This window comes from Diceros bicornis, chromosome 10 (genome assembly GCF_020826845.1).
Source record: "Diceros bicornis minor isolate mBicDic1 chromosome 10, mDicBic1.mat.cur, whole genome shotgun sequence".
In the NCBI taxonomy this organism is placed as follows: domain Eukaryota; kingdom Metazoa; phylum Chordata; class Mammalia; order Perissodactyla; family Rhinocerotidae; genus Diceros; species Diceros bicornis.
Window position 1 is genome coordinate 74,206,978 of NC_080749.1, and position 574,559 is coordinate 74,781,536.

General features: G+C 39.5%; 4 protein-coding genes across 15 annotated transcripts; 1 reads left to right on the top strand and 3 right to left on the bottom strand.

Annotated features, from left to right (window-relative positions):
* Positions 1–4,620: 4,620 nt before the first annotated feature.
* On the bottom strand, positions 4,621–371,959 carry HECW2 (HECT, C2 and WW domain containing E3 ubiquitin protein ligase 2). 5 transcript variants are annotated; one of them, XM_058549475.1, is made up of 30 exons: positions 371,897–371,946; positions 371,343–371,454; positions 220,308–220,634; positions 145,470–145,577; positions 136,499–136,593; positions 131,802–131,877; positions 127,208–127,377; positions 124,731–124,873; positions 119,837–119,937; positions 118,055–119,404; positions 116,742–116,837; positions 107,896–108,046; positions 106,757–106,860; positions 106,111–106,235; positions 94,936–95,121; positions 77,899–78,033; positions 74,503–74,605; positions 72,423–72,519; positions 56,601–56,684; positions 52,663–52,772; positions 43,259–43,379; positions 41,651–41,764; positions 30,792–30,944; positions 28,898–28,996; positions 25,393–25,522; positions 23,954–24,100; positions 23,180–23,294; positions 20,278–20,363; positions 19,137–19,249; positions 4,621–5,192 (listed from the first exon to the last, which is right to left on the bottom strand). In XM_058549475.1, the coding sequence occupies exons 3-30, from the start codon at positions 220,597–220,599 to the stop codon at positions 5,081–5,083; spliced, it is 4,716 nt and encodes a 1,571-aa protein (XP_058405458.1). In that variant the 5' UTR covers positions 220,600–220,634; positions 371,343–371,454; positions 371,897–371,946; the 3' UTR covers positions 4,621–5,080. The 5 variants fall into 5 exon arrangements, with proteins under 5 accessions (XP_058405458.1, XP_058405455.1, XP_058405456.1 ...); XM_058549472.1 differs by lacking the exon at positions 371,343–371,454 and having other exon boundaries at positions 371,897–371,959; XM_058549473.1 differs by lacking the exon at positions 371,897–371,946 and having other exon boundaries at positions 371,343–371,811.
* Positions 371,960–416,348: 44,389 nt separating this feature from the next.
* Positions 416,349–486,532, top strand: CCDC150 (coiled-coil domain containing 150). Of its 7 annotated transcripts, XM_058549481.1 has the most exons (28): positions 416,349–416,462; positions 420,279–420,389; positions 423,492–423,655; positions 425,501–425,721; positions 425,843–426,021; positions 427,603–427,671; positions 432,620–432,736; positions 433,783–433,912; positions 436,662–436,705; positions 438,243–438,335; positions 440,143–440,250; positions 442,921–443,045; positions 443,304–443,481; positions 444,036–444,104; positions 453,133–453,243; positions 456,341–456,424; positions 462,431–462,538; positions 467,811–467,939; positions 468,867–469,036; positions 470,120–470,213; positions 470,982–471,151; positions 472,415–472,541; positions 481,791–481,985; positions 482,420–482,488; positions 482,582–482,743; positions 483,473–483,559; positions 485,760–485,879; positions 486,172–486,532. In XM_058549481.1, the coding sequence occupies exons 3-28, from the start codon at positions 423,498–423,500 to the stop codon at positions 486,298–486,300; spliced, it is 3,246 nt and encodes a 1,081-aa protein (XP_058405464.1). In that variant the 5' UTR covers positions 416,349–416,462; positions 420,279–420,389; positions 423,492–423,497; the 3' UTR covers positions 486,301–486,532. The 7 variants fall into 7 exon arrangements, with proteins under 7 accessions (XP_058405464.1, XP_058405466.1, XP_058405463.1 ...); XM_058549483.1 differs by lacking the exon at positions 420,279–420,389 and having other exon boundaries at positions 416,349–416,542; positions 486,175–486,532; XM_058549480.1 differs by lacking the exon at positions 420,279–420,389.
* An 18,103-nt stretch (positions 486,533–504,635) lies between these two features.
* On the bottom strand, positions 504,636–535,921 carry GTF3C3 (general transcription factor IIIC subunit 3). Of its 2 annotated transcripts, none has more exons than XM_058549494.1 (18): positions 535,723–535,921; positions 534,683–534,794; positions 531,202–531,404; positions 530,323–530,446; positions 528,537–528,728; positions 527,826–527,991; positions 524,378–524,525; positions 523,761–523,833; positions 522,572–522,672; positions 520,854–521,025; positions 518,178–518,380; positions 517,749–517,850; positions 516,957–517,092; positions 514,590–514,827; positions 513,778–513,968; positions 511,964–512,088; positions 508,017–508,169; positions 504,636–506,074 (listed from the first exon to the last, which is right to left on the bottom strand). In XM_058549494.1, the coding sequence occupies exons 1-18, from the start codon at positions 535,822–535,824 to the stop codon at positions 505,952–505,954; spliced, it is 2,664 nt and encodes an 887-aa protein (XP_058405477.1). In that variant the 5' UTR covers positions 535,825–535,921; the 3' UTR covers positions 504,636–505,951. The 2 variants fall into 2 exon arrangements, with proteins under 2 accessions (XP_058405477.1, XP_058405476.1); XM_058549493.1 differs by having other exon boundaries at positions 522,572–522,675.
* Positions 535,922–540,282: 4,361 nt separating this feature from the next.
* Positions 540,283–543,975, bottom strand: C10H2orf66 (chromosome 10 C2orf66 homolog). Its single transcript, XM_058549495.1, has 3 exons — positions 543,850–543,975; positions 542,338–542,535; positions 540,283–540,687 (listed from the first exon to the last, which is right to left on the bottom strand). The coding sequence occupies exons 1-2, from the start codon at positions 543,967–543,969 to the stop codon at positions 542,356–542,358; spliced, it is 300 nt and encodes a 99-aa protein (XP_058405478.1). The 5' UTR covers positions 543,970–543,975; the 3' UTR covers positions 540,283–540,687; positions 542,338–542,355.
* Positions 543,976–574,559: the final 30,584 nt, after the last annotated feature.

Genomic DNA, 574,559 nt, shown 5'->3' on the forward strand with positions numbered 1-574,559 from the left:
TATTGCTAAATTGTCGAATCTCCTGATTAAGCTGTGGTTAGCTTTAATACTTTTGGGCTAAATTCCGTTTTGCAATACAGAAAAATGTTATCAACCTACTGAAGTTATAAAATGAGGGTATTTCCCACCAGGTAGATTATCAAGCAGTGCCCTCACTGGGCAGCACGGCATTCTTTTTCTCAGTCAGAAACCAAATTGAAGTACATGTGCCTATCCCCACCAGCAAGCCCCAAGATGACCCTTCCACCCTTGTTTTAACTTTCCCTCTGCTACAGTCCTGTCTTCACCATCCCTGTACCCCTTCTGGCCCAGACTGCTGTGATAGGGGTGGCTCTCACACACACGGAATGCAGTCACCACTACTGAATCTTGACAGTTGGCCAGTGATTAGCATGACTTTCTTGGGAGGGCATAACCGCTGGGCTCCTCTTTGCCGCCTGCTGTTTTTATCCGCCTTCTGGTGGACAGCGGCTGGCCTGACGCCGCGATGGAGAAAGCTTTCATGTCTCCGGCTTTCCTCCGCGTCCGCGTTGGACAGACAGATCTACCCGGAACACACACTCAAACTAGAAAGGTGATAGGTTTTGCAAACTTAGAATCTCATTAAAAGTGACATTCTCATTAATTTAAACTCAAATTTTATGGAAATAAGGTGTCAAAGATCTACAGTGTTTTCCCTCATCCACCGGATCAGAAAGCAGCTAACAGAGAACAAAAGGGCCTGGATCTCGGACTCAGTTTGGTAATTAGGCCACATTCTTCATTTGCATGTTTTTATTATGCAGGGTTACAGGTACCTTTTAATGATGGTACCCTAACCCTAACCCTAACCCTAACTGGAACCTAAACCCTAACCCTAACCTGAAGCCATCATTTCACCTGCCTGGGGCATTTCTTGAATAGAGTTAAATTGGAAAGACTTTTGGATGCTTGTAAGATTATAAGATGTTTGCCTTAGTTAGAAGTGGTCAAATCATAAATACAACTTGTGCAGGCAGAAAGAAAAACGATGGATCAGTGTGAGGAGCTCAGAATGGAAGAGAGAATGTACAGTGGTTCCTTCATCCACATCACTGGAACTCAGCTATCACGACTTTCTAGATCCAGCCTCACTAAAAATTAAGAAACAAAATAAGGCTTCTGATTAAAGTGTTGCTTTCATTATCTTGCTTCCAAATGATATTTGAGAAAACTAAACTACTACACTATATAAATCCACCAAAACAATCAAATTTTGCATTCCGTTTTTAATTTCTCACAAACAGGTGGTAAAATGCAAATATTAAGTCTATGGGGAGTTTTTCCACGAATATGCTAATTTCTTCATGGACTTTTCAGAAAGTGTCACTTCTTAAAAGTGTGTGTTTGAAAAAATGAGAGTTTGGGTAGATGAAGCATCTTGCAAAATTCACTGGAAATGGAAAGTGGAATATGAGGGCAGAAACATTAGCCTCCACATTTCTCGAGAAGAAACCTAGAACTGTAACTATAAAGTGCTGAAACGGATCTCACAAGCCATCCAGGACATCAGCCTCAATCCGAATGGGACTTGATACCTTCTACCCCCCAAAGCACGCGAGGAGCGAGGAGCAGGAGACGACGCACCTGAGAGCATGTTGAAACTCTAAAGCGTTAGACAAACAGATTCTACCATTACTGTTGATCATTTGAGTGCAGTTTTACCACTTCTGATTGTTATGCAGGTGAAACAGGTTTTCCTTCACTTATTACAGAATTTCTACTAAATTATAAACACAACATATGCTAGAAAATTGTGACCGTATTTCTACAACCAAGATCCATTTATTTTGTGCACAAGAAAAATGTTTTGACCCCAGAAGTGGGATGGGCTGAAAGACTGGGATTTTTCATACTGAAAACTGAAGGTACCTTGTAGTGCAGATGAAAGGAAACAGAGGGAAACCACCGAACTTAATTTTGGCATTTATTTGATAATTTGAAGATCGTTGAGTTGCTCCTTCACGGTTCAGCTCCCCACCTGCACACTTGAAACCCTCATTTGTAAACGCACCTTGGGCTTCAAGACTTGACCAGTACCAACACACTATTACACGTCATTAGTTACCAACAGAAAGAGCATTTATTTTTATTATTATTATTTTTTTTGGCCACAGTATCTCTCATGTATAAAGCCTTCATTGGATCTCCCAGATGGAACAAGCTGTTCTCCTCATTCCTTGATTGTAGAACACACCAAATTTTACTGAAAATACTCTTTTGGACCTTGGTGTCTACTCTACTAGAATGTGAGCTTCTCAGGGGGAGATTCTGAATCGTGTAGCTCCATCATCAAACACAGTGGCTGGCACAGAGTGAATGCCAATAATGTGTCTCTTCTCTCATCTAAGATACTTTCTGCAAACACGCATGATGTATCATGACTGTCTTTTATAAGACAGTAGAGTATAAGCATCACTTATGAATTTCTTAAAGAAAACAAGACCATATAGCCAAGTTATCTAGGTTCACAGTCCAGAAGAAAATATTTATGGATATTTCTATTTGTAAAGTATGTTATAGTCTAATTTATTCTGTGGAAATTTTATTTAGTATTTTATGTAGTTACTATTGGACTTTTTTGTTTTACTAATTAAGAATAATAGATCAGTTACCATGGTGCTCTGATATGCAAAGTACATCTTTGATAATTCCCAATTCTGAGAACAGTGGCAACTAGACAATTACACTGTTATTTGGGAAGAAGTTGGATGCTTTAACAAAGAAATATATTTGTTAGAAATAATTAAAGAGATACATTTTATTCCAAATCTCTTTTACCTAACAATGTGGGTTATGGTAACAAAGTGTCACAAACCAAAATCAAAGCTAACATGGTCTATGAATGTATTTTTGAAAGAAGTGCAACATTCTATATCAGCTGCTTAGAGAATGCCAGCTCTGAAACACCTTATGTTTTCTTATGTGGTTTTTAAAAAAAGTATGTTACTCTATTTTTCCTGATAATGAAAAAAATACAAACAAGTAAAAATAGTTAGCAAAATTAAATATATACTTACATTCATGATCAGTAAGTACAAACTAATATTTCCAGTTAAAGTTTTTTTTCTCTTCACTTTTCTTATGGTCCAATTACAGTGCACAGATAAATCTTCCTTTCTTATTTCCAGATCTCTGTAACCTTTTTTTTTGGAACATTTCCCCCCCACTGAAGTACCTGCATTTAGTGCAGGAATGCAACACGAGTGGTATTCCTCTCGAGGGTTCCAATAGTAAATGTAGCTTAACAACAGGAGAGCAATTAGTTCTTACAAACCACCAATGAAAACCATGCATATGACCTCTATAAAGTGTAAGCTTGCCAACACCCCATAATAGGAATTCCATGGCTACTTATAAATATAATTCTCAAAGAAGTGTTCGGGCAATGCCTGTAAAACCATAGGCTGGCAAACCTATGAAGTTAAAAACAATTTAACTTCACTCTGTTGAACATCTGATTAGTTATGGCCATAAGTCAAGAAATAAACAATGATGTGGAGGAACCCCCAAAACAATAAAAATGAAGGACACCCTCTGATAAAACTCAGCAGAGATAACATTAGTGATGTTATGCAGTTTCTGAGATACCACAGAAAAACTGTTTCTTAATATTGATAAGAAAATTATGCATCAGTGAAAATGCAGGCTTAGAAATATAGGATTGAGAGTTTCAATTTGTGACGTCTTCACTGATGAGGGAAAATGGAATTCTTATTACTAAAGAGAGCTGACCTTGGGTGTTGCTGATGGCTCTGTAACTGAGCTTAGTGTTTCATGATGCTGTACAAATAAAAAGCAATGGGGGAAATACGAAATATCTGTATTAAATGCCATCCTGTAAAGTATTTGATGGATGGAAGAGAGTCTAATGCATTTTAAACAAATGCATATCATACTATCACATATAGTGAGTCTTAAAAAATTATTACTTAGATGCACAGTCCTTGTAGTGGTAGACATGCCACTGTGAAGGAAGATTGATTTAGAAGCTATTTTCTATTACACTTGTCAAGTGATGGAGTTGCGTTAGCCATATTGTTATGTCCCTTCAACTTTGGTACATTCAGTGCAAAATATTTCGGGGAATTTTTTTGTACCTTTGTAAAAATAAAAGGCCCTTTTGTTCCCTGGAGAGTGCTTAAAAGGATACGTACTAGCAGGATGCCCGAGTAAGCATGGAACATGAAAATGGAACAGGTGATACGTACAGGATGATAGGTAGGTTCTTATATACATCTTAAAGAACATAAATATAATGAACCTATAAAAAATAAACAAAAATCACTGTGTACTTTTTCCTGATATGCTGTGATTAATTGCTAGTTATTTTAAAATTGTTTTCATGCATTATAAAGCATAAAATCTGTCATTAGTAATTCATTGTATAACAGTTTGTCTTCAGCCATAATTACATACATACCATTTTGCATATACATTGTCACAGACCACCTTATTGCAAATCTTTAAAGTTACCTCATATTGACTTGGTTTCATTTTCACTCATGTTCCATGAAAGCTGACACCTATGGTGCTCACCATGCAGGCACTCATAAGCAAGAAAATGAATATTGTTATAATTTAGGGCTTAAATGAACATACTTTCAGGAAATATATTTGTTTTTATTATATTATTTAACTTGCACTAATTTGGAGATTGGGCCAAGTGCTGCCAGTTTGGCTGGAACCACGTTCAAAGATTAAGTTTCAAAAGTTTCAAGATTCTCTTGAGTCCCTCAAAGTTACCACAGAGCTGATCACGTACGGGTTCATCTTTGTCTTTGAACATAACAAATGGAAAAACGTTTGGCAGTCAAGAACTGCTGATTGAAAGACTGTTGGGTTGTTCCCTGGGCATCGAGCTCACCCAAATCCTTCCAAGACGACTCGTCACCACTATCCAGTCCCCAAATGCGACAGAGCACGTGTTCCCGGAAAATAACAGCACTCAGCTTTACTCTAATGGAAGCGTACTCCTGAAACTTCCCACGTTCAGCCATTCTTCTAGAGGGCAGCTTCTGACATCGCATGTCCATACAGAGCTGGGTATTGTGCGTCCAGGTCACTCAAGTCCAAAGGTACTGGTCTCTTCAACTGCTGTCAAGAGTTTTTCATAAAGCATGGAGAAGGATGGGTACGGAGGGAGATCCAGACGGTTGAAACAAGTGTGAGCTCTGCAAACAGAAGCAGTACATAGCTTAGATGCTGTGAGCGAAAAGAGATTGTTGTGTGTGTGTGTGCATGCTGGCCTTTCATATTCGAATCGATTTGTTGCCAACCTTCACACTGCTTTTGGAAAAACACTGAAAACATTTTGACTTAAAAAATTCAGAATCAAATTTCTCTAAGGGAAATGGGATATTTAAAAAATATTTTCTTTACATTTTCACAACTATTTAAAATCCATATTACTATTTCTTTAGTTGTCTAAGAATTACAAAGACAAGTTTGGTTTTCTTGTTTCTCTTTTAATGTTGGATTTTTTTCTAAAAAAAAAAAAGACATGAAGATAAGCTGTTGCAAAGGAGTTCATTTTCAGAGTTGCCATTTGTCTGGCTGTCTCTCAGATCATCTACGGTTTTGCATTTTTTCATTTTGTTGGGCAAAGAAGAGCGCCGAGTGTCTCTGGAGACCTGCCTCATGGCTTAGAGTCTTGGGAAATTCCCTGGCTGGACTTCCCTGTCGAAGTCAGTAGACCATTGTTACTTCTTTGAAGCCTGTACTATAATCTGTTTTCTTCTAATTCATAATGCAAAATAATGGCCATTTACATCATTACATTAAGTATTCTTTTTTAGAAATACCCCCCCTTTTGCCAAGATAGAAAAAAAAATGCTTTCCTGTTATTTGCACCTGAATCACAATAAAAAATAGACAGTCTCTAAATAGTACATCTTATCAGGAAGCAAATCTGCACTTTTGACATGGAATGGGAAGCATTTTATTCTGAATGTGCAACAGCTTGTTTGTGGCAGCTAAATAACTTCAGCTTTAAAAAATGCTGCTGAATTAATATGAAATTTTAGGAGCTATGATTATTAATGGACTTGCTACGAGTTTAAAGTTTCACTTTACTACGCATGAAGTAAACAGAACTGCCTTCTTAGATGCAGTGGAGCACAGCGGGGGGATCACAGGTTTGGAGCTGGACAGACGCGGGACTGAAGTCCAGCTCCGCCAACCAGCTGTGTGATCTGGAGTGAGGTAGTAAAACTCTGAGCCTCGATTTCTCACCTATAAAATGGGAATAATACCATTTGTCTCAGAAGGATGAGAGGATTAAATGAAATAACAGAAATGTGTTTACCACAATGCCTGCTCGTAGTGTTTGACCAATAATAAGGGATGCATTCTAAGCTACATTTAATCACCATCCAAAAGATTTACTTCAATTGCCTTCATTCAAATGCCAAAAAGTAATAAGGCCCCAGGGAAACTATGAGATAACAAAGAGATAATAAAGCAGGTGTGTGGCCACACGGCTTATTCGAAAGAGGAATGCGAAGGGGCTCTGCTATACTCTTATAATACCAGTTTTAGGACACGGAGAGGATACTGGCTCAGAGTTTATGACTCTTGTTCTTAGAAACTCTGGGATCTATGGGGGGAAACCGTTTAATTAATCTTCACAGCCAAACACTTTTTAAAAAATATAATACACAACTCAGAATTGCCTTTAATGTAATTCTTACTATACCTTCCTTACATTGGAACTTCAACTTGGGCCTCAAGGGAAAGGCTTTACTTTTTACAAGACTGAACTAGCATACTAAAAGACAGTCCCAGGAATGGTTTAAAATCTATCTTGGTGAAACATTGGAATAAAAATATTGAATGAAGACTTTATCTCCGTTCCAGGGAAAGAGGAGGAAGAAGCAGAGAGGTGAAATATGTTTTGAATATAATTATATTCCAGAGTTTGTATGTTACAAACAAAACATTTATTATCCCATTAGACTAAAAGATAGTACTTCTTTTAAAAGATGCTTTTAATTTTTCATTTCTTTGGTTACCAACAAGGATGAGGATCTTTCCCCAAGTCAGCTTGCTTGTCACACTCCCTGTGATCTAGATGTTCATCTCCTTTGCCTGTTTATCTTTTCTTTAAAAAAAACTTTTTTATTGTGATAAAATATACATCACATAAAATTTATCATATTAAACATTTTTAAGTTCACAGTTCTGTGGCATTAAGTACATTCACTTTGTTCTGCAACCATCACCACTATCTAGCTCCAGAACCTTTTCATCTTCCCAGACTGAAACTCTGTACCTATTGAAGACTAACTTCCCTCCCCTCCCACCCCCACCAACCACCATTCTCCTTTCTGTGTCTATGAATTTGACTACTCCAGGTACTCCATATAAGTGGAATCACACAATATTTGTCCTTTGCGACTGGCTTATTTCACTTAGTATAATGTTTTCAAGGTACATGTTGTGGTATGGGTCAGAACTTACTTTCTCTTCAAGGCTGAATAACATTCCATTGTACGTATATACCACATTTTGTTAATCTATTCACCCACTGATGGACACTTGGGTTGTTTCTACCTTTTGGCTATTATAAATCATGCTGTTAAGAACACTGGTGTAAAAATATCTGTTTGAGTCCCTGCTTTCAACTCTTTTGAGTATATCCCCAGAAGTGGAATCGCTGGATCATACGGTAATTCTATTTTTAATTTTTTAAGGAACTGCCATACTGTTTTCCATAGTGGCTGCACCCTTTTACATTCCCACCAGCAGTGCACAAGGGTTCGAATGTCTCTACATTCTCGCCAGCACTTGCTATTTTTTGTTTTTTGTTAATAGCCATCCTAATGAGTGTGAAGTCCATTTATCTTTTAAAACTTAAGGATTTCTTATTGATTTGTATAGATACTACAAAATAAAGAGATGAATTCTTTTATTATTTCCTGCTAATTTCTTCAGCTTGTTCACATTTTTATTTTATTTGTTATGTATTTTATTTACAGAGCAATATTAATCTGGTTACTTGTCTTCCATTTTTGACACATTTTCTTCTTCTTTTCATTGTGTTGCTATGATAAGAAACATGTTGAAAGGGCGATTTCTATTGTTTACACCTAATAGAAGGTTTTTGTTGTCCTCTTTTTTCTTTTGGTACTGCCGATATACCAAAGAGTGTGACAGGCCAACCTTCAGGACAACTCTTCTTAAAGGAGGATCTCATTTTGTACAGTTGTGAGCTTGAATAGGTATGTGTGAATTCAGTTTTGTGAATTGAATCATATTGGGTGAACTAGGAAATAAAAAGAATTCAAGATGACCCTTTCTCTGGGTAAGCAATAGTCCCTAATTAATATTTTATTTGCTTAGGACAGGACACAACTCTAGATGCAATGTATCTATCACACCGTAGTTAAGCCTGTTCCTTCCTTCTTGACAACCAAATACTTTCTCTTAACCAAGGTTAATTTTTAGTGAGTCGAGAATTAACAAAAAGGCCACATACGTGGGAATGAGAATTCATAAACAGAATGTTTGAAGTCCCCAATTAACTTCTTGCACATACTTAGATTGAATGCTGAATTTTAATTCATTGTGGTCTTGTGGTAGGCAGAATTTTAAGATGACCTGCCATGACCCATGCCTTTGTGTAATCCCCATCTCTTGAGTGAGTGGGACCTATAACTCACTACTAACCAACGGAATATGGCAAAGGTGAAGGTATGCTGCAGATGTGATTCAAGTCCCTAATTAGGTAATTTTAAATTAATTCAAAAAGGGAGATTATCCTGGGTGGGCCTGACCTAATTAGGTGGGACCTTTAAAAAAGCATCCAAGGGTCAGAGACTCACTGTTGCTGGATTTGAAGAAGCAAGCTGCCAAGAATCCTACAGCTGCAAGGAATGAATTCTGCCAACAGCCTAAGGGAGCTTGGAAGCAGGTCCTTCCCTACTTGAGCCTCTAGACGAGAATGCCGTCCAGCTGACACCTTGATTTCAGCCTTGTGAGACGCTGAGCAGAAGACCCAGCTTAACCCAGTTAAGCCGTGCCTGGACCTCTGACCCACAGAAAGAGTAATATAATAATTGTATTTTGTTTTAAGTTGCTAAATTTGTGGTAATTTGTTTTGTAGCAACAGAAAACTACTACAAGTCTCAACGTAGCGGAACAGTCCAAGAAAAGGTGGCAAGTGTGATAAAGGTGACGTGGTAGCATCACCTCTAACAAGGGCAGGTAGTGGGCAAAGCTGGGAGTAAACAGCTGTCCCTTCATTCTCCCAGCTTTTTGAGCAGAGAGACAGGAACTCTGAGTGTCTCTTTGCAGTTTCTGTAGTCTCTTATCCAGGAAATCCACAAGCCTAGGAACTCTTTTCTCTAAAGATTCAGTTCTCAACACAAAAGGAAGAACTGGACACCCGTTTTTGATCCTCTTCAGTCAGAAGACACAATCACCATTACTGATCCATAACCTAAGGCTATCACTGCTTCCTGAATGACATCTGGTTACGTAACACATGGTTACCATACAGAACTTTCCTTCTGAATAAACCGAGCAGCTCCTCCGGAAAATGTTTCATGGGGATGGAGAAAGTATATATTGTGAAGCGGGAAACTGTGCAGAAAGATTAAATGGTTTTCCCAAGGTCAAAGCTGAGTCAGTGGCCAAATCAAGAATAGGAACTCAACCTTGGGTTCTTAGGGGAAGTCCAACATTAAATTGAAAGCAGAGAGACCAACGCTCATCAGCTCTGTTTTCTCACCTTTGGAAGTGAGAACCCCTGCCTGTGAACTGCTAGTCCTCAACATCCTACCAGATTACAAACGTTTTGAGGACAGCGATCAGCAAATAAAGCTTCAAATATTTTTTAAATGAATGACTCAATCACAATATGAAATAGCTCTGGGGAAGATGGTCCAGAAAACCCTGGGAGATACCAGGGGATTTTTAGGTGGTCAAACCATCTGGTTCTATCTGAGGCTCACCAGAAGGCAGACACTCAGAGGGATGTGCTGGAGGGCACGGAATCACCCAAGGAGCTGGTTTACAATGGAGAGTTTGGGCTGCACCTCCTGAGATTCCAATTCAGAGGTCTGGGGTGGGCCGAGGGATCTGCACTGTAACGATCACTCCAGGTGAAGCTGTGCAGGTGGCCTCCACTACTGGAAAGACATCAAGTGGACTAGAAATAAGATATCTACACCGGCTATCTGCACCAGCGTTTTGTGTGCTTGCAAAAAATTTCAAAACTCCTTATAAACAAGACAGCATTGCTAATGAGGAAATTGAGGAATAGTGTGGTTACATAAATTGCCCAATATTTACCATCAACTTGCTGTGTGAGCCAAGAACAGGAAAAAAAAAAAAAAGCAAAACAAAACATAATCCTCTGAGGCTCTTCACACCCCCTCTCCTGCCCCATTCCATGTCCTAAGAAAACTCTAGCAGAAAATAACAGGAGGGCCCTTGGACTGTGTTGATATTGGCAGCAAAAGCACATCCAGTTATTTAGTCTCAATAAAAGAACATTTTTCGAATCTTTCAAAGCCAGTCACACTAAGGCTGTAATGAGTTTACCTCATGTAAGTCTATGCAGCCAGAACCACTCAAGGAGGGCAGGTCTGAACCCATCTTTGGGAAATCTTGCTGGCATCAATATAAACAAGATTTAAAAGCCCTCCAGACATCTGGTCTGACTTAACAGATCTCTCGGTGTTTTCTGGACTCTTTAGATGTTAACCAGGACGTCACAGACTTACCCTCTCTTCCTTCCTATAGATAGACAAGTCAATTATCCAAATCCAATGAGCTGAAAGTATCTCAGTTATATCTAAATTTTCACAGATTAAGTGACTAATCTATTTCTGTGTGTGTACTTATTTATTAACTTATTCCCCATTTTCCCAGAAGTGACTTTTTGTAGCTCATAAGGACTCAAAATACAAGACAAGAAGAAATTACAGTCAGGATTTTAAGTGAGAGAGAAGGAGAAAACCATGGGCCTCATTTTATCTTAGTAGATGTAGTCCTAGAAATAAAATGTATTTGGATCTAATAAATCCTTTTTATTTGCATTATAATTTAGAAAGTGTTTTATCAATACTTTCTTTTTCAGCTGGCAGTGGTGCCTAATCCTTCAGATTTCAGTTTCCTTACTCCCATTCCCACCTCTTCATCAAGTAATTAATAAATCAAAAACAAATACTTAAATGCATTCAGGAAAATTCCTCAGGGACCTTGGAACATATCACTTTTTTTCCTGAGGAAGATTGGCCCTGCACTAACATCTGTGGCCAATCTTCCTCTTTTTCTTTTTTCTCCCCAAAGCCCCAGTACACAGCTGTGTGTTACAGTTGTAGAGTTGTAGCTCTTCTATGTGGGACACCTTTTCAGCATGGCTTGATGAGTGGTGAGTAGGTCTCCGCCCAGGATCTGAACCAGCGAACCTGGGCCCAAAGCGGAACATGTTCTGCTATGCCACCGGGCCAGCCCCCAGATCACTTTTTAATGTCAAGATTTCTTTGGAAATGTGAGTATTCCTGACCTAATTTACCTATCAAGTCCAAATTTTACCTGAGTGAGTGTCCACAGGCTTCCCCCTAAGGGACTCAGGTGTGCTTGTCGTTCTAGTAGTCAGGGCAAGCTGGAGGAAGGAGCAGAGTTGGCCTAGAGCTGGGCTGGGGAGTAGGCCAAGAGGGGCTTCCTTTGGGTTCTCCAGGGCCCCCTAATTCAGGGCCTGACAAGTGTTCAGGCAGTACCCAAGCCCTTTCACCTATAGAACCTCTTTCATTATTTTCCCCCTTGAAGATCCCATATTTTAAAAACTTGTTGTTCCCATACAAAGTGCCATGATGGATAAAAATTAATTTTTCAATTTGCCTTACATTTCACTTATTCCTTCATTCATTGAACAAATACTTACTGAGCTCATAGCGCATGCCAGGCACTGAGCTGTCCCCTGGTAGATGAGAATGAATAGTCTGGTCTCTGCCCACAGGGAGTTTACACTCTGGCAGCAAAATATGCAAGCAAATGAGACCCCCTAAAGGTTGTGCAGTGTGTGCTCTGCACTAGGGGATTTGGCTGGGGCGAGTGGGCACTGAAGTCCAGCCTACCTTTGGCTCTGCTCGCCAAACCATGAGCCCTAGCTCAGGGCTGCATTTCTCCAGAAGACTACGAGACACCTTTGTCTAATAAATCCAAAAGATTCACATGGGCTATTAGTGGCCCTGCACACAAGCAATTATAATACAGTAAGTTACAAGTCTGCTCAGCAGAGTCAGGAAAGGCTTTATTGAGGGCACTATCTGTGCCAAGCCTTGAAGGATTTATAGGTGTGTAGCGTTTTTCTGGGTCAACAACAAGGAGAAGGATGATCCCTGTAAATTGCCCGGAAGTGTGAGGAAGCATTGCCTCATCAGGAAACCTGAGAAATACAAGTGCTTGAGTGACAGGAGCCAAGGCTGGACCTGAAGCCAGATGGGGAGGCAGAGCCCCATCAGGGAGTGAGGTGTGTTCGTGCAAAGACCTTTTCCATTTATATCATGGGTGAAAGGGAACTAGTGACCGGGTGAGATGGCAGAGGTGCCATTAACCAAGACAGGGAATATAGGAAATGGTATATGATGAATTCAGAGCTTGCAATCAGCATGAGAAATTCAAAGTGACCATTCATAAGAGTGAGAAAATTCAATTAAAGTGTAATTTCTCTAATATCCCCATTAATATTTTCTTAGACCATGAGATTTAGATCTGAGGAATTCCTGCTAAGACTAGTTCACAAATATTTGTGTAACCCATGGTGCATAACCCCTGACCCTCACCAGGTGTTCAATAAATGTGAATCAATGGAAAGGAATTCTATGGCACTTACTACCCCCACTACTCGTTTGTCATATACCATTCGGTGGCAATGATGTTGATTATCTGTTCACTTAAATATCTATTACTTCTTTCTCTGTGTTTTAAGGTCCATATGGACAGAGATCAATTTATATCTCCCACAAGATTTTGCACACAGTAAATCCATGATAAGTATCTAAAGGCTTGTTAGAGGAATTAGATTTACTAACTAATTAATGTCTCATTCTAAAATCTCATTAGGTCACCTTGGTTAAAATGCACCTGGATCTATAAATACAGTGTGGAATTCCTGCATCCAGGGATAACTAGCAGAAAAAACTCTTCAAACTACGCATTATAATCAGGTAACTTCTTCACCCTTGGATGGCCCTGGGAAACAACGAAGAGGATATACGTTTTAAATGTAAGAATTTAACCCTATAGAAGAAAACCCAGTAAGGAACAGTTCCAGGATGAGAACCCTCGGAAGTCCAAACAAAACATAAATATTCTGGGTGATTATAGCACATTTCTTGCACACCTAAAGACTGTAAAATACCATGCCAGCTCTGAAGGCTATGTATTAGGAACAACAGTAATAATACTAAATTTATTGAATGATGTATTAGGTCTCATTTTAAGCACTTTGCACATGTTATCTCATTTAATCTTCTTAACAACTGTGTAATGTAATTACTAGTATCTATCCCAATTATTCAGATGAGGATATAGAGATACAAAAGTGGTTTTGGCATATCTTGTCTGGAGTGGTCCAGAGTCATACCTCAGGTTTAAGAACTCACTAAGAACAATATTCATTGAGTACCAATTATATGCAAGGACTCAGCACTAGGGGAAAAGCCACACTCAACTCAAATAAAGTCCTCGTTCTCCTGGGGACTATGAGACTATCTAGTCCCGTAGTCTCATAGTCCCATAGACTATCTATCTCCTAGAGAGGGAGACAGATAATCAACAAGTAAACCAATAACTAAACATGATGATTGAATTGGGGTGAGTCCTATAAAGGAAATAAGGTGTGGCAGAGTGACAGGTGTGCTGGGGGCAGAAGCCTGGAGAGCCTTTCTGAGGAAAGCCTGCCTGAGCTGAGTCCTGGGGATGAGAAAGAGCCAGCCACATGAAGAACCAGCAGAAAACAGTTTGGGCAGCAAGTTCCAGAGTCTTGAGGCAGAATGAAGTTTGACATGTTTGAGGAACGGCAAGGAGCAGGCTGGTGGCTGTAGCACGTGAGGGGAGAGTGTATGTGTTGAGGTTGGAGTGGTAGGCCAGACCAGGCCACCAACCTGGCCATCCTCGGCAAGGAGTCTGGATTTTATTCTGAGTCACTGGAGGGTGTAAGCAGGGGAGAGAGGTGATCTTGAGATTTCAGATCACTCTGGTTGCTGAGGGCAGAATGAACTCCAGGATGTACAAAGAGAAGCAGGGGTTCGGCCAGCCGGCAGCTGCAGCAGTCCAGGGGAGAGATGCTGGTATGGGGGACAGGGCTGGTAGAAAGAGATGAACTCAAACTAGTTCTTGCACTTGAGGCCAAGGAAAAGGGGATAACCATTCCTTAACAGCTGTAATGTTTGTCGCTCACAAATATACCCTTTAAAATATGACTAGGAAACAGCTCTCAAGGACCATTAGTCGTTTTGACCTGGACGGTCCTATTCTCTGTTGCTGGCAGCAATTAAACCTTCTTTCATTCCATTAAATAATCACAAATTATTTCAGGAGCTCTACTTTTTTACATTCATTACTGAAAAGTCCCTTTTTAAACACAATATGTTTTTATGATCATTTTACCCACTTCCCAAAGAAAAGACCAATCCAAAAGGTACAGCACATTTAAGGATTTTTAATAAGGTAATAACACTAGTCATCACTGGTATATTTTTGACAGCACATGTTGGTAGAATAAAGTAAAAACTTAAAATATTATTATTAGATAGTGAGAACTGAGTGGGAGTGAAGAGGGCCTTACATCAGAGATTCAACTATGGAGCAGCCTACTGTATGAGAATCTTCCGCCAATTCCCTCTCAGACCGCAAGGCACCTCAGCTGACCAGCAGGTGGTGGGGAATTGGGGAGACCAAGGAGGGATGCCTCAAGGCAAATACAGAAAAGAGGTGGCACCAAGGGGTCCTTCTGGTGCCCATCTCTTGTTCTGAAATTTCTTTTTATTTTGTTGTGAGGAAGACCAGCCCTGAGCTAACATCCAATGCGAATCCTCCTCTTTTTGCTGAGGAAGACTGGCCCTGGGCACACATCCATGCCCATCTTCCTCTACTTTATATGGGACACAGCCACAGCATGGCCTGATAGGCGGTGCGTCAGTGTGCGCTCGGGATCCGAACCCAGGCTGCCAGCAGCGGAGCGTGTGCACTTAACCGCTGCGCCACTGGGCCGGCCCCTGAAATTTCTTTTTTTTTTTTTTTTTTTTTTTTTTTTGTGAGGAGATCAGCCCTGAGCTAACATCCGCCAATCCTCCTCTTTTTTTTTGCTGAGGAAGACGGCCCTGGGCTAACATCTGTGCCCATCTTCGTCCACTTTATATGGGACGCCGCCACAGCATGGCTTACCAAGCAGTGCGTCGGTGCGTGCCCGGGATCCGAACCAGCGAACCCCGGGCCGCCGCAGCGGAGCGCGCGCACTTAACCGCTTGCGCCACCGGGCCGGCCCCTGAAATTTCTTTTTTTTAATTAAAGAAAGTGACACTATATTACAGGACTCCTCAGGTGTCTTCCTATTTCCTAGCTGATAGTTCACCCTGAGAGTAGACAACGTTCTCTGTACTAGAGGAGGAGAAGCTGAATTATTGATGACATTGTAGAGCAATATTTAACGACACGGAAAGATGTTCACGATTAGTGATATTTGGTAAACAAAAAGCAGGTTACAAACAGTATATGCAGTATGATTGCATTTGTGTTTTTAAATGTGTGTCTTGTGTGTGTTATGTGTATAAAAATGAGCGGAAGCATACACTCCAAAATGTTTACAGGTTATCTCAGTAGTGGACTTTTGAGATACATATATTTTGATATATATATAATTTAATTTCTTGGCATTTTTTGTGAAAAGTTTTCATAAGAATAAAAAGCAGAGTTTTAAAAATGAAAAAAAAATTGTCTTTTAACCTTAAAAAACAATTTTATCTTTTTAAGTTTTATTTCATTGGAAAAACTGTCTCCCTAAGACACCCATTTCATAATTAACTCTTGTTTCTTATTTCTTAATTTGGGTCAGCATTTCATTCATAATAATCTCCAGACACAGCCATTTTCAAAAATTAATGTTTTCCCCCTTTGGCAAAGCTGACACTCCTGCATGGTGACTGCAGCTCTCAAACTCCTCTGTGCCATCATCCTACTTGGCGGGAACCCCAGAGATGAACATATAAACTCTATACCACACTAGGAGAGAGGATTTGCCCTGCACTTTCCAGGCTGGCACGTTAGCAGCCTGTTTTTTGGAATGTTTAAGAGCAATTGCTGTAAAGTGAATTTACTGTCTCTTAAGTCCATCAGAGCACTGAGGGACAGGAAATCTTGCTCCAAAATGCAAAATGCAGAGCTAACTACCAACCAGCAAGCAGAGGAAGTGCAGTCATGTGTTCAGGCCGTAAGCCTCCACGGAGACACCTGTCTGCCTCCATCATTATTTATCATCCGGGTCTCTAGTTACTTTATTACCACAAGGGAGAAAAAGAGCCAAGGATTCAACTGGTACTGGCTTCAGAGACAACCACAGACACTTGAACACCCTTCCTGGCCCACACGGTGAGCAGTGCTACTCACTGCTACCATGAAGGGAGACCAGGGAATCTGAGAAAAGGATGAGACTCACGTTTGCTTGCTAGAAAAGTTGCAAGGCCCTCCATCATCCACGTCTAGAAAGACTAAGATGCCCTCCCGTTTGCCAGGACTGCTTGCCCTCATCCTTTACAGCCACTTCCAACTCTCCAGGGTACAGCCTCCCATGCCTGACACGAGATGATGCCAGACTTCTTAGGGAACACCTTTTTTAAATAAGAAGGACGTGCATCCATTTTGTCTCCAGTGTGCACACTGTGACATTTTAAATGTTAAACATCATCTCATTAATAAGAAAAAGAACTACATTGGGGTTGACCACCTTGAAATAGAGCCGCTCTTCAATTCTACAACTGAAATGTAGAAAATGGCTCCAGTGTATGTGTTCTGATGGTAGGGGAAATGGACTCGATCATATAAAACAATCTCTTTAGACCAAAGCCAATCTTACAGATCTTTTTTACACTTAAGTGACAGCCCAGCTTTCATAAAGGGTGATGACAACATTATTATCAGTGAAGAAATCACTTCTGATAAAACTATAGGGTCACGGATTGAGGCTCTTTTTATTTTTTCCTCCAAATGTCCTTTTTTTGTGGAGCACATTTTAATAGTTACAGCAGTGTGGTGGCTTACAGAAGATTCAGGATAAGAGGTTAAAAAAGAACCAAGAAAACCTACTATCCCTAAGGACTTTCATCTACATTATCTCACTCACTTGTCACAAGTACTCTTTGAGAGTGACATTGTGATTCCTACTCGTCAGAGTGGATCTCGGCTCTTGCTCAGGATCACATAGCTGGTGTATCACACGGCTTAGATCTGCACTGGGGCCTCTGAACTAGGTTATGTAAGTTGACTGCCTGGGAAGTAGAATAGCCAAGTGGCTCTTTCCTCTTATTGGACCTAAAAAGTTAGGGCTTGTTATAGACAGGGTATGAAAACAGTCTGCTTGCCTGTTGTGCCTCCTATTGTCTTTATTTAGGCTACTTTATAATCTGGGTAAAACTAGGAATCTAGAACCAGCCTTAGGTCATAAGGAAGAAAGGAAGAAACAACAACACCTGTTGCCCAACCATGTGTGTGCAACGACACCGAACAGTACCACCATTTACAATGAGTCAGCACACGGACTTCCTGAGCTCCCAGGGGAAGTAGAAAAGTGAATCCAGCCAGACCCCCAAGTTTCTTCAGCAACCTGTCGGTGTCACTTCTTGCTCAACCAAACCTAATCCGTCAGCCACAGGCCGCATATACAAGGGTGGTCCTATAAGATTAGAAATATATAGCCTAGATGTGTAGTTGGCTATACCATCTAGGCTTGTGTAGTACACTCTACGATGTTTGCACAACGATGAAATCACCTAACAAAGCATTTCTCAGAACGTGTCCCTGTTATTAAGTGACACATGACTATATACCACCCCCTCCCTGGCCTTTTACAGACAAGGAAACTGAGGCCTAGAGATCAAGTGATCTTCTAGGTCCCAAAGTTAGCTGGTGGCAGAGGACTAGAAATCAGGCCTTCTAACCCCAACCATGTGCTCTTTCCAAAATGCTACTGCCTGATATGTGTTACAGATGATGGTGACAGAAATGACAATGGCAGCCACCATCAACTGGATCCTTACTCACGGCCAGGGTCAGCAGTAAATGTTTTACATGAATGATTTTATTTAATCCTCAGAATTACCAACCTACAAGGTAGAGGAGGAAACGGAGGCTCAGACAGGTTAAGCAACTTCTCCAAGACCCCCTGCAGGTAAGCAACAGAACTGGGAAACAGCCCAGTCTCTCTGAAGCTAACGCTTCCTGTCTAGGCCAAGTAGCCTTTCTCTGCTCACCAGGTGTGGTGAAAACTGCAGTGATTAAATGTGAACAACTGATATATCTGCTTATTGTTACCGTTTATTCCATGCTTCAGTTCCAGTTATCTCCATTCAACCCCAAACATTTTTTTATTCACGAATACTACCTTATCAGACTCTTACATTTATTAGTGGCAGCAGCAAAGCAATTTATTTCCACTCTAAAGAAATGTATCATCTTAGTATGAATGAGGATACAATGCAGAGCGCATTCATGTGATTTCCTACTCTTTAGAAACCATAATGGTAATTTTTAGTGAAGGGATTCTAAGTAGCTACTAATATAAACTTAAAACTAGAGCTTCTGGAAGCATCTAAATTAGAGCCACAATCATAAGAAGCCACAAGTATGATGACCAATACTGCTTTACTAAAGCTCACAAATGCTTTGGTTTTGTTGCATTTTTTATTTTAAGATATGTGTGTATATATTTTAAGTATGACCAGGAAGATATTTTTTCCTTCATTTAGAAAGGTAATCAGAGATAAATTCATTCTAAAAGCTTTTTCCACTCTTCCAAACTTTTAACATAAAAACAGTAATTAATCAATATATACGTAAGTTAAAGGTTTCCGCTATAACACTGTATGACAGTAAAGCAATGTTCTCCAATTTACCTGGGAAGGGCAGTGATTTTCCCCCATTTCTCCACACAGAATCGTCTTGGGCCGTTACTCCCTCGGAGAGAAGCAAATCCTTCATAGGGAATGCTGGAGGTGCCTGTAACAAACTATCAACCCAAGAAAACAGAAGGACAAGGTGAAGCCAAGGGACCAGCTGCCAAAAAAGGCATGGCACCATCCATGTGCAGAGCTCCTGGGGGAGAGCAGCATGCTGCTCGCCGGAGGGAAAGCTCAGAAGGCGCAGCTTCATGGGTGTGGAATAACTATAACACGAGAATTCTGACAAAGAGCCGGAGAATACCAAGACAGGATGGCGCATTATAACGACAAAGGGGAAGTGGAGGGTTTGTAGACGATAGAGCATCCTGCACAGCTGATTAGCTCAGAAGCTTAAACCACGTATATTTCTCATTATAGATTAATAAAGTGGGTGTATCGATTAACCTAAGTCTACTTAGCATCCGTCCCCCACCAACTCAAGGTGAATAAAAAAAAAAAAAAGAATTTCTGGGCTTGCAAATTTGAGGACCAGATCCTTGATCTAAAGGAGCTAAGACGCAGTCTACTTGTTAGGCTCTGCCTGAGCATCCAGAAGGCTTCCTCATGTCTGATATTCTTTAGTTGCAACCGACCAGCAATTGCCTTGTGTAACTATAAACACCACAAGAAAATAATGAGTTAGTTTTCCCAGTGTTCTTGAACTTCGTTATTATCTAAAATTTGTGGAAAGTTGGATGGAGGAAAAGATAGGACTCTTTATCAAGGAACTGGGTCACTTCTTAAGGGATTGAAGACCATCTCTTTCTGTTGCTAGGGATGCTGGCCTGCAGAGACCCTGGGACTCCTTGCTGAAGGAACCCAACTGCCCTGAAGGCAGATGTTGTTCCTAGGATTCTTGGACTGGAGTTGGTACATCCTCACAACTCTAAGGAAATGCCTGGACTTGGCTGGGGATGTTCTGCGTAGTGATGAAGCCAAAGAACCATGCAATCAGAAGAGTCTGGAAACACTGTATCCCACATTTGCAGATAAACATGGGATGTATTTATTGAGTATATTTGGCAATTACTAAAAATATGCAATTCCAACAATAATTACATTAATGCATTAAAAAGATTAACTAATGACATCTTACCTGTAACAACCTTAGTCGTTGTTCATTGTTGAATCTTTCCACTGCAGCCCAGAACCACCGAATTACAATATGATTGTCATGATATCCTATCAAACCAATCATGAAAGCCCATATTACTTTTTGACTTTTCTATCTTAAGCTACCATGACTCGTCAACAAAAGACCCCCCAGACAGAAATCATCATCTTAGATTCTTTAAAGTTTCTTTATAATTTAAGAGTAAGGAACAACACTGTAAATAGGATCATATGAGTGTCAAAAGTCAAACAAAAACAACACTAAATGAAACCAAGAGGTCTCTGTTTCCATTTAATGGTCACTAAATGAAACTAGTGGTGAGAACAACAACAAATGAATTATTTTAACCATATCATTACTGAAAAATATAATTGCTGTTACTGGAAATGCTTAACTCTTTTGGTCATTCATTTAAGAAATAAGTTTTGAGTACAACTATGCCAAGCGCTATGCTAAGCTTGGAGGTACAACAGCAAAGAAAACAGACCCCCGCAGACACATTCACTAAACAATTATACAAATAAATACATAACTGCAAACTATTTTAAAACTAGATGTAATGTTTATATTTTAAAATCAAACTACTTTTTATTAATTAAAAGGGAAAACTAATTTTATTACTTTAATTCTTTCAACTAATAAACCCCAAATAATCATCAACCTAGATGTTACTTTTATCCTATACTTTAGTAAAATTTAATAGAATGTCAGCAGTATCATCCTACGGATGGATTAAGGCAGCAGTTGTGAATTCTAAAACCTTTCAATGAAAATAATTAAGTTCAGAGAGAAGGCTGGAGAGGATTAAGGTACAATTAGTAATTCAAACCATTTAATTGACATATTCAATGTGCATGAAGCTACTCTAATTCTTAGCAGAAGTAAGTCCAAAATAGAAGGTGGGTAGAAACTATTTTAATTTGAATTTTTCCTCACATGTTTCAGTGGTTGTAGGATTTTGGGGGAATCTTGCCTTACTGGTCACCAACTGATCAGTGATGGTTAGAGAGCACTAAGTGAAGGATCAATAACACTAGACTGGACATGGTGATGCACAGGCTCATGTCCTGCCTTTGGCAAAGATCAGCTATTTGGTGCTGAGCAAACAGTTTTCTCATCTATAAAAGAAGTACGTTGGCTCTGCATAGCTTTAAAGTTTTCTGACCTTATGAACCGGCCCTTTTCTACCTCTCCTTTGCTGTTTGTGCCAAATCTCTTGGAGGAGGAGGAGCGCAAGCGTCACATCTGTTCTCTACAAACAGCTGCTTTATGAAAATATGGCAAGTGGCAGCAGAGCCGCCTCTTCATTCAGTGCCAATAGTTGGGTTCAGCAAACATGGCAGCTGGATATCTTGCCCTTTTCCTGCCCCCTCCCTCCAGCACTCTCCTCCCAAGGATTTCATTTGATAAGATTTACGGTAACCATAGAAATAGGCACTCAATTAGTCACATACAGTGAATAAAAGTTTATACTGTGTAAACACAAAAATGGCTGATTTGATTAATGGCATTGCTATTAGAATCTCCTCAGGGGAAGGTATGAGCTAATAATATTTATGGTAGGACGTAAGTTATATAGCATGTTGGAGAAATTGTGTTCTAGTTAGTAAAAATAATTTGGTTAACGAAGTTATAAAACCAAGGCCATACATGGATTATACTTGAGACCAATTGGAAAAGACTTATTACAGCAATTGGACTTCAGAATCAGCAGCAATGGGAACCGCAATTTAATAATGGAAAATGCAATTTAATACCACCTTTCAGAGAAAATGGCGAGCAAGGCCAGCCCACAGCAGCAGTGAGGCACTGGAAGAGCCATGCACAGGCAAAAACAAAGGCAATTTAGCAAATGTTAAAGGTATTTTTTTACTTCAAACTTTTAAAATTGTTTTTTTTTTAAATCTTTCAGTTTAAATAAAACTGGAGAACTGTTCAGCTCTCAGTTTATTCTGCTAAATGATTAATTCAGTGACAAAGTTTGTATTTTTCACTCTCCAAGTTCAGAACTACTGCTAACCTCTTACGAGTTCTGAGTTAAAAAACAAAAACAGAAGACAACTTACTTGTCACAACTTTCTGAAGACTTCATAAAACTGCAATAAATTTCAGAAAATACATTCTTTGCTTAAAATTATTGGATAAAACTTTAACTCTGGGTTACCATCAGGTCCCTCTCAAAGTGTATTCATTCAGCCATCAAATTTCAATGGCTTCAATCCCAATTACTAATTGAAAATTTGTACTGATCTACAGAAATGCCACTTATAAAGCTTCCTATTTGGTGAAGTCTCCTACAGTGCACTTTGTAACTGATCTTACAGCAATTTTCTTTTCAGTTAAACTTAATGCTTGAATTGAGAAGGGCGTGTTCAATGAACTTGAATTTTGAGAATCGTGTCTTATTCCATTCATGAGTGTCAGTTGTGAATTACAACTGGTAAACAGTTCAGCAAAATGTAGAAAGGCTGTGTTTGCCCATTAGGACGCTCAGAGGGTGTGCCTCTTCAAGGCTTAGAATAAGGCAGAACAGGTGGAGTTTGACCAGCTGGATGGGAGCTCCTTGGTGCCTCACTAACAACACCATAAAGCAATTAATTAGTGTTCTTCTGGTCACGTTTCTTCACCAACAATTAAAGAGTCATGACATCCTCAGATGGTATGTAAACAGTCCTTCCTCCACTTGACAGATGAGGTAACTGGGAAGAGAAAGGAACGTCCCTTGCCTGAGGTCTCAAAGGAGACTGCATCAGCCCCATGATCAGAACATAAATGCTTTTGCCTGTCCTGGATACAGACCAGCATGCTGACCCACTTTAGACTAAAGACTAAAGACTCCCTTTAGTCTGAAACAAAATCCAGCCATCTATAAATCAAATTTCACCTCCTCTGTATTCTGTGTTGTTTCTCCAATCACTCAGGTCTATTTCCGCTGTGCCTGCGATGACCAGTTCTAGTTCTCTTGCATCAAAAACAGATACCAGCCGGGCGTCCACCACCTGTGGAATAAAAAGAATACAGAGCACGGCTTAAGAACCTGGAGAAATCTCAGCTACAATCAAGCCCCACCAGAAAAGGAGAGCAAAGGAGGTCTAGGGATACTCTGGATGTACTTCGTGTGGGCACTTGACAGACTGGGAAGCTCTCTACAAATGTAAAGTATTTTTAGTACAAGGTTGATGAGATTTTTCTCAACAGAATTTTGTTTTATAATTCACCACTGATTAATCCAGTTTGTCTTTCTCTTTTGAAAAAGATCTAGTGCTCCGAGAGAAGAAGTCACATGGAACACTGGTAACAATTCATCCTGACCCTCAGATACAATCATTTCACATATCAAGCACGAGATGTGATTACCCGTATCTAAGCATGAGTAAGGTGCATGACTTACTGACTGTTATTAGTAGTCATTAAATCCTCAAATGCTACTTGAATTCAGGTCATTTTATTTCAATGATCTCTTGTAACAGGGCGTTAAGCTTTTTTGTGTGTTCTTAAAACATATAGGATAAAATATTGGAGTTTTTAAATTGAAACAGCAAGAGTAAATACAGCAAAGGAAAAATGGAAATACTGCACAAATATAAAGTACAGTAAGATGGACCGTGGTATCATTCATATCAGACAGCAAAACCCCACTCGTGTCGACTGTCTTTACCTCATAGAAGCCCCGAACTAAGCTCTCCGTTTGCTGCACCACGCCCCTCTCAATCCTCCATTTCACCATCCTCTCGATGTACTCTTTCTTGTTCTTCTCTGTGACCGGGATATTTGCACCTCCTGGTTTTAATTCTCGTTCAGTAATCTGAGATTAAAAAACAAAAGGACTGACCATAAGGCAATACTCTTGATGTTATAAGAACACTGTTACCAAGGAGCTGAAATTGGTTGGCTACCTGTCCCTGCCCTGGCCCAGACGCATCCCACGAGCAGGGGTGAGATGGGCCAGCACAGAGCCCAGGCACACACCGACGCTCAGTAAAAACTAGGCATTGAGCTGATGTCTGAAAGCCTCAGTGGTTAAAAAATATATATTGCAAGCGCTGAAGGTTAAGTTTTAAATCCTGACCAAACAAATAAGTCTTTTAAAAGGAAAGAAATTGGCTCCAGATTCTGGCCCATTGCTCTTTGAATGTTTGACAAAAACACATTTTCACAAATTCCTTTAGCCTTCAGAATCAACTACATATAGAAAGCCAGTATTTAAGTAAAGATTTACTTTAAGAAAGCAAAAGTACATTCAAGCGAATGTTAAATTGAGAACTTGCTTTCCAAAACATGAAATTCAGAAGACCAGCCAAATATTAATACCTAAATATTACATATGAACTAGTACAGAATTTCTGAAAGAAATCTTTTTTTTTTTTTTTTGTGAGGAAGATAGGCCCTGAACTAACATCTGTTGCCAATCTTCCTCTTTGCGCTGAGGAAGATTAACCCTGAGCTAACATCTGTGCCCATCTTCCTCTATTTTGTATATGGGATGCCACCACAGCATGGCTTGATGAGCAGTGCGTAGGTCCAACCAAACCAGTGAACCCTGGGCCACTGAAGCAGAGCACACGAACTTAACCACCACGCCAACGGGCCAGCCCCCGGAAAGAAATCTTTTAACCAGTCTTTCCACTAACTTTGAAAAAAACCAATATGTTTTCAAACCTTCACCAAAATATTGTTTACTTTCCCTCAGCTTTGAAACCATCAATTTCAGTTCTTAAATATGAATGAGAATTAAGTACAAATGCCAATTAAATAATTTAATATACAACTTTGGGGTAGTATGGACTTTTAAAAACTGTATTTTACACAAGGTATATTCTAATATCTTATGTAACTATTTTAGTTGGAAATAAAAAGTATATTGCTTACAACACACAAATAGTTATCACAAACTATAAATTGGAACATCTTAGTCTGCAGTTGGTATTAGAATAATCTTTGTAGCCAAGGTTATTGTAACTGTACATAAACCTGGGTTTAAACCACCCAACAAGCCACAAATAAATAAGCAACTGATCTTAGCCACTGAATTAATTCTTCACCAACCAAGAGCCTTCAATTACCACACTTAGTCACCAGTTATTCATATACACAGACCTGACCAAAAACTTCTTCATTCACAGTGAACGTGAGGTCCAGGATGTCATGGATATCATTGTCCTTCATCCACTGCAGGCTCTGGTGGAACTCCTCATCAAGGTATTCTAGATCACTCAGGTCACACAGGCTAAGATGACAAATAGACAGAAACAAATACATAGGCATGGCTGTGAGCAAAAACCCAGAGTCAGGAGAAAAGAAACTAAGAATTAAAGACAAGAACAGGATCAACTAAATAGGCAGTGATCTGTGGAATGTTCTTAGTCAAATTCACTAACCAAACCAGCGAAATAATTCAGAAATTTGGTATAAAATTTAAAAATCCTGGATACATAAAATGCCTTAGGAATCATTCAGTCTGTCCTTTCTTTTACAGACACAGAACTGGAGGTGCAAAGAGTGGCTGCCATTTGCACAGTCAGCCACGATGAATGCCAGAGCAGGAACTGGAACTCATGTTGACAACTTGGGTCCAGTATTCCTTTGACTCTGAAAACAACTTTAGAATATTATCCTGGAAATTAGAAATTCTTTGTATGTTTCTACACTGTACTTTAATTTTGTTTTTTTCTCCCCCAAAGACTAGATTCTGTGATCCACATTCACATCCATCCCCTTTTTCTTTGTGGTTCTTACGCTTACTCTTTCCATGATTCTGAAAATAGCAAGCCACGGAATCTCTCTACAATTATAATGGTTCTCCATATTTCTCTCCTCTTTTTTGATTGCTGAGAACGGATCTACATGAAGTGGAGTTACTATTATATGGCTCTGTTGTAAGGTGGTAGTAATTGATTTGCTTTAGCTGTTTTGAAATTTCCTTTCATCGGCCCAATTTCCAAGGTCATTTTATTTGCTTCTGTCTAAACATTTATTAGGCATCAAGTATGTGCCAGGCATCTTAACAGCCACTTGATAAACAGTTACTGCCCTCAAGGAGCTAATGATCTAATTGGGGAGACATGCACGTAAATACATAAGTTGGTATAAGGTGATAAGTGATAGCATAGGGTGGGCCACACTTAGAATTTGCGCACTTTTTTATATGTATGTTACACTCCAATTGAGGAAAAAAAAGATAAGGTAGATACAGGGAGCTCTCACAGCAAACATGCAGGACCTTTATTTTGACCTGGAGACTCAGGAAAAGCTTTTGGGAGTAGATGATAACTACATTAAATTTTGTAGGATGTTTCAAAGTAGAGAGGTAAAGGGGACGAGATGAAAAGGAAGAGAAAGGGAAAAAGAGAAGGGAAGAGGAGAGACAACATGAACAAAGTACAGAGGCTAGAGTGTGCAGAACACTCCAAGCACATGGGGAGGACCAGAGAGGTGACCACAAGGCAGCATGTCCAGAGAGGAGACTGGGAGCAGGCCTTGAATGTCACTCTAAGGAGCTTGGTGATGCAGAACTACTGAAAGGTCTCAAGACAGGGAATAACATGATCAGATATAAGGTGTGACTTTAAATTGTTTCTCTGGAAGTTACAGTGTAGAGGATTACTGAAAATGGTGGAGGGGTGATTATCATTAGAGGGTGGAGACCAATGAATAGACCACTACAGTAATCTGGCCAAAATAAGATAAGGGTTTTAATTAGGGCACAGCTATTAACGGTGGAGGGGAGAAGATGAATTAAGAATTATTTAGGAGGAAAATGTAAACATTAGTAAGTAGTTTTTTGGGGAGGGTATAAAGAAGGATATCTAAAATAGGGATGGCAAATGAATGCCTGTTGCAAGCCAACTCTGATTTAATTGCCAGTCCAGAGGGCTATAAGTTGAAAAAATTCCAATTCCAATTTCAGCAGGAGAAAAGTACCATAAATGATTTATGAGCTACACCATGGGAATGGGGGAAGGTGGGGAAGAGCAGAACATGTGCTATGTAAACACATATCCCTGCTTGAGGGCCACTCCCGATTTCTGACCATAGTGACTTGAGAACTGTGGGCACTGGGAGGAGGTACATTTTTAGGTCAGGGGAAATGGATGAGTTTAGTTTTAACCATGTTGATTTTGAGGTGCCTGTGAATCATGCGAGTGGAGACATTCAGTGGATTGTTGACCACGTGAGCCTACAACTCGAGGGAGATCAAGACTGAGGGTGCAGATTTGAGAGTCAATAGGAGATGAGACAGGTGAAGAGATTTCCCCATGAGAGCACACAGAGAGAGAAAAGCAGGGCGTCAACAGTGGACGCTTCAGGAACACCGAGGTTTACGGCAAGACAGAGGAGAAGCCCACAAAGAAGACGTAAATCAAAGGGAGAATCGGCGAGTACAGTGCCACGGACATCAGTGAAAGAAAGAGGCAAGATAAATGGGTGGCGGTTGGGGTGGTCAACAGTATCAAAAGCAACAGAATGGTCCATGAAGATAAGGACTAAAAAATATTCTTTAAAAGCTTCCATAGGTTACTGGTGGGAAAGCAGCCAGGCTAAAGTGTGTTGAAGGTGTGTCAACAGTTGGTGCAGACCACTCTTTCAGGAAGCTTAAATAAGAGGAGGAGAGAGAAGGCAATGAAATGGAAAGATGCAAAATGGGCCAAGGGGAACCAGAGAGGCAGAGGGCCAGTGCCCAGTTGCCTAAGGCTTCATCTGCCCAGATACCAAAAGGAAGGCTAGCAAAAGTCCTCCTACTGACCCTCTTAAAAGCCTATTAGAAACACTTTGCTTTCATTGGAGGTCTAGGCTTCCATTTTACAGAAAGCAGGTACATGGCCTCCGTTAGGGAATGAGCTGGACAGAACCAAGCAATCAGTCTGTGCTTTTTCACTGCAAGTTTGAGCTACCACCCCCTAGACAGTTGCCTTCTCCTGTTCAGCCTTGTAAATGACTACTGATTACAGGAGAGAAACTGTTTGCTCTACACTTGACAATAATTACAATCTTTCATTATGATAACAATGAAGAAAAAGTTCTGTGAATACTAAATTTTCATCTGCCATCATAAATTATTGTCTTGCATGTGAGGAGGTCTCAAGAAAAATATGGGACTGCCCACCTCTAACAAACAAACAAACAAAAGACAAAAACAAAACAAAGGCGAATGAAAATTTGAACCAAGAGTAAGCAGTTGAAAGTCTGCATAAAGCAAGATACAAAATGCATCTCATAAAGAATAGGGGCCTGTGAGTCACCAAGACTAACCCACAACTATTCTATTGATAATTGGCATTAATACCACAGGAATCCTAGTGCTGTATTTGAAGTACAATTGTTTTGAAGAAACATGTGTTGCAACAAATGAGAATAAATTATTCGGAGTGAAACAAAACTAAGATTTTGGGGGCGAGACAGGAATAAAGGGATCAGAAGCAGGAGAAACACAGTAACCATATTTGAAATTGTATTAGTTTCAGAAATCTAAACCACTATTAAGTTTAACAACAACAGATTTGAGATAGTGAGCAGATAAATGACATTGACAAAAGACCCTTTTCAATAAAGGAAATATTGCATTCTTACATGCTAATTACATAAGCAATAAAAATACTCTTACATTCTGAGAAGAGCCTTATAAAACGGCCGTGTGAAGAAGGCATCCAACAGATACTGGTGTATTAGTGCAAGACCAAGAATCCTACCACTGAACCGGAACCTGTGGAGGAAAAGCATGAGAAAGCTTACACATCATGAAGTCGTTTCTAAATGGTTCTATTTGCTTTCTAGAATGCCTTCTAGCTCTCACCATCTAAGTATATCCAAGATTAATTGCCTACTAGGTCCATGAGAATTTGTGTGCAGTGTAGGCTGTGTCTTCATTAGGCCAATATTCACATCTACTGCTTGAAGAAATGTTTCACTCTGATATTTAGAGAGATACTGCTCCACTTTCACCCATCCTAATGATATCCACCATGTAGCACCCCACACGGATTCCCTGTCAGCACGTCAGTGAAATTCCCCCAAACCACTTCTAAGAGATGCTGACAGAACGAGACTGGTGGGGGGGTGAGGGGGAAATGCCGTCCCCTTCTAGTTTGCTTGCATGAATATTAGCAGGATTTCTCTAATACAAACCCCATAGCAATTCCCTTTTGAGGAAAAGCCCAATCTGAGAGTGAGAAAGTTCCCGTCCCTATTCTCTCTCAGACCTCACTCCTGATGACAACTGTCACCATCCAAGAATCATGCTTGTGGATATTTGGGGGAGTTTCCTCATGGGACATTCTGTTCTCTAAAATTTCAAGGCTCAATTCTATTCTGAATCACCTTGGAAACTTGATTCAATATCTGTCATGACTGGACTTGCTGACTGAGAGGTACACTTATTTTCTCTTTCAAAAGTATTTAAGTTTCTAGCTATTTGAAAGTCTGAAGCCTTCCAAAAGTGTAAATCCACATGGGGGTTCACACTGCCCATTTGCAATTTTAGTATTAGGCAGCCATGTTAAGATTAATGTTCCACAGCTTTGTTTCCCTTTATTTCCACCTATGCTAGCATGACTGCAATAGCTGCAGTTAGGAGGAGTCCAAATTGCTGCTAAATGGAAGTTCATTTGAAGAATAAGCCCTAAAAGTTAATGCCCTCCACCTGCCAATACGAACCTCATGACTCAAAGCAAGTTTTTCCACGAGTCCTATTCCTGTTCTTGTTTTTGTTACTATCAGTGAAAATGAACAGGAATAAGCAAACAGGGGTTATAAAAACATTTAAAGTTTATAAATGCAGGGATTTAAAAAAAATGTAAGGACATTTGGAAAGAGTGCAATTTGGGATTTTCAGAATAAATAATCCCTAGATGGGAATCCAATACCAGTTTTCCTTGAGTTTGTGTGAGAAATCAGGAAAATAGCAATCCCTGGCTACAAACTTCAAATGGTCGATAGCGTAGGTGGCCACTGCTGTGACTCTGCACTCCTGCCCTTCTGCCAGGGTCCCCTCCCACCATCAGTTCCTCCATGTCACCCCACCCTCCCTCCCTCTCACTAGAACACCATCATCTCCTCAGCCAGCGTCCCAGCTGCTCTGCCCCTCCCCCACTTCCCCAAGGGCTGCTCTAGAAGCTGCCTGACCTCTGAGTCAGGACCTTCCTCTACTCACACCCATGCCACCTACATCAGGGCTCAGAGACTCCCAATGGCCCAGAGAGGGACTTTGGGATCTCACCGGGAACCCAACATCACCTATAACTTCTTTTCAATGGGAAAAACCTTTTGAATTCTACCCAGCTCACTTAAAATTCATCCTATAGAACATCATCTATTCCTAGCTTATATATTTAAATTTGTATATTTAATTTTGACAACAAAAACAAGACTCAAATGAGGTGCTTAACTGACAATAGGATTTTCTCCAAGGAAAAAAATGTGAAAACAAACGTGCGTTCCTATAAATACTAATATCACAAAAAACCAACTGAAGAAAAAGTGCTGAGGAAAGAAATACTTACCATTCATGGTGATTGTCTACAAAAGCAGACATGGGACTTATCTGTACTGTGTATGTGTCATTGGCTGAATATTCAAATAAGCCATAATATGGGTTAAAGAGTTCTCTGGATACCAGGAAGAAAAACTCTCTGGAAGGCCCACTGTAATCCAGCCTTTAAAAATACACAAAAAGAACAACCAGTTATTATTTTTTTTTCTACATATTGGGCACATTTTCTACAAGTGCTCAACTTTCTATAGAACACTCATTACAAGTCTAATTGTCCACATAGCAGGACTGTCCAAACAAATGGAATGATCATGATTCCTGATCTCATCCATGTCTTGGCCCAGAATAGCGAAATGGACATCTATACGGAACATATCCCAAACTAAAGCTACATATCAGATAATGGATAAAGTAGGCAAATAATTTCATTGTATAAATATGTATAAAAAGGTAAATATTTTAAATGTCTGGAGTGAGGTTATGGGGAAAGGAAGCACAGTGGGAATGCTTCATTTAAACATGATAAAACCAGAGAGCATCAGCTACCTACATCCACGGGACATGAGTCCTCATGGATTTCTAAAACATTTTTAAATGGGGGAAGAAAGCGTCTTTAGTGAATTGGTGGAGGATATTACAGAGGCCCCCTAGCGAGATCAGAGGCAAACAAATGGAATGATAGGGTTCAAGTGAAAACTTTAAATTATAAAACACCAAGGAAAATTATAGACAAGAAAAATGAGGGTGTCTAAAAGCTTCCTAAGGAAAGTATTTAGAGAAGAGGCTGAAACTTTAGCACCTGAACTACAGTGTAAATTCCGTTTTACTTACAAAGACATCAGGGTCAAAGTGAAGTACGAGAAACGATTGTGTTAGGTTTGAGGAATGACGAGTGGTCAACAATGGTGAGAGCAAAAAATGCAGGGAAGAGGAGTCTGCCAGAAAGCAATTTGCTAGGCTAAATTTAAATGAAAAATCTAAAGGACATCTACCCCATGATAAAAAGTGTACACATGGGTTCAAAGACAGGAAGGGTGAATGAAAGCAACAGATAAATTGGGGTGGTAGGATTTTATAACACTTCTTCTGTTCACTCTATTTTTTTTTTCCTCTTACGGAATTTCCTCCATGGGCATTACTGCATTTTTTTCTTAAGGCAAAAGAAAAAGAAAGAAAAGAAATCATCTGAGTCTTGTCCAGTGATGGGATTGTGTGATAGAGAAAAGGTGGAAAAGGGAGCTGGGATACTAGTAAGAAAAATAAAATGGTTTTTATATGTCTTAGTTAAGAGTTGAACAGAATTTACTTAGAACAGACTTCAGCTACTCACATACCATGTTGTCGACTTTTACCATATCTGAATATATATGTACTGTTATTTACTTAATATTTTTCATGAAATCAACTTTAAAGTTACTTGCTTTTCTTTATCTTACACAATATTTATGAAATTATGATGTGCTAGCTTTATTTTTTCCCAATATACATTAAAAGAAATACATAAATATTAAAATAAAAAATGTCAGTCGGTGTAATAGCTAAAATCACCTCACACATCACCAGTCCACACTGCACTTTGGGAGATACGAGTGTAGATGGACAGGAAACCTACGTGTGAAGAAAAATGCAAACACAGCCGACTCTCAGGGCCAAAGAGGCCTTACGGTGACATGATGGAACCACCCTCTGGGGCAGCTGAACGTAATGTGGCTACCAGGTGACACCAGGGTCGGTGGGACTATGCTCAGATTACCCTGGGGACTCCCAAAGCGGCACTCCGGCTGCCTCCCAGGCACCCCTCCTCACGCGGAGCCCACGGCAGCTCCCGGGGCTTCCTCCCACCATCTATCTGAGTTCTGGTCCCTGACGCCACTAAGAACAAGCAGAATACTTCTTCCACTTGAATATTTTTCACATACTTAGGGGCTTTCTTTCAACAAAAATTTGAATGCCTATTATGGTTGGGGTACTAATCTAGATGCTAAAGACATAAAAATTTCTGAAAAGTCATTTTCTGTAGGAACTCTAAGTTTAGCAGTTTCCGTACCCCTGGTCTCTGCCCTTCTGCCGTCGTCCCCACACCTGAACGTGGCCATTTCTTTCAACCTCCTCTCAAGGTAAGGCTGGGAATTCTCTGGCCACCCTGGTCCCTCTGCTCTGGACACTCTCCAGGGGGTCAAAGTCTGACCTAAGGGGTGGTTTCCCATACTGATTACCACACTTGAGGTGTGGTCTCGACAGCACAGTGCTCAGAAATGGCTCTGCCCTCTCTTCCTGGACACTTTTCTCCACCAGTACAGCTCAAAATGACCCTGCCTTGTAGGGCAGCCACTTTACTTTCTTGACTCATAATGAGCTCGTCACCCACTCAAACCTTTCACCTATGCTGTTCTAACCCAGGACTCTCCCATCCTGTCTGCATGTTGCTGGATCTTTTAGAAACCGAAGTACTAGACTTTATACTCTTCCCTGCTAAATTTCACTCTGTGAGACTCTGTCCGTGACTCCAGCCTACCCAGATCCCTGTGGATGCAAAACATCTCTCTAAATTTCCTATCGATGGTGAATTTCCCCAGCAGACCCCTGTGTCTTTCCAGAAACAGAGAATGCCACTCAAAGGCATCTTAGAAGTCATTTTGTCCATCCCCTCATTTTACTGAGAAGACTGAGGCTGAGGGAAATCACGGACTTGAATCAGATGAAAGGTGCAGGGGAGGATCAGGCCTTGACACAAGTTCCCTGACTCCGAGTTTAATGCTCATTACTCCCTACAGCCTACCCTTCAGTAAATTTTAAACATTCATCAAAACTAAAAAAATGCTGCTTATAGAGCAGGGGTTGGCAAACTATTGCCTGCGGGCCAAATCTGGCCCACCTCCTGGCTTTATAAATAAAGTTTTATTGGAACACAGCCACGCCCATTCGTTTATTTGTTGTCTGTAGCTGCTTTCCTGCTACAGCGGCAGAGCTGAGTAGGTGCAACAGGGAATGCATGGCCTACAAAGCCTAAATATTTACTATCTGGCCCTTTACAGGAAAAGTTTGCCAACCCCTGTTACAGAAGAAAGCAGGAGGAAAAGGCTACTTTATGAAATTACTTGGCTTAGTATAAATCGTCTTCTTTAGTGAGGATCTCTTCCAGGAAATATGAGATGACTACAACACCCTAGGGTGTATGCAGCCTAAAGGAATGATCCCCACTACTAAGTGTGAGACTGTGGGTGAGCTCCAGGCTGCAGTGGTCCCTGTTCCACAGTGGCTTTCAGAAACAATTGAGGCGCACAACAGATACGGGTCAGAGATGGCAGACACAAGAGACAAATACTTTATGAGTCAGTTTTGTTACAATGAGACAACTGGTCTAAGTAAAATGGGTTTTTAGCTGCTTAAAATTAAACTGTGGCATTTAGTTGGAAATAGCAGGTTTTCTTTGAGCTTCAGCTCTCAGTGTTTTAATAATCCTGCACTTACCAGAGTGTATGCTAATTATCTGTTTATGTGTCTGCCTCCTGTATACACACCTCTTGACTGTAACCACACTGAGGGCAGGGACCACCTCTTTCTCATTTTTGTATCCCAAGTATTTAGCCTGATACACAGCAGGGGCTCAATATATATTGTTGAGTCACTGAGTGGAGCTCTCTGGTGCTCTCTAAAGAAAATCACCATAATTCACACTGTTATTTGACATCTAGCAGAGTGAATAATTTTGCACAAGTTTGCCTTCAGGTGGTTTATTGATTCAATGACACTCAGAGGTTATGCCAATCTCTATAAGACAACTCAACTGGCCAACACTATCAGAGGTCACTCAAGTGAATCAGGCTTAGAAAGGTTGCTGCCTGTCACTTCCAGGTTGAATATCTTCTAATACGGCAAAGTCTGTTAAAACAACAAAGACGGACCTCACTGATGGGTTCTTTTTTTATGATAATAGCTGAATCTGGCTAAAGATAGGACGAATGTTCCCTGAGGAGTTAAACTGAAAAGTAAAACTTCTTTTTTCCCCAAGAGAGAACAAAGCTACTAGTTCCTCCAATAGCTTTGGAAATGTATCTTCCTCAACTGCTCAGGTCTTTATCTGTTATTTTCTAACTCCAGCAGCACTGACGGAGTCACTCTAAAAGGCAAGACAGTTTTGTAACGTTTGATTTGATTATAATCCAAAACTTAGAACTTTGTATCTGAGAACAGGTTATAGATTACAAATTATGTTGGTCTACCTAATTCAGTAAGACTTGTCCCAGCAGGGTCCCCCCGTGCCTGCGCTTCCTGTAGCACCTTAGCAACCTCTTCCATATAAATAGTTAATATGACTCATAGCACAAGGATCATTTGTTACATTCCTGTTTTGCCAGTTAGGTTGGTTCCACAGTTCAAGACTTGGCACGGAAATATAGAAGCTCCGGACAACGGGTGTGTACCCACACAACAGCTGCATCTGAGGGCATTTCAGAATAAGCACAGATGTCTTTAGGGTGGCAATGAAGTTTTGAGCCCCATGCAGTGCTGATAAAGCATTTTTAAACACCATCACGTTGCTGGGCTGACACCACCCGAGTTGTGAGTGGCATTTGATATTTGTTAAAATAATTAGCTTTATTCTCCTGTTCTTATTTTTTACCAAAAATTACCGAAAACAAAGCATTCCAACAGAAGTAGACCATAAAATGAAAGGAGATGATGGCTTTGGGAAGTCACACCATCATTTCCTACAAGTTTTCTGGAAGACAGAAAGCTTTGCTCTCTTACAAGTTGGTTTAGGCGCACGTGGCCTACACACCTTTTGACTCACTCTCAGATATTTATAGGAGCAAGGCATTAGTTCAGGAGCAACTTGGGAAGGCCTGGTGGGAGAGTAAGGAATTTCATGAGCAATTAATATGACAAACCAAGTTTTACCTGGCGACCTCAAGCCAAAGCCTAGGTACAGAAGCACCCTTCTTCAGCAAGGTTTGGGTTTTTTAGGTTACCCTGCAAATGGCTCTTTTGGAAGAAACCAAGTAGCACCGTAAACTTTAACTTGAAGCTTTACAGATGTCTGAGGAATAAATGGTCACGCTCAGGACCCCAAACAACTTCTAGTAAGGATCAGACCAGTCAGACGGCAGAGCCACTGGTTATTTTATAAGCAGGGACACAAGAAAATCCTTGCAGATCTCAACCTCCCTACATGCTTTCGTTTGCCTGTCTCAGGAGAAACATTACAGAAAGAACTCACCTGTTCTTAAACCCCCAAACTATAGCTGTTTGCACACTCCCCCCCAGTCCAAGTGGGGCTTTGCAAGACAGATGACTGATGTCACATAGATGGCACCTTTCATATAATGACTCATTCTTTCTTAAAGAAAGGTGCCTTTTACAGAGCTGGCCATGGAGAAGGGAAGAGGGTAGGCAATCCCAGTGTAAACATCCTCTCTTTATCCAGGCTTTATTTCCTTACTGTTTGGGGTACTAAGAAGTGAACGGGCCCAGGATGCCTTATCAGAACACAACAGTCTACCCAGCTAACTTCTGACACCACATAAGCTTTAGTTGCTAGGACTTTTAATTCAGAAGAAAGTAACATGCTAGAGAATATGCGGTGCTCCACTGGCCCCCTTCCTAAAAAAGCAACTTCTAGGCCAACTGAAGCCCAATAGAAAGAGGCAACCACAGCATGCAATTTCCCACCACAATCAGTCAAGATGACTCAGTTTCCAGCCATTCTACCACTGCCAACATCCCTTCCTCCTCAACTTTGCAAGAGCAGATAGTTAAGTTGGGTGGAAATTTTAATGACTAGAACAAAACCTCCAGCTCTGACCAAATTAACTCACAGTGGTTTGCTTAGAAACTTACAAACGTGCTTTGTTATACAAGGCCAAGCATAATATGAAGCATTATTTTAGTGAAAAATAATAATTACTTAATTGTCAACCAATATATCTGTGTTAACAGGCTCTAGAATTATTTTTTTAATTGAATATAAATATTCTGGGATTAATTCTACCTCACATGGAATTTGCAGTCATCCTGCATATTTCTGACTATAAATTTTCCCATCATTTCTCTTGACTCAGCTCTTCCATTTCAGGAACAATCCATATATCATGTTTCAGACCTATGCAACAAAACAGCTTAAAGCAGAGCTGAACTTCCTCTGTGAATCTGCTAATTCACAACTTTTTGGAGTGCAGGCAGATGCAATATTCTTAAAAATAAATCCCTTTCTCTTTATGCCCTAGCTAATCTATTGTAAATAAAGACTCCTATTATGACAGGCAGAAAATATAATCAGCAAGATGGTATCAATAAGAATTGCAAAGTATTATTCCCTTGTAGATAACACAAAGTTGACATTAGCAACACAAAGCAATACTCTATATATACAGTCATGTTCTGTATAACAATGTTTCGCTCAATGATGGACCACATATATGATGGTGGTCCCATAAGATTAGTACCATAAAGCCTAGGTGTGTAGTAGGCTATAGCATCTACGTTTGTCTAAGTACACTCTATGATATTCACACGACGACAAAATGGCCTAAGGATGCGTTTCTTACAATGTATCCCCATCATTAAGCAATGCATGACTGTACCAATAATCCTACTAATTTGGACTTTCCACAGAATTAACTGTATCTATATACTTATTACTCTACTAACCTCAAGTGCAGAAGGAAGTATACATTTACCAACAATTACCCTGGTGGCAGTCACGCATCAGACAACAAGGAAATAAGAAAAGTCGTTCAGGGAAATATTTTCTAAATCTCCTCAAATCCTGACTATATGCTTTATTTTAATAAATGTTTATTGGGTTTTTTTTTTTTTGTGAAGAAGATCAGCCCTGAGTTAACATCCATGCCAATCCTCCTCTTTTTGCTGAGGAAGACCAGCCCTGAGCTAACATCTATTGCCAATCCTCCTCCTTTATTCCCCCTTTCTCCCCAAAGCCCCAGTAGATAGTTGTATGTCATAGTTGCACATCCTTCTAGTGGCTGTATGTGGGACGCCACCTCAGCATGGCCGGAGAAGCGGTGCATCAGTGCGCGCCTGGCATCTGAGCCCGGGCCACCAGTAGCGGAACGCGCACACCCAACCTCTAAGCCACAGGGCCAGCCCCAATAAATGTTTTATTTTAGAATAGTTTTTGATTTACAGAAAAGTTGCAAAGAGAGTAGGGAGAACTCTTGCATACTTCACACCCAGTTTTCCTCTTATTAACATCTTACATTAGTATAGTACATTTGTTATAATTAATGAACCAATATTGACACATTATTATTAACTAAAACCCAGACTTTACTCAGTTTTCCTTCATTTATACCTAATGTCCCTTTTCTGTTCCAGGATCCCATCCAGGACACCACATTACATTTCATTGTCATGTTTCCATAGGCTCCTCCTGGCTGTGACAGTTTCTCAGACTCTTCTGGTTTTTGATGACCTTGACAGTTTTAAGGAGTACCAGTAAGGTATCTTGAAAATGGCCCTCAATTTGGATTTATCTGATGTTTTTCTCATGCTTAGACTGGTGTTGTGGGTTCTTGGGAGGAATACCACAGAGGTAAAGTGCTATTCTCATCACATCATATCAAAGGTACATACTATCAACGTGATATATATCACTGTTGGTTTTAACCTTGATCACCCGGCTGAGTGTTTGTCAGGCTTCTTCACTGTAGACTTACTTCATTTTTTTTTGTGAGGAACATCAGCCCTGAGCTAACATCCATGCTAATCTTCCTCTTTTTGCTGAGGAAGACCGGCTCTGAGCTAACATCTATTGCCCATCCTCCTCCTTTTTTTCCCTTTTTCTCCCCAAAGCCCCAGTAGATAGCTGTATGTCATAGTTGCACATCCTTCTAGTTGCTGTATGTGGGACGCGGCCTCAGCATGGCCGGAGAAGCGGTGTGTCGGTGTGCACCCGGGATCGGAACCCGGGCCGCCAGTAGCGGAGAGCGCGCACTTAACCGCTAAGCCACGGGGCCGGCCCTAGACTTACTTCTTTTTCCTCCTTTCCATACTGCACTATTTGGAAGAAAGTCACTAGGTGCAACCCACAATTAAGGAGTGAGGAGTTATGCTGAATTATTTGAAATCTTCTGCACAGAAGATTTGTCTTTTCTCCTCCATTTATTTATTTATATGATCACGTATTTATATCAGTAAAGATATTTATTTTATACTTTGGGTTATAATCTAATACTACTTTATTTATTTTGTTGTTTGAATTATTCCAGCTTTGGCCACTGGGAGCCCTTCCAGTTGGCTCCTGTGTCCCTGCGACATACTCCCATCATTGTGGGCTTTTGGAGTACTTTTTCCTTTCTGCTACTGCAAGATGCTTCAGGCTCGCTCTTGTATATTTCCTGCACCAGGCCTAGAATCGGCCATTTCTCCAAGGAGCCCTAGTTCCTTTGATTGAAGAATGATGTTAGAAACCAAGTTCTGGGTACTAGGTGTATGTTTTTAAATACCTATTACCAAAGCTAGACTTGAAGAACTTACAAAATGACACATTTTCAGGGCATTAAAATTAATGAAGGGAAAGTGACAGAAAACTTCTAGCTCCATTTTTATAGTTGAATAGAAAAAATTATTATAATCCAGAAAGAAATGCTATGATTTTTTTATTTTAATGTCAGACTCAATGTGTTTGAGAACCTCAGGTGGCAAAGGCTAAAATAACTTCTTAATTTTACATTGTTTTGAGGTTTCTATTTTTCTGTTTTAATCTTTCAAAACAGTATATGTATTCTCAAAGCCTTAATAGCAAAATAAAGTCTATATCTAGTAATCTGTATGTATGATATCGACATGATAAAGCCATGAGACTAGAAAATATCTGGCCCAGCTTCAACAAGCCATGTGCAGAAGGGCCTGATTAAGAGATTGTTCCTGATGGCTGAGGTCACACCTCAAAATATCCTCCCTCTTGTTTTCCCTCCGGGGTTACAGGAAGGAGACAGGTGATGAAAGCAGGAAGCATTGGGACATCAGTGGCAATCAAATACAGAGGCATCAGGCCCCACTCGGAGGAATGGATATCATCAGTCCAGATCACAGGGCAACTGCTTAGGATGATCAAGCATGATAAGCATCTCTTTTATTCAAACTTAAGAGCCAGGGATTCCAAAGACTCTTCCCTACATCTCTGAGATCTCAACAAACTGTGGTCCAACAAAGACGGAAGGCAGCTGGAGTTCTGGGGGAGGAAAAGTATTCTCATCCAAACCAGACTGGTTATGTAAGGAAATACTTGGAATCCCATGCATACCTGTGATTAGGCTAAAAACATTTGCCTTCGTTTTCAACTGTGCACCTGCATCTTTAATCCAACTAACGCAAGCTGGAAGTCCGTTAACGCACGTCGGCAACGAAAGGCTCAAGTCTCAGGCAAGCTTCTGCTCAAACTTTGTCACACTGTATTGTTTTCCACAGACTATTTGACTTTAGTCACAGCTGGGAGACTATACCACAGCATATGTGACAAGGGAAGAAGTTATCAGTCACCAGCTGGCATAGTAAAAAAATCCACGGGTACGAAAAAAATCTGGATAGAATAGAGTTCAGGAGTTTTGCCTTCATCCCAGTGTTCGCCCAACTGTCCTGGAGGAAAGACAAAAGGCCTAGTTTTTTTTTTTGTGAGGAGATCAGCCCTGAGCTAACATCCGCCAATCCTCCTCTTTTTTTTTTTTTTGCTGAGGAAGACGGCCCTGGGCTAACATCGGTGCCCATCTTCCTCCACTTTATATGGGACGCCGCCACAGCATGGCCTACCAAGCAGTGCGTCGGTGCGCGCCCGGGATCCGAACCAGCGAACCCCGGGCCGCCGCAGCGGAGCGCGCGCACCCAACCGCTTGCACCACCGGGCCGGCCCCAAAAGGCCTAGTTTTGAATCCTGATGTTGCTACTGTCTAGTTCTGTGAGCACGTGCAAGTTATTTCATACTTTGGAGCCTCCATTTCAGCAACCATATACCAAACGGTTGACTCTGTTGGATATACTACTACGACTCCATAATCTAATGCACTTTATTCCTAGGCAGGACTGAGAGGGCTGGCCTTAAAATCTTCCACATCAACAGAGAAGACAACCAGAGTGTAGGCAACTGGCTGGTATTTTTTTAATTCACTCTAGTGATGGCTGGGTTACGAAGAAGGCGCTGACTTGAAACTCAGACCTGCAAAGAGGGAAGAGGAAGGGGTCTGGGGGAGAGGAGAGCTGTCATCTCCTGAAGTGTTATGCAACCACTGTTACGTCTACTTGGAGTAATAAACACAGTGGAATCTTCACTTCCTAACCCTCATGGAGATGAGCACACTCCTGGGAGAGTCAAAGAAGGATGGAGATGTGTGTTTATGGCAGGTAGTTATTTTGGTAGGTGTGCTGCTGTTCCAAAGGAAGAGAAAAACCGGGGACAGAGAAATAAGAACCAAGCCCCAAGAGTTCCCTGCTGTGGAGGCTTCCTGGTAGAACAGCAGGCCTCGAATTCGTGATTCTGAAACTGAGCTTATGGAACAGGTGAAGCTTGTCTACTCACACCCAGTCCAGATAACAAGCTCACAGACGTGAAAATGCAATTCCTTGTTTTTTCCCTCTGAGCCTACTTTTTCCCTTTAAGAGAAAGAGAAGAATCCAAACCAGGCTTCTGCTCTCAAAAATGATCTACAGTTATGAGTTTTTACCAAAGAATTTCTTTGTCAGATGATTTAAAAACCAGAGGAAGCCTTAAAAAAAAAGCCCAAAGGTTTAAGTGTATAGAACGCATTTCCTGCCAGAGGGATTTCCTGTCTCAGGCAACCACAGTCCTACGTGGTGAAACATCCGTCCTGCAGCCCAGCCGCATTCTGCAGGCCACTTCTCTGTGCTACTCACCCTTCCTCCCCGACAAATGTGACGTACAGCTTATTTCTCTGCAGATCCTTTCTGGAGTAGCCCATAATCTGATTAAAAGCATCTTCGAGTAAGTGATCTCTTCTGATAATTAACCTATCCGTAAAGAGACAATTTGAAAAATGCAGATTATTTCCTAATCCTTATCTTTCTAGAACTGGGCACTTGCCATTTAATTTCCATTTACCATAATTATCTAGGCAAAAAGTGGAGTGACTTAATATCATTGCTACCCGCAATCAAGTCCACGTTTGTCTTGAAATCTTAGCATTAATAAAAGTTACATAAGAGAATCATCGGTAAATAGAGCACCCCACCTATGATCAGTAAAAACAACTGGAGAGTCCTTTCAGAATGGTCAAAGCAATTTATCCCAGAAGGAAAATGATTACAAAACAACACAAACACAAAATTTTTGTTTAGTAAAGGAAGAACAGTCCTATGAGGTAACGATTTAGGCCTGAAGGCACCTAGACAAGGAATTCAATTACAAGGTGCCTAGAGAGATGACTGTGAGAACAAGGAGGAAAAAAGTTCTCAGTGTCCTCCAAAGCAGAGGAGTTTACAATTGTGCTCAATTTAATGTTTTAAAAAAGTGAATCTTGAGATGTCCTATGTGACAGAGACAAATGAATGATACTTGCAGCCAATTAATCTACTTGTGACAATGACAATTACAGTCATCCTTAAGCAGATATCAATTTGCCTTTAATGTAAATAGCAATGGAAAGGGAGATGACAGAGAGGCTGAAGGCATGAAAGCTTGGTCATCAAGACCTTCATAAGTGAAGCTCAGAGAGGTATGGTGTTTGGGGCAGGGTGATGTTTTCTGACAGTGAGGAAAGTGGAACCTGGGGACTTAACGGAGCAAGCCCTCGGTGTAGGGCAGCGAGCTGGGGGGCTGCTGGGCTGGGTGCTTCTCTCAGGCACCCCGGGGCCTGGCAGTGCTGCAGTGCAGACCTCCCTCCACTGTCCTCTCTCAAGTGGCATGGTGATCTCTAGTGGTGACATGGCCCAGGGTGGAGGTGGGATGGAGGGAGTAGGGGTAAGTAGAAAATGAAAATAATTCTAGGCCAAACGATATGACGATGTTTCAGTTTCCCCATTTAAAGAGAGGTGGATAAACAAAGGCAGAGACAACATTCATGACATATTCCATTGGACAAGTGAAGTTTATTTCACAGAACGAAAAAGAGCTGAGCAGTGTTCCTACACTCAGGCCAGCTCAGGAGACAGTAATGTGCCCTACAGGACACTGTGATAGCCTTCCATCTAATGAATATACCATAAGACTAAAAGCCAACACAGAGGTACTTTTCAGGAGAATCAAATAAATCAGCTTTTGATTTTGCCTATATTTTTACAAGGGACGTGGTAGTCTCTTTACCGTTTGTTTTAAAACCTTAAGCTAGTCATGCTTAATTCTAGAACTATGTTTTAGATGATGTTATAATTTACACAAGCCAAAATAATTATGCAAACTAAAACAAAGGCTAGTTGTCCCAAATCACAATCAATTTCCTACATTCCCAAGTGCATCCCATCCTTTCAACATCTACAAATCCTGTGGTTTGTATCACTTTGACTTACTTTAATTTCCCTGGGCCTTGTCCATATCCTTTAGTCTCTAACTTCCTGTAAAAGTTCCTTAGTTTGGCTTCAAAGTCTCGCTTGTACGGGGCTGGAGCCCGGGCATTGGCACGCTGAGTACCTACAGCAAACCACAAAAAGAGGATTTGTGCTGTGTCCTGATGTTCATCACGTCACCACGAAAAAATATTACCGCAGGGTTGAGACCACAGTTAACAAATAAAAGGAGGCAACATTTTTAGTTTCCGCACTTGCCACCTCTCCAAGTTGAAGGTTATTACAGAGCTTAACCAGGATCTTAAGAGATGTCTTCTTTGTGGCATTTGGTTGAGAATAACAATCCTGAATAGTTACAATGAATAGTTACATTGAATAGTTACAATGGTGCCCAGGTGTCAGCCAAATATGTTCTCCTTTTCATTTCAAACGAATATGAGTCAAAGAGCGTTAGTCATGGCTCATGGTAACCGTTCAGGGTGGAATATCTTTGCTTACTGCTGAGATGATATCATGGCAATTAGACAGGAAGTTACAATGTGAAAATATGTGGTATATAAAGCAAGAATAGTGAGTTTCCATACTTCACTCTGAAAAACCTACAAAAACTTCTTTTAGATATGCACTATAACTAAGAATTATTTTAGACACATAATACATGCTACATTGCAGAGCAGAATAATTTTGATATAAAAACAGAATGCAGACATAATTTCAGAAGGCACATGTCTCCTGGTTGTGCAAAGAGTAAATAATACTGCTATTTGTTGCATTCTTAATAAGTGCCAAGTTTTGTGATTATCTACAGACGTTTTATATGTCATTCAATGGCAAGCATCATTGATAAAATGTAAAAGTAACACAGTTTGTTCCTCTTTCCATTGAAAAATCTGGCTTTGTGCCCAAAGTGACTAACCAACAAGCTGGGATACAAAACTGATGATGAATATAATAATCAGCTGCAGAGCGATGACAAAAACATTGGATATTTCTACTAAATATTTCACAACACAGTGAAAGAAACCAGAAAACAAAAATTGTGAAGCCTTGTGCATTACATACCATGTAAGCTCATTAAATATTTCTTTAATGAATGAATCAACTAAGTGATTATTATTCATTGCTAATAATTAGGTACAGCAACAGACGCTCAAAATGAATAAGGTGGGGTTGCTGGAGTGGATAACATGGTCAGGAAGACAGAAATAAAATATATCACAGAACTAGAGAATAATTAAGTCCTAAACTAGATGGTATACAAACTATAGAGCAAAGGCAACGAAACTATAGCCCCAGCGCCGTACCAGCCGTATTGATTTATTTTATTTGCCACACAATCTTTAAAAATTAGATTTAAAGTAAAAGACACGAATCACGATTTTTCTCTTGAAATTATTTGAGAACACTTGCAACAACTGGCTTGCATTTCCCTGGGGCGACGGCAGGCAGCTGCTCCATTACATGAAGCCTGTCCTCTCCACTGTGCCACAGCCATTCAGTGACACTGCATTTGAGGTCAGTGTTACAGAAAAGTAACAGTACGTGAGGACAGTAGGGATCAAAATGGAAAAATCTTTAGGGAGGGGGCTTTATTGGGAGCAGGCCATGTAAACAGGAGACTCTATAGTCTGTACTGGGGCAAGGCGGGAAGAGCTGGGACAAGCATTACATGCGTGTTCAGAAAACCCTGAGGAGACCCTACTAACTGAGAGCAGAGGGCAGTGCTGGGCAGCAAGTGGGAAATTACATCGGTCAGAAGGTTGGACCCAAATTATGAGAGGAATTAAAAAAATCTGGCTGAGGAGTTGGGGCATGAGCAGTGAGCAGTGGGAAGGCTGTATAGGTTCCTAAGCAAGGGAACAACATACAAGTGGCGTTTTATTCAAGAAATGATTTTCAGTGTGTTGAGTGGATTAAGGGTGGGAAAGGGAAGGAGACTGGAGGGAGGGGACCCAGTTAGGATCGTTGCAGCAATCGAGGCCTGAGGGGATGAGGACTAGACAGGAGTGTGGTGACTCAGAGAAACATTTACAACGTGAAACAAGAATTAGCAACAGAAGGTACGCAAGGAAGAGAAACAGGCAGCATCAAGTTTTTCAAACAACAACAACAGCTGTCATTTGTTAAGTGCCTCCTAGGGCTGAGGGACCATTCACTTTACATAGAAGATCTTGGGAAATCCTCACCACAAGTCTCTGAAGCTGGCACTGTTATGATTACCATCATCACCACTCTGTAACTAAGGAAACTGAAGTCATATGCCAGTGAATGGTAGGTTTGGGATTTGAGCCAGGTCTATCTGACGCTAAAAGCAGCGTGGGAAACGATGCTGGTGGACACGGGCAGGTGAAGCTTTATACATATCGTGCTGCAGATGACAGCCGTCCAGGTGGATATACTCTACGGGCACTTGAGAATACAGTGCTGGAGTTCCGGGGAGAGATCCGGGCCACACTTGGGGATTACATGAGGTAACGTATGTCGGGCACTTCATGCAGCACTGTCGCACGAGAAGCCCCACGTAAGTGTTAGCTGTTATCGTTATCGTCTGCACAGAGTTGGACACTGATGACATGGGGAAATGTGTTGGGGCTTTAGGAATGGATTTTAATAAAACTGGCTATTGATCAATATGTCCAGAGGGCTGTGTGCATAGTTATGAATCTTTAACCCAAATTGCTAAGAGCTATGTCATAAAGGAAGCAAACAAACTTGACCTTAAAAAGGTCTGGGACGCAGAAGAGACTCCTAGGCAGTGGTTCTCAATCTTGACTGCACATTAGGATCACTCAGGAAGCTTTTAAAAGTCCCAATGTTCAGGCCACACCCAAGACGCATTACATCAGAATCTGTGGGGGTGGCAAGTTTTGCGCAGGCATAGGTGTTTTATGCAGCTCTCCAGATGGCTCCAATGGGCAGCCAAAGTTGAGAACCATCCCCTACAGGGAGGTCAAATGTAACCAATGAAACACCTGGGCAAAATCCAGGAACCAACGCAGGGGCAATGCTTCCTGTGCATTGGAAAGGCATCGTTTGCAACATGAAGGAACATGGTCAGCGCAAGACTGCTCTCCTGGATGGCTGAGCCACAGGGCAGTGCAGCCCAAGTCCACTCAGAGGTGGCAGAACAACGCTGTCAGAGCTGCCGCCTGAGAACCTGCAGACCAGTCAACCCAGATAGCTCAGAAAGCTGCCATAATGAATCAGCTTTCAAGAGCACAATCGTTGACAGGAAGAGGAAAAAGAAGAACAAAGGACTGAATGAAAATCTTTCAGGACTCAAAAGAAACACGATTCTTTAAGTGTTGATTGCTTTTAAAAAAAAACAGCACATATACTATTGGTGTATAATCTGAGATGCTTCAAGGGATGTGGGAAATGCCATAACGCATTCCATCAATATCAATACAGGCACTTAATAAAAATTAGCTCTGACTCCATTTACACTCTGGGTAAAGGGATTCAATTATGGAAACTCTGGAGACAGAAACTGTTGAACGCAAAAATTCTTCTGCTAATAGTTTTATTATGAAAAATCATTTACACATTACTTCATGGTTTAAAAATTACAGTGAATTATCCTGGTGGCTCCTGTCAAATTCTTAATGCAATTCAGGTGGAACTGCCAAGAAATTCCAGGGCAGCAATGATGTTGCTTTCACTTTGGAAACCAAAAATGACCTTGGAAGACTGAGTTAATACAATTGTATGGGAACCATAACTGCAAGTGAAGTTCTAGGACACAATACTCCTACAGAGAGAGTAATTTCATGGTCTTTATGGTCTGAAAAAAGGAAATCAGATACAAAGAGGTCAATGTTACATACAAGAAGTGATCAAATGAAGGGCTGAATTCATGGAGAGTCAGCATTATGTTAATTATCTGCAGGAAAAAATTTCAGTAACAGATATTAGGGTTCTTTTTTATCATTGCTAGGCCGGCCTAAAGTACTACCAAATAGTGTTACACCATTTCCAATTAGCGTTACAAAATTGCATAATCATACACAAACTCAAGAATTCTACCTGATAAAATCCTTTAGGTGATATTAGAAGAATCTTGGCATCAAACTGCTAAGCAGTCTAGGTCTTTCTTGATTCTGGGTGTGTCAGGCACCCAGATTGCTTTGATGAGTAGCTCTCGCTCCACGCCAGATGGGGATGGAGCTCGGCCTAACCCCGCAGGCCTCCCGGCCTCTGCACTGGAACAGCCCAGAAGCCCACTTCTTTCCTGGCTCACTTTCTTAAAAAAAAAAAAAACCTCTATGACTTTTTTTTTTTACAATTCCCTGCTAGGGAATGAGAACAAACTATCAAGCATTACAATAATTTCTGGAAGACTGTTTTTTGGAACATAGCTCAGCAATGAAAATTGATGGGAAAACAAAACAAAACAAAACACCTCCAAAATAGCTGGCAGGAAACGGGAGCACTGAAGTCCTAGCATTTTTGCTTTATTCTCTAAGAGCAGTAAAAGGCCCTGGGTCATTGTTTTGAGATTGCTGATACTCCCATTTACATACCATTTATTTAAAAAGAAACAAACAGTTTGATAATCTGGTTTCTCAGATCTTGGCAAATTAGAAGCAATTTATTAAAAGGGGAAAGTTAAAGGCATGCCAGGGACAGGCATCCTTTGACAGCATCAGGGGTGGGGGACAAGGGAAACCAACATCACCACCACCACCACCACCACCACCTCTATGTGTGACAGAGACCTATTCGCTTTCCTTCATTCTCTGGAATCACAACCTCCCATCCCCACCCACCCAGGAACATCCTTCGTTTGTACTATTTGGTTCCTAGATCATCTTTGTGGGGCTGAGCAAAGAGAATGAATAGAACACTTTTTCTAAAAACAAGTATAAAGTTACTTTAGGGACTATGGGAAAGATGGAGGAAGGGAGAGAGAGGAGGGATGGAGGGACAGAAGAAGGGAGAGAGACGGACACAGAGAGACAGAGAGAGAGAGAGAAAAGAGAAGAGAAAAGAATGTGAAAAGAGCAGGAGATGAGATAAACAGCAGCTCAGATGCTAAGACTTTGGAGGGAGGGAGAGAGGAAGAGAGGATCCTTAAGGAGCCGCACTGTGTGGGGAGAAATAATTTCCTCTCATATCCCACGCCCTCAAGACAACCTTCAGGAAAGACCCACGTGGCTCTTTAGTGCTCTCTGGTTTGTTTTACTTCTGTGAGTGTGACCTAGTGCTGGCACTAGCTTCCAGATAGTTCAGTTCTAGTCAAGCAACAACAGCTCTGTATGATGATCCCTCCAAACCATGAAATATCTTCAATTGACTGTGTATAGGGAAGCAGGGAGAAAGAAACGTATTTATGAAAGAGTTTCAGCAAATGGAGGGTTAAACAAATTCTCTGACACTTAAAGTCACAGCTTCAGTTATGTGGTAAATTCACATAAATGAGCACATCTCCAACAATATTAGATAAATTAGGTGTTATTGCATTTAAATTCCTAGAAATGTACAGCTACAAAAGGTCCTTAAATAAACTTCTGGGTCCTCTATTTGGCATAATAAACTATATGGTTTTTCCTTCTGGCATAGCTAAGGTCAGGATTGGCATTATAATGGTCCTAGAAAAACAAACCTTCACATTCCAAAATTTTGACAAATTTTGGGTGAGCACTCTAACAGCTGCAAAAAGCAGTCAGTCAAAGTTTCCAAAGCCCCTCTCTCTTCTGTACTTGAAAAGACATGCAAATGTGCATGGAAGGAGGAAAAGTGTGGAAAGTTTACAAGGTTCCTAGGCATTCTGAAAGATCATGAAAATTTATTATTGTCATAATTTTCACAGTATTATTATCACACCACTAAAAGGGATGAAATTCTAGTCACAAGAAGGAGACTCAGACCACTTTTAAAAATCTGTTTGAAATGTTTTCACAAAAACTTGAGGAATACTGGTAGAAGGAGAGGCTATTTTACTCAAAGAAACACAAGATTCCTCCACAGGGTACATGAGGCTAGCTAGTCCTCCCCTTGTATCATGTGGAATTAGTCATGGTTACTTCCATTGATATCAGGCAGTACATCCCAATTTCAAGATCAAATGAAGCCCAATGAAACAGAGGAGGCCAAAAATACGGAGAGGATTCTTCCTGAAAATTAAAACCACCACAAACACTGCTAGCAATTCAACTATATTTGGGTTAGACGTCTTTGGAAAATATTTAACTTGAAATCTGCTTCCAGAATGCATTTTATTGCCACCACGGATTACTCATGAACATTTGTGATGCTAAATGAAAAGAAGCAAACTTAGTCAAACTGTGTGAACTTAGAATGTTCACACAGGCTCAAAGAATGTTTAGCCAGCCTGCAGGAGCACACGCTTTTGTAGGGTTCAGAAGGGACAGAATCTGCTGATCTACCTTTCTCTCGGGGAGGATGGGCCACAGAAAAGGCCTGGAAAGGAGAGTCTTCACTGGAATAAGCAATGATCCACACAGCTTCATTTCTTTATCCATAAAGCATCAGGGACATAAAGCATAAAGCATAAAGGGACAACCTGTTTTTAAACTTTATCATAGGTTCCAGCTAAGATAAAGATCAGTCAGAATGATTAAATATCTAGGCAGCCAGCTCTGCAAATCAGGAAGAAATGGATTCATATATTCCAGTTCTTAATGGTTCAAATATTGACCAACTACACTGCTCAGAAACAGATTTCCAGGAAGAAAGAAAAAGGGATAAATTCACCCTTATTGGATGCTTGTTACGTTCCAGGCACCAGAAAAGGTGTCCTCCTCCAAATGACCATGGTGGGTAGTTACTATTATTTCCATTTTACAGAAAAAGAAATTCAAGTTCAGGGAAGGAAGTAAATTGCCCTAAGTCACTCACAGCTGGTAAAGACTGCGGCTAGCTGTGAATTCCATCAGTTTTTCCTGTATACCTTTAAACTTACCTGTAGTGTCATATACTTAGTTCTTTTCATCCTGTATCATCAAAATAGGTGTCCCTACTTTGTTCCAAAGCTGACCTGTGCTTTTGCCTCCAGTGTCCTGCCTTCCCACAGGCCTGTGCTGTGTGGACTGCTGCTTCTTTGTCCCATTCAGTGACCCACTTTCCTTCCACCCACATCTTCTGACCTCTGCACACACACACGTGCTCCGTTTCCCCATCCTAAAACCCCTTGCTTAACTCTTCTTCTCCTTGTAAGTACCATCTTATTTTGCTTTCTTTTCACTTCCAAACTTCACGAAAAGAATATTCTACACTCCTGGCTTCTACTTTACATCCTATATCATTCTCTAATTGGTCACATTCCAGTTTATGACCTATTAATTAATGGAAACTGCTTTGACAAAGGCCATATTTAACTTCATGATTTTCAAATCTAATGGCCTCATCTCAGGCCTCATCCTTCTTGAATCTTTTGAGCCTTTGGCCCTGTTAACCATTCCCTTCTCCTTGGAACCTGGCCTACTGAAAAGACTTTCCTAATTCTCTTCCAAAATCCATTGGCTCTCTTTCTTTCACTTGCTCCTCTATCCCAGCCCATCCTTTAAACATTGGAGTTCCTCCTGTCACCATCCTCTATTTTCTCTTCTTTTCAATAACTTGTCCTCCCTTGTTCCTCTACTCTACCCTCTCGGCTTCAACAGCCACCAGCATACCTGTATTCCCAGCTGCTAACCTCTCCTGAGCTCCGTGACTGTCTTTTTCAGGTGTCTTTGGGTATCTCCAGTTGGATGGCCCAAAGATTCCTCAACGAAACATGTCCCAAACCAAACTCATTTAACCCCTCCCCTCCAGTCTAATCTCTTTCTTTTCTTGGTGAATGGTGTTACCACCTGCCTAGTAGTCTAGGTGGTGAGGACCTCAGCGTCTGCCTTGACTCTTCCCTACCTAGACTCCAAGTCCTAGTGTTTCTACCTCCTAGACATCCTTTGAATTAATTCCCTTTTCTCCATCACCATTAGTCAAGCCCTTTATCATGTCACCTGGGTTCATTCGACAGCCTCCCAAATGGGTTCTCTGACTCCAGGCTCTCGGCTTCTAATACATCCTCCATATTGCCACCAAACTGAACTTTGTAAAACAGGATATTACTCCATAAACTTTGAGTGGCTCCACACAGACTACAAAGCAAGACTTCCATGGCCAGCCAGCCCTAGTCTATCTTTCCAGTGTGAGTTTTGAGAACTTGCCTTCACTTGTTTCTATTAATTTGTCCTAAACTACTCATGCTTCTGTGGCTTACTCTTTTACCTAGAATGTCCTTCTTCCTCTCATCCACCTGGACACTCCTACCCATCATTGTTCAAGGCTCCCCTTCACACCTGTTGTCTTCATCTTTCCCCAAACACCCAACCCCCACTGCAGAAGGAGGAAGTGTTCCCACATCATGTTCCCATACACAGTCTCTTCACTACAGGAGCAAACACAGAGCTTTACAGTCATTTGTTGACTCACTGCCCCACCATGAATCCTTCAAAGGTAGAGACTGTATTATTCACCTTTGTAACACCAGGGTCTAATTCAGTGCTTGGATCATAGTTGGATGCTCAACAAATCTGTGTTAAACGAACAAATTAATAGACCTCTTCCTGTTTGCAGTATTTAATTAAGCTGTAGCTTCATTATCATAGCAGTAGGTGAAAACACATGTTATATATCAAAGAACATACAGCTTCTAGTGACACATATAGAGTCTGGATTTCCATTAAAATAGTTTTAAACACTGATAGCTGATTAAGTGTGAACAATACATTGCCTATAATAAGGATAAATATAGCTGATATTCTGTCAACATGATGACTACCTTCCTTTAAAAGAACTCATTTGCTAAACTGCATTTTCTATCATTCACTCATTCATTAATCCATTCACTCCTTCATTCACACCATACCTCTTTCAAAAAGAATTTGAACTTAATTTTAGTTTGTTTCATTATCAATCTGTTTGATCTGCCCACACATTTTCATCTTCCTGTCCAATGCAGTTAGTGACTACTGCAGGGAAAAACTATCCAAGTCCATTAAACTGACTACGTTTAATTCTATATTATTTTTTTGAAAGTAGAGATTTCTTTTTATTATTCATTGAATCAGTCTCCTAACCAAAACTAATTTTTAAATCCAAAAAGCTAACTTAGTATTTTATGCCCTAACATTTTCCAAGATATATTAGGTACTATATATCATGATGAAAAGTAAATTCTATATCTGAGTATATCATACTGCTAACATTTATCCTCCTGTTCTGGAATGTCATTATCTTCCTGTCGAAATGAATCCCCACGGAAACAAGCCATTTTAACAGACAGGAAGTGCCACACAAAAGATGTGCCCAAAGTGTTCCCTTTCTGTTCTTTATGAAGGACAGATGTCTGACGTTAGGGCTCACCCCCCAGAGAATTCACTGCAAGCAGCAGGTGGACTCACCTGGCGAGTTCTGGGGAGAGGACACGGGGGAGCCACGTGGGGACTGACAGTAGCTGGGGTGGAGTAAGGCATGTGGAGGCACATATGACATTATCTCTTCTTCAAATAAACTGGGGAAAGATAAGAAAAAAATGCATACTTTAGCCAGAGAGGTGAGGGAAAGCCTTGTTTCCACAACGAGGAAGACAGTCGATCTCTCCTGCAGGTAATCCTTGGGACAAAACGGCTGGCTGCTGCAGCTTTTGTGAAACCTGTGATTATTTGCCTGTTTTCCCACCAACTTTGGACCATATGATTTCAATTTTGCCACTTTAATGTGTGAGTTTGAGATAACATGTTTGTTTGAAAATAGACCTGGGTTTTTAGATTTGGGAATAAGATTCAAACACACAGACAATGTTTATGGAGAACCCTTAATAAATATACAACATATGTTCTTTATCTTTATTTCAAGAAATACACAACAGGGTCTCAGCTTTCAAAGAGCTTAAGATTTAATGGGATAATTAAAAGCAAAATACAACAAAACACCTCCTAAATTGTTACAACTGCTAAATAATTAGCTCTCTTGTTTACTCTGGCTTTATAATGTTTTTCAAATGTGAGGATTTTGATCTTAGATTATTCACCCCAATGTCTTCTTTCTCCTCCATATTGAAATTTCTGTTTCTAATATTCTCCTAAAAGATAGTAACCAGGGATCTGAGGTCTTGGAATCCCAGGCTTTTCGTTAAATATTACGATAAAGAAAAGTTCTATTGATTGCACTAAGCTCAAATACAGAAACACTTGACAAAACAGAATTAAAACAACAATAAAAATAAGAGGGTATAGGATTTTTAATTAAGAGGTGGAAGCAGGTTTTCCTCAAACTTGGCCAAATCTAAAAATCTGTTACTTGTTTTCAGAAAACATTCAGAAGAAGGGGCAACAGTTTAATCTTACAGAGATCTAAGGAAAGGACTCCTAAGGGGTATAGTCCTGGTTCTCAACCGAGGCAATTCTGCCCCTCCCCCACAATGTCTGGGGACATTTGGCAATGTCTGAGGACATTTTTGCTTGTTGTAACTGGGGGGGGGGTGCTTTTGGCATCTAGTGGGTAGAGCCTAGGATGCTGATAAGCATCTTACAAGGCACAGAATAGCTCCCTGCAACAAAGACGTACCCAGCCCAAAACATCAATACTTCGGAGGCTGAGAAGCCCCGGATTATAGCAATGCAATAATACTTGATAATTCTTTCTCTGGTTCTTCATTCACATGCACATGTCTGCTACACCACTGCAGTAAAAGCATTTTTAGACATATTTTTTAAAACCATCTTTCCACTTTTAAACTATGAAAGTCAAAAGATTTGGAAACAGAAGCAGTAAGTAATCGTATTTGTAATACCAAACTAAGACCTGAAATAGTTCTCTTTTTCAATAAATCAACAGCCATTGGAATAATGTGAATTTAAAATTAATTGCTAAGGAAAAGTCCCACATACGAGCTGATGCCACAAAGGTCTAGAAACCTATGGCTACATCGGAATTAGCATCCTCTCCTCAGACTCCTACAGCTGTGTCCCTTTGCTCCCTGACATTTATCACGTCTTTTACATATAACCAGCACTCCGAAATCTTTCACATCGAGAGAGAGATTTTTTTACTCGAAAAATTTAATACATAAGTGATAGAGAATAATATAAAAACACTCACTACATATCATTCAGAATTAACAAATGTTAACACTACTAATTTTGCTTCAAACACATACATACTTATAGATCTGTATATATCTACATATGGATGTATATGTAGGTGTGCATGTGTGTATATGAAGTCCCTTTTGTTCTATACCATGACTTTAATAAGTATCCTGCCTTCCATAATTTCATATTTTGCAATATATATGTATAGACGAACAATATATAGTTTTGCCTTAAACACTGCTAAAAAATTACATAAATGCTACATAAGTATATAGTATTCCTGAACCTTTATTTGTTCATAATATATTTCTGATATCTATCTATGTTGATACTTAAGAATCTAGGTGATTACTTTTACCTGCTATGTAGTAGACCATTCTATGAACAAATCAGTTTATTACCCCTAAATCTTTTGACAAATATTTACTTTTTCCCCAGCTTTCTGCTTTTATCAATAACAGTGCAATGAACATTCTGTATATGTCACCTTGTGTACATGTAAAAGAGTTTCTTAGTGTAAATATGGTATATCTCTAACAGCTGAGTTGCTTAGTCATAATGCTTATGCCTTTTCAACTATACAAGACATTGTCAAATTGTACTCCAAAGAGGCTGTAGAAATTGCAATCCCACCAAGTCCAGACAATATGAGAGTTCCTATTTCTCCTCTGGTATTATCAGACTTCTTAATTTTTTCAAATCTAAGAGTGTGAAATAGTATTTCATTATTTGAAATTGCATTTTATGATTACTAGCATCTTTCCACAAGTTTACTGGCTATCATACTTCAATTTCTATGAAATGCCTTTTTATATCCTTTACCCATTTTTCTTTTGGGTTCTCTTCTTTTAAATTGGTTTAAAGGCATTCTTTACGTATTCATGATATCTTCGTTTCATGTGTTGTGAATATACTCTCCCAGTTACCACGTAACACAAAGAAACTCATGCAAACTGTGGTGTTTACCAAAATACAAATATTCTAAGCTATTTGTAACAAAATCATGACTTCTGTTTTGTAATCATTTTTGTTTTTACTAATTCCAAAAGCAGAATTCTTTACTTTAAATGAAAAACACCTTAGATTTCTAGAATGAAGTGAAAGAGTCATATCCTAGCCAGAATTTTGTAACAAAACTTACTATTTTATCACCAACCAAACCATGGTAGAAACATCACACTCCACGTTAACTGACCAATAATCTTCCTGACCATCTGGCACTCTACATCCTGCTTTCAGAACTAGCTCAGTACACCATAGCTGGGGGTCACCTCCCAGACTGAGAAGTGACCTCCCTCCCCAGTAGGTCCTGTTCAGGATCAAGCGAAGTGAAGTATCTACGGCAAGTGATTATATCCCCTTGAATTATGCTCCAACTATACAGTAAAGGAAAATAACTTTTTGGCTTTAGTTTTACAAATGCGGCAGTCAGAAATGGTTAGGGTCAAGATCATCAAGAATAACATGAATGAGATTGTTAGCATTTGGGGATAAATAAAACACTGCCTGATATGGCTCAGCATGACATTCCCTTTAATTCTATGGAGGTTACAGTGGTGGGTGTCCCAGCCACTGGGCAGAGCAAAGCATTACTTCCTCTGGCCTCCTACATTTGAAGGATATTATTAAAAATGAGGAAGTCTTTTGAAAACTTGCCAGTTTCCCTTCAAACTACTCTAAAATTTAAAACCAAAGCTGATCTAACCATCAGGAAAGAAAACATAATCAGTCAGTTTTATGAAGGGCTATCAAGTTGGCAGTGAGTACCAGGGACCAAATTTCAACTTTCTGATCTGATTTCCCAAACCTAAACTCTCAAAACCATAAAGTAAATAAATAATGTTGAACCAACAAAAGGGGACAAAGCACATTTTGAGAAAATAATTTGAAAGAAAATATAAATATGACCTCTCTTCTCCTCTGAAGGGGCAAGCTGTGTATACTCTTCTGTTCCATCCTGTGAGTGGGACATTCTATTCACTGGCCTCTACAAATCTTTCCCTTCTCCCATACCACCTCCTTTACCAGTAGAGTAACAAAATCAAACAGATCTCAGTGATAAGAAATGCAATCTGAAATGAACTCTCTCTAAACCAGCATCCTACATCTTCAACATGAGTATTCCACAAGACTTTAAGAATAAAGGAGACATCTTTAGGCTACCAATATTGTCATAGTATTTTCTAAAATGCTCCACAATATCTCACAACAGGAGACTTTCCTCTTCAAGAACTGGCGTTACGTACCTCAGCAACATAACAAGGTCCGCATCGCTTGAAAGACGCACCAATCCTGGGGTCCCTTCAGTTCGAATAAATTGGATCTTCTCCCTATTCAAGCAAAGAAACAGCTCAAAATATACATGGTAGACTTTTGGGACATAACTCAGTGCTTTAGGCACCCTTTTGGGTCATAACCATTTTGGGACTTACTATGTGGCAGCTACTGTGCGATAACCTAGGAATACACATTTAAGTGACATGGTCCTTGCCTTCAAGGAGGGCCTCGTGAGCATCCACATCACTCAGTTCTAACACTGTAAAAAAATTCTTTTATTGCTTTCATCATTTTGCTGCGCAAGTATACTATAGGTAGTAGTGCCATCCAACCAATAAAACTCAGTGTCTGCTTTGAGTTAAAGCCTGGCGCGGGCCTCAATCTAAGCAACAGTCTGGACCGCTCAGGCTGATTCCCTGTTATTCCAAAAAGGGAGTGTGTAGGAGTATTCACCTGTTTTCCTGAGGGTATACCTCTAAATTAGGTGTGATGAGCACATTCTCACCTAGAAGCAGATAGTATCTATTTTGCATTTATATATTCAATATAAAAGCACACAGCTCTTTCAAGTAACTGAAAGCCTGAAACACTTTCAGTTTACTACAGTCAGCGAAATACACTGTGTGTACACTTGTGCAAATGTATATATACTACTTACACATACATATCAAACACAACAATGTGAACTATTTCTATCCTTATTTTATTATAGATAAATGTGATAACACCAGTTGTTTTTCTTTTTGTTTGCTCAGTCATCATGTTACTATTTTCAGTTCTTTCTAGGAATACAATTTTAATAAAATTTTTCTTAGTTGCGTCCCTTCACTTCAATCACGCTATTTCAAAGCACACCACATTAATTTTTATAAGAATTATAAAAAATAAGAATGTAAACTATGGTACTGAAAGCACTACATTTAACAGGAACACAGGGGCCAACACAAGTGTGCAATTTTACTCTAAGTGCTAACGACACGTATTCTGATTCCTGAGTACTATAAAATAAAATGTCAATCTCTGATGTACTTATTTAGACTTAGTTCTTATCTATAGAACATCTTGCTTTTCTGCTTGACATTTTCATCAAGTTCCACTGCATTTTATATTTCCAAATTCCAAATCCTCTTCTTGATTTCTTACAGGCTTGAAGGCAATGAGATGGAAGGCAAGCTTTAATTGCTGAGATGAAAAATTCCGTAATGCACAGAAAAGTCAAATGATTTGCCCTTAGCCACATAGCTTAAATAGGACAGAGTTTGGTCCTTGGCTTCTTCTGGCTAGATCCATTTACATAATATGTTAGCATATGAAGCATCTCATCTTTGGTATTGCCCCATTTTCTTTCCTGTCTTTCATTGCCAATAGACATATATATTATGAATGGCAAACATGAATGTAAAGAACTTGTCCAGAAGAGAAAGGCCAGCCTCTCTGCTTAAAGTTATTTCAGTTTCACGGCTCGAACCGAGCAGAACATTTTCCCTCAACTGTTACACACTTCTGTGAAGTGTGAAGCACATGACAGAAACCAAGGCCCATTATCTGGTGAATGATTTTTTGATAAGAGATTAAAAGTTGGTTTAAAAAAGCTAAATTAGAGAAAAGTTATCCTGCTGAAAAAATGAACAGTAACTTAACCAAAGAAGTACTCTTGTAAGGGTCAGTAACAATATGCTTTGATCTTGAAGAATCAAAAGCTATCTCCCAGAGTTAAGCACAGCTTATCTCCTTAGTCTATCATCAAGGAATCCAGCAAACAGAACCAAACCAGAAAACAAACAGCTGAGCACTCTCCTCCACTTCTCTAACTGGAGCTACAGAGCAGGCTGAGTGATGGAAACGATAGCATGCTCTGGACTGCAGCCTGAATGCTTCCTGTGAATAAGGAAAAGATCATAGCTTCCTGAGTCACAAGGATGACAGGGTGAGGAAAGGAAAGGGAAAGACACCAGAGGAAATACGCCAACTGGGAAACTTTTCATCACTTTCCAGATACTATAAGGTAGTGAAGGCAACTGGTCTGATTCTTTGGGCGAGAACATACTAGAGGCAGGCTGAGACTAGTTTTCTATCAGGCCAGCTAATTTATCACAATGACAAACTGTGGGTCATATGTTTCCAGGAACAAGACACCGGAACATGTTATCATCATGCCACTAAGTACTTTCTTATAGTCATTCATTTTTTCAGCAAAGGTGATACCATGCCCTATTATGTGCTGGGCATGGTATCACCCACTGGGAATCCAATAGAGTATGAGACACAGTCCCTTTCTCAAAGAGGTCATGGTGCAGTGGAGGAAAGGAGGTCAATGGGCAATTCTAGTATTATATGAAAATATTTAAATGTTTGATTCACTTAACTCTGTTTAGGCCTTATACCCACTCCCATTCTATAAAGTCTTTCATAAAGTTCTTTCACGTAGAAACAAAGAAGGCATTGGCTTATTGACTGGCCAGAGAGCAGATCAAGGCTGAGGAAGAGAGAAGTCAGCAGATATCCTCAGAAATGTCACCAATCTTTTCTGAGAAAAACAAAAAAAACACCAGGAACTACTTCGTGGTTATCAGGTATTTGCCCAATATTCTACAGATCAGTATTTCTCAAACTAGTGTCTCTGTCTACTAGAAATCTACAGACATAAGCTCGAGTTCTGGGAGAATTTAGAAATTTTGTGTTTTCACTTTGATGATCAAAACTGCTAACACTGAAGTAAGCATATTTTGGATAATCTAGATGACATTTACAACTGAACACTGCCATGTAACTTCAGCTCCCGTGTTTGCATTTACAAGGCAGTTGGTGCCAAGTGATCAGAGATGAACTTGCAAAGTGCTGGTGAGCAGGCCCTTAGGTCTGCAGGGCCTTGATGTTAAATATGAGAACAACAGTCCCTGTCTGCCTCTCAGGCACAATTCTTGTACCGTTTAGAAACACAAAACTTTTCTTTTGCAGTATTAATTTGCATAATGAAACTGATGAAGTGAGGCAAGGTAATGCATACATAAATTGCCATAGGCTAAAGAGAAAACAAAAGAAATGGATTTAAAAAGTAAACTATGCATTTATGCTAAATATAGCATAAAAGATGTCATGGCTTATTCTAAGAAGAAAAATTTTGTAATAGCTTGCAAATAGAAAAGTGGTGGTAGGATCATCACATGGTACATTTAACGATGCATTTTTTTCTCCAGTATTGTATTTGGGGTGCACTACTGAATGAACTGGCTTGTCAAAACAACGAATCAGTAGATAAAAATAAGCTATTTGTTAAGAAGGAAAAACGATGACCATGATAATGCCACAGATGCACATGATGGATCATCAGATGCAAAATCAAAAGAATCAAGTCAAACACAAGTGAAACAAAAAGCACAAATATATCTTTCCACTGACAGTGGTTTCAATATTGGCGATTTGGCTTCTGAAATTTTATTTTTGTTTTGTGATCTTCTCACATCAATATCATTAATTCGATATTTTTGACTTAGTTTTTACTTAATTTGTATGTCTTTTGGTTTTATAGTTTATAAAAGCTGTAAGGATAAGAAGTTTATGCATATTTTACATTGGTAGGTATTTATGTTTCATTAAAATAAAAGTGGTTAAAGTCAACATTGTAGATCTGCAATATTTCTTCTACTTGTACAATGAAAAATAACAGACTTGGCTCTTAACAAATTTTCATGAGTCCACTCAGTGTCTGAAATAAACATAACAAGTTTGAGAAATATTATTAAAGATACATGACTCTGATTAGAGGGGCATTTAAAAGTTACATTAATGTGTTTATTCAAGTTTACTTTACACATTTATAGTTAGAAGGAATCTGTGACAGTCCTCTAATTTCTTTCTCTGTTGCCTTCTCCTTAATGAAGAAATTCTATTCAATTTTAGTGGCTTATAATGAGGTTAAGATTATATTCAAATAACATGCCGTCATTTGACCCTCTGCCTGGGTGTGTTCCTCTCTCTGTGCCCTTGGGAGCACAGCCAGCACCTCCTCCACCGCACCTTCTCACTGGGCCTCTCAGTTACAACTTAAGTTCCTTTTGAAACGCGAATTTCTTGAGGGCAAAAGCCCTTCCTCCTTTATGTTTGTGTTCCCCAAACACCCATATACTGTGCACACAAGGAGTGCTCAGTAAAAGATAAAGCAGGCACATGATCAGTTAATGTCAAAATAACCGAGTTGGCTCCAAACAAATTTCCCTGAGTCCACTCACTGTTTGGAATAAACTATCTTGCTATCATTTTTTGTTGTGGCTGAGAAAAAGAATCAGAAAGCTGACATCAGATTACTAAAACAGAACCCACTGAGGGAAGTGCAAAGACAGGTAAAAAGGCAATCTCTTAAGAAAATTCACAGCTGTCATAACAAGATGTTAAACTGTACAGTGACAACCTCAGAAAAAAGTTGGTAGCGACTGCTGTGTCTCAGATGCCCATTATATTTAGACCTTTGTAACCACTTCCTCCAGGGCACAGAATCACCCCAGAAGATCAATTTGAGCAGAAGATCATCCGAGGACAATGAACACAGTCTCAAGACCGGAATTCCCACAGAAAAGACTCTCATTGAAACCAACCAACATTTTGGTGAAGTTAAAGAAGGGCACGTGATCAGAGACAATCAGAAGCAGCAATGCTTCTAAACCACAAAACTCTCTGGATTGCAGACTCTGCACACACATGGTTCAGTAACACCTTCAAAAATACATATGTTTTTTAAAACTGCCTGAGGGCAATTTTGGAGAAATCCTCCATGACTTCTCTAATGGTGTAATGTCAAGAAAGGAAAATTAGCACTGATCATTCATACTCTTTATTACAGTCACAGGGCATGGTCTGACTTGAAGGACAGAGCCAAGTAGTAGAAAGAGCAACTTTTCTTTCTACTTCCCATTATATAGGTTAGATTTGGAAATATAGGTCCCTTATGGTCACACGATTCTTATGGACACAGAGAACTGACATCAATTAGCCATATGTTTAAGGGCAAAATTTGTTGTAAATAGATATAAATCAGCTCCTTGCTAAGAATTTAGAGTTACTTAACTCCCTTAGCTTGTTTCCTCATCTTGAAATAAGCATAATTATAGTACCTGCCTCACAGGGTTGTGGGAAGGATTAAAGAAATAAATGCAAATAAAATACTTAGCATGGAACCAATTACATAGTAGTACTCAATAATTTTATCTATTGAGTATATTATTAGATAGGCCTCATAATTATTTATTCCTTTTTCATAATTATTTATTCCTTTTTCAATGACCTAATGAAAATAGAGCCAAACTAGATGCCTGGTAACTGACTCCTTTTTCCGTTTCTGTTGTTAGCAAGTTGTTTTAATCATGCTCTTTAACTTTGGTTAATTCCACAAATATTTATTGAGTACTTTTATGATATGCAGCAGATAAGACACTGGCCTCTCTAAAAAATGCTGTGAGTACCAAAGAGATAATGCATATAAAGGCTTTATAGTTCTCATAATTCAATAGATAATGGGAAACATTATTCTCAATAAAGTAAAATTCTATATAAAGAAAACATTTCGGACTCCAAAAAGGATTTTAGTTATTACACACAAAAGCATTTGGTTATAAGACACCTTACCTAAGGCATTCTAACAGCTTGAACCCTAAACCCATTGTTATTCTGAGGAATTGATATCTAGAATATACTAGAATGTATAACTAAAGGTTATACATTTGTATTTTCTTATGCATTATAATATTTTATTATGCATTTCCTAAGTGTTTTAACTAAAAATATAGTCAGGAATTGATACTATGTTATATCTGCCTATAGTTTTTCTTTTAAGATAAATATATATATAAAAAACCCAAACAAACAAATTGGTTACTGTGAAGCAATTAGAATGGACAAGCCAGTTAAACAGCAAGTAAAGGGATAAATAGGGATAAGGCAATATTTTCTAAACAGTGATATAAAACATGAAGGCAAGGGAAAAAGAACTTGAGGGCCAGCCCCATGGCTTCGCGGTTGAGTGCGCGTGCTCCGCTCCTGGCGGCCCGGGTTCGGATCCCGGGGGCACACCAACGCACCGCTTCTCGGGCCATGCTGAGGCCGCGTCCCACATACAGTGGCTGGAAGGATGTGCAACTGTGACGTACAACTATCTACTGGGGCTTTGCGGAAAAAAAAGAAAAAAAAAAAGAACTTGAAGCACCAATTTCTGGAAAACAGTACTACAAAAACTAGTAGTTTCCAACATTTTGGCAGTCATTATTTAGAAGACTAAAAAAAGAAAAAAGTCCACCCACAACAGAAACAAAAACATAAAATACTTTGGGAAAACCTAAACAAGAAATATTCAGTTCCTAAATAAATAAACAAGAAAATTTTATTGTAAGAAATGAAAAGGTTGAATATGTGGAAAAATGTATTTTAGTTGTAGAAGAAAAATAGAAAACTATAAATATTTTAATTATATCCAAATAACTTAAAAATAAAAAACAATCCCCATCAAAATCTCAACGTAATTTTAAGAGTTGGGAACATCACTCAAAATTCCATCTCAATAATCAGAATAATGTTTTGTGCTAGAGAAATTTAGCCAAGTTTCCAAAATAAATAATTGTTATGCTATCATTTCCTGAGATCTAAAATGATGTATTAGAATATACAAAGATATATAAATTGTTGTGTTAAGTAGATGGATTCTGTATCTTTATATATGTGATTTTGTGTCATGGAAATGTAGTACTTGCCCTCTGAGATAAACAGTTTTATTAAGTTTTTCATTAAGTTTATCATTAAGCTATCATTAAGTCCCAAATATACTGCCCATGAAATTGACTGATTTACCAAATACTTCTCAAACACCCACTCTATGCAATATAAGATATGAGGTCCTATGAGGATTAAAAAGATGAGTTATGATATAGAACTTGACTTTATGTTGCTTGCACTTGATTTGGAATACAAGTACATAAGAAATAAATATGGTAGAAAATTACAAGATGTTTTTAAAGATTTTAAGCACAGATGGTACTGTTAAGCCATTTCTATTGTAAATTATAAAAGTCATACACATAGGATACCTGATTTTTAGGACAATGGCACCCTGATGGGTCTGCAAGAATGTTTTCTGTAAAATGTACCCCCAAGGAACTGAGAGTAATAACTGATTCAATGGGATGTATTAAGAGTATCCATTTGTATGTAGGACAATGTGCATGAAACAAGGAGATTTTAATTTTAGCCAAGTTAATTTTTCTGAAGACAGTTTTCATAACTATCTAAATCCATTGAGAGAGACAAAAAAGAAAAAAATACATTACTAACAGAGAGGGGATACATATTTTGTTTGCTTTGTAAGAAATGCTTCTGATTCACTAATAACATTTGTCAAAAGCAGATTTCATTAAAAATCATTTTGTGCTATCATAAACGATAACGCATTGTTCTCTATGATTTTAGAAATGGCTGTTATTCTTTTGGGTTTAGGGAAAGCACTGAGACTGGATTCAGTAGTGAAATTTTTCTTTGGGCCACACAGAGTCCATATCTGATGAGCTACTGCAGAAGACGACACTTTGCTGAAGTGTTTTCTTGATAAATGCAATAGAATACAGCAAAAATCAATAGTGGAACAGACATACCTAAAACATGGCTATTCTTTATGCTAGAAAATGGTTTGAAAACCCTGATGGAACCATTTGTTAGCAAGAAAATACAATGCTTTAAAGAAATATCCAGTGGACGAACATATTTGTAATTTGGGAAATCTTTCCAAGTTATATCAGGGAACTATATTTATGAGAAAATGATTTAACAAATACCTCGGTGTAATACTTTAAAAGAATTTAAACTAATTTTGGCTATGAGAGTTCTTCTTTTGGGCCTTTTTTTTTTTTTTAAGTGATTGTCCAGTTGTTTTCAAGTTAATAGTTATGAGATTCTATGCATGGAAAATGTGAAAACTAGACAAATACATGATGTATATGTCAAAAGCCTATATACAACTATAAACTAGCATGTCCACTCAAATAAAAACGAGTGGCAATTACTCCTTTTGCAGAAGCCATAGACTAGGTGACAGCATCTTAAGAATCTGTGTTCCTTACTGTCCTAGGTAGCAAAATCCCAAATCTCTCTTTAGATCTACAAGATTAGCTGCCTGTGAAGATGTTTTAACATAACTTTGTATGGCTTCTGAAATGGTTATCTCAATGAGGTTGCCAAGATATTTTGACCCTCAGCAACTTCTGATGAACCATGAGCGAGAGGCTCAGTCTTCTGTGTAGGCATGGCACAATGGAGGCTGGTTTCATCTTAGACATGGAAAAGATTTTAGAGCAAATCTTCACATGCGGAACAGTGTGAGCCCAACACTAGAAAGCCTTCCTAAACAGAAGTTCATCGTGGAACTCAAGAGTGCCTTTCTGTATTTTAACTATATTCACAGAATCATATGGTTCCATTTATTCACAGGACCAGTCTCAGGAATAGTGGTTTTGAGAATCAGAGTAAATTTAGGGGCAAATTACTTTAAACTGAGGCCTTGCGATGCAATAAAGAAGTGTAGGACAGATTACTAAGATAATATTAATTTAAATTTGTGGTATGCTTACTACTGCTTACACAATACCAAGTACTTTAAATACATTATCTCATTTAATCTTCAAAAGGACTCAGCAAGTCAGAAATTCCTATTGATATTTTACAGATGAGGAAATGACAACTTGGAAGGGTTAAATCCCTCATTCAAAGTTACCTGGTGAGTAACTGCAGAGCCAGAATTCAAACCAGGTCTGTCTGACTCCAAAGCTAAACTTTTCTTTTTCTTTCCAGTTTTACTGAGATATAATTGAGCATAAGTTCAAGGTGTACAGCATAATGGTTTGACTTACATACGTTGTGAAATGATTATCATAACAAGTTTGGCCATCATCTCACAGAGATACAATAAAAAGAGAAAGCAAAATAAGAAAACAAATATTTTTCCTTGTGATGAGAACTCTCACGACTTACTCTCTTAGCAACTTTCCTATATATCATACAGCAGAGTGACTATAGTCATCATGCTGCACACTACATCCCTAGTACTTACTTACCTTGTAACTGGAACTTTGTACCTTTTGACAACCTTTCTCCAGTTCCCCCACCCTCCACCCGCTGCCTCTGGTAACCACAAGTCTGATCTCTTTTTCTGAGTTTGTTTGTTTTTATATTCCACATATAAGTGAAATCATACAGTATTTTCTTTCTCTGTCTGACTTACTTCACTTAGCATAATGCCTTCAAGGTCCATCCATGTTGTTGCAAATGGCAGGATAATGGCTGAATAATATTCCATTGTACATATAGATATAGATATAGCTATAGATATAGATATAGATATAGATATAGATATAGATATACCATAACTTCTTTATCCATTTATCCATCAATTGATGCTTAGGTTGTTTCCAAGTCTTGGCTATTGTGAATAATGTTGCTATGAACATGGGGGTGCAGACATCTTTTTGAGTTAGTGTTTTTGTTTCTTTTGGATATATACCCATAAACAGAATTGCTGGGTCATATGGTAGTTCTATTTTTAATTTTTTGAGGGACCCCCATACTGTTTTCCATAGTAGCTGTATCAGTTTACAATCCCACCAAAAGTGTACAAGGGTTCGCTTTTCTCCACATCCTTGCCAGCACTTGTTATCTCTTATCTGTTGTCTTTTTTTTTTTTTGGTGAGGAAGATTGGCCCTAACATCTGTTGCCAGTCTTCCTCTTTTTTCACTTGAGGAAGATTGTCTCTGAGCTAACATCTGTTCCAATCTTCCTCTATTTTGTATGTGGGATGCCGCCACAACATGGCTTGATGTGTAGGTCTGCACCCAGGATCTGAACCTGCGAACCTTGGGCCACTGAAGTGGAGTGTGTGAACTTAACCACCATGCCAGTGGGCCAGTCCCTGTCTCTTGTCTTCTTGATGATGACTCTTCTAATAGGCGTGAGGTGACATCTCATTGTGGTTTTATTGCATTTCCCCGATGACTAGTGATGTTGAGCATCTTTCCATGTACCTCTTGGCCTTTGTATATTTTCTTTGGAGAAATGTCTATCCAGGTCCTATGCCAATTTTTTAATCAGGTTATTTGTTTTTTTGCTATTGAGTTGTATGACTTAGCCCCTTATCAAATATAAGATTTACAAATATTTTTTCCCATTCTGTAGGTTGTCTTTTCACTTTGTTGACAGTTTCTTTTGCTATGTGGAAGCTTTTTAGTTTGATGTAGTCCCATTTGTTTATTTCTGATGTTGTTGCTAGTGTTTTACATGTCATATCCAAAAATTCATTACCAAGACCCATGTCCAGAAGCTTTTTTCCTATGTTTTCTTCTAGGAGTTTCATGGTTTCAGATCTTACATTTACGTCTTTAGTCCATTTTGAGTTAAGTTTTTTGAGTGGTGTAAGACAGGGGTCTAGTTTCATTCTTTTACAAGTGAATATCCAATTTCTCCAGCATCATTTATTGAAGAAACTGTCTTTACTCCACTGAGTATTCTTGGCTCCCTTGTCAAATATGAGTTGACCATATATGCTTGGGTTTATTTCTGGGCTCTCGCTCTGTCTCACTGATCTATGTGCCTGTTTTTAGGCCAGCACCGTACTGTTTTGATTACTATAGCTTTATACTATAGCTTGAAATCAGGAAGTGTGATGCCTTCCGCTTTGTTCTTCTTTCTCAGGATTGCTTTGGCTATTTGGGGTCTTTTGTGGTTCCATGTAAATTTTAGGATTCAAATCTCAACTCTTAAGATCTATATTCTATTACTTTCCAAGAGCCATTATTAATGGTGGTCTTTCAGTGACAGACAGACCAGGACTCTCCAATGACCATTACTATATGGTGTCAATAAATTATTTTAATCAGATGTATTAAAAAATTCAATAATTATGCCTATGTAAATGGTCCATGGGAAAATAACAGTTCTAATCCAGATTTCCTGTTATTTAAATTTGGTACAACAGAGATCAGAAGTTTGTCATGTTGGTTCCAGACATCTGAGTGAGCAGAAAACAAATCAGGAGAAGACTATGAGAGACAGCTAGGCAGGTCTTAACAGGAAAATGCTTCAGGATCGGCAGAAGTACATTTATGCTATTTTGACCAAGCAACTCGGATGTTAGCTGAGATGAATATTTCCAGCCCAATATTAAAAGTAGAAAAATTCATTTGCTAGAAAACTGGACAAGAAATAGATTAGAAATTTTGAACACTGGGGTTTGTTTTATGAAAGCCAGCTTTTGGAAATTTTAACTTTTTATTTCATAAACTTCTATAATTCTGTTTGATAATTTTACAATGGCACATACTATTTTTAAAATGAAAAAAATTAAGAGTATAATCGAGCAATAACAAAATTCCAGGGCTCTTAAAATAGGATGACGGAAAGAAATAGAAGGTCATATAGTCTGTGTTTGCTTCTATTCTGGTGAACACTGAGACATGGATCCATTTGTCTTTTGTGGCTCAGAATTTCTTGACTTCCAAGTTACTAATTTACTAATGACATAAAAAATGGAATGGCCCAATTTACACAGAATGTGATCACAGACCACATCCTCATGGCAAGGGAACTTATTTAAGGAAGCACTCAAGAAGGAATCAGCCTGGAGCCCAAAATAATTATGACTGATGCCTGGGGAAAGCTGGACTAGTAGACAGACTTACTGGGAAATTCTCAACTTCAAGTTTTATGACACTGGATCCTTGTTCATAATAAAATGTTGTACAAATACCAATACCAAAAATTTTATTGAATTTGTATTAATTATACTCACCTATAAAATATCCTTAAAAGGTTGTGTTTTCTTAATGAATATATTTGTCTTCAGATAAAATATTAGACCATTTTATTTCAGCTTTTATTTTAATTTCACAGCATACAAAAAGCTTCGCAGTATGATTACTGTCTTTCAGTGAGACCCAATAGAAGGATATAGTAATCCAATGGTGACACTACCCATTTGATGGAGGTGGTACTGAGGTTGACTTTTCTAACTGAAGAAATAAACCTTTTCTGAGATTAAAAAGAAAAAGGGAGGACAACTTCGTAGCATTCGTATTTGCATGATAGATGACATTGGAGCAGTGATTTAAATACAGCAGTTGAAAGCAAAAGCCATATCCCACTGCATGGAAGACCACAGCCATTTTACAGGAAAAGATACACAAGTGGAGTGTCAAGGAAGAGGAAGCTATATATGGATACAAACTAAACAAACTGCCGCTATCCTCTGGTTTAGGAGGAAACACAAGCAAAACAGGAAAAATACAAAGTAAAGAGGTGCACCTATTTGAATCTCCCAAGGGCTAACACTTTTTCTTCATTATACTATGGATAAAATAAGAAAGGATATTTCTTTTAAGTGGCTGTGCTACAGAGGAGGAAGAATGCACACAGAGCTACACTGGCATTGGGAACGCTTGCTCAGGATATGACTGCAAGGCACACAGTTACTTCTGACACACAATTACTCAGTGGCTCTATTCCATGCATAAATCTCTTATCAAAAATATCACTGAAATACGAGATTAAAGAACCCCAGCTGGTTCCCCACCCCTGCGTTTGTGGGAATGTTTCTTACAATGCAGTTTGTAACTATATGAAACAGAATGTTCTCTGAGATATACAAACTTCCCCATTATGTTGCTATGATAAGCAAAATGCTTAACTACCAAAAACTTTTCAGAAAATAAAAGTGCACTGTGACACACACTCTGTAAGAGGAACAGCATTATCTCATTGATTTAAGTTCCTGCTTCCTTCTACTTGTCATGACTGTACACACTTTTTTTTTTTGAGGAAGATTGGCCCTGTGCTAACATCTGTTGCCAATCTTCCTCCTTTTGTTATTTTTCTTTTTTCTCCCCAAAGCCCCAGTACACAGCTGTATATCATAGTTGTAGAGTTATAGCTCCTTTATGTGGGATGCTGCCTCAGCATGGCTTGCTGAGCGGTAAGTGGGTCCGTGCCCAGGATCCGAACCAGGAAACCCCGGGGCACTGAAGCGGAATGTGCGAACTTAACCACTACACCACCAGGCCGGCCCCTACATACACTTTTTATGGTCAAATTCTGTAAACAGTTTTAGAAAGTGTAAATGGAAACTTAAAAATAAATTTTGGCATAAGATGGAAACTTATTTCAAAACCTACCAAATAATTTCTTAGTAATAGATTATCATGCGAGATCTATGTTACAAGAAAGACTGTGCTCAACTGAGGACCCCAGGTGTCACTAAAAAATAAAAATCTTTGGCAATCTTTAGAAGATTAGAAACTTTTAAGACTCTAAAAAGGAAGAGAAATAAAAACAAAACTGGAAGCTACCCTCTGGGGCCTGCGGCTCTTCCCTCTGTTGCAGGATCTGCTAAGGTTCTGTCAAGTCACTAAAGAATAACGGTAATGTTGGACGCCCTGTTCAGGTATATAAATCACCCCATTTCTCCAATGGTGGAGATCTGAGGATATGTTAAATTGGTGTAAATAAGACCGTGGAGTGCAGAGCAAAACCGGAAAATAACTTGAGTTTCCTCCTTTTTGTTCTTATTTGTGGGGGTGGGGTACTTTCAGAGGAACAGATATTGACTAGAAGTGTGTGTGTGTGTGTGTGTGTGTGTGTGTGTGTGTGTTGGGGCTGGAGTTGGCAGAAAAGAGAGAAAATAGAGTTCTTATTTCATGATTAGCAAAAGAGGAGGGATTTTGTTTTGTGACCCAGAATCCCTAAGATCTCTCATTAGACAACTGAGGAGCTCATTTCTGCAATTTCATGAACTAAAACGTCTTACACAGGGTTCTCTAGTGGACCATGGATTACTGAGTGGATGCCATAATATAAAAACATACAAAATGAGAGCTTGTATAATTTTTATAATTGTTTGTGATTGAGAACAGCATGCTCGTCAAGTTGGGGACACTGAGACTTGAGTCAGATGTTAACTAATGTGAAATTGGGATTTCTGTATGAGTAACGTTTGTGGTGTCAAAATTATATGTAGCTTTAGCCTTAGAAACTTTAGAAGGTAATGACAACTTGAAAGATATGAGAGACTGACAGGATGGGGGTGGGCAAAATGGGTGAAGAGAGTCAAAAGGTTCAAATTTCCAGTTATAAAAAAACAAGTCATGGGGATGTAATGTATGGCAAGGTGACTACAGTTAATAATACTGTTTTGCCTAATTGAAAGTTGCTAAGAGAGATCTTAAAAGTTCCCATCACAAGAAAAAAAAATTCCGTAACTATGTATGGTGATGGATGTTAATTAGACTTATTGTGGTGATCATTTCACAATATATACAAATATTGAATCATTATGCTGTACACTTGAAACTAATATAATGTTGTATGTCAACTATACCTCAATAAAAAAAGATAGGAGAGACTGAGAACATCATAAGAAGAATATTTGATAATTTATTTTCAAATCAACAAATATATATATATATTTACATTCACTATATGCAAAGTGCTATTCTAGAGATTTGAGCAGTATGGAGGAAAAATAATGATGAGTTGAATAAGATCCCTATTTGTACGGAGCTTATAATCTAATTGGAAAATAAAGCATGAGGACTTGAAAAGTCAAATTAAAGCACAAAAGTCACATAACCAAAATAGTATGAAGGACAACTTGATATGTTACATAATTAATTATCAAATCTAGACCAGAGGTTATTATACCTGGCTGTGCCGTCGGAATTATATAGAAAGGCTTTAAGAAATTAAATGTTTGCGCTCTACTCTAGACCCTTTGAATTAAACTTCTGGGCAGGGCATGGGAGGATGGGGGGTGTAGATTCAAGGAAGGGAGACAAGACCTGGCAATTTGTACTTTATAAAGCTCCCCAGGTGATCCTGATGAAAACAGTTTGGCACAACTTGGTAGAGTAGTATTTGAGAATCACTGCTGTGGACCAGGATGGCACCATGGGGCAAAAGTATTTCTACCAGTAAAGGTGGCGTGTAAACTAAATGGGCTTTGAGTTATGCCAGATTTCCAGCAGAAACTCACACTTTTTTCCATCTCCACTGATCCCTAGAGCACTGAAGTTGAGAAATACTAGACTAGATCATGAGAGCACAGTGGAGCTCAAAAACTTCAAGGAGGGGCAGATTGTATTGAGTTTTAAAGGAAAGATCTTTCTTGCCAAACGCAGAAGAAGAGAAAAACTTCTCAGGGAAAAGGAACAGCATGTATTGAGGAAAGTAAAATTGGGCTTGCAGCGTGATGCATCGAAGAGTTGTTTAGAAGAGAGGGTTCGTGCAGGGGAACGCTGGACTGTGGAGAGGATCAGATTCCTTTCTTGGGTTCCACTGTGTTTTTATTACGGAAAAATGTGAATACCAAGTATTTTACCTGGTAAAATCAAGGATTTTATAAATTGCAATTCAATAAACTCTGTTACTTTTGTTTACTCAAGCTACACTCAAAAAAGGTTAGTGTCTTATTATTTTCATTATAATCTGCGCATCTAGGATGCATTTTTGGCTGTGAATTTTTGTTTCTCTTTCATTCTTTTTCTTTTTTCAAGAGGGTTCTAGGTTCTTTTGTCAATCTTATTCAACCTTTGAACCTAATAGAGAAAAGCCAGGACTGCACTGACCTGGTGTTGATGACATAAAGTGTTTGTGCACAAGATGCCTTTGTTCAGAGAGCCAGAAAGAAAGAGTGAATTTCTGAGATGATTATCAGTGTTACTGAAGATTTAATAGTTAGGCGTACACGACTTAAACCAAATACCAATATTATGGTTACCTGAGTGAGTGATTCCTAGTAAGATCAGGTTGACGCTCCTGTAGAATTTCAAAGATGTTGGGTTGGCGCAGAAATGCAACAATCTTGTCATTATAAGCTGAAAAAATCAGAAAATATAATAATATTTTTAAAATCTGTTATTAGTTTTATGCACATAAGTCCAAACTTTCAAAAATCTGTTTTTCTGGTTAATATTCCTTATACTCAAAGTCATAGTTTGGAGCCACTACAGATGCTTAAATTCCAATTTGTGTCTACCCTGTCATATGAGTAGTGGACTTAGATCTTTTAGGTGTGACTTACTGAAGCACTCATTAGACTCATTTGATGAGCCATATTTACTACCAAAGTGCAAGATGAGATCACCAGCAAGATTCTAGATATTGCTCGCTGTAAGCTACTGCTTGCCAAAATCAACCTCATCAGCATGTGTTAGACATGAAAAACCATCTTCTGATTAAACATCAGCCATCTAGAGATGCAGAGAGGTAAAGAGGCAGAACAAGAGTTGCCAAAATGCAATAGTTGCCAGGAACAACTACTATCAAAACGCAGCGGACAAATTATCCCCAAATTCTATGTGGAAATAAATGCCATTAAGCTACACATAGCTCTTTACCAAACCAATCATACCAACAGCTACAACACAATCAGCGTCATCAACTATGTACACAATATGTTAAAAGAAAAATTTATATCTTAGTCAAGGCTGGCTAACCTCCACAGAAGATTAAAAATAGTTACAATTTAGTAAGGGCTCTTTTAATACCTCTTTTGCCAAGAAAACTAATTTTTTTACTTAAAATGAATCATCTAGATTATATGTATTTATAATCAGAAATAAAGATATATTTAAATCACAGAACTGAGCATCTGAATTCTCAAACATCACTAGTTCTAGTTCAGTTAACACTCTTGTGTTTATAAATATGATCAAGAAACATGCCTTACTTAAAGCAACAAATGATCAAACAAAAGAAATACAATTTTCTAGACATTTGCCAGTTCAAATTTTAGTTGCATCATGCTGCCTACACATATACATTTTAGTTAAATGTGAATAAAATCTTTTAAAAAATACTATCTGCTAACATGAAATCCTATTGCCACACTCAAAGTGTCCCCAAGTGTACCTTCACCATATAAAAATAATGAAAACACATTTACAATTGAAATTGTGTCAATGGTTTTTACATTCCATCCACAATAGGGGACTAGATAACTTTTTGAGCAACAATTTTATAGTGCTTTAAAATTCTATGTGCAGTATTTAGTATCCTATTAGTAAGGGCATAATAAAACGTAGATGTTAGACTTTGACCCAAGATTTCTTCTTATCCAGTGGTTGTCAAACTTCTTTAGACCAAGCGCATTACATTACATTTCACATTGAAGGTTTTCCTAAAAAAGTAAAAATTTTAAAGTAAAAGTAGACAAAGAGAGAGCTGCTCAAATTTAAGATGGAGCAGGCAGCCTATCTGGCCTCCTGCCGGTCTGTCCACTCCACTGCCTTAAGGCTCCAGGCTTAAAAACTGATCTACTTCAACCTCATCATTTTAATAACAACTCAAGTTGTTCTTTAGGCTAATTTGCCCACATTCATTTATTTTTATTTTTCAATTTTGGAGGCTCTTGTTACCTTGTATTTGCTACAAAAACCCTTAAGACTGTGCCATCATTGCTTTCTTGTTTTGTGAGGCTACTACAGGCTCACACCACACACCATTTAAATTCTGTCCCAAGCATGAGATATATACTAAGTCTATGTTTGTCCTAACGCTTAATTTGAAATGACTACATAATACAGTTGCCTTAATAACTTATTTTTCCTTAACTTCAACAATCTAATATAATAGCTCTACCCAGAAAAAGTTAGAGTAGTATAAAAAAATCTCATCCTATAGGATTTTACAAGACATACGTGCTTTGAGACTCAAATCAATTTCTTAGGGATAAGGCAATCGTTTCTCAGTACAGGGCAAAAGCAGCAGGCTGATGACAGTAAAGTTTTAGCACAGAATGCAAGGTGCACACTGATGTGAAAAGCAAACACAAAGACTTCTGGAAAGGGATGACATACCCACTGGAACCATGTCCTGGTACTGTGGCCGACTGACTGTATTGAACGTACTCGACGGCCTGGGAAGAACTGGTGGTCCTGCATGTCGAGAATCTTCTCCTACCTGCAAACACAAGCATCATTTATGTTCTGCCCCAAGACCTAGAGGGCTTTATATCAGCACCTGGAGCCAAGTTGTTCAAAATACTTGACAACGAGCACTGTTAAGGACCAAGTGGTCAGAACAGAAGCCAATCGAGGAGCTAACACAGGATTCTCAAAAGCTCTGTGTTAGCTGCTGAATTGAGGGGAGGTGTTGGGGCATCCATATCCCCGTCCTTGAGAGGGGGTCGGGCAGTGACTATTTACCAAGTGGTACAGGACTAGTTCCCAATGCTTACAATTATTGGGGCTGTAGAAGCTAACTTGCAGACCTGTTCATCAGGAATAACTTCCGCCTCGACAGAACACAACCAGCAACATGATGATCAGAGAGAAGACCTGGATGGTACAAAATATCTCGGGGCACTGCCAGGATATACCTTCTTTTGGCCAAGGGAGGTCAGGGAATTCCCTGCCTCAGCAGAGGAGGGGAGGAAGAACAGCAGGCTTCGTGCAGGTTTCTGAGTTGCTGTATTATCTCCTTGAAGCAATTTTACACACCTATTAGAGCACCCAGCACAACAGCTCTTTCTGGTTTGAACCTCCCACACCAGGGAGCTAATCGCAGCAGGTGTGGAGGAGCTAAATAGGGTTGCCCTAACCTGAATTATTTATTGTACCTATTATAGATTTAGAAACTCATACATCCAAGTAGATAAAGAGAAATGTCCATTAATATTCTTACCAGAAAACTCTAACATTGCTTTAGCTTCTGTTTCAGCATTTTCCCCCCACATTAAGAAGTCTTCTAAGACCACAGCAGAACAGTAGTATAAGAGAGTAAGAGAACAAAAGCCAAAATAACATGCTGGATTTATAAATTGCTGCTTTTAAAATAGAGCCTCTACTCCCACCCCTTCAAACCTTCACAACCATTTTATCCTACTGCACCAGTTAGGCGTTTGGTGAGGGTTTTTCCAAAGGCCCTAAAACTAGAAATATTGTCCCCACCCTCCACTGCTTGCTTATCCTTCAAGAATGCCCTCACTCATCCTTTAAAGCATAGTTCAAACAGCCCGTCCTCGAGGAAGCCTTCCCTCCCCTTCGAGCTGACGTTAAACGCGACCTTCTCTGAGCTCCCACAGCACTTGGTGTACATTTCTAAAGCAGCTGCCATTATTATCAGTTTATAAAGCATTTTCACTCATATTTTTATTCATTAGGATTATGGTTAGTTTCATATATTCCCTCCTTAATAAGAACACAGGAACATATTTATTTGTATCTCTCACACCAACCACCATGTTTCCACACTGCAGGTGTTTGGTAAGTATTAATTTGTTGGATCTTCCATCCAAAATTTCTACTACCTGGAATATTTGCTAAATAAGTAGAAGAGAGCGGCTGGAAAGACTTGTGTATGTAACTGGAAGTTTCTCACACTGCTTTTCTTGAGTTATCGCCTTTGAGGGATGAAGTCAGCCACTCTTGGGGGAGATTCAATCATTAACTACACCTTGTTTGTCAGGCCCAGAACTCATCATTTCAATACACCAACATAACTTTCTCTGCCGTCAGTAGGTGGCCATGTGTCGTCATTTCCCAGAACAGCCAAAGGTCTTCTCCTTGACACCCCACTTCTTCAAACCACACTGCCAGACAGTGGGCAAGCCCTGATGAATGTGCGTCATGCTGCAGGATGTGTATGCGTCCAACAGCTAGGCCAGAGAGCACATTCTCCTCAAAGGTCTAACAACACTGGGACCGAATGCTGAGTCTTCATGGGGTTATCTCTGTTCTACTGCTCAGTGTCCATCAATAGGAAGAGAAAGCTTCATCCAAATTTTAATGTGTACCTTAGGTCCCTCTCCCACAACAGGCGACTACTAGACCATGAAAAGAATTCAAGTTCTGAGGCAGAGGGGTTGAAAGAAAGTAGAAGTATAGCTATTAATCTCATGCAGGTAGTCCTGACCAGACCAAATAGCAGCTTCATACTGAGAAGTCAAGATAAGGCAAGCGGCTAAAGGGCACTGGCCATGTGGCAAAGTCAGGCAGGGCCCTAATCATGCTACATATCACGCACGCGGTCCAAAGGTGAGAGGTCCGTTCTGCTGTTAAGATGAATGCTGTTAGCAGCATCCAGTTCACCACTAATGATTTCAACGACAGCAAGGTAAAGATTTATTAGCTACTCATAAAACATAAATATTTTGGGGCATACTTCATCCTGCAATAGATTTATATATCATTTTTATATGAGCTTCTCTTGTATACTCTTCTATGTCTGCACTTAGAACCAGCAAACACACATGATGCACTAGAGCAAGTATGTAAATAATGAGGGGAAATTCCAAGAGTGGAATTTTGATGAATCAAATCGTTATTTATTGCATTCATAATTTTTTCTTGTAATAGAAGCTACGAAAATATTTGACCTACAATATAATACTGAAAATATGATATGCACATAGACGTGGAAAAGGCATGCAGGAAAAGAATCTTAATTCTATTTATCTAAGGGAATTTTTAGAAACAATGTGGATCGAGCAATGATATACATTCAAAGCATAAGCCCGTATTAAGGAGAAAAAATTTGACGTAACACATTCCTTTTATTTATATAAGCTGCTAAAGAAAAAAGGAAACAGGAAGCAATTCTTTTTTCTTTTCTTTTCTTTGGTTAGCCTATCAGGGAGCCCTCATGTGGTTACCACGGGACACTGCGAACTAGCAAAGGAGAACACAGTAGAGTTTAGTGATTCTTAATTCTGCCCATTTTCTGTGGGCACTTAGACTACATAAATCAGCTCTCAGATATATCCGAATTTTAAAAAATATTAGTGAAGTTATCACAGCCCCACACCTTTGGCCAAAGATTTAAATCTAATCCAGCAACCCTCACTTGAGAAACTTCCCTATATTTAACCGAATTTTAGCACACTAAAAATTACATTCATTTCTTCCTACAAATTCAGCGGCCCTTAGGTGTGCAAAACGGCTCATCATCCTCTCTTGACCATTTTATTACATTATGAATTCTCCCTCATCACCCTTTGAATTTAAAAAAATCTCTAATTTCTTCAACTTTCCTCATATATCCTACTTTTTAAATTTGTCATTTAGGCTCCATGTATTTCCGGAGAAGCCTTGCCAACATTCCAACACTTTTCAGCCTCCAAATGATAATCTGTAAATCAAACTAGAAAAACAAAACCAAAAAATAATAACAGCCAGCAGGACTCCACAAACCGCCGCATCCCTGTGGCTTCTCTCCCCCAGCAGGCCAGTCCCCAAGGCCCCCACAGGACTCACCTCGCCGGCGCTGTGGCTGCGCTGCCGCGTCAGGTGTTGCCGATGAACCAGTGCGCTGGTGGGTCTACTGCTCTGCAGGGGGAGCCGGGGATCGATGAAAGTGGTGGTACGGGAGTTGTGGTCGACAAAAAACGCCTAGGAAACAGTCCACTCAATCAGTAGTCAACACACACCACACACCTGTCTTAGCTGACCTACCATTTCACACATTCCAAAAAAGACCCACTTCTCAGTAATGATCTTAGCTCCATTTTCTCATAGTTTTAAATCTTTGGGGGAATTTTCCCTTACTCCCTCAAGACAAACCAAAATAGGGAAAGCCATGCTTAGACTGGATCCAGAATGAAGAGAGCAGGAAGGAACATTATTCCTGGTTTTAGGAAATACTCTAAGGGATAGTCATCAAAGATAGGATCTTAGAAAGAAGCCATATGAATGGATATTTGAAGTTCTCTTAACTGATGCTCTCTAAGCTCTTACCGCTATCCCTGGTTATTATGAAGTTCTTACCACCTGAAACTTCAAACATCATTGACTTCTCCTTCTCTTTTCCTTCTGCTACGCAGGTCAGCCCCAAGTCCTCCCCATCTGCCCATTGTAGTGTCTCCTCTGTATGTCCCATCCCAGTCTGACTACCATCTCACTATTTCAGGGCTTTCTCTTATGCATATAAGCATTAGTAGTTTCTCAGTTGTTCCACATCTCTACAGCCTTATTCATTTAATTAGCATCTCACTATCAGAATATTCTTTCTAAACGTTTTGATTATATCACCGCTCCAATCTGAAGCCTCTACTGGCTACCCAGTATCTACAGAAAAAACATTCCAACTCTTTGATCAGTTTTCCAAGACTTTAAAATCTCCTTCCCACTTACCTTTCCAGTTTAGTCATCAATCACACATCCACCCAAATTCTATCAAACACAATGACTTTGGGGGCAAGCCACTTAAGTCCTCTGAGCTATAGATTTCTTATAAAAACATGTCTCCCTCATTCATAATAAACATTTCTCCCCCATGATGTGAGCGGAGGGAGGAAACCACGTCCATCGTGTTATTGCAGAGTCCCTGGTGACATGAAATCATGAATGAGCAGACACCATCTCCCTCAGCGCTGCAGTAAGGCCTGCATACAATGCAGAAAGGCCATTTTATTCTTTTGGTTTGTTTAAGTCTAAAGCTCCACACAAGTGCTATTTATCATTATCATTAGGAGCAAAATGGTATAAGTTTTCAAAGTAAAATTCACTCAAGGTAATAATGAAGCCTATTATCGCAAGGACAAGCAGGAACTGTCAGTTTTCCCTGATCAGATAAAGTTAATTAGGTCATCAAAGATGAAAAGGACTATTAGGAGAGCCAGGAGACTCATTACCTATAAATCAAGAGGCCGGACACATGACAGAGTGTGCCAAATAACCTAAGCAAGGAAGAACTGACTTCTCGAACTGATGCAGCTCAGGTAACAAAGTACGTTACAGGCTAGCAATGAACACATCTAGGCAAATCCCAGGGGAAGACAGTACATTTATGCCTATAAAAAAATCACCTTCCCATTATGAAACAAAATGTTTCTGTATATACATAACCAGGAAACAGGGCAAAATAACTTGTGGGTAGCCCCCAAATAGAAAAAAAAAATGACTTTCTTGTAAAGAAATAACTTTAAGCAATAGATGCACTAGAAAACAAAGCAGAGAAATGGACAGAATGAGAATCCTAGCCAGTCCCTTCTCTCAATATCTGATTTCCAGGTACAAAGACTGGATTAAATGGAAGTCTTGTAGGAGACGGTGTTGTCAGCCCCACATCCCTGGGTAATGCTCCCTTTTTCCTAACCTGTCAGGTGGAACATCTTTCTTCTCTGATCTTGTCAAAAAGTCCACCAGTGATAAACCCTACACAGGCTGGTATTGGCAGGCTCTGGTCCCAAATGTCACACGGGTCCCCCTTTGATTTGGGCTTCTAACACACTTGTACATTATTTCTGCCACTATTCAAAATGTCATAAAGTAGGAATTCAATTATTTTTACAAATGAATATTTCAAATTAATAGGTATTACAATCAACTCCACATCTTCTTTACAAAAATAAAGATTAAGCTTTTTATTACTGAAACAACAATAATAAGCCATGTTGTTTAAGGGAAAAATACAAAGAGTACTAACACAGAATTGCCTACTTACTCTATCTAATTTCTTAGGAATGTGTTGAAGGGATGGGTGGTCATTTAGAGGTAACCACGATGCTTGTGTAATTACAAGGGCAAATGGGTGTGTACATCGAGGTCAGCTGTGACTGACACGTAGTGTCATAGCATAATTTGATGTTAAGAGGCTTGTCTAAAACCTATTCTCGAAAGAATTATACTCTAACTGCCTTGAGGGTAGGGACTCTTTCTTACCCTGTTATCCCCAATAGCTTTTAGAGCTGGGAGCAACAGGGTGCTCGGTACATAATAAACTGCCAAATACTCTAATATGCAGACTCTTGCCCAAAATACAGACAGACAACTCACAACGAATTAATCAAGTATTAACAGTCGCATTCTTTTATATAAGCATAAAAATACTTAAAGATTTGAAAAAAAATAAATGAGAGGGGTGTGTGTGTGTGTGTGTGTGTGTGTGTGTGTGAGAGAGAGAGATGTGTTTGGTAAAAAGGGTAGAGAGCTAAAGACTATAAAACCACAAATAGGAGAGAAGATTTTAAAACATCCCACTGTAGATATGAATAAGCAACCAAGTTAAAACGTGAGCAGTGGAAGACAAAGCAGTGATCAAATGCTTGGGATCTAGAAGACGACAAGCCTGGTTCTGAGCTCTAAGCTCCACCACTTACTAGCGATGTCATCTTGGGCAAACTACTTAACTTGTTTAAACTGCAATTTCTTTTCTGTTAAATGGGGATAATAATACCTACATCAAAGGAAGGTTAAACGAGATGGTTCATATGAACTTTTGAACATAGTGCCTGTGACCCCTTAAATGTGAGTTACTATTATTATTACTAATAATAACAGTTTTAACTTCTAAGACATTTTTCTAAGGATCACAATGTTTCTCACTACAGTCCATACACAAGGCTCAAAAAAATGGAGAACCAGTGAAACTAGAGTTCCCAGGCTCCTTGAGGGCATGTGTGGCCCACAATAAGCTCTGACCAAGGAGATGTAAGCAAAGTGTCACATGGTATTTCTGGAAAACTCCTTTAGAAGGAGATTTTAACAAGGTCAAGCCCTCCTGTTGTCCTTCGTTCATTCTGCTCCCTGAAACAAGGATGTAATTACCGGAGCTCCAGCAGCCATACTGGACCATAAAGATGAACGACGGCTAAGCAAAAGCTGGAAGGAGGCAGGGCTCTCATAACTTGAGGAGCCACCTTAAAGGCCCTAGACTGCCTACCTCTGAACTTCTTTATGTGAGAGAAGAAAATCTTGTGTATTAAACTTTGTATGGGTCTCTGTCACAATGTAGCCAACCAAATCCTAATTGAGACACTGAAGTCTCAGCACTGCAGAGGAAACAGTCTTTCTCAAATTAAAAGCACAGGAGAATAGATAAGCCAGCAACCACCATAAATTAGGGTTTTCATTATTTGATAAATAAAGGTATCTCATTATTATTCACCTTTAATACAGTTGGGTAACAGTTTTTAAAACTGAGTTAAGTGAAATGCATAGTTGGGAACATATAAAGCTGGGATTTGAACTCATCTTTCTATCTGATTCCAAAGCCCAATGAGGAGTCCCTCTTTCCCCTCTCTCTCCTTTTCATATACCTTCTTTCTTTCTTTTCTTTTTTTTTTGTTGAGGAAGATTCGCCCTGAGCTAACATCTGTGCCAGTCTTCTTCTATTTTGTATGTGGGTCACCACCACAGCATGGCCATCAATGACTGGTGTAGGTTCGTGCCTGGGAACTGAACCTGGGCCACCAAAGCGGAGTGTGCAGAACCACAGGGCCGGCCCCCCATCTTTTTTTTTTCGTTTCTGCTTTCTGCCTCCTATCTCTTCCTTTTTATGTTCTTACCACTCCTCTCACACCTCACGTAGTACTTGATTTTAGAAAAGCATTTAAGAATTTATTGAATTAGGCTGACAATGACAGCCACTCATTCTGCTTCAACACGCAAAAGGCTGGTACCACTTTTTACTGGTGCCAGACAGCAAACTGTACATACTTGGCACAATTCGCATCGCTAACAGGCTGGAGGCATGGCTGTGAGTGGGGAACAGGGGCTATTTGTGTCCCACAAGGGGTTCAGTTTCAGAATCCAGTGGAACATGTATATTCTTTATACATGCTTTTGAAGTCTGCCAAGCACTTGGGCAGAAAGGTCTCAGTTAAGACCTCTATCAAAACTGCCCAGCTAGAGTGCCAACAGAACGCAGCACAGACATGTTCCTCAGCCTGCGTTTGTCTCTGCTCCGCCCACGTGTGAGCCTGGACAAGTTTCCTTGGTGCTTTGCTTTGTCCACGTAAAGGGGGACTACTCAGGTCATAGGTGAGTTGTGAAAAATGTATTCTACTTTAAAACGGAGAGGAAAGCATGGAAAAATTACCAAGCAAATTTTAGGCTTGCCATTTCTATTTGTGACGCACAAATCAATTATGTCAGAAAAGTGGATCACTTTCCCACAGGACAGCCTAACGAGTTCAAGCCAGGAATGAAGTTGACCTAGGCCTTTTTTTTTTTAATTTGGGTCACTTTTTATGTCATCATTCTTGAACAGCCTGCCTTTATTTATGAAAGTATCTAACATGTATTAATAAATACTGCCTGTATAAACAGCACCCTGAGAATGTAGACTACACGAAAAAAGCAATTGTATCAAAAAATGAGTCTTTTTCAGATTAGCCACTAGCAAAACAAATTTTGAACAACACACATTCCCTACTGTTAAATTTCATTAAGGAAATTCACTCAAGCCTCACGGTGCTGGACAAATTAAGACTAACAAGATAGTCAAAAACTGAAAGGAATGCAAATACACAAACTCAAATCTCGTTTTAAAAACTTCTACCCTTTCACTGCTCCGGGGCATGGTCAGAGTCAGGAAATATGGGCTGGTTGGAGCCAAGTGGTATTTTAGTGAGGCCAAACAAAATACACTTCTGTCTTTACACAATTCTTTCTTTCTTTCTTTTTTTTTTTCAGCTTCTATTATTTTAAGAAAAGAAAGAGCCATCAATATTTGCGAAGCAATACCAACTTCAGGCTCAACAAGTCTAAGTTACAGAAGTTTGAAACGGTTTCCAGTTAACATTTGGCCAAACCAGGAATCCATACTAAAAGCCCACGTAAACAAAATAAAACAAAAAGCACTTGTATCTACGCTACAGAAAGACAGAGCATCAGATCTTCTATCTTTCCTTCTCTAAAGAGCTATGGAAACCATGAAAGAAAAACAACCTATAAGTTAGAAGCACCGTGTATTGAATCTGTTCTAACATCTGGCTTCTCAACTCCACAAAGTCTTAGAAATGCTCAAAAAAAGTTAACTGTCATCTGCTTTAATTTGTTTTTAAATAGCAGATAGGTCTTTTTTTTTTTTTTGAGGAAGATTGGCCCTAAGCTAACATTTGTTGCCAATCTTCCTCCTTTTTCCTTTTTTCTCCCCAAAGCCCCAGTAGATAGTTGCATGCCATAGTTGTACATCCTTCTAGTTGCTCTATGTGGGATGCTGCCTCAGCATGGCTTGATGAGCGGTGCACAGGTCTGCGCCCAGCATCTGAAGCAGCAAACTCCGGGCTGCTGAAGCTGAGCGTGCGAACTTAACTGCTACACCACCAGGCCAGCCCCTCATCTACTTTAATTTTCATAAGGATTGTATTTACTCACACATTCTCTCCCTTCTAAAATATAAATCTCTTCTCAGCTCCTGGCTCTCTCCCTAGTATTTCCCCAATTATAAGGAATAAACATGCTATTACTTTGTCTATATTATTTCCAAAACAGATTTTCTCTATATTATTTATGTTGCAAATAGTAGAGATGAAAAAGGCTGAATGATATAGTTTATTATAAGTAAAAAATGGTTGTGCTAACATTTTATACCACTTGGTTCATTTGAAGGAGTGGTCCCAAATATTTCATGACATCTATATCAGTCACAAAAAAGTTACAGAAAGTTATTTTGTTAAACTGCTATGACGAGAAATCTAAAGTTGCTAGGAGAGAAAAGAGGAATCTATGGTACTTGAGCTAGAGTTCTAGAAATAGCTGATTGGTTAGTAGATGGGAATAAGTACAATATCCCCAACACTTGAGATGTAAAATGTTAGCTAAAGGAGAGATAGTCTCTGTGTTGGGAGTGGTGGTATTTAGCTGTTGGAAATATAATAGGAGAACCAGTGATGTGCTGGGAATGGCTTGTACTAGCTCATGATCACTGATTGTGAAATTTTAAAGTATTCCAGGAGCTGGCCGATGGTGATGCTGGCAGCCTGAAATCGGCTATGGTGGGAGAATTTACACCCCAGAAAATGGCAAATGCTACAAATCAGCCCTTCTCCACACCTCCCCTGGAGAGCTGGTTGTTAAGCATTTACCAGCACATCACTACAGAAGACTGAGAATGGGGATACCCAGATCGGCCCATTTTAGGTAGAGTAGAAGTCACTCTCATGAAATTTTTAAAAAGCATATTATATTTTTTTAAAAAGATTCAATGTAGTTCACGAAGACAACTGTTTAAAAATAAAAGGCACAGACCAGCTCCATACTTGGTCAATTCCTTCAAGATTCCATGAGTCTAGCATGTTACTCAGAAATACAGTCACAAAACCAACCTCTGCTCTATTCTCGCGTTCTCACAGCACACGGCCCTGAAAGAGTCTGTGCCTCCGCCTTCTGTGTGTACTTCTGTGGGTTATTTTCTGATCTAACACCTTTTCACCCCTTTAAAAATCAGCAAGAGATTCTCTAAAAACCACGTGCTATTTATAAATTTAGAGTTTAATTCCATGTCTACCTGAATGGCTATGTAATTTGAGGTCATTAAACTAGGTAACCACCAGAAAGAGGCACCAGTTGTTTCAAAGCAATTAAAGAGATGTGCCACAAAAATAACCAATGTCATGGTCAAATTGATGAAAAATATATTTTTCAAAGAAAGTGCAGAACTTATCCTGCTAAGAGGCTTTTGGGATTCACTCGAGACCTCCAAATATTAATTGCATTTTACTCATTGAGATGAACCTGACCCTAGCAAGTGTGGCCATCAGCTTCATGTGGAATTGAAACCAGTCTGTCATCACTGGGGCAACTTCTGAGGCCACAGAGGCTATTAGGGTCTGATAAACAAGAATCCTCAAATAGGCTGACTCTGGTAACTGTCACTGTACAAATATTTGTTCTCTTCTAGAAATCTATCCTCATAACCATAACTGCTACTTGCCTTGGTCATCAAAGTTGGGTATTTGGAGCATTCTCATACTCAAACACCCAATCTGATCCCAAAGACACAAACCCCTCAAGTTATAAACCTTGGATATAGAAATGGATGTCAATTTAGCTGGGAGATATTATAGGATATGATTTCTGTAGGGAAAAACACAAGAAACTACGGGACAGGACATTTCACTTTAAATAAGGAGATGGTTACCATTTTACATTTTTATTTAAAAAAACATGAAGTTTATGATATATCACTTTTAAAGGTCAAAGTTTCTTAGTATTTCAATTTAAGCCCAAGTAGAATGATCTGGGAGAAACACCCTGTGTTAATACTGTTTGAGAGTTCAAAAAAAAGAGGCAGGAAAAAAAAGTTATCCCATATTTAACATCTGAAAGACGAGTCAAAAAATAACACTTTTTCTAAAAATTAAACCAAATGATTAAGCCCATTACATGAACTTAAGAAATAACAAACGTCATAGTGTTTTTCTAATTATCCATGTCATTTTGCATTATTCTGTTTTTCTTAACCCTCTGCAATGAAGCTTCCACTGATTTTACTCCATTGATATACGTCTGTGATGGTTAATTTTATGTGTCAACTTTACTGGGCCACGGGGTGCCCAGACATTTGGCCAAACACTATTCTGAACGTGTCTGTGAGTATGTTTCTGGAGGAGATTAACATTTGATTCAGTAGACTGAGTTAAGCATTGCCCTCCCTCACGTGAGTGGGCTCATCCAACCAACTGAAGACCTGAACAGAACAAAAAGGCTGAGAAGAGGGAACTCATTCTGCCTGACTGAACTGGGACATTAGTGTTTTCTGGTCTTCAGACTCGGACAGAAACATAGGCTCTTCTCGGGTCTCAAGCCTGCCAAGTTTTGGATTGGAACTTATACCATCAGCTTTCCTGTGTGTGTGTGTGCGTGCGTGTGTTTGTGTGTGTGTATGTCTATATATAGCTAATACAGAGTCTCTCGAAATTTGCCCATTACTTCTTCATAAGAACTAAACACACTCACCTGGTGGATTCTTGTCTCCATTTCTTTACTTTGGATAAAGAAATTTCTTTTACATTTCTTTACTCCCCATCCCCTATTTTCTCTCCTCCACAATCTCTTTTTATCAAAATCCTACTCATCATTAAAAGTTCAGTTCAAATCCTATCTTTGCTATGAAAACTTTCCAAGTATTCCATGCCAGAAATAAGTCATTCTGCACTGGACCCTTGCAGACCCAGTGCATGGTGCACATTCTTTTATGGTCCAAACGAGAGGCGTTAGGGGTAAAACAGTCTGGGGGAGGGGTGTTTCGTGGCTTTACACAGGAAGTGCACGATTGTGTGCAAATGTGTGGACCTAATTTCAGTTCCAGTTCTAAGGAGGAAGTTACTTATCTTGCTAAGGATGTTTTTGAAACCCTACTTTCATGACCATGGCTGATGGAGAATGTAACCACCAGAGTAGAAGGCAAGAGAACAAATCTACCAGAATGACCACAATAACAGAGCACTCATGGCAGAGAAACAGAGATTTCTCTGGGTTGTTGTACAGTTTTCCGCCAGGAGCAAATATATGAGGGCAGACTACCCTGCAGGGGTCATGAACAACTTGGACAACAAAGAAGAAGAACAACAAAAGGAACCCCACTTTGAAAAAAACATTCTGTGGGACCACCATGGTGAAGGGAGATCAGTAGTTCATTAAGAGGAGGAATGGGACATTGACATTAATCCTACAGTATATCCTTTATAAAGCCATTGTGTATTTCCCATTAGAGTAAGGATTCAGCCATTAACAACAAATCTTTATCATTTTCATAAAATTCTAAATTGACGAAACGCTTTAGTTATTTTTCTACATAGATCTTTGCTTTGACCTAACCACTCAAGTCAAGATTTTGGTGAGCTGGGTGGCAATAACCACGTGAGCAGTACTCCTGGCTAAAAGCTAATAAGATAAAATGTTCCATATTATTTTGTAGGTATTTGTATATTCCATATCTTTGCTTTCCCCAAAATAAATCATAAACCTCTAGAGGTTTGTAACTGTATAGCTTTTATCTTCTGTACCGTAAGTCAAGTAATATCAAGTCAATTACTGAATTAATTGTGCTAATTATAATCCTAATTGTTTTTCTTCCATTTGTAATGCCACTATTATCTAAGTTGTTGCTAACCACAGCCCCAGGAGCTGGACAGGACAGGTTACTAACGCTCACTTTAGAGAAAACTAAGGTACACGGAGGTCAGATCAGATAGCAATGGTTCCAGAAATCCTCATCCCACTGCAGTGTAATTTTCTGAAAGCCATCAAATTAACAATGGCACAAAACAAGAAAGAAAGAGGAAAGAAAGGAGCGAGAAAGAAGGAAGGAAGGAAGACAAAAAACTCCTGGGTTAAATAACATTTGGTTTTCCTTAATAAAGCCCATATTCATCTTACAGATATATTATCCCCATGAGCACATACTAATGATCAAAACCAGCCAAAAATCAGAAGCATTTTAAATGTCACATTTTAATACTACTGATGCTTATTTCTTGAAAAATATAAAACATTTATATCAACACTGTAACCCAGATCCCAAATTACCCTTGATTTTCACACTCCTGAGAGTATTCAAAAATTTAAGAACTATTACAATAAGAAGCAAGCAGAAATTTTCCTTTTATACTGGCCCACTTTCTTTGCTTATATGTTTCATTCCAAAATGAGGCAAGTCAAAATGTGTCTCCTGTATGTTAGGTGAAAATCCTAGGCCTTAGATCCAACAAATACACATAGATGTTGATCATCGTCTCATAAGGACAATCCTGCATAAAATAAAACTTGGCTTAATTGCCAGTCCTACTATTATAGAATCAAAATAATTAAGGAAATCAAGTAATGGAACAAAATACTGATTAAAACACATTGTGGAACACTGAACAAGAGACCTTTCCAAATGTAATTAAAAGCAGAAAGAAAAGCATTACATATTTGAGGTCAAATCCAGCTTGGAACCATACTGTGTAACCTTCAAGACTGAAGAATCAAGGATCTAAAGAATCTACGAGTTAAAAAGGGAATCTTGGCCTTCCTCTAATCCAACCTACCAATTTTTAAACAGCTTTATTGAGACAATTCACGTTATACAATTGACCCATTTAAAGTGTACAATTCACTGTTTTTTAGTATATACACAGAGTTGTGCAACCATCACCATAATCTAATTTTAGGACACCCCCCCCCCCAAAAGAAACCTTGCACCCATTAGCATGTACTCCCATCCCACGGAAACCACCATCTACTTTTTTTCTTGCTGAGGAAGATTAGCCCTGAGCTAACATCTGTTGCCAATCCTCCTCTTTTTGCAAGGAACATTGGCCCTGGGCTAACATCCATGCTCATCTTCCTTTACTTTATATGTGGGACACCTGCCACAGCATGGCTTGATAAGCATTGCGTAGGTCCATGCCTGGGATCCGAGCCTGCGAACCCTGAGCTGCTGAAGCGGAGCACTGGAACTTAACCACTGCGCCACCAGGCTGGCCCCCCAATCTACTTTTTATCTCTACAGATTTGTCTATTCCAAATCTTTCATATAAATGGAATCACATAATATGTGATCTTTTGTGACTAGTTTCTTTCACTTAGCAAATATTTTCAAGGTTCATCCATGTTGTATCAGTACTTCATTCCTTTGTATTTTAAAATAATATTCCATTGTATGGATCTACCACATTTATTTATCCATTTATCAGTTGATGGACATTTGGGTGTTTCTACCCTTTGGCTATTATGAATAATGCTACTATGAATTTGTGCACAAGTTTTTGTGTGTAAGTATCTTTTCATTTCTCTTGGGTATGTAGATACCTAGTGGTAGAATTGCTGGATTATGTGGAAACTCTTTGTATAACATTTTTAAGAAACTGTTACACTGTTTCCAAAGTGACTGTGCTGTTTTCAATTCCCACCAGCAATGTATGAGGGTTCAAATTTCTCCTCATCCTTGCAAACATTTGTTATTTTCCAGATTTTTGTTTTGTTTTGTTTTATGGCCAATCAAGCTGGTCTAAAGTGGTGTCTCACTGTGGTTTTGACTTGTATTTTCCTAATAACTAATTATATCAATGGGAAAGAATAGTCTTTTCAACAAATGGTGCTGGGACTACTGGGTATCCACAAGCAAAAAAAGAAGCTGAACCCCCACCTCACACCCCACAAAAAAATTAACTCAAAATGGATCCTAGATCTAAATGTAAGAGTTAAAACTATAAAACTCTTAGAAGAAAACACAGAAGTAAATCTTTGTGACCTTGGCTTAGATAATGCTTTCTTAGACAAGATACCAAAAGCACAGGCAACAAAAGAAAATACAAATAAACTAGACTATATCAAAATTAAAAATTTTGTGCTGTAAACAATATCAAGTCAGTGAAAAAACAACCCACAGAACAGGAGAAAATATTTGCAAAACATATATCTGATAAGGGATTAGTATTCAGAATATATAAAGAACTCTTACAACTCAATAATACAAAGATAAATAACCCAATTAAAAAATGGGCAAAGGATCTGAATATACATTTTTCCAAAGAAGATATGCAAATGGGCAATAAGCACATGAAAAGATGATCAATCTATTCATTTGTAGAGATAAGGAAACTCAGACACAGTAAATTTAAATGAAGCATCCCAAGTCAGTCAGGTGGTTGGTGGCCAGTGAGGTCTAGACTAACCTTGTGTAGAAAATTAGTACTGGCTTTGGATACAGAAAGGCATAGATTTGTATCCAAGACTTTACTTTGGGCCTTGGTTTCTTCATCTACAGAAAAACCAATTACACAGGATTATTGTGAAAGTTAAATGAGCTAATATAACATCCCTAGCACAGAGCCTGGCATATAATAAGTCATCAATATATGTGAACTCCATTCCCTTCCATTATTCTATGTGCCCCTACCATAAGGACTCTATGGTATTTAAGCATGAAGCCATGTACATGCTTCTGGTGGTGTGCCCTCTGCTAGAACACCTGTGATCTAATTGAGACCCATATGTATGACTCAGCCTTGAAAGATACCAGTAATCCCAGCATCTGGCTTGGACTCTTCTTCCTTGGGATGATAACATATCTCTCATTTCCAAAGACAATCCCTCCCAGTAGAGTGCAGTGGTTACTACTTGAGTTTGAATTCTGGATTCCTCACTTGCTTGCTAATACACATTATTTAACATCTCTAAATTCTGGTAAAAGGTGGATAATAATAACAATACCCACCTCATAAATTGCCATGAAGTGTAAATAAGATAATCCATGGAGAAGTACCTAGTATAGTGCCTGGCATGTGGTACGAGTTTAATAAATGCAGGTATCATCATTATCATCATTGTCATCATCATCTTACCCAGCAAGGCCTGCTATTCTGTTCTTATTCTTTAATTAATAGCCAATTTTAAAAGAATATTTTACTTCTCTTCTTTTATGTGAGTCAAGGACATCTTTTACCCTAGAACTCCCAAAAAGAGCATACCAGATCTAGAATCCTGTAAAATCTCACCCATTAAATAACTAGAAACAAAAGTCTCTTTCAAAATTAAGACAGCTAAAGTTCAGTACAAGCATAATCACCACCTTGCACAAACATGCAATGCAAAAAATCCAAGACAACAATGCATGAAGAGACGTCAAGTGGGGCACACCTAGGAGTTGCTTCTGGTGAGAGCACAGGAGGAGGGAGGGGGCCCAGGGAGGGAGCCTGGCAGCTCTGTCATTTGTCCAAGAGATTTGTCCAGAGATTACTGAATAACCAGGAAAGTACAGGTGACAAGTTTCATTCATTCATCAAGCTGGCTTTGAAAACCTTCGATGTGAAAGACACTGGGGTAGAAGAGGGAGTAATCAAAAAATGAATAAAAAAACTCTCAAGAAGGGGATCATCTGCTTGGGAAGATAAAACATGTTAACAAGTATACCCTGAGACAGATGGGGACAGATGTCATGAATACAAGTGAAATTACATGGGGATGCAAGAAAAAACTAACCACTTATGCCTGGGGAGCTAAGAGCAAGCTACCCAACATGCTGCCCTTGGATGATGCGTCTGACAGCCGCCACCTCCTCGACGATGAGACTTGACAACAGGTGCCCACAGCATCCTGCAGAGCCCCACTGCCTCCATGATAATCGCTAGAAGATAAACCTTCACTCCACTCGCTGGTGGGAGGCAGGACAAGAGCAGAGCTCTGGAGCTGGGTTCAAATCCAATTCTATCACTTACTGATGGTGGGACCCTGGCCAATTCACTTAACCTTGCTGTGCCTCAGTTTCCTCTTCTATAAAATGTGGATAAAAATAGCAGCTATCTACAAGGCTGCTATGAGCATGAAAGGAACTAATCTAAGTGCTCACAACAGTGTCTAGCACACAGTCAATGTTACACATTACAGGATGCTCATTAAATGTTCACCTGTATCACTGTTATCACAGTGGCATGCACATAGTAGGCATTAAGAAGTGCTGAATGACCAAATGAACGAAAACACAAAAGGAAGAAGTAACACTTGAGAACAGAAGATGGAGCCAAATTTCACAAGCCTGAAGAGCTAAATTTGAGACCATTCCCCTTAAGAATAATTTCCTTTCACGTAGATGAGGATTTGGACATCTTATTCCATGTCAATTCTAGAAATCAGCCATCACTGTGGGAAAACAACTTTGTAGTATTTAATGGCTTTGATGTTATATTACACGAAAAAAAGTTCACTCCCTTTAAATGTACTGGAAGCAAAGCAATTCATTTAAAAGGGGAGGGGGGCAAGATTTCAGAGCTGGAAGAAAACCGATTAACTGCCCAGTGGATGGGAGCTCTGACTTCTAAGGTGCAGTGAAAAGTAGCGCAGCCAAATACAGGCATAGCATGAGCCTCTCCCAATGTTCCTTTAGAGATTTTAGTTCACTGGACGCCAGTCATTTGTAAAGGAAGGACGGGGGAATCACAGGGAGATACACTCACTTTAGTTAGGGCATCCAGCTTAGCTAAAAATCTTATTACAGTCCTAATGCATGAAGCAGAGAGACAAGGCTGGAAGTGATAAGCTTTCAGGCCTGTCTGATAATCCATTTTGTCCACAAGGCAGGAGGCCTTTCTCTGTCTTCCACGACAAGCAGCGTTCAAATGCAAAGCCATCAGCAGACTGTGAGGTCAGGTACCTACCAGCCCACATTCAGGGTTCTTTACAAGGCCTACAACTTTAGGTTGAAACCCCTAAATGAGTCCAAAACCCTCAGGGAATAAAGTGGATAGCTGTGTTACCCACATAGCCGAGATAATACTTAACGCTGGGTAACCATCGAAACTTTTATAAAAGCTATGAGGCAGAACTTGTTCTTAAGAATACATCGTAACTCATCCTAAATAGTATCCTAAATGCAACTTAAACTTTTCTCAAGGTCCAGCCGTCATTAATGAGAAGCTCTCTTCTGAAGCGTGTCTGGCAAGTTATGACTGGCAGAAAGGGACCACCCCCTCCACGTGTGCACGGTAAGTTCCTGACCCCCTGTATCTAAGGACACAAAGTGACTCAGCAAGTCTCTACACGGAGCAGAAACACACGCAGTGTTCTCTCAACTTGGTTTCCCCTGGACTCGGAGTTCTCTGACGAGTACAGCTACTCAGGCCGCCAGGTGAAATCTGGTCCGAGTGGAGACCAGAGCTGACTCCTTGGTATGCGTCCACTCTTTCGTACCCAGGTATGACACCATCAGCGTCTTCCCAAGTCCTTACTTGGACCATCTGTGCCCTTCCATTCAGTAGAATGTTTACAAACACTGGGCGCTCAGGCTGTTGAACCAAACTCGGCACCAGCAACGCGACATGCTTGTCTGGCAGGGGAGGGCACAGGAAGCGCCGTGTCCTGCCTCCAGCTTCCCAGTGTCCTGGAAAGCCTTCCCTGCCAGGCCCGCCTGACTCTGATACAAGGCCATTTTACCTGGGCTCCAGGGACATAATCACAAATCCATTCTCTTTCATCTATTCTAAACTTCAGGCTTGCCACCTATCTTCTCTGGGCTGGGGATTAAAGGTTTATTAAAAAGATCCACAGAAATCAAGTTAATAGTTTCAATGAGAGTCTGACGGCTCCTCCCATGGTTAAAATACCTACACTTTGTAACATCTATTTTGCTTGCCTATGGGTTCTCAGATGAGGCTGCTGAAGCTGAGTGCAGGATGAACAAGATGCTACTGAGGTCTTACTGCTAGAAGGTAGTCTGGGGAAGAAGGGATTTTACTGAGTCTTTCACGTGTTCCATTGGCCTTGAATGCTCTTCACCGGAGCTGGTTTATGCCTCACTTCGTTCAGGTCTCTCTATCTGTACAGCTTTATCTGCGAGGGCTTCCCCGGCCACTCTGTGTAAAACAACTCTCCATCCCTGTCTTTCTCTAGACCCCGTCCCCTGCTTCTTTTGCATCATGGCATTCATCAGCTCTTGGCATGCTGTGACCTACTAATCTGTCTATTGCCTGTCTCTATCCATGGCAATGGCAGTTCTGAGAACTGGCTGGCTTATCTGTTTTGCATAGGTGCTCAATAAATATTTGTTGAGCGAATGAGCCAAACATAGTTACTTTAAATATCATGTCATTTTAATCCACCCTACAAGTCACGTATTTCAAGTCTTTTTAGAGACAGGAAAACTGAGGTTGGTTCCTAAATACTTGGAGAGCATCCCGTCCGCGTGAAGAGCGTGACCCTTCAACTAGACTGCCTGGGTAAGAGCACAGCTCAGTCACTGCCCACTCGGTGACACTGGGCAAGTCACCGGACGGTTCTGAACCTGGGGCTCCTCATCTGTAAATGGCAATAGTAATAACAGTACTCCCTGACGGAGCTGTTGTGAGGAGCTTAACCGTATAAAGAGCTCAAACAGTTCACGGCTCACAGGTGGCGTGAAACAAGAGTTATGTAAATAAAATGTCAGCTGAAGAACACCTTATAAAAATTGCTTTCTCATTCTGATTTCTTACTCCTACAACAATCTCCTGATATAACCCAGCTTTCTGGTTCATCTGTCTAGGAGGGAAGTATAGACGTGACGACTCTGGCCTATGTGACACAGTTACACATTTCTCATCATAAATTAATCAGTCTGTGAGTCTTGTTTAATGTGCTAACAAAATCAGGGTTTGGAACCAACAAGACTGAGGCCCAAACCCAGACAGTGTCACAAAGACACGCCTTGTGCCATTGCTTAGCAACCTCTCAGCCACCTTCTCCAAACAATACCACAACTGTAATTCAACTACCTATAACACAGGCTGTATGCCGAGGGAGGAGGAAGAGTCATTGCCTAAGAGACCTTCTCTCCAATCGGCAGAAGATGGTGAGAATCATAGGTGGAAGAACATCCAAGCAAAACCGAGTGGTCCCCTTAACAAGTGCCCTCACCCCGTCCACTGCATACACCACTTCAGAATAGTGCTGCAACAGACAACCTGCTGTCCACGTTTCACCTGAACCAGGATGTGGCACGTTTCACCTCACACAGGGCTGTGAGCCCTCACTGGAAGAGCAGAGTCAAGTGCCAAAGCCACAGCAGCCCACAGGCAGGCTGGGCTCCCCATGGCAGCTCCCGCCTGTTACCTTGCCCTGGTGATCGTGCTTCATCTCCCAGCCCCTCGGCAGCTCCAGCTGTTTGTTCGCGAACATGTTGAGGAATCCCACAAGGTCCCGGTTATGCTGGTAGCGTTCAAAGTGGTGGGTATCCCTCCGGACTTTGGTGATCATGTGCTTCAAACACGTGTTGTTTGTAAACATGCGGTAGGCACTCTGGACAAAAGGATGGAGAAGCAATCAATGTTAAGCTGCTTGTGACATGTAGCACAACATATACGCTGCACATGGGTATATCTATCTTTCTGGTGGTACATACATAGGCTTCCACATAACTCTGGACCTACACATGCAAACAACAGAGCAAAATATTTTGATCAAAATAAAATAGAAAGACTACAGAAAGTAAGGTGGTCTCCACTGATAATGTCTAGTTTTCTAAACTAAAGAATGCTGTAGAGTCTCATTCTATAGGGGATGTTAGGTCCTAAAGTTGGTTTTAGGCAAAAAACATAGAGTCAAAATCACACCATGCTGGGGACAGATATACACGTCACAGTGAGCTCCCACACAGCCAGTTTTTCCTCCAGCATTGGAATTGATCACTGGTTTTGGGGTGGGTGCCAGATGACGCAGCTGGCATACATTTAGGAGTCAAGCTGTAGGGAAAAATGCTTGGCCATATATCTGAATATGAGAAGTACACGCAGTGGGCTGAGCAGCTCTCACAGTTGAGTCATGTTCAACTGAGACCACAATAGACTAAGGTTTTTCATCTCATACCTTCTTAGAGGCATAAGCTCAGTGAACAGAATGTCAGGTAGAACTGTCTGGACTGTATACCTCATCATTTTTTTTCTCTTTTTTTCTTGTGTATATATATGGTTGAATTTATATGATTGAAATGCATTTAATAAAGCTCCATTATACCACCACACAAAAAAGTGATTATTTTGTCAAAAACTCTATAGTCTTCATCTTTATGATGCTTAAAGAAGATTCCAAAAATTGACTATATGCCATAGGCTGTCCTCATATGGGTTACTCAACAAATAGTCACTGCATAAAACCATGTGCCAAGCAGTAGAAAAGGAATAACTGTATGGAGCTATTTCCATGAATTATCAGAAGGAATATGATATTCATTAAATAGACCAGGCCATGAATGATCTACCCTGGAATTCTATTCTTCCTAGATAGATTCAAAAGGCTTTGGATTCCTCTACCTTTGGTATTCCAAGGATACTAGACTGAATCTTTACTTCATGGGTCCTGTTATTTATTTTGGTCCAAGACCAAGGCAAACCCAAAAGAAACCAGAATCCCTGGAAATCATTTCATTTTAATAAACATTTACTGCCTTTGCTGTTCCCAGTACTGTGCTAGTTATTGAAGATAAAAGATGAATGAGTATGAGGACAGTCAACATTGCTCCCATCTTTCCAGGGTCCTTTAAGATGCGTCATGTCCAGTCAAAGCATTTATTGCCAATGTGAGCCTCTAGAACTTTCTTCCCTTTGGCACAGTAAGCACAGCAACTGGCAATGTTTGAAATGGTGGCTGCTCCTCAGTCTGGGTCCCTGGGTCCCTGAGCGACTACAGCAATCAGAGAACCCTGACAACCCAATTTGGAAGGAGAAACAAACCTTTGTTAGCTTAAGTCACTGAGATTTGTTGGACACCATTATTGACATATAACCTGAACTATATAAAATAACTTTTGTATAGTTATTCTGATTGATTCATTATCATTATATACTTTTTGCTTTGCATTAAAATATCCTTCCCCTATCAAAGCAGAAGGAAGGATGGACAAATGGAAGGAAAAAAGGAAAGAAGGAAGGAAGGTAGGAAGGAAGGGAGGATGGACAGATGAAAGGAAGGAAGGAGGAAGACCACACTGAACTGTCCTCAAACACCAGCGTACCAGTTCCTCAGTACACCTGAGCATAAAATGTTTTGCGGTCATATTTCAACCTGACAGTCTAAATGAGAGGAGGTTTTGATGGCTGTGAGAAATTGTGAAGTTCAGAGCGCAGAGCACTGCCAAAGCAGGCAGGCCTATGCAGGCGCTCCAGGCAATTAGAGAGCATGAGAGAATAAGAAAGTGATACCATGAAAGCAGAGAAGGAGACTAATAAAAGAAGTTGGAGGTTGTCAGGGGCAAACATTAGCTAACGAATAGCTCAGCCTGTGGCTGACCCTGCCTTGGAGTTTTATGTACAATCAGCAAGGCATCTGTTTTCTGCATTTGCTCCGAGCTGCTGATACATTTTCACAGAAGCCGTTGCAAGCTCAGAGGCCTGACACCACACGAGCTTGTGTGGTGGAGACAGTAATGTGCTTTCAAGGCATACTTCCTAGTAAGCCTCTCTGGGGATGAATTATTGTGAGATCATTCTGTCAGATAAATCACTACATTAACTGCTGCTCTAAATAGGTGTATCTCTTGGTCCCCACACACCTCCCTTCCCCTCCTTAAAATAAGTAAATAGGCTACATCCTGATTTTTTATCTGGAGCACCAGAAATGCTCCTCACTCTGCTAAAGAAAAGCAGCAGCACTTCATTAGGGAAGAAGTAGTGGCAATTAGGTGAAGGAACCCACCGCAGCCTCAGGCTTGAAGTAACTCCCTGGGGTTGGACAGCTCTTTAAGCACAGGAGTCTGAAGACAGGTCTTATAATTAATTATGCCCTTTCATCTTCCTCCTCACCACTCAATGAGACATGTAAGATAGTACCAAGTTCGACTGATCCTTGCAAAAAGCATCTCCCAAAGAAAATTAAGTGCAAGAAAGATTTCTCTCATTAGTAACTAGCAAACGACCTTCAGAACCATAGCTTTTTCAAGTCTAAACAATATGTACACGACTATTAGGGTCTATATAAAACCCTTAAGGCAAACAGGAACGTCCCCCCAGGCTGCTACATCTTAATAAAGAAACTACACACATATGTTTATTTACATATATGTTTATTTACACATGTGCTTATGTAACATATACCTACACATGTACGTTACATATATGTTTATATAACACTATATGTTTATTCTGTTTGTTTTTTTTTTCTTTTTACAGAGGAAGCTGCACAGCCCAAGGCAGCACAGATAATCAGATGGCAGCTCCAACGCCCAAACCCACGCCTTCTCAGGTTGAGAGCCTGTCTCCTTTGCCACTCTGCCAGTCCCTGGCCCTAATCAACGATCAAGCTGTTGTGATGACATTACTTCCTTCTTGAAAACTTTCCACGGCTGCTGTGTGTTTTTATGCTTGTGACTTTTTTTTTTTGAGGAAGATTGGCCCTGAGCTAACATCTGTTGCCAATCTTCCTCCTTTTCTTTTTTCTTCCCAAAGCCCCAGTACAAAGTTGTACATCCTAGTCGTAGGTCCTGACAGTTCTTCTATCTGGGACACTGCCTCAGCGTGGCTTGATAAGCAGTGAGTAGGTCCGCACCCAGGATCTGAACCTGTGAACCCCGGGCCGCCGAAGCAGAAAGCACGAACTTAACGGCTACGCCACCGGACCAGCCCCTATTCTGTTTTTAAATATATATTTTATACATGTTTATTCAATATATATACTGTTTTTGAATATATACATATGTATGTATATTGTACATAAAGGAAATTTATACTCCAGTTCATACAAAGCTACAGTGAGGATTCAAACAGCTCTGTCACTCACGAACAGTGACAAAGAAAGTCATTGAATCTCAACTGTTCAAACGTGAGATGGGATAATAATAACCCTGTTGTCTTCATAGGCTTGTGAGAGTCAAATCCTATAGAAAAAAGGATGTAAAAGTGCTTTGAAGAGGCAAAAATTACTATAAAAATACAGAGTAGAAGTAAGTAAAAGAATATATCAGGGATTATGCCTACCATACCTATGCTATAACAGATGAATGATGTAGTAAAATTGTTTTCTACTTTTAGTCTTTGAAGATCTTGGGCCAGTATCCCACTTTTTATTAACTGAGGAAGAGTCTCATAACCTTTCATTAATTATGTGCTAAGCGCTGTGCTAAACCCCAAGGATACAGAGATGAGCATGGCCTGATCACTCACAAGACTGAGGAAGGAAAATTAGAGGAGGAGGTGAGAGGAAGAGGCTCACTGGAGGCAGAAAACAGAGTCTGGAAAACAAAGGCCACAGCTGCAGTGAAAATACGGAAACACACTGATGGAACCAGAGCTAAGAATGAGTGGTCCAAAGAGGCGAGAGACTGTAAATCAGTGGGAGTAGACGGAAAGAGCTTAATCTCCACGGACGCTGACAAGGACAAAGCTGTGGGCTAAGAGAGCAGAGGCATCTTTATTCTCCCTCTGGGGTTACCCCTTACCCCTAACGGGGTAAGGATCCTGTTCTGTGTTTGGCTTGTTGTTTTGTTTTGGGCTTATAGAAGAAGATGCAGTAAAGGGATCTGATCTTCTCCCTGAAACAAAAGTAGATTAGCGAAGGGCACATGGGCCCCACTGCATGGCCGTCTCATGATGATGCACAGAATGCTGACCTGGGAAGCTGCTGTGTGTGGACTCAGAAGCAGGGAGGCAAGTTGGCAGTAGTTAGTAAGAGACAGAGCTCCTTTAAGTGATGTCTAAACGGCGCAAAGTTTCCTTTTCCTTTGACATGATTTAAAATATCTTTTTTAGTTACTCCTTCTCTATTCCAAAACTCCCTTTCCCAACTTTCCTCTTGGTTGTTTCTCGTCTTCCCAGCAAGAAACAAACACTTGACGGTTGAATGCATGATCAACTGAATTTCTTTAGTGGAATTTTGTTAAAATAACTCTCCTTAGAGCTTAATGTGTTTTGTTTGGTTAAGTGCTTGAGGTGTTAGAAGTGAAAAGTATTGACAGGCGTTGAGGGGAATGTTACAGCCGTTTGGCAGCAGAATAAGAAAATTATATGTAAACACTAGTTCTTATCAATCAATCACAATGCAAATAATAATCAATCCTTTTTCCTTTTTTTGGCAGGTTTATTTTTAGTTTATGGTGACCATATGTCCTGGATTATCTACTCCACTCTCAATATCACCTAATTCTGTTCTTTCAATAACACAGGTGAGTACATCACTGCTAAATAAAACCTATCTTTCACATTTCAGAAATCTTTCATCAAGAACAGCTATTCTGAATTCGGCCTTGGAAAACAACATCACCGCATCTATGGAAAATGTCTCTCATCTCACAAGGGAGCAGATGTGAACATCTGTATCTATTATCTGCTAAACAAAATTTATTATAAACAAAACCAAGAAACATTGTTCCCATTAGATGTATGCTGGGATATGGAAACAGACCTGTCTTACCCAGTCTGTCTTTACAATATTTTTATTTTATTTTTTAAAATTTTTTTATGGGAGGAAGATCAGCCCTGAGCTAACATCCGACGCCAATCCTCCTCTCTTTTTGCTGAGGAAGATTGGCCCTGGGCTAACACCTGTGCCCATGCTCCTCTACTTTATATGGCACGCCGCCACAGCATGGTTTGACAAGCGGTGCGTCGGTGTGCGCCTGGGATCCAAACCTGTGAACCCCGGGCCGCCATAGCAGAGCACGTGCACTTAGCCACTGCGCCACTGGGCTAGCCCCTTTACAATATTTTTAATCATAAAGGGTTTTACAGTGTTTTCATCTAGCTAAGAGTAAAATAGAAGGAAAATATAACTAACAAAATTAACTATAAACCATCAATTCATCTGTTTTGCAATATCAAGGACTCCTGACTTATAAGAATATACTTATGTATTTTGGAACAATACTTTTCTTCATTAAGTACTAAGAAGTGCAGATGATGGAACTAATATATTTCCAGAGCTTATGAAAAGCCAGAGTAATAGTTATCCGGCATGTATGTTGGAAACATTATTCAGCTACATATAATGAAATGTATTTATTACTGACATTAATTAGACAAACACAGGCATACCAACTAGGAGAGACATGACACTAATAACCAAATCTTGAGTTATCAGGAGATACGGTTTAACAAGACCATTTTGCAAGAAATCTGCTCACAACCAGCAGAGGGCAGTAGAATGTATCTTAAAGCAATCACAATGCAAAAAAGAAAAAAAGCCAGTATTTTTCAAGTTTTCCTTTAAAGTTATGACAACCATATATCTACTTAATTTTCTCCTTTCCAATAAAGATGATCAGGTAAATTACTGCCACATGAAATCTATTTTTTATGACTATCTTTCAACATAAACTAATATCTTCAAATCATAAAAAAGAGAATTAGGAAAGCTTTTAAATTAATATACTCCTGTTGCATGTTGAACATTTTCAATAATGTAAACTCGGAATCTACTGAAACAGTTATAGATCATAAACATTTCAAGCAAAAGAAAAAGACTAGATCATAAATCTTAAAATACGAAAACCGAATAAAAGTTTGTTTTGTAACATTTTCTGCTAAGCTAGGAAAAAGAAGAAATTCCAGCAAGTAATGCCCTTTACAAAAAAATTGCCTGACTTAGCCCCATAAATTCACACCTTGAGACCGTTAGCAAGAACAATCCAGCTACTTTAATCCCTGGCATATATAAATCAGGGAAAGAAGACTTCCTAAACCCAAGAGGATTTAAATCTTATAGAAATGCAAAGATGCAAAGCATGGATCATCCTTTTAGCGAGTAATGAATGCAGTTCAGATGGGAGGAAGAAAAAAATTAAAATGCTTTAGCAAGAATACTTTAAAATCGAGACGGGCTGCCCAGCAAAAGAAGTTTTAAAATCATGCCCAAGATAAAAAAAGAGAAAAACAACAACACAAAAGCAAAATGAATAAAAAATCTGTAGGCTGCTGAGTATTTTCACACTGTCAAAATAAGCTAGCTGTCGAAAGTCCAGATGAGTTACGGTTGTGACAAAGGCAGGGAGGTCAATTTATACAACATCTCTTTACACTATGAATTCCCAGATTATAGGTCACAGACCAACTGCAACAGAAATCACTGAAGGGGCCTGAAAAAAAAAGAGATACAGACTCCTGGGACCCACGCCACACCTAGTGACCAGAATCTCTAAGGTTTGGGAACCAAGAATACGCATTTATTTATAAAAGTCTACCAAGTTTACAAACTGCAGCCCTATCCCACAAGCCGATGCCCGGTAATCCAGCCTCTGCCTGAAACTCTTATATTAGTGATGAGAAGCTTGTACCAAAGAAGGCAGCCCACAGGGAAGTTAGAACTCTGTGCTTAGGGAGGTAGTATTGGTAGCTTGAAATTGGCCATTGTAGGAGTATTAACACTGCAGAAATCGGGAAATGCAAATCAGGTCTTGATTTATTGTTTTGTGGGCTGTCTAGACTAGGAGTGGGCAAACTATGGACCCATGGGCTGGCTGGCTGTGTTTGAAAAGTTTTATTGGAATACAGCCACCTCTATTCGTTTGTTTGTTGTCCTTGGCCCACAAGCTGAAAATATTTACTCTCTGGTCCTCTACAGAAAAAGTTTGCTGCCCTTTCCTAGAAATAAGGTCTCGACTTAAGAAGTTAGTGGAGAAAATAAAATGCTAATAATACAGATTAAACTTCACATTGTGCCGTTTGTTACATTGCAAATAGCGCACACACACACACACAAATAAAGAAATATAAATCCAGTACTCAACAACCATTATCCGGCTCAACAGAGAAGGTGCTGACCTCACCAACACAGGAGTGTGAAGTTCCAACACGCGTCTCCCTCGTTTCCCTGTTGTCTTACTCGTTACCATTAACAAAAACGGTCATGTTGGAACTATACTTGTTCATCAATTACAACTGCAGGCTGGCAAGTGATGTAAGAGTTCGGCAAAAATCAAAAGAAGCTTTCTGTGTCTATTTTATTACTATTTGTAAATTGTGTGCTACATATCCTTTACACATCAGTAAAATTTACAATAAATGTATATGTAAGCTACATACACACACTTTTTTCCCAGAGAGCCAGTCGTTACAGTAAATCTCTGAATACTACCATCCAATCAGTTGCTCTTTCTTGAAGCCTTTCTTTCTCTTATCCCCACATTCTAATCGATTAGCAAGAATGTCAGCTCTCCCTCCAAAATACGTCCCATATTCATCCACTTGTCACAATCTCTACTGCTACTGCACCAGTCCAAGCCCCTTCCACGTCTCATCACAGGGCCTTTTCACTTGTCTCCCTGATGCCAATCTTGCCCTCTAAAACCCATTCTCAGCATAGTAGATAGAAGGAACTTTTAAAAATCTAAACTACACCCCATAGGAAATCCCTTTAGAATAAATCCTCTTGGAATAAAACCCAAACTCCTTGCCAGATCATACGAGTCCGACATTCTGAAGCCCTGCTCACCTCTCTGACCTTATTACGTACCACATCAAACTTACACCTGTCCTCGAGCCTTTGCTCTTCCTTGGCAAGGTAGGTTCTGCTCCCAGATCTTTACCTTACTGGCTTCTTAACATTTCACAACAGCTTGAATGTGGCTCTCTCAGAGAGGCCTTCCTGTCTACCCGATCTAAAGCAGTGCGTCCAGGCACTTGTTCCCAAGTCACCCTAGCCCAGGGCACTGTTTCAGTGGGCTCCTGCCACACTGTGCTATCTAAATTATCTTTTCTTGTTCACTAGTTTGTTATCTGTAGTTCACTTTGCCTGTCTTGTTTACCACTCTATCCCCAGAGTCTAGAATGTACCAGGCAAATCATAGACATTTAATAAATATTGCTTGAATGAATGATGAACAAATGAACAAAGGAAAACTTGTGCTCTCTGACTCAAAGTCCAAAGCTCCTCCCACCACAGCATGATACTTTCTGTTTTAGAGTAACAGCTCTCAATGTTAGCCTGTTCTTCCTTGTAGGAAAGCCTACCGTCTCCCAGAACTGTGCCATACATGCTTAGGTTCCTGCAACCCGGCTTCTGCCTACCTCTCCAGGCTCAGATCTGACTCTCACTAGTGTCCTCTGCTCTCAACACACCAGCAACACTAAACTGCTGTACTACTAGCTCAGTTTCAGTACTTCTGCAGTAATCATCAACACAGCCCTGCAACTTCATGAATCTCTTGTTTTACGAATGTTGCTTTGGCCCATCTTGTTTCTAGGGCAAGTTCCTACTCAGCTTTAAAACCTATCTCAAATGCAAACCCACCTAGGGCTCCTTCCATGTGCCTCCCCTGGAGTTAGTCACTCACTCCAGCAGAGTATCTTCTAGAGCTTCTACAGCCTTGATTATTGCACTCGTAATTCTGGTCATTGCATTGGAGTGTGTTTGCCAGTCTGAGATGCCAGGTCCCACAGTTGCTGCCATCTTTGTATCTCTGGGACTTAACACTGCTTAGTACATACAGGAAATCAACAAACTGTGCTAAATTGAATGCACAATTTATTGAAGTCTATTCCCTCTTGCATGAAATCCAAGGACAGCTAGCATGCTATTCATTGCTCACCCTCCTCCCAAGTCTTCTCTGTTCCAAGCTACAGCTGTAAACCAGGAGATAATATCAGTAAAGCCAGGCAGATGCTTATACTTATAAAACAAAGCTAATGAAATAAGACAGAAATATACTAACGTCAATAAACATGTACACATGAACAGCCTCACCACAATGCCTGGTGACTGGACCATGCTGACTTCTACTTTTCCCTCCAGTCTACTCTATTTTTCCTAAGGCACATAATCTGTTTTGTTAAATTCAATATGTTCTTTTATTCCCTTAACAAGCCTCTAATTCTAACTCTCCCCTTATTATTCATTATTGTTTATTATTCATGTATTATTATTAACCCTCAGGGTCATCTTCTTGTTTCTATTCTTTCTATTTACCCTCCAAACCTTGCCAACTCTGCCTGTGATTCCTCTCACGCTGGATCCTTCTTCTCTATTTCTTTACTTCGTAGTCCAGGCTCTTATCCACTCATGTCGTGATGAATGGATTATATACAGCTGGACTTCTATGGCCAGTGTTTCCCTCACTCTAAGTCACTCCATGTGTAGCTAAGACAACCTTCCTCTAACTACTATCTTCAGCAGGCCACTCCCTCAGCGCTCGGAGACTTGCGGAGTAATACCCTTTGCCCACCGTGTTACACCCAAACACCTTACAGATACACAAAGCTCTTTCCTTGTGTCTTCCTCATACCTAGTCAAATTTAGAGCTGCTTACTCCCACATTAGCACCACTGACCCAACAAGTTAACTCGTTTGTCAAACCTAAGCCTAAAAGGATTTCATTTCTTCTCTTTTTCTCATCCCTAACAACCAATTTTTCACCAACTTGTATTGATTCTATTTTCAAAATGTCTCTTGAATCCATGCACTTCTCTCCAGCTCCATGCCAATATCATGGCTCCAGTGATCCTTGTCTCTCCCCTGGACCATGGAAGAGCCTTCACTGTCATCACTCTGCTTCCACTTTTGCCTTTCTCCAGTTTCCAGATTGGAGCTGTCACTCTTGAAGTGCATGACGGCTTCCCACTGATCTCAGAATAAAGTCCTAATTCCTTGCCATGTCCCACAGCCAGATTCATGATCTGGATCTTGCTGACTTTCCACCTAACACCACACCCCTCTCTGTTTCAATCACAACACAGCAGCCCCTGTGCTCTCTTTTCTGAGCCTCAGGTCCCTGCACTTGCTGTTTCAATTGCTTGAAATGAGCTTCCCCTGGCTTTTCCCATGGTTGATGATTTCTCATCCTCAGCTTTCAACTCACAACTATTTCTTCCGAGAGGCATTCTATAACCATCTTTCTAAAGTGGCCCTTATTCTCTGTCCACTCCAGGGTGGGAACTTGATCTTACTGGCCACTGTGTCTGAAGCACCTACCATAATTTCTAGCATGAATCATGTTTTCAGTCCTATTTTTTGGATGAATGAAATAACTCATTATGCATATAGGACACATTTTTCACTTTCATCTTTGCTCATGCATATCCTCCACCTGGAAGGCCTTCCTACTGTTTTTACTAGCCAGTGTCCATTATTTATTCTGTGACACAACTTACGATTCACATCACAAAGAAATGCTTTCTATCACACTCTAATTTTTTTCTTCACACAAAGAAGTTTTGGCTTAACATATATAATGCTTAATACAGAGCCTGGAAGACATGAAGAGCTCAGTAAACATTAGCTATGATCATTCTTACTCTTATTACACAAATGAAGATCATTTCCTTTGGCCTGTTGCTTTTTCCATCCCATACTTTCAGATTTGACACTCACAGGGTTAGAATGCAGCACGGTGAAGAACTCTGGGCTGATGAGGAACTTCACAGGGGGAGACTGTAACAGCAACGTGAGCCTGGATCTGGAGGTAGAGTGGGGCAGGACGCTCTCCCGTCGGAAATCTAGATGGGGAGACCACAAAGACTTTCAGGGAAATTCTTCCATGAAGTGGAAACACATATCTATTCACTCCCATCTATATTCTAAGAGAACCAAAGAAAATCTATATCATTTGCTATTATTTTAATCACCCAAATACTTTTTTCTTTGATGTAAATTCATACATAAAACCTGACTGTTCTTAATTACACTAAAATGGAAATGAATAAAATTTCTAGTTACTATTAACATTTTAATGCATCCTTAGATTTTTTAAGTGATTGGATTTAATCTTTTCCCACTATTTCACAGATCCAGAGATTACAGTAATTTATATTTTGTTTGGTTTTGTGATTCTTAGTACTAATAAAAAGTCAAGGATTAGAAGAGGTCTCTGGTGAATTCGACTTTTTGAGTTGGATTACCAGATCTTAATGAAGATCAAAAGTTCTCTAAAAGAAAGGCCTCAGTTCTTGGAAAGGCTTAATTTATTTGTGCTCTACTTTTGTGAGATTACAAAACAAACAAACCCAAAGGCTCTTACCCGCACTGGCTTGGTGAAAGTCAGCCTCCTCCCCTGCCCCATCGACAGCGTTGGCATTTTCCTCCGGCCTCTCGTTAGTCATGGTTCTGCGGATACTCTGATATCTAAAGTCATGAGCCTCGAGTTACATCACAGCGGCCTCTAAAACATGTGACTCCACCGCTCCCTGAGCCCAGAGGTTTTCACTATCTTCTCAGCCTCAACCATTTCTGTCTCCTCCCCAAACCCCCATTCCCCAGCTTTCTCGGCCATCTGTTAAGTAAATTCATTGCATTGAATTTCTTCTGTCCATGGTTTGTGGAACATTTCCCAGTAAATTAATAAAACTTTTAAAAAAAATTGTGGCCCTTAACCAAAGAAAACGAAATTCCTATACTGTTAAAGAAAAGAACAACTTTTTATTCCACAGCAATTAGTTTTTGAAAAAAAACGACATTTAAAAGGCTTAGGGGGGCCGGCCCCGTGGCTTAGTGGTTAAGTGCACGCGCTCCGATACTGGCAGCCAGGGTTCAGATCCTGGTCGCGCACCGATGCACCGCTTGTCCGGCCATGCTGAGGCCGAGTCCCACATACAGCAACTAGAAGCATGTGCAACTATGACGTACAACTATCTACTGGGGCTTTGGGGAGAAAAAGGAGGGGGATTGGCAATGGATGTTAGCTCAGAGCCGGTCTTCCTCAGCAACAAAAAAAAAAAAAAAAAAAAGAGGATTAGCACGGATGTTAGCTCAGGGCTGATCTTCCTCACAAAAAAAAATGTCAAAAAAATAAAAATAGAAGGCTTAGGTTGATAACAAAGATGCATCATGAATGAAGATTCTAGATATCTAAAAAGCTATTTGTCTTCAAATCATAAATGTATATGCTCTGTTTTACTAAAAATCAATGTCTTGGGTTGACCAAAAGGGCCATCATTCCTTATTTCCTCTCTAGTTTCTCCACAAGCTGTGTATGTGTGGTTATTATTTTTTTTAACCAAGAGAAGATCAGTGAAGTCTATGAATCAAAACGGGTAACAGCTACACCTTAATGACAGGACACACAAAGATGAAAGAGACAGCCGTGCTCTCTACTTTGCACCACGTAAAAATTAGCCCAACCACAAGACGAAGAGTCAGAGCGAGACCGCCCGTCCTCACCGCCGGTTCAGCTGCTCCATCTGCTGTATGGAGTTCGAGCGCTGCAGCACCTGCGGGGCGGGGGGCGCCGTGGGCCGCTGCCACGTGGTGGTCCTGTTGACGTGATCCACGTAGAAGATCCTGCCGTGGCTGTCGATGCGCGCCTCCCAGTCTAAACGGCAGCAACGCAACGAGAGGGGTGAGGAGGAGGAGCCCAGCCATTAATGTGTTTCATTACGTTCAGCACATGCGCTCTCTCTCTGACGTGCTATAATTTGGGGCTAATAACACATCCCTCACTGCATAATCCGGCACTTACCCCCTGTCCACTCCAGAATCTGTTGTGGCCGGTTAGTAAATACACCCTGTGTGTATAATACCAGCCCCTTAAAGAATCTCTGAATGTAGAGAATCTTCCAGATCTGCCCACAATGCCCATCTTTCGTATATGACTGCCAGCGTTTTAAAAATACAAGTAGTTGGTATCATAATACTTTAGATATTCACATCAAAATTGGTATCGATGTTTGTTTTCACCAAAAATGGATTTTTCTCTGTTTTTTCCTACTTAGATGAAAGACTAACAGCTGGAAACTTCCACGTGCATATTTACATAAAATTTTAATAAATGTAGTCTTCAGAAGAAAATAATGCTAGCCTAGTGGTCAAACAGTATCATTATCTACAAACTTCCATTTGCACTTTCCCAAAGATGAATACATTTTCAGAGCATGGGTAATTATTTGCCTCCAACCTCAAATAAATATGTTTTAAAAGATTATTTAATTTTATGTTTAAGCAATCTCATTGATTAAGCGTGTTAATCTTTGTAAACAAATATGTAACTGCATGTTCAGTAAAAACAGCAAGCAGACTGGTCTTCAGAGCCAGCTGTCCCATCTCTGTGACTCTCTAAAAGGCCACTCCCCTATTAAAATACACAGAGCATGGGCTGATCTTTTCAAAAGGCAGAATTTTGAAACTGATTGAAGTTGGGAAGGGTAATTTATATAGGAACATATGAAACAGCAGAGATCTATACCTTAACCAGGAAAGTTCTTTATACATTTTCTCCTGAGCAGCTCGATTATTTCAAAGCTCTCCACATGATCACATAGCTTATCAACAGACACCATGGTCTAATCCTGGAGGCCAGAAGGAAGGCATGTTTGCTCCTGACCACCTGTGGCATTTGCTCTGGAGGTGAACGGAGCAAGGATTCCAACAAAGTCCTTAGGGTTGGAAAGACCTGCACGGAAGATCCCAGGCAGCTCCAGGCAATCACTGGATTGCTGAGGGCTGCCTCAGTGGGGATTGGAAAGATTTTTTTGTTGTTGATCTAAGTACATGGTAATTTATGACAAATGGCAAAAGAAAGAAAAATTGGGCTGAGGAAAAGCACCATACAGACACCAAACAATTCAATGTCACTCACCCTCCACAGTAATCTAGACTCACAGCGAACCAGCCTGCCAAATCTGAGTTCTTTGGGCACAGCTATGGTCTCATCAGCAGGACATTTCCAAAAGACCTCATGCTCAGCCTGCCATATGCTGACAAACAACCATTTTCAGGAAGTTTCCCAAAACCCCCTTTGATCTATTCCAGTGTTTTGCTCTGCTCCTTGGTACTTTCCCATCTCAAAGACTTTGAGAGCCAATTATTCCATCGCATTCCTTTCTCATTAGAGCCAGGATCATTCAAGCACATATGATATGTCAAATCAAATGCACATGAAAACAAATGGCCATTCCTTCCCCCAAGAATGTTTACAGTAGCTTCCAATTTGAAAAAATGTAGAACAGGTCAATTAGGGATAAAAACAGAACAGAAACCAACTAAAGGAAGCAGAAAGAGACATGCTGCCAAGCTCCCAAGATAAGGTGATAACTAAAATTTGGCTCTTAAGTTTTCTGGCAGCCAAGGCAGAAAAGAAAACACATTGTTGCATACTTTCCATTTTCTGACAAAAGAAAGTAAAAAAATTATCTTCAAAGATGGAACTTTTTCCTTGAACAAACTAAATAAAAATTTGGCTCATGAACTGTGGTCTGGATGGGGGCCATATGTGGGTGGGGGATCTCCAAACGTATTCACCACTGTGCCGTGCACATAGCATGTAATGAATGAACAAATAATTTAAACATAAAGCCATAAAAAAGAATGATTCTTGTATTCACTTTCCACAAAGGCCAGTAATAACCTTAATTTGTATTTCAGTAGAGACATTTCTATGTGCAATGGGGAGAATAAGAAAATAAGGTCTGAAAATTTGCTTTCTAAGAACTAATGTGGATCTAATGTTGGATCCACATTAAGACTATCCCTATCAAATATCATAGCTTTAAATCGAGTTTGTTACCTGAGTCCCCCTAAAGGGAAATGCTATATTTCTGGTTTCAAGTGGACACTTGGCATTGGATAGGGAAAGACTGTTAATGCTGTTGACTTATTCACGAACTACATATCCACTCTTCCTCAAGTGGTCAATACCCTTCCACCCAGACAAAGACAGTGGAGGAGCCTGTAGGAAAGTCAGCTCTCTATTGTATCTATCGAAGTTACTTTGTGGGGTGGAGACAGGGGTACGCTTTAACATCTTAGAAGTTTTTATATTGGGCATAGTTAGTTCTTGGTATAAGAAAGCATATGAGACCTCATCCAAGTCTTCTTTCACAGACAATGCTAAAATCAGACAGCAGGCTTAGACGACTGGGATCTTAGCATTTACTTCCTTGTCTTGTCACACTGTGAAACAAGGTATATAATCAGTGTGCAGTGGGCCTGAGAACAGTGTCTTGGGGTATGTGTGTGTGGTGCACTAAATTGGGAAGTAGAAGGCCTGGTTTCCGGCCATGGCTTTGTTATGCCTTTGCTACATGACCTTCAACAAATTACTTTACCTCAATGGACTATGTTTCTTTACCTGAAAAATTAGAGGACAGAATTAAACATTTCTAAGGTCCGTTTCAGTTCTAAAATTATATGAAGCTGCAAAATCACACCCATTTTACTACATTAGGCTCAGTAAGAACCTAGCAACATCTTATGTCTAGGCCAGAATTTCCAAACTAAACTCTAATTAATTAAGCCTTATAGAGTCAGGGGCTTTGGGGTCCTGAGGGGTAGGGCTCTGGCACCACCTGCCAGCCTCATTTTAGCCACTGCAGCTCAATAGTATCTGTTGTGTATATTGGTCTTCCACATAAGATTTCATTTGCATTAAGAGCCATGGCACTAATAAAGTTTGAAAACTATTATCTAGAGAACTGTTTTTCAAGGTGTGGGACTCTGACAGCATGTGTCAGAATCACTTGAGGAGCAATGAAAATGCAGATTCCCAGGACACACCTCAGGTCTTCAGAACCAGACTATCTGAAGCTAGGGCTCGGTTATCTACATTTTTAATATCCTTCCCAGGATATTTCTAGACACACTAAAATTTGAGTAACACTGACATAAACTAATAAGAACTTAAAACAGCAGCTAATTTACTGGACAAACCCATGGAGCTAATGCTCGATTTCTCAGAGGTCGTGAATTGCAGGCTCACAAGAAACTAACCTTCAGCCTGAATAGCCCAAACTGAAATCCAGGAGCAAGTGGAGGCTTAGATGCCCTGAGACTCAAATATAATAGTCCCCTTAACCAGCTGGACAATAAGGTGAAGTTGGAGAGTTAGAAAGCATGAAAAACTATGCAAGGCCACTGTCATAGCATCAATCCCTAGGCAGGTACCAGAGGCAGGCAGAGCAGGTGAGGTCTTAGACATTTTCAACTTTGAGAACAAACATGTTGGGGAAGGGGGCAGGGGTTGTCCCTATGATTCCCCTTCATGTCATCTCTCTTCTTTCTCACTCACTTCAAACTACTCCTTGGTCTTCACTGCACCATCCAGGGGATCAGATGAAGATGTGAACATATCTCAGTGAATGCTGAGACTGGGGAGAACGTCAGTGTCTAGACAGAATGAACTACATATCAGGGGAAGCCAGTATTGTCTACGTGAAGCAGAGGGTGAGAGGAGTATGAGTGGGGGCTTGAACTGGTTCTAACTGGATGAGTGGGGGCTTGAACTGGTTCTAACTGGATTTAGACACATGAAGTACCTGAACGTTGTGAAGCAAATTTATAAGCCCACTATAAAAAAATTATAATAAACATGGTATCTTCACCAAAATGGCATGATGAAGTTATAATGAACTATAGGTACTTCAAGGAAAAAATTAAGCTTTGTGATAGACGCTAGACAGCAGTGTTTAAAAGATTATTTTTTTCTTATTTTAACACTCAAAGAAGTATGATACCATTTGTATACAGTACAAAAGTAAGTTAAACTTATCTATGATTTTGGGAGTCAGGATAGTAGGTCTCCTTCCCCTTCAGAAGTGGGGGTTAGTGATTAAAAGGGGCACAAAGGGACTTCCAGGTGCCAGTAACGTGGTGCTGGTTGCACAGGTGCACTCATTTTGGGAGAATGTGCTCTTTTCTGTGTGTATATTGTATTTGAATAAGAAGTTTAAAAAAAATCTCAAAGAGCTGCATATTTTAGACCTGAATATTCAACTTTTAAGAAAGTAGCTTTTTAGATTAAAAGTATCGATTCTTTTCTCAAAACTAACTGTTAAGCTCTAGAGAATAAGAGCCCCTAGCTTTAAACATAGTAGAAACTCTAAGTTAAGATTAATTATACTTTTCACATTCACTGCCTTCTTCTAAACCTTCATTTCAAAGGACGCTTTAATAAGGAAGGTGCACGACCACAAAAATGATAAACATCTCCCTGTGTTTTTCCAGACCTACCCATTTGAAACCACCACGTAAGTAACACATTAGTCCTAACAATACGGTAACAATCCTGGGATCCTATGAGTCCACTAATCCAAACTGTTCATCCTGAATCTGCTCCTATTCCTTCCCTTTTGGGGAGAAAACACTTAACAGTTCTCTTTTGCCTCCAGTGCAGTCATGGGTTAAGTCACAATTACAATGGAGCCAATACGAGAAAAATAAAATAGTTTTTCAGAAGGGGCTGAGCTGGCCATTCATTTTTCACTTATCTTAATGCTAAAAAGACCAAGATTTGTCATGCTGATGACCTTCCAGTGGGCTTCAGCACTGAGCTGCCTGCAGCTGCCAGCGCCATCAATCACCTCAGAGGAAGACGCAGCACATTCTTAAGACACTCAGTGCATATTCAAGTTCAAGCTGCTCCCTGGAAGGCTCTCAACAGTGCCACGCCGCCCTCGAGACCTGGAGCTGTCTTATTTTGTATGGATCATTAGAAGGTCTCTCAACCAGTGGTTGGAGTTACACAGCCCACGAGGTCACGGCACAGGGTCCATGAGTACGATTTTGAGAACCAATTGTAGATCATCATCACAGCTGAGCAGTCTTTGTACTAAGTCCAAGTCTGTTCCCCAATCCTGAGACAAGAGGAATAAGAGTGGAAGAAGAAGCAAACAAACAAGGAAAACTGCTCACAGAAAAAGAGATCAACTCGATGTTCAGAGACTAAGTCATAATACTGACACGCAGACTGCCACGGGACAGCTGTAGGAGGGAAGCGGCATAGCAAGGGCACCACTGAGTCCCCCTAATTGAGTCCGCAAATCTTCAGAGAGAAGCATACTCTTGCTGGATGGTTTCCTCACAATATGTTAGTACACAAGTATTTTTAAGGTGAAAATAAGCTAAAATAACAACAACAATAATAAGGAAAAAGAAAAGAAAGAATCAAGAATGGGGGGCATCAAAAGCCAAGGCACGATGCTTCAGTGGCCTGTCCTGCAGCTCTGGGGACAATGACCTGCACACTCTCCAGAGAGGAAAAGACAATTTGGAGCCTGATACAGACGCCTGACAGAGCAAACCTACCTGGGGTCTGGGCCACGATACAGTAGCTCACACAATCACTGTGACCACTTCTCTTATACTTGAGGGGCCTCCCGGGGGAAGAAGAAGAAAGCTGAGCACTTTTTGAGGTTTCCTAAGTCTGACCTCAAAACACTACAATATAATAAAGTTTCAGTGAAACCCCTAAATCCGTTGATTTGAGGGTTGTGTGCACCTAAGAGATAACATACCACAATAAGAGCCACCACTGCCAGCAACCCAGACTTTCAGAATTTGCATTCCCTACCCACACAATCGTCCTGTCCCTTCTAATCTTAGATCAGAAGACCTAATAGAGGAGAAGGAATGTTTAAGCCTCTGTCTCAACTTTTACTAGTATGCGATCTTAAACTAGTTACTTAATTTATCCAGGCTTCAGTTTCTCCATCTATAAAATGAAAGAATCAGCTAATCAGATTAGCTGGTTTCTACCAGCTATAAGTTACAGATAAGACCAGCTTGGCCCACCTCACAAAATTGTTACAAAGAATAAAAAAAAATTAAGCATGTAAAAGTGCTTTGTGAACTGTAAAACACCATACAAGTTTGAGGTATTAAAATTAATAGTGTTAAAAGTATAACTCTTAGCCTTCATTTAAGAGATGGATCAATCTGCACACTCCAACTAGACGCCCCTTAGCTGAGCCTCCCAGGAGATGCTGTGTGAAGGCAGAAGGCACAGACAAGGTGGAATGCAGAATGTCACAGCTCTAAAGTATAGGCATGGCCAGAGAGAGTAGCAGAGTTGCCCGGTGAGGAAAGGAAGGCAGAGAACTGGCTGCGGTGGAGACAGACAACTAGCAGGGGCAGCAAAGTGATTAAACAGACTGTCGGAAGGATGAGACAGACTGGGAATAGGAGAGGGCAAAGCAGTGTGGGGACAGAGTTGAACAGTTGTTAGGTATGCTCAGACCATAATCTGTAACCTATCTACGATAATATAAATCCCCAAATCTGCAAGTTGCATAAGAGGGAAGACTTAAGAACTTTCCTCCTGTTCATCAGTCACTCATTAAATTGGATATACTATTCAACTGCTTTTTTACTTTTGGATTTATCAACTTATTAAAATGAACTGCCAATTATTTATTTTAAAAAATTCTAAGATGTATTCTGTGTAATGCAAATATCAGTGTTTAAACAAATGCACTGAAATATCACAAATAGGGCCGGCCCCACGGCCTAGCGGTTAAGTGCGCGCGCTCCGCTACTGGCGGCCCGGGTTCGGATCCCGGGTGCGCACCGACGCACAGCTTGTCAGGCCATGCTGAGGCCGTGTTCCACATACAGCAACTAGAAGGATGTGCAACTATGACATACAACTATCTACTGGGGCTTTGGGGAGAAAAAGGGAAAAAAAGGAGGAGGATTGGCAATAGACGTTAGCTAAGGGCCGGTCTTCCTTGGCAACAAGTGGAGGATTGGCATGGATGTTAGCTCAGGGCTGATCTTCCTCACAAAAAAAAAAAGAAATATCACAAATCTTGGTCATAATTTCAGCAGGAAAGTACATGTCTTTATTAAATACAATCTAGAGACCTATATTATGGTCCAACAAAATTCAGAGCAATTGGATGTGGCCAGGAGGATGCCATTTATCCACACATGGTAGAGTGCTGTGCCTCCTGTCCAGGCTCCCGAAACTCTAATGACTTACTATGAATCCACATACCCCTATAAAGGAAGCTCTCCCAGAATTCTCTCCTGGTGCTCCTAATTCATTTTTCTCCAATTATATCTAAATATTTCCCAGGGATATTTTTCTTTTCTGCCTCTAATTTTTTCTCCAAGGGTAAACAATAAGGGAGTTTTTTTTCCTCTATCTGCTTAAGATGACGCAATGGTTAATTAATCTCTTGGTCTATTTTTTAAAACTGTTTAAAATACATGTTTCCTATGAGAAACCATCCTCAGTTACCCAAATACATGAACAAGAGAAGGATCTGCGCACAACAGAATTTCCAAAGGACCAAGCCAATATTTTGACGAATCATACACGGTATCACTCAGTTTTCTGTCAGCACTTACCAAAAATAACCACTTGCCATTTTAGCCCTTTAAATGCATACGCTCTCCTTTTATGTCCCACCATTTTTAAAACCCTGAGGGCCAAAGGACTCAGCCTCCCGCCATGATCACATACAAGAAGGGTGAGTAGAGAGTGGATGAGAAGAGAAAGCAATAAGGCAGAAAGACGTATTTCCAGTGTTTCTTAAAAGCCATGTTTACTGAGCTCTATTATTATTCATCAACAAGCTTTGCTCTCACAGAGCAATACTGCTTTAAGGGATTCTAGAAATTTACATAGAATTTAAATTATGTCAGGATTATGACTGGCCATGGGTATCACTCTGACCTTTGAATTCAGGTTGCATAACTATTTCCCAGCACCCCTAATCCTCATCCATCTCCCCTTTAAGTGCTATTTGTTTCCTGAAAGTGAAAGAAATGAATTATCTTTCAAATCCCCAGATAAGTGTCATGCTCCAGATAAATGGTAGACTAATTTCTGAAATTCATAACACTTCTCTGAACACCCCTAAGAAAAAAAATCAAGAGCCTGTATTTAATGATTTAAAATGTTGTAAGTGAATCAAAAGCAGTTTATTACATAAAGGGAGGCTTTTCTAAGAGATTGTACCAATTTGTCTACTAACTGAAAATTCATGCCACCGTTAGGCAGAATTTTAAAAAATTCTATTATACACCCAAGTGTCCAAAATATCTAGATCTAGTTTCCTGACTACAATATTTACTCCATGGCATTACAGTATTTACTCTTCCCCCAGCTGCCCTTTCATTCAAGGAAACAGTGCCAGAGAGGAGTCATCAGCTTAGCACTTTCCCGACTACATCTGCTATCTCCAAATCCCTTCATCTCGGGGACTGGGCATCCATCTTTTAGGTCCCCTGGGTCCTGCTCCCCCTGCACCCTTTGATCAAGGCGAGCCCTTTAGTTAACAGGTCCTCACTTGGTGGAAGAGCCTCGTCCACCCTCTGGTACCGGCTAACATCCTGGCGCACTGAAGGCAGCGATCGCAATGGCTGGTGGCCGTTGGCTTGAGAACCTAGGATTAAAGGTAAAAAGTTACCTGGGTATTGTTTTCCCTTTCAATGTCAAAACAGCCTTTGTGAAAAAACATTTAACATAAATTCTGGGACTAGTGTCTTATCTCTCTTTAGTCTCATTTCCCATCTGAGGAACCAGAAACTAAAGAAGAGATGGGGAGGAGAACGCTTAGTGAGAAGCAGAGCGAGAGAGAGATCCATCTGCACACCACCGCCACCCCCCTTTTCCCACCTGGTCTCTGTCCTGGTCATGCACTAATGCTTTACAGTCACATAATGGATGCAAAACAATGAAGGAAACAAAAACAAAACAAAAAAAGGAGGACAAAGAAAAGAGGGGGATACTTGACATAGAAATATAAACTATAGAATAAGAACATCATTCCTATTTGAGTCTATGCTATTTAGGCATATGAAATTATCTTTAGATTTTCTGACGCATCTATAATAGAACACTTTAAAAGAGTCCTTCTACCAAGCCACATTCACTGAGACATAGTACAAATTTTATGTGTAAATTCGCGTCCTCAGACACTCAAGCAGCTCTTCTTAAGTGTCAGAATGCATCACCTAACTTAGTCGACATTTCTTTTTTTCAGTCGACATTTCTTATACTACAGAAGGCAAAAATATCACATTTGATGCAAAGCACATATTAACCTTCTGTTTTGAAGGTTCTATACAAGAAGTGACTTCAGAAGTTCCTGAAAACCTCTGCAGATTACACTAATGTAGAAGCTGCTGACCTGTTTGGTTTTGTATCTACAAACCCAGGTCCCACTAGAGATTCATTATTTAAGTGTGTGTCTCTAGCACTGCCCCAGTCAAGGGGACCGGGCACTGGAGCCCAGGATGCCTTGCTGTGCAGCATGCACATGTGCAGTTCACTCCTGGGCACCTGCCTTCAGGCCTGTATGGACAGGGGCCACCCCGCCCACCAGGCCATCTTCCTGGGGAGGGCAGGTCCCCGCACTGCACTCCTGATGCGGAGCCTACAGATTCATTATTTAAGTCTGAAGACTATTATTTGACAGCCCTCTTATTTCAGCAATAGAAGATCCATTGGGGAAAAAAAAGCTAATTGTTAAACCCCAAGGTGAAGAATTCAGATAATCTTCGACCTGAGTATAATTTATATTGAGGGACAAAACCACAAGACTTCTCTTTGAGCAGGTATGGTCGAGCCAAGAGCCAAGAGCTGTCTTCTACATCCTACCTCCAGTAGCGCCCTCTTCCTGGGCAGTGGCCCCTTCACAGGCCCCTTGGGCATCCCCAGCATCACCCTCTTCTTGAGGCTGGCTCTCAGCAGCAGCAGCAGCTCCCTCCAGGCTCCCCCTCCGCTGCCAGACCTCCCCCACCTCCTCCTGCTCAGGTAAAGTGGCTGATTCTGCCCCTGGCCCCTCCTCCTCTCCACTGGGCTCCTGCAGCACAGGTAAAGGACCAGGAGTACGTATGGAATCCTGGGACCCATTGGCAGGGCCACTGCTGGTGGGCTCTGCTGCAGAGGCTCCATCTTCCTCCTCCTGAGAAGAAAAGGCCGGGGTTTCGGGAAACCGTGCACTCTCAAGAGATGAGCACCGAGTCTCCACCGAGGACAGCTGCGTGGTAACGCTCTCGTTGCAGGAGCTGTCCGCGCCTTCCAGGTCACTCTCTCCCTCGGGCCTGGTGCTGGCCTCGCTCACACTCTCTGTCCTGGCAGGGTCACTGGGTTCTGTCTCAGAGGACACCTGGGATGGCTCAGACCCCTGATCAAGGGACTCGGTCTCGCTGATGGCTCTGCGGCTTCCTCCCGATGTGTCGGAAGTCCCCGTGTCTGCCCCACTTGTGGGCTGATCTACCTCCTGAGAGCCATACAATTCAGTGCTGCCCTGCTCAGCACTTGGTTGAGACTCCAGCCCATTTTCACTTTCATCTGGGACTGGGCCTGAGGGTAAGGAGCTCTCTGCAAGCTCTGGAAGATTTTCTGGCTTATCCTCGAAGGAGGCAGCTTCATGTATGGAGGCTTCCTCAATCTCCACTCGGTTGTCTTCCGGCTTTGTCTGAGATGTCAGGCTCCCATCATCACTTCTGGAAGCCCTGCTAAACATTATTAACCCTCCTTCCTCCTCCAAGGAAGATGGATAACCCAGGTCTTGCTGGAACTCGTGGTCTTCTTCATCTGAGTCGATATGAAGCATTGCATTGAGTCTTGTGTCGGTGGGAAAACTACTCCTTAGTTTCGGTGAGGCTCCCATGGACCTCTCCGAGCAGGTAGCTGTGCCTGGCCTAGCGTGGCCATTTTGTTCAATAGCATCTAAATAATCATTGAGTGAATCCTGACGTCCTCTGGGAGGGGAGGCCCTTGAAGAAGTGGAGGTTAATTCCTCTGTGTCTATTTCCAGAGTAGAGCTAGTCCTGAAAGAATGCTTGGGGGTCCCATCGGCACTCTCCTCAGAAACTGGTCCATTAGAACAAACTGGGCCGTCATGATGGCCCCCTGGCAGGTCCTCCTCATCAGAAGGGCTTCCTAGGTCTCCGTTCACAGTACTGACTCCAAGTATTGTGCCCACAGCTTCTGGAGAAGCATCTGAAGGAGAAAACAGCATTTATAAAAATGAAGTAGTAATAACGGAAGAACTTTTAATGTCCTATTCCTTTGCCACCAATCAGTTCAAAGAATTCGGTCATCCCACTGAGGCCCCAACAGTACGACTGACTTGCTAAGGTTTACTGCTGGTTACTAAACGAGTCTATTGCTGGTCAGTTTGACATGTGAGGTATATATGTTCACTACTGCTGGAAATTCTACAGCCCAGTTTCCAAATGCAGGCATAAACCTAAGAGATATTTTTTGATAAATAGGCTTTCATAGCTACTTGGAAAACTTCAGCAGGTAATCATTTGATAGCTATTTTATTTTCAGAACAGGACACAAATCAATTCTATTCAAATGCAAACTGCAACTGAGTAAGATTGAACAAGTTTTTCCTACAGTGATGTATTTGTACAGATATCTCACCTTCATGCACAGATGAGGTAACCTCCACTTTAAACTGGAGGTACCCACTCACGTGGTCAGCTGGGAGCCTTCGGCCAAGGTTGTAGCTGAGCATCTGGTCACTGCAAGAGGAGAAATGGTTCTTTCATCCTTAGGACACTGGGGTCAGCCTTCTCCTGCTTCCCGTGGGCCACCCCCCCAAATCTCACATATTCCTCTTAAAACTGCCAGACTTATAAGAAAATAAAAGTCTTAAAGGCATGTTTAGAGTCCAATGTAATACTATTCATTTGCACAAACGAATACTTACAAACCCAGGGATAAAAGGAAACCTTGTCGTAAGGAAAATTATTAGTAAACACAGAAAATGCAGTACAGTATTATTATATGATTTTTTTAAAGAGCACTGATTTGCTCTGTCACCACTAAGGGTGACCAGGGGAAGGGCATTTTGAAAGTCATCAAGGAGCTGTGAAAGGCCTAAAATTTTAGGTGTTTTCTGATTCAGGTGTAGAAGTATAGAGGGTCTGGTTCCTTAACACTGAGCATGAATGGAAGCTGGTTCTAAAAGGACACACACAGGTAAGGATTGTCACACGACGGCATGGAGGGCACTGTGCTGCTGTCTTCCCAAGAACAGGAGCTGGGAGTCAGGGGAGAGCAGCATGAGAACAGGCTGTGCCCTGACAGCAGCTCCAGCTGCGTGACCCTCTCCTTCCTCACCTGGAAAGGCAGGGGCTGGAGCTGTTGGCCCTCCCTGCGGGGAGCCCAGCTCTCACTGATTCTCAGGGTGGCTTGTGAGCAGTACTGATGGGATGGCTGGAGAAGCTAGATGCACCCTGTGGCGGGATCTTGTTGCCACACTTGGAGGCTGCTAGACGGGACCACAACTGAGCCTGCGCAGTTTCTGCCCCTCCCTGGCCCCAGGCTCAGGCTACCAGCCCCCTCAAGGATAGAGGTGTCCATCTTTTTCAATTCCGTGCTTATGTATCAAAGTCAAATGCAATTACATCATTTCCTTGTATGCAAGCAACTTCCATTCTGAATCTGAACTACTCTTAATTAAGGAAAATAATCAAGGGGATAGTACAAAATCACACCATTTCTGCTCTCACACTGCCCTCTAATGGCAACTTCAGAAGGAGAACAATGCCTCTACCTAATATTTGCACCACTGTACATTTTAGAGCCTCTAGTCAGCTAGTTATTATTAATCTGGGTAACTATTCTGTTTGTTCTTCTCTACCTCCTCAGCACAATTCCATTTAAAAGAACACATGCTAATGTAAAATCCCAGTTCAGCTCTTATGAATTTCTTTGAATTCATAGTAAGAATTTCTTAAAACAATAAGATTATTTCCTTTACCTTTTTTTCTTCCCTAGAAACGTGGTAATAATTTTTTTTTTTTATTTATAATTTAAAATGCTTTGTTTCCCCAAACTGAGTGCTCACTGTGTGCCACGTACACTCTGCGAAGGGCTCTGCGTGCATCATCTCTTTTAATCCTCCTAGCAACCCCAGAGGTAGGTGGTGGCCCTGTTTTTTAGAGGAGAAAACTAAGGCATAGGGAAGCTAAGTACCTCACCCAAGGCCAGACACCTGTTTAGTGACAGAACCAGGATTAGAACACAGATTCATCTGACACAGAAGCCCGTGCCCTGCAGTCACCATACCACTATCTCATTTTAGGTATATTCTTGATTCTAGGCTGCTTTCAGTAGCATGCATTTTAATGACATTTCCTCATGGCTCACCTCAAGGCAACTGCTATCACAATGCTTTTTCTACTTAAACTGGCATTTTAAAAAAATTTTCTGTAAAGGGATATGTAGGCATTTGTAACTATTAGGCCTTACAGGTGCGTTAAATGCTTTTACATTAGAGTGTTCAAATAACATTACAGAATGGCTGTAATCTGCATAACAGCAGGGGTGGCTTTTTCTTCCTCTTACCACTGTCCACCCAGCATTTAGACAGAGCCTGACACACAGAGGTGCTCCATCTTTGTCCACTAATGCAGGAAGCCAGCAGCAAACTGCACGGACCTGCTCTCAACATTGTGGTTCCTCACCCATCTCTTTGGACATTCAGTCCTGGAATAATAAAAGCTTCATTTCTTTGTAAAAAATAAATTGACCCTCCTCCCTTTCTCCTTGGCCAACAAAAGTAAAGTGTTGGTGTTGATGATAAAGATTTATAAAAGCTAGGAAATAAATGTTTAGTAGGAATTGTAAGGAGAGGACTGCATCCATCTGTTCTGCTCACTATCACACTCCCCCTACAACACAGTCCTTAACATCTAGGAGACATTACATACATATACATGCATACACGCACATATATTTGTTGAACAAATTAGTTAACAAATGAGACTCTTTACTTGGAAGAAAGAATGTTAACAGGTGTTAGTGATGTTTATTAGCCATACTGACAGGATACTCAATTCAACCATTCAACCTTTAAACACAGGAAATCCTCACTATTCAGATTCCGAGTCAAGGGTTTCGTCCTTTGCCGAGTGCCTGTCAGGGAGTCACCTGCTTTCTTGTTCTGACCAGTCTCATCTGAGTCATCTCGCCTCTTGCTGTGATATATTATTGTGAACAATATATTATATATGATTATGATACGTAATTATAAAGAACAAGTGCCAAAGAACTCTCACTACCAGGCTGGGATATTTTCTCACTAATGTAATCAGAGCAATTGACAAAGCAGGGGAAAGCGATGTGATTTTTGGACAGAATGCAGGCCACTCTGAAAAATGTCACAAACAAATGCTCTCAAAACAGTAATTAGTAAGGAGTTCTAGCTCACCCTATAAAACCGAACCCTGTAAAACTTCAAATACTTCAGAGAGTTGCAGTCTACCAAACACATAAGTAATGAAAACCCAGACTTTTTCAAGATGTATCAGTTACTTGATGAAAAGCAATCATTAGATCAGAAATATATATTTAGATGCTAATAGCTGATATACTAATATGTAGTATCATTCTTATTTAATAAAGCAAATCCCTAAGTATCAGTATCAGGCAGTGCTTTTAATGTACTTATATAGAAACATACCATAATTCCAAATTTTACAGGTTCATGCTGGACTTCCTTCCAGTATACATGGAATCCATGACCAGCATTTCTCTGGGTGTCCAGTTCTTTAAAACACTAAATGAAAAGCCAGCAAGCCAACAACAGTTTCAAGCACTGGCAAGGTTTTATTTTCCCTTGATCATTCTTACTGGCATAGAGAAACTGACACTTTTACCAAATGTCACAGAAATTATGTAAATTACATGATTATAATTATATAAATTAAATGATAGATATGTTACATTTCCTAAGGTTAATTCTCACTCTTTATAATCTTTCACTTTCTATAAATCCTAAAAATAATTTTTAAAAACTTCCCAAAGTATACTATCTCTACTAGAAGCAATAATTGTTATCCTTAAAAATAATTGTGATTTCCCAGCTTTTAACAGATAAACTAGGCTGCTAGATTTCAGTATAATATTTCTGCTTCATGTAGGCTGGCTCAACCACAATTCCATTGCCTCTGATGACCAGAGAATTACAACCCATTAAAATCTCTTGGTTTCAGATTTTGAAGGGGCCTTAGAGATCATCTGGTCTAAACACTTTATGTTTCTGATGAGGAAACTAACGCCCAAGGAAACTGTGACTCCCAAGATAGAACAACTAATGAGCTGCAGAGTGAACATGAACGATCCACCTTCCTCAGTTAGCTAGAGTAACGATGTATGACTGCCAGTCCTTCAAGTGTTGCAGAGAAGTCAGGGTTCTGGAGCAGACTGGTCTGAACTCAAATCCCAGCTCCATCACCTGCCTGCTAGCCTCAATTCCTCATCTCTGAAATGGGGATAATCCCATTCTTTACCTCCCGGAGTTGCTGAGAAGATAACATCAGCTAATGAGTGTGACATACTTAACTCCTGACATAGAGTAAGCTCAGCATCTTTTTTGTTGACTTTTGTTTTTACTACTACTGCTACCACCACTACTACTGTTACCACCACTACTACTGCTACCACCACTACTACTGCTACCACCACTTTTACTGTTACTACTACTACTGTTACTACTTCTGCTGCTACTACTACTGTTAATGCTGCTGCTTGTACTACCACTACCAATACTCTTATTACTACTAGTATGACTACTATTGCCATATGTTCATAATGTTCTACTACAATGAAAAAGATACAAAAAAGCTGCCCCCAGTGCTGCCTCAGAGCACGAGTGTTACTGGGTTTGCTGGTACTTACCATGTAAAAATACATACACCATTCCTGATAAGGGATGGAGGCATGTGATGATTTCTTAACTACTTTATTCACAACTTACAAAATGCTCACAGAAAGAAAACAGACATCGAATCACATTTTAAAATCCTCTCAATGAGTAAATTTTAGTTGCCTGGATGAATGCATATGTCTAGGAGTTCTACTATCACACCTCCTCAGAGTCTAGGTCTTGTTTTAAATGGCCCCCAAACAAGGTGCTTTTGTTTTTCAGGAATCACAAGTTCTCTGGGTGGGATTAATCAGGATGAGGGAGATGTCAACCTGACACTAGGATCCTGCTCTGCGGAGAGGCTTTCACAGCAGGTTTCAACACACTGGAAAACAATGGACGACTCTGACACCTGACGCTGGAGTGCTAATGGTGGTACGTCTTGGGAAAGATAGATACCAAGGGAAAAAAAGGTACGTAATCAAAACAAAGTACTTTTAGTCCTGCACATTTTAATGAATATACAAGTACTTTTATTTTTAAAAGAATTATGTTACCACTTCTTACCAGTAAGAAAAGTCCTAGGGCTACAAAGTATCATTTCAGTTGCGTCTATACAAACCAATCTCAACAAGATCCCCACAAGCGAAGGCTGATTACCCGATGGCCTGCCGCTCCAGCAGCCTCTGCACTGGGATGGTGAGTTTCCCCAGAAAACGCTTGATGATAGGACGGCTCTTGGCAAATTTGTCTTTAATTTCAATTTCTAAGACATCGGTAAGAAGTGCAAAAAAGGAGTATTTCTGAAAACAAAAGTATACAACATGTTGATTCAAAAGAAAGACGAACATGAAATTATCATTTTCTTATTACAGAAAATGGTATCTTTTAAATCCTAAGGACATACAGAGTCCACACTGCTAGAAATATATGCAGCTATTGTCAATCCTTTATTCACTCAGAATCATTAACATTCACAATGATTAAAAAGCAACATTTAAGGATCTGCATGACAAAGGAAGTCCCTTCAATCATCCAGCCCTTCCTAGTTCAGATTTTAGGAGATGTTATCTAATATTAAATTATTCACAATACGATTTTAGTACTCACTACATTTATTGTATCTTAATTCTTTGAAATTTAACATCCTGTTATAGGATGGTTTAGAATTAACCAATGTATTTACTTGATTAATGACAGTTTTAATTCCTGATCCCATGTCATTCTGAAGTTGCACAGCATAGGTTAAAATACTCCTTCACTTAGTGGTTAAAGGAGGAAAATCTACAGCATACTGTGGTTTCCCTGGTCAATATTAAAGTACAACAATATTTAAATGGAAATTACTTAATTTAAAAGGCACACAATCGTTTCTTCTGGGACAGAAAAATAAAAATATGAAGTTAAGATAAGCTTTGTTGTTTTGTTTAAGAATGCCAGTGGAGAAAATCAGATTGGGCATTAATAAGGATATAAAATACACAGAAAGAGCTTTACTCATTTACAAAGACTTTCACGTATATTACCTTCATTTTATCTTTACAAGGATAAAATTTTCTTTTTAATGATGAGGATCTCAGGAAAAGTTAAGTGATGGAGCCAGGGATCTAACCTGAATCATTTCACTCCTTCCCTGACAGCATCCACGCAACCACAGTGATGTGAATGGTGCTAGCCAGCTTGACACTTAGGCGCCACTAAGTTTATTTAGTCATAACAATTAAAGTTCTCCAAAGGGCCATGCAGTTTAGTAATCTGCTTAATGGAAAAAGCACTTGCTTAGAATAAGAGAGCTGAGTTTAACCATTATTTCTGCCTCTGAATAGCTAGTTACATAAACACTTTAAGCTTCAGCTTTTTAATCACCAAAATGGAGAGATGATAATCTCATGCCTTCACACCCTTATCAGGTTTGCACTGGTAACACGGTTAAGAACTTTGTAAATATAAAATGTTAGGAAAATAAAGTTATTGCTAGTATCATTACTATATCCGGTATGTGCCTTCTAGAGCTCATACTGAGATAAATTTTATGTCTTCTAGGCTTCTAATGTGTTAAATTAAGGGGCATGTCTTCAAGAGTTATTTACTATTGGGAGATCATAAGTAGTTTTTTAAACCAGGTAGAAGAATACATGCAATATTTATCCATTTAAATAACGATAAGAACTGCCCAGGAGGAACACCCTGTTGTGCTGGCCAGTCTCAAACAGCCACACCTTTTCTCCAGTTGGTTTTAGATCCCCTGAATTATCTCCTTCTCCAATGAAATATTTCTACAACATTGTTGGATTGTTGGAACATATTGACATTAAACATTTAGGGAATGATCTAATTAATTGTGTAACTCTAAGGCCACTCTACACTAGGATGTGCCTCGCATCCCTGAGGAATGGCAGGAGACTCATGCTTTGCTCAGTACGTGAGAAACGGTGTCTCTGTTCATTCTTTGACTCGCTATGGTTCTAATGAGAAAACTCTTTGCCTGCTTTCACCAATAGGCACACTAAGATAACTGGAAGCATGAGGGAGCTGTGAGGAAGTCTCAAGTACCATCAACACAGTCGGCTTCACTCCCGATGACAACTCTCTGAATGGCTCATTTAGTTAACTGAAACCTAGAAATCCAAAAAACATTTGCCAAAGCCTGTAGGGAGAGCAATTCCTTTAATTTGTACTGAATATATGCTAGAACAAAATATCAAAATTTTAAATAAACACAGGTTCAGTATTACTGATTTTCCTCCTGCTTCGGGCTCCAAATGGCTCTGTAAGGTGCTGTTACTGATCCTGTCCCGAATGAAAATTTTGACATTTTTCTCATCAGGAATTTTTTGCACTGATTTTGACTTTTTTAAAAAATGTTGCACGAAAATATTTATTTTGATGATGGGTTTTTTGGCATCCTTTAAGTCGTGTGTCCGAAGTGAGTGCTTCACATGCCTTATCCTAGACCCGGCCCTGGCTAGAAAGGGATATCTCAATCTCATTGTACCTTCTTTCTGACAGATCCCCTAGACACCCCAACCATCCTGCCCACACCCGTAACAGCTCAACGGTGCAGAGTCCAGAGGCAAGGGACAGAGTTGGCCAACGTCCTAACTGTCACGTAGAAGACCCTTTGAAGACCATCTTACCTCTCGGTGCCAAATTGGATTAGTGGTGTTACTGATGATGGTGGACCTTCTCTCCTGCCCATGGTGGGCACAGGTGGGGAAACTGCTCTTCTTCCCTGGCTGAATGGACATCTTAAGGTAAGGGTCAGGATTGAAGAACATCCCTTTCTTTAGCCCAACTGCTCTAAGATCTTTGAAGAAAAAGAAAGAGAAGAGGAAGGAGGCAGGGAATGAGAAAGGGAGAGGAAAAGGGATAGAAAGAGGAAAGATTCATATATCCTGATTAGAACAAGCAACTCAATGACAATTTGTTCTTAAATATTCACACAGGAAGCTTTAAACAGAAACCATTCAGTAAATCAATAACAAAGTTATTCCCACTATGATTGCTTAGATAAGTGAGGACAAGTGGGTTATGCCTAATTCCAGCAGAGGGTCTCCTAATAGGCTGCAAAAATGAAGCCAAACTTTTACCACCACCTTACACACCTAAACTGACTCTTCCTGGGAACCATCTTGATTCTAACATGCGCATCTTCACCACCTTTTCCTAGGTAATTTGGTAACCAGCATTTCAGACAATGTCTTGAGAGAAATCCTTAGTAAACAGTTCGTTAAAAAAAGAACACCGGGGCCAGACTGGTGGTATAGTGGTTAAGTTCGCACTCTGCTCTGGCGGCCTGGGGTTCGCAGGTTCGGATCCCAGGCGTGGACCTATGCACAGCTTATCAAGCCATGCTGTGGCAGCATCCCACATATAAAGTAGAGGAAGATGGGCACGGATGCCAGCCCAGGGCCAATCTTCCTCAGCAAAAAGAGGAGGATTGGCAACGGATGTTAGCTCAAAGCTAATCTTCCTCACCAAACAAAAAACAAAAAACACCAATATGTTCCTTCATGAGAGAAAAATTAATCTTCTACATACAAGTATGAAGTGCATTGACCTAAGTTTAATTAATTAATTGGGGATGAAACTTCGGAGCACACATTTGGTTGCATCACATTTAAAATGTCACATATATTCCATAAATGTAATGAATGTTAGGAGAAAAAAGGAGATCAGAAATATTTCTAAAATTTGAATGCCATCTGCTATTTTAAATAATTGTGAGGTTAATTTTTCAATAACTTTTAGGTAACTTAAATATTTTGTGAATATCTTATAACTCATCCTAGATTCACACATTGTTGTTTCACACTATGTGAGCTGCTAAAAGTTATGGCTAAAGTCTGGTTAGTGAAGAGACTGACACTTTTAAAAATGGTCAGGCCAAGGGATACAAAAATGTCAGGAAATAAAGCTCGCTTCACTGAGTCCCCAACGCCTTTCTGCAAATATCAGTTTGAATAACGTTGGCCTGAGAGCTAAGTGAACTTGAAAGCTTCTGGAAGAATAGACTGTTTCTGGGTAATTTTATGCAGTCATGATCAGCCTAGAGAGGCCCTGACCACTGGTTCAGATAGAAATTCTGCAGGTAGCCTCAGAATCTTCAAAGACCTTTGGGTTCCCAGATTGGCCAGGGAACAGACCCTGTATAGTGACCCTAAATTATAAGAGGTCACCAGGGTCATCCATGCAAGCCCATTCCTGAAACATCAAGTCTTTCTCAGAAGGACAGAATTGGCCTAGGGTTTCCCATAGAACCATATCTCTAGGGAGCACTCCCCAGAGGAGGCTCACCAATGGCCAACAAGAACTAGTGGCCTCGATACGTGCAACAAAAACAGACCAGGACTGTCTAATGACACATAACCGGCAGTAGACGGAGGAAGTCTAATATGTTGGCAAAGATGAAAAAATTCAACGAAGCGGACCTTATGTTAAAAACACTGCATGAAATATAGTAAGATCTTTGATCTGAAAAGCAGTAGGAGACAGGAAAGATGAGTAAAGAACTAGACAGGCACTTCAGAGAAGCTGCTGTAATCTCATTAGCCTTATAGTCCCCATTCCTGGCACTTCACAAACTATGTAGTCATTATTAATACAGCATTTGCATTTTACTATCAATTTAATAATGCTACATGTTTTCACTTGGCTTTATTTAGCATAAAATAGCTTTGAGAGAAAAATGCAATTTACATATTTATTTTCTTGCCTTTCTCTATTATTCTCACCTTGGACTCAAAGACAGAAGAATGATGTTCTTTAGATATTGAATTTACTTTCAAACAAGGGATTTCTTTGCAGTAAATGAGGAGTAACATGTACAGAAATGGCTGCCATGACGTCTGACAGAACTAAATTATTTATGCAAAACATTCCTTTGAACAAAAAACATTCTACCAGAAGATTAAGTCACCGTCATGAACGACGTCACTGTTAAATAACCCTGAAACCAAACTTTTTCCACAAGGGACACTGTACAAATAAATCTTCACTAATAAATACAATAAACTACCAATTATTTGTAGTCTGATTATTCAGTTCCCTTTATCCATCTCATTTCTGCTCTTGCTTTTCTCTCTTTTGTCTTTAATATATTTTATTGCTCATAAATATCCACACCACTTAATAAGGATTCAAAGTCACAAAAGTAAGACATTTTAAACATTCTTCTTTAAAGGTTTATTTGGAGAAGAGGTGTAAGATATCAATCAGAACACAGTTTATGTTTTAGCCGTAGAGTTCAATTATTGGTGCCCCTACTTATCCACAATAATCAAGAGTAGAAGATTTGCAGTCAGCCATTCTACATTGCTGCAATGCTCTCAGATAAATAGTACCATCTACTGTCAACGTACTACAACCAGATTAATTTTTTAGAATTGCCATTATAGAACTGCTTTTATCTTCTATAATTTTTAGCCATTTCTGTACACCATCTGCAAATATCTGACTCTATGGTAGGAAATAAAACAGATTTTAGGTAGCCAGCCACCATGTGTACAGAAGTGACATGTTGGAAGTTGTATTTAAAGAAGAAGCATTTGGCTGTGCCCCAAAGCTTATTTCCTACTTTTTTAGGAAAATGTCTTGGAGTTTTCAATCTTCAGATAGTCGTTCTCCCATGGTGAGTTAATTAACATCCCCTCTGGAGTCAAAATCAATATGTGTGTGTCACGTTTAGAATGATATTGATCACTTGAAAGCATAGGGCAATGACTCTAAACTAAGAAAACCTTGGTATGGTCAAACTCTAAATTTTCTGAGCTATGGAGGTTGGTTAATGGTTCCCTACCTACAAATGAAGGACTTCTGTACCTGCCGCCCTTCAGGACTGTGAAGGTCTAAAGCACAGGTAGCCAACTGAAACGTTTCCAGGACACAGACAGATAAGGGAGTGGAGGGGCAGTACCACACGCAGGGGTATGTCTAGGTGCCCTCCTAAAAACCTAGATCTTCTTTAAACCCTGAGGGTTCCAAACAAAACACAGTTATTGGTCAAATTTGAACCATAAGCCACCAGTTTACGACCTCTGAGATTCACCAGGGAACCAAAACAAAAAAGGCTTTCATAGTAAATAACCTCAAGTGGGAAGAAGGAACATGCTAGAAGAGACACAGATCCTCGGAAGGCCACGGACCAGCAGTGAACTAAGGTGCACACTTTTGCACATGTGATAATTATGCATCACGGACGTGTCTGCTTTCAAGATCAGCAGTCTAACTCTCACTCTTGAGAATGTCTATTTTCATTCACAACATTTTTTTGCTGCCAAGAAGAGTGAATCTAATTTAAATTTCAGAAGCACTACACCTATGGAAAAACAAAAAGAAAACATCTTACAGTGACAGACGTCTGTTAGACTTTATTTTGTCAGTATTGAATCACAGTTGTCTGTTTTAAAAGTGCATTTCAAACACTGATTTTCTTAGGGTATCCTTGACTTTATGACTCCCAATTAATTTTTTTAAATCAGTGGCTTTCAAGCTTTTTTGACAGTGACCTACGTATGAAATATATTTTACACTGAAAATCAGTATACACATACATAGGTGTGTGCATTTTTCTATGTGAAAATTTTTGGTTGGTATAAACTGATGTTCTATGAAAGATATTTCCCTTTGGTGGTAAACTCTGATTTTTTTTCTATTCTTTTTTTTAATTGTTGGTTTCAACTAAATTAATCTTTCAAACCACAAATGAGTTCCAACTCACAAGCTGAAAAGCAGGGCTTTAGTTGTAGGATAAACACACAAGCAATTAGAATATTTTACTAACCAGAAAACAAACAAAAAAACTGTCTTATTATCCATTCTCCAATTTTTATGCGTATTCTTCCACAGAAAGAGAAGTAACCCTTGGCTTTTTTCTCCTAGTCTTCAAATTTTTCCCTTCTCTAGATGAAGTAAGCTCAACTTGCTTTCAATAATCAAAGCTCTACGATGGGATTAGCACACGTTACATTACAGTTTTTTTTTTTAAGTAACTATACACAGTTATGTTCTTTTTATCACCAGAAAACTTGGTAGAATAAATAATTTCTGAGTTTATATCAATAATCTAATTTTATCATTGTAAGAGATACACTTGAATTTCTAGAAGTATTACCAAAAAAATAAATAACTAGTTCACATATCATATATGAGAGTCTGTAGAAAAAAATGATTATTCATGCCCTTGAAATTACATACTTGCAAACTGGACATCACATTTAACAACATCCTTACCTGACAATGTAAAGCTAACGAGTTTCCGGGAATGCTGATTCCCTGAAGCACCTCCTTCCATGCCTTCTGCCCCCATCTGCAGGAAAAAAACACGTATCTGAAGTTTCATAGGAGTATGATGCCAACTTAGCCTCTCTAGGGACCCACAACGTATGCAAACATGATGATTTTTGTATCAAACATGTATTGTAGTAGATGTCTTTTCATATGCTACAAATCTTGGAATTGAGACAGATGCAGATTCTCTGAGACAAGAGAAAGGGTCATACCGAAATTTAATCTTTACCCCAAATCAAACAAACATGAGCTTCTAAATTCCTAGGATATGAATCAACCTACTTTATGTCCTTTTACTCCTTTGTTAAGAATATAGTTGAAATGTAGTAAATGTACTTACGTTACTATCGCTATCTTAAAACAATTCCCTAAGTTGAAAATGAAACATCAAATTCCTTAAGATCTATTAGGAAAACCTAGAATAAACTAAATAGTTGATTTATATCAGATTCATCTATACATATGTAGAATTATCTTCTCTTGCCAAATATTTCTGAGCGACACATGGGTGTCCCATCACCCTTGTAAGCTCCTGTTTTATAGTGCTGCAGGAACATGGCACAGGTTATTATAATTAGCAATAATAAGAATTTATAATGCTGTTGTACTGATTATTGTATTGTAAAGCTTTTCCTAAAAGCTTTCAAGTAAATTATATCTCACTTAAAACCAGTCATTTATAGACTGCATGGCAGATTTAGGCCTTTCTCTCAATTTATGTACAATTATTGCTCAACTTATGGTAGACTATGAAGAAAAAGTTTCATGGTTCTCTAAAAAAGAAGTCCACAATACTGTAAGAGGCAGAATACATTTTGAAGGGTTGGGAAATAGAAACCACATTTTAATTCTAACGTGTAGATTAAACCTTTCCATCTTATCTTTGGGGCACTCCCATACTCCTGTAAAAATCATACACCACCAGGAGATAACACTTTCACTATTCCAAGCAAAGTTGAGAAATTTCAAAATAAATTCTATTCAAATTTTGAAATATAAATTTCTACTTCCTCCTCTCCTTCCTGTACTTTAGTCAAGACAATTGTACGTGACACTAACTGCTTCCTGATTGTTTCACGTGTCATTTGCAATATATTAGGGTACCATCCAGGTATCTTGATTTCACTCCATCCATAAAACCAACTCTTTAATAGCATTGGGTTGGCTCTCAACAAGTACGTATGGTTTATTATATTGTATTGTACCCCTCTGACTCATCATCCCCAGGTTAACGGGAGCAGAGACAGCAGCAAACTGGCCAGAAAACTGATCGCTGCAACCATCTCGTCCTGCTTTCACCACACACACCCCACCCCTGGAATACAGGGTGGTGAGTAGTGAGGTAGTGCAGACTATAACCAGGACACTCAGCAACCTGCCTCTCCCACGCCCTGAGCACAGCCAGACATCTGATAAACTGTGGCCTCCTCTCAGATGGATCACACTGGCCAGAGAGATGTACCACCTCAAAGACATGACCTCTCTTCCCGCTAAGGGATACTCGTGCTAAGTGAGTTAAACGAGACCAAAAAGATTCCCAGCCAGTCTTCATTTAAAATCTATTTAAAATATTATAGGAAATTATAGAAACAAAAGAAAATGCCTTCAAATTCTCCTTTTTTAAATGTAATTCGCTGTCTGGCAAAAGGCTAACGTGAAATAATTCTCACAGAATTCGCAGATAAACAACTGTGGCAAAACGCTCTTCTGAAATAACACTTAAGGAATTCAATTTTATCATTCATTACAATAAAGCCAGGAAAGACCAAACATTACCTCTAGATACAGGGACATCACCGATAATAAACACATCTGCACTCGATGTTTAGAGAGAGGTTTTTGAAGAAACTCACTCCCTAGATTCACTCCAGGAAAATCCAGCAACAACACTGTCAACCAAGCATTGAAACAATACATGGTCGTGAGTGATGGTAGCTTTTATCTGTCTCTGAAGCCGAAGGATTTCCTGTTCCAAGTTCTGAGACGTCTCACTGTGCACATTGATGAATGACAATTATGTCAAAGTGCAAATGACAGAGAAGACACAATTTTTTTTTATCCTTGATTCATTGCAAAAGGATATGTGAAAAAGGAGTCCGTACGATTAGAATGGCAGCTCATTTCCTTCCCTATAGAGTTCCTTAGTAACTTCTTCCAGGTCTATTCTTTGCAACTGGTCGTGGAATAATCATACCAAATGGCTTTGTGAATATCAATGTTGTTAATCAGTCACAATGACTTAACACATATCACATACCCAGGTGACCATCATGCTGTGATAGGAACACAGCAGTCATCCCCACAATGAGGTGTCCATATGGCACAGCCTCTCAATTTTGGATACAAACCCAACTGTCTTAAGCTTGGTCAGAAATCTATTGACCACCAATTCCATTAGTCAGCCTTTGAACCAAAATATTCTATTCCAATCGCCAGTGCTGTATCTATGAAGCTTTAAAGGTGTTCTAAAACCTGTGTGAAGTAAATTAATTATCTTCAAACTATCCACAGGCTTTGACAGAGTGATCGCAAGCAAAATCAATGGGATGAGGTCAATGTTCACCAGGTCAAACTCCTGCTGCGTTCAGTACCTGTTCATTGAAATTGCTCAAGTCTAAGAAATCTGAATCCAGAAAATTGTGTTTAGAAGCTACCGTCTAATTTCATACACAGTTAATTTTTCAAAGGTTTTATTATAAACAGCCCCACACTTCTAGTTTTGTAATTTTTCTTTTTAGAATATTAATTAAAGCATAGTCCACTGCTTACTATGTGACACGGCAGTTTTGAAGTTAACAATCGTTGTTCTCCTTGTGACATTCAGAGTCTTATATAGTAAACACGAGTTATTCCTTTATATTCTATACCACGTTTACTACAATGGGAACTCAAATATAATTCAAATGTGAGCAGAGTACTTAGATGTTGAAGATTTTTTTTTTTTTTTGTGAGGAAGATCAGCCCTGAGCTAAGATTCATGCCAATCCTCCTCTTTTTGGTGAGGAAGACTGGCCCTGGGCTAACATCTGCACCTATCTTCCTCCACTTTTACATGCGACACTGCCACAGCATGGCCTGACAAGCGGTGCGTTGGTGCACACCCAGGATATGAACCCAGGCCGCCAGCAGCAGAGCATGCGCACTTCACCACTATGCCACAGGGCCAGCCCCAGATGTTGAAGATTTTGCACACACTGTTCCCTCTGCCTGAAATGCTCTTCTCTCCCCCCTTCACTTACATAACTTCTACTCATCCTTCAGATTGTCCCACAAACAGGTCTTCTTCAGGGAAGACTTCCAAGACCTTCCTGATCAGGATAAATCCTACCAGCATGTAGTCTCATAGCTCCATTTCACTCCCTCTCATAGCAATTATCACTCAAATAAATACAATTTAATTTAATTGACATCTCTCTCCCCCATTGCACCAATGAGAGCAAGGACTGTGTTTTTGTTTATCACTTCATCCCTAGTGATGGCTGCAATACCTGGCACTTGGCAGGCACTCAATAAATATTTGTCTGAATGAATAAAAGAAAGGGAAAGACTGCTTGATACAGCACTGGTGGGTTGGGACAATTTCAAAATGCCACCTGCAGAGACTACTTTCTGAATTTCAGGAAGTCAACTTGGCCACTGGCCTATTTCCAAAGATGCATGTATCTGTAAATGTGTATACACACACTAATCACACATACATACACACACACACATACACAATATTATGAAGATTCTGTTATAGGAGTCAAAACTTTTCTTTTACACTTTCATGACCTGATTTTTATTAATAACTAATAAACATTGCAATTAATTACATATCTTAGACTCCAAGAATCTCCCAAAACTGTCTGAGTCCAACCACCCATGTACAATAATCTTGCAAAGCTGTTAGATTCTAAAGTTAGTCGATGGAGTGAAAAAATCACAAAATTGTGAAAAGTAATCCTTAGGAAAGCACCATGCTGGAAACAGACATAGTTTCCTTCAAAAGTCCAACACAACCAGTTTCCTCCAAAGCTAAATTAGATCTCTCTTCAGTTGAGGACCTGGTGAAGAAGCTGGCTTCCACTGAGTGGCCATGTCATACCAAAAATATGTGCGGTATCTTTAAACACTAGACCCCAACTCAGCCTCGAGAGGGACCCAGCACTCAGATCTCCTGAGAGCACAGAACATTTCTGATCCTCATCTCATACTCCTTGGGGTGAAAGCTCCTTCAGTTGACTGTCAGGTAGAATCATACACTGTTTAAATTGTTATTTTTCTCTCTTTTACTCACTGAACTCATGAAAATTAAATTCATGTAAGATGCAACGCCACTGTTTCCTACCAACCAGTCACACAGACTAAGTTTAAAACGCTTTCCATGACAGGGCACTCGCTAATTTGCTTCATGAGTGGGTTCCCTCGCTATATACGGAATGGCTACAAATCAAGTCATAATTTTCCACTGGTTTGTGCTATGGATTCAGGTATGCCAGCCTTGTAAGTGACCTCCTTTCCTAAAACGGCGCCCTCACTGCTCTGCTTTTCCTTTTTCATTGTTCCCCACAGCCCTGCCGGAGCTGCACCGGCAAAAATAGAAAAAATAGAAATCCCGGCCGGACGTCCTGAGGAAGCCGGCAGTGGGGGGCACTCACCAGCACAGCGGGGTTCTTCACCGTGATGCAGGGGGTCGTGGCTCTCAGGGCTCCACTAATGCCGTGGTAGTATTTAAAACAGATTTTTATCTCCGCTGCAAATCGATTGGAGAAAAACAATAATTTAAACACTGAAACAAGTCATTTAGGAATCAGCTGAGGCAATCTGCCACATCGCCTCTCAGAAAACCCTACTCATGACTCTTTGAGTGATCCCTGCTCTTCCAATCAGAGGCAACAGAGTATGCCAATTCCTGTCTGACTTTATATGCTTCTCTGAAATTTTCTAACACCCCAAATATATTAGAAAAATAATGCACAAAAACAGCACGCCAAAATATATATAGTGTAGAGATAAGAATCAGACTGGCTGTCATTTATTGAGGTGCTCCTCTACTGTATGTGCTACGTCTCTGCTCACATTGTTATCAAATCCTCACCTCAGCCACGGGAGGCAGAACTTCCTGCCCCTATATTACGGATGAAGTGTTGAGGTTTGCCGAAGGACATACAAACAGGAAATGACAGAGTCAGGCCTCAAAAATCCGATTCCAAAGCCTTCATCCCTAACCTCCACGATATAGACAGCCTTCAGCTGTCAGTGGAAATAGAAAAGCAGCAGTCTAACAAAATATGAAAGAATACTGCAATACACTCTGCAGTCATAGGGGCTGGGAATCTATTATTTTAATTTTCCAAGTGACTTAAATGCAGCCACTTGACAGGGATCAAATTTAGGAATGACAAGTATATACAAATACCAGCATGTAGACAGCTAGATATAGATATAATCTCCACATGTATGTGTATATACGTATATGTGTGTGTGTGTGTGTGTGTGTGCGCGCGTGTATAATTTGAACTTGATAAAAAGCAATAGAAATGCCAATTACTGATTTTGGAAAATAACTACAGTTTCAAAGACCACGAAGCCAAAATGTGTCAAAGGTAAAACCCACAGTCACCGGAATTTCTCTGTATACAGAGCGTGTGAGTCACTGAAGTGTCACGGGAGATGCCTTTTCCTAAGGTGTTGTTCAATACAGGCAATGATGCTGAAGGGCAGGCCCCAGGGGAGAGTCCTAGCCTACAGGAGTGGAATTCCTCTCTCAACTGAGTCACCCAGATTATCAAAGTGGGGCCAGTTGATGTATTTCCCCAAGGAAGTTAATCTTCCACTGACTCTCCTGACTGCACCAAACGGCCTTCTCCAGAGTATTTGGTTTGCTTATTTTAAGAGAACAATATAATGATTTTAAAAAACCCTCTTTTAGGAATTTATATTGTTACATTTTCCCTATCAATGATGAAACACTAAATCAAAAAAGAAAGGTCTGTTGTGGGGTAACACATTGAGTCTTTCCATTACACATGTTAATCACCATGCAGAGATTCACAATGTAGTCAGTATGGTCAGCAAAAGATTTTTACCATGTCCCCATCACAACACACGCCCAGTACTAAGCCAGACAGTGCGAGGGAATCACAGAAAGGTTTCCGGCCTAGCAGGTGATTTACAGCGTAGCTGTTGATGTGACAATCGCAGGCATGACCAAATACAGAAGACAAGCTCTCAAAAGGAAGAGCGCTGGGAAGAAAAGTGTGGCGACCAGAGAGAAGAGGAGTGGGGACACGGCAGAGTCGGAAAGGCCTCATGGAATAAGTGGGTCAGGACTCCAACCTACAGGTGAGAAAAGGGGCACAGAGCGGGTTAGGAGGAGGAGCGACAGAGCATTAGGTGGGAATGAGCTTGCTGGGTTCGCGGACCAGCACGACGACCCGCGCAGGGATTCCAGCTTTACCATTACTTCCCCTCCCTGGGCACTGTCCACAAACGACCGTCCTTGAACACTAACACGGCTTTTGGTTATTACTGAAACAGTAATAGCTGTATAGATCCGAGCAAACTTTACTCTCCCACTTGCTTTCTTCCAAGACCGTATTCTGCAAGAACAAAGCTAAGCAACACGCACAAGGCCTGTCAACGCAGAACAAGCGCGGGGACGTGCATGAGGACTGAGTTCTGTAGCAGGAGCTCGCGATCACATCCAAGTGCTGGGGCCCCGCAGGCTGTGGCTCTGCCAGCAGCAGCACCTCCCAGATCAAATCAACGGCTAGTGAGAGAGCAGCTCACTTTTCAACAAGCAGAAGTGTATTTTTGTAAGACATCTTCCCCAAACTCCCTCTCAAGTCAGGATGCCATCTCCTCTTTTCTAAGGTTTTAAAGTCAGCTGGGTAACAGATTATGAGACCAAAAAAATGCGACTGCTTATTTTTATTTGCAGGATGTTGATAGCCAGGCCAGCTCTGCTAGCTGACCCATTTGGGGGCTATTTTATTTCTTACTATAACAAAAATCTCCAACCCCAGTGACAAATCAGAATCCCTGAAGCTATAAAATAACTTACTCTGAATTGCACAAAGCAGATTTTGTGGACATGATCACCAAAAATGCCACAGAGCTGACAGCTTCATAAGGCTTTAAGGCTCCGGGCAAAGCTGAGGGGGTTCACACAGAGCACTCATCACAAAACCACATACACAGGCTGGGCACCAGAGAGAAAAACACAGGACCGGACAGAACTAGTTGTTTGCACCTGGGTGAAAGTAGCCAGCCCCTTTAGTGGGACACCAGTGAAGACTTCTACCCCTAAAATACAGGAATGCTCCATGCTGAGTGGGAGTTTTCATCTTCAAATATTATTTACTGTTTTGGGCAGTCACTCATGATAAAAAAAAAAAAATGGTGTAACTAAACAACATCCCCTCTGAGTAAGAGAGAGAAGAGAGAGCAGCATTTTGATTAATGTTCTTGAATATTTTAGTAACTGAGAAGCATATTCAAAGGGGTAGAAAAGGGATGTTGGTGTTCATGCTTCTATTTTAGCTACAATTTTAATCCCTAACTGCAAGAGGAAAAGAAAAAGCTATTCCTAAAAACACATACAAGGACAGGTGAAAGCAAACACAGGCACGATGGCCAAGCTTCAGAGGAGGGAGGAGCCCACTGCCCACAGGGGGAGCCCTGTGCACAGGCAGGAGAGATGGAGGACATGCACTAAGGAGCAATGAATCACTCCATCTACCCAAGAATGGTTTCTCCACAGCCCGAGGTGGCAGCCAACATCTCCTCCTACTGTCCTCAAATTGTGGAGGGGAAAAATATATATATATATGTATATTCCCCTCCATAATATACAGTCATTATAATATATACATATATAGCTATTGCTTTGGACTATAAAAAGGAAGAGTATATTTTCCAAAAAACCCACTTATAACAAGCATGTTGCCTCCAAGGGCAGGGAGCCAGGAGAAGGGTGAGGCTCCCACATTAACTTCTCAGGACCTCAGTCAGCTGGGCCAGCCCCAGCCTCGGAAGGAAGAGAGCATCGCCCCAGTGGCATCTTCCTTTCTCTGAAGTCCCTTCTGAATGGCTGAAGGGAGTCATGAATCACGGAAATATATTTTGACCCCTTTCAATAATCTTCAGGACACTTTCGTTTAGAAAGTTACTAAAATACAGATTTGGCAGCCTCTATTTAAGTGCTGATGAGACACACACAAGCCCCTTTATTTTCAAATTTTTAACTTACTAAGTTCCAGAAATACAAATGAAGACGCTCCCCAGAGCAACAGCATGCCAACTCCATCTCCACCCCAGATGGGAGGTGATCACTGTCCAAAGATGGCACTTTGTACTTGTTGTGGGGGTTGGAGGGTAGAAGGGACCTTGAACAGTGTTTAGGAAATTAAACCTGTTCCTAAGTAAAGGAGTTTCTGTAATTGTGTGGTTCTGACATTGCATTTTTAAAGCAATCATGCTGCCATCTGTTTAAATGAAGAATATATTTCTGGGTTTGTATACGAATAAAATATTTCCAGACAGATCACATGAAACTGGTAAAAGTGGTTGCCTTCAGGGAGGGGAAATTGGTGACTGGGGCATGAAGTTGGGGAGATATTTACTTTCACTTTTTGTCTTTTTAACACTATACTTTTTTCATATATTATCTATTCAGAAATTATGTTTTAAAAGTAATCTCAACTCAGCTACATTAACTCTATGCATTAGTATAAGATTCCATTTCAAGCCCTCTCTGAAAAAAGGCTCTACAGGCCACTCCCTGCAAGAAATTGTTTTGTTTCACAGACTGGGATCTTGTCCATCACCTTAAATAGCTACCAGATTCACTTGGGCTGTAGTTAATAGCTTGTTCCTATTTAGAAAGTCTGGACTTTCCTCAACTTTCTAGAAGTTGAATATTTTGAACCATAAAGATAGATGGAATGAGAATGTCTGTCTTCTTGTAATCATTTCTATTTCATTAAAATAGAATTATCTAAAAAAACCAAGCTAACTGCAATTTATTCTAAAATAGGATTTTAACCATTGTCCTGTGTGCTTCTATTATACTCTTAATATTATGATTCCTATCCATAGGCTCTTTTATTGAGAGGCCAAAAATTGGGAAAGAATAAACACATTTTAATCCTCATGCTTTGGAGAAATTTGCCCACATTTCCAGTGACATGCTCACTTATCATTTATATGTCACTGCAAGTTGTCTTCTCTTTAATAAGGGCCAATGGAACTTGGAATGGCCAGGCCCTCCTCCACCAAAGCTCAGGAAAACAATCAAGAAAATCAAAGACAGACAATATCAGTGTAGACGTGGCAGAAACCTAATAGGATCAGAGAACTAACTGGACCTCTCAAACATAAAGTCTGAGGGTGGAGAATGGAAAGCACCAAATCTCCATCCAAGGGGCAAAAAGGCCCTTCTGATGTCAGTGGGAAGGAGCTTGGGAGTGAAGAAAGTTAGAGTAGGGGCTCTGACAGTAAAAATAAGAGGCTTGCCAGCCCCTCCTCCAATAAAAAGCCATCCTTAAAGGTTCCGTTTTGGCAAGGCACGGCATCTTGGAAAGCACACTAACCTGAGAGCCAATCAGATGAGGCTGTCACTTACACAAGCCACTTACATCTCTGATGCTCAATTTCCTAATCCTGTCCACTTTCCAGGGCTGAGACAGGTAAGATACGTGAAAGCACTGTATAATTTACACAAACATCAATGTTCTGTTATTACCCCTAATGATCACAAAGCAGCTCAGTGCACAGCAATGAAGTCTACTATTTCCAAGCTCATTCACTGATCCAGGGTTTAGCGAGTCCTTGAATAGTGCTTGGCACAAAGTTGGTACTTGGCTAAATACTTCCTGATGACTGGGGAGATAGACAGATGAATAGAAGGAATGAAAGAAGGAGAAAAAGCAGGTCTGAATGAACGAATCAATGAATAACCATGATCTATAAAAGACTATACAGAATAAAATAGACATCCTTGCACGCCAAGACAACTTTTGAAAGCTCTTACATATCAAAACTCAAGACATACACTGCACAGATGACCCATTCAGCTTCTGGGAGCATCAGCTCCTTCGAGGAATGTTTGTCAGTCTCATGACAAGTAAGCACAGATGAAGCTGACCCCCCTCGCCAACGCCTGCGAAGGTCTTCTCCCCACAATTAAAGCTTTGTCCTTCAAATTCATTCAAGTAGGCCCTGTAATAACATAAGTCTGGGCCACCCGCCTCCTCTGGGGGTTTATCCAGACAAACTGAAGCCATCTTTACCTTCAGAAACAGCTTAGATAGTGCTCAAATCCAGGTCTGCCCATGAACTTAGGTCAATTTTCAGAGAATTTTACTTTGTCTGGACTTTTGATGAGCTAAAGATAAATTTTTTTTTCTGAAGATAAAGCAAAAGTTTTTAAATGTAAGTTTTCAAGATCAGAGGTTGAAAATATAGAAGCTGCCTAACCCCCAGCTCCCATCTCGATTTCTCGATTTTTTTTTAAGTTCCATGCCATCAGCTCCAGAGATTCAAGCAAAAGTCCATCATGCTATGAAGTCCCCCTAGGTCTGCTCTAGTCAGACACAGGGTAAAAAATGACGTCTAAAAGACACGGACTAGGGGCTGGCCCGGTGGTGTAGTGGTTAAGTTCACACACTCTGCTTCAGCGGCCTGGGGTTTGTAGGTTCAGATCCTGGGCATGGACCTACACACTGATAGTTAAGCCATGCTGTGGCAGCGTCCCATACACAAAATAGAGGAAGATTGGCATGGATGTTAGCTCAGGGCCAATCTTCTTCACCAAAAAATAAAAGACATGGACTATACTTCTAAGTACCGATAGAAATATCACCTGAGGTTTTTACACTGAACGGATATTGAAAGGATAAGGATGTGTGTTGGGGGAGGCCTCATTCTGATTAATGAAGATACACTTACTATAAAGCCAAATCTTTCTGTAATTCCTATTCACTAGCCAGGACATTAACTTATACGACTTTTCTCAGTCCTTAAAAAATGCTTTACTGAGTATTTCCAGTTTTACAATCATGCTACACAATACCTCCAATTTTGTGTGTGAAGAATTAAGGTAGAAATGCTAAAATTGGTAGAAATGCTAAATTAGAGGAGAAAAGAAAAAGAAAGCCTATTACTTTCTTAATTTCCAACTCCTAGCTTCAGTATCAAGCCCATTTCTACTAAATAGTAGAGTGAGGGGTCAAGAAAAACATTTACTAAACCTTCATCAGCCAGGATATTACACATCTCTAACACTTTTGAGAGGAGAAGGGAAATCAATCATGGCAAATGGGATACCCCGTAAATGGGTTTTTTCACACATAATGTTCCAATTATAGCAGCATGTGATACTGACTTCTTCCCAGGTGTTCACATGAGCCCCATAATCTGAATCTGCCCACCCCATCAGGAGGCAATCATTCCTGGCAGTCTTCAGTATTTTGGAAAGAAGAGGAAGGTTATTTTACCTTTTCCCCTGAAGTTCAGTTGGCAATATTTCTCACCTAGATCAGCCTCTCAAACCCTGGGATTCTTTCAAGGGAGGAACCACATTGAAAGTAAATCTGGCTATTTCCCATTCCATTTTTTCCCACATTATTTTATCAATTATTTTTCTCATTACTTTGATAGTAATGCCAGCTGGGCCAACGCTGGAGCATAAAGAAAAGTAGAAACAGGCAAGAAAAACAAATTACCTGTAATCTCACCTCCCAGGAACAACTCTTGTTCATATTTTGGCAAATCTCCTTCCAGACTTTTTCCGACATGCTATGATATTAACTAGGATTATGCTGCATGTATCTGCTTTTTTCTCATCGCTTATTGATATATCATGAGCATTTTCCCTTAAAAACTACACTCCATTTAAGGTTTAAAGAGAGAATCTAGCCAGAAATTGAACTATAAAAAGAGGACATTCCTTAGGCGGCAGAAACAGGATTAGAGAAAGCTCTGGAATGCTGACCTATCAGTATGGATGTGGAAGAAATTATCTGATGCCTTTTAATGGCAATTCAAAGTAATAGATGTTGATCTTTTAAAATAACTTTTTACATTACAGAAGTTTTATATGCTTCAATAAAGATATGTTTATGGCAGGTTTCCATTTAGTCAAACCTTACTTCATATTTTTTTTTTAATTAATTAATTTATTTTTTCCCCCAAAGCCCCAGTAGATAGTTGTATGTCATAGCTGCACATCCTTCTAGTTGCTGTATGTGGGACGCGGCCTCAGCATGGCCGGAGAAGCGGTGCATTGGTGCACGCCCGGGATACGAACCCAGGCCGCCAGCAGCGGAGCGCATGCACTCAACCGCTAAGCCACGGGGCCGGCCCTAGTCAAACCTTACTTCATATTTTAAGGTTTAGTAAGTACCATCCTTACGTATGAGTATCCACACACTCTCTCTCTTATATTAAATCCCTCGCATATAGAAAGCTTAATTCTTACACAGAGCTAAACAACTCAGAAAATTTTAAAGAGCCCATTTTTTCCTACACTAAAGAAAAATTCTGTAAATGTAGACATGAACCTGGACCAACCAGTAAATCATTTATTCATTCATGCTTCTATCTATTTCACAAAGATTTATTTACTATGTTCTAAATAATATTAGTGGCAAATATAAATACTCCCCTTCACCCCAAATAAAAAGAGATAAAATATTTCTGTATACCATGTATTATATATAAGAATTTGTATTTACAAATAAATATAACATCAGATCAACTGGGTAACAGTTAAGTTATCTGCAGCCAATTTCCAACTCCTAGTAAATTGTCCTCTATGGCAGCGTGCCCCAGACTATCTTATCTACACTTGTAAAGACCAGGACCCAAATACAAAAGTTATTCTGCTGCTGGGAAAGATAATAGCAAAGTTAGCAAATAAAATTCTTAAATTGTTAAATTCTTAAATTTAACTTAAATCTTGAATTATTCTTTCTGCTCCCTAAAATTAATATAATTAAATATTAATTACAAACATAGATACAAAGCTATATAAAAATGTCTAAAGCGGGGCCGGTCCAGTGGTGTAGTGGTTAAGTTCAGCATGGTCTGCTTCAGCGGCCCAGGTTCACAGGTTTGGATCCTAGGCGCAGACGTACACCACTTGTCAAGCCATGCTGTGGCAGTGACCCACATACAAAATAGAGGAAGATGGACACAGATGTTAGTTCAGGGCCACTCTTCCTCAAGCAAAAAGAGGAAGATTGGCAACAGGTGTTAGCTCAGGGCCACTCTTCCTCACCAAAAAAAAAAAAAAACAAAAGGAAGTGTAAAGTATTAAAATAGCCATACATAATCTATATACCATACATTCATAAGGTATATGTAATATATACATATATGTATATACATACATGTATACATAAACACACACACACACATATATATATACACACACACTTTTTTCAAAATATGTGAACATTCTCTAATGAGAATTTTCTAAAAAAATGTACTTTCCAGTTTGGGGCTACATGGCATAAACATGTAAATCAGAACCAAAAGCTTTTAAAACAACATTCAGAAAAGATTTCTGCATATTTATGCAATGTTTAATAACAAACTTACATTCCACATTTAGTTACTTACGTTCCATAAAGTAGGGCCCAGGCTCAATTCTCCATACAATTTGTCCTTTTTGTGTTCCGGTCACACCCCTGTTTTTAGAATCCCAGAAGTTGGCTGGAGAATTCTCGTCTGAAAAAACCAAAGAAACACTTTTCAGCTTAATTATAACTTCTTTGTCCTTCCTTAGCTCAAAGACTAATACAAGTTCTAAAATAAATGGAAAAAAGATAAAGGGGGAAATATTAATGAACCCTATTATTAATGACTACCTCCCAGCAGATAATCACTCTGAATTTCTATACTTGCATTTATATGGGAGAATGGGGGTGTGTGTGGGGGTGGTGGTGGAAAGAAGATGGTGCCCCTAGGCTTGGCCAGGTTGATCAATGTTGCCAAAAGAGAAAACTGCAAAGAACAAAAGGTACAATTGGTGAAGCTTCAGCGATGAACTGATATATAAGAAAGGGGTTGGGTGAGCTCCCATCTATAAAATCCTTTATAAAAAGGAAAGCAAGAGCTGGGAGAATATAACAGAACTCAAGATAGGATGAAAACAAGGGACATTAAGCCATGAAACTGTCAAGACACCGCACAGGTTTGCCATGAACGGTGTTCAGGAAACACCAACCAAGCCACCAGGTCTGCTAGGACAATCTTTTACAAAAGGTCAAAGGCAGTAGACCTCGAGCCAATACAAAAAAACGAAAGAGACAGCATTTAGGCTTTTGTATGGAAGAAGGATAGAAAGGACAGATCCAGAGAATAGGCCTGAAAGCAGCATTTTGCAAGCTTTCCGACCTCAGGGCACACAGAAAATGGTGATATTTGTAGGTTGACTGGGGTAAACAGAAGAGATCTTACACCTGAAGACGACAGGCAGGATGCTCTGGCTGCCCCAGGCTCCGCCCCACCACCCTGAAGGCTGAAGGGATTCATGTCCCGTTACTTGCTCACATCACGCTAGTTTGAAGCTCTGTCCCAGGCCCTGGAATAGGAAATGAAACTACAAACATGAAAAGGAGACCATTCAGAGTTTTATAGGAACGGGAAAATGTGTGCAGGGACACTGGTTCTTAAAGTCAAGTGTTCCTCATTGGTTTCCCCAAATCCCTTTCCCAGGAGGTAAGATGAACTGATTGCTGGAATAAACCAGACAGGGTGAAGTAAGAGCTATACTGAAAAAAGGAAAGATGGAGAAAAGGTCCCAGGCCCAAGGAATAATCCCAAGAAGAAAAATCTCACTCCTTTTGAGCATAAAGGAAACAGAAAGTGGGCTAAAGCGAGGGGTCGGATAATCCAGCTCTGAGGGATTTCTGTCCGTGGCTGTCCTTGGCGCCCACTGGCTTCATCATAGCGATACGCCAAAGAACTTCGGGAGGAATGGTCCTTTCATGCTACTTGCATTCAGCACATCATAAGTCAAAAGTCGTTTATTGTGAAAGCAGCAGCCACTGTTCTTTGCAAGAATGGAAAGGCCTAACCCACTCATGGCATCACCGCCACTCCTTGACAGACAATGCAAGGAAACCATTCCACTCCATCACAGAAACATAATCACAACGCCGGAATTTAGAAGGCATTTAGGCAATCGCTGAATACTGGATTTGAAAGGTGTCATGTGGCTCCTCCGGGCAGATCCCGCTCACTGCCTTTCCACTGAGCTTCTTCCTTGCCAACCAAACCCCAATTCTGTCCAAGGCAGCAATGTGCCCATAAGTTAAAAATTCTTACCTCTCCAGAATCCCTCGCCACTAAGGGTGGCATGTGGCCTAGTTCTGGCAAGTGAGATATAAGTGAAAGTCTACTTGATGGGACTTCTGGGAAAGCTATTACTTTTATCATTAATAAAAGGGCAGACTCAGTAATCCTTTTACTCTTCCCTCTCCTCTCTTCTTAGATGAGAGCCACATGCTAAAGATGGCAGAGAAAGAAGGTAGAAGCAACCACGATGATTCTTTGAGCCCTGAATGACCTTCAGGCTCCTTACTACCAAGGCAAAAATAAATTCCTACTTGGTTAAGCCCCTGTGGTTGGGTTTCTGTGACTTGCAGCTGCACACAATTCCTAACAGACCTACTCACCATCCTAACAATCGCTCACTGACTTAGACTCATCATGCCTGATTTGACCTGGAATCCCCGAGATGCCTCACTGCTCCAGGTGAGACAACAAAGGTAGCCGCTTCCCTTCTAAGAGAGACTTAAATGGGCAGAGCTGCCCGGATAGGAAGAGGGATTCTCATGTTTTCACAAATAAATGTACTTCATTAGCTATTGGTCACTTGGAAGGCACAGAAAGCTGGACGCTGCAGGGAACGGAACACAGGCAAAGGGAGTAGAAGGTGTCCAGCTACTCAAAAAGCCTCTTCTAAAAAATGTGGCTATGCACATGGGAAATTTTCTGAAAATGTTGTGGCAGTTTCCTTTCGAGGCCTCAGGAAAGGTAAGTCAGCATCAAATCTTGTTTTAAGGAGCAAGCCCTAGGATTACGATGATAAAGAACAAGAGTAATAAAATTGTACTTGTTAATGTGACCTCACTGTAAGAGGGTTTGCACTTCTGGTATTACTAAACATTTTCTCCACAAGCCATCAGCTAAGCCCAACTAAGCACACACTTCTGACATAACAAGCTTGGGAAGATGCACCACTGAGGAGCAGAAACAGAATGGGAGGGTGGTAATGGGATGAGGAGAATTATTGTTTAAGAGGTCTGAGCCCCAGACAGAAGTGATGCCTGAAGGTTGACACAGCCCCTTCCACGGTCCCTGGAAGAGAACTTTTACAGAGAACCAGTGTCGACATCTCTTGTTCTAAGAAGGGTCACTAATCACACTTTCTTTGCCAGCCACATTCACTTCAAGGTGAAATACCGTACTACGTGAATATCCTTCCTTGGTCTCAGAAGTAGGAAATAAGGGAGAACAAGTGATGGGTGCTTCCTTCCCAGACCCTGTACCCAGAAATAAACCTGGAGTTGAGCGTTCAATTCACCCACCAGCTCATGTGGGTTGGGATAAACCATATATCTCTGACTTTAATTCCCTTCACTGGTTCATAGGCCACGTGGACAACTCCATTTGGTTACATTTATGATATTTAAAGAAATAAAGGCTAGCCTCTTGAAGTAAAATGTCGAAAATGTACTATGAGTATTCAGGCTCATCTGGAACTCAAACATCCCATATATGATGAGAAACGGTCAGAATTAGGACAAGCAGGCCCAGAGCAGAAGCTTGATGGGTTTGTTCTGATTAAAAAAGGAAAAAAAAAGTCCAAATGCCACAGCAAGAGACCATCCTGTAAACCTTCACGGGGAAAGTCGTATTTCCCACCAAGCACAGTTCTGTCCAACCCAGCAGATACTCAAGTTGATTAATATTCTGGTTGTTCAAGATTGAAATTTTTCTCTGATAAGATTATGTTTCTGATAATTCATTATCCCTGACAGATTACAAGCACTTCTGCCACTAAGTGGCAGCGATCTTTAATTGAAAATAGAAAGTCCCTAGAAATAAAACCAGTTTAGGGGCACAGAGTTCAAATTATTCCCATACGGCATTACAACCTCCGCCACTGCTACTGATTCTACTGCTGCGAGCGAGCAGAGCCCTGGCCAGCCTTGGTCACACCAGGCTAAAGAATGTCTAGAATGACTCATGCCTTTTCTTTGTCTCAAGAAGATCAATTTTAATTGGTCCTTCAGATTAAAACTTTTTTCTTTAAATAGGATAGCACCTTGGTTCAGGGTGCAGTCAGTGCTAGTGCAGCCCAGGAAAACCTTTTCGGTGACAGCATTTCTCTACTCAAATCTACTTTTCATGGATATTTGAGGACAGGATATTTTTTCCCAGATTACATGAGTTGTTTGTCTTTACCTTCATTTAACATCTGTATTAGGTGATTCAGTCTTTTTAAAATGCCTCCACTCCAAATAAGAAAAATAACTGGGTATAAAATAACTGAGTACACCAAAGGAAGGGTTCTAAATCCCCTACACATTTAATATAGATGTACTTATAAATCTATTCCTTCCTCTAACTGGATAAAGTTTCTGATAGATCAAAGAAATGTTGTTGGTCTTTAAAACCAATTACCAATTGTTCCATTTCTATTAGGCCACTTCCCTTCCCCATTTCTCTTAACAACTATTCGAATCTGTCCCTCTGTCCTCACATCTCCCATCTAATTTCCACCCTCTTACTTGGAGCGGGGTACCATGCATCCTAGAGCATCCCAAACCTGGAGGACATCAAGCCTCTTCTCCTTGTTGTCTCCATCTCTGCCCTACCATGTCTTCTGTGTCTGTACCTACTTCTTGCCCAGGTTCACCCCCCATTATGATGGTGCCTTTGATCCAATCCCCTCCATCAGTCACGTTCTCTCACCTTGATCTTTGGCTTCTTTCTCTCAACCTGGAAACATGTCAGCTTCCATGAGCCACACTCTCCTGCTTTGCTTTTGCTTTTGCTCTCTGATCTTTACTTTCCCTGTCCCCTTTCCCATCCTCATTCTTATTCGCCTTCATACTAGGATTAAAGTGTCTGTTTTCCAGTTACAATAGAGTCTACATTCTAGGAGTGTATATTCTAGATACCTAGGTAACTTTCTAGCTGGAATACAATTACAAAAAAAGAAATGTTGGTAATGTTTAATTCATGTACTGAAATACCTTCTCTAAATCTAATTTTGTTTGGGAGGGTTTATATAAAGCCTGTCCATCAGGGACCATATATCTCCTTTGTTCTCTTACAAGTCTAGTTGGCAGTACATTTTCTCTAGATAGAAAAACACAGCACACACAAAAAGCCCTAAATCCTTCCAATATAATCTTCATACCTATTTTTTTGTGACTATGGTGGGAACAAGATCAAGAAAACTTTTGAAAATCTTTACTCTTGCTTTATTTCAATAATTCATAGCACTTTTCCAAAATGATTTCATTTAGTGTTTTTTAAATTATTCTTTAGGGCTTTTCCAGTTAATCCAGTTACTTCTGATAAGTCTGCTTCTCCAAGGAAGAAGTAAATAGTGTTTGGATCCAGGAATAAAGGAGTAGAGATATAAGATTACACCACACACAACTCTCTTCTATTAACTATAGAGTATAGTGGCTCAGAGAATTTATTCAGAGCTAGTTAATTAGGTGAGAAACAGCCCCCTTTATCTTAATTAAAACTACATGATTTTTAGGAAGAACACTTTGTGGTTTTAAATAAAATCTCTATATACGCAGATTTACCAACATCGCCTGCACATTCAGAAGGTCACAAATCATCATTTGCTGCCTTCTCCTTTAGTTAATTGATCCTTCAGAGCAATGATTGCCAAACTCCATTGCTCACAATGAATATCCTAGTGGCTTCTTAAAAATGCTGATTCCTGTGCTGGTCTTCTAGAGGTTTTGATTCAGTAGGTTTGAGTCAGGATGCAGGAATCTGAATTTTAGCAAATACCCCAAACAGGTGCTTCTGATTTAGGAGCTACAAACACCACATGTGGAAAAATCCTGTTCCACGGTTATTTCCAGGGAAATTGAGCAATTATAGCAATGCTGTGAACCATGGACATCTCTTTGACTACTGTCCCTCTCATTTGTTAGCTCCTTCTTCCTTCCGTCCTTCGAAGGGCATTTATTGACTGCCTACTGTGAAGATCAAGACCACCAATTTCCTGCCATAAGGAGCTGACAGTGTAGTGGGAGAAGACTGGCACATAAGGTACAATGCAATGTAAAGAGTGCTATGATAGAGGTATGTATACTTTATAAAGTGTTAAAGGAGAATTGAGGAGGATTATTTAGTGCTCCCTGCAACTGTGTATAACTAATACGGCTCTGGATCCATCAAGTTTGAAGTGTCTTTGGGAGATGAACATGCAGATATCCTTTGAGAGATCTACATGTTCAACATTCATTAAAGTGTCCCATCCATTCTTTTGCTGCACCATTCCCTAGACATACTGTTTTACCTCCCAGGGTTCATTTTTTTGGTTCCATGAATGGTCATCAGAAGCAACAAACAAGTGGCCATAATTAGAGCTGAATTCAGTGGTAAAAGTTACTGTTGTTGCCTGGGACCCAGGACATTACTCTTTTCTTCCTGGGAAAAGTAGGATTAATTATTTTAACCTACAATGTGCTTGTAAAGAGTAATTAAAAAAAAAAACTAAATGAATTCTTTTTTGAAATGTCACAAAAAGCTAAAATAATGTAAGCATAAAGTCTTTTAAGTTTTTTCAAACTCTTCCCATAATATTTCACACTCAGAGATCAGCGTGAAAAATACCTTTAAATAATTAATTTTTGCCTGTACATGATTTTTAGATTCCAGAAAGTGTCCTACGAATAGGCTTTTATGACAATAAGAGAACTTATAGGAGACATGACCAAACATATCAAACATAATTTGGATCTGGAAACGTTTCTACGTCTATATCAATATTTCCCAAATCTCCACACAGTCCTGGAGACAGAATAGGAACCAAAAAAAGGATTCAAAGATCTCACTCTTCTATCAATCAACCCAAGGGAAATGAGAGAGGATGAGAAATTTTGTGAGAAATTTGCCATTGTGGGAAATTTGCCATGTGACAGATTGTGCCAGGGAGATGAAAAATGATACAAATTTTCTTCAGCTTTAAAGTAATCCCCTCTCTACATTTTCTGAAAAATCAGCATAAACATCTAAATTGATTTTAAATTACCTTTTGGATACAAATTGAATATAACTATGTCCTGAGATTGAATCATAAAGGGGCCAGCTTTATTCTGGCTACACTTGGAAATTAGATGCCCTGTCTGGGATTTGGGATTTGAAGAGTAATACTAAGCCTTAATTTGAATCAAAATGATCATTCTAGACCTGAGAAAAGAACACATCTTCACAGGGACTGCTTGACTGTTAAAACTTTGCAAATTTACCAGCATGTGCTGAGCAGATTATGGAATCCCAGCGCAATGTGAGAGGAAAACCCTGACAATGACTTTGAAATCTGAACTACATTGCAGGGGAGGTGAGTCTTTACCACTGATTGCACCAAGCAGAGCACCAATGTTATTAGGTGCTACGAGAACTCATTAACAAACCTCCTCACGAATCTGCACACTTGGCATTAGTTTTTGACCCAATCTCCCTAGATGCCCAATGCCTTACATTGAAGGCCTCTCTGGATGGAAGAAAGAGAGTGAGTGTCAGACATGCTTCGAGATTACGATGATGATACCATGCCACCAGCTGAGAATGCACCCACTGGTGACAATGGTTTTGAAGCCAGTTGAATGGCAATTCTCTTATAGATACCAGAAAGATACACTGATTATAATGTGCCAGAGATGAGAGAAAAAGACACCAGCACATTCCAGGACAGAAAAAGCAACAGAGGCCGAGAAGAGCCCTTGACAAGTCTGCAAGGTCTGGCCTTGGGGATATGCATGCACTCACCGACCCAAAGGGAGCACTGGCAGGGTGGAGTAGAGTGGGGGCGCACATGTCGACTCAATGCCACACACCAGCACGTATGAGAGAGAGGCTTTACTGTTGTCTCCTCTACAGAAGGCCTCACCAGGGGCAGCGGAGCCCAATCTGAAGAATGTTAAATGTTTCACTAGATCAATGCTGGGTGACTTATAACTTACAGCCAAGTCCTAACCACAGCCCTGAGGGGCCTCCTGAACATTCACACCTCCAGACACACTGGGCAGAGGCAGGAGGCTCTATTGAGCAACTCCTTGTATAAAATTCCTGATCCTAGGGGCCGGCCCCATGGAGTAGCGGTTAAGTGCGCGCGCTTACTTAAAACTGCAACTCCTCCAGCATCCCTGGATTATCTTACTCTGCTCAATGTCTTTTCCATAACCCATCACCATCCAACATACTATATAATCTACTTATACTTCTCATATACTGTCTGTCTTTCTCTCTAGAATGTAGACTCCAAGAGGTTCAAGGACTTTTGTCTATTCTGTCCACTGATGTATCTCAAGTGACTAGAACAATATCTGGCACATAGTAGGTGCTCAGATTTGGTTGAATGCAAGATGTCTTGATATCTTCTTTTGATTATGATAATATGGCATTAACTGAATATTAGTATTATGTTGTTAAATATACAAAAGAGAAATAAAATCTTCACCAAGGAATGCATAAAGCCTTTTTAAAAAGATCTCCATCTTTTTTTTTTTTTGGTGAGGAAGATTGGCCCTGAGCTAACATCTGTGCCAATCTTCCTCCATTTTGTATGTGGGATGCGACCTCAGCATGCCTTGATGAGCCGTGTGTAGGTCTGCGTCCGGGGTCCAAACCTGTGAACCCCGGGCTGCCGAAGCGGAGCACATGAACTTAACCACTATGCCACTGGGCCAGCCTCCAAGAGATCTCCATCTTGTTCAGAATAGAGAAAAACAAGGACAATATTGCAAATCCCATGATAAGCTTTACTAGACTAATTTAACAAGATCAGTTTAGTTAAACTCTCCATCTTTATAACAAGAATTTCTAATTCACCTAATTCAATAACACTGCTGTGCTGAGTGGACATTCAACTTTGTTTATATCTTACAGGTGGTCACTCTAATGCACAAAAAGATGAACTAGCTCACCTAAGATCACATGGCCAGTTTCAGGTAAAGGCCTCTGAAGCATCTTAAACAAGTTCTTTCTTGAGAAAGACTTTCAAAGCATTTCTAAATTAAGTTTTATTCTTTCCTCAACTGAATGTTTTCCTATATAGAATATAGGAAACATATTCTTTGATAATACTTCAAATAGGCAAATCACTAAAGGATGACTTATATCAAACAAGAAATCTATATTTTATTTGGCTGTTGTAAAAATTTAAAATAAATATCATTGTGAAAACAAAATATTTAATTTGTGATAGTTTTACTTAATTTTATGATAAAAATATCAGCAGGAATTAGGTGCTCTTTGTAAAATTTGAGGCTTAAAAATTTCCAAAGTCTCTTTGAAGTACACACTGCTGTCAGCACATAATTTTCCCCACCACAATTTGCATGGCTATTTCCTCTGGCAATTACACTTTTATACTGAGAATATAAGCACAGCCTCTTTTAAAGGGTCAAGTATGGCCAGCATTTGGTAGCTTGGTAAACACCTTTGCACAAGATTCAATATTAGCCCTTTAGGAAGATTCTATAACGACGACACTAAAATGCCTCGATCCTATTCCACGTTCCAAGGCTGACAGGTTGGAACAAGACTTCCTATTGCTAATGAACTTTCATGAGAAAGAGCAGAGTATGATCTTTTTCTAAGGTCCATAATTTGGGGCACAGTGATGACAGGCTGACGAGAGTTAGAAGGAACAGTTAGGGCCTAAAGACAGAAAGAAAACCAATTATAGAAGTGATACGGAAAAAGAAATTTATTGAAAATTAATTCAACAAATATTGGTTGAGCATCCACTGTCTGTCAGACAATATTCTAAGTACAGGGATTCCGAGGGGACTAAGAGAGTCAAAGTTCCTGTCCTTGTGGAGATTTTGGTCCAGTGGGAAAGCGATCCATAAGCAGACACAAAATAATGTAATGTATGTGTCAGATGGGATAGTAGATATAAAGTAATGCCAGGTAGTGATAACATGGCTTGAAGAGAGACAGCAGGAGAGGTGGGGAGAGAGGTTAGTGGAAGAGTACTGTTTTATGTAGGTTAGTTAGGAAAACATTTGAACAGAGACCTGAATGAAGTGAGAGGGTTTTCCACAGAGAGATTTGGGAAAAGGCAAAAAACAAAAATGCAAAGACCCTGAGACAGGAACAAGCCTACGGTGCTCCGTGGAACAACAGAGTGATACAGCTGGACAGAGCGAGTGAGGCAGAGAGTAGGAGAGATGAGAAGAGAGAAACAGGCAGGGCCAGCTTGTAGACCACATAATAATAATAACACTATAGCACTTACTCTGTGCCAGGCACTATTCTACTGCTTGGCCTTTATTAACTCACTGAAACCTCTAAATAATCCTTTGAGGTACTATTATCAGATTTTTAATGATGGGGAATTAAGGCACAGAGAAGTTAAGAAAGTTGCCCTAGATCCCGAAACTAGTATGTGCAGAGTGAACCCCGGCTGCCGTGCTCCAGAGACCACGCTCCTCAACACCACACCACATCATCTATCTAGACCACAGTGAAGCGTGTGGATTCCACTCTGAGCATGATGGGAAGTCACTGGAGGATTTAAAGCAGGGAAGTGACATGATCTAGATTTAAACAAAATCATTCTGGCTACTGCGTGCAGAGTGGACTACACAAGGGCAAGAGACGATGGCTCACGATGCTTCACGCCAGGCCCAGCACCAAGCGTTGCAGCATAACCTACACATGACCCTCTCCCCATCTCCATCTTTCCTGTGTAGACAGAGCTGCAGCAGCTATAAATATCCACCCTTAGTACAAAAGGCTGTGAACCAATTCCAGACTCTTCAGTACAACGACCCTGTGAGGTGACTCATCCACCTCTAAGCTCTCTCCAAGTCCAACCACCATCTTGTAATTTCATTAAGTTCACCATGCTCTTCCCCTCCCTCTCTTTATTCAAACAACTCCTGAAAGTCCAAGTTTCCCACACTCAACCTTAATCAGTCAAAATATAAAGCTCCGATTCTCCGTCACTTAGTAACCCAATAAAACCCTTAGTGCAACATATTTAATAGATCACTGGCATTTAGTCCACAGGGACGCTCTATGCACCAACAGAAGTGTGCTGTATGTTTTTAGGTGCACAGCATTTATTGCAGGTGCAATGAACGTAACACACTGCTTGACAAGGATGCTGCCAGGCTGTGGCTGCTAGGAGACGGTAAGATCCCGGAACTTGGAGAAACAGCGGACTGGAGTCAAATTCCATTTCTCCCATTTACTGAATTTAAGACCTTGGGCAAGTCTTAAAACTGCATAGACTCCATGTCTTTATTCTATAAAATGATAACAGCACCGAGCTCAGAAGGCTGTGAGGAGTACGTGAGTACAGTATGGGAACCTGGACATATTAGGAGCTCAACGTGTGAGGTTCTAAAATTTTTCAACCCATTTCATCCTTCTTTCAAAGGGAACTATTTTTTTTTTTAATACTACTCAAAAGCACAATTCCTTAACTTCATTTCCTTAGTTATTACTTTTTAAATTTATTTCTTTTAAATAAATGTTTTTTATTTTAATTTCTATAAATATACATAAATTAAAACAAAGGCATGCTTATTTACATGTTTTTGGAGACTCAATAGATGCCAAATGACCAGCAGCAAAAGTGCAGCCCAGACATCCAGTAACAGTACGTTCTGCCATCACACGTGCAGCACAGATTCTCACACAGAGGACCTCAGTGCTGCCCAGTTCTTGGATGCAAGGTCACTCAAAGCTTAAAATGCTGTCAATGAGCTTTAAGGTTGGCATGATAAAGAACCAGGTGGCGGCGCCCTCATCTCCCGACACAACGAAACCGGGAGTTGGAACACAGCGTGTTAACTTGGGAATCTCTGTCGTGGCACTATGTGTATAAAAAGTCGCCAGGAATGACAATGAGGTTTTGATTATACATCCTTCTTTCTTTCCTCTAATTATTTTTTTAAAAATACCATGCATACACTAAGCTCTCACTCAGAGATAATTCCTTTTAATACTAAGTGAAGTTTAAAAGCAACCTCTAGATCCTTCAGGATGTTACTTTCACTGTACCTAATAGTTGAAGACTTTGAGAAATGCACAACCATTATAAAAAATAATGTTTAGCACAAAAGCATCCTTTGGTTAGGGGTAAATTACTCCTTTGATCTCAATGAGCTCATACAATAAGGATCGGGCACTGTCAATAGCTAACTGTATTTAAAGAAGGAGATTACCTTTATTGAAGTGAACCAAATACTTGTTGGAGCTAATCCAAACTAGGTCTGAAAATATTAACTAGAAGTATGTGGGAGCAATCTCTCCGGAACATTCATTGCTACTGATCCTAAAGAATAATTTTGCAGATGTGGCTGCTTCCTGTGGGTCCCTCCCCAACATGGCTCGATCAGAAGATGAATGACTTTCCCAGAGATTAGACCGCTCCCCGGAATGTTTACTAAATCATCGATGTACTTTTCATTAAACTGACCATTTATCAGTGTTTCTCAATGAGGGTGCTACCAGCACTCCAGCAGATAATTCTTTGTGAGGTCTGTCCAATACATTGGAACGTTAGCATCCCTGGCTTCAGGCACTAAATGCCAGTTGCACCCTAAATAACAATAAAAAATAACTTCCCCACCTCCCTTGAGAACAACTGATTGGCATTGTATAGCCAAAAAGTAAAAATTTTCATAGGAAAAAATCAATTTGTACAGTACTAGGATAGAACTGCCCTGGATTCATCCCGGTTTTTAAACAATTAAAGCAGATTTTGAAGGCCTATAGAGAACTGGGTCAGTTTGTCACAGGTGCCACAAGAAAATCTTAAAAAAAACACATGGTTTCATTCTCGAGTTAAAGGTTTAAGATTGTTATTAAATCAACAGTCTCTAGAATGTGAATGTCTGTGAATACTTGTCCATATGAATGTTACATTACAAATAAATCTGCTTTAACATCTCATTAATGAGAGATGAGCTGCAAAATCTATCAAAAAACATTATTATTCCAGAGGCAGATAACTGGTCATGAAATCTATTTATATTCAATCTAATGCCATTTCAAAGCATTCTTGTAGGTAGAACCAGTACTTACCATCAAAGTAAACCAATTCATTTAAAACCAATGGACTCTAGAAATTTATAGGGAGGGGACTGCATATTTATTTGTAAAAGTTTTACATGCTTTAATCCCAGCATTGATCTCCTATGTCGAGTTATCAAGTGACTAAATGTGATAAACACATCACCAAGTTTGTTAATAGTTGGACCTAACCAAGTCGGGAAGCGACTGCATTTAAGAACTTTCCATAGAGAAAGGCAGAGAGAACTATAAATCTCAAACAGCTGGACACAGAAATCCGGTGAGAGTCTAACTCATTTCACAGAACTTTCTAATACCTTACCTCATATAATCCCAAAGAGTTTCCCTCTGCCTTTGCCAGGGTAGAATCCATCATTTCAAATCAGATTTAGGAAGCAGCAAGAAGAAACATGTTTCATTCTCCTTAAAATCACGCACCTGGCCTACCCACTTGGCAATTTCACTCATAGGAGTGGCCAGAACTGAAGTCAAGGCGGGTCTGGAGTTCTACAGTGGCTTTGAGAGCTCCGCAGGTCCACTTCAGTGATGTGCCTGCTTCTCTTCCTCTTCCCTAAAAGTTCTAGAAACGAAATACTAAGAGGGATTTGAGGAGGCCTCTACCAGGAGACTGCCGTTCAGCTAAGAACAACACTGAGAGCCACTCAGCCTTTCATCAAGATTTATCACTGTTCAGGCATCCTAAGTGAAAAAACACAACGCGTTAGTGTCCCTTTGGCTGAGGCAGCTGTGGCCACACCCCTGTAAAGGGTACAGGATGCAATCGCCCCATCCTCCCCTCAGCTTCCTTCCTCTGCTTTTCCATGGGAGAATTCCAAAGAATGAGTTACGTGTACACACACACACACACGCATGCACACACACACACACACATACACTTATACAGAGTGGGCTGATGTCAACAAGCTGACTGTTATCACAGAGAGGGGAGCCTTCTGTCTGATTTACCCAGAATAGTCACCACTATCCGGGCACTCTAATTTACTATTACCATTACTCAGACAGAGCATTCATTTAGGTTACTAAATAGGCTTACCATATCCTAACTAATCCAGAATGGAATTTGTGGACTTGCGATTTCAGCTGTAAACAAGGACTAAAATTTTTTCAAACAGCATATAGCTTTAATGAAAATCCAAAAGTGTGGTCATCAATCCAGAAGTTATTTTCAGACGTCACTTTTAATGCAACAATGGATACAATCATCAATCTAGCTGTGCTCTTGTCTTATGCCAGGAAGAGTTGGGTGGGAGGCATCCACAGGTCAGATGCATTGTTCTTTAATGGAGAAAGGGGCCTCCTGAAGGTCTTGGCCACACATGGCAGCAGCTGCAATTATTAAGCGCTGGTTGAATGGGTGAACGCAATCAAAGGTGGCAAGATATCTCTTTCCAGGAAACTTTCAGGAAAGCAAGATGAAATGTCCTCATTTGTGACGCACTTTTGCTGTGAAATGAGGCTGACTGAATTTAAGCTCCACACCACATTTGGCGGCTGCAATTTCCTCCCTACCATTCCCTTAATCCAGACATACTTTGCCATGAAGCTTCAGGGGGCCACAGAGCTTTGGGCTGATTCTTTTTTTTAACAGTTTAATTATTATTATTTTTTTTTTTTAATTTTTTCCCCCAAAGCCCCAGTAGGTAGTTGTATGTCATAGCTGCACATCCTTCTAGTTGCTGTATGTGGGACGCGGCCTCAGCATGGCCAGAGAAGCGGCACGTTGGTGCGCGCCCGGGATCCAAACCCGGGCCGCCAGTAGCGGAGCACGCGCACTTAACCACTAAGCCACGGGGCCGGCCCTTTGGGCTGATTCTTGAATAGACTGAGTGGATACAGCAAGCCTGGCACTCCAGAATTACCACCACTGTATCCACACCTTTTCTGGATACAAAAACCCAGCCCAGACTTAGAACAAATCGCTGTGGATTTTCAGGTCTGTCCCAGCAAATAGCAATAATACCAAGCATGTACAGAATGCTTACTATCTACCAGGGACACATCATAGAGGCTTTAAAAATAGTCTCTGATGAATGCCACTGTGCTCTAAGGCTGAGGTCAATAGTGTTATTAGACTCATGTTACAGATGAGGAAACTGAGGCTCACAGAGAAGAAGTAACAACAGCCAGGATTTAAAGTTGGATCCGAATGACACCCAAGCCCAAGCTCTTTTACAATACACTGCCTCTCTCAAATGACACTCTTGAAAATGGCAGCCACCTCACTAGTTCGCAGGTGGCCAATGGGTCCACAGCAGACTCAGTCACCATTAGGAGATTAGGCAAAATAAATCTAGAAAGGATGACTTAATTTCCTCTTATTGGCATCAAAGGTGACTACATCCTATGAACAGATTTCTCGACAATGATAGCGTCTCTGTTTTCATCCTAGTCAAAGGAAGTGTATAATCTTGAACTTTTGACTCCTTCCTAGTTATGGACCAATCGATTCTCCATGTGGCTGATGAGAGGCTCACGTGCTGTGATCAAGGTGCAATCTTACCGCCACCCACGCCCCGGTCTCTGGACCCCACCTCGTGCTCCCACCACGCTGGCCCTCCAAGCCATGATCCTTTGCCTTCCAAATATCGTAACATTTGCCAAATACACCAATTTAGCTGAACTCTAGGTTCTGGTCCACTCATGTGTCACCAATGTCCACATGAGACAAACAGGCTCTTTTCTTATGTAAAGGAAACCTACTTCCACAGCACAAGCCACTGTCATAATGGAACTAGATTTCCAAGTTGATCAAGAAAGAAACCTATAGAGTAGAGAAAGAGACGTGAAATGAATGTTAAAGCTTAGACTTAAAGCCATCACACACCATGGAGATGGTATTTCTTAAACACAGGGAGTTCAGCCAGTACCTCTTCAATCACAGTAAACTACTGTATTGAGAAGGTACAGCCAGAGGAGCACAGTGGCAGACTTCAAATTTATAAATGCTATTCCTTTCTCCAAACCACATCCCTGTGTGAAGAAAGACCCCCAAAAATCAACAACAACAAATAAAATGGGGAAGCACATTAATACCAGTTTCGCATCCATCTAACACCGTAGCGTTTTCACTTACTATAGTTGTGAACAACACAAACATAGCCCCAGCTCTTTCTTGCAGGCCTTCTGTTTTAGAGAGAGAGAGAAACATCAAATGGCAATCATAAAATGAATTCCTTAATTATGATTATGATACATGCTACAAAGGAAAAAGAGAAGGCTGTAAGGAATGGATGAGCTGCCGACATGACCCGGGCCAGAGAATAAGAGAATCAGTGTGTGAACTAAGCTCTGAAAGATGACTAGAAATTGTGTAGAGGGGGGAGGGGAGAGGAAAGAGAGATCATTCCAGATAGCAGAGCTCTGGAGAGGCCCAATGGTGGGAAGCAGCATGCATGGCATTTTTAAGGACTGAATAAAGACCAGTGTGACTAGAACACAGAGGGTAGTAAGGGAGAGAGGAGGCTGGTGAAGGAGAAAAGACAAGAAATTTTAAGCATCAGTGTATAGGGAGAGAAAGGGAAGCTTAAGAATAAGGGAACGGAAATTGTCCCTCTTCCCCATCTCCATAAGATGTCTTTCTGAAAGCCAACTGGTTATCACAGTTGTCAACATTCAAAGTTATTGATCTAGCAAGAATGCTTGTGGGTGGAACTGTGCTTTGTGGATCCTGAACGGATTAATCCTAGAAAATGAACGACATCACTTAACTAAAGTAGCTTATTCCGAAAAGCTCACAGAATATTTATTAAGAGTAAAGGAGAGAAGAGCAAAGACACAATTCTTAGATTACAACACAAATTGACAATGGAAAAATTCAGCAGTATCTCCCCCATCTATCTTTAAGCTGGCACCAAAAACACAAAACAGAATCAAGGTTAGCACGTCAGGAAGGAAGAACCCTTTTCCTGAAAAGCCCATTATGAATTTCCTTTGTGTTGATGCATTTTGCGTGCCTCTGAGTCTGACATCACTCCAACGCATTATTTAAGTCTTGCAGCAAGTGTCTGCCTATCTGCTGCAATTTTTATTGGAGGCTTTTTCTTCTAACATTGTGTTCATAGAGCAGCTAGATGAATGCCTGTCTCATCATCATTCTGTTTTCAGATTCCTAAAATCTTCCAATGGAAATACATATCAGTTTGTGTATAAGTCAGAAAACTTTTTGAAAATATGTTAAAAAATGAGACAGTTTCTAAAAGATCAAGAATAGGATCTCAAATCTAAACCCAGGTTGACACATTCACATGAAATATGTCGTTTTTAAAATTTAGCTTAGAACGTGGTAGATAATCAAATTCAATACATAATAATGGCCATCATCTGTTATGGATTAAGAACTTACTATGTAACAGGCACTATATGTGTGTATACACACACTCCCTCGTTTAACCTCTGGGATAGTCATTACAATCCCCATTTCACAAAATAAGAAAACTGAGGGATAGAGAGATTGAATAACTTGCTCATACAAGATCACACAGCAAGAAACTAGCTGAACTTCAAAGCTAGGGTCTGATGACGTCAAAGCTTATCCACACATTTCCCACTGTAACACAATGTCCCCCAACAATGACTAACCACCATCCATCACGTGCCAAGGACTGTGCTGGCTATTTCAGACTCATTAACTGATAGAATTCTCACAGCAATTCTGAGAGGCGCTACTATCCCCAAGAGGAGGAAACTGAGCTTGGAGAGGTCCAGTAATGTGATGGAGGGCACACAATCCCGAGGCTGAAAGGTGCAGAGGAAGATTTCCCAGGAGCCTGCACAATTTCATGACAGCAACATTTTTGTGGCACTCTGAGTTCAGTAAAAGTAAGTATGGGCATACTTTCTTAGGGTTTTGCAATTTGATCTGGGAAATTATCATTATGCTTTGGAAGAAAAGTCCCCAAAGGACTTCTCATCCAAATCAAAGGATTTCTCAAATCCCTTTATCAACGTCCATTCAAGTAAAAGTATCAGGATTGCTATCCATTGCTTTCATAAACAAGAAATGACCCTCACCCTTCTATTTCTAACAGACAGATACACATAAGCAGAGGTAATGTGTCCAAAACTCTGAAAGGCATACACAAATAAGAACAAATGTGGTTCTTTCCCTTTCAGTAATTTCCACTGTGGAATTAAAGACCCAGCTACAGTGGTGTGTCCTTTATTTGACTGAGACGTGTCTTGAAGCTCTAAGAATATATTTTTCCTTATGGGTGAATTCTGTATTCATACCTAAGAATATTATATTATTCCTTACTGATGAACTTTGTATTAATCTTATGTTAATGTAAAGACAAGTGTTTTTAAATGAATTATTAAGGCAGTTTATATACAATCTCACCTCCCTCGTTCAATGCATAACAAGTGTTTAATTGCACGGTTAATGGGTTCTGAAGCTATGCTACTTATTATTCCAATAAAATTACATTACTGTAAAGCAGGGTGAATTTAAGAATAGATTTTAGGCATGCAAAACTCTGCAAATAAAATGAAACCAATAGAGAAGGATATAAAATTATTTTATTTGTGTATGTGTGTTCTTTGTTTCTGTGAGAATACTACCTTTTTCCAATATGCTTTGCTTATGGCTGAGATAGCAACAAACTCAGTAATATATCCTGGAGATTCTCTGCTGAAAGCACATATGTAGAGACTCCATTACATTCACATCATGGAACATTTTCAGAATTGGCACTTATAATTTACCACCATCATGTATGATGCAGAATTAAATAATCACATAGATTCCCAAACCCAGAAAGAATAGTTCTCAAATTTTATCGTGTAGCAGAATCATTTGGGACTCATGTTTAAAATTCAGACTCCACAGAACAAACCCCAGAAATTCTGATTCAGTAGGTGTAGGATGGGTCTTAGAAGTCTACATTTTTAAACAAGTACCCCAGCTAATTCTGATATAGATGGTCCTTGAATCACACTTTAAGAGACACTGCTCTAGAGTCTCAAAATCTAATATACCGTACATTAATGTACATGTATATATAAATGTCACATTTGATTTTGCGAATATGTTTTATTAGAAAACTTAAAAAAGGACATGCAGGGCCGGCCCCATGGCCTAGTGGTTAAGTTCGGCACTCTCTGCTTCGGCAGCCTGGGTTTGGCTCCTGGGTGAGGACCTACACCACTCGTTGGTGGCCAGGCTGTGGCAGTGACCCATGTACAAAGTAGAGGAAGATTGGCACAGATGTTACCTCAGGGCAAATCTTCCTCAGCTAAAAAAAAAAAAAAAAAGACACGCATCTTTGTACCTTTGCAGTGTCCACTACCCTAACAATTCTCATGATGATTACGTCCAATCCATTTTAAACGAAGAAAAAAAGAGTATAGTAGGAAGACAAGCAAGTGCAGGGAAGATGAAGACAGGAAGGGACACTAAAATGAGAAAAAAAATTCATCTGTATTCAAGTTTCCAACACTGCTCCCCAAAATATGGGCAATGGGCCAGCGCTGGGCCATGAGCCAGCTGTTAGTGATCTAAGATAAGTACAGAAGTTGAGCATAAGCCTTTAGCAACTTTTACAGAAATCTGTCAGAGTCATTTTAAGTCTGTTTAAATAAAAATGTGGGCTTATATTTTGTAGATCTGTTTTATTCCATTTCATTCTTCTAATAGTTGACTTCTAATAGTTGACTGTATTACAAAAAGTGTCTGTGATGGAACTGAATGACCATAAGTAATCTGAGAAGCATTGGTAGACTCTAGACAGAAGGATCCAGCCACATTGGTCAGTCCAGCGAGTCTCCCAGCCCAGGATCTGTGACGTCATCTCAAAAATTTAGGGGCCAGAAAGGATTTATTGAATGTCTGAACGAACATCCTTAACTTCTCATAATAACTAACTCGGAATCTGTCGGCAATACACTACTCCGTGTTTTTTGTGAATTGACCAACTTTTTCTTAGCTTGTACTATTTCTAAGAACATTTTAGTAAAATTTCCTAAAATTTTACTTTCAACAGCATAAAGCAGCACTTGTTTCACTAATTATAAATGTGTATCTTTCAACTTGCAAAGAGACCCTTGAGTTTTAATATTTGATGATTCAGCGATGAACTTTATCACTTTAAGATATAGATACTCTATGTGTGAATCTCTGCTGACATGAAACTATTGTTTCAGGCTGTTCTCAAAAAGCAGGTCTTTTAATGGCCTTGGTCATCTTAGTGTTGGGTCCCTATCAGCTACCTAATGGTTTTCATGAAATGTGGCAATAGTAAGAAGCACAAAGTATCGATAAATTATTCCAGGCATAAGTACACGGGACACAGATCTCGTTTTGCAGTTTTCATGCCTCCTAGTAAGCTCTGAATAATAATTCTCTCCCTTATTGAAGATCTGCATCCTAAACAGTATTAAAGTTAAATTCTAGATATATTGCTACAATTCCTGCTCGGGTCAGTATATCCCTTGGTGACCTCCTGCAGTCGCTACTCCTGCTCTACAAGTGTTGCCAAGAATAACTTGTCTCCTTTCAAGTTAAACATGGTGTTTATAAAAGGTGCAGGATGCTGAACCTGGGAGCATGAATCTATACACACAGCAGACAAAGTCACTATAATAGCAACTGTACACCTAGCTGTCAAGATCTCTAGCCAGGAAGAATGAAAAATGAGGACTTTTTTCCCTAAATAATCTCTTCTTTTTAAGAAAGAATAAAGTCAACCGTTAAATATCCAACTTTGTTCTGTGATGCGTAAAAGGTATGTCATACACTAAATTTGTTCATTATGTTTTCTTAACATTTTTAAATCCAGTGTAAAACATTTTTTCATTTTGTACGACTAAGAACTCTCCGACCGCTTGTAGGCAGTACAGAATAGCACTGTTCTGCAGCCAAAATGGACATCTATTAGCTGTGTGACTTTGGCCAAATGATTACCCTTCCTGAATTTTAGTCCCCTCATCTATAAAATGGGGACAATAAGAAGGCATACCCAGTACACCTGCGAGAGGATTGTAAAGCCACATGCAGCAAGCAGACAGGGCCTAGTGCAGAGTATTTACTCATCGTTAAGTCAACTCTCAGGCATCAGTGGTGTCATTATTCTCAGCAGAGAAGACTCCAAATCACTGAAATCTCTGGAGAAGTTTTTAGAATCTTCTTTCTGTGACAAATACTCACACTAAATGGAGTAACGACAGCCCCCCAGGAAGGCAGCTGGCTAGAGGAACAGACCTCTGGAGTCATCTCGATCTAGGTTATCTGACATGATGAAACCGGGCTCAAATTCAGTACTTTTATTAAAATTCAGGTAACATCTTTGGAGAAAAAGAATTGCCTTTAACGCGAGGAATTATAATTATGTTAATTCCTTTCCCCATACTACAGACATTTGTTTCAGTAATCACTTCAGGAAAGGTTAAGTGGAGTAGATAAAACTAAACTCACAAGACATCTTTGTAAAAGTGGATGGCGTTCATCCAAAATGCCTTTCCTGGAACAAACTGTAACAACTTGATTCTCTCCGCCCTTCCCCACCATGCTATATTTAAGGGTCTGCGAGCATTTCCATTATAAACTGCCTTCATCAGAATTTGTCATTTTACCTTTTAATCTGTCTTAGAGTTTATTTATAAACATCTCCATCAAACTTAAAAAAAGCTATTGTTTTTTAAATTTAAAAACTTCCTTCAGTAAAGGATAATGGTACAAGGCGAAAAAAACAGAAACACCAGAAAAGTGAGGATTATTTGACATACGAGAAAAAATTATCTGCCATGGCTTAATAAGCAAAATAAGATGCATTGTTCAAGAAATATGTGCCACCAAAGATTATATAAATTCAGTGGTCATTGTGTCATGATCTGTAATAATTAGAAACTATATAAGTGTCCAAAAAAATGAATAGGTAAATTATGGTACAGCCATATTATAGGATATTATGTAGCCTCACACGATGTTCCCAAATAATTTTTAATGACATGGGAAATGTTCATGATATAAGTGGAAAAATATACTGCAGAGTTATATGTAAAACAAGAGCTCAATTGAGTTTAAAAATACATAGTAAAATATTTACAAAAATAAAATTGTAAAAGGAGTATGCCAAAATGTTCATAGTAATTATTGCTTGGCAAGAAGACTTAAGTGTTCTTTATATTCTTCCATATTTTCCAACTTGTCTATAATGAACTTGCATTACTTTACTAATCAGAAAAGAGAGGCTTCAATTTATCTCAGTGTGATGGAGAAATACAGAAACAGTAGCACAGAAAAAAAAGTTTGGTATCTCTTTCCTACCTTTCTATAACCTCTGTTTCCCTTGCAAATCTATCCTTAATCATCAGCTATTCTGACATTTAAAAATATTACTTATATTGTGGATTTATGAAGTACTCATTCAAAAGGAGTTTTTATTTATCAAGTGGAGTTACTGAAAAAAGTGACCTTGCAGCTAACCACATATTATGAATAACCCATGTCTCAAGATACTAAAAAACAGAAGTATCATCCATCATAAGGGCACCTCTAGGGGACAAAACACAGATTGAGGATACATCTGGAAAGGGAGCAGTGAAAAAACTTTGAAGCAAAAGATGTCACATGAAAACTAGTCTGAATCTGATTGAGGTTAAAACTGTATTCAAAACTTCAAGTACTCAATAGTCATCAACCCAAAGAGACCTGCTCCAAATGGAATTATGACATCAATTTAAATCAAACATAATTATCAAAAGATCAGAGTCCCAGGCTCTTTCAGGGCCTCTCTAACTCCTACAGGAAACAGAGGCGCGTGCGTGCGCGCGCACACACACAGCAAAACCACAGTACAATCAACCATTGTAAACATTCATGACCACAGATATCATTTCCAGTTTCTCTTTAAAGAAACTTGAATAAATTCTACTAGAAAAACAATTTTTTACTTTTTCATCAAGATATTTTTTAAAACTCATATGTCCATTATGTATCAGCTACTGTGCAAAGTACTTTCATATATGCTCTTTTTTCAGTCTTGTCCCCTTACAGCAATGAAAATCTGGTCCACTTGGATACACTGTCATATCCAATCTCCTCTATCAGTCTATGGTCTCAGATAAGAACATAGAAGGTATTTTATTAATCTTCATATTCCTGACAATTATCCAATGCTGGGAAACGTCCAATACATGGTATTGATTAAATGAATAAGAACTGATTCTCTAGCTTGGTTTTTATTTCCCTGAAACTTCACCTCAAACATCATAAATGTGAAGCACTTCATAACTTACTGGTCTCCAGGTTTACATATTTAGGAGTAATAGTGAGAACAAAAATTTGAAGAGATGCTAAGAGCGGAACAGACACAAAGCCACATCTAAATAATCTCAATATACTGACAAGTAAAAAAGAAGAATCTGATAACAAAACATAAATTAAAATAGTTTTTCATTCTTTAGGGAAAAAAACAGAAAAGAGTTACAAACTATAAAAACTATACTTTGAAGATGCTTGAATTTCATAAACAGGGCAAGGAAGTTTTTTTTTTTTTTTTGTGAGGAGGACCAGCCCTGAGCTAACATCCAATGCCAATCCTCCTCTTTTTTGCTGAGGAAGACTGGCCCTGGGCTAACATCCATGCCCATCTTCCTCTACTTTATATGGGACGCTGCCACAGCATGGCCTAACAAGCGGTGCGTCGGTGCGCGCCCGGGACCCGAACCGGCGAACCCCGGGCCGCGGCAGCGGAATGTGCGCACTTAACCGCCTGCGCCACCAGGCTGGCCCCAGGGCAAGGAAGTTTTAATAACATTACTCCCTAAATTAAATGGAAACCAAGTTAGTTGAAGCTACACACTAGTTAGTGCCAAGGAAAAGCAGCTTGGACGTGTAGCAATAAACCAATGAGTAAATTCTCAGAATCCTGAAGAGAGAGAAGGAGAGTCTCAAATATAATCTGAGGTAAATTATATTATGGGCACTGTAATTCTTTATGTGCTTAAGGTTATCTACTTGGAAGAATTATAGTCTTGATCTAAGGTGCTAAGAATTATCTTGGTGTAGATTTTCCTGAAATGGCCTCAGAATAAATAATGCACAAATGAGGCAAAGCTTCCATTTTACAAATTGATCATGCGATAACAACTGTTATATCTGAAAGGGCTTAAAATAAGCTTTTCTCCCCATTTCTTGACAACAGATTAAATCAATATCGCTATATTAAAAGTAGAAAATGTAGACCAAACAAAATATAAAAGAGAAGAAAGGAAAGAAAACTAAGAAGTATATTTTCTTGCAATAAGTTTACTCTGATGCATTCTCAACAGCACTTTTACAATTTTTTGAAAACCAGGTTTCACGGTTACTTCTGTGTTCAGATGACTTTTCCATTCATTACTCTGAGAGTAACAGAGTCACAAATGCCTCCTCTTTGGCCTTTTTCTGGGTTGTGTGGCAATGAGACAGCTGTAAGTATAGCAGAGCAGTTAAGAGCCCAAGCTCAGCAGTCAGATTGCTGGGTTTAAATCTAGATCCCGCCATGTCATCTTTTTGTCATTTTGGCCAAGTCACTTTAACTCCCATTGTATAGAGTCAAAATAGTATATACAGTGATATAGAGTGTTACCCGCACACGCACACATACAATTTGCTTTTATTCACGGAAAAAACATGGAGATGATGAAGAAGCCACCACAAATGGTTACCTATAAAGAGAATGAGGGTTCAGGGTGAAGATATCAAGGATAAAACATAAAACTGCTCTTAAACACACTTTCTTATATAGTTTTTCCATTGGCCCAAATGGTACAATTGGAGTACTAAAAAAAAATCTGCAACTCATTAAAACACATAAATTTTTTTGAAACACATGACTTAATAACGATATTAAAGTATACATAGCCACTCACCAAAAGGAAGCAAACCTCTTTGGTCACAAGTGGCAATAACTAGGCCACCAATGCTCATGTATTCTGAAAATAAATTGTCAATGAAAATTAAATAATTAAGTGTTTACCTTGTCTTTTCAATATAAATTGTATTTCAGAGTAACTGAAGAGTCATAACTGATGAGGCAAAGTGCTTTTTACACAAGAATTCCAGGAAATAAATGCAGAAGGAATGAAAGAATTAGAAAATTTACAATTTTTCAACACCTAAGAAAATAACATAATTGAAAACATTACCTGAAAAATTAATGGGAAACTCTACAATGAGGACATTAGGCTGTCACAATCTGAACCCATGGATCAATCAACATCACAAAAAATGTTGTGATGTAACCAGAACCATCAATGACACATCTCTGGGGGAAAAAAAATGAAACTGATCCTAACCAAGACCTTGTGTTCTTTGGATAAATACCCAGCAGTGGAACAGCTGGATCATATGTAGTTCTATCCTTAATTTTTTGAGGAATCTCCATACTGTTTTCCATAGTGGTATATATACACAATGGAATACTACTCAGCCATAAGAAACGATGAAATCCAGCCATTTGTGACAACATGGATGGACATTGAAGGTATTATGCAAAGTGAAATAAGTCAGAGGGAGAAAGTCAAATACCGTATGATTTCTCTCATTAAGTAGTAGATAATAACAACAACAAACAAACACATAGAGACACAGATTGGATTGGTGGTTACCAGAGGGGAAGGGGGGAGGGAGGAGGGCGAAAGGGATAATTTGGCACAAGTGTGTGGTGATGGATCGTAGTTAGTATTTGGGTGGTGAACATGATGTAATCTATGCAGAAATAGAAGTATAATGATGTACACCTGAAACTTATACAATGTTATAAACCAATGTTACTGCAATAAACAAAAAATTAAAAAAAAAAAAAGACCTTGTGTTAATCTCAAATTTATAAGAAATATGGAGGATAGTGGAACAAGTTAAAAGCTACTACCAGGAAGCAAAAACCAAATCCAGAATATGGGCCATTCTACAGGATAACTGATAGAGTTGTCAGTGTCACTGAGAAAAATAAAAAGGAAAGAAGACAGTGAAAGGAACCTGACAAAAAATAAAATACTGTTATTTTTTACAGTACAAAAGAGGCAAAACTAATCTATACTTTAGAAGTCAACCCTTAGGGAGATTGTGCCTGGAAGTGAACACGAGGAGGACTTCTAGGGTGATGAGAATGTTCTATATCTCAATCAAGGTGGTAGCTACGAGAGTGTGTACATATGTAAAAATTCATCATACTGTATATTTAAGATTAAGGCACCTTAAGGACTTTCCAAAATATGTGCTCGTTCTCAGCAAAAACAATATAAGAGGCATGACTAATGTATGGTGTTAGAAGTCAGGACAAGGGTTGCCTTTAAGAAGGGATGTGACTGGGAAAGGCAGGGGAGGACCTCCAGAGTGCTGGAAATGTTTTGTTTCTTGATCTGAGCACTGTTACTACAAATGTGTTCACTTTCAGAAAATTAATCAAGCTGTAAACTTCTGATTATTTTTCGGTATGTATATTATTCTCCAATTTAAAAAAGTGAAGGTTGGAGGCACTACACTATATTAAAAGTGACATAATAAATAAGTTTGCTGGATTTTATTTTAAGCAAATCAACTGATTTTTGAGAAACAGTGCAATTTTAATATTGGATAACTCTTGATTATTGTATTAAGTGTAATAAAGTCATTGTATTTGTATAAGAAAATGCCCCTATTTATTAGAAGTTTATGTGGGTGAAACAGTTGTCATGTGTGGCCACTGAAGTCTATGCTTGGTTAGCTTAGTGGTCAGATAACAGTTGAACAAAGATTTCCTTAAATGCCTTGAACCAATAAGCCTCCCAGCCTTCGCTAACAGGCTCTGTGTGTATGATGGATCACACTTTCAACACTCTAGCAGTTGACAACTCTGCCTTAGTCTTCACTCCCTGCTTGCAAAGAGCCTCACGGTTGGCCAGGTAAGAGAAATGAGGGCCTTTTCACGTTCTTCCAGGGCATAACACAGCCCTGCATAAATGCGTGGCCTTCTAGATGCCTGGGAATATATCAAAGTGTTTCAAAGCCCACTATGAACATCTCATTCTCCATATTGTCCTTTTACATTATTTGGTCAGCCCTTTGTGTGCCCCAAGTGGTATCATCACCTCAGGCAGCTGTGATGTTAAACAGCTGCCACCGATTGTTTTTGACAAATATCCTGGAGATAGGGCTGTTTGCAGTGAGTAAGCTCTGAGTCAGGTCAAATAAAAAGAAGTCCTGTGAATGGGGCTTCCCCAGAGAGCTGCCAGACATGTCAAGTAGTGACAATTCTCTAGGGATGAGGCTTTTGGGGGAGCTAGAAATCCATTCCGCCCCTGTTAGTAGCTGTTAAGCTGTTGGTTTTCTCACCTACCATGGTCACAAGGCTGTTGGTTTTCAAAGCTACTGTGGAGCTGGGGAGGGGGGATAGAAATAAGGCAAGTTAAAACACCACAAAAGTAAAGTCTGCTGTTCTAATTGAGATTCAACTTGTTTCTTGACTAAATGCTCCTCTTGTACTTGAAAGCCTCTGATTGATTTCCAGAATTCTGAAAAAGTTGATTCTGAAAATTTTCTCCAGTGTTCTCATTGCTTTTTAGAGAAGCAGTCTTTTGGAGATCCTTACTCTACTATTTAGAAGTGCTTCTCCTCACAGTCATCCCTTGAAGATTAGATTAGGAGTTTTTCTATTGAACTTCTCAGTTCTATAAGTTGCCATTTTCAATAAGCACAGTTGCTTAAAGCATGATACTCAGGGAAGTCAAAAGTCCTTCATAGACACTGTTCTGTGACCACAAACTTCACTGATAACCCCACATGGTTATCATGTCACTGATTCTAAACATCAGTTCAGCACAAAGCCATCCCTCCTACTGGAAAAACAATTAAGTACAACATGCCCTACTGTCCATGTGGGCTAGGACAGCAGTTTCTATTAAGGTTTTATCTTCATAATGCTTTGGCACCTCGGCTGTTAACAAGTTATAAACCAGTATAGAAAAATAAAGTAAAATAAATGTCCATACGAAAGTCTCACTAAAAGTGAATCAACAATGGAATTTTCAAGCCAGTCACTGGTCTGTCATAGAGTAAAGGATTATAAGGGGGCAAGTTGCAGTCTATTAATAGGCAGAAAATGTTTCTTATATCATAATAAATAAAAGCAGAGGAGAAGTTCTGGGAAGTCAGGAAGCAGACACTTACCTCCTACCAGGAGGGCAAGAGTTTCCCAGAAACCAGACCCAGTCGAGGTTGGAAGGGTCATTAGTAAGGCAACATCCTTATGCTAAGCCTCTCTGTGGACCATGATTTCGAAGTTTAGTGTGATATAAAGAAGTGAGCTTTCCTAAACTGCCAGTAAGTGTACCATCTAATGTAGAGCATGGCTGATAGTTTTTTAACTAGTTTAAACTGAAATAAAAATAAACATAATACTAAATAAGACAAAACAATAAAGTCCCTTAAAAGTTAAGATTAAAAAGAGGCAAATGGATGAACCACAATATTCTCTTTTATGGTTAGGAGAAATCTTGCTTTATAACCTTAAATAAGCCCTTCTTAGCTTCAAGTCCTTGCATCCTTAAATGTGGACTTTTGAAGATGCTGAAATCCATGAAATGTCAGGCAAACTTTGCATGTATGCATATATTTCATTTTTTCTGCGGAGAGGGCCCACAGCATTCATCTCATTCTCAAAGGACTAATTATATGTGACTATATAAGGCTAAACGCATTACAAACTGCACGCGGTAGCATATTAAAAGGATTATACACCATGATCAAGTGGGATTTATCCCAGGAACGCAAGGGTGGTTTAACATACAAAAATCAATCGATGTAATCACCACAGTAACAGAATGAAGGAGGGAAAACAACACGATCATCTCAATTGATGCAGACAAAAACATCTGAAACAATCCAACACCCTTATGATAAAAATACTTAAACAAAGAATAGAAGGGCATTTACGAAAAACCCACAAGTAACATCATACTCAATGGTGAAAGACTGAAAGCCTTCTCCCTAAGATCAGGAATAAGACAGAGATGTCCATTTTTGCCACTTCTGTTTTGGAAGTTCTAGCCAGAGCAATTAGGCAAGAAAGAGAAATAAAAGGTATCCAAATTGAAAAGAAAGAAGTAAAACTGTCTATATTCACAGATGACATGATCTTATAGAGAAAATCCTAAAGAATCCACAAAAAAACTATTAGAGCTAATAACTGAATTCAACAAAGTTGTAGAATGCAAAAATCAGTTGTATTTCTACACACACTAGAAATAAACACCCAAAAAGGAAAATAAGAAAGCAATTCCATTTACAATAGCATCCAAAAGAATAAAATATCTAGGAATAAATTTAACAAGGCAGGTGAAAGACTTGCACACTGAAATCTACAAAACACTGCTGAAAGAAATTAAAGAAGACCTAAGTAAATGGAAAGACATCCTGTGTTTATGGATTGAAGACTTAATATTTTTAAGATATCAATACTACCCAAAGCAATCTACAGATTCAATGCAATCACTATCAAAATTCCAATGGCCTTTTTTTGAAGAAATGGAAAAACTGACTGTCAAATTCATTTGGAATTGCAAGGGGCCCCAAACAGCCAAAACAATCTTGAAAAAGAACAAAGTTGGAGGGCTCACACTTCCTGATTGGAAAATTTACTACAGAATTACAGTAATCAAAACAGTGTGGTACTGGCATCAGGATAGACATACAGACCAATAGAATAGAATTGAGAGCAGAGAAATAAGCCCATGCATCTATGGTCAATTGATTTTCAATAAGGGTGCCAAGACTAGTCAATGGGGAAGGAAGATTCTCTTCAACAAACGGTTCTGGGATAATTGAATTTCCACATGCAAAAGAATGACGTCAGAACCCTACCTCACACCATATACAAAAATTAAATCAAAAATGGATCAACAACCTAAATAAATATAAGAGCAAAAAATATGAAACTCTTAGAAGAAAACATAGGGGTAAATCTTCATGACCTTGGATTTGGCAAGAGAATCTTAGTTATGGCAACAAAAGCACAAGCAACAAAAGAAAAAATAGGTAAGTTGAACTTCACCAAAATTAAAAACTTTTGTGCTTCAAAGGACCATCAAGAAACGGAAAAGACAACCTACAGAATGGGAGAAAATATCTGCAAATCATATATCTGTTAAGAGTCTAGTACCCAGAATATATAAAGAACTCTTACAATTTAACTACAAAAAGACAAACAATCCAATTTGAAAATGGGCAAAAGACTTAAATAGACATTTCTCCAAAGAAGATACACAATTGGCCAAGAAGCACATGAAAAGATGCTGAACATCATTAGTCATTAGGAAAATGCAAATCAAAACCACACTGAGTGCCAGCCCCGTGGCTTAGCGGTTAAGCGCATGCGCTTCGCTACTGGCGGCCCCGGTTCAGATCCCGGGCGCACACTGACGCACCGCTTCTCCGGCCATGCTGAAGCCACGTCCCACAAACAGCAACTAGAAGGATGCGCAACTATGACATACAACTATCCACTGGGGCTTTGGCGAAAAAAAAGGAGGAGGATTGGCAATAGATGTTAGCTCAGAGCTGGTCTTCCTCAGCAAAAAGAGGAGGATTAGCATGGATGTTAGCTCAGGGCTGATCTTTCTCACAAAAAAAAAAAAAAAAAAAAAAAACAACCACACTGAGATACCACTTCACATCTACTGGGAAGACTATAATAATAATAAGTGTTGGCAAGGACATGGAGAAATTGGAACCCTCACACATTAGCGGTGGGAATGTAAAATGGTGCACCTGCTGTGGAAATGTTTGGAAGTTCCTCAAAAAGTTAAATACAGAAATACTATATGACCGGGCAATTTCACTTATAGGTGTATATATTCAAAGAATTGAAAGTAGGTATTCAAGCAAATATTTGTATATGAAGGTTCATAGTAGCATTATTCACAGCAGGCAAAAGGTTGAAATAACTCAAATATCCATCAAGAGATGAATAAATAAACAAAATGTGGTATATAAATACAACGGAATATTATTCAGTCATAAAAAGAAATGAAGTATTGATACATTCTATGTGGAGGAACCTCAAAAACATTATCCTAAGTGAAAGAAGCCACAAGCAAAAGATCATATATTGTATTATTTCATTTATATAAAACATCCAGAATAGGTAAATCACAGAGACAGAAAGCAAACTGGTGATTGCTAGGGCCTGGGGGTAGGGGTATTGGGAAGTGACTGCTCAATGGATATGGAGTTTTCTCTTAGAGTGACAAAAATATTTTGGATCTTCATACAGGGGGCGGTTGTGCAAAATTATAAATGTATTAAATGCCACTGAACTGTACTCTTTAAAATGGTTAATTTATGCTACGTGAACTTTACCTCAATTGAAAAAAAAGAATAACTGCATTGATGATATATATATATATATTTATTCATTACAGTATTATTTGTTTGTAATAGGAGAAGATAGGAGAAAATGCTAATCTCCATCAGGTATACCAGTTAATAAATTGTTATATCACAACAATAAAATAGTATGCAAATATATAAGAATGGGACTCAGAATGTACTGACATGGAAAAATCTGAAAAATATATTAAGTGAAGCAATCAAGTTACAGAAGAATGTATATATTTTGCTACTCTTTATAGAAAAAGAGGGAAAATTTATATATGTGCATTTACTTGTACATATGTATGTATGTATACTGTGTATATATATACATATATATGTATACACACATACACATAGAATATATATCCATAAATATATATAGATCGATCTATCTATCTATATATAGAAGCTCTGAAAGATAAACCTGAAACTAATAAGCACTGTTACCTGTTGGAGGGAAAGAGAGAAATTTGGAAATGCAGGAGAGGTTAAGGGAGACTTTTCAATCTATTCCTTTTAAAAAAGTTTTGAGCCATGTGACTACATCACCTAAACCAAAAAAAGATCTTTGTTACACAGTTATTCAAATATGGCAAAAGACTCAATATTAAAATTAACACAACTATTTTTAAATAAAATTAGAAAGTAGAGATATGTTGAAATTTTACAAATCACTGTAGTCAAGAGAAAGTTGATGAAGCCCAAAAAGGACAGAGTGAGAGCCTGTACGAGGTGATTGGGAATTGTGTTCTCCAGCTGGTAGCAGTAGACGCTCTGCTTTGCCTTCATTATTTATTAATAACCTGGCTTTAAAAAAAATATCCACAGCAACCAACTCCAGTGGAAACTGCACTTCCATCTTGCTTCACAGGGAAGGTTCTAAACCAGGTTCTAAACAGTGAGATGATCACACTGTACTTTAAAATTAATTGGCTTCAATATTAATAAGAATTATATTGGAGATGGCAGGAGGACTACAAGTAATTTTTATTTTATTCTTTCTATTTCCTGTTTTTTCATTTTTTCACTGAGCTTAACTTTCACGATCAAGGATAACACTATAACTATAACAAAGTTAGGGGACAGCTGACAAGGATCTGAATAAAAGCAGAGCCTGTAGGGGTATAAATGGGTAAGCTGAAGAGGTGAACTGACCAGGCCAAGTGGGTGGAAGTGATGAAGAAAAATTTAACAATAAGTCTCAAATCTCTGACTTGGGTAACTGCCACCAGCAACATTAGAGAAAAGAAGAGGTGAACTTGTTACAGGACAGACGATGTGGTCGAGTTCGGTTTGGGCCTTAGGTAATGAGTGTGAGGAGTCTGGGGCCCATCCAGGTAAAGACATCAAGTCAGCACTGGAAATACAATAACGGCGCCCAGAAACAACCAGGACTGCAGATTTAAGGGTTTGCGTGTTGACTGAAGCCATGGGAATGGATGAAATTGCTCAGAGAGTGCCAAGAGCAAAACAAGAAGAAAATGACCTAAGAGAAAAGCCTGAAGAACACCAATATTTAAGGTGGAAGGAGAGACAATAAGGGACAAAGGAGAGACAAACGTAGGCAGGTAACTAGGAAAGAACGGTCTTATGTAAACCAAAAAATATATATTTTTAAGAAGGAAAACATGAGATCAACAGCATCAAATCCTGCAAGATTAGAGAATAAAGCCTGCAAAATGTCCATTGGATTTAGCAATGATGAGGTCCCTAGTGACCTTCGTGGGGGCAGTGACAGTCAAATGTTGGAGCTGGAAGCCAGACTGAGGTGAGTTGAGGAGTAAAAAGAGAGGTGAACATTTCAACTAATAAAACTAAACCATTCAATGGTGAACTTTCACACTGTATGTCCACCACTCATTTCAAATCTTTAACAAATGAAGAGGGAAACTATATTCTCTTTTACTTCATGGCAAAAAAGTTAAGCAGTTTAGTACAGTGGTTAAATATATTCCCTGTGTTCAAATCCTACTCTATCAACCATTGCTTGTATGACTTCAGGCAGATAACTTAATACCTCGGGGCTCCATATTCCTCATCTTTAAAACGGCAATGAGAACTGTACAACGTCCACAGGTTGTTGAGGATTAGATGAGGTAATGCATGCAAAGCATTAGCTTAGGGTCTGCTCACTCTAGATTCAGATGTTATACTTCCTAATTCTTCTATCTGTGCAAAACCAAAAAGAAATGAAATGGGGATCTCCCCAACTGAAGGTCTGATTATTTAAAACAACAATCTCCTGCAGGACTGCTCATTAAGCTTGCTCATTCACTTGACAATGAACATGCATTGAACCCCGTCCACGGCCAAATATGTGCTGGATTCTGGGGACACGAAAATGATTAAGGTTTGGTCTCATCTCTCACAGGCCAGAGGAGGCAATGGCCACATTAAAAAAAATCACAAGGTGGCAAGTAAAATAAGAGAAGTGTTTCTATAAGGGTTACTTATAAGGGTTGTGGGGAAGCAAGCAAGAGAATACAAATTTATAAGTATTTACACAATGAAGGGATGAAAACAACACTTGTAATACCCCTCCCTAGTACTTCTACAGTCCTTTATTACAATGTCCTCAGTTAAGATTCAAAAAAAAAAAAAAAATGCTAGGCTGCCAGTTGATTCATTTCTTTTGCATGCTTTATAAAATATTAATCACTTGTCCTAAATACCCATGTTTAATCTATTTTACTCTTCTCTGCATTTCTCAATAACTTCATGACATTTACAATAAATCTCCTGAGCCACTTGCTGGATGGTTTTTTTCTGTAACCCATATGCAAGAAATCACAATGTAATCTCATTAAAATGTAAAAGCTTTCTCTGCCTTACAAACAACAGCTCATTTACTTAATCAGAATATAAAAGCTATAGTTACTTAATGAAAAGTATTCAGTAAACCACTGAAAATGGGAACATTAAAGTAAATCTTTTATAATGGTCTGGGTAAAGAGAAATGTTTCACCCTGTAAAATGCTTTCCTGAGTCATCCCTCTCCACTAACAGCCCTATAATCTGATACCACAACCTGCTATGAAAACAGCGCTCACCTAGGCAGGACTCTAAAGACTTAGGTTGTAGGTCTTAGATCATTTTTGTGATCTGGAGCTAGTTCTTTCACTTCTCTGGAACTTCAGTGAAGGAAGACTGAAATAGCTGTTCAGTCTAGTCAAGGTTGTTGAAAAGAACATACAATGACGTTTTTACCAAAGTGCTCTTCAACCTGTCAAGTGCAATACTATTGCAGAGTATTTTAATGGCATGTAACTTACCTGGATTAAAACAACTGCTGCAGTAGATGAGTTCTGTTGTCTTAATTACTTATTTCAAACTAGTCCAAAGGAAACTAACCTGATTGGAAGCCTATCTATAAGTATCTATTAAACGCGTTTCATTTAATGTTAAATGCCTCATTGAATGTGAAAAATGTCGGGACAATGCAGAGCTGTGTATCCTGAACTTCTTCATACTAATATATACAAACGTGTCACCTGCACTCCTACCCTCAAAACTGTTTGGAAAGAAGAAACGTAGGCTATGACTTGAAGAAATGGACTAAGGAAAAAGCAGAATGCAAATTTATTCAGCAGTTATTTATTGATGGACTACTTTATGCCAGGGCAATTCTAAGCCCTTGGGATACATTAGTGAACTAAACAAATAAAAACACTCCTGTCCTCATGGAGCTGACATTCTAGCAGGACATGGAAGGGGGAGATAGACAATAAATGATAAACATAACAAGGTAAATTATAGAGTGTATTGGGAGGTGATAAGCGTTTGAGGAAAAACAGTAGAGTGGGTAAGGGGTTCGAGAGCAGAAAAGCCGAATAGGCCTCATTTGGAAGGTGACATTTGAGCAAAGAACCGAGTGAGGTGTGGGAAGTGGCCTCTGAGTTCCAGGCACAGAGAATGACCAGTGCAAAGGCCCTAATGCAGCAGCTTGCCAGAAAATGCTTGAGGAGCTGCAGGGAGATAAAAGGGAAAATTTGAAGACATAAAAGGAACAGAGAAATTGAGAGCAATATAAAGAAACAGACCACCTGTCTGAATTAGCCTTCACTGCAGCCACCGTGCACAGCGTTGATTCATTTGTCTTGGGTGGTAAGCTGGACACCAAGCACTGCAAGTTAGGAAAAGGTAGGAAAAATCTCCTCGACCTTTTGTGTTCTGAGTCTCTTTTTAAGCAAAATAAAGGCCTCAGGGCGAAGACCATCTCATTTCTAGGCAGTGTGTTTCAAATTTGACTAAGGAATGAATACCTTATATAAAGGGGAAAAAGATTTCTGGCATGATCCCTAGCGTAGATAAGTTATTTTTATTATAATATTAAATATACACAAATATAACTAAATGTCAATAGTGCTAAACAAATTCATAGAACAAAAAAAATTATGCATTAAATACAAGCAAAACTAGAAAATAAAATTCTAATTAACAATGCTCATTTACTGTGATTGGTGATGGTGTTTTGAGGAACTATAATGAGACTATGTGCTGACTACTAACGGCAAAGGTTATTTTGAATTTATTATGAAAACAATGCATGATGCTGGGTGATGACTCAGTTCTTCTCGTTTTTCTCTATTAAAACTACCATGAAATCTTTGTTTTTGTCCCTTTCTTGGTACAAGCACATCATTTACATATTCAGCCTACCTTTTATCTTTTCTCCTTAAGCTCAGACAATTAAAGCAGTAGTACTTGGTGACAGCAACACTGTAAGCACGAACGCTATAAACTGATGATCTTAATGAGTCAGGATACGTTTAAATACTTTGGGGGGATTATCCCCAGAACAAAAACTTAAAACTTACTGTAAAAAATACATCCTGGAAAATATGCTCACACGTCCCCTGGGATCAAGATCTTGTGGCCGCGTTTCGGCGCGCAGTCAACGGTAGAGAGGAGACCACTAGGTGTGTGCGGGGTGTGATGTACGTTAAGAGAATAACATGCCACATTAGAGCATTTGTCTTCCTTGCTGTGACTGTCGGACCATCATTTGGCAACTTCCTTATTTCACTGAAGAGTAGCAGTAGATAATCTTTATCCCATTCAAAGCCCTCATTTGCCTCAATTAAATTAAATAGGTTTTATGAGCACTGAGTTATTAGAACACATTCCTTAAAATACAATTTTACTATTCTAATTGTACAACAAGGTTATTTTCTAAAGACTAATTTTTTGCTTTTTCATGACTTTCTTTAGGTATATGGATTTAACACTTTATACAGTGTCTATTATCTGTCATGTGTTGTTCAGAGTGTTTTATAAATATAAATTGATTTAATCCTAACAGCAACCATATGAGTTAGATGCTATTATTATTCCCATATTATAGATGGTGAAACTGAGGCACAGAGAGATTATGTAACATGCCCACAGGCATGTAACTGATGAGTAGCTGAGCCAGGATTCAATCCAGATATCTGACTTCAGAGCACATGAGTCTAACTACCATGCTACACTGCCTTATATTCACTTGCAGGCCTTCAACATACACTTATTTTCGTTTTCCTTAATGTATGTATAGCATCTAATCATATATATGATTTTTAATACATAAGACCAGAAACCTAGAAAAATGAAATAAGGGGTAAATTTTTCTGGGTACCAAAAGCAAAATATCGTGGCAGTTCTGCAGAAGGAAAAATGTTAGGATTACTGGATGTGTTTACTTCTCAGGCACAAGAGTCACTGTCCACAGAGCTGCTTTCTGATTATTGTGTCAGTGAACTTTTGTTGGCAGGGAAGAGGAGCACTGGGGGCGTGGCTCCTGCCATGATGAGGAGCACCTGTGAAACACGGAACGGAAGTACAGACCTCCCTACGGTACCCCTGACAGGCAACAGGAAAGCACCAGCTCCTAGGATTTGAAGCATAAATAGATCGGTGCATAATGAATTGTGATTGAAGTGCAATCTGTTGGGGATTAGTCACTTTATGGACCATTCAGGACAAATTTTTCACCCATGTCTGGTTTCTCTCTCCATATGGCACAGCGACCTCACACCATTAATTGAAGGATATTCCGTGCATGAAAGTAACTGTCGTACTGTGGAACTGTCTGCTGCAGGCAAATGGATGTGCTACCAAGAAGCCTTACAGAGATGGTTCCCTAGGAGTACAGCACTTTCTACAGTGTGTTTTGAGAAACCTCAGTGTTTTGAGAAGTTCCTAGGAAAGGGGGCTCCTGGTCAAAAAAGAGGAGAATGTGGTGGACACTATACCCCTCTTTGAGGTTCACAACATGCATTGGCAAATATAAAAGCTCCCAGAAGTCTTCTGACTTCTATGGTATCCTAAACTGATTTGACCAGGGAACCCTTTATCACATAACACCTACAAACAGCCTGGGGAATGTAGTTTGCGAAACTGTGACTTGGTGAAATCCCCAATATTACAGATCTGCCTCCTAGCTCTGCAAGAGGTTTGCTCTTGTCAGGCCCCCAGAGCTGGTCAGAATCAGAAAGGCAGACTATTGAAGAAAAGTGACTTTGAAGGGGGCCTAATTCTTGCATCCTCTGGCCTTCTAGGAAAATTATACAGAAAGCCAAATTATCATCACAAGTTTGCTTGGCAGCAAGAAATCAGAAATAGGGGAGCAACTTCAGATGTTTAAAGGTCTCTGGCTAACACTATCCCATACATGCACCTCTGACCCTTGGGACCACACAGACCACACCCTTGGGCCAGCACATTCTCTCCTGGAACAGTGATTAGATGGACACTGCCAAGGACTACACTAAGCTCATTCTCGGCTTCTACCAGCTTTCCAAGACCCCCTCTGATTTGTCATAACCTCTTCCGATAGTTCAAAACCTTAGGTCTGTTACAGCCAGGGCTTAGAATAATAGTAGTTAAGATTTATTCAGTACTTCTTTGATGTCAGGTATTGTATGAAGTACTTTTATAGTCATTGGCTCTTATAATTTTCCCTACAACTCCATGAGGTGGACCCTATTACAATACCTATTTTATTCCCGAGGTACCCAAGGCTTGAAGAAATTAAATAGCTTACCCAACGCCACAGAGAAAAAGTGGCCAAGTCAAATTTGAATCCAGGCCACCAGTTTTTGGAATCCACACTCTTCACCAGCTGCCTCAGTGATTTAAAGACCTGAGAACTTTGCAAGTTCTTTAAGGCTGCTGGGCATGATCAATACGTCAACTTTACAGTTTACTTCTCAGAGGGAATTATTTTCACATTCCTGTCAGCACTCCTTGTACTCCCCCAAATTATCAGATATCATGAGTTCACAGCAGCCACTTGATCATCTCTCAAACTAAGTGGCAAAAGTCACTGCATGGAATACTAAACACACTAGAAGTGACCCAGGTAGATTAGGAGTCTTTTCTGTCCTTCATTTTTCTCATCTAGAAAACAGAAATTACACTGCACTAATTTATAACATGGCAGAGAAAGTACTGTGAATGCAATTCCAGCCTCCTGGGGGAAATAATGCCATCTACAACCTTGTTGTTTTTTATTAATACAACACTTTTATATTTAATGCCTGGTGGGGCCAATGCATTCACTGTTCTGGAAACAAATACACATTTCTACAAAACCTGTCACCATAAGAAACAAGATACTTGAAGATAAGTAGATTAAGACTTCACAACAGGCAAGAATGTTGTTCTTATTTGTGACGAATGGGCTAAGTGTTTAGACAAGAGGATTTTCTGATTTGAACTTTGCATGTTATCTAAGAAATTCTACCTAGTGATATTCTTATACTTACTGTCATTGGGCTAGATATCTTCCATTTGCCCCTCTCTCACCCGCATCCACTCTGCACCCTTCTCCACTCTGCTGTCTGCCCTGGGAAACTGACTGGTATGGATGGTATCATTGAGTTCCTTTGTCTTCAAGATTGCTTTGGGTTTAGTCAACAGGGAGCAACAGCAAGAGATAGATGGGAGGGAGAAGAGTAAGGCTGGGATATTAAACTCCCAGTCCTAAATATATAGCTCCCCTGGAGGCTAGCTCCTACTAGGTGACTCTCTCCACCTGGCTCTCTGTTACCCAGGTTCTAGTAACTGTCCCCTCTTCTTGCGTCTTCAGGCCTAGGAGTGGTAATGGTACCCCACTCCACTGTTACTAGCCCTGTATCACCCTTTGTGATTTTCCTTTGCCCTTCTCATATCCTTGTAGATAGTCCTTGTATTAAAGGCTCCTCAAATTACCTAAATTGAGATGGTCATCTGCATCCTGCATGGACCTTGACTGATATAGCACTCAATCAAGAACTTCCTTGAGCCATTTTTGTACTGAATTGATATTGCTCTCATTATAATATTTAATTTTCATGAATGTATAATTTAGATCATCATATCTTACATTTGGAACCCAAAAGTTTATCAAGTGTAATCCTATAGAGTTTCCACTTTTCAAGGTTTTGTTCTTCTATGTTCTCTCTCTCTCATGCTGCGCTTAACTCTTTGGAACTAGAATAAGGATGTATTATATATTCTAGTCCCAGATATTATATTAGCTTCCCAGGACTGCCATAACTAAGTATCACAAACTGAGTAGCTTAAAAGAATAGAAACATATTCTCTCAGAGTTCTAGAGGCCAGAAGTCTGAAATCAAGTTGTTGGCACAGTCACGCTCCCTCTTCAAGGCTCCAGGGATGAACTCTTCCTTGCCTCTCCCTAGCTTCTGGTGGTTGCTGGCAATCCTTGGTGTTCCTTGGCTTGTAGCTATATCACTCCAATCTCTGCCTCTGTCTTCACCTGGGCTTCTTCTCTATAATCTTTCTGTTTGTCCTCTCCTCTATTTTTAAGGATACCAGTCATTGGATTTAGGACTCATCTTAATCCAGTGTGACTTTATCTTACCTAATTATATCCACATAGATCCAATTTCTAAATAAAGTCACATTCTGAGGTTCCAGGTAGATGTGAATTTTGGGAGGACATTATTCAGCCCACTACAGATATGCTATATAAATCTGTGCAAATCATTTTCAGTTTTTTAAACCTATAAAATAGATTATATTAAGATTGGTAATGGAATAGAATAAAATTGAATAATATTGTTCTCCATCTCCTACTCATGCTAAATAACATTAATTGATTATACAACTCTTTCCAGAATGAAGCCTCAATCTTACTAAAACAGCACTCTATGTAACTTCTACTATTCAGCTCCAATTGGCACATAAGATAAAACCTACTTTCTGTGTCCGGGCTGTGTGATCTCTAAGGATCCTTTTAGTTCTTTCATTTTAAGTTTTATACTCATTATTTAAAATGCTATGTACAAAAACTTAAGGAAATGTGTTATATAAATGAAATTTATTTTTTTAGTAGTAAATGTTCAAGTCAAAGACTTAGGAGAGAAGATTTGTTTGTTAGTGTTTTGTCAGCAATGTAATACATATTTATCTTTCAAAACATCAAAATAATAGTTTATAAATCTCAGAAGTAGGAGAAGGTAATGGAAAAGCATGAATCATTCCCTTCAACAAAATATAAAACATAAACATGCCAAATGCCACCACTATGTTTCAGAAATATTGCTGGAAAAGATTAAAGAAATACAAAAGCAAAAGAAATCAACACTGTTGAAACAACAGTAAATAAATAGAGAAAAGGAAGACATGAAAACATCATTCTTTGCATATAAAACTTTTATGATCCCAGAAAAAATATTACAGATAGTAAGAGCAAAGGTAGAGTAGAATTTGCTTTCTATTTCTCTCATTACATAAGGTATATGATAAATCAATTAGATAAAGGGAAACGAAATTCTGCTGTATCTTGACTTTGAGAATAATATACCTCCTCCATTTCTTTGCCTGAACTTGGTGCTGGTATTTTAATTTCAGCAAGTCAATAAACACCATCCTTCTCGTCCACACAGAGTTCAGACCATCTAGAAGTAGATCAGGAGCCAGACAGAAGGATGATCCATCCAATATCCTGGCTCAGAACTGTCAATTAACTTACCCAGATCGCATAATTAATAGCAGAGCTACATCTAAACTCAGGTTTGTGTGATTCCAAAGCCCAATATTCTACAATGCCCCTCTGAGAGAAAGAAAAAAATGGGTTTACAAATATTATTTTTTAAAGTGTTTGCCATTCAATAGGGAAAGGACAGTCTTTTAAACAAGTGTTGGGAAAACTGGATATCCACATTCAAAAGAATGAAATTGGATCTTTACACCATATACAAAAATTAACTCAGAATGGATCAAAGACATAAAGATAAGAGCTAAAACTATAAAATTTTTAGGAGAAAACATCATGATATTGGATTTGGCAATGATCTCTTGGATATAACACCATAAACACAGGCAACAAAGGAAAAGATAGATAAGTTGGATTTCATCAAAATCAAAAACTTTTATGCATTAAAGGACACTATCAACAGAATAAAAGGCTACCCATGGAATGGAAGAAAAGATCTGCAAATCATATATCTGTTAAGGGATTGATATCCAGAATATATAAAGAACTCCTACAACTCAATAGCAAAAAAACAATCTGGTTAAAAAATGGACAAAGGACTTGAATAGACATTTCCCTAACAAAGATATACAAATGGGCAATCGGCACATAAAAAGATGTTGAACGTCACTAAACACTAGGAAAATGCAAATCAAAACCACAATGACATACTACTTCACACCCATTAGGATGGCTATTATAAAACAAAAAACAAAAACAAGTATTGGTGAGGATGGGGAAAAATTAGAACCCTTGTGCACTGCTCGTGGAAATGCAAATTGGTACAACTGCTGTGGAAAACAGTACAGCGATTCCTCCAAAAATTAAACATCAAATTACCATGTGATGCAGCAATATCATTTCTAGGTGTGTACCCAAAAAAATTGAAAAGGGACTTTAACAGATATTTGTACACCCATGTTCATAGCAGCATTATTCACAATAGCCAAAAGGTGGAAGAAACCCTCTGTTCATCGATGGATGAATGGATAAGCAAAATGTGGTTTATACCTAGAGTGGAATGTTATTCAGCCCTAAAAGGGAAGGAAATTCTGACATATGCTACAATATAGATGAACGTGAGCTAAATTTTTTGAGATTTCACTTGTATGAGGTACCTAAAAGCGGTCAAATTCATAGAGACAGAAAGTAGAATGGTTGTTGCCAGCGGCTGGGCGTAGGGGAGAATGTGGAAGGCAGGGTTTACATGTCTAAATACAATAAAAAATATACAAGGAAAAGCAATAGCATGAAAATAATTGAGAAGTTTATAATTCAAACTACAGAGATAGTTTCTAGATAAACATGTATGGTCAATTCCCAGAGTCTCTTTCCATCAAAGTGATCTACTTCTACAAAGTGATTTACATCTCTTTCATCAGAGTGATGAGAGAAAATATATACAGAACCAAAACTAGACAGTAAATTATCACACAGAGAAGAGTTCAGAAATCCATTTTTAAAGATTCACTGAGTGTCTAGTGAAGGAGATAAAAAACAAACATGTAAAAACAGGCATTCTTATACATTTCTGGATGCAACGTATATGATTGTTGCAATCTTCTAAAGAATAATTTTTAAATGTTCAACATAAGCTATAAAAGTATCCCTATTGTGTCTCCTTTTGGAGAAATACACCTCAAATTAATGCCCTTAAATACCTAGATACCTAGAGACTTGCCTACAGGCATTTCCTTAGCGGTGGTGACCAAGCTGAAATGTTCAGAGGTCAAGAAGGGGACAGGAATGAGTCAAGTGGCCTAGTTGGCACTGTGGCAATGTCCCTGCCAGTTCCAGCAATTTTTGTCTTGTGGATATAACATAGGCCTAGTTTTGCATATATTCCAATTCAAAAGACAAAAAACAAAAACCACCATTGTGAAGTCTTCTACATATGGAAGAATGGGAGCTGTTTATCCAATTTGGCATGACAGAGGAAAGACACTGTGTCCCTGCTTTCTGCTCCAGAAGAACAAATGAAGGCATCAATAAGGTAGTGCCTAATATGATGCAGGTACCAGAGAAACCTCACTTCTTCTGAAAGTAAGCCTTCCACTCACTTCCCCAAGAGCTTACTGACACTCACTTCCTGGGGCCACTGTACCTACCCCATTCACATCATCTTAATGACCTGCATCTATACACACAAACTCGTTCCAGGCAGCCTCTAGGGACCCGGATTTGTCAAATCTTAAATTCTTTGGGGAGGGGAAGGCAGTGGAGGGTAAGGATGTAAGTGAGTTTGGTTTTTGTGGTTTCTTTCTTTTCATTATTTTTTAAAGAACATATTCTGTTTATGCTTAAGAGGTTTGCTAGCTCTCTGCATAACTTCACAGGTAATCACGACAGAACCCCCTTCATCCCCCACCAAATGGCAGACAGCATCATTAGTTGCAAACACTCAAGGCACCTTTCCCATTTTTATTAAGGTGCTCAATTTGCCACAATCTGTTTTCCCATGAAAGTAGTCAAATTCCTTAGGTTATAGGTCTCCGCTGACTTGTTTAGCTACCATTTCCTTCCATACACGCCAAGACATTGTTTTCCAAATGCTTCCGATGTTGAGTCCTATAATACTCAACAGAATGCCCCAATACCACTGAGTCACTTGCCTCATCCTCCTCACCTGCACTCAAGATGTTCATGGAAGGGCTCACTGGAGACACAGTGAAGCGAATAGTAGTAAGGGCTAGTTTCCACAAAGCTCAGACAGCCCTGCAGAAAGCATGCCCTTCCTGAGATACATCAGCAGGAAGTGGAGTTTTTCTTAAGAAGGGGTAGGTGGTTTCAGGCTAGCAAACGGGAGGAAAGGAGGCATAGAACGGAAAAAATGTGGGGGTGAAGGGGGTGGTCGGCAGGGAGAGAGGAGGATAAATGGCCTAGGAATTCAGAATGTGTCCATGTAAGGAATGAGAGAGGACACTTGGGCCTGGAAACAATCTTGACTGGATGAGAAGGACTCAGAATTTGACAAGGAAGGCTAATGGTCAAGTTAAGGGTTTTGAAGACAAAACAACACAGCCAAGTCAGTGGGGAAAAAAATAACTTGATCATGCATGCAGAGAAACAGAGAGACACTTATAGCAAAATGTGACAGTTTAAATAAACACGGTCAACAATTTCAACGGGGGGAGATGCTATATAATTACTACAAGTCTTTGTGAAAGCAAGAGATATTGCTATAGGTTTTAATAAATTGGGTGTTGGTAGAGGATGTAGCAGTTAAGACTTAGAAACAGCTTGGACATGAGAAAGGAAAAGAAGAAATACCCCTACGATACCTTCTTTTTCAATCAACAAAATCCCACCCGTTCTTCAAACTCTAATCAAGTCTTCTATGAACCTCTATGAACCCACTTCTGGCTTTCAGTCCAATCTGAAATCTTTCTCTCTTAAACAGGTCATTTACTAGCCACACCACTCATTTTTCACCTCCTCATACATTGCTGTGTGCAGCTATGAATCTCTGGATATCCTGTATCCCCACAGCTTGTCTCCACAGTGAGAGTGAAAGGTTCATAGTGTTCTACAGATTCAGGCACTCAATAATTCTGAGGAGAAATAAATTTCTAAAAGAGAGATACAAGTATGGCTTCCAAACCAACGTATGTTTACAATCCAATGTTATTACACAATTTTGTTTCAATTAGTGATGACGTATTGGCCAAAAAATCCATTCTTAATCTCAAAATGACAACTGCATACAGGCCTCGATAGTCCTAGAGTTCCTCTCTGTGGTTCTCAAGGCTGTGGTTGTGATTCTCAACCACAGGCTACGGCTCTCAAGTTGAGCATGCATAACCCAGAAGAACACTCTGGTGTGCCAGGGGCACCCCCAGTCCCATTACAAACATGGAGCATATTTTTTGGAGGCTAAGTTTTTTTCAAAGATTTAAAGAAGAAAGGGAAGCAACATTAAGTAATTTAATTAGTAATTTTAAAAAAGCATTTCTATATGAAAGCATATGTATATTACAAAGAGGTAAAACAAGATTTCAAATAATTCCATCCTAGTCGCAGACTACTTTGAGCTAAACTTCCAGATGTTCCAATGTTACTTATTCACCACTGTCTGCAGTGGGAACTCTCTGGTGCAAATTTCTGGGAAGTACAATTCTAAGTTTTCACAAAATTGAGAACGAAGTACCAACTACAAAAACAGCAACTCTGATCAAGATCTTCCTCCAGGTCAAATACAGCACTATACACTTCACAAACATTTATTCCTTTCTTTCTCAATCCCACAGGAGTTACAGTGCCCATTTGACAGATGACAAAACTGTAAATTTACATAACTAGTTCAAGCCACTAATAGGTGACAAAGGTAGGATTCAAACCCTGGCCTACTGAACATCAACACTGTTGCTCTAACCACACGGTCTCCTAGGTGGGACTGACAGATGCTTGAACTTGTAGGCCTAACTAGTTTTCAAGAGAATATTTCAAGTTATAAGCAAATATTAACACATCTTTAAACAAACGGTTCAATAGCCTTTCACGGCCGTGTCCACTGATGTTTTCTAAGCAAGAGAATAGTGGCACTAGATACTGCTAAGTTTTCGGCACTAGATACTGCTAAGTTTTCGGCACAAGAAGGGGTCCTCTGGATTTAAACAAACTCCTGGAGAAGGTCCTAATAGAGTAGTAAACAATTATATTGTCTATAATTGAATTACGAGAGTAATTAATAAGTGGGTACCCCCTACAATAATAAAATATGCCAGAATCTGAAAGCATGGAAAATTTGTTTTCTAAGAAATTAACTGGCTCCCTCCCTCAGGCCAGTTTCTCGGGAGCTTTTTCATAAATCTAAGAATCAAATCTCAAATTTTGGACAATTTTTCTAATCACAGCGAATAGTGTTTGGTGCCTTTGTAACCTTCACTATGGGATTCTTGAGGTCTTTCCGAAAGGGATAGCCTAATTATAACTGCCAACAGTGCAGAGAAATTGCATCCTCCTGTTACATACATCAGCAAGGAAGCGGCACAGACAGAGGAAGGATTTCGTGTGGGGGGAAGGAGAGCAGGGTTCGTGACTAATGCCTGCATACCTCTGGAAAAGATATAGGATTTTGCTCTTGAGTTGAAAAGATAAGCTTGTGTATTGTATTAAAATCAAGCCCTTTGACTGAAACAGGATAGCCTAGAAATAGTTCAGAAGCACGGGATACTTGAAACTTGAAAATGTGCTTTCAAAGAGGTTATTTTTATAAACAAAATATGCACAGGAAATTTTGTTATTCTATTCCAGAGCCTAAAGATATGCATTGTCCCAGCACAAAGACCTTCTTGGACTGAATCCCAGTCACTGTTGGTTTACTTAAAAATCATGAAAACCTGACTAAATATCATCTTGTTCCAGATAGCGTCTTCCTGACAGATGCCCTTCACTCACCTCCTCTTCTAAGACCAAATGGTGACTCTTTGCCCTCTCTCTGAGCCATTAACCTGCATTCTCAGAAAATGCAAAATACAAAAGTTTAAAATAATTTCCTATTCTTATATGAAACTTCAGTCTACTTAAAATACAATTTTTAAATTTCTGTGAAATCTAAAAAGGTATACCAATCCATCCGTGATGTGTGCCCTAATCATTCAGCAGACTTGTAACCTCTATCATTTGAGCAATTTTTAATTTGATTTCATGCTTAATAACAGGATTTTAAATTGATACAACATTTCTGGACGGATATTTAGCAGTATCCCTCAAGTTAAATGTGCACACTCTTTGCCTCAGCAGTTCCACGCCTAGAAATTAATTTTTTAGAAATACTAACACAAATGCTCAAAAATGTAAGTGTAGGAATGTTTACTGCAGCACTATTTGTAATATGAAATTCTGGCACCAACCCAAATAACCATCAATAGTGTAATGGTTAAATGAATTATGGTGCAAGCATATTAGGGAGTATTATGAAGAAGTTCAAACAATAAATATTGAGATAGATGGATGTCCAAGATGTACTACAAAGTGAAAACAAAAGCAATTTACAGAAGAATATGTCTAGCATGATACATTTTTTTGCTTAAAAGTTTATTTGTGCATCTGTGTTTATGTATGTGTATTATTATATATAGTCCATCATTAATACTTCTTACCTTTGGTGAAGAAACAGAAACAATTTTTATTGCTCAAAATTTTACAAAAAATATAACACTCTTGTAGCAATTTTTTTGTTTTGTGAGGAGGACTAGCCCTGAGCTAACATCCAATGCCAATCCTCCCCTTTTTTCTTGAGGAAGAGTGGCCCTGAGCTAATATCCGTGCCCATCTTCCTCTACTTTATATGGGACACCGCCACAAGATGGCTTACCAAGCAGTGCGACGGTGCGCCCGGGATCTGAACTTGCAAACCCCGAGCCGCTGAAGCGGAGCGCATGCACTTAACTGCTTGCGCCACCGGGCCGGCCCTCTTGTAGCAATTTTTAAATAAAATATTTCTTTAAAAACTCTACCTCTAAAAATATGAATCATCCCCTCCTCTTACCAAATATATCAAAATATCACGTTAGGTAACAATACACCTTTCACAGAGGTTTTATGCACAGATGTGAATATACATTCACAGATGTTTAAAAAGGAAATATGAACATTTAAAGAGCTTCTATTCATCGTCTTAAAGAAAAAGTTTTATTAATGGCAACGCTTTCTTCATCATGACTTCCAACAGAAAACAAGCCATCAAGGGATGGCTACTGTTTGTAGGATCATCAAATGGAGAGAGGACCAGCATAACTAGGCATCCCAAGGAGAGAAACTTGCTATAATAATCTTAACTTACTAAAAGCAAAAAGAAATGCAAGCTTTAGTCAGAAATTCAATCATCAAGCAGCTATGTAGTACCTGGCCACTTAATAGTCCTTGGATTTAGTTTCTGGGGAGATGGTTCACAAGCAGTATAATTTTTACTCCTAGTCAAAGAAACTTTGGAACTGTTGTCCAACATGAGAATCCAAGCGAGAGACTTTTAGCCATAAATGTTGCTCCCGGTTCCACCTCCACACCGTGGGTTACTTCATCCACTTTTGCTTTGATTATTCAGTCCCCCTGAGAGATACCACGCTCCATAATGTTTCTCTGTCATTCGTTAACAGCTTTTTTCAGAGTGAATAATGCAGCATATTGAACGATGTGTTTTTCATGGTAACTAATACAAGTTACCACAGTGGGCCTTTGACAATAGGCCAGAACATCCCCCAAAAAACAAACTGTAAGAGAGCAAACAAAATTTCTATGGCCAACAATTTAATTTGGGAGATCAAACACATACTTATGAAAGAAATTTAAATATTTGTAAATCAAACAGAGTAAGAATTAGCTAACAAATGGACCTCTTTGCCTCGGAGTTTTTATCCTTCTGTGGCTCTCCCCAACTGATGACCAGTTTTAACTGTGCCGGGCAAGGCAGAATGTGGTCAAAGAAAGAGCTAGTAAGTAGCAAATAGTCACAGGCTACCAAAATGATGCTCAACTCAATGTTGTATTTGATTCTTTATTTGACAGTTGATCTAACGTACAAGAAAGTGTTTAACAGACACACTTTAGGGAACATAATCATGCGATTAAAGCAACGGATTGCTAAATGTTTCTGCTTTTCACATATACCCAGGTATACATATAGACTATTAAAAAGACTTCCCAGGAAATGTAGACTCTGCCATTAAAAATTCATCTCATCATATGAAAGAGATTCAGTAAGTGAAAACTTTTAGATCTTCAAGATGCCATAATTCTTTAAATGTCCTTTCAAAAAGACATTTATACTATGGGGCTCATTTCTGCAAAATTTGACTTGATTACAAAGTCCTCAGCAACTTACGTGATTTATTTTAGGAGACTGAGTCACTTCCCTGAAGTTTTACAGCTATCTGTTGTCAGTGAAAAAACTCTAATGCTGAAAAGCTCTCAAAGAAATGACCCAAAACATTCTAGCAAATTCATTCTCTGCAGGGAAGATAAGATAACCATGGCTATAAGACCAGGAGGTGTAAGGAAATACACAAGGAAGAAGAATGACAAAATGTAATAGGGCCTCAGATATTTTGAAGGAAATTTAAAAAACAAAAAATAGAAACGCGTCTGTGTCTCAGCTTAATATATGTAGCCAGATTCAGGTTTCACGTTTTCAGGTTTTCAGTCAGTTTGCATATCAAGCATGTTGCCCTACCTCAGCACCACACTGTCAACACGTTCTATAGCATTCAGAATTTCTTTTAAAATTATGTTGCATGAATGTGGTTTAAGCCTCATATTCACCTAAGATAAATGCTTTAGGTGATGTTTGGTTTTAGTAACATACAATGGAACCGCTTACTGGCTGTGGCTGGCTAACCAAGGCACCACATGCAATTAAGTTCCAGGAGAGAGTTTTCTGTTTGCATCCATACAATAAACAGCTTTCTTACGACTGGAGTGTCTGTAGTAACTAGTAGTATCCACATTGGATAAACCTGATTTTTTAAACCATTGTTGCTGGTAAGGAGACACATAGTACTGGACCTGGAGACTGGGGATGAATCCCATTCTAAGAACTTTAATAGCTAAATAGCATAATTCTCCCTATGACTCTCCCATGAATGTTTAGTCACTTGCCCAAAGTATTAGTCGTGCTTCTTTGTGCCATGTCTGCTAGGGTTATGTAGGAATAAAGAGATTTTTCAAAGTCTTTTAGTAGAAGAAAATGATGTTCTCATTTCCCAACACCCAATAAACCTGTCCTGACCAGCCAGGAAGGTTTGGAGGGTCTTCTAATGCCTCTCCTAGTCAAAAGTTTATAACTTGAGAATGTAATGACACTGTTTTTATTGTGGCGAAACCCTCAAAATAGTTGCATTAAACCCCAAAGCGATTTTTACTCCTGGGATTTTCATTTTATCATCTTGGAAATTATTTCCTGTCTTTTGGCATATTTGTGTATTCAAATACCTCCTGATCTTCCAGCTCACCAGCTCCAGTGTTCCCACTCCAGAAATCTTTCCATCTCAAGGCCTCCAATTCATTTGCTCTATCAATCACCCCCAAGTCATCAATATCTTCCTTATCCCTCTAGCTTCCTTGATCTATTATACCTACCCTCTAACTCCATCTTCCTTCTCCCCTTCTGCTGTACTCCCGTGGCAAAGCTCAATAGTAGTTAAACCTAGCTACCTACTTACACCATCCTTGCAGCCCAGCTGGTGGAAAACTAAAACAAAACCAAACACAAGGATGCTCAAGTCCTACTGTAAACTCATGACCACAAATCTTGCACAGGACTCAAGACTGCCAGGTAACCTTGCTACACTGCTCTAATACACATACTTGCTCACTCCCCTAGGAGACTGTATCACACGTTTACCTCTCTCCTCAACCTCTCTACCACCTTCAAATGCAAAAAAAAACCAAAGCAAACAGACTCACCTTTTCACTGACAGATCTACACTCACTTGCCTCTAGACACATCTTCTTTACATTCTCTTCTGCTCTTCTGGATGAAGTGCCCCTGCTCCTGTTGAAATCCAAGCCCTTGACTTGTGCTCTAAATCCCATCTGCTCTCATCTTCTCCAGGATTTATATCCTGCCATTATCTCCTCTCCTGCATCACCAATGTCATCTGGACAATGTCTACTAGATCATATCCATTAGCACAAAACACAAAAATGCCTTTGCTTTATTCCAAATGTCCCTCTAGGCACTACTCCATTGCTTTATCCCCCTTCACAGCAAACTTCTTGAGGGAATAATCTGCAGCCAAAACAGCCACTTTCTCACTCACATTTTCTCCCCAACTCACCTTATTCCAACTTCTATCCCCAGCAATCTTGTCAAGACACTAATGATCTCCCTCAACATGTTGCTAAGCCCAATGGTCACTTTACTCTTACAGTACTTGACCTCTCAGCTCTGAGTGACACGGTTGATTACTTCTCTCCCACTTGATTACCCTACTTTCTTCTCGTAGCTTCCAGGACACCTCATTCTCATAGTTTTCTTTCCTGCCCACTCTTTCTCAGACTTCTGTGACTCCTTCTCCCCTCTGCTCAGCCTCCATCCTAGACCCCCTCTAGGTAGTGCAGGGTTACACTTCTCCAGCTCCGTCTATTTGTCAACAATTCCTAGACTCCAGATTCATGGACCCAATTTCCTTCTTGACATCTCCACCTGGATGTATAACAGGCATGTCAAATTTGACACAGACAGAAAAATTCTTGACTGCCTCTTCTCTTCCTTCTCATTCCCCACAATTACTCCTCCCTCTGTAATTTGAACTAGTCTGGTCAAAAATTAAGGAGCCATCCCTGATTCTTCTCTTTCCCACAGCACTCAATATCTGAGCCATGAGGAAATTCTCTTGATAGCACCTTCAATAACACCCTATATACATTCTACTCCTATGAACTTCTCTGCTATAAGCCCATATTCTCTCTCACCTCTCTGCCACAAGACTTCGACCTACAATTCATTCTCCACCAGCAGCCAAAACGATCTTCTAGAAAATCACACCTTGTTACTCTGCTGTTTAAAACCCTTCACTGCTCTCCCCTGTACTTGGAATAAAACCCAGACTCCTCACGCTGGCTGACAAAGTGCTCTGTGATCCAATCCGCCCATTTCTCTGACCCCCATCATGTCCTACCTCCCCCTTATCCACAGTGCTCTAGCCACACCGGCCCTCTTTCTGTGCCTGAAAGCTGCCAAGCTCGCTCCTGCCGAGGACTTCTGTTAGAACTGTTCCCTCTGTCTAGAAAGCTCTTATCTCCGATATTTGCATGGCTTTTTCCTTCTTGTCACTCAGCTTAAAAATCACCTTTTAGAGTGGTCTTTCCCGACTCCCAGCATAAGGTCTACCCAATCATTCTTATCATATTACCCTGCTTTTATTTATTATCTGCATTGTACTTACTTGAAATACCATCTGATCTTTTTCTTGTTTATTTGTTGATTTTCTGTCTTTCCCTTCTAGAATATAAGCTCCACAAGCAGAGACCCACTCTGTTTTACTCACTGTTGTAGCCCAGGACATGGAAGTATGTCTAGCCCCAGGTGGGTACTCAAGTAATATTTATAATGAATGCTTATATGGAGAGCTTAGTCAAAGAATATGAGCTTTCTGGTCAAAAAAAAATTACCTGTTTCCAAAATGAAAATAATAACTTGCATTTATGTGGCAGACAATACTTTCAAAACACTTCCATAGACATTTGTTTAACCCTCCCGATAACCTTTAGGAGTTCACCAAGATCCTTCCTTTCTCCAACAGAGAGAAAGATGCTAAATGATTTATACCAGGTCAGTCAGGCAGTGTCGTGCTGGGACCAAAACCTAACTGCTGGACTCCTTGCTCAGTGCTCTTCCTCCTGAGGCTAGGTTAACACATGAAAACATACTGAACTGTACCCTGCTGCCATCGTGTGCTCTGTGCATGTGCTGCACTTAGAAGATTATACTCAAGTTATCTGTTCACGTGTCTCTTCTCCCACAGGCTGTATGTTCCTAGAAAACAAAGCTGCTGTTTTATTCACCTGTGTATTCCCAGTGCCTAGCACACACATGGAACATTGTAGGTGTTTCGGCGCTTGATGGATTTCACTGAACACTCACATCAGAGACAAGTCTTCCTCTCAATGCAAGACAGACAGGTTATTCCATATCTCAACAATGAAGATTTCATTCTGTGTATGCAAAAACCGTTTCATGATTCTTCTGAAAAGCCTCAAGTTTCACATCATCCAGCAACTTCTGAGTCCTTTCACTGACAGGAAGGCTAAACGAGTCCTAGGCAGTCCTCCAAATCAGTACTCCAGTTCACTTTTTACTTGTTAATATGGAAAAAGGTCATATAGAAAATCTAAGATTTATTTAATCTGAAGTCAGAGGCTAGTGACATATGCTATATTTCTTTCCATGCTCTGAATGTGGGGAAAAAACCATATAGTCATAATGGTGTCATGGAAAGAACACTGAATGGGGTACAAGAATCACAGGTTACAATCCCAAATGATGACTCCCAATAGCAGTGTGGTTATGCAGGTTTCCATCAGTCTCTCATCTAGAGTATGGGTGATGATTATCTACAGCGTCAATCCAGCTCTAGAATCTGTTATACTGTAAGCAGTTCTGATTATGATGACATTGTCCCAGTATCTTGCCCACTCCTGTCTCTAAACTCAAAATAGCTAGATGGAGGAGTGCCACATTGGGTTTGGGTGCAGTGGTAGTAGTCAAACATAAATAAATGACGAGATGCATGGGAAATATTCTGCACTCCTCCACTGGACTTTCTTTCAAGATGCAGGATCTTCGGGAATAGTAAATTCTAAGTCCCACAACATGACTCTTCTAAAAATGCTTTAGAACCAAAAGAAATACCCCACTTAGCAGCCAGTATTTATTATCATATGTTAACTGAAGAAGACTACAGAGTCTTATGAAGAGATCAGAACCCAGGGAATGCTGGACTCATTTTAACTGAGCCAATCAATGAACTGGCCCTTAGTTGCACTATTTTACCTTTCATCACCACAGGGTCTACCTACCTCACAAGGAATTGGTAACTAACATGCCACCAGCAATGCCTAAAAGAACAGGTAGGAGAATACAATCAGTGGTGTGCTGCAGCCAACTGTTAAGTTTCTGGAATTTTGAAAGCTGGTTGTTAGATTGTTGGTAGCTTGAAATTGGTCCTGGTAGAAGTATTTATACCACGGAAATCTATAAACACTACAAATCAGAGGGTATTTTTTTAAAGAGAGAGTCAGTTTATCAACATACCATGAACACAGTGCTTGGCTATAAAGACTTGGGCAAAACAGACAATGCAAGACCAACAGAAAATAAAGAGCAGATCTGAATTCTAGCCCTAGACATTCCCACTAATAGGCCATTAAAACTGGAGGAGGCCTATAAACCTCTGTTTTGCTGACTAAAATGTAAGAGAAGTTAAACAAGTGAGCTCAAAGATTTCTTTAGGATCCAAAACTTAGGATTTTATGTGTCTCTCTCTGGGTCATACCTACCCTGACTCCTGAGGTCTTCTTAAAGGGAATGTTCCATGAAACAGAAGCTGGGCACCACCAAGACAGTGATCAATCTTCTCTCTACTTGTGAGAGCACAGTTTGGCACTACTTCAGTCTCAAGCATTTGGCCAACCAACCATACTCAAACCTGGTCATAGTTCTAAAGTTCCCAGGATCTCTTAATTATTGAGTTGCATCAAAGAAAGTTTCAGAAAGCCTCCAGCTGATCCAAGTGTTTCCTTTAGACTTAGGCTAAAGGCTCACAGAGCTTTCCTGGCCATATTTGTCAAGTAGGTGCTACTCCTACGTCCTGTTGCAGTGGTGAGGTTCAATAAGGAGCCCTCTGGACCTGGGGACAGGAGTGAAAGTGCCATGGGGCCAGAATAAGCACACACGCTAACACCAGGGTTCCAGCCTCAAACCTGAGCCACCATCCTGAGCCCACTACACAGTAAGTCCCTTAAAGGTAGAGACTGTGTATTACCCACAAAACCTGGCACAAGAATCATGAAGGATCCGCTAAAGTGAATTCCCTGGTTTAGTAAAGTCTGGGGTTCATCAACCCGAGGTTGGTACAAGTGCAACAACATTTAGTTAAATGTTTCCCCCAGAGCATCAAGAACTCCTCAAAATAGCTGCCCCTGACAAGCCAGCACAGATTTATCCTACAGTACAGGACGGCAGGGTCATCGTGCAAGGTTTAATCATGAAAAGATGCAAAACTGCTATTGCTGTCCCAAGTGTTCTCATTTCTGGATGCAAGGATTTGTAAACATCATCATCATTCCATTGTCTTGCTTTTCAAAATAAAAATGCATATAACACATTTGGAGGGAAGTATTTAATTGGTAAATGGCAACATTGCATGTGGACATGATCCTAAAAGTGATAAGAAGTATCATATCATCCAGGAGGACCAATTCCTCAGCGTGCTGACAGCTAGGTTTTTAAAAACTCAGAGAGAGCAGAACGTAAAAATAGACAGAGTGGTTTAAATTAGAATGGATTCTAGAAAATGATCATATACATCCAATCTAACTCATAGAAATACATCTTTAAGAGATCACGAAAAAAAGGGGGCGTTATTTAGGTCCATCTGCTGTGCCTAAATAGATCACTTCCTAAACCACTGAAAACAATTCCTAAAGCTCCCTAGAAATACAGGATCTATAAACTCTTGGGAATCCAGTTCAGGACTAAAAGCAGTCTCCTAATCAACGAGATTCTGAATCTAAAGACTAGAAGAACATTTCAGGCGCATCATATCCAGAATTTAATTGTATGTCAAATCAAAATACAGCCTATAGGACACTGAATCTCAGTTCTCCTTTAAAATGCTCATTGATTCAACAGATTGTGATTGAATTTGAATCGGGTACTAGGCACTGGGGATCCAAACATGATTAAGCCATAGCCAGTCTGTCAACTCACAGGATCCAGTGGAAGGCACACCCCACAAGCGGTAAGGGTGCAGCATAGTGACAGCTGCGACAACAGCAGCCCACCCAGATACATGCAGACCCTGAGCTCCAAATGCCACACAAGGCAACAGCTCAGCAGGAGGCAGCAGCATCTTTTAATTAAGGGCCAGGTTCTGCAGTGAATTCAAATAGTGCCCTTTCTCTTTAGTGGGTGCTACCACTTCTAAAGGTAACAGATTTTTTTCTGGTCAGAAAAAATCAAAAAACCACAGTGGAAAGTTAAAAAAGCAGTGGAAGTTAAAAAAAGCAATCCAGTTCAATACCAAGGCCTCATGGAAAGGAGGACAGGCCTTGACATGACTCAAGGCGGCAAAGTCCAGACATTTAGGGCACTGTACGTGGAAGGAGACACACCAGAGGGTGCCAAGCTCAGGAGACGGTGGCACTGGGGCAGGGGTGGAGTGGGGGGAGCATTATTGAAGTAGAAAAAGAGAGAAGGGGCTGCCCGGGAAAGCCTTCAAGCTCCTGAGGAGGCATTTTTAATTTGAAACTTCTTATGAGTTTGATCAAAATTACACTGGAAGAAGACTGTCTTATTCAGTTTAAGAATTCTTATTTAGTTACATTCCCAGTATTTAAGCAAATACCTATTGTATTAGTTTCCTAGGGCTGCCATATCAAAGTACCACCAACTGGGTGGTTTAAACAACAGAAATTTATTGCCTCACAGTTCTGGAAGCTAGAAGTCTGAAATCAAGGTGTCAACAGAGTTACTTCCTTCTGAGTATGGTGAGGGAAGGATCTTTTCCAGGCCCTTCTCCTTGGCTTGGAGATAGCCATCTTCACGTTCACATGGCATTCTCCCTATAGGGCATGTCTTTCTCCAAATTTCCCCTTCTTATAAGGACACTAGTCATATTCGATTAGGGCTCACTCCAATGACTTCACTTTAACTTGATTACCTCTGTAAACACCCCATCTCCAAATCAGGTCACATTCTAAAGTACTGGGGTGTGGACCTCAACATACGAATTTTGGAAGGACACAATTCAACCCATAACAGCTACGTTATATAAGATACAGTCCCTCTTCACAAAGAGTTTATAATCCACTTGTGAGGTCGGGACTGAGCCACAAGAGATAATTCCAGAACAACGTTCAGAGGATGTAATCAAATTATAAGTTCTATGTTTTGGCCAATAAGTCTTTAGACCAGTGGTTCCTAAACATCACGTGTGCACAGGCCCGTTCACATTACTGACACATCTCAGTAGCGCTATTTACTTGAGGATTTTTTTATTTCTACTCTTTATTTAAACAAGTTTATCTTAGTCTATTAATGGAAAACCAGTATTCCTGCCAAAAATATAAGATAATCTTAAAAATAAACACATCACTATTAAATTTAAAAATATCATCCACAAACAATCTGAAATCCTCTCACCCCACTTTGTTAACACAGCACTAAAGGCTGGTACACTGGAAAGAGCCCTTTGAATGAGGAAATTATAAGACAAATTCAATCAAATTCTGTTACCATCTACCCGAACTGGTTCATTTCCTCACCCAGTTTCCACCATCAGGTGGCACAGTTAATCAGGCAGAGAGCTGCTATAAGAATTACATGAAATGCTCCTGAAAGAAGTCTCTAAATATAAAAGCACCATAAACATATTATCATGGATAAATTGGAGGGAAGACCAAAATCTTAAAACCTTAATTCTGCTTTCTTTTCCACTCTCTAATTTGGAGCTCTCCCTTCATTCTTTGAGGTTTACCACAGCTGCACAGCCGGCCCACACCATGCCTCCCTCCTCTTAGCCTATTGGCGTGTGCTGGTCTCTATAGGAAAGCCAAGGCCGTTCTGAGGGACAGGTGGCCTCACTGCTGTCACTGTGTGCTTCACGCCTCAAGGACTGAGGCGGGTTCTGCCTCAATGTGTTGTTTGTTGTTGTTGGCGATGATCACTACCCCGCCATCCACCTCCGCACCCGGTTGTCTCCCACCAACGCCTCAAAAAGCCCTGAGAACACCGTCCTCTGATTTTCTCTTCTTTGCTGCTTTTGAGTGAAATGCTTTGCTTTTCCATAAATAGATCAGACCCTGATGCCACATGCATATTTCTTCAAAAGTGGTTCTCTCCAGGGGACTTGAGCTGTCAGTCGGCTGGACTTAAAAGCAAGCGACAGAGAAAGGCGACATTTTCCCTAACAGTCCCATTTTCCATCCCACTTTGCCCAGTTGCGGTGAGCTCAAGTTCACCTCTAAATCTAAGACTAAAGCCAGGCCTAGCCCCTGTTCTGTAACATCTTAATTTGCAACTTGAAAATCACGCCAAACAAGTCTCAACATGTCTTTTCCACATCAAATTCCAAAGACAATGTTTAACCCCATAGTTTCCCATATAAATTTTATAATTGGGTATTTAGTGAACTATGACACCGAGCAGGCAGGGCTCGCTGGGTACGACGTAAAGCCAAGTTGTTCTTCTACTCTGCTGCCTGTTCTGATCTGGCTGTGGGACTGGTTCTGCGCTCGCCATTGGATGAAATGAGAGCAGGCCCCTCGGCTTTTCTGATCATTCTGAGACAACGAAAAGTCCTCTGGTTACATCAAGTCTGTAAAGAAAATGTCCAGTCATGATCAAAACTCCGAATTTCAGTTAAAATGAAATCCTGCCCTCTGTCTCAGCTCAGGCCCGCTTCAGGCAGATGGCCTTCGGAGAAAGCAGGCGTGGCTGTATTCTCTACTCCCTACCAGTGTCTGACTCCTCCAGGGTGACAGTGGTGGAGGAAGGAGAGGTTAGGAGGCAGAGCAGGTCTGACTGAGCTGGCACTGCCACATCTGGTGCAGGCTCTCTGTGAGCTGGGAGGATCTTTCTCTCAAGGAGACACTTCCTGGGTTCTGGAGAGATACCCCATTTCTGGCAATTCTCACCTGCAATTTCCTCGCTGTGGTCACTTACAACCCTCTGCCCCTCAGACGCCTGGCCTCCAGGAGCACACTCGGCCTCTTTCTGCCAAGGTCTTCCATCCCGTCCCTCTGCATGGCCCCTGCGTTACATCAGCTCCTCCAAGGAGGCCTTTGGAGCAGGTGTGACAATGACGCCACACCAGCCCTGTGGTCCACAAAAAACATGCTTTCTCGTCCCAACAACTCAGACAGTGTAGGCCATTGCCAGCGAGCTCTCCTCACTCTGAGTTCCAGCCACAGCTTCTCGCCTTTACAGTCCTCAGGTGTGGGTCAGACACCAGTCCACTGTGTCCCTCACACTGCAGAGGACACTCATGAGGCTCTCAGAGCAGTTCTTCTGACAGCCCTCTCACTTGACTTGAGGTGGAGGGAAGCACCCCGCTTCTCTCCAGCATGTACGTGTTTGACAGAGAGAACGGGCTCCCGCGCACATTGACAATACCCCCAAAGAAAGCCTCCATCAAACCAGCAATTCCCCTCTCACCTGCAGGGCCAGGTAAGGGTCATGAGAATCCTCCATCAAACCAGCAACTCCCCTCTCACCTGCAGGGCCAGGTAAGCGTGATGAGTCCTTGCAGGACTCCTTCCCAAGTCCTGCCTGGGTGGGCAAGCATCCCACTTTGGAGTGTGGAGGTGGTTGTCACGTTTCACCTGGGGCCTCAGTTGAAACTGATCCCGGATGAGTTCCATTTTAACATCCTTGCACATTAATGAGGCTATTAATCCTTGAAGCACAATTTCCCTCATCACATTTTCCTACATATAGTGTTTAGTTTTTTTTCTTTAACTCAACAAATACTTTATCCAAAAGTAATGGGCCATACTTGCCAGTACAGCAAATAGAAAGAGAAAAATATGTTCTTTGCCTTGCTGAAATATACAGTTTAATTATCATCATTGTCATCATCATCATCATAGTTGACATTTCTTATACTTTTATTTAACCAAGTCCTATGCCAAGCACTTTATATATCTGGCAAAAATAAACTTTTATTTATTAAATGTTTGGCAATAACGTAGAACATGGGCTGGACAAAAGTATGTTAGACTGAGATTACTGAGGAAGCTAATGATAAAGACCTAAACAAAGTGAGACTTGAATGATGTGACAGTGCCAGTTGGAAACTTGGCTGACTTAAAACTTCCATGACTTAACAGCAGATTAGATGTGCAGGTTGAGAGTGGGGTAGGAGTCAAAACCTTGGGAAGGTTTTCAAGCTTGAGAGACTAAAAAAAACAGCATTTCCATTAACAAAAATAGAGAAATCAAGAAGAACTGGTTTGGCACATCAGTCCATTTGCTCACAACAAGCTGAATTTGAGGAAAGAGTAGGATATTCAGAGAGAAATGACCTTGGGAGCTTCACACAGAGGGTGGGATTAGATAGTGATGAGCTGGCAAACTGGCCCTGGGCTAGCTGGGGTCGGGGGGGCCCTGATTTGCAGTGTTTGCCCCTTTCTGGGGTATAAATGCTCTCACCACAGCGGACTTCATGCACCAATGTGAGGGCACCGAATGCAGAATTGGGAGGAAATGTGCAGAACTGGCTCTCGTGAGCCAGGAAGAGACGGCTGCAGTCACCCTTGAACAGAAATGAAGCTTTCTGCTTTGACTGGCCACAGACCGGGAGTGAATGAAATCATTCAAGGAGACAGCTATTAAAAAGAAGAGAATTCACAATAAGGCCTGAAGAATAAATATTAAGAGGATAAGGAAAGAAAGGAGTTTCAGTAAAGAGGAAAAAATGAATGACCAGAAAACAGGGGGAGCCAGGACAGTGTCACAGCCAATGAAGAGAAAAGCCTCAACAAGAAAGGGCAGTGGACGGCGCGTAAGGCTGGGGGTGGGGAGGAGGCAGTGAAGACCGACGGCAGGTCTGGTACCCGACTTCTAGGAGTTATTGTTGACTTGCAAGTGCATGGTTTTGGTAAACGGTAGAGGTAAAGGGGTTCTTTTGTAACCTCTTATAAATAGAATTCTCCATATACATCATTTACTTTTTCATGTCCTTTTCTCAGTAGAGATATTGAAGAAATTTTGAAATATTTGAATATTTGAAATACTTCAGCTCATCGACACTTTTGGTGTTGGTCACATCTGCCTTTAGGAAACAATAAATTACATCAGTGACAGCTTAGAGAAAGACGAGTAGGTTTAAAATTTTATGGCAAAGGAATTTTTGTACCCTAAACAATCATATTAGATCATGTCAGCCTTTCCTATGCCCAGAGTTGGTGGTACACACTTAGCCCTGTGGATTTCAAATCCCAAGGAATGGTGTGCAGCACTGAAAAGGAAGCATAAGAAATAACAGAACAAAAAATATTTCTGTGTATCTGATAAGGGAAATCATCTGAAGAACTGATAGCTTTAAAAGAAAAAACTCTTTCACTGAAGAACTGCTCAAACTGACAGTAAGTATTGGGGAGATATTTTAGACAGTGCTATAAAAACTAGTAAAAAACAATTTATCAAACAAATCTCTCCAAGCCTCCATTAAAGGAACTGACTCATCAAACTTTACTGAATCCTCAAAGATGAACTGATGTTCAGAGGAGGCACCACAAATGCTCCTTTCACATATTCTGTGTAACCACACAGCCCGCTCAGGACAAGCGGAGAGACTGAGAAAGAGAACAATCCAAATAGCACGGGAACCATTCCAGCCCGAGTGTACGGCCCTTGAGGGAGTGTGAACTATGCAGTTGTTCCGAGCATCCCACCAGGCTGGGTGGAATTTTAGTTTTAAATGATAGGGTTTTGGGTATAAAAACAGCCCCTAAACACAAGCCAACTTCTTCTCTGGCTCTCCATCTAACATGGCAGTCTGTTCCAACAGTGGGAGAAAATCTGGCTGTGTTGAACTCGTTGTTAAGCCACACTGCCTTCCCACAGGGTGTGTCAAGGGTAATTTTGACTACACTCAAAAATCACCTGCAAGAATTGACTTTAGCACCTAACTTCCTTTAAAAAGTAACTCCACCATGGAGGAAATTCCTATTAGACACTATTTTTTTCCGACTATTTTACTGGGCAACCATGGACACACTACTTAATTCATCTGGGCCCTCATTTCTTATTTGGAAAATGAGGCCAATGAAGTAAATGATCACTCACTTCCTTTCTGAATCTAAAAATCCTATGACTCTAAGTTTTAAAATAAATTTCAACAGACGAATAATACATTTTAATGATTCCAAATGAGGAAAAATACAGTACTTCACTACCAGCATTCAATTTCCTTAAACAAGTAAGAGTTTCCAAACTTATGGAACGTGAGGAACTCTGGAGGCTCCATGGATAGCATCACATAATGCAAAGATGATAATGTTGCTGCTTATCTTAGCAGTATTGCTGTAGTTAGACTTTTACAGGTAATAATAATGATATTTTAAAAGAAATTTTATTAGTTTCATAGCATTCCATTCAGGCAAATGAATCACATGATGGACCAGAAAATTCTAAGTTACGTGACATATGCTGATCTGTAACCTTGCTCAAATCAGCAGTTACAACAGGTCACAGGCATAGCACAGTTCACCTTGTTTCTCTCCTTGAAATGGCTCAGGAATGACAGGTTTTGGTAGTTAAAGTGAACAGAAGAAAAAATGGCAATCACATAGCCCAAAACTAAGAATTTAACCTCCTCCAGATGTTCACTGAATTCTTAAGCCTTTGCTTTCCACACAGAATGTTTTATCATATCAAAAATATGCCACCGACTTACACTTTAAATAATCTATCTATTTGGATGCTTTAAAAAGATATGTAATCAATATTTAGAATTCTATTGGTTAACTTAATGTAAATTCTCAGTTGGAAATTTCAAGGTGGTTTTTTTTTTTCAGGTAGTCTTTCAGTAACATATTTTCTTATATAATATTTTTGCTTAGTGCTATAACTATAGTCCCCCCAAAAATGTAGTACTTATTTTTGTAGAGTAAAAGGATGATCATTTCTTGATCCATCAGTAATTTCATAATAGCACTTATTTGTACTAGAGGTGTAACAATTATATTGTGAATATGTAAGTACATTTTCAGAATGTCAAAAGTACTATAGATATTTTTCATGCCAAACCACACACAACTTCAGAAAAACATGCACGATTGCTTAGAGCAGCAGATGCTTATTTTTGGAATAAGACAACAAGACAGGACAAAAAAAAATAAGAATATAAAGCAATAAACATGCTGAATTTAAGGAATAAATTTATTTCTATTTAAACATACAGTGCTTTTCTACTAAAAATAAAATCCATGGGTAAGGAAATAGGAAGCAAAAGGCCAATATTTTACATAATTGAAAAAAATCTAGAATGACAGTCCTTTAGCTCTGATCTTACATATAGATATTTAAAAAATTCTTTCAGATACCTGGTACATAGTAAACTCTTAATATTGTTGAACAAATGAATGAATGAATGAATGAATACCAAAAATAATCTGTTGAATAAAATCATTAGGAGAAAACTACATAATATGGAATAATCTTCAATAAAAAAGTATTTACTTTAATGTCATAATTGCTCTAGCCTAAAACCTACTCTTTAATGAAATGAATTAATCCATATGGATAATACAGCACAAGGAGCTGGGTATGGTGCTCAGGATACAGCACGAACAGGACACAGTGAAGGAGCTAAGAGTGTGGCTGAAGACACATATATGGAAAAAGATAAATTACAACACAGAGTCATCAGCTCTGAAAGAGTCCCTTTTCCTGCTTCCTTAGGAATTTTTTCACATCACTGTTTCAGAGTTGGTGGCTTCTGACTCCTATCTAAAAGGATGCCCAGAAGTCAGCCAGGCAGAAAGGCAAGAGGACACGAGGTGCAATCCTCAAGTAGAGCATAGGCAGGCCCTTCATGAGGAATGCCTGGCACATGCATACGATATTCCCACCCCCTAGAATGACATTTTTCAAGTGAACACCGAAAAAAAAAAAATCTCTATTTCATGATGGATCTAAATATCACCTTCTTGGTGAAGCCCCTCCCATACACTTCCCATCCCTGAACCCACTTCAGGCATTAAACTGCTCCTTCTCCGTGCTCTCATGGCCTCTGTAATACTGTTCTGAACACACTGCACCATTCCCACAGCTTTCTCACCCCATGAAAATGTGAGCTGATCCATGTTTGTGTCCTGCTGCCTAGTGGCAGACAAATAGTAGGCTCTCAACAATGTTGGGGTGGGGGTGGGGCTGGTGGCAGCTACCTCCCATAAAGCAACTACCTGTGTGTACACATTACAGATGGCATCTCGTTTCATCTTCCTTGCATTTTGTAAAGTTGATATTGTTCCAACTTTGTACATGAAGAAACTGAGGCTCAGAATGGTTAAATAATTCCCAAGCACCAACAAAATGGGAGAGCCAGAATCTAAATCCAGGTCTGTCCCATACCCCCACTCCAAAACCATCCTCTTAGCCACCTACTCCCCAGTGCTGAGGTCAATGGATCCATCTGATTCTACCCAGTTCAAGTTTTGTTTGTAATTAAGGCATTAATGTGGTTCTTGTAATGATTTTACACAGTAAATTGAGAAAATGTGACCATTTATAGTATTTCATTATTGTTTTATAAATCTTGATGTAGGAAAAGAAAAATCAGGCTTTCTTGATGAGCATTCATACATTGAGAGTTTTGCAATTCATAATTTAAATAAAATATACACAAAAGGCAAAACTACAAGGCCTTACAGGAAGAATTCCTTAATGTCACAATTATATCTGAGTTTATAACACTTTGTCCCCACAACTTAAAACACACTGAAAATCTGAGTAGCTCTTTATAGATCCTCTGAAGTCCATATGAAGTACACACTGTTGTGAAGTGAGTCTGTATTTATCCAAAAATTCAACAATAATGTCAGCCAGACTGTGGGAAACAACTGACGGAAATTAATATCATGACTTTGATAGTTATCACAGCTCTACTGTAATTCAGATTGCCAGCATCAGGCTGGTTTAAATTAAGGAAAAAAATAAATGGTGCAAAACGAAATAGAGAACACATGAGAGCTCAGAGAGGGGAAAACGCACTGGAGAAAGTGAAGAGAAAATGTTGGACATGACTGATCCCTTTTATCGTCACCTACGTTAACCAGAGGGGAAAAAAAGTATTCTTTGGTTTGGTAAATCAACAAGGATTTGAAGTTAAATTTTAAACTTCTCCTACTTGCTTCCATTTATTTTAGAATGCAACTTTTGTTGTGTGTGTGTGTGTGTGTGTGTGTGTGTGGTAAGAAAACCAAATCCCCCATACTTAGTGTCACTGATTCAGATAAGTCTTTTTTTTAATCCTTAAATTGTTTACTCATTCAATAAATTGTTGTTGTAAACTTAAGCCACTGAGTTCTGTGGTGGTTTGTTATGCAGAATATATAACCAGAACGATTCTTGTCTATAAAAATAACACAACAATAATAATAATGATTAATGTGGAAGAAGGGGTTTGAAACAGGATAGAATTAAATATCAACAATAAAAGAGAAGATAGGGAGGAAAGTGATTGTAATGAACATGTCCTAAGATCCTTGGACAGTTTGAAGGTGTTTAAAGATATTGATTCATTATAGCCTTGGTTAACTCAATTATACGTGACAAAAAATTTAAGGATAACCACTAACAGACTAGAACTAGAATGTTTAACTTCCAAGGAAATAGACTGAAGAAGAATATGGGAGGTAGGGAGTAAGAAAACTCATCATTTCAATGGAAGGCATAAAAGTAGGGGGAAAATAACTAAGAAGAAGCATGAAATATAGAAAACAAAATAAAATGTGGGAATCAATTCAAATATATAAAAACATGACAGCAAATGTAAAAACACTAAATGCACCAATTTTAAAAGATGGTCACTCAGATTGGATTAAAACCATAAAGCTATAGATGATTTACAGCAGATATATCGGAAGCAGCTAAAGAATGGCTGAAAGTAAACTGATGGCAAAAAATACATCAAGCAAAAATTAACTAAAAGGAAGTTGATAGCGCAACTGAGAACAGACAAACAGACATTAAGAGAGACATTAGGACAAAAAGATGGCATGAAAAATGTTTTCTGTATTGTCGTGCCCACTATTTAGTCCCTAGAAAAGTAAGAAAAGCCAATTATAACAAACACTGCAAAATTAACATGTGTGGTAAGCAATTATTCCGTGGGTAAGTTAACGGGTTTTATCAGAACGAAGAATTTCTAAACCTCATGCCAACGCTATCTTCACAAAATATTTACAATTATTTGACATTTACTAATTATGGCATCTAAATAAGCCTCCTTTAAGGAAAAGTGACACAAATCAGCACGGGGGGAAAAAACTCAGGTAACATTTATAGAATAACTGGATAGAAAATAAAAACCATCTCAACAATACGGACAGAAGAATGTCTATTTCAAGCATGGCTTTCAACCAGTATGTTAGGGGATAAAATAGCTAAAGCCTATTTAGTACACTGAGCGATACCATTTTTTAAAACCTACCTAATGTCCAGGGAAGTCTTCCATAATCATTTTGAACACATGAACGGACTTCTCTGTGAACCAAATCTTTGACATGCGTATTTAAAAAGGAAGGTCCGTGATGGTCAGAGACACCAATGCAATGCTGTGAATTCAGACTCCACCCACTGCCACCGTGCATCCATAATGTCAGGTACTGTCCTTGGTCCTCCCCTGGATGTGTGCTCTCATTCAGTCTCCTGAACACCTTGCAAAGTGTATCCCAAAGTACGACACTTTTTAACCCTCAGCATCTATTCTTGCAGTGACCATGCAAGGATTGCCTTAGGCTTTGCAACAGACCAGGGGACCAGACACATTGTTAGCAAGACACACTGACTACAGCAGAGACTTTGGCTGCTCACTAATTAGCCAAGGGCTTCTCCCCATTGCCCAGTCCCCTTGTAGTGAGGCAGATCATGTGACCAATGCTGAATGATGGGCTCTGAGTAGAAGTGAAATGTGTCACCCTGGGGCCAAAGCATTTAAGAGCTGGTGTGAGAGTCTCCAGTTCTCTCTTCCCTGACACCTGCCCGAGAGCCCTTGTGTTACAGACAGTGTAATAACAAGATGGTTGCACCTTTACTATTTCAATATGGCAAAAATCAAGAGGGTGGTGAGCCTGTGTCCCTAAATGACAGTATGGAGGAGGCCCCCTGCCAACCCACGCTGGACACACAGCATTAGCAATAACTCATCCTTTGTTCCGTTAAGCCACTGAGGATTCAGGGTCAGTTAACTACTGCAGCATAATCTGACCTATTCTGACTGATACTACTAGGCAACAAAAAGTAATTTAGCAGTAACCATGTAAAAATACAAAAAATGCTTAAGAACAGACACTCTTAACCGTATTTGATAGCTACTCTGGAAACTGAATACCGAATACATAAATTCTTCGTTCCATTTGATTGAATTTCAGACTAAACTGCAGCTTTCCCATCACCTTGGAAAGCACGTTGGTTTAGGATCGACATAACACTCGAATTAAAATACTGTACTATTTAGCATTCATATTTTAAGTGCTTTGTATAATTTCTAGAGCTCAGTTTTAAAGGAATGGCTTTTGTTTTCTATAAGCAGAAGTGTCCCAGTGTGTCACTTGAATCTGGAAATCCCTTCTTGTGGATTCATTCAGTGGGAAGTTTGTGCTGAAGCTTTACACCACCAGGAAAATAACTTTATGATTACTAATGGTAGCCAAAATAACGATGAGAGTTTATAATCAGCAGGACCTTACAATGAGCCCAGGCACATTGTAGCTTAATACACATTGCTGAGAGCTTTATACACATTATCTCATTTAATTCTCATGATATTGGTACTTTTCTTAATCTTTTTTTTACAGATGAGGAAACTGAGGTTTAAAAAGATTACATAACTCATTCAAGCTAGGATTTGAACTGACTCGTCTATCTGACTATAGAGCCTATGCTCTTAATCACTGATAACCTCAGAATTTCTCAAAGTGTGCTACATGAATTGATCCTGAGTGGTTCATAGACAAAAGCTATTTTTTTAACACTTAATCCATGTTAGCAAGAAATATAACCAACACAGCAAAGCTTTCCCAGACCTCACTGCTTAGAACAAGGTCAGGATAGATAATCAGTTTGTTTCGTTGTAAACAGATGGTTTATAGAAAAATATTAACAGTACAAGTGATAATTCAATATTGCAAATATCAGGAAGGTGCTGAGCAAATAACTAAAGGCTGGAAAACACTGGACCACATTTTTCAACACAGAGGAAAAGAAATGAAGACTGAGACACAGAACACGTAAGTTCCAGTCTTGACTGCCTTCAACTAGCTGTATGGCATCACCATGCTGGACCTCAGTTTTTTTACATAAAATATCAGCTTAAACTTTGGGATTAGAGCTCTAAAATACATGATCCTAATGCTTTGGCTGACTATTGCAATCTTTATTTTACCATCCAAATGCAAGGAAATATGAAAAACATCATAACACATAAGCCAAGATATTTTTTAAGACAGAGTCAACATACAGTTGTTCTGCCCTTCATCTTTTAAGAGATCATCAACATATGGACACTGAGAGGTATACTCAGTGTGGTCCAGACAGAGGCTGCTCAACTACTGGTTACCGGTCCTTGGCGAGAGAAGAAGCTTGAGCCAGAATATGAAACAGCTACATCAACAAGCCCATTCGTTAGTTTAGATGATTTTTTTTAATAGCAAGATTTTCTTAGTGAAGGAAGCAGTTACACTGACTTACACCCTGGAGAAAGTTTCTCATCTGGTCACAGATTAGTAACAAATAGTTGGCAGACCAGCGCTCTGGCAGACAGCACAGCATATCCTTAAAAATGTGCATTTCCCTAGCTCTGGTCAGGTACCTAAAGTGACCTGCAAGTGAGAAATGGCAAATTAAGCCTTTTGAAGTGTGTTTCTTTTGAATAGCCAGAAAAATAAGCACAAACCGAAAGGCTGAGGAGAATTAGATAGTGAGCCTGAAACAAACTGAAATGGCAGGCACTTGGTTTTTCATGGAAAGCTGTTTCTGTTGGGCACCCTAAGTATTTCTGCACGAGATAAGCATTTGGATCTTTTTATTTAGAGACCTTAGGAGGAGGCAACAAGTAGCACTGCTAAACTTGTGAGGGGTCAATTCTAATTTTGAAGACCAACTATAAATCATAAACCTACTGATTTTTGAAAATCATCTGCAAGGCATTAATTGTTGTAATTTGGAGATTCAGGGCTATAGCTACACTGTGATCATCTCTGGAAATCTCAGGATGTATATGAGACTTTCTGGAGGGAGAAAATGTAATTAGCATGTGTTTTGAGAACCGTGTTCACACCCAAAGCATCCCTATGAGGTGCTTTGATATTTTCAACTTTTTTTCTTTGTACTCCCAATAGGATCTATATACTGCCTAAACTGCCTAAAGAAAGATTTATTTTTCTGATCCAGGAAGATATATTTTCCCTCCAGATTCCTAGTGCTAAAAGTCATCTGGAGTGAGTTGTACAGTGAAAAACATTATTAACAATTAGCCAAACAAAAACAAAACACACTTCTAGAGAGGAAGAAAATGTAAGCCAAGAGAAACACAATCAAAACGCAGAGTGTGCCAACAGGCCACACCTCGCCAGCCCAAAGTTCCACCCAAAGCCCTCCCCTTCGGGACTTATTTCTATAGAGACCATCTCTCCATTCCACAAATAAAACCAATCGTTGCTAGGAAACAGTCCAGCTTCTCAGGACACAAGTGGAGGGGAGCAGCTGCATCCTACCAAGAGGTATGGAAACCTGAAGCTCTTCCTGACACACTGTCACGAAACCCAGATTCTCAGCACATCTACTTCCCAAAGCCCGAGAGAGTTTATTACACATATTCTTGCTGAGCCACCACAGCCTTAAAGTTACAACACAACCTGGACCCCGAAATTCTTTCCTCATCCTAGCCTTGCATGTACTCTTTTCTCTCAGGTCTTCTCCAAAAGTATCATCTCACCTACACTTCACCAATGGTGCCCACGAAAACTGTTTTGCATAGTGTCAAGTTACTAATTATTCATTTAAAAGATTCTTCCCATCACTTTACTGATCCTATTAAACTTTAAAAAATTTCCACATGGTTTGGGGTTACTCTTTTCAAAATTTTTATATCAAATTTTTGTTACTTCTTATAAAAACAACCTAGTGGGGGGCCGGCCCTCAGTGGTTAAGTCTGGTGTGCTCCGCTTCAGTGGCCCGGGTTCATGGGTTCGGATCCCAGGCGCAGACCTACACCACTCATCAAGCCATGCTGTGGCGGTGATCCACATACAAAACAGAGGAAGACTGGCAAGGATGTTAGCTTAGGGCTAATCTTCCTCAAGCAAAACAAAAGAGGAAGATTGAGAACAGAGGTTAGTTCAGAGTGAATCTTCCTCACCAAAAAAAAAACAACCTAGTGGCTTTTACCTATATTAAAGCAGCCCAAGCACTCTCCCTGGAGTAGTAACCACTAAAGTGGCCCACTTAGTCTTCATCCTGCCTTTAAAAGCACTTGTGTCTCTCCTTTCCCTTTCTCATCATTATAGCCACCCCAGAGGCTTCATTAGGAATGACTGCTGGTACAAGAAAGAAATGATGACTTAAACAAAGAGGGTAAGATTTTTTTTATATAGCAAGAAGTCTGGAGTATCTTTCTGCCCTGTTGTCCGTAGCTTCTTATCTTCTTGATTGATGCCTATAGTTAGGGTAACACATCCTTTCACCAGAATCCCAAGTACAAGAGAAGGGGAAGTTTAAAGACTCTCTTCATGAGGCTCTGGCTTTTCACTGGAAAAGGAAGTCGCTCAAAGTCTTCCCCTTACATCTCACTGGCCAGAACTGGGTCACATGCCCCCTCCCAGACTACTCACTAGTTGAATTCCCATAAAGGTTTAGATCTTTCCTGAGGCTGGGGAGGGCCTGCCTGCCCTGAGATCAAGGGCCTACTGCCCACCCTCAACCCCATCAGGAAGTAGAGACCAGGAAATGGCTGTCAGTTAAAGACCACAGTGCTGTCACCCATCCCTCTCCATGTGGAATGGCAAAGTCCCCTCGGAAGTGAGGCTGCCTCCAGTCTAAAGGTCGGAACAGCCCGCCTTAACCTCAGGAGAGAAATGGCTATCTCTGCTTAAAGCACATCACGGCTCACTCATTTTGAGGTCCCAGATAAGCCAATCTTCCTTTTAAACACAGTCGCGACCCTGCAACTATATAAATGAGCCATATTTAATGTTCTAGATGCCTTTTAAAACCATTCGTTGTGGAAGACCTGCCAAAACCAACAAGTTTGAGAACACCAAGTACCTCATTCTACCTATGTTGTATTTTTACCCGTGAATGCTAGTCTGTGTTCATCACAGCCCCTTGAGAGTCTGGGGTGCCAGTTCCTCACCCCTCTTCCCTGCTAGGGATCAAAAACAGTTAGAAAATACACTAAGAAAAACTGACAAACACATGGGACTCAACCTGTCAGTTTTATTCAGAATTCTCTGGGAATGGCTATATGGGGGAACTAATCCCTAAATCAAGAGCATGGGAGGAACTTCTGCTTCAGGTCATATTGAAGTAATTAGTTCCAGACTATTCTTCCTAATGTAAACAACTGTAAAAGTAGGAGGCAGTGGTTTTCAGATACGGCACAGTAGGTGGTATAAGACTAAAATCCCAGAGAGAAGAGAAACTCATGAGGTGGCTCTATGACCACCCAGATCTCAGCCAGGGGACGATTTCCTGAGTGCAGCGCAGGGAGCTAAAGTTCATGGCAGTTCTGATGAGCTGCGGAGCAAGAGATCAGAGTGTGAGTCAACTGAAGTGCCTGGAATCTCCAGGCAGGGCACAGAAAGGAAAGAGCTATGCAGAGATGAAAGCCAAAACTGCACATGCGGATCCCCTACAAGCCCTTTGCTAAAGTCTGGGCTACACATGTGCAGGGCGAGACTATCAAGGCTTTCCAGCGGGCAGCTGTTACAGGGCTGAGAATGCAACGTTGCTGCTAGAGGTCAAGCAGTACTGGAGAACACCAGAGTCACAGCCCAGCCAGAGTGCAGAGATCTAGTTAACACTCTGGGCCTCCAGCCAAAGCATCAGAAACGCCACTAGTCAGGAATAAGTACAAAGTCCTAGAGTAAGGTCTAGCATAGACCTACCGAACAAAGCCCCAAACCAAGCGCTGATGAAATCCACAGTGGAGACCAAACTTGGCAGCTGAATCCCATCAAGTCAGAAGTCCTGGGAAACTACATTGGGCATTCCATGGATCCATCCTAACAAAGTGTAAAATCATACCTAGCAAGTTCAAGGAAATAAATCTGCCTCCTAGAATAAAAATTGACATTAAAATAAAATTATTCCACAGAACTCAGAATTTCTACAACATAGACTCTTCAGTGTTGGGGCCGGCCTGGAGGTTAGCGGTTAAGTTCGTGCGTTCTACTTGGGCAGCCTGAGGTTTGCTGGTTCGGATCCTGGGCATGGATCTAGTCACTGCTCATCAAGCCATGCTGAGGCGGCGGCCCCCATATAAGAGCTACAACTCTACAACTATGATATACAACTATGTACTGGGGCTTTGGGGAGGAAAAAGAAAGAGAAAAAGAGGAAGATTGGCAACAGATGTTAGCATAGGGCCAATCTTAAAAAAAAGAAAAAAAACAACTACACTCAAAAAAAAAAAGGAATCTTCAGTGTCCAATGTAAAACTAAAAATTGCTAGATATGCAAGGAAACAGGAAAATGGGATCCACGGTCAAGAGGAAAACAGACAATAAAAACTGCTCCTTAGGTGGCCCAGATATTGGATATAGCAGAGAATTTAAAGCGGCTGTATTCAATTAAGTTCAAAGAACTGAACAAAAATATGGTCTGAATGAGTCAACATATAGAGAACTTATAAGAGAAATAAAAACTATAAAAAGAGAAATGCAAATTCTATACATGAAAAGTCAACTGAAATTTAAAAATCCATTGGATGGGTTTGACAGCAGAATAAAGACGAAAAAAGAAAAAGTGAGTTAACTTGAAGACTGATGAAAAGAAATTATCAAATCTGAATATCAAAGAGATTGAAGGAAAATTAACCAGAGTCTCAGGGTCTTGTAGAACAACATGAAATAATGTAACATACGTGTAATTGGAGTCTCAGAAAAAGAAGAAAGTGAAAATAGATAGAAAAAATATTTGAGGAAATAATGGCCAAAAATTTCCTAAATTTCATCAAAAACATTTACTTATGAAGCTCAGAGAATTCCAACCAGGATAAATAGAAAGAAAATCACACCTAGGTACATCATAGACAAACTGCGGAAAACCAAGATAAAGAGAAAATGTTGAAATTGGCCAAAGGAGGGGGAAAAAAAAGACACACTACATACAAGAAAGCAAAGATACAATGATGATATGTGAGAAAGATACAGAAGCCTCTTGAAATAGACTGAAGAAGAGTTAGCAATTTTCTAAAGAGATTTATTTCCTAATTCTACTTTCCTAGCTATATCCTTGGGTTAATTCCACATTTAGAACTCTGACCTATTCTTCCTCCTCTAGAAAGTAAGATACAAGAACACGAAGATTTCGTGGTTTTCGTCGCTTGGTGATAAGATGAACTCAGCTTTGGATACCTTAGTTCCTTCCTGACTACATTTAGACAGGAAAACATAACAAGTGGGATGGAGAAACAGAAAGAAAGTTAGGGGGAAAAGTATGAAGTAATAGGAGGTACTATCTTAAGCAATTCTGGCATCTTACAGATTAAGTTATTCACACAAAAAAGAAATCATTCTACACGTAAAATTAATTATGTCCCAAAGAAATACCACATAAAAAGCCTTCAAGAAAAACACAGTCTGCTATTTGTTGTCTATATTAAGCATTACAAAATCTAAAATGAGAAAAAAGGAAAAAATATTATGAGAAAAGTAAAAAGAAAAAAGTTTATGAAATCCTATAGGGTGAAATTATATCAAAACCAAAACAGTTATTTCAAAAGTCACATCAAAACTGTAAGATTTTTTGTGAACATAAGAGGTATCAGATATAAAAATATAATTTTTAAATCATGTCTCTTCCCCACTTTGAATATATATTTAAACACACTTGCAGCAAATGCTGAATTCTGAAGACTTTTCCCCTTTTTGTTGTCATAAGAGGAAAAAGAAAGAAAAATTCATTGAATTTTTTTTTTTGTCATTTTAGATCTCTTGCTATCTAGCATGATTAAACATTAAGAGTTACATGGGTAAATACAAACCAATTTTATGTTAGTCAACATAAAATTCTGTGTCCCAGAGAAACATAAAGTGCAGTGGGTTTACCATTTTAATAAAATTTCAGCAAGAATATTACTTTACTTCAAACCAGGGTTTCTCAACAGTGGCACTGTTGACATTTGGGGACAGATAATTATTGTGGGGGGCTGTCCTGCATATTGCGGGATGTTTAGCGGCATCCCTGGTCTCCCATCTCCCCATCCAGTTGTGACAACCAAAAATGTCTCCAGACATTGCCAAATGTCCTGTAGGGGGCAAAACTGCCCCTCACTGAGAAGCACTGCTATAAACAGAGAGGTCTTTTTTCCCTCTAATTTATTCATTAAAAAAGTGGGGGAGGGTGATGCTTGGCTTATAATCTACATTGAAAGCAACAACGTCTTTCTAATAAAATATCTGATGTTAAATTTTCAAAGGAATACCTTTCATTCAGTGAAAAAGTTCTCCAACTTTGGGTAATGTTAGATTTCATTATCAGATTTGATTTAGATTTTCTTTATAGTTGGTTAGTAGGTTTTGATTTTGACCTTCAAACAAAGCAGACTCTATATTTTCTGGGATGCAAAATTCATCATTCATTCACCTATGTATAACAGATGCAAATTAGCTAAACAGAGCTGGGACACTTTTATTAAAACAAATAGCAATCTATTTCTAACTAATATGTTAGGAGAATATGACACTTTCTTCACCTAACTGATCTAGGACACATCAAGGCATTATGAAATGAAAAGATACCTTAGACTGCAAGGTGTTCTTAACGAAATTCAACCTTTAGAAAATACAGAATATTTTTTCATATCAGTTATCTAAATCTAAGACATCTCTTTCAACAGTTTAAAAATATAAGTAAATGTTAATAGCCACCTCTTTCCAGAATGGGACTATTGATCAAGAGCAATGTGAAGTTTTAAAAAGAAAATACTACAACATCTGCAGGTTCTGGCATTTAATTAGAGTAGAAATGTAACCACAAAATTCATATCAGCAAAGATATTTATAATTGTTGACTCGCTTGCTCTCAAAGAAGAAAGCAAAATTCCCAGAATCTTGCTGTGTTTACACGTGTGTGTGATTTTTTTCCAGGAGAAAACACAGAGGAGTACAACGTCAGAGTAAAAGCGGACGCTCTAAGTCACATGCAAGCGCATTTCATTTGACTCACCTATGTGATAGAGTCCAATCCAGTCACTGGGGTCCACCTCCTCTTTGATGTCCCAGAAGATAATGAGGTTCTGGGCTTGCCCCAGCGTGTACTCGTACATGCTGGCAGTCAAGCTGGAGCGGCTCTCGGAGGTCACCAGGTCGGTGTCGCTGTTGGCCCGCTGGAGGGTCATGTTCTCGGGCATGGAGCTCTGGGCCGCGAGGCTCTGGAGGTTCTCAGGGCTCAGTGTGTACCGCATCTGGGGATTTCGACGCCGCACAAAAAGCAGGTGATCCCGGGCTGAGCTAGCCATGCCGTCTGCCTCGCTGAGGTTGGCTTCCTACAAGGCTGCAAGAGACAGACAGGCACAAAGCATTAGTGCTACAATGAGGGGAATTAGGTTCAAGCTTCCGAGACATAAAGCCTTGAGGATTGTTTATTAAAGCCTGACCACGCCATAATCTTCTGCTGTCAAAATGAAATCTATTATTCTACTGTCAACTGATGATGTCAGAAACAACTTCCATAGACTGAGGTCACATGACGGCAAAGGCCATCACACGCCTGTGGCCCTCGATTTCACTCGGCACAACTTCCTCGGGCAATTAAGGAGAAGGGGATTTCTCTACCATCCATTTTTGGTCTCTCCTTTCCCGGACACCCCACCTTCAGAAACAGCATCCTCTTCTCCTTCACACTGCACACATATTTATTTCCTGCTGCAATTCAATTTTAAAATAGCAAGACAGAAAATTTTGACACATGCTTAACACAGTTGAAACATACCATTGAGGACAAGGTCACTTGCTCAATTTCCTTAGCAAAAGAATGTAATTCTCGAAAAAAACTTTAGTGTCTTTTCGAGAGCTTGTTCAAATGCCATCTCCTCACTTAAATACAGTGGCTGTCAAATTTAAAACTGCAGCACCCCAGCCTTCCCCATCCCTCCTTTCTTGCTGTAGTTTTCTCAATAGCAATTATTATGATCTGATGTACCACACAGTACCCCATACTTATTTATTTGGTTATTGTGTACTTCCCCCAACAAGAATGTAAGCTTGGGGAAAGGATAGTCTCTTCAATAAATGGCACTGGGAAAACTGGTCAGCCATATGCAAAAGAATGAAACTGGACCACGTCTTACACCATATAAAAAAATCAACTCGAAATGGATTAAAGACTTGAACATAAGACTTGAAACCATAAAAGTTCTAGAAGAAAACATAGGGAGTAAGCTTCCTGGATATCAGTCTTGCTGATGATTTTTTGGATTTAACATCAAAAGCAAATGCAACAAAAGCAAGTAAATAAGTGAGACTACATCAAACTAAAAAGCTTCTGCACAGCAAAGGAAACCACAACAAAATGAAAGGCAACCTAGTGAGTGGAAGAAAATACCTGCAAATCATATATCTGACAAGTGGTTAATATCCAAAATATATAAAGAACTCAAACAATTCAATAGCAAAGAAACAAACAATCCAATTAAAAAATGGGCAGAGGAACTGAATAGATATTTTCCCAAAGAAGACATACAAATGTCCATCAGGTACATGAAAAGGTGCTCAACATCACTAATCATCAGGAAAATCAAATCAAAACCACAATGAGATATCACCTCACATCTGTTAGGATGGCTGTTATCAATAAGGCAAGAGATAAGTGTTGGTGAGCATGTGGGGAAAAGAGAATCCTTGCGCACTGTTGGTGGGAATGTTAATTGATATAGCCACTATGGAAAACAGTATAGAAGTTCCTCAAGAAATTAAAAATAAAACTACCATATGATCCAACAATCTCATTTCTGGGTATATATCCAAAGGAAATGAAAACAGGATATCAAAGAGATATCTGCACTCCCATGTTCAGTGCAGCATTATTCACAGTAGTCGAGATAACGGAAACAACCTAAGTGTCAATCAATGGATAAAGAAGACGTGTATATAGATGTGTGTATGTGAGGTGATGGACGTGTTAATTAACTAGATGGTGGGAATTCTTTCACAATGTATACGTATAGCAAATCACCATGATGTACACTTTAAATATCTTACAATTTTATTTGTAAATTATACCTCAATAAAGCTGAAAGGAAAGAAGAATGTAAGCTTCACTAAGGCAGGGATTTCATCTTTGTTCACTGTTTCACCCCCGTGTCTACAACAGTACACAGCAGGTATTGATAAATGTTTGTTAAATAAAGAGATGAAGGAACAGTGAGCATTTTTCTCCGAGATGCTCCTTAAGCTCCAAGGAGCACGACTTACACCTGAGTCCCTTTTCTGGGGCTGCCCCTCACCGTCCCTGACTTTCCGGCTGGTCCACACTATTTCTACCATCTAGACCCATGAAGCTATTTCCTTTGGCTCCTACTTGGCCTCCATCTAAAGGAACAGGGCCTTTCCTGCTGGAACCTAGATACAGCCCCCTTTTGGCTCACTGAGAGTCTAGCCCTAAAATATCCGTTTTTTCCTCCATTGCCAGGTTCTGATAGAGATTCTTTCTAAGACCTCTGTACTTTAATCTAGTACACCTGAGGTTCTACGTGCCAGTGCCTTTCCTGTCTGCCCACGGATTCACACTACCTCACCCAGATCCTACCGGCTCTACGCAGAATGAATCTCATTTCTCCTCTACACCACCCCTTTTAGAACGACATAATTCAGTAATGCATTTATGAATTTAACATTTACTCTGCATCCCTAGTATGTGCTGGCCTCTTCAATATACTATGTTTATTTAAAGGCGACCCCTGCAAAGGTGTCCTGGAAAGTAGCATGAGCTTCTACTAAAAAACAACAACAACAACAACAACAAAAAACTAATCTTAATCTTAGCTGGCCCAGTGGCATAGTGGTTAAGTTCGCACGTTCCCCTTTGGCGGCCCCTAGTTCGCAGGTTCGGATCCCCGGCGCGGACCTACACACCACTTATCAAGCCGTGCTGTGGCAGGCATCCCACATATAAAGCAGAGGAAGATGGGTACGGATGCTAGCCGAGGGCCAATCTTCTTCAGGAAAAAAAGTAGCATTGGCAACAGATGTTAGCTCAGGGCTAATCTTCCTCACCAAAAAAAAAAAAAAATTTACATTACAACTAACAACGTTGCATACTGAGTCTGAGGGAAGAAAAGGGGAGAGTTCCCTAATTTCTCCCATCCCCCAATCCATTCCACAAACAGTTGGGGTGAAGAGGACCCAAATTCTGCCATTGCTAGGGTCATAGTACCTGTAAATGTATTTATTCAATTAATTTCTGTCAAAGCTGATCTCATATTTTCAGCACTATCCCTTGAATTAAAATAACTTGGATTGGCGGGCTAGATATCCTACGTGAAAAGGACAAAAATGAAATGAACAGATAAACTGATATTTCTCTTCATAAACTTAACACTTCTTTTCCTCATGTGGTATATGCTCATTCTGACATCATAATATAACCCATAACCATAAGATAACCTCAAACTCATGAAGTCTAAAACACAGGTCAACTTCTGATCTGAGGGTTTCATGACATTTTCATTTTAGTGGGTTTCAACAGGCCATTCTTTCTTTATAAATGCAGAGTGAGGGAGCCGGCCCCGGGGTGTAGCGGTTAAGTGCACTTACTCAGCTGCTGGCAGCCTGGGTTCGGATCCCGGGTGTGCACCAATGCACCGCCTGTCAAGCCATGCTGTGGCGGCATCCCATACAAAGTGGAGGAAGATGGGCACGGACGTTAGCCCAGGGCCAGTCTTCCTCAGCAAAAAGAGGAGGATTGGCATGGATGTTAGCTCAGGGCTAATCTCCTCACAATAAATAAATAAATGCGGAGTGAGGAAAGCACCACATCAGCTTCAACAGGCATTGTAAATAATTAACTCCTAACACATTGCAGTCAGATAGCAAGTGCAGTGTGTATATAACTGAACTACTTCCCCGGAAGAAAGAAATGGGCCAGAACCTTTATAGCTTAAAGCCACAACAGGAGAACTAGGGAAAATTACTCTGCTCCAGAAAAAAGACACGTATGTACACCAACACTGTTGTTTTAAAACGACCTCTATTTCTATTTAATCAGAGAGAGAGGTTAGCACAGTGGATAAGAGAAAGCCTGATTTCTGGGTTTCAGCCACGTCTCTACATTAAATCGCTCTCTGATCTTAGATAATTTGTTTTAACTCTCTGTGCCTCCATCTTCCCACTTGTAAGGTAGGGACATAATGCCACCTGCCTCATAGGATTCTGGAGAGAACTAAATAATTCATACAGGTAAAGAACAGTGCCTGATATACAGTAAGTGCTCAGTCAAGTTTAATTATTAATACTCTGATGTGACAACAGTCTACTTTAATTCTATCAAGTAGACCTGGTTTCAATACTCCCCTGATCCCCCCCCACCCATTGGGAGAGTAGGCTGTCAGCATCCTAAATTATTCAAGGGACAGCCTCAAAAACAGAGAGAAAAAAAAAAAAAGCCTTGTAGGCACTGAGGGACTCAGCTACCCTGAAATGTGATCCTTGACCCCATAATCCTGACAAGAGTCATTCTCTGGTCCTCAAGCCAGAGATGAAGGTTGACATTTGACTTTCTCACCAGTATTGGGTTAATGTATTCATTCATTCCTTCAACAAAATTTTACAGAGCACCTCCCATGTGAAAGGCATTAAGAATACAACAGAGCAAAAGACAAAGGCCCTGCTCTTGGGAAGCCTGTATTTTTACAAGGAGAGACATGCAATAGACAGGTCCAAAAAGTGAATAAATAATATACTTATTTTTAGCAGAAAAGAAAATATAAGCTAGCCATGTGTGAATTTGCTAGTTTAATTGAACCATGCAAAATCATATGAAGCATCTCCTGGTACATATCTAGCATAAAGCTTCAAAGTATGCTAAACAGTAAAAAGAGTAAGTTTTCTTTCAAATTCTTTCTTTTCTTTTCCTAAAGCATGTAACACAGCCCTTACCCTCCAGGAATGTTGACTTTTTGGGGAGAAGACCAAATATTCACATATGAAAGAATTCAATCTGGTATCAATGACACTTTATGTACATGTACAATGTGTCCTAAGAAATATGTGACGGAAGTAATAAACGTTTGTGGAGCATCAGGAGGTGACAGCAATATACTATTTATAAAGTGTTTAACATTTTCCAAAGCACTTTCACATGTATTTTCTCAAGTGAGAACCCAGAATATTACGGATTAAATGTGAGCGATAGCATCATCATCTCTGTTTTCAGATGAGGAAACTGAGGATCTGTGAGGCAAAAAGTTGGCTGAAGGAGACAGAAACCTGTGGCAGAGGTTATATATTTGAGGCGAGTCTTAAAGGAAGAGAGAAGAAATGTATGAAGAGCATTCTAATTGGAAGCATGGATATGGAGATGCTACCAAGGAAGAAGATATGAGAGGGAAGAAAACCAAAAGAAAAAACAAGCTCTGCGGAAGCGTGGGAGGACACTGGGAATCCTGCAAAGGAAAGGAAGCAGAGGCCCCTGGAGAGGGCAGGTCATAGTACACCACTGACAACATATGGTGAGCCCAAACATGACACAGAAGATGCTGAACCCGCCCAGGTCACAAAGCTGGTAAGTGGTAATGGTAAAAATCAAGGTAAAACAGGAGAGAGAAACACACACACACAGGAGATAGAAATGTCTTGCAAGTCTCAAGGAGAGACTCTGAGGAAAAGTGTCAAATGTTGTAGCTAAAGGCTGAGAAGTTACCACAGCATTTGAAAAGTAGGAGCAAAGTGGTGGCCTTAGGGAAGCAGTTGATGTGGAGTGGTAAAAGTGGAAAAAGCCAGACGGTTGAGCTTTGAGGAAGGACACTGGGAAGGTAAATGGAGGTAGAGAATGCAGACTCTTCCTCAAAGGCTGGACAGTGAAGGGAAGGAGAGCACGTGGTAGAGACAGGGTGATGTGGATTGAGACATGGTTGGGTTGTGTGCTTTTCTGTTTTGTGGTGTTTTTTAGGATGAGAGAGAATTTTGCATGTTTATAATACTAGCATATTAACTAAGAACTCAGGAAATATTTGTTGAATAAACGAATGAATGAGTGAAAATCAAGAAAAAGGGCCGGTAAAGAGGAGAGAAGAAGATGTAGGAAAGAGAGGAGATACATGACGGAGCCAGATTACTGAGGAAGAACCAAAATTGGAATACAGGGAGAGATGGAGGATTAGTCTACGCCAGCACTGTCCACTAGAAATATAATGCAACCCACTTATGTCATTTTAAACTTTTTAGTGGCCGCATTCAAAACATAAAAGAAAACAGGTGGAAATTTTAATAACATATTTTAACTCAATATACCCAAACTATTATTTCAACACGAATAAAAACAATTATTAATGAGGTATTTTGCATTCTTTTTTTTTTTTTTTTTTTTTTTTTGGTACTAAGGCTTTTAAATCCAGTCTGTATTTTACACTTAAAACACATTTCAATTCAAACCACATCTCAAGCACTCAATAGCCACATATGGCCGGTGGTTCCCAGTCTGGACAGCACAGATCTACACTGTGGAAGTGCCCCCAGCTTCCAAAACAGCTTGCTTCCTTTTCAACTCCATCCCATCAGAAAAGCCCTCAATATAGCTAAGAGGAAAACATCATTGAACTAGCTGACAATAACGTGTGAATAACCAAGAATTCCTTAATCCTTCCCAAGGGTCCTTTCAATGCATTTTAGCACGAAAATGCGTTTTGAGCCAAATCTCTGATTAGAGGAATTGTATAACCAGGTTATATGAAGACATCCAGTCTGGGGTGCTGGATATTGGGGGATAGATTTTAGGATGGGAGGCTGATGAGTCCCAGAAACTCTTTTGCTATCTTTTAGCTTCTTTTCTTCAACCTTGAAGCTATACAGTCTGTAGAAGCAGAACGGTGGTCCAGTGGTGGTTGTGTGTGTCAGGTGAGGGGATAAAGGGGGGAAAGGACGGAGGTTAGTTGTGTATTTCTTTAACAAACACACAGCACTTACTCTTTCCAAGTGACTTACAAATATATACAAGTTATTTTTAGGTCTTATATTTATAAATTAATAGCTGCGTATACTTAAACTTCACCCAGCCTCAATATGTTCATCTATTAAAGGCAAGTAACTTTAATATACCATGCAAGATTGTTGTAAGGATTAGAAAAATCATATGTGAAAGTGTCCAATAAAAAGTAACTATTGTTATTTTAGTAAGCAAATAATATAATTACTGAATTAATTAATGCATTATTTAGTTTGGAGTAGCTCTCCACGCCTAAGAGTCTGAGGAGAGAAACACTAGGACTTGGAAGACAGTTAACAGAAATCAAATGCAAAAGACCACCTTTACACATGAAAAACCACTGTCAGTTCTGCCTGGTACTAGATGACCCTGTACTTAGTAAAGAAGGAGTCCACAGTCCATCCTTCCCCTGCCTCCCTATTCAACATGGCTCCTGGCTCCCAAAACCTAGAAATCAGCTACATTAGGAGACACAGATCTTTGAGTTATGGCTTAGAAACTCAAATACAGATCTTAAAGAATTATTTCTACATTAATCAAAGTTAATTTAATTTAATTAAAAATTTAATTCAAACTTCCAAACAACCCACTTGTAAAAGAACTTTTAGAGCCCACCACCCACAAACTGGTGACTGTACATAGTGAGATGTGAGATGAGAGAGAAGAGAAGATTAAAAGAACCTTGAGCACAGAGTGTGAAGTAATTCAGTTGGAACCTCACCAACAGGAATGAGCAGGGAGCCATTCAGGGTCTTGAGTAGAGGAGTCAAAATACAAAATTTAAGTATAGAAAACTTAATCGGAGAGCTTATGCAGGGCTGATTGTAAGAGGAAGAAAACAGAGGTCGGGGAAACCAGTTAGAAGCTAACTAATTAGTTAAGGCATGGGGAACTGAGTGCTGAAGAATGGATTTTAGAAACACAAAAAGGAAATATATCAACAGGAATATTTCAAAGAAAGAGCCCAAAGACTTGGCGACAGATTGAACATAGGGGATAAAAGTGAGGAAAAAATTAGAACTAAATTCTGGATTTTCAATCAAAGTGACAACAGAATCCCAGAAATATTGACAGGGCTGAGAAAATCAATACCATTTTGGGTGAGTTTAAGGTAAATGCAATATATCCAAGTAACTATGTCCCAAAGATTCTTGTGAGAGTGGGCCTGAATTACTGGCTATTATGAGGCCAAGGATAAAACAAATATTCAAATACAAGTTTCTGCTTAATAATAGCCTTAGTGTTTATTAATTAAAATTGAAGATGCTAATTTATCTCTAAAAGGCTTAGCTCAGGGTTTAAAAGCCTCATTCAGATGTTTTACTTTATACAACTTGAAAATCAACAGAAAAGCAATAAAATCAGAATGTTTAGATTATGATGAGGGACTATTACCAAACCTGCTTTGGAAAACTTCATTTTTCCCCTATAGGAAAAGTAATGTAGCTTTCAGAGTTCACGTTTCCATAGTAAATAAGATCCAACACTATGCAAAAATTAATTCACAAAGTTGCAAAAAAATAAAGAAAATCAAACCACTCTAAATTGTATAGTTAAAATTTAATGTATAACGACCTTATTCAATGCAATGTTCTCATATGGGAAAAGTCGTGCTACTCAATCAACAGGCAATGGTTGCTTTACATTTTCTCCCACTGAAATCTAAGAATTCTTGATTTGCTTCTTGGATTCATACCTATGCCTTCTGCAATAAGAAAGACAAGTTTTCTTTAGAAAATTAACCACGCTCTTATGAAAAGCTTTACAAGATAAAGCTGGGCCGGCCCCAGGGCTTAGCGGTTAAGTGCGCGCGCTCCACTACTGGCAGCCTGGGTTCGGATCCCGGGCGCGCACCGATGCATCGCTTCTCCGGCCATGCTGAGGCCACGTCCCACATACAGCAACTAGAAGGATGTGCAGCTATGACACACAACTATCTACTGGGGCTTTGAGGAGAAAAAGGAGGAGGATTGGCAACAGATGTTAGCTCAGAGCCGGTCTTCCTCAGCAAAACGAGGAGGATTAGCATGGATGTTAGCTCAGGGCTGATCTTCCTCACAAAAAAAAAAGAAGATAAAGCTGATGGTAAGGGAAACTGATTAGTACCCACCATATTTATTAAATAGAAAGCTGGTCCTTCAAAGCTCCTTAGATGATTCCTCCCATCGTGAGCCTGAGGCTGCGTGTCCCCTTCCCAAGGGACACAACCTAACACGATATAGCACTCTTTAAAAATACCCTCCCTCTTCTAATTATGATTAGATCTGCACTACACTGCTCTCTCAGATAACAGATATCTGCTTAAGCAACAACCGAAAACAAACCACTTTTCTTCCAGAGGTCAAGAGAGATGTAACTACTAAGCAAATTGCAAAACACTTTAGTATACAATCTCATTTCCAAAAGCCACAAATTTTGTTTAGAAGATACAGAAAGCAGCAGATAACAAATACATTAAGCAAGGGATTTTATTTAAAATATTTTTGCTGTGGCCGACCCCATGGTCTAGTGGTTAAGTTCAGCGCACTCACTTTGGCAGCCCAGGTTCACAGGTTCGGATCCCAGGCGCGGGCCTACACCACTCGTCGGTCAGGCTGTGGTGGCAATCCACATACAAAATAGAGGAAAATTGGCACAGATGTTACCTCAGGGCAAATCTTCCCCAAGCAAAAAGAGGAAGATGGGCAACAGATGTTAGCTCAGGGCCAATCTTCCTCACCAAAAATAATAATACAATATTTTTGCTAAAGAATCTGGAGGTGAACATCAATTTACTAAACCTCACCTGAAGCACAAGTACTGAAAGCATTCATTGTCAAAAAACTTTTATAGACTAGAAATGCACCCTAGGACTTCAACTTCCTAGAGTGGACATTGATCAGTAAAACCAATTGGTTTTACTGAGCAATAAAACCAATAATAATATCTAGCATCCTTGTTTAATCCCTCCAAATTCCAAACGCCTCCCACCCCACACACACACACCTGCTCGACTACACTATACTTCAAACTCCACGTGTGTTTTACTATATAAATGAGGAAAACAAAGGGGGAAAGGACTACATTTATGGTCAAGGCCCCGCAAGGCCAGCTGGCGTTGAGATGAAGAAAGCCATCACCAAATTCTCGACTAAAGACCCCTCCTCAGTGGATCTCCACTGTGGCTACTGCTAAGAGAGCATTCAGAGGGTCATCACTCAGGGTTTGTCATACACAGTCACAACCCAGTGCTTAGCTTACTTGGCCAGAGCATGCTAGTAAAATGATTAAGAAGACCAGAAAAATTCCTCCTATACAACCTGCCAGGAAATGCTCCATGACCTCGGGGCACTCCACAGAGAGCCTGGGGTGACGAGCTGCCCCTCACTTCCTCTTCCCAGATGGAAAAATTATCAGAAAATGCAATTTTCCCTCCAGACTGCTGCTTTTAGGAAAAGGCTCTTCTCCCCACAATTTTATCACATGATATAACATAATCGTGATAAAATAAAAACAGCCCACCTGTAAATTTGGAAAAGGGATGTACACAAACAGAAAGAAATAACTTTAAGTTCCAAAAGTTGTTAATTTTAAAGACTGAGTCCAACAGTGCCTTCAAGATGTTGACTTAGATGTGTATCACTGAATACACAACTAGATAAATAAGAAGAAATAATTAAGATTTGATTTAACCCTTTTTAGTTCTTTAAATTCAATAAGGTTTTTAATTCAATTATTTAATTAAACTTTTCCTTGCAGATATGACTAGATAATTAACAAAAGAAAAAATTGAAATTATTAATCATTATATATCAGAAAACAAAACAAAAATGAGATATAATTTTTTATCCATTAAAATGTCAACTTTGAAAAATAACACTCCTCAGGAAGGAAGGTGCAGTGAGACTGAGCCCCACGCACTGCCGAGGGGACAGCTTTCTACCAGGCTGCCTGGCACCTGGACGTGCTCACACCCTTTGACTTGGTAACGGGTTTCTAGGCCTCTACCTAAGGAAAGAAGAGAGACATTGGCAAAAATTTACGAGGAAGATGCTCATCACAACATTATTCATAATAGAAAGCATCGTGAAAGCAAATAAATTTCCAACAATGAAGGAATGGTTCAATTATGGCATATTTCCATTTTAAAATATTATGGAGCCATTAAAAGCTTTTTTTTTTTTTTTTTTTTTGGTGAGGGAGATCAGCCCTGAGCTAACATCTGATGCTGATCCTCCTCTTTTTTGCCAAGGAAGATTGGCTCTGAGCTAACATCTGTGCCCATCTTCCTCTGCTTTATATGGGATGCCGCTACAGCATGGCGTGACATGCGGTGCATCAGTGCACGCCCAGGGCTCCAAACCTGCGGACCCCGGGCCGCCGAAGCGGAGCACGCGCACTTAACCGTAAAAGCATATTTTTAACATCTGACATGGGAACTTGTTCACCATGATATAATGTTAAGTATAATCAAATACTGTTATATACACAATATAATTAAATTGTGTTTATAAACACACATAGATAAAAAATACGACTTTTTTCCAACAGTTATTAGATAGTGGGATTACAAATAACTTTCTTTTCTTCTTGATATTTTTTGTATTTTTAAAATTTTCTACAGATAGTATATATAATGAGAAAAAAATGTTACTTAAAGTATAAACCTTTGATATGAAAGGATGGTTCCAACTATCTATTGCAATAAACAGTCATCCCTGAGGGCACATGAGTTAGTTGCAAGGAACAGAAATCCCCTCTGATAAACTAAAACAGAAAGGAGCTTTACTGGAAAGATACGGGGTAGCTCATAAAAGAAAATGAAGAGGAAAAAGAATGAGTCAAAGCTGCTTTTGGGTACCAGTAGTCACCAGGATCAATCCACCCAGGCATCTGTACTCTCTCCATCATGTTGCTCAGGACTGAGTCCTGGGAGAGAGAATCGTACGCGTCTACGTGGAAGAAGAGAAGGCATCTAGGCCAGCAATTCCACCCAAACTGAAGGAGGTGAGGGAGAAGTGATTCTTCAAAAAGAAGGAAGTGAGTTGTTATCCGAAGAAGAGGCAATGAATGCTGGACAAAAACAAAGAGAAAGAAAAAACCACTAACAAAGTGACAGACTCTTACATATGTAATGAGAGAAGAATATAGGACAGCACGTGTGGGAAGAACAAAGGCCACGTCTTTACTCATTTATCTCAACAGCCGAGGATAGACCATGATGAGTCCCTTACCGGAATGATACTCATTGGCATAGACATCAATTTTTCAAAACACTGATCTATACTCTTTAAATGCTATTAAATTAAGAAGAGTAAAACTTAATTTCAAGAATCATTTTTAAATGTCACGCCAGATTAGGAAAATGGAAACCAAAACTTCATATATTTTCAACACCTCTTTAAAATTCCAACTTATTTTTCAGTAAACACTCATGATGTTCCATGGTCTATCCAAGTATTAAAAAAAAAAAAAAAAAACTCTTTGCTTTTATACCAAACCTTGTTGGTCATTTGCTTGTCTATTAACAAATATTGATGGTTTCTGTGGGGGTAGTGAAATCAATTCATTTTAGAGTCATCTCTTTTGAAAGATATTTCAACAGCTAAAGCTGCAGATAATTACCAATTGTCAGTAAATGGAATTCAGATATTCAAGAATTCTCCATTATTTTGTGGTGGCTGGAGCACATTTGTGTGGGAAAGTCTTCCTTGCGAAACAAACCACAAAACATAAGCTCCTAGTTACTGACTGTCAAAAGCTGCTAGAAAAGATAACCAATTGAATTTAAACACAATGGTTTATTGCATAAAACACCAGAGGGTCATAACCATAAACACTAGTAATTGTAGCATGTACTCTATACCTCACAGAATACATTTTTTTAAGCCTTAATGCTTCTCTCTTTCCATTCCCACTGCCACAAGAGTACTAAGCGAAGTTCACATCATATCGTATCTAGACCATCACTTCTTAACAGGCCTCTATGACCATTGTATTTTCCCCTAGACAATCCATCTACTCTCTCCCTGCAGCACTTTTCAGTGACAACACTTCCAATCAAGTGAATAGCAAAATGGCCATGATGGGAGCAAACAAAGGGGCAGGAGTGCGACCAAGTTGACGTCAGGTGAGCAGGGCAGGCCTCTCACAGGCAGCGACGTTTAAGCTGATTAAGCTGACACCTGAAGTTAGCAGGTGGTGGCATAGTCCAGGTGAGAGGTGAGGATGGCATGCATTTGAGTGGTTGCTCTAGGGGTCAGGGTAGAGAGCAGAGGGTGGATTTTTGAGTGGATTTCTTTATACTTCCTTAAATAACGCCAAAGTTCCACACAAACTTTCTCCACTCAAACTTATCCATTCTGCTACCCATGAAAACACTCAGCACGCCCAGCATCGCCCCTGCCATTCTCGCCACCTACTGCACCTACTCCAGCTTCAGGGCCTAGCGCCCGCTCTCTTCTGTAAGAACACCCGGCCAGAAGGCAACATTCCTACCACTGAATTCCAGTGGCCTTTCTTGTACCATTCATATCACCTGTGCTTCACAAGGCCTCACAGTCTAACCATGAAGATTCATGTCTTCTCTTGCCAGACTATAAACTCTTTGAGGATAACTACTGTTTCTCTTATGTGTTATATCCTCCACAAAACAGTAAATGTTTAGTAAATATTTTTCAAATGAATGAATGGATGGGGTTAACTGCCAGCAATGAGAAAAGAGGCATGGAAAAGGACCAAATCCACAATGAATACGTGTTGACTTTTTCTTGAGAATTAGCCAACCATCCAAAAAGGACTGATCGAGTAAAGTACCTACTTTGTGCTGCAAAGTACAAGATAAGGCCTTTGCTATAGTATAGAAAGAAATGCAAATCAACCTACATGAAAGAAATAGAGAACAAGTGCCTTCTATACTATAAGGTGTAAGTACAAAAGTCAGTAAGAGCTCACTGCAGGGAATGACCAGCAGGGACTAGAGTCCTTAAGGAAAACCTAATGAGAAAAAGTGAGCTGGACTTTGAGAGATATGAAGAGGCCATGGAAAAATGGCATGAACTCTGGGCCAAAGAAAGAATCCTACTAAAAAGTAAGAAAAGATAGGAATTAGCTTTCACTGCCTTCACTCTGGTTCAAACCACCATCATGTGTCCTCTGAATAAATAATCGCCTCCTTCCCCGTTTTTATCCTTGATTTCTTGCTGTCTATTCTCAATACAGCAACCAGAGTAATTCCATTCAAATGTAAGTCAGATTATTTGTTCTCTACCCAAAACCCTCCAGTGGCCCTCACTTCACTCAGAGTAAAAGCCAAAACCCTTACAATGGTCTACAAAGACCCACACGATCTGGCCCCTAGTCCTCTCTGGTCTCATCTACCACTATGGCCATCCATGCTTATGCTATCCTAGTTCCACTGCTGCTCCTAGAAGGCACCAGCCACAGGGCCTTTGCATCTGCTGTTTCCTCTGCCACAGAAGCTCTTCTCTTCAATATCCACATGGCTTGCTCTGCTACCTCTTCACATTTTTACCAAATGCCACCCTCTCACTGGGACCTTCCCTGACCACTGTATGTAAAATTTCAACTCCCCCAACACTATCTATCCCCTTTCCCTGCTTTATTTTTCCTCCATAGCACTGTTCACATCCATACAGTATAACTTATCAGTGTCTCTCCAGTGTCTAGCGTCTCTCCCCACTAAAATGTATCCTTCATGCAGAGTTGGAATGACAGACAGATGTCACCTCTAAGTCGACAACTGTATTTAGATGGTTTTCTCAGCAGAGCACCCAGAACAATGTCCCATTCAATTAAATGACCAATTATTGTTTTTAACTTTACAAGTGATTTGCCCCACAGTAAGATTTCTAACTGAAGGAATTTCACTGGTTCTTTGCAGCAGCTGTGGGCAGAAGCTGCAGACCTACAGGCTAAATTTCAAGGTCTGAGATGAACAGCTAATGCTGACCATTATCACAGAGGTTAACAAAAGGCCCGTGAAAGCAGAAAAGGGAGAAGGGATGGAAGCCAACAGCACGGAATAATCATGTTAGGGAGGGGAGTCACACGTCAGTCATAAACAGAGTGCTACACCTGCCTGGTTGTCACACAAATGATCATCCTCCAACGCCTACAATGGGTGAGAGGTACTGTTCTGGCTCCAGGGTATAACAAGTGGAACAGACTTCATTCTCAAGGAACTTACAATCTTAAGACTAGAAAAAGAATGAATTTAAAACAAGAACTAGGGACCGGCTTGGTGGCGCAAGTGGTTAAGTGCATGCGCTCCGCTGTGGCGGCCCGAGGTTCGCTGGTTCAGATCCCGGTGCGCACAGACCCAGCGCTTGTCAAGCCATGCTGTGGCGGTGTCCCATATAAAGTAGAGGAAGATGGGCACGGATGTTAGCCCAGGGCCAGTCTTCCTCCACAAAAAGAGGAGGATTGGCAGAGGTTAGCTCAGGGCCAATGTTCCTCACAAAAAAAAAAAAAAAAAAAGAATTAATAAATCACCCAATTCACGAGATTCCCAGTGAAAGAATCATCTGGAAGAACCAACAAATTCAATGAACATCAATATGCCACATGTGGATAAGGAAACAGTTCTGTTCAGTATCATGATCCTGCTTATTGACTCCAAGTTCAATTTTAAATCAAGTATTAGAATAAAAAATGTTTGAAGCCTTTCCCAAAAGGACTACTTGCATTTTCATAGCACTATAGTTTTCAAATATTTTTTGACGAAGAAGAGATCCTTTTTACCTAGGTATTCATTATCCAGTGCCACTCTATTAAGGAGCTGAAGAAGAAAGCAAAACATATCACAAAACAATGAACTGAAGACTTAAAATTAGTCCCCATTAGGGGCCGGCCCCATGGCGAAGCGGTTAGGTGCGTGCGCTCCACTGTTGGCAGCCCGGGTTCGGATGCCGGGTGCGCACTGATACGCTGCTTGTCAGGCCATGCTGTGGCGGCCTCCCACATAAAGTGGAGGAAGATCGGCAGGGCCAGTCTTCCTCAGCAAAAAGAGGAGGATTGGCAACGGATGTTAGCTCAGGGCTGATCTTCCTCACAGAAAAAAAAAAAAAACATTAGTCCCCATTCAACCATGTCTCATACGCAGTCATAGAGTTGATCCCTGCCAGTCACATCTCCGTCTGTCAGTCAGTCACTCACGGAATTTCAGATGTTCCAACAATAAATTGATTGCAAAGAGAAACTGCATGAACTAGTAAAAGATTCAGGAATTCATAAAAGTCAATGAAAGATTTTGAAGAACCACTTGAATCACGTGCAAAACCACTGACTAATAAGGATCTGGCAAAGTCAGAACAATTGACAACTGAAGGAGAAAAAATTAGGAATAATTTGAATTTGAATATCAGAGGATTAACGAGAAGCCTTGGGAAAGTCAACAGAGCCCTGGCGCAGTTTCTGCAATAGGACTTGCAGGGTTGTGGTAAGAAAGACAAATAGCATGTTGCGCTACCATACAATTTCCTTGAACAAAATTAACTCCCTCAACCCTGCAGAAATGTCAACATTTCATTTGTTCTTTGTTCCTTCTAATAATTAGGCCTTATTTGTGATTAAAATCTAAATTCTGTTGTGTGTAAGCTAAAATAAACTGATTCCTGTAATTTGAACTTTTGTCAAGATCACACCCTTTTTTCCCCTGTTTACTATGAAATTTGGCTTCCCAGTATAAATGGATTAACTTGAAGAGGACTGCTTCTCTGGTGTCGTCTGTCTATCCTCTGCCCCCCCGCCATGTTGTCTCCACAGCTCCCCCATGATGGAGATGTTAACTATAGGTCTGGTTTCCAGATGAGGGCACCACGCTGACACCCACTCTCAGGTCTTGAAAGGCTGCTTCTCTTCCCGTATGCCACAGCTCCTTGTGGCTTCTAGAAGCCCCAGAATTTGACTGGGTTACTAAGACCACGTGATGTGGTACCTCAGTTTACCCACAAAATTGGAGAGGAAGGATGAAATCATCTCTCTATAGGGTTTAAAGTCAGTGCCTTAACTACGGGCACCAAGCAAGCTTCCACCGCCAAAGCAGGGCTCCTGAGCTACCAGACTTGCCTTGCTTTCTCTCCGCCTCCCCGTTCTCATTTCTGCTCCACCTACTGTAAGCTTTGCAGACACAGAAAGGCACTATTTATTTATTTCTTATGAGCCACAGATTTATTATGTCAACTTTATAAGCCCAGAATGTTGTTGAGAAGCAGCAATTTCCCTCTCTCAAGATGATCTCCCTGGACTCTGACAACTTCGTAATGTGCAGGCATAACAAAGAGGCCCAACGGAGTGGCTGTGCCGATGGGAGCCCTTCCAGAGTAGGACTCAATAAAAATCACGTTCTTTTTGCCCGTCTCCTCTCACCGGCCTTGTTTTTGTGTGAGGAAGATTAGCCCTGAGCTAAAATCCGCTGCCAGTCCTCCTCTTTTTGCTGAGGAAGATTGGCCCTGAGCTAACATACGTGCCCATCTTCCTCTATTTTGTATGTGGAACGCTGCCACAGCATGGCTTGATGAGTGGTGTGTAGGGGTGCGCCCGGGATCCGAACCTGTGAACCCTGGGCCGCCGAAGTGGAGCGCACGAACTTAACCACTACACCACTGGGTCGGCCCCTCACCAGCCTATTTTTGAAAAGGATAATGAATACGTATTTAGAGGGTTCCTTGAGCAAGCACGGGAATGTCTGTACACAGAAATCCTGCAGTAAGCTGAGAAGTGAAGTCCTGCCTCCCCTGTCAATGCCAGGGTTGGTTTCCATGGCATTTGGGTACATGTTAAAAGGAAGACAGCGATGGCCTCTTAGCCTAAAGAGACGAGGAAGAAGGAGGAAATTGGTGATGCCAAGGCTGGGTCCCTTGCCTGCCGAAAGTACCAGCTTCCTCCTACCCAAATGCACTGATGCATGAACTCATCCTCGGGGCACCCTAACAGCTCTCCAGCTGACTTCAAAACCACATGTGGTAAGTTCTTACACAAAACAACTTGGTCTTCTTCACCTCTTTCCCTTTCCACTAGTTTCACCACATATCTAGTGCTGTAACAGAAACATAGCATAGAAAGTGGAACAAATGAGAACATACGGATGAAGAAGGTTTGAAATCTGGTGGAATGATGTCTACAGAATAGACAATTCTTACAAAATTGATAGAACTATTTTATTTAGGTTATATATCAGATAAAGTTATACGACTATAAGTAAAATTACCAATTTCTTTCCAAAGATGCTGAAAATTTTTCATTTGTTTCAATGAGTCAAATTATTTTAACTTATTAAATTGATAGAAATTGGATTTCTGCTCCCAAATTCAATATACTACAAGAAGCAGCATTTTAATTAACATTAAAATCTATTCAAAGAGAGAAATCCATTCAGTTTATAAATAAAATTACATATTTATTTTTGCTTAGAATACCACACTTATATTAAATTTAGAAAGATACCATGGCCTTAAATAATAGTTTCAAACAAATCAAAGTCTCATTTAAATGCAGATCAATTACCATCGTTTACAATTGGGGGAAAATCTCAAAACATCATGCACTTATCCATTACTTCATTAGTGCAATTATTCTTTTAAAAGAAGGATCACAGTGTAAACCAAAAACCTACTCTTCACAAAAGTAAGCCCTCCTGTCATGACGCATGAGTAACTGGGATAAAGAAGAGATTTGGAATCACAAGTATTAGCACTTCTCCTCTCCTGCTCTGAGAGGAGAAGTGTTTCCTGCCTGCCTTCTGAAGGTACGGGGACGCTGGTGGTCAGCCAGCTGAGAACCAGAGACAGCAGCTCCAGCCTCACTCAATCCGATGTGCCTGAGACAAGGCCCACGCCTGCGCTCTTCTGGCACCTTCTCTTTTGGCTAGGCAAGTTGGGTTGGGTTTCTGTCACAGACTTAAAGAATCCTAGATAACACACTAGATACATCCCACCATTTCGTATACAAAACCTAGACAGCTGGTGAAGCAGGCAGGGAAAAACTTAAAAATCCAAAGAATCTGAGCCGACCTGTGAAACACAGCACTTAGCCTGCGAGAGGCAGGAGAACAAAGATAGAAAAGACCAGGGGGCAGGGGGAAAGAGGGGAATGGAAGATGTTGATCAGAGGGTACAAACTTCCAGTTACAAAATGAGTAAGTCCCAGGGATCTAATGTACACATGGTGATTATAGTTAATAAGACTGTAATATAAACTTAAAAGTTGCTAAGAGAGTAGATCTTAAATGTTCTCACCACAAAACAGAAATGGTAATTATGTGACGTGATACAGGTGTTAGCTAACGCTATGGTGGTAATCATTTTGCAATAACAAGTGTATCAAATCAACACGTTGTACATCTTAAACTTACACAATGTTATATGCCAATTATATCTCAATAAAGCGGGGGGGAAAAAGACGACAGGAAAAAGACTGTGGAGATAAGGTAAGGAGAGCACCTTTTCTGGGAGATCAGGGTTAGGAAGAAGAAAGATGGAAGAAGCAGCTACCAGGAATATAACACCCAGAGAATGTTAAACCACCATTTTCTAGAGCCCAACCCAAATCTACTGATCCTAACCCACCCATGCAGTGGGGCCCAGATATCAGATTTTTAACATGTTCCCCAGTTGATGTTGACGAATGCTGAAATTTCAGAACTGCTGACATAAGAAATCAACAGTGAATATCTCCATATAGTCTCAAGTTAGACCAAATAACTTAGATACTATCTTCCCAATATATCCAAGTTTATTAAACTAATTTTAAAAGAACCAAAAGGCAACTGAGAGACCTCAGTCTTTCTAAAATTTTTTAAATTCTATTTTTCATAAAATTTAGAGTGACATCATTATTTAAACTTGATAAAAGTTAAATAACACAGGATTTTATTTATCCCCATCCTTATTCAAAAAAAATTTGCATGGCATGTTGCAGTATGACCTTCAACAAGCTGAGAAGAAGTCAGTGAGGAAAGCAAGGAGAAGAAAGCCAAGGATAAAGTGTATAAGCCAGAACTCATGCCATTCAGCGCTGTTCAGATACTAGAAACAGGCCAATAATTTGTCTCTGAACTTTCTAGCATCCCAACCAAAGAGTTAGAATCACAGGCCCAGTCCACATGTCCATAAGATAAACACAAGTGGTTTCCTGGTGATGAGACCTGAGAGAATTTTCTCCTATTAGTCTTCATGATGTAGGAAGTATTAATCTGCAATCTTATATCTACATCAAGTACCATTTTGATGACATCTCATTGGCCTAACGCAAATAGCGCCAATTCAGGCACGTTCATACATAGCTCTATAATGGTCTAAAATATGCTGTTCACTACAGGAGCCACCAGCCACGTGTGGCTATTAAGCATCTGAAATGTGGCTAGTCCAAATTGAGATAAGCTGTAAGTATAAAATATACACCAGATTTTAAAGTCTTAGTACAAAAAAAAAGGAAAATATCTCATTAATAAGTTTTATATCGATTACACATTGAAATGATAATGTTTCAGATATATTAGGTTAAATAAAATATATTATTAAAATTAATCTCATCTTTTTATCTTTTTCCATATGGCTACTAAAAAAATTAACAGGAGTGGCTCTTATTATACTTCTACTGGAACAGCGCTAGTCTAGCAGCTACACTCCAGCTTAACTCAAGGGTAAAATTTAGACTTAAATCTTAGATCTTAAAGCAATGGCTGGACTTCATATTTTTTAAACAAATCCTTGTGAATATAATTTCTCATAAATGAGTTTCTTGTAAGAATTTGGCAACAGGAAGTTCAAGATAATGTCCACTAAAAGAAATGTGACTTTGAATATTTGACACAAGTGACTAACGGCAGAGCCACCAGGAGGGGTCTCATCCTTTTCTGAACGTGAAGGAAACTGACCAGTACATGTGCCATCACAAAAGGCCACTCTTCTCCTGCATGGAGGTCGGTGGAGGGATCATTTCTGGGCAAGATCTTCCTCAGAAAACAATCTGGGCCTTCTCTATATATGGCCCAATGAGTGACTGACCCCAAAGCTCCAAGGAAAAAACACGGGCCCAATAAACATAGCCTGGTCTATTTTCAGAGCAGGGCATATCAACTGGCCACTGTCCAATGAGATAATCCTATGATTTCAACAAATCAATTCCAGGGCTAGGAATATAAAAATAACTAAGACTAAGCCCCATCCACAAGCACCAGTGAGAATCCATGATGAAAGCGTGGCCTCCAATAAAAACGAGCTCATTCTCTGGTAAATTTGCTGTTAATGGTAATTAGTTCTGTTCTAAGTAATGTGTTTAGGGAACTCAGCCAAGACCTTTATATGTATTCACTCTGCCTACAGAAACTATGTAAGCAAATTAATCCACTCACACAAGAGAGGAGGGGATAGGCTCCATCCTTCTTCAACAAAACACTTTTATGATGGAAAGTATCTCATTGCTGAGGGCTTGGGATTCCCTGCAAGAAACTAGTGATGATGAGTCTTTCTGCTTTTACATCATAGAAGTTTAGGGTATCCGACCAGGGTGATGTTAAAACCTGTCAGAAAATTCATGACTTCTAAAGGAGACTTTGAAAGGGCGCAGCCAACTAAATTAGTTTTCAGCACATGTACCCAAAATCTAAGTAAAAAATAAACTGCCAAAAGCACTTCAATACCAGCCAAGTTCAAACCCAGGGTGGGGTATGCAAGGGAGCACAAGCTTTGGGAGGTTTTTACATCCAACTGAGATTTAAGAAGAAAAGAACATTCTAATCAGGACCTCCATACACGATCACGAGAGAAACACTGACTGTTTGATGAAGGATTCCAGATTATTAATGACATTTGTTGATTTTAAATGCAGCTTTAAAATATCATCTGCTTTAATGTTCAGTGATAGCTTATATTTAGTTACCCTAACAGAGTTCTGTTTTTATATAAATTATGTTAAGGAAAAGTCATGTTTAAATCAGGAAGCTCAAGTCATCTAGGGTGGGCTCTGCAGTTCAGAGCACATCCAAAGCTCATCAGCGACCCCTAATGACAGCACCCCTGGATCTCTGGAGCAGTTGGGGTAGGGAAGAAATCACCTTGTGAGTTGCAAATTCAAAAACAAAATTGTGACATGGAGCTTCAAGAAAAGCTCCAAATAAAAGCCTGCCTCACATTTAGAAAGCATGAAAACAAGGTAAAACTTGCCAACCTAATTGTATCACAAAAAATAAGGGGTGAGGGAATAAGGAAAGGAAATAGGCTTTTTTCCCAATTATTAAAATAACACATGCCCACAATAAAATTTCAAAAAAGATGAGAAAAGACAAAGAAGAAGATAAATATCATCCATAATGCCACCACCCAGAGATGCCAGCCCACTGCATTTTGGTCTATAAATATATGCACAGCTATTTAGATGTATAGATAAGATGAGATCAGAGTACAAACTGTTTTGTAACTGGCTCGTTTTCATGCAATATGTAATGCGGATATTCATGTTAACAAACATAGCACTATATGATCCTTTCTAATAGCCATATAACATTCCATTGCATGATGTACCATAATTTTGTTAAATAATTCCCTCAAGACGGCCATTTCAGTTATCACTATAAACGATGTTGTAAATCATCCTCATTCGTTCATTATTGCACACACAACTGATTACTTAGGATAAATTCTTAGAAGTGGAATTGCTGGATCCTAAGGTATTGATGAGTGCTACCAGAATGCATTTTAGAAAGGAGGTACAACAAACATTCCCCACACCAACAGTGCAGGAGAGATAGCTATTTCCTGCCCAATACCTTCACCAACGTGAATGCCATCAACCTTGGCAGGCAACGTAGTGAATAAGAGAATAGCTTCTGGAACCAGAATTCTATAGCTGGGTTCACACCCCAGCTCTGCCATGGCTGAGCTCTATGACTTTTGGAAAGTTACTCAACATTTCTGCAAATCAGAGATTGTATCATTATACCTACCTCAAAGGGTTATTTTTAAGGATTAAATAAGTTACCATAACACCTGATACACAATAAGTACTCAATAAATATTTGCTCTTATTATATGAGATAGTGCCCATCTGAAAGGTAAAAACAAATTTCATTTTCGTTTAATTTGCATTTATGTGATTCTCACTGGGATTAAACAAAAGCCCTTTTATTTAATTTTTATACACTATTTTCATTTCCTTGGCCTATTTTTTTAAGTAGTCAATCATATCATTTACAAATAATGGTGATTTCTGTATCTCCCTGTTTCATTTTTCTGGGATAATTACATTGGTTAGAATTTCTAAAACAAAGCTGAATAATAGTAGTGGTCATATATATCCTTATCTCATTCATGACTTTATGGTAACAAAAGCATTTATAAAGCATTTCAAAATTCAAAATTATAAAAAAAATAGTGGTATAGACAACTTTTTCTATACATTTGTCTTATAAAGCATCCTTTCAAAACAAATTCTGCGTTGTTTCTAAATTGTGGCACTTAATTGTGGCATTCTTTTTGGCAAAAAAGTCTTCTTTGATATTTTAAATTAAAATAATCTTTATGAACTAAATTTGCATACATCTTGAATAAAGACCATAGTAATATATAACACTTGGAATATGAAATATAAGATAAAAATTATTATATTACTCAAATTAATTTGAGAAACAAAGGAAATTCAAAATAATGTAGTTTGTCCCATGACCCAAAATCAATTTTTTGTTAAAGAAATATATCATATAAATAAGAAAAAAATTTTAGACCACCATTTGTGACCAAAAATATTGAGCCCGTTAATTTAAACAGCTGCATTTTGATCTAGTAGTTTTAATTCCTGGTGTTTTCATCCTAAAACAGCATAAAATTTCAAAGACTCCACTTCTCACAATTCACACCCCACACTCCCACACTCCCACACTCTTAGAAAGAGACTGAATTATTTCTAGATATAAAAGTCTTCAGTGCAAATTAAGCCCCTAATTGCAAATCCCTAAAATCAGGGATGCTCAAGTCATATGTTACATTTTTTTTTTTTAAGTTAAACAATAGAAAGGACACCATACTAAATCAAACACTCTGGAGGCTCTTTCCCAGGTCTTAAGATACAGAGACCTGCTTGCTGATTGTCTGAGGGCTATAAACCCGGAGGCAAAATTATAAAGCAGAATAATAACATATTTACTGAGCACTTAGAACGTGCCAGACCCTACTCTATGAGCTTACACTACAGACATTATCTCCTATCACCAACCGACCTTACCCCAACAAGGAAAATACTGCCATCCCGCTGGCTTCTCACTGCCTTTGCCACAGTCTTCCAAAAGCACCAGAGACAGGTTGCAAATGGCTCTTTGGGATTCACGACTGACCAGCTGTCCTCTGAAGAAAGGTGGGGGAGGTTCAGGGCCGCAGGCACTGCAGACAGAGTTTGAACTTGGGCTGGTGCAAGACTGATTATTTGAGATTACGACCATCAGCATGCCGTAATGGGGGACAAGGTAAAATGACACTTAGGTATGACCAGATGGCCTTCCTGTTTACCCTCCTGGGACACTTTCCTTGAATAACAGTGAGCAGGACTAAGAAACTCTGGATTTATTTTTCTGCAGAGTATAAAATAAGGGAAGTTTATCGGTCAAAATATACTAATTCAACAAAACTAGTCCATGGAGCAGTGATAGCACTTTTCAATAAAAGATGCTTCAAGTTTAAACATCCTAGTTTTCTTTATTCTGTAAAACACCAACACATCTACCACGTGTATGGACTGTTCATTTGGAAGAGCCAAAAGATTCCTAAATAATAAGTTTATTGGTTCATATGTATCAATTCCTGCTATTCGTATCCCTGCACCAAGCTCCAAGCAAACAAGAGATATCCAAATTAAGCCTAAGAAATAGAAATTATCTGGAAAAGCACCAACAATGCCTAACAAATACATATGGTATGGAACCAAGAAATGAAATTCTAAATGTTGAGCTGCTGACACGTTTCATAAGACACTAGATACATCAGTCTCAACTCTGATTTCATAAAGCTTTGACCATGTCAAGGTCCAAGTGTTTACCATTGTTTTACTTTTACACAGGACCACAGGACTTTAGAACTAAAAGGGCCCTCAGAGAGAATCTTGTCTGATTCTTTCATTTTTGAATGATAACACCAACTGACTTTCAGAGTGCTGTATATTTTTTTTCCAAGGTCATATAGCTTGCAATTAATGGACCTGGAATTAGGACCCAGATTTCTCAACTACACACCCACTACACGGTATTTTCACCTCTCAATTGTATTCCATGCAGGGTCATCTTGCAGAATTATTCTGTATATTAGCATATGAAACATCTTCTAAAAGACTTTCTTTTTTAAAAATTACACATTTTAAGAATGTCTGTTCCTCAGATATCTATCCACAAAATAATACGTTCCATAAACTGGGTTGGAGAATCCAGAAATAATTCAAATCGATTATCTCAACCTATTTTGTCCTATTCTGACTTCTACTCACTGTGACCTTACCTAAGTCACTAAACCACACCAGTCCTCAATTTTATCACCTCTAAAAATGAAAGCGTGGGACTATATGATCTCCAAGATATCTCCCAGCTCTACAAATTTATGTCTGTGATTCTTTTATAAGTCAGAATAATCATATCTCCCACTTCGTTCTCCTTTCCCTTACAACGAACTCAAAAAAACCCTACTACTACAAAACCTGAAAAGGCCAAATACAGAAGCACTCAATATTTAAAAAACATGTGAAATATGCCAAGGTGTTGATCAACAAAGCATGTGGTATTTGGTCCAAACAAAGAATCCAAAGGGATGGTACCCACATTCTTTGAAAGCCACCTTAATCTAATACATGGATCTACTTCCCTTACCATGCCCTCTACCAGTTCTATTATATTATTTACCTGAGTTACCCAATCTCTGACAGTGAAAGGTCTTATAATGCTGGGAGTACCTGGCTTTAACTGTTACTACCCCTCACACCCCACCCCACCCCCAGTGGATGCAAATCTGTGACTCAGCATTGCTAAGTACCAAAGCAAAGATACAAGGCTCTAAAAGCTCCAGAGCAAAAACTATGAAACCAGATGATGAAGACGACAGGAATGTAAACACACTGACCTGATAATCATACATCCAGATGACTAACGAAGTACTAGGTGTTCCTTAAGCATTTATTTTATGCCCAGTACCATGTTAGGCACTGCAGAGTATATAGAAAAAGGAAAAACTTGGTTCATGGTCTCTAGAAGCTTACAGTCCAGTCGGGGAGATATCATTAAAAAAAAACAACAAACAGCACAGGGCTACAAAAATTAAATGTTAATTTCTGCACATAAATGATACAGGAATTATTATTAATTGGAAATGACATGCAAAATATACTGGCCCAAAGAAAAAAAAAATAAGGAAGACTAGATTTTTCATAGACTTTGAATTCTACTCAATCCACCATATTTTTTTTCAGTGCAAATTCTATTCTATGATTCAAGATGACAAAAGACATTTCTGGATCCATTAATAGTGTTTTCCAGATGGCAATTCCTGGCTATGCTTTAATCAGGTCTTAGCTTGGAATATTAAAACTTAATATAATCACTTCTTCCCAGAAATATAACCAAAACAGACCTATTTAATTAATAGGTCTTCCTTTAAGGCCATTTATTTATAAAGCAGATGGTTTTCAAATTTTTAGTAAATGATAAACTTATAAATCTCTGAAGCAACCCCTAACCACCACCACTGAAAAAAAGACACTGAACAAAATGAAATGATCTTTTATTCTACTTAACAATCCTGAGTATTACTGGACATAAATCAGGTCAAAACAACCACACGCTTTCACCTCAACGACATCAGAAACGTATAATCTAAAAAAACCCATTGGTGAGCAAATGCAAAGACCAGAGGATACAGCGTAAGAGAAAGCCTTAAGGGAGTGGCATAAGCAGATGAAACAAATGGGTACGAGTGCCAGAGGAGGGAAACCAGCTCCCACCTGCTCGCTGTCCCCTGTTGCAGGGAGACTTCCGAACAAGAGAGAAATGCCCCCTACTCCCGCCAGCACTGAAAGCAATTGCAAATTCTCCCATTTCCCAACGGTACTAATGCCAGGGCTTCTGAGTCCTGGTAGAAGTTGAACTTGGAAGTCGTCTAGTAGCTCAGTAGCAATTAGTCTTGGGGATACGTTATAACCCACTTCTATCTCCCTAGTGATCACACGTGGCAGCACCAACAGCCCTGTGGGGGTAGAAGGCGTGTCTCACCTCTTTCATGAGATAAGAATGAAAAAAAGCAGCAGTAATTACCGTAACAGGCGAATGTTCTATCAATTGTAACTGTTAGCACAGGTTACTGAGTTTGAGATAATTCTCTAAAAAATAAGAGTGATGCCTTAGTGCCTGGAAAGTTTGGGAATAGATTGAAACAGATCCAAGGTAGATTTGTCATGTAAGTCAGGCTGTACACAACCACCACCACCACCCAACCCTGCAAAAAACAAAAAAAAATTATAACTGCAAAATGGGAATTTTAATAGAAATAAAAGTTAAAAACTATGGGGCTAGGCTTCTTCAGAATACTAACATAGACAGGCATCCGTTGGCATTATGACTCTAACAGAAGTTAACTGCAGAGAGATAGCTGATATCATTGTTTTAAACTTGCCTATATAATATTCTATTTTATATTATAAAGTGGAACCATTTCCAAGATGATTTAAGGGAACTACCTGATCTCTTTGTTCTTTGAGTTCTGTGAGATAAAACGGTTCTTTGCTACAGTCCTCCTCACCCCGAGACATTCTACATTAGATGCCATGACAATCAGGCGGTAGCCTGTCCAGTGAACCCCCCTCCCCTGAAAATCCAGAGGTTGGAAATTGAACCAACTAGCAACATTCATTATCTGTGCTTCATTTTGACCCAAGAAATAAAATCAAACTGTGCTGGAAGCTTCACATAAAGGAACTGAGGGTAAGTACTACTTTAAGCTACTTTCCCACCCTCCCTCTTCCATCTAGGTCCTTTTATTTTACTTTTAAATCCATCTCTAAGCTTTCTTTTTTTCTTGTGGAAAGCTCTTTTACCAATACTTCTGAAGGGGGATACATTACAATCGCCACCCGTTTTGGGGGCCCTTCTCCTCTCTATTGCTTCCAATTTCATTTTGGATCTCTCACCATGAACATTAAGAAAATGGCACCAAGACAGCATACGCTGCCACTTTATCACCAGCTGTTATTGCCTCCTCTTAACTCTTATTTTCGGGCCTTTAAACATACCCCAGAATTCCCATCTGAACAACTGCATACATTATATGAGAGGGAAAATCAATTAGTGCAGATCCAGGGCCAAACAGTATTGCTAGGAGTTAGAATTACAACTTAAGTATCATCAGTGTTTGTGTTGTGTTGTGTTGTGTTTTACTAACCATGAAGGCTCCACCAAAACTAAAGCAGACCCTAGTTCCTTTCGAGATACTAAATGACAGGTTTTTGACAACTAAGCTCAGACATTCAATCTTCTTTCTATTACAAAACTAACAAACAATCAAAAAAGGGAAAAGTCAAAGGAAAACCTGAAGTTTAATTCCCAGGATTTTACAAACAAGAGGTAAAAACTCAGCCTGTAATTGTATCTCATTGGCTATGCTCAAACTCATAAGAATTCAGGGAGGGCAAAAGGTGAGTGCCTTGACAATTTTTTATGTGCACGTTAGGAGAGAAGATGATAAACCTCCGAATAGGATGAGATTACATGTTTGTAAAATATTTGCTTCAAGAAGGGGAATGTAATGGCCATATTTGCCTGTAATCCTAACACCCTCCAGGAGAGGCAGATATATATACTCCTCAGTGGAGGATGAACAACCCAAAGCATGCCTTTAAGAGTGAACATGTTTTATTTCTCACTAACAAATTAAAGTATTTGGCAGTAATTTTTCTAAGCAGATGGATTAGAATATTTTGGGAAATGCTAAGGGGCTGGTTTTCTATTGCATTTTAGAATCTCAAGTTATAAAATAAGATTTTGGCTAATCTAGTCTTCTTCCAAATTCAGCAGGGTTTATTAAAAGCAACAGGCTTAAACTTTCTTATCTAGATTATCTGTGAAGCAGCAGTTAGCTTTAATTAGGAATTCAAATTCAAATAATCAAAATATTGCTGGATTCAATGTCTTTAGTCTTCCAAAATAAGAAAAATAGATTTAAAAATAACCATGAGGGCCCGGCGAGGTGGTGCAGTGGTTAAGTGCGCGCGCTCCGCTTCGGTGGCCCGGGATTTGAGGGTTCGGATCCCCGGCGCGCACCATACACCACTTGATCGAGCCATGGTGGCTGCATCCCATATAATGTAGGGGAAGATGTGCACAGATGTTAGCCCAGGGCCAATCTTCCTCAGCAAAAAGAGGAGGATTGGCATCGGATGTTAACTCAGGGCTGGTCTTCCTCACAAAAAAATAAATAAATAACCATGCACCCAGGACAATATAGGCCCAACCTATTCCATGATTTTTAGGGTGCTCTTAAATTCATCATTTCTTCTACTGCTTTTAAACCTAATTTTACTTTAGGCAACCTGCCTTATCTTTTACTTTGTCCATAATAAATATCAGTACACTTTCTCTACAAATACCTGTACTTACATTAAGCTCAAATGAACTCATGCTTCCTAACTGTGCCAGGCAAATCCTCAGCCATTCTGGTTGACCATTGATCCAAGAGGACATTAAATATAAATGAAGCTTCCCAGCTTCTTGTTTTATATTACTTTAGCTTTGTGCAATTCTACTGGATATACAAAGGAATTACTCCTCTTTCTTTGGCTCTTTCCTTAGATCAATCATCTGGCCAACAGTTATTGAACATCTGCTATGTACATAGTCCCTCAAAGAACTGCTTTTGCAGGCTGTCCAAATAAACAGCTATCAATCTTTGCTCAGATCCAATCCCATAACCTCTTAATAGAAGTCTGTAAAAATATTTTTTAGGAACTAGAAAACCGGTCTAAAGGCTAAGAATTCTCTTTATCATACCCACATACTAGAAGAATCCAATGATCAAGGACAATCCCACCACTTTCACCCCATCTATGAGTTTGACAGTGAGAGAAACCGTGTTATTCAACTCTATTAATATTTGGTTCCTAAGGTTTGCATAGCAAGTTGGGAAATGGGGATCTCTTTAAGCAGTGTGCTGGAGCTGGCTCTCACTGGCTCAAGAGCTGACTGTGTGCATCTCTTCCCAACCTTCACAGACCTCAAGTTTGCAGCTTGAGATAAGCCATGAGGAAAGTATCTACGCCTCTGTGACTTTGCTCTCATTTTCTCCTCTCCAAAAAGTTATCCAAGCTATTCTGTTCTGGGGTTCAGATGGCAGGAGTTTAGCTAGCAAGGGTTATCTTTTACATTAAGAAGCCATCACTTGTAAGAAACAGTAAGAACTTGTAAGAACCGAAAATTATAAGATCCCCAGCCCTCAGGGAACTTCCAAAGCATTCAGAGGGACAAGACACAGGCAATGCAGGGAGGGCCAGGTGCACAAAACACTACTGAAGTTGACAGGAGGGATGGACAGCAGACATCCAAATCCTCTGAAACAGGAAGAGCTAGAGAGGAAAGAGATGCGCGATTTGAAGGAGATCTTAATCGATGGTTATGATCTGGGTCAGCTGCAAAGAGAAAGAGAGGTGAAAAAGCAATGTGAGCTAGAAATGGACTTGGGACCAGTATGGGGATACCTGGAAAGCTAGAGAGGCAGAGGGAGCTACCGAAGTTCTCTGAAGAGAGGGATAAAGAAATATTTTGGAATATTGTTTCCAGTTTTGCTCAACTCCTTGTTTTCCTGATCTTTAAACTTCTTTCTGATCTCTGATAACCCCTAACCCCTTAGTTTTCAGACTTGTTAGAGTAGAACTCACACTGCTACCAAGCATGCTGGCATGTCACCTGGTGACCCTAAGCCCCCTGCTGGTACATAACAAGTAACAGCTGAGGCCGCTTTGCCTCATAAAGCTGGCATTAGGGGGTCCCAAAGAAATGCATCAGGATAAATTTCAGCCTCGCCTTTGTCTTCAGCAAGTTGTAAATTATTTAAATGAAGGTGATCCTCATCTTCAACATTTAGAAAAACTATGCATGTGCATTCTTCAAGCCATTCACGTGGAACCCCAAATGTCTCTTCCCATAGAAAATCACTTCCTCCTTATCTTTGTACTTTATAAATACTTCCACCACTCTACTACTACTATTTTTTAGTTTGTATGTTTTTTGGTGAAGAAGATTAGCCCTGAGCTAACATCCATTGCCAAGACTCCTCTTTTTTTGCTGAGGAAGATTGGCCCTGGGCAGACATCTGTGCCCATCTTCCTCTACTTTATACATGGGATGCCACCACAGCATGGCTTGATAAGTGGTGTGTAGGTCTGCGCCTAGGATCCGAACATGCAAACCCCAGGCTGCCAAAGCGGAGTCCACAAACTTAACCACTATGCCACTGGGCCAGCCCCCCACTACTACTATTCTTAGTACTAATCTCCACAGACTCTGAAATCAAACTGTTTGGGCTGGGATGGGGGCGGGCAGGAGGCGGGAAGAGGAGGAGGAACAGCTACTATTTATTGAGAACTTTCTCTGAGCCTTTTTGCAGACCTCATAAATCCTCACAGTAAATCCTATAAGATAAGAAGACCCTGAGGCTCAGTTCCGTACTCGCATTATTCCACTTCCAATTAACTTTGTTATAATTTTGGTTCAATATCTGACTCTCTTCCTAGGCTCTATGGGCCCTACGTGCAGGAAATGGCTCCTATGTGTGTGTATATACCTAGTCTGCTATATGCCCAGTAGGGTTGTTGCTGTTAGTAACCTCGAGTGGATTCCAACCCCTAGCAACCCTGTGTACACCAGAGCAGAACACTGTTCGGCCTTTTTGCGCCATCCTCTGCTCTTCCAGCACTATATCAGACAATGCCTCGCTGCTATTCACAGGGTTTTCATGGCCAATTTTCTCACAAGTGGGTGGCCAGGTCCTTGTTCCTAGTCTGTCTTAGTCTGGAAGCTCTGCTGAAACCTGTCCACCATGGGTGACCCTGCTGGTATGTGAAATACCAGTGGCACAGCTTTCAGCATCACAGCAACACGTGCTACCACAGAATGACAACCGACACATGGGTGGTGTGGTTCCCTAAATGGGAAATGAACCCTGGCCTCCGAGCTCAACCACTAGACCATCAGGGCTGGCTACTAGGGCTACTCAATAGAAAATTGTTGAATGGAAACAATGTCAGAAATAGTAATTAACTTGCCAGGTTAAACCTGAAAGGTTAAAATAATACTGGGTCTTGGCAATACAAATTATTGCAACACAGAAACAAGAAAAGGGAAGGTGTTCTCATATCTGAGCAAAATCCTTGATGCTGCCTTGATCCCACCTCCTATTTCCTCTTCTTACTAAATAAATTTCATGCTTCCCTAGACTTTCCCTTACAAACTCCTTCAATCCAGGCCTAGCCTCCTCCTCAAGTGATCCATGTTACAAAATTACCTTCTCTTCTCTTGCTGAACAACTTCCAGTTCTTTATAAAATAGCAGATAGCAACAAAGTCTAATAATCATCACCATATATATTACTAGTAACCCCTTCATTCTCCTAGTTGTTTCTTTAAAGAAGAGTGTTTAGATTAATCAAATGAACTAAAATGAACCTCTCATCAGTAGAGCCTCAAATGGTCTGGTGTGTGTACAGTGATGTCAACACCCTTCCACACCCCACCTCCAGTTACTTTGAAAGAAGACTGGGGTAGGCAGGTCAGCCTTGACTGGGATTCTGTTTTTGAAAGCAAAACTTCTCAAACTTCACTTGTTCAAGCGCAGCCTCTGAGTCAGTAGGATTGGGGTAGAGCCTGAGAATCCACATTTCTAATGAACTACCAAGTGATGGGAAGCTGCCCATCTGCAGACCACATTTTTTTTTTTTTTTTTTTGCTGAGGAAGATTTGCCTTGAGCTAACATCTGTTGCCAATCTTCCTCTTTTTGCTTCAGAAAGATTTGCCTTGAGCTAACATCTGTGCCAATCTTCCTCTATTTTGTATGCAGGTTGCTGCCACAGCATGGCCACAGCTCAGTGGTGTAGGTCTGTACCTGGGAACTAAACCCGGGCCACTGAAATGGAGCATGCTGAACTTAACCACTAGGCCACAGGGCCGGCCCTCAGACCATACTTTAAGTAGTACTGCTTTAAGCTATTCTACTTTTATATGCTTGTTGTTAATATCTCCATTTCTACAGCCACAGATTTTCTCAACATATGTAGGTGTACGTCTTTTTTCAAAATAACTCCAGGGTTGGCAAGATCTGTAACATTGGAAACTGGGCTGGGAGAGGAAGGAAACAAGAGCAGGATGATACACACATATCAACACACACATGTCTAAGCCTCAGGTATTCACAAAAGAACAACAGAAGCCTGGATTATTGGTGTTTTCCTACATCTATCTGCCTCCTCTTCCTAGACAGCCTTTAGGTTGCAAAATGTCTTTCAGCAAGCTAATGACAGCCTATTTACACTGTAATGTCACCTAATAGGAGAAGCAACAAGGTTTTTAAAGGGGTAGGATGTGATATGATACCATACCAGAGCCAGACATGAGAAGAAAAACAAAGAACTGTTTTATATTCTATTGAAGGTCATTGAATCATGGTGTGTATGTGTGTTTGTACAAATATGTGAGACTAGCTAAAAAAAAAAATAGAAAACTGGGCAAAATATCTGAGTAAGCAATTTACGGAAAATGAAACCTCAACAGCCAATAAACATGTTATGAAAAGATAAATTAAAGCCACAATGATATAATATTTCACATCCAACAAACTGGCAAAAATTAAATAGTGTGACCATAGCCGCTGTTAACAAGGATGAGAAGCCAGAGGAATTCATATATACATTGGTGGGGAATATTGTGTAAGTACAAAGAGGTGCACACCCTAAAATTCAGCACTTCCAGTCCTAGGTACATCCTAGGAAAAGCCTAACAGATTTTCACTTTAAAAAGCCCTAGTAGGATTTTTTGTAATAGAAAAAAAAAAGAAGCAAACTAAATGTCACTTATAGAAGAATAGATGGATAAATGGTAGCATTTTGAAACTTTAGAATATTATACAGCTGTGGGAATGAATGAACTAGAGTTACCCATAATCAACATGTATGGAGGGGGAGTTGTGGACAAATACATAGTATACATTGTATGCATATTTTGCATAAAATTTAAAACATGCAAGACAATAACTCATTGTTCGGGACCCAAACGTAGGTCTATAATTGCATGGGAATAAGAAACAACAAATTCAAAAGAGTGGATCTCTCTGCAGGAGGAAGGTAATATTTTATTTTTTAAGGTGGTTGATAACAATATGAGTGTTCGTTATATTATATGTTATATTTTTTGTATGTCTTAAATATTTCATAATAAAATTTTAAGACCTTGTCTTGGTGCACTGGTAACCACATTCCCTTAATAGAGAATTGACAGCAATTAATTGTGACCAGAAGTTGTATTCAGGGTAAATTCATTCGGAAGTTTACTAAAAACCACATCCTTCAAAAATATCCAACTAGGGGCCAGCCCAGTGGCATAGCAGTTAAGTTCACACGCTCTGCTTCGGCGGCTTGGGGTTCACGGGTTCAGATCCCGGGCGCAGACCTAGGCACGGCTCATCAAGCCATGCTGTGGCCGCATCCAATGTACAAAAAATAGAGGAAGACTGGCACAGATGTTAGCTCAGGGACAATTTTCCTCAAGCAAAAAGAGGAAGATTGGAAACAGATGTTAGCTCAGGGGCAATATTCCTCACCAAAAAATATATATATATATCAAACTGGGATTAGTGCTACAGCTCAAAAAGAACCATTTGGGTGCAATGAATTATCTTTTGCTTTCTAAATCAGTGGTCACTAAAGTAAGGTGCATTAGGCTGAAAAGAAAATATTAGAACTTTTTTCCTCATAAAATCCTTTTTTTTTTTTTTTTGTGAGGAAGGTCAGCCCCGAGTTAACATCCGTGCTAATCCTCCTCTTTTTGCTGAGGAAGACCGGCTCTGAGCTAACATCTATTGCCAATCCTCCTTTTTTTTTTTTTCCCCCCCAAAGCCCCAGTAGATAGTTGTACATCGTAGTTGCACATCCTTCTAGTTGCTGTATGTGGGACACGGCCTCAGCATGGCTGGAGAAGCGATGCGTCAGTGCGCGCCCGGGATCCGAACCCGGGCCGCCAGTAGCGGAGCGCGCATATTTAACCGCTAAGCCACGGGGCCGGCCCTTCCTCATAAAATCCTTTTGATCCCTAGGTTTTGTCTGTTGTATGATGTACATAATAGACACAAGTGTAAATTATTTATATTAATTTAAGTAATATATAATTTGTAATATATTCTTGCACAGTATATATCATTTATAAATAAATTTTTACTGACCAGGGCGCAAGATCAAAAAAGTTTAGAAATCACTGTTCAAGTTGACCATTAATTGACTTTAAAAACCACCCACCCAATAACCTATACCCAAACCCTAGAGGTTACAACAGAAATTTTAGAGGAGGACTGGATTTTTAAGAGAGAATGTATTAGTGAAAAATTTCTTGAACCGCATGATTAAAACTGCAGTCTGAAAGGGGCCGGCCCGGTGGCGCAAGCGGTTAGGTGCGCGCGCTCCGCTGCGGCGGCCCGGGGTTCGCTGGTTCGGATCCCGGGCGCGCACCGACGCACTGCTTGGCAAGCCATGCTGTGGCGGCGTCCCATATAAAGTGGAGGAAGATAGGCACCGATGTTAGCCCAGGGCCGTCTTCCTCAGCAAAAAAAGAGGAGGATTGGTGGATGTTAGCTCAGGGCTGATCTCCTCACAAAAAAAACAACAACAACAACAAAAAAACTGCAGTCTGAGAACAGACTATGTCTGCCAACTTTCTACAGATCAAATTTTACATAAGCCTTCAAGACAAAAGCTGACACAAATGCCAACCAGGGCAGCACCAGGTCTGGATTTATTAGTGTTGAATGTTCTGTTTAAAAAAGAAAGGAAAAGAAAAAGAAAGAAAAAAAATCATTTAGAAAACCCACACGGGAACAGAACACAATCTAGGAAACCGAGTGCCTCTCTTTAACACAAGAGCTCAATTAACATTCTCCAACTGCTTCCAGCTATGGATACTCATTTTGGAACAGGCAGGACCTATTTAGAAAATGGCACATCACCAGAAAATGTGGGTGAGGGTGTGGGATTCTGCCTAACAATGCAGCTAAAATCTTTCCAGAACCAACTGCAGGAGCCAGAAAAGAATATTTGTTGCACAAACCATTTAGATTGGAGTGCGATCCTCCTACGAAATAAACTATATAAAATCCAGTAGTATCATCTTACTATAAATAACTGTTCAAAGAAGCCGCATGTTCAAATAAACTCCTTGGCCTTTAAGCTAGTGATCTTGGTTACTGCCAACTGAATTCATAATAAAAATGATATAATTTTACTAAATGTATAATAAGGAATTTAAATATGCCTTTTAGGGAAAATGAGATGACTATTTATTCACATGTATCATTTACCAATTTAACAACGAGCAGACAATGTAAGAAAGCGCACATCAGCTGGCTCCCACAAAGGCCTGCATTTTGGCAGAAGCAGAAATAGAGATGGGTGGACACTACAATTATCATTAAGCCATAAATTGAGGGAAATTAATATATTTGCTAGGATAGTGTGCATTTTACTCTAATAACAATGTTCTCACACCAGGCAAAAGAAAGCCTTCTCAAAGAGTCCTTCACAAACATTCATTTGGATACTAGCTCAGATAATCTCACTAAAGGTCACAGGCCTTCAGTAGTACCAATTTATACAGACACCTATTTTGTGACTTGTAAGTGAGCTACACATCTTTAGAAAAAGGTGCAAAGCTTAGATAGAAAGCTGTCATTTTGTATCTGATAACGGAAAGATTTATCAAACAATTCCCACCCTGTCTCCACTGCTGACTACTTCTTTAGGATTTGATTCCTACAAGGTACATTGTAGGATGTAATAGGTTATCCCGGGATAAATATGTTTTCGATGAAAGCATTTGCTAGGATTTCTAATTTCTTCCCTCAAGTGCATGAGACTAAGCCAATTAATCACTCTAACATTCAGGCTCTCAAAGCAGAGGCCCATTTATTAGAATATGTTCAATATAGAAAACATGTATCATGCTCCCACCCCCTGGACTCAACTTTTGGGCCTAGGGAGAGGGGACTTATCATAAATGTGTCTCCACAGCTTAGAAATTTCTCTGATGCACAACAGTAGCTTGGTCCACGGTCTCACAGCTCTGCTTCCCAGAAAGCATCAATGACCAAAGCCTTTTCTCAACAGTTTGCTCTGAGAGGCTCAGAAGACCCCAGGCAACATAGTCCCATCCACTTAGTTTCGTACCCTTGATGTAGCTGAACAGTTCCTCCTTCAGACCACGGGCAGAAATGAGGAGATGTCCAGGTTGTACAGTTCCTAAACCTACTCACCTTTTGTGCTAGAATTCTTTCAGTTATAAGTAATGGGAGGGGAGGAGAGAAAAAGACAAGGGAGGGGAGAGGGGAGGGGAGATGGGGGAAGGGGGAAAAAGTGGGCACACATACTGAAAAATCTAGGAGTGGATCTCTCATGTCTCACATCTTCAGCTGGGTCCAGGAGATGTCACCAAACCTTGATCTCTTTTTCTCCATCTCTCACCTCTGCTTTCCTCTGCATGATCCTCATTTTCTAGCAGGGTCTTACCTTCATAGTGGCGACGTCTGCCAGCAGCCCCAGGCTTACATCTTCCCAGCTTTAAGACCAGTGAAAAGAGAGCATCTCTTTGTAACGAGTCCCAATAAAATTTCCAGAATGAAAACTTATCAGTTCTAATTGGCCTCCTGTGAGTTATCTGGCCATCCTCGAACCAATCACTGTGGTCTGAAAGGTGCAAGGACTTCTCTGATTGGCCCAGCCCGGGTCATACGCCCACCCCTGGTGTCAGGAGGAAGGGCGGTTTCAAAAGGCAAACCCAGGTGCTGGCTCAGAAGAAGAGCATTTCAGCAAACCCACAGCTGGTCTCAGGACCCCCCTTGTTCTGCCCTTGTTTTCAAACTCCCTCCCACATTTTCCCAACCTGAGTCCCTTTATCCCTCACCATGTCTATCTAGCATAGAATCTCTCGACACGTTTCCCTGACCCAGAAAAACCTGTGTGGTGTGGTGACCCTGGAGTCAACCAGCCTGGCTTCCAATTCTGGCTCTGTCACTTCAGCAAGTTGCATAACCTCTCTGTGCCTCAGTTTCCTCATCAAAAAAAAAAAAAAGGCAGGTGACAATAGCACATCTATCATTAGGTCGTCAGCACAAATAAACAAGATGATACAAAATGCTTAAGACAGCACCTTGGCACAAAGCTATCTCTCAAAAAATGTTAGGTATTAACATACAATGATTGCCTAACATTTCACTAACATTGCCTTATTTCTGCTTATATCTGAGATGTCTTATAAATATAATTTATAAAAAGATATCATTTAAGGACACATAGATAAGCATGGGGCATATCTGGAGAGTGTTTTCTAAGACCATATTTCCTAATTTACATTCTCACCATCAATGTATAAACGGGCCTGTTTCACTGCATCCTTACCAAATCGGGTATTATTTTTTAATCCTTCTCACAGAGCCATTATGAAAAAATTCAGTCAATAACTATCAAGTAGATCTAGTCTTAATCTACAGGATGATAAATACCTAAAAGTCTAAAAATACAATAATTAATTTAAATTTTATCCAAAGCTCTCACTGTTTTTCTATGTGTCTATTATCTAATTTAGTTACTGATAAACCCAGAAAAGAAGGAAGTAGGGGTTACAATTTAGAGTGTATAGGAAAGTGGAATTCTGAACTGTAAAAAATTGAGTTTTTCCCCTGAAGGAAATGAAAAAAATCTAGATAGAAATAATACCATACTCTCAACTGATTAAAAGCAAAAGCTAAGTGAACATATGAAAAGGAGAAATTAGCCCATATTTAATGTGTGGAAGAAAGTTGCAATGAATATTTTTCCAGCAGTTGTCTAATAAGAATTTTGATCCATTCAATTCATCAAATTGCTGCCATTTTAAAAAAAACCCACTCAATCTAAATTTCCTTACTAAAGTTAAAAATTAACAGATCATTTATAGGAAATCCTGCATGCTTTTTAAAATACAGACAGCATTTCCTCCTCTTTCTTGGCTTTCAAGTGCTTCAGGAGGAAAATTCTAAATGGGATAGAGAGAATGCATTTATCCTCAAAATCCCTTTAAATGTCCCAGAAGATTTCATTCTCGATAGTGCCATAACTTAATACAAAGTCTATGCTATTAATTGATTTTCTTTTAATTGTCTTTAAATGCTTGTTGTCAAAAAATCAGAATGAACGCTTCATGCTCTTTAAAGTGAAATCTGAACACAACTGACAAGCAGACACGAAGCCCACAGTGCCTGCCTGATAGTCTGAAGGGAGCGAGCGCCAAGGCCACTCGTGTCCCGTAGGAGCTGAGCACCTCACAGAGGAGACAAGTTCCCCTCGTGAACAAACCTCCAGTGAGACTCAGACACTGGCTTGTGAGAAACAGAAGCCACAGGAAATTAAGAAGGAGAAATCAGAGTGTCCCTGGTGACAGGAGTGCTCCAGGCAGAGGGGAGACCTGACCCCAGCTATGAAGAGCAGCAGGGTTTAGCAGGCACAACGGGTAGGAAAAACCCTCCTGTTGCCATCCTGTGCAGCTCACAATGGTTCTTGTAAAAACGGACACATTTCCTTTCACAGACATGTCTCCTGGCTGCCAGTCTGTAATGTCATTACTTTTCCTGCCATCCAGTAATGTAAAAAGCAGATTTTATATCGCCCTGTAGCTCTGCCGTCACTGTGGTCTAAGTGTATAGTACTTGAAGTAAGTTTGAACATTCTGTTGTTTATACTCACTAACCGGAAGGGGTGAAAAAGGTACGTCAGGGGAGTAATCACTGTTGTTATTAGTAGTATCACTATTCATTTTAACTCGATTCTCAAGAGTGGCATTTTACCTAATCCCCACAAACATTTTCATAAAAAATAGTATCACAAAAAATATGTCCAAAGTACCAGAGGAGATCCCAACTCATACCAGAAGAAGCAACCCAGCCCTGCAATTGAGCACAGGGCAGTTTGAGAGACCAGGAAGCTGCCTTCATGCCACCTTCTCAATTCATGGGACATCCTGTAGTGATTTGTACCACCAAATAGAAACTCATTGACAGCATCCATAGGAATGGACAGCAGCCTGGCTAGGGCAAAGACAACTGCTAAACTGTGGGATACAGAAGAGGGCCATCTTATAACACCCTGATGATTACTGGATTTCATCCCAAAAGAAAGATGGGGTGAGAAAGCACCCATTAGAGCACCCACCGGAACACTACTTAGTGTGAAGGAACACAGCTAAGCTCAGGGCCAAAGACAAGGGTACATAATTCAGCCTGTAAAAATTGAGAATTGGCCACAATATAGTAGAGCATAAACTCATTGCACTAGGATATCATTACTCAGGTGCAAAGCCGCCGCCTCTTTTTCCCATGTAATAAATAAAGAAGCAAGAGTGCAGAAAACTGACCTCTGTGACCCCATACAAGTTGCGGGGAGAATAAGGAAGTGAACCCAGGGGGTTCCACATCGCTTCCAGCTCTATCTCAGCCATACGTCTTCCCCATCTCTCTCAAAAGGAAATTGGGAGCAAAATCCCCAAAATACCTGCAGCCCTTGGCATAATATTCATCACACCATTATAGACATAAAAACCACAAGGAGTAAGAATTTATGCTTGCCAACAAGACCGCATGCTCTTTGACTGCCATTGTCAGGAAGGAGTTCTGAAGCTTCTGAACAGGATGTGCAACTGTCATCTGGGTGGAACAGCTCTTCCTTGCTCAGCGATGTCTCGAGTATTGCAGGCAATGTTCACTAAATCCCAGTAGCATAATCAAAATCAAAATTGACTCAACACATTTCCCAGACTGCCTCTGAGAATCACTGGGTCACTGAGCCACAGCTACTCACTCTGGTCCATTGCCTGAGTCTCCATCCAGTGCTTAACCAAGCACATTATGCTGTGTTGACGCAGGACTCAATATCTCCAAGGACTAACTCCGGATCTCTCTGTCTTTCTCCACCAGCTCTCTTGCCAGATTTCCTTATTTCTACAAAGAGAAACCTGCCTCAAGAGCTTTGAGTTATCTCTGACTCTTCCTCCCAGTAACACATTTTCTTTTCCATCTTGCCCTGTCTTTCCATTTCATCCTCTTGCCTGAAGGACCAAGACAGTCTTTTAACTGGTCTCCCTGCTTCAGTGCAACTTGGATCTCCTCCTAGTCTGTCTTAATCACAGCTCTATTTGTATATTACCTGTGCTGAGAAATATTTCAAGGACTCCCTACTGCTTACTAAATTAAATACCTTGACCCAGCATTTGAGACCTTTTACAACACGACCTCAAAGGTTTTTCCCACCACACCAACTGTTACTCCCCACAAGATACCTATTCCCCAATCTGTGTATTCTCCCCAACCCAGTTCCCATCTCAGCCATGTGCTCTCCCCATTTCTCCCAACAAAAGAGATGGTTCACCTAAAATGTCTTCCTTGCCACATTTCTAGCCAAATCACACCAGTTTTGGAGGTCCCACTCACAAAGCTTTTCCAACTTCCCCCAACATAAGAGTTCTTTCTCCTTTCACCTCCCCCCACACACAGTACTTTGTACTTTAGTATCCTAATGTACTTATTTTTGTATTCACTTATCTACTATAGCAAAAAAATGTTGTATTTGGGTTGTTCCACATGTGATAAAAGTTTGATTTCTATTTAGGAACCCACTGTCCCCCATTCTCAGTCATTAGAATTAGATGAGGCCTCCTCCCAGCCCCAGAGGTGCAGCAGAGGATCAGGCTTGGGCAGTCAGCACATTCCAACCCTCAGCCTCAGTGAGGGGTTCTGGGATGTGCACACTATACAGGTGGAGATCACAGCACATGGTCAGAATCCACCCCCCAGCTTTCCTTCAGGGACTGGGAAAAGCACTGACTAGGGAGGATGGAAAGCTGGATGGGCCACAGGACACAGAGCTGAAGGGGAGAGACACTCTCTGACGCCTGCACTGTGCCACGGAAAACCCAGTCCTATCCCCAGAGCTTTCAGTTACATGAGTAAAAAATATATTTTCTCGCTTAAGCAAGTTCAAGGTCTCTCACAACCACAGAGTCCAACCCAAACATCCTCTCTACTGTCTGATGGCTACTTAAGCAAAATGTCTGACCCTTACTCATGCTTCCCCTCCATGCTTAGCTCAGCGGGGTCACTGTACATTATACATATGTACAAAGACATATGTGCATTGTACTTATCAAGTACTTGTACTCAAGAAATGTTTTTGACATGAATTTGAGAATGAATACTTTAGTTGGAAGGAAATAAAGGATTTAATTTTAGCCCTTTGCAGTCTCTCCAGTCATCACCTATCACTTGTAGTCAGTAGACACTGAAAGCTTTCATTAGCAACTTTCAGGAAGTTCATAATTAAACTTTTCTGTAAAAACCCATCCCTGCTTTCAGGATTACTTCAGTACTAGTGGCATATGGTAAAGCAGATGTTTGGCAGCAAATGTTTTTTTAAAAGATCTTTTGAAGACCACAAACTTGTTTCCCACGTCTAAAATTAGGTAGAATATTACAATTTTAGCTTGGCTTCCCTGACCTTTTCAATTACGTATTAATTTCATCCTATTTAGAAGCCACAGGCTTGTTAGGTGCTGCCAAAAGAGGTGCACTCATGCTTGTTCTGTTCAAGGCCTGAGTAAGCTTACAGCTGTTATTTGTGCCCAGAACATAAATGCTTTGGAAAAATCAGCACATATGTGCCCTGCCGCACTGCGATGTTGTGGACTCACTCGCAGAGGAAATCAGTGGCAGACCATCTCCTGAGAGACCTCACAGGGTGTTGCTCCTTTCCGGGATTAATGACCCTCAGGTTCAAGTTCCAGCCCGCACGCTTGCAAGCGCAAAAACCTATATGTGGCATCCCACCAAGCTGGATGCATCTTCAAAGGTGCACTTTCATAAAACAAGCCTATAGACCAATATAGAAAATCAAAACATTAGTTTAGCTCACAATAAAAGATAACTTTTATTAGATATTAGGTATTAGAAAACTATTAGGTATCAGGTATGAGAAAATTTAAAGTTCACTTGATCACTATATTCTGTCCTGTAGCTAAGTTCATGGGAGACAAATGATAATCATAAGATTGTTTTGGTGAACAGTGAAACCATAGAACAAGGGCTTTAGAGGCCCTTACAAAACGTACCTCATACAAAACAGGTAAGGAGACGTTGTTCCTGTAAGAATCCATAAACTGACCACACGCTCTCCCCAGGGAGAGAGCTAGCTGCACAATGACAAAACCCCCTTTTTCCACATGCCTTCTAATTACGTTCTATTCAGGGCCAGCTACACAATTTGCTGGGCCCGATCAAAAATAAAAATGTGGAGCTCCATGTTCAAAAAGTGGGATAAAAGTGCCATTAAAGGTACTAAAACATAAAACTTTTCCTTTCTTTCATGTTCTCTCTCACTCAACCTGTCACAGTGTTTTTTATTTGCTATTTAATATCATGCTTCCTTGAGAATAGAAATACTTACCAGGCCAGCACAGACCCTCACAGGCCCCCCAGGGCCCTGTCCCATGACTTGGCCTAAGTGTGCAGCCCACAGCTAGTGGGTTCCCGCTCCCACAAGCTGCTGGATTGAGAGTGTCTGGACCAGGGGCAGTAAGTTAAGCCATTCCCCTTGCAATGGGGCATGCTGTCAACCCACTGTGGGCAGGCCACCCCAAAGGACTGCACCCTCTGCACTGGGACACACTCAGTACTTGGATCAGGAGTGGATGAGGGGCACTGAGTCGCCTGCTGAAAGCATTATGGTGCCGCCAGCCCCGGCTGGGAATGACCACCATCATGCCTTGCACTGAGACACCGTGGGGTGTGCACAGTGGACCCTGACCCTCCCTGTACCCAGACTGGGTGATAGTGGCTGCTGAATGGTGGGCACAGGGGCAGGCTGGTCAGGACCAGGGTACCAGGAGGTGGGAGAGCAGCGTCTGTCCCGGGAGGCAGGGCTCCACGCTCCTGGACACGCTCCACTGTCCCACCAGACTTCACTTACAGAAACACAAATTCAAAGATAAAATTGTCAAGGATCTCAAGATAGCAACCACAGAGCACTGCACCCCAAGCATGGAGCCCTTCTGAGTGTGGCGCCCTGTGTGACTGCACTCGTCATACACCCAGGAAGCCAGCCTTGCTTCTCCTGCTTTCTGTTTTCTTCTAAATGTCACTGGGTAGCCACAGCTTCAACAAGCAAATACAATCTAATTTTGCCTACAGCTACAACTTGATAGCTTACCTCAAGAAAATTAAGGTCTCCCTTTAATCAACCAGTTTTTTTTTAGACTGGTATTTTAAAGGCTAAGCAACTTCCACAATGTGTATTGATTTCATAATGGAACTAAAAGAAACATTCTTATTTTTGCTTCCAAGCCTTACCGTAGCCCTCAAATATTGACAACATAGACAACTGGCCAAGCAGAGCAATAACTCTGGATTGAAACATGCCTCAAGAATGCATTCATCTCCATTAATTTATTTATCCAATGGATTTAATAACTCTTATGTGCCTATATACCAGGCATTATGCTAAGCTTTATGTTACAAAGATCTAGAATTATACAATTCCTTGAAGAGTGCACACTGAAGTGGAGAAGACAGACATGAAAGTGGACAATTTAGTTTGATACGTGCCATGGAATCATTTGCCATGGAAACACAAAGGAAGGGCAGCCAACCCAGTCCGCTGGGTGGGGTGGAGGTTTTCCAGACCTTTTCCATTAAGTAGTGGGAATATTTTTCCCAAGAAAACTGACAGTACCTTGGAGTTACATGTTCCTTTTCCTACAGACTTTCAGAACCTATTATGTGAGAACACACCACCACCTCTGAAGTATGAAGTAGTCTTGCCCAAAAAAAAAATCGAACCCAAATCTGTTCAAGCCTCCAGATTCAACTACTAATTTACAAGAAATCCAGGGGACAGGGGAACATATTAATCTAACCACAACGGATGCATTCAGCAAAATAAAGACTGTGGGAAACTCTAAGAGGACAAATAACTAGATTTCTTCATAAATTAAATTGCAAGAAAAAAACAGATGGCGCACTCATTAGATTAAAAGAGACTTAAAGACACACCAACCGATTGCAATGGTGTGGGCCTTGTGCGGCAGTTTCTTGAATCCTTGCAGGGGGAAAAACATGATGATATTGATGAGACCAAGACGTTTAATGAAATTAAGGAATTGTTAATGTTTTAGATGTGATAATGGCATTGTAGTTATGGTTAAAGAGGCAAGAAAGCATAATGGTTGAAAGTCCAAGTTTTGGGATCATATTTCCTGGTTTCAAATCTCTCCTCTGAGACTGGACAACAAAACTTTGACTAAGACCCAACGGCTGCATGTCCTCACCTCTAAAGCCGGAAATGATAACGGCAGCCGCTTCATTAAGTTGTTGGAGGATTAGGAGATGTAACATGAAGAGGAGCCTGGTTCCCAGTGAGCATCCATTACATGTTCATTACTACTGAGGTGATGAGGGACTTCTTAAAAATCTTTCTAACTCACTTCACTCAGCTCAGTTACTCTAACATCTGAACTAGGTCACTCGTCTTGCATCTTCCATACACAGCACACTCGTTAAGTGATCAAAATTTAGTTTTTCCTTTAGAATTTGCGTTCAAAATTACTTTGAACACAATCTGTCTCAAGGTGCTTACACCAGACTGGTTCCTTTAGGCTGCCTCGCCCTCCCTGACGCCTCCAGGACGTCACTTGATGGGAGTTCCCCATTCATGTCCGCACTCCTCCCATGCTGGTCTCTCTAGTCCATAACTCCCCAACCAGCTGCCAAATGCACAAACCCCACTTCCTTTCCTTTACTGCCCTCTGGACTTGAATAGTATAGTCCCAGGAATCAAGGATTCTCCTGAAAAGGATTCTGGTTCACCTCCTCTGCTAAATCTCTTTGGGTAAAACCTCTTTCCACACATATATTCGCACCCTAATTCACCCCAGTAGGACCCAGGCACTGCCCTCCCCGCCGTCACAGTGGCGAGCTTCTGCTTCTTCTTTCCCTCCAGGTTTGTGCTGTATGTCCTAGGATTCAACAAACAAAATTCCTGTTGCTGCTCACAGCTTCAGGCCACAAAAGCACCTGCCAAGTCTGACAGTCCCCACCCCCTGCAGCAATCCTGACCTTTTCCCCACTTCAAGGTAAAGGGCAGGGCTCTTGGTAAATCCTTAAGACCAGGGACTGCCTTACACCTTTATGATTCCTCCAAGGCCACTCACTTGGTGCTCTGCACATGTAGGCACTACAAAACTCCTTGCTGAATATTTATAATGTTCAGGAGCAGGGAACAAGGCTGGTTCACATGTCAGGGTCCAGAGAAAATAGAGTACAAAGGCTGACTCAGGGAAACCAGTGTAGAGAAGGTGATTCCATTCTTAAAATCTGCTCCCATCCCAAAAGAAAAAAATTCTAATTACTCCTGACTTCTTAGAAATAGACCTGGGCTGTTTGTCATACTTCTGCTAATTAATTATATAGGATTCCAGGCAAATGATTTAACTTCTCCAGCCCACAGCTTCGGCATCTGTAACATAAGGATATTGGATTATAGAACCTCTGAAAACCCCTCCAGCTCTAAAGGTATGATTCTAAGTATAAGAGACAAAACTCCCAGATGCAGATGTCCAGCCTGTGTCTAAAGCAAGTATACCCAGAGTTACTGACAATATTTTCACGATAACCATTAACCAAAAATGCTTCATGACTACTAAATTGAATACTAAAATGACAACTAATGCTATAAATTCTAATAATAGTATAACACATATATTAGTTGCCTTAAATTGCATGTACAAGAATCATAGGGTGTTACTCTAACATCTTATGAAATAATAGTAATAATGTTAATATTAATAATTTATTAGCACAGGGTCCAGCACATTTTCAAATGCTAAGTATGATCAGTTATTCTGGCACCATAGTTTGTACATGGTAGCTAGTCCAATGTCTGCTGAATTCATTCATTTAATTAGGAATTCTGCCACAGTTCAGGCTTTAGAGACTGTATCGTGCTAAGGTGAGACTGCCTTGGCTGAAGTGGAGCACTTCTTCAGTCTCTTTTCTTCGTTCCCCTCTGTTCTCTGAAATTTAGGTATAAAATTGAGTTATCAACCACTTTCGTTGAAGGCTGACCCACCTTAAACCAGCATCTTGGAATGCAGCCAAGGCTATAAAAATATATCCAGAGACAGAAATGTTTCCAGGAAACCGAAAAAGATTGAAATCAATGTTTGTAAATAAAATCACAAAATCACAGCCTGCATAGAAACAGGGCTTCAGCTCAGCATCCTGCCAGCTGGAACCTGTTTGAGGCCTACATTTTTACCTGTCCTAGAATCTCCATTACACTGAATCTAATGGCCAGGGTATATAAAGGCAAGTGTTTATTAGGAGCCAGAGCAAAAATCTGCCCTATTCCAGGAAAAAGGGTGGTCTCAAAAGAAAATCAACCTAAAAATGTCATCAGTCCTCCTCACTGGCTAAAGAAACACTATATTAGAAATGAGAGAACAGTTGCACTTAAAGAAGTAGCATTCTAGTGACGGGGATCAAATCATAGTTTCCATCTTTCTTAAAGTTCTTGGCATCATGCTACTAAAGGACATAGTGGAAAGGAAATCTGGATTCTGGGTTCAAGAGCCAGCAGTCCACTAAAAGGAGGTTCAAACTTAATCAAGTCACTGCCCTGCTCTGGGTCTCAATTTCTTTATCACTGAAATGAGAAGACTGGACTACCCAATCTCTAAGGTCCCTTTGGAATCCAACATCTATGAATCTATGACATTCATTCACTGCCATTTCAACCCATTGCACCCTTCCTACTTAGAAAAACTTCCTCTTTCACCTTCACACCGACCTCTATAACGTGGTTGAAATTTACTTCTATCTATTATTCTGACCACTTCATTCCCTTCTTAAAGCCATCCTACAGAACCGTCCAACGTGTTTTCATGGTGCACTGCATGCCACCCCTCTGTGCGGCCCCACCACTCTGCCACTCTCACTTCCCAAACATTCCAGTTTTACCCTGTTTCAGGCAGCCTAATACATTTTACTTCTTTCAAAAACAGAACTACTTCCTTCTCCAGGTATGCTTTTATGAGTTGGCATACTATAAATAAAGTACATCAAGGTCAAGGGTCAATACCTATTTCCCCACGGGGCCTGTCCATTTTCACTCCATCTCCAGTTTTCGCCTAGCTGCCTGTTTTGTAAATTAAGTTTTATTGAAACACAGCTACTTGCGTACGTTTACATATCGTTTATGGCCACCTCCTCACTCCAACGGCAGAGCTGAGTAATTGCAACAGCGACAATACGGCCAACAAAGCCTAAAACATTTACTATAGCCCTTCATAGAAGTCTGTCGATTCCTGCCCTAAACGGATGCGTGGCAAGCCTGGCACTAATCTGATCTTCCAAAGATCCAATGGATAAAGGGTGTCCTGAAGGAAGGATGATAAGTAACATTTATTGAGGATATACTACATGCTGAACACCATACTAACTCCTTACCCACCTTGTGCCTAAGCAGTGATACTTACTTGATACCACTAGACTGCAAACTCCTCCAGGGCAGAAAGTTAGTTAGTTCTCCTTATAACCTCAGCTCCTAAAAGACTGCCTGGTCTCAATCAATGCATACAACAGACACTCGATATATATTTGTTGAACTGAATTACAGGTTATCTTATTTAGGTCTCACAGTAACCTAGAAGGAAACTGAAGTTTAGGTAAATGGCAGAACAAGGTATGAACCCAGGTTGGTCTTACTCTCTCCAATATTCCGTAAGACCTGAAACAAGTCAGGAGACTTCCCAGGAACTGAGTTATTGTCACAACCACCTGATAACATGGAGCTGCTGTTGGTTTCCCAAATTCCTCTTCTACATCACAATTCTATCCCCAACTTTCACATGTAACTACCACTCTGAGCACTTAGCACCCACCAGGCGCTACTTCATGTGCTTTGTAGGTACTGATGTCTTTAATCTTCACAGCCCTATGAGTGGTACCACTGACATTCCCATTTTATAGATGATAAAACTGAGGCCCAAAGGATTTAAGTAACTTGTCTAGGGTCACATAGCTAGTAAGAGGTGGAGCCAGGACTTAAATCCAAGATATCAGACTCCAGAGCATCTACCCTTCACCACTACCCTACACCACCTCACTTCTAGCATAATAGTTTTCTACAACGCAGCTCAAGACCCACATCCTCCACAAAGACTTTAAAATGAGAACCAACATTTAATTCCTTATGTCCTCTTTACCCACTGTATCATTCATTTACACTAAAAGTCAAGACCCTCACGAGCCTTTTTTATCTTCCTTTTTATGCCACATGCTCCTTTAAGGTACAGACCATTTCTAAGGAGTTATAAGACCAAGTGTTTAAATAATAACAAAGTTATTCCATCTAGCTCTACCACAAACTTTAAGAAGGAAAACTTCTTTTGGTGGCTTTCATTAATTCAGTCTTCAGGTACAATAAAGGACAATTGTGTGAACTAAGGTTTTTTGTTGTTAAGCATCCAGGTTACAGGGCAATATCTGGAGAAGCGGAAGTGGGCAGGGTTTCATGGGTTGGTAGATCTGCTTGCATAAGTCATTTTAAAATATATTTATGTCAATAAAATAAATAAAACCTCATTACTATACAAGTTCTTATTTTCTCTAGGCACCGTCCTCACCATCAGGGAGCCCACACGCCAGTGTATCAGCACGAGCACGTGAGGTGAGTACCTAACACAGAGATGTGCCCTTGAACAGAAGAGGAGAGCACAGCCAGTCTCAGGGTTAACGCCAATTAGAAAGACATTTAGAACATACTGGATATCCGAGGACATGCAAAGTACTCTCACATCACTCTCATTTTTCAGGAAATGAAGAGATATAGTAAATTCATAAGCAAATTCAGGAAAAGAATTCAGTATTTTCACATATCAATTAAAATGCCTGCCATTTCCTTTGTCTAGGTACCTATTTCACAGGTACATTAATGTGTATTTAAAATTACCTAACAGGCAATGCCTTTAAGAATAAATTTAATTCTCATTACACTTCAGTTTAAAGCATCTAAGTTGAAGCCACTGAGGTTAGGGAAAACAGATTCTTAAATAAAAGCAGGCTAGTAGCCAGAAGAAATTCAGAGAGAAAAAAAAAGTAGAAACAAATCAATGAAATGTATATCGAATTTGAGCGGAGGGGAGGGTCCTTGAATCACAAAAGTTCAGCAAACTAAAGCTTACATAAGGGGCCTTCAGCGAGACATCATCTGTTTATCTGACAGCTTCCTAATTAGATCCTCATTTGCAAGGCTTATTTATAACTTTCCAGAATAAGCAAGGTGACTGCCTTGCCATATCGAAAAGTTTTGTTGAGAAAACATCACAACCCAGTTAATGTCATTCAGCAACAATTATGATTTTTAAAAGTCAGCAGGGGAATTCAAAAGACAGCCATTAATTCAACAAATGTTTATGACATACTGTACTAGTTTGCTAGGGCTGCCATAACAAAGTACCACAGACTGACTAAACAATAGAAATTTATTTTTTCACAGTTCTGGAGGCTGGAAGTGCGAGATCAAGGTGTAAGCAGGGTTGGTTTCTTCTGAGGCCTCTCTCCTTGGCTTGTAGATGGCCATCTCCTTCCCGTTATCTGCCCATGGTCTTTCCTCTGTCTGTGTCTATGTCCTAATCTCCTCTTCTTATAGGGACACATATGATTTAGGGCCCACCCTAAGCCTCATTTTAACTTAATTACCTCTTTAATGACCCTATCTCCAAATTCAGTCCATTCTAAGATAATGGGGGTTAGGACTTCAACATATGGATTTTGAGGGGACACAATTCAGCCCATAACACATACCTACTCTGCTAGGCACTAGGATGGAGGTTAGGACCTGAACACCATCACTGCTTCATCCAGCTTGCTGGTACTTAATTTTTCAGCATCTTTCATGTGTTAGTTACACATATGTAGTACTTTTGAAGGACAGAAGATTAATAGACCTCAAATCTAATGAACCATGGACTAAACTGATAAATCATGCAGCCATACTGGCAAAAACAGTGGGAAATAGGAATGAAATGAGAAGTACAGGGGAAGGAATGAGCCAATCTCGCTCTCCATGGCAATACCCCAGAGCTTCCGACTGCACGCAGAATGGGAGGTCTTCATCCCAGGCACGACATCTACAGGTTCTCAGTCTCCCGCCCAGAAGCACACTTGCTTCAGTAGCAATAATGACATTGCATAGCACTGAACACATACCATTTAAATCAACCCAAGCACTACCTGAAAGAAAGCTCAAGTAGGTTTTCCATACTTTAAATCAACTACAAGATTGTGTTATCTCCACTTGGACCTGTAACTCTCTTGTACCAAGTGAACATTTCCAGGATCCAGGGAAAGTTATGTCAGTAAACACCACACTCCCAGACTGCCCAGGCCACAGTGATCACGTTAGGGAGTCCTGCAGCTCCCCAGGCTTGATCTTCTTTATTCTTTTTGTTCCTTCCTTTTAGGCCATGAGTTGTATGAATTGTAGGTTCAGAAAGGAAAATATACATTATTTCATTATGTGATAAGCCAAGCCAGAACTTAAATTAACTCACAAGAACAATGATTAAACGACTTTTAAAATATCAGTAACTATGGGAGTGAAGGGAAGGAAAATAGTACAATATTTCTGAAGGCAATTTAGTAATATATATCAAATTATTTGCCTTAAAAAATTACATGCTTTTTGACCTATAATTCAATGACTAGGAATTTTCCCCAACAATGTACATAAAAATTTGAGTGCCCTTATATTCATCACATGATTTATAACATCAAAATCTGGAAACAGCCTTAACACCCAAGGCACTTGGTTAAGAAACTAGAGCACATTCAAGACAGAAGACTAAGTACCCACTAAAACTATTTATTGATAGGGGATGTTTAAACTAGAGTTAAGTTTAAAATTTGAAGTGTCCAAAACAGCACTATGACATGACCCCATTGTTTGTAACTATATTGCATTTATTTCAGGTGTGCCTTTTACCTATGCCCTGATTTTAGAATGCAACCCTTGCTTAAGATGAAACTTTATACACAACAATAAATCTATTAAAATATACAAAAGTAATAGAAGCTTGATATTACAAAAAGGAGTAAATCCTGGAGGTCGCCTGGAACATTTTCGAATTCTCCACCTTGACTTGGAGTTATCTTAAAGCCAGAATGATCCGAGTACCAAGGCAGATACAGACTTCCCTTTGTTCCCTCCTTTCGTCAGCTCAGTGGGTCTCCAACTTTTAATGTGCATAAAAAGTTCTGTCCCATGTAACACACATGGAATCTTGTATACCCTCTTATGATTGATTCTAAGGGTTTTTCTGTGAGTGCTTTGACTTAGCCCCCAGTGACTACCATATGTCTGTATATACATATACACACAGCATATGTATATATATTCCTTTAAAAATGTATATTTTATATACAAACACATATAATGTTCATATATTTCTTAAAATATATTATGTATTTTTTACTTAATATATATTTTATATATGTATATATGTGTATATGTATTTCTAAAAAATGTATATTTATACACATATATTATGTATATATATTCCTAAATATACATTTTATATATTATATATAATACATTTATATATGTATATATTATATATATTTATATATGTATATATGTGTATATACATTCCTAAAAATGTACCTTTATACACATACATGTGTATATATTCCTAAAATATATTTTGTAAATTATATACTTTATATACATAATATATATATTTATCCATATATGTGTGTACATATATATCCTTTTAAAAATGTGTATTTTATATATGCACATACATATTGTGTGTGTGTGCGTGTGTGTGTATATATACCTTAAAAAAGGACTGGCTGGATACACACCAGACCAGTGGTGGGATTCTAGGTTAACTTATCCTCTTGTGCTTTTCTATAACTAACAATTATCTTGCAATCAGAAGAAAATACTACCAATTTAATAAGATAGCAGACAAGACTCTTTTTTCTTTTCCTTTCCTAGATGCCTGACCACGTTACAAGGGAATCAGACAAATCAATACCTCATTTATCCAGCATTTCCCAAGTTAATGATCCAGAACCGTTCTACTTAAGATGTGGTCCTTACACTGCAGCACGTGCAGCACCTCTTTATTCTAAGAGGCCCATCTCATCCTAGAACTGCTCGTCCCGACATTAACAACCTCAACCCGCTGTGGTTCAGGAGTCCCCGCAGCTTTTGTTTTTCCATAGTTGCTGCCTCTGAGCCTGTTTCTAGGCAGCCAACCAGCCCCGTCCTTTTCAGTGAGAAACGAGAATAATTGAATCTGTCATGACTGTTCCTACACTTAGAGGTACCAATCGATCGGGTCTAAGCGTCACACCTATGGCCCAGGGACACGGGCTTCTATTTCAATGCATGAACTCTGGAACATACACCTTGGCTTCTCAGAGGCCTTTTTTGTCCCCCATGTTCTGTAACAACTGATGCGTGCTCAGTGTGAACTGTGTGCCCAGCACTGCCCCAGTGCTCTGCAAGTACTAACCCCCAGGACCCTCACAATAGCCCTAAGATGTACAGAAAAGAACCCCCACTTTACAGCTGGTGGCAGTGGACCCAGGGTATAAACCCAGGCATTCTGCTTCTCACAGAGATATTGTCAGATAATTGACCTCAGGGTAAGTGAGGTGCTTTTAAAGAAAATAATCTGCCTAAATTCTCTTATCATCATGCAAATAATATCTTGGACATTCACTAGATCTCAATTTTCATATACTCCTAGCAATTAAAAAGACCTTCAAAGCCACCTTAAAGGATCAAAGCCTTGCTTTAATAATAGATTACGCCCAACTTTTGCATTATAAAACCTATACCACTTCCTTCACAAAGGAAGAGACTTAACCAGTTTACAATTTTGTTCTCCACTCCCAAACTCAAGGCCTTCTTAACACATGTATATGTGGAATTGCAATCTAATGTAGTAGCTAAAAGCATGTGCTCTGAAGACTGGCAGCCCTGGTTTGAGTCCTAGCTCTGCAATTTATGAGCTGTGTGGCTCTAGGCAGAGCTCTGACCCTCTCTGAGCCTTGGCTTTCTCACTGGCCAAATTGTAGTAACTGCACCCACACCAGTGGGTCTTTGCAAGGATTAAATGAACTAACACACGCAAAGTACTTAAGCACAGTACCTGCCACTTAGTAAACGCCAAATAGATGTTCATTATATTAATAAATTTTCATGCCAGTTCATTCAGCCAGATGCGCAGCTTCACAAAACAGGCCTGGTATGCAAATCAAGAGTTCATTACAAAAAGCTCTTCAGTTACAAACCCCGTCATAATTACCTATTAGGAAGCAAAATGGCAGAATGCTACTAATTGCTCTTCTGAAATCAATAAATACTTAACTAAAAGATTTTTTAAAAAGCAAAGCTAATCTTAGCCTCCAAAAAGAAATTTTTCTGTGAAGGAAAAATGAGATAATAGGCCTGTTGTTCTTAACAATCTGGCTTGTTTTGCAAATAATAAATGAAAGTGCCAACTTTCAAAAACCATACCATTCTATTTTTCCTCTCACCGTTTTCTGACGTTAGATTGCACACACACGTTGTGAGGGCTGGGGACTCAGCCTCTCACCTGTAAAATGAGGTAACAGTATCTAACTCACAGCGTTTTTGTGGGATTCATGAGATGGTGAGTGTAAAGTGCTTCATATAACGCTTGTAAACAGCGTGCCAGGAAGCACACGATAGATGTCACTGTTATTAATATCAGTCACTATTCAGCTCTTTCCTTATAAACTGAACAGTGGAGACCAGCTGTTTGCATCTAATAGTCTACGCAGTTGTGGAAAGGTCAAATCCTGAACTGGGTAATGATGGTGAAGAATTATGGACATTACCGTTAAGCAAGTTCTTTCCTAGTAACAAACCTGCACACACTCTGGATTAAAAATTACCTGGATTCCAGTAAGAATGCCAATCACATTATAAATTTTGAAACGGCATCTGGAACCTTCACATTTACCCAACAGCCACTTTTAGTCAATATTCCACAAATTTTGAAGTGGTGATTATTTCATATGTGTTAGGTTGTGTGCTAGGTTCGGTGTTTGAGGGCAAAGAGGTCAATGGCACCCTTTTCGTGTGTATGAAGCACAGGACGGTGGTGCTGTGGGGGGCAGTGGGTCTCACCCTGGCTGCTCATAAGAACCACCTGAGGAGCTTCAGGAACAGATGATCCCAGCCCTCCTGAGACCGACTAAAACCGAGTCTCTGGGATGGGGCCTGGGTGTCTGTAGTGTTTTGTTTTGCAGTTCCCCAGGTGGTTCTAAAACACAGTGAGACCTGAGAACCACAGGTGTAAGGAGAAATAAGAGAAGCAGACAAGAAAATTCTGGAAAGAGAGACTGGGCCATTTTACCTCATTCTACAAGCTGCCTTTTCACTCTGCTGTTGTTTTCTTTACTGCACAGAAGTTTTTAAGTTTGTTGTAGTCCTATTTGTCTATTTTTGCTTTTACAGCCTGTGTTTTTTGGTGTCATATCCAAGAAATCACTGCCATATCCAATGTCATGAAGCTTTTCCTCTATATTTTCTTCTGGGAGCTTCACAGAGTTAATTTTTGTATATGGTGTAAGGTGAGGATCCAACTTCATTCTCTTGCATAAGGATATCATGTCTTCCCAGCACCGTTTGTCGAAAAGACTGTCCTTTCCCCATTGTGTAGCTGTGGCACCCTTGTTGAAGATCATTTGCCCATATACTCGAGGGTTTATTTCTGTCTAAGGCCGCCTTTCTTAACATATGTAGAGTAAAACTGTGTTCCTCCTGTATATATTCTTTCATGTTCTGCTGCTTCTTTCATATAAAAATATGCAGATTCCTGAGAGTGACATCAGCATCATGGCAGAGTGAGTTATTCTCTCTGTTTCTCCTCTTTAAGGTATTGAACATCCAATCGGACATCCACTGACCAACAAAGAACTCCCTACACAGCACAACAGGATCCCTAAGAGATCCATGCATCTATACATCTGAAGGTCGGTGGACTGGACCCCGGGAGGCAGTGGAACTAGGGGAGCAGCCCCCTCCCCACCGCCAGCAGCAGCAATCCAAGGCGTGGATCCTCACACTGGCATGCACGCCTGCAAACAGAAGCTGCAGGGGAAGACACGGCACACACGGCTTAGCCCCTGCTCCCCCTCTCGCAGTGGTGGGTGATGCACATGCTCTGAGAATTCCAGACAGAGTGGAGCTGGTGACCCAGCCCCTCTCCCCTCCCCTAGCAATGGCCTGGTCTTTTTAGCAGTGGGGATGATATACAAAACTTGGATTTTCCTGCCTGGGGCGGGGCACTCAGACCTGAGTTTTCAAAACATACTGGTTCACACCAGAGACCAGAGGCTGCACAGCAAGCAGCAACAACAATCTCCCCCTACTTAGCCCCTGCTCCCTCCCCAGTGGTAGCAGGTGGAACCCGTGACCAGAGGCTTCAGGAACCACAGCAGAACCAGTGACCCAGCACCCAGAGGTGGCACCCTTGACACCAGTTCTACCAGCAGCAGGGGCTGCATTCAAGTCCCCGGGTCCCCGGGCCCCCAGCAGCGACAGTGACCTGTGAACCCACTGCCCCCGAAAGTAGTGCAGCCAGCACCCCCAGACAACCTGGGAGCAGTAGTGCAGGTGGTACACAGGCAGCAGCATCCAAGCCTGTGGAGAGCCCATGGAGAGCCAGTGGGGGCACATGAGACCCAGGCAACCCCAGAAGCAGAAGTGCTCGCAGCCTGGTGACCCCAGTGGCAACACCTGAGACTGCAGCAACATCATAAGCAGCAAGGCACCAGCAACCTCAGAGGCACAAGTGGCACAAGTGGGGTACTGATGACGCCTCTAACAGAGTCAGTGGAGTGTGGAAAGTGCAGGCTCTCAAATACAACCAGAAGCTCAGAACCAAAGTAACCAAATCCTTACCCAAATAAGAAAGGTGATTACTATCACAAATGCACCAGCAGAGGATTAACTCATCAAGTACCATGAAGAATTCCACTAACATGGCAGAACAGAAAGAAAACGACAATTCTCTACAAACCAAACTTGAAGTCACAGAAGATTACAATCTAACTGACAGAGAATTCAAAATAGCTGTCATGAAGAAACTCAATGAGTTACAAGAAAACTCAAAAAGACAGTTCAATGAACTCAGGAATAAAATTAATGAACAGAAGGCGTATTCACCAAAGAGGAAAAAACAAACAAATTCTGAAGACGAAGAACACAATTAATGAGATGATAAATAAAGTAAAAAGCATTAAAATTAGAGCAGACCATAAGAAAGAGAGAATTAGTGAATTCTAGAATTCACTAGAAAGAGAGAATTCTAGTGAATCTAGAAATGATTCAGGTAGAAGAGGAGAGAACTAAGATTTTTTTAAAAATGAAGAAATTCTATGAGAAATATCTGACTCAATTAAGAAAAGTAATATAAGGATAATAGGTATCCCACAAGGAAAAGAGAAGGAGACAGGAGTAGAGAGTTTATTCAAAGAAATAGTATCTGAGAATTTCCCAACCTGGGGATGGAACTGGAAATGCAAATACATGAAGCTAACAGAACTCCTAATTATCTTAATGCAAAAAGTCCTTCTCCAGGGCATATACTACTAAACTGTCAAAAGTCTATGACAAAGAAAGAATATTAAGGGTGGCCAGAGAGAATAAAATAACTTACAAAGAACCCTCATCAGGCTTTCAACGGATTTCTCAGCAGAAACCCTACAAGCTAGAAGAGAATGGAATGATATATTCAAAATACTAAAAGACAAAAACTATCTGCTAAGAGCACTCTATCCAGCAAAATTATCCTTCAGCTGTGAAGGAGAAAAAAAGCATTCCCAGACAAACAAAAGCTGAGAGAGTTCATTGCCACTAGACCTCCCTTACAAGGAATGTTGAAAGGAGCCCTCCTACCTGAAACAAAAAGGCAAAGGTTTACAAAGCTTTCAGCAAGGTGATAAATAGACAGACAGCATCAGAAAACTGCAACTCTATATCAGAACAGGTTAGTAAACACTCAATTATAACATACAGGATAAAGGGAAAGAAAGAATAAAAAATAACTATAACCACTTCAATTTGGTCACTAACTCACAACATAAAAAAGAATAATTTTTGACAACAAAAACATAGAAGGGGAAGAGGAAAAGGATGGAACCTGCATAGGCTAGGGAGATAAGATGCTATCAGCAAAAAAAAGGACCATCTCATCCATGAGATCTTTTATACAAACCTCAAGGTAACCACTAAACAAAAAAGACTAAAGCAGAGTCACAAATCATACATAAAGAGAAAACTGAGAAAAACATCACAGAAAACCACCAAACTGAAATGGGAGACAGAAATACAAGGAAAAAGAAACAATGGAAACAGAGAAAAACCAGAAAACAAAAGATAAAATGGCAGAATTAAGTCCTCATATATCAATAATCACTCTAAATGTAAGTAAACTGAATTCACCAATCAAAAGACAGAGTGGCTGGATGGATTAAAAAATAAGACCCAACAATATGCTGCCTCCAGGAAACACATCTCAGTTCTAAAGACAAACATAACCTCAGAGTGAAGGGATGGAAGACGATACTCCAAGCTAATGGCAAGCAAAAGAAAGCAGGTGTAGCCATACTCATATCAGACAAAACGGACTTCAAAACAAAAAAGATAACAAGAGACAAAGATGGACATTATATAATGATAAAAAGGACATTCCACTAAGAAGACACAACACTTATTAATATATATGCACCTAACACAGGAGGCAAAGTAGATAAAGCAACTATTAACAGACCTAAAGGGAGAAACTGACAGCAACATAATAACAGTAAGGGACTTTAACACCCCACTTACATCAATGGATAGATCATCTAGATAGAAAGTCAACAAGAAACAGTGGCCTTAAATGAAACACTAGGCCAGATGGACTTAACGGATATATATAGAAAGACCATTCCATCCAAAAAGAGCAGAATACACATTCTTCTCAAGTGCACATGGAACATTCTCGAAGATAGATTGTATGCTGGGAAACAAAGCAAGCTTCAATAAATTTAAGAAGACAAATCATATCAAGCATCTTTTCCAACTACAGTGATATGAAACTAGAAATCAACTACAAGAAAAAAGCTGGAAAAGTCACAAATATGTGGAGACTAAACAACTTGCTACAGAACAACAATTAGACCAATGAAGAAATCAAAGGAGAAATCAAAAAATACCTGGAGACAAATGAAAATGAAAACACAACATACCAAAACTTATGGGATGCAACAAAAGTGGTACTAAGAGGGAAGTTTATAGCAATACAGTCCTACCTCAACAAACAAGAAAAATCTCAAATAAACAATCTAACACTATATCTAAAAGAACTAGAAAAAGAAGGAGGTCATTAGAAGGAAGGAAATAATAAAAATCAGAGCAGAAATAAATCAAAGAGACTAAAAAAACAATAGAAAGGATCAATGAAACTAAAAGCTGGTTCTTTGAAAAGATAAACAAAATTGACAAACCCTTAGCCAGACTCACCAAGAAAAAAAGAGAGAAGGCTCAAATAAATAAAATCAGAAATGAAAGAGGAGAAATTATAATAGATACTACAGAAATACAAAGGATTATAAGAGAATACAACGAAAAACTATACACCAACAAACTGGATAACCTAGAAGAAATGGGTAAATTCCTAGAATCATACAACCTCCCAAAAGTGAACCAAGAAGAAATAGAGAATCTGAGTAGACAAGTAAAGAGTAAAGAGATTGAAAGAGTAATCAAAAACCTCCCAAAAAACAAAAGCCCAGGACCAGATGGTTTCTCTGGTGAATTCCACCAGACATTCAAAGATTTAATCTCTATCCTTCTCAAATGCTTCCAAAAAATTGAAGAGGATGGAACACTTCCTAACTCATTTTACAAGGCCAACATAACTCTGATTCCAACACCAGGCAAGGACAACACAAAGAAGGAAAATTAAAGGCCAATATCACTGATGAACATAGATACAAAAATCTTCAACAAAATATTAGCAAATCAAATACAACAACATGTTAAAAGGATCATACAGCATGATCAAGTGGGATTTATTCCAGGGATGCAGGATGGTTCAACATCCACAAATCAAGCAACATGGTACACCACATTAACAAAATGAAAAATAAAAATATATAATTGATGACCACTTTTCCTTGTAATTATAATACTTTTTTATCATTTTAAAGGCTTTTGTCCTAATTGTGAAAGTAATATACACTCAATGTAAATGAGAAAGGTAAAGAAAAAAGTGTAAATAACCAGTAATCCCACAGCCAGAGCGTTAACCACAGCTAACAGTTTGATGTATTTGTCCAGAACATTTTCTCTTCTGAAAATGAAAATCTTTTTCTAGATTGTTATCAGACATTTACTGATATTCTACTATTTTCCAGTCACTACACTTTTGGTGCTGGGCCTGGAGATACAAATTTAAACAGCATCTAGACCAGTGCCTGGCACATAGAAGACACTCAAATACTTGCTGAATGAATGAAAGAGTGAATGAATGAAGAGGTCTGTGACCTCAATGAATTTATGGTCAGTCCAGTTACAGACCAAACAAGTAAAGAAACACTACAGAATGATAAGCGTTTCAATGGGGCTGTAGCCACAGTGATGGGAGCAGTGAGGCAGAGAATCACACTCAAAATGTTGGGTCACTTGGTCCAGAAGGATAGTGCCTATTCTCAGTCCTAAATGAGGACCACAAGAAGACAGCCAGGTGAAGAAGCAAAGGAAGAGCAAGCAGGAGGAGCAACGTGTCACCAAAACCAAATCAACAAACAGAAACCAAGGAGTAAGAGAGTATGGCATGTTCAAGATATTGCAGAATTCATCTGCAAGGGTAACAATGAGAGTGTGTGTCTGAGCATCTGTGTGCGTGAGTGTACGTATGCACGCGCAAATGTGTTTTGAGGATGGAGAAGTATGTAGCAAACAGCAACACAGGAGGCTGATGAGGCATGAAGAAGCCAAATCATAGAGGGCTTTGAATGTATCCTCAAGAGTTTCAACTTCATCTTGAAAACTATGGGGTTAATTAAACGATTCAAGCATGGAAGTTATACACTCAACGTAGTCAATAGTCCTCTGGCTGGGTCAGGTGGGTGACAAGACTGGAAGCTGTTAGAGGTTCTATTGCAAGATTCTAAGTCAAAAGTGATGCAGGTCTGACTCAAACCAGTGTGGGGGTGGGGAGGCGAGGCCAGGGTTATCAGTTATTAAGGATGAGGAGCCAACAGGGCCTGGTGAGTGATTGCCTGGATGTGGTTACTGAGAGGAGGAAGATTCCAGACAACTCTCAGTTTCCTGCAGAGCAGGATCACAAGAGAAAGAGCAAGTGGAGATGAGAAAATGTAAGAACATGCTGAGTTCCAATGAGGGTACGTCAAGTGTGGGGTATCTGTGAAACATCAGAGAGGAGGTCTCCAGAAAGGGGTGGCGTAGAGAAACTGAGGCGGGAGCAGAGCACAGAGTTGAAACCAGGAGGAGAAAAGGATCAGGTCAAGAACAGAAGAGGAGAGAACATCAGCGGGTTGTAACAAGGGGATGGAGGAAGATGTGTCTGGGAAGGAGACTGGGAAGGGAGCCGGCCAGGGTGATGATAACAAGGAAAGTAAGGAAATCACTTATCACCACAAAAGCCAAGCCTTTAAAAGCTAGTTAATTTAAAAAATAAAAAAATGAGTTTTAAGAAGAAAAATGTGATCAAAAGTGTGAGGCAGAAAGATACTTAGAAAAATGAAGGAGAATGTAAAAGACTAGTAAAATGAGGAAAAAACAGAAACTCTTCAAATACAGGAAGATAAATCCATTAATCAATTCAGAACTAGCTATCTTTCATCATACCACACTATTCCTATCTCTTACCAATACCAAATACACCATTTATAATTTCCCCACCTATATCACACAGAAATGGTGTCGGAAACGTGGCAATTCTCGCGGGTTTTGCAAAGGGTGTGGTGGTATTCTCGGTCCAGATTCCGGCACCACGCTCCCTGTGATGGCTGACCTCTTTGGGGCACAAGGCAGGCCAGGCCTCAATTCCTGCAGCCTTTTGTTATTTCTTAAAAGAAAGAGAGAGAGTGACAGAGAGGGAGGGTGGTAGAGAGGGATGGAGGGAGGAAGGGGAGAGAGAGAGAGAGAGAAAGAAACAGAGAGAGAGAAAGAATTTAACAGAAGGGCAAAGAGCAATTCAAAAAGTGAGACAAGGCTCTCGAAGCTCTACCACTAGACCTCACATGGGATCACACATTTCTGCACACAAACTAAACGGCATTTTCCCAGCTCTCCAGAGCCACCCGCTGAGCTGCTTGCATGTTTCCCAACTTTGACATTGGCCGGTGGGACTGAGAGTTAGACAGAGCTTCTCATTATGTCAGTTTAGGAAGGGTGGCCAAGCTTCACACAGTCATACGCTGCAGATGTAGTACCCTGGGCTCAGAGAACAACTATAATTTAAAAAACCCTCAAGCCAATGCAGTCTGCCAGCATTACACACAGGAGTGTTCTAACAGAAAACATAAAATCAGCAGCAACACTGAGCATCCTCTCAGGGCCCAGGGTGTGGGTGGCAGCCTTCCCCTGGAAGGGACAGAAATGGGAATAAGACACGTGGGATGAAGCACCCTTAATTATTACTGCATACTCTGCCCTATTTTTAGAGAGGCTTAATGAATGGGATGATATTTTAACCTGGTAACAAAGATGGACTCAGCATCCAAGGGAACTAACTATTAAACAAGAATAGAAATGCTCAGTGTCCCCCCCTTTCCCAGGTGATTCCAAATATAAGTTCACAGAAATTTAAGCAGCTTCACCTCTATTCATTTCCTCATTAGGAAAGTAGGGCTATTATGAAATCCTCAAACAGAGGGTTTGCTATTATCACCAAAGCGGTGCCATGAAAGATGGGTAATTATCTCTACATCACCCATCTCTGGGTGATAATGCTCAGGCTAGCTCATGAAGAAAGGCCCCCTGTTTATTCCTGGTAAAATGTAACCCTATCCAGACCCTGCTTACTAATGTTCCACCATGCTGATATTGAGACCTTAGCCCTGAAGTGGAGCCACACCCCACTCTCCACAGAAATAATTTAGGCTATTCAGTCCCAGCACCTGCACAAGAGGCCTCCAGACAACTGCCTGCCTGGAATTACATCCCACCCCAGGCAATGCCTTGTCAGAGAATCTGACCGTGACCCAGATGGTCTCCTAAGATGGGGGCCAAACATTGGATGAATTTAATCATCTCAAAACTGTGTATTGACCAAAAATGCACGGCTCTAATATTTTGATATTGTTATACGATAAAATTTTCATATAAAAACAGCAATTCTATTAGATCAATGCATTTACTAGGCAGCATTCCCAAGGGTACAGTATCAGTGACATCTATCCAAAATGCACCAGTTTCAACAGGAGTCCTTAGGTCTTTCAGGACACTTGTATTTTTAAATTAGCTGGCTAGGGAAAATGAACAAGCCTCAGTTTAAAAAAAAAAAAGGTATAGCCTTAGAACCACAAATTAACAAATGGTATAGTTTCAAAGCCAACGACATTTTTGAAACTCCACTTACTGTATTTCCTTTTTAAAATGGGAAAGTGCATGTGCATATTTGAAGACTAGGAAGTATTCAATCAGACCCTTATTCCCACATTGAGCAATAGATCTGCATGCATGTAAGTCAGTTTGCTCATACTCTCCAATGAGTCTCTTACGATCCCATTTCTCAAGGGCGTATTATAAGGAACAGGACCTAATCCCTTAAAATCCAAAACAACAAAATACCCAAATTCTCCTCTTACAATAAAAGCCAGTAAGAGTTAAGGCATATCAGATCACAATTTTGACAAGTATTTCTACCCACATGTAAAGAGTTCTCTTAAAGGAGATCAAAAATAGGAAAGAGTGTCAAAGCACAGACACAAAACAGTGATTCTATTTCTTCTTATATTTCTGAATTAACTGACTGAATGACAATGAGCTTCATTTCCTTTACAATAAGCAGGGGAAATTAGAAAAGTGATGTTATAGAAGAGTATGTAATGGAATGGGGAAATGTTCATTCCATCATATATTGTTAAAATAATAAAAAGCACATTTCAAAATACACATACAGGGGCCTGGCCCAGTGGCATAGTGGTTAAGTGCACGCGCTCCACTGCGGCGGCCTGGGGTTCGCTGGTCCAGATCCCGGGAGCGCACCGACACACTGCTTGGCAAGCCATGCTGTGGCGGTGTCCCATATAAAGTCCAGGAAGATGGGCACAGATGTTAGCCCAGGGCCAGTCTTCCTCAGCAAAAAGAGGAGGATTGGCATGGATGTTAGCACAGGGCTGATGTTCCTCACAAAAAAAAAAAAAAAAAAAAAACATATACAATAAGATCCTAATTTTTTCACAAAGAATACACACACACACACACACACACACAACACATAAAACACTCCTGCATCCATATAAAGCTAGGGGGAAAGAGGAGTAAAACTAATTTCCCCAAGATGTTATCTCTAAATGGCTGGATTGTGAATGAAGTTTTTTCTTTTTACTTTTCAGGATTTTCCAATTTTTCTACAATGACCATGACTTTTAATGCCAAAATAGCATCAAACCTAGTGTAGAATATTGTGGAAATTAAATGAGAGGCTACTTGGGTATTACACAAAACTCAGTGCCTACACATAGTAAGTATTTGATAAACATTAGTTTAAAAATTCAGTGCCTAAAAATGCATACATACAAAAGTAAATTAAAAAGCAAAGAGTAAAATATTACCTACACAGATTACGCACATATTAAAAATTAAATATACATGTATTAAAAAGTATATATTGACTAAAATAAATTTAAGAGATTTTGGAGTAATGCAAATAGAGTTAGTATCTTTTATTCTTGTAATCTTGTTAGTTTTTTTTAAGGTATACTTATACAGGGAGATGACTTCAAGAAAAATGGAATTTACAGAGGCATTGAGTGCCTAGTATTGTTAATCAGAAGACAGAATAATGTTGTCAATTAGTAGGCTTTTAGAAGGGTATACTGAACACACTTTTTTAAATGGTGTTTTGTTCTTATGCTTTGCTAGAAACTTTAAGAAAGTTTTTCAAGGCCTCAAAGAGGGAGATATAACCACCCTATTAAACAAAGCTATCATTTTCCATAACAAAGTACTGCTTTTCTTCTAAGGTCCTCAAAGCTATTTATTCTCACAGACACTGTTATAATTCAAAGGTGTGCTGGGGGGCCCCACTAAATTCAATAGGGACTAATGAGTGACCAGGAGAAAGATCAAAAGAACACAGGTCATGGATCCACACAGTAACGAAAGTCCCATAGAGTTGATAAACTCAATCAAAATCCTTTCCTTCAAACCATTAAACTAAAAAATTCCAGGGGCCGGCCCAGTGGCGTAGTGATTGGGTTTGCACGCCCCGCTTCAGAGGCCGGGGGTTCGCAGTTCAGACCCGCGCACCTCTCATCAAGCCATGCTGTGGTGGCATCCCATACCCAAAATAGAGGAAGATGGACACAGATGTTAGCTCAGGGCTGGTCTTCCTCAGCAAAAAGAGGAAGATTGGCAACAGATGTTAGCTCAGGGCCAATCTTCCTCACCAAAAGAAAAAAAAAATTTCCAAAAAACCCAGCCCTGGAAGTGTGTAGGAACAGACCACAAAGCCTCTTGCAAACGCTTACTCCTCACACACTCAAGTTTTTCACTGCCATTTTAACAGTGTAGGATGACCCGTCCATTGGCCTCCAGCCCTGGGAAGCAAGTCTTGTTAACAAGGAAAGAACCCAAAGACCCAGAGAGGTGATGCAGCAAAAGGTAAAGAATAGGAATGTGCTGGCCCCTACTTTCTTCTCTTCATTGGACGACACTTTAACCCCCATTATTGTATCTGAAGCTCATCTGTAGAGAAGACTACAAAGAGGGAAGAGCTAGGTAACCAAGGGGGATGAGGTAACTGAGAATCAGGAGAGCCGAGGACTTGAACAGGTTTCCAGTAAGCGGCAGAAACACATTTCAAAGCCACGCCTGTCTGAATCCACACAGGAGCTCTTCCTTCTGTGCTGTGCAGGGTGCTCTCCACTCTCCTCTACGCCCACGGCAAAGCAAGAGGACACATCAGCAGCCCTCCTCTCCCACACTCAGCCCACTGAGGGAGATGCCCAAAAAAACGACAGAGGTGCCAATGGCCTGGGACATTCCTTCACTCTCTGGGCTAGGCCCTCTTTGGAAAGGACTTTATTTAAGTACTCCTGATAAGCACTGAAAAAACTACAAGGAAAAAAAATTTAACAAACAAACAACAAAAGATTTGAACAGTGGTTGTTCCAAGGCTGGAGGATGGGTTGCCCCTCTTTCCCTTCACTTCATCTTCTCTACCTTTCCAGTTTCCTCTTTCTCATGAAAATGGCCACACTCTTCCATCTGTTGCCCGACAAGGACAGGGGATGAACTTGCCCACAAACTAAGCTCATTCACCGGTCTGCTCTCATTCAGCCCGGGGAATGCCTTCAAAGCACTTAAACAAGATTTATTCCAACAAGAACCTTCATAAGCTGCTAGCAAGAGTGAAGCTGGTACAACTACTTTTAAAAACAGGCATTTTCTTAAAAAGTTAAACATACATTTACCACACAACCCAGCAATCTCACACCCAAGTGTCTACCCAAGAGAAATGAAAACAATATCATATATCTACACGAAAAGTTGTACACAAATGTTCGTAGCAGCATTATTCATAATAGCGAAAAAGTGGAAAACAACTCTCCATCAACTGGTGAATGGTTAAACAATGCATGGTATGTCCCATACAATGGAATACTATTCAGCAATAAAAAAGGAATGAAGTACTGACATATGCTACAACACGAATGAACCTCAAAAACATTACGCTGAGTGAATAAGGCCAAAACCAAAACAACACATATCATATTATTCCATTTACATGAAATATTCAGAAAAAGCAAACCTGGAAGACATAAAGTGGATTAGTGGTTGCCTAGGCCTGGGAGTGGGAAAAAGGATTAACTATAAATGGACATGAGGAACTTAATAAATTAAATGGCGATGAAAATGTTCTAAAACTGGATTGTGACGGCTGTACAACTCTGTAAATTAACTAAAAACCATTGAATTGTATAGTTAAAGTGAGTGAATTTTATGGTATGTAAATTATACCTCAATAAAGTTGTGAAAAAAGAAGTGTGCAGTGCATAGACTATCTAAAAACAAGGTTTATTCCACTCCTACTGCATTCAAAGCCCAGCTAAGCACTGTGACACAGCCCCTATGTCAAAGAACTTAAAATATAATGGAATGTTAACATTTAAAATAAAAAACAGAGAAACCTTAGCCTTCTGACTGGTTTTTTTATTAACCAAGAGCTTTGTGTCTACAATGGAAGAAAACCAACCACAGTCAATCAAAACTAATTTTCAAGATGTTATCAGATAATTGATATAACTTAAAATAGTAAAGACACCATTTGCAGATGGTCTCAACTCCAAACACTTCAGTATTATAATTGTCTATATGCTGGTATAACAATAAAACAAAACAAATATACCCCAAGTATACAATTCGTTTTTAAGGTAAAGATAATTATAAGGAATAAATGCAATATAATTCCAAGATTAGCTCTTCTAAGATTTCACTTAAAGTGAATATAACACTAATAGGACTAAGAGAGAGACAATTTCATGAAGATTTTTTCAAATAGGTGGGTTAAATCTCTGAATCTTGGTGGAAATTTAAAATTTCAAGCCTAACATAAAATCCGGATTTTAAAATAGTATATACCACCATTTAATGCTTAAAATAAAAATATACAATCTCTTAAGAAAAACTAACATAGTCAAAAATGTTGCAAAGTAAATAGAGAAAAGCAATTATTTATGTTTGAGAGTAACACTCCTTAGTACAAAACGTGCAGATCATCACAGAATGTTTCGGAAATAACAGGTACACCGTGGTCAGAAAGTCAGAGTGTCCCTTCGTTACCTGATAGGCATTATATAGGCTGGCCATCTTCCCAGATTATGGGTTCCCATGATGCTGGACCACTAAAACAGAATTATGGCAACTTTCCTGCCTCTCACTAAAAATCCCTAATGTAAGTTACTCCCACAACCACTCGGGAAAATGTCCAGTGCCACGTGGAACGGCCAAATCTGCAAGCAGCTGACAGAAGACTAAGTAGGAAAAAAAATTACGTAGTCTGTAAGGTGTCAGTCAGGCCTGGTGAAGACCAGATTATCAAAGTGAAATTATTAAACTCTCCAGCAAATTCACTTTGAATTAGAATTAGACAAGATAACAGACAGAAATTCAGATATGTCTCTGCTACTAATGGAAATAAACTTTTTTTAAACCACTGAGTCTCTGGGTATCTGAATTCTCAATCCAATTATCTTTCAAAGAGTAAATTAGGGATGTCAGTGTATTAGGTATTGTCCATCTCTTTTTTAAAAACGTATGTTCCTTTTGTCTGTCAAATGGCTAATTGGCAATAATTGAAACTAGAGACAGAGGAAGAGTATTTCCCAGGTGCTCTGAATGCTTTTCAAAAAGCAAATTTTGGGCTAGAGGTCAGTGAGATTACAATGAGATTTATACAATAGTTCAACATTAGCTCCTAAGTGGGGAGTAGGAAGGAAGCCTATGTATTTACTATTCAGAACTGGCTTCCCTCTATAAGCACTTATGACTGTTCGGTGGTTACATGCCCGGCACTAGACTACAGAGACAAGTTGTTCACAATCTAAGAGAGGAAACAGTCATGTAAGCAGATACATTACAAGTCAACGCTAAGTATGAACTGAGCTAGAAACACAAAGGAGGCATGACTAACCCCTTCCAGGGCTTCAGTGCTGTCTCACAAAAGTCATGGCTTCTGAGTTCGATCTTGAAGGATGAGTAGGAATTCACCAGGTAGGGAGAGGCATTTCAAGAAAAAGGAATCCCAAACCTAAAGGCATAAACATCTGAGAACAAGACTTGTTCAGGAAAATGGCCTGTGTTGCCAAGAGGGTGGCAGTGGGATCCAAGGCTGGACAGAGAGTTGGAATCCAGATCACAAAGAAGTATGCCATGCTGACAAGTTGGCAGTGGGGGCCCACCAAAAAGGAATTTTCAGCCAGAAACTGAGATGATCAGCTTTCCACCTTAGAAACTGCATTCTAGTAGCAATGTGGAGGATGGTATTGAGGGGAGAAAATCTGAAGGCAATTGCAATGACCCCAAATGGCAGGGAGGATGGCAGAGGTTCAAGAGATATTTAAGAGGCAGAATTTCCAGAACTCAATATTCAGTCACATGGAGAGAGAGGAGGAGGGCAGTTATACAAGGAACAAGTTTAGGAAGATTCCCAGATTTCTTGGGGCAATTGGATAGATAGTGCTGCCATTTACAAAAACAGAGCACACGAGGGAAGGGCATGCCAACTGGGGAGAGGGTAGTTGAGTCCAAGAGCCTCTGGGACACTCAAGATTGTCTGGTACAAACTGAATATATGAAACCCAAAGGTTCAAGACTACTACAACTTCCTAGTACATTTTTTATATGCAGAACTCGCTTTAAATGACAGTTAAAGCGATTCATGTTTATTCACTTGACATATTATATTGCATGCTTCACAGATCCAAGGCACTCCACTGAGAATTCCACAGGTGGAATTGTATACACGGTGGAAAGAGTTCTAGGCTCAGAGTTAAGACTCTCCGATTACAAATCCTGGCCTTGCACCTGCTCTTTGGTCTCCATCATCACTTGCCTACTCTGATCCTCTATAAAATGCCGATGATTTCTTCCACCAGCACTGCTGGGAGGGTTATATAAGATAACGGCATGGAAAGGCAGAGCACAATACCAGGCACATAAAAGTTGGTAGGACGGAACATATACCATTCTTTATACTCAGAAAGCTTGTGAGCTGGTGGAGAAGATGAGATATGTAACGTAAAAATACTATAATACAATATAGAAGAGGATGGATGCCTCTAAAGAGATATAAAGAGTGATGGATGGTCAAAGGAGGGCGAGACCATCTGTAGAAAAGATTTAGGGAAGAACTTTCATAAAGCTGGGCCTGCAGAATGGGTAGCATTTAGACATGTAGAGATAGACACAAAGGGTGTTCTAGGTGGTGGGGAAAGGCCAGAGAGCACAGCACAGGCTTCCGGTCAGAGAACCTGGTTTACAAAAAGGCTCTGACACTCACTAGCTGAGTGACTTTGGACAAAATAATGAACCCAAATGAGGATAATAGCAACTATCTTTCAGTCACCATTAGGATTGTACGAGATAAAATATGTAAGATTCTTAGCACAGGGCACATGGCAGCTGGCATTATATTTAGCAGAAATACAGAGGCAGGAAATTGAGGGAAGGTCAATTTGGCTACAGTGCACAGTTCACAATGTTGAGTAGTATGCATAAAGTCAAAAACAGACTATAGAGGTTAAAAAAAAAAAGAGGATTTGGACTTCATTCTGCAAGCAAGAAATGCCAGTGAAGGTTTTAGAGCAGGAAAGGAATGCACGTCCTTTATCTTTCCAAATACCAGACTTTATATTTACAATATAAGGAATTTGAATTATAAAATGATCTGCTTTCCACCCCATGCTTGACTGCCCACAAGTTTTCAATAACAACACATAGAGGTTGAAAGGACTAATTCTAGATGTACTAGAAAAAAATTAAAACCTGGCTGAAATTCCTATAGCACATGCTTGCATGTATTTTTTGTAACTTTGTGTGTAGGTGTGAATGTGTGTGTGTGTGTGTGTATGAATCACTAAGAAAATACAAAACCCTTGGACCATGGTGGCCTCAGAGACTAGCACAGTATTTGAAACATAAGACTCAGAGAATATTTATTGATGTTTTCAACTATTTTTCTTTTTATTCATCACAACTGTAATATACTGGTGCTGATATGAGAAATATTTAACTCCATATATAGATATATATACATACACGTGTATATATAATAACATATATTTATATATGCACACATACATATGTAGTAATTCTCATATGTTTATATTCTATCAGTATGACTAATCTCAAGCATTTTTTATAATTATCACACTATATTCTTTTTACAGCATGTTTTCCTCCAAATCTTAAGCCCTTTTTCACTCTTCATTTGCCATTGAACTCCCACTGGAGTTAAAAATAATCAAATTTCCAATTCAAATATGCATAGCACTTTTTTTCCAAGGAGCTTATGTTGCCTTATAATTAGTCTCAAATTTCTTAAGTCCTTGTGAAATACTAGGTATAAAATACCATATAACCTCACTGACCTGTAAAACAGTCAATTTTCTTCCTAAAAGTTCACCCCTGAAGAGTGATAGCACTGAGGAGGCCATGTTTTTTGTATGTTACTCAAATGTTAACCTGGTTTTTCTCCATCCATCTATTCTATATTACAGCAGTTGTTAACTATAAAATATCAATAATTCATTTTTTCCAAGCATTTACTGAGTGCCTACCATTTGCCAGACACTATGAAAGGCTGGGGGGAAGTGGGCTAAAGATGAATAAGTCTTAGTACCTGCCTTTTAGAAATTCTCAGTTAAGTGAGGAAGATGGACCCACTCCAAGTTGATAGCACAGACATGCAAACCGGACTGGTTGAAGGTCATTAGGAGCCCAGAGGAGAGAGAAATGTGGACACAACATTAAAAAGTATATCAAATCTTACTCCCAAATCTCAATCCTAGGATCTATAGATTTCCCCAAAATATGTGTGCTGAAAATGTTCAAACCAAATTGTCCACTGATTTCCTAAGGTGAGTTGGACTCCTCGGCTTCTCTTCTGCTGCATTGTGGTTTGTCCCACCTTGATTCCTAAGGCGAACAAAGCCTTCCACCCAGGAAGGAAATCCAGGCTGCAACATTTAACTAGACCTCCATTGCTTACTAGTCAACATGAGTAAATATCAACTTGGCATTCAGACACTGGAGACCTTAGGATCTTCATCTTTGTATCTCAGGGCCCAGCTTAATATCTGGCAGATTAAATGGGAAATGAATGATCGTTGACTTGACCGAATGAATTACAAAGCCACTATTCAGCAACAATAATGCACCAACTCACCAGGAAGGTAAAGGCATCTTAGAACTCCAAGAGCTACCATGACTCCTAATGATTGGAAGTTATATAAATCTTACAACCTGATTCTTTTTTTTTTTTTTTTTTTTTTTTTTGTGAGGAGGACCAGCCCTGAGCTAACATCCAATGCCAATCCTCCTCTTTTTTTTTGCTGAGGAAGACTGGCCCTGGGCTAACATCCATGCCCATCTTCCTCTACTTTATATGGGACGCCGCCACAGCATGGCCTAACAAGTGGTGCGTCGGTGTGCACCCGGGATTCGAACCGGCGAACCCCGGGCCGCCGCAGCGGAACATGCGCACTTAACCGCCTGTGCCACCGGGCTGGCCCCAACCTGATTCTTTTTTTAACTTAACATTCTAGCAAGTGTTTCCTTTCCTCATTTAATTAAAAATTCTCAGGATGTGTCATTTTAGAAGCTATGTAAATATCTTATATTTCATGATTACATGATTTTTCTAACCATTCCCATTTATTGGAAATAGTCCAAATGTCCTTTTTTTCATTTTTATGAATAATATTATGGTAAACATGTTTGTGCATAAAGGTTTACATGTATTTCTGATTATTTCTTAGAATAGGAACCCAGAAGTAGAATTAAAAGGTCACATATTTAGGGGCCTGCCTGGTGGCGCAAGCGGTTAGGTGCACGCGCTCCGCTGCGGCGGCCCAGGGTTCGCTGGTTTGGATCCCTGGCGCGCACCAACGCACTACTTGTCAAGCCATGCTGTGGTGGTATCCCATATAAAGTAGAGGAAGATGGGAATGGATGTTAGCCCAGGGCCAGTCTTCCTCAGCAAAAAAAAAAACAGGAGGATTGGCAGATATTAGCTCAGGGCCAATCTTCCTCACAAAAAAAATAAAAATAAAATAAAATAAAAGGTCACATATTTAAAGTTCTTACGATGTACTGACAAACTGCTTTCAAAAAAAACTTAAATTCATTCTGACTGCAGGATATAAAAGTACTAGTTTCACTGGACCTTTGCCAGCATTAAGCATTCTTAATTTTTTAAATCAAAGCTAGTTTGCTAATTTAAATTATACACATTTGACAAATAAATGGAAATAATGCGTCTTGCACTGAACAGTTTCAAAGCAAGGGGACCCTGAAAAGACTTGAGAATTGAAAAGAAAATAAGCTATTTAAATAGAAGCTTAACTTGGAAAATGATGCCGGGTTTATTCTTAGAGCCCACAGACAGTTTCAGACATCTTTTATCTTTACTGGTAACCTTCTCGAAGGCAAATTTAGAGTCCTTCACTCTGTAAATTCTCATATTACATTGAATTCTGGGGCTTGCTTCTCACTTTTGGACACAACAACATATTAAAATGTATGCATTTTTTTTAAGGGACAAAAATTAAATTTAAAAAAATACTTAATATACACTAAACATCAACATTGACCAAACCCCCAACACCTCCCTAAAGAATTCAAAGACTTCCAGAAAGTTCTTTTCCTCAAGGGTTTTATTTATTTTCACTTCGTCTCATTCTGAGTTAAGGACTAAGTTGCATGCCCTTTCAGAGACACCTGACTTTGTCAGAACAATGTTCACTTGTGTATCACATTTCTGCTCTTTTCTATAAGCATATGACAACAGATGGCATACCAAGTCTGAGATTCCATTTTATTTCAAGTTCTACTTCATATTTTGCTCCAACCTTAAGCCTCCCTAAAAATGCCCCTCCTCAAAAAAAAAAAAAGATATGGTAAACTCCTTGCTCTTCATTGAAATTCTCAAATAAATAATGCTATCTCTAGGATGCCAAGTTGAGATAATACATGTGAAAACATTCTAAAGAACTACAGAACTTTCCTTCCTCAAGTTTTTTGACTAAGATCCAGCTCTTTGAATATCAACTTTTAGAAAAATAAATAACAGCATACAACTTGATATAACTCAAGATAAAGCGACCTCAGATCCCAATTCCCCATCCCACGACCTAAAGACAACATAGGCATTAGCAGTAGGTTGATCTCCTTAATACATAAAAATGTAAAATACATACATACATACATTCATATGTATACACATAAAATCTTCCACTATTAAAAGATCTGAGCATTTCAAATAATTTTCATAGAAACAATTCTCACTGCTAGGAAAAAAGACCAAAAGCTAACAAAGGAATTGCTGCTGCCACTAAAAGAGTGAATGGTAGACTTCTGGGGTTCACAGGACAGTAAAATTCCAAAAACAATTTGAGGACTGACATGGACTAGCAAACTTTTTATTTTGTCAAACATATTTAAGAGAAAACAAAAATTAGCATAACTAACACCATTTACCACTTTAGCATTTAATTCCTTAAGTTGAATAACCTCAGCTTTAAGAAAAACTCAGTACATTGTCCATGTTTTTCTAAACGCATAAAATGTTGTCTTAGAACAGCATTTGGGAACGACTTACCTAGACTCTACTGGATTTAGGGACAACTACGGCCCCTCTACATCTCCATTTCTTGTCCACATTCCCTAGCTGCCACTTCTCTGTCAATGGGGCAGTCACCTATCCAGGACTCAACACTTCAGAAACCAAGGTCAAGGCAGGCTTGGCTTGAGAAACACAGTGCCCACAGATGGAGGGCAAATTTCCAACAGCAAGGACATCCTTAATTTTCCTGTCCTAATTGGGTGAGTTAAACCACTTCCAAACGGAAAAATTTTTCTCTTTGAAATATAAAGGTAGAGAGGAATAAGAAGGAAAGATAAAATGAGTGCAAATAATAACATAATGAAACCACCTACTTACCTTAATCCTTGTTCAGGTCGTTCTTTTCAGAAATTAAAGAATAATACACAGAATTTTTACATAATAAAAAATAATCTGCTAGTAGAGGCAGAAACACATTTTCTTTATCCGTCTCTTTTATGAAAACCCTAAAATATCAGAATAACTTTTTAAATTATAAGTTATAGAAGGTGACTAATATTTTTTTGACATGTTTTCTTTACTGTGAAACTCTTCTTTAAAATTTTGCATGGTATTAAAGAGACAGTTGAAAGAGATGCCACAACTACAGTAACTGACAAAAAAGAGAACTTCTTTTTCTTAGGAACAAACTACCAATTCTCAAATTAGCACTAACAGTCTAAGTCCTCCATCTGTTTTGCAGTTATATTCATGAGAGCACAGAGTTTCTTCTGCTTTTGATTTTTTAAATACTCCCTTAAAATATAAAAGACTCTCAATATCTAAACCCCCAAGTGCTATCATAGATCAATTAAGTGACTTAGGCTTACTGCTGATTAAATATAAGAGGAAAATGATATCTTCTGGTTTGGAATATGAATGCTTACACTTCTCTTGAGCATTAGATAGAAAGAGTTGTTGCGTAATTTTCCAAAGCCAGAAACAAGACCGGCATATAACAATTTACTAAACTTCAGCGACTGTACATTCCAAAAAAAAGACCACGACACAGGATAAATTCCACTGCAAGCTCCTCCAACCCCCACAAACGACTTAGATTACAAACAAACTTAATCACTCAAGTGACACTGAGCTAAGCGTTTTTCACCATGAAAAGCTTGACTTTCCTTGAATCTAACTCCCAGAGATAGTTTTATGGTGAAAACACTTTCAAAATAGTGCTAGGACTTATATGAAAAAATAGTCAAAATATAATATTCCCATTTTGCTTAAAAATTTAGTCTCAATGATCAATAACAATCACAATGGTTTTTATAATGTATTTCCTACTTATTTCTCTGCGTTTAACCAACTCTGATAGTCTGGGGTTTTGTTTACATGTTTGTTTTGCTTACCTGTTTGTTTCTTTCTTTCTTTCTTCTAACCTAATTGAACTACATACCATCCTATAATGGATATTTGTGGCGAAAATGTGAATCAGGAAATTACTGTGGAGTTCCCTTCCTTCAGAGAGAAAATATGTTACAGATACAAATCAAACAAGAACATTAGCAAACTCACATAACTGACGGTCCCTAAATAATACAAAAATTTTCAAACTTCATATGATCCAAGAGGAAAATAGATACAGGAGAACATTGTGGAACAGCTGACTCTTAGTCTATGACACATAATCATACCCCAGTGGAGTTGCTAAGGGTACTTCCCTTCTCTTTCCCTCTATTGCTGAATAATCCCCTCCCTTCCACTGCTGCTCAGATCCCATAACTATTCCCTCTTTCTTTCAACAAGGATGTGTCAGGCATTGTTCTAAGGAACAACGGTGAGCAGAGCACTGATGGTCCCTGCCCCATGGAGCTTATGTTGGGTGGGAGAGGCATGCTCTTCACCCAGCCTCGATACTCCCACCACCAATAGGCAGTGGAGTGTGGGCATGGGGCAACGTTCTTACACAGGCCCACCGCTAACATTTGCAAGGCTCAGGGCAAGAGTAGAAATGGAGGCTCACCTCCATATGTCTAAATAGTTAAAGGCTATAAATTAAGCTAACAAATATGTTCTCTTCTCCTACCTGACCCTCATAATGGCTTGGAAGGCCAGGTCTGAAATGAGAATTCTAACCACAGTGAAACCAGCAAACAGCCATTGATGATTAAGCAGCTAGTAACTATGGGGGATGAGAATTGGCCACTTCAAAATATGTCTCTGCCTGAAAGACACTTTGGCCCCCACCCCCACTAACTGACCAAAAGAATTTGAGATGGGAGGCCTACCCCCAGAACAAGCCATCACCATAGACATCTCCGGGTATCTGGCAGGGTCCTTGCTAAGCCCATTCTTAGTTCTGGTTACCCTTTGTAAGAGACATATACATTTGTAAAGGAAATCTCCATTTGTAAAGGTATCTTCTTCCCTGTACCAGGAAGAAGAGGGGGATGGCCTTATCTAGAAACTTATCAGAATGGAAGGTGAGGACTTAAATCTGCATGATAACCTCGCCCATTGTTAACTGTGCTGTTTGGGCAATATGCTATCTGACTCCAGACAGGTTCCTATAGATGACGTCTCCCTGGGGCCTGGGTCACCATGGTAATGTGTGTTTGAGCTATTTTTTTCAGGAATGGGAACCCTTTGTCCACTTCAGGCCGGTTGAGACCACCAACGCATCAACTAGGCCCACGCAGACATACATCAGATAAGCTACCTTTGACGTAGGGAGGTTAAAGCTCCACCCTCAGGGCATGCTGACTGCCGCCATTCTGTGAAGAGGCGTCCTACAAAGCGGCATGAGGCCTGACTGCGCCTGTGCAAATCATCAATTACCTCATCTCTCCTCACCTCCAATCATCTCAGACCACCTTGCCCCCTACCCCACAAATATCTCTGAGCCCCTATTTTCGGGGAAGCGGATTTGAGATTCATTCTCCCATTTCCACACTTGGCTGCCTTGTGATTAATAACCTTCTCTGCTGCAATCCTGTCGTCTTGGTGATTGGCTTTCTGGGCAGCAGGCAAAAACGGACCTGGTGCGGTAACAACAGCGTGGGGTGCCAGAGTGCCAGGTACCTTTCTCTTTCCACCCCCACCTCCATCAGCACCATAAGGGGCCTCACCCGTGCATACTTGTGGGCACCTGAGCCAGTTCATCAAGCTTTATTCACAAATTCTCTTCTATTCCTGCAAATAGCTGCCTCTTAGACACCCCTAAGGGTGTGCACACTGGCTTCTCCGTCTGTCCTCAAAAGGAACCCCCACCAGGCAGCCCAAGCAGGCCCTGGGAGCAGGCTTGGGGCTTTGAGGCAGGGAAATCCAGTACCCAGAGTGCCCGGAGGGTGTTCCAGAAGGCAGGGCACAGGCTCCAGGTGGATACACCATGGGCCCTGGGGACTCTCACCCTATGGGGAGGAGCGAGCCGGAGGAGGGCCAAAGGAATGGCCTCTTGCCCAGTTCCAAGGGCAGTAGTGTGTTCACGAAGTACAGAGGCAGGAGATTCTATTTTTCAATATCAATCAAGGGCAGCATTGAGAGAAAGGGGGAAAGAGGAGTCAGGAACAAGAAAAGAAACATACAAACAAGTTGTCACCAAGTGATCCCCACCACCCTCCCCACCCTGGCGTTCCTTCACCCAGACGGCCACCAGCAGCAGAGGGAAGGGAAAAGGGAGAGGCCCGGTGCTCTGCTGTCGCAGGAGCGGCGTCTTCCTGAAACAGCCGGAGTTGAGAACACAGCCTGAAGAATCAGGTGGAAAGGAAGGAAACGAGAAGAAAGGTGGAAGGGAACTGACATTTATTAAGCCTCTGCTCAAGGCCGGTTCTGCCCATCTCACAGGGACAGAAATACAAAAATTTCCAACATTAGTAGTGTTTAACAAGTTGTTTATTACCTTATACAAAAAAAAAGTTTCTAAATACTTTTCCCACCTCAGGCTTTGCTCTGCTCTTCATGAGCCTTCCAGGGCAGAGCCACCAACCCAACAACTCCCACAGTCAAATTCATCACAGATGCCTCTATTTGGGAGCATCCCAGGCTTGCTTTATTCAAAAATGGCAGAGGCCATGCAGTGCCAAGCTCACCAGTGGTGCCAGGACTCTGGTGAGCCCAACCCCATCATAGAGATGCGGTACCTACTCACCTGGGCTCACCTGCTGGATGCTTCTACTGGAAGAACTCCCCTCTAAGTCCCTCCAAGCCAGACCTCCGGCAGGGAGATTGTCTCACATGACCATCATAGCAGTTAACTCTCCTTCCTCTTCCTCTGTCTACCCACCAGGCAAACGCCATGGGCTTCACGGAAATGCTTACAGGTCCACGGCAGCCCACAGGTCCACAACCTCTACGTTAAGCTACATTGTGTGTTATGTTATATTTCCATCTAGAGTATAATTCTCCTCTTCTTCCTCCACACCAGCCCTTACCCTCACAACAACTCAAGGTCCCTCTCTTTTTGATTTCTTGACTTATCTCTTTTATTTGACTTGAAATATTTGTTTATTTGAGAATTCTTTGGGACAGAGAGTGTATGATCAAACCTTATACATCACACACTCCAATACTAGGGAAGGTGTTTTTGAACATGCCTTCCATTTTGAACATGCCTTCACATTCAGGAACTGTGCTTTTTACATATATTTTCTCGTTTACCCTTCAGAAAACTTTACAACCATTATTACTGTCCACATTCTTATCCACTGAGCTCAAAGAGATTAAGCAAATTACTGAAGATCACAAAGCTACAAAATGTGTGACACACCAGAATTCTACCTACACTTGTGACACTCCAGTCCCTCTCTTCCCGCTGCATTTGCCTCCTGCCCGATGAACGGCTGACTCTAGAGGCTTACGTATCAGTGTTTGGCTACATCGTGCCTTTTAAGGTCTGATCCACAATAACAAGAATAAAATATTGTATTAATAACCATACTTTATAGTTTAAAAAGAACTTTAAAAGTAATTTTTAAACACCAAGATAGCAGAAATAAAGAATTCGTAATGACAAAAACAGCAATTAATGAAAGAGAAAACTAATTTGATTAATAAACCAAAAGGTGATACTTTAAAAAGACCATTAGAGCAGATAAATCACAGGTTTGATTTTTAAAAAGAAGAAAAACACAAATAAGCCACAATAAAAATGAGAAAGAGGACGTAACTACTAATTCAGTATTAAGAGAATACTACAGATTTATGCCAATAAATTTGAAACTCTAACTCAAGTAGATAATTTTCTAGGAAAATATAAATGTACTAATTCATTCAACAAATATTTATGGGACCTTCTATACGCCAAGCACTGGGCTATCACAGTCAACAAAACAGATGAAGTCCCTCTCTTGTAGGGCTTTCCTTGGGGGTAGAGTTGAGGGACAGAAAGAAATAAATACATAGCACGTCATATGGTGATAAGTGCTATGAAGAAAAATAAAGATGGTTAGTGTGGAGAGACAGCAAGGCAGTTTGTCTTTCAATGCAGTGGTCAGGGAAGGTCAGAGCCAGGGGGTCAAAGGGGAAAGGACTGGAACTTACTCAGCTTGTTCAAGTCCAGGGAGGAGGGGAGCAAAGGGGCAACATGATCTGACACACACTTAAAGGAGCATTCTAGGTCAAAAAAGACCCCAAAGAGGTGAAAATACTACACAGACGAATAACAGAGAGAAATTAGAAAAGTCATTAAAAAAAATACTTCTAAAAAAAAAATGGGCCCAGATAACCCCTCCATGGAAAGTTTCTGAACATTCAGGAGACTCAGAATCTGCAAAACAAACCAGACAAGGACGTATATAGGGCTTCCCTCCCCACCCCCACCCCTTTCTCTAGCACGTGTACACGCGTGTACACACACACACACACACACACACCTACTTTACAGGCCAATGTTTCCCAAATCTCCGTCATTCCAGAGCAACCTTCACAGTTTTTAATATATCCAGTTACCGCCTATGGTACGTATAAGTATTATTTCATTAATGTTCATTTAAATTGATTCGCTACTCTGAAAGATAAATTTATATCACTATCATAAATGGGAAACCAGTATCACTTGTCAAAATTATATTAATATAATTGCATACTCGTTACAATTTTTAAAATATTTATCTGCACATACTGTCTAACAGTAGGTCACATTCTGCCAGTACTTGGACCACACTTTGAGAAACATTGCTACAGGCCAAGCTCATTATGACTCTAGGTACAAACACTTTTAAGTATAATATTAGAAAATCTAATACAGAAATAGTTTTAAAGAACAATATATCGTGATCAATCAGGTTTTATTCCAGAAATAAAAGATAGGCTTACATGGGGAAATCTATCTATATGTGTATATATATTTAAATATGATATATGTACATATATAGACACATATAAATAGAGACACATGTAGATAGACTACAAAGCACTTTCAAAACCATTCATTATCTCTTTAGAAGTAAGTAGTACCCAAATTATAGAGAGAAGAACAGGCTGAGGGGTGTTATATAATATGACCAAGGTCTTAGAGCTCATGCATTTAAAATAGTGGTTCTCAACCAGGGACAATTTTGCCCCCCAAGGGACATTTGGCAATGTCTGGGGACATTTTGATTGTCATAACTGGAGTGACTGCTACTGGCATCCAGTAGGCAGAGGCCAAGGAGGCTGTTAAACATCCTACAATGAATGCACAGAACAACCTCCCACGACAAATAATCAACCTGTCCAAATTGTCAAAAGTGGTGAGGTTGAGGAACCCTGGCTTAGAGGAAACGCAACATCTAACTCCAAATCCGATTCCAGGTCCAGGGCTCTTTTCACTACCCCTCACTGCATCCTTATCACTGAATTAAAACATTATTTCTATGGGAAAAATGCATTTTGAATTCCAAATAACCAACTCTACAACTCACCTAAACATTATACGTAACTGAAGAGTTCTGATTAAGAGAAAGGACAGCTGGCTCTACGAGGAGTCTTCCTCCCGCAGAGGAACGACAAGTGAGAAAACGTAATGTGTGTCTGTGTTCCTTTCACCACCAGGCAATGGTCAGGTTTAAGAGCATTCAAGCAGAACGTCTGTCCAGCTACTGCTCTCCTATGACATTAACATTCCTCTTGGACTCCAATATGCTCTGGAAACCTGGGTTCATTGTTTTAAACTGTCCTGGGAAACGCTATAATAGGCTACTATATTTTAAATATGTTTGCTTATGCCATTTATACAATTTATGTGTTAGAGGGGAAAAAATTGGACTACTTTAAACAAGCAAGTATTTTTCTCCCGCTGCAACTGTCTGTAAAAGAGAACCGCTTTCTGAAAAATAGGAGACATAAATACGCTACTTTACTTTACTTGAGTTAAATTTTGCGACCTACTTTTCCTAAGCTGTTTTCTACTCCTTTACTACAAGTGCAGAGGGGAGAAAAGAACACTTAATAAGCCACTCTGTGTCAAATACAGAAGCTTGCGTCCATCAATCTCCAGGCATGTTCAAGACAGACAAGCTAAATATTTCCACCCTTCCCTGTGGCGCAGCTAAAACACAAATTACAAAACTCAACCAGGAGACATTTTCTTCAAGACCACAATTTAAGAGCCTGCAAAAGAAAGCTACTGGATTCTCACTGCAGCTGATAGGCATGAAGCGTCTGACTTTCAAAATTCATGGATTATAAAAAGCATCAGTGTGTGTGGAGGGCTGTGTGTAGGATGAGTAGGTGGGGGTATAATGAGAAAGAACAGTATTTTGGTTCTTCAGCAGATTTAATTCCTTCATCCTGCCCTCCCACTAATATTTCTGAGGATATGCAAATTACCTCAGAGGGCACCTCTCCAACCTTCCTTCTTGGCTCCTCGCCCTCCATCCCCTGGTCCCCCAAAGGCATCTTAGTAGGGAAAGAGCGCTCTTGTTTCTTTCATTACTTCTCCATTTTGCCCATCCCTGAAGAGAACTCCACTATTTCCTACAGGATTTCTTTTTATGAATATTTCATCTTGAGCTTTCAAATAACCACAATTATTACTCTATAGAAAAATATTTATACCTAAATCAGGGCAAAAATAAATTATTAAATGTTTCAGTAAGCTTCTCGCTCAAATGTAGAAAAATAAAAATGGTTTAATAGGATTGTGGGATTTTCTTTAAATAGATTCCCTTAATTATTATTTTTTTAATTGCCTTTCTTTTTTTTTTTAAGATTTTATTTATTTATTTTATTTCCCCCCAAAGCCCCAGTAGATAGTTGTATGTCATAGTTGCACATCCTTCTAGTTGCTGTATGTGGGACGCGGCCTCAGTATGGCCGGAGAAGCGGTACGTCGGTGCGCGCCCGGGATCTGAACCCGGGCCGCCAGCAGCTGAGCGCACGCACTTAACCACTAAGCCAGGGGGCCAGCCCCTCCCTTAATTACTATACTTCATAATTTTAAAAAAATCTTCCAGCCCTCAACATTAAGACACTGATTTTTTTTTTTTAAGTAGGATTCTAGTAGTTATTTTCCACAAATATGGGGATTATTATACTATTTTTTTACTTTTTACATCTATCTTTGGATGATGTGATCAAAAGCCCAGAAGAGCTTATGGACAAGCAGTTCTAACTACTGTATTGTGTAGCACTACAGTTTTAATTAGTATGAAACTAATTTAATGGTGACTTATTTTTCCCCTCAGAATTACAACCACAAGCAATAGGTAGTGAGGAATTCTCCCCCACCCTCTTGAAAATCTCTAAAAGTTAAACTTTGTAATCTGACTAATGATAATACAGGTAGAGTAAATAAATTGTTTTTGGAATTATAAAATATCAAACTCCTAATTGTGGAATTCCAAGCACCAAAAATGTAATTAATAACTTCTCAAAACATCAGTCAACATTTCCATTCATTTTCCGGAATAATTCAAATAGAAATGGGCTTTAAACCAAGACTGACTATCATACTGCACACTGCAGAGGTGCAAAATAATTCCACAACCCACTCCCAAATCTACTGAACCAATACCTTCAATTCATTCATCCAACACATATGAGAGTGCCTACCGCGTGCCACACAATAGCGGGGGTGAGAATTCACTGGCAAATAAAGTGGAGATGGCCCATTATAGGGCCCATCATAGAGCTTACAGTCAGGTATTAAATAAGTAAGCACATATGTAAGTATATGATTACAAATTACAATAGCTGAGATTGAAGAAACAAAACGCCATGAAAGAATACTCCTGAACAAAGAAGAGAGACAAAGGCAAACCAGGGGTATTATAAGGTTAGCGTTGCATGAGAAACCTGTGTAATGCAAAGGACAGAGCTATAGGGGCAACAGACAGAGGCTGATGAGTGGAGGTTTCCAGAAAGGCCAGTAGGGGAGCAGGGGTGCTCGGGGGTGGAAGGCACAGTCAAGAGAGCAGCAACCACTCAGAGCAGGCCCTGAGAATCAGGGTGACAGGAGTCACAACATCACTGTGGGACAATCTGACAGATTCTCTGGATGGTGTCCCTCCCGGCAGCCTGCTCATGGACATTCCGTGGTGCAGGAGACTTTAACGCAGTACTCGTACCAGAGGTCACACACTCCAGTGCCCAGGGTCTGGGCAGGTAAGGAAAATTCAGGAAGCCAGCTGACTGCATGCCCTGTGTGAATGATGGGGACTGTGAGACACAGTGGGGACCTGGAAAACAGGCAGAGAGCAACTGCCACTCTTACCTGTGGAGCCTAACATTAGGGTTTTTTAAAGAGATGCTAGAAATCTGGATTTTTTTCATGTGACATATTCTAATGTTTTTAAGACTAAATGGCCCAAATAAAGCAAGTTTGAGGACCACCACTTTGCAACCTTCTTGAATATTCTGTATCAGTTATCTAGATGCAAAAGACTTCTCTCTCCAACTCTTCAACCTGTTTTACTTTTTAATATACCACCAACACAATATTTCACATCAAGAAAACAAACAAACAGGAAACCATAAGACCATCCATTCCCCTATCATTGTCCTTTATTTCTTTTTTTTAATTGAGGTATAACTGACATATAACATTATATTAGTTTCAGGTGTACAAATGATGATTCCATATTTGTATATATTGCAAAATGATCACCACAGTAAGTCTAGTTAATGCCCATCACCACACATAGTTATTAATCTTTTTTCTTTTCATGAGAACTTCTCAAATCTACTCTTTTAGCAACTTTTAGGTATGCAATACAGTATTATTAGCTATAGTCACCATGCTGCACATTACATCCCCAGGACTTATTTATTTTATAACTGAAAGTTTGTACCTTTTGATCTCCTTCACCCATTTCACCTTTATTCTTTAAGCCTAAAAAATTCATATGTATTTTAGGCATGGATAACATTGAAGATATGATAGCACATTTTATAATATTCTATATTTTATATGTAAACTTTGCCGTCTTTAAATGTTAAGTCTACCACAGTGGTGGCTGTTGTTTTACGTTTTATAGCAATCCACCTAAAGAGTATTCAATAAGCATTTCCAGCACAATGCTAAGTCTCTGTCCTCAGAGGCCTTAAAATGTTGTTGGTGAGAAAACAGTCTCATAAACAATGAGAAGACAGTGCAAAATAGTATATAATTACACATAAATGTGCAGAACAAATGAATACAGCAAGAAGCCACAAAAGTGAGATTCTAAGAGGCTAGTGTAACTGGGGAGGATTTGGATAGGCACAGAAGAGGAGAAAAAAATAAATCATACATGGAGAGAGAGAATAAGTAAAAGAGATCATCTGTACAAAGAGTGGTCCACGGACCAGTGTCCATTGGCAAAAGGTTTGCTACTGGTTGGTGAAGTAAGTACAGAAATGGAGAGCAAGCAGTTAGAAATTCTAGCATTTTGACATTGCCCTGACATCCACGATCATGGTCAGTGGACTTTGCTCACTGAACAAGTTAGACCAGTTAGGGTTCTATCAAAGTCATGCGGTGGGACACGTGTGGTACAGGCTGTATGCCAGTAACGTGCAATAGGTCCATGCTACAACATATAATACTTGCAGGTTAGTCCAGAACTAGAACCCAAAAGTGTATAAAATCCAGAAATCATTTCTTTCTTCAAAAGGCAAGTTATTTACTACAAAATTGTTGAAATTGGTTACTGATAAAGGATGGAAGATTAATTTGAAAATAATAGCATCATTTGCTTCACTTTGGATAAAAGTTTTAAATGAACGTCTTGAGCTTGCTGACATTGCTTTAAAAATCTCTTCTTCCATTCCTGTCAACCATACCCTTTGCGAGACTGGTTTCTCTACTATGAGTGTTATTAAATCAAAACCTAAAACATTTTAGGTAGACATTATGCCTTGTGAGTAGCGTGTCATCAGTCCAACCTAGATGAGATACGTTCACAAGCAAGAAGCAAGCACATTTTTAGCATTAAAAATTTGAAATATTGACATACATACTATTTGTCCAAAGTGTGTGTATGAAAACATAATATGGAGAATCACTATTTCACTAACAACTATTTATTTAGTTACAATTGCAGGTCAACAAAAGCTTGAATGTAATAACAATTCTCTAATTAATTGCCATACACACTTTCAAGGAACATGTGCATGGTTTTCATAATTATAATTTTTGCAATTTTGTTCTTTTTTCCTATGTTATTTTTGTTATTGTTTATTGGAATGTCACTTCGTCTGTTGAATCTAATAATAAAAAGTCCGGGCTTATATTTTGTATGTATGGTTCCTATTTTATTTTTCTAGTAACTCATAGTATCAGCTCACAATGTTTTGGAAATTAAAGTTTTAAGAAAGAAAAACTGACCCTCTTTCACAGATAATTTGAGAAATACCAATCTACCCCAGACTGCTAGAAAACAAGCCAGAGTTACGCAAACATAGCTTCCCCTAGGGCTATGTTTTCCAAAATTCAGAATATGTTCCTTGGTAATAGACCAGGCATTAAATCACATTCAATCAGAGAGTAAGAAAGTTATTGCAAGCTGACCTGTTCGGAAAACCTGGGTCTTTTAGTAAGAATCAGTGAAGCTAGGTACAAGCTATACATCCCATTCCTCGAAAGCTTGCTACAGAGTAGTATGTTATGAAATCAAGTCACAGACTAAATTTGGCCAAAGGAACACTTATTACTGAGTAGGCACCAACTCTGTTCTGTAGCTCAAGAAAGTCCCACTTTCTTCCTCAGGTATTTCCTACTATCACCTAAGACGAAAGACAGGGTGTCTTGATGGCAGGATGAACCAGTGTCCTGGGGACACCACACTAGCGGCAACTCCTGGGCTTCCCATGGCTCATTCATACAAGTGGCATTCATTTCAGGACAAAAAATTATTCCTAACATCCCGTAGGCTAGTTAAATCCTCTGGTATAGATTTCTATAACAATATCTGAAGTTCTAAATATCCAGTACTGAAGGTATTAATTCCTTCTTAGGGTACCTGAAATAGTAACAGCCTCTGAGAAGAAAAGTAGGCAAGGATCACACCGTTTACTAAAGCACTGTTTACTAAAGCACTTTCAAAGTAAATTGGCACACATACAATATAAGCGTTTTATTTCAATAGTTCTACTGAAATCAAGTCTCTGTTTGCTGAGAGGATGCTGTTAGTAAATCTTCAACACTTGCAGAAATTTGGCTTAGAGCCTTTGGCAAGTATCAGTATACAACTAGAAGTTAATTACATTGTTTTGTTTTCATTGTAACGATTGCTACAGTTACTGTCTCTTAATCATGTAATAATGGTATAGAGTTATTATTCAAACTAAATTTCCTTGAGTTAAATAAAAAGTGAGTAAACAGAAAATTAAAAATATTAGGTAGAAAATAGAAAATATTAGGTCATCAATAGCAGAGGCATATAAGATAAAAGTTTGTGAAAATTGTTCTGTCCTAAATTGTGGACACTCCCAACCACGCCTAGCCTCGCCTCCCCCCAGTTTCCAGATACAGCAGCTCACCAGTGACCAGGGAGGGCACCTGTTGCTAAAAAGGTCTGGGGCTCATGATACCCGCAATTCAACCTCAAGCATCACCCAGGCACACTCCGTGGGATAATTCATTCTTATTGCAACCCCTCCTCCTCGAACACCCCACAGAGAGCATGTGGCTTACAATTCAGACTTCTTCAATGTTTGCCTTAACCAAATTTTAGCACTACAAAATAGGAAGGGGAGGAAAAGAGTTTTTATACACACCTAGGATAAGATGAAGAAAGACAGAAACCCACTGTACTAACACAGCTGTGGAACTGCGGCCTGTTTTTTTTTTCTCTTTTCTCTATTTCCCAAATTTTCTGTAATGTTGTTATAGGTCTCTTATAATCTAAAAATGTGTTAAGAAAAAATAAAATATAATATAAAAAAATATGCAGAGGCTTCTGAGCCTGATATGATGGGAAATGGGATACCTGACCAGAAATTTATAGGACCTAAGTAGCAACGGCTCACTTGACAAAAGGCTTCTGCGCATCGTCCCAGGGAACTCCTGTAAAGAGCTCCCACTCAGAGCCTCCGGGGGGTGCTTAGGTCCTCTGTGCCACGCCCCACCCTCCCCCAATAATTTAAGACCCAGCCTTAGCTCAGTGTCTGAGTGTCGACCTGGGTGTCCTCTCTGTGTCTCTGCCTCTTCACCAGTCTTCCCACAATGTCTGCCCCACAGTGTGCCACAGTGTCACCGTCTGTCTCCACTACCACGTGCAGTGCCTTGAGAACCAGGACATGTCATTTCTCTGCGTCCCTAGTGCTATGCCCAGAGCTTAGCACACAGAGGAAGCTCAATAGATGTCTGCCTCAGGACTGGAATTGATTCACTTTACAACCATTTAAAAAATACATTAATGGGCTCGCTCCGTGGCTTAGCGGTTAAGTGCGCGCACTCCGCTGCTGGCGCCCGGGGTTCCAATCCCGGGCGCGCACCAATGCACCGCTTCTCTGGCCATGCTGAGACCACGTCCCACATACAGCAACCAGAAGGATGTGCAACTATGACGTACAACTATCAACTGTGGCTTTGGGGGGAAAAAATAAATAAATAAAATCTTTAAAAAAAAATACATTAATATTAATAATAGCTGCCACATATTTAAGTGCCTTACATACATCATCTCAGATAACGTAACCTTCAGCCCTCTGAGGTATTTATCACATACTATCCTGGTGCTACAGGTGAGGAACAAGGCGAGGAGAGGCTAAGTAGCACGTCCACATCCAATCTCAAACCCTTAGAAGGCGGTGGAGTCAGGCCTGAAATGTCCCACCTCGTGTGAAAATGACTTTCTTCTGCCACTCAGTTCCACTTTCACAGGGTCACCAGTCCAGCAGGCAGGCAAAGCCACTGACATCAATCTCGCCACAATTACACATCAGTACCTCAACGACTGTAGCAAAAAATAAAAAAAGCAAAATAAACAGAAAAAAGCATTGGCAGCTTGCTTCAGCTTTGACATCACATGTCAATCAGTCTCTGTTCTGAGGAACATACGCACACTTTCTTATTTCTTGAAAACGCAGAAGTGTAAGATTCCATAATAAGCTCTGCTCAAGTAAAAGTAATAATTTATGCTAGGAAGCCTCTTGTCTCCTTGTCCCTTAGTTCCTGAGATCAGTCCAGTCTACCCCTGATGGCAAAAAGGCAAAAGCTTCCATGAAACACTTGGAGAAAGATGTGCGGATTCACAGACCACAAGTACTGCCAGCATTCTCCTTGTTGCTAAGGGTCACAGGAGTGGTTAGATTTACGGGAAAAATTAATGTTTAAGCCAAGAAAATCAGTATGATGGGAATTATGTGAATTATGCATATTTACTTTTTGTTTTTCTCTATTTTCTAGATGTCTTACAAGTGAACAAAAGTACCACTTTTTATAATTAGGGTGGAAAATGTTGTAAATTTTAAAAAAGAACTAAGGATTTCCTCTCACCTATAACCTATAGCACATACTTAACCTAAACTGAATTTGAACATAAGCCAAGCGTTATATTACCTGGAATTTACTTTAAAAGACCACAGCAGAGCAACATGGAATGTATGTGTGTGTTAATTTTAATCTCCACCCTAATTGGGACTACACACTCCAATGGTGCTCAGCTGACACTGACCCAAAAGAACCACAGTCCCAGAGGCAGCTCTCTCTCTCCAACCAACACCGATGGTTTTGCTTTGTTTTTTTCTGAAGAAGATCAGCCCTGAGCTAACATCCATGCTAATCCTCCTCTTTTTGCTGAGGAAGACCGGCTCTGAGCTAACATCTATTGCCAATCCTCCTCCTTTTTTTTTCCCCAAAGCCCCAGTGGATAGTTGTATGTCATAGTTGCACATCCTTCTAGTTGTCGTATGTGGGACGCGGCCTCAGCATGGCCAGAGAAGCGGTGTGTCCGTGCACACCTGGGATCTGAACCAGGGTCACCAGTAGCGGAGCACGCACACTTAACCGCTAAGCCACGGGGCCGCCCCACACAGATGCTTTTGATCACAGGTGTTGTAGATGTTAGAGACAAGTCTTTGGTAAAATCAGTGGTGTTTAAGATGTGTGAACTGATCTCTTCCATGAGCCTGGTACAAAAATCTAACGACTAAATGCAATGCGGTATTCTGGATTGGAGTCTGGAACTTAAATAGGGTGTTAGTGGAAAAAAGTCTGGAGTTTACTAAGTATTAACGTGTCAATGTTTACTTCTTAGTTTTGAAAAATATACTATGGTAATGTAGAAGCTTAACAAAAGAGGAAATCAGGTAAAGGGTATATGAAAACTGTATTATCATCACAATTTTTCTGTAAATCTCAAAATGATTAGCAAAAAATAAAAATCTACTGAGCATGTAGACTGTGATATTAAGACTAGCACCTTAGGCTCGATTCTTAAAGGCTCTGTGTATGGTCTCTGTTTCAATGGATTCCTGTCCACCCAACCCTTTGTAGTTAACATAGTCTTCCTGCTAGAACATTGCTGCAATTGCCCCAGGAAAATTTATCATGTAATGTGCACCTCAAGAGCGCCAAAAAAGGACAGATTGCTGGGAATTCATAGAGATTACAGAGCAGGTTACATGACTGTTTTGTACCTTCTTGCTAATAAACATCTTCAGGTGCAATGGAATGAAATCTGAAACTTGCTTTCATTATAACCCAGTAAGAAAGTGACTCCTAAGTATTGGTGGTTAGAAACGTTTACCAAAACAAATAAGCCTAATAGTTGTGCATGCACAAAATGGCTTAGATTGGTTTGTAATACAATACTCAAAACAGTTTTTCAACTGGAGCTTTTAATGGCGGACATGCATCAATGTCCCCTGGTTAAGCAGAATAGTCAAACAATAGTCAACAGGTAGGTCTGAGGGAATTCACTCTAGTTAAGACCAATGTTCAGCTCCCATAGGAGGGAATACATGGGTAATAATTCACCAAAAATAAGACAAAATTATTTTATAAGGTCAGAAAAAAATTCAATGAGAACAAGAGAAAGCTAGCTAAAACATAAAGCAGTATGGTTTTAGGATCTATAGAAGAAAGTATATGCTTAAAGCTAGGGACAAGCTTCCCACCCATTCCTTAACGTTGTTCACATCCCTAGCAAAACCCAACGGCCAGGGGCCGGCCCGGTGGCGCAAGCAGTTAAGTGCACGCGCTCCGCTGCGATGACCGGGGTTCGCCAGTTCGGATCCCGGGCGCGCACCGACACACCGCTCGTTAAGCCATGCTGTGGCGGCATCCCATATAAAGTGGAGGAAGATGGGCACGGATGTTAGCTCAGGGCCAGTCTTCCTCAGCAAAAAGAGGAGGATTGGCATCGGATGTTAGCTCAGGGCTGGTCTTCCTCACAAAAAAAAAACAAAAAATAAAACCCAATGGCCATGTGGCATATGGACACACTGGGAAGGTTCAGACAAGGAGAGAAAAGCATTATTCATTTCATTGTCACAACACTCTAATGTAGTAGATATTATCATTCCATTTTACATAGAAGAATCAAAGTTCTCTGGTAGGTCAAGTATTACAATTGGCCCAAGCTCACAAAGCTAGAAGTGGGGGAACCAGAATGGGACCCAAGCCTGTCACTTGAAAGCGTTTCTTCTATCCTGCACAGTCTCCCTTTTATTTCATCACTACTGTGAAAAGTGAGCACTGAAAAGACAAACCTACCATTAGTTGCCAACTCATATCTGATTTTATACAGAAAACTTCTAACAGAGATAATTATAAAATGTTTTTTTCACAATAATGTTTCAGAAACTTACATACGAATATTACTAAATCATTTTAACCCAGCCACTGCACATGACATAAAGTTGTACTTGCCAAACTCGGGAGCTCACACTCACAGTCTGAGGCAATGCTAGAAGCATCGCAGACGACAGGAAAACCTTCTGGAGTGTCAAATTTTACCCAATGTTGAGCAATTTAAAACAGTATTTTTTTTTTTGGTGAGGAGATCAGCCCTGAGCTAACATCTGCCAAGCCTCCTCTTTTTGCTGAGGAAGACCGGCCCTGGGCTAACATCCATGCCCATCTTCCTCCACTTTATACGGGACGCCGCCACAGCATGGCTTGACAAGCGGTGGATCGGTGCACACCCGGGATCCGAACCGGCGAACCCCGGGGCCGCCGCAGCAGAGCGCACGCACTTAACCGCTTGCGCCACGGGGCCAGCCCCTATAGTATTTTTATGTTAAAACAAGAGATATATTACAAAACAGAATACTGCAACTGTATTAATATTAAAAATAATGCTTTTCAGAGAAACTTCAAACACGCAGCAGAACATTGTGAACTGTACTTCCAGCCCTGGAAGGTTTATAGTCCTCTCCTGGAAGTATTTCAGTGAACATTTTTAAGAAACATTAAGTGATTTTTATGTCCTGGTTAAAATTTCATAAGCAGTCATGTAAATTAATGTTTAAGGAAAGCTCACAGACATGAAGACTCGCAGGTTTGCATTTCTTCATATTTCAACATTTTAAAAATGTAATGATAAAGATTTCTTAATTTTTTGCTTATAGTGACCATAAAAGATTGAGTGAGTTGTTTTCCTCTCAAAGCTTCCTTTTCCTCTTCTAGAAAATGAATCCACAGCAAGGGTTCAATAGACGTTGATGATGGGGGTGATGGCAAGCGTACTGACGGTGGTATCTTTGATTAAGGTTCTCCATTTCTGGGAGATCATTTGGGCTATTACTTACTATGCCAAATTCTTCCCTCAATAAAAATGATATAGACTTTTATCTCTTTAAATGATTCAATTACGTAAGTGTGTGATGCATTACCAAGCAATTAATTAAATATTAAGTTAGCACTAGTGCATATATTATTGGAAATTGACTAATTAATGGAAAAGAGAGTCAAATGTATTTTTTTTAATTACATAAATTAAGTTACATAAAAGCAACATTACCACCATCCTGTTCTCTACATGGGAGGTAGAACATACTCAGCCTCCCTCAATGAAAAATGATCAGTCCCCTGAAACAACCAAAAGCTAACAGATTTTCAAAGTCAGTGCTGAGAGTCGGTGGCAGAAGCCCCAGGACTAGAACCCTGCTATCCTGGCATTATCATCCCAGGCTCACCAACCAGAACATGATGCTCCTTCCAAAACAAAACAAAAAAGAAGGCTTTTCTATTGTACACATCCAAGGCATTGTCAACACATCACTGCTTCATTGTTCTGCCCATTCTTCATCAGAGCAGTCACAACTATGTGGTCATGCCTGGTTCTTTTCCTAATTCTAATGAAAGCCAGAGGAGAGAGAATTCCATATCCCTACAACTTTTCATTCTCTAGAACTCCAAATTCACTATTTCAATGTTTCATTCAAAGGCTAGAGTAAAAATGAAAGAGAGCAGTCAAGTTTCTAGAAATTCTGTGGCTTTCTCTGAGCTTTATTAGTGAAATGCCCCCAAAACTGTCAAATGAAATTTCACTTATCTGTGCAGGGAGCTGTGGGTACCCAGAACTAGAAGAGTGATTTGACTAATGAGAGCAATTCTGGCCATGACACTCTCTAATAGTTTTCTCAGAAACAGAAATTGAATGAGGTTGAGAGTTACAGTCACATGTAGAAACCACACCATAAGGAATCAATGTTCCTGTACGTAATTAAATTGTAACATTTAAGACAAAAGAACATTCTGGTCCTGTCAGAGCAAAACCATCCTACTGAGCACTCAAAAGGCTGTTGGCTTTTGTGGATTCCCCATGTTATGCCAGGAGCAATCAAGAATGATACTTTGGAAGGGAAATACAACAACGTATCCAGGAGGAAAAAAATATGTTGCCCTCTCTCTTCACACTTTGGTAAGTGACTAAATTTTGTTTGGTAACAGGAACTCAAGTAAATGGAGTTTTATTTTAAATATTTATTACAAATTCATTTAAAAGGCATTTTATTACTATTAAAAGGGAGTCAAAGTAGATTCTAATCCTGCCACTAATTCTCTTTGTGATCTTGGGCAAGTCGCCACCTACGTGAACCTCATTTCTCTATCTGTCAAATAGGAATAATAACCCATCATGCCAGGCTCAAAAATCAGTAAGGATGAAAAAAACTAATAGGGAAGTATGCTGGAAAAAATACAAATAAATACTAAGAGTTGTTATGAATATATGGCCAAGGCCTTAAGACATTGGGCACGCGTCACCCATGCTCTCTTTCTCTCTTTATAAGGACTGGAATTCAGACGTGATGACCCAACTCCAACCGTGCAGATGAACAATACTATGCTTGGCGATGGTGGAACAAACCTTGGAAAGTACCTGAATGACCATGAAGAGCAATGATGTCCGGCCACCTGGTCCTTTCACATTGGAAATGTCACGTGAGAAACAAACATCTCTATTATTTTGGCCACTGTATTATTGGATTCTTTGTTATAGCAGCCTATCCTAAATAACACAGTTATTAAGACCTGTGCACAAACGAACCTGTGCGAACCAAATCCTATTTACAGACCCGTTTTGCTTGGCCCTTCCAATGTTGGCCTACTCAGTACTTTGTTAGTAAGTTTGTTTAATTTTCACTCAGACGTCAATATTTAAAAATCAGAAAATTTCACATAACAATCCAATATTCTTTAGAAAAGGGAAAAAATCAGAAGATCTGGCAACAATGAATTTTTTTTTCCAAATGGCAACACTGGGGTGGAACTGAGCAGACCTACCCCTCAGAGAGGGCATGCGCCATCCAGTTCCTCATAACCTCCCACCACCACAGAGGCCTGATCTATTTATCTCGTGTTCCTATTCTCAAGCGCTGGTAAACATGTGACTTGGCAATCCCTCATTAAATAAACTTGTGCACAATTAAAATTCTTAGGATTCAAATAATGTTGTGAATTTAAAGCCTGGATAGCAATAGATTAAAATAGTTACCTTCTGCCAAACTCTTCTCCCTGAAGTTCTGCCTACTAACTATATTATGCCTAGTAGATAACCGTCCCTACAGAGTCCATATCACCACATCCTTTCTCACCTGGATTGCGGCAATAGCCTACCTGGCCTCTCGCCTTGCCTCTTGCCCACCCATTCATTCACGGCACTAAAACCAGAGTCACCTTTCTAAATTAATTCCCTTCTTTCCAACGGTTTCACATTTACCTTCGGATAAATCCTAAACTCCTTAACATAGTTTGTGGAGCTGTCTTGTAATTTACTTTAAAATATAGTGAGACAGCGAAATATATATATATATATGTACATTATATATGTAGACATGTATATATGTGTGTGTATATATATATGTGTGTACATTAATTTACAAACAAGGGACAATTAGCTAACAGCTCAAGTTCCCTAATCACGAATTCACTCCTGTTGGCACTGCGAAGACCCTATTCAGCTGTCCCCCTCCAGAAGCTGCTATACCAAATCCTGTTCCCACGGGAGGGAAATACACCTCTATCTTGTTTGAGTTCTTATGATTTCTGGCCTCTTTGTTGCAGCACCTTAAATTATTCCCTAACTAACACTATACCCAGTGCTTTCCAGTGTCTTAAATACACCATATTCCCTCTTACCACGAGTTCTTTGCACATGTTCTTCCCTCTGCCTGGAACTCTCCCATCTCCTAACTTTCATCTGGCCAAGTTCTACTTCAGTTCTCACTTCCTCTGAGAGATTACCCCTAACCTTAAGACTGGGTACCATTCCCCTTGCATGTATTCCAACAGCAGACTTCTTCCTGACTTTCAGCTATCGCTTTATGCACCAGTGGTTCATTAATTAGTATAAGGGATGCTAGAAATAGTTTTTCATTGGTCAAGTGAGTGATCAAGAAGAAAAGAACCTGAGTTCCAGAATGACCTTTAAGAGTAGAGCTGCCTATCCACCCTGGCTTGTCAACCAATTCCAGAAAATTTCATGGGAGGAAATGAATTTCTGTCTTCTTTAGCTACTGTAACTTGGAGTGACTTTGTTACAGCAGCTTAGCTTGTACCTTAACAAATGCACTTACCATTAAATATGCTTTTCAGGTCAACAGAACATGTTCTCTCTCACCTCTGAGTCTTTGCACATGCTATTCCCTATACCTGGATCACTCTACACTTCCTAATGTTACCCTAGCTAACTACTTGTCTCCAGACCATAGCTTAAAGATCATCTTCTTGGAGAAATCCTCTCTAATCTTGAGAGTCCATTAGATCCAACAGAACAACCGGCACTCTTCTCATCATTATTTCAACATATTTTCCTGCCTTCGTTTTGTAACATTCTCTTTCCTTAGACACTCTATAAGCTCCCTGTGGGCAGGGGCCCCTGCTCATCTGCATTCTGCTGCACTAGCAGCACCAAGCACTGTGTCTGGCACCTAACATTATGATCCAGGGCACATCCCTCCATTGTGGCCACAATGCCATCTGGAGAGATCCTTGCTATAATCTAGACATATCTCCATATTTAATTTTATTTTACTTATGGTAACACTAATAAAGAGAAAGAGAGGGAGGAAGACAAAGAGGGGAGGAGAGGGAAGAGGAAGGAGAGATTAGTTTGGCATAATTTGGCACGGCTTAGTGAACTCTCCTATCTAGGTTGCTCCCCAAAACGTCTTATTAAGAAAATATATTCAAAATACCTGGGAGTTGAAGAAAGTTAGATAACAGTTTCTGTAGCTATAATTTTTTTCAGGCCGATAGCACGTAATTTATCTGGTGTGGAGACCAACCAGGTGCCCTCTTCCTATACTTTACCTTGGAGAGAACTTCAATTGCATCTTAACCATGTTTGTTCGAAGATGGAGACAGATGCTTAGCTAGCACGTTTCCACTCTTCCTGGAAACCGGGGATTGGGCGGTTTATCTTTTGGTAAACAAATAAATTATAATGTGAAAACATCCAAACTGACGTCACCTTATCCCCTGTAGAGAAACTGTAAGAAAGATCCCTACATTGCTTGGGAATTAGCAACCACTGACCTCTATCTACTTCCAATGCTACGTTTCCAGCACACTAATGTCTGTCATTGATGTGGGACATTCTAGAGGCCCTTCCATGATACGAAGCAGCCTCAACAACCACAGATGAACCTCACCCTTTAAATTATTCTGAATCATAGCAGCCCAGAGACCACTCGTCTTTTCTTTGTCTTACCTTGCATCTCACTTCCCTCTCCTCCCTCCTGCTTTCCCCTTCAATTTGCAGGCTGAAGGATGGAAAAGCTCCCATTTCTTAATCTCAGCAAAATCATACATATCCTTGTCCATGGCACCAGAAAAGGAATACACGGATGTAATTTCATTCTCGATTTTCCATTAGCAATGTGTTTAATTAGTCAAGTAGCTCTGTTACTGTCACCTTAAACTAGGCTGACTTTTATCTAGCTCAGCTCACCTCACTATAAAACAGTATGAGGTCAATGCTAGATTACAGAATTTAATTAAATGCCTAAGATGAAAGCGTTACAATCTCTTCCATTCTTGCTTTGCATTAAGAACAAGAAACCAAATTTTGCTTGGGGCTAAAATATAATACTAGCATTGTGGAAAATGATTACTGTACATAATTTATATCCTCATTGCCATGAACTACCCAACCGAGAGCATCTGCTATTTTGATATTGTTCATGAGCCATCAGCTGGGCTGGGGATTTGATTTTTTTTTTATTGCTGCTCCCCGATTTACTGTTGCACTATTCCCAGAATTCTGATTTCATTTGCTTTTACTGATAATATTCACCTGCTAAAAAGTCCCAACTTTGTGTCCTAAACTACATGAGATCAGACAATTGGAAAGGAACATGTATAAATTTTAATATCCAGCTATGTATAGTCCTATTTTGCAGACGTAGTTCCTGACCACAGGAAAGGTTTAGTCTGGCTATAACTGAGTCTTCAGTGCGTGCCAGGGCCTCCTGGCCTCGTGCAGCAAAAAATCTTTACTCTGCTTTGTTCTTCAATTACGCAGCTCTTTCCTGCCACACACACTAAACCACTCCCATGGAGCATTAATAAACAGGAATAAATTATTAGTAGCAACATGCTCTGGGATCTCAATTCAGTGAGTGTGAAACATCAGTGAGGAATTTGTTACTTTTCTCCTCTTTAAATAATACACACCTAAGGACCGTGGAAGAATCTTTTCAGCCTTGGAAATGGGAACAGGGGCTGAATGATAGCTGAATCCTCTTCTATTCTCTGATGCCTCACTCCACCTCCCATAAATATCAGATGAGAGGCTGCATATTCTGAATGTAGGCCAGCTGCTGTGACGCAGGAGGAAGATTTGGGGCTTTGAGATATAAATTTTTCAAAGAGCTAAAAGTAGCTCCCAAGAACCTGCTTAACACAACCACCTGCCTCAGCCTCAGCCAGCATCTCCACTGTCAGTCTCCACTGCGAAACAACATGGCGCTCACTGCCTCCTCCAGCGGCCTCAGCTGCTGGGCAGGGTTAATCAGAATGAACAGGGCACTTTTTGTGCTTTTCTTCTCTCAAATCGTACTAGGAGCAAACCATCTTGCTACAAGCCTGAGTTACCAAACTCAGCTCCTGTTTCAATTGCCACACAGTTCCCCACATTTAAATGGGGACATTTTTGAAATGGCAAACACTAAATTAACAAAGCAGCCAACTCCTCAACTAATGCAGTTTCCTTCAGTTTACACCAATTTGCACAACAAACGACTAAGAAGAAAACAAATTGTCAATATTAATAAAAAAACACTTCTTCAACTGCTAAAAAAGCTACCCTCAAAAAAGCCATATTTAAAGCTTCCTTTCTCCCCGTGCTCCCATAAGACAGAACACAGATTTCCCAGTTTGTAAAAATCAGTGCTGCTTTCAAAAAGTTGGTAAAGACTCCAATTGAAGAAACACAAAATCAGGATCAGTACTAAAATGAATGTGGACTGGTTCTTACCACCACTGTGAGAAACACAGACTGTTGACCACGCTGGTTTTGTTGTTTCTTAAGTGCTGCCTCCAACATAATGCACAGGAAAGGACGAGATTTCAAATACATCAATGTTTAGAAATGTTATACTGTTCGACATCAAGCTTACGTGCCTCTGGCAGAGGTTGGGTGAGTTTGGCATAAAGCCTTGCATGACATATTGAAAGATAAAGAGATTTGCTAAAGGCAAGTTATAAGGCAGTTTAATTAAAAGCCTCCAGCACCCTGCACTTCGAGCCCACATGTGAGAACACTGCCTATCCCCTCCACCGTATACCTTTCCAGGTCTAACGTCTGTGGCACGGTCAACCCTAAGTGTAAACAGAAAAGGCCTGGCCATTCTTCCCCTCCTCCACCTCACCCAGCCCTAATTACTACAGTCACTTGGGAAATGCAGAGATGGTATTTCTTCAAAAGTAGCAGAAGAAAAGTTAGAGAATGCAGAAACAGCTTGGAAGATAAAACTTCAAGGACAAACTGCCATAAATTCTTTTATGTTACCTCTTCACTTCTGTCTAGAATGTCTGAAATTGCTCATTTCAGTATGATACACTGCCTCAGATGTCAATTAGAGATTTAACAACCATTACTTGTTAAAAAAAAAAAATCCAATTACCTCCAGGGGAAGCACTAGACTGTGAAGAATTTAATCAGATTGCTTTCCACTCTAACACCTATCAGAGAACAGCTATAGAGGGAAAAAAATGGGTAATTGAGGCTTAATAATTCGGGAGCACTTCTTAGAACCATCTGGAAAGGGAAAGTGGGCCCTTAGGAACTATGTGGCATCCTAAAAGCTTAAACTCTATTTTTCTAAATGGCCAAGGTTGGACACGGAGGACACACTGAATAAGTCAGTGATTAATAGATCTCGTGGAAGAAGAACCTGATATGAGAACACTCTGATGCTCCTATAAAATGTATGTGAACCATCTGGCTTTGTCCAATTCTGAGTTCATTAGTTTTCTTGGTACACCTAGCTCATGGTTTGCCACTCTGAACTGTGGCAGCATTCTGCATGAGGGACTACTGTATGAGCCACAGGACCACCTAAGAGAGCCGGACTAGAAAGATCAGAAATGCCAGTGGACATTTGCTTTCCAGAGTACGTGTCTAAAGCCCATAATCTTCAAAGCTGTCATGCTCAGCCTCACAAAACCCCTGCTGCCTATGCATCTATGCCCCATCAACTTCCAGAATTCTTCTATTGATAGCAGGAAGAGGGCTAATAAAAAAATAATAATTTCTAGATAACCCTTAGAGTCTGCCATTTGGTGCCTAGATCCTTATCCAGGACTCACCTCCAGCTTGAAGGGGAAAAGGAGATTATACATCTTAAAACACTACCTGGCAAATGATCTTCAGGAGGCACACAATCCAACTTTCTGGACTGGGAGCTGAGAGCTACAAGGCCAGTTACCCCCACTGCTAATCTGCCAAACGGCCACTGTGCTACATAAGTAAACTGAGCATCAGTCCAAGTCAGAAGTCCACTGCAACTCACTGGGTCTCTGACGTCTGCAACAGTGGTGGTGTGGGTGGAAGGCAGCAGCAGCTGTAACTGAACAAGCCCAGAGCTCCCCACACATCACCCGTCTCATGTGTGTGGGATACACATCACCCACCTCACAGCTTGATCGCCTAACTTCAAATACAGAGGCCAGGAAAGGTGGAACTAGTGAAAGGGAAAGGAAGGACAAAACCCAATTCCGTCCTGTTTAATTTTGCCTAAAGTCATTCCCATCCTAGGAAGAAGGAAGAAAACCATTCTTCCTCATTCCTCCCGTACAGGCCTCCTACTCCTAGGAAAGAATTCAGTTACCACAAAGGGCAAATCAGCTTTGGTGGAAGAATCTGAACACCTTAACACCACAGTAGAATTTCCAGGAAAATGTGCTCGTAGACATAAACAAAAAACAAAAAAGGATATTGGGAAAACCTGTTTGGAATTTAAGAATGTGCTGTGTATGATGGGAACAGGGTGCGAGGTGGGAAGACTGAAAGGCTCTGGATGGCAGGCAACAGATCCAAGGGGAATTCAAACATCCAACCTAGAGACAGCGACTAGATCCAACAGTCTATAAATTAACTGAAGCTGAGGACCAGGAGGTGGCAGAGCGCCCGGCCTGCCAAGCAGACCAGACAGGACACAGATGACTGTAATTACCAAAAGACTTCTCGCGTTACCCGGGACAGCACGAACGAGGGCGGAGCACAGCCCAGGCTGAGGTGTGGCTGAACAGCGCTGGGCAGAAAGACTGAGGAGTCTAACAGAGACAGTCAAGAAGGTCAGTTGTTTCTCCAGCTTAGAGACCTCGCTCCCCGCCATCCTCCCCACCCCCTTCCACAAAGTGATTTGGCCTGAGTGGATCTCAACTGCTTGTGACAAAGACAAACACAAAAGATGAGAAAGGAGCCAGTGGTTGTCAAGTTTTAGAGTATCTATGAATACTTGGGAAGCTTCTTTAAAATTAAGTTTCCGAGGCCCCACCCCAAGAGATTCTAATATAGGCAGTTCTGGACCACGCTTTGGCAAATACTGAATGACTGGAAGGGCAATAAAAAGGGTCACCTGCTAGCCAGCACGGCAGGCTCAGATTCGTTTTGGTGACGTTAAACAGTACCCCACACACTCAGCAATCCTCAGATAGGTTACTGCAAAGGAGTTCCACAGAACCAACCCCATCAACTTATGGGAGAGACACGGCTCCAACTGGATGACTCTTCTATCAGGGCAGCCATGCTGGAGCTCAGTTGGTCACAGACTTGGCCAGTGCCCCTCCACGCCCAGCCTTGAGTACTTAGGTAAAAATGACTTGTTGAAAACTCTGAGTTTGTAAAATTATACAAAGGTATCATGGGCCAACATGTTCTGACACTTGTTTTTGCCCGTATAAGTTTTCCTCTCAGGTACCTTCATTTTTATTTGAAGGACAACTCCGGTGACTGAGAGAGAACAGAGGCCAGCTTGCAGACTGCTCATCAAAACTTACCAGAAATAAAAGCTTAGTAACCGGCCTGGGAACCAGCCGTTGTCTCTGTACCAAATCAGCCCACTGCCACGGCAGTTTCCTTCGAGCTGAAACACTCTTTGAAGATGGGAAAAATATCTCTGAACAAAGAGACCACGTCCTTCCAACAGTGAGAAGTGGTAGTCTGAAAAGGAAGAGTCTATTCAATTTTTTGTCCTAAAAAGCATGGAACTATTGCCCAATTGGCATGAATAGCGGCAGAAGTCCACAAGTATCTGAGAGTCTTAAGTTGAGACTAAAGCTGGACTGTTAGAGAAACTCTGAATACTCCTGAGCTCTTGTCTGAGGAGCTCAACCACTGCAGGACCTTGGCCGAATCACTTAACCTCTGAAGCTCATTTTACAAATGTATAAAATGGGGGTAATATTCTCTGCCATCTCTCCTCATAGGAAGTGGTAAGGCTTGACTGAAACATGTAAGAGCTTTCTGTAATATGTTAGTCAATAAATACATATTTTTATCATATTTTTATATCCATGATTGTTATTCCTGTAAGACTTTTAAAAATTGAAAGAGAAAGTAGTTGTTCTACCCATTAATGACCTACTCATTAATCTTTAAGCTACTACGCTAACCTGTTAACATCAAAGAAATTGATCAGTACTTAGTAATCAGGTATAGGAGAGGAGGAGTATTTATGCCTAAGGAATCTAAATTTCAAATACCATCTTCATCATATATTTTTCTGAAACAAAGAATAGAAATCACCGTGAGCAAGTACAATATTTTTAATCACTACACATTCTCCATGGAATGATCACACAAAGAAATGACTATTCATCCTATTTATATGACAGAGAATGTATCAGGAACTAGAAGGAAAAAAAACTTGGAAATTGAGCATTGTGGCAAGAGACTATACATAAAACTATTCTCAACTCATCTGTGCCCTTCCATCTACCAGAATCTTTACATTAAAAACCTCTTCCCAACCTCCTCTAACCCAGCCCTCACTTAACCAACCACCCTCAACAGCCAATGCTCTTCATTCCCCTCACACAACACACTGAGTGATGCCCACTGGATCTCCAGGCTGTCTGTGCACTTCTGTTGCCACCAGCTGAGTTGTATGCCCCCAAAAGCCAATTGTGTTTGTTCCCGGACCTGTTTATGCCAGCTCTTCTTGTTACTGTAATTATGTAACTTAATTAAATATTATGTAAACCACAGAACTTTGGGAGCAAAAAAAGAGTGATGGTATCTATGGAAACCAAGTTAAATGCTTTAGAAAGACTTGGTAGAGGCAAGTAACTAAAAATATTTCTGTCATATTAAGATCGGGTAAAGGATTGAGGGAAATCTTAAAATTCTAGAAGAATTCTTCACTCAGACTGCTTCACAAGAGTCTTTAAGTACTTTTACTAGGGAAGAAATCGGAATTGGAAAGCACGGAGGCAGTATTGCGGGTGTGGCTTATGCAAGAAGCCCATGAGGGACTCCAATATCCTGGAAGGTGGTATTTCAGAGATTTTTATTTTTTCTTTTCACCTTTCCATACCTTCTCAATTCTAGTAATCAAATATTGCTATAGAGAGAAAATATTTTAAATATTAATAGTTAAGTTAAAGATTTTATTTATTTATTTTCCCCCCAAAGCCCCAGTGAACAGTTGCATGCCATAGCTGCACATCCCTCTAGTTGCTGCACGTGGGACACAGCCCCAGCATGGCCGGAGAGGCGGCGCGTCGGTGCACGCCCGGGATCCGAACCCAGGCCGCCAGCAGCAGAGCGTGAGCACTCAACCGCTAAGCCACGGGGCCGGCCCCTTAATAGTTAAGTTAAATGCAAATTTACAAGTGAAGAGGTTACAGATTAAGATGCACATAACTTCTTAGAATAAAAAAATGATTTCCTACATAAAACACTTGACACATTTTAAAGATCTACCCAAAAAGATAAATCTGGAAATGTTGTAATACATTTTTTAATGTACGTGTAAATGTGCATATAAAAAAGTTATATACTCAACATAAAATGCTCTACACAGATGTAAACTATTAACATTGTTAATAGCATAGGTGATTACAGAAATTTAACTTTCATGTTGTTCTTCTTCTCAATATTTAATCAACCTCTGTGTGTTGTCCTTCAAGTTCTAAGACATGGTTAGTAACTTTTCTTCAGAAAGACAGGTAAATTGGTAATAAAATATCTAGAAAGCCTTAGGTAGGCCTTCTCATGGCATCCAATTCATCTACCAACTGGGGAGCCCCGTGCTCCCAGATTTCAGGGCTTTGCTAGGAAAGGGGATCCAAGGATGGACGAGGCAAAGCGACTGTGCAAACAGCTCTCAGGCAGGCACCAGAGAAACAAGGCCACCCTGAAAGGCAAGAGACCAGTCTTCCTCAGAAGGACTGGCACAGCTCCATTCAGAGCAAGACCAGACGCGTGGCCTTGCGCCTACCTGAGCCCTAACACACGAGTCCTGGGGGATGGCAGTCCTCTACCCGATCCCCAGCAGGGTGAGTGCCAGACTCGAGCTGGCCTCGCTCCCTGAGCCTCTGAAAAGCCAAAGTAAAACGTTTACCATCGGGCAGGCGAGAGCGGTTAGTGAGGCCCCACTTGTTCTTGAGCTAAGAAACAGGAGTCCTTCACTCTTAGAGGGAGAGGAAGGGGAGAAACGGAGATGCTGGGCCTGAACAGCCGCTCTTCCCTCCTCTCAGGGCTTACACACCAACTCCCACCTCCAACCTCACTCCTCCCTCTGCCCTAAGCACTCCAGCTAACGGACCCCAGAAAGTCTCAGCCCACTGTTGCAAAATTACCTCACAATTCCACGGGTACCATCTCTGGGAAATGAATTCCATCCAATGTCATATTTGCACACCAAGAAGTAGGAACAGGAAAAATAACAGTGCTCCTTCTCCAAGAGTGAGTCAGACCAGAGTATTTATATTAAACACAAAGCTGGCTAAAGGACAGGTCTGATCTGTTGTGGCAATTCACATCTTCCTGTTGCCATGCCCTTTTTAAAACTGGCATACCACACACACAATGTGGTAATCGGTGTGGGGATTCCAAAGGAAAAAGCAACAGGGGCGAGGGGGCCAGCCCGGTGGCATAGTGGTTAAGTGCACGCACTCTGCTTCAGTGGCCCAGGTTCGCAGGTTCAGATCCCGGGCATGGACATACACACCGCTTGTCAAGTCATGCTGTGGCGGCGTCCCACATATTACATAGAGGAAGATGGGCTCAAATGTTAGCCCAGGGCCAATCTTTCTCAGCAAAAAGAGGAGGATTGGCAATGGATGTTAGTTCAGGGCTAATCTTCCTCACCAAAAAAAAAAAAAAAAAGCAACAGGGAGCAGCAAGGGAAAGGAGAGCTCCATAGGGTCTCATCCCTCAGACTTTGTCTGCTCGAGTCCAGACTTGAATCTCAGTCTGGGAGGCTGTGGAATCTGAGCAGTTACCATATTCCGAGTAGACCCTTCTCTCGGGTGCAAATTCACCTTATCATAACTCATAAGATCTACATATGATGATCACACATACACACACACACACACATACAGAATGGCAACGTATTAATTTACAGGGAAAATTCTGTCAAGGAGCCTGGAGGCGGGTGCATTTTCTTCCTGTAGGCACATCACACGGAAATCACAAACAACAGAACTACAGAGGAAAACTGCCATTTCTGCCTCTCCGAATCCATTCCCCTTTATTCTGACTACAAAATTTTACTTCTGAGAACTACTCACCCCCCATTTAGAAAATCTATGGTTTAGATGGTCAGGTGGGCACACGTCCCAGGACTGGCCAGTCCCAGAGCTTAAACTGCCCCAGTAACTGGTGGGATTGCTAAACTGTGAGGATACGAGCTGGGAGATGCAGAGAGCAACCTCAAGGAGAGAGCAATGACGGAAAATGAAGCCAATAGGAGAGCAGAACCAAGAGACAGACAGAGACGTTGCCTGACAACATCGTTTACCATCGGAGTCAAGCCATGCCTGAGCCCAGGATGCCCCGTGAACTTTACATTTATGAGAGACAATGAACTCTCTTCTTTGCTTAAGCCACTTGGAGGTGGGTTTCTATCTCTTGCAAACAAAAAAGAAGTCTTGATCAATACACAAGAGTTTTGACAGAGAAAATGGAATTGGACCAAGGAGAGTTTATAATATGATTTGAATTTTTAATCAGCATTCATTTAAAGTAGCTTAATGCACGCGTATCTATACCAGGACAGGCCAGGGCTCGTCCTTGGGCACGCCTGTGCTTTGACCCCTGACCAATCCCACTTGCACTGACACACTGCCTCTTAAACCATGCTCATACGTTCAATCTGCCTGGCAAGCCTGTAATCATTCTGTCTATGCTCCATTTAACTCTTAGGAGCAATCACACATCCCTTGTTCCCAAGTTCTTAAGGGGATGCATCACTGGATCCCAAGTACTGAGAGTAATCGAAAAGCACTTAATAGATTCATAAATTCTGTGGCACCCAAGAGAACTCATAAACCCTCCAAATTAAAAGTTATGAATTCCTTCCCATGAATTCTAGCATCAAAAAATCATTTACTGTAGTAAAATGGCATACTCAACAGTTTCCAACTATCAGGATATATCAATGATATTTTGAATTAAGGTTAACACATAGCTCTTATATTTTGATTAAGGTGGGTTCTTTAAACCCACACTATTTTGATTACAAAGAGTTGTTTATGCTCACTGCTATAAGAAATTCACAGGACAAGACAAAAGTTTGCATCTCTCTAAGTTTAGCCCCAATTATAGCTACCTTTTATGCAAATAAAGGCTTCAGTGTATTACTTTTCTTCCTCTTTTCAGGCACAAATCCTGTCTGTGGCTAGATTCTTTGAGGGCCTCCCCCCAGTGCCACTTTCCAGCTCCTTGTCCTAATTAACCCATGCCATGGAGAGAAGCAAATGGTTTTCTCCTCAAGCTGTTATCATCATTTGTTTACATGTCTCCCCCACTAGACTCAGCTCATGGGATGACTTGATGACTAGTCTAGCACAGTGTCTGGCAGACGTTCTATAAACATTAGTTGAGGGGATTTAATTAACCACACTTGTCACAATTTTACCAAAATATCTAGTTTGTGACCTTTATGTCACTTCCATTTCAAGCATCAAGGAAAGTATTGGAGGGGGGTCTTAGAGACTCAGTATCTGCCCTCCCTTCAAGAACAATGGGTCCAGAAACAGTTCTTTGTGCACAAGTTTTCAAACTTTATAAAATGTTTCCTGCAACCCTGGCTACCACTATCTGGACCAGAGGTTGGTGCCTGACCTAAAGGTGTCAGCTGTAGTCTGGACATCAGAAAGACCACTGGTCTTCAAGGTGGCCAAGCACGAGAGCTCAGCCCCAGGATGAATAATGTGTACTGAAAAGGGATTAAGCAACTCAGTAAGATCCTTTCTCAGGATATTTGAATGCAACTCATAGAGAGAGAGCTGTCATATAGTAGAAGGACAGAAAAAAATTTAGAGAAAGTAAAAACTGATACTCTAAAGCAGAAGCCGAGAATAATCAAAAGCTATGAGGACTCTAGGGAGAAGGAAGTATGGAAAACTGCAGACAAAGAGAGTAGAAGAAGATGCAGCAAGAAGCTGAGATAAGTAGCAGGAAGGTACTACAGCTACTGTTACGTGGTCTGAAATTTCCTTTACTACACAGTATGAAGAGCCAGTTAATCCAAAGGCCACATTAAGAGACAGCTACTATAAGATGTTCACTATCTTTACCTCTAATAAAGATCTAAGGTTGTCAGTTACCAAAATGGAAATTAGAAATGGGCTTTTACTGTTGAAATTTGAGATGTTCAAGACTTGTGAATTGGCTAGAAATACTTCAGGGGCACCCCACCATTCCATGAAGGGGTATAACCTAACATATTTACAAGGCTGGACTCAGGAGCAGGGCCCCAGGCTGGGTTCTGCCCTCAGGCACACTTTATTTGGACAGTTTTGGTTGTGCAATGCCAACTCTAAGTTTAACTGAATCCTGCCTCCACAACGTTGTCATATTTGCCTCAAGTGAATCTCTTCAGCAAAGCGGGGAACATCTAAAAGGACAGAGACATAGACTTTATTAAACTGACAAAATAGGTTGCAGCTGTATTTTTATGCACCTACAAATAAACATTTGCTTTCATATCTGGGGGTGGGGGAGTTGGTAGGAGACCTATAGTCCTCACCTTCCTCTAACTACTGGAGTGTATTAGTTGGGGGTATAGATATAGATGCAGGTGCTATCACACAGAAATCGAAAAGTACAGTGGCTTTAACAAGAGTCATATTTATGTCTTAACATTTCACAGACCAGAGGTAACCAGTCCAGGCAGGAAGAGCTCCCACCTCTAGTTCCCGATGGCTATTTCAAGTCTCACCATCCCTGAGTCAGCAAGGAGGAGGCAAGAGAAATGGGGAGCACACCCTTCTCCCATGGTTAGGTTTTATCACAAGATCATGCCCAGCTTCAAGGGCAGCAAGGAGACATCTCTACACCAGCAACTGAGGGGCAACTGAGTGGAATGGTACTGTCATACATCCTTCAGGAGTCTCCTTCCCCAGGCAGCTCCTACCACCTGAGGGAACCTGAGTGAGCACTGTTCTTCACTGTATGGATGAGTTTAATACAGGAATGCAACTCATTGCTTAAATAACACCCATAAGAAATCCACTGTGAAGTCACTACATGAAACAGACAGATGTTTACAAAAGGAGAAAAGGCAAAAAAATATAGTCAGGGCTCTGAAAAATAATTAGATAACTATTACACTAAACAAAAGCTGGATGACTCGAGAATAAGGCAAATCTTTGCTCCTAGCCTTCTTCAATCACCTTAATTAGAGATTCCTGAGTCACATGGGAAAAGGAGCTATCCCTGCTCCACTTCAAAAAACCCTAAAACAGGTCATTGTAATAAGTAAAGCCACCGATTAAAACATAAAGTAAAATCTTGATTAGTCTTCCAAACTGTGTTACTTTGCCAGGGCTGCCATAACAAATACCACAAACTAGGTGGCTTAAACAACAGAAATTGATCGTCTCACAGTGCTAGAAGGGAGAAGTCCAGAATCAAGGTGTCAGCAGGGTTGGATCCTTCTGAGGACTGTTTCAGGCCTCTCTCCTTGGCTTGTAGACAGACATCTTCTTACGTCTCTTCATAACATCTTCCTTCTGTGTCAAAATTTCCCCTTTTTATAAGGACACCAATAATATTGGATTAAGGACCACCCAATCACCTCATTTTAACTTGATTATATCTGTAAAGACCCTATCTCCCAATAAGGCCACATTCTGAGGTACTGGGGGTTAGAACCTCAACATATGAATGTCGGAGGCACACAATTCAACTCATAACACAAACTCAGAAGCCCTTTAAATCTGAGACCACAGACTACATACTCGCTACGGTAGTCATTACATCCTTTTTATTGGAAAATAAAACAGATACAGAAATGCAGAAGACATAAATAAACTGTGTAACAAATAATTATAAAGTGAGCACCTGTGACTGCCATTTGGGTCAAAAAAGTAAAGCATTGTCAGTAGCCAGGAGCCCCTGTGTGCCCCTTCCTGACCACAAATTCATCTTTCCTCCAGAAGGTTCACTCTCATTACTCTTAAGGAAATGACTTCCTTCCTTCCTTTCATAGTTTCACCACTTCTGAATACATCCCAAAAAAATATGGTTTGGTTTTGCCATTTTTTGAACTTCATGTGAGTGGAATTACATTATAATGTATTATTTGGGGTCTTCTATCCCTCACCATGTTTGTAAGACTTATCCATCCATTTACATTTTTTAATGGTTCCAAAGAATATTTCATTAACCTGCATCTACTGTTGCTGGTCAAAATTATATTTTCTCTGATATTTACCATTGTCACTCTTAACATCCCCACATCCTTCAATGTTTACATCAAAATCATATCCACACATAGAAACTACTTTGACTAAAACTTACTTTCATAGTTTTTTTCCTTACAGAAAAGCACTTTTTGGTTAAAGCTTCTATCTATGTAAACAGATTATAACACAAGCAATTTTCTTCAGCCTTACTCCACAGACATTTTCCCAGAAAAACTGAACAAGAAATGATACTCATAGCAAAGTATATTTATCAATCGGCCTAACAGGTTTCAGGCAATGCTATAATATTCTAGGTTGAACTGGCCCATGGGCCATCTCTCACAAGGTGTGTGAACCACCAGATAAAGGTGAGAGAGGGCATGATTCAGTGGTTTGAGGGGACAGTCATTTGTCAAGTCTAGTTGACAGGCTTCACTAATGAGCACAAGACCTTAAAGGAAAGACAACACTGTCACCTGCTGGGCAATACTGACCTCAAAGGCTTGCCCAATTCTTGGGTTTTCAACGGTCAAAGATTTGCTTCTTTGTCCATTCTATTTGAGATTTGCCTAGCTGAACTGTCTCAGTACTCTGACCTTCCCTAGCTGCTTACCTTTCTGAACTGTATTTTGGTCTGCAATCTCAGGCTAGAATCTGACACTAGTTTGGTTAACTAACTCATCTACCGGTTAATACCCTGGCCACAGGAGGCCAACTGAACTTCTATCCTTCACTCAATATTCTAAGCTTAGATCTTAATTCCTTCTTAGAAGTCTCCATCCAGACTTCATTTCCTGGTCCTGATAATCAGTTTTATTTTCTGATCGCAACTTAAGTTCAAGTTCTAACAGAGATGTGACTCCCCTTACAAAATGAATCACAATTGGGAAATGGTTTTCTCTGTCACCCTCAATCTATCTCTATGAAGTAGAAACGAGCTAAATAAAAAAGGGAATTAAGAAATTACTACAGACATGAAATTTTCACTGAAAGTTCTTAAATAATAAGGCTTTCCTTTCAAATTTATTAATTTTTAGTCTCTATAAATGTTATTAGGAAAGGGAAAGCCACCCTTATTTATTATACTCAGAGATAATCACTGTTAACATTTTGGCATATATCCTTCCAGACTTTTCTTTTCTATTCATAAATACACAGGTAAATAAATACAAAAATGAGATCATGATATAATTCATACTATTTTGTGACTACCTTTATTGCCTTAAAATTATATTGTAGAGACCATCTTCTGGCAATAAATTTTTCTTTACAGCATCACTTTTAATGGCAAATTAGAATTCTATTGTAAGGATGTACCATAATTTATTAGGCATCTACTTTTTTATTTAATTAATTTTTTATTGAGGTAACATTGGTTTATGACACTACATAAATTTCTGGCATACATCATTATATTTCAATTTCTGTGTAGTTTACATTGTGTTCAGCACTCAAAGTCTAACTGCCATCCATCACCATACATACGTGCCCTTTTACCCTTTTCACCCTCCCCCTCCCCTTTGGTAACCACCAATCTATTCTGTGACCCTGTGTTTATTGTTATTGTTGTTTTTTATCTTCCACATATGAGTGCAATCACATGGTATTTGGCTTTCTCCATCTGACTTGTTTCACTTAGCATAATGCCCTCAAGGTCCATCCATGTTGTTGCAAATGGCAAGATTTCATCTTTTTATGGCTGAGTAGTATTCCATTGTATTATATACCACATCTTATTTATCCATTCATCCTTTGATAGATACTTAGGTTGTTTCCAAGTCTTGGCTATTGTGAATAATGCTGAAATGAACATAGGAGTGCATATATCTTTTCAAATTAGTGTTTTCCTGTTCTTTGGATAAACACTCGGAAGTGGAATAGCTGGATTATGTGGTAGTTCTATTCTTAATTTTTTGAGGAATCTCCATACTGTTTTCTATAGTGGCTGTACCAAATTACATTCCCACCAGCAGTGTATAAGGGTTCCCTTTTCTCCACATCCTCTCCAACATTTGTTATTTCTTGTCTTTTAAATAACAGCCATTCTGACGGACGTGAGGTGACATCTCATTGTAGTTTTATTTGCATTTCCCTAATAATCAGTGATGTTGACCATCTTTTCATGTGTCTGTTGGCCATCTGTATTTCTTCTTTGGAAAAACGTCTGTTCAGATTCTCTGCTCATTTTTTGATTGGGTTGTTTTTTTGTTGTTGAGTTGTATGAGTTCTTTATATATTTTGGAAAATAACCCCTTATCAGACATATATGTGATTTGCAAATATCTTCTCCCAATTATTAGGTTGTCTTTTTGTTTTGCTGATGGTTTCCTTTTCTGTGCAAAAGCTTTTTAGTTTGAGGTAATCCTGTTTGTTTATTTTTTTTTTGTTTCCCTTGCCTGAGGAGACATGCTACTAGAAAAGATACTACTAAGGTTGAAGTCAAACAGCGTACTGCCTAAGCTTTCTTCTAGGAGTTTTATGGCTTCAGCTCTTACATTCAAGTCTTAATCCATTTTGAGTTAATTTTTGTGTATGGTATAAGATAATGGTCTACTTTCATTCTTTTGCATGTGGCTGTCTAGTTTTCCCAACATCATTTATGGAAGAGACTTTCCTTTCTCCATTGTATGTTCTTGGCTCCTTTGTTGAAAATTAGCTGCCCATAAATGCGTAGATTTATTTCTGGGCTATCAATTCTGTTCTATTGATCTGTATGTTATTAGACATCTTTTTTAATAATCTTTTTTGTGATGGTGTATGTTTGATAAATAAGAACATTCAATTCTTATCTTCTGCCTTGGTAATTTGTTGCATCTTAAGATCAAATACAGTCAACTAAAGAAATCTTAGCTACACCTAGAAAGATTAATGACTAAAAAAAATTTCTAATAAGATCAATAAAGATTTTAAATCTTTCACGCCTTACTGCTGGCACGTAAGCAAGACAGTGCTAAACATCCAAACTTCCAATTAGAATAGAATCTAAGTATTTGTCTTTTCGCCCAGTAAAAAGTCCACTGTCTCCAAGGGCACCTAGGAAATTCAATGAAATCCAAATGTTCCTTTCATCTCTGTCACAATAGAGCAGGTAAACAGCTCTATCTGCTGAATAAGTTAAGAAAGAGCCAAAGAAATGCAATACCTCAGGGACCGAAAGAAATAAAAGTCTCACAATGAAAACAACTAAAAGACACACCCACCTCATTTTATTAGGAAGAAGCACAATAACTTATAGCCAAGGACAGGGGCAGAAAGTGAAGTGAAAAGAAATAGTAATCAGATCCTATTTTTGCAAACATTTGTATAAGACCTTAAAAGATCAAAAATTTTCAAGCTATTGTTAAAAAGTGACAGACTATAGAAAACACAACTCTTATGAATCAATCCACTCTAGGAAGTGGAAAGACTAATATTTGTGTCACCCAGGGAAGTCTCTAAAACATTTTCCATGTCTAACGCTTTGTTTTTAAGTTGTCTTGCTTATAGGAACCAAGGCAGAACAATGCCAGATGGCCAAATGCCAGAACCAGTCCAAACCAGAAAGGTCCAAGATGGCGATGGGTGCTGTGTGCAAAAGGAAACGTGCAAGAAGGGAAGATCTGCACATGCCCCAAATGCCCCTGCCCAGAGCGATGACACAGAGACCCCCTCCCCCCTCACATCCCATAAAAACCCTGCTCATTTTCCCTTCGAGAAGGTGTTTTAGAGCACGAGCTCTGCCTCCTCCATTTATTGATCAATGAATCAAGTTTCTGCTCTGCTATTCCAAACTGGGTCTTGTTCTATTGGTGCAAGTGGCTCCAGGCAAAAGGACCCATTTGCAGGTCAACGGTCCCTTAGGGCTCGATAACATTTGTAGACACCACCTAGCAAAAGGTGGCTTTTGTTTACTGCTGAAACTCTATTCCTAATGATGATTCAGAACACATAAATGCTTGAATTTAATATGCTTCTTTATATGTGTAATTTTTCCCCACACTTCGTAAAGATTTACATCTCTGCAGTACCATATGGTTTCAAATCATCTAAATATAGTATCCAATAATTTTGTTTAAATGGTAAACATGATTATAAATGTCTTTTAAACTTAGAGGTAAAATAATTACTCCCTGATTTGAAAGAGAATCAATATGAAGTGAAAATTACATTTTGAGCAAATATAATTTTATTTAGTCATGCATTCTTTTCATAAGCCTCTGCAATCTGACTTCAAGATCCAAATTTTGCCTGAAACCCTCCTCTCCACAGCCATCAGTGACTTCCTTCATACTGATACTGAACCAAGTGAGCTCACCTCCTGGTGAGTTAAATAAGACTCTACACCAGTGGAAGTTGTCTCACAAAGTCAAGTGTATTTTCAGCAAATGGGAAGCCATGAGGAATCATTTCCAAAGTCATGGCATCCCCAAACAAAGGAAAGCAGGAACTTTTATTTGGTTGGCGAATGAATATTCAAAACGGAGAGGCGGGTATTCGCTTGCACAGGCTCAGCTGGAGAACATGCTTTGCATTAAAAATAAGGCAAAGGTCATGTGCATAGCTCTTGTGGTGAGGCTTGGTCAGTTTCAGGATGGCTGCTGGTTACATCTTCTTAATATACAGAAGGAAAAGAAACTTGGAAAAACAGATAATTGCTTCCAAACCCACCTTTGAGTTTTTCAAGGCCCCTAGTCGGTGACAATACCATATGCAACACTTCTCATTCTTGATTTTCTTTCCTAGCATTTCTTACTGTTGACTATCACTCTTTCTTAGCACTCTCTACTGATAACGTTAATTCGTATATTGGGACCCACAAAATGGAGGCCCCCCCCAGTGGCCCGGCCCATGTCACAAATCTAAACCTAAGTTAGCCCGCACTTATGGGAAACATCTGTCAAGGAAACCTAACCTACACCAATCACAATCCTCCAACTCAGCTTTAGCTAGTTTACCTGACCCTAGAAATTAGGACCTGCTGGCTTTATAAGGAAATCCCCAGCCTCCTAGCCAATCATGCTGTTTCCACTTTGTCTCTTCTAACTCTCTCTAAAACTTGCTCTTGCCTAAAATCCCTCAGGAAGAGCGTGCCACTGCTCATGAGGCAACTGCACTCCCCCCATCCGTGGATTGTTCTCCCTTGAATAAAGGACATCAAACTTGTTACTAAACTGCATTATTTTTGTCTTTTGACACTACTCTCCAGCTTTCATAATAATACACCATCCTGAATCACTTCTTACCCTTCTCTCCCTTATCTCAGTTAATTCAAATATTACCCAGAGCCTAATCCTACAGATTAGGCAGAGCACTAGGTCCTACAGATAAAAGAGGGAACAAGGCATGCCCTGTCCTTGAGGAGAGAGATGCAGGAAACTAATATTTCAGCCCAAAATGACAAGAATTATAAGGTATGCCCAGGTTGATGTATGAGTACCAGGGAGAGAGATTTAAGTCGTAAATCAGAGAGAATTTATGGTCAAAGAAGGCTTCTCGGAGGATATGATGCTAACCAGTCAGGTTTGTGCCAGACACATTTATATTCCCCAAAGTAGCCGTCAGGGCTTCAACTGCCTGGAAATCCTTCTAGATTTTCCCTAGGCAGCTCTCTGGTCCACTCCCATGACAACTATTTCTTACTTTCTCCACTGTCCTCAAAATTTCCAGACAGCTTCTATCTGTCTCACTCACAGAAAACAACCTAACCTTCAACTTCACAGAAAACAGAAATACAGTCCATTAGCAGAGAAGTCTTACTATTAAAAGATAAAAAAACTTATTTTGTTCCCTAAATCACCATCTCCTAACATGATCACTTTCAGAGGCACAGGGAAGTCCTTCCTCTCTTCTGCTTCCCAATGTCTCCTTCAGTGTCTTAACTCCTTGGCCGGACCTCCAGGTTCCCTCTCATCCTCCTCTGCTGCTGGCCCAGAGTCTCCACCATTTGGTTCCACCGGATTTTCCTTCAGTGGAGAGGGTGGAGGTCAGAAGGGCAGTGAGGGGGTGGATCCTTGCTCTTCAGAGAATCAGGAGAAAGGAACTCCCAGATCCAGCCTGAGACTAAAGTCTCTATGACCCTCTCAGCATAACCTTAGAACCCAAAAATATCTCCACAACTCCACCCCACCTTACCAACACTGTTCCCATTATTAGCTTGGTCAAGGCCCCAGAAGGCAGATGGCCGTGCTCCAAGCCCCAGAAAAACTGGGTGTGGTGGGGCTGAAGGGAAGAAAATATCATCCTCTCTCACAGGCTTTTATGCTTTACTATAACTGTTTTCTAGGAATCAAATTTAGACAAACTAGAAGCTAACAACTGTTTTTGCAAGTCATAAGAAAATGCATTTCACGTATAAATAATGGCTCTTCTCCAGAAATACCACTTGGTTCAATTTCTGCTCAACAGTATGGATTACATGAAGCAATTCTACTATATCTAGAAGAGGTTTTGGAATCCAGTTAAATGAAGTAGTGGGTTAGCCAACAAAAGTCAAAAACATAAGTCTATAACTCCCCTATAACCTGAAGGTACCGGGACTCTCAAGTTGATTCATTCATTCCACAAATACGTATGAAGCATCTATCACATACCAGTTACTACACTAAGCTCTAGGTACACAGTGGAGAATAAAACAGATATATCCACTGCTTAAAGTCTACTGAGGATGAAGGGAAGCAGAATATGCCACTCCAAAATATGCCACTTTGGCATACTGATTATTTTGAATTAAAGTTACCTGAGAAACAGCTGGTGCAAGAAGGACACTCTGACCCTCCTTTGTCCCCCTGAAAGCAGAAAATAAATCTCCCATGTGAAAGGTACCCTCCCTGTACCAACAGAAAGAGAGACATCTCTATTACCAAAGATAGGGAATTGAGGAGAGAGAAGGCTATATAAACAAACGTTGTTACTTCCTCACTAATTTGCTACCCTAAGTCCAAACTTCTTTGTCTTGCCAATTCATCACAAATTTATTGTTTGTTTGTCGAAAAGGTATAAAAACTGCCTGCTTTGCTCACTTCTTAGAGTCTCATATTTTTATGCGCTCCTGTACATATGAAATTAAATTTGTTTTTCCCCTTGAATCTGTCTTATATCAATTTAATTATTAGGCCAGCCAAAGAACCTAGAAGGAAAGAAGGGAAAAGTTTTCCTCCCCTAGAAGACAGACAATAAACAAGTAAACAAGTAAATAGAGCATTACAAATGGTAATAGTGTTTGCATTACACCCTGCAACAAAATTATACTCCCAGGCACTACCCAATTGCCATCAGGCTCCTTAGCAGGATGAGCAGTGACCATGAAAACATGGTAGAAAATTGTACCAAATTGTTGGTCTAGGAGACATCTGCATTTAAACTCTGATTTGCAAAACAAGTGTCTGGAGAAGACTTCAGGCTGATGACTCACTAGATCAACAGGGACTCTTACAGAGCTTTATATTCAATCAAATTGATGCCCCACACGCTACATGAGTTTTTAACCAAAGACACCACTAACTTGAGCCATAAACAATATCCAACCCACACAAGCCTCAGAACACATGTATATAATAGTGTCATTTCCATGTAACCAATAAAATCTCTTCAGCCAGTAACCTCGACATCTCACTCAAATGACCAGCCCCAAGTGGCACAGAAGCCAAGGAGTTGGGGCAGGCCCAGTGGCACAGCAGTTGGGTTCACGCACTCCGCTTCGGCAGCCCAGGGTTCGCAGGTTGGGATCCTGGGTGCAGACCTATGCACCGCTCACCAAGCCATGCTGTGGCAGGTGTCCCACATACAAAGTAGAGGAAGACAGGCATGGATGTTAGCCCAGGGCCGGTCTTTCTCAGCAAAAAGAAGAGGATTGGCAACTGATGTTAGCTCAGGGCTAATCTTCCTCACCAAAAACAAAAAAAAAGAAGCAGCCAAGGAGCTGTTCACCACAAAAGGTATCTCCCAGACATCTCAGATAGGGGTAGAGAGATTTTCTCAAAAAGGATTTCTCAATTACAATGGCAGAAAACAAGCAACTCCTGATTTATGCTCTTTGGCTCAAAGTCTTCTCAGTGACGTTTTCATGGTCCCAGAAACTCAACCACTGGCTCAATGACCTATCAAAAAACTGGAGAGACAATTCCTAACTAAAGCTCATTTGAAGCTCTGAGACCTAAATCAAAGTAGCGGGGGTATAGTCAGATAGGAGAATTTCATTCACTTACCCAAAATATGTGTGCCTCACCCACCCCCAGAATCTGGGCTTTGCACACAAAGAGAGGCAAACTACTCCCTCATGCTGCTTTCTAACGCAGCAGGGAACTACCCTCTTTTGCCAATACTTGTTTTCTTGTACCAATTCCTCTTTAATTCCCACCAACTACACTTCCTAGCATGCAGTGCGGCTGGGGGAGCACTTTGATCCACAAATATGAAGTCAATCGTTGGAGAAGTCTGGCCTAGAAGAATAATAAGCAGGGGGCTCTGTAGTGTGCAAACTGCTGGCTTGGAAATTACTTGTAGTGTTTTCAGATCATCCAGGAATAAATTATCACTCTTATAAAATGATGACAAGGACAAGAGATGAGAAAATCCCTGCTTCCAACAACAGATCCATAAACAATAAAGACCACAGTAACACGGTGCACAGCACTCAGCCCTCCAGCTTAAAAGGCCAAAAAAGGATTATAAAATTTACAAGGTACACCCAGAATAAGAACACCAAGAATAAGAATAAATATGGCCTACATCAGGAATGAACAGATTTCCCCTCACGTAAGACTAAGAAGAAAATACAAGCAGAAGGCCTATCAAAATATCTTACTGCTAGAAGACACAAGTTATATATAAAATTTCATTAGATGATAAGAGTGCACTTCAGCTCAATGAGAAAAGGAAGGATTGGATAATAAAATAAGAAGGAGGAGGAGAAAGAGAAACAGCACAGAGACCATTAACTACTTGGAAAGAAAATTCATGAGCCCCATAAAAATAAACTCTGAAAGGATTAGAGTTAAAAAATGTTTTAAAAGAAAAAAAATCACCATGTCATCTACTTTAAACATCCTGCTTAAACCCCATTAGTGGCTTTCCATTGCTCTTACAATAAAAGATCAAAATCCACAACAGGACCTACAAGTCCACACACAGTCTGGCTCTAAAAATTCCTCCCCAGCCATAATCTCAACGCAATCACGCTTCATCTTGATCTCTGTGCTTCAGCCACAACGGCCTTTGCCAGGGCCTGAAATGCACTCCTCCACCACCTCCTTATTGTGATGTAACTACAATCTTCCTTCAGAGTTTAGTTCAAGATCACTTCCCGAGGAAAGCCATTCTGGGCATCCTCGAGCAGGTCAGTTACCCTTATTAGACATTTTTATATTACCATTTACCACTCCGTCATAACACTCGCCACAGTTTTAACTTTATTTGTGCAAATTTTAGAGAAATTAAAGTCTATTTTCTACTAGACTGAAGATCCAAAAGGGTAAGAATTATTACTTTGTGTGTTACTATTGACTTAGCACTGCCATATAAGAGACACTCAATAAATACTTGTGTTAAAATATATGAATGAAGAACTGAACTAAAACACGATGACTGTATAATCTTGGAATGGAAATAGACATTCTCAGCATAACACAGAGGCACAAACCATAAAGGAAAAAACTGATAAATTTGACTACCAAAAAAATGAAAATCTCTATCAAAAACATTACGAACAAACAAATTAAAAACTAGGGGAAACTGGGGGCCGGCCTGGTAGCATAGCGGTTAAGTGTGCACGCTCCGCTTGCTGATGACCTGGGGTTCAGATCCTGGGTGCGCACCAACGCACTGCTGGTCAAGCCATGTTGTAGTGGCATCCCATATAAAGTGGAGGAAGATGGGCTCGGATGTTAGCCCAGGGCCAGTCTTTCTCAGCAAAAAGAGAAAGATTGGCCACTGACGTTAGCTCAGAGCTAATCTTCCTCACACACAAAACAAAAATGAGGGGAAATATTTACAACATCCCTGATTAAGAGTTGATAGCCTTAAAAAAATAAAGAGCTTTTCACAAATCAATAATCCCCCCAAAAAAGTACAAAGGACAAAAACAAGCAGTCTCAGAAAAATATAGTTTCTAAACATAAAAACGTTCAGTATTATTAGAAAATAAAGTTCTTTACCTATCAAATTGAAAATTTTTCAAAATTATAATGTTCAGTGTTAGAAAGAGCGACTAACAAATTTCATATATTCCAAGTGGGAATATAAATTTGTAAAACTTCCCCAGACGGCAGTTTTGCAAATATGTACAAAAGTGAATATAGTCTTTGATCCAGTAATTCCTCTCCCAGGAAAAAAACCATTCACTGGAGAATTACTTACAAATAATAAAAGACTACAACAATGAGGTGCCACTACACACCTATTAGAATGGCCAAAATCCAGAACACTGACAACACCAAATGCTGATAAGGATGTGGAATAACAGGAACTCTCATTCATTGCTGGTGGGATTGCAAAATGGTACAGCCATTTTAAAAGACAGTTTGGTGGTTTCTTACAAAACTAAACATACTCTTACCACATGATCCAGCAACCAAGCTCCTTGGTATTTGTCCAGAAGAGCTGCAAACTAACGTCCACACAGAAACTTGCACACGGACATTCACAGCAGCTTTATTCATAATTGCCAAAACTCGGAAGCAATCAAGATGCCCTTCGTAGGTGAATGGATAATCTGTGGTACATCCAGACAGCAAAATATTACTCAGCACTAAAAAGAAAGCTATCAGGCCATGAAAAGTGATGGAAGAACTTAAATGCATATTACCCGATCAAAGAAGCCAATCTGAGAATGTTACGTACTATATGATTCCAACCATATGACATTCTGGAAAAGGCAAAATTACAGAGACAATAAAAAGATAAGTAGTTGTTGGCTGGTGGGTGGAGGGAGATGAATAGGCAGAGCACAGAGAATTTTTAGGGCAGTGAAAATACTCTGTATGATATTATAGTGATGGATGTATGTCATTATACATTTGTCCAAACCCACTGAATGTATAACACCGGGAGTGAACCCTTAGGTAACTATGGACTTCGGGTGATTATGATGTGTCAATGTAGGCTCATCCTTAGTAAAAAATGTACCACTCTGGTGAGTGATGTTGGTAATGGGGAAGGCTACGCATGCGTTGGAGCAGGAGCTATATGGGAAATCTGTGTACCTTCCTCTCAATTTTACCGTAAACTAAAACTACTCTTCAAAAATAAAGTCTTTAAAAAAATGAAAGACTGAAAACAATACAAATATCTAAAAATAGAGAAACTAAATTTTAGGACATACATAAAATACAATGCCAATAAAATCACGTGATAGAAGAATATTCAATGACATGGGAAAATATTACTAGCAAAATAAGCAAAAAGTGTGGGTTTCAAACCAGTATAATTTTGGTTTCCTTATGTAAAACATATGCATGTAGGGAAACAGAAAGAAGACTGGGAAGATATACTAAAATGTTAACATCAGTTATCATTAGGTGGAGAGTTTATGGTGATTTTTGTTTTCTTTATTTTACATTTCACACAACGAACATTCTGTTCTGTAATCACAGAGAAACCAATAACCAAAAAATTACTAATACCTCACGCTATTTTAATATGTCCTTACTTTGTGCCAAGCACTATCTTAAGCACTTTACATGTATTACCTCATTGATCCTACGAGGTAGGTAATAATTCTATGAAGTATCCTATTATTATCACCATTTTACATATGAATAAATGTAACAAACGAAACAAAACATATTCTTCTTTCAATAATTTTCTTAAACCTGATTAAAGTTAATTTTCTAACATTTTCCAAACAGCAACCACTTAAAGTTAAAAATAATCAAGGCCTTCCAACTATATCGAAAATCAGAGCCTCCAAGTTCAGACATGGCAATGGGCTCAGATTCAGGGGGAGAAAAGAGAAAAGGGAAAACTATAACCTAATATTTGCAGTGAGAATACTGATAAATTAGAGATTTTGTGCCACACTTCCTAGTTTTCCAATGTAAGCAGAGTTCTGACCTTGGCTGTAGAGTCTGAGATTGAACTCCACATCCTTTCTAAATTGTAAAGAAAAGTTTCCTTTCCAGGGGATTATATGAGCACTTTTTGAAACCACTGCATTTGACAGCCTTCCTCATGGAAAAGAATTCCACATGCCACAAACATTGGAAAGTGATTAATTCATCAAAGCTCTTTTCACCACAAGTTAATGTTACTGCTTTACCCATATCCTCTCTTTTTCCTGACTCTGACTACCTCTGTATAAAATGGAATATTCTCAGCTTTCTGGACATGTAATCCCTACTGGCTATGACCCAGCTGATGAATCTGCCAGGTTGTGCCTTTGAAGGCCAATGTCTGCCATCGTGGCAATAATAAAAGATGATGCTTACCTGGCAAAGAATCACTTGGAATATATTTGATGGGCAAAACGATCAGAAGCTACTTAAATCCCTACTTAGTTTAGCTTGGGCAGGCATAAACAAAACCTGGTAAAGAATTATTTAATATACCAAATGCATATAGTAATGTGTATTGACCATTCAATGGGCACCTACTCTATGCCAGGCATGGTTACTAGCCTCTTAATATATTATCTCATTAGGGCCTCACAACAACCCTGGGAGGTATAAATTAACCTATTTTTACATTTATGGAACTCAAAAACCAGAGATTAAATAACTGCTACCAGGTCACAAAACTAATCAGCAGGAGAGTTGGGATTCAAAGCCACATCCAGCTAATTCCAAGACCAATGCCCTTTCCACCACAGCATACTGCCACCCTCTCTCAGCGCATCACACCACCAGTTCCCAATGGACCTCCTACTTGACTGAGCCAGTAAGAGGTACCTGCAGTCTGGCATTGGCTTAAGGTATTTGCTTCAATGGCACATACATGAGCCTATCAGAGTCACATCTGACCTGTCCACCCCTCAGAAATATCTAGGGATGTGAGAGAGCGTCATATGAATGGAAGAGGCTCAACTCCTTCACCATCACCCCAGACATAAGTGAAACATCTAGAAAGCTGTGAAAACCTGATTTATATCAAGCTGCCATCAACATTATTAAAACTAATGCTGGGCTATGGGAGCTATCGACATCTAGAGTTCAGTGACTGCTACTCACAGGGCTATGCAGTAAAGCCGCACCTCGCCCCAACCCTCCACTGCCGTGGAACAAAAGAGGCCACCCCACTGGGCTTAGTGAGCCCAGAAGAGTTGGGATGCAAACAACAGAGGCCTCCTAACCTGTCTCTGTGGAGTTTTCCCTACACAGTGAAGCGTGACTTCGAAAATTTAACCACCTGGTGTCACAATAATAAAAATATATAAAGCAGAAAAAGAGAGGCAAGTATTTGAGCCCTCTAGCCTATGACTAGCAAAATGACTACAAAAGTCACTTTTTAAAAATAATTTTCTTGGTATTTGGGAAACATCTTTAAGCCTCATTGGAAGGAGCAGTGTAGGAAGGTCAATATCTAACAACTGTATTGAGCCAAGAGCTTACAATAAATATCCGAAGTCTTTTCTCTCTAAAAGGATCTTCCCAACTATGCTATTTAGTGTCTGCAGGTACTTCCCAAGATGAGCCTTTATCACCTAACCAGTCTAAGTGCAGAGGAACAGTCTCACAAAAATGATGTCCAGTGTTTCCCAAATCTAATGTGTATGTGAGCCACCAGGAGGTAGTGTCCAAATGCAGATTCTAATTCAAACAGGGCTAGAACGGAGTCGAAGATCCCACATGCCTAATGAGCATTGAGGGACGCTGACATGCAGAGAACAGCCTTTAGTAGTAAAGGTCCCAGCCACTGCTTCTTCAGTAGGTCCTCACATGCCTGTGCACCCCACCCCTGCCCCAGGGAACCGAGCATTACAGAAATGCCTTATGGTGGTTTCATTTTTTTGATAACCTAAAAATATATTACTAGTCCAACGACAGGACCTCTCTTTTGAAGAAATAATTGACAGGCATTTCCAGAAACTTAGTTTTCTTAAGTCAGCTTTTCTCAAAACAGAGTCTGCAGACATCTCCTTGATGGGTCCTCAAGAATAACTTTCCATAAAAGAGGTCCATAAACGACTTCTTGATCAGAGTTTTCCTTACTCCGCAGCGCAGCCAACATCCAGCTGCAGAAAAAGGCCTGCTGTCCAGGAGTGGACAAAGGTTACGAGACAGGGTGGATTCTGAAAATCACACAGCTTGATTTCCTGCCCTGCAAACCTCGGAAATGAAAGACCTAATAAGTGGTATGTGAGAACCTAGGAGCAATAAGAAGTGGCATTCACTAGAAAACAGCATGGTTTCCTTAAGAATAAGTTACCCCAAACACTTTATTTCCTTTTTGACAGGCTTATAAGAACGGTGGATCATGACAATGCGTTAAACAACATATCTAGATTTCAGCAAGGAGTCTAAGTCTCTTAAAACAGTCTTGTGGCCAAGAAGAGAGAAATACAGCCAAAATAATAATGCACTGAATAGATCCACAGGTGGTTAAACAGAATTTCCAAAGACAAGGGATGAATGGGATAACGTCAGCCCAGTAAGAGATCCCTTCACAGCTCCCTCTATGCCCCCTCCAAACCCTCCCAACCTCCAACCAAATTAGATACAACACCACAAGTGATATGTACTGAAACTGAAATTCTTATGTGTACTTTAAAGGTAAATAGAAGTGAAGTCACTTATATCAGAACTTTACAAAAGAAGGATTCCATTTCAGTATACTTGACAGCACTCTGTAATTGAAATTTAAAGACATTTTCCCTGTAGGAGTTATTTATTTAAACTGTTTTCAATGGTAATTTCAGTGGTTAATGCTTAAAGAGAGGTTGGAAATAGAAAAAGAAGTTAAAGTGGGTGGCAGAAAAGCAGTAGAAGTTTTTCCAATTAACATTTGGGAGACATTGGAAAATGAGCACTAGTAAACACCAGATTTCCAAACTGTATGAGAGGAGAGAGAGACAGAGTGGACATAATGTGAGGAGAGCTGTCTCAAAGCTTTTTTTCCATCTTAAGCATCCACGTTATTCTGTGTCTCTGGAACCACAGAGGGTCCCAGGAGGTAGCACTGAGAAGTTTTTATTCTGAATCATGAATCAGAAAAGGATCAACTTTGAGAAACACATCAAAAACTGGCCTCTTGATATGCTTATAGTCTTCAGTAAATCAAAGTTATGCACACATCACTACACTATGGGAAAGGAGAATCTTCTATCAAACAAGCGATGATAGAAGGAAATTAATTTAATTGTGTTATATGTCTAGGATATTTTTATTTACTTGATTATAAAATAAATGTAACTTTAGTCACTTAAAAACACTTATTTTCAAAGCAAGGACGTGCTCAAAGACCACAGCAGTCATGTGTAAAGAACAAAGGAGCTGGCTTGAAGGGGCACCAGATTTGGGACAACTGGTGCATCTAAAAGTATAATATTGATAATCAATTATAACATGTTTAATTTTTAATATCCATGAATCCATATTAATAGATAATCCACATTATGGCTAATTTTTTTTAGGTTCGACAATGATAATAATAACAATAACAATAATACTGGGGGTGGGAGGAGAAGTCTTTATTCTTAGGAAACATGGAAGCAACATTTTTAAAGTTCAGGAAAAAAAATACGTAGAGAGAGAATCAAATGTGACAGAATGTTAACAAGATCGATATAGATGAAGAGTATATGAGTGCTTTTTCTTTTTGTTGTTGTTGTTGCTTTATTTAATTATTTTATTGAGGTCATATTGGTTTACAACATTGTGTAATTTCAGGTGAACATTATTATATACCAGGTTCTGTACCGACTGCATTGTGCTCACCCCACCAGTCTAGTTTTTATCCGTCACCATACATATGTGCCCCTTTACCTAATTCACCCTCCCCTCCACCCACTTCCCCTCTGGTAACCACTAATCTGTTCTTTTTATCCATGTGTTTATCTTCCACATATGAGTGAAATCATATAGCGTTTGTCTTTCTCTGCCTGGCTTATTTCACTTAGCATAATACCCTCAAGGTCCACTCGCATGATTGTAAATGGCATAATTTTGTCTTTTATTATGGCTGAGTAGTATTCCACTGTATATATATATACCACATCTTCTTTATCCATTCATCCATTGATGGGTACTTGGGTTGCTTGCAAGTCTTGGTTACTGTGAATAATGCTGTGATGAATATAGGGGTGCTTTTTCTTTTTATTTCACCTATTTTGCAGACAGTAATTTTTCAAAATTAAAGGGTGAGGAAAAGAGAAGAAAAAATTTTTTTATTTTAAACGCTGATTTTATTCCCCTTCAGCCTTATTTTTCCATAAAAACTTATGTTCCTCAACTTCATGCCTCCTACTGTGGAAGTTTCCAGTAAGAAACTTATCTTTTGAGTTTGGTAGCAATTACAGTTATCTCTGAATTATGCATTCAATATTCCAAATCTATACCGATTGTAATAAAAATATATTTAAAAATAAAATAGAGCACCATAAGTTTTATGAGCAGGGTAGTCTAGTAGATAATATGTTAAAAGCTGAGTGCTAATTTCTCTTTCTGTGCTTTCCATGTTTTTCAAGGGAAGCACTTCAACTATTTCTTCAGAAATACCTAGACAAACCCTTTGGTAATATCCAAAGCTGTCTTTAGCCCAACACTCCCCACCAAGTTGACAATGAAGTCCAACCTAAGTGACTACGAGGCTGGTGGCTGCCATCCCTATCTCACTTCATGTAAAGATCATCTTAAACTCACCCACAAAATAAACCAGCAGTGATTTCAGAGATTAAGGAAAAAAGTACCAAAAACTACAGGTTAAATCAATGAGAACTCAACCTAAATTAGGGGAATTTAATTTAAAATTGATGATGACAAAGCAGACGGCATACATATTCTCTTTTGGCATTTTGCCCAAGAAATAGCAACCCAAGGAAGAATTCTTTTTTTTTTTTTTTTGTGAGGAAGATCAGCTAACATCCATGCTAATCCTCCTCTTTTTGCTGAGGAAGACCGGCTCTGAGCTAACATCTATTGCCAATCCTCCTCCTTTTTTTCCCCAAAGCTCCAGTAGATAGTCGTATGTCATAGTTGCACATCCTTCTAGTTGCTGTATGTGGGACGCGGCCTCAGCATGGCCAGAGAACCAGCGTGTTGGTGTCCGCCCGGGATCCGAACCTGGACCTCCAGTATCGGAGCACGCGCTAAGCCACGGGGCGGCCCCCAAGGAAGAATTCTTATGCAACAAATGAACACATTTTAGAGTGCTAAATCAAAAAATAATAACAACATATTCTTCATTTGTTTCTTATGTTCTTATTATCAAAGAAAGTAGGGGATTAATGCATAAATAGGTTTAAAGGTCAGCTTTCTCACCTTTAAAACACATTTCCAATGGAAACAGACTCTGCTTTAACCAAATTAACATACAACTTCACAAAACTAATGAAAATCTTTGAAGAACTGCCTAGTCACTTTTCATCTTTACTTTTTGACCAAAAACTGGCTCCTGCTAAGAACTGCTTTCAAAAATGTTAATGAATGATCCTTACAACTGATGGGATAAAATTAGTAAGTAAGGAAATCAAAACCCAAAATAAAGTTATCTTTCTTTATTCACAAATAATAACTTGAAAATAAACAATAACCTTTGGCCATGAAAGATTAAAGATAATAATTTGTTGTAGATTTAAATGTTTCTTCCTAGCTACCAATGGCAAATAACAGAGAGCACACTCAGACAGTCACAATACTATCATACAAGGAAAGCGGGGATTACTTTCCCTACTTTCAAAATCAGGCAGTTTAAAATATTAGTAAGTTTTCTCTACTTTCATCTATGTTTAGAAATATCAATAATCAAGAAGTTTAGGGTTTCTTTAAGTCAGTAAGAGGTTTCATAGTTTATTCCCCCCAGCCAAAAATCAGAAAAACAACTTTTAAAATTACAGAGGCATTTTAGAATTCTCACTTCTGCAGCAAATCTATTTGCTAAGAATCTCTTCCCAAATAAATGAATTGCTTCTAGCGATGACCTACTTTAGAAGAAAAATCTAACTAAAATTTTCACAAGTGAAATTAAATTACTCTAATGGACTACTTACCTCAAAACCTACTTATGTCTTATCTACATTAAAACCATTTTAAGAAATAGCATGACATGTTCCATTAATAATACTTTTTTTAAAATAATACTTTTTTAAAACAAAAAACCTAGACGCTGTGTTTCTATATTTGTGGTCTCCACATATTTAGTATTTAGTTCAGTGCCTTTTACTGCTTTAAACAGTACAATTTCCTGAAGTAAAATCAGCATTGCTTAAAAAAACGAAAAAAGCAATAGTTTTCTTGTCATTAGAAAAATATCTTCAGAGTTCAAAGCTAACATTTATTAAGCATATTTTATATGCCAGAAACTGAATAAATAATCTATATGTATTATCTTACCTAACCCTCAAGACAACCTTCTGAGGTAGATACTAGTATCATCACCATTTTACAAATGAGGAAGCCAAGATTCAGAGAAGTTAAGTAGCTATGGCAGATTGCTAGGCATTGCCCAAAATCTAATCTCTCCTTCTTTCCTAGTAACAAGTTTTAGCTGGGCGTATGACCTTTCCGCTAGAGGATACATCTGCCAGCCCCACACCCAGTTTCGGCGTGGTCACGGACTAAGTTCTCCCCACGGTTCTCATTGGTAGACTAACTTCCCATGTGAGTGGAGGTGATACAGGCACCTTCCACGTCACGGGCTTCTCTCCCTTCTCCCAGGCTGGAACACAAATGTGGAAGTGAGGCCGCTTCAACCACGCAGATGATGACAGCACACTAAGGGATGGCAGAGCAACAAAACAAAAGAAACGCAGTGCTCAAAGAGCCTATCCATCCTGGACTATCTGTCTACCAGTGAAACAATAGAAAAAATATATATTAGTCTCTGCCCTTGGTTCCTGACACAGGGCTGAAACCCTTGGAATTTCCTGGGTGATAGGAATGTCTTTTGTTCTAATGAGGCAACTCTGGGTGGGCACCTGGACGGGGGCTAGTCACTGAAAAGAACAAGCCATGATTAGAAGCTTAAAATTTTCAGCTCTGCCCCCATTCTCTTGAGAAGAGAGAAGGGCTGAAAATGGAGTTACTGATCGATCATGCCTACATGATGAAGCCTCCATAAAAGTCCCAACAGTATGGGGTTCAGGGAGCTTCCAGGTAGGTGAACACATCCACATACTGGGAAGGTGACACACACCCCAACACCATGGGAACAGAAGCTCCTGCACTCGGGACCCTCCCAGATCTCCCCTACGTATCTCTTCATCTGGCTGTTCATCTGTATCCTTTATCATATCCTTTAATAAACTGGTAAATGTAAGTAAATGTTTCGCTGAGGTCCATGAGCTGCTCTAGAAAATTAATCAAATCCAAAGGGGCAGGAGGTCATGGGAACCTCTGAATCGTAGCCAAGTCAGACAGCAGTTGTGGGTAACCTGAGGACCTACTACTTTCTATTGACATGTGAAGCGGGGGGCAGTGCGTGGGACGGAGCCCTTACCCTGTGGGATCTGACGCTGTCTCCACGTAGACAGTGTCAGAATTGAATTGAACTATAGGACCCCCAGCCGGTTATGGCAGAGAATTGCTTAGTGGCGGAAAACCTCCACACATCTGGTGACCAGAAGTGTCAGAAGAGAAGCGTTCTGTGTAAAAGTAAAGGAGACAGAGAGGAGGGAAGGACTAAAGTTTTTCCAAAACACTACCTCAGGTAAACATCAGAGAGAAATATTAGAGAAAATGTTAGAGAGGAATAAGCTTCCATCTGTAGGGCCACTGTGTTTTGGGGCAGCGTCTATCACACCAGCTTAGCTCATTCCCAAACAATCATAAAATTGGTAACAGAAGCGGGCTGGTGATGTTATATAAATATAAAATATGAGGCACTGGCTTAGCAATTGGGTGCTAGGTAACAAGAAGATGTTGCAAACTGGAAAAGGTCATAAACCAGTGACCTTTGTTTACCACAGTAAAACAGCTGGCAAATCTGTCACCTGAGACAACCTGTAACGCAGCCGAGTAACACGCCTATAGAACCTATTGCTCTAAGGAAAGTACACACACATCTCGCTTTATTGTGCTTCACTTTACTTCGCTTTGCAGATATTGCATTTTTTACAAATTGAAGGTTTGTGGCAACCCTGTGTTGAGCAAGTCTATCAGTGCCATTTTTCCAACAGCATGTGCTCACTTCTTGTCTTTGTGTCACACTTTGGTAATTCTCCAAATATTTCAAATTTTTTCATTATTACTATATTTGTTACGGTGATCTGTGATCAGTGATCTTTGATGTGACTATCGTAAGTGTTTTGGGGCACCACGAAACGTAACTATATAAGACAGCGAACTTAATCTATAAATGTGTGTGTTCTGACTGCTCCACCGACTGGCCATTCCCCCATCTCTCTCCCTCTCCTCAGGCCTCCCTATCCCCTGAGACACAACAATATTGACATTAGGCCAATTAACAACCCTACAATGGCCTCCTAAGTGTTCAAGTGAAAGGAGGAGTCACACGTCTCTCACTTTAAATCAAAAGCTAGAAATGATTAAGCTTAGTGAGGAAGGCATATCGAAAGCCAAGACAGGCCATAAAGCTAGGCCTCTTGCACCAAACAGTTAGCCAAGCTGTGAACATAAAGGAAAAGTTCTTGAAGGAAATTAAAAGTGCTACTCCAGTGAACACATGAATGATAAGAAAGCAAATTATTGCTGATATGGAGGAAGTTTTAGTGGTCTGGACAGAAGATCAAACCAGCCACGAGATTCTCTTAAGCCAAAGCCTAATCCAGAGCAAGACTCTAACTCGCTTCAATTCTATAAAGGCTGAGGGAGGTGAGGAAGCTGCAGAAGAAAAGTCTGAAGCTAGCAGAGGTTGGTTCATGACGTTTAAGGAAAAAAGCCATCTCCATAACATAAAAGTGCAAGGGGAAGGAGCAAGTGCTGATGTAGAAGCTGCAGCAAGTTATCCAGAGAGCTAGCTAAGATAATTTATGAAGGTGGCTACACTAAACAACACATTTTCAATGTAGATGAAACAGCTTTACAATTTACACTGGAAGAAGATGCCATCTAGGACTTTCATAGCTAGAGAGGAGAAGTCAATAGCTGGCTTCAAAGCTTCAAAGGACAGGCTGACTCTCTTGTTAGGGGCTCACACAGCTGATGACTTTAAGTTGAAGCCAGTTCTCATTTACCATTCTGAAAATCCTAGGGACCTTAAGAATTATGCTAAATCTACTCTGCCTGTGCTCTATAAGTGGAACAACAAAGCCTAGATGACAGCACATCTTTTTACAACACAGTTAACTGAATATTTTAAGCCCACTGTTGAGACCTACTACTCAGAAAAAAAGATTCCTTTCAAAATATTACTGCTCATTGACAGTGCACGTGGTCATCCAAGAGCTCTGATGGAGATGCACCACGAGATTAATGTTGTTTTCATGCCTGCTAACACAACATCCATTCTGCAGCCCATGGATCAAGGATTAATTTCAACTTCTAAGTCATTATCTAAGAAATACATTTCATGAGGCTATAGCTGCCATGGATAGCAATTTTTCTGATGGATCTGGGCAAAGTAAATTGAAAACCTTCTGGAAAGGATTCACCATTCTAGATGCCATTAAGAACATTTGTGATTCACGGGAAGAGGTCAAAATATCAACATTAACAGGAATTTGGAAGAAGTTGATTCCAATCCTCACGGATGACTTTGAGGAGTTCAAGACTTCAGTGGAGAAAGTAACTGCAGATGTGATGGAAATAGCAAGAAAACTAGAATTAGAAGTGGAGCCTGAAGATGCGACTGAAGTGCTGCAATCTCATGATAAAACTTTAATGGATGAGGAGTTGCTTCTTATGGATGAGCAAAAAAAGTGGTTTCTTGAAATGGAATCTACCCCTGGTGAAGATGCCGTGAAGATGGTTGAAATGACAACAAAAGATTTAGAATATACATAGACTTAGTTGATAAAGCAGTGGCAGGGTTTGAGAGTATTGACTCCAATTTTTTTTTTTTTTAATTTTTATTTATTTTATTTTTTTCCCCCAAAGCCCCAGTAGATAGTTGTATGTCATAGCTGCACATCCTTCTAGTTGCTGTATGTGGGATGTGGCCTCAGCATGGCCGGACAAGCGGTGAGTCGGTGCGCACCCAGGAACCGAACCCGGGCCACCAGCAGCAGAGCGTGCGCACTTAACCGCGACTCCAATTTTTAAATAAGTTCTAGTGTGGGTAAAATGCTATCAAACAGCATCACATGCTACAGAGAAATTGTTCCCGAAAGGAAGGGTCAATTGATGTGGCAAACTTCATTGCTATCTTATTTTAAGAAATTGCCACAGCCACCCTAATCTGCAGCAACCACCACCCTGATCAGTCAGCAGCCATCAACATCAAGGAAAGACCCTCCACCAGCAAAAAAGATTACAACTCACTGAAGGCTCAGACGCTGGTAGCATTTTTTAGCAATAAAGCATTTTTTAATTAAGGTATGTACATTGCTTCTTTAGACATAATGCTATTGCACACTTAACAGACTACAGTTTACTGTAGACATAACTTTTATATGCACTGGGAAAGCGAAAAATTTGTGTGACTTGCCTTATTGTGATAATCGCTTTATCACGGTGGTCTGGAACAGAATCCGCAATATCTCTAAGGTGTGCCTGTAGATGGAAAGTGCAGGAATGGGATGTTTCTGTAATTCCAGGTGTTCAATCAGAATTCATCTTCTAACATTGATATGCGCTATTGTCACAAAGAAATCCCGGAACTAATTACATTCTTTAGCAAAAAGTAAGAGGCTTCCTTACCTTATACAATAAAAACATCAGTGGTAAGATGCCTTAATAAGTCTGTTTCTAGATTAATTTCATCCTTACCTTAATGAGAATTAAACAAAAATCACCAGACAAAACCGTCTCACGTTTTGGAAATTGGGAAATGGAATATTTTATTTCCTCCAAAATTTGTTGGAGGAAAACAAATTTTTAATCTTATATACCACAATTATCCAGTAAATCTTTTATTTCACTTTAATATAACACATATCTAAATTTAAAACAATTACTAAAATACATCACTTCGAACATATTTCCTTTAGAAATGTTTAACTGTTTTACTTGGAGACTTCGCATATTTTGCTTCACTTGTTCTCTCTCATCTTTTCATTCCCAAACTTAGCTAAGGATTTGTTAGAACTTCATTCAAGGTCAAGTCGTATTTTTCTCTAAAAAACTGGGAAGTCGTTACAAGCTGCAAATACATACCTAAATAAAAATTCTCTATGTTATGGTAGTTATTTTTGTATTCCTATTTACATGAAACTTTAGCTCCTAAAAGCATCTCAGACAGTGCTGCCAACTCAAAAAATCATATTACTTAGTGACACTCACTCCCACCTACCACAAAATGGAGACTAGAAGTATGAATAAAATCAAATGGAAGAAAACAAAGAGCCTAAAAAAGCACCAGTCAAAAAACTAAGCAAAATTATAAAAACAAAACTTTGTCTCAAATGTCAACTTCTCCTTGATAAATTCCAAAACTTACCAAAGAAATGCCTTCTGTCTACTTTTCCCACATGATACTTTTTTATCTTTCTGCTCTACTCAACACTTGTATATTTTTCCCTTAGGAAACCTTTATTTTGTCACATTATTTATCTCCCCGCTACGATGAAAGAATTTACATTACAAATAAGGAGACTAGATCTTAATATCAGCTCTCTCCCTAAGCGACCGAGGACTGTCCCCATTTGTGCTGGTTGTCCCAGTGTAGTTATCACTCTCAAAGGGGTCTCAGGCTGTAGTAGAAATTATAATGGACACGCTGTCTATTACAAACCAGCTGGGTGAACTTGAGCAAGTCACAAAACTTCTTTGGGACTCAGTTTCTTCTTTTGCCCAATGAGAATAACACCTACATTATAATTTGTGATTGTGATGATGATAGAAGATAACATGTGAAAGCACATGGAAAATTTCTATATAAACCCAAGTTACCATTAATAAGAACACAAGAGAGATCCAAATGCATTTTAAGAAATAGGAGCTGGCATTGTCACCCTTTAGCTCGCTCTGCATGCTTCCAAAAGTCTTAATAGATAATGATTGCAAACGTGGAAAGTCATTTAACTTTGTTGGCGGTCACGTTTCCTTAACTATAAAATAAAGTGGATACACTAGATGATCCTTACAGTCCTTTCCAACACAAGAAATGTTATCATCATAATCATTTTTATTCCTTTTTCTCCAATTATTATAAACATATCATTTATGTGGTACCTATCAAATTGGCTACCCTCTGAATTCATAAATTTCTTCACCTCAATTACAATCATAAATCCAGCTTGCAAACTTATTTGGTTGGGTAGCACAATGTTTTATTTACATTTTTAAATTCTTTGCCCACTCTTTCAAATAAGGAGATTTCACACAAAAATTCCAATTTCTGATTTTTCTTGAAAAACTAGCATATTTAGCATCTCAGGGCAATAATCTTGCAGAAGCTAGTAGCAGCTGTCCCTTTAGAAAGTACATGTGAGGTTCAGCTTACCAGAGTCCTCACCTGGTTTGCTTCACAGATTTATATTACCTGCCTACACGGTGCAGGTATTTGAGTTTGCTCCCCAGATGTACAAAGAATGTATGGCCACTCACATCTACCTCAATGACTAAACTCGTTATTTTCTGTCCCTAAATATATTTCCCCAATAGCCTACTCATTTATCTGTAAAATTTAGACTACGAAATGCTATGTTGGTTTCTTATTCAAGAGAACTACAATAATTCTTATCTCTACAGTCTTCTTTTTATTTAGACACATAAAAAAATAAAGAAACAGTAATTTAAGGTTTCAAGTAGGAATCAGAAGTCAGATTCCATTTAATTTTGTAATTTACTCATTTCCTAACCCCCAACATGATTTCAAGTCATTTAAAAACTTTAAAACTTCACCAGCTTAAAAATGGGAAAACAAGTGAGGTAATATCTACGTCCAGGAAGAATCAAAAAATAATTCTTAGTTGTGTCTAAGGAAAAATGTACTATATAGCAAAATCTGAGAAACTCATTAAGTTTACTAACCTTATTTTTAAAAACTATCAAACTGGATCTTTCTGTAGATGCTTCCATATAAAGCAAAAAGAAACCAATCATATACTCAAAAGAATTGAAAGCAGGGTCTCAAAGAGATATTTGTACACCTATGTTCATAGCAGCATTATTCACAATAGTGAAAAAATGGAAGCAACTCAAGTATCTTTCGATGGGTTAACAAATAAACAAAATGTGGTATATACGTACAACAGAATGTTATTCAGTCTTAAAAAGAAAGGAAATTCTGACACATGCTACAACATGGATGAATCCTGAAGACATTATGCTAAGTGAAATAAGCCAGTTACAAAAAGACAAATACTATACGATTCCACTTATATGAGATATCTAGAGCAGTTAAATTCACAGAGACAGAAAGCAGAATGGTGGTTGTCAGGAGTTGGGGGGAGGGAGAAATGGGGAGTTCTTGTTTAGTGGGTACAGATTTTCAGTTTTTCAAGATGAAAAGAGCTCTGGAGATTGGTTGCACAACAATGTGAATGCACTTAACATTTTTGAGTTGTACACTGAAAAATGATCAATTAAGATGGTAAATTTTATGTTAAGTATATTTTACCTCAATTAAATTTTTCTTAATCAACACACGGATGTTTTAAAAAAAAAAAAAATTTGTACCTGTGGGAGGGGTGGAAAAAAACAGACATAAAGATGAAAAAAGATAACAAAACTATGTTTCAAAATCTTTAAAAAAAGAAAGCAAGAAAAGAAGAAAGAGAGAGAGAGAAAGAAGCCAATCAAATGTAACAACACAAGATAGCAGGCAGTGGTAAAATTCAGTAGGAGGGGGAAGCACTTCCAGAATGGCTAAGGGCCTCCTGGCTAAGGGCCTCCAGAAATTCACTCCTCCCTAAAAGCAATAAGAATATTGGCAAAAATTGTCAAAATCAACTTTTTCACAACTCCGGAAAGTAACAAACAGCTTATAACATCACGAGGATGATTTTGTCACACAAAAAAATGGCTGAATCTCAATAACAACAGTGAGCTTTGTGACATTTTAATTTTTCCTATTTCCATCTCTCTCCAGCATCACAGTATCCTTGAAAACCAACATACTTGAAGCCATAGTAACCACGAAAAACAGCACTCTAACAGTCACTGGAAAGGGCAGAATGGGTTTCAAGTTCCCCAAAAAGGCTCTATCCCAGAGAATTGTCACTATTTGACCAGGCAGTTATCTGGGAAAGCCCCATTCTCAGAGCTTGTGTTTATTGGACCTAACTCAGAGCTCACTCAATGGGAAAAGCTCTATCCTACCACATTTGTTAAAAATAATCAGCTGTAACTGTTTAACACTGCAGATGCCTGAGGCAGCAATACAGGTGGGACAAAAAAGAGACTGGCAAAAAAACTTAAAAGGAAGATTTGGGGAATGAGATGTCCATAAAAGGATTTGAAAAACTCTAACATATTCCTTAGGATCTAGGAGGCCACATGCGTGTGCACATACACAAGAAATACCTGAGAAGACCCTAATCTCTCACCTCTGGCTGACACTGATGCTCTGTGCAAGCAGGAAGTGAAGACTAAAGCAGAGCTGTCTACCACCTAGCTGATTGTTGAAGGTGTGCCCCAACAAGGCCATAGAGCCTCTCAGCAAAAACTCAAAGACTTATTGTTTCCAGGCACTTAAGGAAATCTCTGTCAAATCATTAGCTGACCACTAAGGTAACCAAGAAGAGGCTTCAGTAGCCACACGTGAAAAAAAATACAGACTTTACAGAATTTATTCAGAAGAGTCAGTAAACAAACAAATACAACAGCAAAGAATAAAAATGCCAAACTCTTGGGAGGGAGGGAAATTTGATTTACAGAGTTTCCACATTATATTTGAAATGTCCACTTTCCAACAAAAACAACACACAAACAGAAAAGTATGGCCTTTACACAGGAAATAAAGTAGTCAATCAAAAACATCCCTGAGAAGCCCAGATTTTGAGCATATTAGACAAAGATTTAAATAAGCTATTATAAATATGTTCAAATAACTAAAGGAAACCATGTCTAAAGAATCAAAAGAGAATATAAAAAGCAATGTTTTACCAGAGAATATCCACATAGAAATAAAAATTATTTTTAAAAAAGAACCAGATAAAATTTACAGAGTTGAGGGCCGGCCCGGTGGCATAGCGGCTGAGTTCACGCATTCCGCTTTGGTGGCCCAGAGTTCATGGTTTCTGATCCCGGGTGCAGACCTACACACCGCTTATCAAGCCACGCTGTAGCAGGCGTCCCACATATAAAGTAGAGGAGGATGGGAATGGATGTTGGCCCAGGGCCAATCTTTCTTAGCAAAAAGAGTAGGATTGGCAACAGATGTTAGATTAGGGCTAATCTTCCTCACACACACACAAAAAAATTATAGAGTTGAAAAGTACAATACTTGAAAGGGAAAATTCACTAGAGGGGTTTCAACAACAGATTTAAACAGGCAGAAGAAAGAATCAGTGAACTTGAAGATATGTCAATTGAGATTATCCAGTTTTAGGAACAAAAAAATAATTAAGAAAAATTAAGAGCCTCAGAGATCTGTGGAACACCAGCAACTGCATCAGTATATGCATATAAGGAGTTCAAGAAGGAGAAGAAAGGGACAGAAAGAATTTTTAAAGAAACAATGGCCAAAAACTTCCCAAATTTGATGAAAACATTCATCTACACATTCAAGAAGCTCAACAAACTCAAAGCAGGATAAACTGAAAAGAATCTACACCAAGACGTATCACAGTCAAAATATCAAAACACAAAGAGAAAAATGAACACAGCAAGAAAAAAATGTCTGATCACATTCAAGGCATTCTCAGTAAAAGTAACAGTTGATTTCTCATTAGGAACTGTGAAGGCCAGAGGACAGTGGAATAACATATTCAAAGTACTGAAACAAAAAAGTCCACGGGAAGACTTCTATATCCAGCAAAATTAACCTTCAAAAATGCAGGAGAAATTAAGACATTCTCACATAAGCAAAACCTGAGAGAATCTGTCACCACCAAATCTGTCCTACAAGAAATACTAAAGGGAGTCCTTGAGGCTGAAATGAGAAAACACCAAATACTAACTTGAATCTACACGAAAAAATAAAGAGAATCAGTAAGGATAACTACATGGTTAAGTGTAAAAGACGTATAAACATGTTTTTGTTTATAACCCTTTTCCATCATCTGATTTAAAAGACAACTGAGCAAAGCAACAATTATAAAATTGTAGTGATGGGCTTATAATGTATAAAGCAAGGAATGGGGAGCTCTACTGGAGTAAAGTTTTTATATACTTTTGAAATTAAGTTGAAATTCATCTGAACTGGATTGTTATAAATCAAGACACTCACTGTAATCGCCAGGGCAACCACTAAGAAAAGAATTCCAAAAAAATCATAACAATATCATCAAGAATGATGGAGTAAAAGCCTATGCAAATTCTCTTCTCCAGAAAAGCAACAACAAAGGAATTAAAATGGGACACTAGAAAACACATATTTAACACAAAACAAGGCAGTAATAGAGGAATTGAGGAATAAAGAAGACACAGAAAACTAACAGCAAAAAGGCAGACATATATCCTACCTAATTATCAGTAATTACATTAAATACAGATGAATTAAATGCTGCAGTTAAACACTCCAGTTAAACACTCTAATCAAAATGCAGAAACTGGCAGAATACTTTTTTAAAATGATCCAACTCTATGCTGTCTAAAAGAGACACTTTAAAATCAGAGACACAAATAGAATGAAAGTAAAAGGATGAAAAAAGATATACCATGCAAACAGTAAACAAGAAAAGAGTTGGAGTGGCAAAACTAATATCAGACAAAATAGACTTTAAGACAAAAATTGTTACTGGAGAGAAAGAAGGATATTTTGTAACGATGAAACAGTCAATTCAAAAGGAAGACATAATGAACACAATGTAGTGTATACAGAAATTGAAGTATAATGATGTACATCTGAAATTTATACAATGTTATAAACCAATGTTACCTCAATTAAAAACAAAAATAATAAATAAAAAATAAATTAATTTTTAAAAAGGAAGATATAATGATTATAAACATATATGTACCTAATAACAAGGCTGCAGAATAAATGAGTAAAAACTGACAAAATTGAAGGGAGAAATAGACAATTTAACAACAATAGCTGGAAACATCAATACTCCACTTTCCATAATAAATAGAGCAATCAGAAGATCAATAAGGATAGGTTTGGCACCAACAGACCAAGGATGCAAAAAGAAAAAGATAACAACTTTATCAAAATTACAAACTTTGGTGCTTCAAATGACACTATCAAGAAACTGAGGGGCCAGCCCGGCAGCATAGCAGTTAAGTTCTCACGTTCTGCTTCAGCAGCCCGGGGTTTGCCAGTTCAGATCCTGGGTGCTGACCTACTCAACACTCATCAAGCCACGCTGAGGCAGCATCCCACATAGAAGAGCTACAATTCTACAACTACAATATACAACTATGTACTGGGGGCTTTGGGGAGAAAAAAGAAAAAGAGGAAGATTGGCAACAGATGTTAGCTCAGGGCAAATCTTAAAAAAAGAAAGAAACCGAAAAAACAATCCACAGAATAGGAAAAATATTTTCAAGTCATATATCTCATAAAAGTCTAGTATTCAGAATATAAAAAGAATTCGTACACATAAAAATAGATAAATGACTCCATTTAAAAATTAGCAAAGGATTTGAATAGACGTTTCTTCAAAGAATATACACAAATGGCCAATAAGCACACAAAAAGATGCTCAATATCATTAGTCATTAGGGAAAAGAAAATCAAAACCACAATGAAACACAACTTCGCATCCAGTAGGATGGCTAAAATCAGAAAGAAAAACAGTAACAAGTGATGGTGAGGATATGGAGAAATTGGAACCCTCATACATTGCTGATTGAAATGTAAAACAGTGCACTCACTTCAGAATATTGTTTGGCAGATCCTTAAAGTGATAAACGTAAAGTTACCATACGACCCAGCAATTCCACTCCTAGGTATATACCCAAGAGAAGTTAAAACATATATCCACACAAAAACTTTTACACAAATGCTCATAGGAGAATTATTCATAATACCAAAAAGTGAAAACATCTCAAATGTCCATCAACTGATAAACAAATAGACAAAATGTGGTATTTCCATACAATACAATTTTATTTGGCTATAAAAAAAAAAGTACTGATACATGCTACAACATGGATGAACTTTGAAAACATTATGCTAAGTGAAAGATGCTAGTCACAAAAGAATACATATTATATAATTCCACTTAAATGAAATGTCTAGAATAGGCGAGTTTATAGAGACAGAAAGTAGAATAGTGGTTGCCAGGGGCTGGGACCAGGTGAAATGGAGAATGACTGCTAATGGGTACTGGGTTTCTTACAGGGGTGATGACAAGGTTCTGGAATTACATAGTGGTGATGGTTATACAACTTTGTGATGTACTAAAACCCACTGAATTGTACACTTTAAAATGGTGAATTTCATGGTATGTGAATTATATCTCAATAAAGCTGTTATTTTTTTTCAAAGTCAGTGAGGAAAATGAATACCTACAGAATGACTTACCAAGATAGAAAATAAATTATATTTTGCCCTATAATCAGTTCAACAAACATTCACTGACCCAGATTGTGCTAGATGCTGGGGATGCAGAGACAAATAATAAACAGTCCTGACCCTTGAGGAATTTAGTTTTTAACAAGAAATATAATCAGTAATAAATCCTTGGAAAGAATTTTGATTCCTTCTCCTAGTTTTCACTCTCAAAATATATAAAATGCTAATATTACCATAACAAACTTTAATTTAAAACCCAATTCCAGCAAACTTTAAATATTAGCAGCCACCCAAATTCAACAAGCAGAGGCCAAAGATAAACCAACTCAAATTCCATCTACAATCACACTTCTCTCTGGCACAAGAAGGTCCAGGCTGTGGTCCAGCCTCTGGGCTCTGACTGCCCTGTTGCAGGGTGTGATCCTAGTTTGGGGTGCCAAGTAATTTCCACGTCTCCATCTCCTCACCATCATCTCAACCCCATGCTTACTTCCCCTTCAGATCTTACAGGACCTAAGTTTTAGTCCTTTAGGCACCCAACTCTTTCCTTCAAACACGGTTAGTTACTGAGGTTCTTCAGATACAGATTTTAAGTCAGGTCTTCAAAGCAAAGGCAGCTCCCTACTTTTATGCCTTTTTATTTCTTTTACTTAGTAAAAAATCCAAAATGGTCCTACCAGGACCAAAACACCTCTACTTGTGTTGGTGCCCTGCACTGAAAAGGTCGGGTATTCACACCACCTCATATATTTTGTTGCTCTAGAACAGGGGTTGCAAAACAGATGCAGGCAGCACATGAATTTTGTTTGGCCTGAGCTGTTGTAAAAACATTTTAATTACCAACATATTACATCAAGAGATGTTTTACATACAAACTTAAATTTTTGGCTTCATTTGAAAAATTGGAAGATTTGGCCATGCTGGACCCAAATTCCCATGTGGCAACAATTGGGTCAACTGGGTGAGCTGAGTGGTGACACCTCCTCCCCCTCTGATGAAAACTGCCTCTCCATGATCCTAACCACTCCACAAGTTTCCACACACAGCACAGCCAGCTGGTTTCATTTGTGACCTGCAGGCTCTGGAGGTGTTGGAGTTTGAGATGAGTCCAAATCCCAAGAGTCAGAAGTTGTTTCCAATCATTCTTCCCTTATCTTTGGTTTTAGGTTGTATGGCCACATTCCTCTACCCTTGTAAAGCTCTCCTAGTTTCTCACTCCAACAACTGCTTCAACTTCCTATAATCACCATCATGTGTAACATCTAAGTATCCCCCACTTACCTAAATCACTCCAGGACACGCCTACAGAGGCACCCTCTGGCCTGGAAGCTCCTACATGAAGCAGCGTAATTCCAGGCCACATGGTAGAAAGCACTGAGGATCTCATCATCCATAGACCAATGAAATCTTCTTTTCCAGACTTACTTCTCTTTGAAGATAAATGTTCCTCACAAATTTCTGAATTCTGATGACTTAAAATAATGCTTCTCAAACTTTACTGTGCATAAAACACATCTGGGAATCTTGTTAAAAGGCAAATTCTGATTCAGGAGGTCTGGAGTGGGGCCTGAGATGCTGCATTTCTAACAAGCTTCCAGGTGATGCTGATGCTGCTGGTCTGTGGACCACATATTGAACAGCAAGGAGTTAGAAGACTTACAAAGAAAGAAGGAGGTTTCTGAGACGAGAAGTATCTGAATGAATTAGACTTCCAAGACTTGACTTTCTGCCATTTTAAAACTACAAAAATGTTAATCTTTTAGCATCTGTGCCAAGTTAATATCTGATTTATATAAATAATAGCCTTTCATAATGGTCCATGAGAAAGAAACGGATGGTTCCTTCAGCCATTAGCCATTGATTATTGTATATTCACTCTGTGATCATCACACAGAGGTGTTGGCCAAGTTTCCATACATTCAGAGTGTTTAAAATCTAGTTGGCAAAAAGACTAATAGGAAACAAAATAACTAGTGCACCACCTAAAGCAGCAGATGACTAAAATCTTAAATGCTATAAAATAGTGATCCCAAGGGGGTGGCATATCAGCATCTGGAGGGAACATGTCAAACCAAACACACTTCCCTCTATCCCCTCCAGATTAGGATACTCACTCCACTCCCACCTTACTGTCAATTACTGACAAAGGAAGCTGCATTTAACTCTAGGAATGCCACATTCTTCAGAAGGGAAGATGGGGAAAAGATGGTGAAAACCACAGTTTTTAAATTGTATACAGAAAGGCAATGGAGATGTGGGGCCTAGAAGAGTTAGTAGAATCGGTGGGCATTCCAGGTGGGAAGTGCTTTCTTTGGTAAAAGTACTGAGGTAGAGATGACTCTGGGGTATTTATGGGATGGAAAGAAGACCTGCCTAATTAAAGTAAACCGGAGTCCCCCACTCTCCACCACCCTATCTGAGTGGAGGAAGTGTGGGAACAATCTCCTAAGAACTTGATGACCACCTGTTAAGAACATTAAAGAGATATTTCTTCACAGGAAGTGTGAACTAGTTTGCCTCTGAGGTTCTTTCCAATTTTTATCAACTGCAGAATAAAATTTTGATTTTCCTCTAGCACGTAATTCTAACCCGAATCACTTGCCTTGCCTGCTGCTGACCACGGGAAATGAGTGACAAGAATGTGGATGTGAAGAAGTCCCTATAAATTTAAGAAAAAGATAGCCTACATCGCTGCATCAGGTAAATTTATACCGCTGCTCGGTATCCCCAGTTCTTGGAGAATGTTCTCATGGATCTTATTTTCAACTCTGTCATCAATCGTCTTTGTGACTCTTCTCTGAACTCTGTCCAAATTATCCTCATCTACGCAAGCGGTGAACTACACTTCAGGCCTTCCCTGACCACTCCGTCTAAAGGAAGTCTCAGGGACACTCCACTCTTTAACAAAGTCCCCCTCTACAAAGCACTTATCACACTTACAACTAGGCTTTTTTCATTTTTTACTTATGAAATACTTCAAAAATATATTCAGAAATTCATATAGTTCAGAAGTTAGTATAACAGCAGCCCATATACCACCACCCAGATTTACAAATGTAAACATTTTGCCATATTTGCTTTGCAATTATATATTTATTGGTTTATCATATCTTTGTGGCCTATTTCCTACCAGATTCTCTGTTTTCTCTGGAGAGGGCCATGCCTAATTATTAACTTCTTTTATACCAATCACTTAGCATAGAGCCTGGTACATATAAGGCTTTCAATGTTTACTCAATGGATAATGCATGAATCACTTCTGTCCTAGAATTAAATAATGGCCATCACTATAGAAGAGTTATTAGACAAAAGACAATGACTCCATCTTTCTTTAAGTTCCAAAAAAAAGGAAACGGATCTTTATTGAAGAATGAGGGTTCAGATTTAAATGTGAGCTATAACTGTTTAGCTGAGTGAGGAAAAGAACTTCCCTTCCCTAGAGGCCCTTATCCATCTTGCCCTGGAGAGCAGCTATATCTGCCTAAAGACCTGGAGATACAGGAGATGAGCTCACAAAGTCTCTTCTAGTTTAAAGATGCCAACTCAATGGCTTAAAGAAGGAAAGAACAAGGGAAGAGAGGGAAGTGGGTGGGAGCGGTAGGGAGGGAGGGAGGGAGGCTTATGTAAACAGAATCCAAGACCACTAGAGATCATTTATTTTTTCTAGGTTAGGTCAGGGGCAATTCATGAAAATCTTTGAGGATCAGTCCACTTGTCTGAAACAAAGCCAAGCCTAAGGCAAAAGTGTAAGAAAGGTCATATCCCATTGCCAGACTTCTCCACCTCCTTCTACCTGTGCCCCCTGCCACCCAGTATCTTGTTTTTGTGTGTGTGACGAAGATTAGCCCTGAGCTAACATCTGTTGCGAATCTTCCTCTTTTGGCTAAGGAAGACTGGCCCTGGGTTAACATCTGTGCCCATCTTCCTCCACTTTATATGGGATGCCGCCACAGCTTGGCTTGACAAGCGGTGTGTCGGTGGGCGCCCGGGATCTGAACCCCAGGCGGCTGTAGCGGAGCGCGCGCGTAACCGCTAAACTACCAGGCCGCCCCTCCCTGCCACCCAGTATCTTGATGCAAAATCCTAAAAGCCTACCTTCCTCCCACCACGTTCTCTACATGCTGTCAAATACCAAGTATACACTTGGACCCTTCCCCATCAAAATGACTGCTCTGAGTTCTATTTCTTTGTGCTCTTCTTCTTCCAATGGGTCACTGAGAGGTAACATGCTTATTATTTAAAGGACTGTCCATTACTGAAAATATTACCTCCTTAACCCTTTATGGTCAATGTGGACCTACAACTCTCTCTAATGAAAAAATTTCTTGGTCTTAAGATTGTGGCATATTGTTTAACTTGTTAACAATTCTTCCTTCCCTCCCTGCCCTTGACGTGTTTTACTGTGGGCAGAGTATATTACCGAGGTATGCCAGTTGATATAGGAGAAATCATTTCTAATCAGCGTCATGAAGAAGCATTTTTCTTACTCCACAGACAAATATACGAGTGCCTTTCTCCCACACAGGCAGCGTCTGTCAGCAGGCAGAAGCAATCTCATACACCCTGCCCGCCACTCCTCACAGCACACGCATACTCAGGGGCCGCAATTTGGCTGCACCCAGTTTTCACTCTTTCTTTTAGCATTTCCTCAAGATCAGAAGGCACTACATCTTCTCTGTAAATGGAGTAGCCTGTGGACTGGCTTCTAGGTACAACTTCTTTTCTTCACAAAGCCATCACCTTCTTATCTGAGCATAAAACTAGTGCTCTGTCAGTCCTGGCCCTTGAGCAACTTTTCCAGTCTCACAAATAACAGCAGACCAAAAGAAAAATCTCTTCCCTTATAGCACGAGTTTCCAGTGATAAATGAACAAAGCATCACCAAGCCCTCCTCCCTGAACCAGTGCCAAAAGCTGACTCATTCTCTGCATGACATCGCTGGTTTCAACCAACCGTAAAGTGAAAGATCGCTAGCATGGACTTGATAGTAACCGCTCTTCTGCACCCTACTCCGCTGATATTACCCAACAGCCAACCGTGTCATTTGACAAAGGAATTCTGTCTATAACTTCTGGTTTCTCTCTAAGTATAATGTTTGTCTTTAACTTTCCAGCTGATTTTCCAAGTGTCTCTTCAATAATCTGACTCATTCTTATTTTTGCTACAAGGATCCTTTAATGATGCTACTAGGGTTTTAGTCTCTCATCCACCTTCAGCAATATAATATACTAATTTTGTAATGGAAAGTATTATTATGTGCTTGTCCTGGGAAACCTCAATAGTGTAACAGAGAAACCACTGTGCTTTGTTTGAAAATGACACCAAAACATCCATGGCTTCATGCCACTATTGGACAAAGTTTCATAACAGGCAATGACTGGGGGATTAGGAGCGAATGGATGGTAAACCCAGTAATAAACAGTTCTGAGATAGTCCTCATCAAACCTCCACTTGCACGTTTCAGTACTGTTCTGAAATCATCACTATCACAAATCCCCTTATTATACATACAGATTCACATTTCATATGTGCAGTGGGATTCAGTTCTCTAAGTATGTTTATGACACTCTGAACTGTAGCATTTACATTACTATTTTCACCACAATTTTTACACTTCAATAAACCACTTTTGAGCCAGTGATCTATTTTTGTGCAACACGGATACAATTTAAGACCAGCAACAACAAAAAAAATGCTATTTTAACAAATAACCAATAAGCAAATGACATAAAAAGTATATTAACCAAGGGGAAGTGCACCATTTATGAAATGTACACCACATTGACCAGTGCAGTCTTCATAACACAAGCACAATTTTTAATATTAGAATGAGTTTTAAGAGCACAGTGGGATTTCTGCTGAAATCATAATTACTCTCACATCTCAAGGTCCTACATGCTCTGCCACTCTACATTACCTTTCCAACTCCACCCTGGTCACCCCACACCATCATGCTAGTCTTCTTGCTAATCGTTGAACACATCCAAACACACTCTCACCTTCAGGTCTTCCCACTGGCTATTCCCTCCGCCTGGAACACTCCCCCTCAGGAATCTGGAAGAGTAACTTCTCTCACCTCCTGTTAAGTTTTTGCTTAAGGTCTCTTTCTCCACGAAGGCTACTCAACCACATTTATCCTGCTCTACTTTCTCCTTCTTCCAAAGCACTCACCTCCATCTAGCATGCTATATAATTACTTATTTATTGGATTTATTATCTGTCTCCCACTCCCACCCCTCCACCCTCAATAGGATGAAAACTCCACAAGGGCAGGGATCTTTGTTTTATCTTTGGTATATCCCCAGCACCTAGATCAGAGACCGACTCATGGAAGGTGCTCAGTAAATAGTAGTTGAACGAATGAATGAATGAATGAATAAAATTTTGTCATTGTTTTTCCTTTCTAACCACCAAACTGTCTGTGGATCTAACTTCAAGAATTAAACAGAAAATGGAGAGCCATCAAAGGTTTTTAAGCAACAGAATTATACCAATAGATTGGTATTAGAAATACACAACGTCAGAAGATGATTTAAAGTTTGGAAAGGCTAGACACAGAGAGTTTAGTTAAAGAGTCAATCCAAGAAAGAGATGAAGGCCACAATTTTCCAAATGACTAGGCTTTCTTAAGAGGTTAATTTCAACCCCACAATACATGCACCTAAAGATATATGATCAAGGCCGGCCCCGTGGCTTAGCGGTTAAGTGCGCACGCTCCGCTGCTGGCAGCCCGGGTTCGGATCCCGGGCACGCACCGATGCACCGCTTCTCCGGCCATGCTGAGGCCACGTCCCACAAACAGCAACTAGAAGGATGTGCAGCTATGACATACAACTATCTACTGGAGCTTTGGGGTGGAAATAAATAAATAAATAAAATCTTTAAAGATACATGATCAATGTTTGTGTAAACATACACATACATGTATGCACACACATAAACATGTATGTTGAACAAATGTAGAAGAAGCTAAGGACTTTTCTATCATATGGGTATTCTTCATAGAAAAGTATTGGTCATAGTTAAGACCATTACACATGGTAGTTTTCCTGGGAGAACCCCAGTTTATAGTTTTTGATCTGGTGCCCCTTCCAGTTAGTATCCCCTTTTACTCTCAAAAGTGTCCTTGTCTGGACAAAAAAATTACATGATCATCCTACTCATATAGGAGATACATAAATTTCTTCTTCAGGCATGCTGACTAAGCTTTTGAGGATTTTAGTGGAGTGGGTATGGAAAAGGTGACAGCCATAATTAATTATAACACCTACTGGCCAGCACTGCAAGTGAACTATTTGAAACAGAAGATTCTTTAGCAAAGGAGCCCAGCAGAAAGACGTGTCACAAGCTTCACATATCTAGCTTTGGCACCCAAACCCCACCCCAGGTCACCTGCACAATCTCAGACCCCTCTGAGCATTTTCTGGTGGTGAGCAGGCACACCAAGCTCTTCTCTGCAAGCCCTCTGTATGAAAAGCTGAGACCCAAACCCAAGACTGGAGTCAGAAGAGGACAGAAAACAAAGGCTCTTCTATTATCCTCATGGCCCAGAGGGCTTGGAAACTATGAGGATGTAGAGTCAAGTCTTCACAACAACACTTGTGTTCTGAACTCTCAGTAAATATCCAAGAACTGGACCAAACACTAGATCTTGAAACTTGCATTCATATCTGCAAGAGCCATGCATCCACCAGGTGTGCAAACAGGTTTTGTTGAAGCTGTTTGCCCAAGTCACAGGAGTTGTCCCAATTCCTGTCAGCCCTAGGTAAATGGGAAAGTGTTAATTCTTATTGTTCTTGAAGACATAACAACACAGGCTTAGAGCCATAGTAGACACTTAACAACTTAAGGATAAAACTATTTTATTTCCTATATGTGTAAATAGATGACAAGCAATCAATTACCTCATTCTTCTATCTTCCTTGCTATTTCTTTTTTCCATAGGCATTTTTTGGTTTAATTTTTTTTTTAACCTTTCTTATCTTTGCATTTAACAAATAAAAGACTGAAATAAAGCAAGACTCAAAGTCTGAGGTCAGGAGAGGATGGTAAAGAAAACAGTCAAGATTCCTTAATATTTAGGATGACCATATAATTTATCATCCAAGCCAGGAAACTTTTAAATATGAAAGGGGACATGTTTGATCACTAAGATAGGTCAACAGGAATAAACTGGGACTGTTGCAGGCAAACCAGGGGGTCTGGTCGCCCTTCTAACCCCTCATTCATACTCCCATACGAAAGGCATCCTGTGTATAAAGAAGCAACCGCCGCCTCTGCTGGGTGAAACAAACTTCAAATATAGTCCTCTCCCCTTGAGGCCAGGCCTGGCTTTCAACATCAAGCTGGAAAAGTTTTCACTCCGTGCTGCCATTCCCTATCCACACACCATGCAAAACTGGTTCCATTTTCACCTAAAAAAGCATGTAGCAACACACTAGAATGTGGATCCAGGCCAGGCCCACAGCAAGCCCCAAGCCTGGAGCCCTGGGTTTCTCTTAAAGGAACCCTTCACAAGAGAAACAGCAACCTGGTGAGAGGGTCCACAGATACCAGCCACATATTTAACATGTATTTTGAATGTTAGATCCTTTCGTTGATGCCAGGGCACACGCTGAAACTGGACAGAGCCCAAAAGCCACCTCTCCTGCAAAACACATTCATTCGGAAGGCATCTGTCCTCAACCACAGGTAACAACCCTAGTTTCTTTGCCTTTTGCTGAGATTAGTGATGCAAAAGCTTTAAAAAGAGTAAGAAAATATGTTTTTCTCCCAAGTAACATTGCCCAAGTTAAACAGAGCCGATGCTTACTTTTATTCCATACTTTCTGTTCAGAGGGCTCAAATACTGCTCATGTTCTTCATGAAATTTAGTTCTGCGGCTGGTGAATATTAATTTACTGGAATATTTTCCCTCACATTCATAAAGAGGGAAGACAAATTATGCAATCTACAGCACATAAAGAATCTACAATGGAGATAGGAGCAGAAAAGCTCCAGCCGGCCTATCTCGAATGTTCAGAATGACTTTGATTTCTTCACAGCCTCCACAGTCATTCATCAAGATTCACTGCCAAAGGCTGCTCAGTGCTGCGACCCAACAATGGCAAAGCAAGCGTCTTAGGCTGTAAGTCTTACAGAAGTAGAGTACTACCCACAGCTGAGAGTCTGGGGCAAATGCTGGGACTTAGGGAACCATCTGTCATGGAGATGGTGGAAGAAACTCCTTTGAATTCACACAGATTGGACTAATGGCCTTCCAGCTAGGAGACACTATGAGTCCAACGGGCCATTTGTATACAAAGCTAGAAAGTTCTGACTGTTTCTCCCCAGAAGTGGCACGATAATCTTAAACTCAAAGACATTTTTGTTAATATAACTATTTAATTTGCTTCACAGAACCACAACTGAGGCCAAAATGTGTCAAAGAAATAATCAAAATAAATAGCTCTATGATGACTTCTTAAATGTTCAAAGAAAGGAGAAATTAACTGGTTAGGCTGCTGGATGGTAAGGTTATAACGGCTCCTCTGGGACATCAAAATTATGTCCTCCCCACCCTACCCCACCTCCCAACAGTGAAGTGGTTAAGTTCTGCAGAATACAACGACCCTTTATGCTGGGCTTCTCTTGTCTGCTAGGGATGCCATCTGTCTCCCACACTATATAAACAATCCCTGCAGGAATCTTCCGATGACCAAACAGATTAGCAAACTCCAGATTTTCACACCATTAATAATATCCCCATCCACATTAGGCCTCTTGCTTTAATAAGTCCAAAGATAAGCTTAATAACTGATCTTCTTTGTTTATAGATAACGTGAGTGTCATTTTAAAGATAACCTCCCAGAACATACAGCCATCTGTCGGGAAGAGAGAAAGAGGGAAATAAAAAAGCTCTCTCTAGGCAACAGAAGAAATGAGCCCTTGAGGGAATAGGAGAAATAGTAAAATGAAAATCATACTCCTAAGACAAACGAATACATGAAATTTCACCAGATCTAATAGGGGACTCTACCAATTATGTTAAAATCTTTTTCTTCTAAATGACAAACTATAGAAAACTATTCACGAATAGACAAGTTGCACACTTTGACACAGGTATATGTGTAAGAATTCGGAGTTTGCTTGACTCTGGGACAGTGAAAGCAGAAATCGCAGCAGGAAGGCTGAAGGCCCCCGGAAGTTTGCCTACCGTCCACCTCTAGCTGTGATGATCGCTAATGCTTTCCTTCTCGAAGTTGAATATGCATCGATCCCTTGTAACTCTAACTGTGAGCTCTCGGTATGTCTCCGAAGACTTCCAACTCCAAGAGAAAGAAATGTGCCCGTAAAGATGTTCCCAAAATTACTCGTAAAAATCAAAGAAAAGCACTTGAGCACTGCTAACAGAGAAGACAAGGCATGGAAGAGGCAGGTCTCTGCAGCCGCACGTCCTCGGGACCGTCTACGTCTAAAGCCGCAGCCCCGGTCTCCTCCAGGCCCCAGGCCCCGGCCGCGGAGGTTCCCGACACAGCCCTGACCAAGAGCAAACGCCGCCGCCTCTCCCTCAAGTGATGCTCAAATGGACCCAAACGCCTCAGCTCCCCGGGAGACCCGAAGCACGAAACACCTCCCGGTGCCGCTCGCCCGCCTTTCAGGGCAGCGGAAGCCGAAATGTCAAATGAATGGCCGCGCCGGCGCGCGGGCGAGGAAAACAAAGCCCCCTCCCGCCGGCCGGGACCTGCGGCGCGAGGGCCGCGCACTCACCTGGCGCGCTGCGGCGGGGCCCGGGCCGCGGGCGGGAGGGCGCCCGCAGTCGCCCGGCCCCGCGGCCCCGCGCCCTCCGGCCGCTCGGCGCGCGCCGCGGGGAGAGCAGGCGGCCGGGGGCGCCGCCGCGCGTCGCGTGCAGCTCCCGGCTGCGGCGGCCGCTGCCGCGGGGCCAGCGACCCTGTGCCGCGCTCCGCGAGGCAGTGACGAGAGAGACGCGGCGCGGGGCAGAGGCGCCGGCGCGCCCTCAGCGGCTCTGCCCGCCGCCCTCCGCGGCGCGCTGGCTCTCGGCTCGCCTTTGTGCTGGCACCGGCCGTGGCTGCCGGCGCCGCTCCGAGCTCCCCGGGCGGCCCCGCGCCGCCGCCTACGCCGCGCCCCCCGCGCGCCCCGCCGATTGTGTCGAGTCAGCAGCGGCGGCGGCGGGGACGCGCGAAGCCATGGCCCCCCCCGCGCTCGGAGGGCGCCGGGGTCCGGGCGTCGCGGGGAGGTCCCCGCTCCCCGCCGCTCGCTCCCCAGCCGTCGCCCGCGAGCAGCTGCCTGCGGGGCCACCTCGCGCCGCCCCCCGCCGGCCCGCCCGGCCTCCCTCCCGCCGCCCCCTCTCTCCGGCCCGGCCGCCCGCCCCGGCGCCGCGCCCCGCCCGCAGGGGGCGAAGGCTTCGGCCCGCTCACCTCCGGCGGTAGCCGCCGGGGCGGCATCCGCCCGCGCCTCCCTGCGGGGCGCCGGGCTGGGGGCGTCCTGCACGTCGGGGACAGGGGAAGGGAGGCGGGGGTGAGGGGCACGGAGGGACAGCCAGACCTTGGCCAGCTGGACCTGCCTGAGGAAGGTGCGGGAGCGCGGGCGGGGCAGCTGGGCGGAGGACGAATGCCGAGGCTGCGGCGGAGCCGAACTGCTCCCCTTCTCCGACGCCGAAGGACATGAGGGTTCTGCGAGGCGCCGCGGAGGAAGGAGGAGACCCTCTGCGGTCATGCAGGCAGGACTCTTCCTAAATCCCACCGGAAAGCTGAATGGAGGAGTGTCATGCCTCGGTTTCCCCAGCTGCAAGGGCAAGACGGTAATACTCATGTCACCTACACGGGGTGTGGTCACGACTAAAAATGGATTATTGAAAGCGCTCCGAGCTACTCTGCCTAAAGAGGGCAGTAAAATTGAAAATTACTGTATTAATACTTTCAGCTCTCTGTTTACTTCTTCTGTAGCATCTTCATTGACTCAGTCCCACTTAGGGGAAAGAGTAAAAACGCTGAAATGTAGGGATATTGCCCCCTTTGCATGGTATTCATCCAGATATGGGAAAGATTTACTCGATTTTACAGTTATAGCTGTACAGAGGAAGTCCCAAACATTTCTCCCTCCACCCCCCACAAAATAAGAGATATCCGTATTTGGAGATTTCTGAGTATGTGCTGTCAGTACTATCCATCTCCCTCTTTTCTGGTAACAGCGATTCATTTTTCCTCTGGGAACTACCCCTCCCCCTCGCCCACAAGTCCTTGTAGTTCCAGAATACTGACACCTCCACCCTCACTCCGCAGAGCTGGCCAGTCATCGTGTTCCAGACCACAGTGATTGGTTCTGGGATGGGCATACTGGTCCAGGAGCTCAATCTGGGGCTTTTGGTGAATCAGTTCAAAGAAGCCCTTTAAACCTGGATAACTAATCCGGAAGGATATAAACCAGTGATCACAAGTACCACCAGTGCATGTGAATGAAGCCAACTTCAAGTAGCCTCAGGAGGCAAATATGTCTGAAGTGAACTCTATGCCTGAAGCCGATAAATCCCCCTCCTCTTTATTTCCTTAGGTCAGTTTCAGTTGTGTTCTGTCACATGTCACAAAAAGCCCTGACTCATTATTCCCCTGGATCTATCCATCCCAGGCATCATTGCTCTGCTACTCCACAGAATCGAGCCACACACACACAGCAAAAAAAAGTTCTGTTCTCCTTCCTACTGGAAGAACAGGGATCCCAAGAGATCTCATGTGATGTTCTCTATCTACAACTTGCTCTAGACCCAGCAATCCCACACCTGAGACCCTTAAGCCCTTGTATTGATTAACTGTTATGTTACAATCTAGCTTTAAACAAAAAAGCATAAAAATAGAGCTAAAATGGATCATTAGTGCTGCCCTTAGGTTTAAAAAAAAAGTAAAACTGGCCCCTCCCCTTGGTGTAGTGGTTAAGTTTACGCACTCCGCCTGGGTAGCCTGGGGTTCGCTGGTTTGGATCCCAGGATGTGGACCTATGCACTGCTCATCAAGCCATGCTGTGGTGGCATCCCACATATGAAGTAGAGGAAGATGAGCACAGATGTCAGCTCAGAGACAATCTTCCTCAAGCAAAAAGAGGAAGATTGGCAACAGATGTTAACTCAGAAACACTCTTCCTCACACACACACACAAAAACGTTTTTCTCTCACCTTGAAGGCAGCCCCATCCAGCTCTAAAACTTTCTATACACCAAGCATTAAACCTGAGGCTATGGTGTCAAATAATATTAATAGCAAAGTCATCCTAAAATCTCAGACTTGCAAATGTGTGTAAAGATTTGGTTCTTTTATACCACACTCCCCCTCCGCCTTAACCACCACTACCCAGTTTGGGTCTCCCCTCCACAGGATCCCTGACTGGTTCTCACCTAGCCTTTTCTTAAACCTTTCCCGTAAAGAAAACTCAGGATTTCACAAGCTGGTCAATTCTACGTTGAAACTGGCCTAACATTAGAGTGATTTCTTATATTGAGTCAAGAGACTTCTTTCATCTCACAGGACTCCAAGTACTAAAGACAGACTTGTCGACCTCTTGAATTGTCTCTTCCGAGATCTTTGCATGGCCCTTAATTGCTTATCATATGACGGAGTGTCTTGACCCTTCACCATCCTACGTTACCTCCTTCCTATGAATGTGCTCAAGTTTGTCAACACTTCTCCTGAAGTGTAGTGTCCGAAGCTAAACCCAAAGGCAGATTCCAAGAAACTTAAACTTCAGGCCCCTTCCAGCTCCACAGGAGGGGTCCTGGAAGTGTGTTCTAGGTGGTCTTATGTTTCCGTAAAAGTTTCAAAAGCACAATATTTTAATATTTTACTTTTCGCTGTAACATCTCTTTTCACTCTTTTCATGGGCATTTTGGGGATCTGGCTAAGGGAAAGTTGAGTTGGTTAAGTGGAACAAACTTATGTGGTTCATGGGCATTATAGCCCATTGTAACAGTGACATCTATTCTGACTACTCCAAGGCCTACCGTCAATTGGGCTACTTGGTGCCATGACATGAGGGTGGAAGGCCAGAGAATATCAGCAAACGATGCACACTTCAGGACCCCAGCATGGAAGTATAAAGGGAGTGAGGTAGACAATGTGGTGAAATGAATAGACCCGGAACTAGCATGTGCAAAATGCTCCCACATCTTATTCTTTATATGTAAGAGAAATTTGCTGGAGATTTTCCCAAATCTGACAACAGACTTAAAAATGTATGTAACTTTCCCGATTATGAATTGTGGACTGGAAAGAAACTCTTCTAAACTATCAACAAGAAAAACAAATTTCAATCAACTATGGCAGTGGAAAGCATGCTACTGAAATATCTATTAACTGTATAGAACAATATGTGACAAAATCATTTTCAGATGAAGAAGAAAGCAAAGAGTACGCAGCCAAAATATGTAGGAAAAAGTATGTAAAGGTATATTAGACAGTTAATTAATTTTTAAAAATCATGGTATTTTTCTGCATTTGGTGATGTCTGGTACTTGTGAATTTTTTTTAATTTGTAACTTGTGATTTTTTAATTTTAAATATTATTTTTTGTACCTCCTTTTGTACTTGTGTATTCTTTTCTTAAAGAAGGCTCTGAATTGTATAATCTTCAGACTCCATAAAATGTGGATCTATCTCCTGTTGAACCTGATACTGTGAATGTGGTCTCATCAGCATAGCATTCTGGGAGTGGGAACTTCCAATTGAAGAAATGATTGATTAAGCACAAAATACTTTGAGAAGTCTATTCCTGTTGTATTTTCTCTATCAACCATCATAAGTGACTAGTTACAACTAGGAAATTTAGAGCATGACTGAAGGATATCAATTTGAATGCCAATGTATTACAACTTTTCTGTCTTTTAAAGAAAGTATATGGAACCTAATCGACTCATTATTTTCATGGTTAGTGGCTATAATTTATTTACTCTGCTATGACTCAGTGATGCCTGTAGGGGTTATGTAGGTATAAATACATTTGAATCCTCACTAAATGGCCTCAGGCTACTATAGTTTTTTGTTGTTGTTGTTCTTTAAGAGTAACTCTTTCCTTAGAGCCCCATATTTTTCCTACCTATCACCTTTTTTCTTCTTGATAATCTTTCTTATCTCATTCTAAGTTTCTGCTTACGGTCTGGTATGGAATTGATAGACTAAGTGAATATTCTCATTAGAACTTTGTCTAGAATGGCTTGTGGAGGGAGGAGGTTCAGTGAATAAAGTACGTGAGCTTTAGTGCATACATTTTATGGCATCTATGTATTTTGGTTGCTCAAATTTTCCTGTTTTCTTTCTCACCCACTACCAATGGAAGGAAGCTCTGGATTCTCCCTTTCATATAGTTAAGTAAATAGTTAATAACTACTTACTATAAGCCAGGCACTCTTCTAAGTGTTGAGCATGTGAAAGTGGAGAGAATAGACAAAAATCGCTGCCTTGTGAAGCTTATATTCTAATGGTCAAATAATAAGCAAGATGTGACAGAAAATGTTAGTGTGTACAATATCCACATGTTCCTCTATATTTTCCAGTCTCCTTTGCGTTTAGTATGGCCGGGTAACTACTTCTGGCAAATAGAATTTAAGCAGCAATGATGGGTGTCACTTCTGGCTGTGGGGGTTAAGAATCCAAAGTGACTTCTCTCATCCTCCTCACCTTCACTGGAGACCACAGAGGCCATGTGTTAAAATGGTGTCATCTCAAGATGGAAGGAGCCTGGATCCCTGAACCAGCACTTGGAGGAAAACTGACTAACTGATATAAGACTATGATGTGAACAAGAAAGAAAATGTTAAGCTACTTAGATGTGGGGGTCTTTGTTACAGCAGCCGGTAATAATGACCCTGACTACAATGGAAATTGATAGCTTGAAGTAGGGTGTTGCTATAATTAAAACCTAAAATATGTGGCATTTACTTAGGAGTTCAGTAGCAAGTAGCAAGAAAACTAATATTGGAAACTAGGAAGATGGTGAGAATAATATGCAGTGGCAAAACAGTTATTAAAATATTGCTGCAGTAACTTGTAACTTACCTTGTGCCACTGAGTCAGCAGCTCTACAGTAAGCGATTCGAAAGAATCAATTAGTGAGTGATGGAAACTGTTGGTTGCATATGGCAAAGGATCACAAGAAAGAGATGAATTCAGGAAAGAAGTAGCCAGTTTTCACAAATAAATGAAAGAAAATAAATGATAGAGAGTCTAGAAATTTCAGTCTTTTCACAGGTGGAAAGGCTGACTGCTTTTAGATCCCAAGCAGTAAAAGATGGGGTTTATAAAGGCTTTGAGAGACAAAGGCCCAGTAAAACTCTGCCGGGGGAAAAGATCAAATTCAAGGGTGTGGTCAGATAGCTTCAGGGTTACCATTAAATTGAGAGGTTTAAAGCTTATATTTAGAAAAAACATTTCAGGTATAGTTATTGGCACATGTAACTGACTGGAAGCAAAAAGATCAGAATACCTATTTATTTCAGAGGAAATTATATGACCAAAGAAACTATTAGCCCGGACTAAAAAATACCTTTATCATTTCAAGACTTAGAACAGTTTTCCATGTGCCGAAAGCAGGTTTTGAATGCTGTACACCCCCAAGGAGATCCCACATATTGTTCCTCATTTCATATGTGGCCAGGGAGGGTAATGGGGAAGAAAGCAGCTCACAGAGGAGAAAGGGGGAAGGATGGAGGTAGAGGAGAACAATGGACAAGGGAGGTCCTTCCTGAGAGCAGAACCAGAGTTTAGTCATGAAACTTCCCAAACTGCCAGGGTGGGGATACATCACAGTGCCTGCCCATAGTATTTCAGAATTACTCTGGACAAGAGACTGCTGTGTGTCTTCCATTCTTTTCTTTTCCAAATGTGAATATCTATTGTGGGGGTCCATCGTTATATATTGGATTTCAGAGGAGGCAGATATCTTGTCCATGTGGACAATATGTTGTTATACCTTAAGGCACCACATCTGGACTCGATAGTGAGGACTGCACATCGCCCAAAGACCTAGAAAAAATGACTGGATTGTCCTCCTTAGGGAGAAAATGACTGTTTTTTTTAAACACAGGAATGTATTAGTTTTCTATTGTTGCATAACAAATTACCAAACTTAGTGGTTTAAAACAACACACATTTATTGTCTCACAGTTTCTGTGGGTTGAAAATCTGGACACAGCTTAATTGGGACCTTTGCTCATGGTCTCACAAGGCTGCCATCAAGGCATCTGCTGGGCTGCATTCTCATCTGAAGGCTTGAATGTGGAAAAATCCACTCATTCAATGTGTTGGCATAATTCATTTCCTCATGGCTCTAGACCAAATTACATCTTCTTTCCTCAAAGCCAGCAGGAGAATCTATCTTTCCAGTCTTCCAAGACAGAATCTTATATAACATGACTTAATCAAATGAGTACCATTTTATCATTTTTTCCATATTTTATTGGTTAGAAGCAAGTCACAGATCTCACCCACACCCAAGGAAGGGATTTTACAAGGACATGACTCATTGGAGGACTTAGCTCATTGTCTGCCACAGGGAAAAATGGAACAAATGGATATTTGATGATCAGAAGGCAAATATCTTAGTTTTAACTAATCACTATGTGTTCCTATATATTTTCCTGGCTGCCTTATGGTTAAGTGGCCATGTGACTAGTTCTATCCAATGAACTGTGAGCAGAACTAATGTGGGTCATTTCTAGACTGAGATGGTTAATTATACGATGTACCTTCTCTATCTCCTCTTCCTCCTTCCCTAGACCACGAAGGCCACATGTTGAAAGATAGCAGCATTGCAACATAGAAGAAGTCTGGCTTTCTGAGTACTGCTTAGAAAAGATCCACCCAGGAAAACAGCACCACCTGTGCCCAGACCCAGACAGGAGTAAGAAATAAACACTTCTTGTGTTAAGCCACTCGTATTTGGGTGTTATTTGTATGAGAGGTTTGAAAGAGTTAGACTGTTAGATAGTGGAAGAAAAAATCCTCCCTGACAAAATGACTTTTAAATAGAGACCTGAGAGAAGTAAAGGACCAACCACTCAGGCGTTTGGGGGAAAAGCATTTCAGGAAGAAGGAACAGCAAGTACAGAGGTGCTGAGATGGGAGAAGGATAAATATTATCTTACTGTATCAAGGTTCTGTCTGCAATCACTTGGTTTTTAAGATATTTTAGAGTAGTGTTTCCCCATCCCCAAATTATTTTGTTTAATGTACTTTTGTATGAGCTTCATTCATTCATTCATTCAAAAAGAGTTGTGTTTCAGAGACTATTATAAAGATATGAGTGCAATGTGAGTAAATTTGTGATTCCATTGCAAAGGCTTTATTACTGTTAATACTTGTATGTTTCTTTGGTTCATCCTTGATTTGATCTTTTCTACTTGATAATAAAAATTTTTTTTGAATTTAAGAAAAAAAGCCAACCTGGTAAAATTAGCCTGATAAGTTTAAAGAATCTCTTTAGATTAATTCTGTCTTTTTAGTTTAAAAAGGCTCAGTCTCCCCGATTTTGCCCCCTCCCCCAAACAAGTCCCTGGGAGGAGAGGTGGCAGTGAAGGCTTATGTGATCATGTGGCAGCAGCTGGGGCGCTGAATCCAGATGTCCACATGGCATTCTCTAGACTGTGCTGGCCTCTCATGGGAGTGGCCATCTGGGCTGCCTGGACTGTAGGAAATTAACTGGTCCCGCCTCTGGGTATTCAGCTGGTGAAAGCTGCTGAAGCCTGTGTCTACTGTGACTCACCAGCTGATCTCCCGGCTTCCGCTGGGCCCAGCATTAATCCCTGGCTGACTGGGCCTCCTTGTACTTGCTGCTGCTGCTATAAACACCTCTAAATTTCTGTCATATGTGCCTTCTAGTCCATGGCCTTGGCCATGCCTCCCATGGGCTCTACTGTGGGCTCACCTCACCTTTCATCACCTCTGATCCTATAACAGTCTCTCTATTCTCAATGCAGTTGTTTTCCATGTTCCTCTTATCAGCATGTAGTTAGTTCTGAGGCCCATCCACAACAAGGAAACCGAGGTGGACTCAGTAAAGTTAAACTCGGAGTTTCCCTCTGCATAACTACACTGTACCACTGAACTTACTTTGATGCAGCTGCCCTCAGGTTGGTGCCAGGACGGACTATGAGGCAATCTCCTTGCTAAACCTTAAACATAATTTGAAGAGGATTCCGGGAAGATAGTGGAGTAGAAAGCACCAGGAATCTGTCTCCCCTCTGGACAACAATTGCACTATCACAATCTGTCTGATGTAACTATTAGATATTCTGAAGTATGTTGAAGGCTTGAAACTACTAGGGGAAGATTTAGATGGTAAATTGTGGTTAATTTGGGCCAATTTCAGCTCTTAGCACAGTAGCAGCTACCCATCCCCCACCCCCAGCCATGTGGCAGGCAGCTGTGCACATGTTCCTGGAGCAGCTGGCACACAACTTGCAGGAATTGGGGTTGGCAAAAAGGACTCTGTCTGCCAAATATCAGAGATCTGTGCTGTGATCACTGATGGCAGTTTCTGATCACAGAGGTACAGACAAAGAGGAGGGTAGCCATTGTTGCTGCACCGACCCCCTGCCTTGATGCAAGCCACGTCCTCCTCCAGCTGAAGTGACTTCCAAGGGATTTAAAGAGTTGGTGCCCTTTTTTCCCCCTTCAGTTTTTGCTTTTTGTCCTTTTGGGAGCCACACATTAAAGACTAGGACATTCAAAAACTATTACATATGTGGGGAAAATTAGAAACTGACCATGCATTCCTGGAAAGGCTCAGAAAAGACCCGAGATGATCTTAAGTTTACACCTCAGGCTGGTCCTTGGCACAGAAACAGCCTACAAAAATAAAAAAAAAACAAAAACAAAAGAAAACACACAATAACAAAAAACAGCAAACCCTAGAGAAGGGTGAGAATCTGATTTTCAGAGTTACCACATTATTAGGTTCAAGTGTCCATGTTAAACCAAAAATCACAAAGCGTACAAAGAAACAAGAAAATGTGGCCCATTAGAGGAAAAATAAATAAATCAACAGAAACTGTCCCTGAAAAAGACATAATGGCAGATATCCTAGACAAAGACTTTAAAACAACTGTCTTAAAGATGCTCAAATAACTAATGGAAGATGTGGAGAAAGTCAAGAAAACAATGTGTGAACAAAATGGAAATATCAATACCAATACAGAGATAGCAAACCTAAAAAAGAAGAAATGCTGAAGCTGAAATGAAAAATTCACTAGAGGGTTTCAAAGGCAGATTTGATCAAGCAGAAGAAAGGATGAGCAAACTTAAAGATAGAACAATGGAAATTATTGAGTCTGAGGAACAGAAAGAAAAAAGATTGAAGAAATGTGAACAGAGCTTAAAGAACCAGTAGGACACCATTAAACAGACCAACAATATGTATTGTGGGAGTCCTGGAAGGAGAAGAGAGAGAGAGAAAGGGGCAGAAAGAATATTTGAAGAAATAATGGCTGAAAATCCCAAATTTGATGAAACACATGAATATAAACATTCAAGAAGCTCAACAAACTCCAAGCAAGATCAACTCAAAGATACCCACACTAGACACATTATAATCAAGCTATCAAAAGACAAAGACAAAGAGAAAATATTGAAAGCAGCAAGAGAGAAGTGAATCATCACATACAAGAGATCCTCAGGTTAACCCTAAGATTATCAGCAGATTTCTCATCAGAAACTTTGGAGGTCAGTAGAGCTGATATATTCAAAATGCTTAAAGAAAAAAACTATCAACCAAGAATCCTATATCTGGCAAAACTGCCCTTCAAAAGTGAGGGAGAAATTAAGACATTCCCAGATAAGCAAAAGTTGAGGGAGTCCATGACCACTAGACTTGTCCTGCAAGAAATGCTCAAGGGAGTCCTGCAAGGTGAAATGAAAGGACATTAGACAGTAACTCAAAGCCATGTGGAGAAATAAAGGTAAATATATAGGTAATTATAAAAACTAGTATTATTGTAACAATTGTTTGTAACTGCACTCTTTGTTTTCTACATAATTTAAGAGACTAATAAATTTAAAGAAAAAATTACTAATGTAAAAGTTAGTATTATTGTAACTTTATTTTCTATATAATTTAAGAGATGAATGCATTTAAATCTTGTTTTCTACATAATTTAAGAGACTAATGCATTTAAAAGGATTATTCATTTATGTTTTGGGGCACTTAATGTTAAAGATATAATTTTGTGACATCAACAACATAAAGTGGTGGGAACAGAGCTGTAAAAGAGCAGAGTTTTTGTATGTTATTAAAGGTGAGCTGATATAAATTCAAATTAGAATGTTATAACTTTAGGATGTTAAATGAAATCCCCATGGATACCATAAAGAAAATAGCTGTAGACTATACACAAAAAGAGATGAGAAATTTAAACATTTCACTACAAAATGTCATGAACACAAAAGAAGACAGTAATGCAGGAAATGAGGGAAAACGCTCCAAGGCATATAGAAAACAAATAGCAAAATGATGGAAGCAAGTCTTTCTTTATCAGTAATTAGTTTAAATGTAAATGGGTTAAACTCTCCAATCAAAAGAAAGAGATTGGCTGAATGGATGGAAACACATGATCCAACTATATGCTGTCTACAACACACTCACCTGAGATCCAAAGACACAAACAGGTTGAAAGGGAAAGGATGGAAAAAGATATTCCATGCAAATAGTAACCAAAAGAAAGCAGAAGTGGCTATATTAGCATCAGACAAAATAGACTTTAAATCAAAAAAGCTTACAAGAGACAAAGAAGGACATTATATGTTAACAAAAGTATAATACAGCAAGAAAATATAACAATTACAAACATTTACACATCTACTGACAGATCATCAAAATATGTGATGCAAAAACTGACAGAATCAAAGGGAGAAATAGACAGTTCTACCATAATAGTTAGCGACTTCAATACCCCGCTCACAATAATGGATAGAACAACCAGATAGAAGATAAGTAAGGAAATAGAGGACTTAACACAATAAACCAATTAGGTCAAAGAGACATACACAGAACACTCCACCCAATAACAACAACATATACTTTCTTCCAAGTGCACATGGGACATTTTCCAGGGTAGATCATATGTTAGGCCACAAATTAAGTCTCAATAGATTTTAAAAGATAGATATCATACAAAGCATCTTCTCTGACCACAATGGAATGAAATTAGAAATCAGTAACATAAAGAAAACTGGAAAATTCACAAAATTGTGGAAATTAAACAACACACTTTTAAATAAGCAATGGATCAAAGAAGAAATCACAAGAGAAATTAGAATATGCTTAGAGACAAATGAAAACAAAAACACAACGTACCAAAACTTAGAGATGCAGTGAAAACAGTGCTAAAGGAGAAATTTATAGCTATAAATATTTACATTAAAAAACAAGAAAGATCTCAAATCAACAACCTAACGTTACAACTTAAGGAACTAGGAAAAGAATAACAAACTAGGGGCCGGCCCGGTGGCACAAGTGGTTAAGTGCGCACGCTCTGCTGCAGCGGCCCGGGGTTCGCTGGTTCAGATCCTGGGTGCACACCGACACACTGCTTGGCAAGCCATGCTGTGGCGGCATCCCATATAAAGTAGAGGAAGATGGGCACAGATGTTAGCCCAGGGCCAGTCTTCCTCAGCAAAAAAAAGAGGAGGATTGGCAGATGTTAGCACAGGGCTGATCTCCTCACACACACACACACACACACAAAAAGAAAAAATAACAAACTAAACCCAAAGCCAGCAGAAGGAAGAAAATAACAAAAATCAGAACAGAGGTAAATGCAATAGAGACTAGAAAAACAATAAAGAAAATCAGTGAAACCAAAAAGTTGGTTATTTGAAAAGATCAACAAAATTGACAAACCTTTAGCTAGATGGACTAAGAAAAAAGGAAAGAAGACTCAAATTACTAAAATCTGAAATGAAAATGGGAACATTACTACTGACTCTACAGCAATGAAAAGGTTTATAAGAGAGTACTATGAACAATTGTATGTCAAAAAATTGGGTAACCTAGATGAAATGGACAAATTCCTAGAAACACAAAATCTACCAAGACTAAATCACAAAGAAATAGAAAATCAGAATAGACCTATAACTAGTAAGGAGATTGAATCAGTAATGAAAAAAATCTCCCAACAAAGAAAAGCCCTGGACCTGTTGGCTTCACTGGTGAATTCTACCAAACATTTAGAGAACTAATACCAATCTTTCTGAAACTTTTCCAAAACATTGAAGAGGAGGGAACACTTCCTAACTCATTCTATGAGGTCACAATAACCCTGATACCAAAGCCAGTCAAAGACACTACAAGAAAAGAAAACTACAGACCAATATCCGTTATGAACATTGATGCAAAATCTTCATCAAAATGCTAGCAAACAGAATTCAGTAGCATATTAGAAGGATTATATACCATGACCAAGTGGGATTTATTCCTAGAATGCAAGGATGGTTCAACATATGAAAATCGATCAATGTAATATGCCACATCAACAGAATGAAAGGGAAAAAACCACATAATCATCTCAATTGATGCAGACAAAGCTTTTGACAAAATTCAACACCCTTTCATGATAAAAAACACTCAACAAAATAAGAATAGAAGGAAACTACATCCATATAATAAAAACCATATGAAAAACCCATGGTGAACATCATACTTAATGGTGAAATACTGAAAGCTTTTCTTCTAAGATCAGAAACAAGGCAAGGACTCCCACTTTCACCACTTCTATTCAACATAGTACTGGAGGTTCTAGCCAGAGCAATTAGGCAACAAAAAGAAATTAAGGGCATTCAAATTGAAAAGAAAAAAGTAAAATTATCTCTGTTTGCAGATAATTCGACCTTATATGTAGAAAATCCTAAAGACTCCACAAAAAAAAGCTGTTACATCTAGTAAAGGAATTCAGCAAAGCATCAGGATACAAAATCAACACACAAAAATCAGTTGCACTTTCTTATACACAAACAACAGACAGTCTGAAAAGGAAATTACAGAAACAATTCCATTTATACTAGCATCAAAAAGAATAAAATACTTAGGAATTAACTTAACCAAAGAAATGAAAGACTTACACAGTAAAAAACTACAAAACATTGCTGAAAGAAATTAAAGCAGATATAAATAATGGAAACACATCCCATGTTTATAGATTGAAAGACTTAATATTGTTAAAGTGCCCATACTATCAGAAGTGATCTACAGATTCAATGCAATCCCTATCAAAATCCCAATGACATTTTTGCAGAAATAGAAAAACTCATCCTAAAATTCATATAGTGTCTCAAGGGACTCCAAATAGCCAAAACAATCTTGAAAAAGTGGAACAAAACTTGTTGTTTCACAATTTCTTATTTCAAAACTTACCACAAAACTACAGGAATGAGAACTGTGTGGTATTGGCATAAAGACAGACATATAGACCAATGGAATAGAATAGACGGCCCAGAAATAAACCTTGGCGTATATGGTCAAATGATTTTTGACAAGGTGCCAAGACCATTCAATGGGGTAAAGGTTAGTCTTTTCAACAAATAGCGCTGGGAAAACTGGATAACCACACGCAAAAGGATGAAGTTGGACCTTTACCTAACACCATATACAAAAATTAACTCAAAATGGATCAAGGATCTAAATGTAAGACCTAAAACAATAAAACTCTTAGAAGAAAACATAGGACAAAAGCTTCATGACACTGGATTTGGCAGTGATTTCTTGGATATGACACTAAAGTCACGGGTAGCAAAATAAAAAATAGACAAATTGGACTCTATGTAAATTTTAAAAAATTGTGCATCAAAAGACTCTATCAAGAGAGTAGAAAGGCAACCCACAGAACAGGAGCAAATATTTGCAAATCATATCTTTCATAGGGGATCAATACACAGAATATAGAGAGAACTGCTAAAACTCAACAATAACAAAAAAACTAACCCAATTCAAAAATGGGCAAAGGACTTGATTAGACATTTTTCCAAAGAAGATACTTGAATGGCCAATAAGTACGTGAAAAGATGCTCAACATCACTAATCATTAGGGAAATGCAAATAAAAACTCTAATGAGATATCACCTCATACCCATTAGGATGGCTACTATTTTAAAAAAAACAAAACAGAAAACAACAACTGTTGGTGAGGATGTGGAGAAATTGGAACCCTTGTGCACTGTTGGTGGAGTGTAAAATGGTACAGGCACTATGGAAAACAATACGGTAGTCCTCAAAAAATTAAAAATAGAATTAGCATATGACCCAGCAATTCCACTTCTGGGTATATACCCAAAAGAATCGAAAGTAGGGTCTGAAAGAAATATTTGTACACCTGTGTTCGTAGTAGCATTATTCACAATAGCTAAAATGTGGAAGCAACCCACGTGCCCAGTGATAGATGCGTTGATAAGCAAAATGTGCCACATACATACAATAATACATATTATCCAGCCTTAAAAGGGAGGGAAATTCTGCAATAGCTACAACATGGATGAACCTTGAAGACATTACGCTAAGTGAAATAAACCAGTCACAAAAAGACAAATACTGTATGATTCCACTTATTCGAGGTACTTAAAGTAGTCAAAATCATAAAGACAGAAAGTAGAATGGTGGTTGCCAGGGGCTGGAGGGAGAAGAGAACGGGGAGTCATTGTTGAATGGATATAGAGTTTCAGTTTTACAAGATGAAAGAATGATAGGGATAGGCGATGGTGATGGTTGCACAACAATGTGAATCTATTTAACGCCACTGAACTGTACACTTAAAAATGGTTAAGATGGTAAATTTTATGTTATATGTATTTCACCACAATAAAACTAAATGAATAAATAAAATAAATCAAAACAAGAGTCTCTGCCCTAACATATCCACCTCTTGTGGCCAGACTGGAGAGGGTGTATAGTTTGAGAGACACATTGGTCGCATGTGGGCCTCTCTTATCTCTGTCATCTCCCATGACCTGCTGGAGCTAGAAGAGATGTTTTTCTTTTACTTCCTCTTCCTGTCTACCTGGGACTTCCTTTGGCTAGAAGCAGAGCCTTTGGGCTGCCCGATGCCTTTACCATGGGCGTCTTTCCAAACCCAGCCTCATTACTAAGCCTTAATGAGGCCAGGATGGGAGAAAGAAGCTGACTTACCAATGAGGGAAACTAAATCAGGAGGCATTTTTAAAATATTGCAATTGCATTATTAGCAAAGGACGTTTAACTTCTCAAATAATTTCAACATATAATTTCTCATTTGAGAAATTAATTCCACTATTATCCCAACTTAATAGGTGGGAAATTGAAGCACAGAAAGGCTAAGTTGTTTGCCAAGACTAATACCAGGCCTCTGACTCCTCGTCCAGTGTTTTTTCTACCCTGGTGCATAATCTTCTTGGTTAAAATAAGATAGCTGTTAAATTACTTTTCAAAGTTTTATTTGCTTAAGATGCCTAAAATTAATCCCACTCTCACTCAAATCACTCACTAGCTCTGATCACTCTTGCATTTATTTAAATAGTTTCCTTGTTAGTTTCTTACTTTCTTATTCTTTTCGTCTTTTCAGCATCTTTGTTAATACTACCCCCTCTTATAGCATTTTCAATAATATTCATATAGGAAGAGCCCCAAATAGCTTGTTGAATGAATACATATCTTCACAATTTCTTGAGATGAGAAAAAAAAATAAACTTAAAGGTCCAGAAAGAGATCCCTCGAGAGGATAATATTTTGGTTATGTATCTAAGAAATAACACGAATGCTTTAAAAATCCAAAATGTTTACTATAGTTGGCATATTTTTCTTGTTGATGAACAAATATCTCGGATAAACCCAGCATTTCCACTTGGCTCAAAATTCCAACCCAAAACATGATTCTGTTTGGGGAGAAGACTGTGGGTGATGCTATAGCTTTTGGCCAAAGAAAAGACATCGTTCCCAGAAGCTGTCTCATACTGAAACTTGTGCCAAGGAATTTATGTTGTGATTTACTTCAAGGTCACACAGGTGATGCAGCAATTAATCTAAGAAGACCTAAAGTGAAACAGAAGCATAGAAAATACATTGTGAAATTAAAAGCAAGGGTGAGGTCCTAGAAAAATGATATAAAATATATAAAAAGGTTAATTATGGTGCCCTTTTAAGTGTTATTTTTGCCCCATGTGCTGGGGCCAATGTTATACCACATACAGCTTATCTTTTTACACTGGTTTTTCTCTGCATGCCAAGCCACCTCCTCTGGGGACCCATGCTCCACCCTTCTCTGCCCTGCGTTGAGTCCCGGGAGACTGACCCATATGGACTGCCAACAGGCTCCCTTGTTCCCGGCATTGGAGGAGATTGGAGGGTAGGACCAGGGACGGGTTGGAGTATCTTCTCCCCAACTGCCTCCTTGACTTGGTTATGCAGTTGCAGCATCTCTCCTGTCAGGCAGTCCCACTTCCACTACTCCAGCCCCCACTGGACTCCAGGACATCATTGCCCTTTGTGCTATGGAGAGGAGCAACTTCCCACTGTTGCCGGTCCCTGGGGGCCTCAACATTCTTGTTAGTTTTCCTAACTCTGCCCAAGCCTCTGTGAATAGACTTTTCGTGATATTCTGTACAACATTCCAGTTCAGCATGCCTGCTATTTTCTGCTGGGCTCTTGATTGGCGTTCTTTTCCAGGATATTTACACTTCGAGAAATGATAGATTTAGACACGGTTAGAAGTACATTTAAAGTAGACAGTCTTTATAGTTCAGATCAATAGAGTTCAGGTCAATAGGGCTCAGATCAATTGCCATCAGGTAATTTTAGACCTAGATTTGTTGAGAGTTTATATCTCAGTTTTGAAGGTTCAAAAACTTCAATTTTATCAATTTACCTGGAGGTGACAGAACCACAGGGAATCCATTCACGCCAAACCAACTCACAGGACACTGAGTTATATTTCCAGACATCTATTTATTAACTAGCAGAAGGGACTCTCTGGCACCAGAAGTGTTAGGCCATTAGTTCAGGGTTCTCCTTTCTGGTGGATAATATTATTTAGAGTCTCAAATACAGATTAGATGTTTGCATAATGGTGAGCACAGAGTTAGAACTAGAGGCATTGAATATTTTTAAGGGCTTTTCTCATGAATTTACGTCAACATGATGAATCGCTCTTATACACTTCAGGTATATGCCTATGTGAACAACAAAAAAACCCAAACAGTACTCACATGGAAGACTATAAAGTAATGTAATGAACAAGTTACAACTAAATAACAACATGGGTGAATCTCACACATGTAATGTTGATCGAAAGAAGACAGATACAAAAGAACATATTGTACGATTCCATTTATATGAGCACAAAACAAGGAAAGCTTACTAATGCCATTTAGAAATCAGAGTAGAGGTTACCTTGGGGTTGGCGGGGGCAGTGGTTATGACTGGAAGAGAGCCGTGAGGGAGGATTCTGGGAAGCTGACAATGTTCCCTTTCTTAACCTGGGTGCTAGTTACACAAATGGATCAGTCTATGGAAAGTTATCAGGCTGTACATTTTTAATAGGGGTGCACTTTTTTGTATTCTTATTACATTTCAATTAAAAGTTTTTAAAAATTTACAAGTACTACTTCTAGAACCAGAGCTTTCTCTCTTTTGGACAATATTGTAGATCCACCGACCAACTGTCACCAACTTTGCTTCCCCAACGGGGTATTCGTTGTCAGTATCGAAACTTCTATTGTGACATTATCTCAAATAATAATGCTCAACATCACAACTATTTTACATTAGCATCCCATACTTTTTGGGTGTCTTCCAGATGAAACATAGTGATAACGCTCTGGTCCTATTCACAAAAGTTCTTAGAAATAATTTCTTAGACTGTGCTATTTCTGGAGAGAGTTCCATTGATGACTTTTAAATTTTTTTCTCATTTTTTATGTGCCTGCTTGATACATCAGAGCAGTCATTTGTAATCAGATGTGTGCCTTGGAGTCTCACCCCACACCTACTGAGTCAAAGCCTCTGTGGGTAGAGTCTCCCACTTTCTTGTCATAAATATTTTGAGAATTGTCCTAGGTGAATCAGATGCACTTCCGTATTTAAAAACCACTCTCTTGTTTGAACAAATATTGGTACACTAATGTTCATAGCAGTATTATTCACAAAAGCCAAAAAGTGGAAACAACCTAAATGTCCGTGGATGAATAGATAAACAAAATCTGGTATAAACATGCCATGGAATACAATTCAGCCTTTAAAAGGAAGGAAATTCTCAAAAAACAAAAAACCTGATCAAAAAAATGGGCAGAGGATATGAACAGACATTTTTCCAAAGAAGATTTACAGATGGCCAACAGGCACATGAAAAAATGTTCAACATCAGTAATTATTAGGGAAATGCAAATCAAAACTACAATGAAATATCACCTCACACCTATTAGAATGGCTATGATTAAAAAGACAAGAAATAAGTGTTGGAGAGGATGTGGAGAAAAGGGAACCCTCATACACTGCTAGTGGGAATGTAAACTGGTGCAGCCCTATGGAAAACAGTGTGGAGGTTTCTCAAAAAATTAAAAATAGAAATACTATATGATCAAGCTATTCCACTTCTGGGTATTTATCCAAAGAACATGAAAACACTAATTCAAAAAGATACATGCACCCCTGTGTTCATTACAGCATTATTTACAATAGCCAAGACTTGGATGTAACCCAAGTGCCCAGCAACAGATGAATAGATAAAGAAGATGTGGTGTGTGTATATATATATATATATATATATACTACTCAGCCATAAAAAAGATGAAATCGTGCCATTTGCAACAACATGGACCTTGAGGGTATTATGCTAAGCGAAATGTCACACAGAGAAAGACATATACCATATGATTTCACTCATGTGCAAGGTAAACAAACAAACAAACACGTAGCTAAGGAGAACAGATTGGTGGTTACCAGACGGAAAGGGGGTGGGGGGAAGATAAAAGAGGTAAAAGGGCACATATGGATGGAAACTAGACTTTTGGTGGCATACACCATGTAGTCTATACAGAAGCTGAAATATAATGATATACACCCGAAATTTACACAATTCTATAAATCAACTTGACCTCAATAAAATAAAAAGATTAATTAAAAATATATTTAAAAAAGGAATGAAATTTTGACACATGCTACAACATGGATGAACCTTGAAGATATTATGCTAAGTTAGACACAAAAGGGCAAATCTTGTATGTTTCCGCTTATATGAGGTACTTAGTCAAATTCATAGAAATAGAAAGTAGAATGGTGGTTGCCAGGGACTACCGATAGGGGGAATGGGGAGTTAGTGTTTAATGGGTACAGAGTTTCAGTTTGGGAAGATGAAAACGTTCTGGAGATGGATGGTGGTGATGGTTGCACAACATTGTGAATTAATTTAATGCTACTAAATTGTACACCTAAAAATGGTTAATACTGTAAATTTTATTCTGTGTATATTTTATCACACGCAAAAACCATTCTCCTAGAGTCTTATTTAGCTTATTTTATGTCAAAATAAGCTTTCACTGAAAATCAGTTTCACTGAACTAGAAAGTCAAGGCCCGCAGGCATCAGGCCTGCCTTCTGGAGGCTCAAAGGGAGAGTCTATTTCCTTGCCTTTTCCAGCTAGAGACTGCCTATATTTCCTAGCTTGTGACTCCTTCCTCCATCTTCAAAGCTCATGACTCCAACCTCTACCTCCATCGTCCCATCTCCTTCTGCCTTAGCGCCTTCTACCTCTTGCCTCCCTCTTATAAGGATCCTTGTGAATACATTGGGCCTGCCTGGATAATTCAAGATAATCACCCTATCTCAAGATTCTTACTGTCATCATATCAGCAAAGTCCCTTTTGCCATATAAGGTAACATAGTCACAGATTTGGAGAATTTAGGCAGCCATTAATCAGTCTATCACAGGTAGCTATATCTCCAGCTAAAACATTACATTTGTAAGCTTCTCTTCCAGATACAATTATAAGATTAAGTCTTGGCCAATGAGATGTAATAGGTGGGCCTTCCAGGAAGAACAGTTAAAGGAAGTTAATTTCTGGAAAGTGCACCCCTTTGTCCTTCCTCTTTTCTACCTCCCTTCTGCCTCAAACACAGACATGATGATGATGGCTGGAGTTTGGCAGCTACATTGGATCCTGAGGTTAACACTGGAAATGGAATCCATGACTAACATAGTGAAGAAAAAAAGGTAGAATAAGCCTGGGCCTTTCAGGATCACTGTACCAGCCTGAAATGCCAAACTCTGAACTTCTTGTACATGAGAGAATAAACTCTTGGGTACATAAGTCACTGTTTGTGTCTGTGTTACTATCATCCAAACACAAATGTTGCCTAACTGATATTGACAACCTGTCTAATTCAGCAAATCTACCTTGTCAGTTGATCAGAGGATTTGTTGAGAACCACACTACATTATGTGCCTCTGTATTAGTTTGGCTTTCACAGCAAAGAAAGGAAAGAAGGAAAGGAGGAAGGGAAGGAAGGAGGGCTGGGAGGAGGAAGGAAGAAAGAAAAAGAAAGAAACAAAGGAAGGGAGGGAGGGAGGGAGGAAGGAAGAAAGGAAGCACGCAAGGAGGGAGGGAGGGATGGAGGGAGGGAAGGAAGGAAGGAAAGAAGGCAGGGAGGGAGGGAGGGAGGAAGGAAGGAAGGGAGACTGTGTCAGCTTCCATAACTGAAACCTTCAGTTAGGGCTGGTATCAGGCACAGCCTGACGTTAGACCAAACTAAAAACTAGGGCCCAGGCTGACTTTGCCTCCTTGGGACTTCACCCTCAGGCTGGTTCCTCTCATGGTAGCAAGATGGCCGCAGCAATCCCATCTTCCTCATATCCTTACTTCCCTAAGCCCAGGGGAAGAATGAAAGCCTCTCTTTTCCTGATAGTTTGCAAGGTCTCCTTAGTTCTCATTGATTCTGATGAGATCAGTGCATATTTTTGAGCCAATCACTGCCAGGGCTGGGGGTTGGGATAGATTGATTTGTGTGGTTTACGCCTACACCAATCAGGACCTGCCCCTACGGATGGGAATAGGGTCCATCCCACACAAGCCACATGGCTGAGAACCAGGGAGGGTGTAGTCAAGTGCCAAGTATGTTATAGAGACAATGAGAACTCAGAGGTGGTCTAGAAAATTAGTGTGTCAGCCCACCAGTTTCGTAAGAGAATTTTCCGGGAAACTAGAAAGAGAATTTGAGCCATAAAATAATTAGCAAAAATGTTTCTAGCTCAGGAAGTGAGGATTTAAAGCAAACACCTTTAATTCCTAGTCCACAGTCATCCTCACAGTCTTCCATTTTGTTTACACTGTTGTTCATGGACATTTTCTCCACAGACCAGAAGGAGCCAGGGCTGGTAGAGAGTTCTCTTTGTGGTAGCCTCAAGGTTAAATCTACTCCAAGTTTATTTGCATATACAGTTTGCAAGAGATTAAATGGCCCTGAGACACTGTTTCCGTGAGGATTCTAAGTGAGATGAGTAATGTCATCACATCATCTCCTGAGAACAACAGGAGCTTATCTGTGTCCCTATGTGTATAGACTCAGCTAATTTTTTGTGTGCAATTCAACCAGTTTAGCACCTTTATAATTTTTATTTATTTATTTTTTCCCCCAAAGCCCCAGTAGATAGTTGTATGTCATAGTTGCACATCCTTCTAGTTGCTGTCTGTGGGACGCGGCCTTAGCATGGCCGGAGAAGCGGTACGTCGGTGCACGCCCGGGATCTGCACCCGGGCCGCCAGGAGCAGAGCGCTGGCACTTAACCGCTAAGCCACGGGGCCGGCCCCCAGTTTAGCACCTTTAATGTTCAGGCTTTGTTTTCCCTTTCCTTAGTCCACATACACCCAATGCGCCTTCATATGTACACCCAACCTATCATACAGAGTAGGTTCTTGTATGAACATGTTCGATCTAAAATAAGGTAAATTTATTTCATTTCTTAATTTTTCCAAAACACAGAAAACAGACATCCATGTGTTCCCGACTGAGATTAAACAAGCATTAACTATTCGCATATTTATTTTAGAATATTTTTGTTAAATACTATTTTCAGAACTAAGACAGTTTAGATATAGCTAAAAAAAAAAACCCTAAAACTTCCTCCTTCCCTCTCTTCCTCAGAAATAATCGCTACCCTGAATTTCGTGTACATTATTCCCATCCTTTTTTGTTTTGAGGGGTTTGGTAACATTTTTATCCATGTGTCTATATCCAGACACAAGATATCCTGCGGTTCAATCCTAATATGGTTAGGATCCTAGCAAGAAGCTGATGGTACATGCTAAGGGGTAATTAGAGAGAGGGTAGTGAGAGGAGCGATGAAGGGACTGTTTACAGAGGTATGGGCCGTTTTAAGGAACTATGAGACATGGCAAAACATGAAGGGAGGAGTAACAGTGGGAAGCCTCTGAGCTTGAAAGGGCAAGGGGAGGGAGTAATGTTTCCGGAACCTGTGTGAGCTGCAGCGTGGGACAAGGGTCTGATGGGAGCTTTGACCTTCAGGACAGGAATTAGAGGATCTCAGTTGTTGCCTAAACCAAGGCCTATGAAGGAAAGTCAACACCAGGCTCTCTTTCCTCCCTTCTCTGACCTCCTGCCTGTGCCTTCCACTGGCCACAACCAGCTGAAAGCCAGGAGAGCCTGTCTGATGCTCTCCATGAAGGCCAGTCTCTTGTAGCACAGAACAGGAAAGAGAAGAGTGGAAAACAGATCTGGAAAGGCAAACAGACAATAACACAATTGTTTTGTATTTTAAAAATTAACATAAATATTATCTAAATGTACATAAAGTTAATTTTAAAATGATGTATAAACTGCTTCCTTCCATAAAACCATAAATTAAACATTCAAGTTACTAAACTAGAGTTTTTATCTCTGAACACTACTTTTGTTTACCAATATGCATTTGGCAACAAAAAAAAAGAAAAGAAAAAGAAACATAAAGAGAGAGAAGTAGGGAAGCGAGAGAGAGAGATTGATTCCAGAGTTCCTTGAAGAAAGGAGTAGATGTATTTTTCCTCTGTGATGGCTTAGAGAAGTAGCAAGAGCACAGAAGATTCTGGCTTCCTGTCAGTTGAGCATCTTCAGAATCACTAGGTGCTCCACCCTTCACCTTGCCCTAGTGGAGAATAGAGATACGGCAGCTGAAACAAGTGCTGTTAGCAAATAAACACCATTGCCCCACCTTTGTTAAAAAACAGTTTTATTGAGATTAGCAGCGTACAATTCAATTGTTTCTAGTATATTCACAGAGTTGTGCATCCATACCACAACGATTTTAGAATATTTTCATTTTCCCAGTAAGAAATTCCACACCCATTAGCCATTACCCCAATACCCTTTCCTTTTCAACTCTTTTGGTCATTTGCTATAACACTGCAAGAACTAATTTATGCAATTCCCTAACTTACCTAATTCATAATTTTCTTGTAAATTCTGACTCCAAAATCTAAAGAGCTAAACCAGATATATTATGGTAACCTCTTGAATGTATTGGTAACATTGTTAACGTTCCTCCCTTATTACTCTTCAACACAGATGCCCAAATTAATTTGTAAAACATGTCAATAGCTACATATTCCCTTCTTATTCTTTTAAATTATTATCAGATATGCTCTGAGATTTTAATTACTTTGGGGAGATTTCAATCATTTTTGGCTTCTTTCAATATTGTCTTGGGTAATTGAAATACCATTTAGGATACAATACATTGTTTAAAAGTTTAAAATTATATTAACGAGGACAAAGAAAAAAGATCATCAAATACCCTGGAGACAGTTCTGCTTTATTGAGGATTAATCAGAACCTTTATTAATGTACTGCCTCTAATTTGAATTCCTTCATTTCAGTGTAATGCACAGAAACAAGTGAATCTCCAGAGGGGAATAAACAAAATAAAGGATTATAAAAGGGAGTAGTATGGAGAAAATAGAAGTGGGTGTTGGTGTTGTTTCACTCTGGAAAGGAGAAGGCTGAGAAACAACTTGGCTGTCCTCAAGTTTGAAGAGAGAATATTGCTTCATCTCCATCGCCACAGATGCCTACATATACACTCTTCCTGGGCGGTATCATCTACTTCCACTATTTCAGCTACCATCTATATTCCACATGTAGATTCTGGATTTACAGCTCCAGCCCTAAACCTCTCTTTTTGTTCTAGACTCACATATCCCACTGGACATCTTTACTTGGATGTTACATGAAACTCAACATGTTCAAACTGAACTCGTCTTTCGCCCCTGTGGCACACAGACTCTAAGGTGGCCCTTGATTCCTGCCTCATAGTGTTCACATCTTTGTGTAATTCCTTCCCCTTGAGTGTGGGCGGGACTTGTGACTTGCTTCTAACCTTGTAAACCTGTAACTTGCTTCTAAGAATATGGCAAAGTTGACAGGATGGCACTCCTGCGTGTTATGTTATATAAGATTCTCTTTTGCCAGCAGACTAGCTCTAGAAACTTTCCTTGCTGGCTTAACAAAGTTAGTAGTCATGCTGGGAGAGTCCACACGGCAAGGATCTGTGGCCATCCTCTAGAAACTGCAAGCGGCCCCAAGGAGCTGAGGGCAGCTTTCAGCTGATCATCATCAATAAGTTGGGGCCCTTAGTGCAACTACCACAGGACATGAATTTCACCAACAACCTGAGTAGGTTTAGAAGCAGATTCTTCCTCAGTTGATCCTCCAGATGCAATTTGGCCAACACGTTGATTGCAGACTTGTGAGACCTTAAGCAGAGTATTCAACTAAGTTGTGTCCAGTTTCCTGACCCATAGAAACTGTGATATAGTAGATATGTTACTTTAAGCTGCTAAATTTGTGGAAATTTGTTACATAGCAAGAGATAACTAATATACCCCAAAATCTCACCTTCCTCTTTTCTCTGTCTCCTTAAACTGCCATACATTCTATCCCATTGACCAAGCCATCCTGAATTCTTCCATCTTCTTCACCCCCACATTCAATCAATCTCTGTTGGCCACTATTTCTGCCTCCTGAAGAGCTTCCTAAGTCAGCAATTACAAAACTGTACTCCATGCACAGTAAGTTGGTGTTGCACACACAAAAATCATTCAGTGGTCAATTAAGTATGCCATATATGAATTCAGATCTTTAGAATCACTAGCCTGGATACTGCTGCAGCCTTTTGATCAGTCTCTCTGCCTCTGTCCTTAACTGTTTCCATTCTACTCTCAGAGGACTTTCAAATTTATCTTTCTAAAGCATAAATCTAGTCATTTCACTCCCTAGGTCAATGACGTCAGAGACTTGCTATCAAAATTCAGGCAGCTTCAAGACAAAATTAAGACTCCTTAGCATAACTTTGATCCAACTACTCCTACTTGTCTAGTTTATTTCTCACCATTTCTGTTCTACTCACACTGCACTCGCAGCTCCCCACATGCAACTCGCTTTCTCACCACCAAACACCCTGCACAGACTGTTCCTCCTACCTGGGGCTCCCTTTCTGTCCTTAGTCAACTGGACAACTTCTATCCATCTCTTTCCACTTAACTCTGGCATCATTTCCTCCAGAAAGATTTCTCAGACCTCACTACCCGGACTCCTGTCCACATTAGATGCCCCGTCTATGTGCTCTCTGAGTCTCCTGGGCTTTCCTTGATCACAGCAGGTGGGTAATTTGTTTGCGTTTCAGTCTCTTTAATAAGACAGTGAGTTTCTTGTCTTCTGGAATCTTGTCTTATTAATTTCTGTTCCTCCTATAGTTAGCATAGTGTCTGATGCAAGCAATAAATGGTTGTTTATTTGGTTAATGAATTAAATAATTTATGCTTCTAAGATATATGGAAGTACACAGAGAATGCAGTTATCAACTGCACAGCAAGAAGGTATTGACTCTTGGAGGAAGATGTGAAAGAGGAAAGTACTCTTTTCTCTGCCCTCAGCTCAGGGCTGAGCTCCTGTTTCTAAGGCATGTGCTTCAGAGGCACTTCCTCTTTGCAGAAAGAGCTGGTGGGGGATTGAATATGGTTCTTTGAGCTTAAGTCTTGGCTCAAGACACTTCTAAGATCTCTGAAGCATTGATGGAAATAGGGGAAAGTTGGGGGCAGGACAAAACATCATCTCAGAACTGCATTCAGTCTTTGAGTATTGAAAGATATTGAGAATTGAACGCAGCTTTGATATATGTCTTTAATTTGAAAAAAATCACTCAAATAAAACATTTAAATATACAAAAGAAAACTGGAACCCATATAAAGCAGTGTAGAATGGGAGTTCTGTGTGTCCCAGTTCGGGTTTCCCCAGTACCTGAATCTGAAGCAAGGACTTGGGTGCAGGTTGTTTATTTCGAATGTGATTGCAGAAGCTGAAATAAAAGGGTGGAGACAGTGAAACAGAGAAGGGAGAAGAGCCAACAAAGGGGGCTTCACTGAGCTGTGGGCAACTGGGGTTTGATTCCCCTGGGAATCCTCTGAAGAACCATGTAGAATCTGCCCCAGAATCATCTCACTAAAGAACTGGAGGCGGGCTAGTTATTCACCGACTTCCCTCCATCACTGGTTGAGGGTTGCCTCCAGGAGTGTTACCACCACCTCCTCCAACTTTCCAGCTGAGCCTGCACGGGCTGAGCAGCCTTCTGTGGCTTCAGAGAAAGCCCTGAGCGACAAAGGCGAAGAGACACCACTGCCCACACTTGAGATTGGACACTGGCACTGTGCATGGAATTGTCCACTGCAGGTGTGCTGGCATCACCCTGGTTAACAGAATATGGCATGGGGCACCTGAGAGTCTGCTATGGGTTCTGGGAAGCTAAACTGCATTTGTAATCATGAATTTGTCTCTTGGCTACAGCCAGAGCTGAATCTCCGCAGCTTATGTCCTCTTTGGAGAAATGTTTACTGTGAGTAGATTTAAACTGCCCTATGCCTGCAGAACATTATTGCATTTGCTGAGATGCTTCCATTCTCATTTGAGCAGTTATCACAGATCAGACCCTGCAATCCTAAGAACCGTAGGAAGCACGTGCAGACATTTTCATCTCACGCTGAAGAGGAGGTCATAAAAGGAACCAGACTGGGTTTGACAGAGCTCATCTTGAACTGAATTGCTGCTGTCCAGTAAGTGGTATTATTTAAAATATAACAACACAGGTTTGAGAAATGTTTGAAAAAATCTGTCTCTCTGCTATTTGGAAGTGGGGCATTTCGGATTGCAATCCTGCTGCTGCTGGGAGCGAATCTCCTGTATTGATATTGGATTCTCTGCACTAACTTGTCATGTTGGAGAGCGCATGTGAGTGATTTGGACAGACATGGTTATTTTCACTGTCAATCACCTTGGGAAGAAAAAGACCCTAAATAGGGTGAGAAGGGAATTTTTTCCCTCTCTCTAGGCCTGGGTTCCAAGAATGTACATGAACTCCTCATAAGAGTTGAAAGAAACTGGCCTCTACCATGGAGGCCATGTGGTATTTAGGCAGAAGAGCAGCGGTGTGGATGAACTACGGTTACAAAAACAGCCACACTTGGTAGCCAGTAGTCTGTACTGTGCTTCCCTTCTATCTTCCCTGAGACTTCAGTCAAGTTTTGTTACAGTGTAGAGTCTAGCTTCAGCTCAGCTTGAGGATTTGAGTCTGTCTGTCCTTGATTTAGAGTGCTCTGTTCTAAAACATAAGTGAAGAGAATGTGCCCAAAAGGATGAGGGTAAGCAGTGGTGTCATATGCTACAGAGAGGTCAGGAAGAATGGAGGCCAAAAAGCCACTGGGCCTCTGCAAGATGAAGGTCAGCAGTGCCATTCTGGGAGGCCATTACAGGAAAGTATTGAAGCTATCACCCAATCACATTGCCTGAAGATACAAAGATAAAAGACATGGAAACAATCAGTTTAGAACATTCTTTCCATTGCAAACTAAAAGAAATAACAGGTTTTTTTTAGTTAAAAATTATTTTAACTGTCACACCCTCAAATTGCAGATAAACAGAGTCTCAGATTATGACTTCCCAAAGTCACCAAGCTAGAAAGTGACAGAGCCATACTTTTTCTCCCTCAAGTTCAATTATTTTTCCCACTAGCTTTCAGGAAAGAAGCTGGTGGCTTAAGAACCAGGCTATATGGCTATATTCTGATCAATGGATTGTGTTCAACTTCCAGGAAATATCTTTAGGAAGGAGATGTGCTCTTTTTTATTCCTTCTTTTCTGCCTTCTAGAATACAGACAGGATGGCTAGAACCTGAGGAGCCATCTTGCACCATAAGGTGGAAGTCATTTGCTAAGGATGGTAGACAGCAGGAAAGAAAATGTCTAGGACCCTGACACTCTCAGAGAAGCATCTGCCAGCCCTGAACTGTCTACCTGCAGATTTCATCTGCGTGAGAGAGAAGCAATCCCCCTACCATCTTATTTAAGCCACCGTTATTTTGAGTTTACTGTCACTCAAAGCAAAATCTAATATTAACTGATGCAGCTAATAAAGTGGGCAAGTGAGTACAGACATGCTGATAGAAAAGAAGGTGAACTGTGGCCTTAGTTGTTAATCTCCATGGAAATTCAGGATTATATACTGACATTATCCTTGCTGTGGCCTTGCTGGGTCTAGCTAGTAAAATGACCAACTATGGTGGACATTTGTTCTCTTTCTCTGATCAGTATCTCTTTCTCCTTTAGAGAATTTGTCACTTTTTCCATGTGCTTCTGATGGGACTGCCATTACATTAACCTCCTCCTCCCTCCCCCCTTGCAGAGGGTCTGCAAGTGACTGAGGCAGCTCTGGCTTATTATTATGCCCTCTTCCATTTATTGGGATTATTGGTTCAAAGTCCTCCTCTGAGATTGTTCTAAATGGCTCTAGAGAGTAGAGTCCTATTTGACTCTGGAGATGCAAGGCTGGAAAGAGGTGACTGTTGCTGCTTGCAGCCATGTTTCTCAGCCTGTGGGAGAGGCCTGCATCTGCAATAGAAATGAAGTCAAAAAGAGATAGGTAGAAGCAAGCGTGAGTTAGGGGAAGTGCTTGAGAGAGAGAAAGAGAGAGAGAGATTGGGCCTCAGACTTGATGTCATAATTTAAGTCCATGGACCCATTTTGTGCCTGAGCTAACTGTATTAGTTTCCTATTGCTGCTATAACAAACTGCCACAAATTTAGTGGCTTAAAACAATTCAAGTTATTACCTTACAGTTCTGGAGGTCAGAAATCCAAAATCAGTCTCACTGGGTTAAATCACGGTATTGGCAGGGGTTGTTCCTTCTGGAGATTCTAGAGCAGAATCCTGTTCCTTGCTTTTTCCAGATTCTAGAGGCTACCTGCATTCTTTGGCTCATGGCGCTTTCCTCCATATTTAAAGCCAGCAGCATAGCATCTTCAGATCTCTGTCTCTGTTACTCTCTCTCTGACCTCTCCTTCCATTATCCCATCTGCTTCCATTATCTCATCTTTTTCTAGGATTCTGACATTCTTGTGTCCCTCCTTCCTTTATGTAGCCCCTTGTGATTACATTGGACCCAGATAACGCAGGAGAATCTCCTCATGACAAGATCCCTCTCTACATCTGCAAAGCCCGTTTTGCCATGTACGGTAACATATTCACAGGTTCTAGGAATTAGGATGTAGACATCTTTGGAGAACCATTAGTTTTTCCACCACACTAACTCCACCCCTGGACTTGTAAAAAATTATTTTCTTCTTCTCTTCCTCTTGTCACTTGTAAACAAGAGTCCTGGCCTCATTGACTGACCATGCAACGTCTCGTATTAAACCTAACAGAATAAATACTTTGAGTCCACTTAGATTTGTCATGGTCTGTAAGCCTCTTCATTCAGGTCAATGTGGCTTCATCATAGGAACTCATTCACTCATTCTATTCTAGTGAAAGTTCCAAGGATTCATGACAATTGATGGTCTTGGCTAAATCAAACATGATATTGCCTTTTACATATTCTTAATCCCAAGAAGTCCAAGATTTTAAAGCAAAATTATTACCAAATAGTGGTATATGGATTATTAAGACATTGTTTAAGATATGTTTATGCTCTGGAAATCTCAGCCCCTTAATTCTATGCAGGAGCTAAAACCTTATACAAATAAAAACTAAGGACAATATATGAAAAGCAACTACCTGAGGACTGCAGGGAAAAAAATAGCAAGTGGACTGTAGACAGGACCCAAAACTTGACAAATGGCCTGTACAGGGGTGAATTTCCCCTTTCTCTCTTTCTCTTTCTTTTATTTGCTGGTGTTAACCTAGGGAAACTCCAGTTTTGTGTAACTGTGCAGCAGCATGGGCAACTAGAACTCGGAGAGAAATCCCATCTTTCCAGCCAGAAGACTGGGAAAACGGGCCCTCAAAAGTTGAAGAGAATCAAGGAAATATCAGAGAGGAGAGAGCTGGAGGAGATCCTCTGATTCGGTGTATGAACCAACATAAGTCGCAGGCTCAACCCCGAGCTGTGCACATATGGAATAGATGTAAAGCAGTACAGAAAAGCTTTCGGAGATTGAAACGACGTTGAAACCACTTCCTACAGAAGTTGAGGTAGAGCTTAAAGTTTGAACCGAACTGGATTGATTTCTGTTAAAACAAAAAATAATCAACACTCTCCAGAGGACTTTAAAAGGTCCCAGAGTCTCACCATATAATATTCCAAATATCCAGGATACAATCCAAAATTACTTAACATACCAAGAACCAGGAAAATGTGACCAATTTTTAAGGGAAAAGACAATCAACAGATGCAAAGCCTGAGATAACCCAGATCAGGAGCAAACTTTTTCTGTAAACAGCCATATGGAAAGAATATTTTAGGCTATGTGGGCCATATGGTCTCTGTCACAATGACTCAACTCTGTCATTGTAGTACAAAAGCAGTCACAGACAATATGTAGATAAATAAGCATGGCTGTGTTCCAATGAATTTGTATTTATAAAAACTGAAATTTTAATTTCATATAATTTTCACATGTCACAAAATATTAGCCTTCTTTTGATTTTTTCCCAACCATTTAAAACTTTAGTTTTAATTAAAATCTTAGTGTGAAAACAATTCTTTGCTCCTGAGCTAAATAAAAACAGGCAGCAGGTTAGATTTGGCTCTCAGGCTTCAGCTTGCCAACTCCTGATGTCGATGCTGGCAATATTAGAAAAAGATTCTGAAGTAGCCATTATAACAATACTCCATGAGGTAAAAGTAAACACTCTTGAAATGAATGGGAAAATGGAAGTTCTCAACTGAGAAATAGAAATTATAATTAAAAAAAAAAAAGAGCCAAACAGGAATTTTAAAACAGAAAAACACCATATCTGAAATAAATGTCAAGAAATTGAGAAAGTCCTCAAATACTCCTAGGAATACTCTGCTCCACCAAGGTACCCAATAATTCTAAGGGTGATTATACTGAATGAAATAGATCATTTATGAAGCAGAATGAAGTTTTGTAGGGGCAGGATCTAAAACCTAAAAATTCTACATACTAGATTTATTTTATTCTTATGTGTACTGGGAAAAGGGAATGGGAAATGAGTCATCAACTAGAAAATACGTGGAAGACAAAAACATTTTTGTTTGTCATTTTCTTTCAGTATTTTTCTTGTTTTATCTTTATCAGGTTTTTTAAATCACAAAACTAATATATATCCATAAAAATTTTTCCAACAATACAAAAGTACATAAAGTATAAAGTAGAAGGAAGTTATCTCTCATCTCCCAACTCCAATCCTGAAGATAAATACTGTTCACACTGTGTATCTATCCAAGCTCTTTACTACACATATAAAATAAATACATGTACTTAAAGGTTTTTTTTTTGAATTAAAATAGGATCAGATACATATCTTACAATCTGTTCTTTTCCTTCAGTATTATATTGGGCACATTTTCCATTTTAGAATATTCAAATATACTCATTCTTTTTGATGGCTGCTTGGTGTGGATATACTATACTTACTTAACCACTTTCCTATTGATGATTGTGCTAAATTTTGGTTTACAATTCTTCACTCTCCTATAGTACATCCAACACCCTTGCCATGGCTTCATGGTGGTCTTGGTGTAATTTTCTGTGTCTTGACTTTGGGCTTTGCCATATTACTTTCTTTGGCCATTGGGATGTTTTATTAGATGCGACACAAGCAGAGGCTTGAAATGTGCTTGCACAGTTGGGCTTGCCCTCTTGTTCTTCTATCATTCCCAAGAAGAGTATGCCCCAGGTAGTCGCTGCCCCATTTTGCCTGGGGCCCAGAAGGGGACACATGGAGCAGATCTTTTCCAGCCAACTCGTAGACATCATGAGTATGAGAATAAATGCTTACTTTAATGACACTGAATCTTAGAGTGGTTTTGTTAGGTGGTTATTACTGTTGGCAATAGCAGACTTATAGAATGCTCACTTAAGTTTATTCCAATTTTTATTAAAAAATTTATAAATAATATCCATCCATTTACACATATCTCACAACTTTCAGCCAGATAAATTCCTATAAGCATAATTGCTAGGTCAAATCTTAGTATTTTTGAAGCTAGGTAAATAATGTTGATGGTCATAAATATTATTATTTTTTTAGTATTTTCTATGTTCCGTATCCTAAGTCATTCCTCTGTGTCAAGAACCATAAAGGGTCTGAGATTTTACCCTTCTTGTGAGCTAACAAGTTATCCTGCCAGTTTCATGGATGCTCACAGAGACATGAGACTCCTGGGTCAGAGACAAAGGACGTTGTTACTCATGACACAGCAAGCTGCATAAGTATCAGCATGTTTGCCTTAGTTTCCCTTGCCCCAGTACCAGAGGGGCCTCACAGATTGGCCCAGATGGATAACTTCACATGCAGTGGATTGTGTTACAGGAGGAGATCCCTGAGTTTAGGGGATGCAAATCTTTTGTAATGGATGGTAAGCAAGACTGCACTTTGCTCCAGAGGCAGACACTGTCTCTCTTTTCCAAGGCTGTTCCCTATAAAAGCTTTCCTGAAAAGACAGTCCAGAACAAAGGGCAGTCAGTGCCTTTCCTCACAAGTCGTAGAGAAATGTGAGACCTATGGACAATTGTCTCTTAGTGGTATTATTAACTTACTTAATGCTCTCTGCCTTACAAATATGGAAACTAGAGCAGAGAGAGTTTAGTAAATTTCCCAAGATCATACAGCTAAAGAATAGTAGAGTCAGGCATACTGGTTAATATTTCTAGGACAAAGATTTCTGTTTAAGAAAGATCTTCAATACTGCAATTGTAGAATAAGGAAAATATGAACCCAATTTTTTCATTAACATATGAAACAGTAGTCCTTTTGACTTTAATAAGCTGTTCAGTTTATACAAGAAAAGAAATTGTATCTTGGTAGCACTGTAGCTAGAGAGAATGTTTTCCATGAACAGTTATTTTAAGAAGCCAGAATGCTTTCCAGGAAGAGAGTGTATGGGGGTAGAAAATGAAACCAGCCAAGCTGTCAAAGGTTTCAAGAGACAATATGCACTTCAGAGCTAATGTAGAAGCTTGATTTTATTGTCAATATGTTTGATTGAATTTACTACCTTGGTGGGTCTTCTGTACTGACTGTTATAGAGAAACAACAAAGAGAGAAATGTGAATATGGATTTTTCTATTTGTTGAGGAACAGAGGAGAAACAATTCTACTTTGTAATATAAACTTATTAAATACTGTTCTATGAATATTTAGCCTTTTACCATCTGATAATTTTTTCATCAAGATATCCAAGTGATACTTTGATCTCAATTTGAATGTTTATAGTGGAATATATATATTTATATTCTGTAGAGGGTTACCACTATTGTAACAAGGTACTATCTGTGTCCAAATGTAATTAAGGAAGATCTAGAACTTTAGCAATAAAGGAACAAATCCTGAGAAATAATATTTATAAATTGGTTGTTTAGAATTCAATGTCTGGGGGAAATGTTATTTTGATTTCCACTTTTTTTCACCCACCTGAATTTTCCTACATTTTCCTGTTGTAATATTGACCTGTGGCTTATCTCAGAGCCTTGTGCTTTGAAGGGCTGGGTCAATCTTTCATTACTACAACCAGGAGCATTCTTATTATTTTCAGGAATACTTATCTTTTGTATGTATTTTTTAAAATGTCCAAATCAGTTCTTTAAGAAATGTACGTGCCTTTTTTTATGCATTTTTAAGAGAGAGATGGTTTTTCCCAAATCCACAGAACAAGGAATAATGTTATAATTCTTTTTCATTCCATAAATAAAAATTTTATTCTAGTCATCCGATTTATTGGCTCATGGAATTCAAGAACCTACTAAATATCCGATAAAGCAGGTAAGTCTCAGAAACAACTGAAAAGGTCCTGACTGCAGTTATGATAACATTTCACCCAGACATTGAATTCTAAACAACCACTTTATAAATTTTATTTCTCATCAGTTTTCCTATTATTGTATAGGTTCTCTTGGCCAAAAATCATGTGGAAGAGACTCCAGCTGTGCAGGGGGCATACATACAGAACCATATACGAAAATGGAAGTCCCCACAGTAAACATGGAGATGGGGCACAGGTTTTGAGGAAAAGGAACGGAGCCCGGGAGTAATGTCCTTTTCTTTCCTCCTGATTTTCTGCAGCAAGTTGTAGTTTACTCTTTCTTCATGTATAAGATGCCTCAAATGAACTGGAAACTAGGCAAGGAAAGATATAAACAATGAAAACAAAATAACCACCTATGATGATAATATTTATGTTACCAAACCTGCAGGTTACGAATACAGAGCAAACCAATCATTCAACTCTGATACATATGCCGTAGACCATCAGAGCTGAATGTATAATGGTTACCCCCATTTTCTCCAATGAAACTCAGGTAATCACCAATGTTAACTGGTTAATTCATTCATTCATTTATTCAACAGCACACATTGAGATCTTACTATATGCCAGGAATTATGCCAGATATTTGAAGAAGTATATGTATTTTATTTTTTGAATAAGTTATACATTCAAATGATTTAAAATAAAAATAATACTAAAAGGTGTACACTGTAAAGTTTTATTTCCACAGAGATTCCCACCTACCTTTTTCCCCATTCACACATATCCTATAGAGGCAGGGTGACCAGACATCCTAGTTTTGCTGGAATATTTCCAGTTTATGCCTTTCGTCTTGGTTTAATTATTAACAGTATGCCCTTTTACTCTCAGAAGTATTTTGGCTTAAATAACAAACAGAGAAAATAATCAATAAACAGGAAAACAATAGAGAAAATCAATGAAACCAAAAGCTAGGTCTTTTAAAAAAATCAATAAAATTAATAAAACCTCTAGCCAGACTGACCAAGAAAAAAAGAGAGAAGACAAAAGTAAATATTAGGAATGACAAGGGGACTATCATGACAGATACTCACAGAGATGAAAAGAATAACAAGGAAATGCTATAAACAACTCTATGCCCATAACGTCAACAACTTAGATAAAATGGACAAATCCTTAAAAGACACAAAATAAATTCACTCAAAAAAAAAAAAACACCAAAAAACCAATAGTCCTATAATTATTAAATACATTGAATTTGTAGTTAAAAACCTTTCAATATGGAAAACACTATGCCCAGATGTTTCACTGGAAAATTCTAGAAAACATTTAAGGAAGAAATAATACCAATTCTATACAATCTCTTTCAGAAAATATAAGAAGAGGAAACACTTTCCAATGCATTTTATGAGGCTAGCATTATCCTAATATCACAATCCAACACACTATTACAAAAGAAAAAAAAAACCAAAGACCACAAACATAGACACAAAAATCCTCCACAAACTGTTAGCAAATCAAATCTAGGAATATATAAAAAGGATAATACAGAACAACCAACTGGGGTTTATCCTAGGAATGCAAGGTTGGTTAAGCCTTTGAAAAGTCAATGTAATTTACCAGATTATCAGACTACAGAAAAAAAACTATATGATTATCTCAATAACTTTTGACAAAATTCAACATCTCTTCATAATAAAAACTCTCAGCAAACTAGGAACGGGAGGAAACTTCCTTAACCTGATAAAGGACAACTATCAAAAACCGACAACTAACATCAAACTGAATGGGAATAAGGCAAGGATACCCTCCTTTCACCACTCCTATTCAACGTCACCATGAAAGTCCTAGCCAGTGCAACAAGGCGAGAAAAATAAAGTAATTCAGATTGTAAGGGGAAAAAATACTCTGTTTGTAGATGACCGGATTGTTTATGCAGAAAATCCCAAAGAATATACAAAAAAGTTCCTAAAACGAGTGAGTTTAGCAAGTCACAGGATAAGAGATTAAAATACAAAAGTCAATTACATTTCTAGACACTAACAATGAATACTTGGATTTAAAATTTAAAACAACACTATCTACAATAGCACCAAAAAAATGAAAACCCAGATATAAATCTAACAAAATACGTATAGGATCTATATGCTGAAAACTACAAAACGCTCATTAAAGAAATCAAAGAAGACCTAAAAAAGTGGAGAGACATGTCATGTTCATGGATTGATAGACTCAATAATATTCATATTAAATTCTCCCCAATTTGACGTATAGATTCAGCATACTCTCAATCAAAATCCTAGCAGAATTTTTTGTAGGTATCAATAAGCTGATTTTTAAATTTCTAGGAAAAGGCAAAGGAACTAGTACAGCCAAAATAAATTTGAAAAAGAACAAAGTTGGAGGACTATACTTTTTGATTTCAAGAATTACTATAAATTGCAGTAATCAGAGACAGTGTAGCACTGGTGGAGAGACAGACACATAGATCAATGGACCAGAATCAAGAGTCTAGAAATACTCACATAAATATGTTCAACTGATGTTTGATAAAGGTGCAAAGGCAATTCAATGGAGAAAGAATGGATAATCTTTCCAACAATAATGCTAGAATTATTGGATGTCCATAAGCAAAAAAACCAAAAAAACAAAAAACCCACAAGGCCAGCCCAGTGGTGTAGTGGTTAAGTTCATGCACTCCACTTCAGTAGCCTGGGGTTCACAGGTTCAGATCTCAGGCGTGGACCGATGCACCGCTTGTCAAGCGATGCTGTGGTGGCGTCCCATATAAAGTAGAGGAAGATGGGCACGGATGTTAGCCCAGGGCAATCTTCCTCAGCAAAAAGAGGAAGATTGGCAATGGATGTTAGCTCAGGGCTAGTCCTCCTCATAAAAAAAAAAAAAAAAACCCACAACCTATACTTCATACCTTATCTTAAAAAATTAACTTTAGGGGCTGGCCCCGTGGCTTAGCGGTTAAGTGCGCGTGCTCCGCTACTGGCAGCCCGGGTTCGGATCCCAGGCGTGCACCAACGCAGCGCTTGTCCAGCCATTCTGAGGTGGCGTCCCACATACAGCAACTAGAAGGATGTGCAACTATGACACAGAACTATCTACTGGGGCTTTGGGGAGAAAAAAGGGAGGGAAAAAAAAGGAGGAGGATTGGCAATAGATGTTAGCTCAGGGCCGGTCTTCCTCAGCAAAAAGAGGAGAATTGGCACGGATGTTAGCTCAGGGCTGATCTTCCTCACAAAAAAAAAAAAAATTAACTTGAAGTGGATCATAGACCTAAAGGTAAAACACAATACAACTTCTAGAAGAAAGCATAAGAAAAAATCTGCAAGACCTATGGTTAGGCAAAGAGTTTTTAGATATGACACCAAAAGCACAATCCATAAAAGAAAAAACTGATAAGTTGAACTCTATCAAAATTGAAAACTTTTACTCTGCAAAAGACACTGTTCAGAGAATGAAAAGACAAGTCATAGACTTGAAAATGAAAATGCTGTCAAATCACATTTTGATAAAAGACTTGTATCTCAAAAAATTCATCAAGAAGAAAACAAACCACCCAGTTTAAAAAATGGGCAAAAGGTATGAATAGACACTTTACTAAAAAAAGATATGTACATATCAAATAAGCATATGAAAATACGTTCAACATCATTACTCATTGAGGAGATGTAAATTAAACCATAACAAGATACCACTACATGCTTACTAGAATGGCTGAAAAATATACTAACAAGTGGTGACAAGGATGGGGAGCAACTGGCAAGGTCCATACGTTCCATGCAAAATGGTAGAGCCACTTTGGAAAGCAGTTTGGCTGTTTCTTACAAATATAAACATATACCTATTATATAATCCAGCAATCCCAATCCTAGGTATTTACCCAAGAGAAATGAAAAATTTATTTTCACACAAAACGTCTATGCAAATGTTTATAGCAGCCTTATTAATAATTGCCCAAAACTGGAAACAACCCAGATGTCCTTCAAACAGTGAATGAATAAGCAAACTATAATATATCCATACAGTGGAATGCTACTCAGCTACAAAAATGAATTATTGATTCATGCAACAACATGGATGAATCTTAAATGTATTTGCTAAATGAAAGAGGTTAAACCCAAAAGGGTATGACTCCATTAATATGACATTTTGTAAAAGCAAAATTATAGGTATGGAAAACATATCAGTGGTTGCCAGCAACTGGGAGGTGGGGGAAGGGGTTGACTAAAAAGGGGAAACATGATGGAATTTTGAGGGTGAGGAAACTGTTCTGTATACAACTGTGGTGGGAGATCTAAGACTCGCATAACTTGTCAAAACCCACAGAACTGTATACCACAAAAAGTGAATTTTACTGTATGTAAATTAAATAAAACCAACCAGGATGTGGTGAAAACACAAGATGGAATGTAGACTGGGACACCCAAATCTAACTGTATTACAAATAAATCAAATAGCCACACTGAAGCAGGAGGAGAAGCAAGGAGCTGACCTAAGTAACTCCGGAAAACAGTGTCTGGACTGGGCACTGTTGGCTAAAGCCAAAAAGAACTGCACCCAAGCAACATGCTCTAGTTTTCAATTTGTTTCTCATCAGGTATGGGTTAGCAATCTTTAAAACTACTTTATATGTGGACTAGGGCTGAACAAACAAGTAGACATATTGTGGATAATGAGAGCCAGGTTTCTTAGAGTCACAGAAAGGAGTTGAAAGTCAGGAAAGGGCAAAGGTTAGAATAAGCTGAGGTGTTGGATTTGAGTGGGAGCACTAGTATGAACTCATGTTTTGCTTATTTATATATATACACATTGACATATAGGTAAAAATATACACATACAGATAGACACAGAAATATAGATATGTACGTATATACGTGGGTTGGTTTTTATATACATATTTCCTATCTATCTTCTGAGAGGAACTAGCAGCAATGATACCCCAGCATTCAAGTTTTACACACTGTTCTTTAATAAAAAGGAACAGGGCTCCTTGGAGAAGTGGTTGAATCTAAGGCTGGCCAGGGAAAATACAAGAAGAGCCTGGAAATCTTACAGTGACAGAAAGGAAGTGCTTAAAAAAAAAAAAAAAGGGCCGGCCCTGTGGCTTGGTGGTTAAGTGCGCGCGCTGCGATGCTGGTGGCCCGGGTTCGGATCCCGGGTGCGCATCAAGGCACCACTTCTCCGTCCATCCTGAGGCTGAGTCCCACATACGGCAACTGGAAGGATGTGCAGCTATGACATACAACTATCTGCTGGGGCTTTGGGGGGAAAAATAAAATAAATAAAATCTTTAAAAAAAAAAAAAAAAAAAAAGACGGGACACAGCACTTCCTTAATGGTCTCCGAACGGCCAAACCTGGAACAATTTGAGCAACAAAGTAATGACAGTACTGAATTATAACCCAAAAAATAACATAAATATCCATAAGCCCATACTGACATAAATAAATAACTGAATAAATAAATGGGAGAAAACATACAACTCCACTCTACAAAAGAATCCCAATTAATTAATGAGGAAAATAGTCACCATCAGCACCACAATAACTGCTGCTGGCCAGATAAACCAGCTAAAATCGTGAGTGAGGGGCCGGCCCGGTGGCGCAAGCGGTTAGGTGCGCGCGCTCCGCTGCGGCGGCCCGGGGTTCGCTGGTTCAGATCCCGGGCGCGCACCGACGCACTGCTTGGCAAGCCACGCTGTGGCGGCGTCCCATATAAAGTGGAGGAAGATGGGCACAGATGTTAGCCCAGGGCCGTCTTCCTCAGCAAAAAAAGAGGAGGATTGGCGGATGTTAGCACAGGGCTGATCTCCTCACAAAAAAAAAAAAAAAAAAAAAAAAAAAAAAAAATCGTGAGTGAAAGTTTAAGGAGAAACAGGATATTTGCGTAGCCACAAAGTATCTTCCTAAATACTTATTAGTTACAGAGAGGAACATAGTAAGATTATAGCGGAGAAGTCTAGTACACATCACCTTAAGCGAGTGATGGATGTTAACTTAAACAGTAATAAGATGTACACTTCATGTACCCCCGGATATGATGCACCAGGAAGTACACAACATCACTTTTATGGTCTTCTTCCCAAAATGTGTAACCTTGATTTAATCTTGAGAAACCATGACAAACCCAATTGAGGGACTTTTTACAAAATAACTGACCAGCAGTCTTCAAAAATCCCAATATCATGAAAGACAAAGCCTGAGGAAAGAGACAGGACAAGTAAATGCAATGGAAGAGCCTGGATTATATCCTGGAACAGAAAAAGAACATTAATGAGCAATCTGGTGAAATCCAAACAAAGTTTGTCGCTTGGTTGATCGTATTGTACCAGTATTAATTTCTTACTTTTGATCATTGTACCATGATTATATAAGATGTTAACATGAGTGGAAGCTGGGTGAAGGCTATATGGGAACTCTGTGCTGTTTTTGCAACACTTCTGTAAATCTAAAGTTACCTCATAATACAAAGTTTGTAAAAAATTATCTTGGTTAGGATGAAAAATTATATGGTTACCCTACCTACAGAGATCCTCCCAGTGCTTATTTATACAAATACAAAATTCTTATCCCCCATTTTCACACAACACCTTGCTTTTTTCACTTAAAATATATCCTGGAAACTTTCCATAAAAGTACATAGAGATTTCCCTCATTTTCTTTTCCAATTTTTTAGTATGAAAAAATTTTAAGACATACAGAAAATGAGTAAAAGTGGCATAAATACCCACATACCATCACCTGCATTTCCTTATTTTCTTTTATAAATGTATGGTATTCCATTGTGTGGAGTTAACTCATGTATTTCTCATCTCATAATTAGATGCTGAAATTTGTCTTGACCCGCTGCTGTCAGCGTGGAGGACGCATAGAGAAGGAATCAAATTGAAAAGCATGGGCTTTGAGCCAGATAGACCCAAGTCCAAACAACCATTCTGTCTCTTACTGGCTGTATGGCCCCAGGCAAGTTATTTAGCTTTCCCAAATCTCAGTTGCCCCATCAGTAAAATGGGAATATAACTACTACATCTTAAAGTTACAACCAGGATCATGTGAGGCAATATATACAAAACACCCAGTTCAACAGATAATAGATTCACTAGGTGATACACACTGTTATTTTCGTTATTCAATCAAAATTTCAGAAATATCAGGCAGCTGATCTGTGTGAGCCAATTTAAAGAACACTCACGTTTCTTCCTTTTCCTTTTGTCATCTTATTAAGACCAAAAGAGTACTCGAATCTTACAAAATGTAAAACAGAGCTGTAGCAACATACCCATAACCTTGACCTTACTTTTAAGTTTGGTCAACAGAACAATGTGAAAATCTACTTGACCACAAAATTCAGTTGGTGAAGCTAAGTGACAGCGACCTTATAAGAAGTGTTATTACCCTAGACCGATCCAACTAAAAGATTTATCTTCGCAGCCCTGGGTTGATTCACCAGTTCATTAAAAAGTCAGAGGCTCCTCCAAATTCTAATCTCTATACCCAGAGTCAATACTTTACCAAGAGGTCTAGACTGCCCACAGAAGGTGAGGAACTGGCTAGTGAATCTGCCATTCTCATTCCTCCATTGTACCAACAAGATACAAAAACCTTGATTTTTTTGTGTTTGCATTTCTTTATCCACAGAATACATTTCACCTCCAAGGAGAAGTGGTTGCAGGTAACTTTGCTGTCATTTGTGTAACTGCAATGTCAAATCATTGTCAGCTCTAGAAGAAAGCAGATGCCTTTTCCTGGTCTACAAATAGAATATATAAATAGTCAAGAGAGTGAGACATAGCTTCTGTCAGGAGAAGCATTCAAAATGTTTTCCTTAATTCACTCACTTAACAAGGACTTACCAAGCGTCTACTGTGTGCCAGGCATTGTGCTTGGTATTGAAAATAAAAAAACCAAAATCAAAAGAACAAAACTGTCCTCAAGTAGTTTACAGCCTAATTAAGGGTAGATAAGACACACTGACAGTTATAATGCAGTGCAATATGTACTTTGGGAGGGAATAGAATGGCTTCACAGAAGAGGTTAAATTTCTGAGTTCACCAAACTGACAAGAGGAAAGTCTTGCCTGGCAGAGAGTGCAGAGCCTGCAAGCACCAAGACATGCCAGTAGGCTTGAATTCAAGGTTCCCTCGGGGGACCAGGTGCAGCTGAGGCTGGTGGATTAGGCTGAAGCCATTAGCAGTTTGGGCTCCATCCTGTTCAATGGAAAAACTACTAGCTCAAAGGGAGAATTATTAAATATTTTTAAGCAAGGGACTGAGATAACCAGATTTACTTTTTAAAAAGATTGGTTTAGTAGCTGATGAAAGACGCATTGGGAAGGGTGATGGAAAACCAGTTAGAAGGCTATTATAGTACTGTAGTGAGAGAGCATGTGGTCTTCATGGAATCTCTAGAACTTCCACGACTGAAAAGACTGTTTTATGAATGGGGTCAACAAGTAGGAAAACCATTTATCAACTGAAAATCAAGAAGGAAATCAGAAAAAAAATCAATATTTCAGGCACTTAAAAGAATAAAAACAGACTTTTAATATAATGAATTCGCAGGTATCCAAAGACTGGTTCTCTACCAGATGAGTTAGTTTACTGAAGACTTCAGATTCTTTTCTCTAACTTTGTAATTGCTGTACTTAAGTTCTTACACAGCTTGCCAGATGGTGGATAGAGGAAAAGAAATGAAAAACACTAAATTTAATCAGTTTAGCTCCCTGATTGCTGCTTAATATGGAGATTCAAGGAGAAGGTGAAAACTCTCATTACATCGAAGCGTGGGGATTATCTGTGGAGTGCATACACATATCCCTCATCTCCACGGATAAATCGGGTCACTGCAAGAGAAAATGTACATACTGACAGAATAATTGGCTCTTTGCATTGACGCTCTAAAATACTCTCCCACTTTTCATATCAAAAGCTGTATTTGGTCCCTTCACCTGAATAATATATGCTGTGCTCATTTCTCTTTCACTGGATGGGCTGTTTGATGAACGTCTTACAGCTGTGGTTTGATGGACATTCTCTCCATCTCACGCTGAGGCTCGGCTATCAGAAGAATCAGAACAGCCAAATCAATTCAGTCTAGCCACTTGCTAAGCAAATGAGGACTCATCTCACATCTGACTGCATTCATCTGAGGGCTGAAGTTATTCTCAGCTGAGCCTCCAGGGAGACGACAGGAGTGCATTAATTGCCCTGGTGGTGGTAACAGGTGTTCTCCCTAGCTACCTAAACGCAAAGCCGTATTGTCTTTTCTTTGTAGAAGGCTTCTCATTAAGTGTGAATTGCCACTGTTGCAGCAAAACAACTCCGAAACGGCTGCGGTTTTATTTTCAGTGCTCCTTCTCATTTCTTAGCTACTTACAGCCAGATTTAGAAATACCTATTCACTTACCTGTCGACAAGGTAAGAAAAAAATTAGGCTGAAGAGAAAAGATAACAGAGCGGATTCCAAGTGTTTTTACTCTCTGTCTGGCCATCATGGACGAGGATGAAGAGAGACTCGGTTTTTCCTTTAAGAAGAAGACTGAGCTCTGTATTTTTACCATTTTTATGCTCATTAACAAAATCTGTTATTTTCCTATCGTTCAGAAGTTACTTGATACTTTAGTCCTCCTAAAACTAAAAGCATTTGCTAATCTTGGCCTCTCGCCTCCTGCCGGGTATGTGTTTGCCAAATTACCCTAACGCCGCAGGTTCACCGGGGCGAGACTAGTAACTCCAAGTGGACAGAACAGGACCTCTGGGACGTGAGCCGGAGGAAACTACATATCCCGGCGTGCCCCGCTCGCGAGCACAATGGAGCCCTGTCGTCATCCGGGTCACGGGGCTGCGCGTTCCGTGCGCGCCGCCGGATTCCGGCCTGGGTCCCTCCCCGGGCGGAGGGCCCTCCTGGGCCGGGAAAACTGCAATTCCCGGCATGCTCTGTCACGAGTGCGCCTGCGTACAGGAGCGACCGCGCCGGCGAGCGGGTTTCTTTAAAGCGCTGCCTTAGTTCCATGGAAACAGGCCGTGTTGTTGCCGGTCGGAGCCACAGGCGGACAGATGGACTGTGGGGTGAGGCTGGCGGGCCCCGGGCGGGTGAGCCGGGAACGGAGGCTCGGGGCCCACGGGGGAGAGTCGGCGGCTCGGATAAGGCCGCCCTCTCCCCTCCCCGGCGCAGTGTCGTCTCGACCGCTGGACCTCAGGACTTGATTTATGGAGCTTCTGCACTGGATGCAGTGAAAAACATTCAGGAGGAAGTTCGCATTGGCCTGACTCCAGCTGAGGGAGGCAGGATAGCCACCAGGGAGGGCGTCCGGATAAGCCCCAAAGCCGCTTTTTCTTTATTTATGTCTTAGGTTGGAGGTTACAGGTTACTGGGAAAACCGTTTCGTTAATGGTTTTTGGTTTTTGCCACCTGTTATCCTCCCTGGCCTGCTTATTACAATGCAGATGTCAGGAATTTACATTCATCATTGCTGTTTCCCCTTACCTGGCACTTGCGCTAGAACAGAATAGACATTCGTTGAATTATCCCCCATTTGTTTGCCACCCACAATGTCCCAAGCACTGTGCTGGGCTTTGAAGATAGAAAAGGGTTAAGACTCTGACCGTACTCTGGAGAAGCTCACATTAGTCTGGCTTGAACACCCACACACTCCTCACCTCCCTGACTTGTTAATCGTGGAGCACCCAGGACGAGGCCCTTGAATCCTTTCTGTTCTGCATTATCCAGTGTCATGGCTTTACAAGCCACGTATATATTGACAATACAGTTTTATCTCCAGTCCACACTTCTCCCCTGAACTCCAGATCTATGAGCTCAATCATGTATTGGGCATCTTTCCTGGTTTACTTTAATATTTGCAAAACAACTCTTGATCTTCCCCCTAAAACTAGTTCTTCCTAACACGCTTCCATTGTCTCAGTTAATGGCAACACCATCCTTCCAATTGCTTTCTTTCTCTCATACTGTCTCATGTCTAATCCATCAAGAAAACTTATCTTTAAAATATGTCTGGGGCTGGCCCCGTGGCTTAGCGGTTAAGTGTGTGCGCTCCGCTGCTGGCGGCCTGGGTTCGGATCCCGGGTGCGCACCGACCCACCGCTTCTCCGGCCATGCTGAGGCTGTGTCCCACATACACCAACTAGAAGGATGTGTAGCTATGACATACAACTATCTACTGGGGCTTTGGGGGAAAAAATAAATAAATAAAATTATTAAAAAAAAAAAAAATGTCTGGACTGGGACCACTTTCTTACTATTCCATTGCTATCACCCTGGTCCTAGTCAGCAGAATCTCCTGCCTGGATCATTGTAGAGCTTCCCAACCATTCTTCCTACTTATGTCATTGTCCTTCTCCCATCTCAGGGGGCGCCAGGGGGCGGGTAGCCAGAGTTACTCAGGTAAAAGGTAAGTTAGGTCACCGCACTCCGCAGCTCTGAACCCTCCAGTGGCTCTGAGAGTCACTGAGAGTGAAAGCCAAGCCTTTACAGTAGCCCTTACGGCCCTATGTGACCTGGTCCCATTACCACCCTCTGACCTCACCTGTCCCTATTCGCTCCTTTACTTGTTCTTCTTCAGCCAAACTGACCTCTTTACTGTTTGTGGACTCATCAGGCATTCTGACTTAGGGTCTTTGCACTCACTGTTCACTCTTTCTGGACCTCTCTGTACCCTAGATATCCACATGGCTGATTGCTGCATCTCCTTCACAGATCTTTGCTCAGATATTGTCTCAGTGAGGCTTTCATTGACAACTCTGTTTAAAATAGAAGCTTCCACCACAGTCTCCATCCCATCCTCTTTCTTACTTTATTTTTCTCCATTGCACTTACCACCAGTGAACAAACTATGTATTTCACTTAATGTCTGTATTCCTCAGCTGGAATATAAGTTCCACGAGGGCAAGGAATTGTGTCTGTTTTGTTCACTGCTATGTTCCCCAGTGCCTATAACAGTGTCTGGCTCGTGGTCGGCATTCAGGAAATGTTTGTTGGACGTATGAGTGAATGAAGACAATGTTACTGACCAAATTATTTTCCAATGGTTGTGATAAACAACGTCGAGTCCCTGGCCTATTATTTTGGAACCAACAGCATATGGTTGTAACTATTGCCAGGTATAGGAATGGAGCCTGTGTCCACAGAAGCAAGTAATCTCTTTTCAAAGTCACCTGGCTTTTACTAGTGTATCACTTATGACATTGGTCTTATTCATGCCATGCTTTCAGTGAGGTAACCTACTTAGGAGCTCCTTGGAAATACTCTCCCTAAACATACAGAGAATTGTATTAATTTGATAATGATATAAAAGTAGCTGTGAGTGAACTTTTTCAAAAATAAAAGTTTGTATCTTAGTATTTTTATTATTGTTACTATCAAGGATCAGGACTTAGGTTCAAGAGCGCATTCAATGATGTTTGCGCTTTTTCAAAAACAGCAGAGCACAGATATGTTCAAGCTGTAGTCTCTTTGCTGGAATATTAGCAATTAAAGCTGGATTCTTCTAAGACTGTGCTGCTTAGACTATGAGTTATGGCGTCTGAGGATTTGCCAAGTGGCCAGTGGATTATATGTGGGGGTGGTTCTGTTACCCTGTTTTGGCTGGCCTGATGAGCCGGGCAGGCAGGAGTGTGAGTAACTGCAGTGAAATGAGAATCTCTCCTGACTGTAAACCCCAGCTCAACGAGTCCCTGCGTCCCAACCCCTTACCTCAGTCTTCCTGTAACAGGCACCCGGGCACTCGGGTTCTCTCCCTGGTGGATGTTAAGGCTGTCCTGCTCTTGCTACTCAGCCACCATTGCTTCCATCTTTGCTTCTGAGGGCTCTCCTGACCTTGACTTTTTTTTCCCCCATGAGGGAGGGTAAGGGATGGAGAGTTCTCAGCTAACCCTGAGACCTGTTTTTAATAAATCCCCAAAGGGTAGATTGGCTTGTTTAGTTTTCGAGTCAACTTCTTTGATGACCTGAACATGTTCCTCAGTGATTGACCAAGAGGGTATGTCAAGAACACCACCGTGGATTTCACTCAAGCTTTATCCCTGCCCACCCTCAGTCTGTCCCAGGCACCTCCATCTCCCATTCCTGAGGATGAATTTTCTATAAACCTCCTCCCCCTCAGAGGCTGGGGGCCAAGGTTGTTCCTCCATTTTATTTGAGAGTATTTTTTTTCTCCCCGGAAGCCTGAGACTCTCCAGTGTAGATCAGCTTCAGGTGGGAGTGAGTAATAATGCAAAAATCCGATTCTTACCCAAACATATATAGACTTTCTCTTTTTTAAGCAAATGAAGAAATTTAATTTGAGTTGTTTCCATTTTGTTTTTATGGCTGAATGTGCACACACCATATAAAGTAAATGTAAGCATTTTGTACGTATCATAAGTACCTTAGGGAAATACCAGCAAAACTATGATCTTTCAACAAACATGAAAAAATTTTAGGAATCTGCATCCCATTCAAAATATGTGGAAAACTTGTATTCCATTTCCTGTACTTTTTTGCAAAAATGGACTTTTGCTATATTTGTGTTAGTATTATGTGCGTGGCTTCCGATATAGATTAACAGAGGCAGTCCTTTAGACTATCTCCGGCTACCCGGGCCTAACAAGGTGCCACGGGCAGTGTGCTGCCCTCCCCGCTCTGGCCCTGCTTGTCATTTCCTTCACCTCCTCCTCCTCCTTGTTTCTCCACCTACTGTTGCCTGGGACTACTGGGTATCAGTTAGGATTGCTTTTGTTACAAGCAACAGAAAACACTGACTAAAACAAAAAACAAATAAAGTTTATTTTTCTCAAATAAGCAGAGTTTGGAGGTTACTAGTTTTGCAAAAAAAAAAAAAAATGTCAGGTTAATCTGAACTGCTCTGACCTTTTCTTTCTGTTTCTCAGACACTGGCGACCCCTGGCTCTTTGCTTATGTTTAAGAGTGAGGCGTTTCGTGGCTGACTGAAGGAGAGCTTGCAGACCTCTGGGCATCTTGGGGCAGTGCAGAAAGGACAAGTGCCATTGTTTCTGTCCTTTTTATCAGAAAAATGAGATTCTGCCCAGAATCTCCTTGCAAACTTCTGCGTAAGGTCTCATGGGCCAGAATATGTCACATGGGTGTGCCAGCTGCAAGGGAGGCTGGGGACGTGAACTTTTCAGCTGCTTTTGGAGAGAGGACAAAGGAGCCAACTATGTACAGACCCCATTCAACACTCTTTCCATGCTTTTTCTTCTCACCGCAGGCCTGGTTTATTTCTGGATCGGCAGTAGCCAGACAGCAGGTGAAGAAGATGGCATGGAGGGTAAACCCATGTGGTATTTCCATCGTTACCCCTCCATTTTCTCCCCACACTATTGCTGACTGCCCCAGCCCTAGGCCTAGTCTCATGGCAGCAGAGCAGCCCTCGAGTATGTCTTAGGGCTCTTCCTCCTACTACCTGAGGAACATTATCCTGGCCCATGTGGTAACACGAGCAGCATCTCCAAATCTGGCTTTTGTCAGAAATGTAGGTAGACCTTACTTCAAATCTCTGTATATCCAAAGACTCCATTAATATCTACTTGTGCCTTTGTCTTCCCCTTCAAGAACGAACTGAAACATGAAAGGGAATAAATAGTAGAGAGCTTCTTTACCCCATGGCCTTAAGCTGACTGTTAACAGAAAATATGTTAGCAAATTCAAACAGATTATATGTGTCAGAAATGCACTCTGTTTCATAGAGGAGCATAAAAGAAATCCTGGTCAGAAGCACTAAAATAAGAGTAAAAAGAAAATTTGTACACTTTGACCTATATCACCCTGTTTTCCCCTCCTCCTAGCCTCTGGCAACCACCATTCTATTCTCTGTTTCTATGAAATCAGCTTTTTTTTTTTTTAGTTTCCAAATATAAGTGATGCTGTACAGTATTTTTCTTTCTCTGGCTTATTTCACTTAGCATAATGCCCTCCAGATTCATCCATGTTGTTGCATGTGGCAAGATTTTCTTCCTTTTCATGGCTGAATAATATTCTATGGGGGTGTGTGTATATGCATTTTCTTTATCCATAATCCATTGAAGGACATTTAGGTTGTTTCTACATCTTGGCTATTGTGAATAATGCTGCACTGAACATGGGTGTGCAGATATCTTTTCGAGATATGATTTCAATGCCTTCGGATATATACCCAGGAGTGGGATTGCTGGATTATATGGTAGTTCAATTTTTAATTTTTTGAGGAAACTCTATTTTGTTTTCCATAATGGCTGCACCAATTTACCTTCCTGCCAACAGTGTTTAAGGTTTCCCTTTTCTCCACATCTTCACCAATGCTTATTATCTCCATTTTTGAGAATAGCTATCCTAACAGGTGTGAGGGTAATAGCTCATTGTGGTTTTGGTTTGCATTTCCCTGATGATTGGTGATGTTGAGGACCTTTTCATTTACCTATTGGCCATTTGTATGTCTTTGGGAAAATGTCTATACAGATCCTCTTCCCATTCTTAAATTGAATTATTTGCTTTTTTTGCTTTTGAGTTGTATGAGTTCTTGATATATTTTGGATATTAACTCCTTATCAGATATATGGTTTGCAAATACTTTCTCCCATTTCGTAGGTTACCTTTGCAAATAAAGAGCAGAAGTTCTGAGGATCTAATGTACAGCATGGTAACTATAGTTAATAATACAGTATAGTATACTTGAAAATGGCAAGAGTAAATCTTAAACATTGTTACTACAAAAAAAAGGGTTAACTATGTGAGGTGATGGATGTTTTAATTATCTTGATCTTGGTAACCATTCTACAACATATATATATATCAAATCATCATGTTGTACACTTTAAATATATATAATTATATTTATCAATTATTCCTCAATAAAGTTTAAAAAAAGAGTAACAAGAGAATTAGGAAGGCCATTGGCATTCTCTGGGACCTGTGGAGGGAAGATGGAAGGTGATGGGAGAGCTATTTCGGGATGAAGAAATGTCCTTGGTGGTTGTAGCAGTATGTTGGCAAGAAGCTCAGCCTTTCCACAGCCCCCCGCCACACTTCTTGCCCCCTTAAATCCTGCCACCAGTTTCCCCCTTCTTTAATTCCTGTCCTGGGGATCACCTTCTGTGACCTGGACCTGAGGTGGTCCCCACTTCCACTGCCTGGGAAGTGAAGGGAAGGGAGATTACACAGCAAGTGGTGGAGAAAGGTGTGTTCCTAATAGCCCAAGTGGAACCTTGGTGAGCACATTCCCATGGAAACACTATTGCTAGTAATGGTTACGGTTTACACTCTGATTGGTATAGAAATGTCGGTACAGGATAGAGTTGCAGGAAAATGTCCTTAAAGTTTCCACCAATGACTTTGTCATTGGACTTGGGGCACATGATTCATTTACATGTTGGGACTGCTTATAAGCTAATTCTGCTTCTGTCACTAATACCTGAAAGAGTAGTCTCACTACTCCCATTTACTCTTGTGCGATTTTGGGGGAGGAGTCTGGAAATTTGATGTCAATAGCTATAGAAGAGTCTTTGCTCTGCTATTTAGTTAAGTTTGCATATTATTTTAAAAAATCGCTGCTTCAGTGTAGTTTGTAAATTTATTTTATGACAACTGCTCATAAAGGTCCAGGTATAGAATTTTTTTCAGAAAGGTTGGATGGGAATATGTTGAAATGAAAATGGGTGGTAATAAAATAGATAATAACTCCCTCAGCCAAGTGATAGGTCCTAGTGTGTGTCTAATAGTAGCAGACGGGATAGGCTAGATTATGATGCAATAACAAACTACTCAACAATCTCAGTGGCTTATAACAACATAAGTTTATTGCTCCCTCACACTGGATGTGATGGATGGGTCATGGCTCTGCTTTATATCATCTTCACTTTGGACTCTTGGCACATGGAACAGGCCCTATCTGGGATGTTGCTCATCTCATGAGAGGGGAAAAGAAAGAGATGGTGAACAAGAAGTTGGCTCTTAAAGCTTCCACTCACATTTAATTGACCAAAGCAGGGTTCATGGCCATTCCCGAGCTGGACAGGACAGGGATGTATAATCCTCCCCACAGGAAGGGGCAGTGATTATTTTGAATAATAATAGAACCTACTACACTAATATTGTGACTTTCATCTCAGGTGCTTATGGAAACTACAATGTCCAGACCGGTTGTCTCTCCAACCCACATCAATGCTACAGCCTCTGAAACATTCACAGTACTTCAGCAAAGGATGAGAATAGTTGAGGAACAGACCAGTTCTCTGAGGGATGACCTAATAATGTTGGACTTGGGTGAAAAAAGGTAACAAATGAAAAATGAACTAGATCTTTGTAGGTTGAAGAATTTTGCTTCACTGGTTATTAATAAGGAGTCACAGCATGGATGGTTTGGCAGGAAAATAGGTATTTACAAAAGAATTAATAACAGTTTCCATTTGAACATTAATTAGAAAATATTTGCAAGATAAAGAGCTGCCATCCTGCGATAGAGCCAGTACCACTATTCCCCTAAACAGATATTTAAAATGAGTTAATTAGGTGCACAGACTTTGATATCCTGTTCACCTTCAACACTTGATTAAAAACGTAATTTTTCGTGGAATTAGAAAAAATGTTGGTTCTTATTTTTATTATTTTTTTTTTAAAGATTTTTTATTTATTTTATTTTTTCCCCCCCAAAGCCCCAGTGGATAGTTGTGTGTCGTAGCTGCACATCCTTCTAGTTGCTGTATGTGGGACTCGGCCTCAGGATGAACGGAGAAGTGGTGCCTCGATGTGCACCCGGGATCTGAACCCGGGCCACCAGCATCGCAGCGCGCGCACTTAACCACCAAGCCACAGGGCCGGCCCGGTTCTTATTTTTTAAATCAAAAATAGACTTTGATATTAGTTAAGGTGAACATTGAAACTTGATTCATGCCATTAACATGGTCTTCATTTTCTTTTCCCAGATTTGTTGTAAATTAAAAGAGAAGTTTTAAGACTTAAAAAATATTTTATAATTTAGAATTAAGTACTCAAAAAAGGAACTTTTTTTCCCTTGTGGTGCTAAAGAAGTTATTGCCATTAAAAGTTGGATTATCAGGGCCGGCCTCGTGGCTTAGCAGTTAAGTGCGTGCGCTCTGCTGCTGGCAGCCCTGGTTTGGATCCCTGGCACGCACCGACGCACCGCTTCTCTGGCCATGCTGATGCCGTGTCCCACATACAGCAACTAGAAGGATGTGCAGCTATGACATACAAGTATCTACTGGGGCTTTGGGGGGAAAATAAATAAATAAATTAAAAAAAAAAAAAAGTTGGATTATCAATAGCCTGAGGAATCTGGGTGCTTAAGCAGCCAATGTCAAATTTACTGCTGTGATTTTCTTTAAAATTACATATATATTTCCTGAGTGTCTCTCATGAAGACCTAAAATTAGTATAGGTGGTATTTTAGCACCCGTAGAATAAATAACTCTTTAGTAGTTAAAGATTAAATTTATACAAATATTGAGTATGTTGAAAAAAAAATAGGAATGTTTTTATGACGTTGTTTAAAAATTTTCTCTGGGGCCGGCCCGGTGGCACAAGCGCTTAAGTTCGTGTGCTCCACTGTGGTGGCCTGGGGTTTGCCGGTCAGATCCTGGGTGCGCACCGATGCACCAGTGGTCGAGCCATGCTGTGGCAGCGTCCCATATAAAATGGAGGAAGATAGGCACGGATGTTAGCCCAGGGCCAGTCTTTCTCAGCAAAAAGAGGAGGATTGGCAGATATTAGCTCAGGGCTGGTCTTCCTCACAAAAGAAAAAAAATTTTTTTCTAAAAATATGTGAATGTATTGCCTCCAAGCTAACCTTAATTCTTAGTTCACCATTATAGAATTAGCATTTAACGTGTTTTATGTATCACTTGTTTTTACATACATAAAAAGTTTACAAAAAATTCCGATTAAAATAACCATTAAAAAAGTCAGTAATTTTGACCCATCCCACACTGGTCTCATCCTCTTTGCCTAATAGTGCTCTGTATATTTAAATTTGGAGGGGCCAACAGATGCTTGTTAACTGAGGAATCTAATTTTTATTCTTAGTAGAAATGTTACGTTGATTCAATGGTTGGAATTACACATTGCATTGCATGCTATTGTTATATTTGGGATCTTTGTCTAGAGGCCAACTTGAAACTCCAGAACGTTTAGAAGCGCCTGTGAACCAGAACATCATTAGCCCTATCCAGAATGAAGTAATTTGTTCAGGAAGAACAGATATTTTATGGAAGAACTGTGAGTTTCTGGTAAATCGAATGTGCCATCTGGAAAGCCTCATCCAGTCCTTGAAGATGAACATCTTTCGTCTGCAAACAGAAAAGGATTTGAATCCACAGAAAACAGGTACAGAGAGAAGAGAATCATCAGAAATTTGGTCTTGTGAGGGTGCTTGATTAGTTTATGATTCTTTTCCTTTCCTGACCTTCTTTCAACTGCTCGATGACCTTACTGTGCTGTCTGGTAGCTCTTCTGAAGGATCGATTGAATACAATACAGGAGGAGCATTCCAAGGACCTGAAGCTGTTGCATCTTGAAGTGATGAATCTGCGCCAGCAGCTACGAGATGTAAAAGAGGAAGAAGACAAGGCACAAGATGAGGTGCAGAGGTTGACTGCCACTCTGGAGATGGCCTCAGAGACGAAGGTTTGAGTCCAGAGTTCTGAAGTACAAATCCACTGTTATGTGTTAGCTAGAGGAGGCAACAGACCCATAAAACTGACGTTTAAAAGTAGGTGATGTTGATGTAAGGATTCTTGACATTTGAAATTTATCTACATTGATAGCCTAAACCATTGTGTGCTATCAGTAGTTGAGTATAGAGCCCTTACCCTCTACACGTGACCCTGAGGGCCCAGAGATACAAGGTAGAGTCTGTCTTCTTCAAGAGCTTATATGCTAGCTGGGGGAACAAGGCATAGCATGAGAAACTAAAGGGAGAAAAAATGAGGACATCGGAAGTGTCAAAGGACGGTATAGGGCAATAAGTGTTGTGTGTTCATGTGGGTGAGAGGGTATGAATGCCCCATCTAGAATAGATTAGGCTAGGCCTCAAGAAAGAGAGGACTTGAACTGAACCTTTAGAAGGGGAAGTAGAAAGGTGAGAATGTTTCAAGGAGCACACACACAGGAAGCAAAGAATAAAGACTAGGAAAATAAACTAACAATTTTGTTTTCGTTCCAGGGGCCAGGCAATATAATAGATGTTCAACATGTTATTTTGTTTAATCTTTGCAAAACCTCATGATGTAGGGTATTATTGTCCCCATTTTAATGATGAGTCCTGAGGCCTAGAGAGAAGTAAGTCACTTCTCCAAGATCACACTTCCTGTCTTGTTCCTGTAGCCCAGGTGTGAACCTAGATCTTTCCACTGGGACCAGTTACGGGGAAATGCATAAACGAGTCTGACAGGAGTGAGGATTTGTTTATGGGAAATAAGCTGAGAATTGGCTAGGGATCATGTTATAGAGGATCTCAAGTCAAGAGTAATCAGTAGTTGGGCTTGATCCTATGGGGGGTGATTAAGATTTTTGATAAGGCAGTGACATAATAAAAACAGGAAAACTAATCTGGCAGTTATGTAGAGTATTGATTATAGGAGAAGAGATTGGGAGCAGGGAAACCAATTAGGGATCCATTGCATTATTTGAGGCATGAGCCTTACTAGGTCTGATCTAGGGTTGTGGCATTTTGAAAAGAAAGAGGGATATTTTGTGTGTACTGGATAAGGGCTGAAGGTTGGAAAGAGACAAAGATGACTGAGGTTTCACATCTTGGATTGTAATGCCATAAATAATAATATAAAGGAGAAGAAATAGTGAAAGCTGTGTTTTTCATCCTCAGCTCCTAAGCATGGATAATATTTGACGCTAGAAGAAATAGAGTACTTAAAAAAACAGAAATATACCCTGTAAGAAAAATTTCTGTCAATTACCAGGTTCTCCTCTGATGATTGAACTTTACATAGGAAATGAATGTGACTAATCATTTTTTAGGATCGGAAAGGGAAAATGATAGAAGTCATGAATCAAAGTAATCAAATAACTTTCTTTTTAAATATCTCATAGTAATAATTACTTGAGACTCACAATAGGAAGTATTTGTAACCGTATTCAGAGTAGCATTTATAGGTCGCCAGAAAAAGGTCTAGATTTGAACTGATATATATAGACAGTTTATTCCTATCATTTCCGATTATTTAGAACCTTTTCTCCTTCTACTTTTAGAAGAATGCAGCCATCATTGAAGAGGAACTGAAGACCACAAAACGTAAAATGAACCTTAGAATTCAGGAGGTAAGATAAAAAGACACTGGAGCGTGGAGGGGTGTTGGAATTGAAGAGGGGAAGTCAAGAAAGTAGAATGAAAAGAAACCTTTAAAGAAGAAAATACGTGACTGTGTAGCAGGAAGGTTTTAAAAATATGCCACATGCAGGGCCGGCCTGGTGGTGCAAGCAGTTAAGTGCACGTGCTCCGCTGCGGCGGCCTGGGGTTCGCCAGTTTGGATCCCGGGTGCGCACCGACGCACCGCTTGTTAAGCCATGCTGTGGTGGCATCCCATATAAAGTAGAGGAAGATGGGCACAGATGTTAGCCTAGGACCAGTCTTCCTCAGCAAAAAGGAGGATTGGCATCAGATGTTAGCTCAGGGCTGGTCTTCCTCACCAAAAAAAAAAAAAGATATATGCCACATGAAATTCAAGTGAAAGTGCCTGCGCCTATTTGACATTGAGACTTCTTTTGCTTCAATACGGCCATAAAACCAGAAATAAAATTAAAAAAATAACTGCGGAGCCAGGGGGGAAATAGTTACCACAAAATTCATGCAGTTGCTCATATACTAGAATCAAGTGAACACCTTCATACAAAGGCCTTTTAAACTAAAGTTGTGTTAAAAATAAAATCTTTTAATAAGCCTGCTAATCTAATTTTACCCTGAAACCTTCATTTCAGCCTAAGTTTTAGTAGGTAACAGATGGAGAATTGTGAAGTAGGTGGCTGCTAAAAGTTGTTGCACTAAAAATTTGCAACTGAAAACAGTGAAAGAGACAGAAGACTTACTAACTCACTAGACCCTGACGGCTGGAAACCTCACTATTCCCTGACAGAATAAGAATTGATGTTAGTCCAAATCAAAAGGGTCAAAATTATGTGTAAAATAGTCTATTAAATGAAACAGAAGTACCTATACTTCTTAGGAAAATTCTCATGCAAAATTACTTTTTAAATTATGAATTGTAGTGCTTAAGGTGGTAAGTGTAGCTATCTGGAAAACGCTCTTATGTACTTATTTGCCAGTAATTACTGATAAAAGCATGATTGTTCATAGTTAGAATGTATTAAGTTTATAGAAAAATTACGCAGGAAACAGAGTTCCCATAAACCCACTCTCCTCACCCCCACAGTTTCCCTTATTATTAACATCTTGCATTAGTGTGGTACATTTGTTATATCTGATGAACCAGTATTGATACATCATAATTAACTAAGTCCACAGTTTGCCTTAAGATTCACTCTTTCTTCATTACAGTATCATACAGAACAGTTTCACTGCCCTAGAAGTGCTCCATGTTCTGTAAACTCATCCTCCCCCACCCCGCCCCCACCCCCACCCCCCCCTACTCCCACCCCAGCCCCTGGCAACCACTGATCTTTTCACTGTCTCTATAGTTCTGTTATAGTTGGAATCATATGGTGTGTAGCCTTTTTGGACTGGCTTCTTTCACTTAGCATATGCATTTAAAGTTCCTCCATGTCTTTTCATGGTTTGGTAACTCATTTTATTGCTAAACAGTGTTCCATTATATGGACATACCACAGTTTGTTTATCCATTCACCTATTGAAGAACATCTTGGTTGCCTCTAAGGTTTGGCAGTTATGAGTAAAGCAACATTCATATGCAGGTTTTTTGTGTGGACATGTTTTCATCTCATTTGGATAAATACCTAGGAGCACAATTGCTGGCTCATATGGTAAGCTTATGTTTAGCGTTGTAAGAAACTACCAACTTGCCTTATAAAATAGCTGAACCATTTTGCATTCAAACCAACAATGAATGAGAGTTCCTGTTGCTCCACATCCTCGTCAGCATTTGATGTTGTCAGTATTTTGAATTTTTGCCATTCTGATAGGTGTGTAGTGGTATCTTGTTTTAATTTTTAATTTCCTAATGACATATGATATTGAACATCTTTTTATATTGAACATCTTTTTATCTGGTATTTGCCATCTGTATATCTTATTTGGTGAGGTGTCTGTTAGCTCTTTTGCTCATTTTGTAACTGGGTTGTTTGTTTTCTCATGTTGAGTTTTAAGAGTTCTTTGTATATTTTGGATACCAGTCCTTTATCAAATATGTGTTCTGCAAATATTTTTTCCCAGTCTGTAGCTTATCCTTTCATTCTTTTAACAGTGTCTTTTGCAGAGCAGAAGCTTTTAATTTTAATGAAGTCCAATTTATCAATTTTTTCTTTCAGAGATTATAATTTTGGTGTTATATCTAAAAAGTCATCACCAAACTCAAGGTCACTAAGATTTTTCTCCTGTGTTATCTTTTAGAAGTTTGATAGTTTTGCATTTTACATTTAGGTCTATGATACATTTTGGATTAATTTTTGTGAAAGATGTGATGTCTATATTTAGATTCTTTGTGTGTGTGTATATGTCTACTTGTTCCAACACCATTTGCTTAAAAGACTATCACTGATTGACACTTATCATTATTTTTTACTGGAAAAGTCTTAATTCTGAGTGCTGTGATAAAATCTTGAATTTTCACTGAGCGCTGTCAAGGCCCTGAAGAAGGACTGTCCTAGTCGAAAGGCATTTTGAGGGCAGTGGAGCAGGAAGGATGTAGTAGTTGGCTAGGGCTGCCATAACAAAGGATCACAGACTGGGTGGCTTAAATGACAGAAATTTATTTTTCATATTTCTGGAGGCTGGAAGTCCAAGATCAAGGTGTTGGCAGGTTTGATTTCTCCTGAGACTCACTACTTAGCTTGCAGACGGCTGCCGTCTCACTGTGTCCTCACGTGGTCTTTTCTTTGTGTGCACATCTCTGGTGTCTCTGTGTGGGTCCCTGTTTCCTCCTCTTTTAAGCACACCAGTCAGGTTGGATTAGGGCCCACCATAACAGCCTCATTATAACTTCATCACGTCTTTAAAGGCCCTGTCTCCAAATACAGCCCCATTCTGAGATAGTGGGGGTTAGGGCTTCAACATACTAATTTGAGGGGAATACAGTTTGGCCTATAACAGAAAGCTATACAAAGACAGAATAAATGTTGTAGATATCTTCCTAAGAGATAAGAAATATGTATAAATAAAATCTAGTTCTGATGAACATAAAATGGATTGACTGATTGCCTTTAATAATGCTTCAGAAATTTATACTTCAGTAGTATAATGATCAAATAAAGATTACCTTTATAAAGCCCTTAAATTATATCTTGAGCAAATTATACTATGTAATTTGATCCAGAGCTTAGAAAAGTATATTAAGCTACTCTATATTATAAAGTAATTATAATCGGATAGTTTTCATATCAGATTATTATAATATAGCCAAAACCAAAAACTATGGCTCATTATTAAATAAGATTGTAATATTTAACTGATCATTGGATGAGGAAGGAATTTCTAAACTTGAAAAGAACAGAATTATAAAAATCTCAGTAGATGTGGCCGCATAAGAATTAAAAGTTTATACATGTAAAAAAAGCAAAAAGCAAAACTAATAAAACATGACAAAACTAAACAAAGAGTTAATAATCTTCTATTTTAAATAACTTAAAATTGACTTAAAAAAAAATACAAAACCAAAAAACCAGTGGGCAAAGAATAAGAACTAACAGTTCATAAAAATATATAAAGAGCTAATAACCATATTAGAAAATGTTTAATCTCACTAGTCACTAAAGAAATGAAAAACTATTAAGATGTTATTTTTCATGTATTAGATTAGCAAAGATTTAAGAAAATGATGGTACATAGTGCAGATGGGATTTATTCAAATACTACTGATAGCAGGCTAAAATTGGAAGGAAAATTATAATAAGTATCAAAAGTCTAAAAAGGTTTATGCCTTTTACCTAGTGATTCCTCTTGTAGGAATTTATCTGAAGGAAATAATCAGAAATGCAAAGAAAGATTTATTCACAAGCATGTTCAGCAGGACAATATTTAGAGTAGTGAAAAACTGGAAAAATCTAAGTGTTCAATATTGGGGATATGATTGAGAACATCATAGGACATTTCCAAAATGGGATATCGTATAACACTTTTATGCCAACACATTTTTCATCTCTTTGAACTTTTTAAAAACTTTTTAAACATTATAAAATATATCATCCATAGAGAAAACACATATGAAATATATATGTACAATTCAGAGAAGAGTTATAAAGTGTACTCTCATGTCATCTTCACTGGGGCTTAAAAACAGAATTTCTTGCAATTTAACATCACTTAATAAAAGGAATAGCATTTTGCAATTCCCATTTAAGTTAGAAGGTATCTATGAGGTAAAGAGACTCTTCCTTTTTTATATCTTTATCTGACTCACTTTATAGTCATTTGTTGAGAGAAATGAGGTCAGTGTACCCCAATTCTGGAGTGTCAGTTTTGTCTGCTACTTAGTTACTTCATTATTTGTTTAGACCTTTAAATTCAAGACAGAATTGAAACAACCTTCAGAGGTATGCTTATAATACTATGAGATAAAAAATATATAGACGAAGAAATCAAAATATAGGAAAATAAGAGTTAAAAATACAGAAATACAGAGAGTATATATACTAAGGTACATTAGTGTTTTTCAAACTTCTTTTTGACAACAATTCAGTATATGACATATTTTACACTGCACCACCATACACACAAACATTTCACAAAGCGTTACTTACCCTTCCTCATTACTTGCTGTGAGCTCTTATATTTTCTTTCTATTCTTTTTTTTTTTTTCCTTTTTGAAGTGAAGCTTGCAACTTACTAATGGGTCTTGACCCGCACTTCGGAAAACAGACTTAGCCGATAGGAAGACCAGGGCAACAAATTTGACTGTGCATTTCTTAGAAGCTTATCCATCAGGGGGAAACAAGAGCGTGTTTCTGAGTAGTCATAAACGAGTGAGGAATGTCTGGGGGTGAGAGGGCCTGTCAGGTAAACTTTTCATGGTGACTTTGATCTTTGTTAAGCTGCTGCGATGTTCCCTTGGTCTTGCCTAACTGCACTGTTGCTCTGTAGCTAAGAAGACAACTGTTTCAGGAGAAGCACCTAAGAGAATCTCTTGAGAAATCTGCATCAGCCATGCTACTCAAAATACAAGAAATGGGATCAAGAGTGGAGGCGGAACGGAAACAGGTAGAGAGATTTTTCTCTCCTTGTTTATGTTAGGGAAGTGAAACCTAGAAAGAAAAGCTGATATTTTACCTGTAAGCCTATAGTTTTGCTAATTTTCTCTAGATTTATTAAATTATTTACTTTTCTGTAATAATCTTCTGTTAACATTCTTACTACAATTTAAAATATTTTAGTGCAAAAAAATAAAAGACTCTGATGTCATTCAGTCCAGTACTCTTAATTCATGAATGAGGGAGCAAAGGATCAGAGGGGTTAATTTGCCTCATGCTTTATCAAGGTGAATGCTTAGCTCCTGGGACAGTATCCTTCCCCCTACACCATATAATCTCTGTTACAGGAATTGATTTTGGAAGGCATTGTCCTGGTTTCATGTTGTATATATGTGATGTGGATAGAAAATAAAGATTAAACTGAGCTAACACTTAAAGCAAATACCAATAAGTAAAATAATCAGGAATGTGTTTACATGGCTGTTTTTTCAATTCTCATTATTATTTCAGCATAATATTTTTGCCTTCATCGTGGTTGTTATTTGAAGTACATACACGTAATTTACAATATTTTAAATTCTAAGTACCCAAGGCAATTATTTCCAAATCCTAGTATCTGTAATTGGATTACATAATCTTTATTATTTTAACCAGTGACTGTTCATCACAATAGAATCATAAAAAGGATTCTACTTAAGGAATTTGTAAATGATCCTTTATTGCTCTAACTTGCACTGCCACTACAGTAGCCATGAGCCACATATGGCTATTTAAATTTAAATTAAAGTTAAATAAAATTAAAGATTCCATTCCTCACTCTCTCAGGCCACATTTCAAGTGCTCAGCAGTCTCCTGTGCATTGCAGAGCGCGCAGGAAGCTCCATTGGACAGCTTTGCTCTCTGACCCTGCACTGTTGAGATCTTTAATCGTAACATATAGCTAAACTCCTCATCTCCCTCCAGTGATCTTAAGATTGGAAAATCTTGTTACACATGGTGCTATGAGGTAGTTTATTAGAAATCTTTACCTTACAGAAAAGGAGTTTTTCTTTTCAGGTTCAAATTTTGCAGCAAAACTGCATTGCCCTACGCAATTCTATTCAGACCACCCAAGAACTACTGGCACAGGAGCAGCAAAAAAAAGGAGAGTTGGAGACTGCTATCTCACAGCTCAAGTCTGACCTAAGTATGAAAATAGATGCTAGAAATTACACTTTTGTTAGTTTTTTGAGATTTCATGCAAAAACTCTTAAGATCTGAAGTGTTACTGGTATTTCCCATAGCCCTGAATGCCAGAAATTTCTGATTTCATTTTTATCTGTGTCACTGAGGAAAAAAAGAGAACGTTGGTGATAAAATAGAATTTGACCCTCTTAATTGTAAACTGTTCTTTATTTAGATTTTTTTTTTCAGGTTTATTTAAGTGTTTGTGGACTTGAGAACATTTGGTTTCTAGAAATCTAGATTGAATATTGGATAATAGAATGTTAAGGAAATAAGGCCATTAATCCTTGCTAACCTATGGATTCTAACCATTAGATTATGTCAGACTCTCCATTCTTCAGGTTACCAATCTATTTTGGTTAACCTGTATTTGTAGAAATGGATGGTCGTAAGGTACCTTAGAGCTTAGATTAATCTCCTCATTTTACAGATGAGTAAACAGAGTCCTTAGAGGTGACAGAGCTAGGAAATGGAAGAGTTTAGACTTGGTTCCAGGTTGCTCAGAGTCATGCTTTCTCCAACCCCTCAACCCTTATCATATTACCGTTGTTAATGTATAATTGTAAAGGAGTTTTCCGATAGTCTCAGCTATGTAGATCCCAAAGAGTTACAGCGCAGGGCCTCACACATGAATAACACCTCATAGTTTATGTAGAGCTTTCTCATAAATGATCTCAAGTAACACGCACAACTATCCGTACTTCCCAAAGTAACAAGACGAATTAATGGCAAAGTGAGGCCTGAACCTGGATCTTCTAACTCCAAGCCCAGTGTTCCTGTCAGTGTGCCTTCTCTGCTCTCTGTCTGTAATGGGGGCAGGGAATACCAAAAGGGAAATTAAAATTATAAACGACGTGGAGCAAAGAGTAATCCATTTAATGTTTTGATTTACTGCTTTTAGCAGAAAGTACTCTTTTCTGATGGTTATTGAGCAGTGAATTACTCTATGAAATTCTCACTGATGATGCCCCAAAATAATTTTCTGTCTCCCTATAATTGCATGGCTACAAAAATACGTTACATTTTATGGGGTTGCCACATTATCTCATTTGAGCCTTACAACAACCTCGTGAGAAAGGTAAGAAAATACACCCTATTCTACAGAAGAATAAAAAGATCTGTATCCAAGGACCCACAGCAAATGGGATAGCTGGGACTAAACCACTGATCTTTATATTATATCAATTGTCCTTTTGATTAAGTGATTTTTTAAAATGTTACTTTCTCATTGGATTAATGCTTTATTTTTGAATTTTGTAAAGAATATATGGAAGACCATTAAAAAAAATGAAGATTAAACCAACAGTAATTCAAACTAACATGAGGAAAAAGAAGCCTGTCTGAATACCAACTATATGCTTCATATTGAATAATAGACTCTTTACATGCATGCAATTTTATTCCTTTAAGGTACAAATAGTTCTGCTAACTAGATTACTAAAAGGAATGCCTTTAGATATTTGCTTCAATGAATTTAAAAATGTAATTGTTAACAATTGTTTATTGTGTTTATTGATAAACATTCATATCATATATACACATCTACACAAACACACACATATATATACTAAGTAAAGGGATTAAATTGTTCTCCCAAGTAAGATAAACACTCCCCTTTCATTCTTACTTTGATTAGTGGAATTTTCAAAATAGATCATATAGTTGGTCTTTTTGATCTTTCACATATTTTAAGTTAGAATTTACTCTATTAGAAATGAGTCTTGGACTCATATGTTCAAAAAATATAGTTTTTCTGAGTATATCCTACGTAAAATGTGAGTTTTTATTTGTTTTGTGATTTTCTGCTTTAGACTATTTAAGTGAAACAAAACTAATAGATTTTTATGAATTTTCTATGAAGCCAAAATATTATTCCCAGAAAAGTTTCATCTTTTGGCTACTAGTATACAATGCCAAACTGTTCCCCTATTTCTGTCTTGGGTTTTATTTTCACTGTATATACTCTCCGAGTGGCTTCAGATCTTTCTTTTCTACACAAAATCCTCCTCCTGAGCTCCAGATGGTATCCTACTGCCAACTAAACCTCTATATTTGGATGCCTTGCAGACACCTCAAAACACACGATGCAAACTTAATTATTGCAATCATTCTTACTCATTCTGTCCCCCAAACCTGCTCCTTGCCCTGTATTTCCTATTTAGTTGAAGAGTCCACCATCCACCCCACTGCCCAAGTCTGAACGCTAGATATTTTCCTTGCCTCATCTAGTCAGTCAGCCACCAAGTCCTGACAGTTCTCCCTGCTCATTATTTCACGTCTGTTTTTCCTCTGCGTCCCCATTGTCTTTCGGTTAGAGCCCACTGGCATTGTTTTCCACTTCGGTGACTGCAACAGCTACTAAACTGATCTCTGTATGTACTGGGCCCCTGTTAGAGTGAGCTCTCCAACGAAAAGCTTTTGATTGTGTGCCACTCAGCTTAAAATCCCTCAGAGACTCATCATCGTCTGTGCATGGAGTAACATGTGACCTCGCTTACCGTCGCACATGACTGGAGACTGGTTTCTTGATGATTCCATGACTTAGCTTCCAGTCTATAAAAATATGATAGAAATGTGTTCTCCTTAGTTCCACAAGATACAGACTGGAAAAAAAAAAAATCAAAGCTTCTCAGGGAAAAACATACCATGTGATTTCAGTGTAATTGTAGTAAGTTATTATTATCATAGTTATGTGGACTTTTTGTTTTTAGTTTCTAGAGATGACCTCATTTCCAAGTTGGTTGAAGCAAATAAGGTAAGTTTTGAGGTTGTCGAGTACAGAGTTATTCTTTCCTCTCTCCGCTTAGTAATACTTCCTCACTCATGGTGGTTTACCGGCCTTCTGATTCTCCTAAAATCTTTATTAAAAAAAATTTTCAGTGTAAATGAGTTGTATATTCAGAACTGTTGTCAACTGGGTATTAGGAAATAAATCATTTCATGCAGGTTATTATAGTTTGAAAAAGGCGAATTGGCAAAAATAATGAGACATTTGCATTTTATGCCTATTGCAAACTAATTGTTATAAAGAAACATTTTTATGAAATGTAAGAAATATTAACTACTTTTTGGTAGTGATGGTTGCACAACAATGTGAATGTACTTAATGCCACTGAACTTAACACTTAAAACTTTTAAGTGGGGCTGGCCCGTGGCTTGGGGGTTAAGTGCACACACTTTGCTACTGGCAGCCCGGGTTCAGATCCCAGGCGCGCACCAACGCACCGCTTCTCCGGCCATGCTGAGGCGGCGTCCCACATACAGTAACTAGAAGGATGTGCAACTATGACATACAACTATCTACTGGGGCTTTGGGGAGAAAAAGGGAAAACAAGGAGGAGGATTAGCAATAGATGTTAGCTCAGAGCCGGTCTTCCTCAGCAAAAAGAGGAGGATTAGCATGGATGTTAGCTCAGGGCTGATCTTCCTCACACACAAAATAACTTTTAAGTGTACTGTATACTTAAAAATTGTTAAAATGGTAAATTTTATGTTATGTACATTTTACCATAAGAAAAATTTATAAAAAGAAATATCATTATATCTTAATACATTTCTAAATCAATCTTAATGTGTAGATCCTGTTTGGAATAATTTTTCTGGATTCTCTCTCATCCTGTGTTATGTGATGTTTACCTTTCTCGAGCTGCTTCTCTTGGAGAAACAGAAGAGTGATTCTCTCTCTGTGGGGAGAGGACTAACACTTTGTCCTTCCCCATTTGACTAAGTACCTGTTAGGGAAAGCTCAGTCTACAGCTCACATCCCTATCACCTTCCTCTCATCTCGAGGAGAACTAGCTATTTGTTTTTCACAGAGCAAAGGCACTTGCTTCTGCTGCACTCCCAGGTGCTCCTTGAGGAGAATATCTTCACCTCCTTATAACTTTAAAAGATCCTTGAATGTGTTTCTTTGAAACCACAAGATCTCACTGTTAGTAGGAAAAAATGTGTATATAGTATAAACTAACAAATATTTCATCTTAGAGAGTAGGACTTTCTTGACATAGGGATACTAAGTAAATACTTAGGTTATGGTTTTAGGCAAATGCTTCCTAGTTGGAATTCCAATATGAGAATATTTTTAATAAACAGTTTTGATAAATTTATAAATAAAGAGAAGTTTGGGAGTTGAAGATAACAAGATTTTTAAAAATTCTTTATAAGACACTTATCTATGTATATCATTAGAACTTGAACTGGTACCGGCCAAAATACAGAACAGGTATTTTGATAGAGACACATGTAATAGCTCTTACATGTAGAAAAAGAGAAGTTCTTTTTTTCTCCTATAGAATGTGCAGGTGTCTTTCAACAAGGAACGCGAAGAAAATGCATATTTGAGGTCTGAAATAGTATCCCTTCATGAAGCATCAGAAAAAGCACAGGTAAATCTTCCCATTTCTCTAGTTTTTAGATGTTATTTAATTTTGTTCAATTAAAGAACCTGATTTATTAATCCTGATTATATAAAGTCATACATCACCATCGTCCCAAGTTTTTATTTCCATAAGCTTATTTTCTCTATGAAACATTATCAAAACATTTCTCATTTCACTCTCCGGATTCCTATGACACATAAGCATATGAGATGTACTGCTAAATTGTGCACTGTTTTACACTTTGCCTTTGTTTGCTTTCTAATTTACTCATTAAACATATACCTTTTATTTCCCCCTATGAACTTCTAAGCAGTTCCATACCAAGGCCTGTGTCTCATACTTTCTTTGTATCTTCTATTGCAAATAGCACAGCAGGAACCTAATAAATGCTTTCTGGATTCTGGAGTTATGTGTAATCATTTTCTGTGGGATGGTGGTTCCCAAATTTAGCTGATGTTTTATATATATGCATGGATATGGAGAAGAGTCATCAAATATGCAGGCAAACGAGTTATTTCTCATAGGGCCCAGTGAAACAGTATTGATCACTTAAAAGAACTTTTTGTTAGTACGATTTGGTTACTTCAAGGTTAGGATCCTAGTGTTGCTGTACTCTATGATAAAGAAAATACAAAATAAATGTGTTATTGTATAAAATAATATAACAATAACTACCACTACTCTTACTATACTAATAGTAGTTAACATTTACTGAACCCATTCTATGTTCTAGGCACAATTCTAAGCACCTTATGTTACTAACAAATTGTAATCCTTGCAATTAGCACTACTATAGAAACTCTTATTATTGCCATTTTAAAGGTAAGGAAGTTGGTATACAGAGAGGTTTAATAACATAGCTAATAAGTGACAGAGTTGGAATTTGAGCTCAGGCAATCTGGTTCCAAAGAAAATTAACTATTTCCTTTCAAGGAGCAGGAGTTCTCCTCTGTCTCACCCCCAAGTATTCCTTGAGGAATAGTTTGTACATCTGGTTATAACTTTAAGATGCCTCTGAATGTGTTCCTAACTACTGGACTATACATACCACTTATGATGCTTTCCAGATAATCTATCATTTATCTTTCCTTTCTTGTTACTATTTTTTGAGTGTTTTTTCTATTGATCCTTCAGAGTTATTTGCCCCCATCCTTGAAGAACTTGTTCATTAAAACATAAGATCCTTGCCAAATATACTTTGCAAAAATAACTGATAATTAAGATAAATATTTTACACAGGAATACAAATTTAAAAATATCAAAAAGACAAGAGAATTATAAACTAACTGTATGTTTGATAGATCTGTTGCACAAAAGATTTTTGTTTTATTTTGGAAGATTAATCTTGTGAAATGGCACAATCTATATTTTGCTTTTATGAATACAGTAATTGGTGATGAAGGAGCTTAGATATTTTGTTATCAGCTAAACAATTCTGAATGCTTATTATCCAATTTAGGGAATGGATTTCTATAATATTGGCCAGGCATCTGCACTGTAAATTCCATTCTGTCTTGCTCTAATTGACCAGTGTTCAAAATTGTGAAGAACAGATCAATAAACTGCCAAATGCTTCAGTTGCTCCACCAAATTGACCAATTTCCCCTTTGAATTTAGAATTATTTAGGGTGTTGACTCCAAATATTTGAAAGTATTTTATAAACTAATGAAATAACAATTAGGCTAGGTTAAATAAATTAGGTTCCCATATAGAGTGAAATACTATACTATGTAATCATTAAAAATAATGATACATAAGTAAAAACAATTATTTATTGGAGAGGTCTATGACTTGCTATATATGTTGTCTTAGGTTTTGAATGACCAACTGACTAGAAAGTGTTCAGAGCTGAACAGCATGCTTCAGACTGCTAGTATGGAAAATGCCAGAATCATTGCTGACCATCAAGCCATTCTGCAGGTATTCATTTTTAACACTGGTCAATTTCTGATAGAGTCTGGTCAATTTCTGATAGAGTCAGTAGGAAGCCTCCTTGTCTAAGAGATCAGGAAATATAAATGGACAACTGGATAAATAAAATATTTTAACAATTCTAAGAAATTTTACTGAATTATTTTATTTTTTGATTAGTGGTTTTCAGTTTTCATCAGAGGGGTCATTTGGCTTTGCTTTCTTAATTTGCTTTCTTTTTTTTTTTTTATAATTTTATTTATTTATTTATTTTTCCCCCAAAGCCCCAGTGGATATTTGTATGTCATAGCTGCACATCCTTCTAGTTGCTGTATGTGGGACGCGGCCTCAGCATGGCCAGAGAAGCCATGCGTTGGTGCGTGCCCGGGATCCAATCCCGGGCCGCCAGCAGCGGAGCGTGCGCACCCAACCGCTAAGCCACGGGGCTAGCCCTTAATTTGCTTTCTTAATGGTTTCTTCTCAAAATCATTATTTAGGAAAAGTAATTACCTGTCCCATTATTTCTAGACTCATGGAGAACACTGACTGACCCTGAAGTACTTACCTCTTCCCCAAACACCTGTGCTTTCCCATTTTGCTTATGCTGTTCCCTCTGCTGAGAATGGTCTTTACTTCATCGTCAACTATTTGAAATTCTATTCATTCTTTTTTTTTTTTGTGAGGAACATCAGCCCTGAGCTAACATCTGATGCCAACCCTCCTCTTTTTTTTGCTGAGGAAGACTGGCCCTGGGCTAACATCCGTGCCCATCTTCCTCTACTTTATATGGGATGCTGCCACAGCATAGCTTGACAAGCAGTGCATCAGTGCGCGCCCAGGATCCAAACCTGCAAACCCTGGGCTGCCGAAGCGGAGCGCACGCACTTAACCGCTTGTGCCACTGGGCCAGCCCTCTATTTATTCTTTAAGACTCACTTTCATCAAGAAGCTTGATCACTCCAACCAGAAAGGATCGGTTTTCTCAACTTCTACTCCTTGGACACTAAACAGACTATAATAATAATAGCTCTCTCTTTTTTTTTTTTTTTGGAGCATACTTATTATATACCAAGCATTGTGCTAAGGATTTTATATATATTACCTCCTTTAATCCTAGCAGCCATTAGGTAAAGGGATATTTATTATCCTCATTTTACGGATAAGAAAAATGAGGTTTAGAAAAGTTAATCAACTTGCCTGAAATCACCTACCTAGTAAGTGGTAGCACCGGCTTTAAACCTAGATATGAGTCCAATCTCAGTGTTTTTAATCGTTATGCTATGCTGCCTCTCTGTTCTGCATTCTATAGTAGTAATTTATGTGATGGCTCATTTCCTGTATCACATTGTGAACTTCCTAGAAGCAAGGACGTTGTCTTGTATATCTTTGTTATTACCCATAGTGCTAAGCATGTTTTGCACATAATAGGTACTCAATAAATATTTTTCATTAATTCAACAAACGTTTACTGTTTACTCCATGCAGGTATGATGCTAGATCTAGATAGGATTATAGCGGAAAACAAGACAAAATCCTTACTTTCATGAAATGTACAATTTAGTAGACTAAATGTCTACTAATTGTCATGACATGACATGACTAAATGTCATGGACATACAAATTAGTAGAGTAATGTGACTTATGTATGTAACACTGCCACAACATTTTAAAACTTCGGGATATTACACAAGTGAGACCCCAAGTGTGAAGGAGTAAAGGTTTGCCTTGCAATCAAATATTGTTAAAATAAAAGTGTTTTAAAGTATGTTTACAAAAGTAATTGTTAATGTGTACTGTATTTGCAAAAGCTTTATAAATTGAAGGTAGAGAGAGGGGGGTGTGTATAAAAATGTGAGGTTTTGATAATTACAAAGTGGTGAGCCAGAGAAAATTGTGCAAAACAGTTACAGCTGTCACAGTATCTGAGTACAGTTTCAAATATTCTCAGAAGAGTTCACACCAGACTCTTAAACATGAGTGTCCCTTTGGGGTGGGATCATTTGGAAAGGGTGAGATAGAGAAGGATCTTTTCCCTTTACATACATTGATATTGTTTTACTTTTTAAAATAAAGTATGTATCATATTGAAATTTTAAAGTACCAAAAATATTCTTAATATAATTTTACATCTAAAAATATGTTCATGTTAGAAGTTTTATAAATTTTGCTGCAAGATGAGTAAATAATTGTTATGCACCTTGGTTGTTGGCCAGTAGAGCTGTAAAATGCTAGAATTGTGGTCATATCAGGGTGGGGACAAAGAGAAAGCTGGGCATTAAAATAAATTCTTTTAAAAAGAGGTTTTAGGGGCGGGCCCAGTGGCACAGCAGTTAAGTGCGCTTGCTCCGCTTCGGCAGCCCGGGGTTTGCAGGTTTGGATCCCGGGTGTGCACCGATGCACCGCTTGTCAAGCCATGCTGTGGCAGTGTCCCATGTAAAGTGGAGGAAGATGGGCACGGATGTTAGCCCAGGGGCAGTCTCCCTCAGCAAAAAAGAGGAGGATTGGCATCGGATGTTAGCTCAGGGCTGATCTTCCTCACACACAAGAAAAGGTTTTATTTATATAAATAAAATTTGTGTTTTGTAAACTAATTCAGTATCTTTGATCAGTTATTTTGAATGCTACCCTACCCAATGACTTTCTGGCATCTCATCTTTTAACATTACTTCTAACACTCAGGTAGAGCAGAAAATGATGACACAGACATTTCAAGAACAAAACTTACTGCTGGATGCAGCCCATGCCAGTATCACAAGTGAGCTTCAGACTGTTCAGAATGAGAAAACCCAGCTCCAAGCACACCTGTAAGTCAGTTGTGGGCAACTTCTCATGCAGCTTTTGTTCTTGCATTTGTATTTCTTATCTTTAATGAAAACGTTTAATTCTGCATTTGCTGGGCCAGCCTCCAAAATAAAATAAAGACTGCCCTCAAGGAACTAGTTTTGTTAGAACATTTTGGTAACTGCCCTCAGGTGGGAGATATGTTCTACAGGAACATTTCGTCTTTCTGTTACAGAAGAACTCACATTTAGCTTTCATACCTCCTTGTTCTCTTCCTGCAGGGACCATTTAATCCTTGAACATAACCAGTGTCTCCAGAAAGCACAGGATGCTGAGGAGAGGACAGCTGTGCAGAAAGAGCTGCTAGAATCAACTATTGCAAGGTTGCGAGGAGAACTGGAAGCGTCAGTGCAAGAGAAGAAGTCTCTGCTAGAGGAGAAAGAAAGACTTCAGAGAGAGGTGAGGAGAGGCCGATTTACCTTACCTCCTGGTCATGGTGGTGCTCTTGTTTTAAAATTGTATTTTAAGTGCAAGCGACAAGAAAAGAAATACAACCCAGATGCAGTTTGTCTGACTTGCCCATTAAAGAAATCCTTAGGTGGCTAATCTATGTCTTTGAGCATGTGAAGTAGTCTGTGCCAAATAGTGTACCCTTGTACAGCATTAATGAATGTCAACTAATATTCACACATCCTCATGTTAGTTAAGGGGTCAGATTTTAAAAACTGATTTCCCCTGAAGGAGTGGAACAATGTAGGTTAAGGGGGAACAGCCCTGTCTTCTCAGTTAGGAAGGAACCCGCAGAGTCTGACGTGCAGACGTGTCTTTCTAATTTCAGGGCTATTTGTGAAGTCTGCTCTGCCTCAGAGACTCCCTGAGTGGCCCCTTTTCTGAGAGGATGTGCTATCTCTGCAGTGTAGGTATTAACTGACGTGCAGGGTGTGTCTGCTATAGTAGAGCCTGTCGGCTGCTTTAAAATTGACCCATTTCTTTGTTTTCCCCTCCTTGGGCAGGTTAATAAAACAGACAAAGAAATAGCACAAGAAAAATGCAATTTGGAAAAGGAATTAGCTAAAAACAAGGTATTCCACATTTTATTTGTTGTTATTTCACTATATTTCATTTCCTTCTGTACCACTGCCTCCTGTATCAGCTTATCTTAATCAGGAGATGGGTTGTTTTGTTGAATACCAGGACGTGGGAGAATAGAGAAGCCACGAAGCTGGATGCAGCTCAGAGCACTGCAGCCACTGCAGCATAGGCTGCTTTTGGGGAACATTTGCTTGTTTGAGCATCTGGCGTTTGACAGTGAGTCATCACTGCCCTGGCCCTAGTGTTCACCAGTAGTTTAGCCAGGAAGTCCACTGAGAGTGAGCTAATGGGCCTGTGGGAGACAAAGGGATGATTACTGACGATGCTGTTTTTATACACAAAGCTAAGTTAGGGTTCCTAAGTACCTGTGAACACCTGCCACTTTATTTTCGAGGTGCCCTTTTCTGGGTTCTAAAAAGGCCAGAGAAAGAAATAGAATCCTTATTAAAATAAAACAAAAACCAATCTTTAAAACATTGCTGTTTGTATTTCAAAATTTGGAGAGAGTAAAGATTATGTACCACCGTCATCTAGAGAATATATGTGGAGCATTCAAGGAGTATTAGCCTACCCCAGACAATGAATCCAGCAACGGGTGTCAGCTATAGTCATCAAGCCTTGACTGTGTCCTGGCTTCTGGCTCAACAAAATAGCATGTGTATTACCATATATATGTGAACTTTTAATTTAAGAATTGGGGAGAGAAGAAAAGCTAAATTCTGAGCCTGAGCTCAAATACAGTTTACCAAGCTGGCAGGTACCTTCTGTGGTTTAGTCACTCTTATCTAGTGATTTGAAAATAGTTCATCCTAAAAATCTTGAAATAAAGCTGATTTCCTGTGGCAAGAACTTGGCTGGTGTCATTTGGCCTCAAATATGCTTTTTAAAATTTGGAAAACTGGTGGATACCATTAAATACATTGATGCTTTTTGCTTAAAAATGTTAGTGAATGTTACATGGCTAAGGCAAATGTTGTGTGTCTATGATTAAAACATAGCATGATTATTTTGCTTGTCTGATTTCACTTATCTTAACGTAGGCTGAATGTATGTTCACGGGGCTGAAAGATACTTGCTCAGTAGAGAGGTTGTGTTAGGCCAAATGATAATGCTTATACAGAGTCCCATTGTTTGGTCTAATTTGATATTTTTTTAAATGTGTATTCATTGTAAAGCTATGTTTTAAAGTCAGGTTTATTGAGTTATAATTTACATAGTGAAATTTACCTATTACTCACAGTTCTGTGAGTTTTGACAAACATACAATCATGTAACCACCACCACAATTAAAATCTAGAACATTTCTATCACCCTAGCAAGTTCCCTTGTGCCCTTTTGTAATCAACCTCTTCCTCTACCCTCATCCCCTGGCAACCACTGATCTGTTTTTCTGTCCCTATAGTTTTATCTTTTCCAGCATATCATGTAAATAGAATCATACAATATGTAGCATTTTAAGTCTGGCTTCTTTTATTTAGCATAAGGCATTTGAGATTCATCCATGTTGTTGTATGTATCAGTAGTTTGTGTTCCAGTGTATGGATATATCACAGTTTCTTTTTTTTTATATGATTGACATACAACATCTTAGTGATTCGATATTTATATACATTCTGGAATGATTACCATGATAAGTAGTTAACATCTGTCAGCATACAAAGTTATTACAATATTATTGACTATATTCCCTGTGTTGTACATTATATCCCATGACTCAATTATTTTATAACTGGAAATTTGTACCTCTTAATCCCTTTCACCCATTCTACCCACCCCCCCACCTCTGGTAACCACCAGTTTGTTTCCTCTATCTGTGAGTCTGTTTCTGTTTTGTTTGTTTGTTTGTTTTGTTTTTTAGATGTCACAGTTTTTTTACCCATTTGCCAATTGAGGGACATTTGGGTTGTTTCCAGATTTGGGCAATTATGAATAAAGCCTGTATAAATATTCACATATGAACATATATTTTTATTTCTCTTGGGTAAATATCAGGAGTTGGATTTCTGGATCCTGTGGTAAATATATGTTTGACATAATAACAAACTGTTCATCTGTTTCCCAAAGGATCTGTTTTCCAAAAGATGCTCCAAAGCATCTTGCATTCCCACCAGTAATATATGAGTTCCAGTTTCTTTCCATTCTCACCAGCACTTGGTATTGTCAGTTCTTTTAGTTTCAGCCATCCTGACTGGTGTGTAGTGGCATATCCTTGTGGCTGTAATTTGCATTTCTCCAATAACTAATAATATTGAGCATCTTGAGCATCTTTTCATCTGCTTATTTGCCATCTACAACTTGAAGTGTCTCTTCAAATCTTTTTACCATTTTTAATTCATTTGTTTTCTTATTATTGATTTTTCAGAGATTTAAAAAGTCTCATTAATTCTTAGTTAAAAATTTTTACTTTGTATATACACAAATCTTATATGTGCTTTACATATATTATCTTCTATTTCATGCCTTGTCTTTTCATGTTCTTTCCAGAACAGAAGTTTTATATTTTAATGAAGTCTAATTTATCATTTTAAAATTTTATGTATCATATTTTTTGTGTCATATCTAAGAAATTTTTACCTAACCTAAGATCCTACGATTTTCTCCTTTGATCTCCTTTAGAAGTTTTAGTTTTAGGTTTTACATTAGGTCTATTATCTATTTCAAGTTAATTTTTGTATATCATGCAAGGTACAGTTCAAGGTTTGTTTCATTTTTAGGTGGATTGTCTGATCTAGTACCTTTTATTATTGAGATGTAATTAATATACCTTAATTCACCTTCTTAAAATATACAGTTCAAGGGTTTCTGAGTATATTCACAAGTTTGTGCAAACATCACCACTATCTAATTCTAGAACGTTTTTATCACCCCAAAAGAAACCCAGTACCCAATAGCAGTCACTCCCATTCACCCTTGCCCCCAGCCCATGGCAACCACTATTCTACTTTCTGTCTGTATGGATTTGTCTATTCTGGACATGTCATATAAATAGAATCAAACAGTATGTGGACTTTTGGGTCTGGCTTCTTTACTTAGTATGATGTTTTCAAGGTTTATCCATGTTGTAGTATATGTCAGTAGTTTGTTCCTTTTTATGGCTGAATATTATACTGTATGAACATATCACACTTCATTTATCCATTCATCAGTTGATAGACATTCAGGTGGTTTCCACTTTTTGGCCACTAAGAATAATGCTGTGAACATTTGTGTACGATTTTTTTGTGGGCGTATTTTTTCAATTCTCTAAGAGTAAAACTGCTGGATCACGTGATAACTCTATTTATCATTTTGAGAAACTGCTGAACTGTTTTACAAAGTGGCTGCACCAATTTACAATCTCACCAGCAACCTATGAGGTCTCCAGTATCTCCATGTCCTCACCTACTCTTCTTAGTGTCCGCTTTTTTTTTTTTTTTAATTATTATACCCATCCTAACGGGTGTGAAATATCTCACTGTTTTCTTTTAATTGAGGTAAAATTCACATAATATAATATCAACCATTTTAAAGTGAACAATTCAGTGGAATTTAGTACATTCACAATGTTGTGCAGCTACCACTTCTGTCTAGTTCCAAAACATTTTCACCCCCCAAAAGAAACCCCATACCCATTAAGCAATCACTCCTCATTCCCTCCTTCCCCCAGCCCCTGACAACTACCAAGCTGCATTCTATCTCTATGGATTTACCTATTCTAGATATTTTGTATAAATATAATCATACAATATGTGATCTTTTGTTTCTGGCTTCTTTCACTTAGCGTAACGGTTTTGAGGTTCATCCATGTTATGTGTATCAGTACTTCATTCCTTTTTATGGCTGAGTGATATCATTGTGTGTGCGTGTGTGTGTGTATATATATCTGCACATACACACATTATATATAGGTAGATATATATACCACAATTTGTTTATCTTTTCATCTATTGATTGACTTCTGCATTGTTTCCACCTTTTGGCTACTGTGGTTAGTGCTGCTGTAAACATGTGTATGTTTATTTGTAAGTACCTGTTTTCAGTACCTTGGGATATATACCTAGGAGCAGAATTGCTGGGTCATACGGTAATTTTATGTTTAAGTTTCTGAGGAGCCAGCAGACTGTTTTCCACAGTGCTGAACCACTTTACATTCCCACCAGCGATGTACAAGGGCTCCAGTTTCACCACATCCTCACCAACACATGTTATTTTTCATTTTTGATAATAGCCACCTTAATGGGTGTGAAAGTGGTACCTCATTGTGGTTTTGATTTGCATTTCTCTAATAACTAATGATGTTGAGCATCTTTTCATGTGCTTACTGGCTATTTGTGTATCTTCTTCGGAGAAATGTGTATTCAGATCCTTTACCCATTTTTAAACTGGGTTATTTGTCTTTTAATTGTTGAGTTGTAAGAGTTCTTTATATATTCTGGATTGTAGACCCTTAGCAGATATGTGATTTGCAGATATTTTTCTCCCATTCTGTGTGTTCTCTTCTTTAAATTTTAGATTTTTATGAAGTCCAGTTTATCTATTTTTTCGATTGCCTATGCTTTAGGTGTCACATCTGAGAAACTGTTGCCTAATTCAATGTCACAAAGATTTATACCTATTTTTTATTCTAAGAATTTGATAGTTTTACATATTATATTTAGGTATTTGATCCATTTTGAGTTAATTTTATATATGGTATGAAGTAGAGATTCAACTTCATTATTCTGCCTTCATTATTATCCAGCACCATTTGCTGGAAGACTGTTCTTTCTACTGAATAGTCTTGGTTCCCTTGTCAAAACCCAGTTAACTGTAGATGTATGGGTTTATTTCTGCACTCTCAATTCTATTGCATTGATCTATATGACTGTCCTTATGCCAGTACCACATGCTCTTGATTACTGTAGCTTCATAGTAAGTTTTGAAATCAAGATGTGTGAGTCCTCCAACTTTGTCTTTTTTCAAGATTGTTCTGGCTATTCTGGATCTTTGAATTTCTATATGAATTTTACGATCAGCTTTTCCTTTTATTCTCCAGAAAAGAGCAGCTGGAATTTTGATAGGTTTGTATTGAATCTGTAGATCAATTTGGGAAGTATTGCAATCTTAACCATACAATATCTTATATATTTTCTCTATATAAGATTGTTTTATCTGCAAATAGAGATAGTTTTATTTCTTCCTTTCCAATTTTGCTGCCTTTTTATTTCTTTTTCTTGTGTAGCTGCCTTGGCTAGAACCTCCAGTACAATATTGAATAGCAGCAGTAAGAGCAGACATCCTTGTCTTGCTCCTGATCTTAGAGGGAAAGCTTTCAGTTTGTCACCATTAAGTAAGATGTTAGCTGTGGGCTTTTCCTAAATGCCCTTTATCAGGATGAGGAAATTCCCTTCTATTCCTAGTTTGTTGAGAATTTTTATCAGCAAAATGTGTTGAATTTTGTCAATTGCTTTTTCTATGTCTATTGAGATAATCTGGTGGATTTTGTCCTTTACTGTAATAGTAATGGTGTGTTACATTGATTGATTTCAAATGTTGAACCAAGCTTTCATTTTTGGGATAAATTTCACTTGGTCATGGTGTATTTTTTTAAAATGTTGTTTGATTTGGCTTGCTAGTATTTTGTTGAGGAATTTTGAATCTATATTAATAAGGAATATTCTGTAGTTTTCTTTTCTTGTGATGTTTTTGTCTGGTTTTGGTATCAAGGTAATATTGGCCTCTTAAAATGGTTTGGTAAGTTTTCCCTCCTCTTCTATTTTTTGGAAGAGTTTGTGAGAGGTTGGAATTGATTCTTCTTTAAATGTTTTGTAAAATTCACCAGTGAAGCCATCTGGTTCTAGGTGGAATTTTTTTGTGGGGAGTTTTTTGTTCTGTTTTTTTTTTTTTTTTAATTATTATTATTTATTCAATCTCTCTACTTGCTATACTTCTATTCAGATTTTCTACTTTTTTTTAAGTCACTTTCGGTAGTTTGGGCCTTTCTAGGAATTTGTTCATTTCATCTAGGCTATCCAATTTATTGGCATATAGTTGTTCATAGTAGCCCCTTTATTTCTGTAAGTTCAGTATAATGTCCCTTCTTTCATTCCTAATTTTAGTAATTTGTGTCTTCTCTTTTTTTTTTCTTGGTTAATATGGCTAAAGGTTTATCAATTTTGTTGATCTTTTCAAAGAACCAACTTTTGCTTTTACTGATTTTCTCTATTTTTCTATTCTCTATTTTATTTCTGCTCTAATCCTTATTATTTTTTTCCCTCTGCTTGCTTTGGGTTTAATTTGCTCTTCTTTTTCTAGTTTCTTAGGATGGAAGCTTACATTATTGATTTGAGATATTTCTTCTTTTTTAATATAGATGTCTACAGCTATAAATTTCCCTCTACCACTTTCGCTGCATACTATACATTTTGTCAAGTTATGTTTTCATTTTTGTTCATCTCAGAATATTCTTTAATTTCCCTTATAATTTCCTCTTTGACCCATTTGTTATTTAGAAATGTGTTGTTTAATTTCCCCATATATGTGAATTTCCAAAATTTCCTTCTTTTATTGATTTCTAATTTTCTTCCATTGTGGTTGTATAATCTGTCCTTTCAAATTTACTGAGAGTTGTTTTATGGCTTAACATATGGTATATCCTGGAGAATGCTTTATGTGCACTTGAGAAAATATGTCTTCTGCAATTGTTGGGAGGAGTGTTCTATAGATGTCTGTTAGGTCTACTTGCTTTATGGTGTTGTTCAAGTCATGTGTTTCCTCACTGAGCTTTTGTCTAGCTGTTCTATCCATTATTTGAAAGTGGGATATTGAAGTCTCCAACTATTATTGTTGAATAGTTTATTTCTCTCTTCAATTCTGTGTTTTTGCTTCACTGTTTTTGCTTCACTGGGTCTCTGTTGTTAGATGCATATATATTTATAAATGTTGTATCTTGTTGATGAGTTGACCCTTTATTCAATATATAATGTCCTTCATCTCGCAGATATTTGTCTTAATGTCAATTTTGTCTAATGTTAGTGTAGCTGCTTTAGCTCTTTTCAGATTACTGTTTACATCGTATATCTTTTTTCATCCTTTTACTTTCAACCCATTTGTGTCTTTGGATCTAAAGTGTGTTTCTTATAAACAGCATACAGTTGGATCTCTTTAAAAATTCATTCAGCCTATCTCTGCTTTTTAGCTGGAGCATTTAACCCATTTATATTTAACATCATTATTTATAAGGTGGGATTTACACCTGCCACTTTACTATTTGTTTTTTTAATATGTCTTATATGCTTTTTGTTCTTCTGTTTCTCCATTACTGCCTTGTTTTGTGTTAAGTAGATATTTCTAGTGCGTTTGTTTAATTCCCTTATTCTTTCTTTCTTCCTTTCTTTCCTTCCTTCCTTCCTTCCTTCCTTCCTTCCTTCCTTCCTTCGATTGGCCCTGAGCTAACATCTGCCAATCCTCCTCTTTTTTTGCTGAGGAAGACTGGCCCTGGGCTAACATCCATGCCCATCTTCCTCCACTTTATATGGGACGCTGCCACAGCATGGCTTGATAAGTGGTGTGTTGGTGTGTGCCTGGGATCCAAACCGGCGAACCCCGGGCCGCCGCAGCGGAGTGCATGCACTTAACTGCTTGTGCCACTGGGCCGGCCCCCCCTTATTCTTTCTTTTACTATGTATTTTTAATTTATAGGTAACAAAGAGAATTATAAACAAAAGATACATATTTATATATCTTTTATATGTACCTATGTCACTATCTTTATTGGTACCTTTTATTTCTTTATGTGGATTCCAGTTATTATCTAATGCCGTTTTATTTCAGGCTAAAGAACTCCCTTTAGTATTTCTTATAGGGCATATTTTCCAGCCTCATAGTTCAGACCCCACCAAAGGGTGGACTTTGGTAAATTACTCCACACAATTTTGATTGGGATTAGAGAGAACGGACATCTTAGCAATACTGAATCTTCTAATACATGAACATGATATATCTCTTCATTTTATTTAGGTTTTTGATTTATCTTGTCAGTAGTTTGTAATTTTCAGCATATCAAATATTGGACGTATTTTTTTAGATTTTTATCTAAGAATTTCATGGGTTTTGGTAGTGTTATAAATTGCACTTTTAAAAAATATCAATTTCCAATTGTTGCTAGTATATAGAAACACAATTGATTTGACCTTGTATCCTTACTGAACTCACTTATTCTAGTATCCTTTTTGTAGATTCTTTGGGATTTCCTAAATAGACAATCATGTCTGTTGTAAGTAGGGACAGTTTTATTTCTCCCTTTCCAATCTCTAGGCCTTTTATACTTTTTCTTGCCTTGTTGCACTAGCTATGGCCTCCTGTGTGATATTGAATAGGAACAGTGAAAGTAGATATCCTTACCTTTTTCCCCATCTTAGGAGGAAACAGTCTTTCACCAATAAAATTGATATTAGTTGTACTTTTTTTATAGATATCCTCCATCAGGTAGTGATGGTTCCCTTTCATTTCTAGATTGCTGAGTTTTTATCATGGATTAATGTTGAATTTTGTGAAATGCTTTTTCTGTATCTATTGAAATGTCATATGGTTTCTCTTCTGTAGTCTCTTGATGTGGTGAATTATACTGATTTTGAATGTTGAACAAGCTTTGTATTAGTGGGATAAACTTCACTTAGTCCTGATTTGTTATCCTTTTTATATATTTTTGGATTCATTTTGCTAATACTTTGTGGAGGATTTTTGCTTTATATTCACAGCTTAAATTAATATTTAAATAAATACCAACTACCAGAAGGCCTTCCACTTCTAGTAAATGTGAACTATTAATTTGTAGTAACCCTCCTGCTGAAGACAAGAAAAGCTGAAAAAATGTACAAGAAAAGAAAAAAAAAGTCTTCAAAATCACTAGAGCTGTCAGACTATAAATCCCCACATATAGAGGCAGGGGAACATGTTCATATGATACCTTTTGTTTTACAATTACAAAGGTCATTTTTAAATTAAGATATTTTTGGATCTGGCATAAATAGATTGCTCTTCTCCTTTTGTTTTTCAAAGGTACACATAAACGCATTAACCCACAACCTGAAGACGCTCGAGGAGAAGAATAAGCACCTGGCAGGTCAAATGGCTTCCCTAGAGCTTCCAGTCGCTTCTGATTACCATGGGGTGGGTATAAAAAGGTCAGTCTAAAGTAGGAATTAATGACCAATGAGTTTTTAAAAAATCAGAAGTCAGGAGATGGGTTTTCTTCATTTGTTTGTGTTTTAATAATTATTATAACTCTGAATACTCAGGATAAATATGGCAGAGAGCCATACAGTATTCAAACCATAGAGGATTTAAGAAAACAAGAATTGAAGGCAGCTATTAAACATTTGCCTATACAGATGATCTATAATGCTGAAAAGCACAAAGATTTCTAATGTTTTAGAATATTGCCTCTTCCATAAATTGTGAGGAAGAACCTGTATTTGTTCCCCCTTTCTGACAGTTACCCCCATTAGGCAATCAGTAATGGGTTCAATTTCTCAAAGCTATTTGACAAGGTCAGTGCGTTACAAACAGATGGTCGAGTTCTTAACACATCTTCTCCAAGTGAAGAGGATTTAAAGAGATGACCTTTTCTGTTAAGCAGCTAATAAGTTTCCTGTGTGCTTTTGAGCCCTTGAAAAAGAATTAGTTATTCCTTCTGTAACATGCAAATCATCTTTGAAAATTCCATAGGAGGCCCTGATGTGAGTCTATCTAAATCTGAGCTCAATTCTTTCAAACTCTGTCATAAGCTGCTCATTACTTCAACTATGAAAAATTTCAGAGTAAATCTAAATCTTCTTCCATTTTCATGGCTTTAGAGCCACACTGCCTAGATTTCAATTTTGGCTGTGACCTTGGGTTTGATCCTTAACCTCTCTGAGCCTCACTTTCTTAATCTGTCAAAATGGGGATAATAATACTATTATTAGGAGGTTGTCTGAGGATTAAGTAAGCTAATACATGTAAAGCATGTAGCAGATAGCTAACATTTATTGAATTCTTAGTATCTGAACTGTCCCAGAAAAAAAGCCTTTAAGTTTCTATTGGAGCAGCAAGGTACATTAGCTCTAATTCCTGGTACTCTGAGACCAACCCCCCTCCCCCAAGATTAATGATTCATCTGTGTTCTTTGCTCGTTGGCCAGGCCTCAGCTGGGCTTGTCCCCGCACCTGGTTTTGGTACTTCTGGAAGACCCAATCTCAGTCTTCTTGATTCCTTCATGGCCTCACCCTGTTAGTGACTTTGACAGATCTTGCCAGTGATTTAGTCACTGTTGATTTCCTGCCTGCTCACCACACCTCTTGATTGAGGTCTCCCAGTGATAACCCACACCTCAGTTCCAGCTTGCAGTTCTGTGTCTCCATTTAGAATCTTCTCTGACAAAGCTTGCCTAGAAGTGCTTCAGTTGGTTGTATGAGTCTTGAGGAATGAAGTCAAGATTTCAAGAATTTTCTTTTTTTTATCTTAGAAGTATCATTAAACCTATTGCCATTCAATGCTGGCAGTGTATTTTTGTTCTTTGAGAGTTAACACTTGAAATTCTCAGGGAGAGCTATTTCCTAGTATAACCTTTTATTGATTTTGAGAGATATACATGTGAGTGTGTGTTGTGTACGCCACACCACAGATTTGAACTCAGACCTGGTTTCAACCCTTGGCTCTGTTTATTTAGTGTATGACCTGGGCAGGGTCTTAACCTCTATGGCCTTCAGTGCCAAGGGGGTCCCCCCTGTCAGAATTCCCACAGCACACTGTGCATACCTATATCAAAATAATCACTACACTGATTAGAAATTGACCTGTTTCTGTGGACTGATCACTCTTTATGACTTTTCCATAGGTTTTTATCAAGCCTAGAATATCTAAAATGGCCTAATTCTTCTAGTCAAGGCAACTACCAAGGAGAAAACAATGTTTCAGACTAGTATTCCCTCTTGTAGAACATATTCTAGCATGAAAATATTTTGAACAGAGTAAAAAATGAATTCCGTGTTATTATATAGTAATTTTAGTTTCGAATATGTTTTTGCTTTTATTTGGAAAACATTCACAGTACTTAAAGTGCACTACAAATGATGACTAAAGAATAGTTGTAACCATGTCGGAGGTAGTGAGGTACTCATCCTCTCGTGTAAATTAATGTCCCTGCATATGTGGTTTCATCTGTACGAACTTGCCTGAAGTTGAACATAAAAGTCTAAATTCTTTGGCTTTAAATGCATAAAAGGCCCCCTGGTCTATTATTCACAGATAAAGCAAATCTAAACCAGAAATAGTAATATGTCAATATAGGAAATTTACCAATATTAATAAGACTTTGAACTCAAGATTTACTGCAGATGATCCGTAGTGCAGCTAGTTGGCCTATGTGATTATGAATTTCTGTTCTCAATCACATCTGCTTGTGTGTATTATCTTCACAGTTGATTTGTGAGGATGATTTTGACATATGGAAAATATCAATATTTCCTGTTATTAAGATATAACACTGAAATTGATTATGGAAGGTGAAAATTTCCATATTCAATCACTAATAATGTTCCTGAAGTACCAATAAGGCCCAAAATTTAATCAAAAGAAAACTGTATTTTATACTTATTTCTTCTGACAAAGTCTGAGGAAAAAGACATGAAAAAAAAACTGTCATTATTTAAGGCTGTTTGAATGAAGAAATATGTAATTTCATGAAATATAGAGCCTTCAGTAATGTTTGTCCCAGATAACCATGTTGAGTGCTTGATCAAACAATGTTGGAGTTCCCAACAAATGTTTCTGTTGTTTTCTGAGATTTTTTTATTGCCTTTTACTATGGTAACTGAAGTGTTTCCTACCATCTCAGTAGTTGTAATCATCTGCAGCTGCGGTTTTCTTAAAAAACTGTATAATCCTCCAACTGCATGTCTGCAACCTGATACAACCACCCCACATCCAGGTTGGATTGCAACTACAAAGGAATAATTGACATAGCAGAAATAGAATTAACAAACAGAGAGCAGCGAACTCGGGGACTCCTAAGGCACTCATCCTTCCATTAGCAGTCTCCCTGCAGGTTGCGTACTAGCACAATGATCAGCTATCGAGGAAAAGACTAAGGGGAGCGGTAGCAAAGAAATATGGATCCTGGTTTCATTACTATAGAAGTAGAAAGGGTATAAACACTTGTTTAAAAAGGAAAATGGTTATTCCATTCTATGCCTGGAGGTACTGATACATGTATTTGTTTTGTCAGCTTGCCCGACAGCAGGTGGAAAAAGTCTTGGGAAAAATTACTGAGAGTAAAAATAAACTGGCCTATGAAAAGGGAAAACTCCAGGTATGAGATTTCATTTTCTGATTTTTATTGTCTAATTTTTTAAAGCCAATTGTCAAGCTAAAATATTGCTGGATTTTGTGTGTGTGCGTGTTAGGAAGATTAGCCCTGAGCTAACATCTACTGCCAGTCCTCATCCTTTTGCTGAGGAAGATTGGCCCTAGGCTAACATCTGTGCCCATCTTCCTCTACTTTATATGGGACGCCACAACAGCATGGCTTGACAAGTGGTGCACACCCGGGATCCGGGCCTGCGAACCCTGGGCTGCCGAAGCGGAGCGCACGCACTTAACCACTACGCCACCGCAGCAGCCCCAAATATTGCTGGATTGTGAGAGGACATAACTCTGTCATTTACTAATTCTATAACTTTGGACAAATCTTTGAACCTCCATAAGTTTGTTGCCTCATTAAAATCCAGGTGACTTCTATTCACGTACCTATAATATAATGCTGAAACCTAAAATTGTGAAGCCAAAGCCCATTCTGCAAGTATATGAAGCTTTATTATAATTATTTTATGCATGGTCATTCACTGAGAATGTAGAGGGCCTATGCTCTCTTTTTTTTGCTGAATTTTTATAACATTCCTAAAAAGAAATAACCCTGGAAATTGGGACTCGAGGCAACAGAATAGACTTGAGTGAATGGGATGATGCTCCTCTTTTGCTGCCTGTGGGTTTTGTCCCTCTAGAACCCACAAAGCAGGATGCTTGCCACTGATATGGCTCGGCCTGCCTTAAACCAACTCCCGTGGAAACCCTGAAGTCTAAATCAGTGGTTCTCAGCCTTAACTACACAGTAGAATCACCTGGGCAATTTTTAAAACTCCTCATGCTGGGAAGTGTATGATGTCTGACATTTACTTTGAGCCATAAAAAAAGGAAAAAAATAGTTTGATGGATGGATAGAGGAAATGATAGATGGATAGATATGTGATAAGCAAGTATAAAAGTGTTAATGGTAGAATTTGGATGGCAGGTGTATGCACATTCACAGTAAAATTCTTCCAATTTTTCTGTATATTTAAAATTTTTCACAATAAAATATAAGGGAAAAATCTCCATGACAACGCTTACACCCCAGAGCAATTAAATCAGAATCTCAGGAAGTAGGTCCTAGGCTTCAATACTTTTTAAAGCTCCCTGGTGATTCCAACACGCAAGCATAGTTGAGGACCACTGGACTAAATGGTATGAAGTGAAGTCCAGTCGGGTTTGGCAACTATAGAGCCAGTTTGATAAGCAATCTCACTAGAGGCTTGCCAAACACGTCAGCGTTAACCTCATCTCATCTGCTCCAGGGGTTTTTAACTCATAGGGTGCAGACAAGATCAGGCCCAGACATGGCAGGCTGTCCGAAGGGCAGCTGATAAACCATGGTTGTGAAACAGTATGTTGTCCACTATTTGGCCACTGTTTGTATGCTTTTAATGAATATATTCCAGAGGCAGTGATGCATTTATAATCATCTACACTTGTGTAACCTTGGACAAGTCTTAATTTTTTTGAGTTTCATCTTATTCACCTGTAAAATGAGAGGGGGAGCATACCTCTTATGTTTACTTCTCACTGGGAAAGACAGTCAACATTACAGGCTGGGTGTGTAGATTATTACAGACACAGAAAAACTTTCTCTTTTGTGAAACTAATAATCCCATAGAAGCTATGACCTATGATTTTGACCTTCTTTTAGCTTTCCCAAGAGATATGAAGTATATTTTTAAGTATATAAGAAAAATCCCAAATGCTCATAGCCAACTTAAAGCCAAATTTTGTCTGGGAGTGGAATACATTGTAAAACTTATTGATGAGTCTGATGTTATCTATTTAACCTTTTAGACCTGATTACGTATTAGAGGTTATCCTCCTAATCTTAAGGAAAATATATGCCTTTTTTCTGCCCATATTCCTCTAGTTAGGGCTTAAGATTTTTGATAGTCTTTGAAAGCTGAAACCCTTTTGAAACTGTTAATTCACTGGTGTCTTTAATGTCCAGCTTGAGTTGGCACATTCCAAAGCACTGATCTCGTCAGCCCAGAGAGAGTGCTCTTACTGCACAGTACTCTTGCAAGAGAACTTAAAGGAAGAGCTGCATACTAAACATAATCAAAACAATGGTCTGCTGTGTGTTCTCTCTCCATTGGATTATAATCGATTAAAAATATTACACATGGGGGCCGGCCCGGTGGCACAAGCGGTTAAGTGCGCGCGCTCCGCTGCGGCGGCCCGGGGTTCGCTGGTTCGGATCCCGGGCGCGCACCGACGCACTGCTTGGTAAGCCATGCTGTGGCGGCGTCCCATATAAAGTGGAGGAAGATAGGCACCGATGTTAGCCCAGGGCCGTCTTCCTCAGCAAAAAAAAAGGAGGAGGATTGGCAGATGTTAGCTCAGGGCTGATCTCCTCACAAAAAAAAAAAAAAAAAAAAAAAAAATATTACACATGACTGGGGCCGGCCCAGTGGCACAGTGGTTGGGTTCGGTGTCCTCCGCTTCAGTGGCCCGGGGTTCTCAGGGTCAGATCCTGGGCATGGACCTACACCACTCATCAAGCCAGGCTGTGGCAGCATCCCACATACAAAAATGGAGGAAGAATGGGCACAGATGTTGGCACAGGGCCACTCTTCCTCAAGCAAAAAGAGGAAGATTGGCAACAGGTGTTAGCTCATATATATATATATGAGCTATATATATATATATATATATATATATATATGAGCTATATATATATATATATATATGAGCTATATAAAAAAATATATATTACATATGAATCATATTAGATAAAAGATTGTATTTTCAGAATTGACTTAATGATTGATATAAATACTGGGTTTTAGGTATTAATGTAGACTGTGTTAGAAACTGCTGCCCAACATTCAAACATGGTTTGGATTTCATTTTCAGTGCTGTATACTATTCTATTATATAAATATGCCAAAATATATTTATCCTTTCTTCTATTGATGGATATTTAGGCAGTTTCAAATTGCTTACAAACAATGCTGATATGATAAATTCTTATACATGTCTCCTTCTACTCATATGCAAAAGATTCTCTAGGCTAGGTATAATTCTTAGGAGAATTACTGGGTTATAGGATGTATATATCTTGAATTTTACTAGAGTTTGCCAAATTTCTCCTAAAAGTAGTTATACCAATTTAGAAATTAGTCTGTATAAGAGGGTATAGAGTTACATGTGTTAACATGGATGAACCTCAAAAAATAATACTATGTACTGTTTAGGGATACATTTATAGTACAATTATTAAATAGGAATGATAAACAGCAAATTCAGCATAGTGGTTAACTCTAGGATGGAGGGAGGAGATTTGGTTGGAGTAGGCTACGCAGAGGATTTCCGGTGTACTGGTAATGTCGTCTTTTTAAGTTGAGTGATGGTTGGATGGGATATTACTATCTACGTCTGAAAGAGTCTTAACACTTTTGTTGTTGTTTTTAAGCATGTCAGTTTGAGTGCTTTAGGCTCACTCTAATCTACCATTGGCCCCATCACTTACACCAACTGGATTCCAATATTATGTTAGCTGCTTAACCCCCTATGAGCAGCTGCATTTGTGACCTTAATTTAAAGATTAGGTAAGGATTTTGTTTGTTTTAGTAAATTTTTTATTGAACTATAACATACATACAGAAAAGTACCAGGGTACAGCCTAATGAATTTTCAGAAAGTCAAGGTACCCATGTGATAGCACTCAGAACAAGAAGCAGAACATTCCCAGCACCCATTTCATAGGCTTTTCCGGTCACTGTCCCCCACAAGGGTAATTGCCATCTGACTTCTAACACTCCAGGTTAATTTCACCTGTATTTGGACTTTATATAATAATACACTATATACTTTTTCTTGTTTCTTTCACCTAATATTATGATTGAGAGATTCATCCATGTTGTTGGTTGTTGTCATTCTTTGGATTGCTGCATGATATTCCATTACATGAATATTAGTTAAGGCTTTTAAAAAGAAAAAAAAATCTTTGCTGCACTGAAATTATCACAATTTCCTGACTATATTTTCATACTTTTAGTCAAAATACGTAACTTTGGCAGTTCATGTTGTTTTAACTCTGAAGCTCATTTCAGACTATAAAGGGGCTCACATGGTAGGCATATCCTACTTTACCTCAAATTTATCATATGTTTTGAAGAAAAAAAAAACCCTGGGAAATTAATGACATTACTTCAGAAAACTTGCATTATAAAACAGATTAAAATAAGGATTCCTTTCCATCCATTTCTTAGTAGTGTCATAGTTTCTATAGTGTTATATTTTTTATAGTTTATATAAAATATCTGTATATATTTAGATCATTTGAAACAATATGAGGATATGACCTTGACCTTAATTACTGCCATTCCTGAGACTGCTGATAAGCTAGCTATGGAAGCTGCTTGGATGTTAATGACACAGAAACACCAGATCTCTGAGGGGCAACAGGATTTATTTGCTTCTATGTTCTTTCCCATTTGAATGTTCTGAATTAGTAATCCTGCCAAATAATAAACTCAGTACAGAAATTAGAGTGCTTTGTAGATGAGAACATACGATCTGACAAGTTTCAGGGCATTGTCTTGAGTACCTGGAGGCTGAGATGGGGTAAATTATCTGAGGAATATTGTGGAATAAGGATAATCTGTGTTTTGCTTGAAGAGAGGCAAATCTACAAGTCTTCAGAGTTAGTCCATTTTCTATTGGATCCTATAAGTTAATAGCAGTTTGCTTATGTTTAAAATGAGAATAACTGTTGTATCCATTTTCAGTCATCAATCAAGAGGCAGGCACTTTAATTCTGAACTTTTAATGAAAACCATGATTAATATTTAGTGATGGCTTTGGGGAGCCACACGTTTTACACTGCACACTGTGGAAAAGAGCAACAGAAACAGACAAAGCTGAGAGAAAAGGGTCCTGCTGATGGAACAAGAGATATTTCCTGAAACAAAATATGTTTTCATGCATCCTTTCAAAAAAAACCTTACTATTTGCACTCAAATTTTAACAGTTCCTGAAAATGTCCAATAGCTACAGCCAAGAGGTGTTAGCCCTCCACAGGTAGGAAACAAAAAAACATATCGAGAGAGGAAAAAGTTGACAAAAAATTTTTGGGGCCGGCCCGGTGGCGCAAGCGGTTAAGTGCACGTCCTTTGCTGCGGCGGCCCGGGGTTCGCCGGTTCGGATCCTGGGCGCGCACTGACGCACTGCTTGTCAAGCCATGCTGTGGCGGTGTCCCATAGAAAGTGGAGGAAGATGGGCATGGATGTTAGCCCAGGGCCAGTCTTCCTCAGCAAAAAGAGGAGGATTGGCAGATGTTAGCTCAGGGCTGATCTTCCTCACACAAAAAAATTTTGGATGACATTTTTCCTGATTCAGGGATAGGCTCAGTAATGTTAATTATTGTTGATTTGTATGAGAGGGTTGGGAATAAAAGGAAGAAAATGTGGAAAAACACACAATTTGGAGATTTGTGAGTAAATATTAATGATTTGATCCCCCTAAATGATCATTTTCTTCAAAGACATGAGTAGTCTTCTTTATAAGTATTCCATTTATTCAACTTTTGTAATTCTGTCAGTAAAACACAAGACTCTATGTCCCTTTCTTGCATGTTGACAATTTTCATCTTCCATATTCAGGAAGGTTTTTGAATGCTAGGTACCACAACTCCTTTAAAACTGAAATATATTACCCACAAAGTCTCATTCTTATATTCATGAATCATGTTAATTTGGAGTTTCCCTAAGCAGTAGAAACCAAATGAGTTAACTGAGTACATGTAAATGCCTATAGCCTACTTCTAGCTGTTGAAATAGCTATTTTAGTTGAAATAGCATTCTTTGCATGATTAGAAAAACTTAAGACTGCTTTTTACAAGTTTTAATGATTTTCTGTTATTTTTTGCAAAATTCATTACATCTTTTTGTTTTCCCTTTTGGAGTATATATCTCATTCATGAGGCTTATTTTATTATTTTTCTGTTTTTCCCTAGATAAAAGTTAAACAGCTAGAAGAACAACTACATTCTTTTACTGAAACCAGTTCACAGAATGACCACCTACGCAAGTTGAACAAGGCTCTAGAGGGCAAATATGCTCAGGTGTGATTAATAGCTACAAACAGATTACCATTATATTGTTTTAATTAGTTTTTAAGAAATTGATGCGTTTCGCCCTACCTTACCATACAATCCCAGAAAGATGAATATTCTCTCACTTGACTCAATTAATAAACATTCTTTAAACACCCACTATGTACAAGGTTCTGCTAAGCCACAGAAGAATTCATAAAGATGCCTGAAGCAGGATTGCGACGTACAAATTGTTTATGCTGTAATGGGAGGCTTAGGAATGTACTAAGTAAACTTTATTATAGAATAGAAAGTTATGCCTTTCAGAAACAAAATAGCTTGTATTATGAGCATTTATAGGGAGCATAGTTATGAGGGAAGCACTGAGAAATGCTTTCATAGAGGAAGTGGCTTTTTAATCAGAGCCTTAAAACTTCTGGCAGACATGAGGAACCAATATCTTGGTTTTTGAATTATAGGCAAACTCAGAACTCAGTGCCAAAAAGATACACCTGCGACAGCGCACATGAAAGAGAGATTAGTAGTGAAGGTGCTGGCTTGCCAGCATGGTGGCTACTGAGGCTGAAAACCTTTTGTCGGTCACAAACTTTTTAACATTTTAACAAATAAATAGAGAAGGTTAGACAAACAAGATATATAAAACATTTAGTGAAGAAAATAGTCCAGGAATGTGTTACCAGAAGAAAGTGATTCATTTCAGTGATTTACAAGTTTACCATGTATGTAATTTATTAATTTTTTAAGTCTTTAACAGTCAGTATAAGCAGGTGTAACTTCTGTATCTATAACATTTGTGTATGGTTACCCCTGGGAACCAAGGAACTAGAATGTGTCTGCAAAGGGAATGCTGTTAGGGTTCTAACCATCTGACTCTACTGGTAAAGGGTCCTCAGTAGATACGCTTTCCTACAGGGAATTTGATTTAAGGTCTGTTTCTTCACTAGGACATACTTTACAGTGTGATTTCTTCATTCTGAAAGCAAAGGAACACATTTTCGAGTATATTTTCCATCACGGCTTCATTTAGAACATTGTGGTGTTTCTCCTAGTGAAGGGGGCACTCACTGAAAAATAACTCTAGGATTAGTTGATTTTTATTGTTTTTAATTGGTGATGCCTCCAAGAAGAAGGAAATCTCCAGAGAGGCCTGCGTCTTCGAAATTCCCTGAAAGCTGTAGGCCCCAAGTAAACAATGTAAAGGAAAGAACTTCATCAGTTGGTTTGCCCAGTGTTATTCCAAACTCTACACGCCGTGTGACCTTTGCACCTACCCTGACTTCTATGAGATCTTCTCAGGAGATTGGAGACGCTAGAATCTCTCTAAAGACTCTCTTGAATGCTATTAAAACCATGGAGGGAAGACTGGAAGGTAAAATAGACATTCTTGCCTCAAGACCATTCATAAGTGATGAGTCACCAAATTTTCTTAAACTGGATTCGGTAAGTGAAGATCACAAATTAAATCATAAGGAAATGTCAGATTTATACAACAATGAAGAAAAGTAGTAACAATCCAGAAAGACAATGTTTGGAGGTATGAGTAACAACAAGGAGATGAGGTTCTTCACAAGTAGGAAAAACTGACAGTGTAGCTCAAAACCATCATTCTGGCTATCACATGATTAAATTTTTTTTTGAACATAGAAATATCAGGTCTGGCTTAACAGTAACCATTGAGATTTTTATTTTGATTTTTTCAAAATTCGAAATGTCTACCTAATCTTCATATTTGCAGTAGAGTGTTTGGATAAAGCCTGATTTTAAAATAGAAATACATTAATAGAAGCCCCAAGAACTTGAACATTGGAAAATATTTTCCAAAGAAAACTTGTTAAGGCATCCATCTTTGCTTGATATTTAAAAGCAGAAGGTACTATAGCTTGTCTGTTACAGTTGACTACTATTTAGATCCTTTCTGTAAATATTTTTGCTAGTGGCCTTTTCTTGTTTATATATATCTTATAAACACTGGTAAAATTATATAGACTATATTCTTCCTTGTGTACTTTTCTAGAACAAAATCCAATAGGTTTTCAGAACCTATAAGTTGGCATCCTTTGTACTATTCTTGGATCCTTAAACAGAAAAAGCTAAAGTATTAAATGTTACAGGTTAAAAGTTTTAAGGAAGTGTAATAATGTTGAGGAAGATGTGGGGAAAAGACCTTCTTCTTTGTTGCTGTTGGGAGTGTAAAATGCTACAACTTTCTGTGGAGGGCAATTTGGCAATATTTTTCACTCCACCTCACAATTGTACTTCTGGGACTTTTTCCTACAAGTATACTAGCTTGTCCATGTGACATGTTTACAAGGTTACTTACTGAGGTATTGTCTGTGAATAGTGAAACACTGGAAGCAACCAGAATTCCATGAATAAGAGACTGGTTAAATAAATCATGGTGTATCCATGGTTTGGAATAATTGCTTGAAGATATATATTATTAGGTTTAAACTATCAAGGTTCAAAAGAGTATACATAGTATTTCACTTTTTGTGTGCAAAAGAGTAGGAGGATAAAGAATATATACATATATATTCACTTGTAATGCACAGAATAGCTCTAAAATTAATCATAATAATCTGGCAACACTATTTTTGAGGACAGAAACTGGGCGGGCTGGGAGATTTTTTACTTTACCCTTTTGTACCTTAAGAATGTTGTGACTGTGCTACCTATTCAAGATAATTTTATGAACATTTCATTTTCAACAAAAATGAAAGTAGAGAAAGGATGGTCTTTTCAACAAATGGTGCTGGAGCAATTGGAGCAAAAACAAAAAACTCTTGATCAACACTTCACACCATTTATAAAAATTAACGTAAAACGGATCAGAGCCTTAAATGTAAAACCTAAAACTGTAAAACTTCTAAAAGACAGCAGGAGGAAATCTTTGTGATCTTGGATTACACAAAGATTTCTTAGATTTGACATTAAAAGCATGCTCCATAGAGGAAAAAAATGATAAATTGACAGCTTATGCTCTTCAAAGACATTGTTACGAGAATGAAGAGATAAACTACAGACTGGGAGAAATATTTGCAAATCACATATCTCATAAAGGCTTCGTCGCCAGAAGGTATTAAAAACTCTCAAAACTCACTGAGAAGAAAACCCAATAAAAAGAATGGACAAAGTATTTGAACAGATGTTTCACCAAAAAAGATATATGGATGATAAATAAGCACTTGAAGATGTTAAACATCATTCGTTAGGGAAATGCTAATTAAAACTACGATGAGATATTACCACACACCTATTAGAACATCTAAAATTGAAAAACTGATCATACCGAGTGTTAGGATGTGGAGCAGCTGGAACTCCCATACACTGCTGAGGGCCTGTAAAATGGTACAACAACTTTGGAGATAGTTTTCTAGTTTTCTAGTTTCTTTAAAGTGAAACATACTACTACCACATGACCCAGCCATTCCACTCCCATTCTTACCAAAGATAAATGAAAGCATATGTCTACACAAAGACTTGTACACAACTGTCCACAGCAGTTCTATTTGTAATAGCATAAGCTGGAAACCACTCAAGTGTTCAGTAGGTGAATAGGTAAGTAAATTCTAGTATATCCATACAGTAGAATACTGTTTAGCAACAGAAAGGAATGAACTATTGATACAGGCAAAAGATTGAATGAATCTCAAAATGATTATGCTGAGTGAAAGAAGCCATTCAAGAGAGTACACACAAGCTGATTCCATTTATATAAAATTCTAGAAAATAAAAACTGATTTATTGTAACAAAACAACAGATCAGTGGTTGCCTTGGGTGGAGGTGTAGGAACAGGGAGAGACAGAAGGGGGAAATTACAAAGAGGCATAAGGGAACTTTTGGGATGATAAAATGTTTATTATATTGATTACGGTTTCAAGAGTTTATACATATGTCAAAATTGTATACTATATTTTATTTATTTTTTTTGTGAGGAAGATCAACCCTGAGCTAACATCCATGCCAATCCTCCTCTTTTTTTTGCTGAGGAAGACTGGCCCTGAGCTAACATCTGTGCCCATCTCCCCCCACCTTACATGGGACGCTGCCACAGCATGGCCTGACAAGCGGTGCCTCAGTGCGTGCCCAGGATCCCAACCCGGGCCGCCAGCAGCGGAGCACGCGCACTTAACTGCTACACCATGGGGCCGGCCCCCTCAAAACTGTATACTTTATTTTTTTATTTTTATTTTTTTTTTTAATTTTTTGTTTATTGCAGTAACATTGGTTTATAACAAAACTGTATACTTTAAATATACACAGCTTATTGTATGTCAATTATACCTCAGTAAAGCTGTTAAAAAAGAATAACGTGAATGTATTACCTATACAAAATTAATTACATTAAAATATTTAAAATAACATTCTCAAAATGACAAAACTATAGAGATAGAGAATTAGAGGTTGCCAGGCGACAGGGTATGGGTTTGGGGGAGTATGTGAAATACAAAGAAGCAGCACAAGCAAGTTCTCTTGTGGCGATGGAGCAGTTCTGTGACTTGATTGTGGTGGTGTTCATGTGAATCACATAAGATCAAATTACATAGAGCTGTGTGCGAGTTCACACACACATAGATGACTGCAGTTTAAAAAAATGGTGAAAACTGAGTTCTGTTGTCCAGTTAATCTAGTTAACAGTAATGTACCGAAGTCAATTTCCTGGTTTTGATTTCGAACTACAGCAATATAAGATGTCACCGTTAGAAGCAGGATGAAGAGTACACAGGACTCTTTGCACTTTTTTGCAACATCCTGGGAGTCTAATTAATTCAAAATAAAACATTTTTAAACAGTAATATTTAAAATAATGTGATGATCATCTGAAATGATTGTGTAATATACTAAAAGTGTTTCAGGGATATAAAATTCTTATACCTCTAATTAGGATTCATTCTTCTGTAACAGTTTTCTTGACATCATTTAGTACTTATTCATCTTCATCTTGGCTTTTATTGTGCATTTATATTTTCAAACTCCATGATAATCAGTTTTTCCCCTATTTTACATCTTACTTCACAGACTTATCTCCTTTATCCCTTATTCTGTGCTTTCATGGAGATTGACATGTATTAGGTTCGTCCCTGTTTATTCCCACAGATTTTTTTTTGCTTTGTAGTTTTCTACAAAGGGAAAAACAGCTTAATAAAGCTGGTTTTTACTTATAATAGTGGATAAGCATATTTAAACATTTTAAGTTTGGTTTCTAAACTGCTGTGTCTTATTCTAATTGCCGATTTATTGTGCTTTGGAAAAGCTATTGTTCCTTTTTTTTCTATGAAGGTGAAATCCATTCTTGAAAAGAATGAAGAGGAGCTCTCACGAGCCGTGAAGTGTCGTGACGCAGCCCTGAAGGAGAGTCAGAAGTTGAAAGGGGACCTGGAGGCTTTGGAGGACAGGGAGCACAAGAAGGCAAGGCGTCAGTCCTTGCAGAAAGCCTGTTACTGAGATGAGGCGCTTGGGATCTCCTTCTCCAGCCACATTCCTGCATTTCTTGTTACCTTTAGTAAGAAAGAATGAGGATTGATCAGAGGAGGGTTTTTTTCCCTAAAGAAAAGATAACTTCAAAAGAGCTTTAAAATATTTCCCTTAAAAATACATAATTTAACGCCCAATGTTTTTGTGAACTTGCTGTCTTAAAATAATCAAAAGAAAAAGTCCTAATTTTTTTCTGTTGAAACACATCTATCCTTAGTAATAATAAACTGCCTACTTATGTTTTATTAACATCATATAACACTGCTATGATTTCATGTTAAATTAAATCACTAAATGATTTCTACTTAACAGTGTGTGTGCTTAGTGGGAACAGAGGTCACATCCCAAACTTCTTGACAGCAGGTACTAGATTTTGCATCTCTGAAGAGGATTGTGAGTCACATCATTTTTCAGCAGCTCTACTTTCTCTTATGGTCTTTTTCCCTTAGATAATTCTGATGGGCTTCAGATGTGTTCTCGTCCTTATGCCCCCATCATAAGATAGCTGAGCATGGCCAGAGCAGGCGAGCATGGCCAGAGCAGGCCAGCCTGGGACCACCTCTAAACCCAAGAAATTGTTGATCCCCAAGTATCCAGTCAATATACGTGCTGCAACTTGACAACAGTTAAGAGGCACTGCAGAGTTCTCCATAGGATCCGTAGGATCCAGGGTCTAGTTTTCTTTTTCTCAAAGTCACAATAACTTAACAAATGAAATAAAAATAAAATATACTTTAATTATTCTTCCTAGGGTTCCACCATGCCTGATTTCCATACTCTTTCCTAGAAGTAATGGGACTCAACAGCAGAAGAATAACCAGAAAGGGTCAAATATCTTTGTCTTGTTTCATTTTCTGTTAGGTGGGAAACTTTCAGCGACAATTGGCAGAGGCTAAAGAAGACAACTGCAAAGTTACAATCATGCTGGAGAACGTGCTGGCTTCTCACAGTAAGATGCAAGGTGCTCTGGAAAAAGTACAGATAGAGCTTGGGCGGAGGGATTCAGAGATTGCAGGCCTCAAGAAAGAAAGGTATCAGATTATTTTTCTGTCTTTGTGCTTGTATTTTTCTGCTGCGGTTGTTGTAGGGAGAAGTGTACAGTCAAGAAACAAAGTCACTTTATATTGCTTCCTTTGCAAAAAACTAGTAAAATGGTATTTAAAGAACTAGCAAATTAAGGAAATTCTGGAATTAGAAATAAACATGATTTCTAAAAATTCAGAATTCCCATCTTTTGTAGTGATGTGAAAGAGTATGCATTCCTGAAATTCGTGTGATATATTTTTGTTTTACCCTTGCTGTTTTCTGTGCCCTTTAAACCTGCCCTTGGGTCTACAGAATAGTAATTATTAAGATAATTGAAGCAAAGTGCCTACTTTAGTTTGAATTAATTATCCATTTATTAGTATCCTATTTAAAGATTAATAATTATTTTAGATGAATCATTCTGAGAACTACTTCTAGCCATGTTTTATAAGTAAACTCCTTTGAATGTTTCAAAAATTACATTAAAGTTTCCCTTTTAGGTTAATTAACAAATGATCTGAATTTAATAAGGCCTCTAAATTGTAATATGTATATTAGTGGTACATATTGCCTCTGTGTTATGGGAGAACAACTGAGTTTTATATTCTTCATTGGGCTTATTTTTACATATTATGAATGTATATTACCTCTGAACTTAAAAGTCAAGGGGATAGTATTAAAAATATTGTTTACCATTCACAGTAAAGTTCTAGGTAGCTGTTGTATTTAGAAGCAAAAATCTCAACAAGTCAATCCATGTAGAGGTGATATATTTTTGTACTAGTGATATGTATATAGTATAAATTACCAGCCCATAAGTTAGTCATTAACATGTATTGATAGTTTAATGTATCAAGCCAAATTGAATCATAGATGGGACAGGTTTTTAATCCCTAGGAGCCTTAGTTTCTTGACTAAAGCTGAGGCTGATAATTGTCACCTGCCAACTTGCAGATATTCAGAGCATCTGTAACCTACTACCTATGCTATTTGAGCTCCTTAGAAGAACAGTGCCCTGTAACTCCCAATGGTATCATTTCTAGATAGTTCTTCTCTACAGTCACTCTTTCTGTGCTTCCCATTCTTAGGGCTCTAAATCAACAAAGGGTGCAGAAGCTGGAAGCAGAAGTGGACCAGTGGCAGGCCAGGATGCTTGTCGTGGATGCTCAGCACAACAGTGAGGTAGAGCCAGGTTATTATAGATAATAACATGGGTATTTTGGGTTTATTGGGACATTGCTGTTTTGGAAAAATGGAGTAAAACAATCAGGTAAATTTCCTTTTCATTCAAGTCTGAGTCTTGGACAGTGAAATATTTACAAATGGGCCGGCACTCTCAACAGTGAGTCATTTATTGGCAGACCAGGACTACAATTATGCCTAATTCTTTTTGCCTTATATAGTCCACATTATTTTCATTTATTAATGCATAAATGATTGCAGAAGTTAAAGGGTTTAGAGAATAACTTATAACCTCAGTCAGGTGATCCCACTATTAATAAGGAGACATACTCACATGTGTGTGCTCGCAGGTGTATGTATGCACATTAATATGTATCTACACAATGCACATATATAAAATACACATGGATATTTCATATAAATAAGCTTTTTCTGGAAGGATACACAAGTTGCCAGTTCTTATCTCTCTAGGCAGTGAGACCAGAAGTTCATAGGATTAAGAAGGGGAATTTAACTAGTTTAAAATTTTAAAAATTAGGATAAATTAAGTTGGCCCTATTTTCCAAAGCTTTGCCATGACCAGTGGAGCATCTCCTAAGCAATGTCTGTAATAAGTTCTCACATACATATTCCAGGCATCTGGAATCCCTGGTTCCACCCAATTATTGTTTCAATGGCACTTGATGATACAGTGTAAGGAGTGAACACTCAGTGTTAGGGACTTCTTGCTTCTGTTACAGTGGAATTGAAAACACTCCTCTCTTTCAGATGGAGCCTCTACAAAAAGCTCTGGATGTAGCTAGAGAAGACAACAGAAGGCTGGCCATGAGCCTGGAGCAGGCTCTCCAGGCAAATCATCGTCTGCAAACAAAGCTTGATCAGGTTCAAGAGAAACTGGAAAAGAAAGAACTTGAGCGACAGAATTTGGAAACCTTCAGGTAAGGGCAGTATAGTCACAGTGTACTTAGGGAAGAGACTCTGGGAGAGTACGTTTGGTTCCTTCACATAAACTAGTTAAACCTTTTCTCCTACTTTGTTGTTTTGTTTTGTTTTGTTTTTTTACAGATTAAAAGATGTATTTTTATTATTATTTTGTGTGTACGTGAGAAAGATTAGCCCTGAGCTAACATCTGTCACCAATCCTCTTTTTTGCTGAGGAAGCCTGGCCCTGGGCTAACATCTGTGCCTATTTTCTTCCACTTTATATGGGATGCCGCCACAGCATGGCTTGACAAGTGGTACATCGGTGCGCACCCGGGATCCGAATCCTGGGCCGGTGCAGTGGAGCGCGAGCACTTAACCGCTATACCACCGGGCCAGGCCCCCTTTTCTCCTACTTTGAACTAGTACTCCCAGCAGAGCCATGTTAAGGAACCGGGCATAGCTGAACAGCAGCAGGTACTAGCTGGCCGGGGTATGCTCGTTTGGATCTCCTTTTCAGCTCTTCCCTCATCTAGTATCAAGCTCCTTCTGTACATGATGGTTAAACCAAAATTTGAAGGCTATTGGTTAGAAGGGACACTGGCATGTTTTTGTGAAGCCTTTTCTATCTAAAAGCTTATCTGTCCTTTAAAAGCATGATTTGGAAAAGGAATAACAGCAGCCTGGATGGGAATAACCCATCTAAGCAGATGCTAAACCATCGTTGTCCTCAGTTTTGGCTTGAGATTGCTTAGGTCAAAGCCAGCAAGTTCAGGTCAAGCCACTAAAATTTTGTCTTAAACGGTATCTAGGTAAATATGATTTAGATATTAATAACATTCCATGAGAATTTGTACCCAGGGGAAATGCAGTGTGCACCTAGATCTTTATTTCTTTCACGTAGTGAGCTATTGATATAGGAGACAGATGTAAGCTAAGGCAAAGAAGGTATTTTTCGTATTTGTGATCCGTGCAAATTTTATATTCTGTGAAATGTTGCTGCCTCAAGACTATTCAGTATTGGTTAAAACAAGAGTATGTGTTTCACTCTTTTGGTTGGATCTCTTTATATTAAACGACTTTTTGTTTTTAATGCTACAGGTAAATGCTTTTTCTCGTCTGTTAATGAGCTCCAGATCAGTGAGGTTCACCTGGTGACTGATCTGCTTCTTGTTCGTAAATCATACACCTTTTGGACAGTGCCCCATTCCCCTCCAGATCTCTCTTACCTCCTAAGATGATTTCTAAAGGTGATTTTTCGTCTGTCTTCTTCAAAACAGAGATCGCCTGACTGAGGAATCCAAAATGGAAGCAGAATTGCATGCTGAACGCATAGAAGCTCTAAGAAAGCAATTCCAAACGGAGAGAGAAACTGCAAAGAAAGCAGCACAACGGGAAGTGACTGAGGTAGGAGTTAAGTGACAAGCCTCCCCTTCTAGGAGGAGGACCAGCTACGTGACGTCCGAGAAGGGCTGGGGTTGTTCTTGGGCTCTCCTAATGCCCCCTTGACCAGTAAGCCGGATGCAGTCAAGCCCTCTCTATGCTGTTTGTAAATCGACGCACAAAAAACCAGTTTCTGATATACAGTTCTCTGGCCAGTGAAGCAATGTCTTGATGAGAGCTTTCCCATCAGGGAGTGATAACTGAGTGGGACAGAGGAAGGAGGAGACTGCCATCTGGTAGACAGATATCAAGTCACCTGTCTCCTCAGTTCACCTAACTAGCACCCATCATGCATCTGCCGTCTCCTGAAAGGCGCATATAAAAGCAGTAGAAGATACGGTCCATGCTCTGGTGTGTGCTAAGTGACCCTTGTTTAACTGTGATCTCCACTCTTTACAAGACAGATAGGGAAGACATCAGAAGACCTTTCTTGGATAGCTAGAGGCTCTGTGCAATTCTGAAGGAATTCAGAGTAAGGGAAAGTTTGTTTTAGGTTGGTTGGGTGATAGAAGAAGGAAAGCTTAACGAAAGTGCAGGATTGAGACTGGCAGAGCTGACAGGGCTGGGACACCCCATATAAGAGGATGAACACAGCTTAGTTACACAACTGAACAGGACGTGTGAGCAAATGAGGAGGATTGCCTCTTGCTCAGAGCAGACACTTTGGGAAGTGTCTGAGAGTGAGTAGCTTAGATGGGACCAGCTGGTAGGCGGCCCTGACTACCAGAATGTTGGATGTGAACTGTTAGGTAAAAGTGGGGCACTCTAGGTTTCTGAGAAGAGAGGGGTATGATGTGAGCAATTTCAGGACAGGTCAGTCTGACAGCAGTGGAGAGTAGGCAAGAATGATGAGAAACTGGAGACATGGAGGCTCAAGAAAACCAGAACAGTTACTTTGGCCTTTAAATGGTTAGGGCCAAGCAAAGTAGTTCTGTTGAAAATAGAGAACAATTAAATCAGAAATCCATTTTGACAGAAGAATCACCAAACATACACTACATGTATCATGAGCAAAGGGGAAGGAAGAATTAAAGTAATTCCAGGACTTGGTTGGGGTGGCTGGTCTGTATTTTGCCAAACTTGGTGCATTTAGCAATTGCAGTTTACAGAGACCATTCACAAAATCAAATTCAACTATTTATATAGTGCTTTGTGAATTGCCAAGTACTGTATAAGTATTAAAACTATAAAAAGCAAATTCTGTGGGAAACAAAAAGGTACACTGAGGGGCTGGCTGGGTGGTGTAGTGGTTAAGTGCGCACGCTCTGCTTCAGCGGCCCGGGGTTCGCAGGTTCAGATCCCGGGTGTGGACCTATGCACCACTTATCAAGCCATGCTGTGGTGGCATGCCATATAAAGTAGAAGAGGATGGGCACGGATGTTAGCCCAGGGCCAATGTTCCTCAGCAAAAAGAGGACTGGCAACAGATGTTAGCTCAGGGCTAATCTTCCACAGCAAAAAGAGGAAGATTGGCAACGGATGTGAGCTCAGCGCTAATCTTCCTCACACACACACAAAAAGGTGCACTGAAATTAAAGTTATCTTTAATCAGAGATAGTTGTTCAGAATACTTATAAAATTTAAATCCTTTTAACAAGGATCAGTGACGACTGTCAACTTGTGAGGCGACCGAGACAAGGGGGAGTGTGACGTCAGTGAGAAGTTAGCAGCAGGAGTGGGCTGGGGCTCCACCCAGGAGGAGCCCCAGCTCTGCCTCTTATCAGCAATGTGTGAATTTACTGTCGGTGCAAGTGACTTAACTTCTCAGTCTGTTTCCTCAATCATAAAGTGGAAATCACCACAACTACTTTCCAGGATTGTTTTTAGGGTTAAATTGTAAAATATATGTCAAGTGATTATCACAGTGCTTGAACAACATCAGTACAAAGTAAGTGATACTTGTGAGGGCTTACCCAGTTCTAGACAAAGCTGTGATGGAGGTGATGGTGGCATACCTAACAGGAAGTTAGTTGGGTGGTAATAAAAGACTAACACTGTGGCGTGCAGTTAGGATCTGAAGGAATGAGCTAGTTTAGACAGAAGAGGTACAAATAACTTGGACATCTTTCTTTTATAGGTTAAATACTATCAGCCGTAGAGAATACCACCTTCCTCTCTTCTCCCTTCTCAGCTGGCCCCTTCCTAAAAATCAAGTGGCACTGATTTAAGGGCACATGAGGAAGAGGAGAACTCTGTAAAGTAATTTACTGTTAAAAGATAAATTGAGGCATATTAAAAATTAAGAGTTTATTTGACCAAAAATCAATTCGAATTGGGCAGCATCCAATCTAGCAGATAGAAAGGAGCTCTGAGGAGCAGTACAAAATGAAACACTTTTATAGGCAGAAGGGAGCAGGAACAAGTTATAGCAAAAAAGTGGTTGGTTATTGCAAAGTTAATTTCCTTTAGAGGGTGGCAGGGGTCTATCAGGCATATTACCCAACTGGTGTTTACCAGGCAATTCCCGATTGACCAGTTTAAGAGCCCATTTCTGGGAGAGCTGAACCTGTAATTAATTTAAGTCTTGGTTTTTGACATAAGGCTTAGCATAAGTAACTCCATTTTGGGCTGTTGTCTTGTTTTTAAACAATTCCTCCCCCTTTGATCAGACTCTCAGCCTAACTGAGAGATGTAATCAAAATTTAAGGCATTAGCACTACTCCCAGCTACTGCTCTGGAGTTCTTGTAGTTTTTTGCTGAATCTCTGTGTGGTATTCACAGGTCACGACTTTGGGTTCACGTTCTTTAAGTCAGTCATTCTCTTCATTCCTTTTCAGATGTTCTAGTCTTAGATCATTTGCTTGGGGGTTAGCAGCTGTGAGCATGCCTTTAAAGCTTTTGAGAGAATACAGAGCACCAGGGAGACTACTGAGATTATTATAAGCAGGATAATTCCCAACGGTGGAGGGCACTTCGGAGCCATGGTTCTCAACATCCAAATCAATCAGAATCAAATAAATCAAAGAAAGACCCCATTGAAAGAGTCACTTTCTTAAGCTAACTGGCTTATTCAGTGATCTTACAGAGCTGAGCCCCAACTTCCCCAGGAATGTCATAACTGCCTAAGTGCAGCAGGTGGTGCTGACCATAGCACAGACACCTCCTTGCTCAGCTGAAAGATAATCCAAGGCTATCCTATGATCAAGAACAACTTTGGCCAGAGACTCTAGGGGCTTTTGTTGGGCAGCTATTGTTTTGGCAGCAGATTCTGTAATATCTTCAAGAATTAAGGAGAGGTTCCTGATGGTAGCCTCATTTGCACTTACTCCTAGCCAAGGCATTAGGGAACTACCAAAGGAAGCTAATTTTGAATTATGAATGCCTCCTGGTAATTCCTGATTGAGTCTGTGGCTCGAGACTGGAAATGTGACAGCCATGGAGGCCAGTAAAATTTAAGGGTCTGTAGACCATACAGGTGATTTTATTCTGGTTACCCTTGCCTTATGTCCCTTTCTTTGTACAGAGCCTGGATGCAAGGTTCCCTAGGTTTGGAGTTTTTAACCAGGGTCAGGAAAATGGACCTCCAGGGTTAGGGAGTCTGTCACAATAGAGAGGGGCTGAGTTTGTTCCAGAGAAACCAAGGCATTGGAAGTCAGGGAGAAGTTTGTGATGGGCAGAACTACAGGATCACCAGCATCGTGGCAAATCCAGCAGTTGTTGGGAGATTGGATTACCCCCCTTTGCAATGGCCTGAGATATGTGAACAATGGCATCATCTTTCCAAGCCAGAGAAAGGCAAAATGTGGACAAAAGAATCATAAGGACCTTCGTGGTGTAAGAATTAGGAAAAGGATGGTCCGAGAGAGAAAGAATGGAAAGAAAGGTTCTTGTTCTGACATTTTGGGAGGACACAATCTACCCCGATGTCAGCTGGAGCCTTCTTCAGTTGTGAAATATGCACCCAAAGTTCAACACCTTGTAATTTGGCAGGGGTATCACTGGTCAAGAATACTTGGTAGGGTCATTTCCAGGAATCTCATTTTTGCAAAATCATCAATGTAAAACAATAACTGTCTGTAAATGACAAGAGACTTAAAAATACCCATGGTTAAAGATCTGATGAGGGTTCATTATAATAAAATTGACAAGGAAATTTGGTTATTTTTGTGACATACAACATTTTAAGATAATAACTGGAATTCTGACTGATAATATTATACCAGGACATTATCAGCTTTTTAGGAATTTCATACAATTTCTAAAACACTTAGATTATATTTGTATGATGCATGTTATTAATATAAGGTGGTTTATCATCACTTATTTGACAATGCTTCCCATGTAATTTAACATACCAAATAAACCTAATTAGTTTAACATCTCTCTTTTACTAGGTGAGAGACAAATCCTTTGAGATTTTCCAGGGGCCCTCTGGGAAATCTCAAAGTTACTTTGAGGTCAAAAAGACTATTTAGAATTTGATTTTGGGAAGTTGTCAAAACATCAAAAAGTTTGAACAATTGACTAAATAGGATCATAGATAATTATGAAATGATAATTATTTAACCAAAGTGACAATAGAAGATTTTAGAGGCAAATACAGAAGGTTACATAATTGTGAACAAAACTTGGCTCTTTGATTACTTATGAAAACCCAGTCTTCTCAATAAGCACCAGTGTACTTTTGATATTAAAATTCATTATTTAAAAATTTAAGGGGCCAGCACAGTAGCATAGTGGTTAAGTTCATGTGCTCTGCTTCGGCGGCCCAGGGTTCACAGGTTCAGATCCCAGGCGTGCACCGATGCACTGCTTGTCAAGCCATGCTGTGGTGGCGTCCCATATAAAGTGGAGGAAGATGGGCACGGATGTTAGTCCAGGGCCAGTCTACCTCAGCAAAAAGAGGAGGATTGGCATCAGATGTTAGCTCAGGGCTAATCTTCCTCACACACACACACACACACACACACACACACACACAAATTAAATCCATTCCCATCTTAGCCAGCTTGACCACACATAAAATTCCTTTCCCAAGATTCCTTTTCCACAGACCTTCTACAACTTTTTTTAATATCCATTCAGATTTTGTTCTATTTTTTTCCTCTTTCTCATTATGGAACAAAGAATCATTTTACTTTCCATACCTACTTTTCATACACAGTTGTTTCCTTTCAAACCCTTATTATTTCTAAATAGTTTTAATTACATATAGTGATTTAGAAGTCTTAACCCTTAGAATCCTTAATTCCTAGTGAAAACTAAGAAGTAAGCAATTGTGGATGTCTGTTGCACTAGCATTCTGTGGATTGGTGTTTATAAATATATTTCATAGCTTCTAGAAGTATATTCTTTCTTATATGTGGCACAAAATATGTTTACTAATAGACCCAAATATCTTTATTTCCTCTGTAAAAGGAAGCCTAGGGGGAAAAACCTATGTTTAATAGTTAATGTTTCAGTATTTTATCTTATTTGGAAATGATCTAGATGTTCAATGAATAGCTATCATTTAATTTATCTCAGTGTAACTTTAAGGTTTCAAGTTACCAAAAAGATTTTGGAAACTTTTTAAGTAGACATATCATAAAGCATAATTATTATTGAAAAGTTTATGAATAAACTTTCATCTTATATCTAGTTAATTCACTTATTCTTAAAAATTATGTTTAGATTACTCATGAAAATTTCATGAGACATTAAACAGCTAACCATCATCTTAAATTATCTTTCTTGCTGGCAAATTCTGTAACAGAGATAACATGGTCTTATTTGACTTTTAGTAAAACTAGGTAGAATAAAAGTATTATAGTTAATTAGAATTTAATTTTAGAATTATCAGCATTTTTTAATTAAACCAACAAACTTAAACTAGCTTTTATTTACTGAAGATTATCTTAGATCATGTGAACTTGAAAAACATTTAGGTTAGTTTCTATATGTCTTTTGAGGAAGATTAGCCCTGAACTAACATCCGTTGCCAATCTTCCTCCTCTTGCTGAGGAAGATTCGCCCTGAGCTAACATCTGTGCCAATCTTCCTCTATTTTATATGTGGGACACCTGCCACAGCATGGCTTGAAGAGCGGTGCGTAGGTCCACACTCAGGATCCAAACCTGTGAACCCCAGGCTGCCGAAGCAGAGCGCACAAACTTAACCACGACGCCACTGGGCTGGCCTCAATTTCTATATTTCTGAGAGCATACTTGATATATATAAACACTTGTTTGTCTTTAAGCCAATTAAATAGAACTCTTTACAAATTAATTTTGGCAATACCATCTGGAGATAGAAAAAAAAAATCACAGTATCTATAACATGCATACATAGACAATCATAAACATACAGACACAGAGCTCTTATAGGTTTCGTTTTAAAATTTTAGCCGTGAAACAGGTACAATAATGCAAAACTCACTAGTTTATAAAAGAACAGTTGGATCCAAATTTTGTTCCTGGCAGATGGAATAAGTTAAGGTTACCTGCTCAGATGGCTAAAGCTTTTTACTAATATTTGTGAAAGAGACTTTTAAGATTTTTCAGAGGCCTCGTTTTCAAAATAACCTTTCTCCTTTTTTTTTTCCCTCCTCCTTCTGATAAGAATTAGCTTGGTTCCTGGAGAAGACCAGGTTAAAATACTTACATCTCAAAAGGCACAGAGAAAGAATGCAAGTTCCACTAAGAAGGACTTGTTCCCTAAGTCCAGATCTTTTACAATAGCTGCAAGTTTTGAGATGAATAGGGGAGGTTTGGGGATTGGTAAAAAGGATAGATGGGCTTTGAATTGTTTCTAGAGCCACATTTCTATTTTTGTAAAGACTCAGCTTGTAAGACAAGTAAAGACAAGTACAGTTGTTTTTAATTTCTCAAAGAACTGGGTTGCAACCTGAATGATATGGAGGCTGCCCCACCCATCCAACTACATTCTCTTCACTTGGCTTCTTTATATCAGGGAGAAGATCTTTAACTAAGATGGAAATCAAAGATTCCTAGGTTCTAGATTTAGAGCTATGTGTCTTTGGAATGTTTCAGTAAATCCTTCCACAAAGGCTTCAGAATGTTTTTCTTTCCCTCCAGGTACATATTTCATTTTAGCTTAGGGGAGAAGGCCTGAAAAAAGATCCTATCAGGCTCTGAATATCAGGTTCCAGTTTGGCCAATTTCTGACCATAGAGCTACTTTAAAAAAAAATTCTTTCAAATATATGGCCAGGTCTCAGCTGGGACAAACAGTAAATACTCCTGGCGATATTGAACAACCCCATGGATGCAAGAGGCATCCCCAAAGAGGGTGCAAAAGATACTGCCCTCCTAAGATCCAGAGCCACAACCAAAGATAATCAAAAGACAGACAGACTTAGACAACTCCCCTGAGAGCTGGCAAGAGGCAGTTGCCACAAAGGAGTGCAGCTCACATTTCTGTCCAGCCATATTTTTAGGGCCCCCAACCTGACAATTGCCAAGCCAAGTTCCCAGGACACGTAACAAGACAAACAAGAAGACAATAGCTGTCCCCGGGAGAGAAAGGATCAACAACCATGGGTACCTGAAAGCAAATTCATGAGTCAGAATTCAAAGATCTAATTCTTACCGATGTTTTTGCCTGCCAATCTGAATTTGGAAAGGAAAGGACAGGTGAAATTTTACCTTCCTGTCTTCGACCAGGCACCACAGATAGACATCTGCGAGAGCTGACTTTGGTAAAAATTCTCACCTTTTGCCAGCTTCTGCTAGTTTTCCCAGATCCCATCTGTGGGCTCTGGAGCCAGTGGGGTGTCACAGTGGGTCTCATCCTGGTCATCAGAAACTGTAGACGAGGAAAAGTCCTTTCCCTCTACCCTTTATGTGAGAGCCCTTCTGTTCTAGGATACCTCTTAAACGGATACGCTTATCTAAGTTACAGGTTTTCTGCTGTGGCTGCTGTGATTCAGAATTCTCTTTGATAAGGCTAACCTGCTTGTCCAGCCTTAAAACAAAGTTTTATTCACCTGAGGCCCCACACTGGACCCAATCCAGTTTAAGTCAGACCCAGTCCCACTCCAGCCAGCCTCCAGACCTAGTCCAGAAAAAGAAATGCTCAAATAAAGTCTGAAAGCTCGTAATGCAAAACCTGCAGAGCTAGGATCCGAGAGGGACTTACCCACGACCTCCAGAACCAGGCCGCTCACGGGCTACTGTCACCTCGCCGCTCGTTGCTCCTGGGGGCCGTCAGGGACTCTTTCTGGTGTTTTCTGACACCAGAACTGTTAACATTTTTAATATGCCTTAGTTTATCTTTTAAGAGTTTATTTGAGCAAAAATCAATTTGAATCAGGGAGCATCCAATCTAACAGATAGAAAAGAGCTCCGAGGAGCTGTACAAATGAAAGGCTCTTATAGGCAGAAGGGAGCGGGAACAAGGAAGTTATACCAGGCAAAAAAGTGGGTTGGTTACTGCAAGGTTACTTGCCTTTAGGGGACCGCAGGGGTCTAGCAGGCAGGTTACCCAGCTAGTGCTGATCAGGCGATTCCTGACTGACTAGTTAGAGTCCATTTCTGGGAGAGCCAAGACTGTAATTAAGTCTCAGTTTGGTGATATAGGGCTTAGCATAAGCGACTCCATGTGGGGCCTGTTGTCTTGTTTTTAACAGTAATCACTATGCTATTTTTCCACTAGACAAGTTTATTAAAATTTTTAAAAACAAAAAAGCAATATTATGAAAATACATGCAATGATAATCAATAACTGACAAGTATTTATATAAACTACCATATAATTTATTTTCACTTCTCCAGACATGAGTGACAGAAAGGGAGAGAGAAGCTTAAAGCGAGGTGATGATCACTGAGCAATCCCTGTGGGCCGGCCTCCACATTCCCTCTCTCCTTTATCCTACTTGCCTGTTATCTGACTCCTGTCGGCTAGGCCAGTCACACACTGTCCCAGTGATGAACCTGAGGCTCAGGGAAGTTCATTATCCAAAATCACTTGGCCAGTACGCAGTGAAGCTGGGGTCTGAGCTCAGGTCTGTCTGACTCCAAAGCCATGCTCTTAAAAAGCAAATGATGAACATACGTCTACATTCTTTATCTGTTCTAGGGAAGTGTGTTCTTTAGTCTGAAAAATTATGGAAATCACAAACCCGCTTAATCAGACATCATCATTATTGCCTCATTTACCCTCCTTTTTAAAAGAAAGGTCCAAAGAGAACAAAATATAGGGACAAAGCTAAACATAAGCTTTTCTTACTGAATGAAAAGTAAAAACGTTCTCATTTTCCCTTTGTGTTCCACAGCTGAAGAAAGCCCTTGATGAAGCCAACTTCAGATCAGTGGAGGTATCCCGGACCAACCGCGAGCTGCGGCAGAAACTGACAGAGCTGGAAAAGATACTGAACAATAGCAAGGAGAAAATAAAGAACCAAAAGGCCCAAATTAAGCTCCACTTGTCGGCTAAGGCGAATAATGCTCAGAATATAGAGAGGATGAAGGTTGTATGAGAAACCCTAAATCTCCCCTCACTTCCTTAGTGTCTGACGAGGATCCAGGCAGGCGGTGGTGTCTGGGGAAGATGGTCTCATAGCACTAACACCACTGTGTGTTCTCCGGGCATTACAGCTACACCTGCGAGGGGGCAGATGGCCTTGGGGGGACTGTCTCTTTTTCCAGTGGAGATACTGTGGTGTAAACATTCGGTTTCTCATTAGCCACCAGTGTCACGTTCTGGCTCCCCCTCTGTCTTTTCCGTGGTGTGTGTACAGGACTGGGCTCTTTCCGGGTCAGTGGGCTGGAGGGGAGGAGAGCCCAGCAGGAACTGATAACTGTGGGTCTCATGTGGGATTCTCTCTGTCATCCTATAGGCAAAAAGAGCAAGCCAGTTTTTGCACTGATCATCTTTCTATGTTATTTCCACATTTACTTTCAGCAAATAGAAAAAGAATTGAGGCAAATGGAGCTAATTAAGGATCAATATCAGAAAAAAAACTATGAACAGGTAGATTATTTCCACAAACTCTATGTTTACATGCACATGAAATCCCCAATTCGGACAGGCTCACCAGCTGTCTCCCTCTTTGTGCCCCACCAGTCACTGAGTATCCAGCAATTTGTGTCTGAAATGACTAACCTACAGAAAGAGATGCAGCTCTTGGCCAAGAGCCAGTATGATACCTCTGCCCGGAATAGACAGCAGGAGCTGCGCCTAGAGGCAGAGCAGAAAATAAGGCAGGAACTGGAGTACCGGTGCCAGGTACGAGGCTTCCTGAGAGTCATCTCAGATTGTCAGCAGATGACATGTGCCAAAACCCAGCTCTACAGCACTTAGATCTTCTCAATTCTATAAAAGAACAAATTTGCAAGTTGTTTATCTTAGCTAAGTCCTTGGAATCATAGTATCTAGGAAAAGCCTGCAGCTTTGGATATGGTACATGCTCTCCATTTTCAACTTAGTAAACACAATGTTCATTTTTCAACAACAAGTCAAGCTCACATATGCAGAATACTGATTACTGAGGAAGACTTGTGAGTTGAGTTTCCTAGTCTTTCAGGAGCCGTGGACCCCCTGGTTCTGCCCTGGAGTACAGGTACACCTGGTGCTGTCACAGGACTTTTCACTATTCCCAACGTGATCAAAAGATAACATGATGTCATTGAAAGGGACTTCAAGAGGTCATCAAGCCCTGGCCTTCCAACCGAGAGTGTCTGCTATGAAAATACCCTCCAGTTCTGGAAAGTGATGTTAATCACTTTTTCTCAGGAGAATCCATAAATCAAAGTCAAAATCTGTAATCATATACACATATGTATACTGTAGGTTACACTGAAAATAAGTTTTTATCTTGTATTGTGGTAGCACCTGAGGTTAGAAAGTACCCCATTATCCTTTCATAATTTGGTTGCCCATTTATTACAACATTGAAGCATTTTGTTCCATATGGTATGTTGGGTGTATGTAAAAATCTTTGTATCTCGTTTTCAGGAATTAGAAGAAACTATCAGACACCTGAAGAAATGTAAAGAGGCAACAGAGAATAAACTAAAAGAAGCCAGTGTGGAATCAGAACAGGTAAGCCAGACTCATGGACATAAAGTCTTAGACGTCTCCTCAGACAACCCAAGTCAGTGTAAAATCCTCACTACCTTAGCTGTCAGAAATCGGAAAGAACCAACAACTTACAAAGTGTAGTCTCCATTATAAAGAATAATTTTTAGATTAATATTGTGTCCTGATGAGCGATAACAGAATGCTGAAATATTGATTAAACCTGAAGTCCAAGTCCCTACCACTAAATATAAGGGAAGACAGTGTGTGTGGACTTTAATGCATTATTGTTTGACATGAACTAACGCCAGTGGAAGCTCTTTGTTCCATCAACAACTGGAAGTGTCAAGCAGGCCATATTAATTTGTGAATTTGTTTTCTGTGTTCTAATATTTTAAACCAGCCTTTTTGAAGGTATTTAAAATCATACATTTTTAGAGCTGGAAAGGATCTTTGAAATCATTAGTCTACCACAACTACCCCTCATTTTCCAGATAAGAAAACAGATTCTTAAGCTTAAAGTATCGCAATGATGTTGCTGTCAGTTGGTCATGATTTGTCCCTTTTATAGGCATTAAATTACATGACAATATCAGCGTCAGAATGGTATGTTAGAAATAATATGGACTCTGACAAACCTGCTTGAATGCCAGCTGTGACACTTACTGTGCCCTTAAGGAAGTTACATTTACTTTTTTTTAAACTCATCAGTTACCACATCCATAAAAGTCAGGAAGTTAATATCTACTACAGACATAATGACGTTTCAGTCAACAGCCGACCACGTATATGTTGGTGGTCCCATAAGATTAGTAGTAGCCTAGGTGTGTTGTGCAGGCTGTACCTTCCAGATTTATGTAAGTGCACTCTATGGCGTTCACACAATGATGAAATCGCCTAACAAGGCATTTCTGAGAAAGTATTCCTGTTGTTCAGCAATGCATGACTGTACCCTGTTATTCTGATAGATGGCTCCAAGTAAGTTTCAGTAAATGTTAGCTCTCTTCTCATTTGCCACACAAGAGGAGACATGATATACAATGCCATTTCAAGCATCTTTCCCTCCACTCCTGGTAAGGAGTGCTGGAGAAAGGAGGGGTTTGGTTTGGTTTAGGGGTAGGAGTGTCATTGTCATCAGGATGCACAAACAGACCTGGGAAGTATCTTAGCTTTGTACCTTTCTAAAAGTTAAATGACCAGGGCAGCTCTATCTTCTCTCTCTACATTGTACCCACACTGTGAGCTGGCTAATCTGGGACAAGTACATAGTAGCACATATTTATTGAGGACCTGTTATTTGGCAGGCGCCATGGTAGGGGATGGAGATACGGGTGAACAAGCCAGACGAAGCCCCGCTCTCATGGAACTTGCCTTCTCCCAGGCAAGAGAGAAATACACCACCTCCTCAGCTTCAGAATCAAAAACCGAAAATGCTGTCCATGAAACATAATCAAAGGGGAAAACCGTCATTTTACTTTTTATTCTAGAGGATATGTTCTAGAGTTTTGAAGCAACATTTATAAATTATTGGCTCTACCTTCAAAATACCAAAGTATCCCAAATACTTAGAAAAATGCCAGGCACATATAGGCCCTCAGTAAATATTTGTGAATATTGATTCCAGATCCTCTTCAAAAGCAGACTAGTAAGAGGGATTATTTTCAAGTCTAACAAAGATAATTTGGAAGTTTGTGCTAAGGAGCTGAAGTATATAATACTTTGATGATAAAGGAAATAAAAAGAATACAACTTACAATAAGCTGGTCTAGTTTTTTACTAGTTCATTCTATTACCTTCATAAAGCACAACAGAAAAATCTAGCCTTTACAGTTTAGGGACTTGGGAGAAGTATTTAGTCTTAGAGAACCGAACTCAAAAGTTCAAAATATGGTTTGAACTACCACATTCATTTTCGCTGCCACCCTGTACTTCCATTCTTATTTTTCCCGAGTCGTCTCTTGCCCCAGTTCACATCCAGGAAACATTAACAGGTGCATGAAAAGCAGCAGCTTGCATGCCTCTCTAACTTCGCCTTCAGACCCTGCTCTCTCATCTATAGGGTGTGTATTGTGCAAACAGATTGCAAGGACCTTGCAGTCACAATTTGGGTCTTTTCATATCTAGGTAAAAAGTCTTTTGAACTAATACAACAGTGAGCTAATACAACAAAGAAACCGTTATAAGTTTTTGGTGTAACTTTTAATGATAACATTGATGTGTTCAGATAACAGCTAACCTGGAAGAAGCTCACCGTTGGTTTAAGTGCAGGTTCGATGGCCTACAACTTGAGCTGACAAAGAACCGGCTGCAGAGGCTTCCCCGGGAAGACAGGTGGCGGGAAGAGGTAGGGTATTTAGACACGGCTGTCTTAAGCAATTTTGGATTTGTTCCTTCTCAGATTTCTAACTACAGAAGGTCCCTCTTCATCCATCTCCTCTCTCCACTCATCTTCACTGTTTAAAGCTGTAGTTCTTTAAACTACTGCTAGGAAATCAATGAACTAAATTTTTTTCTTAAAAGTTCCACCTCTCCCAAACTGTCTAGATTAGAACCACCTACCCTGATGAATGAATGATATTCATAAAGACAAAATAAAGCCTCAGCTCTGCACAGTGTTAGGTATGTTTTCTTTCCAGCAGGACCAAGATCAAAGGCATGACGTCATGCCCAGCCAGTCGGCTCTACATCGATGGGAGAGCAAACAGAATCTGAGACTTGTGCCCAAGAAGTGTCACTCTGAACTAGAGAGAAAGGGCTGTCCTTGACAGAGGAGCTTCTTCATTGACAGCCACACTGCCCTGCTTCCCTGAGACCAGCACCTAGGGCTGGCCTGTTTCAAGTCCTCAGAACGTGAAGTCTTCGATGTGGGCTGAAGATTTTGGACCTGAGTTTTTATCCTTTTATGAACTCTTTGATATCAATACAGAACCACCCCATCTTTTTTGTCCCTTTCCCCATTTTCCACCCAATAAATGTATATTAATTTGTTGTATGATAGGAGATGCTGTTGCATGATACTTGGCCAGCCATTTTTCTAACAACATTTTATCAAAAATCATTTAGTGAGGTACTAGGTGTTATGGCTACTAAATGATATGATACTTTGTTTCAATGAAGTGTCCTAGTCTAACATCCAGTAAGATAATCCGTGGAAATAGAATCACTGGGAAAATGGTAAAAAATTCTTCCACTGTCTTGTTAACTTACTTATACTCTTCTATGCTGGGTAATTACCAGCACATCTTTAATAAAGACTATATCTCTATTCTTTATAAGATATCTCAGATTGTATGTACAGCTTCCTTGGACATTTATAAAGCAGTTTATTGAATACGGCTGTCGGCTCTGTTTAGGGAGACTATGCCTGACCAATGCAGCTCTCCCTTACTATAGTAAGCCATAACTTCAGCTTTATCTTTTTATTTCAGATATTGAGTGCTGTATTAGGTGATCCATACTTCATGTATGTAAACAGCTGGTGTAATACCTTGCTTAGCTGATGCTCAAGTAATGGTAGCTGCTGATGATACTATCAGGGCCTAAATCAAGTGAGCAATTTTGAAATTAGAGAGAGTATCAAATATAAGACTGTCCGAGTTTGACGAGCCCACCACTCAGGTGAGACTGTTGATGACGGGCATGCAGAGGCAAGTTTATGGGAGGACATCCATTGCTGTGTGTCTGACTTGGAGAATTGACAAACTCACCAACTGGCAGGCTGATGAAAGCATGTGCACTAAGGGAAGTTGTCATTGATCAGTGGACAAGTTTAAAATCACTTCCAATGGCTATTTGTTACCATAGCTTCAGAACAATCAATCTGTTGTCCCATCTATTGGGAAAGTGGGAACATTATAGTCTTCATGCCCCCTTTTGGTCTTTATATCATATGTTAGGACAGTGGCCCTGTAGAAGCATTTAATACTGATCAATAGACATCAAACAATGATTTTGTTAATCCAGGTGCAATATGAAGTGTTAGTACTGGTGCAGATACCTCTCTGGTTAGAAAAAAGAGAATTCATGGCTATTTTATTGCCCACAATTACTTTGGTTAAAGAATTTAAACTTAAAAAAAAAAGAATTTAAACTTGTTTGTTGTGTCTTCAAGGCTTGGGTTGTATTATTTACTGGGTCAACCAAAGTGAGGGACACATTTTTGATGACCTCCTCAAGTTGTCTAACTCCTATGGGATTTATCCCTTTGGACTCTTGGTAAGGAGATATAATCACCTGAGGGCACTGGGGAGTCATCATAATCTTGAAACAGTCTAATGAAGAACCCCACAGAATCATTAATCTTGGTCCTGTGCTGGCATCCTTGGTCCTGAATTCTGCATAGGTGGAAAGATCCCATGGTAAACCTTAATGGGTTGAAATATATTGTCCCTGAGTCTTGTCATGACAATTACATGCCAGGAATATTTATATCCTCCTCATCCAGAACAAGGACATTTTTCTTCACTTATATATTGTCCTCAAAGGGTATCATTATTGATAAAGTTAGTATAACATACCTTTATATCATTTTTTAGGTTGGCTATACTAAACACTAGCGTGGGAGAAGTGAATTATAGAGTTAGATTGGTGATCATTTCTAGTGAAGCTTATAGTTAGCACAGCCTATTTAGTGTGATCATTTGCTAAAGTATTTCTGATATCTAAAAGTATTTCTATAGTATTTTTATACTGTCTATTGTATGTTATACTAGCTTCTGTTGTGGGCCTCTACTTGCATGACATCAATAGTATCAAGGTATCAATTCATGTTTGTTCATTTTTAAAGGGTATCTGAAGAGGTTAAGAAATGTGTTTCTGTAGCATTTCCAAGAAGTGAATTATTCTAAAAGCATTGCAGCTACTAGTGTGTATAATCATTCTTTTATTTTAGCAATTTGCCATACCTTAGAGAAGGCACCGTTTAGTAATTTGAACAATTTGGCTTCTGGTAAGGAGTTAAATTCTTTAAGAGACATTTGACAACATTATATAACCAACCTGATATTATCCCTTTTCATTTTTAATTTAAGATCTATCGACAAACAGCATTAGGTCAGAATTTGCTTTTGGAGTGTGCAAAAGTTCCATTCAAGGCACAGACACACACTTCTTGAATTACTAAAATGCTATAATGAAATTTTCTTTCATTGAATAAGAAATATAAAATTGCTAGGTTAAGGTTTTTAAGCCAGGACTTCTGCTTCTGGCCAAGATGGAGTAATAGGGACCAGATTACCCTCCCATCTGAAATAACCAAAAAACAGACAAAATATGAAACAATGGTTTTTAAGAGACTGGACATCATGCATCAAAGAACAGTGACCCCTGAGAGAAAGGGAACACGTGAGGTGAGCCCCGCCATGGCCCCAGCTTACAGCCTTGAGACAGTTCAGGCTACAGCACAAGACGAGAAACTGGGAGGAGCCTGTGGGTTCCCTGAGTTAAGGAGCCAGAGCCGAGATCCAGGGAGACAAAGGCTGCTGGAGTTCCGGGGCAGAGCACCAGAGAGGAGAGAGCTGCACAGAGGGAGAGATTCAGAGATCTCCAGAAGGTCCTCTGAGTATCCAGTCAGCACATGCATGAGGGGAAATGACTGAGGCTGGAGAAAGAACCATCCAGAAGGGTTAGGGGTGACAGTGCCCAGCACAGACACAGTAGTTCCCACCAGCTAGAAGTGGAAACCTCATGATTTATGCACGTAGAGTATACAAAAGGGTTTTGTCTCAATAGTAGAGAATAGCTCTAGAGTGAACACTTCTCTGGTCCTACCTAACAAATCTTAAAAGCAAGACCCCAAATAATCTGTTTCCAAGTAACTGCATTCTAAAACACAGCTTAAGAATATTTAGAGGAATACAGAAATATGAGGCACCCATCAAAGTAAATCACAATGTCTGGCATCCAATCCAAAATTATCAGGCATGCAACGAAGCAGGAAAATATGACCTATGATGAGAAATTAATCAAAATTGACCCAGAACTAACACAAATGTTAGAATTGACAGACAAGGACATTAAAACAGTTATTATAACTGTATTCTATATGTCAGAGTATTACACCAGTGGATGGTAATACGAGAAAAAGAAAGTGAAATAATTCATAATGATTTAACTAGTAGAAAAATGATGGATAGTTTCCCTTAGCAATAGAGATTGGCCACATGTGGTATCATCTGATTTAAAGGTGATCCTAAAATGAAGCATAAAAATCATATGTTCTCAATAGATACAAAAAAAGCATTTCACAAAATTCAATATCCATTTCTGATAAAAACTCTCAACAAAGTGGGTATAGAGGGAACATAGCTCAACATAATAAGGGCACATATGACAAGCCCACAGCTACACTCAATGGTGAAAAGCTGAAAGCTTTTCCTCTAAGATCAGGAACAAGACAAGGATGCCCACTTTTGCCACTTTTATTCAACATAGTATTGGAAGTTCTAGCCAGAGCAATTAGGCAAGGAAAAAAAAAAGGCATCTAAATTGGAAAAGAAGACAAACTGTCATTATTTGCAGATGACATGATATGATATATAGAAAACCCTAAAGACTCCACCAAAAAAAAAACCTGTTAGAGTAAACAAATTCAGTAAAGTTGCAGGATACAAAAATCAGTATACAAAAATCTGTTGCATTTCTATACATGAATAATAACTATCAGAAAGAAAATAATCCCATTTACAATTGCATCAAAAAGAATAAAATACTTAGGAATAAACTGAACCAAAGAGGTGCAAGACCTATACACTGAAAACTATAAGACATTAATGAAAGAAATTGAAGAAGACACAAATAAATGGAAAGGTAGTCCATCCTCATGGATTGGAAGAATTAATATTGTTAAAATGTCCCTACTACCCAAAGCACTCTACAGATTCAATGCAATCTCTATGAAATTCCAAAGGCATTTTTCACAGAAATAAGGCAAACAATCCTAAAATTTGCATGGAACTACAAAACACCCCAAACAGCCAAAGCAATCTTGAGAAAGAAGAGCAAAGCTGGAGGCATCACACTCCCTGATTTCAAACTATATGACAAAGCCATAGTAGTCAAAACAGTATGGTATTGGCATAAAAACAGACACATAGATCAATGGAACAGAATAGAGAGCCCAGAAATAAACTCATGCATATATGGCCAATTAATTTATGACAGAGAAGCCAAGAACATACAATGGGGAAAGGACAGTCTCTTCAATAAATGGTTCTGGGAATATTGGACAGCCACATGCAAAAGAATGAAACTGGATCACTATCTTATACCTTACACAAAATTAACTCAAAATGGATTAAAGACTTGAATGTAGATCTGAAACCACAAAACTCCTAGAAGAAAACATAGGTGGTAAGCTCCTTGACATCAGTCGTAGCAATGATATTTTGGATCTGACTCCAAAAGCAAAGGCAATCAAAACAAGTAGGACTACATCAAACTAAAAAGCTTCTGCACAGCAAAGGAAATCATCAACAAAATGAGAAGGCAACCTACTGACTGAGAGAAAACATTTGCAAATCATGTATCTGATAAGGGGTTAATATCCAAAATATATAAAGAATTCATACAACTCAACAACAACAAAAAAACAACCCAATTAAATATATGTATATATCAATATATGTAACTATGTATGGTGACAAATGTTAACTAGACTTATTGTGGTGATCATTTCACAGTATACAATTGAATCACAAATATCGAATCATTATGTTGTACACCTGAAACTAATATGTTATATGGTCAATTATACCTCAATAAAAAAAAAGTACAAATAAACAAGGTAACCTTTAGAACAAAAATACAAATCTTCCTAAATACACACACAAACAATGAAAAATTATAAAAAAGAGCAAAGAAACACATCTCTCAGAGAAAAAAATATAAAATAGACATAATTATATGATATAAAATATTTATAATTATATAAAATTATAGAATATGACAGTTGAAGCCAAACGTCATTCAATCAATATGAAGGGGCTAACTCACCTATTGTAAAATTTTAATTTTGGCTTGCAAAACACTCGCCAAGAAAAAGAGAAAGTTATTAAGAAACTACCTCACATAACACCAGGCCAATATGGTTTCACAGGGGAATTCTACCAAAGCTTCAAAGACTGGTAGACCCAAATTCTCCATCATTATTACAGAGCATTGAAAGGAAGGAAAACTTCCTAATTCCTTTTATGAGGCAAGTATAACACTGATACCTAAACCAGATAAAGATGATACAAAAAAACTACAGAGCAATATCACTTATGAATATCAATGCAAAAATACTAAAATATTAGCAAACAGAATCCAACACCACATTAAGAATTTAATATACCATGACCAAGTGGGATGTATTCCAGGAATGCAAAGTTGGTTCAATATTAGGATATCTATTCATATCATATACCATATTAAAAATCTAAGGAGAAAAATCATATTAAAATCTAAGGGAAAAAAATCATAATTATTTCCATAGATGCTGAAAAAACTTTCAATAAAATTCAACACCCACTGAAGATAAAAATAAGAAAGTAGGAATTGAGAGTTTTTTGAAAATGATCAAATAAATATTTCATTGTATTTATATATAAATAAAATATATATAAAATCTTTACACAGTCATGCATCACAACGACAGGGATATGTTCTGAGAAATGCATCATTTGGAGATTTCGGGGTTGTGCAAACATCATAGAGTATACTTACACAAACCTGGATAGTATAGCCTACAACACACCTAGGCTGTATGGTACTAATCTCATGAGACCACTGTCGTGTAGGTGGTCTGTCGTTGACTGAAACATTGTTACGTGGCACATGACTGTATATATATATATACATATATATAAATTATATGTATAATCTTATTCCTGAATCCAAGGCAAGGATGCTCACTATCTCCATTACTATTCAACACTACTAATAGAAGTATTAAACAAAGAAATTAGAAAAATCAAAGACATAAGAATGGGTAAAGAAAATGAAAAATTATCTTTTTTTGCAGATGATGATAGTATACCTGGAAAACCCCAGGGAATTAGTGATAAAACTAACTCAAACAATAAAAGAATTAAGTAAACTAGCAGGATATAAAAGGAACATACAAAAATCAATAGCCTTTATATAAGTTCTAACAGGAAGGTAGAATCACTGAGTTTTATTAAATAAGGAATAAGACCTCACACAGTGGGGGAGAAGGGAGGGAAATAAAGGTCCAGAAGGAGTTGGAGGATCAGAGCAGTCATTAACCAACCTTCCTGAAGCCCTGATGTGGTCTGCAGGGGAATCTGGGAAAGTCGGGCTTGTCCAGCTCCCAGGGTGAGAGCAGGGAGGGGAGCTGGCGAAAATCTACGGAAAGCTGTGACACGTGCGGGTAGCTTTGGTCTGCTTTTGGGCGGCCGAGCTGGCAGTGAGGAAGAAGAGCTAGATGCAGAGCAGAGAGGAGCAAGGATGAAAATGGAACCCACCAACACCTGTTTGTCCCCACATCTAACCATAGTGATTGTCACAGAGTAATGGCTGCTGCTTCACGTCCACCTTCCAAACCTCATGCCAACTCCCCTGGCCAACTCTAACATGGAACCAGACAGAGAAAGGGATTCTGGGAAACACAGTTCCAGCTTAATCAAACGGACTCAGTTCAAACCACACAGGCATCCCAACCAGCAATGAATCTAGGTGGCCTGTAGGGGAGCTAGTCATGTTCTGTTTCTTGATTTGAGTGGTGATTTCATGGTTGTGTTCACTTTGAAATAATTCACTGGTCCCTAAACTTATGATTTGAGCCCTTTTCCTTAAGTATAATTTACTTCCACTAAATGATCATTTAAAAAAGAAAATAAACGTGTTGTAAAGTTACAATCATTAAAATAATTTGGTACTGGCTCAGAATAGACAGATTCACTGGAACAAAACAGGAAGTCCAGAAACAGTCGCCATTAGAATTTGGTATGTGATAAAGACGGTGTGAATACAGAGTTAACAAAACCCTTTCTCCTTTTCCATGAGGAAAAGACCTTGGATTCACCTTCTCCCAGCACTATTTGCCTGGAAACCTGAGAGGGTGGGATGTCAGCTGTGTTACAGGCAGCGTTGCTTATGGTAAAAATGGCCCCTGATGAGCAAACTGCACCTAGACTGGGAGGACCATAAAGGGGCTCCAACACCTGGGGGGAAGCAGGCTTTGGGGCTTCCCTGTGCAGTATAACTCTCATAACCTCATGCATCTTTCCCTGAGGGTCCTGGAAGCAATGCTCATGGGTCTTCATGGGCTCTTACAAGCAATATTGGTTCCTATGGTGGTCTTGGTTCCTATGTGGCCGTGTTCCCTTTTACCTGCACTGTCACTTGAGGGCCAGAAGACTAGCTCCTGGACTCCGTAAGGACCCGTGGTGATGACACAGCTGACGCCGTTCTGCTGACATACTGTAACTCCTGTCCTGCATCCTTCTGCAGATCTAAGTGAGGCTGATGCCAGGTGTGGCCTACTGGTCTTCTGAGAGCAGGTGTCCTGCTGAACCTGAGACCACTGTCCTGGTCAAACGAGTGGACACTGCAGATGGCATTTCAAAACAGTGGTACAAGATTTCTCAGTGAAGTCAATTGAGACAGCAGGCTAGTCCGTCGGCCTTTTATTTAAAAAAGGTGAGTTTCCACCTCATTCTACTTCACATTACAAGCCTTTATATTCAGATGGATTATATATTTAAAGGGACAAAACACCACTTCGGGTATACTAAAAAGTATTGAAAGCAGGGACTTGAACAGATATTTGTACACCCACATTCACTGCATTATTCACAATAGCCAAAAGGTGGAAACAACCCAAATGTCCATTGACAGATGAATGGATAAACAAAATTTAGCATATACATAGAATGGAATATTATTCAGCCTTTAAAAGGAAAGAATTCTGACACATGCTACAACATGGATGAATCTTGAAGACACTATGCTAAGTGAAATAAGCATGATTCCACTTATGAGGTACTAGAGTAGTCAAATTCATAGAGACAAAGAGTAGAATGGTGGTTGCCAGGGGCTGGGGTGGGGCATGCAATAGAGAGCTAGTGTTTAATGGGGACAGAGTTTCAGTTGAGGAAGATGAAAAAGTTCTGGAGATGACGGTGGTCATGGTTGCACAAATACGTGATGAACTTAATGCCGCTGAACTGTACACTTAAAAATGGCTAAAATGGTAAATTTTATGTTATGTATATTTAACCACAATTTTTAAAAAGGGAGGGAACAAAATCATAAAAGTACCAGATGACATGAGTGGAAATTTTTTGTCGTCTTGTAGAGAGAAAGACATTTCTAATAATGACACCAAAGACAGAAACTCTAAAGACAAAAAAAGACTAGGAAAACAAATGTCCTCTTTTTTATAAACACAATTAACAAGTAAACCACAAACCCACTGAGAGTTCTCCTCCTCTACCTCCCGTGTCTTGCACCTGGGGCCTCCCTGGTAAGAGACAGGCCCCCTCCGGGCCCTGCGCATAGCACCTGCACAGACGCCGGCACAGCTGTGAGAGACCAGTGCCGTCTAAACCTCACAGCGGGGACACAGGCCTCGCTGTCAGATGAGCAGCCATTAGCAAATACCATGGGTTTCTTTCCCCCCAATCCTCCTGCAATAAAACAATGTGTAATACGCAACACTTTGGGGGTATGCAAAAGCCTCCAGTAGCATTTTGACAGCTCCTCATCCACCGGGCAGGTGCTCTGTCCTCTCTCCAGTCCCAGGAGAGGCCCTTATGCTGCCCAGTTACTCTCGAACCAAACTGGTGAATGGCTAGTGATTTCAGGACCATCTCCAACAAACCACCTATAATTCCCATTGAACTCAAACCACGTCCTTAGTTCTCAGAAGTTGATGGACCAGGGAAGAAATCTATTAGAATTCAATGCTTATTAAAAATATGTTCCACATACTTCTCTGAAATGCAACAGAAATGACATTTTCCAAGTGATGAAGATTTCTTCCCTCCCTATTTCCCCTATGAGAGCCACTACCTCAGGGACTTGTTTCTCATGCTCTCTCAAAGCCCTTCCCACATCGTTACCTACAGTAGCACCACCAACTAGCTCCTATCACAGCCACTCAGAAGCCGAAAGACACTGGGTCTCCAGTGATGCCACCCATACTGGCAAATGGAAGCTGTCTTCTCTTTCTTCTCCATCATGGACATCTTGTAGAGATGACACGCTAGCTCCCATTAGGCAGTCCAGGCAACCTGAACTCAGGGCACAGTGAACTGATCAATCTAGGTTTGTTTGTTCGGTGACCCGTAATTCATATACAGCCTCCACCTCTTGGGGCCTATTGGAAATGCATAAGAACTTTGAAATTCAGATAAAATGCCATTCATTAAGAATTCCTTGGGGCCGGCCCCGTGGCTTAGCAGTTAAGTGCGCGCGCTCCGCTGCTGGCAGCCCGGGTTTGGATCCCGGGCGCGTACCTATGCACCGCTTGTCAGGCCATGCTGTGGCGGCGTCCCATATAAAGTGGAGGAAGATGGGCACAGACGTTAGCCCAGGCCAGTCTTCCTCAGCAAAAAAAGCAGGATTGGCATGGATGTTAGCTCAGGGCTGATCTTCCTCACAAAAAAAAAAAAGAATTCCTTAATATGGTCCCTCAAATCTGTATAGTCCAATATGGCAGCCAACATGGCTATTTTAATTTAAATTGACTAAAATTAAATGTAATTTGGGGCCAGCCCATTTAAGTTCAGGCACTCTGCTTCGGTGGCCTAGGGTTCGCAGGTTCAGATCCCGGGCACGGACCAACACACCGCTTGTCAAGCCATGCTGTGGCAGCGTCCCATATAAAGCAGAGGAAGATGGGCATGGATATTAGCCCAGGGCCAATCTTCCTCAACAAAAAGAGGAGGATTGGGAACGGATGTTAGAATCTTCCTCACAAAATAAATACATACATAAATAAAATGTAATTTAAAATTTAGTTCCTCAGTTGCAGTAGCCACATTTCAAGGGCTCAATAGCCACATGTGGCCAGTGCCCACTGAATTGGACAGCACAGATATAGAACATTAACACCTTCACAGAAAGTTCTATTGAATGGTACTGCCTTAAATCATGGATCTGTGACCACACTCTTTCCAACATTCACTAAGTGTCTACGCTTCCGTAACTCCATTGTTCCCACGTGTAGAGAGACAGCATGCCTTGTTCCTAGCCCTCAACTTCCATATTAACCTTCTTTTCAGTTCTAGGTTGGGTGCTGGGGGAGCACAAAGCATTATCCTGTTCTTAATACCCTGACCGCAACCCTCCCAGGAATTCTGGGGAACATGGAGGGCTGTATTATACAAAGGTACATAAGCACATGTGTGTAACACCTTCCTCAGCCCACCGCCAACAACAGTGGGTTCGCGGAGCTGGTCGTAACCAGCTCACCTATGGCGGTGAGCCCAGGGACCTGGCACAACAGTGCAGCACGTCTACTACTTCTCTTACCCCGACAACATGCTCTGGAAATTAATAGGCTCCTCACAGAGTACCCCAAGTATAGTAATTCTCTGTTTTCAAGCCACAGAGACCTTATAAGTATTAACTCATAGACTGACTCATGAAACATAATTACTTGGGACCAGCAACTCTTGGCATGGCTCTCCCTGTGACACAGCTTTTCACACCCCTCCAGTCTAGAAAAAGGCCTGAAGTTGCTTTATGGCCTGGAGCCAAGTGGAGATTGAGGTGAATGTTGGGTAGCGTCTACCTGGCACCGTCTGGACCACCAGTCCACTTCCTGATGACCCCTCAGCACTTCTGCACCTTTTCCAGGACCAATGGAGGGCGCCTTTGGGCAGGTAGAGTCTGCCACCAATAACAAAGTTCCTGCCAAAGAAGACTCCATGATCTCAAACAGGAGCGCTCTTCCGCACAGGGGAGGCTTGTAGGTTTCTGTTTCTAGCGACTTTAACGAAGGTGCCAACATCTATTCCCGCACCTGCAAGGCCACTTCCACCTCAGCTGCTCCAAGGGGTTAGACTACCTGAAAAGAGCCACCCAGCGTTTTCTCGGATTCTCTACAGTCTAGTCCTGGCTTTCCCTCCTGCCATTAGAATTAACGAGAAGAATCTCAGGCGTTTCTTTAGCCTTTTGAGGCTGCCTGAAGTTGGCCCTAGGACACCCGCACTTACTTGGCTCCTCCCTGTGTCCACTGCCTTTAAAGATATATAAGTTCTTAACTTGTGCTAGAGAAGACTCCTGGGTTCATGATGAGACTCGAATCTTCTGTATAAGGCAAAGCCAAAAGTTCGCTATGAAACTCTTAAGCAGTAAAGCACATGGGCCGTGTACCCTCTCTGTATTTTTAATCCTTACAACATCTCAAAGGAGAGCTTGTAAATCTTTCACAATCCACCTCTGCCTAAGTCTCTGAGAAGTCTGGCCATATTTCTAGAGATGCCTCTCCCTCCCCCAGCATCCATTTCTGCTCCAGAGCCTGTCAGCTTCCCACCCAGGCTGTCAATGGTCCTACTGTTTGTTCTCTACTGTCTGTCAGTCCAGATGGAGATGGGGCTGGTCTGCCTTCTATGGGGTCTTCCTAAGAACACCACTAGATTTTCCAGGATCTTCCTCACTTTCCTAAACACAATCCAACTTTCTTTTGAAGTTTCATGTTGGCCATAGAAGGGGGAAAAATTGATAAATTTATACTAAAATTTAAAACGAGTTTTACAAAAAGATACCATAAAGTGAAAAAACAAGTGACAAAGACTTAATTCCAGATTAAATAAATACCTACAATTCAATAAGTAAAACAGGGCTGAATATTTTAAAAATGGGCAAGGATATGACAAAAGTAATTCAGAGAAGGAAAAAAAATCCAAAAGATTTATAAACATGTGAGAAGATAGATTTCAACCTTACTAGTATGCAAATACAGCAACCATTTGTCACCTATCCATTGGGAAAACAAACCAAGTTTGAAGTGGGCATGAGGAAGCAGCTATGCCCACACAACTGGCGCAGCCGTCTGCCAGGACAGCTTGGTAGCAGGTATTAAAATGCATGTACCTGCAATCCAGTAATTCTGACTGTACACAGAGAGGCATGCACAGTTCTTTTCTCTTTCCCAGGAAGGGTTAAATCAGTTCCTACAAGCCCTAGGCATCCTGGGAGGAAAATTCTAGGTCTTACACATGAACCATCTGGGACAACAGACCTTTCCGTCGTTGATATGGACTGACACAGCGGGACTTCAGCGTGTTAACACGCTAACCCTGTCTGTCTCTTCTCTCGGGCTTACCAGAGACCTTCTAGAAAAAGAGTGGGGATGGATGGGAAGAGAAGAGAGCAAGGAAAGAGGAAAAACCGCAACCCATCCTAACACTGCTGAAATTATCAGGATATTTTTAGGCTTTGATAATCTCCGAGAAATCGAGTCAGTGTGAATTGTTCCTCACTCACCCCGAAGCTGGTTCTAACGTGCGTCTCGAGAACTCTCCGAAGGTACTGCCGTCCAGCCTTTCTCCTGGTGTGGCGCGCAGAGAAGAGGCGGTACTCAGAGCGCGCTCGGGCGGCTCTAGGACCTGCCGGCCTCCCCGGGGCGCTCGAGGCGACCGCGGCGGCCCCCGGCGGGAAGCCTTCCGGGTTGCAAGTTCTGTGAACGTCATGCTCCCTCTAGTGGTCGGAGTCGCTTCCTCGCTCTTCCTTCCTCGCTGGGCCAGAGGAGCGCCTGCAAAGACGACGCGGCATCATGCCTCCCCCACAGGGCAAACGTGCCGAGCATCTCTGTCCAAACGAGACAGAACTAATTCTAGAAAGCGTGTTATTAGAAAAATACTTCTTTCAGCTGTCTATAGGCATGAAGGTATGCTTAAATAAAAACACTCGTTTTGCTGCATTCCAACTAGAATCTGAAATTAGAGTCTGCAAGCTTGAGAAAGAGGAAACAGAACTGACATCCTTAGAATTGGCTCCATCCGGATCGAGTGCCCCCGCGCTTGCACGCAGCGGCGGGGTGCTGAGTGGAAGGCATTGTTTACCGGCTGTCTCCGTCCTCTCTTCACCCGCTGAAACTCCCTTTTCTGAGTATAAACACCTGACTGTCTTTACTGACATGCCAAGTGGGCCTGCTAATTCTCACTCTGATCTTAGCTTGCTCACCTTGAGGGTAAGCAAACGGGGCAAGCAAATTTACCGGGGTAAATTTGAGGTATGATCTTCAGGGTGTGATTAGAAACTTGTTCGCGCGCCATGCGGTTACCTTGACATCTGCCGGACATTCTTTCGGTCAAGGCTGAAAAATGCGCAAGCACCCTTACGGCCCCAGCTGTTCTTGCTTCCGCGCTGATGGGGAAAGCAGTGCAAAGGCGCAGAGCTTTTTGGATGTGACTGCCCAAACGTGGAGGGAGATACTGAATGTTTTCTATCCAAATAAAAAAATTAAACTTTAATTTTTGGGAAAATATTAAAAGCTGGCATAACTGTATTAAGACAATGAAATGATGAGGTACAATTCTAAATTTATAGAAATGTACTGCCATCTGCTGCATATAAAAAAATCATTGCAGGAGTTTGTTCCTCCCGCTGGAATTATTTATAATTAAGCAAACACCTTGAAATATAAATAAATTTATAAGATATGGCAACTGCCACAAAGCGCTTGTAAATCAGACTGTTGTGTAACCTTTAATTTTCTCGTCTGAAAAATTTTCTCATCTCTTCAATTTTCAATTTTGTCTTTTTTAAATTCTATTTTCCCAACCCTTTCATTGAGTTAATTTTGGCAGTTACGTTTTTAATTTCATAAAGCTCTCCCTTATTCTTTAAATATTCCTTTTAATAGCATTCTTCTGTTCAGATATACAATATTTTCTCATCTGGGGATATTATTTACATTTTCTTTGTTTTTCTACTTCCTGCATTAGTTCTCTTCGTTTGAGGCCCCCACCCCCTGCTCCCCCCATTTGCTTCTGTGGATCTCTGTCATTTCAGGAGCTTTCCTCAAACATCTAATGATCACCAGCTGTCGGTTCCTACGACTAGCAAGACACCCCCGAGCTGACCGGGGCTCGGTGGAGTGGGAGGGGTGTGTCCTCTGGCCGGCTTCCCTGGCCAGGACCAGGCTGTGTCACTGGGGACCCCCAACTATCAGCATCTATAGGTCTTTTTTCTTAGGCAGGACTTTTTCAGAGAGGAACCCTCTGATCCCCTGCTCAGAGGAGATTGACTTGGCAGCCAGTTTTCTGGGAGTTGAATAGGAGGAGGAGGCTGAGATCACTGTTCAATGTGTGGACTTGCACTGAATCCTCTGCTCTCAGTGTAACCCTCTGCTTTCGGCTATGCGCGGTATTCCTGAATCCAGAAGGCCTGGTCCGACAGCTCCAGAAAATAAACTCGCAGTGTTCTGCAGGGCGGGGTGATGCAGTTCCCTGCTCCAGGGGAAGAGGCTCACTAGGAGGCTCTCGCTGTTTAGCAGACTTCCAAGTGCTCGCGGGCTTTAGCCCCACTGCCCTGCGGGTGGAGAAGCCTCCTGCCTCTAATGCACCAGCCTCTAGACGTCAATCAGCTGGCTTCCGGCTCCTCCCCAGCACCTCCTTGGGCACTTAGCTTTCATTTTGCTCTGGTTTATTAAGTTAGCTACTGATTGCCCATTTGCTTTTTAGTTTCTGAAATTGTTTTGTCATCTGTCATCTCTTCTCCTGTTCTCTTTTGTCTTGAGTTTATACTGTATTTTTTGTTTTGTTTGGTTTTGGGTTTGCTTTTTTTTTTTTTGGTCTTGAAACCTCTGTGGCCTCTGTAGACCAGGGGTGTGGTTGGTTCAGTGCCTTCAGCTGTTGCCAACTTCAAGCTATGCCTCAGCTTCTGAGCCAAGGTCACGCTCTTCTCAGAGAGGCCCCCAGCCAATGACTGAGCGAGGTGGAGATAACCAAGGTCATGCTCTTCTCAGTGACTTCCAGGCAGTGACTGAGCAAGGCTGGGTGGACTACAAGGGCCTAGCTGTATCCGCCATCACAGGACTCCTCCAACAGGCAGTCTTTGGTCCAGAGCTACCCGTTGGGCTGGCACAGATCGTGTCAGGTCTGCATGGCGGTCTGATGGCTCCCCCTGCCCAAGCCTGGTCCGCTCTTTTCCTCACAAGTGTTACTCACCCATACAACTTTTGTACTGCTCAACACCTGCTTCCTGGAAGGCGCCATGGGCATGCTAGCTTATGTAAGAAAGAATCTATTGAAAGGATACGAGTATCTTACAGAATCAAATGAAGAATTCACTTGTGAAGGAAGGAGGACTCGAGGTACCTCAGCAGCAGGACTCTGCCAACCTTTTTCCTTAAAGGACTGCATTAGTGTAATTCAGTTCCAGAGACACCCAATTTTATCATCTCTCCAGGATAAGCTTCAAAATACAGGAAAAGAGAATATGATTGGCCTAGCTTGGGTCAAGTTCAATTAGCAGAGGGCAGGAGGACTTGGTCTTTATTGGGGGTCATTTTCAGAAAAGGAGGAAGTGTGAGCTAGTCGCCATCCAAAAACATGTTAATGCTAGGCAGAAGATGCCAATTGCCAATGATTGTACAGACAGTAAGTGAGGGACAATGTTAGGGAAATATATCTTATAAGCTAGATTGGAAAAACAGGGAGATGCTATTTACTCTAGGCTACCCAGAATAAGAGTAATTACTTCCCCATGTCTTCCATTGACTCTTTGAAAAGAACTCTCATGTTCCCCTTCAGGTCCTCTATATTCTAGGCTGGGCATCTTGATTTCCTTTTAGAGTTCTCCATGTGCTATTTTTTCAAGAACACTCACTTTCCTATTTGTCATTTTCTGGAGAGACTTCATGTCAGTGGGATCTGATCAGAATGAAGGAGAGTCTTCCTTTCCTCTATTTTCATTAAAGTTGCCTAATATTACATTTCACTTGATAGAAACATCACTCTGTCAATTCATATTGAGCTTGCTGTTAGCTAAAACTCCCAAAGAATTTTCAATGAGCTACTGGTAAACTAGTCACAATCTATATTTTTAAAGTTGACGTTCTTGAACTTAAGTGCATAATTTTTTTTGAACTGTTACTTGTAGTTCATTAGTTTTCATTCTTAGCTCATTAATATTGGTACTTATTATAACTTCTAGTTTTCTCACATGTAAATTTGACAATCTCTTATATCTTCATCTAAGTGTTGATGTTAAAGAACCTGGTGGCATATCATTTGCAATTTCTCTGCAGTTGACATCTGTCTATCAACAGCATTCTTTGGGTTTGGTCATTATACCAGCTGAAGATCAAAGAGCCACATTTCTCCATTCAATCCACAATCATATCATAACAGGCTTCCTTGAACACTCTGCTGAAATCCAGATACATCGAAACTATAGTAGTCCCTTGAGACAGCAAGTCCCCTTCCAAGGAAAAGGAATATGTCTCCTAAAGGACTTCACTTCTACATACACACAAATTGGCTGGAATCACGTCAGGATCAACATCATGCTCAGTTTCCAGAATCCACCTTTTTTGCCCACTTCAAAAATTCAGTTCACTTAATCATTTTCTTCTTTAGAATGCCTCAAAAATTACAATTTGCAGTTTCATAACATAACAGCAATTGGTTTTGGGACCACGGACCTGGAGATGAAGCTCATTTATAGTTTTCCCTTACCATAGCCTCACCTACCTTGGTCATTAACTCCTTCTTTTCCATGCTTTTCTACCTTGTTCTGTTTATTATGCTTCTTATAGTATTAAGTACCATAAGAAGCATAGTAATTGAACAATTCTGTGGTCTACCTGTTGACTTTACACAACCAGACAGTAGGCACATTCCTACTTATCTTGCTTTGAAGTTTTTAAAAGCCTCTTTATTGTGGATTAGACTTCATGACACTACTTGTAATGCAGCGACATCATCCTTGGTTGCTACGTGCCCTTCCTTCTTGCAAAAATAGCTAAAACCCATGACTGCGAAATAAAAAGGAAGATGGAATAATAGTGGATCAGTTAGGACTTTTCTTGGGTGCAAACAACAGAAAAATTCAAGCTACTGTGAACTTTAAAGTGGAATTTATTATGGAATCGGGGATATATTATAGAAAGAACCCAAGGGTAAGAATGCAGCCTTAGAAAGGATGGAGTGGAAAATCTCTGGGCATCCAGGCAGTGCTCTCTCCATCTCTCATTTCTGCTTCTCTTAACGTGTAGGCTTTATTTTTCTCAATGGAATGGGTTAACTGCTAGTTGGCCCACAGGGAAAGCAGAAAATGGCCCCATAGCTCTCAAGTTTCAGGCCCACAGAAAGGGTCTATCTCAATTCTAAAATTCCCAGGGAAGAAGGGAGGAAACTCTTGATTGGCTGAGCTTGGTTCAGGAGCAGACTCCTAGCTGAATGAACTGTGACCAGTAGAAAAGAATCTCATTGTATAAAGTGGCTATCAGGATCCCATGGCTGGGGGGAGGATGGTAGGTAAGAAAGTGAATATCAGCTTCTTACAAGACACCCCAAAGGGGGTTGTCTACAGAGGCTTTTAATTGGCTGAAGGCCTGGAAGATAGAAAAAATATTTGCCAGTCTCCTTTTCCTTTCTAAAATAAAATCATGCACAATTTTTAGGTTGTTCTTCTGAACTGGAGGAAGCATGTTCCTCTGAAGGAACATCTCTGAGCAAGGAGTAGCTTGCTAGTGATCTTGAACATGCAATTTAATCTCTCATATATAAGAGGGAGATGATAATAATGATAACAACAATAGTAGCACCTACTTGCAGGTGATCCTCTGAGAGAACAGAGATAATGTATCTAAAGTGTCCAGCACTGTACTTAGCACACAGAAGCATAGTAAACACTCAGCAAATGGTAGCCATGATTTTAAATGCTAAACAAACACATGCAATACCAACTTTTTTTCTTAGAAAACTGCTACAGAGATTTATTGTTTCCTCCAAGGCTGTTCAGCAGATACTGGAGTCACAGCCCAGTGAGTTTAATTCAAGAGAGAAACTCTGAACACAGAATACTCAATTCCACAGGATTCTAAAACACAAATCTAACTTATACTCTACCACAGTTAGCTTTATCATTACCTGCAAATGGCATGAAACAATATATATACATAAGTATGTGAAACAACTTTAATTATAAAAATAAAATTTATTTAAATTATATACATACATATATACACACATACATACAGAGTGCACGACATTTACTTATTACATACAAATTCTGCTTTTCAACTACAAAGTTATGTATACAGTGTAAACAGTGTTAAGAATTCCTAAAAAGCCCCCACGGTATTTCTTTGATCCTAAGTCTCATATTTGTTTCCCTCCCACAACTGCACTGGGTCTTACAATCCATATGCACATTTATTACAGCATTTATTTTCCCCTAAAAAGAAACTCTAAAAAGTCGTTATTAAACCAGTAGTATATCTAACAAGTATTGTTATCATAAATTCAAGAACATATAATATTTGAGACAAGTAAAGCTTTTTATCTATTTTTTTACATTATCAGCAATACTTTATTCCAAATATAGCATTCCCCAATCTGCCTACATCCCTGGTGATCTTGAAATGGAAACCAGGTCAGGTTATTGAACATGGTCCTCTCTTTTCTACTTTTTTGTCTGAAAGCCACAAACATTGGTAATGCATTTTTTTATTTGCCTGAGAGCAGGATGTTTTGAATTGAGCCCAGTCTCCCAGGTCTCACTCAATGTAGCTAAGATACATGCAGGTGAAAAGTAAAAGATTAACTCCATTATTTGTCTTCCCACCACATAACCATTTTAAATAATTTTGTTAGGAGCTAAGTGAATTAAATAATTGTGTTGACATCAGAAAGAGCTGGTGAAATTTATCTTTCCTTTAATAAGCAACCTCCTTTTCTATGTATTTGAAAAACTGCCCATGCAATAGTAACAGCGCACTAAGAAATGGATGACTTACAAGAATGATGGTGTATGCAGAAACGTAGCAAACGTTTCTTTCAAATAAATATATACTCGAGTTCTGTATTTAAAGAATTGTATTAAAAGGTCCCATCTGTCTTACTACTACATTCCAAGCACCAATCACAGTGCCTGGTACATTGTAGGTGTTAATATATAGTATTACATGCATGGATGAACAAATGATGTGAGTAAAAAATTAGTGTATTCAACTCCAAGCTGGCTTAAAGGCTAAGATTGTTCATTTCCACTTTGAGGACAATTTAACTAAAAAATGCTAAAAGGAAAATGACAGAGCAATATACAAATTCTTGTAGGAATGACAATTTTGCATATCTACCAAAAGATCATTATCACATATTAAAAATGAAATACATGTTAGATAACTGTGAAATTACCATTTTCATTTTGGGGTTAATAATAAGCCCTGAGACAGAAAATACTGGTCCACGCACAGCAGCTGCCCAATGCCCCTTTCTCAGTTGAGGTGCTTCATACAGAACAATAGGTATACAAAAGCTTTTGAGCCATTCCAATATTGCCACTGCTCTGATAAATGAGAGACAAATTGTAGGCAATATCTCTTCGTAAGTCTAACTGGTCAACTTCTATACCCTAGAGGGAAAAAATACATAAATGAGTTATATTTCAAACTGACAATCAGGACAATTTTATGGCAAAGAAACAGTTTCATAAGTGTAAGTGTTCAAAAAGCTATTAAAATTCATAATACTAAAAAAAATTATAAAACTGTGCATATACCTTGGATCTAAATTTTTATCAGATAATGCTGATTCAGTGATTCATTATACTGTCATCAAATATTTTTAAATGTCTAACCAATAAGTTAAAGAAAAAGTCTCACCCACAAACCACAGTAGAATAAACTCCAGCTGAATTAAATATTTAAGAGTAAAAAAATGAAACCATAAAAAAAAAGTTGAATAATACAATATAATCTTAGGTAGGAAAGGCCCTTCTAAATAATAGCAAAAATATGCGGCTGGCCCGGTGGCGTAGCAGGTAAGTTCGCCCACTCTGCTTTGGTGGCCCGGGGTTCGTGAGTTTGGATCCCAGGTGCGGACCGACACACCGCTTATCAAGCCATGCTTTGGCGGTGTCCCATAAAGTAGAGGAAGATGGGCACGGATGTTAGCCCAGGGCCAATCTTCCTCAACCAAAAGAGGAGGATTGGCAGATGTTAGCTCAGGGCTAATCTTCCTCAAAAAAAAAAAAAAAAGCAAAAATAGAAACTATAAAGGGAAAGATTAATAGATATGACTTCATAAAAACTGTAAAACTTCTGCATGTAAAAAAATAAATAAATAGGGGCTGGCCCTGTGGTTTAGCGGTTAAGTGTGCGCGCTCCGCTACTGGTGGCCTGGGTTCGGATCCCGGGTGTGCACCGACGCACCACTGCTCCGGCCATGCTGAGGCCACGTCCCACATACAACAACTAGAAGGATGTGCATCTATGACATACAACTATTTACTGGGGCTTTGGGGAAAAAAAAGGAGGAGGATTGGCAATAGATGTTAGCTCAGAGCCGGTCTTCCTCAGCAAAAAAAGGAGGATTAGCATGGATGTTAGCTCAGGGCTGATGATCCTCAAAAATAAATAAATAAATAAATTATAACACAAATGATCAGATGGGAAAAAACACCTGTACTATATAACAGAAAGGCTTATAAAGAATAGATCTAGGAGGGCATACAACACATTGATTATAATGATTACCTTAGGGGTTATTACCTTTTTTTCTACTTAAATAACAAAGCAATGAACTCAGTAGAATAGATTAGATCTATGTTTCTAAAATTCCCCAATACAAACTTCTGGAGTTAACTGAAAAAACATCTGCAACAATGAAAAATGATCCCTATAAAGCTTAAGGAGCAATACGTAAAGGTATTTATGAAATAAAGAACACAAAAGTGTATATATTCCATCAGCATAACTATAAAAGTGTGTGTTCATTTGCTTCATGTCTAAAGTTGAACAAAGGTAATAGAAAACAGTCGTGAGGGAATGTGCAACTTAAAAAAATTAACAATGAAAACACATACTTTTCTTCAGAAACTAAAACAAAAATTAGACTTTAAACAGATTATCATAGTACTGGCAAGACTTTACCCTATATTACACGATCTTAAAATAAACAAAACTACATTCATACTGGTCTTCCATCTTTATAAAGAAATACATTACACGTGAGCTTGGTAATGAACAATGGTTAGTTACATCACTCCATACTCACGCTTCATGTCTGCCCGCTCACACCTGTAAACCAGACGGACTATCTTAGGATAACTGAAATGGTCACAACCGCAAGTTGTATATATCCACATGGTTGCTAATCAGGTCATAAGGCCAGGATGTCAAAGATCTACTTGTTGCTGAACATAATCACATAAATGCATTAAATAAGGAAAAAATACATTTTAATATATAAACTATAATTTATTTCACCGTCTGGACCACAACACTGAGCTAACTGCACTTATCTATAGCTGAAATGAAGCGACTCCTCCGTGCTTAAAGGAAATCCTACAATACCTCTACCACAAGTGGAGGGAGCTCCAGGGCCTTCTGATAATAGTGGATTGCGAGATGAATCAGCCCCAGCTGGTGGAGGCCGCGGCCCAAATTGTAGAATGATTCCTGGCAAGGCCCACGTAGACTGAGGTATCGATTAAGAAAGGAAAAGCCCTACCAAAAAGAAAAAGATAAACAATTCAATATTTCACTCATTTAACAAGTACGTATTGAACCACTACATGTGCCAGAGGCTGGGAACATAAATATTAAAAAGAGAGACACAGTCCCACCCCAAAGAAACGTGTGTCAGTAATGTAGTGTCATATCACAGTGCAGTCAAGAGCTCTTCTGGACGCCTAAAGGAAAGATCTGTTTTTAAGCTAAGAACAAAAATATTCACAGACAACAAAGCCAAATGTTACAACTAGCTGTCAACGATCCATATCTATAAGAACACAGGATATTTTTTTTTTAGTTTCAAGTTGGCTTTTGTGGCATTAGAGGCCAGTAAACCTTTTGGTTTGAGATGTGTCTAAAAGATTGAGCCAAAAATAAAATCTGAGCCCTTATAATGATAATTTAGAAAGGTTTATCGTCAGGGCAAACTCACTCGAGCATATCTAACCTTTCTGTGTAAATGGTACCTTTCATAAGTTATCTCTCAGGACCTTAATAACCTCTTAACCCAAAAACTTGATATTTTTTTTTCCCTAAAACTTTCTGACTCAGAGGCTTTATGGAGCAACTGATAATTTCAGAGCACAGCTATAATAACGCAGGCTCCCTGTGTGTCACAGGATCCAACAAGCAACTGGCTTCTTTGCCTCCTCCTGTATTCACTCTCCCCTTTGATGCAGCTTCCACTTTTATCACCCACAGCAAGTTACAGACTGCAAAGGCGCAAGTGTCCTATGTGAGTAAGGAAATAAATATATTACCGGAGAATTAAGAGTAAATCAGCTAATTTGTGAGTATAGAAGATAAAAGGCAATTATTCCCTGGGTGATCTGCTATATAATAAATGGTCACAAATTTTCCTTCATAAATAAATTCTTTAGAATTAATGAATTTTAGGGATAAAAATAATTATGTTCAATAAAGAAATCATACTTTCTGCATAGTAAAACCCATTTGTGTATGTGACTATGACGTCTACTCCACTGAAAAACATGGTTCTCTGTTAAGTAACAGCAGACAAACTATTAATCTCAGAGAAATATCAAATCTTCATATTTAAAAATGAAGATTTGAAGATAATTTAAATGTAAAAATCTGAGAAAGAAGGAATAGTAATCCCAGATAAATCACTGCAACCCAAATGAACTCATAGGTCTTCTGATATAATAATAATAAGGGTTACCTGCTGAATTTTAAGAACTTTTTAACAAATTTAGGAGGGTAATCTTCTTACAACTGAAAAACTATTCAAATATTTAGTGATTAAAAAACTAAGTAACCTGGACAGCGACTTTATTTCTTAGGTATTATGAATCATCAAATATAAAAACTACAAAAAAATGACAAACAAAAAAATTTAAATGGAAAAGAAGGAAATGAGTTCTTTTTCCATTAACTATGTTACATTTTAAACATTTTGATCACATTAATCACTGAAGGGCCCAAGTATACACTGTCTGTATGATACTGAATAAAAGTAGAAGTGAGGACACATGCAAGATTTTACTCATACAGCGTGATATATAAAGATAGTAAAATACATGAAAGTAGTTTTTTCTTAATTAGTGCAAAGGAAAACTAATTATAGTCCTGTAGCATGAAGAAATAGATTCATGAGAATTTAAAACAATTTAAGAATCATGCTATTTACAATAAAACTTACTTTTTGGAAACCTTTTTCAATGGAAAATGTTTCCCACACAACAATGGAGAGATTGGTATCACCAACTCCCACCTACTCATCACTTCTTTCATCTCTGTCCCCAACCGTCTAAAACCTAATATTTAACTATAAAAGTGATTTGAAATTTAGCTTCCAAATTACTTTGAAGTACATGAATTTTTGTCCTACCTGGCCAAAAAACTACCTATTTTAACTATTTAATAATGAGTTAATCCATATAAATTTCCTATCAATTTTGACTGGCATATAAGCTTCATGAAGGCAAGGAATTCTGTCCATGTGCTCCCTCACTGCTCTATCCTCACTTCCTGGTAATAAGTGTGCTGGCTGCTCCATACATATTTGTTCAATTTATAAACAACCCTACATTACTTAATACAGCAAAAATATCCATTAAGGAAGGAAAAGAAGCTTAGAGGAAGAGGTGCACAAAATACTACAAATAAATCCCCCAGCAAAGCAAAATTTCAGAGTTTTTTGGGTTTTTTTTACTTTTCATTATGGAAAATTTCAAATATATGAAAGCAAAGAGAACATTATTATGACCTCCAATACCTAGTTTTAACAATTATCATCATTTTAATTTAGGCTTTCTTTTAGCCATTTTACTTTAAAAAACAAACCAAAAAAAATCCTTCACTAAATCCTGCTACTCCATTTAAGGCAACATTTTCTTTCCCTCCCTAACTACTTAAAAACATGTCTATACATGCATCAAACATATAAACATAAAAACTGAAATCATAAAAACAAAAGAGTTGAAGATACAGTGGTAAACAAGATAGACAAGATCTCTGATCTCTTGGAGTTTATATTCTTATTAGAGGAGACAAGCTACGGTCACGTCCACTTATCCACAGGGGCTGCGTTCCAAGACCCCCAGTGGACGCCTGAAACCGCAGCTAGTACAGAACGCACTATATACTTTTTTCCCTGTACGTATACACCTATGATACAGTTTAATTTATAAATTAGGTACAGTTAGAGATTAACAACAATACCTCTCTTTGGCATATCCAAATTTTCAGCATCGCTACTCTTGCACTTCAAGGCCATTACTAAGTAAAATAAGGGTTACTTGAGCACAAGCACTGCAATACCTCAAAAATCGATCTGATCATCGAGACAGTTACTAAGAAACTAACTACTAAGTGTAGTGTACACAGTGTGGATACGCTAGACAAAGGGATGATTAGAGTCCCTGGCAGGACGGAGCAGGACTGTGAGATTTCATCACACTACTCAGAATGGCGTGCAATTTAAAACTTATGAGTTGTTTGTTTCTGGAATTTTCCATTTAATATTTTCAAACTGCACTTGACCACAGGTAACCGAAACCACAGAAAGCGAGACTGTGGATGAGGGGAGACTAGTCTCTAAAAAAAAGTAAACAAGAAAATAAAAAGGTAATTTCAAATTACTGTAAGAACCAAGAAAACTTTAAAAGAGCAATTTGTTGGTGATGATGTAAAAACAGTCACACAGTCAAATATTCATACATTTTTGTATGTATACATTATTATTTTTTTTGTGTGTGTGTGTGAGGAAGATCGGCCCTGAGCTAACATCTGCTAATCCTCCTCTTTTTGCTGAGGAAGACTGGCCGTGGGCTAACATCCATGCCCATCTTCCTCCACTTTATATGGGACGCCGCCACAGCATGGCTTGCCAAGCAGCGCGTTGGTGCGCACCCCCCGGGCCGCCACAGCGGAGCACGCACACTTAACCGTTTGCGCCACTGGGCCTGCCCCTACATTATTATATTTTTAAAAACTAATTTAAAATAAATCAATCTTCAACACCTAGAAAGCTGGAGACCTTAAGGGCTCCAGACTATATAGAAGCCTGCACAGGATTCCTCCAGATTCTGCCGGAGTCTTCTTCCCTTATGACCTGGTGTGTACCCTTTCTACAAGGCTGCATAGTCTTAGCCAGGAGTACCAACAGATGCTGAGTCCATCAGTGCATAACACAGGGATACGTGTTAGGACTCCCAACATGTGTACGAAGCAGGTATAACTTTTGAAGGAGGAAAACAAAAGCAATAAAGATAGTCATTTTTAGAGAACATAAAATCACGTAAGGAAAAACCCAAATGAATTACCTGCACAATAAGAGCATGTCTCTTTAACACATACTTCTGAGATGCCATGTGAATAAAGGTCAGGCCTATACAGAGGCTATAGAGAGGTTCATGGGGATGGGTGCGAAAGGCTTGCACATACTGTCCTGAAAAATGAGCAGTGACATCAGATGGTGTGACAAAAACATAGTTCCTTATTTCTTCAACACTTATTCAAATATATTTTAAGGCTAAACAAACATTACTGATAATAAACGTATGCACGGTGTACATTCTAACATATCAACCAGATGCACATTAATTAGAATTTTAAAATATATGTGTGTATATATATATGTATACATATATGTATAATGTATAACAAAATTACAAGAATTTACCCATGAATGTATCCTGACCACGAAGATGAAATACAACTAACTCAAAGTAACTTTCTTTTAGGCACAGTTAGACATTTCCATGTAGACTAGTACTTTCAAAAAAAATAATTCATCAATTGTGATCATAAATCTATCTTATGACCTTAAATCTATTTAAAAAACAATGGAGGAACATGTCTTTTGGTGAATTTTTTAAAAATTAATTAATCTGTCATAAATACAAATGTGATAGATTATGGAGGTGAGAAAAAGAAAAATAGTTTTGATTTGTTTTTTTAGATTATGGATGTTGTTTTCCCAAATGTATCAACTACTTTGTTCTTCCTGAGAAAAGCTAAATGTATCTAATAACAAAATAAGAATTTGGGGTTTTGTGAATTCCACATATGCTAATGTACAATAGTCTCATGTCAAAAGCCTAATGATATGAGATAGAGGAATTTAAGCAAATTTTTCTTATAAGGGAATGATCTATAATTTATCATACATAGATGAAAACTTCTATTCTTTCTGGCTTCTATTCCAGAAGGAATGGCACCACAAAATCTCAGCACAAATGGTAGACTGCCACTTGGACTTTCTTTTTTACCTTCTGTAAAAGTTTCTAAATATAGGAAAATAAATCTCTATTTTCTATTTTCTTAATATTAAACTAACAATTCCAAAAGAACACAGAGTGGAGGAAAGTTTCAATATCTGATGTTCACGGTTACTGGCTGAACAATTAAAAAAACACCAGCAATACACAAAGAAACATGAAAGTATTAAAAGCCAAAATCACAGTTTATTCAGAAGCAGACTTGGCAACACTAGCTTCTAGGCAGCAGGATATACATCCCTCGTTGAAACATTTGCTTAAGTATTTTTCTATTTGTTTGCTTCTGATTCTTTATTACAGAAATTTCTTATAAATGATTGCTGAATTTTCCCTGAGTTTAATTAGAATTAGTAAGCACTATGTAAATAAATCTTGATATAAAGACTTGTCTCCTAAAGGAATGAACTATTTGCAAATCTTAAATCTTTTTGCAAATAAAAATCAGGTAGCAAAGCATCCGTAATTAATGAAAATTATTTTAAAAACAAACAAGCCTATAGGGAGAACTGATGACCTTTAAAATGAATTATAAGACATACTTCAGCCTTTTGAAACCAAAGCTTCATAAGAAAAATAAATATTAATATTATTATCATTATTGCTGACACTTACAGTGACTTACCATATGTGCCAGGCATTGTTTTAAGTATTTTATATTAACTTACTTTTCACAATAATCTACAAGGTAGGTCCAATTATTATCTCCATTTCAGAGATAAAGAAACTGAGGCAGAGGGAGATACAGTAACTTGCCACTGGGGAGCAGCTATTTAAACCCAGGCAGTTCTGCTCCAGAGGCCAGGCTCTTAACCGCCACACTGTCCATGCCTAACAAAGTCACGTGCCAGGACACTTACCAAGCGCGTGCTTAAAACTACCAGATACGAATGCATTATGTCCATTTAACACACACAGGGCATGATTATCTGGGTTTTTCAGCATTAAACGGAGACAAAAGCGATGATGCCGTACATCTTGGGAGTGCATGGTAACTTGGTTGAAAATGTTCCAGAGCTGGGGTTTATTGACATTTTCCATTACCATTATCCTAAAATTGCAGAAAGAGGGTGAGGGTAAAAAATAATGTAGAAAAAAAATCTTCCTGATTTCTAAGAATGAAATCTTTCAGTGCTGTCTTGCCAACACTGAAATACACCATCCCTCAACAAGGAAAAGCAGACTATCTCGATCCATTTCAGCAAAAACACACAGTGAAAGACTTTTCCTAGAAAAATGCTGCTTAAGTTAGTATTTCTACATCTTGTTTCTGCTTTTCAACAAAACAACACAATCAAGTGGTTTCTGTTTCACCTTTTCTCTCCCTGCCCACTATAGCTGCACTACAATGAGCAATGAACAATAACTAATCATCATGTGTGCCAGACTTTGTTAAAAGGCTTTATATATAACTCATTCAACCCTCACAATAATCCTCTGAGGTGGGAGTATTATGATGTCCATTTTATAAACGGGGAGACTGAGGCACAGGAGGTTAAGTATATGAAAGTGCATGCCTGTGAGAATCACCAATGAACTGAATTAACCAGCAAGCAACAGGAGAGTTAAAATAAAACAGCTAATTAATTCTTGAGCATGAGACACTAGGTCCAAGTAAATATACATACTCTATCAAAGAATCTAATTAAAATAAGTTATTGAAAAAAGTCACCTGATATAATTGTATGCCTTTCTGAAATTTTTGTCCAGAATTGCAGCAGAGAGACCAAAGTATTCTAGTTCTTTTCGTTTTTGCCTGTCATCATAAAATGAATAATATTCCAATGAAGATTCCACAAGTAATTCAGCCTCTTGAAATCGGGATTGGTCACATAAGGAGTATACAGCCTTCAACAGAAGGTTCCACCAGTCATCTTTTGTCAAGACACTCGTGAGTACAGCAAATATTGCTAAAATGAGACCAATGAAAATCAGTTAGGATGCTGTGTTTCCAGAAAGAAAAATTCATATGATCGATTTTCAGGTTAAATTTAATAACTATGGTCCTCTGGGACTGAATTCTTGCCAACACTCTTCTGACAGCAACAAGAGGAGGTAGCTGCTTGTTTACACCCCTTCACCACCACTCCCCCTGCTCTGCCTGCCTGACGATCTGCAATCCCAGGTCATTCTCACTCTGATTCGTTCTCTATAACGTCCAGCTACCTCATCTGTGTTTCTCAGCGCTAGTAGGATACATGCTCCTCCAGGGAAGAACAAGTGTGCTTTTCATAACTGAGGTCACACACGGGATTCTGCACATACAAGGCATTCAAATGATCACTCAGCAAAGGACTTAAAATTCATACTTTAAATTTCAGACTCTTCCTGATCTTTTCATAATCTCAATTATCTTTTCTCTGCCTCAAAATTTCTCTTTTCCGTCAACAATCTTCTCTTTCTTATTTGTCTGTAAGAAGCCTTCCTTTTGTAGCCCTTCTGAAATATCAAAAGCCATAAAAATTTTTACTGCCTTTGACCCAGTAATTCTCTTTCTGGGAATCTATCCTAAACAACCAGTCAAAAATATGGATACAGCTATAGGCATGAAGATGCTCACTACAGGATTATTTATAAAAGAAAATCATCGGAAACAACCATATAATCAAAAAATAAAAAGAGAACGATTAAATAAATTATGGAACTGTTAGCCAATGGAATATTACACATTCCTTAAATATAATAGCTACAAAGAGAACAGAGCAACATGAGAAAATGTCTGTGGGAAAATGTTAAGTGAAAAAAGCAGAGTACAAAGATGCATATAACATGAAGAGGCCTAGCTTATCCCACCTGATGCCCCAGTATAACGTGATTCCCACCACGATGAAATTAACTCACAAAAGAAAACAACAAAAACCTGATGAGCCTAAGAAAAAGCAACAATGGACTTGAAATGAGGAAATACTGAGAGAGAAAACAAGCAGGATCAGATACAGTGAAAAATATAACTTAAGGAAGCATAGCCCAAAATACCTGCCGCAGAGGCAGAAGCCGTTGTGATAAGCCCAGAATCCATGCCCTGGAGAGATGGCCGGGCTCTGAGGCAATTATAGCCAGATTAGGAGCACCCAACCCTTGCTCCTTTCCTCTGACTTGTTCCCCTGCAACACCTTGCCTATCTTATGTCCTTGTACTGTGCTGACAGAGATTCAGCTCTTCCAGATTCTAAAACCCTGTCCACCGCGCACTGCCACACCTGTAACAGTGATTTAATAAATGTCTGCTGAATTAATTAACAATGAAATCATCTTCTGCCAGATTGATATCTCCAGTTTACATGTCTAGGTCTTTTCCAAAGTTCTCTGAGTAACAACCTCACCCAAATATACTTGATGCTTTTCCAGCTAAAAATAGGTCCTTTTAATTTTTATTTATTTATTTTCCCCCAAAGCCCCAGTAGATAGTTGTATGTCATAGCTGCACATCCTTCTACTTGCTGTATGTGGGACGCGGCCTCAGCATGGCCAGAGAAGTGGTGTGTCGGTGCGCGCTCGGGATCCGAACCCGGGCCACCAGTAGCGGAGCGCGCGCACTTAACCGCTAGGCCACGGGGCCGGCCCAAAATAGGTCCTTTTAAAGTCATATTACTTGAAACTGGATCAAAGCAACTTATTTTCACTTTCTATGACTATTGCTACATTTATCAAAAATGAATATAACAGAGAATGAAATATGTGTAACTGAAGTGACTGCACAATTAAAGTAATCTGTATTGCCATCTTATCGTCACAAATTTCTTAAAATAGGGTATATTTTCTTCTTAAAATGTCAAAATAAAAAGATTTGTTTTAGTTTTTACACAGACAGATCCAAACAAAAGCTTTCCTTTTAATTTTTTAAAATTAAAGTATTTACATATAGCCTTCTTTCTTTTTAAACACCAAATGAATTTATTATACTTGAGGGATTTCGATTAGAAAATATAATTTTATTTGAAAAGCGTATATTTTCAATTAGATTACTCTCAAGTGATACTTCATGAGTCTTTTTTCAACTAAGTCAAGTTTTACATAATAAAGGAAATGAAAGTAATTACCTTTTGCATCATAATTTGCTGTCTCTTGGTCACTGCTGTCTGATATTTTGTCTCTTGACACTTTAATAAGGTAGAGATGCCTCTCTCCAGATTTGGAGCTGGATATCAAACAGACTTGGGCTCTATTCATTGCTACCTGAATTAAAGATAATCATTTGAGAATTTTTAGTCATAATTTTTTCAAGAGAATCTATGGGAAACAAGTACCACAGGTGTGCCTGAAAGCTTCTTGAGTGAGGGGAAAAAGAGAACAAATTATTGTGTATAAAAACACCTAAAAGAAAACAAATAGACTTGTTTTTTTCTTACCAAAGGAATTTGGGCCACACTACTCAGTAGGGAAAAAGAAGGCAATTCACATTAACTTTACACCAATACACACACACACACAGACACACACACACACACACACACACACACCCCTACCTCCCTGTAAAAAAGCCAGACTCAGAAAAGATGTCAGTATCTGGAAAATATTTTTGCAAAGTGAACAATTTTGGCACACAGTAGTGTCTAAAGAGCCAACAATTGATAATACTATGGTTCTCACTTTTCTAAATATGTACTAGCAAGGATTTTATTTCACTTAATCTACAGTCAAATTTACACTTTCATGTAGAACTTTCAATTACCTACCATTAATCTCTAAGTCTTTTGTCTTTATCTGACTTTCACTTTAAAAAGTTTAACAAGGTAAAACAGAGTTATAAAATAGTTATAGTCTATATTTAAATCAAGTTCTAAACATTTAAAAAGTGAACAAGGCAACTATCAAGAAAGATCATTACCCACCTTTAAAAGCATGGCTAACATGGTAAGTAGGGCATCCACGTAACCATACATTTTGCCTTGTGAAAACAACAGAGTAGAACGATGCAGCAGTAACTTCAGCTCCTAAACAAATAAGCACACGATACTGAGTGTGACAGAATGCCTTTGCTATAAGTTTTTTGTTTGCACAGAAAAGTTTTGTCTTAGAAACCAAACCTTAAGAACATTTGCTTTATGATCTTTCACAATAATTAAGATCCAGTATTTTAGAAACCATAATTTAAAATGCCTAATGAGTTGCTGAAACTTAAGACTCAATCATTTTTCAAAAACACTGAATTTAATACACTAAAACTTTTGGATATAAGCTGTAGAGACATCCTTAACTGAGGAGGAAGTTCTAAAATATAATCCACCAAGAAAAACTTCCTTCTACATTACATGACCTACCTGCTGTGCAGCATTTGCATCTTGTGCTAAAGTATCTGGATCATACATTGGTTCCAGAGCTTCCAGAGCTTTCTCAGGACGGCCCAGCTGCTGCTGAAGGGTGGAAAGTGAAATCCTTGCATCCAGATGGAGGGGAGCCAGATCAACCACTTTGCCATAGCTCTCGGCAGCACGCTCCATATAGCCTAAGGCCTTTAAACATTCTAAGACGACGTTAAAATAAAGCATAAACGTGAACTACAGATTTGTAAGCTGGCCAAAATTATTTCTCCATTTTAAAAGAAATATTATAGCGATATAAAAAAAATTACAACAGGAAAGAAATGTATGCATATTTCTAGCACTTTAAAACAACTATCCCTTCTAATCTCTATCTATTGATCAATCTATCAATTTCTCTAACTAAATTCAAATTGCTACAAGGATGTGATCAGCATATACATATAATATGGGGCTCTGCTTTACTCACTTAGCATTATTCATTCAACATTTTCCCATGTCTTCACTGGCATTTTGAATGGTTATAATATTCAATTAAATTGATTATTTACTTAACCATATTATTTGACATTTAGGTTATTTCCAAATTTTTACTCTAATAAATAACACCACAGTAAACATCTTCATTTATATAAGCCAGAGTTCACAAATTGGCAGACCAATTTAACCTACAGATGTGTTTTGTTAGGCCACAGTGCTGTTAAAAACAATAAAGCGTCTACAATTTTAAAAATTAGGATTTTTATGAAATCCAAATTACTGGATTCTTTTGAAAAATCTGGATCTGGCGACAGTGGGCCCCCCACTCCCACACGGCACATGGGCCCATGTGAGAAACATGGCCTCCAGTTCTCACTCCGGCCCAGTCTTCTCACCCGCCTACTTTACTCATTTTTGTTAACCTGCCAGGCTCCTGAGTTTTGTGATCCCCAGTATAAACTACCTCCCCTCTCCTCACTCAATTATTTCCTCGGGTTAAGTTCTCAGAAGTGAGGTTACTGGGCCCTATCCTCAAACTTTATGCCAATCAATCACTAAGTCCTATCATTTGAACTTGAAAACACATCCCCATAAGCATTTCTTCTTTCCACTCTAACAGCCACAACACTAATGCAGGCCCTTTTCATCTCTTTCCTTTTTCACCGCAATTATCTCCTAAAATGGTATTTTGCTTCCAACTGCTTTCTCAAATCTCCAGTTTCTCAAATCCCTCCTGACCATCACCTTCAGGTTAAACTTCAGTAATAAAGAAAGACTACTAAATAGGGATGGATCGTGATGAAGGCATTTCTCATAATTTGTCATTTTTCACTTTCAAAAATATTTTGTTATTATGCTACAAGCATTCGATTCCTCTAATGATCTTTCTTATATACTGACCCCAAAGTTCTTTATGATTTTTAGATCATTCTGAGATTTTACCTTCTACTCATCTCAAGCTACAGAGGCTTAAAATGGAAACAGCATTTATCAGCATCATGATCATAATCAAAGAGGATTTGTAAAGTACTATTAACGACAGGAGCAGTTTCAGTATCACAGCCTTAGGAAGGCAATAAAACTCAGGCTCCTTGCTCATGTCTTTAAAATTCAAATACCACAAATAATGTAACTTCTTATGATGGTATTACATTTGTATGCATGTCTACTCATCCAAACAGTAAAGTGCAATCTTAATCAATAAGTGCTTTCTTTGCCATTTCATATCTGTAATCTGTCTCAAAATATCCAAAAATGTCAATTAATGCTTCTCTAGAGAGAACTTTCTGCCATTATGTAATATTTTAAGAAAATATTAGAACTTTCTGCCATCATACACTATTTTAAGCAAAGACTATTCAAATTTTAATGCTTTTATGTGAATAGGAAATCCTATTAGAATATTTTTAGCTTTCATAAATTTCTTTAAGAGATTTAGTTTTTTTCTTAAGCTATTTTTCCTACTGTAAATGATTTATTTCAGATTACTGTGGATTTAGATAAAATGAAATAAAATGATACATAAAACCCAATCTTGAGCATATTTGTGGCTCAAAGAACACTGAAAATACATTAATTGTTTTCTCAAAATAATAAATATAAACCCATAAAAACTCTTCAAAAATTAGATTGTACCCCAAGTCTGACAAGCTATTACTAGAAACCAGAGCCTACGGTTAAGACAGGTAAAAGACAGGTATATAAGGTATTTTAACAGGGACATGTTAGTCCTTCTCCTTCACTCTGGTACTATTAGGGGAATCATTCTTCCAAAGCCTTGGTGAGGGGAAACCACTTAGTGATATACCAAGACAATTTAAAATACTGACTTTCAAAAAACTGCCCTGAAACCAGAAATATTTTCACTAAGACATTAATATTTTAATTTTTTTAATTTAATTTTATTTATTTATTTTTTCCCCCCAAAGCCCCAGCAAATAGTTGCATGTCATAGCCGCACATCCTTCCAGTTGCTGGATGTGGGACGTGGCCCCAGCATGGCCGGAGAAGCGGTACGCCGGTGCGCGCCCGGGATCCGAACCCAGGCTGCCAGCAGCGGAGCGCGTGCACTTCACCGCTAAGCCACAGGGCCGGCCCAAGACATTAATATTTTATAATAATTATTACCACCTTGGGAAAGTAATTTCTTGCCTGCTTATATGATTAAAACTTCTCCTTCCCACAAAAACGTATTACCTGCATGCCGAAGCCAAACTACTGCGAGGTTGTATCTTTCCGAGCAGACCAGCGCACTAAGGAGGGGAAGTGCAGAATTATATTCACCAACATCCAGAAACGCTTCAGCAACATCTAGATAGAGGTCTCCCATATCTTCAGGATTCTGTTCCACTAGTGTTGTCAAGAGAGGCTAGAGCCCAAAATAAAAGCTTGAAGTCAAACGTTCATTACAAATATGCTTATCTATGTATATTTCTCTTTTTAACAAATCAGTTATCTGAGGCAAACCTAAAAGGAGCAAGGCTTAATAAAAACAGCTTTAAATAATCATTTTTCTATTCGTTTCTATATCTCTATTAAAAAGAACTCATACTGTCATCATTCACTCATTTAACACACTACTTTTTTAAATTTTAAATTGTCATTCCATCAAATATGTCAGTATTTTCCTTTTTTTGTTTTTGCAGGGAAAGATTCGCTCTGAGCTGAGATCTGTTGCCCATCTTACTCTTTTTTTTCCCCTCCTCAAAGCCCAGTACATAGTGGTATATCCTAGTTCTAGGTCCTTCCAGCTCTATGTGAGCCGCCACCAGAATGGCAACCGACAGATGGGTGGTGTGGTTCTGTGACCGGGAAGCAAACCCGGGCCGCCACAGCAGTCAACACACTACTTTTGAAGGCCTGTTCTAAGGCAGGCATTGCAGGAGCTAAGACAACACTGATCTGCTGTGCTCTCTTCTAACCAGTCAAACATCCCCATGCCTCAGGGCTTCTGTGTTTGCCGATGTTTCTGGAAAGCTGTTCCCTCAGATATCCACGTGGCTTACTTCCCCACTTCCTTCAAGTCATTATCCAAATGTCACTTCTCAGGGAGGCCTTTCCTGATCACCCTATTTAAAACTGCAACTCCTCCCATCCCCAATATTCCCTATTTTTCGCTGTTTGATTTTTCTCCAGAGCACTTATCACCAACTAACATCCTATATTTTATGTATTTATTTATTATCTATCTAATCCCATTAGAACAAAAGATCCACGAGGGCGGGAATTTGTATGTTTTATTCAATACATTATCCTTGGGCCGGCTCCGTGGCTTAGCGGTTAAGTGTACGTGCTCTGCTACTTGCGGCCCGGGTTCGGATCCCGGGCGCGCACTGACGCACTGCTTCTCCCACCGTGCTGAGGCCGCGTCCCACATACAGCAACTAGAAGGATGTGCAACTATGACATGCAACTATCTACTGGGGCTTTGGGGATAAAAAAAGGAGGAGGATTGGCAATGGATGTTAGCTCAGAGTGGGTCTCCCTCAGCAAAAAGAGGAGGATTAGCACGGATGTTAGCTCAGGGCTGATCTTCCTCACAAAAAAAAAAAAAAAACATTATCCTAAGTCGGCAACACAGATGTCCAGTATATGTTTTTATTCAATGAAATACTTAATCTCAGGTCAGCAAAAGAGAACAGCTGTCAAAAATTACCAATTGTCTAAAGGCCCAATCTCAAATTTTGATCTCTGGACTGTTCTCATTTTAAAAGAAAAACAAATTATTATAAGTCCAGTTCCAAAACAATTTTACCTATTATAAGACAATCACACAAAAATAAAGTTGATGCTTATGGTCAGTTCCTCATTATTAAGAAATGTGAAATCTAGGGTCAACTTAAAATTTATCATCTAATGGAAACAGTGTGGATTTGATCTGAAGTATCTCAAGTACAGATCTTGATGTTACTTACATTTAGTGGTTCGAGGATGTTGAGATGTACGAGGCAGACCATCAACTTCACCATGATATCTATTGGCACACCATCAGGTATAGTGCAGGTAACATTCTCACCTGCTGTGGATTAGAGAGACAAAAAGTAACTCCTACATGCAAGCTTAGAATTTGCAGCAAATGCAGCCAACTGTACCTTCTATGTAAGATCTCATTTACTTCATTCAAAGCAAACAATTTGATAGTCAAGTCTAAGTTTGGCCAACTCTAGTACTAGGTTCTTATACGTCCTTAGTCTGTCCTTTGGTAGCAATTATCCTTCCTATTCTTTTCCTAATACCTGATCCACTTATCCAAAACCTATATAAACTCCCACACTGTCTATCAAAACTACAAAGAACTAAAAGGACAAGGACATATGAACTCTTTTTTCTTCTTGAATTCAAGTCTTTTTTGTCTTTACTACAAAGAGGCTGAGAAAGGGATAAAAAATAATTCTGTGCTTGAGTTTGAAGTAGCATTTTATGTGAATGCTTAAGTTTGAAGTAGAATTTTTTTTTTTTGAGGAAGATTGACCCTGCGCTAACATCTATTGCCAATCTTCCTCTTTTTCTTCTTTTTTTCCTCCCCAAAGCCCCAGTACATAGTTGTGTATCATAGTCATAGAATTGTAGCTCTTCTATATGGGATGATGCCAGCATGGCTTGATGAGCAGTGAGTAGGTCCGCGTGCAGGATCCAAACCAGCGAACCCTGGGCCACTGAAGCAGAACATGCAAACTTAAACCCTATGCCACCGGGCCAGTTCCAGAAGTAGAATTTTTTCAATGCTTAAGTTTGAAGGAAATTAGTACAGAGCATTTTAAGTGTTTTTTGAAAAGTAAATTGCTTTAGTTCTAAAGGCTTTTGATAAGCTGTTCAGTAATCCATTCTTTAGAACCAAATCCATTCACATAGAACCAAAAAGACTCTGAGTCAATGAGAAATGCCACGTTTAAATGGACATATTGAGAAATAAAAAGAACTGAAAACAATTTTTTTTTAAAGATTACCCGTGAGTGAATACTCACAAGAAAAAGTGAAATCATTCTTAGGAAACAATGCTTCTTGGGAAAACTTGTTATGAGAACATTAACTATCAATTTCAAAATGCCACATTATGAACAAGAGAGGATTATACACTCTTTCCTATGCAGAGGAAACTATAACCTTTATTCTCTTCTGGAGTGCCTTCTTCTGTAGTTTTTTTTTCTAGCACGATTCCAGAAAAATCCGTAATTACCTAAAAGAATGGGGACAAAAAAAGGAAATAATACAACAGGTATGTGTGATAAACCTTTTCACAATGCAAAGATTTGTACAGTTAATTCAAATAATCCTTACAACATACAAACGGGCTATAAAAAGCAACAGTAAATCTCTTTAAAATAAGAAACCACTGTGATACATTAACATTTTTATATCATGTTAATAAATGCTTAACTGAAGATATATAATTCCTCTGTAACAAACCAATCTACTTTTCCAAACAGATTAACAACTGAATCACAGCAATTAGTCTGGCTGCTGAGTCCTGCTACCTTGAAGTACAGACATACCTGGCACCTGTGATAATGGCAATAGCTTTTATCATATGATGACTACATTTTATATTTCATATGGAATTACTATAGAATCTAGAAATCTGTTTCCATACAGACTTTAAATACATAATTTAGAACATAAGTAATACATATAACTAAAATGAGGAACTGTCAATTTGTAAGAATTTCTAGAACACAGAAATGTGTTCAAAACCTAACAGAGAAACACTTAAGTGTTCCTACCTCCAAAGCTTTGTCATATTGTTTGTTAGAAATGTGTAGTTCAGCTGCTATGTTAACATCTTCCATAGAGACTAGGCCTTGGTGTTTCGAGAAAGCTTCTTCAATTATGTTAATAGCTGAAGTAACATCATTGGCTTCATAGTAACTCCTAAAAAAATAAATGGCAAAATGGATGACTGCTTATTTAATTCAGAATATAAAATTCATTTCCTTGCTTAGGCCCTCTAACTATTAATTATGATTTTCATTTTCTTGACATTTGGGAGGAGAAAAACACTCTTCTTTAAAATCATAATCAGTGCTGATCATGAGAAAAATGTGCAACGTCAGTATAACGATGTCTTAATGTCAAGCATCTCCTTCTCCCAAAGCTGCCTCATATCATTCCAGTTCATTCCCCCTGTAACCCAATACCAACAATGCCTCACTACCTCAATGGGTTCTACAAAGCATTGATCCTACCACTTATTCACTGTCTCTGCACCCCTCCTGCCCTCACTTTGCCCTTCTCCATGGTCCAACATTATAATTACTCCCTTGCACATCTCCTCAATTGTCCTGCCCTTCTCTGCCTTTATCAAAATCATCAGATAAAACTTCAACCCTGGTTAATCCAAATACGCCTACTCTTCACCATCAGCTGCCCAGCTGACCATGCTGACTGGATTCACTCTAAATTAATGACCACCAGCCTCAAGATGGCCCAGGTGCTGATCAGCAATCTTACTGGTTACCTAGTCCAGTACTTTTCAAACTTGAATGTGCATACAAATCATCTGGGGAGCTTATAAAAAGGCATATTCTGATCCAGTAGTGCTGGGGCAGGGTTGAGATTCTACATTTGTGACAAGCTCCCAGGTGATGAAAATGCTGCTGGTCTGTGGGGTAGCAAGGTCCCAAGGACCTAGACAACTATTTCACATCTTCCCTCCAAACCTCCAACACTCTCCCATCCTCACTCTCAGCTGATGACCTTGCTTCTTATTTTACAAAGAGAATCAAATCAGACATCCCACATATTCCCAACACATCTACCAACTTACCTATACCCATAGCCATATCTTCTGCCTTCTCCTTTTAGCATAAGGCCAACCCCCCAGTAGATCCCAGTCCCTCCAACCTACTCAAAAATATCACTCAAGCAATTGTCCTTTCTCTCATGAATCTTCAGTATGTCCCTCAGTTGTGGATCATTCCCCTCTAAGTATAAATACACTCTAATTTTTCCCAATTTAAAAATTATCTCTTACCCCTACAATCCATTCCAATTACCTCCCCATTCTTCTGCTCCCCTTATAAATTTCTCCAAAAAGTTGCCTATCCCTCAAGACCCCCATCTCCAATGTCAATACTCAGTCCTCATTTTATGTAATCTATCTGCAGTATTTCACACAGATGATCATCCCTCCTCCTCAAAGTGCTTCCGTCAATAAAACTCTCAAATATCATGTTCTGTGAGTCTCCTCCTCCTTCACTGCCCATTTCCTTTCCATCTCCCTGCCGTTTCCTCCTCATCTTCCTGACTTCTAAACACTGTAGTGCCTCAGGGTTTAGTCCTCAGAACTCTCCCCTTCTTGTCTCTCTCTGTCTCTCTCACACACACACTTGTATACACACACACTCCACCTCATATCCAATACATCAGAAAATCCTGAAAGCTCAGCCTTTGAAATACACCCAGAATCTGATTACTGCTCACCACCTCCTGCTGCTTTTACCCTGGTCCAAGCTACCGTTATCCCTTCCATGGATTATCACAAACTTTCCTAACTGTTCTCTCTGCTTCTGCCCCCACCATTCCTTAACCTCTTCTCAAAAGAGCAGCTAGAATTGATGCCTTTAAAGTTTAAGTCAGATCATGTCATTTTGCTACTTAAAACCATCCAGTGGCCTCCAAACTCATTCAGAGTAAAAGCCAAAACCTTAGAATGGCCCACACGGGCCGGCCGAGGGATCTTTTCCGCTACCTCTCTGACATTAGCCCCTGCTCCGTCTCCTGAGCATAACTCTGCACTGCCATTCCCTTTGCCTGCGATACTCTTCCCTAATATCTGCTCCCACATCTCCTTCAGTCACTTTCAGGTCAGCATGACCATAACATAAGGAATGACGTTCTTCTCTGGTCACCCTGTTGAAAATAACACACTCCTATTCTTCTACTTCCTATCCTCCTCCCTTGTTTCATTTTTCTTCACATCACTTATCAACATCTGGTATACTATGTATTTAGTTGTTTATTTGCTTATTTCCTGTCTCCCCCAACTAGAATGTAAGCTCCACAAGGGCAGGGAATTTTAAAATTCCTTCAATACTGGATCTCCTGGTGCCTTGCACAGTGCCGAGCACATAATTTATATTCAATAAATATTTCTGGAAGGAAAGTAGGGACCAAGAGAAAGCCTAATCAATCAGAAGTTGTAGTAACAGAATTCTATGTAGGAAAGACCTCTTTGGCAGTGGCAGAACCGTTCATCACCAATCTTTCCCAAACAAAAAGATTATAAATAATACAAGTGGAAAACACATTTACTATCATAGGCCATCTAATAGTTCACAGAGTAGAAGCCTATTTGGCTAACCATTATGACAGCTAGAGAGTTGACTAACAACAGCAAATAACCTGGGAAGATCCTCAATGCTTATTGTATGCATCAGGGATCAATTTAGGGTTGCCTTGCCTCAAATTTCCTAAAAATGCTTCCAGTATTCCTACATAGCCCATCCTTAAGCATAGGGGGTGATTTCACACCTAAGCATCTTCATGACAATGGCCATGGAATTAACAGGGTTAACCCTAAAATACCCAGATTTAGATGGTTACTCCTCGGCTGAAATACTATAATAATAGACAACCCTAGAACAGAAAGCATACCACAAGACATTTCAGGCCCAGAATGTTTCTTGCTTTGTTTTGCTGTACAGCACATCAGAGCAATAAATGCAGTTGGGTACATTATTTTAGAATAAAATATATACCACAGTCAGTAGCATGTGCCAACTATAAAGAAAATTTTTCATCTTAAAATGTTATTCTAGTACTGACTCTAGATAAAATGATTACAGAAGATCTTAGATGACGAACATTTCATTAGCACGTTTGCAATAAATAATTTAAAATAATATTACTACAAATGTACAAAATGTCAACTAAGTTACAGAAACCGGGAACCTAGTCAACCTTTCAGAACATGCTCCATTTTTAAGGTTCTGAGCACTTGAAAGGTAATTGTATATACAAATTTTTCTAAGCAATCACACAGTTGACTGAGAAACAGAAAAGTACTGAAAAGAAAAACCCAACTCTAAATTTAAGCACAATATAAAATACAGGAAGCAAAATAATTCCTTGAACCTCAATAAAAAGTATATTCTACCTCAAATACGTGCTTTGATTTCTAAAATAAGACAATTAATAAGAGCATTTAAATATATTTCATTCCAAACTTACTTAGCCATATCTCTAGTCAATTGCATAAATCGTTCTCCATCAGACGGAGACAAGAGGTTTAAAATACGCCTATAACCATCCATTGCCATCTTATGATCTCCCATCTGTTCATAAAGGCTTGATCGCTCCCACAGATAACGGACATTAGTAGGTTCATATTTAAGAGCTAAAAAGAAAAAAGAATATAAATTATAGATTTATCAGAAAAAGGGGTTCATGGTATGTGGGTGTGACCCATCCTCTTTTCAGAAAATTTAATAAACACTCTAAACAAATTCTCCAATGGAACCAAGCAGGTTATTTTGGAATAAATCTACCTTCACAGGAACTCTCGACTAGGTCTGACCTAAGACCAGATAGAACCTGAATCTCCATACTCATCTTCATTTGATCACCCTAGTCTGATATTAACCCTCAAGGAACAGCTTAGAACCAACATTGATCTTGGTGGAAACTGAAGGTACTGTTCTTCTACCAACTTTTGTGCTATATTAGCTCACAGTATAAATAAAGTTACTGATAAAAATGAAAACAGAGGGGTCCCAAATACTCACCTCTGATTTAATAGAATATAAGAAATAAATACATTACAGCTAATGTCACCTCAGAGTAGCAAGTACAATTATCTCACCTCAGAGTAGCAAAGACAATTATCAAAAAACCTATTATGTAACATTTTATCAAATAAAATGAAAAAAACATTTTAATTACCTTTTGTGTAGCAAAAAATAGCCTGCTTAATGTTGTCTTGTTCCAGAGACATTTCTGCCAATCTAACCCATTCTTCAGTGTCACTGGGATTTAAATGTGCAGCAATCAACTCAAACTGCAGTGATTTCTCCATGTCACCTTGGTCCTCATATATCATGGCAAGCGTAGAAAATGGCTCATAAGCAAGAGGAGCTAAAAAGATTTAAAAAAACAAAGTCCATTTGCTGAGGGATGAGGCTTGAGCTTGAGTCAATCCCATGGTTCAAATTATGAATCCTTTTTTTAATACTTAAACTCTTTAACTATCTCTAGCAGAATTACACAAACTACTTAATGGAATTTAGAATAAACGTTAGATTATATTTGCTTTATTTTATTTTCATACATTTTTGGCCTTTTTTTTTTTGGTGAGGAAGATCAGCCCTGAGCTAACATCTGCCAATCCTCCTCTTTTTTTTTTTTTGCTGAGGAAGACCGGCCCTGGGCTAACATCTGTGCCCATCTTCCTCCACTTTATATGGGACGCCGCCACAGCATGGCCTGACAACCGGTGCACTGGTGCACGCCCAGGATCCAAAGCCAGGTCGCCAGCAGCAGAGCGTGCGCACTTAACTGCTATGCCACAGGGCCGGCCCCCATTTTTGGCATTTTTAAACCATACGTTTCTCTAAGCAAAGTGTAGTTTCATGAAAAACCCTACTCTCCACCATGCCCCCATCATGAAAATCTCCCTCTGCTAAAGGTAAACATGGCTCAATAACTCAGCAAGTTCATCCCAATGAGCATCAGCCACATCAGTGCGGTTGAATGTTCATGATCTGGCTCCCACACCAAGGAGTATGGGATGAATGAATAGAGGATACCTAAGCAGCCCCTAAACCCAAGATATCAAAGTGAATGGTTAATCTGCATTTCTGAAGTAGTGTTTCTGAAATGAAGTTCTAAGATTACAAGGGATTAAAATCAAAGACAACTGTCAAAAACAAACTGAAATAAAGGAATAGGTAATATCGGAAAGTAGGAACCATACAAAATATCCTGAAGGAAAAAGTTTAGTTAAACTTATTTTTGATGGAGTAATAAAGAAAAAGCAGTGACCCCAAATTATCCTAATAAATCATCCAGGAAACTTATAACAAGACTTCTAAAAGGACCCTACTCTAAATAAAAAGAAATGCCAAAATATTGAAAAGATAAATTAAAAGTTCACTATATCACAAGTACTCAAGCCACTATGCAGGGCATCATTTGGCAACACATCAGGAAAGCAAAATATTAAACACAAGGAATTAGTTAAAAAGTCACCTCTGAAGATATCCTTCAATATGCCAAGACCTGCAGTTTAATCGAAGATGACAGGTATAAACTGTGTCTTTTATCAAAAAGTAGATTAAAATAATCTAGCACAGTCTGATCTGGAAAACGGAAGAAAAAAAGACCACTCTCGCTTCAAGTGATTTTAACATAATGTGTTTGCCATCTTTATAAAAGACTAAGACTACAAAAGCCTAAAACCCCTAAGATGAAACATTAAAAAACAAACAAATAAAAACAAGAATTAAACCTGTAAGAGTACAATAAATATTAATGATATTTCATTGACTCATACTCTGTGATTTTCATTTTCTTGGTAATGACTTCTACTCAACGTGAAGTGGCAAATCACTGTTATCACAATCAACTCCAAGCTTCTGAATATATTTTCCAAACAGTACAGTGAAGTGCTCCTCCATTTTTAAAAGTCAGACTACTAAACTACTATTGTCAATAATTCCACAGAAAATACCTTGTCTTATGATTTCCATGCACATCAATATTGCCTCTTCACGTTCTCCTCGAGCAAAGCGAATGTTGGCTTCACCCATGAGACCTCTCAGAGCTCTGGGAAGTTTACTCCGAGGCCTTTTCTCCTGTACAGAACAAATAAGACATTTAGATTAAAATATAGTAATGTCTTAGATTTCAATTCCAATCACATTAATAAATACAGACCATAATGAAACTAAAATTTTTCTTTAAAACTTTTCCATCTTTTAAGTTCAGAACTAAAGACTTTGGCTGTAATTATAACTGACTCATTAACATTAAAGTCTATATTTCAGGAAAAAGTCTAAAACTCAACCGCAGAAAATAGCAGAAATTATTCTATGATACTCGCCAAAAAGGAGTACTTCAGAAAATTGAAAAAAAAAAAAAAAACTTCCTCCAGTAGAAAGTTCAAAGCACAGTAAAATACATAAAGAAAGCAAAAAGCAAAGTAGCCAGGAATTACTAAACTGCATTAGAATTATAACAAATGTAGGACTGGATGCTGCAAAATGGATTTAGATGCCAGGAGACTTACTATGATGTAATCTACTGAAGATCCTCCTTTTTGCAAATTTATCTACTCAGAATGAACTTGGCTAAAAAACTATGAAGTTACAATGGGCACCTTTTAATAGCAAAACTACAGTACCTTTTGACACATGCAATAATTAAGGTTTTACATTAAAAAAATCTCTAAAATGAAACATAAACCAGTAAGAGCAGTTGTCTCATAGTATTTCCTTTCTTACAATTTGAATTCTTTCAGAATATAGGTATAATTTAAAGATTTCTTTTTCAATTACTATGTCACATTTTTACATTCTGTTTATAAATACCAAAATAAGGAACAATTTACTTTCATCATCTTCTTGGTTTCACGATTGAGAACCATCTCCAGGACAAACACATCGCCTGCAGTGGGTGGCTCAGGTGTTTCTTCCTCCTCCTCCTCCTCCTCCTCTTCTTCTTCCTCCTCTTCTTCCTCATCATCTTCATTCTCTCCAAGCATGGAAGCAAAGACTTTGTGAACGGACTTACTGACTCCATCCGACGTTTCTCCTGAAGAAAGACACGTTGAGGTTGCAAAAAAAACCAACCAAAGAAAAAACCTTTAGAACACTTGGTAGTCGAAAGAAAAAAAAACAATATTCTCTGGAATATAAATTTCTACCCTAGCAATACCAAACTTGAAAGTGAAAAACTGACAGATGACCTGTCCCAAAAACAACCCAAAGAAGAAAGCTGTCATAAAGCCATGTATTTTACTCTGTAGGAGGTGCAGACTCATCCTTCAGGCTTCAGACATACAGGTAAAATGAAGTGGGAAATCAGAAGCACACACAGCAACAGTTAAAAGCAGAGAGGAAAAAAATAAAAGAATTGTAAGACGCAGACCTATGAATTAAACTCTCGTGGTACAGAACGAGAGGGTACGGCATGGTGGTTAAAGGTGAGGCCTCTAGAGCCAACCTGCCTGGTTTCAAACTTCACCTCCATCTCTCGCTAGCTGTGTGATCTTGGGCAAATCCCTGAAGCTCTCTGTGCCTCAGTTTCCTCATTTGTAAAAAGGGGTTAATAATAACGTCTGCCTTATAGGGCTACTCTGAGGATGAGATGGGTTTTTATATATATGTGCTTAAAATAATGCCCAGTATAAAGTAAGAGCTTAATAAATGCTATTATTAATATTAAAAATAGTATTATTATTTCAGGAACAAAATAACATGACATACTTCATTTGTATCTGAGGATACCACTATAGTATGATGATCTTGAATGATCAAGAAAAGGTTAAGTTTAGAAGCCAATTTTTCTTTTAAAGTAGAGACATGTAACATATTTTAGAAAAGTTCCAACAAAACAGTTAAAATTAAAAAATATATATATATGTTTGTGTTCAAAAATCCTTACGCTTATTCACTTATGTGAAATACCTCAAACCCCAAAGATGCTAGATAATTAAGACAGTATGTTTAATGAAGAACAGAATTAAAAAAACACACTTTCTGAGCAACGAATAAGTAATTATTATTATGAAGTCATAGTGATCATCTTTAAGAATTCTGAACATCCAAAATAAATAAGAAAAGAAATGTGTAAAGTAAAACTCTACCAATCAATAAAATTTATTACAGTAACAGAAAAAAAAGGAGAAAAATCATACGATCATCTTGATAGCTACAGAGAAGAATTTGATAAAATCTAACACCCATTCCTAATAAAAATTCTTAGTCAACTAGAAATAGAAAGAAATCTCTTTAATCTGATAAAGAGTATCTACAAAAAAATTTCCAGTTAACGGTGAATTATTCAAAGTTACCGGGAATGAGACAAGTGTGCCTGTTATCACCACTCTTCTCAACATTTTACTGGAGATCCTAGCTAATGTGATAAGGGAAGAGAAATAAAAAGCATAAAGATGGCAAGGAAGAAATAAAATTGTCATTATTCACAGATGACATGATTATGTACATAGAAGATCCAAAAGAAACCACATACAAACTGTCAGAATACATGAATTTAGCAGGGTTCCTGGATACAAGGTCAATATACAAAAGTTAATTGTAGTTTTTCTATCAGCAACAATGAACTGAAAATGAAATTAAAAGAAGGCCCTATTTGCATGGTGTGTAGGAAAGGCGCTCAAGAACAAGAATTAGCAGTAGTATTCTCTGCAGTGTACAGGAGGGAAAAGACAATGACTCCAGTGGCCAAATATTCTAATTAGCAGACTTCACCAAAGCCTGTTCAAAACTGACCCCTTCTTCTGCTCTGAATATATGCTCACACTCACCAAGGGTCTTGGTCAAGTTTTGGCACAATTCCTTTCTGAGAAATTGGGAGCTTTTATACCTTAAAAGGACTGATAGGATTGTTTGAGCTGAGGCCATCTAGTCTGTGTGCGCCTGGCTGCTCGTGATGAGCCAGAATGGGATTCAGTTAATCCCTTCTTTCAGGTAGAGCCTGCTGGCCACCCCTCAGGGGCAGCGTTAGGCAAGAGGGCTGGCAGGCAGCCAGTGCTGCCGGCTACTACAGTGGCACTTCAAAGACCACTGATGATGGAAGGGCTGCTCCTCCCCACAGCAGCTAAGGAAGGACCCACAGGTTGTCAGAACAACTTCAGCCCCCTTTTCCACCCCACTTGCCTGGCAAGGTAAGAAACTGTAACCCCAATTTTCTCTCCTCTACGCCTTTTCTTCCCCACTTGGTCCAAGGTGGCAGGAATAAAGCTTGTTTGTTTTCTGTCCACCCTATTATGTTTTCTCTGTGTAAAGCCTTATTTGTTTAGAGGGAAAAGAATCAGCCTCTACTTCTACCCCCTAGGACTAGAAAGTTTAATTTAGTTCTCAATCAGACCCCACACACGAAGCTACATTCTAATTGATAGTTCAGCATCCCAGGTAACTTGATATGCGTAAATGGATACCATGAACTATTATCAATATTCTGATCACTAAAAAGGTATATAGACCACTGGAAATTAATAAATTTGCATCACAGTCCATAAATTAGGCTCTGATGAGTTAAATTAGTTGGGTGCACTAACCAAATTTAATATCTGGACACGCAGAGCTGACGACTGGATCTTGGAATGAGGTGGCATACGGAGATAACCATGCTGGGTGTGAGGTCCCATGTGGGCAGTCAACTGGCTTTCCACTCTGACATTTCTCTCTTTTCTCCTAAACTAAAGCAGTGGTTTGGAAGCCACTTTGTATAGAAGTATAATTCATTACAATTTTAGGGAGTATAGTCTGGAAGTAATTAGTAACCAACTGAGAGGGCCAATTTAAAAAATAATGACTCTGGGCCTGCCGGTGGCGCAAGCGGTTAAGTACGCATGCTCAGCTGCAGCGGCCCGGGGTTCGCCGGTTCGGATCCCAGGCGCCTGCCGACGCACTGCTTGGCAAGCCATGCTGTGGCGGCATCCCATATAAAGTGGAGAAAGATGGGCACGGATGTTAGCCCAGGGCCAGTCTTCCTCAGCAAAAAAAGAGGAAGATTGGCAGATGTTAGCACAGGGCTGATCGCCTCAAAAAAATAAAAAAATAAAATAAATTTCTTTAAAAAAAATAAATAAAAATAATGACTCTAAAAAGGCTCCCAAACAAATACTGATGTCAATTTGAAACAGTTTTCCACAAAAATAACCCACAAAAACAACCATCACCATATTCAATAACTCAACATTTATTGAGCATCTATTATATACCAAGCACTATGCTCCTGATAAACCAGGTAATCAACAACAGAATATCAATGCAATGGAAAGATGTTTTCACTGAAACATTAGGTAGTTGTGACATTTAACGCAGGTAGCAAATGATCTAACATACCTTCATTGACATCTTCTTCCCGGGATTTTGAAGAGTCAATTCCCGAGGATGACGGAACTTCAAGGTCATTTGGATTTTCTTCTGCTGATAACTTTCCTCTCTCCTGAAGACTCTGGGATTGAAAATTAATTAATGATTGAAAAACTACCGCAGATTTAGCTCTCTCCAGTTGAGAACAGGGCATTTGCCTCATGTTCTATTTCTACAAAACTTGAGCTCTGCGCACGTATACAGCATGTGGAATCTAAGTTTCAATATTGTCAAAGCGTTTCAGAGAACTTAGGTCTCATTCTGCAGCCTGAATCAGTCATTTGTAAAAAATAATATATAACATCTTGATGATTTCACTAATCTACATTGTCTCCTAGCTTTTTAATTGAAAATAGATGGGGCAGTGTGTCACGTGAATTAGGAAAGAATCCACCAGCTCATTTCAAAAGGTGCAATTCTCTTATTTTCCCTCAGACTTCAGATAAGTGAGAAGATACGGAAAGTTCGGATATTTCTTCCTAAGTATGAAAAAATACGTATGAGTTAAGATTTTATCAGACAAGAAAATTCTTTTGTTTGGTGGAAGAGAGCATCACACCATCGGCAGACCCCGCAGAAATGGCAGCTCAAACCCCTCGGTTCAGAACTAGAGAAACGAAGGCCTGAAGAAGGGAGGTGAGGTGCCCAAAGCCACAAGACGACTTAGGGGCAAAGCTAGGACTCGAAGCAGATAGCCCCACTCCCAGCTCCACTCCCCGCTACCCCATCTAACCCGCCAGCGCTAAGCTGCCCTCCAGTAACATCTACTGTTTGGCAAAAGGAAAAGAGCAGCGGTTCCCAGGGGACAGAAGCCTCTCGGTGGGGAAGTGTTTGTCAGACGAGCTTAGCCCAGGGCTGAGGCGAGAAGCGGGGTTTCGGTGAGAAGGGGAAGAAAGTGCCGGGAGCCCCGGCCCCCAGGGCAGCGGACGGGGTCCCCCGGGTCCCCCATCTCTCTAAGTGCACTAGGGCGACGACACAGTGAGGAGCGTCCTGGCCCAGCGTCTCCTCACTTTCTTCTCGCGAGTTTTTCTCTCTTCTCTCCGCCTTTCGAACTCCTCGAAGGAGATCTTCCCCTCCAGGTAGTCGATGAGCTCGGGGCTGAACCCCGACATGTCTGCAGGCCCGGATATGCAGCCGCAGGAACGGCGACAGAACCGGGGAGAGCAGCGCCTCCCACACTTGACTCCGCGCCGGAGCGCCGAGAGCAGGAACCGGCGTCCTCCCGGCAAACGGGCCCGGCCTGCGCCGCAGCCGCCCCGCTCGGGTTCCGCGGCAGCCTCTGGCCCGGCTCCTCCCGGGGGCGGAGCCTCGGTGCGCCGGGCCCGCGCCCGCCGCCCCGCGCAGGCCTCCTACCTGACGTTATTAGTGAGTTGCGAAGAAACGTGCTGTCAAGAAATTGTCTTTCATCTAAATAATTTCCCTCAATTCTCCACTAAGATTCTCACTCCCTGTCCACTTCCTTTTCTGAATGTTTGTTCTTTAAATTAGGCTGATCTTTGCTGTAGTGATTTTTTTTTCTTAATTTAACCGGTTGCTCTCCCCCGTGCATGTTGCACTTTCCGGGTCTCCCCTGCCACGGAAAGCTGGAGTCCTGCCCCAGTTTACGCCCTAGATCTCCTCTCCTCCCATCAGTGGCACCATCCGTTCTCCAGTCTTCACAACCCTCAAACTCGCCCTTTCCTCAGGCTCCTTCTCAGTCTGTAAATATGTTTATCTGGACTTCATGTTCCACCTCTAACTCCCACCCAAGTTTTCTTTTTTGTGTGTGTGTGAGGAAGATCAGCCCTGAGCTAATATCCGTGCTAATCCTCCTCTTTTTGCTGAGGAAGACCGGCTCTGAGCTAACATCTATTGCCAATCCTACTCCTTGTTCTCCCCAAAGCCCCAGTAGATAGTTGTATGTCATAGCTGCACATCCTTCTAGTTGCTCTATGTGGGACCGGGCCTCAGCATGGCCAGAGAAGATGCACCGCGGTGCGGCGGTGTGGTCGGTGCGCGCCAGGGATCCGAACTCGGGCCACCAGTAGCGGAGTGCGGGCACTTAACTGCTAAGCCACAGGCCAGCCCAGTTTTCTTCTTTTCTTAATGGTCAAACTTTTAGAAAGAATCAAACGCTTGATATGGTTACCCATCTCTGTTGCCCGTTTACTATAGGCCATGTGCTGTCTTATGCATATTTCAAAATAATCCTTAAAAATGTATGTTGTTATTCCTTAATGACAAAGTCCTGTACCTAATAAGTAGTAGGGCCAGGATTAGAATCCTGGTCTGACTCCAAATCCCATATTTGGAATTAATATGATATACTGCCCCCACCCCGTGCCCCCGTGGAACTATTTTTCACCTCCTGCACACTCGTGTGGTTTATATTTTACCTTGTATTCTATTTCTCTGCTGTTCGATTCTGGAGACACTAGCTGTCAACGTCTTGAGAACAGCACTACCTGATGCACCTTTGTGAACTCTCCTCTGTAGCCTAGTAATCTGTGCTCAAAACACCCTTATGAATTAAATTGGATGGAACTGGAAGTGCCTTGAGAATGGGCCAGGGAGTTGAGGTATGGGGAATGCAGCTCCATACGCAACTAAGGCTGGAGACGAGTTCCAGGGAGCCGATCACCAGGCCATAGGTGCCTCTTCAGGACAGCAGACAATCGCCGTGAGGATAAGCAACAGTAGGATGGCAGAACCAGGGGCCGGGACCTGCAAGAGGCGGGCTTGAGGTGAGAGAAAAATTTCACAGCTAGAAGTCATCCCCTTTCTCATGACGAAGACTCCTCAGGGCCCTACCTGGGTGTAAAATATGGGGGGTTAGTGGGGTGGGGTGCATTAAGGTAATCCTCAGAAATCACTTATAGGAAAACCCTCCCCTGAGTTTCTCCAGACAGTCAGGGAGTGCCATCTGAGAGGAACTCAAGAGTCTAGTCCTAACTCTCCTAGGGGAAAAGAAGGGACTCAAAGGGGAGAAAGAAGATCACCTGGTAAGGAGAACGCTGTCCTAGACCCAGATGGCTTAGACCAGCTCGTTTTATTACTGGCTGCCTGGAATATGGCGATACCAATTGTGAAGACATAGATTGATGTGGAGAATCGGGAGCAGGGAGCAAGGGGTGGAAGGATAGTTTCTCCGCCATGGAACACGTTGATGACATGAAGGTTCATTTATGGTCAGATTGTAGCAACATATCCTGACATTGTAATCTTTCTGTTTTTCTTTTCTCCACTTACTTTAAGTGATTTGTCCCCTGGTGAGTCAGAGGCGTCCGCATTACCCTGAGATGATGTGGAACTGTTACAGCAGTAATGAAAATAGCAAGAAGAAACTTTTCAGACTTTCAGACTGATTTCTGAGTATCAAAACGGAAAGTCTGAAGAACACAGAACATTGCATTTGCGCCATGACGATAGAATTAAGAGTACCCGAGGAAGAGATGACTCCATCCTTTCTCCTTGTCAAGGGGAAGAGGGCTGTGACCCTTTTGGGGAGACAGTTTTTCCACAGTTCTCTCACTTTCCTGAAAAAGCTTGTGAGAGCTTTCATTCTGAACTGTCTTTTCAAGGATGTCTGCAGAACAAACAGCCTTGAAAGACAGATATTGTCTGCCTCCAGGGCAGTGGGCCGATTTGTTCTCTGACGAGAATAACAAAAGTAATATTTCCCCCTGGGGCAAAGGTTGGCCATGTTTGCTAGTAGCTCCCTTAGAGGAGTGGGGGTTTCCTAAGTTTGGGGTTCCTCAGCTGTGGCACAAACTTACTTGCGCACTACATACACCTGGAGCCACCTCCACGTGGCCCCCATGATACTTGGGGAAAGAGGAGAACCAATGTGAGTGTAAAACTCGCGCTGCCCACAGCGCCGTGGGTGATAGAGTCCGCCACCCCGGCCCGGGGAGGCTCAGGTGTCTGCCGGGATCTGTGAAGCTGTACAGGCTAGCGTGTAGCTGGCGAGGAGAGGAAAACCTCACATTCTTAACGGTTCTTGACCCCCCAGGTCTGGGATAGGGGACAAGAGGCGATGTCCTGGGGATGGGGAATGGGGTCCTCATCAGAGGAGCAGAGTCAGTGCTGAGAGGCTGTCAAGGACCTATGTAGAGAAGTACCACGGATCCCTTGAGAGCCCAGATCACCTGCAGACCATTTATTTTCATTGGAGGAACACTACACTTCTGTTTTCCTAGCAATGGTTCTCAGCCAAGAGCAAGATCACTTCCCCAGTGGGCTGTTAGAGACGTGTGTGGGGAGGTGTTGGTCGTCAAAATAATAGGGCAGTGGTGGGGAAACTACTAATAGACAGTGTCTGGGTACCAGGTGTGCTACATGATCACACACAGTGAAGACTTGTCCTTCCCCAACTGCCAAGAGCATCATCCTTAAGAAACTCTAGTCACTGTGGAGAGTAGGCCTTCCATCAACAGCCACCTGCCAATTGTGAGGAGTTTTCCAGCAGAAGGATGCATGGCCCTGCCCTGAGACTTTGCAAGCTCATAGTTAACAGTCCCGTGTGGATGCCCTTCCTTTTCAAAGGCCCTGAAGCTTATAAGCATTCCCTTTGTGAAGGTCTTGACTCTAGAGCAGGGTGGTGAAAAGGAAAATGAAAACCAGGCACTGTATTTGAGTGGAACTGGACAGTGATGGAACACTCCCTACCACTCTACTGTTTAGCTGAATAAGCTATATTTTTTATGGGGAATAGCTGATTAATAATTACTTACATTTTTTAAAAGCTTAAAAAAAATTCTTAACATTAACTAGAAGCATCTTCCATTACTGTGAATAATAGCAGAATGGCACCCATTTACCTCAACCCAACAAGTATTTATTGAACACTTGCTACATGCTAGTCATTGTGCTAGTTGCTGGAGAAAGAAAAATGGCTTAGATATGATCTCTGCTCACAAAGACCTACCAACCCTCCAGGGAAAACACACACACACACACACACACACACACACACACAACTAATGACAACAGAACATATTAAACTAGACACAGAATCTGTTCTTACATAAATATTTTATTGTTGATATTCAGTATCAATCATCCACAAAAAAGCCACAGGAAACTATTTTGGAATGTACAGACTAGTGTTATTAGGACGCTGATGTTTGCTCCTAGTACAATGTTCCTTTTGCAGGAATCACAGAGAAAATGATGCAGCTCTCCATAAAGATACAGGAAAAGTAGCTATTCCAAAAGAGAATATGAGAATCAGAATAATTTGGCCCAAGCTGGGGTGGGCAGCAAGAGTGGGTTGTAAAAGGAGAAAATCCACCCATTTCTACTCTCCTTTCTTGAGGAAGTCGTGTGCGGGAGAGCCAGAGCTGAGGCATGGCTAGGATACTTGGGAGCACAAGGTCCACCTCTGGACATAGTGGCAAAGAACATCTCCCAGGGACCCTGGCAACTCCTAGAATCTCATGTTTCTTTGCTTTCCATTTCAACTTAATTGTGGCTATTTATCACTTTCCCTGTATATGAAACTAAGCTTGTGAGGTCTTTCAATAGCATATGCTAAAAGTGAGAATGCATCTTTTTTTTAGGAAAAAGACAAATTTTAAACCAAAATCTCTGTTACATATAATAAACTAAAGTAAAAATGAGCAACATTCCTTTCAAATGAAAATATTAATTGATAAAAGGTAATAAAAATACAAGACAAGCTTAAAAGGAAACAATTCAGAAGCTCATCATTTCTTTGGACTTTATGGTGTTTTTGTAACTCTTGCAAATATATGCAGTGCTCTACATCGATATTTATGTTAAAAAGTGAGGAAAAAACAAGAAAAATACACACATAAGTCACATATGTTCCAAAGCTCAAGCTATTTATATGTAAATCTGGAAATGCTGAATAAAATCATTACAAACTGACAAATAAAAATGGAGGGGGAAAACACACACAAAAGTTTAGCCATGACCATTGTTGACTTTTTCTAATGAGATGCTTCATCTCTAGTTTTAAAATAGCCAGACACCTGAAAGAACAAGAAAATGTTATCAGGAAATAGAAAATGAAGACTACACTGTTAACACAAAGATCCAAAGATAAACATATTTCACTGAAAACTGTTTTTGTCTTCATTTTCTGATCAGAGATGTTAGGAAAGGAGAGCTTGTAATTATGAAATATTCTCCAAATCAGAAGCTGCCCTTCTTCCACAAAGTTGAATAATTCCCATTAAATTACAATACCACCAACTGGCTGCTTTCTGTTTCCTGCCTTAACCATGACCTCATTCCATGCTCACATGAAAGTATGTATTCAATGTTTTCTCTGACACTTTCTATGAGTTAGAGATTAGTATCTGCAATTTATAGTTGAAAAATCTAAGTCTAATCCTTAGACTTGTATGCAATACAGTCTCATACTGAAGTAGTTACTGTGGTGTTAACAAGTATTCTCTGTTTTAGTGTCTGCTACCCTAGGGCCTAAGTGTGAAAAATAGTCAAGGGAACCCTTCACTAACATCCTTTTGTTTATCCTATTTTATTTTCTCATCGTAGGACAGTTTTCAAGTGCATATGCCACATGGTAAATTGCATCTTCTTATTAGAATCACAGTCATTATTTTTAAAAAATCATCACATTTAAAAGAACTAATAATCAAAATCCCTTCACAAACATAATGAAGTGCAACAATTGTATGCTTTCTCACAATTTCATCCGTATGCTTGTGGAAGAATGGGAGTGGATTTTTTTTTTTATAATTTTATTTATTTATTTTTCCCCCAAAGCCCCAGTAGATAGTTGTGTGTCATAGCTGCACATCCTTCTAGTTGCTGTATGTGGGACTCGGCCTCAGCATGGCCGGACAAGCGGTGCGTCGGTGCGTGCCTGGTCCGAACTGGGCCGCCAGTAGTGGAGCCGCGCACTTAACCGCTAAGCCACAGGGCCTGCCCAGGAGTAGATTTTAATTATGATTCATTTCCCTTTATTACTCAGCAGAACCAAAAGCTAATAGACGAGAATCATAATGTATTTTCTTGGAATGCACCATACCTGTTCCTTTCTAAACGGTAGGTGTTTATTTGATAGGAATGCTAAAGTAATAAGAATAATAAAATTCAAATCTTAAACATAAATAAATTTCTATTTTTTCTATGATAAAAATGCCATCTTTACTAATATTCTACTTCTTTTTTCTTTAGGTGAGGAAGTTTAAGCTCAAATATATGCTTAATACTTTCTCCCAAAGAAAACCATTCTTTTAACTTTCACTTTCCATGTAATCCAACTGCACAATTTGACGTATTTCTTTATATATGATTTCCACATAACTTAGCTACATTATTCCACATAACGTAGCTGAAAAAAGATACAGGTAAAAGTGTGTATTTCATTATATTTAATAATCCTACTAAGAGTGATAATTTGACTACTTTAATGTATCTCTCCCCAGAAAACTATGCTAAAAAAAATAACTGTCATTTGTTTTTAAAAACAGACCGTAAAATACCTGAACCAAATCCGAATATTAACAGTGATGAGTATCATCAGAACTGAGCACTTATTTATATGAGGAAATAAAATCATTTCTCAAATAAATACTTTCAAAATCTCTTTATGACTTCATGACTGAGTTGTATGTTTGGACAGATCCTGGGAACAAAGCAATCAGTTTTACCTGCGCTCAGAAGAAACTTCAGCCTTTGAGGTAATTGGGAAGGGAGTTTTTCTGTTCTTCGTAATCTGCAAATGCGGATGCAATAAGTTCTGCCTGGAAAGAGAAGGGTCTGGGATTCTCATTCATGGAGAAAGTATTTGGAAACCTCCCAAGATCAAGACCTCTTCCCTTAAAATATGCCTGAAGGGTTCTGAAAAACTGAATAGAGAAAAAAAATGTTCAATGCCATATATAAATTAAACAGCAAAAATACTCAAAGATGAATATTTTCCCCCTGAATTGACTTTAGGGCTAATCTAGGAGGCAGGAGGTGGAAAACTCAGAAACAGAAGTACCAATTTTGGCTACTTCTTCTCCCCTCTACTGTCCTCCACCATGCCTTCCTTCTGACATTTCAACCCTTAACAAGATAATTCACCATTCTTGGTGGAAATCGAGAGAGGGATGTCCATTATTAACAGCACCACCGTTCATTGTCCATCTCTGGGTGCCAAGGTCGGGGACTTTAAATTGAACTCCACAGTGATCAGAGCTTGGTGCCTCCCCTCACTGACAGTGACATAGATCCCCATCACTGCCTTCTGCAAGAGTTTCTTTTCAGACATGGGGTTTTCAGCTTTCCTCTAGGAAATGAATACATAGAAGCTGTGCAAAGTGCTATCTGATTGTTTTAATCCTATATGGTTATGTTTCACATCATTTTCTTTAGGAAAACTATATTTTGAAATAGTAATGTCAGCATGTTTATTTATTTGGCTTTTTTTTGTGTGTGTGTGAGGAAGATCAGCCCTGAGCTAACATCCATGCCAATCCTCCTCTTTTTGCTGAGGAAGACTGGCCCTGAGCTAACATCCATGCCGATCTTTCTCCACTTTATGTGGGACACCGCCACAGCATGGCCTGACAAGCGGTGCATCGGTGCGAGCCCAGGTTCTGAACCCAGACCGCCAGCAACAGAGTGTGTGCACTTAACTGCTACGCCACGGGGCTGGCCCCTGGCATATTTTTTAAAAGAGAATTTTTACTGATATTCTGAATTCTATTTCCTAGATGCCTTTATGTTGAAAATAATGCCTAGTGAATTGACAAGAATACAGGTCAACTTTCTGTTTTTGCAATTGAGCTTTGCAAATGTTGGTTATATGAGACTCTGTTTTATTATCAGTTCAACCTAGGCAGTACAATGAGCACTTCCGTGTTACATTCCTGACTTTGTATGTGTATTAGAAATCAAGGCTATAAAGTCCATGTGTATATAAGACCATTTACAAATGTAGTGTGCTATGTGTGTATAAGATCATTTCTAAATATAAATTTGTTTCTCCTTACAGAAACAAATGTAGATTGGCCAGAGGAACAATAGGATGCCAGCCACTAGGCTAGCAAAACTCTTGTCCGGTCCTGTTGGGGAATCTTCTCAGTCCTTGGTAGGTCCTCTCTACTGTGCGATAGCAGACTACAGTGAGCATGAATCCAGCCTGCAGCCCAGCGTGTCCCAGTGTATGTTCTTACCAGCTCACGGTTTCTGGGGTTGTTGAGTGACTTCCATTTCTCTTCATTTCTCAGCGTGGCTCCATGCACAAGCCCAAGTAGCACCAGGGCAACACACAGCAGCAGGAATGCTTTGGGCATGGTGGAATGAAGCTGAGTGAAAGGAAGGACCAGGGAAATGTCGATGGTCACAGAGAAAGAGAGAGAGAGAGAAGGGAGGGCAAAAGTAGAAAAGAGAAAGAGGAAACATTGTTAAGTCAAGACAAGGAAGAAGAAATAGTATATTGGTTCACCTGAATTTTGCAGCCCGTTTTTTCCAGGTTCATTTGCAAGTGAGGCCCCCCAAATCCAGTTGATGGCTTAAAGGAGTCCATGATGATGACAGCATTATACAGTGATAAGCAAAGCAATTATGAATACAACCTAGAAAGTCTGAGTATGCCTTTTCATCTTTGAAAAAAATGCACTTTGTCTCCAAATGCACTTTGTCTTAAAACAAAAAAAAGAAGCTAACCTTAAATTACTTATGTGTTAGCAGTCTCAAAAAAAAGAGAAAAAAATATATACCCTAAACTGAGAAATGCACCTTACACACAGGTCTGAGACAGAAACACCATACCAGCATAAATAGAGATTGTCTCCCACTCAAAGGTGTGAAATGGACATGAAACACACAGAAAGGGCTAATTAAGCTTACCAGGAGTTTGGCTTTGGCTGGCGCCAGTTGGTTACCTTGCCTACAATCTGCAAGGTGATTCATGGCTACTTATAACCAGTGGATCGGCTGTAGGTGGGAGTCATTGACGTGAGCAAGGGGAATTCAAAAATAATGATTCCATTTTCATCCATGGCACAAAGACCCTTGAGAATCACTTCTTCAAGCTTCTTCAGGGTAACGGTGAACCTATTTGTCTTATAAATACAGCAGCCTCTCCTCCTAACCACTGAACATTTTATATGGATTTTAGAAAACACACAAGGCACTTCCACACAGCAAAGTGGCTTTCTCCTTTTTCACTGGTAAGAGAAATTGTATACACAGCAGCTGGGAGTATCATGATGATTATCCCACCTAATAGAATGCTCTTTTGGAGATACCAACTTTTCAAACTAACAGCATTTTTTGAACAGGAAATTCTATTGCAGGAGACAAAATTGCTCTTTGTGGCCTATACCTTATATTTCTTCTGAGAATCCCAAGAAGCTTTACAAATTTTAGATAGTGGCATGGTTTATCATAATACCCCTTCAAAATAGAGCAACAAGATAGCATGCGTTTTGTGGAAAAAAGAAAAAGTACCTACAGCATCCCCTTGCTGGATAAATGCCATCCATAGAAAATGGTAGGGTCAAGAAATTGGACTTGATGTGTTGTGAAGTTGCTTTGGTTCCAATAACTCAGAACAATCTAGGACAAGCTCTTTGTAAGAAGGCTAGTAATCTGGACTGGAAATTAGAACACCTGGCTGCGGTCTCAGGCTTGCCATCTTGACCTTGAGCAAGTCACTATGACCTTCATTTGTTCATGCTTTTGTTCATTCATTCAAGAAACTTTTATTGAGTGCCTACTATGTGCCAGGCACTGCACTAGGCTTTGAGGATAAAATAGTAAGAATAATAAATATAGTCCCTGCCCTCATTGAACTAACAGATTATTGGGCAATACAAACATTAATCAAATCATTATGCAACAAAATGTATAAACACAAATGAAGATAATTTCTCTGATGAGAAACTGGGTGCTATGAGAGTGTAGAACAGGGGGATTTGATTCAGTCTCAGGGGTCAGGAAAGGCTTCAGTGAAGAAGTGACCTTACATCCGGTAGACGAGTAGAGTTAGGCAACCTAGGGAGGACAGACCAAGAAAAGAGTTTGAAACACAGTGAACAACTGTGCTGAAGCCTGTGCTGGACCCTGTGGCTGAAAGGAACCTGGCACATGAAAGCAACTGAAAGTAAGTTAGTATGCAAGGAGTAGAGGGAGCGGTGGGGGGTGGGGTGGGGGCTGATGCAAGTCTTTACAGGTAGTCAGATTATGATCTTTCTGCTGCAAGCAATGCTAAGTGATTGAAAGGTTTTAAGCATCCAGGCAGCTTGATCAGACTTGCATTTTAAAAAGGTTATTCTGGTTGCAGTAGGGAGGACGGATTGAGCTGGAAAAAAGGGATGTGGGAGACCAGTTAGGTGGCTACTGCAGAAGTCCAGATAGGACAAGATGTTAACTTGGATTAGGGCGGGAGCATAGATGCAGAGATGTGGGTGGGTCTGAGAGATATTTAGAAGGTATTGGTAACATACTGGATACTATGGGAGGCAGAGCTAAGGGGAAGAGAGTTTCAAGACCAATCCCTAGGCGTCAGGATTATGCAGCTGAGTGGACATCAGTGCCATTGCTGAGATATCAAACACTGGCAAGGGGGGATTAAGATGCTGAGTTCCATTCAGGGCATGTTGAGTTTGAGGACCTTTGAGATTTCCAAGTAGGGGTCGAGAGTACACAATTGGACACACAGGTCTGGAGCTCAGAAGAGAGGTCTGGGAAGGAAATGTAAATGTGGGCATAAAAGTGGATGAGATTACCTCAGTAAAGATTAGAAAATGAGAAGAAAAGGTGGCCTAGGACTTGAGCTTTGAGAAATCTTAACATGGAACAGCCATATACAGGAATCTACACAAAAGAGATCCAGAAGGTGGGGGAAAACCAGGAGAGAATGGAAGCAAGAGAAGAAAGTGTTTCAAGAAGGGACAAATGGGTAAAATGGGGACTGAAAAGTGTCCGTGGAGCATTAGAGCTGTTTTGGTAGACGGGGGGTGAACGTCAGATTAGAAGAGAGTGGACAGAGAGGAGACGTAGTGAGTACATCAGGCTGTGAGGAGTTTCCCTGTGGAGAGAGAGAGAAGGCAGTAACTGGAGGGGAGATGGAGTCAAGGGAAGGTGTTGTCATCATTGTTTTTAATGTCATTGAGTTTGTTTAAATGTCTGTGGTTAAGTGAGTAAATGAATACCTTGGAATTTCATTATACCAACTCTCCTTAAAACTCCAGGACTTGGAAATTAAAGCACCTGGTAATATGGAAGTATTAAATTGTTAATGAGACGACTGCCAAGTCACTCCACTGCAAATCCCCTAGACAGTGCTCACCCTTACCTTCACAGACCAGTGTATGGACAACACTTTAAGTGGGAAAGACTGAATACATTAGAACAGATTTTCATAACCATTTATCTATGAATAACTTCTAATTTTACTTCTATTTGTCTAAAAACACAACTCATTTGTTCTTTCTCTCTTTTTTTTTTCTGAGGAAGACTGGCCCTGGGCTAACATCCATGCCCATCTTCCTCCACTTTATGTGGGATGCCGCCACAGCATGGCTTGACAAGTGGTGCGTTGGTGCGCGCCCGGAATCCGAACTGGCGAACCCTGGGCCGCAGCTTTGGAGCGCACACACTTAACCGCTTGCGCCACCAGGCCGGCCCCTGTTCTCTCTTTTCAGAGCTCCCCATTTAAGAAATATTCATAGTTTTCCAAAGGAGCAATAGACTAAAGGTGCCACATAGGTATTATCATCTTGTTCACTAAGACTAGAGTTTCCTGGATTGTTAAAAGAAACTATATATTGAAATAAAATAAATATTTTTAATTCCTCTAATTGTTTCTTAATTTTAAATCTCTGTTTTGAAGAGCAGAATGTATTATTGATAAAGCCGATGATGACATTTTCTTCAGAATGTATCGACGCAGCACCAAGTAGATATTTTGCAATTATTTGGTTTGTAAGTTCGATCAAAAGAGATGGAAAGGGGCCGGCCTGGTGGTGCACGCGGTTAAGTGCATGCGCTCCGCTGCGGTGGCCCTGGCCTGGGTTTGCCAGTTCGGATCCCATGCGTGCACTGACACACCGCTTGGCGTAAGCCATGCTGTGGCGGCGTCCCATATACAGTGGAGGAAGATAGGCACGGATGTTAGCCCAGGGCCAATCTTCCTCAGCAAAAAAAGAGGAGGATTGGCAGATGTTAGCACAGGGCTGATCTCCTCACACACACACACACACACACACACACGCACACACACAAAAGAGATGGAAAAAAGACAACCCAAGATAGTTCAGGTTCCCGAACCATTAATTTCTGGTCTAAATTATCCCCTTTGGCTTGTTCATTACACAGAGCATTTGTCAAAGTAGCAGTTGGATATTCTAGGCAAAAAGGCTCTTCCACATCCAGAGGCATCTGAACGAATGCTCTGCTGGCATTTCTCTGTTAGAAATTGAGAGGAAAACAGCATACTCAGCACAGGGCTACACACAAAGGAAATCCCATCAATATGTGTTGATTGAATTACAAACTTAATGAGACTTGAAACCCAAACATAATGGTAAAGCTGAGGAAAGGGCACTGAATGAAGAGGACAGTGTGGGAGGCAGAGGAAAAGGTTAAAACTATCTCTGTTGGACTAGGTAACCTTTTCAAATTCTTCCTGTCTCTTATTAGGAAAAAAAAGACAGAGATGATATAGCTATCAGTTGTGTCATGAACAGAAGGAGAATTTAATCTCCTTTTTCTTCCCCTTGATCTGAGTAAGGGGAAGGGAAATTACTGCTTATAGACTGCTCCCTTAGCGATGATGAGAACCTCAGAGATAATGGAAGGATGTGATTAACAGAGTAAGCCGGGCAGCTTTCTGCTCATAGCAATCATAACTGCTTTTTGTGGCAGTGGGCAGATTTCAGTTTGAAAGTAGACTAAAGAGAAGAGGGGAGAAGGGAGAAACGCTTCTTGCCATGTACAGAACAGAAGCAAAAGCTGTGGGTCAGAGGACCCCCAGTGACCACGATGACCAGGAGAGGAGAGGCTCACCCCTCCTATCCTTGGGCCACACAAAGCTTCCAGATCCTATAAGACCTGGGGGAGGTGAGGAAAGTCTCAGAAACCGCTGAAATTGGACCTACCCCCAAGCCCCCTATTCAGATGGGAGCTTGGAGTCAGACAAAGTTAGTTTAAAAAAACCCATGACATTCTTGAACACCTCCATACTCTGGTTAACCATTTGTCCCTTTTGGCAGTATCAATACAGTGTAAGGACCTCTGACTGTACAGAGTGGACCCTTGGAATTCTCTAGTCATTCACTAGGGAGAAATCTTTATTCTTTGCTGTCCTCTGTTTTGTTTTAAAAATGTTAAAGGGGTATATTAAAGAGGAAAAAAGATCCTCCTCTGTTTAAAACATGTTACAGCTGTTTTTACCTCTTAGGGCCAGGGGGTGAGCCAGTTCTAGAAGTCTGGGCCCATAAAGGAAGGAGGACAAGGGCTAAGTCAGGTGGCCATCCTTCCTTGAGAGCGTTTGCTCTCAAGCCCAGCCTGGCCTCATGGCCTTTGCTCTTGTCAAGTCTTCGTTATCATCCACTGGGGCTGGGGCAGCAGCCTCTCTTTCTCTCATGGTCCCTCCTCTGGTCCACGTTCACCACCGGCCTTCCAGAAATGCCAGTGCCGTAATTTGGGCTAATCAGAGAGGGTCAGCCAACACATATCTTTCAATCCTGCCCTAAGTTCAAGCTATTTCTCTTGCAACTATGGTGAAGGAGTAGAGGCATCAAAAGGTAAAAATCATGATAATCATGCTTGATCTAAAGCCAGCTTGGAGAAGTAGAGCAAGATAATGGACATGTAGATTCACTCAGTGACTGAGATAGAAACTGAACTCTCTCAGCCTGGATCTGAGAACCAGGTTCCCAGTCTCCTGTCATCTCAGGCCGTATGGGTACCTCCAAAGTCATAATAAAGGAGTGAAGGAGTTTTCCTAAACTACAGAAGGCTAAACCATTTCTTAGGGCTTTGCAAACAGCTTGTCAGCAGGCAGTCTGCTTTTGTAAGGCAGAAGTCAAGGCCCTCAATATGGCTCAGTCATACCTTCCCAGCCACTTGACTGCTCCAGGGAACACCACCCATACTTACACCTCAGGGCCTCTGAACCTGCTGTTGCTTCTGCCTGGAATGCCTTCTCTAACCCTTGTGTGACATCAGAACTTCCCCCGTCTTTCAAGGCTTACCTCAAATGTCACTTCCCAGAAAAAGAAACCACTTAATCACTTCAACAGCTTTTATCTTGTTGACTTAGGATGACTATATTTGCTTGCACGTCTCGTTGTTCACAAGGTGAGCTCCTTAAAGTAGGCACCTTGTCTTTTCTATCACGGATTCTTCAGAGCTTGGCGTAATGCTTGGCATAGAGTAGGCAAGCATATCACAAATGTTTAACAAATTAATAAATCTTTAGGTAAAATTTGAGCTTAGATTTTTATAATGTTCTTTTGAAATTTGAATCTTGTTACATTTCTACTTCGTATTGTTCATCTAAAGATCTACATACTGTCATATTTTAATAAAGATGGAGAGATGACTGTGGATGTCCAATTAATATTTGTTGATTTTATTTGAATATTCAATGGGCCAGTAAAGTGTAAATTAATATTCAATCTGGCTGTTGCACGCAAAGCAATGAAGATTGGGGGAGTGTGGCCCTTTTATGACCACACACGCCTGTCTATTTAAATTGTTCTGGAGTGGAGGCCACAAGCCGAGGAATGCAGGCTGCCAGCAGAAGCTGGAAGAGAAAAGGAACAGATTCTTCCCTAGGATCTCCAGAGGGAGCGTAGCCCTGCCCACACTTTGACTTTGGCTCACTGATACTGATTTCAGACTCCTGGCCTCCAGAACTGTGAGACAATACATTTTGGTTTTAAGCCACCCACTTTTTAGTAATTTGTTACAGTTTCCAGGGAAAACTAGTAAAAGGAATGTCAAGATGTTAGGCCAGTGGCGAAGGAGAAAGACCCATAGCTCACCACAACTGCTTCAGTTTCTACTGAATACACTGCCATGGACAGACCCAGAAGCTCGATCTAAATTCTTTATTCTGCTTGAGAAGGGCAGAGCTTCTTCCATCACCCAATTCACAACACAGTGGATTTGGGTTGAAATATCTATTATGAACCTGAGTTTTATGGGAGTAAAACTATACTTTAAAATGTCTTTTTGATATAAAAGGGATAAGAAAAGCTTCCATCTTAGATTATTAAATTAGATAAGACCCCATCCATGAGTCATATAAGTTTGTAATGAACCACATATTTTAATCCGTTAATAAAATTAAGTAACTGAAGAAAAAAATCATTCTCAAAACATCACCTGAATTTCCAGGCACATATTTTGTATGATAAAGGGAGTAGTTTCAGAGAAGGGAAAAATTGAAGGCAATTGAGATGGGTATTTCTTTGGATATTTTTGGGTATAATGGTCAAATGATTGTCTTTCTTAGTGCTATTCATCAATTGTGAGCTGTGAAATAGAGCCAGTGAGCTTTCATCCTGAAAAAAAAATCAAAAAAACAAAACCAAAAACAGCCTCCCCCAAATTGATGTTTCATTCCTAGTATTCTGGGAGCTGTTTAGTCCTCCAGGTGCATAAAAAGTTATCTGATTATTTTAAACAAAATAGAATAAAGAGCAGACACTGACCCTCTCCCTTCAAAAGTGCATTCTGGGAAGGAAGTCAAGATGGCGGCGTAGGCAGACTCTGAACTCACCTCCTCCTGTGGACACAGCCAATTTACAACTACTCGTGGAAAATTACCCCGAGACAGAACTGAAAACAGGATAAGAGGAACTCCTGCAACAACGGACAATCCTAACTGAGGTGGAAGAGGCAGAGACTCCCTTCTGGAGAGGAAAAACGCCACCTTCACAAGCCGCAGCGCCTCACGTCCGCCCGGGAGCAGCCCAAAGGTACGCAGCCCTCCCTGGAGGAGTGGGCCCTTGAGCCAGGGAGCGCCCCCTGTGGGCATTTTGTGGACCCAGCACAATCGAGACCAGCGGCAGAATATCTGACTTTGCCTGCTACTAAAACATTGGGGAGTACCCCCAGAAAAGCTGGTTCACAAAGAAAGTAAAACCGGCTCTTAAAGGGCCTGTGCACAAACTCACCTGTTTCAGAAAGCATCCAAAAATCACCAGAAAGAAAGGTGCACAGTGCTGTGGTGAAAAGAGACTCACCTAATAGGCCCTGACTGCATCTCAGTGAGAGGTGAGACCTCTCCAGGGACTGGGACATTGGCAGCAGCCATTGTTGTGGCCTGGTGTGGGCGTGGTGACACAGACGCCATTGGAGTTCTCCCTGGGGCCTGCTAGCCCAGGTATGTCCCACCCACTAGAGCACCGATTTAATCCAGCTCAGCCAGGGCAGGCAGCGCACCCTAGAGACTGGCCCTACACAACAACAAGCCCATGGGCAACTTGTGGGCCTGCATAGATTGATGACTGGATTCTCTGCAGCCTGGCAACTGAGCCAACTTTACCGGGGCAGGGCGTGCACAAGGAGTGGGCAGAGAGTGTGGGGCAGTGGTGGAGTGTGTGGGGCTCCCGCCGTGGAGAGACTGGGTCCGCTTCGGGAGGTCAGGGCGTGCACACAGGGCAGGACTGTGTTCACTGTGTGTGTGGACCTGTGGGTGGCAGGGCTTGTCAGCTGCAGAAGACTTGTGTTTCTCAAAGACCCACATAGGGGGTTTGCCCCACCTTCCAAAGCCTGAAACAATTGGGTGCTCCCGTGCCTGAGGCCAGCCCTACCCAGCTGCAATCCTCAGAGAGCTGACAAGAGACCTAATAGGCTAGAGGCTTATAGCAATTGTAAGGCCCTGAGCCTAACAACCTGCCACTCTGGGGGCCTACTCACTTAAAAGAAATACTGCAACACAAATGTGGTATTAGAACTTGCAGCCAACTGTGCTGGGGCTCCCCACACCTGATAAAGAGACTGAAGGGCCCACAACAACTACAAGCAGCTGAGCATTACAACAGCTGGCCAGGAGCATAACTCAGCCTCCCTGGGCGCCTACAGGGAGAGCAAACAGGCCACAACAGAAGGACACACGTAGCCCACATAGGGGTCACCCCTGGAACATTGAGAACTGAGGGAAGCACACTGCAGGCCTCCTAAGGCATCACTTACATAAGGTCACCTATACAAGAGCAGGAGACGTAGCTGACCTACCTAATACATAGACACAAGCACAGGGAAAGAGGCAAAAGAATACATTCCAAGTAAGGGAACAGGACAAAACCCCAGAAAAGGAACTAAGTGAAACAGAAATGAGCAACCTACCCGACAGAGAGTTCAAACAAAGAGTGTTAAGGATGCTCACTGATCTGGGGAGAAGAATAGATGAACTCAGTGAGAATGTCAACAAAGAAATGGAAGATATAAAAAAGAACCAATCAGAAACGAAGAATACAATACTGGAAATGAAAAATTCCCTAGAGGGACTCAAAAGCAGAGTAGAGGATACAGAAGAACAGATCTGTGAGCTGGACGAAAGACTAGACAAAATTACCCAAGCTGAACAGGTAAAAGAGAAAAGAATTAAAAAGAGTGAGGACAGTCTAAGGGACCTCTGGGACAACATCAAGCACACTAACATCCGTGTTATAGGTGTCCCGGAAGGAGAAGAGCGAGACAAAGGGGCAGAGAATCTATTTCAAGAAATAATAGATGAAAACTTCCCTAACCTAAAGAAGGAAACAGACATCCAGGTACAGGAAGCACAGAGAGCCCCAAACAAGATAAACCCAAAGAGGCCCACACCAAGACACATCATAATCAAAATGTCCAGAATTAAATATAAAGAGAGAATCCTAAAAGCCGCAAGAGAAAGTCAAGTTACATACAAAGGAAACCCCATAAGGCTATCAGCTGACTTCTCAGCAGAAACCTTACAGGCTAGAAGAGAGTGGCACGATATATTTAAAGTGCTAAAGGGAAAAAACTTACAACCAAGAATACTCTACCCAGCAAGGTTATCATTCAAAATGGAAGGAGAGATCAAAAATTTCCCAGACAAGCAAAAATTAAAGGAGTTTGTTAACAAGAAACCAGTGCTACAAGAAATGTTAAAGGGACTGATTTAAGGGGAAAAGAGAAGACCACAAATAGGAAAAATTATCTATTTCCATGATAAGAACGTAATGGATACAAATGTACAAAAAAGAGGTTAGATATGATATCAAAAACATAAAAGGAGGGAGGAGGGGAGTTAAAGCGTACAGCTCTCAGACAGAGGTCAAACTAAAGTGACCATCAATTCTGTATAGAAGAAGAAAGGAACAGAGAAGACTACTAAAACATTGAGAAAAAAAAAGTTAAAAAATGGCAGTAAGTACATACTTATCAATAGCTACTTTAAACATCAATGGACTAAATGCTCCAATTAAAAGGCATAGGGTGGCTGATTGGATAAAAAAACAAGACCCATATATATGCTGCATACAAGAGACACACTTCAGACCTAAAGACACTCACAAACTGAAAGTGAAGGGATGGAAAAAGATACTCCATGAAAATGGCAATGAAAAGAAAGCTGGGGTAGCAGTACTCATATCAGACAAAATAGACTTTAAAACAAAAACTGTAAAAATAGACAAAGAAGGGCATTACATAATGATCAAGGGAACAATCCAACAAGAGGATATAACACTTGTAAATATCTACGCACCCAATGTAGGTGCACCTAAATATATAAAGCAATTATTAACAGACATAAAAACAGAAATAGACAGTAACACAATAATAGTAGCGGACTTTAACACTCCACTTACACCAATGGATAGATCATCCAAACAGAAGATCAATAAGGAAAGATTGGCCTTAAATGACACACTAGAACAGATGGACCTAGTAGATATATACAGAGCATTCCATCCAAAAACCGAAGAATACATGTTCTTTTCAAATGCATATGGAACATTCTCCAGGATTGATCACATATTAGGCCACAAAACAGGTCTCCATAAATTTAAGAAGATTGAAATAATACCAAGCATCTTTTCTGACCACAACGGTATGAAACTAGAAATCAACTATAGGAAGAAAATCAGAAAAACCACAAATACGTGCAGATTAAACAAAATGCTACTGAATAACGACTGGGTCAACGAAGAAATCAAAAAAGAAATCAAAAAATACCTGGAGACAAATGAAAATGAAAATACGGCATGCCAGAATTTATGGAACACAGCAAAAGCGGTTCTAAGAGGGAAGTTTATAGCAATACAGGCCTATCTCAACAAACGAGAAAAATCTCAAATAAACAATCTAACAATGCACCTAAAGGAACTGGAAAAAGAAGAACAAACCAAGCCCAAAATCAGTAGAAGAAGGGAAATAATAAAAATCAGAGCAGAAATAAATGAAATAGAGACCAAAAAAAAAAAAAAAGAAAAAATTAATAAAACCAAGAGCTGGTTCTTTGAAAAGATCAACAAAATTGACAAACCTTTAGCTAGACTCACCAAGAAAAAAAGAGAGAAGGCACAAATAAGTAAAATCAGAAATGAAAGAGGAGAAATTACAACAGACACCTCAGAAATACAAAAGATTATAAGAGAATACTATGAAAAGCTATATGACAACCAGTTCGACAATCTGGAAGAAATGGATAAACTCTTAGAGTCATACAACCTTCCAAAACTGGATCAAGAAGAAGTACAGAATTTGAATAGACCAATCACCAGTAAGGAGATTGAAACAGTAATCAAAAACCTCCCCAAAAATAAAAGTCCAGGACCAGACAGCTTCCCTGGTTAATTCTACCAAACATTCAAAGACTTAATACCTATCCTTCTCAAACTCTTCCAAAAAATTGAGGAGCGGGGGAAGCTCCCTAACTCATTCTACGAAGCCGACATTACCCTGATACCAAAACCAGACAAGGACAACACAAAAAAAGAAAATTACAGGCCAATATCACTGATGAACATGGATGCAAAAATCCTCAACAAAATACTAGCAAATCGCATACAACAATACGTTAAAAAGATTATACACCATGATCAAGTGGGATTTATTCCAGGTATGCAGGGATGGTTTAACATTCGCAAATCAATCAACATAATACACCACATTAATAAAATGAAGAATAAAAATCACATGATCATCTCAATAGATGCAGAGAAAGCATTTGACAAGATACAGCATCCATTTATGACAAAAACTCTGAATAAAATGGGTATAGAAGGAAAGTACCTCAACATAATAAAGACCATATATGACAAACCCACAGCTAATATCATCCTCAATGGTGAAAAGCTGAAAGATATCCCTCTAAGAACAGGAACCAGACAAGGATGCCCACTGTCACCACTCCTATTTAACATAATACTGGAAGTCCTAGCCAAAGCAATCAGGCAAGAGAAAGAAATAAAAGGGACCCAAATTGGAAAGGAAGAAGTGAAACTGTCACTATTTGCAGATGACATGATTTTATATATAGAAAACCCTAAAGAATCCACCAGAAAACTTTTAGAAGTAATAAACGAATATGGTAAAGTTGCAGGATACAAAATCAACATACAAAAATCAGTTGCATTTCTATATACTAACAACGAAGTAGCAGAAAGAAATTAAGAATACAATCCCATTTACAATTGCAACAAAAAGAATAAAATACCTAGGAATAAACTTAACCAAAGAGGTGAAAGATCTGTACACCGAAAACTATAAAACATTGCTGAAAGAAATTGAAGAAGACACAAAGAAATGAAAAGATATTCCATGCTCTTGGATTGGAAGAATTAACATAGTTAAGATGTCCATACTTCCTAAAGCAATCTATAGATTCAATCCAATCCCTATCAAAGTTCCAACAACAATTTTCACAGAAATAGAACAAAGAATCCTAAAATTTTTATGGAACAACAAAAGACCCCGAATAGCTGAAGGAATCCTGAGAAAAAAGAACAAAGCTGGAGGTATCACACTCCCTGATTTCAAAATATACTACAAAGCTATAGTAACCAAAACAGCATGGTGCTGGCACAAAAACAGACACACAGATCAATGCAATAGAATCGAAAGCCCAGAAATAAACCCACACATCTATGGACAGCTAATCTTTGACAAAGGAGCCAAGAACATACAATGGGGAAAAGAAAGTCTCTTCAACAAATGGTGTTGGGAAAACTGGATAGCCACATGCAAAAAAATGAAAGTAGACCCTTACCTTACACCATACACAAAAATTAACTCCAAATGGATTAAAGACTTGAATGTAAGACCTGAACTATGAAACTTCTAGAAGAAAACATAGGCAGTACGCTCTTCGACATTGGTCTTAGCAACATATTTTCAAGCACCATGTCTGACCGGGCAAGAGAAACAATAGAAAAAATAAATGAATGGGACTACATCAAACTAAAAAGCTTCTGCACAGCAAAGGAAACCATCAACAAAACGAAAAGACAACCTAACAATTGGGAGAAGATATTTGCAAACCATACATCTGATAAGGGCTTAATCTCCAAAACATATAAAGAACTCATGCATCTCAACAACAAAAAAACTACCAACTCAATTAAAAAATGGTCAAAAGACCTGAACAGACATTTCTCCAAAGAAGATACACAGATGGCCAACAGACACATGAAAAGATGTTCAAAATCACTAACTATCAGGGAAATGCAAATCAAAACTACAAGGACATATCACCTCACGCCTGTCAGAATGGCTGTAATTAACAAGACAGGAAACAACATGTGTTGGAGAGGATGTGGAGAGAAGGGAACTCTCATACACTGCTGGTGGGAGTGCAAACAGGTGCAGCCACTATGGAAAACAGTGTGGAGATTCCTCAAAAAATGAAAGATAGAACTACCATATGATCCAGCTATTCCACTGCTGGGTATTTATCCAAAGAACTTGAAAACACCAATGCGTAAAGATACATGCACCCCTTTGTTCATTGCAGCGTTATTCACAATAGCCAAGACTTGGAAGCAACCTAAGTGCCCATCAAGGGACGAATGGATAAAGAAGCTGTGGTATATATACACAATGGAATACTACTCAGCCATAAGAAATGGTGAAATCCAGGCATTTGTGACAACATGGATGGACATTGAGGGTATTATGCAGAGTGAAATAAGTCAGAGGGAGAAGGTCAAATACCGCATGATTTCCTTCATTAAGTAGTAGATAATAACAACAATAAACAAACACATAGAGACAGAGATTGGATTGGTGGTTACCAGAGGGGAAGGGGGAGGGAGGAGGGTGAAAGGGATAATTCGGTACATGTGTGTGGTGATGGGTTGTAATTAGTATTTGGGTGGTGAACAGGATGTAATCTATGCAGAAATAGAAGTATAATGATGTACACCTGAAATTTTTACAATGTTATAAACCAATGTTACTGCAATAAACAAAAAATTTAAAAAAAAAAAGTGCATTCTCTAAGTCTGGCCCTGGGAAAATCCCTGAGAAACCTCAGGAGCAGAGATGATTTCATCTTAATCCTCCAACAATAACGTGCTCCCAAGTGGCAGTGGGGACATTCTAGGATTCTGCTAAAAATATTACCTGCTGACTTCCATTTTTAAAAATTCCATGTCTAAAAATTGGGTTATTTGAGGTTTTATGATTGACTTGGAGAAGTATTTTATATATGCTGAAAACAAATCCTTTGTCAGAAATGTTTCTCTGTCTGTGTCTTTTTTTTTTTTTTTCTTGCTGAGGAAGATTCGCCCTGAGCTAACATCTGTGCCAATCTTCCTCTATTTTGTATTCGGGTTACCGCCACAGCATGGCCACCGACAAGTGGTGTAGGTCCATGCCCGGGAACTGAACCCAGGATGCCAAAGCGGAGAGTGCTGAACTTAACCACTAGGCCGCAGGGCCTGCCCTTTAATGATGTCTTTTGATGAGACATCTTCAATTGTATGAAGTATAATCTACCAAATTTTCAATCATTGATTTCTTTGTTCTGTCTAAGCATCTTTGCCTACCATCATGTCACAAAGTATTTTTCTATATTTTCTTCTAGAAGAGTTATAGTTTAATTTTTACATTTAGACTTATCTCAAATTAGTTTTTGTGTATGATGTGAAGGAAGGGTTCAGGTTTATTTTTTCCCGCATATGAGTAACCAGTTATTCCAGCACTATATGTTGAAAAAACTTTTCATTCTCCGTTGGAGTGTTTTGGCACCTTTGTTGAAAATCAATTGACTCATAAACACATGGGGCCTATTTTCTTTTCCTCCCCAAAGCCCCAGTACATAGTTGTATATTCTAGTGTAAGTCCTTCTAGTTCTTATATGTGAGCCGCTGCCACAGCATGGCTACTGACAGACAAGTGGTGTGGTTCTGCACCCAGGAACCAGGCTAGTGAGCCAGACTTTAACCACTAGGCCGTCAGGGCTGGCTCTCGTGGGATGTATTTTTGAACTCTTTGTTCTGTTCCATTGACTTAGGTATCTACCATTTTGCCAAAACCACACTGCCTTGATTACTGTAGCTTTATAGTAAGTCTTGAAATCAAGTAGTGTGATTCTTTTTCAAAATTGTTGTGACTATTCAAAATTGTTGGGCCGGCCCCGTGGCTTAGCAGTTAAGTGCGCATGCTCCGCTGCTGGTGGCCCGGTTTTGGATCCCGGGTGCGCACCGACGCACCGCTTCTCTGGCCATGCTGAGGCCGTGTCCCACATACAGCAACTAGAAGGACGTGCAGCTATGACATACAACTATCTACTGGGGCTTTGGGGGTAAAAAAAATAAATAAATAAAATTATACAAAATTGTTTGCTTTTCCATATGAATTTTAGAATCAGCTTGTAGATTTTTAGAAAAATAGCCCACTGGATTTTGATTGAGATTACATTTAATTTACATATGATTTTGGTGAAAAATGATGTCCTAAAAGTAGTGAGTCTTCCAATCAATAAATATTATATCTCTTTTTATCTTAGGGCTTTAAATTTTTCTCTAAGCAATATTTTGTAGTTTTTGGTGTAGAGGTCTTGTACATGTTTTAATTTATTCCTAAGTATCTTATTTTTGTGAAAATATAAGTGCCATTTTATAAAAATTATTTTACAGCTGGCACAGTGGTGTAGTGGTTAAGTTTGGGTGCTCCGCTTTGGTGGCCTGGGGTTTGCAGGTTCAAATCCCGGGCTCAGACCAACACACTGCTCATCAAGCCATGCTGTGGTGGTGTCCCACATACAAAATGGAGAAAGATGGGCACAGATGTTAGCTCAGAGACAATCTTCCTCAGCAAAAAGAAGAAAATTGGCAACAGATGTTACCTCAGGGGCAATCTTCCTCACTGGACAAAAATATATTTTATAATTGTTTGATGCTTGTATATAGAAAATATTTTTTGTTATTGATCTTGTAATCTGTGACCTTGCTATATTCAATTACTAGTCCTAGTAGTTGATTTGTACATTCCTGAGGACTTCTTACATATTGCTGGATTTGATTTGCTAGTATTTTGTTAAGGACTTTCACATCTGTGTTGACAAGGGATATTGGTCAGTAACTTTCTGTTTTTGTAATTTCTTTGTCATGCTTTGGTAGCAGGCTACACTTGTCTCATAAAATGATTTGGGAAGTGGTCCCTCCTCTTTTATTTTCTGAAAGAGTCGTACAACGCTGATGTTACCCAACGTTCAATAGAATTAAAAGTTCAATAGAATTTACCATTGAAATAATCTGGGCCTGGAGTTTTCTTGGTGGGAAGTTTTTATTTTTTAGTCAGGTTTATTAACATCTAACTTATTGGTAAACAGTTCCATACATTTTAACAAATGTATATAGTTATGTAACCACCATCACAATCAAGATTTAGAACATGTCCATCACTCCCTCCCCCCAAATTCCCTCACGCCTCTTCGGAGTCAATCCCCCTGTAACCACTCATCTCTTTTCCGTTTCTATAGTTTTTCCTTTTCCTGACTGTCATGTAAGCAGAATAATACAGGATGGCATCTTTCACTTAGCATAATGCATTTGAGATTCATCAATATTATTTCATGTATCAGCTAGTCACTCCATTTTTTTTTTTTTTGCAAAGTAATATTCTGTTTTGTGGATGGGCCACAATTTTTCTATCTCTGCACCAGTTGACAGACATTTGGGTTGCTTCCAGTCTGGGGAAATTATTAATAAAGCTGCTATAAACATCTGCGTACAGATCTTTGTGTGCACATAGGTTTTCATTTCTTTTGAGTAAACATATGGGAGTGGTATTGGTGGTTCATATGGTAAATGTATGTTTAACTTTATAAGAAATTGCCAAACTGTTTTCCAAAGTGACACTATTTTGCATTCCCACCAGCAATGTATAAGAACTCTAGTGGTTTCAGATCTTCACTAGCACTTGGTATTGCCAGTTTTTGAAAATTTTTATTTTAGGCATTGTGGTTATAATTTGCCTTTTTCTAATGACTGTGTTGACCATCTTTTCACGTACTTATTTTGCCATCCATGTATCTTCTCTGGTGAAGTGTCTGTTTAAGTATTTTGCCCATTTTAAATTGGGTTATTTGTTTTCTTATTGTTGAATTTTGAAAGTTCTTTATTTATTTTGGATATAGGTTCCTTATCAGATACATGTTTGGGTTTCTTCCGGCTATGAAATGTCTTTTCACTTTCTTAACACTATCTTTTGAAGAATAGAAGTTTTTATTTTTGATGAAGTCTAATTTATCAATTTTTTCTTTAATGGTTTGGGCTTTTAAAATATTTTAAAATTTCTATTTTAATTTCTCCATTGGCATTTTAGCTGTACTCTGTATTATTATTTTAGTTATTGTTTTAGGGATTATAGTACATAATCTTCTACCTATGGATAACTACATGTAATAATCCTTTGGAATTAGCTAGGGTTAACTGAAAAAGGAAAAATTTTTTCTATTATTTCTGAAAGTTTTTATAAATGTATTAATCTAATGATTAAATATAATAATTGGACTATAATTAAAATTTCTTTCTCATGTAAAACTCCAACATATACAAAAGTAAAGAGAACAAAATAATGCAAGTTCATGTACTTATCACTCAGCTTCAACAATGATCAACACATAGGCAATTTTGTTATGGACATAATTATTTTTTGTTAAATCAGGATTTTGAAGTATTTGGGGTCCTTGTTATGATTATTTATTTGAAAAAATATTTAACAAATTTCTACCATGTAAAATAATCGTTGCTAAGTGTGGGAATACAGAGAGGTATATGGAAAGGGACATGATCCCTGCCTGCTAGGAGCAGTCTATTTGGAGAAACAACATGGTGTGGTGGAGAGAGCTTCAGAGCCAAATTCAACCGTGTTCGAAACTGGGCTCCACCATTCCCTTGGGCAAATATTTAATCTCTCCGCACCTCAATTTCCTCACCTGTGAAGTAATCCTACTTCACAATGTTGTTGCAAGAATTAGAAATGACACATATAAAGGGCCTAGCACAGCGCCTGGCATGTAGATGCTAAATAAATGTCACTCTTATTACGAACTGCACGTGAAGTGCACACGAGACCGAATGTGATGACTCCCATGGGGTGCAGAACTACGACAGGAAGAGCTAGAAGCAGGGGCAAGGAGATCAGTCCTGACTGTGGCAGCTGGTAGATTTTTATGGAGAAAATTTTGACAACAGAGAGTGGGTGGAAGAAGTTTTGGGGCAAAGGCAGAGAAGTAGTAAAAGGGAGGAGATACTCAGAGGAGATGCAGTAGCCCAGTTTGCTTGTGGGGCAGACTCTGCTGCTCATTGCTGCCCCTTATCCCTTTTGCTATGGACTGAATTGTGTCCCCCCAAGTTTCTGTGGTGCAGTCCTAGCCCCCAGTGGGCTGGCACATTGAGCTTGGACTTCCCAGCCTCGAGAACTGGGAGCCGTACACTTCTGCAGTTTAAGCCCCCAGTCTGTGGTATTCTGCTACAGCAGCCCACGCAGACTCATACGCTTTCTTCTCAGTTGTCTGGGGCAGCAACACACCTAGCTTAACACCTTGCTTCTGCAGCCTCCCCTGCATTTCTTAGTGGCATAGGATACTATTCTGGCCAGTGAGCTGTAGATGCAAGTCCTAGAGGGTGGGAAAGGGAGAAGGGAGGGAGAATCCTTTCCGAATAAAAGGCAGAGCTCCTTTTGTTCCTTCCCCCTACTTCCTGCTGGACGGGAAATATCCTGCGGCTGCCATTGTGTTATGCAAGCCGCACATGAAGGATGGAGAACTAACCGGACAGGAGGAGCTGTCGTTCTTGACGACCGCATGGAGTCTCATTCTGGACTTGCTATCTGAAGATTTGATTGTTTAGCAACTGTTTGTCAGGTTTCCTGTTTCTTGCAAGAAACAGGAATCTTAACTGAAACAGCCTGTGTGGGAAGAGATGGATGTCTTTGGAAAATGGTAGGAGAAAGGCTGGAAATGTAGATTGGTTCAACTGTCAAGGAGTTTGGACTGTATCCTATAAAACATGGCGGAAGATGAAAAGGTTTTGGAAAAGAGAGTGATAATACTAAATTGCTGTTACAAAATATTAATGGGAATATAATATACAGGATAGAAGGGAAGTGGGTAGACAAGGAGAGGGAGATCATTTACAAAGCCGCTGTAAAATTTAGAATACTAGTAATGATGGTTTAAACTAGGGTGAGAGCCAGGAGTGAACCAATTGTAAGGGCGACCCTAAAGTGCTGGACTCTTTAGGGCTTAGTAACTGATTGGATGTGGTAGGCAAGGGAGAAATTATAAAAATGAATGGATTTTCAACTTGTGTAATTGAGGGTATTTAATATAAATTTGGAAACTAAAGAGTTGTTAATTAGGGAGGGAGAGAAATTGTAAGGTTAAATTTCACGAGTGAGTTGAAACTGAGTGTGTCTAGTTTGGACAAAACTAGAGACTGAAGAGCTAGGAAGAAATTACCTATCATTTCTGCACCACTACTGTGTGTCAGGTGTGCTTGGTCCATTATTTCATTTAATCCTCGCCTGGGTTTGTAAGACAATATTGCTAGCTGTGATTCATGGATGAGGATACAGTCTCAGGGAGACTAAATGTATTGCCATTGATTCAGAGACACTTAGATATGGAACCGAGGGAGCAAGTCTGTCTGACAGGGTGAATCATCGCAGATTATTGGAAATTTTTTTTTAAGGCAAGAGGAATAACTAGTATGGTCAGGAAAGATTTTCACAGAGAGTAGGAAGGAACTAATATTGATTATTACATATTGCAGGTCTTCAGTGGAAGAACTATTTCTTAGACAATCTGGTTTGAATTCTACTATGGGCAAAATGCTTAATTTCTCTGAGACTACTTCCTGTCTTGTAATGTGGGGCTAATAATCCTCCCTCTAAGGGTTTTTATGGAGAATGAAATGAGGAGCTGAATGTGAACATGTCTGGCATGGACTCTGGTACAACAGGTAATCAGTGAAAGTCTGCTTAAAGGATAAAGTATAGGGGACAAGGCAGTCTGTACAAACCCCACGATATGGTCTGGAATGTTTTTATTAAAAGAAATTGCTTATACTTTTTAATTTTCCTATGATTTGTTTCTTTTCCTTCAAAGTTGAATTACAGCATAAATTTCTGATTAAGGATTACAGTTAGTTGCATTTTACCACCTAAAGATCTCACTGCATTATCGTCTCAGTGGAACAACGAACTTCTTTAAAAAAAAAAAGTTAATTTAAAACCGTAAGGTATCACAACAAGATGAAGAAAGAACAAAATGGAGATTCAAAAAATCCATTCTCTGCTCCCTCCCTTGTACTTATGCTACCTAAGATCTTGGGGATGATGAAAATTAAGATGGACTGTTGGCTGGCAGCACTGTAAGAAATTTTAGTTGGGTTCATATCCTCCACATCATGGGGGTCCGGCAAGGTCCTGGGTCAAATCTTAACAGAAAGAGGCTTGTCTCCCGCATTCAATTAGTTGCTAAACCCTGAAGAGTCCAGCGCTTGAGGGTCACCCTTACGTTGGTTCACTCCTTTCTGGCTCCCACCCTGGTTTTGATCATTACTAGTATTTCAAATTTTATAGCAGCTTTATAAATGCTCTCCCTCTCCTTGTCTCCCTCACTTCCTTTGTTTCCTGCATATTATATTCCCATTAATCTTTTTTTAAACACAAATATTTTACAGAATTCAGTTTTAGAAGAACTCCCCAACGCTGGCTCTACTAGTTTCTTGCCTGCCTACCCTACCCAATAGATCACAACTGAAGGATTATAAATCTTGACATTTAAGTTGCCCTACTCAATTCATTTGGTAATTAAATTTCTAGCAGTAATGCCAGGAGAGAGAGGCATTATTTCTGTACCCCATGAAGACTATCAGGGAAACAGTGCTCCATGAATATTTTTATGTTTCTGCATGGTTTGGCTTCCTGAGCAAGGGAAATTGACATGCTATAAAGATAATGTCTCCTTTTTGTAGAAACATTTACTCTTCAGTGCTCTTGTTCTCCTTGCCTCCTGTTTGGTGGAGCTACATGTTTACATTTTAGGGGGGGATGAAACCTGGAGCCATCTGTTTACATCTTAAAGGATTGTAAAACATTTGGGAGCAAAGTCTTCTCTTTCTCCCTCAGGAGGGGAGGAGGGCAGTGTGTACGTTATACAAACTCCCAGATTTACAATGTTTTGGTTCCTCTCTAGTGGTGCAAAACAAAACAAAAAACCCTTTTTGCACATGCTAGGTTCACCTGGCTGTGCTCACATGGCCCTCAAGGGGGAAGAATGGGCAAGGGGAACTTGCTTTAAGTATTGTGGTTATTGCTTTACGTAATAATAGTCTGTTCCTGATCCAGAAACTTCACTTTTGCTTTCAGAATAATATAAATATAGATATTAAAAACCTATCAAAGACAACCTCAAAGGGTTACAAAATATATCCTAAACTAAGTTTCTCCAAAGAAGGTTGTGTACATTTTAAGTGGTGTGCAAGACAACATACTGGGATGTTGGAGGAAAACGTAATTCATTCTCACAGGTTTTTTTTTTTTTTTTTTTTTTTAAAGATTTTATTTATTTTATTTTTTCCCCCCAAAGCCCCAGTAGATAGTTGTATGTCATAGCTGCACATCCTTCTAGTTGCTGTATGTGGGACTCGGCCTCAGGATGGACGGAGAAGTGGTGCCTCGATGCGCACCCGGGATCCGAACCCAGGCCACCAGCATTGCAGCGCACGCACTTAACCACCAAGCCACAGGGCCGGCCCCTCACAGGTTTTTTTTTGTGTATTTGTGGGGAAGACTGGCCCTGAGCTAACATCTGTTGCCAATCTTCCCCTTTTTGCTGAAGAAGACTGGCCCTGAGCTAACATCTCTGCCCATCTTGCTCTATTTTGTACGTGGGATGCCGCCACAGCGTGGCTTGATGAGCGGTGCGTCAGTCTGCATCCCGGATTCGAACCTGCGAATGCTGGGCCGCCGAAGTGGAGTGCGCAATCTTAACCACTACGCCACTGGGCTAGCCCCTTCATTCTCATGTTTTTAATCTAAGAAATTAATGTACTAACATTTTATACATGGATTGATCCCACTCAGCCTTTATCATAGCTGATCACACAGAGTGCGTGGGATCTGTTCTGGGAGAGGAGTGGGAATTCTACAGCATTCTACAGGAGGAGGATGTGGGGCACCTACTGGTTTGTTTGTTCGTGCGTTCACTTTAAGCAGATTGTGACATTGCAGTATACGAGAGCCAGTTAAAGGAGTCATGAGTTACATTATTAAGTATTTATCATATTATCTAATTTTAACTAACATAACTATCACAAAACAAACAGCTTGAAAATACTCCTCACATGAAACTACTCCTTACAACAAAAAGTTAAAGCTAGTGTCAGTAATGCAAGTTCACACCAACAAAAGAAAATATCAGTATTGACACTTCTACTCTTTTGTCAGGCTCATTAGGAATTAAAAACAATAATTTTATTAGATCTGTTAAGAAGTTACTCCTCTCTATTAAAAATTATCAAGATTATTTGAAAAATCAATTTATATTCACTTTTGCCCTAAATATACTTTTTGCCTTGAGATATTAGCTACTGATATTATGAAGCTATTATAATTAGTAAGACATTTACAAATATATCACGTCTCTCTAAATTTTCTATACATATATTAGTAAAGTAGTAGTTGGTAGATTAGTGGTTAAGATTCGGCAATCTCACGGCCGCAACCCGTGTTCATTTCCTGGTCAGGGAACTGTTCCACCTATCTACTGGTTGTCAGACTGTGGTGGCTGCGTGTTGCCGTGATGCTGAAAGCTATGCCACTGGTATTTCAAATACCAGCAGGGTCACCCATGGTGGACAGGTTTCAGCAGAGCTTCCAGACTAAGACAGACTAGGAAGAAGGACCTGGCCACCCACTTCTGAAAAAATTGGCCATGAAAACCCTGTGAATAGTAGGGAGCTTTGTCTGATACAGCACCAGAAGGCGAGAGGACGGCACAGAAAGACCAGGTAGGCTTCTGCTCTGCTGTACACAGGGTCGCTAGGAGTCAGAATCCACTGGATGGCACTAATAACAAAAGTAGTAGTGGTATGTTTAGGGGGAAAAGTTCAAACTTTTTTTTAACGATAAGGGTGTGCAATCAAAAAGGTTTGGAGATCACTGTCCAAAACAACCACATTGCCTTTTACAGTACTCTGTGGATCTGTAACTTATAAATTTAACTAAATGTTTTATTAATTCTACTTAAAAACTAGTTAGAACAAAGATTTTTAAATTCCGTGAATGTTACACATTCCTAGCTTAAAATGCAACTATATTGCATACTTTGTTTTTCTACAATGGGTAAATCAAGTTCCTTTCTTAACTAAATTCTTTTTAATTTTTCTCCAGTAGGTAAAAACCTTTATATAGAAAGAAATCAACTCCAACCTCTCCCCTCCACCCCAATCCTATATCACCTTCTTAGGGCAACACTCTCTGTAATGCCAACAGTATAAAATACAGGCCAGAGACAAAGAGAGAGCGAATCATAAAGTTACCTCTTTAAATACCTTGTAACTAAATCTTTGCAGTTCCAGAGTGAAGAGGCCTGTATAATTTCAGTTGAGTCTTATATTCGAAACCCTAGAGCATTCTAGCTGTTTTTTCCTTAAGTTTTAATAGTTCTTTCTTGACCAGAAAGGCACAAATACTAAAGGTGAAAAGCGCGGTGATGGAGCCTTTCTTGCTAAGCACATGTTAACATGCACGTACCTTACACAACTATCTGATGCTAAAGGCCCAGCTGATTTACTTATATGAATAATCAACTGAGCACTTAGCTCTGCAAAACCTGAAGCTTTCATTTACATGGTATATATGATCTAAGCACACCTAGAAAGTCTATGAAACTTAATCCTTTCTCCAAACATATTCAAGAGAAAAGCAAATCACTAGAAGCTTCTTTAAAAGTTCAATTTGATTTCATATAATTTTGCTTGAGTTAGACTCATGACTTTTGACCCATAACCAATATGAAATTATATCTACATATTAAGTACAGTAAAATGTTTCCATTCACTTGATAAGGCAAACTAGTCTACTCTTCTTTAATTTCAGGCCACATCCAAGTTCTGACTGTTCAAAACAAAAAAGAAAGAACAAAACCATCTCTAAACTAATCAAAATCTCTCTCTCTCTGTCTCTCTCTCTCTCTCACACACACACACATGTACACACACACAGGCGCACACAGACACACACACACAGGCAAAACAACCCAGGGATGGGAGACTGTTTTCTTCTCTTCTTTCTAGGGGCTGTTTTTATTTTTTACCGTGGTAACATTGGTTTATAACATTATATACATTTCAGGTGTACACCATTATATTTTGATTTCTGTGTAGATTACATCATGTTCACCACCCAAAGACTAATTACAATCATCACTATACACATGTGCCTAATCACTCCTTTCACCTTCCTCCCTCTCCCCTTCCCCTCTGGCAATCACCAATCCAATCTCTTTCACTATGTGTTTGTTTGTTGTTGTTTTTATCTTCTATTTATGACTGAGATCATACAGTATTTGACTTTCTTCCTCTTACTTATTTCACTTAGCATAATACCCTCAAAGCAGATCCATGTTGTCACAAATGGCCAGATCTCATCCTTTTTTATGGCTGAGTAGTATTCCATTGTGTATATGTACCACTTCTTCTTTATCCACTTGTTGCTGGATGGGCACCTAGGTTGTTTCCAAGTCTTGGCTATTGTGAATAACGCTGCAATGAACGTAAGGATACATATATCTTTATGCATTTGTGTTTTCATGTTCTTTGGATAAATACCCAGCAGTGGAATAGTTGGATTGTATGGTAGTTCTGTTCTTAATTTCTTAATATCTTAATTTCATACTGTTCTCCATAGTGGCTGCACCAGTTGCACTCCCACCAGCAGTGTATGAGAGTTCCCTTCTCTCCACATCCTCTCCAACACATGTTGTTTCCTGTCTTGTTAATTATAGCCATTCTGACGGGCATGAGGTGATATCTCATTGCAGTTTTGATTTGCATTTCCCTGATAGTTAACGATGTTGAACATCTTTTCATGTGCCTGTTGGCCATCTGTATATCTTCTTTGGAGAAATGTCTGTTCAGATCTTTTGCCCATTTTTTAATTGGGTTGTTAGTTTTTTTGTTGTTGAGATGTATGAGTTCTTTATATATTTATCAGATATATGGTTTGCAAATATCTTCTCCCAATTGTTAGGTTGTCTTTTTGTTTTGTTGATGGTTTCTTTTGCTGTGCAGAAGCTTTTTAGTTTGATGTAGTCCCATTTGTTTATTTTTTCTATTGTTTCCCTTGACCTGTCAGACATGGTACTTGAAAATATGCTGCTAAGACCAATGTCAAAGAGTGTACTCCTTATGTTTTCTTCTAGAAGTTTCATGGTTTCAGGTCTTACATTCAAGTCTTTAATCCATTTTGAGTTAATTTTTGTGTATGATGTAAGATAATTGTCTACTTTCATTCTTTTGCATGTGGCTGTCCAGTTTTCCAAGCACCATTTATTGAAGAGATTTTCCTTTCTCCACTGTATGGTCTTGGATCCTTTGTCAAAAATTAGCTGTCCATAGACCTGTGGTTTTATTTCTGAGCTCTTGATTCTGTTCCATTGATCTGTATGTCTGTTTTTGTGCCAGTACCATGCTGTTTTGGTTACTATAGCTTTGCAGTATATTTTGAAATCAGGGAGTGTGATACCTCCAGCTTTGTTCTTTTTTCTCAGGATTCCTTTGGCTATTTGGGGTCTTTTGTTGTTCCATATAAATTTTAGGATTCTTTGTTCTATTTCTGTGAAAAATGTCATTGGACACCATTGGACATGGTGTTTTATTCTTTTTGTTGTGATTGTAAATGGGATTGTATTCTTAATTTCTCTTTCGTTGTTAGTGTATAAAAACGCAAATGATTTTTGCATGTTGATTTTGTATCCTGAAACTTTACCATATTCATTTATTATTTCTAAGTTTTTGGTGGATTCTTTCTATAGATAAAATCATGTCATCTGCAAATAGTGACAGTTTCACTTCTTCCTTTCCAATTTGGGTCCTTTTAATTTCTTTTTCTTGCCTGGTTGCTCTGCCTAGGACCTCCAGTACTATGTTAAATAGGAGGGTGAAAGTGGGCATCCTTGTCTGGTTCCTGTTCTCAGAGGGATAGCTTTCAGTTTTTCTCCATTGAGAATGATATTAGCTGTGGGTTTGTCATATATGGCCTTTATTATGTTGAGGTACTTTCCTTCTATACCCATTTTATTCAGGGTTTTTTTTTTTTAATCAAAAATGGATGTTGTATCTTGTCAAATGTTTTCTCTACATCTGAGATGATTATGTGATTTTTATTATTCATTTTGTTAATGTGGTGTATCAGGTTGATTGATTTGCAGATGTTGAACCTCCCCTCATCCTAGGAATAAATCCCACTTGATCATGGTGTAGGATCTTTTAAATGTATTTTGTATTCGATTTGCTAATATTTTGTTGAGGATTTTTGCATCAATTTTCCTCAGTGATATTGGCCTGTTGTTTTCTTTTTTTGTGTTGTCCTTGTCTGGTTTTGGTATCAGGGTAATGTTGGCTTCGTAGAATGAGTTAGGAGGCTTCCCTTCCTCTTCAATTTTTTGGAAGACTTTGAGAAGGATAGGTATTAAGTCTTCTTTGACTGCTTGGTAGAATTCACCAGGGAAGCCCTCTGGTCCTGGACTTTTATTTTTTGGGAGGTTTTTGATTCCTGTTTCAATCTCCTTACTGGTGATTGGTCTATTCAAATTCTCTATTTCTTCTTGATTTAGTTTTGGAAGGTTGTATAATTCTAAAAATTTATCCATTTCTTCTCAGTTATCCAATTTCTTGGTGTATAGCTTTTCATAGTATTCTCTCATAATCTTTTGTATTTCTGAGGTGTCCATTGTAATTTCTCCTCTTTCATTTCTGATTTTATTTATTTGAGGCTTCTCTCTTTTTTTCCTGCTGAGTCTAGTTAAAGGCTTATCAATTTTGTTTATCTTTTCAAAGAACCAGCTCTTAGTTTCATTGATTTTTTTCTATTGTTTAGTCTCTATTTCATTTATTTCTGCCCTGATTTTTATTATTTCCTTCCTTCTACTGGTTTTGGGCTTTGTTTGTTCTTTTTCCTGTTCCTTTAGGTGCACTATTAGATTGTTTATTTGAGATTTTTCTTGTTTGTTGAAGTAGGCCTGTATTGCTATAAACTTCCCTCTTAGAACTGCTTTTGCTATATCCCATAAATTCTGGCATGTCGTATTTTCATTTTCATTTGTCTCCAGGTATTTTTTGATTTCTCCTTTGATTTCTTCATTGACCCAATTGTTGTTCAGTAGCATTTTGTTTAATCTCCACATATTTGTGGCTTTTCTGATTTTCTTCCTGTAGTTTATTTCTAGTTTCATACTGTTGTGATCAGAGAAGATGCTTGGTATTATTTCAATCTTCTTAAATTTATTGAGACTTGTTTTGTGGCCTAATATGTGATGTATCCTGGAGAATATTCCACGTGCATTTGAGAAGAATGTGTACTCTGTGGTTTTTGGAATATATCTATTAAGTCCAACTGGTCTAATGTGTCATTTAAGGCCAATGTTTCCTTATTGATCTTCTGTTTGGATGATCTATCCATTGGTGTAAGTGGAGTGTTAAAGCCCCTTACTATTATTGTGTTGCTATTTCTCCTTTTATGTCTGTTAATAATTGCTTTATATATTTAGGTGCTCCTATGTTGGGTGCATAGATATTTACAAGTGTTATATCCTCTTGTTGGATTGTTCCCTTTATCATTATGTAGTGCCCTTCTTTGTCTCGTGTTACAGTTTTTGTTTTAAAGTCTATTTTGTCCAAGATAAGTACTGCTACCCCAGCTTTCTTTTCATTGCCATTTGCATAGAGTATTTTTTTCCATCCCTTCACTTTCAGTTTGTGAGTGTCTTTAGGTCTGAAGGGTGTCTCTTGTATGCAGCATATATATGGGTCTTGTCTTTTTTATCCAATTGGCCACTGTATACCTTTTTATTGGAGCATTTAGTCCATTGACATTTAAAGTAGTTATTGGTAAGAATGTATTTATTGAGATTTGGTTATTTTTTTTCTGGGTGTTTTAGTAGTTCTTCTCTGTTCCTTTCTTCTTCTCTTGCTCTCTTCCCTTGTGGTTTGATGGCTTTATTTAGTATTATGTTTGGGTTCCTCTCTCTTATTTTTTTGCGTTATTTATTACAGGTTTCTGGTTTGTGATTACCATGAGGTTCATATATAATAACCTATGTATAGAACAATCTATATGAGGTTGATGGTCTCTTTAGTTTGACCTCTTGCTAAAAGCTCTACTCTTTTACTCCCCTCCTCCCACGTTTTATGTTTTTGATATCATATCTAACCTCATTTTTTTGTGCATGTGTATCCATCACTCTCTTATCATGGAAATAGAAAATTTTAGTACTTTTGTCTTTTGACCTTCACATTAGCTTCATAGGTGGTTGATCTGCTACCTTTATTGTATATTTGCCTTTACTAGTGATTTTTTTGCTTTTTTTTGTTGATAATTTTCTTATTCCTATTTGTGGTCTTCTCTTTTCCACTTAAGTCCCTTTAGCACTTCTTGTAAAGCTGGTTTCTTGGTGATAAACTCCTTTAGTTTTTGCTTGTCTGGGAAACTACTTCTCTCTCCTTCCATTCTGAATGATAACCTTGTTGGGTAGAGTATCCTTGGCTGTAGGCTTTTTCTTTCTTTAAATATATTGTGCGACTCCTAGCACAATATATTCTAGCCTGTAAGGTTTCTGCTGATAAGTCAGCTTATAGCCTTATGGGGTTTCCTTTGTATGTAACTCGTTGCCCTTTCTCTTGCAGCTTTTAGGATTCTCTCTTTAACTCTTGACATTTTAATAATAATGTGTCTTGGTGTGGGCCTCTTTGGGTTTATCTTGTTTGATGCTCTCTGTGCTTCCTGTACCTGGATGTCTGTTTCCTTCCTTAGGTTAGGAAAGTTTTCAACTATTATTTCTTCAAATATATTCTCTGCCCCTTTATCTCTCTCTTCTCCTTCTGGAGAAGAAGTATGTTATATCTCCTATAACATGGATGTTAGTGAGCTGGATGTTGTCCCAGAAGTCCCTTAGGCTGTCCTCATTCTGTCTAATTCTTTTTTCTGTTCAGCTTGGGTGATTTCCTCTAGTCTTTCATCCAGCTCGCTGATCCATTCTTTTTTTTTTAATTTTTTGTTCATTGCAGTAACATTGGTTTACAACATTGTAAAGATTTCAGGTGTACATCACTACACCTCCACTTCTGCACAGATTACATCATGTTCACCACCAAAACACCAACTACAACCCATCATCACACACATGTACCGAACCATCCCCTTCACCCCCCTCCCTCCCCCCCTCCCCCCCGGCAACCACCAATCCAATCTCTGTCCCTATGTGTTTGTTTATTGTTGTTACTATCTACTACTTAATGAAGGAAATCATACGGTATTTGACCTTCTCCCTCTGACTTATTTCACTTTGCATTATACCCTCAATGTCCATCCATGTTGTCACAAATGGCTGGATTTCATCGTTTCTTATGGCTGAGTAGTATTCCATTGTGTATATATACCACAGCTTCTTTATCCATTCGTCCCTTGATGGGCACTTAGGTTGCTTCCAAGTCTTGGCTATTGTGAATAACGCTGCAGTGAACACAGGGGTGCATGTACCTTTACAAATTGGTGTTTTCAAGTTCTTTGGATAAATACCCAACAGTGGAATAGCTGGATCATATGGTAGTTCTAACCTTGATTTTTTGAGGAATCTCCATACAGTTTTCCATAGTGGCTGCACCCGTTTGCACTCCCACCAGCAGTGTATGAGAGTTCCCTTCTCTCCACATCCTCTCCAACACATGTTGTTTCCTGTCTTGTTAATTATTCACTGATCCATTCTTGTGTATCATCAACTCTGCTATTGAATCCCTCTAGTGAATTTTTCATTTCCAGTATTGTATTCTTCATTTCCGATTGGTTCTTTTTTATATCTTCCAAATCTTCGTTGAAGTTCTCACTGAGTACATCCATTCTTCTCCCAGGATCAGTGAGCATCCTTATGATTATTAGTTTGAACTCTTTGTCAGGTAGATTGTTTATTTGTTTTGTTTAGTTCTTTTTCTGTGGTTTTGTCCTGTTTCCTTATTTGGAATGTATTCCTCTGTCTCCTCATTTTGCCTCTTTCTCTGTGCTTATATCTATGTATTAGGTAGGTCAGCTATGTCTTCCAATCTTGGAGAGGTGGCCTTATGTAAGAGATGCCTTATGAGGCCCAGCAGTCCCTCTCATCACCAGTTCCAAATGTTCCGGTGTGTCCCTTGTGTGGGCTATGAGTGTCCTTCTGTTATGG

Coding starts and splice junctions, on each gene's coding strand:
- HECW2 (XM_058549472.1), bottom strand. CDS start 220,599: ATGGCTAGCTCAGCCCGGGATCACCTGCTTTTTGTGCGGCGTCGAAAT. Junction 119,938..124,730: donor CTGGAGCGGCAGGCCATCGG/GTAATCAGCCTT, acceptor CTCCTCTTGCAG/TGACCAGATGCTCAGCTACA. Junction 72,520..74,502: donor CCAGGACATGGTTCCAGTGG/GTATGTCATCCC, acceptor TGATTTTTTCAG/CTTATAATGACAAGATTGTT.
- CCDC150 (XM_058549478.1), top strand. CDS start 420,422: ATGAGATTCTGCCCAGAATCTCCTTGCAAACTTCTGCGTAAGGTCTCA. Junction 420,656..423,491: donor CGGCAGTAGCCAGACAGCAG/GTGAAGAAGATG, acceptor CTTTCATCTCAG/GTGCTTATGGAAACTACAAT. Junction 443,482..453,132: donor AAGAAAGACTTCAGAGAGAG/GTGAGGAGAGGC, acceptor TGTTTTTCAAAG/GTACACATAAACGCATTAAC.
- GTF3C3 (XM_058549493.1), bottom strand. CDS start 535,824: ATGTCGGGGTTCAGCCCCGAGCTCATCGACTACCTGGAGGGGAAGATC. Junction 528,729..530,322: donor CATGGAAATCATAAGACAAG/GTATTTTCTGTG, acceptor AAATCTTTTTAG/CTCCTCTTGCTTATGAGCCA. Junction 513,969..514,589: donor AAGGCATACAATTATATCAG/GTGACTTTTTTC, acceptor CTGCAATTTTAG/GATAATGGTAATGGAAAATG.
- C10H2orf66 (XM_058549495.1), bottom strand. CDS start 543,969: ATGCCCAAAGCATTCCTGCTGCTGTGTGTTGCCCTGGTGCTACTTGGG. Junction 542,536..543,849: donor ACCCCAGAAACCGTGAGCTG/GTAAGAACATAC, acceptor TTCTCTATTCAG/TTTTTCAGAACCCTTCAGGC.